The sequence below is a fragment of the Stegodyphus dumicola genome, chromosome 1 (genome assembly GCF_044657685.1).
Source record: "Stegodyphus dumicola isolate Sdum_Otavi_A_Nest chromosome 1, ASM4465768v1".
Lineage (NCBI taxonomy): Eukaryota > Metazoa > Arthropoda > Arachnida > Araneae > Eresidae > Stegodyphus > Stegodyphus dumicola.
Window position 1 is genome coordinate 224,142,103 of NC_140768.1, and position 576,716 is coordinate 224,718,818.

General features: G+C 32.7%; 3 protein-coding genes and 1 non-coding gene across 8 annotated transcripts; 3 read left to right on the plus strand and 1 right to left on the minus strand.

The window, feature by feature from the left end:
* The first annotated feature begins 8,340 nt into the window (after positions 1–8,340).
* Positions 8,341–437,353, plus strand: LOC118185347 (dachshund homolog 1-like). Of its 5 annotated transcripts, none has more exons than XM_085826065.1 (11): positions 8,341–9,359; positions 239,407–239,534; positions 278,026–278,371; positions 339,264–339,355; positions 343,545–343,769; positions 345,923–346,156; positions 364,200–364,283; positions 380,987–381,028; positions 401,095–401,235; positions 413,004–413,069; positions 435,099–437,353. In XM_085826065.1, the coding sequence occupies exons 1-11, from the start codon at positions 8,575–8,577 to the stop codon at positions 435,116–435,118; spliced, it is 2,163 nt and encodes a 720-aa protein (XP_085682191.1). In that variant the 5' UTR covers positions 8,341–8,574; the 3' UTR covers positions 435,119–437,353. The 5 variants fall into 5 exon arrangements, with proteins under 5 accessions (XP_085682191.1, XP_085682186.1, XP_085682195.1 ...); XM_085826060.1 differs by having other exon boundaries at positions 8,343–9,359; positions 343,524–343,769; XM_085826062.1 differs by having other exon boundaries at positions 8,345–9,359; positions 343,524–343,769; positions 345,938–346,156.
* On the plus strand, positions 114,022–114,094 carry TRNAA-GGC (transfer RNA alanine (anticodon GGC)). Its single transcript has one exon. It is a non-coding gene; the product is annotated as a tRNA-Ala (tRNA).
* A 32,155-nt stretch (positions 437,354–469,508) lies between the features above and the next one.
* On the plus strand, positions 469,509–473,291 carry LOC146999483 (uncharacterized). Its single transcript, XM_085808300.1, has 2 exons — positions 469,509–471,193; positions 472,631–473,291. The coding sequence occupies exons 1-2, from the start codon at positions 469,605–469,607 to the stop codon at positions 473,289–473,291; spliced, it is 2,250 nt and encodes a 749-aa protein (XP_085664426.1). The 5' UTR covers positions 469,509–469,604.
* Positions 473,292–575,382: 102,091 nt separating this feature from the next.
* On the minus strand, positions 575,383–576,690 carry LOC146999484 (uncharacterized protein F54H12.2-like). The gene is made up of 2 exons (XM_085808439.1): positions 576,138–576,690; positions 575,383–576,050 (listed from the first exon to the last, which is right to left on the minus strand). The coding sequence occupies exons 1-2, from the start codon at positions 576,688–576,690 to the stop codon at positions 575,383–575,385; spliced, it is 1,221 nt and encodes a 406-aa protein (XP_085664565.1).
* Between the last annotated feature and the right edge of the window lie 26 nt (positions 576,691–576,716).

Below are 576,716 nucleotides of genomic sequence, written 5' to 3' on the forward strand. Positions count from 1 at the left end.
ACTAAGTATATATTCTATTGCCTTATTTGAGTTACTGCAAAGCAGACAACGGGCATCTGCCTAAAGGAAGGGATGCCTTCGTGGAAGATTTCCTAAAGAAAACTTATTCGTATCCACGCTACTAAACTCTACTAAGTTTATCCACACTACTGAGTCTAGCTTTGAAAGCCCAGACTGAACTGAGAGTGCTCAATAATTAATTAGAGGACTCAAACAACGAAGAAAATTGTTTAGATCACCGCTGAAGTGAAAAGATTGTTGAAAACTCGTCCACTGATGAGCCATTCAGCCATGTTTTTCCAAACATGGGTGCCATTCATCTGCTAAAACAATTCATAACGTTTCTTTCATGGCATCAGTTTCTAAAAATTCAGTAATAAATTTCTCCAATATTCATGTTGATTCTCTTGGTAACTTCGGAACTTTTAGACAGAAGCACAAATTCATCTCCTTTTTAACCGCGGAATCTGAACTAAAAAGGTAGTATTGAAACTATTTGAACCAAAATTTTAAAAACTTCATTATCCATCGCATATACGCTTGCCTATCAGTCCAGTCTTCTAAACTTCCCGAAAATGATAATAGCATAGTCTATTTTCCTATGATACCTTCCTTCAAGCTTTTCTGAGAAATTTCTTGAAATTCTGAGCCTGAAATAATTTTATTAGAGCCGAGAATAAAAGAACTAAACTCACTAAAACTAGATACGATGTTACTAAATTTCTCAAACCGAAGAAAATCTGAAATTGCTCACTAATCGCTGGTAAAATCACTAAATCGCAAGTAATATATTTTCCCGGGACACCTCTTAAACAGCTCTCACCTGTGAGGCGAGAAGAGCAAGCACTAGAGTTCAGCCCACACTTCTTGCTCAGCGCAGGAGGACGCATATAGAGAGCTATAGCTCTTTTGTGACCAACATCCACTCGGTTACGGAGGCTTGAACCGTGGAGACGGAAATTGGGTGAATCGTCCTGCACCTTTTAAAAGACTGGAAAGTGAGTCGAGAATCTCTTACGCCAATTTTACAGTTTCGAAAAGAACTAATTTTTGTGCTCTTTCAATGAACCGTGGATAGATTTGAATAAGAAAACTCTGAAGAATGAAAAGAGAAAAAAAAAAAATAATTTTAGTTTGTATGATGGATTTTACAACTCTTTGAGTGTTCTCTTTTAAGGAAAATATGTTAACAGGTTCAAGCTTTTTGATGTTTTTGTCAGTTTGGTGGCTGTATTCTAATGTAAACTCTTTTGAATATGAAAAATGAAAGTTTGTGTCAAAGGAAAACTATTGAAGCTTGACAAAATGCAAGCAAGGTGTTTTTAAAGAATTACTGCTGTTCGTGTTTCCTACACAAACAGCAAATTGAAAAAAAGTTTAGTTATTTTTCTTTTCACATCATTTACAGTTCCATGTTATTTCCAACAAGTAGAGAAATATATAAAGGGATAATGTCTTAATTTTATAAATACAATATTTGATAGCAATACTCTGATAGTTTTAATTTTAAATTTACAACTTTTTAATTAAAATAAATAAATAATGCATAAAATAAAAAGAATAAATAAAAAAGCTAAATACATAAGAGTCTGAAAGCTTTCAGATTTTATATTACGTCAAAGGGGCCTTTTTTTAACGTTTTGTGTGTTACCTTTATTTATTAAATATCATGTTATTCGCACTTAAACCATAAAATTTAGTTCAGCAGTATTGCAAAATAATTTTAAAATGAGCATACCTTTAGAATTTCCGATACACAGTCTCGCGTGCTGGACATAAAAATGTTTTTGTTTTCTTTCTTTTTTTCCAGAAGAGTGTTGAATTGCTCGCTTTGAAATCTTTGAGTTTGTTAATCAAAAATTCTTTAAAGTTTTACAAAATATCAAATATAGCTATTTGATATTTTGTATAAAACAAATTCAAAATTTGGGCTTCTATATGCCCATATTCGTGTGGAACCAGACAATATTCTAAATTTGATGGCTCCAGGTACCGTTATTTTATCACAATGCGAGAAACATACATACATTTATGCTGATTCTTCATTATTTAATTTGTTTAAATATAATATTTAATATTTTGTGGCAACAATTTGAAAAGTGAACCGACATTTATAGTGAAACAACGTAAAATGCCGAAACGAAATTAATAGTCCTTCTGAGCAAATTGCCCCTTAGACTAAAGGGAACAAAATAAATAAAAAATAGCAAAAATTATTTTGTAACTGAGCACACAACATATGTTAGAGAAATCTGAAACTATTTACGGTAATGACGTAAAAGTTAATGAAAATTACCAGTTACATATATTCCAAACTTTACATTACAAATAAAATTAAAATGATCAAGAAGCACAAATATCGCTTTTAAACCTCTCTCAGTTCTGTTCATTATTATACAATGTATTATTATAATCTAGCACCTAAATTAAAGTTTTATTTCGCAAGATTGGCAGCAGCACTCAGAATTGGTAGTTCATCCGTTTTCATCGTTAAGTAGTGTTGTAATAGCGTAAAGTAGTTTAACGTAACGTAACGTAGCGAGGGATAATAAACGTGAATGCTAATAACTTTTTTCACAACATAAATCATGCATATTTTCTGTAATTATTCATAAAAAATTCCTGTAATTAGGAAATAAGTTACAAACTAAACCAGATATAATGAAATAACTTATAAAAAATATGAATTGCAAATTTTTCGATGTTTTTTATATCAAAATTTGTTCTTTAAAATGTTATATAATTTTTCTGACAGATGTATCAAATATGTTAATTAGAAAATTATATAAAAGTAATTGTTTAAATAAACATAATCACTACAAAAATATAGTGTTAAACCGTAGACGAATAATAAATCAACGCGCATTCTTAAAATAGTTCTCTTAAACAGGACCGGTAATAATTTTGAAAAATGTTACTCATCAAAGTAAATTCTTAAAATTAAAAAAATGCAGGTAAATATGTATGTTAATAACTTCTAAAAATAATTTCGAATGCGTATTGTTGTGGATTATTATTAAAAATTATTAAATAATTATTAAAATGATTGACTATTAGTGACATAACTAAGAATGTAGTTGCAGATAACTTACTCAGGTTCAAATCTCAACAAAAGAATATATTGCATGAGCATTTTCATTGTTCTTCCCATGTATAACAAGAATATGAGCCACTTTTCCTTGGAAAGTTCTCCACAGAGGTATTCCTCCCTTTAGAGCGATTTCCTCAGTAACCTCTAACGAAATCTAATAAGTCTAATTCAAGCAAACTTACTAATAACTTGTAGAGACATTAGGATTTTTTTGAAGGAAGAGAGATGAAAAATTTGCAATCGCCTTCGCCGGGAATCGAACCAAGGACCTCTGGAATACCGACTCAGTGTGCTAACCACTACATCACGAAGGCACGCCAAGAAGGTGGGAGAAATACCTCATATACTCCCCCCTTTTAAAGGGCGACTGGGGTTTTTAGGGGACCCAATTACCAAATCCTGGGTGGGAAGAAATCATCATCCACCACCATTTTAGTTCGGGCGCTACTGTAGAGAATTTGGTTAATTGGAGGAAGAGAGATGAAAAATTTGCAATCGCCTTCGCCGGGAATAGAACCACAGACCTCTGGAATACTGGCCAAGTATGCTAACCACTGCACCACGAAGGCACGCCAAGAAGGTGATAGAAATACCGTATAAACTTGCTGATTACCTGTATAAATACTTAGCAAACTGTGTATGTTATTTTTATTTGTATAACTGAAAAATATATTCAAGTAAGCAAATGTACTAGTTGCACACATATTAACGCAAAAGCTATCTCTGATTAACCATACAGTTGCATATAGCTATGCAAAATTTAAACAAATAGATTTAATTACTATGTCTGATAATAAAAGAGATTCAGTTACCTAGTAATAATATTAACAAAAATCTGTAAGATAATTAATACATAGGAATATTAAGTCTCTACAGGTTTGGTTTGGTTTATTTGATTATAGCTAAGCATTCGAGGGCTATCTGTCAAAGAGGAGGGATACCTTTGTGGAGGACCTTCGAAGAGAAACTGACTTGTATCCATGTCACACATGGGAGAAACCTCGGAAACACCCATACAGCCAGCCCGTTCACCGGGATTCGAACCCCGTACTGAACTAACAGTGTTCAGCGACTTTAACGCTCGACCTCGACTCGTGGGCCCAAGTCTATACAGATAAGTAACTAATAAACTATTTAAAAAAGCGGAAATGATACTACAAATAGAATGATAGTTCGGTTAACTAAGAGAAATTATACTAGATCACTAATAAAAAATGTGGCTCCCTCGCAATGCTATTTACGCTCAAAAGAATATATATATACCTATAAATAAGCAAGTTCATTTCACGGAGGGCCAGAATTTTACTTAATTCAACACAAATAGCTAAATAGTACATATTATAAGCATGAATAAGAATTGTATGTTTGTGAATGTAACGAAAGCAGACAAAATCTATAAAATGTGGGTATACGTAGATAGATAAATATATATCTACCTGATATTGTTGACAAAACACAAGGAAGTGTAAAGAAAAGGCAAGGTAATGACTTTCAAGTAGTAACTCATGGTTTTCTAAATCATATTTTAGAACGAGTGAATTATAATTCAGTACCATCAGGCTTTCGAAGATGCCTTTGCAAGTAATACTGTTAAGAAAAAGAACAGTACTATCCACTATACAAAGAGGAATCTGATTTAGTATTTTATAAAAAAAAAAAAAAAAAAAAATTATTGTGACCCCTACACTGCGAGGGTTGAAAGTACACATTAAGAGAATTTAGAAAGTAAGAAATTCTAACAAAATCTGACTACTTCTACCTTTTGTACAGTACGACTACTCTTTCACTGTAGTTCCTTAACTTAATTATATTGCTGCGAGCAAGTTTTCACTTGCTTCGCAGCACGCGGATTTTCCTCATTGAAAATCTTTATGTTTTCCAGTCTGTTTGTACTGTTTTTTCAGTTATTTTTAGTAAATTTTAATCTCACTTTTTATACACACACAGACACCCGTATATACACATTTAGCTCCTGAGTTTGTCAAATACAAGATCACAGACAAATAATACTGTTTTTTTATAATCCAGACATTGTTTGTATGTGTGTTTGTATGCACCAAAATTATTAATTATATCGAAATGATTCAGGTGTTAAAATGAGTAATTTTAATGAGTGCGTAATTTTTAATGAGTGCAAGGCAGCGATATGAACAACTAGTTTTCCAATGCTTGAACAGAGAAGGGCAGTCTTATCCTTTTCTGTTTTTACATAAAAAGAAAAAAAAAAAAAAAAAAAAAACTATCCTATATTCGAACAACATAAAACAGTTTCATTGAATACTGTCTTACCATAATGAATTTATTGTTATGTAATAAGTTAAAAATATTGTACATTTTGAAAATAGTCGTAACTTTTACCATTTAAAGTGGAGGACTTTAAAAGCCGTCGCAAGATGGATTCCGTCCAAGAAAGGATAAGTATCATCTCGATATGCATGAGAGTTTCTGAATAATACTTTTTTTTTTTTTTTTTCTAAATATAGTCTTTTTCCAATGTTAGGCAATGCGCGATATTTAGACAAATTAAATAAAACATCGCGAATGAAATAATATATGAAAGGATATATATCTACATAGGCGAAAAGAAAGCAAAATTGGTTAATAGTCTTTGTCTTAGAAACATTCTTCTTTCAAAAAATAAAAATCATATTTTAAGCTCTAAAATAAGAATTATTGTGAAGATATAAGATCGACTCTCGCATAAAAATAATTGCAACAATAGATAACAAGGAAAACTTATAAGCATATTTCTTAATTTGTTAAAAGATTTTACATTAAAAGCATGAAAACATTCTTTCGTATTTAAGACCGCGCTTTTCCTGTGCAGTTTATAACCCTGCATAAACATGTATTTTTTGCAAATTATTCTTTTTCTTTTGCAATATACTGATCATTCCAATTATTTATTTCACTATAGTACAATATTATTTGCATTATTTTATGTGGCTACGATATTAAAGAACCAAATGCAAAAATTCTATAATTAATTAACTTTTAATTATTTATACTTTTCATGACGCTAATTAAAGATTAGCAAAGCCTTTATGTCACACATTTTCATTTCTTTTACGTAAATGAAAATTTCTTTATATCCACATCACTAGTTTGCAAATTTCTTTTGCAGTTCATCATAACTATACCTGCTTAGACAATTCAGAAGTCGAGGAACCCAAAATGTTCGTTTATGCCAATAGATGGCGCTACGACAGCATAATCCTCTAATTGCTTCTTTAAAAAGTGGGAAAGTCTAGCAGTAGAGAAGACGTCCACAAACAAGCCATTCTGACATATTTTGTTTCACAGCCGAAGTTCTACTTCATACAGTGTTCTCAGAATAATAGCTTCAATATGTATACAGTAATTAATTTTTTTTAAGAAATTCGGTCCTATTAATTAGTATGAGAAAATGCAGAAAACAAATTAAGCAAAATGCGATTTTTAATTAGGAAGAAGCTTCATTTGGTTAGTAAACCTGCTGAGCCATTAAAAAGTCTATGTATTAGTTTGCATATAATTAAATTTCTTACATATAAGGAATGAGAGTTAAAGTTAAAAAATATGAATTCTAAGTTCAAAAGTTAAACACGTTTGTCTTATATGACTACCATTTCCTCAGCTTCAGGTTCTAAGCAATGTGTTCGCTTATATAAATGAAATATATATAAATGATGAAATATATATAAATATTATATAAATTATGTTATTTCTTATTACTGCCAACTGCATTAACGTTTCAGATAATAAGGGTTTTCTTTAATTTCTTGAAATATATGTGGGATTTTGCGTAAATAATGAATAAGAAATAATGAATAATGAATAAGTAGAAATTTTTATAAGTGAACTATTTTTAAATTCCGTATTATATGAATTATTTATAAATTTCTTTTAAATGAAGAAATGAAAAAAATGGAAAACATTTTAAAAGATTAAAATTTGATAGATACACAGCAGTGAAATGAAGGAGATTTACTCGACGAATTATATTATTTTCAGAAGAAACGAGTAAATAAAGTTTGTACATTCAAGACTGGAAAATTATGGTTTCATGTTATAATCAAATTAAATATTTTTTATTAGTTAATTATTTAGCATACTTTAATCAGATTAAACTGTCCGAAATAAAAATAAATATCTTATTAGAAAAAAAATATTTTAAATATTATTATTATTACAGACTTCCAGTTTTATTGGACATATTTTATTGCTTTCTTTCAGACAATAATAATAAAAACAATAATAATAAAAAAATAATATTTGAAACTTCCTCAGTGATTTTTTTTGAGGAAAAGTGCTCCTTTTCTTAAAAAAAATGTTTAATAATTCTAAAATATTTAAAAGTTAAGAAGCGAGCTTTAAAATTATAAACATTAGACAGGATAATATTTACGTATTCAAGGAATGCTCAACAATGAAGTGAAAGGGAGGGATAACACTGGAAAATACGGATTACTTGTTTTTATTTTTGCCCAAGAGTTTTATCAACAGACCAAGCAAATGCGATTTAAAATCCATATATAAATCTTTGTGATTGAATAAGAAAATAAATGCCTGAAATATAATAAACAAAGCATTTTTTAATTTGCAAGGAAAGAAAACATATGTATACGCACTTGTACACTGTTTTTCCGTTATTACAAAATAAAATGAAAAATTTTTGCTTTGTTTTAAATAAAACTAACTGAGCATTTATCCATTTTTACAGCCATACATCAAATATTTTGATCACTTTCGTTCATTTCTTAAACTATGACAGTTCTTGCATAAATTTCGCTAAAGAAGGCCAAATACTCCTCTACGCAAAAATTTAAATAAACCATAAAACACCAGTCAACCGATGTTAAACTCTGAGGAATATCCTATGCACAATGTTTGATCTTTCGGATATGAAAGAAAAACCAAAAAATAAAAATTTCTTAGAAAGCTCGGTTGCACTTTTACTTGACCAGAAGGAATGAATGAATCGTCGACAGTGGTTTGAACAATTGTGAACGATGAAGCGAGAACAAAGAACCAAAGCAAAATGACAAAAAATAAATAAAAAATGGCGAAAGTGGGCAGTCCGACTGAGGAATGCGCTCCCATCATTGGCGAGCGCGAGTTCCGGCTGTAATTCGAGACCGCGCAAAAAATTAACCGAAAACAAATAAATGAAAAAACGCGGTGTACGGATTAGGATGTGTGTGTGAGAGAGGAGTCGGGAAGGGGGGAAGAAAAGCGATTCGGCATTTACGCTTTGTATTGGCGCGTGACGTTGAAGTGCGGCGCGATCGTATTGGGCGGGAGCACCACACGGAGCGAAGAGAGGCCGTGGCTTACACATAATCGTTCTCTCCCGCTCGAGCCGGTCGGAACTGCCACGCACTCCTGACGGCCCGATCCCCTCGTGGTAAAGCGGCCCTCCTCGTCTTCTCTCTTCTGGGTGCTGGAAGCGCGCGCGGGTTGGAAAGTTTTTCCGTTTGGATCATCGATTGCTCCGGTCACCGATGGAGGGTAGCAGCGGGGAAGGCAGCACCTCTCCCTCGGCGGACATGCCCTCTCCACCCTCACTCCAAAATTCTCCGAATCCAGACTCCAGCGGCATGGTCAGCGATTGCGTAACATCAGCCGCATCGGGGGGAGGACTGATGTGTCCCCCGATGGTCAGTCTCAGTCCCAAGTCAACTAACAATCCAGTGGTCAGCATGCAAGGCCTCGTGGTTTCTAGCCCCAGCTACCAACAACAACAACAGCGGACCTCTTCGGCCAGTCCGCCTCAAATGGTGTCCAAGCCCTACACACCGCCCATGTCTACTGCCGGGGCGATGTCCGCCCTGGCAGCCGGCAAACCTCAGTTGGAACACATGCCGGCCCATATGGGAATGTTGGCGATGAGGAATGGGGGTGTCCATCACCACGGCTACCTCGGCGCCCCGCCCCGGCTGGAGCGCCCCATGCACCCCATCTCGCCGCCCGGTATCACAACGGACGCTACTGCCAATGACTGTCGCCTCATTGACTATCGGGGTGCTAAAGTGGCCGCTTTTCTGGTCAACGGCGATTACCTCTTATGTCTACCTCAGGCTTTCGAACTGTTCCTAAAACATCTGGTCGGGGGTCTGCACACTGTCTATACAAAACTTAAACGATTGGACATTACCCCCATCGTCTGCAACGTGGAACAGGTTCGCATTTTGAGGGGTCTTGGTGCCATTCAACCCGGAGTCAACCGCTGTAAACTGCTCTCTTGCAAAGACTTTGACACACTCTACAAAGATTGCACTACTGCAAGGTAAGCCCTTATTTTATTGAGATTCCTTAATAAACTGCATTTTCAGAATACAACAGACACGCAGTAAGACAAACTAAATATTTCGTATAACTAAACTGGATTAAAAACAATAAATAAAACAATCTAAGGTGTTAAAAACTATGAAAACCACACAAAGTTTGAGATAAGACTTTTTTAAGTGGTTATCATTACAAGGTAAACAATTACTTTGAAACAACTGTCTTCATTGAATTTATTTTTTGTATTGAATTTATTCCTTGAGTTTTGTAAAAATGAGAAACGAGTCTTTTCCTGATGACGCAATTTTCTAAACCAAAACTCTTCATGTAATTATCTCTATTTAAAAGCAATAATAATGATGTTATTTTAAAATCATGCATATCGTTATGCTTAATGAGAGAAATCCATAGGAGAAAATATCCATAAGGTTTCTAAATGACATATGAGAGAGAAATACAATTATATGTGCCCCAACTTATTATTGAATGCCTTATTCTCAGGCTTTTGTTTTAAAAACATTGTCTGCATTACAAAAATTCTAACGAAAGAACCACTCGTAAAGCAAGCTCCAGTTTGTAATTTTGCACATTTAAAAGAGTATTAAGCAAAATGCTATTAAGTAAAAAAATTTTTAAATTACTACGCAATGAAAGCTGTCTTACACTAAGTTAGACTTTATGAAAGATTTTAATACTTTCTATTCTATTATATCATTATATTTACTTCAACTTTATCGTGAAAATAAAAGAAGAAGCATTGCAATTTAATAAATTTTATTTGTTTTGAGAGTATCTTAAAAGGAATATTGCAATTTTTATTTTCAAAGGCATAAAATTTACAAAATTTAAAATGCCTTGGTATTATGCATTAACGAAGGAATCTTTTTCTCTAGCTTTAAACAATAATTTAACTTAAATATTTCTAAAATGAAATTACCAAAAGAACTGCGAGGTTAACCTTTTTATATTACTTTAAATATGCTTTTAGTCTTTTATTACTTTATATCATGAAATCTCAACACTACGATCTTATGTGGACGGTTTAGTTTTTGTACATTAATAAAAATTTCTAAAAATTTTTCCATAAAATATGAAAACTTAAATAACTCCTAAAGCGTATATATATTGATAATTAGTACATTGCGTTTTCTAATGTACAAACAGTAATATTTGCGTAGTATTAGAACATGAATATTTTACACCAAGATTAATATTTCAGTATTATTGATGGGTTTTACTGGAATACAGTATTCCTCTTTGAGCTTATTTTTATGAATTTAAGGTTATTATTTGTTGAGCAAGAAAGGAAGAAAGCAAAAAACATTCTACTGGTGAGTAATAAGTACAGTTTAGTAACTAAAAAATTCGAATCGATTAATTTATTCTATCTAATACATACAAATTAACATGTGTTACACTGCAAAAATAAATGTAAAAAAATTAAACCTGATAAATATAGTACGTATATTTTTTTAATATCAAGTTTAATTCCTTTTTAAAAAGCTCCGGTTTCATTGCGTTAAACCCATTGTGTGTAAAAGCATTGAAAGTTACTGTTTTCAAAGGGCAAGTGAGGAATTTCTTAGCATATAATTAATTCCTTAGGATTACTTTTTTTCTAAGTTAATAGAAAACAACTGTAACAATTACTATATCCGAATCATCGTTGCTTTTATCAGTTTTATGAAGTATTTTTGAACTAAGGCAAGGTCAAAAAAATAATCTTAAGTGCCATTTAAATTAATAAATGGATAAAATATTTCTAAACTTCCATTAATATAATCAAATAATTTGGCTGCATTATTGAATTAACGTTACTGAGTAATATAGGAAACTGTGTAAAACAATATATAAGAAAATTTTCGATTTTCTTGATTTCTTCCATTTAATCCCTGAATAAAATGAAAACAGATATTTTAATTAAAAAACAATATGATAACTTATGTCAAATAACCTTAGCGGAAAGTGTGTCAAACTTTTTTTTAACGTTAAAAGTATAATAACTTAAATAACTTAAGTAAACTTCCCTTTACCTAAGGTCAGTTGTTATTTATTTATATCTATTCAAACATTGATGGAATTTTTTATATTTCGTGGGGTAAACAAAGTTTGAATTTAAATAATCCACAGCAAATATGCGAAGTTTTTCTTGGCTATAAAGAAAACTTCAATTATTCTCTAAAATTACCGCACTTTGCAGCAGAATTGTTTGAGTTGAAAAATTTTAACTTTCCTCTTCTTGTCAGTGAATGACAACTCATGAATATTGCTATTTGAACTTCCCTTAACCTACATCTGGAAAGGTGATGCCAATTTTCAGTTCTCAAATAATGCCATCGGGTGTGACTTTTGCTACAGCACGGTGTCTGGTAACCTAATATTGATAATAAGTTATTATATGCTCATTTTTGGCAATCAATCACTACGATTGCTTATTTTTTGGGCTTATTTGACCGGATTTTTCAATATTTAAACATAATTGAAATACTGATGTTTTATACCAAATAATAATATAATTATGCGGCATTAAATAGCGCTGGAATGCTTTCTAAATAAATAAGTTGTTGGAGTTGCTTATACCTTGATCCTGAAGTAACTGCTAGATGAAATTTAGATCTAAGTGTTATATTCTAAAGACGTGTAAAAATTACGTAGCCTCTAATTTTATGAGGTTACAGAACTTTGTTTTAAATTTGAATTTTATATTTGAAAAACCTTGTGATAGAACGTATGTGAATAAAAACTATGTATCACAACTTGACTTAAAATAGTTTGACTTCTACGTTTACTTAAGTAATGAGTTATTATTGTTTATGTCGCTCATGCAGTTCGCTAGATGACGAATTTATTGATGTGTATATATTTTCCCAACTGTTAATATAGCTGTTATCACTTTATCGCACATAATAAGCAATAAGCCTTTGCAATAACAAGTTTTTAGTCCTTTCTCCGTTCATTCGTTGCAAACGTGCACACCAGATCGCACTGTAATTTCCTTTTGTCCAGCAAAAAAGAACATTTATATTAATACATCATTGATATATGTAACCTACAGCTCAGAAACTGAAACTGTATGAGTGATAGTCATATAATAACAATTGTCCTTAACATTTGAACTTTTTTTTTCCCCCGATTCTAGCTTATAAGCAAAGTATTATTTATCAACTCTAAATTAGTGAATTAAAACAAACATCAATTTTGATATTAAATTATCTTTTAGTATGTGACTGAACCTTATCAAGCATGCACATAAAATTAGAAAAGTGATATATTCTTAACAGATAATATTTGAATAGCAGCGGTATAATTAAAGATTGTAAACATTTCTAAACCGCTAATTTTGATGGTCTTTTTTTTTTTTTTTTTTTTTGTTGTTGTTGTTTTATGTAGGATTTAAATGCATATGTCATATTTTCGTAACCAGACATATGTAAGTAAACTTTAATTAAAAACTAGCAAGTACAAAAATTCCATTTCTAGTCTAATTTTAAACTTTTTGCTAAAATTTGAAGATTTATCAAAATAAATAAAAAGATCTGAAAGCTTTGTAAATAAAAACAAGTTACTTTATATAAATTTCTGTATATTTATATTAAATGTCAATCGAAAAGTTTATACCATTGTCTGTAGTAATAAATAAGTTCAAAATGAACAGTTTTGATTAACAGAAAATATTGGTATTTGATCTGAAAGTATTACATTTATTATGCAGTTTCATATATCGCTCATACACGTGCCTGATAATTGTAGGATTTTTTAATCGCGATATTGCAAAAACTGGCTGCATTTTAACCAAAACACATTTTCCTATTTGAAACGTATACTGCCTATTTGGAATATTTTCTATTTGGAATACATCCTGTTTGAAACGTATGCTGCCTATTTAGAATATTTCCCATTTGGAAGGTAAATTGCCTATTGTGTATTTGGAATTTATACATATTAATTGGCTATAATGTATGCTATGAAATGCAATATATATGAGTATTAATCTGCAAAGCATTAAAATATGTCAAAATTATATTCAGACGGTGCGTGGAAGCATGTAGAAGTATTTTATTTAATTAGATTCGTGATATCGAATTTTTCATTGATGAGAGATTTCTCTCACTCTTCAAAATTTTTTTTTAAAAAGTCACTATAATAATATAGATTTTTGTAAGAAATCTGTATATTTTATTATCATACGTGTTGCTTACAAAATACACAAACTAGTTTGTTTAAAATAAATTTCTAATGCTCACGAATTCTCAATTTTAACAAAATATGCAGGCCAATTCATTTAATAAAATACAGGAGTTTTTTTTTAATTTGCATATGACGGAATTTTTATTAAAATATTTCTTACTGTATTTTAACAAACTTTTCTATTATTCATTTCAGAATTTATAGCCCTCTTTTAGATACTTTACAGAGGATATAAACAGGCGTGACATCTTTGCAGCCGCTTTATAACGCAGAAATATTCGTAATAAAAAATTAATTCAATTGTCCAATTTGATGCAAATATGCTTATTTAGACAAAGTCGTTTCACAAGCTCAAAGAATATATGCACTGGCGTGAATGATGAATTAGGTTCATACAGGTCAGGATAGAGAATTATTATAATTAGTATCATTTTCAAATACAGAACTTAACCGGTTTTCTGCCGGTTGACTATTATTATGTCATGCACAAGAAACGTGACGCACAGTATGATTAATTTCTTGATTTACTGAAAAGAATTAATGTTGCTAGTTTTGAATACAGAATTATTGAAATCGTATTATTATGAAAATCCTTCCCTTCTTAATTTTATTTCTCTTAACTAATACATATCTACTCAAAGTTAGCTTCTTTACGGTCTTTAATACCGTTGTGGAATTCATAGAAATTAGTTTCCTTGAAAATATTCTTCTTTAAATTAAAATTAAACTCCCTACCAGATATTCTTTTTGAATGAATTAAATTTTAAAGTCAACTTCTACAGTCTTGGCCGTCCTTGCCAACATTATTTTATGCAAATATTTTTAAAATTCGTTACCCAAATTTGAACTGTACAAAAAATAACGTATCATCAGCCGCTAATAACAGCTGAATAATTTTTAGAATTCTCTTTCCCCCCCCCCCTCTCTCGGTAGATGTTGAAAACATGTTTTAGTTAAATTGACATGTTTTAGTTAAATTATACTTTCTACTATTGGAAATTTACCATAGAATATTTTCTATCTGTAAACTGATGTTTCTGCACTTAAGGAAAAACGTAAATATTTGGAATTATAAGTTTATCGAAAACACATAAGTAAAAAGTTATTTATAATGTATATCAAAATTAATGCGTATTGTTAACAAGTATAGAAAACGTCGACCTAAAATTCGAACAAAAGTATATGTAATTTGTTCTACTTTGATGATATAATTATGTATATTCTGATTATAATAATTATGATTAAGTTCTGATTATTATATTAAGTTAAAAAGCTCTAGTTCGTAGTAGTATTAGTCATATATATGTATATAGTTTTGCTTTTATTAAATATATTTTTGCTAAGCCAATATGGCTGAAAGCATCTATAAGCCATCTATCTATTTGCTTTATCTCGGCTAACAGATAAGTTCGTCCGTACTGTGTTGAAATTAGAAGAGATTAACAATTTGCATTAGTTTTGTACTAGTGTATAGCTTGTTCAGGCAATATCGCTTCACCAGCCAAAATCTAATTCAAGATAAATTTATGTACCGTTTTATACTTATCAGTCGATAAAATATTTCTTAATATTTATTCTTAAAAACAAATTGGGATCGCCTTAAAATTAACTCAATGGACAGTTTGTTAAATCGTATAAAATAACGTATGATAAACTTGTCTTTTACAGTTTTCGAACTTCTTAACTTTTCCTTGAGTATTTTAATTTATGGTAGGGATAAAATAAAAATAGCTTTAACATTATTCGTTAAATAAATAATATTGCTAAAAATATGTCAAACTGTTAAAATTTTATTTATTTATTTATTTATTTATTTATTTATTTTTTTTTTTTTTTTTTTTTTTTTTTTTTTTTTTTTTTGAAACCTGAAACAATAATAATTTCCAGATAATTTTTATTTGAGTAAAACCGATATCGTTTTATATTTTATTTCCAAAGAAATAAATAATATTTTCATGAAAAAACGGTACTAGTCAATAAGAGCTTGGTTTCGAAATTTGAAAATAATTTATTTTCTTCCTTAATTATAATGCCGCAGAGTTCATAAGTCATCTGTTAATGAATAAAATGCGAAGAAAACTGTAAGAAAATTTCTTCTTCTTGTTATGCAGAATACTGTAGAAAAATACTCAAATATGTAAGAATATTTACTTTAGTTAATGTTAACAGTTTGTTTAACTATCGGACGTTTACGCTTTTACCCAGCTTTTAGATATTAGCTAAGAACGACTATCTTTGTAAAGTCTTTGTACTGTAACGAAAAATAATTTTACTTACTCTATTATTTAGAATATACCTTTTGGTTACAGCTAATAAATTCTATATTTTAAAATGTACATATTTTAAATCAGAAGCAATGTATCGTGTATAGCTGTAGAACTTTTTTTAGATAATAATTTTATTCCGCTGTATAACCCCACTGCTTAGTTATTTTTAACAAGAGAATTTAGATTATTAGCCGATTTTAACAGTTTTAGCTGATATCAATTTGTTTTGAGTAATGTTTGAAAATAGTTTGATTTACGTGATGATTTCGAAATATTACGAAGAGTTACGCCTTAGCAGACTTAATTGTTTATAAGCTCTGAATTCTAACGTAATGTTAATTGCAAGTTTCAAAGAATAATTAGTGTATTTCTTTTTATTAGAATTAGGATTAGAGGATTTCATGTTCTTGTACTTATCAAAATTATTATAATTTAAATGCATTTAAACTACTCGATTTGAAGCAGCTACTTCTCGTTCCAGATACTTTTGATATTTTCATTTTTCTCATATGCATCCCTGACATTTCATAACTTTTTGAGAACAATTAACTTAAATTAAAATTTTTGAGAACTGCTAACTTAATTGCTTAAATGTACATAAAACTGTTCTGTTACCGCTTTGATATAATAAAGTAATAACAATTAACGGTAATTAGAAGCGTTCATCAAAAACGTTGATAGAAAATTACGTTATTTTTCAATGAGATATGGAGCAATATTTTACGCAAAGAGAAAATACGCTACATAATATATCAAAAGTATTATTTCAAAACCTCGAACCTGTACTGTTTTCTATACATTTTTTTAGATTAATAGAGCAGAATTTTTTTAGCAAAAGTCATAATTCAGACATTATTAACGTTAGCGAATTTTTTACTTGAAGTAACGATTTTGCGTGCAGAGATATCAGTAAGCGGTGAGCAAAACTGTGAAAATATAGAATAATGAAAATAACTAATTTAAAGCAGATCTATGGAGTGTAATACGCAAGCAAAGTAGAAAGAGGTAGAAAAATTGAGAGAATTTGTTTTCAATATTGTTGAAATTTACTGAGCTATTTCCTACATTCTAAAATTTAAAAGGTTAGTATATGCTAAACTGGCTAAACTAACTCTTAGGCATATACTTTTTAAACGCCTGTAAATAATACCTTTTTGGTATTTTCTGAATGTGATATCGGCTCAAATAAGCGATTTTATAGGCTTCAATTTATCCGCTGTCTGAAATTAATTGTTTTCATCAAATTATTCCAAGGTAATGTTAAAAATATTTGAATGAAATTTGCTTAAAACAAAATTTTTGCACGTGAATATAATGCACCCACAAAATTTTTTTTCGAAGCACAATAATAAAATTTTTAGTCACTAGCATTTTTCTCATTAGGAAGAAATATTTATGATAATAACTCTTTCGTTAAAATCTTTCAATAATAGCTTAATGTATTTAAATTTACTTGTTTTTGTATATGAAGTAAGACTATCATTATTACAGTATTACATATTATGATGATCGGACGAGAACCGGTACTTTCAGCATGATACTTTCAGGTCGTTGATGGTATAGTGTTACATAGTATTGCATACTAGGAAAAGTTCTAAGTTATGAATTTATGTAAATTGTAAAAGGCGATAGGTCTTTAAATTTACGAATTGAAGAAGAAAGATTATTTCTCCAATGCAACAATATTATCAAGTTTTGTAAATTAATTTCTGCTTACAATGAGATATTTATTACTTCGCATTATAAGTACAAAGATGCTTTTTTGTTCAATGCTATTTATAAATAACAATTAACGGTAAATTTTACAACACAATTTTATTCCTTTATTGTTATTCCTTTCTGAAAATTAAGCTATGCTTTATTTTAAGTATAAAAAGAAATGTAAATTTTTTATCAGTTGCGCAAAATCTTAGTACATATAATATTACTATATTACTAACAATATTCATTTCTACAACAGACCCTTACACAACCCAAGGATTACGTACCCCAGGGAAAGAACACTTTTATGTTTTAATAATACAACACAAGAGTGTGTCTGTTTGATTAGCCGGACACTTAAATATTGATAATTTATTACTTGTAAAAAAAGCCTTGCTGATAATATAGCTTTGTATGCACACTCACATCGGATACTACACGCGATATACATATACACATAATCAATACATTATATATTGTATTATGTGTCAACTACTGTACTCTTTGAATAAAGTAAGGAATAGAAAAATTACATTTACAGTAATTACTGTAGTGCGTTTATCGATTTCTAAGTTTATCTTCTTGTGTTGTAAAATTTACCGTCTGTTTGTGCCCGTATCAAAACTGCAATGCATAACACAAAATAGCCTTGAATTTTAATGGGTTGTTAACATTAGACATCCCCCCCAAAAAAGAGTTTCTGCATTATATTTATATATATACTACCTTACGATATTAAGTAATGAAGCAGATTAATAATAACATATATTATTTAGCGTATTTGTAACATTTAAAATTTTTTCCAACCTTGTTTATTTCCTTGGCGAGTTTTCCAGCTGTTGAAAATCTCCAAAAGACTTTCCAGTATATTTTCTGAAAAACACCCGCATATAAACTAAGCCGCGCAGTTTAATCCTTTACTATTCTGACTTGAATGATTACAAATGAAGTTATCATTGTTTTGCGCAAAGGAACTTTTTGCGTGCGAATTCTACGGGTCATTTAATTATGAACAGTCTTGAGTAGTGATTAAATTTTTGCATAACTGTGAGTTGAATTTGCAATATATATAAATTACGATTTTATAAAATATTGACATTACGCATAGTTAATGCATACTACAGCATGATGAGTTTATTTTGAGAGAAAACTGTTTCTTATGCAGCTTAACCAGTTCATTTCCTCGACGGGGTAAAAGACAGATGCCGATTGTATCGTCTGCGTTCTTGCCGAAATTTATTAAAATTACGTTTAATTTTCACGATTCTATGGCTGTTGTTGTAAAACAAATGCTTACTATTTTTTCGTTATTTCTTTAATTCATATTGATTGAAACTTGGTAATAATTAAAACAAATTTTCTGGATAACATTTTATTACTTTTGCAACTTTACCTTTTTCAACATTTCTTTTCATTTGACTTCAAATAAAACCACGAGCTTTTCAAGTATAAGTGAGAAAAAGCACAGACTCTATCTATATCGTTATAATTTGCGATTTAAAATGATTAAATAAATTTTTTACATCGTATTCTCTAAACCAGGTAGAAAAACTGGTCTCTGAATTCATCTTAAGTACTCATATCAGTTGCTTCATGATAAATTTTCGATATAATTAAAACGGAAAATGAAAAGTATTGAAGGAAATATTTGCTGAAAGTTTCCTATCTGATTTAAGTAACACGTTCAGTATAGTACATCTTTGCTTAAATTTTTTCTAAAATATTTCTCCAATTTGGAGGTAATTTATCTCGTTTTAAAGGTATAATGCAATAGTAATAGGTATTGTCACAGGCCTTACGTTCATGATATAATTACTTCCTTATAGGTTTAGGCATTTCGTTGCATTGATTCTTTATGTGCAAATGAGAGTTTATAAACTTGGTTTTTATGACGTAAATAACTAAAGGACAAATTTAAATAGCAATTTTATTGCACTTTTAGGGAAATCCCATATAAATTCAAAATCCAGCTCTTGAAAAGGCCTTTAGTAAGGAGCCATTTGTTTGCAATATGCATTATATACACCCAGATTACGTTACATATGGAGTAATTTTTATATAAATCTAGTCATTTCTTTTATTTTTTTCTGTAAGAAAATTAAACCTTTTTTGAACAAAAAATATGTGCATTTCTGTAATACAACAAGAACTTTCTTTACAATATTTAAAACAAAATGTCATATTATCTTTATGTATTTATGAATAGAGACGATAGCTCCTCATTAATGTATGCTTGCATAAATGTTACAAGTAACAATGAGAGTATTCTACACTAGTCATTGAAAAGGCAATATAAACTGAAATCAAGGTGAGCTAAAGTCAAGCGTCACAATCTCCCAAATAAGTTCTTTGTTAAGAAAATTAATTGAAGAAATGCTAATAAATTAAAAGTATTAAAATTATCGTCATTATGTATCTGCCTTTATGTTTGCACGTATAATTTAATTACTTACTTTTTTATGACCTTATAAATTCAATAAGCAAATGTTAAACAATAAGTCTGAATTAACCTTATTGATCTTGCAAACACCAAGCGGCTTTTTTGGAAAAATTCTCTGCAAATAACTAAAAGAATATATACTTCGAAGGCTGCTGTTAATTCATTAGAAGTCTGAGAACGGGGCTTTTAAACAAAATGCCAAGATTATATACATTGATATTCTAATTGGAACTAAACTGAGGTTTTATGGTTCACAAAGGTACGTTGTGAACTAATTTTGCTCGAACTAATTTTAGGAACTAATTTTGCTCGAATTTACCTTAATTTTAGAGTAATGATCTAATTGCTTTACTTCATTGATTAAATTATTATTGGTTATTTTATACTATCTCCATGACTTCAAAGAAGTCAATTCATACTCGCCTTGAAACAGTACATGATATTTGATTCTCAGACTACTAGTAGTTTAAATCTTTAGATGGAATATTGCGGAATTTCTTTAACATGCGCCATTTTACAATAAAAAGCTAGGAAAAGTTTTAAATACGTAGATTTTTCGTATATTTTCAAAGCAATTGTTGGGGCGAAACGGAAGATCCTTGGTATTTCAATGACACACACACCTTCAGATATTTTGTACAACAAATGCTTCTTGCTCTATTACCACATGCGTGCAATTTCATGCCCATTTCTTATTTATATTACGTCTTATGTCTACTATTAAAATTCCTAAGACTCAACTCTACTATTAAAGTGTCTACTATTAAAATTCCTAAGACTCAACTCAGTCTAGCATTGATTTTAAACAAAATCCCGTTTAAGTTTTTCCAATATTTACAATTCTCTTTGCTTTATATCTTTTATACTTTCATGACCATTTCACATATAATTTAGTGAAAACTGATATTAGATATTAGCCAGAAGTTTGTTGTATTGGTATTATAAATTTTATATTGTTTCGCCAATCTACAATATAGTAGACACAAAGATTGTTTTCATGTTTCAAAGCGCATGAATGTTACATACATACTTACAGAGCTCTCTTCGCCTACCAGTACAGCGCTTTTGGTTGAACCTATAATGTTCGTATACGGCGTGAATGCTTATACATTTTAGACGAGTCCTTACTACTTGAGTTATCTTTTTAAATCCTTCAAGATACTTTTTTTGGTATGCGGTAACATCGCTTATATGCAGTTAATCATACCTAACATTGTGACATATTAGCAATCGCAAATACTTGTGGAACTCCTTTCGCTAGCACAAGTAGTGTAATATGGTCTAGTGTTCATAATTAGTCACTCTGGTATATTTGACGTATATAAATATTCGATGTACTTGTTTCTGCAGATTAAATGATTCTGTATATGAGATTTTCTCCGGTATGCTCTAGCAGCTGAGTGGAAAAAGGAATAATTCACAATCTCCGAAAAAGAAACGAATAAATAAATAATAAAAAAAGGCCCCCATCGTGGAAAAACCCATTTTTTTGCGATTAGATTTACTTCTTGCAGAAACAAAGTGTGGAAACGTAATTAAATGAAAGATGAAATCAAATCAGGGGACTTCATTGGGGTCGGGGATACAGAGGCAGAGCATTAAATATGGCGCAGTTTGTTTGCCATATCTGAGGGCAGCAATTTAATTACCTCAATAAATTTACCGAGTCTTGCGTTTCTTTTGGACATTTATTGTTACGCGTAATAAACAACATTTATAAAGGCGAAGAAGAGAGAAAAAATCGCAGTTAACTTCTTTTGGTCATAGCCGGAAAAATGTGCAGCACTTTTTAACTCTTTGTTCTGCTAAAGAGAAGACCATGTTCTTTTTTTCCTCTCCTTTGCAGCTGTGCAACATTTGTATATTAAAATGATTTATATGTACTTACATATGAAAATTTGCTTTTAAGATCGTAGAATAAATCCATTAAATGTAAAAATAAAGAGATTCTTTTTTCAGGCACGGAGAATGAGTATATGTCCAATGCTTCAAGCTGGTTCCTTCACCTTCAATAAAAGTTTCTCAAATTTTATGCGTGTGACATTTATTAGTACTTAACTAATAATATTAGATAAGTAACAGAAATTACTAGAAGTACACTAGTTTTCCTATATTCAATAAATTCCAAGAGAAAAATCGGAAGTCCATCCAATTTCATTTACAATAACATAGCAAAAATGTTCGATCTGGTCATCAGAGGAGTTGATGGCCCTATCGTTAGACCTGCGATCAAATCTAGGTATGGATAGTTAGAGTCAACTATTCCACCTTCTGTTGCTGTAGTATTGGTCGATGAGATGCTAAATAACTTTAGAGGTATTTTCTCCCGTAAACTTAAGAAGCAAGTGCCCGCTGGTGAGAAGGGGGTATGCAGCTAAATGATAGTCGCGAAGTTTCAAAAATCATACATATCAAAATCCTCATAACGTCTCTCAAGGCGTATGCGAAAAAAATAATAATATAAATCCCATTTTAAATTATCATGGTCTAAGATATTGCGGAAAAATAAGCAACTTCATGACACTTTTAATATGGTTTTTTAGGATCTTCAGTGAATTAACAGAAGCTATGCAATTAAACCAAGAAAATACACTTGATAGTATTCTTTATTTAAATTAGAGTATATTTGAAGTAATAAACGTACTGATAAATCTTCATAAGATAGTTAAAATTTTTGAGAAACTTGTGCATGAGGATAAGAAGACTAAAATTTTGCTGTCTGATCTAAAAATATACATAAATGCAGTTTACACAATGATTCATGATAAAGATCAAGTTACAATAGTTATAGCACCTATGCAATGAAATAAAACAAAATTTAAAACAACATTTTTAAATGTCAGATATAGCAACTGAATCAAAACCATCATGGTGCGGCGTATCTAAAAATAAATTCTTCCTACTAGTATATAGCTTCTACAGCAGCATGTTTTACAAACTGTAGAGAAGTACATTCTATATGTGTGTGTAAACATACGTATCTGTTACGTAGTTCATGTACCAATGCTACGTAAACAAACAAGTCATGGTATATATTATTTTTGTTTGCACTGTTCAAAATGAGTGGATTTTTATTAATAAAAGTTTCAGTCAGACGTGTTGTGAAAATGAAAGGAAGTGGGATAGTATTTCTTATAATATTTATTTATTATACATGGAAAGAATATGTCCATTAGCTGAAGTGTAGCGTGATCGTAACAGTATGAAGAAGATATCGTTTAATTCGAAAAGCACAAATGTGTAAGCCATCGTTATCTTTTTGAAAATAATTTACTTAAGAATAGTGTACGAAATATTTAATTAAAAATTTCAGCTTAAGACAAGGCTTAAAATTCATTGACGCATTATGCGAAAACCTGCACTGACTAAGGCGTTAGCAAAAATTCTCTGTTATGTAGCCCAAAACCAAAGCATTTAATGAGAAACCATAAAAAATTACTTTGTAGTATTTCCCAAGCGAATTTTTTCCATTTTATGGGGAACTTCTCCAGTAGCCAAGGTGACCTTATCGAAAATGGAAATTAATATTATTCTTAACTGCTGAGTTTTTTTTAATTTTACTTTTTCGAGCGCAGAATTTTTTTAATAAATATTCATGCATTTGAATCGCAGTGCTATTCACATTTATTTTTCATTTTTGCTTCTTCTTTCGCGAAATTCTGATTTAAGGGTTTAAAAGGGATAATTGCAAATAATAACGATACGTGTTTAACGTTTTTTGATAAATAATAATCATTACAATTTTTTATTTAGGTTATTTAAATTACATTTTTATTTAGGTTATTTAAACTGAATGATATAAGCATTATATTATGGAAAATGTTTTCAAATATATCACACTTATCAGAAGAGATGTGTGCAAAAAAAAACGGACTTTCCGTTTTCCATGACCTATTAGATCGAAACTTAATTAATATTAGTTATGTTGAGGCTGAAACAAGAGGGAAATTAGCAGTTACTCAATATTTATTTTAAGTAATATGGATATGAAAATATATCATAGTAAAGAATTTAATTATTTTAATATATATTTCGCTTAGCAGTTTCACAAGTATTTATGTTTACTGTGATTGCTAAAAATGGTTTTTCTTGTTATCGAAACATGTGCTATCCGAAATTTTTACTTCCAGTTAGTTTGAATAATTTTGGCTCCATTTTATACACTACACATATATATCTGTGTGCAGGTGCGAAACACACGACGAATATTTTAATGTTATTAATACATAATAATATGGAGTTAGATGAAAATTTGCAATAAATATACATACATACGCATGTAAATGTATTGCACATATAAGTAAATACATACATGTGATCCCAAAACATGCTACATCAGTATTTTAAGACCGAAATTTTTACTGAAGGAAGCTTTGCGAATTTTTTAAAATAATTTAATAAAAATATTATACCATTAAAATTTAAAACATTTTTTTTTTTTTAAATTTTAGCATTTTTAAGAAAGTTTTCATAGACTATCAAAAAAGTAATTCCTCAAGATGTTCCGAAAGTTTATAGATACTGTATAAAAAGTGATATTCCAACTATCCGAATTCCAACTATTCAGATAAATAGCACTTATCAATGACATGTCACAAATACCAATTAGCAAATATGCAGCTATTAAATCTTCATGATATTGCAAAAAGTAATTGAAATTTGGTGCCTCATTTTAAAATTGATTGAATGCTATGTTATACATAAGTTTAAATGATTCATGCTCTAAACACGGTAGTTCTGAATGTTTCCATCATGCACGGTGTCTTAGTTTTAGATTGATTTAATCTTATTCGACGTAACAGACCTACACACACGTCTAAAAACCCTACTTTTATTCAGTTAACAAAAGTCAATCATCCCAACCTTCACCCTGTGAGAACTGACCCGCGACTTTTAAAAATCCACAAATCAACAGTTCATTCCCAACAAAGAGACACAATTTAAGTTTCATAAAAAAGGATTCCTTATTTTTACTCTTATTTTGGAGGGGCCGAAAAAAAGATTTAGTTCAACCACCTTGAAGAAATGTATTTAAGAAAAGTTCTCTTTTTTCCGCTTCTCTTTACAATCCGTTAGTTTAACCTTTGCATTGTGCAAGGGGCAGCTTCGTAGTAAGGGGGCATCCCTCGCGTTCCCTTCGACATCCCTTTCGGGTATTGATAATCCCGTTTTTCAAAATATTCCTTTCCATCGTGAAGGAGGGGAGGGGGAAATTTTTTTCGCTAAGGGAAAGGGTGAAACAGTGAATGTATGCTTTGATCTGTTAAATCGCTTTGAGAACTGTAGAAAAGAGTGCAGAAATATTGTCCCCGCAGTTACGTAATAATATGTCAGTCATGGAAGCTTCGATCTTCTGGAAGAACGGAGCTGATTTTAAAAAAAATAATAAAAAGAAGGGGAAAAAAAAAAAAAGTGGAATAAGGCAAGTTAAAAACGATTTTTTTTCCCTCAAAAGTTTCTATACATGTACACACAAAAATGGCATTATATAAATTTTGTTCTTACTTTTTAAAAGAGTACTCTTTCGTTCAAAATCAAGTTATAGTCGTAATAAGCTTTAGGAATATATTTGCACATCACGTTGTTCACGTTCACGTTGTTCATCATATCACAATGCAGGTTTTTATGGTGGTAATTCTTAAATTGCTGTGTTCTAACCTTAAGGATCCGATAGTTAATAGTCAGAGATCCAACACAGATTTTGGAAACTTAAATTTTATTTGTTATTTCGTTTAGAAAAACGTAATAAATATAATCATTATAGTTCATGATTAAGGGTCCTGCAAAGTGCGCATCATATAAATAAAGTCCTAGAGACACTGATATTAGCATTTTTAAGAAAGTTTTGATAGACTATCAAAAAAATAATTCCTCAAGATGTTCCGAAAGTTTATATATACTGTATAGTAATATTCCAACTATCTGAATTCCAACTATTCAGATAAATAGCTCGGTTTTCGAGGCCATTTTAAATCTGATATTATGATTTAACAATACTTATCAATGACATGTCACAAATACCAATTAGCAAATATGCAGCTATTAAATCTTCATAAAAAGCAGTTATGAATTAAATGTAAGCCTTTTTTCTATTATTGTTCTACAAATCATGGTTTAGCTATAACAAGAGTTTATATATATCGTTATTTAATATGAGCTACTTTATACGTACATATATATAAACTATATGTTTATAGGGCTCCTTCGTGCGTTTACTTAATTTGTTAAAAATAAAAACGTTTTCGAATACTTTGTGTACGGTTTCAAAATTTTTTAGCTTTATGTAAATTCTGTTTTTATTTCATTTTGCATTTAATTTAGTTTGATTATGGATTTACTTTACTGTTTGTTTTAAACTAGTAGATTCCCGAGCGCACGTCGGGTAGTTCTTGTCAATATGAGACTTTTAGAAATTTTCATTTGCAATTATGGACAAATAATTAGCAACGGTTTGAATTTCATAGTGGCAGAAAGAATGAAACGTGTGTTCGGCACTAATTAATCATCGATGTTTAGAGTTTTAAATACGAATCTTTTGAAAAGTTCTATTTGAAGGTGAAGAAATATTGAATTGAAGGTGATTAGTAGTTTTCAAATTATTTCTCCCATAAATTTAATTTTTCTAACTTTAATTTCCTTGTAAAAATAGTTCTCGTATTTTTACATTTCAATACCAATTAACAAGAGTCTAAACTAGTACCCTAAGCAATTTTTCCTAGGATAGGTAATCGTTTTAATAAAAAAATTCTTATTATAATAATTTCTTTATATACGTAGTATATATAATGTATAGTATACACTTATATATGTAATTTTAGAGCTACACAAGTACAAATTTCATTGTTTTATTTTATTTGAAATGCTTTGTCCTCTTGTACAAACAAAAAAATTAATTCTCTCATTAAATTTTACTGAAATAAGTTCTTTTGCACTTTGAAAAATATATTATGTTTTCAACTGTATAATTTTAGCTGAAGAAAAACCGGATAAAAGAAAAACTACTATTCCATAAGTTGTACTGGAATAAATAAGCATTTGGCCTAAAGGAAAGCGAGAACTCGGTTTAATCGGATTTTCCATTCATTCGTATAGTTTGAAATCCTAGCTAGTCGAAGTACTTGGAACTCTGTTCTCTGTATATTCTTACTAAGACTAAAAGGCGAAAGGAATAAATCAATAGAAGGCTATTTTTTACCAGGGCAAATAAAATGCTCTCTACCTTAAGAGTAAAAGTTCTACAATGTCAGTTCAAATTATTTTTTCTTAAAGCATATTTTAAAGACATAATTCTACAAAAATTGGTGTAATACAAACGCTGTTAAACTACACAATGTATGAAACACATGTAAATGCGATAAAGTTCAATGAATAAACTACAATAAAATTTAATAAGGCGTTATTGATATTAAATAAAGTGATAATAATTTGCGTTATATGCTCCGTTCACTTTCCTTTTTCTTTTTGTCCCTTTCTGGACTACACGAAAGCAATATATTCTGAGATTTTATCCTAATTCTCAAGAAATGGCAGAAGAATAGAAAATATAGCAGCTCCATTGTATACCTTGTCATACAAAATTCAATGGTGACAGGAAGTCAAAGAACTATAGAAGCAATTTCTGGCGATTAGAATTGCGCATGAACATTTGAGTTCATATTCGTGATTAGAGGGCCGCGTTAGGTGCGTTTGAGCTGCTATATTTCACAGAGCTATGAGTATTTTTGCTTGTTTCTGTTTTTTAAATGAAATCCTTTTATCCGCAGAGATAAAACTATTTCCTTAAAATTCTATACCTTGAGAAAATTTATAACTGTGAATGCATGTATAGAATTAATATTTAATGAAAAAAATCAATATTTATCTTTTTTGGAACACCTGGTATACATAGATTAAAAAGAAAACAGAATTTTCATATTTCTTATATTATGTTACATTTGTTGCGATTGTAGAAATTTATCATTCTGTTCACGTTGTTATCTTTCTTTTTACATTCAAAACACAAAAGAATACTAGTTATTCGAGATAATGCAGACCGATGTTATCTCAGGCAACAGAAAACTCGCTTAAATGGAAAGCCCTTTTCGTTTCGGAATCCCTTTTCAGAATTCTTACGTACGTAAAATATTTCTTTATTTCATATGATGCAATATCACTTTACCATTTTTGATCCTTTAAGCATACATTAGGGAACTTCTCGTCATATAAAAAAGAAAGAAAATGTACATATTTGCACATTTTCTAATGATACTTCATTTATTATATATTTAATATTCATAATAGTTGTAAGATTGAAAAAAAAAATTTGTGTTGTAATTATATTTTAAAACAAGTGGTTTGTCTCGAGTTTAAGTTAAAAAAGATAAAAAGTAACAAGGGCGCATCATTTTGTGATCCACGTTTTCATTTTAAATTTTCTTAAAAATGCTCTTTTATGAAGATTTCCTGTAAAACTTCATGATAGTTACAACAGTTAATTTAATATATCAAGGCAGTTTCAACCGATTAAGGATTGATAATAATTAAACGGTATATAAGCTAAATTATACAGATATTGATGACATATATGTGATGTTTTGGGAATGTCGCAGAACATCAGATACTGAAAAATGAAGCAGGTATTGCAGACGTAGACCTTCTTGCATAGGTTTCTCTTCATCAAATATAAGAGTATGCGCATGTAACGGCTTCATCAAAAGTAAGCTTTTTCATCATATCACGTTTGTGCTTCATCAAAAGTAATAGTTTGCGCATGCAACATTTGCAACATCTCTTCAAATGTTTGTTCTGTTTAAAAATAAGTAAACAGTGACTGTTATTAAGAGTAACTTTGATGTGTTGCGCATTTTAAGAAATTTAGAATTTTTAATGCTTAAAGATTCTGGGTTACATTAACCGATTTTTGTTTGGAAACTCACAACTTTGTAAATACTTCAGTAGGCATTTTATTTGTGAAAGAAAGTAAAACATTTTCAAAACATATACGACTTGTTTGCATTATAAATCATAGACGCATTATTGTTAGTTAAATTTTGCACAAGCATTAGAAACATCGCTTTTTAGTTTATCAAACCTGATATCACTTGTAATTATCAGCTAGACGCATTTTAAATTAAATATTTTTTAACTTCTATGAATTAGATATATAATTAAAAAGGAAAAATAAAGATTTAAATTATTAAGAAGTGCGATTATTGCTTTTAAATCCTCCAATTTAATAAGCAACAATAATTTGAAATATAAATAAAACTTCTTATTTAACGTCGAACGGCAATATTCTGAACACTGGCTATTTACGAAGCCTCATGGACGATATATTGAAAGTGTTGCGCCGTTTGCAATACCAGTATTTACAACTTCATACGAATAATAAATAGTAAGAAAACTTAATATAATAAAACAAACAAAAAAAAAATTGCAAACTACTCTAAACACAGACGCTCAGCATGATTATGAGTGTCTGGTAATTTAGGTAGCATTTGATTTTGGCTCTTTTTATATGATCTATTATTTAAAAATCAGCTCTAAAAGTTACTTTTAGATCAAGCAAAATTTCAAGGATTAATTCGTCTTAAGGTGCGGGAATAAGAGCCAATTTCCTTCATAAAGGTACGAAGGTATCCCTCCTCTTAGGCACATAGCCCTCCTGGCTTTGTCATATTCAAATAACCAAACCTTTAACTTTTTAAGCTGGAGAATCATTAGGACTTATCGAAGCATTAAACATGAAAAATCAGAGATGTCCTCGCCGGGATTTGAATTTCGGGTCTTCCGATTCCTGACCGGACGTGTTTTCGATTACAACACAAAGGCACGTTGTAAAAGAAAGTGTAGAAGAAAAAATCCCTTACAAAATTATTCGTGCTGCTTCGGAAAATCATGGAGTAGTTCTTAGCATTAGTGGTTGGTGTCGTAAATTATTCACTCTTCGTTGAAAAAACAGGCATGTTAAATGCAAGAAAATTTCTTCCGGGCGAGATTAGAGAGTAATATTCCATGTTCCATTGTATAATATAACTGAATTTTGTAAATCAAAATACGAAAAAAGTGGTCCCATACATAAATACCTCAGTATTGACATTCATCTTACAAGACACGTAAAAAGGTATGTACACACTTAACACATATGAAATGGCAGAGTGATCTAATGTCAACTCTCTCCTTTCACACTACCATGAAAGGGGTTGAAAAGAGGATGAATACTGTGGGAGGGGTAAAAAAAGATGCAGCAAGATCATACACACACACAAAATAAAGGGAAAGGCTTCAGTATATATAGAGAGGGGGGATAGCACAATCTTTTGTACGGTCGATTGATTCGACTGAGTCACGAAAACTGGACTTGTCGTGTAACTGTCCTCATCCATCGGTCCAGGGGGGGGGTATATTTTACCCCCATTTAAACCCCTCTGCACGGGTGGAGTTGGGCCAAGAGGGTTAGGGGCATTCTCTGGCAAGGGTGGGAATCGTATTGAGGGTTTCTAGGTTATGATTATTCACTTAGAGACATAGTTGGGGGGGACTGAATGCGGGTATGATTCAATTGAAATGGACGGAAGGAAAGGAAAATTGATTAGAAAGTTATTTGCCTAATTTTCAAAGCAGATTATGTGCATTCCTTTGAAAATTTTCTCCCTTTGATTGAAGTTTTCACGAATAGAACTTGAAATTTCGTCATTAACGATGAACTCCAATTATCTTATTAGTTCTGCGGTTTTAAATACGACATAAGAAATATTTATAAGCCTAAAATGTGTTTCAAATTGATTTAGTTCTTTTTTTTTTTTTTTTTTTTTTTTGTTTGTTTGTTTGTTTGGTTGCAAAAACTCCTTCATCAGAACGAATGGAAATATAAGGGCCCGAGATCGGCAATCTGAGGAGAATGTATATGTTTTACTGAACATCCCATACATTTAAAAATGTACAGTGTTGTCCAGAACTTGTGGGAGGTGTTGTTTTGTTATGATGTATTATTCCATTCATTTGTTTCTTAGATGTTTTGTTTTCTTAATGGCTTTTGGAAATTTCTGCTTAGAAAAACTCTAAAAAATATCTGTTTTTTAAAAATCAAAAAATTTCATTGTGACAGTTAAATTGCATTTAGTATGTGTTATTCGGAAAGAGGGGCTCACCAACGACCAAGCGGTAAAGTTGCTGAATACTGGTATTTTGGTCTGAGGCTCGAATCTCGGCGAATAATGGGCTGGCTCTTTGGTCATTTTCGTGGCTTTTCCCATGTGTAACGTATATCCTAGCTAGTTTTTCTTAGAAAGTTCTCCACAAAGGCATCCCTTCCCTGTTCTTTATCATAATCAAATCAAATAAACCAAACCAGAGCAGTAGCATTTTTCTTTTTACATAAACAGATTATTCGACATGCTTACATTTTGTAGATTAAAGACGGCGGAAATTAATTCAGTTGACTATTTTTGCAGTGTTGACGCTAGTTGTAAAATCAACAGCAAGTATAAGCTCGTTTCCTTTTTATTATGACAACAGCTAAACCGGTCATAGGCTTTTAATTTCGGAGTAAAATGTAGTAATACATTGCGGATTTTGTTTCCTAGTTTTTACACAAATGTGTTTACTTTTAAACTCAAAGTAGTTTTTCTTTAAAATAAACGTGTTTGGCAATAATGCCTCCCAATTCCTGCTAATTTCATCCTCAAAAGGGCACAAAATGGCTTCCTGCACTTTCCGCTTCAGAAAGCTATGCTACAATTAACTGTTTAAAGTTTTCGACGCAATTGGTACTGGCACGTTGCAAACGGCGCAATTCTGAACTCACTACAGCGAACGCGGATGTGAATCGGACCTGAGAATGAGTACTCCTGACAGATATAAGTGGGTAAGTAATTCAGACAGAAAATTTCACACTTTGAGATAATTATTCACGGAGGCGCTATTTAAATAATATGTCTGTAGAAGTCAAAGTGTGATCAAATTTAGTCCCGTCTCTGTTCAACGAGGCATTAAAAGCTAGCTTTCAGAAGTAAAATGAATTGTAAAGACGTTATGAAACTTTTCGGAATCTATGATAACGAATTCAAATATGTTAGGATCACGTTTATAATGAACAAAAAGTACCGTGCGGATTTTAATTCACGTATATTTTCATTATAATTTTAAATAATCACAAGCGTAGTGTGTTTACAGAATAAAAACCTGATGTCACAATACATCCTTTGATGATCATGGTAGTTCAACTTATTTCTCAGAGAATTATTTATGTAATAAACTTATAATACATTTTAAAATTTTTTGTACTTTAGAGATTCTGTACTTTTCTTTAACCTTTTTGTTCGTATTGGAGCCTAACAAAAGCTCAGACAGAGTGCAAATATTTTCAGTCATTCGGTTTAATATTTATTTCTTCATTTGTCACTATTGGCACCTTCAGGCATTGAACCAATATCTTTTAAATGGTCTTTAAACGAAACAATGGCATCCGGATCTTTTGAATTTTAAAAATGAATCACATTGGATCACACCATCACAAATGAATCACACTACCATTCAAATGAATCACATTTTGTTACGCTGTCATCAGTGCTGCTGTAAGCGAGACGCAAACAGTGCGTCTTCTGGCATATAGCCCTATCTTTTGAAGCTTTCGGGCAAATCTATACCGTAAAACTCGAATTTAAGTGGCAGCATACACATTAGAGTGGGAAGCTGTAAGCAGTCCTTTATCTCCCCAGCCTTCCCCCCATCGCTGAAAGGGCCAAATAACAATCCTCATTCGTCGTTGTGGATCTTGGTCGACCTTATCCAGGTCTTCTCAATATGGATCCAGTATTTTTAAACTGTTTCCATAAACTTCAAATGCCATTAGGCGTTACATTGAGTTCTGTAGACACCTATGCTTGTGATTTATCCTGCCTCCAATTTATCGACAATTAAACCATCTAATTCCGTCATCCTCTTTGCTACTCATTTTAATTGATACCGTATAAAATAAACCATACTCTTGTGAAAAACATGACGAATTTCATGAACGAGTATGAGCACACGAAACGCCCAAAACCCTTATAAGGTATTTCTCCCGCCTTCTTAGCATGCCTTCATGGTGTAGGGGTCAGCACGCTCGGCGCGTATTCGAGAGGTCCGTGGGTCGAGACCCGGCGAGGGCATTGCTCATTTTTCATCTCTCCTGCTTCGAAATAACCTAATGTCTCAATACCCTATTATCCTGCGTGCGCTATTATCCTCTCCACAATCACAGCTCCGCAGATACGCACATGTGCGCTTAGATATTTGACGAATATATGAATAATTCTTCGGCGGCATAATTAGTATTTTGTTTCAATTTTCGTAAAAATAGACATAATAATGTGTATATGGGTGCATAACATTGACTTGAATAACATGATAAATTTAAATAAAATTACTTATTTTATTTTAAAATGAAATTATTATCCACTCTTATGAAAGATTTATTATATGAACTCTGCGTAGAAATGATTCATTTATAGAAATACAAAAGTTATTATTGTAGTTATTGATGTTTACAAAAGTTATTATTGTATTTATTGATCCCTGCACTTGATCACACTAGTTGTTAAAAAAAATATTTTATCATAGCAGCTGGAAGACAGTTTCGAAGGATAAACTATTTTGAAGAGAAATTAGCCTGTTTAAAAATGTATTCAAATAATACCAAATTTTATAGTAGAGATTTCGAATCTGAGTACTACTGACCATCGATTTGTCTGGTGACTTTTTATTGGTTGCATGCATCAACGTTTAAATCATCAGAACTAATGTGTACTTACAGTACACCTTAGAATGCTTGTCTTTCGACCGGCTAATTTCCAGATGAATAAATGGTACTTCTTCAGAACACTGAAGGCAACATTATAGGAATAGAAAGCTCTTGACCTAAAAGATTATTTACCTTTTATTACCCGGGTCGACTTAAGTCACTATTCTTATGAGTGTCTGACTCACTAGCGCAACAAACAAGGATAAAAAGAAAAAGTTTATTTCATTTTTGAAATGGGACTTGTTACATCTGTCTGAGCAGCTGTTTGATTGCCTTCTTGTCACGCATGAGTTTGTCTTCCGGGCGTTGTTTCATAAGCGATTGCTTTTTGTCACTTTCTGACAGTGAAAATTGGGTATAAATCTAAACTATGTGGGTTGAAAGGTGATGGGGCCTCAGCTTGATTATTAGTTTAGTGATACAGGGTAAAATTCACTTAAAAACACTTAAGGAAGAAGGTTTCTGCCCATCAAACACTGAAATTTCACTTCAGTTATGAAATTCGGTTTCTGTTAAGCCGAGAGTTTTATCTTTTATTTTCCTTTCTTTTTTACAAATTGCTATTTTGTTACTAAAATCTTGTCATAAATTAAAATGTGGATTTAGTTAAGATATTCATATATATATATATATATATATATATATATATATATATATATATATATATATATATATATATATATATATATATATATATATATATATATATATATTTAATGAAACTTAAGTATTAATTATTTTTCATCGCTTATAGAGTTACCAATTTAGGTTTAAAACATTTCTCGTTTGTTAGCAATTAAATGCTGGTTTAAAAATTTTTAATATATAGCACCTTTGTTGTGTTCTGAATCTTCTAAACAATGTTTCTTTAATAATCTTTCTAAAATAATTTGTATGAAATCTCAATATTAAATTGAAAAAAAAAACATAGTCAATTTTTTTTAATTTCAGACCAAATTTTCTTTCTTAAGTTTGATAAAGGCTGAAAATGTGTTCCTCCATTTTTGAGCTAAAATATTTTTTATAATAAAATTTACAGCTAAATTTTAATAATTCCAAAATTTATGAAAGATACAATGGGGAGATGTAATACGCAGAATTCTTCTTTTTGGTGTGGAAGAAAGTAGAAACTACAGTCTAATTTTAGGTCACATATTTAATGTTTGAATTAATTTAGAACTTTTAATACGAACCTCATACCCTATTTCATATGATCGTTTCAATACAAATCTTTTATCTAATAATAAGAAAGGGATATTTTGATGTTAATTATTGAGAACACGCAAAAAACTGGCATTTTAAAAAACCGGGAAATAACGTATAATTTTTTTTTATAGTTTTACATAATTATTTTTATATATTTTCTTCTTATAGACAAAATTCCATAATTATCATGCATATTTCTTTCGAAACCTAAATTCAACTAAAAGCATTGATCAACATTAACAAATTAAAACCTTATTCGATATATCATGAAAACTATTTCATTATTCTAAGGCTTTTGTCATAAATATGCTCAAATAGCAAACCAGGCCGTGCTAGGAGCAGAAAGGTTCACATCTTCTTTGCCCATTTAAAGATGTACAGATTAACAGAAGCAGAATTTTTGTTTTTAATTAATTGGTGTTCAAAATTTTGCCAGAATTTTTTTTTTTTTTTAATAAAACCTAGGTTTTAGCTGAGTTTATCAACTTGCTGCAATGTAAAATATTTCATGAAGCTCATGTTCCTACACATGAAGGCCCCAAACTGCTGGAGTCTAGGGACCAGGATGGAGAATTTCTGAACTGGATTGACAGGAAAGGAATTGCAATCAAGGCAAAGCACACGAGGGTTACCGCTTTAAACTTAATCCCGGTTTTCAGTAAAAGCACACGTTCACGTTCTTTTTCAATAAAGAACGTGAACATATCACCCTTTTCATAGTACCATCTTACAACTTAAACGTCATATTGAAAAATTTCAAGTGCTTCCATACTGCGAGAGAATAACAGTGGAAAACATCCATCGCTCATCAGAGAATCAGCTCTGAGCTTAATGGAATGGCAATCAATCAGCCTTTGGTAAATTTTACACCTTCAAGGTGGTCTGAAATCGATTTAAATCATTTTATCCCGCTTGTTTTACTATTATCCATCTCCTAATCAAGGGGCCCAAAAATAACTCATTGCACAGGATGTGTTTAAACCCAACTACAGCTCTGATATCCTCATACAATCATCTACAGATGGAATAAGTATTCCTGTGAGTCCGAAATTGTCCTATATGTCATTCATGGAAGATGAGTTTCAGATCTTTTGATTCAGATTGGGATCTGTACAATACAAAAACCGGCACTTTACTCAGAACAATAAACAATAGTACAGAAAGTCTTCCAAATCGAGATTACTTTTAAAAGGTTCGACCGCCTGATTCATTTACGATTCTGCATGTTATATAGTATATTTATCGTATTATTCATCGCAGTACTTGGTGGGATGGTTTAAAGCATATTTTCATGTCCAGTGTCAACAGCGATACATTATTATATGGTTCAGTGGTTTCACTGTGCGAAAACCTCTGGTGGCATCTCATTGTCGGTTGCATAAATGATCTTTGCAGAAATTATTTTCTGAGGTAGTTTTATGTGATCTTATCGAAAGCAACTGTCATGCCAATGATTAATGAGTCTAAGTTCAGTAATAGAATTAAAGGTAAAAATAATTCCGCTTGGAATACTTCTTTCCATAACACAAGAGTGTATTAAGTGTTCGTAGAATTTGGATCTATGTAGAATTTGGAGATTTTGGAAACTTCGTAGAATTTGGAGATGGAAACTTTAACACAAAATCTCTCTGTTAGTAGTTTAAGTATTCTTTAGCTTTAATAAATATTCCCGACTTCAGAGGAATCTTTTAAGATTATTTTTTCAGTTTTGCTTCCCCATGGCACAACACAATCTTCCAAGAGTCAAAATAAAAATTCGAAAAGAAAATTATAAAGCACAGTTGATTAGTATTTGTTAACTAAATTTTGTTTACTTATGCTCACATTTGCCTGACAGTAACATCAGCCCAAGCCGACGAAATTCCTCGTGGCAAGGAGCGTAAGATACGCCTGTCGTTGGCAACACCCTTGAGCACCTTACAGGTGACAGTGCGATTTAGCTTAAATCCGTACCCAATTTTGATGGAGAGCACCTCAGGGGGACGGTCCGATTGTCTCCCACCCTTTTCCCTTACCACCAAAATAACACGAGAGGACTTCCGGCTCGCCGTATATTTAGAGTGCCGCCATGCCGCATCGACACTGTACATTTACATGCCTTTTCCGGGACTCGATCCCGGGCCTTAGGCACGGTAGGCAGCGACGTTAACCACTATACCGGTTGGGCGGCATTAAGTAAATGTACATTTAATAAGCTTAAGGAAAATTAATCGGATGGCTGCTGCCGTTCTAAATGAAGTAAATATATCGAAGGACTGAATGTATATATTATAAGAATTAAAAAAAAATGCTTTTATTTTAATACTTAACATTTGGGCAGAATATGCCAAAGAGGATTAGATGCAGGGCTTTGCAAAGTTAACAATTTTCTACAATAAACAACGAATTAAATTTAGACGACAGTGTTCAATATTGCATATTGGAGCACCTTTTTCAGTTGAAGAAATCTATAAGGGAATCCCCCCCCCTAAACAAAACTAAGTATGACTTTAAAAAAAAATCCTAGGACAACATATTAACAAATTCGGCGTCAGAATCTAAATTTAAGCAAAAGCAACTCCTACATTTTTTATAGTAGGTTCATGCAGAATACTCAGAAGTTTCTCACAGGGCTATAATAATTTTAACGCCATTTAGAACAACGTATTTAAGCAAAAAAATCTTTCTCAATTCATGTGGTAACAAAAATATAGAAACAATTAAATTGCAGAATAGGTAATGCAAATGTAGATAACATCAATAGAGCTAGAATTCGACAATTTGTGTAAAAAAAATACAAGCACACCCCTGTCACTAACTATAATGCGACGGTGGTGACACCTGGTGCTTGAATTTATTCTATTAATAAATAAACTAAACTAATTTTACTTAAACAATGTTTAATAAAATATACAATACTTTTTTAATTGTCTTTGCATAAAGTACCTAAAACATACTGATCTACTTTAGATATTATTTTTAATACATTAAGTGTAGGATGAAGGTTCCCCGAACTCTCTCTTAGAACCTTCTAATTCTAAGAGTTCCGTGAGTCGACAAAGCTTGAAAACTACTGCTTTAGATTATTCGTTTAAACGTACTTTCACTCAAAGAAATATGCTAAAGATGTTTTACAATGGTTCTTGTTAAAGGAAATTTAAAGCCCCAAAAGTGCTCTAAGAGAAATTGCGGTACTTGATGTTTAAAAATAAAGAAAGCATCATAAACTTCAGATAAAAATTTTTTATTAAAATTCTCTTGAAAAGAAGTAGAATATAAATAAATATTTATATTTTATTTCTTTTCATATATATTTAAATGTATATGTAGCAATACAAGAATTTAATTAAAATTTTAGATTTGAAGAGGATAAACTGTAGTAAATTTTGATCTTAAGTATGAATTCCATGAAAAAAAAATTAAAAAGTTAGACCAATGCAATGAAAAGAATAATTTGGATGTCGGGAAACACCTGCATTTTAGGCACTGAATACTTTGCACATTACATTTTTTTAGAGGAATCTGTTCTAGAATAAGTCAAATCAAACAACGGAAGAATTTGACAAAAAATACCCATCTCTGACTTCGGCATGTTCAAGCAATTCAGATAACTGAAATATATGTTTGTTGTGGGTGAAAATTCCCACACTATGAATAATACGACAAAACCCCTCCACTTAGGATAAAGCCCATAAAAAATGGCCCAATTCGCTTTTATCCTGATGTCTTAACAATAGCCACCCACCCTGAGTAATATACCTCATATTTGTACTTCACTTTTTCCCATTGACAAGAAAAGAACTTGTATGTAGGCGGATTTTGCCAGCCAGATTTTCCGTTTAAAACAGAATCATCACAAAAAACTCAAAACGCCTATCGAAAGCCCTTTTCCAGTTTCCATCCCCCAGGGTACCTTAAGCACTTGATCACCTAGCATCACCTACCTTAGTGGACGCATGTCTTTTCATCGCGGTGTTTTTCAACCGCCTAAGGGTCAGGTACTTTTTGACCCCCTGGACTGACCCCACTTTCCCGAAAGTTTATGTTTGCACTGAAGGGGCTTCCGTCTGCCAGCGTCGATAGCGTGGGAGAAACAAGCAGGAAGTTTATAGAGTTGTTTGTGTACAAATCTGTTTCAGAGAAAGCAGTGTTTTTTGAGAAAAACTATATATCACTGAGCTCACCTTTTACAGAAACCAATAAACAAAAAGTGATCTTTTGAAATATTCAAGGTTACGTAATACATTTTGCTATTATTAAACAGTTTACTGAAGGACCTGTTTCATTCTTTCTGTAATTAATAAAATGTTCGATTTAATTACCGGAGACTTTGTTGCCGAATGAAATAAAGTCATCTAAGATAATTTGTAGTAATTCTTTACGAGCAAATTTCGAATATTTCTGAGCCATTGCATACCAATTCACATATACGAATGCATTTATTATCAAGAGGGATTTATTTAGTCAATGGTGATGGTGTATTTAATTACGGCAAAACACTAAAGGGCTACCTGCCTAAGGAGATGGATGCCTTCGTGGATGATTTAAGGGAAACTCGCTCATATATACCTTGCACATGGGAAACCACGAAAACGCCCATGCAGCCAGCCGTTCGCAGGATTCGAACCTCAGACCGAAATAACAGTGTTCAGCGACTTTACCGCTCGGCCGCTGGTGGACTTATTTATTTAATGATCAGGGATTTACCATAAACATGCGTTAATTTGGCAGCTAAACAAGTGAAAAGAAAAATGGAAATTATAACCTGAAAACTTCAGATTACAGGTAAACGTGTAATATCTCATTAAAGTTTCAGACAGAAATGTATAGATATAGATTGATGTATAGGTAGTTATAAACAATTATAAACTTAAAAGGAAATTGCAGTTTTTGGCGCAACACTTAAAGGAATTATAATCTAAGCAATCACCATAGAGTGACTAGTTTAAAAATTTTCTCTTCCATATAAATGAAAGATCTTTTTTTTTTTTTTTTTTTTTCCCAAATGGCAGGCACTTACCTATAACGGCACTGGCCACTACTAAGACCAGAAGCGATGGCCATTTTATTATGAAGGCACCTAATAGGCGGCCACCGTTACCTCCTATGAAGGAACAGACAATTTTACATCCAATGCCTTCTCCGGGATTCGAACCCGGCCCCTTTGGTATTGCAGTCAGGCTCCCCTGACCACTATACCGTCTAGGCGGCAATCAAAGATATGTAAAGATATGTCTTATATTTCAAATGAGCTGGTTATTAAAAAAAAGGGAAATTGTTTAGTCATTACACATTGTGAGATAAAATACATTCATTCAATTTTAAAATTGTAGTAAAAAGGAGAATAGAAAAATATTTGGATTTGATTACGACAAATTGACTAGAAGGAATTTCAGCATGTAGGATATTCTAAAAAAAAAAAAATATATATATATATATATATATATATAGTGTTGATAAATACCAAAACTTGAATAAAAATAGTCTTTTTATCTTCATAAACTTAAACTACAGACAAATAAAAGGGTGACTATATACCCTCCTGAAACTATGAAATTTCCTTTGGTCTTTAAGTAAAGCTACGAAAGTGTGTCCGTCTACTCAATAATCAACAAATTTGGATGAAACATTTAGAAGAACATTTGGTTTATGAAAGACGACTTTTGATCTAAGAAACCTATCAAAATGTCCTTGCACTCAAGAATCAACAACTTGGTTGAAAACACAGGTTCAGTAAACTTAATTGCTTCATTAAGGGAGAATTAGCCCATTCTAAAAAGACTTAACTACTATTAACTAAATATACTATCTTAGTAATAACTTAATTCTTAATGTAATGTCATGTTTGTATGAAAGGCTATCACTGATCGACCAAATAAATTTATTGTGAATACTAATTGTTTCGTGAATTTTAAAGAAGTCTGAATTTGATTTCCAAAGAATTAGCCTGGTTTGTATTATTCTCTCGGTGGATATTTGCGGATTTATTCTGTCTTTTCTTCTTCATTAATTTATTTATTTATTACGCATGTAATTCAAACGTAAAATATTTTTTCCTTAGAGCGAGTTCTCCGAGAAAACCCCACATCTCAAGGCAGACAGTTCTCGAATGCCTTTTCATATCTAGTTAATCAATTAAATAGTTTGGATTTCTTCTTTCCAACGGATTATATTTTCTCTTCTTTAATTCTGAAAAGCACTTTTCTATTTATCTTTAGACTCTGACGCTTAGTAATCCTTAAAATGACAACACTGTTGCATGGAGTTTCTAATGCGATGGAAATCATCCATCTTAAATATACTATTACTGCATTAAACGGTAAGAAAAAAAAAAAAACACGTAATACCGTAATTTTATAAATTTCAGATTTCGATTCCTGAGCATAACTAGTTCTTCCTTCCTCAGCGAAACATTTTTCCATATAAGCGCCAAAAGAAGATGTTGAATATATACTTGGAAATACGTAAAATGTGTGGAAAAAGATCAGGAGATTTAGTGCGGGTACTAATATTTTTTACATTCACTCTTTTTAGATATTCTTATATTTCCATCCCCCCTTTTTTTTTCAATGAGTCAACTATATTTCATAATATTTGACTGCAGTGTATTCTATGCATAATTTTGTACTGTTGGTCTTCTTATCAGAATAAAATTTCTGTATGTCCTTATATTTAATTACTAAAAAACATTTCTACATCTAATGATTTGAAGAAGAGCTGTAGAACTTCGCTGATTGCTGAACTGGTTCCAAAGAAACACATGTTCCATGTTGATGAAGACTGACAGTGGGGCTTCTGGTCAGGTCTTTGATACACACAAATCTACATAATACGTATGCTTACACAGTATTCTGACGTCACATCAAGACTCCGCAGATGCTGGGAGATCTGTGACATGACGTGGAAAAGGGGGATTCCTTCCCCCCCCATCTCCCTCACATCGATGATATCTGCAAGGGGAGGTGAGGGTTTGGCAGACAGAGTTTGTGAAATGTTCTTTTCCCAGCTGTCATCAACAGCTACGGTACAGTACTTTAAGGATGATTTTTTTTTAATTCTTTTCTGTTTGTTTTTTAGCAGGCATTTTTTATTTTTTCCAACTTGCTTTCGGCGTGCATTTAAGCTGATATGCAAACATGACATTTGTATTGCCGTGCCCTTTGTTTTTCTTCTGTAGAATGATGGGCTGTTGTCTGGCAATGTATTTATTTCGAGTAAATATTTATTCGAGTGAGTCGGACTCAAAATACGAAGAGTGGATTTGCATTTGATTTTCGTGCTGTTTCCTAGCTTGAAAATACTCGCGTTTGAAATATTTCACTCTCTATGCTTTTATATTCTGTATGGACGTAGGCTTGTAACGTGCGATCAACATTAAATGTGTTATGAATATTAATGAAATTATTAAGAGATAAACATGATAAATGTGTCTGCACGTCAAGCAACAACTGACTGAGCTCTGAGGATGTTTTAAAGGCATTTTCTATCAGCAGACATACATCTTGATTTAGTATATCATGACATGCTTTATATTACAACTGGTAAAAAAAGGATCAGAATAATTTTAATGTGTGAAATTAAAAATATGCATAACTTTAATACACCCAATTCTTCTTAAGATGCGTAATTAATCGGATGAATACCTCTATTTTTAATCAGAATGATTTATAAAAGCAACATTTTGTTCTAAATTCATCCTTTTTTTTTTACAGGAATTTGTCAATTATTGGACAGACTAAAGGCTAACTCATCCTCAGAAACAGGAACTCGTAAAAACGCAAACTTATATTTATATTACAGCTAAAAATTATTTGTTCACAGAAAATCATTAGCAAGTCATTTTAAGAGTATGTGAGTTACAAATATGAGTGAAAATTAAATAAGAAAAAATAGTTTTCATTTGAAATCTTCTATAAGTTCAAATGGCGGAAACAAAAGAAGAGATTACCATTAATTTATATAAGCCTAAATCTCCGAAATAACCTCTATCAAATCATAATAAACAACTCTCAAAACCTGAAACAAAATTATAAGAAAGCATGCTAATGTAAATATGCAATCATGTAAATACAGTTGATATAATTACACCATACATGGTGTCATCTCCAAAACTGAAAAGATTGTAGACACATTAGAAAGTGATGATAACAGTGTGACCATGGCATTAAGCGCAGTGATCACAGATCTGGTTAGTGGAAAACACCAGAGCGCACGATTAAGAAAGAGATGATAAAGATCCCCTATTAAAATCATTGTTTGTATCCGTCAGTTCACTGCCTCTACATTTCTTGTTTATGCCTGTTCTCATGTTTAAAATCGAGACTTAACATATAATCTGTCTGATATGAAAAATTGGAAATGAAGCAGTTTCTATGATTATTTAAAGAGATACACTTTTACTGTCGTATTATTCTTCGTAGACAAACAAATCATCGCAAAAGAAAACTGTCTTAAGTTTGAGTTTCTTTCACAATCAAAAGTACACTTTTCCACAGATACGGCATAGAACGAACGCTGCATAATAGTTTCGTTGGTTATTTATTTTCGGTAACAGCTAAAATAATTCTTGAGCTATTTCCAGTTACTTAAAAAGCTACTAATATACTACTACTAACTACTAATTTAGATCTTTCCAAAAAAGCGAACTGAAATAAAATGAACTAACGTGAAGTGGATAATATCTGCAATGCAGTAAATGGATATCTAGAAAAAATTGCGTAAAATAAAGAAAAGACCACATGTACCTACAGGCGTCTCTCGCTTTTCGATGATCCTCTCTTTCAACAGCTATTATTTGCAGTCATATTTCTGAATTCGAAACAGCATTTTCGAACTGATTTTAATTCTGCCATATTTTCTTAACGAAAACTTCTATCAGTTTTAGTGCAGTTTTACATAATACATAATCAATGTTACTCACCTGCCTGCTTTCACATGTGTTAAACCCATTCCTTTTACATTTTTTGGTGTTTTACGTTTCAAGCTAAAGAAAACCCAACTTAATATTCGACGACTTGCGATAAACTTTTGGTTGCTGACTGTTTATTGAGCAGGAATATTTATATATAAAATAAGCAGAAATACATCAGATGTCCCGTTTATATGTCGAACATGGCATAAATGTAAAAGGCCGAAACCCTGACGGTCGAAAATGAAAAATGTATGTGCTGCAATATATAAAAATATATGTGCTGCAATAACTTTTATATCAACACAGCATACTGATGCGTTTAAAATGTTTTCTAAAGAAAGTAACATTTTTTAAGGTAGCATATATACAATTATCTGAGCAGGTAAATTTATCGCATATGAAATACAAATCTAAACAGAGTTAGCTTAGCTAGTGGGTTAGAATAGAAAGGAAAGGTAGACTAGTAATTTATCATAGTAAAATACTATTGGCTACTGCCACTTTGAAGAATACCATTTGAAATAATGCCTAAGAAAATTTATGTCTTGTTGTCTTACAACGAAGTTTAGACCCTGCTGTGATTTAACCAGAATCTTCTCTCTCCATCTTGTGACGCTATTTTTACCAAGCAAACTACAACATTCGGCATAGCCTGCCTGGGATCTTTTTCTACTTAAGAATGAAATTCTGAGTTATTTACCACGTGTACGTACTTCGTTGTCAATACCATAAACTGACACAGCTGCGGCATTTATAAAGTTACACACAGAAAGAATTATGAAACAGCTCGTGTAAATAGCCCTTTCAATAGAAATTAAACCTTGATCGGCATTACCAGTATTTAAATATGGCTGCATCCACTGAGATAGAAAGTATTATATCACCTATATTATTTACTTTGAACTGTGCAATTTAACATCTATAAAATAAAATCAAAAAATAGTTTTATCGGATGAAGCAAAATTTACTGAATTTGGAGAAAGCAAATGTTTTATTCATTGAGCCATTCTGAAACCGATGGTTCAATAAATTGCTAGACTAATTAGAGGTATTCAAATCACTGACATTTAGATATACTGAAAGTCGGTTACCGTCACAGCAAACTCATCTTTCCCATGTTGTGAAGCCCGTCTTATTAATGACCGAAGCCATAAGCTTGACCTTTCATTTGGCCCTCCCGTCATCAAATCACGACCATTCCTTTATTGAATCATTAGACCGTTAAAAGGAAATCTGTCAAATGTCAACACCTATTTAACTGCACTTCCTATGCATTACCACTTTAAAATCACACAGCAAAAGCAAAGTTGAGAAAAATAATGGTGGAGATTTTATTGTATTTCATTAGTTTCAAAGCTGCCTTTTATATGATGGTAATTGTTTTTGTCAAGTATTATGGATATGATTAATGTGTATCACAGGGATTTTTTTCTTTAAGAATTCTTTTTGAATTCTTCTTTAAGAATTTTTCTTGTAATGGTTTTAGTAACATTTCTTTCAAAAACTGATATTCTTCTGTTCATAAAATGCCTCGCTAGCTCTTAGAATATATATATAATGATTGCTGATGAAATTTTAAGAAATACACACAAAAGCTTCACAAATATGCTTGTTTGAGAGCGCCTGCAAGGTACCAGACAAGTCTTTGTTGAAATCCGGTACAAACCATGCTTGAAACATTTTTGGTATTCTTTTGTCTTAAAATTATGCAGGAAAGAATAAAAGAGTAAAAGAATTCAAATATAAAATGCCGGAAAAATACGCCCTCTCTCGTCAGTACTAAACGGGATAAGATTATTCAATTTGGTACTTCGTTTTTATTCTCGTTACCAATGAGAAATATATTAATATTATGAAGTTGTCTTGAATTTCTTCAAACATAGCACGAATACAAGTACTTTTTTTTAAATCCATGAAAGATGAGATTGTCCACGAAAGAAACACTGCTAAGATAGCTAGCTTCAAAAATATCTTAAACATGAATAAGAAAACATTTTTAGAAATTAATATTTTAAAGATTCAAATCGGTTTGCTCTCATAGCATTCATAAATCTATTAATTTAGAGCATGGACAAATGATATTTGAAAAATTACATTAGTATAATTACATTACATAATTACATTCGTAAAAATTACATTGGTACGGTACAATAGCAGTTTTTTATTCTTAATCGTAGATTCTAATTAGGTGTCTAATGTAACTATAAACACTCGTGTATTAATTATTTTTTATTTATCATGCATCTCTGTGTGTTATAACAGCACCATTTAATAATTTACTATGCAAGTTATAACAAGAACACTTTTGATAATTTGTTATACAAATATCAAAACTCATCCACACCATCTCGAGAGGAACATATATAATTATTTTTACATCACTTCCTCTCATAATTATTGAGAATTATGTGTAATTCGACAGATATCACCAGTAGTCCACTTGGACCCCAATAAGCCATTTGGATGTCGCGATAGCTTCCAAAATTTAATCTCTTTTTAATTCAAACTTGTTTTACAATTGCAGTAGTGAAACATGATAATTGACAAGAGTAGCCTCAGAGTAAAAGTCCCATCGTTTTAAATCAGAAGCTTCTCGGTAAACCACTGTAGACACATTGGTCTTTTTCCTTTTACGTGTTTTTATTTCGACTGCGTAAGTTCTGCGTAAACTATAACAGTGTTTTCTCAAAGTGTACTAAATGGGCTGCAGACCACTAATGGATAGATGGATAGCTAAGCAATTTTTGACGGTGTTAGTTGTGAAGGGCTTTAAAATACTATTCTTCTCATATAATGTTACATAATTTATTTGTAATTAGGAATTAATTTGTAATTATCAATTTGTTGTTATTAATTATTTACGTTTAAATTTTACTATCTCATTATTACATTTCTTCTTCTGTGAATCTCTTTGTCTACCTTTCTCATTTTCCGGAATAATTATACGAGGGTGGATCGTGATTACTCGCAAATGGGTGCATCAAAATTAACAAATTAAATTGTTCAGAAAACACTAATCTATAGTACGATATTAAAAATCTTAGACACTTTTTCCTTCAAACATTATGGATATGCATTTTACTTTTTGTGCAGCAAACTGCAAAATTATTTCAATCATTTGTAAACACTGTAGGAATTATTTTAATTTTCTAGTAGTAATTTTTGAAACTGTTTCCTTTAAATTATTGTTTCCCATATACAAATCCCTACCAGAATGAGTTTCCAGTGTCACGTTTTATGTAAATGAAGTAAAACCAGTATTTAATGGAGAGTTCAGTTACTTCCATAGAAGAGCTCAGAAGTTCTCAGTAGAGAGCATTCTGCCTTCGGACCATATCGTTGCTTTAAACCTTACTATGTTGTTACCACTACGTAACTACGTTACTTAAATCTTACTACGTTCTGCCGTAGTCTTACGTGCCTGTTAGTATTCGCCGGTGAAGTTTAATTACTGGCCAACTCAGTTAGTTATTTTTGTACAGCTTCGGCTAAAGTTTAGTTAGAATTAGCTTAGTTCCTTATTTTCACTCTCAAGTTAAAGCCCAAGTGAAGGCTTTCCTGTAAGTCCGATAAGGGCCGATTGACCCTTCTTTGGACTTTATCCTTATAGTTGTAAGAAGACCAGCGAATAGTCGCTATGCTCTTCACTGAAGTTCTAGTAGCTAAGGACACGTAAACTAACTATAACTTTATTAACACCATATATATAAAAGCAGCACACTAGTCAGTTCGCTCTAGTCTACAATTATAATATGTCTCATACATATTTAACTAGTTCTTTGGGTCACATAAACTATTAGTCTTTCAATTACGCATATGCATCAATCGATCAAATGGAATAAAGGAGAGTTTTTGCGTCCGAGGATCATTTGTCGGTATATTTCAGGCCGCAAACAGAGAAAAGAGGGTTTACTGATTTCCTTCCCTTACTCCCTCCGACCATAATCCCGCCCCCCACAGATCAATATCCATCTAGTTTCCCGACGGAGAAATACACTCGTGTATTAAGAGGTCACTTCGTAGTTAGCCGTCGGACAATAGACTTATCACCAGCGAGACGTAATCAAAACCCGTCGGAGTGCTTTGTGTCTTGGCTAGCATTATATTACTTTGTTACACAACTGGAAATTTTGCGTAATTCAGGTAGCTTTAAGTCTGATAGCTTATCTTCTTTACGGTTGTAAATTTTTATTGGGTAAATCCTCTTTGATTTTAATCTCTTTTATTGTCTATACCGTTTTTGGATCCATTTTGGTATCATGGAGATCAATGGAGATTCTAGACTGTTGAAGATTTGAACATTCCGTTATGGAGAATTACACTGATGATGACGTGTGCAGTTACATCAAATCATTAGCAATGTATTTCGCCAAAAGGGCTAGTAGGTTAGCTCAGAAGATAAGTTTGTAAGGATTTATTTATTTTTATCTAACCAGTTACGTTATTCATTTGGAAGTCAAACAATAAAATAGACTTATCACCACCAAAATAGACTTATCATGTTACGTAGCTTTACTGCCATTCTTCTTTTCCGTTTTCCTGCCAGAATGCAAATTTTTAGTTCGCGCGTATTCAAATGATGTAGAAAGAGATAGTATTTAAAGGAAGGTTTTAGACTGTCGCATCAGAGCGTGTCCCGCCTGCTGAAGGCCACGTTTCAAGTTGCAATTTTACTACAGCAGTCTGGCTTCAGCATTACGTTATTCTTACCAATAGTGCTTGGTACGCAGGTAGTGGTTTAAGCCAACTTGAGCGTTATTCATTTCTGTGTAACCTTTGCTAACTTTGTAGAGACGTTAGATTATTTTGAAGCAGGAGACATGAAAAATGAGCTATGCCCTGTCCGGGAATATGAAGAATATTTTTTCCCTTCAATGTAAAGTGTTAATAATTTGCCTTATCTCTTTTGTTGCTCAGTTATCATGTGTATTACCATAAATATACATTTGGCCTACAGGAAAAAAAAAAGGTGTAATCCAGTTATTTGTACTTTTCCGGTTATCTTGATAAGCTCCAATCCGTACATTCCTGTTCCATACACCCAATACCCGGAGTTCTACTCTTCGAATATTTTGAAATCATGAAGTATTACCGCTTCATATTAAATTAAGACAGCATTCTCTTCCTTTCAGAAATGGTAGATAAGTAAGGTCAAGTTCACTGAGGTTTGGTGAAAATCAGGACACACGGCTGTTCCAATAGGTCAATCAAGACGACGTTTGAAAAACTGGATAAATTTGACATTCAGCTTTGTACGTAAACTACGCAGTAATTAATACTTAATGTATTTATCTTCAAAATTCAGCGCGTCCTACAACATGCGGTATGTGCATGCTGAAAAAGATAATTTCTTCATATGTCTCGAGGTTCGTTACACATTATGACATTAGAATGAGGTCTTTATCGGGATGTTAACGAAATTGCGAATTACCTACTGGCAGTTTTCATTATAGAAAAAGTCTCCCAGGGACATCCTCGTACGGCCTCTTAAATTATACACATATTTTTCGGCACTTCATTTAAATTTATTTCCTCAAATTATTCTAACTTGATTATCGATCTCTCAAGGCAAGCTGAAAATAACGTCAAAAAACTGCAAATCTTTGAAATTAAATATCTCGCCAAATTTTTATCGACATGGAAAACTTCTTCTAATTTTATTTTTTCATAACGAGTATAAAACTTTCCCAGATATAAATATAGGAACCGAGAGAGAGTATTTAAAAGTTAGGTTTCGTTATTTGTCGATTTTTTTTTTTTTTTTTTTTTAATCTGACATTGTCCAAACATGAATCTTTTCTTCATATAAAACACTTCTGTAATTAGAAGTATATGATTACGAACAACGATTTAAAAAAATGAAAACAAGGTAAGGGCTTTTGCCCCATTACCCGGCCTTTATGCTTTTAGTACTGATGATTGCAATAAAAAGGAGATATACCCAACTAGACGTTGTAGCAGTCCTATATACAAAATTTCAACGTTCTATGACTAATTGCTTTGGCGTTATGTAAAATACATACATACGTACGTACGGACAAACGTCACGAAAAAGATCCCTTTGGAACCCATTTTGAATCTGTTTTACCATCCCTTTTGGTAAAAAGAGAGTCCTTTATTCTGTTCAGAGATGTCGTGCAAAAAAAATCTTCCAAATGGATTTGGAAAGTCAAAATGGATATTTCTGATGAAATGTGATACCTAAAATTTTTCGCGAATACAATACTTTCTTTACTTCATATAAAGGAGTAAGAAACCATCGCTTTCTCTGTCATCACAATTTGATGAATTAGTATATATAATACGGAGAAAATCCAGTATTTTGGTAAACTATCAATTTAAAGCAAAATATACCTCAAATATTTAAAAGAATATACATTCCATGCAAAAAATATAGATCAGCGAATACGGTGCTAATGATATTTCTTCTAATACTCGATAAATATATATTTAGGCATGAAAAATGTTCGTGGTTTTTGTACCAAAAGTGAAAATACCTTCGTGAAGGATTTTGTAAAGAAACTTGCCACATATTTAAATAACACATAGATAAAAGCATCGAAACATCAAAACAATCATTCAGTCCTATATCTAAGTAACAGAACCGGAATGAAAATGACAGTATTCAATAGTTTTTAATAACTAAGCCACTAGTGACTGTTTTCTAAAATTGGTTGTAACTTGCCCAACTACGACTGAGTAGTTGGGCAGTCAGTCATCACCAGATGGCGCCCAAGGGATGGAGTAAAGGTTTATTAACTGTAATTAAGTTTATGGAAGGTATTCCAGGTTTTTCAATAATGATTTTTAAAAATATGTTTTAAAATTTAAAAACAATTTCTGAACTTATTTCCAACAACATTGAAATAGATAATTTCAAATTACTGCGGAGGCATTTCCTTCTCATAACATAAATGTAGCTGTATCTGTTAGCAGGATTTGCAATAATGTAACTACGAAATGAAGTTATTCCTAATTACTGATTCTGCTGTCTCAATATGTAGATTAATAAAATTTAATTGCTCACAGTTGGATGGATAGATGTCTGGAATTTCTTAGTTAGAATGCACAGTATAAAATAAGTATGTGATATATGAGCTAAGGTCTTTAGGAATCAAATGCTAGTTATATTATAACAGTTATTTTAATAAGGCTTGTTTAAATCAGATATTTTTCAAAACTTTTGCATTGTATTAACAAAATTTTGCATTGTATTTTGCACTGTTATTAACAGATACGGTCTGTTAGGAAAATTGAGAGGATAAAAGAAACAAACAATCCGAATTGACAAAATAATTTAAGATCATTCAAAATAGCAATGTTTTGAATTTTCTCATAAAAACTATGCACAATTAGAACAGAAAATTCTATATATTATTTTTTTGTTTCTAATGCAATAGAACTAAAATGAATAATTTTCAAAAAATAAGAAATAAAATTCAGCAATAGACGAAGTATTGGATAGTAAAATTATTTCTATTCGGATGCGTGAAAACAAACCCCTACCTTTTGTTTCCAAATATAACATGTTCGAAAAACTTATCAAAACAGTGATATTTTTATTAATATTTTATATAAATAAACCACTACATGTTACGTTAAATTCGATTATAACATCCAGAAAACTAATTTGATTCATCGGGTAATATTAAATTTTCTGACTGACAGAAACTCAGTTGAGAAACAATTTAAAAAAATTTGAAAGATTTCAGATTTAAACGGTAGCCTAAAAGGGTTTTTGAAGGTTTTTTATGTCCTCGCTGAGTCTACTTAGTCTACTGTTACGCTCACTCCTGGTAACCCATTTGTTTTGCCTTTTCAATTTCATTATTAAGCATCATTTTCTTTACACTTACGCAATGGCATTCAACAGTAAAATCACAAAATTTTTACTTTATTTAACAAAACTTAGCATTCCCGATGGAGTTTTAAATATTTGCATACATTTTTATGTTTTTTTCACTGTTTCTCAGTTCAACATATCAATGTTTAGCTTTCTCACTGAGAAGACTTTACAAAACTTTTTTTTTTTTCTTTTGTTTTTTTATTATTAACGTTTTGAGTGTTCATTTTATTTATGAAACATCACGTTTTCGGCACTTACGCGACAAAAATTCGATTCAACAACAAAATCACAAACTATTTAACAGCAGAATATCTTTAGAATTTACGATAAACAGCATAGCGCTCTTAATAAAATTAATAATATATAAATAAAAATATTTTATTCCTTACAGTGTTGCCAGTATTCGCTTTCAACTCTTTGCTAATAAAAACTTCATTGAAGTTTTACAAAATATGAAATTAATAAAAACAATACACAATTCAAAATTCGGGCTTTCCAGGTGCACATACTCGAGTAGAAGACTACTTTATTCAAAAATTCATGGTTTTAGATATTGTCGTTCTTTCACATTGCGGAAAACGTTCATACAGTCAGGTACATTCTTCAATATTTAATTTCTTTAAAAATAATACAGGGCAATAATATTTGGTGGCAACAATATGAAAAGTGATATGCTGTTTACAGTGATTCAACGCAAAATCCCGACTAATAGCCTATTTGGCCTAACCGCCCGTTTGAGCTAATAATGTAAATAATGTACAAGATATAAACCAAAATCATTTTACCTTTCCCTTTCAATTATATGAAAAACTATTCTACTATTAAATAAACATTGCTCAGGAACTACCTTTGCTCTTTACTAACTCAAGGATATTTGGATATCTATCATTGTTTAAATTTCTTGTTCTTGTCTACTTTCTTTTCTTTTCTGAAATATTGGGCATTAAAAAGGTCTACATGTTTCGAAACGTCATCTTTATCTCCATTACTCATCAGAATAGCTTTGGAAGAGTCCTTTATTCAGGTCGTAGCAACAGTTATGTCTCCTTTAACATTGTGTGTACATCTTTTTTCGAAGACATAAACCAGATTAAAAAATATACAGACCTTCAGTTCTTTCTTTCTAACGTATTTAATTTCGATTAATGTCACCGATATTTCAGAGGAAATGTGGCGACTCTTACGTACCCGTCAAACCTCCTCATATAAATCGTCCCCAACGTGCTGAAGCTGCACGTTCGGAATGCGTAATACTGCAATTAAGAACCACACTTGACTGTCAGCTAGAAACTCCACAATTCACGTCAGGAGATAATCTCCCCAAAATATAGAAGAAATACTTCTTGCGTTTTTCGAAAGAAAATAGAAGATTCCTTTTTTTTTTTTTTTTTTTTTTTTTTAATTTGTCGTCTTCTTTTAGAGATTTTTATTCAGTCTTCCGTTATTATTATTCCCCCTCCACTTTTTTGGCTTTTTCTTTCAATACAGCATTAAAGGTCCGTTGACTTCACGACACATGTAGGGTAGAATCGCCTAATCGTCGCTGTTCTTGTCATGCCAAAGATTACCTCGCCATATTTACGCCAAGTTGGCGCTATCTTTTGCATGGAAATTGCCCACTTGAGCGGGTCCGAAAGGGACCACTAGAGCCACTTAAGAGCAGCGCCCCCGCTGGGCAACAGGTTTCGGATGACTTCGATAGTGCACCGGTCTTTTGGGAGTTGCCGCTAAAATCTTTCCTTAAGATTAAATTCTAGTAGCAAGGCCATTTTCCTCTACTCCTCTTCTCTGGCTATGCTCCCACCAACGATAACCTATTTATGAATTTCGTAGTGATTTGATCGCTCTTTTTTTTTAGACTTTTTTAAGCAACTTCAAAACATCTCCTTTTTTTTTCTTTTTCTTTTACTAAATAGTGTATAGTTTACCTACAGGAAACGCCTGATCATTACATTTTCACATGCTGCTTAACTGAGAATAATCACATGACATCCTCACAAACTGATCTCCTGGCATTCCAAACACCAAGAAAGATGTCCAGTTTAATTTGCGAATTTCAAATTTTATTGAAATCATATTGCAATCTTTTTATGTCCTAAATCCTTATTTTTAATAAAGACTGAATGCGGGTGTAGGGTGTGATTGCACGATGTACCATAATAGGTAAACTGTAGACCCTTTGGAAACTTCAGTGGCTCATTTCCTCAACCTTTCTGTATAAATTCTTATAAAGCTTGTAACATTTTTTAAGAATTAATTAGTATGGGAGGGCATTATCAGCTGACCCATGGTACATCGCTCGTGGTCCCCGTATTGTTTACCTGTATAGTTTACGTTAGATTACAAAAAGATCAGACAGATATGCAAGAAAATACAAAATATGACAGGAGGAAACACCCTATACTTTTATAATTCAACGTAATATATGTAAATGCGTCTTTAAATAATATAGGGGTGTAGGAAATGCCGATAATACCTATTAAAAAAAAAAAAAAAAAAAAAAAAAAACACGAAACCGAAAGCAAGCGTAAAAGCAGTTTAGCAGGCAAACTGAAATTAAACACACAAAAATTTATAAATTAAATCTTTAGAAAACTTTAAACAACAGGGTAGTAGGTAGCTGTTCTTGGGTCACAAAGAATGATGAAGAAATGACGATTCAATTTAAATAGATGACATGGAATCTCACTTCTCAAATGTGTAAACAATGGGAGGGGGGAATGCAGCCTGGAATGTAGTTTTGTGATGTGATTACCTTCAAGCCTCATAAAGCTTCTTTTCATCTGAATAAAAAGATATTAAAATGATAAAATGAAAATTAAATGTAGGATAAGAAATAAAACAAAAGAAATAGAAATGAAAACATAGAGAGTCCTTCCTAAAAGAAGATTACACATAAACTACAATAAAAGAAATTTATTTTCTCCGTGTACCATACTTAAATGAAATTAACTTAGTTTTTTAAAGCTGACTTGATTGCAAACGAAGAAGAATATTACAACCATAGAATTAGGACATTTGTTTTCCAAGTAGCATAACAAAATGCATGTCTAAAGGCTTAATCTGGCAAGTTTTTTATGCCTGCAAAAAGTTGAAATTATGCTTTCTGATGTTGGTTTGGATACTTCACACCATTCCACTAAATTCTAAATTTAATTTATATCTAAAATTGTTTTGCATAATTTCGGAAAATGTTCTTACATATTGGATGTCCTTTATTTAGTTTTTACAGCTAAAATCTTACTAAATAATTCATTTTGAAAATAATTTCAAATGTTTGTCCATAGAAAACTGCGTAATATGTACTTTTATTCTTATTACTACTTTTTAGAATGTCCTGTACTTAATTTTTTTCTAGTTTATACTGCAGTATTATCGACTGAGTATTAACAACTCATGAAAGGATGTTTTCCCACTTTTTCCGAGGGCGGGAAGTTGAATAGAAGATTGTTTTTTTTACTTTAATGTTTAAAAAGTGTATGACGCTAAAATAGTTTAAAATGCACGCCTTAATATTTTATTTTGAGAGAATACATGTTTAATTAGCTTTATTCTAAGTAATATTACTTGGAACGTAATTACTTGTAGAACACTTTCAGCATGTTAAACTAATATACACCTTGCGGACCCCCCCCCCCAAAAAAAAAATAGAACACTTCTATATCTCCTATTCTACTGGATCGATTGTCGAAATTTAACTTGCATTTTCTATAAATGTTTTTACCATCACCTTAAAATAGATGTATTTCTAAGCATACTTGCAAAAAATTAGAGTTTTTTATTCAAACTTTCCTAAGATATACGTGAATTTACATATTAGCGCGTTTTGAATTTTAGCAAATTTATTATAAGTGATAATAACGCCAAATGTGGTTTACGCACTTTGTTAAAATTATTTGAAAGTATGAACGGTTACCTTTTTTCCTCTCGTGTTCAATGAAAAAAAGAAAGAAATAGGTTGTTATAAAATTAAGAAATTTGCCAAGTGAATTATTCTTGCCGCAAACTGAAAAACATACGCCAAGATAAATTTTAAAATTTCTCCATAAATTTCTCATCAAAAATTACAAAATTTAATATCTAGGGATAATTTTAGTCGTAAAATCGAAATATGGAAAACAAGGGTATGTTATTTCAGAAAAAGTCCGATGTTGTGTCAAAATATCTATGTTAGAATAATTGCTATGTATAAATCTACTATATATCCTAAGTCGTGCTTTCGAATATGGAAAACGCAACTTAAATTTCGACAATCGATCCAGTAGAAGGACTGTCGCCCCCCTTTTTTTGTGCAAGGTTGTACGTTAAAAAACTGTGTTATATGCAAGTCCATTTTGATTGCCGTAAAACGCAAAATTTTCGTAATGCGTAAACTGCTCATATTTTTCCCAACACGGATGATTTTTAACAATTTATAACATTTTTTTTTTTTTTTTTTTCTGTTCTTACACTTTTATCTCCGATTAAATATCCTTGTTGTATTTCTTATATTAGAACACTTTCTCACTAATATTAAAATATTATTCATTCGAAATTATGTATTAATTAACCATTTCATTTGTTTTGCTTATTCAGTACTGTATTTCATTTCACATTTTCCTTGCATTTATGTTATTACTATTTTATTTATCACTGCTCAAAAAATATTCTCACATTTTTTACAGGCCAACCAGCTCTTTGCAAGGTTTTACTCAACAGCGCTACCTTTCGTGTTACTACGCTTTTCGTGTTACTGTGTTTATCACATTTCATTAAAATTTCATTCCAACTTTACATCTACATCTTCCCAATTTTTATCGCTTTTCAAAGCTTTACATAATTATTTTGTGCATATGGAACAGTGCCATAAAAGTCAAACATGTAATTCAATCTGCATTTGTTATTTGCGAAACATAACATAAAAAGTCTCAAATATGAATTAAAAGAAGCAAAATTTACATATATAAAACGTGGTATAAAGATGAAAAAGTAAATTTATTCGCATTCCGTCATGTTCGATAGCGAGATGAGCGATATTATCTGTAATTCTTTGGGCTGAAGGTGAACAACTTGATTTGTATTCTGAGAATTCATTTCCCTTTTAAATGAAATCATTTCGTCCTGTATAGAATACAAAGTAACCATCAGCAAGTAGCTAATTTTGTGACATCAGCAAAGTAACCACCAGCAATACTTGCTTTTATAAAATTGCAAATTTAAATACAATATTTAAAACAGCTTAAGTAATTGTTAATCTTACATGCAATTGACTTTTGACTAAATCAACTCGTAAACAATAGGGATAGTACTATCAATGCAAAATTTGCAGAAGTGCTAAGAACAATATAGATTACTCAAAAATTGCCCATATACGTGAGAGTTGTAAATGCATATTCGCATAATGATTTGTCACCGCAAGAAGGAAAATGGAATATTTTTACTTTTACATTTCCTATGTTTTGAATTCTAAGAATTTTTTGCTGAAAAAAATAGGAAAGAAACTTAAGCAATTAAAAAGTGAAAATGAGTAGAATATTAATGCAACGTATAGAAGTTAATTTTAAACTTACTTAACTTCTTTAAGTAATAAAGGTAATTTAAGTAATGATTTGTATAAAGTGTTACATAATTTTTCATGAAAAGTATAGTTTAAAATAAGATTACAGATAGGAAGATAAGTAATTGCATGGAGTAAAAGCATGTCTGCTGGGTTCTCGTCATGCGATGATTTATTTAGATGGTTTTTTTTTTTTTTTTTTTTTTTTTTTTTTTTTTTTTTGCCACGTAATTTTCGTCGACTGTGTTATTAAACTGCGATTTTTTTTTTTCAACCGCAATATTTTTGACGACGATATTTTGTACCCCGATGTTTTAGAGCTGCAATGTTTCTCCTTGACGTTTTAGTCTGTGAGCTTTTCGGCCGTAATCGTTATTTATACCTGGGATGTCCTACTTTTTTTCTGGAGGTCATGATGTTTCAATAAAAAATAGCGAGTATGGATCATTTAAAAGAATGCACAGAAATGATATATAAAATCCTAAACTAAATACGCATATAAATAACATTATAAAATTTGCTCCTAATGTAAAACAAATTAAAGTCTTTACAGTATAATCCAGTGTATAATGTCCCACCAGCGGCCGAGCAGTTTAAGTCGCTGAATACTGGTAGTTTCGATCTGGATTCGATTCCAGAAGAACCAGCTGACTGCATGGGCGTTTTCGTGGATTTCCCATGTGTTAACTGTCTTATATAAAGTATACAAGCCAGTTTTCCGTAGAAAGCCCTCCACGAAAGCATTCTTCCCCTTAGGCAGTTAGCCCAAGTATACTTTACTGAAATCAAGTAAACCGAAACCAGAGTATAATAATACGAACTCAGCATTATTGAGAGATTTATTATGTTATGTGGAGGTGATAATATATTATCCAACGTTGTTGCCTGTTGCATCTGTCTATCGGGTCCAGTGGAAAACCATGCAAAACAATGGCAACAAATTAGAGAATGTTTTATAAATAACGTTATATTTTGCTACATATTCTTAATTTATCTTATATTTGCTTTTGTGACAATAATAATTGATTAAATTTTTACTTGAAAGACAGTTATATATTTCTTGGTTTAAATTTAAAAAAAAGAATTCAGCCGAATAACAATTAAAGAAAATTTTGAATTTCTTTAATTCTTCTTGAAAATGAGTGGTCAGGATTTAGGAAGACTTTTGGGTAACGGTAACACGTCAACGAAATAAATGTACATGGAATAACTTCAAAAAAAGTATATAACATGAATGCTTAACAATGCATCAACATTTCGCTTTAAAAAGAAACTAAGTGGTAAACTGAACACTTTACAAAAAAAAAAAAAAAAAAAAAAAAAAAAACATACGCCGTTATGTTAGAAAGCAAAACGTTTTGAAATCGCACACAGCAGAAAACCGCACCACACTTCGCAACATAATAAAACAAATTAGGCAAAGCCGCAGTGTGCTTTTTTTCTGTAACACTGGCCGCCGATGTAGCTTCTCATCACCTGACAACATTTCATCCCGGTTCACTGTGAAAGCAAGAGCCTCGACAAACATTAACGACGGAAAAACAAAGAAACAAGCAACCAAAAGAAATAAACTTATCTACCAACCTTCTCAGCTCGGGTACTGACAGCTCAGGCATTCAGACAACGGAGCCACGAGTTACTAATTACCAAATCCATTTCGAATAGTCACGGATCAGGGCCCTTGCCCCCGGTCGGGCCCCCCTTCCTTCTCTCCTTTCCTTGATTTATAAGAACACCCTGACAAGGTAGTTAGCCGAGCACGCGATTTACAGACCGACCGGCGAGCATTAAGTTTTATTCCCAAGCGCATGTGTCTTTCTTTTCAGAATTCCTCGCCGGCTTTGCTTAAGTTGTCTCGCTCTCTTTCCGCTTGTATTTTGTGGGAGTTACCGGTGCTTGTCGTTTGGGACATATTTATTGGGTTAAGGATACGGTGGTATTGACAAGAACAATCTTCAACAGGACTTGTAGGAAGAATATTTTTACTTTAGGATTTGTGTTGACGTGTTTTCGAATTCCTCTGTCAAACTGGAAGATGCTGCAACTTCAAAAGAACTATAAAAAAATACAAATGTTAGCAAGACATATGATTTACGTATGTTCAACGGTAAACTAAATTATTATTTGTGGAAGTTAATTTCGTATTTATATATCAAAAACTCTTTCTTTAGTCACAAATCGTTAATATATGTTTACTATCACAGTAAGAATTGGTTAATTATGCATTTGGAATAATTTGCATTGCAACTGTTTTTTATGTTTATCATCATTATTTATTTGTTTGATTAACCAGCATTTAAAAGTTACACAGTACAATTATATTAAACATATATATGTAAGATAAAAAATACGTAAATCAAAATTATAAGATAAAAATATGTAAATCAAAGTTATAAGATAAAAATATGCAGATCAAAATTATAAGATAAAAATGAATAAATCAAACTTATAAGATGAAAATATGTAAAACAAAATTACACCTTAAGGGGTCTCACGACCTTTAAATCTTCAAAAATATCGATTTTTTGAAAAACATATATGTTTTAGTTTGAACATTTCTGCGCACTTAAAAAAAAAACCGTGTTAAAATATTCCGTGTAGTTTAGGAGATATCATTAAAAACGTAAAGGTCACTGACACGAGAATCCTTCATTACGTATGTAAATAAACATTTAAAGGGACACGTCATTTGCTCACAGCTGTCCTAGCCGTTATATAACTGAGTGTTGCTACATTCTAGCCTACAAGTCTTATTTTTATTTCGTCAGCAATCAGTAGCAATGATTCTACTCAACTTAATACTTATTCTGAATGTTTACATCGTGTTTCCGTAAGCTATTACTACGTTGTTTGATTCTGCAAAGTTGTATTGACGTTTGCAGCATTTATTTGGTGTATATTGAATTTTTGATGCGTTAGTCTTTTTGCTGCAATAATAAGTATATTTATATATTATATTTGTGATGGCAAATAATAAAAGAGCTTCTGGGAAGCGAGCTAAAAAACGTCGCTTCCACGGCAACCGCTACACGAATATCAGATCTGAACTTTCTGATAAAAGCTTGGTTTCATCAGGTGATGACCATAATACTCAAATTGAACATGTAGAAAGTGCATCCGAGAAAAAGCTTAACAATGCATTATTTAATGAAAGTGATACTGACATTATGAATCGTTTTTATGGCTATATAATTATGGATAAAGACATATTGTTTGCATTTTTGAAAGAGAATGTAATGTGCAAATTGTGCTATAATTCTGTCAATATTTCTGAGAGAAAACCCTTTGGATTATTTTCAACAATTTCTGTGAAATGTGAAAAGTGTAGTTTTAAAACAGAATTCAATAATTCAAAGTTGATTGGTGAACACAAAAATGTTCCTGAATTAAACAGACGAATTGTTTATGCTATGCGATGCATTGGCCAAGGTCTGGAACCTCTGGAAACATTTTGTGGTGTAATGGATCTAGGTAAACCTGTGACACAGAATGCTTATGACAAAATCTGCAAACATATAAATGCAGCTTCAAAAACTGTCGCCATTCAAAGTATGAAAATTGCTGCAGAAGAAGAGGCATGCAAAACTGCATCAAATTATGTCACCATAAGTGGTGATGGAACATGGAAAACGTATGTACTTCACATATTGGAGTATGTTCTGTAATAGGTGCTGAAACAGGGAAGGTTTTAGATGTTGAAGTTCTCTCGTCCACTTGTAAAAGATGTGATCTATGGAAAGCAAAAAAATCTGGGAAAGCTTTCAAAGAGTGGCAAATGAAACATTTGCCAAATTGTCAGAAAAATCATATCGGTTCTTCAGGAAAAATGGAAGTCGATGGTATGATAAAAATTTTTCACAGATCAGAAGCTGAAAGAGGTCTCAAATATATTAATTATATTGGTGATGGTGATTCTAGAACATTCCCTGCTATACGTGACAGCAAACCATATGATGATGAAACTGTTTCAAAACTTGAATGTGTTGGTCACGTACAAAAAAGAATGGGAACTCGACTGAGAAAGCTAAAACAAGACTATAGATGTAAAAAGCTGGAGGATGGTAAACCTTTATCAGGCAAAGGACGACTGACAGACACCATGATAAATAGGCTGACTCAGTATTATGGAAATGCAATTCGCTCAAATGCTTTGTCAGTTGATGAAATGTGTAAGGGTATTTGGGCAGTTTATTTTCATACGAGATCAACTGATGCTGAACCGTTACATACATTTTGTCCTGCTGGTGCAGACTCATGGTGTAAATATCAACAAGCAGTTTCAAATGGCTCAGTGGGTAAATTTCATCATAAAGTGACTTTGCCATCTTCAGTCATGGATGTTATAAAACCTGTTTTTAAAGCTTTATCAAGTCCAGATCTTTTGAAACGATGCCTTGGTAGCTTCACTCAGAATCCAAATGAATCTTTTAATTCCCTCATATGGCAGATGTGTCCGAAAACTTCTGGATCTGGGAAACGAATTGCAGAAATTGCTGTATATGAAGCAGCAGCAATTTTATTTAACATGGGCAAAAAGAGTAGGCTATCTGTCATGAGGCAAATGGGTATCCATCCAGGTATAAATGCAATAAAATCTCAACTTCGCAGTGATATGAAACGTGTAAATACTGCTAAGAAGAGAGCAATGCAAAACACTATAGAAGCATGAAAAGCAAGGAAAAGATCCAAAACAAGTTTAGAACATCAGCAAATTGATCAAGAAGGAATAATGTATGAACCTGGAGGTTTTTAATTTGTGTATATAAATATTATGAATAGTAACAGTATTTTGTGATAAGTTATGTGTGTCGAGAAAAATTTAAACATCTTGTTCAAGAAACTGATTATTAATTATATTTTTATTCTCAAAAATATTTATAGGTTTATAACACAGTTTGCACATTGCATTCTCTTTCATGTATATGAAAAATATATCTTTATCTGCAATAATGTATCCTTGATAACGGTTGACTGTGTCATCACTTTCATTAAACAATGCATTGTTAATTGTTTTTCAGATGCAGTTTCCTTATTATAAATATATATTCTGTCATTAACTTTATTCAAAACACAAACAAAAAGCATAAAATACAAATTAGGTACCAAATACTACGAGTTAAGTCACAATGTTACTCATTTTTATAGCGATGCAAACTTTACAGGTCTTTATCTCAAAACGTGTTTTTTTAATGCGTCGCGCATGATATTTCAAAAACTTTTTAATGTATCTTTATGAAATTTGTACCATAGTATTATCATGTTACACTAAATTAATTAAACTAAAATTTTGGTATTTTAATGAAATGTTTCAATTTTATAAGGTATGTAAAAATCAAAATATAGCAAAAAAATTATATTTAATATATATATCATAAAAAAATTAAAAATGCATGAATTGTGTAATATTTTTAGTTCAGTTATATTCTCAAACATTCTTCTGCATAAAAAAAGAAAAATTAAACATTTTGGTACAAAACATTTCTTGTACATGTGCGCGCAGTGTGCGTACAGATTAATTAGATGTGAAAAATGTCTTATAATTTAACATTTGTTTTTACAATTTTTATTATAATTTTCAAATTTCAAGTACATTTAATTAAAGAATAGACATTAAATTAATAATGAACAAAATATTGAGTATTTTTGATAAGAATTAAAAAAGTTGCACAAGATTGAAAAAAGGTAAAAAAATTCATCTTTCGACTCATTCAAGGGTCGTGTGACCCCTTAAACTAAGAACAGCCTCTTAATTGCTCCTCTCTATTCTAAAAATAGTAATGCCTTTTTCTGGACTTTATAATTTCTAGATCAATCCATATCGCAACGCTAACGGCGTAGCTTATTTAGAACTTGAACTAAAAATTTCCAGAACTGATATTTTCTTTTAATCAGCAATTTAAACCGAAACCTTCCCTTCTGTGAGCTTCCATAAACCTTCCATTACTGCGCACCTTTGCTTCACCTTTCTTCCCGTTAAGACGCTAGTTCGTTCTCTTAGCCTCTGCCAACTATTGTCCATTGTTCTAAAAATAGAATCTGTATAAAATTGTGGGGTGCATAGCGCATCCACAATAATGATGTGAAATGAAAAAGAATATGTGTGTTCAGAATTAATTATCCAGGAAAAAAATCATCTTGGAAATTTACGGTTACGTCTGACTTCGAATGTCATTTTTCTAACTACCGAGTAAAGCCTCTGCAAGTTATTATAATAAGAATAAAAACACTCAGAATCTCTTCTGAGATCGTTAAATAACTATTTATATTTCAAACCTAAGTACATTTGAATAATTTTAATGCATTTTAAATAAATGCAAAATAAATTTAATGTTAGTTTCCATTGAAAAGGGAAACGATTTAACACATTCCCGAATATATATATATATATTTTTAATTAATGTCAAAACCATTGCTACAAAGCTCAAAATTCCATGCTGCTGTAGAATAAAACTACTCATCAAAAAGTTAATTATAAACATATCAAAGAAATAAATGCATTTAATAGAATGGCAACAACATTTAACGCTATGTGTATTCCGAACATCGACCATCTTAGGTCACAATACTACATTAGTTTAAGAAAGACGATACCGCATTACGAATATGAAACAAAACAAAAGCGGAAATTCAGAAATTGCTTTAGCGAGTGCTCGGAATCCAATATTACATACATCATTTTTTTAGGTAGGGGGTGGGAGAAAAAAGAAGTCCCAGGAAGTGTGTCTAATTACGACGTTCGCTTAAAAACACAATGCGGTCACTTCCCCAATATAATAGAAAACACTGTTTGCATTTATGTGCATTCGTGCAATAATACTTCGACGTACGTGCCGGACAAACGGACAATCGTTGTACAGCATTTTGAACGAGCTCTTTATTTAAGCAGTTGTGTTTTTCTGTCTACCTCGAGTGATTAATTTTAATTAATGGCTGCTCCGTATACAGAAATCATAATTGCCACATCGTAGTTCAAAACTCTATCAACAGTCAATTCGATTGGATAGCTCCAAAGAAGAGTGGTTTAAGTCAAGCTCGTACGTATTTTTTTTTTTTTTTTTTTTTTTTTTTTTTTAACGACAGATTGTAAGTAATTAAAAAAAAGAGAGAGTTCTTTTTTTTTTTTTTTTTTTTTTTTTTTTTTTGTAACTATAAATCAATTTTTTTTCTGTTCTTTCCTCTAAACGGTTCTTACGGAAGATGACTACAAAACTCTTAAGACAACTGCAACCGGCACTGCTCTCGATAAAATTGTGTAAATGTTATTAATCTCTTTTAACATTCTACAACTATGTGCAAATATCAGGACACTTGCTAAAACAAAGTGCTCAGTATATTTGTAGGTGTTATTTAATAACGTGTCTAGCATAAAGTCAAATTACTATAAAGAAATGTTACATTATAGTGAAGAATATAGAAACGACGTAAAGAAATATCGGCGCCTTCAAACCAAAAGGCGTTGGAAAATGAATTTTAATGCAGCGGATTTAAGTTAAAAATGTAGGTTCCATTATATCCAAGTAATTACTAGCGTTCGGAAATTGATTTTTATAGCAATACAAGTAAAATGAAATAGCACTGGAAAATTTTGGAAGTGTCATTTAAAAAGTTAATAAAAATTATTTATAAAGCATACACATATGATTAAGTTTTGATTTGCATTTATATACACATATATGAACGTATATATTTATTAGCCCAAAGGGGCGTTAGCCCAGAAGAGCTATTAATCTGTAAAAGGAATTTTCGTCAGATCATTAAAAGCGTTGAATTACTTTTCAAATTGTTGCCACCAAATAATATCGCCCTGTATTATAGTTAAAGAAATTAAATACTGAAGAAGTTGCATGAATGTATATATGTTTTTCGCATTGTGAAAAAACGACGGAACCTAGAGCCCTCAAATTCTAAATAACATAGTCCTCCACCCTAATACGAGCACCTGGAAGGCCAAATTTTGAATTTAGATTTTTTAATTATTTTTTTCATATTTTGTTTGATTTAAAAAAACTCAACTATTTTAACGCGAGCAGTGGCAACACTGTACCGAATAAAACACTTTTATCTGCGACGCGAGTGACTCTATCGGAAATTCTAAAGATATGCTGTTTTAAAACATTTTTAGTCTAAATGGGGATTAGCCCAAATGCTCTCGAAATGTGCATGTGCGTGTAAATTAAAAAAATGCCCCTTTGGGCGTAATATAAAATCTGAAAGCTTTCAGATTTTTCTCCACTTAACTCTGGGCATTATATTCTGCATTTTCCTATTTATTTTTGTTGTTTACATAACATGCATGAAAATGGTACTTTAAGTTTATTATTATGCATAAAAATGATTTCAGAAGTTCTTATGCATAAAACAATTTTATGACATTTGTTACAATATGAAGAAATAAAAAATGATGTAATTTTTTTTATAAACACTCGACTTTTCACACCTATAACAAAAAAGAATAAATTCTATCATATTTTTTAATTAAAAAATGAAGCATCAAAGTGTGTTAAATATTTTTTTCCCCTAATAAGCCGGCAACAGAAGTTTGAAATAATTATTATTCATTAAAGTGATACTTGTTTTCTATTTAAATTTTTAAAAAAATTCAGCTAGCGAAGCATTTTTAAATAATATTTTTTAATACTATAATAATAATTGAATGATGAAAAGTTAGAATTACTATATATTTTATATTTATCTAATCTCTACAGGAATGAAAAAAAAAGAGTTATGCGCATCTGAGTCTTTTCAGAAAGATTATAAATCTTAAAAAATTATTAATACTTTTGAAATTTTGATAGAAGTTGTATTAACTCCTAATACTTGGGTAATTGTACTATATTTTACATTTGAAAATTGTCGGATATTTGTATATAGCAGTTTTATAGCAAGCTATTTTTTTTCTTAAAGCTAAGAACAGCATTTCATTTTGTACTTCTGACATAAACAATAAAGAACAAATTAACAACAAGAATATCTTAATTTTTTTTATTAAAAATATTAAGCAACAATAAAATATCTATCATTGTTCATAATTTTAACATATTTTTTTAGAATTCTTTTAAATTCACTGCTTTTAAATTTCTAAAACAAGTAAAAAAATTATTTTTAAGATGCTAACTGTTTCAAATGTATTACTTAATAACGTTGCTTAGTTGCCAGCCTGAAATATTGACGTTTTATTAATCGTCTGTGTGCATTGACTTACATCACTTCTACCTGAACTAGATCAGATTCGCATATAAAAGAACTCGTTTTGTTTATGATTTTGAATGAAACATTTCATCTAGTGTTTCTATCACCTGTCAAGGGAATTATAATAGGCCTTTCCGCCGAGCGGTTTCCCTAACCTGAGCACGTATTAAGGCGGTATTTATTTCAACATTTGTTCTCTTAGTCTTTTCACTCTCATGTAATGTTTAGATGAATTCTGTTCCTTTTGTTTAGACTCAAGTAGCCGTAGATTTGCGATTTTTAGGCAGTCGTTCGGCTCAATGAATCGGTCTACTAAAGCGTAACTATAGTTCTTTCATATGACAACGAAGAGAATTCTTCCAATAACTTTTTATGAATGGGTAATATATTAAAATAGACAAAGAATAGAATGAGAGTTCATCAGACCATCACTAGGTTCGTAAAAAATTCTTGCCATCATTCTAAGACTTTTCTCTTACTTAGATTATTGAACCATTGAACCACAAGGAGAGAGCTTATACTACGTAATGGACACTTGGAACCTGATTCAACAAAGGTATTTTTTAAATCAAAACACATAAATAAAAATTTAATAAAAATTTTCCTGTATCTGAAAAATTATAAAGTACGTTTATGCCACTTCCAAGAAACTATAAGCATTTTAAGCCACTATGAATAAATAACTGCTTCGCACAATAAGAAAAATTGCTTAATTTTTTAATTTTTTATGTGTAGTATCGTGATTCGCTATCTAAATTTAACCTAAATCTCTGCCTAAAGGTGATATGTGATAGCTATATTAAGTGATATGTATATTAATTTAGAACGCTTATAAAGCCTATAAATATATCTTTAGCCGTTTAAGCCCAAATTATCAATTATTATTCCAGTATTTAATTTGGTATATTCATTTAAGTTTTTGTACTTTAACTAGGAAAAAACATATTTTGATGATAGTAATGATCGATTTTTATTAATTTTATTTTACTTATTTATCTCGAGTGAAAGTTAAAAAAGTTAAAAAAAGACAGCGGGTAATAAATAAAAATAATAATAATTTGCACGATTTCAAATTTTTTTTTTTTTTTTTTTTTTTTCGAAATACGAATTTTCTATTTGTCTTTGTATTTTCATTGAAAATTAGCCATAAAAATATTAAAATGGAAATTAGTCTTAAATATTTCGTAAATTCTTAATTATCTAATACAGTATATTAAAACTTAAATAACTGGACATAAAAATACACTCATTAGTTTTTGTGTGTGCGTGCATGTCTTCTTTTATTATATAGCATTTTTTTAGGGGGGAGAAGGACTATTCATAAAGGCTAATTTTTCAGAAATTTTGTGTGACAAATACCACGGTAAGATATTGTAATACTAACTTCGATACACCATAAAAGCAAAGGAAAAATTTTAACCTCCTTGTACGAAGTAAAGAAAGTACTGTAATAGCGAAAAATTTCGGTTTTCAGATTTCCGCGAAAATATCCATTTCAGCCGCCTCCCGAACCCATTTTTTGCCTAGCTCCGTAATGATATTTATACATACTTATGTCACATAAATCAAAAACAGTTCGCTGTAAAATACTGAAATTTTGCGTTTGGGACTTTTGAGTAGTTTTGGTGACGTCATACGCATGTACATACATAGGCATCTCGTATAGCTCATAAACGATTAGCCATAGAATGCTGAAATTTTATATATGAAGACTGCTATAACATCTAGTTGCGCAGATGTCTTTTTTTATTGCATTCGGCATTGCCAAAAGTTCACTTTGAACTGGAAAATGATATCTCACTTTCAAACGAAATAAGTTTAAATGAAGTGCAGCAAAAAGTGTTCAACAATTTAATAAGTGCGCAAGGAAGTCTTGCGGCAGATTTTTTTTATTAAAAAAATAGAATCTACATTTTTAAGCAAGAAAAATATAGTGTTATTAAATACGCAAGTGAACAATATCATAAACAAAATTCTATTTAGCAGCTTTCATGAATAGCTAAATTGCTATTGATGAAAGCTGTTAAATATAATTTTTAAAAGTCACTTTAAATTGCAATAAGGGCTTAAGTAACTTTTTTTACCATTCCTTTTTAACAGAAAATATAATTTAAAATGTCAGAAAGTTTTCTTTGAGAAAAAAAAGGCTGAAGTTATCGTCTAAAAATCAGGAACCTACTATATGCCAAGGGAATTGTTATGAGACTTAAGTATTAATTATCTGAACTTAAAAAAAAAAATAAAATAAATAAAAAATAAAAAAACAAATAAATAAAATAAAAAACAGTACAAATAGTGATTTTTACATTTACTGTTTTCGGAAATGTCTCTTAAACTCCTACCGAAGATGAATTATGGGCAGCGCGCTTCGCCACCAAACTAACAATAGGAATGTGAAGTGGGGCTCTAAAAAATGATGAAGGGGGTGGACTCAACCCGAAGGGAGGGTTGAAGAACCGTTTGTATTTCCCGAAACGAGTACCTTTCACTGATAAAAGAATGAATTGGTGTTTTTGAACCGCCTTCAACTGGATTTAATTGTAGTCTTTTCGCTGCCCTAACGTTATTTCCCTTTAGGGCCTTAGTCGATTCATTTTAAAAGAGGTTTGAGAGGGGAAGAGTGCTTCAAAGAATGGGGTGAATTCCGAAGTTTGAAGCGAAAGCTTGTTTACAGTCTAATCCCAATGTTTTGTCTGAAAAAGCAATATTGCACATTCGTTGAATACAATTGCTTAATGTTTTCCCATATCCTTTGGTTGTCCCTTTAATGTGCATTTCAGTACTTTCAATGTGAAGCCAAAAGAATTTTCAGACTTGCCATTTTGTAATGCCTTATTGCAACGACCCGTATTTAATGATAAACGTTTTGAAATGAAAGCTATAATAAAGTGCTCTGACAAATTTGGATACTTTTCAATCATCTTTAAAGATACGGCTGTAATCTGTAATAATTCATCTGCTACCGCGAATCTGTATGGTGACTTATAAAAGTCATATGCTAAAAAGGGAAAAGTGATATTCAAAATATAAATATTATCATTTCAAAAAACACAAAAATTTAGATGCATGAGCATTTTAAAATTCATAATGCGATTTTGACTCAATCAAATCAAATTCGATGTTTGCGTTTTATATAATCATAAATACTTTGAATCTAGATAATAATAAGTTCTTTTCTATTAGTTAACAGAAAGATAAACAGAATTTTTGAAATAAAAGTTAAGTTATATACAGGCTATTGCATTAGGATTCAAATATGCACTTACGAATAGATGTAAATGTAGACATCAGCATAAAAATGTAAAACTGCATTCCGAATACCAAAAGTGGACATTTTCTCTAAAACTTCGTCTTCAAAAGTTATCTAAAATTTTGAAATCACATCGAAACACAGGTATAAATCTAAAGTATAGAGATATTAAATCGTGCATCATATTAAAGAGCTACTTGAGCTTAAAGCCATGAATACATTTACAGTACAAGAAACGTACTGAAGTTAATTTCGTCGTAAGAAAAAATTATTGTCACGAATTTTGTACATAAATAGATAATTTTAGTGTAATTATATGTAAAATTGTTGTATTTTTCTGTGTAATGTAAGGCGAAAAATTTTAAAGAGACAAGCTATGCCGGAAAAGTAATAATACAGAGGCAAGTATGTTTAACATTGAGTGAATGGGTATCTTGGTAATTTGGCAAGATATTGCCAAGCTGGTAACGGTTTTGGCGATTAATTTTCGTCACCAAATCCCCAGTTGGCGACTTCTGGGTCCAGTTCCTGTATCACCGTAATAAGTATTGTAATTGAATAAATGTAATTGGTCACTGTATTTTTTAACTGTAACCGTAATTCAACCCTCATAGCTGCGTTCCAGTAATTTCACGAAGCTGATAGTACTAGTACTTTTTTCCCCATATCCATTTCTTCTGCTGTGATAGATATATTCAGTATAATGATGGCAATGCAGAAGTTTTACTTATTTATTTTTAATGAATATCTCCGTTTTGAAATAAATATTAGGAAAAGAAATAGCGCTAAAAATAGAATAATAAAACGAATGTCTGTTTCCCAATACTCATTTTTTTTTTTTTTTTTTTGTGTGTGTGTGTGTTTATTTTGTTAGAGTTTTTTTTTTTTTTTTTTTTTTTTTTTTAAATGCAGATTTATGCATTTTGGGGTCTCAAGCAGTCATTAGCCTTTCAATAAAATAAGCTTAAATTACAGTATACCGCAATCATTTTATCTGCAAATAAAATATTAATAAGCAAAACTGTTTATGTTGAATGACGAAAGTGATGATTAAACCTTCGTTATGCAACAAAATTACTATTCTATTCGGCCATTATTTAGAATGTAGATGACTGATACCCTGCTTGCTGTTTATATTACTAGATAGAGGTAATTGGGGAAGACTGTCTGCTCTAGAAGACGAATAACATCTGCCAGAAAACAGGAAACAGGGTACAAGCTATTTCCGAGTGTCCCCTTCGCCACCTTGGACGATGGCTTAGATCTGGCGAATCCCAAGCAATTTGGCCATTGCGGTTGAGAGTAACTCACAGCCTAATTTCCTTCAAATCTCGAGGTCTACGGATTTCACTTAATCCCTTGCGTCATTAAGTGCCGCGATGGGGTCCTATTCTATAGGGAGCCTTAATCTTTCTGCTTTCATCAAGTGGGGAAGGAGTCGGCCCCAGTCACCTTCCGTCAGTTGGAATGAATTCGAAAGTCCGTCTATGAGACCTTCCTTCTCCAGTTAGAGAACGGGGGTTATCGTCAAATTAGGCATCTGTTTTGTCCTCAAGGCATAAAAAAAATTTATATTTTACTTCTTTTGCATTTGGAGTTTTTTAATCACATTAATAAAGCTTATTCAAAATATAGCAATATTTTATGCAATGTGTTTTTTATGAACACGTTTTTACGTTTTTTATTAACGTAAAACAGTAACTGGAAAATAAATGTAAGTACGATAAAAAATTAAAAGAGTATGTAAAGCAAAATTAAAATAGTATGACAAAAGGAATGAAACTAAGCTTTTCGGTGGGGAAAACGGGAAAAGTCACTCCACCCGAGCATGGGCACCTGGAAGTCCGAATTTTGAGTTTCGAATTTGTTTTATTATTTACTTAACATTTTGTTAACTTTAAAGAATTTTAATTAACAGACTCAACGATCTGAAAGTGAGCAGTGGAAAAACTGTACGGAATAAAACATTTTTATCTCCAGCGCGCGAGACCGCTATCGGAAATTATAAAGATATGCTGTTTTTAAATATTTTGTAATTTTGCTGTTGAATCGAATTTTTTGTGTCGTAAGCGCCAAAAACGTGATATTTAATAAATAAAATAAACACACAAAACGCCTGAAGCAAAATTTCAGGAATCAATCTCAAAATTAATGTTTACAATCAGGGGAAAATCCCCGAAGACGACAGTAGCTCGTGTTCAAGAACCGTAAAACAGGCTTAGGCCTACTGACCCAAGTAACAGCTCCCAGATTTACGAATGAATTTTCAAATACACACTAAAATTCGCAAGAGGAGGGAAGAAGGGGGATTTAGAGAATGAATTCCTTTTTCAAACGTTTTCCTCGATCCTTCTCGTTTTAAGTGCGATTGAAAGCAGTACTAAACTTTGGGACAAATGCACTCGAGATTAGTTACATTGGCTTACACGCGAAGTTGCACATCTGAGTATGCGACTTCCATGGACACGTAAACGAGGAAGCATATGTTCTTCTTAACAATGTTCTTTTTTATATCGGTTTCAGATCGTTTTGTAGTCATTACAATACACGTATTGACTAAGGGAGATTTTTTGTGGTTTGACTGAAATGACAGATTTTTTTTCGAGACAATTGTTACGACTCGGAACAGAAGATTTTCCATACTAGACAGGTTCGTTGATAGCCCTTGCTCAAATCGGGCTGCTTCAAGTCAATAACAGTTTTAGCCCCCTAAAATTATGGTTATTAAAAACATATATCAGAATAATTACTTAAAAGATTTAAAATATTGATCATATTATCCAATTATTACTTTTATAGATTTTTATTCTGTTTTTATTAAATTAGCTCTAATATTTCCACTTATAGACTCTAAGAAAATCTTTTTACTCTTTTGTAAAATATTTTAAAACTTAAATTATACTTACTCATACATAAAATATGTCTATATATAATCGTGATTAAAAATGGCACTTAAAAAAAGTAAACGAAATTGTGCCATATAAGCAAAGGAATAACATTAACATAAATATTTTAATATCATTACATTACATTAACATAAATTGCATAAATATCTTTTGATATCACACGATATATAAAATCTAAAGTATGCATAATAATAATATTTTTTTTCCATTAGGTAGAATAGAAGTATTGTTGAATTGTTGATAAATGTTTTGTTTGTGATCAGTATTAAATTGTATTTTAGCACCACGATAGCTTTGTCAGCTAACTTTAAATTTTCCTTGAAGCATTTTAACAAGCTTGTTAAATGTACAGAAAATACTTTTTTCAATAAGCTTTTGTATCGCATTCATTCATTTAAATCTAAACTAATCAAATCCTTTAGTGAGAATGGAAGTTTACAGTAGGCAATTTTCTTGACTTTCTTTTTCGTGAATTTTTGGTCTATTATTTAGAAATAAAGTACCTTCGGGGTTTCATTTAAATGATAATTTTCTCCCTGCCTAATTTTTGTTATCTGTAAGATAGATCATTTTAAATGTTTTATATAGGATCTTCAAAGAAAAAACTTTCTGTTTTAAGGAACATCAGTTGCCCATACATGACTTGTTACACAACCGAAAATTAAGTAGCACATTCATTTTATTATAGCTTTTTGAAATCCTCACTATCTGCGTTTCTGATATCAACATTTCAGAGTTACACATGTAACATCGTTGAGTTTAATTAACCCATTTTTATGGTTCGTATTATAACTTCTCCTTTTCGTTTTTCCTCACCAGGATGTAAATGAGTTACGAATATTTGAAAGGAGAGAGTTTTCAGTAATAGAGAGCGTTTTGGGGAACTACACTCGGAGCTTTACTTCCTCACGCCCAGGGCCATTACGTTAGCAGTCTGACATTAGCTATTTTGCTAGCCGAAGTTAAATCGCGCCATTAAAAGTTTTGAGCAGCATTTAGTTAGGCCGAATCGGGGTCTCAAGGTACGTATCCAATTTAAATTGTAAATGCAGTTTTCTGTTATTTAATTCCTGCAAGTGGCGGAGTTTGACTGTACTCACAAATTGTGCCTTCTGATAAATTTTAATAAAAAAATATTTACTTAAAACTTTGATAGGATTTCGTCATACTTGCCAAGACGGAGTGATAACTTATTTGGCCGTCTAGAAAGATCTGAAGAACTTTTAAGTTAGTATTACACAAGTTTGGACCCTTTAGCATGAACATGTGACATCGCTTTAATTCAGGAATATTTTGTTCCAGTCTTCATTTCGGTGTATCAATATTTTTATCTTTATGGTATTTTATCTTGAAAAGCAAGAAACACAGTTGCAAGATTTCATTTCCCAGTCCCAAATATTTCAAGGAACACAAAAATGAAGATGTGGAAAGAAGCATCAGCTTTGAAATTTGTAAAATCCTACCCACATCTTGAATCCAAAGAGTGATGGCTGTTGTTGTCTTGGCCTAATTCCTTTCCTTTCTCCATGACGAAGAGTAGTGGTCAGTATCCTCCTCTCCATCAAGATAGCGACAAATCTGAAAGCGGATCAGGCAAATAGTTGTCAAACCAATTCCCCGTCTTCACCTTGATCTACTCGTCCAACTTCAGTCTTTCGGAAACGATTGCACACACATTCTCTCCCGCTAATGACCCTTTGCAGGTGGCTGCAAATCGGAGCGCTACAAATTAGGGCTTTTAATACAGCCGGGGACTACATCTTTCCGCCGATGATTCCCGCATGCTCTTCGGAAACAATTTCGCCTTGGAATGTCACTTTCTAACCCTCCCTGCCTGCCCAAATCTCCCCCCTTCCGTGTTGATTTTCGTTTCAATCTGATCGCAATGGCCGACATTAAATGGCCCGGTTGCATTAAAATGCTTCGAAATCCGTCGATCTCCACAGAATGATCGGCCAGCGGGCTGACTGCGTAGGAGGGACATGTCGTTTGTCATTTGTTCGATGTTCTGGAAGAATCTATTACTTACGCTTCACCTATACAACAAATGGAACTATTTTCCACCGACTCAGCTTATTTTGGATTGTTTTCTTATAGGATATATGAAGCCTCAAATGTCCTTCATTGTATTCTATTACATTTTCTGCTTATATTGGGATTCTAATGCAAAGCATAATTCAGCAGGCTTACAGACAATAAAAAAAAAAAAAAAAAAAAAAAAATAGCATCGTCATATAACTTTTAATTGCTTTCAATTTTACATACTTCGTATATGAAGTAAGAAACGTATTTATGAAATATGAAAACGAGGAACAGTTATATCTGAACGCATTTTAACGTATATTGTCCATCTGGAAAGGCCTGTTAGTACTTTAGTCTGCAATTCCACAACTGCCGTTTATGAGTTTCACATACGTCATAGAAATAGATTTCGAAATGCTGAAAGATGCATTTTAAACAAAAGAATGTCAGTCTAAATACTCATGTACAATAACCCGAGGGAATATAACATTATAAAATGAAATATTTAGATTTAATTTTCATGCATAATTAATGACATGAAAACAAACATGCAAAATGTTTTTGAACTGGAAGCGATAATGTTTATCTATTAAGCTTTTCCCTTAGATACTACTACTTGATTAAATTCCGCCATGGAAATATTTACCGTAAGAATTACATCATGCTGCACTTATTGCTTACTTTAAAATGTCTATACAGAATAACTGTAAAGTCCATTTAATAAATAATAGAAAAACGTTCTTCCAGTTCGTCAAACGTAAGCGGCTTTTATTGAAAAATCAGAAAAATTAATTGTTATGAACGTCATTCAGAAAATAAAATGCTTTTCCTTAAATAGAAAGTAACTGACTGCTCTAGAAATTCGCCTTTGAAATATATGCCATGAATTAGAGAAGGAAGAATATTAATATGAATGATGTACCACAAGAAGAGATTTTCCGAATGCTTGGAAATAGTGTAATAATTAAAGCGTATATAATCTATAAGGAGAATTAATTTCCAACGTATGTATATGTTGGCCGATAATGAAATAAAGCAGTGAAAATTTTACATTCAAAATCACAATTTCAAGTACATACTTTGACTGTATTTTAGTAATATAGATTTGCAATTTTAATTATATAAAGGATGATACGTCTGTAGCAATGATTTGTTATATCTAACCTATATGCAATACATTTAAACCTACAATAAATGTTTGTGTCTAATGCGAAAATTCAATGATAATATGTTTAAAATTCGGAAAATTTGACTCTAGAATTTTGAGATAAAAGACTTCTACGTCTTACATGATGTGTTTTGTCGATATATATTTAAGTATATAAAGTAAAATGAAATACAGCGCAGACAAAAATTTGGATCTTCCTTCCCCCACCACCGTTACATTTGCAAAGCCAATATTTGCTCCGAAAAATTCTCATGTAAGAAACTCACTTGCTAACCATGCCGAATTTCTTTTTCTTTCGAGCGTATCATTCAACTCCATCTGTATTTGAAAGTCAGAATAACAATTATTCTGAAAAATAACTGCAACTTACAATTCAATACAAAGCTCCAGATCGTGATCCGAATACATCCTCTAAACCTTACTTTTTTTTCATTACGAAAAATTCATTTATAACTGACTAAATGAGCCTAAAAAAACACGCTGCTAATTACAGCAGTATCCAATTTATTTACTTCGCGGGCAGAATTCTTTTGTAAGAGACGCGCATGCGCTGTCAATTCAATAAAAGAAAATAAAGACTCTATCTCTTTGCCTTGAAAGCTTGATGGGCAAAATCAGTCTCTTCTATTACCTACGTCAGATCCAGTATTCGAATCACGTCGTCTGTCTGGGTCATAACTCGGCCCAATGCTGACAACACGGCTGAACATTATGAACGGCGCTAGGCATGGTGCCTACTTAAAGGCAGAATAGATTTTTTTTCTTTGTGTTTATGCGTCCCATGATGGCGACGATGTCATTTTGATCTGAGCGAGGGACCGATTAGAGTAGATCAGCACTTGATCTACAGGCAGGAAGGTCTCGAATGGTTAACTTCTTGACAGATATATATGTTATATTCTTTAAAACGACTACATTAAACATTTCTTTTTATCATTGATATAAGAGATACGAGGGAAAATTATGCAGTTACAATAACTACTTTCGAATACAATGAAACACATGAAATACAATTACGGCGTCTAATTACGTTTGGGATTGTATTATATTAAAATTATATTTTTCGTCTTTTTGTTGAGTCCTTAAATTAAGTCTAGGAATCGTGAGAATATTTGTTTCAGAGTGTTTGAGAGGGTTATACGCTTCTGAGATAGAGAATTTTACCTATTACATTTTGCTCGATTGTGCTGGCTATTAGGTATTCTTCTGAATGCCTCTTTTAATAAATGAATAAACATTTCTAAGGGAATGAGCAAAGATTACAGCAGATGCACACAAAAACTGCTCTATCTTTCACAACTGCGCTAAAATTTTCATTATTTAGTGTTATTTGGTAAAATGAATTAAACTTTTTGTAGCAGTTACTGTTACTTATTGTCATAGCCTTGTATATAGCCTTGAATGTTCTTATAAATAATCAAGACTTAGATCACTTCATGATCTCATTGTTTAGTCAAATGGTTTGACTCTGTTAGTAATAAAAGGATTTTGTTCCGCTTAACATCAAAAGTGTAACATATAGTCGCTTCTTCGTGTATAATTGTTATTTGTGACAATTTAAACAAGTTCGTAAACAAATTTAAACGTAGGTCGTACACCATTTGAAACATCAGATAAGAATTTTATTAACATTCATGAATAACATATTAGCAAAAAGACCAACAGAAGAAACAACACCTCTAAGTCGATTTAAAAAAGGAAAAATTTTTAAACCGAAATTCTGGAAATTTCTCTGATATAACTAAGCCAGAAATTGATGGTCCCGCCTGCCCCAGTTTCCAGTGTAAAAGCCTGTTATGCATAAAATATTTTTTTTTCCCATTTTAATACAGATCTTTCCCAACTGCGTGATCTGAATTTCTTTTTGTGAAGATATATAATTAATCAATACCTTTACTTTTAACAAACGAAGCTTCGCCGATTTATTCTTGGCTTTCACATTCTTTGCATAGAATAAATAAGTGGAGTAAAATACTATGGTTTTGATTACGTATTGTCTAGCTTTTATTTTTCATAATTTCTGTCGAACATATGCAAGAATGGGACAAAAAAACTATTGAAAGATTCAGATTAAAATGATTTAAGACGACTGATCTTTTTATGACTTCATCACTTGGCTTCTTTGCAACAGCGATAAATTACTCAGCCTTAAATCAGTTAATGAGCTGATTGAAACAACAGCCCACGTTTTCACTTTACAATAATATTTAAGTATAGATGAGAAGCACTGAAATTTTTAATACATTAGATGTTTAAAAGAACCAGAAGGATAAAATTATTCTTTTACAATATGCATTCTAGAAGCAATAACGTGTTTTATATTCGTATTAGGTACAAAACAAAAACAATACTTAAAATGTTAGAAATTCGTAAAACTTAAAAAAAAAAAAAAAAAAAAAAAAAAAAAAAAAAAAAAGCTTTTCTTTCTCTATTTCTCTACTTTTTTCGTCGGTATTTGTAAACGTGAAGCTATTATTTGATTCTGAATTCAGTTTGACCTTTTTAAAATAAAGTCTTCTCAGATATCTTTCTCGAGATACAAAACGAGACTAAAAATACGGTCAGAAAGAAATAAGACAAATATCAATACTATATATAAGTACACTATACACGTACTGTATGAATATGCTGCTACAATAGCAAATATTTATTAAATCTTTGTTGAAAATAATAGATCAGAAGTATCAGGTTCTCATAAAATAACCAATTATTCGTATAATGCACGCATTTAATCGTCAAAGAAGGAAATTAACAGCAATATACTTATATAATTTACAGTTCTATTACTGTAATCTTAATATTTTTCATTTATCAGTTTGCAGCATTTGTAGCAGTTGAAATTTAAAGAGGGGAAAAAATTAATTCGCTTTAGTTCATTTAAAGCACAGAAATAAATGCACTGAGCGAATACCTCAAAATATTTACACATTTTGTCGAAACAGTTAATGATGTTGCGCTTTAAACTCGGCATTTTGTTTCAATGAAATTTGAGTTTCAATAAGTTCAATAACTGGAACATTTTTTAGATTTCTTACAGATTATAATTAATTCCATAATTTGAAGATTATGCATGTAATATTGGGTATATATATATTATATATTGATGTATTGCATTATTATGCGTATTGCAATTAATATTTAGGTATTATGTATTTTAATTATTATGTATTGAATATTAGGTAACTTGATTATGTATTGTAATACTACGCAGTTATGTATTGCATATTACGTATTGTAACTGACGTATTGTAGCGTTACGTACTGAAGTAATATTATCAGCATATGGTACATTTGCATTTCTAATAGATCACTAATATTAATATAGAAAATTATATGCAAAATAGATAATATAATTTAGAAAATGGCCATGGAATATATTTGCATCTATCTGTATGTAAAATTCTGCTTGTGTATAAGTAAAATTCAGTTTTCACAACGCGCATATCTTCTGCTTGCTTCATGTATGCGAGAGCATAAGCGTAAGACATATCAAGGACAAGGAAAGTAGCAAGACATATCAAGGGCAAGGATATCATGTATGCAAGGGCATAAGCATAAAACATATTTTGCATGGTACTTTTACCAGCCTGAAAAAAAATACTTTCATAAAATCTCGATTTAAGAATATATATAAAATTATGAGCACAGAAAAGAATTCGTAGCGTTTTCATTTGGGGTTTGGATCACTTGCAAAACTTTCCGGAGTACTCTACTTGATTTGTTTTTTTTAACCATAAAATGTTCATTTATGCGTACTGTTCTCATCTGTTTACGTTTTCTTACGAATTTATTTTTAATGAAAAGTTTTAAAAACTGTAAAGATAATTATTTTCAGGTAACTATAGTTTCAAGAACATAGTTATTTCACTTTTGTTTCGAGAACAGACCGTAGAGAAACGAAAACTCATTTGGAGTACTTCAAGGCAGCTCAATGTTTCTGCTTCAGACTCTCAATTTTTAATACAGTTTTCGTATTTTTTCGTTATTAGATTGTCAAATCTTCAGAAAAGCTCTGGATTTCATGAATTTAACTATGTTTGTCAATTCTTCAGCATAGCATTCAACTGGAATAGTGATTAGTGACTCTGATTGTCGTACCGAAAGGCTCTGGTTAGAATCCCGGAGAAGCCATGGTTGCTCGTAAATGTATAGTGCCTGCGCAGCATGAGGGCGTTCTAAATAAGCGACGAGCTGAAAGCCCTCTGGAGAGGCTAGAGGTAGGAAAAAAGGGGTAGGAGGCTCTCTAACCCGTCCTCCGGGGTGCTCTCTTTAAAATTGGAGGCGGAACTCAGCTTGAGTGGGGCTGTCACCCATATGATGCTCAACGCTCTTGCCAACGAAAGGCGCATTTGACTTTTTTGCCACGATGAATGCGCTTATGCTTACCATTATCTGACAAAGGAGATCGGTAAACAAGAACAAGTACTAAGTTCTTTAATAGACTTTTCCATGTCCCTGCTTCTTCAATGACATATTTTTAGAAAGATATTTTGCTGGCATACTGACCCTTCTACAATTAGTAAACGATGGCAAGTTTCTGAGTTCATTCACCTGCAAAATCTTAATTTTTCATGAGGAAGTTACTCAGATTTTAACTTACAGACTACTTAATTTATGGGAAAGTAGATACATGCAAACATCGTCTATAAATCACTCACATCCCAGCTGCCAATATGAAGGAAGCAAACGAATAATACAAAACAAGATAGTCATATTCACTGAATGATCTTTAACTTCAACATGACCATCGTTAATCAAATCTTTTTGAAACGAATATGAAGAGTATCGTTGTTCCATTTAACTTGAAACGAACCTAAACATCCGTGACTTTTTTGGTCCGGATGAAGGACTGATCGATTTATTGACGATAATTATCATCTCGAACAGTCGCAATTCCTGCTGTTGCATCTCTGATGAGAACTCGCGATAGATGAGAAACGAGAATTTCGTCCGAACTTTCCTGACCCTGCGTTTCATGGCAGTTGACATCTGACCTACAAACAACGATTCTGACTTTTTCTCATATACCCCCACAGGAATAAGATTTCCTCCGGGCGATCGTTTTATATCTTTAGCCGCCAATTATGGGGTGACGCATGGCATGCTCAGGTTGTAGGTAAGGCATAAAAGCAAAATGAATGGCATTTTTCCATGTCATGCACCGCAAATCACCAGAGAGGGACAATTTGTGCCATTGAGACTTACTTTCTTGGATTCTTCAGGAATAAGGGAATTTGTTCAAAGGAAAGATTCAAACCTTTCCCTGAAAGGGAATTTTCATGTTATTTTACAGCTATTAATGTTAGATATCGAAATACAGTTAGCTACTCTAATAAATAATAAAGCTCATCATAAAATACCTCTGAGAAATGTCTTGCAATTATTCTGTGTCAGAAACATGAGAAGCATGATATTCAGAACTGTAGTCAGATCGCGTTTTATGTAGTTTTAAATGCAGGAGTTTTATTTGCGATTCGAAAATTTCAGTTCTTTATATGTAGTTTGACGCTAACGGTAATTTTACATACAATTTTGAAATGGCATGTTTATAATTTGGTGAAACTCGTTTAAAAATTTCACTAATTCAGCAAGTTAAGTTAAATTGTTTGGATGTGGCAATGCTCACGAGCGCTATGTGCCTAAGAGAAAGAATGCTTTTGTGGAGCACGTTCTAAAGAAGACTGGCTCGGATTCACTTGCAGGAGGAATGTCTTGAAAACACCCTGTAGTTTGTCCGTTCGGTTGATTGTGAACTCAAGTCGCATTCCTAGCATTCAACGGTCTTAATTACTCGGCCACGGTAACTTATCAGTTTGACACATATCAAAAATTCATCATTGAAATATCTTCGGTTGGAAATGAAACAAAATATTTCCAGTACTTTCTTCTGGTTCCGATTCTGTATTGCATGAGGAAAGTCTTGAAATATAAATACGGAATAGAACTCTATAGTTACTGAATAGAAACGCTACTTTAGCAGAAACTTTATTATTAAATATTCGAAAATGTATGATATAAGTTTAGTAAACCTATTTATTGCATGTTTTGTACTTTTCGGAGTAATTTGTCACATCTGTACTTAAATCAATAGCAGCAGTAAAAAGGGGCAAAAAAATATTAATTAAATCGAACACGAACCTAGCGTCATCTGTCGAGAAAAATAGTAACAAAACGTGAAAATTAAGATATTAAAATTTTAAAAGCTTTAGGAAGGACTGGATTGTAATTAAAATGATTATCTAAAGGAAATTAATTTTTATGAATGTGGAAGCTTCAAGGAAATCTATTTCATTGTTTCAAGAATCTTTATGGATAATAAAGTCCTGTATGGAACTTTATGGATAATTTAAGTCAAAATTGTGATTAAGTTTACAACTGTGATTAGCTATCGAATATGTATTTAGTTCACCTTTAAGGACATAAGATTCGTGTTCTTTAACTTGAAATTATAACGCTTTTTAAGTTTGTAAGTAGTGTTAAGTTTGTATAAAGTTAAAACTTGGCGTTGGAATACGTATCTTATGTTCGAAAAGTAGAAATAAACAAATATTTTATAGTATGCTTAGTAGTTGCTAGTTAATGAATATGCATGGAAGAATTGCACCATAACTTTTAGAAACGTTCTACGACTTATGTCTTTGCTTTAAACGTGGTTAAAGTGTTACCTTGCATTTTTTAAACTTATTACGTGCTTCGCCCTTAGGGAAGAGAAAAAGAAGAGATGCCCTGTGGAGGTTTAAGGGAAAATGTCTCGTATCCAGGGTTACCTCACATTACGCTACAAAAACATTTATGATCCACGAGCCCCAGCAGGTGTTAGCATTTCACGTACCACTAGATTTCTCATTTTTCTTTGGAAAATAATACAGTCATTCATGATACGGAAATATTCTTGAGATTTGCAATATTAATTTCATAGAATTTAACAAGTTTAAGAAAGAATAATATTTCAATATTGTTATTTTTAAATTTATAGTTAGATTTAAAAAAATAATGTTGTTTAATATTTTTAGTGTATGAATATTAATTTTAAGTTCTTTTTCTATTTTAGGTAAGTGTACTACTCTACTCAATTTCAAATAAATTGGAAAGCTCTCATGAAATGAAAAAGTTGAGTCATTCTTCAATTAATATTATTTGCGTAATCAGAATTCAAGCAATATGAAAGCTAGCTGCTGTATAAGGTAATCTCGCTTGAAAACTTAAGGTAAATAATTCATTTTTTTTCACAATATTGACTGATATACATTTTAAAAAAGGTATTAAAATTGCATTAAAAAGACTTTTGAGCTGAAGTGTTTCATGTGGGTGTATTTGAAAATTAATATTTGTAATTGACCTTATTCCTGTGGGAAAGATCGCATATGAGAAGGATTTTTTAAGTTGTGATAAATGCTACATGCTACTCATAAAAGAAATCATAGAAATTACTCAATGCCGGATGTTTCCTAGGTCAAAATTTAACTTACTCCTTAATTCCTTAATAATAATCTTATTCCTTCTTAATAAGATCAATTACTCCTTAATTCAAAGAAATAATTTCTTCCGCTGCTTGCCTTTAAAATTTCCCTATCCTTTACTGGGCCTAGTTTAATTCTTTAAATTTGTTTTATATGTTATAAGATCTGATATTCTTCGGGAGTATAATTAGACCAGAACTCTAAAAATACGTCTAGTGACTTTTCGCTGTGTCTTATAAATACCACAGATGCAGGGAAAGTGTGCAAGTTACCCTTTTATTAATCCAAGAAAAGTTTAATAGGCGGCATGAACCCTTGCTTACAGAAGCCAAAACTTTTGGCTTAAATCAAAAATAACCTAACGGCTTCACAAAATAACTAGTGTCCAAGCTGGTTCTGATCGAAGCTGGCGTAAGCAAGCCTAATGGTGAGTATAACTCAACGGCGCAGAATTTTAATCGAGAGAATCAAAGTTAGCAAATTGGCCTTCGAGCAGGCAAAACACACTCTAATTTCACCTTCAGAAACCTTCCTTTAAATACTTTCTTCATTGTACTTAATTCGAATATTGCGAGCCCTGGAAATTTATATTCTGGCATGGAAATGAAACGGGGTTTGATAGGAAAAAGGTAACTTAACTTAAAATAACTGGTTATAAAATTAAAATGAAGCCTTATAATGTTTTTATATCATTTTGTGTAACTGAGAAAAATTGCTCAGAAGATACCCTTAGCCTGGTACAACATCTCAGTAGTTCTGAGCTATAAAAAGTAAGAGGGGGAAAATATCAGACATTTTCAGGGATAAAAATAAAGTTGCAACATCCTTAGGTTAACGAGTTTCGATAAAAACCTTAATCGATGTCTTCGGGAGCTTTCTCGTGAGACAAGGCCAAAGGTGATTTCTTGAAATATGTCATCAAACAACCCGGACATGCTCAGACCTCATCCTCTTGCCTTTCCTTTACATGCCGATGGCCAGTCTTCTTATATCAGCAAACGAATGACTTTCTTTTTCTTTTTTTTTCTTTCTTTCTTTTTCTTAAGTGTATATGAAATAGTAAGTTTTCTATAAAACAGGTTTTTAGTTCTCGTTACTTTCCTCCCTTTCCCAATTTTATGATCAACTCCTAGGCGTTCCACCTTTCACATTCATTTCAAGGTCAAATTGAATTTCTGGGTCAGCAATGTTGTTTTGGGTGTTATTTATTTACAACATTTTTAGAGACAGTGGCAGGTGAATTAATGATTTAATTAATAATTGAATTTATGATGCAGTGTATTAGATTTCATCATCTGGAGGGAATTTTATTACTGCTTTGTATGCAAAAAAAAAAAAAAAAAAAAAAAAAAAGTTAACGCAACTTACGAATAACAATTTATAATAATAATAATAATAATAATAATAATAATAATAATAATAATAATAATAATAATAATAATAATAATAATAATAATGAGCAGTGCGAATGGGCACATTTTGGAGATTATACAAGTATTTAAAAAGCGAGTACACATTTTTTTTATATTTTTAGTATAAAATTCATGACATTTTGAGTCTTTGACCTTCTTTTGAATCTGACTTGAAAGAAATCCTTGTTAGCCTTGGTATTTTTACAACGAAGGAATATTTTCCTACTCATAGACCATGAAAAAAACTGCTTATGAACAGACTGAATTTATGAGGTACGAATGACTCAGTATGGTTTTATGATGAACAAAAGCAAACATTTATTCCTAAGAATAATTACATATTTGGATTGGTAATAAACGTAATTTTAGAATAATTTGTCTAATGCACTCATGTATTAGATTACAAAGACACCAGATTTGGAATAATACCATCATATTTTGCGCTTTAAGGTGAAACCTCGTACCAAGCAGTCATGGGAATCCATCCAAAATTCAAGGAAGTATAGCGATGGGGTTAACAAATAATATTTCAGTATCTGACTTCTAAGATGAAGTGCAAAAGTTCTCTGAATATGCACACAAGTATATTTCAGCAAAAGAAAAGCATGCAATATTTTAAACAATGATTTTATAATTTTTTTTTTTTTTTTCATATTTCCGATTTTGTATGAATTTCACCCTTAACTTTCTGCTTTAGAACAACATGTGGGAGATGTGATGTTCTGTTCTAGGCAAAAGTGAGCAACAGATGCGCGACCCCTTTTCTGTGCATGCGTAAAATAAAAACTTCGTATCGTACACGTGATTGCTTTTACACTGTTGTTACTGTTTGTTAGAATTGCAGTGTAAGAGCTGGTCATTATCTGTTAGACGTAATTGCAATAGATTCGTGAATATAGACTAGACGTAGCAAAATTATTACAAAAACTGCACAAACAAAATATAACAGTTTAGGACAGATACCCACTGGAGATACATCAGAGAGACTACAAGGATAAATTCGGTGACATTTTCCAAAATGTATTGATCCAACATCATCAAAACAAATCCCAGCAAAGACTTGCAAAGTATAAGAAGCGCAGTGGAACAACGTGGGAATGCGAAAAGTGTAAAGGTGCATTAAACGTTCTTGATTGTTATGAGAAATACTACACGCTAGAGTATTTTTAATTTCCTATCATTGATTTGAAATGTTAGTAATAAAACAATACAACTTCTAATACATTTAAATAAAATTTTGACTAATACATTATTTACATATAGGTTAGAAATTATTCTTAGTCCCGTAATAAATGTTACGCAGCAGATATTTAGGCAACTGAAAATTTTCACTTTTCCTGTTGTACAACCATAAAAATATTGTATGAAATAAAAACATTAATGCATCATTTAATAAAACCGAAATGAAACAGTAAAAATATAATTATCAAATTCTGCAGTTTTTATTAAATAGTAAGTGAAGTAAGTACTATTAATGTCAACCGGTTTGCGCGAAATTTGGCCTGCTTCTGGTCACGACTCACGAGAAAAGCCTTAATTGAATGTGTCACACAAAATCCTACATCATTCCATAAGGCAAGGGTTAACATGCATTCATACTGCATGCCACACTTCATACTACTTGCTCAGTATCCTTGACTTCAAAAAATTAGCATTCTGTAAATTTAATAGAATTAATTATTGTCTTATGGAAATAAATTTGTACTTTATTTTTCAAAACTTATATTGAAAAATCAAATATAACATGTTCCATAGATTGTCCAATAGCGTGACTGGAAGCATTGCAGAGCACTGGACTTCCTATGAATTATGTATGCTCTCAGAAGAGTCTGAACAGACATTATTTACTATTTAAATTCTTTGTTTTATCTTTTGGTTATGCGTGAACACATAGTCTTAAAAATGCCGGACTTTTCTATATCCTGTTTAGAATCAAATTACATTGAATTTGTGCACGAACATTGGTTTTTGCAGTCTGTTGCGGCGAGTACCTGAATGACGGAGACCGTATTTAAAGACACATACCAACTGACCATGCGCCTCGCGTGAGAATTTCTGAAAAAAAGCATGCGATGATCTAAAAATAAGGAAAAACTTTGAAGAATAATAAAATTCTTGGGAAACTGAATCGTGTTGTGAAACTTCTTTCCCTAAATTATCATTTTTGTATTTTACAAATCTCAACCACGAAAAAGTGCTATTGGATATTTATCAATTCGAAAACGCTTCTGCTTTAGTTGTTACGATAAAAAATTATATCTTCTTAATATATCTTTTTAAAGAAGTTTGGCTTGAAGACTTGTTAATTTTATCGTCACAGTCCTTTGACCTAAGCAGCAAAAAGTTGCACACAAGGAGGCGTGTGTTTGTTGTTTGTTCATAGTCCACGATTTTACAGTGAATTATTCTTTATAAATATTCGTAAATTTTCTTCCTGTATTCTTTCGTGTTTGGTTTTTGAAAGGGTATATATATATATATATATATATATATATATATATTGGTGTAAAAGATAACTTAAAAGCATTAGTTTCTGTGATTATATATTAATAATAAAACTTGTATCTTTAAGATTTTGTGATATCCATAATCATTCTCAACTTTCTGACGCTAGAATTTCTAAAGAGTGTGTTTTCATACGCATATAAATTCACAAGCTATTCTTATTTTCAGTGCATATGAAGAAAAAATCTCATAAATTTCATGGTTAAATTACTTCAGATATATATAAAACTGGCACTTATTCCTGAATTTCAAACTGTTTCGCATATTCATTTTAAATGAATTTTTTTTTTCAGTTTGACAGTTTCAATTTATTTTCAAATTATTAACAATACATCTAACTGACAAAATTAGAACATACTAAAATTGTAATATATGCAATACGTAATTTTTTAAGCTGCTTCTCGGGCCATGTGTTACTGCCTCGGGGAAGAGTTGTTTTCAATTCTTTATCGAGTTTGAAATAAATTTCAGAATTGAGTAAGAATCCCAATCGGTTGAATGGAGTAAGGAGCACAATAGCAGTATGAACATAATTCGCATATAGTGTTGTCATTTAAATTCTGAGAAGTGTAGCATGACACAAAAAACTTTCTTTTCAGGAACTGATTTTTTACTGCACTGCATTCTAGAGACCATATTATTAGAATGACTTTAACTTTCATTTCATCAGTGATGCTTCCTCTTAATGAATTCAATTTTAACCCAATGATTAATAAAAGATAAGCGCTATATATTTTACAATTTAAAAAATATAAAAACAAGAAAAGTAACAATTTCCAATTTTTTTTAAAAAAGAAGCCGTTAAATTTAAGTGTATAAAAAACTGAGATAATTACATGATTAAAATTAAATCAAAATAAATAAGTAACAATAAAAATTGCAGGGAGTTCTGAACATTAAAGCCCATAACATTTTTACGAAAGCATAATTCTTCAGTTTGGGCAAAAAGTTGAATAACCTTCTACAAAAATTTCTTCCGCCAGAGTCCAAGGTTAAGAAAATATTCTTAAGGGCCGGGGTTAACTTTATATCCAATGCAATTTTTTTTCTTTCTTTCGAACTTAGGAGAGGACTTCTGATTCTATTTTTGGGATGTGCAAATTGATTTCGAACGGTTTTTCTTCAAACAGATTCGGCGGTACTAATCTACAAGAGTGTCATAGCAGACGCATCCTTCACAAATCTTTAAACAAACAGGAATTTGCAGGTGAAAATCATTTTTGTTGACTCTCCGTTACTTTTAGTTCTTTTTTCTTTATATTCTTTCGTTCTCATCTCGAATTCACCCTAGCTTCGCTTTGTTGCAGGTTTCTATTCTCACCTGCTTTGGTGATAAAAAGAGACAGAGAATAATAATAATAATAAAAAAAAATAGTTGACTGACTGTCAAATGCTTTGCTCTTTCTACCCCACTTTTTTTTTTCTTTTCTTTAATCTTTGAGTATAAAGCCTAAGAATACATACGAAAAGACAAATTCGCACAGCTGTGAAAGTAATGTTTAATGTTCAACTTTTTAAAGGAACTTCTGGCAGGGATTAGTTCTTGTGATTTGCATAAGATTTGTACCGCTTAAATGTTTCCTTCTTCATTATTTTTTTCTCGACGCAAACTCAATTTTTTTTTATCCGTGAAAACATAATAAAATAAATGCAAGTATGATTAATACCTTTACGTTAGAAAAATTACCTTTTTTTAGTTGCGAGCCTTCTTTAGAACAGTTAAATGATTTTTTTATTAGGTTTTAGGTACATATTTTCAGTAGAGTTTTATTTTATTTTTATTTTTCCTTCAAATCTTAAACATTATTAATAATATCTGTTGCTAAGACTTAAATAATAAAAGCAATATTAAGTATTAAATGGGTAAAATTTTAGTCCTTCTGCCAGCTAAAAAATGCTTTGGTCTCAAAATTTCAGATTAAACCCAAAAAAACCGCTAAAATCACCTCAAGGAAACCATTAAAATTTTTAAAAAGTTAACAAATGCTTAAAAATTAAAAAGTAGCAAAATAATAAGATTAAAAGAAATTACCATCGTAAATCGATATTTTACGTATTTGCGTACTTATTTAGAAAGGGGAAAAAGGTACGTTCCCGTTATGCTTCTGCCATGCGTTTTGGTGACGTAAACGAGAAGCCGAACACATACCGAGACTCAACGATAGCACTATCTGGGGATTATGTGCGTACATGTGCGTGTAAACAAGAATAATTAAGCACACACTCACATATGATTGCAAAAGTGCTCCCCAAATGCGTGGCAGGTGTATAACGGATAAGTACCGAAAAGCTAATAACTCAAGACTCATATAATTTTCACTGGATCGCTTGCTCACGAAGCTTACAACAAATATTTCATTAAAGTGGCAATACTTTCAATTCTGCCAGGCTACCAAATCCGCGACGGAAAGCACACTTTGGGGATGTTATATTTTTTCCCCCCGTTTGCTATCATACCCGCAATTGCAAATGAAAAACGACATTAGTCATCGTTGCTAATTTTTTATAATAACATTAATTTAATACTGCATAAGCATTAAATAAAAAAGCGAAAGATGAATATTTGTTAAAAATGCAGGACTGCTAATCGATTTCAAAATTTTATCGTGTATAAACTTAATCCTACAACTTATTGAAGAAGCACTGAAGACAAAGAAATTTAATAAAATTTTATGTCGCGTAGAATTTCCTTAGCCGTCTAATTTCTTCCAATACAGATACAGAAAGTCGAAAATGATTTATTACTAAATTTTTCAACTTTAAGCCTCAACAAAATTGAATAACAGTTGCTACCTATTTAACACTGGAAGAAATACAAGCAATATTTTCTTTGTGTTAAACAGATCCTTCAACATAATAAAAGTATTTAAAAATCAAAGCATTATTTTTTTAATTCACTAAAAATAAAGAAAGCTTGTTTATTATAAAGCGCATTAAAATGACAGATATTTAATTCGAAAATATTTTAATAATTTGATAAGACGAAGTGTATGTTAACGTTTAAGAAACGTAGCTTTCGGGGAGGACAAAAATATTCCTTTAAAAATGCGAGTTCTTTAATCGAAAATTTCAAATGCACACCATAAAATAAAATTCCCAAATTAATTTATTTTCCGTATTAATAACTATAAGGTATTTAGAAAACAAATTCAAAAAGGTTTCTTGCTTTAAAATTATAATCTGACATCGACAAAATTTTTAAAAAAGCTGTTGTTGAAGTAAAGAGCATAGTTTCTTACAAATTTAAAGCACTTAAATTAATTGAGCATTTATTTTCGCTAAATATAAGAAGAAAATGCTGTCCTTAAAATTAAAAATCGAAAAAACTTTAGTTTCATGTTTAATTTGATCTACGCTACTTTTTTGTAAATCGAATTATCTTTCCATATTAACAAGTTTAATTTTCCAGTGTTTCGTTGCATAGTTTTTGCTAAAATTGGAGAAGCTAAGTTATTTTAGCCTTTTTTTAATCTATCCCTCTATTTTAATATGATATGCCTCACATTTTTACAAATATTTAATATTGTAAAGATTTAGTTATTTTTACTTAACCACTTTTTTATGTTCAATACATTTACTGTGATTCTCGCTTTTCTGCTGAATGTAAACTTTTAGTTCGCGCATATTCAGATGAGGTAGTAAAAGATAATATTTAAAGGAAGGTTTTAGATTGTTTAATCACAGCATGTTCTGCCTGCCAAAGGCCACGTTGTTAGTTGAATCTCTTCGATAGCAGTTCGTCTGCCGCATTGAGTTATTCTTGCCATTAGAGCTTATCACCCCAATATAGATTCGAGCCAACTCACGCGTTATTCATTCTGTGTAGCCTTTGGTTACCTTATGACTTAGTTTAGTTTTAAACCGAATTGATTACTTTTTAAGTTACTTCACAAATGGTGGCTGATTTTGCAAGCACAAGAAGTGTCTTACTGAAATTACTGAACTTTAATTAAAGGGACTTTCACAGCCTTCTGAAATTTCTCTGTCTGACTACTGTACATATAGATAAGTCGCTTAAGTTCAGCCCAAGTCTCGAATTAGTTTATGCTTCCAAAGAAGGTGAGGCACTACACTGCGAAAACGTCCACTTCATTTAGTTTTGAAAACTTTCGTGTTTTTTTTTTTTTTTTTTTTTTCCGTAAAATAATATATTTATTATTCCTGCCAATACAGTACACCTGATGCTTCATAACAAAGCATGATTTTTCTTAAAATGCATTTAGAATTTATGCATAATGGAGTTCGAATTCCGGGAAGGGCACTGCACATTTTCTGCTTCGACAAACCGAATGTGTCTACAAGACTGCGTATTGATACCTGCACGAATTGAACAGAAACAATTAACTGGTCTCATTAATGCTCTTTCTCGCTATATTAAACCAAATTCTTACAGAACTTTAGTTCTTCTGGGCTGACTTTTCTAGAGCTGTGGAATCACAGGAACTGAAATTTTCAATGTCTTGCCAGATCACAGTCCACTTTTTCTTTTCACGTTTATATGATCCACTCAAACGTGGTTCTGTAGTTTGGCTCTAGGAGTCGGTTGTGTTTATCTTCATCCATAAAGTCTGGATAAAATTGTATGAGTTCCATTTTTTAAGAGTTTTTTAAGAGCATTAACTGAGGCGTCGAAGAATTTTTGTTAATTCAGATCTCAAGGAATAATGGATATGTCCATTTTTCTTTCTTGGGAAAACTTCTTCTGTTCTCCACTTAAATGGAGAAAATCTGTAACTAGATTTAAGCTAATATTTTCATTCACAAATTTTTGGTATTATTTTTTTTTCTTAAAAAATATTGCAAAATCAAGGAAGCAAATAATAAGAGAGGGAGTGAAACATGTAGAAAAATATACACAGAAAATATAGTATATTTCTTAATTTGAAGGACAATTTGAATTCAAAAGAGGAATACATCTTTTCTCGTAATTTAACTAAATTTTCAAGCTTCAAAATTCATTGACGAAGTAACTATTCAATATTTTTATATTTAAAATTTTAATAAATAAAAAATGTGCTTTAATAAAATTGAAAAAAATGGCGCAGGATCTTGGAGCTTCCGATACATTAGTTAGTTTCTTAAATGTGTATTTAAATAGCTGTGTCATATTTAGTATCGACTATGCCTTGTTATAAATAAAATGTTTTAATAAAATAAAAAGGCGAGCATTAATGAAAAAAGGGAAAGAGAATGATAAATTCCCAAATGTTTGAAATATTTTATAAGCAAATTAGTTCCAAAAGTGTTCAGTTTTAAGCAAAAATAACTTTAACTTTGATTTATTCCCAATGCGCAAGGAGAAAACTTTCCAAACAGCACTTAAAGACTTAATTCTCCTATTTAGAGTAAAAATTGTTTTCTGTAACTTCAAAACAGCGCTTTCTCGCGGGATTACTTTGTAACGAAGTTTCCATAAAAATAATTCGATAAACCTGGCACAAAGTAATTCGTTTATTTCGATTTAAAAGCAGATTTTTTTCTCTTCCCTGACTTTGGTTCTTAGCATGTTTTAATAATCGACATTTAAACAGCACTTCGTAATTTTAAACTTCTGCTGCGATAAAAGTTCTATGAATCAGATAAGATTTCAATACTCGGCAACTTTTGAAGCATGAATCCTTTCGCTTGGCGATTTTTTCCAACGATTTATTTTGAAAAGTATTTAACTTCTTTTTATTCTGTCCATCTTTAGCAATGATGTGAAACGCATATTTGCAATAAATTATGATTGATTTCCAAGGAAATATTACATGATTGTTAATGATGGAGACAATGGCAGTAGCTATGTATCTCAGTTTTAAGAAATGACTTGGATTAATTATTTAGAAAAGCAAATATTACCTGCCTAAGGGAATAAACTTTTAGTAGAGAATTTCAGAGAAACTAGGTTCTTTAATGCTATATCTGGAAAGGCCATGAAAATCCCACATTCATATTTTGAATATATATATATATTAAAATTTAAATAACAAACTGTTCACTTTATTCTTACACAAGTGTAGAACTCCGTTGGTTCTGAAGATCTTTATCTTAATCTAATTTTTCGAATGTGCTTACTAAGTTTCGTTTTCGATTTGATTATCAGATTTTATCTTTAGTGCATTTTATCAGTTCTATCGGATCATTCCCATTCAGTTAGTAGAAAAAAGTCATATTATATATTTTTACTTTCCGATATCGTGTATTGTACTTTTATTAATAAATGCATCCGAGAGATTCTTAAACAAGCAGATTCTCATTAAAAAAAAAAAAAAAAACAGAAACTTTTGTATTGAATGCCTGTATGCCCCCAAAGCAACCAAAGAATAAGCAACCTGAAGTTAGCCTACATAAGTACTCCAACAAAAATGAAGATTCAAAAGATACTTTTCTGCTTTTCAAAGGGAATCATTCGGTTTTTCATTGTATAAACCACGTCTAAATAGCCCCGCATCCTCACAGCTTAATACTTTGCCTAACAGCGATATACTGAAATTGCCATAGTAGTGGCGACTGAACAATAACAGGAAATAACATTGACGATAAATTGTTCAAAGATTTCTGACTAAACCAAGACACAAAAGGAATAGATTTCTCCTAAACAATATAAATGTTCATACAACTGAAAATATATCTATTCAAGTTGTTTCCATCATATGAAAGAAAAGTATTAAGTGAACGGTGCCTGTGGAGCGAGCTTATAAATAAGAATACTATTTTATAAAACCTCTAAACCAATGATGTTCACTACTTCAAACTGTTTTCTTCAAATTGCGAGCTTCATATTGTGTTCTGGGGAATCTTAGGGTTCCATCTAGGTGTTCAGCAAGACGAAATCAAAATTAGAAGGCATTTTTTAATGTCACGCTGACTTCAAATTTAACTAGGTAAAACAAATAATATTTTATTTATTTTATTATGAAATAAAATAACATAAAGTAAATGTTTTTTTTTTAAATAGAATTGTGACGAAATAATGATTTTCATTTTATTTTCCACATAAAATGCACGTAACATTAATATGTTTTCAATGCCTTTCTAGCACTCATTTTTCTGAGAATAATAGGAGTATTACCATAATATTTCCATAAAAGAAAATTATAATTTTAAGGGTTGGCCCAAGTCAACAAAGTTACAGAAACATTGTGCTAAAAGTGAGCTGCATAGCGTGAACATTGAAAGGGTTTAACAAAGAAAACTAATCTGAATGCTGCATTCGGAACGAAGAGTTACGTGTTTTTCATTTCTTAGCTTTGCCAAGTGGATCTGAAATGAAACTAAAGATTTGTCTCAAATGAGCTGTCAGAAACTTCTTTTATATGCGCCTACAACAGAGCAATAAGAATAAATATTATGGACTTGGGCGCATGAGCATACATCTCAGAGAAAAAAAAAACCTTTATGTTGGTCATAGATCATAAACCAAGCGTGTATGATTAAGACTGTGAATTGGTACTGTTCGCTTGTTGGTTTGCAAGTGAGTATTAAGTACATGAATGGATGAAATATAGAAGTCCATAATTGGAAGAATTAGATAGTTAAGACACACAAAATTTAGTTAAAAATTTTTTCAAGGAAGATAATTATAAATAAGCTTAAAGATTTAAAATGCAGCAACTAAATATAAGTTATACATTACCACAATTAGTTTTCATTAATTGTTTTGACGAACACTTAAGGGTTTTATTTTGAAAAAAATACATTTAAGAATTTTTTTCTTATTAGGTCCTGTTTTACAAGACAGGTAAAAAGATACTGAAGAGTGAAATGATCAGTATTACATTTCCTACAGATGGGGAAGATGTTATTTCCTCGGTCAAATTTAAGGCATTTCAAGGGAGGGGCTCGTCAAAGTAGTCTGCTGTGCACGATTACACACCAAAAGCAATAGCATCTCCTGGCTACCTGTCAAAGTACCAGTACCTTTTTAAGGGTTTTTCCATGATTAATAAAATACAGAAATTCTAGAAGTCGATGCTGAAGAATTAATTCAAAAAATAAATAGATCCTATCATGGGCAATAACATTAACGATCTATTACTAGGTAGCCAATTAATTTTTGTTCTAGCAAATAAATAATAAATAATCGTGTAGCTGTTATTCTCTTGCTAAATTAATTGCGTATATATTGGTTCCTTCCCTCTTCCTGAAGAGCTAAGGTATCAGTTTCTAGTTACTGCGTTTATGATAGTCTTGATCACTATTCAATCAATAGTCAATATTCAAGATACAAACTGAGTAGCATAAAACTCAAGTATCACGGGCGGTAGAAGTTCTTACTGTTTTAGAAGTTGTTACTTTGAAAATAACATTTTGTATTACGGATAAACTATACCTCATAATAATATTTAATAATATGTAGTCAAACTTCTTGTAGTACCCGAGGGCATTGCTTATTTTTCATCGTTCCTTCCTCTAAATAACCTAATGTCTCTACGATTCAAAGACCAAATTTTTGAAGGAAAGCAAAAGTGCAATTTCAGCAAATATATAAAGAATAAAAATAAAAGAAAAAAGCCACTACTTTGTATATTACTATGTAAACATAACTGCTAATTGCTATATTCTTGGAAATCAAAGGCATTTCTTCCATGCATCTTTCTGGATTAGTGGTTAGCACATTCAGCGCTGGAAATTAAAAACTTCGAATTTCATTCCCGCTGTGAGCGTGTGATTGATTTATTTTTGCCCCAAAACAACCTAAGTGCCTCTGAAATACGAAGATGTACTCCAAAACTTATTCATCTTAATTTTTTGCGATATACTCTTTATTTCAACAGACTAAGACCGAACTCACCGTATCTCAAGGTGTATACCTGTAACCGCCTTTGTCTGTTTTGTGATATACAATCAAAAATATACGTTCTAAAATATTTAAAGATTCCCAAATAAAAATATAATTTATCATTTTCAACAGGTTTCTAAAAGCGAAACTCTTTCAACATCATTGCAATTTTTCAAACGTTGTATTAAAACGTCTTTTGCTTGGTTATCTGCTTAATACTAATGCGGTTTCATATGCATTTGCATTAAAATTTAAAAAACACAGTTTACTCTACTCTTTTTTTTTTTTTTTTCTGATCTGTAATGCTACTCAAAGTAAAATGCAATAACAATGTATCAGCTTTGGGTTTTGTTATGCAAATTTACTTGCAGCATTCCCAATTGCACCCTGTCAGTAATAGACATTGAGATGTTACAAATACTTTCATGTCACGCCAGTCGCCATGCTGATCAAAGCTACGGGGCGCAGTCTGATAACGATGGAATAGTTTTCTAATGACCGACAGGAAGTGTTCGCAGTGCAAGCACTTTTGCTTTCAGGGCGTGTACGACAACAAAACCAACTTATAACTTTTTACTAATTCTTTCTGTGTTTATATGTTTCTTAAGCCAATTAAGTTGATACATGTTAGGGGTTCAGAAGATTGTAATGAAGATTCATAAAAAGTTAAAGATAATCTATGTACTCTCATGAGGTTATAATTAGTATATCAGTTTGGTAAACAGTTGCCAATTGTATTAAAGTAGTAAAGTTAGATTCCAAGGAAGTATACTGTAAAATTTTCGAGAAGTCTACCTCTAAAAAATCTCTCTACAATTCTTTCTTATCTTTTTTGGATCCGCATAATTGTTTTAATTTTGGTAAATTAATGCAGATTAGCATATAATTATTACTTCGGATACCAGTTATTTACTAGTCTACATTTTATGCCATTACTTCGACAATGTTTGAATACAAGACATAATTTGTAATGCAATAAATTACATGTAGAACTTGATTAAGTTTCAACATCTGTGAGTCTGTTTCAAATTTCTTCAGAATATTTTCCCGAAACTCTACTAATGGCTCGGGCTTTCTCTGCTACCTGGGGGAGTGGATTTTGAGCATTTACCTACGGATGAAAAGGAAAATACTGAGCCTGCATATTCCATCTACATGATCCTCCTCCACAAGCAAAAGTTTTCAAAATTCAAGTGGTACCTCCATTTCGAGAAGATGGGGGAGAGGACCGTGCGTTCGGAATCACGTGACTCGCGCGTTGCTCTAATTTGTCAGCATAATTAAAGCGTTACGTTCTCCGGGCACGATTTCAGATAAGAGATCTCTTGATGGATAGCTAGAGACCTTTCGTTGCAACTCAGAATTATGGTAATGGTTTTCCCCAACTCGGCAACTCCCCTCCTGCCACTTGGCAATTGCAAACGCTCCAGAATTCGAAATTGAAAGTAGAGAAGACTGCGCGCCGAGTTGTTGAATTTAGCGGCTTTGAAGGATTGCGGACGGTGTGTAATTAACATCCTAACGAGTGCATCTCACTGGAGCGGGTACCACAAGTCCAGACGTTGAGTCGTTGCCGAATGTTGGTGGTGCATGTGCATTGCACAAGATGGAAAGTTATAACCTCACCTGAAGTTGCAATGAATCACAGTCGCTGTTAAGTCTAGTTTAGGATGACAATCGGATTTCTTCTGCATTTTTGTACGGAAACGGAATAGTTTCGCAACACTTTTAGAAAATCTTCATGAAATGCGGACTAAAAAAAAAATCATTGAACATAAATAACATTGATATTGGTTACACTGCGAACAGAACCACGAAATTACTAACGTAAAATATACTTCATATGTGAATATAATTGGTATACTCCTTCACTTGATATAATCCGAAAGTAAAATTATTACAAGAAACCTGAAAAGGTAATATAAGCTTTCATTTTGAGCGAAACTAGCCCCATCAGTGGCTGAAAGACCGCTGAATACTGGGAATTCGACCTGGATTCGATCCCACGTGAACGCACTTGTTCCATGGTTTGCTTTTCTTGGATTTTTCCCATTGTAGCGTGAATCCATGTCAGTTTGTCTTTGAAAGTCCTCCACGAAAGCCACCCTTCCTTCAGAAAGGTAGCTCTTGTGTGCTTTGCCATATTCAAATACCTAATGTTTGAGAGGAATTGAAGACGCTTAAAATAAAACGTGTTAACTAATACAAGCTCAGGTACTATTAAAAAAACTAAGTAATAGATAAGTATTTTCAAAATTTTAAGAAACCTGAAAATAGATATAATTGTTTCAGGTATTGTTATTTGACTAAATTTCCAAATAATGGGCAACTTTTCCATGTGAAAACTCCATAACTATCTTCGACTAAGCCTTTTAAAAGTATTATATCATACAACGTTCAGAAAATACAGTGGCAATGCCTATGACGTACACTAAATTTCAACACATATATCCCAAAAACTATCGTGCATCTGCTAAAGAAAACAATTTCCCCTTGAAAAGTCAATTCTCCTATGGCAAATAAACAATAATTTAGTTTTTGTTTTTTACATTTTGTTTCTATTGCAAATTTTTTTAACATTTGTTTCATTTGTATAATATTTAGAATGTATCATATATTGCTCAGGTAAACTTTAATAGCGTTTTTAATGGTTACTATTTATCAGCCTTTTTTGACATTTATTTTTCAAACTTCTAAATTAGTTGATTGCATATTAATTTACATTATTTAAGTTACAGTAATATTGAAATACTGTTCCTAGAGGGTAATAATTAAATTCTAGTATTATATGTATTGAAAGTATTCGGAACTACATCATTTTGTTCTTGCCTTTCGGCATTAGTTTCGAATGTAATTGAACCTAATTCTCAAAAATGATTAACCAAACAAGTACCTTTCTTCTTCTAATAAGAAGAGAAAAACACATGCTGAAAAGAAGACGAATCGAATTTTAATCATGTGGTTGTTTTCTTATAGATGCCTTTAGATATTACTGTTTCTAGTTTTCCGCGGTGGAGTGAATGCCGCAATAAAACAAGTAACACGAATTATTTTCTTTTCCAGCTCGTGTAAAATTTACGTTTATAGTACGCATGCCTGCCGCCCAGACGGTATTGTGGTTAGGGGAGCCAAGTGCGATACCAAAAGGCCCGGGTTCGAATCTTGGAGTTGAAATTGTAACTGTTCGTCCCTTTATTAGGAGGCAAAGGTGGCCTACCTATTAGATGCCTTCATAATAAAGTGACCACCACCTCTGGGCTTAGTAGTGGCCAAGCCGAATCGGCTGAGGGCTCGCCATTGGTAAAAAAAAAAAAAAAAAAAAAATGCATGCCTTTAATTTATGCAACAATAAGAGCTAAGCTCTTTTTCTTTCTTATCATGACTTGTTCGCTGAAATAACATATTTAGTTTCCTTGGAGTATATTTTCTTTGCATTCAGAACTTAGCTATTTAAAGCAAGAGATAATTTTCAGTCTGTATCAGTGCCTGGCATGTCTTTCTTTTTAAGATTATATATATATAGTATGTGTGAAATGTTGTGAGCATTACCAGCATCGTTCCCGTTACCAGAAACAACCATGTGAGCAGATACAATTGGCAAAATGGCCCCGCTGCATCTACTAGCTCATGATGACTTTCATCTTGTAGGAAAAGCACAGTATCTGCAAACTCCAATAACATGAAGAATAATCTGTGTAGCTTTCAGAAGAAGTCAGAAGAGAACAGAAAAGAAGTCATTTCTCTTTATTTGCTGTATTTTACATAAGAAGCCAAATAGTGAAAAGTTCGGTGACATTTTTATGTTTGCAGAACTAATTCAGGATAGAAAAGCAAAGTTACAGATAAGAAGGATAGGGAGTGGGGACTGAATTCTACCTAGTAAATGGGTTGTTGATAATCGAACGCTCGCTTCCTGTCGGAAGAGAACGGATGTTGTTGATAGTAAACAATCGTCCCAGAATATTAAAGCCGAAAATTTTCAGAGGTGCATCCATCATTGGTTGACTCCTCCTCTAACAAATTTTTGACATTGACGAGGAAAAAACCTATCCTGGTACAAATAAGGGCTGTGTGGATGACCTCCCCTTATTGTAACTTTTTTCTCCCTTTTTCTTTAATACGTCATCAAACTGATACAAACGCCAGTTGTGGGTCAGTATTTTGGAGATTTGTGGAAAAAGAAAAAGTCCAGATGACGGATACAAAGCATATGTACGATATTTTCTTTGTACAGCTCACGTGGAAAAAAATTCGAACGGAACTGTTTGTGATCTTTGATAATGCGAGTGTTTTCAGTGTTCGTCATCGGGGTCCTACGTCACGCCTTGCCTAAGGTGGGTAGCACGACAGTCACGTGATCGATGATGACGAATTAGGTTCGCCCCCTTCATTGTCTTCTGCTCTCAACCCCCTCTTCTACAGGACTCGATAGTTCCATGTGCTGTAACCATTGAAATGCAAAAGATTGATCTGTACCGCCAATATAACGCGCATTTATTCTTTGAATCGATGAATGGGGGGGAGGGAAGTTGTTCTTTACGTTAAATTTATTCTCTCCGATTATTCGCAGTTGCGGTCATCTACGAGATAAAGTTGACCTCGTTTGCATGTGTGTGAAATAAGGTTCAAAGCTTAGAAACAGACTGTTAAATCTTATCTTCGGAAGTGCGACGACCTTTGAAATTTCAGTATGTCATTTCCAAGGAAGACTCGGAATACTTAAAGTCAGTTTTAAATCTAAAGCACTTTCTTCACATGTAGAGCAGATGGCAAATCATATCAACATAAAAGAGAAAAATGTGAGCTATGTTCATAGATAGTGCTTTTTTCTAGTCTAATATTAAATCAAATAATTGTATTGATAACGAAAATATAGAAATGCAATGAATACAATCAAACTCACCTATATCGAAGAAGATTTGAAGAAGGATTTATAGAACCTGTTTACTTTTTTCATGGATGGTTTTTGTTTAGTTTACTTTCCGGTTTCCCTTTCGCCTACGAATTAAAACATACATTGCCTACATAAAACAAGGAATGTGAATGGTTTCCATTTTATATTCTTTGCCACAAAATTAGAAAGATTTTTAACATTTCCGAGTTTCAAAAATCATTTGTTATAAATTTTTTCGAGAGATGGAATACAAATTTTAACTGCAGCTCGATATAGTGGTTTTTGCAAGCGTACTTTTCTGTGACTATTTTTTGTGCCAATATGTTAATTTCGGTGTATTACTTAATTCCTTAAAAGCGAGTTCGATATAAGTGAATTAATTGAGTGTATTTTCGTATATCAGTATTTAACACAAAGAATTCTGTTAATCTGCATCATATATCCTATATATTTAGAAACTGGTCTTCATTACCACGTAAGTAAGTGTTAGAACATATAAAACATAAATTTTTCCTCATATTCAGCGAAAAGAAGAATACTGAAGAACGTCTAAATTATTAGATTTCTAAATTAAATACAAAACAATCAAAAAAGTTTTCTCTCTTGTAATTAATTAAGAATTCAAACTAATTAATGTCTTTTATATGGAAAACTAGCATAAATTTTAAAAATAATTAAATAAACAAACTAGTACACATTGTTTGGCATTTGCAATAACGTTCCTGCATGAGTTACTTTAGGAACAAATCAAGAGGAATAAAATTAAATTTTAATTTACATATTTATCTCAAGAATGGAAAACGCAGGGAAACTGGGAAATCAAACACAGGTGCATAAAATACGAATTATTATAATTTTCTACAAGAATTTTTAATTTATTAATAATTTTGAGACAATTTATTTAACTTATGCCTATCTTTTCTAAAGTAGGAAATAATATCTGGCAATGATAAATTAATATAAATCCATTCCTACATTTTCCTTCTGCATTTTAGCCTTACTATTTAAAATCACTGAGAAGAAAGTGAAGTAAAATGTGAAAAGTAATGAAATAAAAATTATATCACCTATCTCCCCCAACTGATTTGCTACAATTTAAAAAGCTCGTGAACTGATCATTTCTGATAGTTTAACTTGCATTACTGTAACTTTCGATGCTTTAAGTATTATTTAAAAACGTTAAAATTCAACAAATTTGTCTTAAAAAATGCTGATTTTAACAGTCTCTTGTCTGCAGATTTATTTTTTTTAAAGAAAAGCATAGGAAAACCCGAGTGTTTGCAGTGCATTATTATGAGAATTCTTCATTTATGATATTTTCCATATCTTGAAGCATCATTTTAATTGCTACTCAAAAACTTAATTACATGAATAAATCTCAAGTTTTCTTGCAGTATTTCGAAAATGAATAATACAGGTAATACAATATTTACTTTTGAGTTATTACGCACCTTCTTTTCCAAAAAAGTATTTTAAGTTTTACCGAAAATTTCAAGTTAGGTGGGAAAGAACAAATTTTAAGAATCTCATGCAGCATATTTCGCAAAAGTGGCCTTTTTTATGCGTAATTGTAAAAGTTAAGAACAATAAAGTATAACTCTAATTTAAGCACCGAACTCTTTCTCTCGATTTAAAAGAACTCACCAAACTACCGAAACATAATTTTAACTTGCAGAGCCACCGCTAAAATTTTAAAACAACAAAGTTGTTTTCGGAGCTCAGCATTAATCAAGGAATGCAAAAACGAGAGCACTTTGAGGGGAATAATAGAGACGCTCAAATTAATGTAATCCCAACACTTAGTAGAGCAGTTAACGAAATTTTATAAAGTAAACTTATTAATTCGAGAAGGGGGAGGGGAAAAAAGCTCAACTCCAGCAACTACGTGAGAAGGGTCTTAATTGATAAATTCTAGAAGCCAAACGGAAGAAACATTTTTACTTCTGTTGTGGGAACCCAATTTTTCCCATTCTGATTTTGAGTGACGTAAGCTGCCGTTATAAATGAAGATGTGTTCGTGTTTTGCGAATCCTTTAAAAATGGCTGAAGATGGGGAAACATGCAATTATGCATAAATGCAGGGTGTGAAAGAACGCTGCTACGCCAGTATTTCCCGAGTAGTATAACGGCTTCTTAAAGAAAACCGCATGCCAATAGATTTAATCATTTTGCCCAAAGTACGGCGGCACGTTTTCATTTCGCTAATAAGGGGCTGCGTACAAATTAAAATGTTAATTGCTATCTTTAAGCATCCAAGAGGAGATTTTTATTATTTCAGAAGAAGAAACGCTGTATTCATTATTAATTAATATATAAACGATTATCAAATGTCGAAATCGCAGCTGTACTGCATCCACCAAATTAAACTTCATAAAACTAGTATTTACCATATATATATAAACTCTAAAAATACGCTTTATAACTGATTGCGGTTTAATAAATGATTAAACCGCAATTTAATTATTTATTAAATAATTTTCAGTATTTATTATACAGTAGATAATAGTTTGCAGCAAGAAATTGAGAGTGCATATCAGGCAAAATATTTCTATGAAATTATAATATTGGAGTCTTTGGAATTAAATTTTCGATTACGGTTTACGTATATTGTCTTCAAAGTGTAAAAAATAATATAAATGATAAATTAATTTACTTAATGGCGTTACAGTATCCATTAAATGATACTTTCCAAAAGAATACTAACATTTATGATGTCCAGTGTTAAGGCAAATTTTAATTTAAACACAGACGGTGGTCTTAAAAAAATACTCTGTCTCTGATCTTCATGTTACAGAAATCTTGTGGTAGTAATATGTGATATTAATTAATTATATTTAGTTATGTCTCAAAATATAGTCCTCCACCAGCTGCCGAGTGGTTAAGACAATTGAATACAGGTATTTGGACATGGTTTGGGTTCGATTCCCGGCGAATGGGATGGCTACATGGTTGGTTTTCGCGGTTACCCTTATGGGTAACGGGAATACAAACCAGTTTCCCTCAGAAAGTTGCCCACCAGTGACCGAGCGGTAAAATCGCTGAACACTCATAGTTCTAATTTGGGTTCGATACTAGGCCAAGACACTGGCTGCATGGGCGTTTTCGTGGTTGTCCTTATGTATAACATGTATACGAGCCAGTTTTCCTTAAAAAGTCCTTCTCCTCTTAGGCATTTCTTCTCTTAGACAGCCATATTCAAATCCCCTCACCTTGACGTAAACACATGAGTAAATATGGAAATATTCTCTTTTGTATAAAATATCTCTTAACTGTAATAATTAAAATTCAGTCAATTTAATAAGATATTGTTAAATATAAAATGCACATAGACGTATTTTCCAGCTTTAACTTGCAGGTAAATAACAGTGATAATTTTTGTACCTATGGCCTGAGTTACTAGATCTATACGTGGGTGCCCTCTATGTGTATTCTTTTACTATCCATTTAGCTATTTTATAATCCTCCGCTGAAACAGAACTCTTTTCCTAAGCGGTCCCCATCTAATTAATACGGCGTTCATTCGGATAGGGTGAGGGGGGAAATCGGGGTGTTCAATTTTCAATTAGCGTTTACAGGCTAAAAACACAGGTAACCACGTTCTCCGGAGCAGGTGGGAAAAGCTTTTCTTCCCAGAATTTGCCCGCACCCAAAATAACAATCTCGGCATCAATTAAGGCACACAACTCCGTTTTGCTTTCTTTGAGATTTCCTCATCCAAGCATCATTCATCTAATGCGGAAGTTGCCTTACATTAGATCTATCTCTGTGGTTGCAAATGAAGCCGTAACGTGGAATCGAAATTCTTGGGAAGTTAACTGTTCTGCGAGTGTTGCTGGCTTTGTATTGGTTTTGCGGCAGGCGATAAATAATTGGGCCGCGTTTGATGGTTAATGACTTAACAGAAATTATCTCAAAACCATCGCAAGTTTGATTTATTTTTTCCCACTTTTGTTTGAGTCTGATATTAGAAAAGGAAAGGCAGCACGAGTTTCGACTTTCCAATACAGATATAAGCTAGAAGAAACTTAAAATGTGATTAATTGTGCACAGCACCGTGCTCTCGAAGTCAATTAAATAAATACACCGTTTTGAATAATCTAAACTTCAGAATTCATTTCTTTACAACAATTTTCGGTACTTACGTGTTAGCGCAACTTTTTCGGCTATGTTTGACACTTTTTTTTACAGAAGAATATGTTATATTTTCATCTGCGATAACACTATTTTCTTCTTCTATGAAGTAGTAAATCAGTTAGATCGTCACTTTTAAATCTTTCGAGTGGGAATTTATCGTCTTGGAAAAGTGATCATCTTTCCCGCTCATTTTTTAATCAAAATATTCGCCTGTTATTCCTCCAAGTTTGGAAATTCGATAGCCTTATCTTCGAGTAATAGAGTTTCATTCCACAGACTCGGAGGAAACATCGTTTTTCTCTTTCTATTGTCGAGGATATCCTCCAATACAGCGAATAGAATATAGTTGGGAGCTGTTGGTGTATTTTTCTTATTGCCAGTTACTGGTTATTTGAAGTTTCAGATTGTCCTGAGGTTGCTGAGGTTAATTTCATAAATAACCGGTTAATTATGAAATTAATTGCAGGAAGATTTTGTTTATGTATTATCTTTTTTACGTACGGTTTAGTTTATTTGATTACGGCAAAGTAAGTGAGGACTATCTTAATCTCATTCCGTCCCTTTTGGAACCCAAATTATAATGGAACCCAAACTATAAAATGCAGAACTTCGCGCATTAAGTTATAATTTTAATTAATAAATGTATTTATAAAATTTTAATGTATAATTACTATTTCAGGATATGTTTATTTGAGTGATGGAACGAAAAGGTACGTAATAAGTATATGAGTGGTTTCATCCGAATATCGGGTGATATCTTTCACGATGAAAAAGGCGAACAAAAAGAGGTCACCCCTTTTTTCGGACGAGAAGGACTATCTTTATTAGAGTGAAAAGTCACTCCTTGGTGGCGGTTCCTCACCACCAAGGAGTAATTGTAGAAAAGGTAGAAAAGGTTGGTGCCATTTTACCCTAGAGGGAGGCCGGATGTCACTGCTTAGAAGTCACATACGGCTCTTTGGAGTTTAGACAGTAATCAACTTTTAAATCATAAATCTTCGTATTATTAATTCTGTGTATCTTTATTCAATCTGTGACTAAAGTATTGTCATCAAGACACAACAGGATTCATAGAGGATTTATATTTTGGCTTTTACTGTTCTCGAACTAAAATTGCAATCATTCTTTATTCAGTACCGTCTTTGAAGGAATTAAGATTTTATTGAGGTTATGAAGAAAATGCAGCGAATACATCAATCTTATGCATGTAGATTTTGATATAAATCAAGAAACTTATTCTTCATTTGCAAGATTTTACTAATGAACTTCTCAACAGTTTAAGAATCATTTAATACACTAACTTTATGGAAATTTCAAGTCATAATTTATTTACAGTATTGAATATGCAAGATAAAATTCACGGTAACAAAAATTAACAATAAAAAGGCAATGCAAAATTTTTACAGGTTTTAAAAAAGAAATTGTAAATTTCAGAAGAATTATATTACGAAAGTTTGCAGTCTTTTCCATGCAAATTCTCTTGCAGTACAACGTCAAATCAAGTCCACGAATTTTATCGTGGCCAAGAGGCAATGTCTGCCCCTGTCATTGGCTTAAGCATCGAACACCTCACAGGTTGACAGTACAAATGTGCCCAATTTTAAAGGAGAATTACCCCGGGCAGGGTTCTGAGGATCTCCTACCCCTTCTGCTCCATCAGTCTCTAGAGAGGCGTTTCGGATCGATAATATTTTAAATGTTATTCATTTTTTTAAAAATTTTTAGCACTGTAAACAATAAGCTACTATATTTTCACAAGTAATACCGTAAAGAGAATAACAGTTTTCCAGACCAGAGGAAGATTAAATCAGTAGTAAAATAATGATAAGGGGAAAATAGAAAATTTAAGACATTCTAAAGTTATAATGATGGTGGGTTTTGAAATCGGAAAGGCTTGACATTTTAAGATTAAAAAATAATAAAACACGAAAGACAAAAGAAATTTTGCAGCATATTTCTATTTAATTTGTAACGCTTATTTTTGTATTAATTATAAATAATGAACCATAAAATTATTTAAATATTTATAAATATAAAAATATTTAATTATTTGTAATTAAATATTTTTATATATTTAATATATAAAATATTATATATTAATATATAATTCTTAAATATATATATTTAAGAATTTAATTGTAAAATTCTTAAAATTTCAACTGGATTTAAAAAATAATTTTATCTTATGTATTTATTATTTTAGAATGTCCTGGGAAAGTAATAATGTTAAATTAATATTCTGAAAACGGTAATCGACTTATTTCTTCTAAGATTATTTCAGACGGGAAAGTGGTTAGCGATTCTGACTGCCGCACCGGAGGGTTTGGGTTCGAATCCCGGAGAAGACATAGATGTGCATTGTCTGTCTCTTCATAGGAGACAACGGTAGTCCACATATTAGATGCCTCCATAATAAATTGACCATCGCTTCCAGCTTTAGTAGTGGCCAACGCTTATAATAGCTAATGCCCGTCATTGAAAAAGAAATTCTCTTGCAGTATTTTGTATCTGAATATAATTCAGTAGTTTTGAACTGAATATATTAACTGTCTAAATGTTTTTTAACTCATGAGATGTCATGAATAATTTAAAAAAAATTCGTTGTGAAATATCCTTTGAGAAAGAATATTCAAATGCATAACTTTATTAGAAAATTATGAAATAGAAAGCATCCGTTAAGATATTCAACAAAGGATTCAAAAAATATATGCATTAAAATTCGAATATTGCGCAAGCATATTGAATAAAGAATTATTGCATTCTACTGCGAGATTTTCATCTTTAAGATTGTTTGCAAAAAGAAAAGAAATCGTGAGAAAGGGGCGATGTAGTAAACCAAAATTATCCGCAAAAATATTTCTCCACCGCATTAAGATGCAGGAGAGTTATTAAAAATTCCTGCTTTAAAATATTAACCTACTTCTGGTATGTACAAAGTATGTTTTCTATGTTTTTAACAATAAGTACAGAAAATAATTAGATCACAGAAATGTTTTGTTGCTTATTTTCCTCCTTAATGAGAATTCCCTAAAAATAATTTCAAATTTCGCGGAGAAAATTCTTAAGGGGAAACGATAAAGCTGTAATTCGCTTACGTGTACCTACCTCTCTTCCACCCCTCTCTCGCGCGTTTTCTCCTCTGCAGAGTGTACAGCCTTGTAATTAATTAAAACTTACAAGTATATTTTAGCGTTTTTAAAGAAACACTTTGCTTTCCGCTTTAATCCATTTAATTTTGCAGCGATAGATAATGAAATGTTCAACTCGTGATAATCCAACGATTTTAATGAGAGCTGTTGGTGTCTTATTTCTCCTGTATGCAGTTTCAAGTGTGATTTTGTTTTTTATCGTGAATTTTTACAATTACTCTTTTATTTTTTTTTCTTCGCATTTCGACAGCTAATCTCTCTGATCGCAATTTTTGATAAAAATTCATTATCCCTTTTGCTCTGCATTTAAGTGCAAACAATTTGTTGAAAGGCGTATCACATTAAAAGCAACAGAGCAGTTTTTATATATGTATATTTTTTAAGAAAAAACTCTTAGCGTAATGTGAAAGATTAATTTGCAAATTATGAAAGAGCGGCGAAATCCTGTTACCGATTTATTAATTCCTGAGAAAAACGTAATAAGATTAATCAGTGTAGTTTTTGTAGGCGTTTTTAAGCGCTTTTTTGATTTATATTTTGCATATTTGGTCGTAAAGCATCTAGGATGTGTTCAGGTCTCATTCCACCTTTTTAATAAGCACGTGTAATAAGTATTATCACTCGTGCTTATTAAATCACAATAAAGCACTCAGCAGATAAAATGGATAAAATTTAATATAATTTTATTATATTTTTATTCTATATGATTTTAATAAGTATTAGACTCACAATAAAACAATCAGCAAACGAACTGGACATTTAATGTTGGGGGATAATTTTTATGTGCGGTTAATTTCGAAAAATGCAGTTTTTATTTGGAGAAGTAGAATTCTCAGAAATTATACTAAAATGTTAAGTAAAAAATAATTTGTTAATGTTAGTTTTATTTTCATTGTAATAGCCTTAATGAAAAACATCCTAAGGCTCCAAAAAATTCGAATAGAGTTAACAGTACAGTTATATAGAAAATCTGCGCACATAAATATAAAATGCAACCATGTACTTAAAAAAAAAGCAGACTATTGATATGATTCTAAAATTTTGCTACGTAATATAGTTTTCTAAATTTTTGATTTGGATTAACATTTTTAAATCATCGACGTCTTAAATAAAGATCATGCAATGTTTTTCGTTTGAATATAACTCAGTTAGGTTAAGTTATATGCACGAAGATCTAAAGTAAAATTTTCGCAGTTGGCAATAAAGTAATTCTGTTTTCAGTGTGAAATAAAACTTTTTTTTCCATATTAAAAAAAATTAACTTCAATCAGTGTTCTGTGACTTCCCTTTATTTTCCTGGTAACTTAATTATTTCGCGCTCATAGAACTTCTGGTCTTAATCAGCAAAAAACTCAACCAAGTGCGATTTCAATTCATCGTTATTACTCAAATTGTTATCATTTAAGAATTTCGTAAACTTCGAAGTAAATGGTAATCCGATGGTGCAGATTCGGAGATAGGATATATGGGGGATGCGACATCACTTCCCAAACAAGCTCCAACAATTTCGTACGTGTTGCTAAATATATGTGATGATTCGCATTGTCCTAGTGGAGTACGATTCCTTTGCGATTTGCCAATTCTGACCTTTTTTCTCTTTGAATGCTTCCTCCTGTTTCATAAGTTGTCGGCAGCAAATATCTGAGTGGATCGTTTGGTTGCTTGGAAAGCAGCTCAAAATGCACAGCTTTGTAATCCCACCAAATTGACAATATGATCTTTTGCTGATGCAATTTAGCTTGCGATATGATTTGTGCTGATTCACCATGATGTGCCATGCATTTTTAAATTAATATTATTATATACGATCCATTTTTCATCATCAGTGATAATTCTTTTAAAAAAAGGGTCGATTGCGTTACGTTTGAAATTCGTATCTCAAATATTGATTCGTTGTGCTACAATTCATGAAGAACCCAAATATCGAACTTCTTAAAGAGTCTAAGACCTCTTATGTGATTTTCAGTTGTTATATGTAATACATTTAACCATTTTGCAATCTCTGACATAGTTATATGACGATTCAATTCAGTTATGACTTTAATTTTGTCATCATCAACTTCAGAAGGTTGGCTAGAACACTGATCATTTCAAATGAAAATTCTCCAGCGTGAAATTTTTTAAATCAATTCTGACACATGCGTTCTGTTAAGCAATCAACACCATAAATTTCACATATATCTTCATGAGCTTCAGCCGCTTTCATGTCTTTCTGAAAATAAAAAAGTAAAATATGTCAAAAATGTTTATTTTTACATCCCATGTTAAAATTGACCATAAACTAACAGTTGTTAACGAAAGTACACGGAATTTGTTTCTATAGCAACCTTAAAGTGTTAGCTGCCAAATATCAAAAGAAAAAAATGTATAATGTTGACAAAAGAACAAGAAAACGAACATAACACTATCTATCTGAGAAAACCGAAATTATTGTATTGCTAACCCAATATATCGATCTAAGAATGAAACAAATTTTTAATTTTAAGGTCATTCAATATCATTCATTCAAAGTATTTTCAAATAATACCGTTTTCTACTCCCTTTCCTATACGTATCCATAATGCTACAAAATCCCTTTGCAGAAGCATTCTTTCCAGTAAATGTTCGTAACGAGTTGCAGGAATGCTGTATCTTTACCTTTATGAAATAGATATATTAAATTTATGAAATAGATATACTTTATGAAATAGATACATCAGTTCAAATCTACATTATTAAGCCTTATAAGAAAACTTACATCAGCATGCAAAAATTTTTATTCGGTTTTCCACTGATCCTAAAATGAAACGGTGCTCGAAAGGGGCTTTATGGAAATCCTATTGGATTGCAAACATAATTCTTATTTTAATGTGTTTTAAATAATTTATCACTTAGACAGCATAGTCTGTTTTATCCAGCAAGTATAGATAATCTTCTCGGTCTCACTCTTCTATCGTTGGAAATTTTATCTGTCAGTTCTCGGAAATTCTAGATACTGCTGTACAAAAAGTAAAAGATATGTTAGTATATATGATTTGACTGCTAGAAGATGACATCACTGGGACCTCTGTCTAACACGTCTCTAAAACACCGTCACATAATTTTTAAGGGGTCTGTGCCCTTCAATTTTACGCTAATCTATTTCACTCTCGTAAATAACTGTAAGAGTCTATTTTGTCTTGTTTACTAGTTTCCACTTTCGCTCTCTATCAACTGCTTGCTATCTCATAGCGTTCTTTCAGCCCCCCCCCCTTTTCAGTTTTTCCTTCCACTGTTTTTTAAGTGCGTGTATTCCTGTCCTACAGACGCGTAACATGATCAACTGCTAAAAACTGACTGCTGTTTCGCCGTTATTTGTATTATGGAGATTGCCTCACTTACTTCCAACATAATGTAATGTTTCTGGCGTAGAACAGTTGTTATCGGAATTTTTGCAATACCTAATCCTGTGATTCACTGTGATATTATATTAAGAACTATTATATATATATTATTATTCGAAACATAACCCTAACTCATTGTAAACATAAACATATTAGTTTATTCTTTATTGGAAACTGCATTACGTAACAAACTGCGCAATGATCAGTCACGTAGAATTGGAAACTAGTCGATTGCGTAAAACTGGGTAGTATGAATTATAGTGTATTAGAGCATTTTCAAAGTATTAACGAATAAATGAAATAGATTAACTCAATTTTTTTTATGTCGACATTATTCAAAGGAAAGATGTGATTGTACACTTTAGTTATTTGAAATTACTATTAGAAAAGCTTTAATCATCAAGCAAAAAATCCTAAAAGGGATATTTTGTTTAAGGCGATAAAAGTTCTTGTGCAGGGTTTAAAAACATATAATTTGAATGAATTACTTGCTCACCACGTATTGGTATTAATAGCATATCATTAAATGATTAAATGTAGTTAATTGAAAGATTATGTACAGACGAAATAGTATGGCCACGATTTCACTCCTTGATATTTCAAAGATTCAAAAGAAGCCATTGATATTATTTAATAAATGAAAACCTTTTTCAAACATGTAAAATGTGATTATTTTGTAAAATGCTAAAAGTTTAACCAGTTGTCTTCAAACTTTGTCCATTCGCGGAACAGTTAGAAATATAAAGTTTTTTCGAGGAATCTTTTCTACCCTTTAAAAATAGTATTTAAATTAGATCATTATGTTCTAGGTACACTATGTAAAGACAACAAAGTGAAGGTGTTGAATTTTTGTTAAAAAAGTGACCATAAAATTCATGCAGTTTAATTATTAATAGCATTAACTTATGCTCCAGGTGTCATCTATCCGTGCACTGACAGGAGTGTGCTTGCCTTTTCTTACGCAAACTCTGGAAGTCTAGCTGTATCGATCTACAGTTGCATTTCATACTCTGCATTTAATTTGTTTATATATTTTGTTTTTTATTGCCTTATACGTTTAGAAAGATTTCGCACTTAAATTACATTGCTCCGAATGCATAAGAATGTTTATAGTTGTGTGAGAAGGTGTCCGCCGATAACATCGCAGCAAAAACATCGCGGACGAAAACGTCGCAGAGAAAACAACGCAAGGCGAAAACGTCGCGCTTCAAAACATCGTGGGAGAAAACATCGCAAAGAGAAAACATCGCAGTTCTAAAACATCGTGGTACAAAACATCGTCGTCGAAAATATCGTCGTAAAAAATAAAGTATCTACAAATCATCGCGTGACGATAATATCGCAGACATGCTTTTTTCAGACTTTAATAATTGTAAATAGATATTCCCATAATAATTTGTGAGCGCAAGATAGAAACAAGGATAATTTGTTTTTCATATTTTATATTAACTAATAAATTTTTGCTGAGAAAATAAGAAGGAAACTTAAGCACAGAAAATTACTATGCTTAAGTAATGCAATTTATAGCACTTAATAGAATTTTAAACCGACATAGTTAACCAACAAAGACCATTAATAAATCATTTTTTATAAAGTTTTTACTGGTAATTTTTCATAAAAATTATAATCTAGAAGTTGCATTTAATTTTCTATGCTTATGCTTCCTTCTTACTTTTTCAGCAAAAATTTATTAGTTAATAAAAAAATGTGAAAGTAAAAATTACTTTCACATTCTTTACATCTTGCGCTTAACATACTTTCACATTCTTTACATCTTTACTTCTTTACATCTTGCGCTCACAAATTATTATGGGAATATCTATTTACAGTTATTAAAGCCTGACAAAAGCATGTCTGCGAAGTTATCGTCATGCGATGATTTGTAGATACTTTATTTTTTACCACGATATTTTCGACGACGATGTTTTCAAACTGCGAAGTTTTTGAACCGCTTTATTTTCGACGACGATGTTTTGTACCACGATGTCATAGAACTGCGATGTTTTCTCTTTGCGATGTCTTCTCCCACGATGTTTTGTAGCACGACGTTTTCGTCTTGCGTTGTTTTCTCTGCGACGTTTTCGTCCGCGATGTTTTCGGCTGTAACCGTGTGAGAAACTTAGGTATTCTGCCTGAATCTGTAACCAAAACTTTAGGAGCCGCTCTTGCTTAAATTCAAATTTTTACGTCGAATCTGTTGATGTGTCGATAAATTGTCCCCCTATCTTTCTCTGGCAAGCCTTCCGATTTATCGTGTTACTCGAACGGATTTTTGATCCAGTCATACTCTTCTGGGAAATAGTCTGTTACAGTTTTGTTCAACTGAAAAAGGTGCTTCATTATATAATTTTTAACACGCTCCTCTAAATGTAATTCATTTTCCATTAGAAAATTGTTTACTTTTGCAAGGCATTGCCCGTCATTCTCTTTGACATATGTCACATGACGAATTTATATTTTGATTTACGGAACCCAACTGTTTTATATGCAGAATTCTAGGGTTACGCGGAATGCAGTTTGAAGACCACTGAGTTAAACGAACAACGTTACGCGTGCGTGCTTTGCGAGAGATGTAAAAAGATTATAAGGTATTTCTCCCGTCTTCCTAGCGTGCCTTCGTGGTGTAGTGGTCAGCACACTGAGCCGGCATTTCAGAGGTCCGTGGTTCGATTCCTGGCGAAGGCGTTGCTAATTTTTCATCTTTCCTGCTTCCAAAAAAAAAATACCATGTGTCTACAAGATTTAAAATGAGACACCCAATAGCTTGCTCAATAGCACACTTTCAGCAATGCTTCTCAATCTTTTCCTTTTGGGAGAACCTTGAAATTAACCTATAAAAAAGTTATATAAATACTGAGCATGTACTAAGTATTAGTCACACATTTATCATATGATTTCACTATTCACATTTATTTTTTGGGCCAAAGGGATTCCGAAAAATTTTTAGCCGAACAATGTTAACTCCAAGCGACATCAACTCAGAAACGCTGCCCTAGAGGACAAAACTGGGCGGGACTTCGTTAAATAAGAGTTGAGAAAGGAGTAACCTCAAATTATCGATGGGAAATGTAAAATAAAAATGATATTATAACCAAATTTATGTATTGTTATAATAAATAAGAAATGGTAAAAAAGTTGAATATAAAATTATATCACTTTTATTACAACAAACAGAAAAGGATATATAAGTTCATAAAGTTATTATTTGAAACTAACTAGTTATTTATTATTTCAACCTTTACTGTAGTGTCTCTTTCCGTTTTCTCACCAGAATGCAAATCCGTTAGATAGTACTTAAACTGAAGTTTTTCTTTTGCAAGACAGGGCATGTTTCTGCCTCTCTACAGCACATTACGCTAGTTCCTGCCATCTCTGATAAGTTTGTAATTATTGGGCTTTGCATTATCGCTGCCGACATTTGAATTTATTACGCCTGTAGAGTTATTAAGACAGCTTAGTTTAAAATTTGATTGTGTAGTCTTTGACTATTAATTCATGTTTTAATTTGAATTTGACTGTTCCTTTAGCTGCGTTACCAAGAGTTGTGGTTGATTTTCTTAACACAAGAAGGTGCATTGATATTCTAAGTTCTGTTTAAATAAAAAAAGTTTATTTGTATATTGTATTTAAACTTGTATTTAATCTATTCCAAGTCCCTCTAGTTACTTCGATAATTTGCTTTATATCTGTTAGGGTTTTGGTCTATTTAACTTCTGCAGATCAAGTAAAGTCCTATAGTTTTAACATCTGTTGATCATAGCATTGTATAAGCAGTAAACCTTTTTTTTTTTTTTTTTTTCTGTTTAAAAACACAATCTAAAAATTTCTTTTTACACAACAATGTCACATTTTAATTTTCCATGTACTTTTATAAATAAAAATTAAGAACTAGAAAATTATTGAAAAAGTTAACTATACTACTTCGCAAAATTACGAAAAACATTTAATCCTGAGGTAATAATATCTTTATAAGATTTCATGAAGAACAAATAAATAAAACATCAAAAGCCATAGGAGTACACTAAGAAAATGTAAAGAGTTTTTTAACATTTTTTCAACTATAGTTCCATTACTGTAGGTTGTAATTACCATCGAAATAACAATTAAAATTTTTAATTTTATAAGACGTTCATTTAATAAAGGATGTAAATCACTGTGTTTACCGAATTTAAGCACATAATCATTTAATTTCAATTAAAAATATGAAAAAGCACTTTTTATAGAATTTACAACCGTACTAGAACTTTTTAGGAAGATAATATTAAAAAAAATGAAAGAAAAATTGAAACATTCCTAACGACTGCCACAATTTTCTGAGCCCACAGTATTTTTTGCTAATGTAAGAGGATGGGAAAAAAACTTTTTTCCTTACATTTTTAATGTCTAAATAATAAAAAAATAGAACCTGAGTAGAGGATGTATCCCCTTATTACAGACACTCTTACCTGATGGCTTAATTCGCACTAAAAGAATCAATATTCAAATGAGTCGTCTCACTTGCTCAAGCGCATGCATAGGGAAAAAAATACGGAGAGAAAAAAATTCCCCACCATGGTGAGGACATATTTTTTTACTCTATGTCTTTCCATTAACATCATAGTCTTCACCACCTAGAAGCAAGCTAAATTATGATACGATACTGAAAAAAAATTTTGTGGGCAGAAAAAAAAAATACATTTTTATCTGTTTGTAAAAAACAAAAAAGTGTCTTATGGGTGTGGCAAGGGAGGAAAAAATTGTCACAATTGCTTCTACCTCCCCCAAGTGGTGATTAGTGTTACAGGACAACCATTTAAAACATCCCCCTTTTTTAAATTGATTGAGGGTGTGGGGAAAGATTTTTGGGAGTGAAAAAATACGTGCAAGGAGGGATGTTTGAAATTTGCAAATGGCTCTCAAGGTATACACAACAGGTTTCAAATAACTCCTGAAGATTAATTTGAGAATTTAAGTGTATTTCTAGAGCGGTTATAACTACTTGAGACTCTTCTAAGTGCACTTGGAGGTACTATTAAGATATATATTCACCAAGGGGTTAATTTTATGGACTTCAAAGGCCAATATTAAGCTAAAAATTTCGAACTACGTAATAGGCTAAAGTTTCAAATTACATAATTTTGAATTAAGCGAATTTTGCATCAGCGTTATTCAAAAATTAATTTCTTATACATACTCAAACGTGTTGCTGGTGTAAGTTATTTCTTTTAATTTATATTTCTTCATTTTCTTTACCTGACTGACTGTGTTATGCAACATAAGTCAGAAAGATAAATTTTTTGGAGAAAACTTTCAGTATTTTAGATACTCTGTTTATTTATTTCGTATTTCGTTTACTAGCAAAACACAAAACTTCTACAATAAAAACATAATTAATTACTATTTAATCTTTGCAGAGTCATTATGATTTTTTTAATGCTGGTGCCGTGAAAAATGTACAATGACCCTCGTATCCTCTATCGTATCGACCCCTGGACCTCTCGTATATGCGTCGAGTAGGCTTCCAATTAGGCCACGAAGGTATGCGGAAAGGAGACAGAAAATACATTATAAACTGCTATTTTTTTAAAGGACGACTGGAAGTAAGGGGATCCAAAGGCCAAATCCTAGGGATGACGAAATATCTTCCAACACATGTTAATTCGAGCGCCACTTATAGAGAAATCTAAAATTTTTCGATGTCAGGAAATTGAGGAAATCCGCAGTGCCCTCTCCTGGACTCGAACCCTGGACCTCTCGAATAGCGTGCTTCCAATTGCACCACGAAGGCATGCAGAAAGGAAGGATAAATATCTTATATCTTAATTGATTACTACTGCATTTTTAACAGCTGAACAGAATTTTAAGGCACTTTTGCAAAATAGGAGGATTTTCTCTTTGTTTGGTAGCACCTTTCGATCTGAGAAAAACAGTACTATACATTCATTTTTAACCAAAGCTTAGCACCAATTAAATAAATACTATTTACTATTAAAAACTAGTAACATATCAGGAAATGAGAGAAAGATACTTAAAGCATCAGTACTACTTCTTAGCATTTTTATTATTCCAGCAGTAATATATATTAGTAGAAATTACAACAAACAAAATTCCACGCACTGAATGCCTAATTTTCTGCTGTTGGTTGTACAAATAACAACAATTAATAGGCATTATAAACACCCAATCATTATTGCTTAGATTTATAATTTAGATTACGAAGTATCGAGTTAGATTACGAGAAGTAATGTTACGTGCGCACGGGCTCGTAAAGGATTGAATGCACACAGAATTGAGGATATCCTGATAAAAAAATTATTTTAGAAAAACGAAACACGTTACAGTTCTGGAACATTCTACAAAACTACTCTAATAGCTTTTCTCAGAGTGACAGAGCACAATCATGTAGTTACCAAACTACTAAGGACTAAGTACTAAACACAAGACAATACATAAAGTCTAAAATGTGTAAATTTTCATAGTGATTTCTCAATCTCTAAGCTAAACTCTGAACTGAACTAAGCTGATTCCCTCTCCGGCCTTCATAACAGTGTAAAATAACAGATTCAACTTCATAAGTGTTAAAAATACCGTGTGCGGAAAAATAACTTCTTCATCAGCAGCAGTGAGACAGCCAAGGCAAAATATAATAGTATTATCTTTTAATTTATTTTTAGAAATATCTATTATTTACATACTTTAATAGCTTCTTCGCTTTGTCTGAAAATAAACTAAGTCTTCAAATTGTCAGTTCTCAAAGATGCTGCCATTCGATTTTCTATAGGATCTTTCTTATTTGCGGGCCGCCTAACAAGGGTTTTCTATGTTCTACATTTCTTGATCCTGTGTAAATAAGGTAAATCATAAGTTTTATTTAAATATAAATATTACCATTTCGAAAATAATTAAAGCCTCTATTCATTATTTTGAGTAGTCATTTATTTTAATCGAAATATTAAACGTAGCCTGAAACATTTTTTGAAGAACCAAGTTTAATTATTTTCTATTATTTTAAAAATAAATAGCTGTCTGAGTGTGCTCTATCAAACTGCAATCACAAATTGTGTTTATGCTGCAAATATCATAACTAAAACCAAATTTGTTGTCTTTCATACTTATTTTTTAATTTAAAACTAACTTTTACAACCTATATTTAAATTAAATTAACAAAATATTTTAACATTTTCATAACCTTTTTTTTTATTTATTATTCAAGTCTAATTTATTATTCAAATAATAATGTTGTTGTTATAGCACCTGGATAATATTAATTCTAAACTCTATATTATTTGCTTATAGTAATTGGAGCAAATCATTACTTAATCAGTTGCATGATAGATTCTACAGATATGAAAGAAATAACTGGCTACGACAACTTCAAAAAACTTAAAGAAAATGTTTTGATCTTAAAAGTAATTAATACCATTAACATGTTTTTATATAAAAAAATTGCTTATTAGAACAAAGGGGCAATTGGTCCAGAAGGGCTATTAATTTTGTTTAGGCATTCTGCCTTGTCCATTATAAAACGGCGTTTCACTTTTCAAATTGTTGCCACCAAATATTAGAGCCCTGTACTAAATAAATTAAATAATGAAGAATCTGCATGTATGTATGTATGTATTCTCGCACTGTGAAAAAACAAAGGTACCTAGAGACCTCAAATTTTAAATCCTCCTCTCGAATATGGGCATCAGGAAGAAGGAATTTGTTTTATTATCTATTTCTTATTTTGTAAAACTTTAACGAATTTTTGATTAACAAACTCAACGATTTCAAAGCAAGTAATGGCAACATTGTGCGGAAAAAAAATTTCTCCAGCGTGCGAGACGGTATATTCTGAAATTCTAATTTTGTAATGTTTCTCCTAAATTGAATTTTGTGATTTAATCGCGAAGAACATGATATTTAATAAAGGTAACACGCAAAATGTTTAAAAAATCACTCCTTTAGGCGTAATATAAAATCTAAAAGCATTTAGATTTTTTTATTGTTTTATAAAATTTATTTTTAAATTGTTGCTTTATAATTCTGATAATATTTTTCATTTCTCAGTATCAGCAAGTATATAGTTAAGATAAATTTGAACCATTAAAATTTCAAAAAACTCGTTTTGCAATCATAAACTTTTGTTTTCTTTTGAAGTATCTATTTTTTTTTATTACTTCGTTATCATGGTTTAATGCGTAAATCGAAGATAGTGGAGTTGAGCTGTGGTATTGCTTAAACATAAGAACGCAGTTGAAAGCTGCAGTAGTATATTATCTCGAGCATGAATATATTTGCTACGGAAAAAAATATTCAAACCTTTGGTTGATGGCTGGGGGAGGCTGCGTTTGCTTACCTAAGTTCTTACTTTTGTTTAGGTTTAATATGCTACTTTATACAAAACTTTTTCTCGACCTGTTTACTATTCACAAGAAAACAGGCGTGATAATAGAACAGCGGGGTAAGAACACATTAAGTAAAGATTTTTTCTCTTTTTTTTTTTTTTTTTTTTTTTTTGCAAGAAACCATAGAATGAAAAAATAAAGGAAGAATGTTGTGCAAGGTGTTGACTTTCAAATTTATTAAAGCATTAACATTTTCTATGCCTTCTTAAAAGCGATGCTAAAATGTGTACTTAATGCTGCACAGCTGTTTTATTTTGCCTGCATCTGAACGACTGCTCAGAGTTCGGAAGTTGACTGGAAATCCTCTTCTAAAATATTCAGGAGAAGTTGTTTCTAAGAACATTCTTTGGGGAAAAACTTCCTTCAAGCAAAGGAAATCGCATTTAATGGAATGACTTGTTCTGTTTTTAACAGATTTTCGAACCAACGAAAAGAAATTTCTTGGAGGAAAAATTTGCATCCAGGGAACTCAGCTTGGAGTTCCTTAAGCAAAATTCACATGAATTTCTTATAGATGAAAGAAAGTTCTTACGAAGTAGATAAAGATAAAGTAAATGCTCAAGAATTTAAATATGGAAAGCCTAGTTTCTAGAACATTATAATGTTTTGTATCAGTCCCTGAACAGAAAACAAAATTATGAATCACAATACCGGTGACTAATAAACAGTATATTATTTCACAAATGTAAATAAGTTAAATAGTTTGATTTAAGTCATGACAAATGGAATAGTTAAGCGAAGCGTTGTCTAATTGTAAACATAGTTAAACCTTTACTCCATGCATCTTTACCTGATGGCAAAGAAATTACGAATTCTTAAGTTTTTTTTTCTGCTTATATACTAATTTTTTTTTTTTTTCAAAATATAAGTTATCGACGCTGATCAAAGTTACAAATGTGACAAGCTAGTTGAATTGATATTCTGTGGAACAGTGGGATTTATTGCCACATCGATGGCATAAAATTTATTGTGGCTACCGTAAGGATATCGAGCATGAAAACCTTTTTATCTTTTAGGAGATCATCTAATATATGTTTTGGATATCTTTTCTCAAATTTATATACCTCTGTGATTTTGCTTGTTTGTTTCTGTTTTAAGTTACTGAATTAACCCTTCATGGTACGAATCATCCTTCAGAAAATTTCACGTAAACTCACTAAATATATTACGAAATATTATATAATTAGTGTTTGCTATCTTAATTTTTTTACCCACCTATAATTTCTAATAAATTATTTAACTCTTAGCCAAAAAGCCCACCGCTGTTATAATGATAAAAATTGATAGGCATTTGGCTTGTGTAAACAGCAAGTAGTTCGATGTTTGGCTTCAAATTGACTTTGACTTCAAATTAAGGTATAATTTGTGATAATATAATTCATAGCTACACTCTCTAGTGGACTGACTGCCTTGTTGTTGGTGGCAAAGAAAAGTATTTTTATTTGGTAATATGTGTTCCTGTAGAAATGCAAAGCAAGTATCATATTACTGGGTAGGATTCCTCTCTTTCTAATTAATTAAAATTCTTAAAAACCAGTTACGACAGTTAAGCGAGTTGCCACTCCGTATAGGACATTACGCAACAGGGAAAAGTAGCTGAACAAACCACACGTAAAATATCACTGACAGAAAAGGTAAATTAACAATTTTAATTAAATCGATACTGGAGATTACAAAGAACACAGCCTAATAAGCATTATCTCAATTACTAATTGAGCAATTTGACTATGGATAGCAGAATGGTTAAAGCCGGGTAACTAATTAACATAGCTGGACGAAAGAATCGTACCACGGTCAGCTCACTGCCCAAAGCGCTTTGCCTAAACTTTCAAGAATGCAGACTTAAATGTTCGGATTACATTTACTCGTACATCCTGATGAGAGCTAAAGAAAAGACGCACAAAATCATAAGAAAATGAGTTAATATAAAATATACTTTACACCTATTGTCCGGGCATGCTAATATGGGGCTAAAGTTACTTGCATATGGCAAAACATACCAAGGCTAAGGGAAGGGATACCTTGTGGAGGATTTCCTAAGGAAAATTAGCTCATATTCACGCTACAGACGGGGAAAAAAAATCAACGATGCAGCCATCTCGTTTGCCTGTGACCGAACCCAAATGAGACTTCCATTATTCAGAGGTCTTACGCGGCCTCTGACGAGGCAGATATGTGCCTGAAGATATGCAGCTGATATCAACGACTTCACAGTGGTGAACAGAAAAGAATTTCAACTTGGTTCGGCATTAAATCATAACAGAAAATTTTATTGCCAGAAACTATTTATTTTTAATTATTACCAGAAAACTGTTAATCAATTTTTATTAAATGGACGCACGGTAAGTGTAAAATTAAACGTCTCAATGCTAAATTTAATCAATAGTGGCAATTTACCAGAATTTTAATATAGTATTAAAGGCACCCATTATTAATTCTAGCCCACCAGCTGCCTAGTAGTAAAGTCGCTGAACACTAGTAGTTCGATCCGAGGTTCTAATCCCCACGAACGAGCTTGGCTGTATCGGCATTTTCGTGGTTTTCCCCATATATAGCGTGTAAAAGATTCTGTTACCCTTAGAAAAGTTCTCCACGAAGGCACCCCTTCCCTTAGGCAGATAGCCCTCGAGTGCTTTGCCATAATCAAATAAACCAAACCATAATAAATTCATGCCAACTTGCTTAAGATTTATTTTCATATCACTATCGCACCCTCAGCATTTGAAACGGTGATAACCGGAAGCGGTAAACTATAGATTTTTTGCACTCGTGTTAACAATAGCACGCCACTGAAATATTAGGTTATCTGATAATAGAAATTATATATTTCTGCCTATTAGAAATATAATAATTTATTTTGAAATCTCATTGAAATCACAGATAGTTTCTTGTCTGTCTTGTTCCTCGAAAATGAGGCTAACGAAAAGAAGCGCTTGGGGCTATCTTTTTTCTCGAGATGATATAATGAAGTAGGAATTGTGAACTACTTCAGTTTCACACAGAGCAGTTGTGGGTGGTGGCGTGACACGGTATGCATTTCTCACTTTGCAAATGTAACCTCCCATTCCGCTCCATGTGAAAAGGACGAACAATAGAGGAGCCCTGTTCGTGATCTCGTAATAGTATGTGTTTAGATTCTTCGTGATTCGGCTTTTGTCACTGGAACTTTGCTTGTTTTGTCTCCAAGGCACAATGGTTTAAGTTTCAAGCTGCTAAAAACGGTACTGGAAATGTGTCGTTTGATTCTTTTCTCTCGATAATTTATTTCTTATCAAGTACTAAATTTCGCAAATTAAATACTAATACGCATTATTGATTACATTATTATAAATGATTAAAGTAATGAGTTTGGTTGTCAACCAGTCATTACATTTCATATTGGACTCTGGAAGTAGAAGGTGCTGAGATCACTTTTTGCAGTGTGTTCTAAAATAAAGGGGGGGGGGTCATTCATCGTTGTAAAATACATCTGAATTTTATTGGGTTTATGAGCAATATATACGTTCAAAGAATTCAATACGTTATAAGGTATTTTCTCCCTCCTTTTCGCATGCCTTCGTGGTGTAACAGTAGCACACTCGGCGCTTATTCGAAATGTCCAGGTTTGAGTTCTGGTGTGGACATTGCATATTTTTGATATCTCCTGCATCGTAAAAAAAAAAACCTAATGGCTGTACAGCACCGTAATAATAAATATCGATACTAACACTTCTTAAGGGTTTTAAGAATTAAGAGGTTATAATGCTTTCGAATTTCTTAAAACTTTAAAAAGATATAATAATATTCTGAATTAATACGCACTTCAGATTTAAATTATTCAGTCGAACTTACTGATATATAATATTTTATTTATTATACTTTAAATATGGTAATTATAATATATATTACCAATATCTACTAGCAATATGTACTATATACCTATATAGTAAATATGAAAAACATTAAGTACCATAAAAACTAATTTTCCACGAGTACTTCATTTTTGAATGCTTTCTATGTTGAGTTATCTTCAATGCTTTCTGCAGATAGTTACATTAACAGAAATCGAATTTCTTAGTCTGTTAATAATAAACTGTTAATTATTATTTCTTGTCTTAATAACGACAATCTTAAATATAAGAATTATCTTGCTATGATCATTAGAACATGTCACGTAATAATGATCGCCATCTCAATAATATCTTAATAATTTTCTAGCTTCTTATTTAAAATAGAAATCTGTCTGCAGAAAAGTAAATTTACATTTGAAACGATGCAACGATTCCCTACCCCTCTTCGAAATGTTAAATCTCAACAAGTTATGACTAATTATCATCAATAAATCATGGCAGGGTCCAAGAATTATTTCAAAAAAAATTATCAAAAGAATTTAGTAACGATTGTGCACAAATGTTGTGTTAACAGCTATAAGCTCAAACTTAGTGATGGTGTTATTTCCTATTTAATGTATTAGATTAACACTTTTATTAATTAGGGCTTATTAAGATTACGATATATAAGATCACTAATAAGGATTTACGAAGTTCTTATATCCTTTTAAATAGGAACTATTAGAAACATGAACATTTTAAAAAGGCTTCTGCAGTATAAATTCCTATGAAGTGCATCTAATATTACAGCATAAATATTTCGGTATTTGAAAGTACCTTAATATTAGAGCCAAAATATTTCGATGTTCTTAAGTACCCACAATGTGACGGTATCTCATTCGGGATCCTATTTGGAAAAGCTTTAGAACATTCCAGCATAAGTGCTAATAGTTAAAAAAATAGGCCTACTCAATCTACAAAAGCGTATTATTATATGAGTTTTAAAAAGAATTACATAATATTATTATGTAGAAAAGCACATTTTCGTCTCATCGTATGTGTTAGCAATGCAGCAAAGAGATAAAAATTTTCCCAAAGAACATTTCACTTGCACTACTGAAATTCAATAGAAAATAAGTTCACAATTTTAAACTGGACTCTCTGCCTTACTAACAGAATTTTTTAAGTAAAAATTTAATTTGATCTTTTGAGAAATTGCAAATCCGATCTCAAAATTTTGAACAACGGAAAGAAAAAAATCGCTTTATATTTCCTAAAACAACAAACAAATAAAAATTCTTGAATTTAGCATATATATGAAATAGTGGACAACGGAACTGCTTTTCTAATAAACCTTTCTGTTGGTTACAGAAGGGACAATCACATTGAGAAACAAAATTTGTCTCTTGTAGCAATTGATGAATTCTCGTAGACATTTCATCCACAGCACTTGCCACGGCAATTTCTTCTCCTTGATTTCCTTCACATTTGAGTCTCTTAAAAAAAAAAAAAAAAAAAAAAGCGCTTTAAACGGGAAGAAAGATTCGATCATAAATAATTTAGTACCTTTTTTACGACAAACATATTAAAAAAAGGGATAATTCATTTCTATAAGAATATGCTTTTTTTGACAGGTGAGAACACCCAATTGCCACTCATTCATATATCTTACACCACTTTAGCTGTAACCGCATTGAGATATAGCGTGACTCACGGGAGATGCTCGCCATCTTGTTTTATACCAACACGTATAGTCGAGCTCTAATGAGCTGCCCGACCGGAATCACAAAGTGGATTGGAATGAACGTGAAGAATTTCTCGTCCGTTTCTACATTTAAAAGACTTAATTTTTGTTTACTCTACTCGGGTAGGTAGAAATTTTTTGAAATAATTTATTACCCATAATTCTAAAGACTTTTACTATTTCATATCTCAAAATTATATGATATTAAGGTTATCGTCAACTTTGATGAATATTTTCAAACTTTTTTTATTATATTAGATTTGTACATTTAAGTTCCCATAACTACTTTTATTTGTCTCTTCTGTCCTTAGAAACACAGTTATGACTGCTCTTGTTCTATGCCGTGAACAGGAAGTTTCTGTTTCAGAACTCGGAAGTTGTTGTTTAAAGGGACACAGACTACTTTTAAATAACTTTAAACTGAGAATTTTTCATTTGCGTACTTTTGTTGATGTTCAACAAATGAACAAATGATTTTGAACCTTTCTATATGTTATTAAGTGCTCGGGAACAAGATTAGGTTTGCACTTTAATTTTCATATTTGGCAACATTTTCTTTTCATTCTATTTGTGTTTACATTACATTTAACTTATTGCTTGAAAAACCTGATTTTTTTCAACTTTTCTGTTACGAAAAAAAAAAAAAAAAACTTAAAATATTACTATAGAAATTTCACAAAACTATCCACAAATATTGTATACGAAGTATTGCGAATTAAATGGAATAGAAGCTTAGGTTTATACACATATTCAAAATTTTTGAAGACAGTTTTGTAAGCGAAAAGAGAAATATTTCTCGAAAAATAGCTAGTGCATGTACTCAAGCAGGTATGTTTAGTTGATATTTTACTTTGTCACTTAGATTTTAGGCTATTTAGCTCCTTATACCGCAACAAATGTAAGTGCAAAAATAAAAGTAAAATATTGATACATACTTTTTGTAGAAATGCATACAATAATGCAAAATTTTAACACATTTTTAACCCAAAACGGGAAAAAAAGAAAAATATTAAACTTTAATGACATGTTCGTCACCTATTTCTGTTATTTTAAGTAACAGTGTAATGTATAGCCAAATAATAGCGATTTGTACTATTTTTCTGAAATTTGAGTGTCGAACGTAATCGGAAGCCTTAAATTAAATGTTTTGCCTCCCCACTTGATATATAATTATGAAGATTTTCTAAATATGTTTGCTCCTTTTTTAACTTGAATATTAGTTTAAGTGTTTTAAATGTTTGCTTAATTTGTTATATTTCGTATAGTTAAATGTAGCATTGGCCGTTCAGATGGGATAGCGATTAGTTATTCTGACTGCCATACAGAAAATGATGGGTTTGAATCCCGCAGAAGGCATGGATGTTTGTAACTGTATAGTTTCTTTGCGGATCGGGCTTCTCTAAATTTATGTAAAGTAGGAAACACTTTCGTGTGGTTTGGTGGTAGCAGGGAGGGGTGGGAGACTGTTAAAATTGAGCGTAAACTGATAGCTGTAAACAAAAATACACGAAATTTATTTCTATAGCAGCCTAAAAGAGTCAAGTGCCAAACCTGAAAAGAAAACAAAAATTATAAGATTGACAGAAGAATAACAAAACGAACATAACGCTACCTATTTCTGCAAACCGAAATTATTTTCTTGCCAACTCGATATTTCTATCCTGTAGAGAATGTTATTAGAGGAGCGCATACTTCCTATTACCAAAAGCGTCATTTCTTAAACCGCCTTAAACTTACTGTTGCCATAGGTCTGACTATAATCTCTGTCAGATAATGAAGTCGGAATAAAATAACGGCCAAACAAATGGCCGAGGGGACGACAGAAACACTACAGACACTCCGCTATCTCCTATGGTAAGATCTGCGCCCGGAAACGAATGGAACCACTCGAACTCCAAAAAGGATAACGTCTGGAATAGACCTGAACGTAATTCTCTTCCGCTAGAATAGACGTGAAGAAGACATCAAAACAGCGATAGCACTGTCTCTGGTTGCAAAAAGTGCTGATATCGTTTGGTAAACGCAAGTATATTTATGGTGTAAACTTTGATTTGAGATTTAATTTATATATTGAAGGAATGCGCATTTTTTTTTTTATTCTCTTTCAAGTCTTGTCTGATTTGAGACACAACAGTGAGGGACAAAAAGATGGCGTCTAATAAATTTGATTTTTTAATCCTCCCACGAGTGTTTCTTGTATACAGTGGATGATTTTTATATACAAAAGAGATATCGATTAAAGAGCCGAAAATGATACAGAACAGATATTTTATCATAAATTATGAACAGATAATATTGGTTGATTATGTCTAACTGTTATCTTTTATAGTTGGGCATTTTGCAGTTGAGAAAATGAATGCCTTTTAAGATGACGTGTTTTAAAAATGGAGAAATTAAATTCTCGCTTAGCTCAGAGAAATAAACTAGTCATTAATGACGTCGAGATGATAATCATTATTGGGGAAAATCTGCATATTAAATAACCGTGTGATAATAATATTGAGTACATATCTTGTAAACAAAATTTCGTTTCTTATTAATTACTTCATGTAGCCGATAAATTCTAGCAGAAACAAGTTACAATTCTTTATAGCAATTAAAAAACGACTGTCGTTATGCTCCTTTTGTTTTAAACACTGATTTTTGCGTAAACAAATGAATTTATTCCCCAATTAAACTGTTTGCGAAACGTAAATTGTTAAAATGTTTTTCTGTAAATTTGTAAGAAATTTTCTCCTTCCTTATTGCGTGCCTTCGTAGTGCAACTGGAAGCACGTCAGACTGATAATCGGAATATTTCAAGTTTCCCCCTTTAAATAAGAAAGAAATCTAGATGGTTTGAAATTTATTCAGATTTTCAGATCGCTCAATAGGGTTTGTTAAGGTTTTTACGTTCTCCCTGAGTTCACAGTCTACTAATCTGCTCATGCATTCAATACGGCTAACCAGGGTTTTTTTTTTTTTTTTTTTTTTTTTTTTTTTTTTTTTTTTTAGCTTTAATATTAAATGTCGTTTTCTTCGCATTTACGTCAGATACATTTCTACAACAACAACAACAAAAACAAAAATTAAAAAATTAAAAGTTGCGCAGCAGCATATGTTTATAATTTCTTATACAGTGTTAAGTGTTGGCATACATTTATATATTTTTTTCAATCTTTCCTTAATTCATCACATCAATATTTATGTTGTCAACGACAGGCGCATTTGACTCCTTGCACGATGAATGTCGAGGTGACCATTGTCAGACAAATGAAACTGGAAGAAACAAATTTTATTCAATAACATACACTTCATCCTACATGGATAACTGACAACACACCAATCTTTAGCTTACCTAATTTCTCTTCATTCAGGTTTTAAATCAGTATGTGATAAATCTTAATGTTATTTTTTTTCGTCTTGTGTGTGGTACTCGGTCTCTTGGAAATAAAAATACTTTGAATTTTGAAAATCACCTAGTGCTGTTCAAACAACCAAGGGGCACGTGGTTCAATGGAAACTTATTTGACAAAATACTTCAAAGCACAATTAAAAACCACTTCGCTTTACCAAATTTTTTTCCACATCCCGCCCTCTCGGCTCTTTTGTGTACAATTTTCTAGCATTAGAGATGCTTCGCTGTGCTTAATAATACCGCAAAAGTCGTGTAAATATTACAATTTTTTCCGCGCTGTTTTAATATTCGCATGGGTTGAACCTAATGTATTGTTATTAACGTCTTTCCCTCTCCCTCAAGCATTGATAAAAAGTATTTAAAATAAAAAAAGGAAACAAAAACGTTAAATTCCCTAGAAAATAATTGAATTACTCCGCGGAGGTACAAGAAACGGAACACGGAAAAAGAAAAAAAAAATTAAAAACCCAAAAGAATACAAATTTTCGAGTGAAAACCAACTTTAACTTCGCTCCGATGTGTTATTCTCTTTTTCATTTATAACCTCACTCCCCGCCCCCAGCGAAGTAAAAGAAGGCTGGGAGAGATTTTTGCATTAGCTACAACCATAACTGCCATTAATTTTGAGTCTTCTCTCCCACAAATCCAATTTCTGGACGTTTAAAAAAACGTCTTTTCCAGTTTCGACTCCAGTAATTGTGCTCGGACATGCTAAAAAGAACCAGCACTTCGTGGGAAATTAGAAACCGTGTAAACAACGTCAACTTCTATGGAATTTCAACAGTATTTATATGATAAGTATAATAAAATTTTCTATGAAATTCTGATACATGTAATCATAGCCATGTTGAATGATGTCCAAACAGAATATTACGTCATGAGTTCATGCCACTATGCCCGCGGGCATCATTGCTCTCGCCAACGGTTTTAAGTGTGGGCACAAAAAGGGCACAGGTAAACTGTTAAAGGGCACACGTAGCTGTGCGACCACGATGAAAAATTTATTTTTTAAGTTTTCAATAAAAAGGCACGTACAGTTTTTCATAGTTAGTAATTAATCAGAAAAATATAAGCGTATTCGTTTTAAAATATTTGTTTATAATTATATGTTTATCATTTTAAATGGGCTTACCAGACATTTCGGTTTGCTCGGGATGGTCCCACTTGGAAGGCAATTCGTCTGGGCAATTCTTCATTATCACCTGGTTGTTTGTTAAAAATTAAAAAAATTAAAAATATCATTGTTTTAAAAAATGAATATCACAAAATCATTTGTTAAAAATTAAAAAATGTCAAATATCATTATTTTAAAAAATGAATATCACAAAATCAAAGTACAGGCCTCGACTTAACAGATGAACATCTGGATGATTGCTTACGAGTAAGAATATTGTCGTATTCTCTTAATTATGAAGCAATGTCCTATGAAATGTATTGCCAAATACCACATTGACTTAGTGGAATATGAAGAAATTTCATACCAACGAATTGCAAATCAAAACATTTGTAAACTTTTGTCTGAATTATTCATTTTACGTAAGCAGGCAACCAATATTTTTTACATCTTAAAATTATACTTTTTGGAATATTATTTTTTTTATATATTACGTATGTTATTAACTATGTTAACCTATAAATTTACTTTGAAACAATAAATGTGCCCGCCATCCCATGATGTTGTAGAATATGCTCTTAGATATAAAAAGGTTGGATAAAACACTGAACACTAGTAATTCGACTAGATCTCGAATCCTGGCCAACGGGCTAGCTGCATGGATGCTTTTAACAACCCATATGCATTCAACCCTTTGCATTCAAACAAAGAGTAAGCAACATAAAAAAGAGCAGTCGAACACAATTTCTTAGGTTGAAAACAAAATAAAATACATTAATGACTGATACTTGTTCTTTTAAGAATTTTTGGTGCAAAAAGCGTAAGAGATTGTTTCCAGCGAGATTGTTACTAATTGTATACTATTGCTTCTGAGAGTATTGCTAATTGAATCATTATCTGCGAGAGTACTATTAATTATTCTCGCAATGAAAATCCGAGCTTGCTTTTAGCTATGACGCCAATATAAAAAAAATAATTTCTAAACTTTAAGAAAGCTTGGACATTTATCATAATACTAGCATGGTGGAACTGGGGAATCTTAAATCTATAGATCGCAAATCTTCTCAAAAATTTGTTAGGAGGGAAAGAGAACTATTCATTTTATCCCCCTTGCACAATATCGATCAGAAATGAGATGCTGTTTAGCAGATAACTTTCGAGTGCTTTGCCTCGATTGAATGATCTGGGCTTTCAAAAAGTATTACATAAACACACAAATAAAATATATATGCAAATCTATTTTAAGAGCTGATGGAATACTAAGTTGAAATTTCAAATGACAATATTTATGTGATTATTGGAATAGAAGCAAAATCAAATAGCATTTAGTATCTTCCGGAGCCGTCCATTCTAATAATTTATAATTAACTAAGTTTTACTTAACACTTTCTGGCACTCTACAATAATTTATGTTATCTGTTTTTAACTTGAAGCGAACTGTAACAGAGATACATATAAAAATATTTTATTTGCTTAGAATAGCAGACAGCGTTCAGATTGGTTAAACCTCTGTAGAAGAAGTTGTAACTTAATTGTAATTAAGTTGTAATTAACACTGAAAATTTATTTTTTTTTCATTTTGCTATCGAAAAAGGTTGTTAAATGGGGCTTTTATGGTTTACATCGAGTGCGATGGGAATACGAAACATTTTTTTGCAAAAGGTCCAATAAGATGGTATTTTTCTGATGGCAAGTAACTCTCAAAAGCTTTTCAATAACAGCCAACCATACACTTTTATGTAAACTTCCATAAGAGCTTCTTCGGAAGTAATGCAGTATTAATTTTTTTAATAATTTCATTAATCTAAAAATTCACGTTCCAACCAATGGCCCAGGCGCCAGAGGATGGCGAGGTCCAACGTTAAGAGACAAACAAGACTGTGCTTCTTCACAGTACTCTAGTTTAATGACCTCACTTAACTTGCAGAAGTAATAGATACGAAGACACAATTACATTTAGTTTCCCAAAGGAGCACTTGCTTCGGAGCAGACTATGAGTCAGTGACGTCACTCATTCAAAGGTTTCTGGTTGGGAAGAGTAAATCTTGTAGAAACTTGAACCTTCTATAACCGGATGTATGTAATAATTCTAGTCACATTATCTAACACTAACCACAAGGAAGTGGACAACTGTTCTAAGCCAAAGGGAAGGAAAGACAGACAAGCATTCAAGCTTTGTATCAGAGTCAACCACGGACTTTGTGATCCTCATACCGATAAGAAGGCTCAAGTTCAAAGATCTGAGATTTTAGAATGACTTGAGTTAATTTAAGGATTTCTGATATTCTACAGTGATTTATGCTTATCTGTTTAACATGAAGCGAAATGTAACAGAGATGCATACAAATATATTGAATTTACAATATTGTCGAATTTTCGGTTCTAGTTTAGAGTATTAATAGTAACACAGATGCTCTAATAAAACGATGAAAATTATTAGAATGAAGCGAATGCTATAAATCTGACATTTTAATTACAAAATCAATTCTGTATTCTACTCCTACGAACTGAAGTTGAAATGCGTTAGCACTACAAATCGCAGAAATATTGCTTAATGTTATTCATTTTAATTTTGATAGTCGCACAAAAAATAATTAATATCCTTTCGCCAGTGTAAAACAGCTGACTCCCGAAAAGCATCAAAAACTAATTTCTTTTTTCTTCTGTTTTATTTTAAATAATAACAATTGCATTAACAATTATAACAATAATTCATTAACAACTATAATAATAGAATTCTTCAGACAGCAAAATAATCACGATAGAAATCACACTTATAATTAAACAGTCTTAACACCGTCATTAAACATTTATTTCACTGCACGAAGATGCCGTTTCCAGAAATAAATTTGATATTTGGTTCTTTTCCACAGAACAACTTCCAATTTGTATTCAGGCAGCATGTGCGAATGTTGTTGCGAAAGAAACTCGCGCTCCTGAGGAAAAGGATGATTCAAAGCACCCAGACCGGGGGATGGAGCTAAACAATAACTACTTAAACTCCGTTTCTGAGCCGAGAGAAGAGAGGTGTTATAGAACGGTAGCTAAAGGAGTGAGTGTGCATTTACAGAAAGGAACATTTGCTCATTTTTGAATAGGCTGCAGCCCAACCGAAAAACTTTTGTAGAAAGGGGTTCTCTTCTTTGTGAAGAGCACTACGCTTTGGGAAGGGAAGGAAAGGAAAGTGAGACACGCAGAGACACTAGTCATAAAATGCATTAAGGCGTATTTTTATTCTGGTACAGCATTCCTCCTTAAATATGGTAGCTTTTGTTGGAAGCCCAGGTACAGGTTAAATGACGTAACTCCGAAGCAGAGAGAAACTTTTGTGTATTCTTATTTTTTATCATTTCAAAAGAAACTGCGTTTTGACTCCACTGAAAGCGAAAGAACTAATGGGATGGGGCATCGTGAAGAGAATATTTGAGAAGTAATATTCCGACAACAGTTCACGTAATATTAGCTGTAAAACGAACATTTGCCTGAAGTGATCATGCTTAAAAATTAAAACCAGAATTTCTACAAAACCAAGGAAGTAGGAAGTTGCTAAAAGGAACAACATTTAAAAGTATAAAGTACGAAATCGTCGGAATTAAATTTTCTGTTGTAAATTAGTTATTATAGGACTTTAAACCTTTATTTTTATTGATATATTTTCTTTAAAAACAGAATTAACCAAATGCGAATGCTTTTCGAATTAAAAGCTCTTTTAAACTTTTAAGCTTAGGAAGGACTTTAGACAGAATGTTATACTTAAGTACTGAAACTTTGCCTGCGCCAAAAGGTTGAAAATTCATTTGTTGGGTACCTCAAAGTGGAGAGAATTTGAAGAGTTTTTTTTTACCCCTGTAGCTGCAAATCATGTATTTTGACATTCATGTTATTTTTACCAGAATTTTATTTATTACCAGAAAAGAGGAAAAGAGGTGCACCTGAATTAAATTTCCTACATATAATTCTCTGTCATTTTCAGTTGCTTTAATATTTGATTCTTATTGGATTGTTCAATCCATGTACAACATGCTAGTTTCTGAAGAATTTACTTCATTCTCTGTAATATAAACGCTGTAAAAATGAATCTTTTGAGAATTGCGTGGTTTTGAACTCTGTGACTGAGAAACATACAAATGGATTTGCAAGAGTTATGCTAGGTTACTTGACCAAACTAAAGCATTTCCAGCGCTACCTGCTTATGGGAAGGAATGCCTTCGTGTGGGGCTTTTTAAGGAAAAATATCTCATAGCAAAATTTACCGATCAGCCTCTGGTGGACAACGAGAAGTTGGCATTTATTAACTCTGCGAAAAACATAAAGGAAAACTACGAAAAACGCTCCTGCAGCCAACTTGTTCAGCAGTATTTGAATCCGAGTCGAACGTCAGTATTCAGTTGTTTTATCCGTTTCGGATGCTGGTAGGCTTAAGATTCATAGAACTTCTGTAATTGAGCATAATGCAACCTAGATAAAATTGGCTAAATAAGGAAAGCAAATAATACTGATATCTTAGTCCATTTTAATTACAAAACACTGGTGGAATTGACTTCCGAACACAATATTAAACATGTGGGGTACATTTGAATTATAATTGACTTGGGTTTACACGAACGAGTTCACTGCAGAAGCAATTTTTATTTTAATAAATTACTATATAATCGGTATTTACGTATTAACGCAACCACCTTGGTAGAAGTCTCCAACTGTGTCAAACTCTGACAACCATGATCATAACAGTCATTCAGTCAAACAATGCTGCCATTTTCGTATACATTCGTTTTGTTGTATTTCAAGTTTCAATGGTTTTTATAAACAAACTGTGATATATTAGGCCTCAAACTTAAATTTTAAGCTTGTGGAATTTGTCAGCAATGGAAGATACTGCAGTAAATTTTTGCAGGAATACAGAATTTTGGTGAACATTTTTTAAACGAAACAAGGAGGAAATGCGTTTCCTAGGATTTGGATTATTCAGTTATGGCAAAGCACACGAGGGCTATCTGCCTAAAGGGAGGGATGCCTTTCGTGGAGGACTTTCTAAGGGAAACTGGCTCGTATACACGTTACACATGGGGAAAACCACGAAAACGCCCATGCAGCCAGCCCGTTCGTGCATGCGTTTCCTAGATAGCTGCTGTTGCCGAGATTCTCGCGGAGTCATCGCAATTAAGCAATTGTTTTAAGCAAAAACAGATCCCTGTTTACTTCGAGAGAATAGGGCAAGAAAATTAAGAAAAATCTGAATAAAAATTTAAGTGTTTTATATTTTAATGTATTATGTAATTCTTATTTAATAATTAAAATTTGTATTTTAAATTGCTAAAATATGTTTTAGTTACAAAAAAAAAAAAAAAAAAAAAGGGCACGAAAACAACAACATGCACCAGATAAGTAACTTCTACCTTTTCATCTATAAAAAAAATCGCCAAATTGTGCCAAGGTGGTTACGTTAATACGTAAGTACCATATAGTCTGTTTGCATAATATATTGCATATATATTACGTAAAATTATTAATATTACATAATGGCGTTCATAACAAATCATGTTTAAAGAAAAAGAAATCTGATCTGAACATTGTACAGAGTACAAATAAAAATTAAATACAAAGACATAAAAACCATAAAATTGGAAGTAATCAATACTAATAAGGCGAACTCATATATTTCTAATTTAAACTTCAGTTTTCTCTGAAATTCATCTGCTCAAGCTGATGTAATCATCAAACTACAAAAGAAAATTAAATCCGAATGAATACTAATGCTCTATTTTTAAACATAATAAAGTTAGCCAGCTCATTTACAAGGGCCAAATATTCTTTTGTCATGAATTTTAGCGAAAGTTTTGCACGCAATAAGACGCTTCATATTACTTTTCTCCAGGGAGATAGGAAAAAAAAAATTAATTTAAGTATTAACCTCAAGGTTCTTATTTTCTTTCTGTAAATAAGCTATATTTTTAGCAGCCTCAATGCTTCTTTTGATACAATATTATATGCTGGTTGATTATAGAAAATTCGCTCTCTTTTTAATTATTAAAAAATGCTATTTAATTTTTAATACATATCGAAAGTAAAGAATTTATATCTTGTGTTGCCCTTGAAAGTTATTAAATCAAAGGGAGTAATTTGGAGACTTCCACATTTAGAATTAGATTATGAGGTTATTGCGTCTGTTAGTTTTTCATAAAATAGTTAATAAAGTAAGCCTCTAATCGTGAACTCAGGCATGCGAGAGCTTTGCTTATAAATTCTAATGAATCCACAATAAAAATATAACTTTTCTATCTATTGAATCATCTTTTCCAAAGGAAATCAGATTTTTCATTGCAAAGAAAACGCATATGTCGGTATTCTGCAACAAATTTTAGACCACCCCCCCGTCAAAAAAAATCTAAATTTAACTATCTAGTTAATTACTTTTACACTTAAAAATTCTTATCGGGCTATCAGAAAGGTTCATTGCTTAATTAAATTTGGCAAAAAATTTAAGTGTTATCTGTCTAAAGAAGAACCCTTTTATGAAGAACATTTTTTAAATTGCACTATTTGTCTGAAAGAAATTCATGTTTTTCATAAATGTTTACAGAAAAAATATATATGTCAGTAATCTGCAACAAATTTTAGGAAAAAAATATATCTTGAAGGAAGACGGGGGGGGGAGGGAAACTGACCTAAGAAAACTGCATCGTATTCATGTAAAACATAAGAAAACCATGGAAATCCCTACGTACCCAACAAGTTCAACCACTGGGCAATTGAATCCGTGATAGAATAACAATTTCCATGAATTTATCGATTCAGCCACTTGTGGATAAACATTAAAAATACCTTTATTTATATATTTATTTATTTATTAATGGCTGGGCGCTTTATTTAATAGCCACTACAACGATTTATTTAATGCGCTTTATTTAATGCCACTGCAACGACTACAAGGACTTATTAGAAGCAACTAATAAGTGGCCACCGTTGCCTGCTATGAAGGGACGGACAGCTACAACTATGCCTTCATCTGGATTCGAACCCGGGCCCATCGCTACAGCAATCAGGATCGTTGATCACTATACCGACTGGGTGCCATTAGAAAGACCTAGACACATTTATTAATGAAATCTGTTTGGAATCCTAATAAACTCCTATAAATATCAATTCTAATAATTTTCTTAAAACATCGCATCAATATTTAAACATAAATTACTTAGCATTGAAATAGTTCCAAAATGCTTAGGAACAAAAATAATGTTGTAGTGGCATACGCACATGTTTAACTGTACATGAAACTTTCGCCAACAACAAAAGTATTTAAACAATGCAAAGACAAACTAAGCAAGTCTGAAATTATCTGATTTTGTTATGTACGAGTACGTTACACATATTTTAGCTCAAATGCTTGTCAAAGACCTGTGCTCAGTCTATTTGGTAGGCGACAAGTCTGTGGATGTGATCAATCTAAAGGTTAATCAAAATTCCTAAAACATTCACGTATAAGAGTTGTTACTGAAGTTCTACTTTTAAAATATCTTAAAACATTTTGTAGCATCATCCAATAGTTTATGTAGGCTTGTAACACGTTCTTGTGCAGCCAAATATACAGTCAGATTCATCTCCAGGTACACCACCGATCGGAGGTATACTTTCAATCGGAAATTGCTTCCAGTACTTAATATCCGAAAAGTTGTGCAAAGCAGAGCACTTGCGAGTAATTTGCATTTCAAAAACATTTGCGCTGGTCTATCAATTAAGCTCGTTGGAAACTCCGCACCAATGAGGCGAACATTATACCAAAGCTACCATTTGTAAAACTCTGCCAGCACATTCTGGATCAAAATTCTCACACTTGGTGGGCGTCTATTACAGACGTTCTGAGTGGAGAATTATGAAGACTTCGCGTGAGAATTACCATCAACGCTTATAACCAAGGTGCTGTTATTAACACTTGTATTTCCGCTTTTAAACAATGAAGTTTTATTAAAGCATTATCGCCGAACTAACAGCAATGTTTGAGTCTCGGTACTGCTGGTGTTTTGATGGTCGTGACATGGAACGTGAATGTTTTAACAAACAACAGGACTCGCGTTCAGTTTTCCAAGATCAACGAATGATTTATGTTTCTTTCGAGTTTAAAGCAATATTTTAATGAAGTAAATTGCAAGCTAACCAATTTTGGCAAGCATGTAGTGGAACGAAACTCGGCTAGTTAGCAATTCTTAAAACTAAATTAGATATTCATAGTTTCAAACATGTGATAAACTTAATCTAATTTTAATTTAAGTGATTATAGCATATGTTTGAAATGTATCTTACAAATAACATATACGAGTAGAAGTTTTTATCAGTATTTACAAATAATAAAACTACAGAATAAAAACAAATAATAAAACTAATTATAAAAAAAGGATTTTATTTAATATAGATCACGTATCTAGTAATCTTCAAAGGTTTAAAGAATATAAGCGAGAACTGAAATTTTACACATCTAAACTCAAAAATTAAGACTACTTTTTATTGATAAGATAAACGCATGAGAAGAGAATATAATTTTCATAAAAAAAAAATTTGAAAGGTTTCGGATTTTAACTTTCGCCCAGAAAGGGTTTGTTTTGTGCTCTCGCTGAGCTCGCAATGTACCAGTCTGTCACACTCGCTCTTGCTAATCCCCCCCCCTTTTTTTTTTTTTTTTTCATTTTTAGCTTTATTATTAAACATCATTTTCTTCACACTTACGCCATATTCAATTCAGCAGAAAATTTACAAAAATTTTAAAAGCAGCATAGCAATATACGTATAGAATTCCCGATGCAACATTGGCATATATTAATATTACAGCGTTTGCAGTAAGTTTTGGAATCATTTTTTTTTCAATCTTTTTGCAGTTCATCATATCAGTGTTTTCTTATTAAGATAGCTTTACAATTTTTGTTTGTCTTTTTATTATTAACGTTTTCTGTGTTTACTTTATTTATTAAATAACACATTTTTGAAGTTTACGCCGTATAAAATTCGAAAATCAAAACACGGAATATTTAAAAACAACACATCTTTAGAATTTCTGATAGATAGTCTCGCGTGACATGTTATATTTCAATGATAGATAGTCTCGCAGATGATAGATAATCTGCGAGACTATGTTTTATTTCGTACAGTGTGTTGTCACTGCTCGCTTTGAAATCTTTGAGTCTCTTAAGCAACAATTCGTTTAAGATTTACAAAATATGAAATAGATAATAAAATAAATTCGAAATTCAAAATTCGGGCTTCCAGGTGCTGTTCGGCTGGAGGACTACGTTATTTAAAATCTGATGGCTCTAGGTACTGTTGTTTTTCACAGTGCGAGAAACATGCAGACATTCATGCAGATTCTTTATTATTTAAATTTTTTTATATAAAAAATAGGGTGATAATATTTGGTGGCAATAATTTGAAAAGTGATATACTGTTTATAGTGATTCAACGTAAAGTGGCGTTTCGATATTAATTTGCCTTTCGATATTAATTTTGATATTAATTTGCCTAACGTCAAGTTTGGGTTATTAAATATCTTCTATTATTATCCTACCTCTATATAAAAGTATAAATGTTCTAGTTTATCTAATTCTTAAAATTCTTTCTAAATTAATCTAATTCTTTTAAAATTAATCTAATTCTTCATCTTAAAATTCTTAAAATCATTCAATTAATTCAGTTTATTGTTCAATGAAATCCTGGTACGAAACAAAAGTTTGGAAGCATTAAACGGCTGTTTCCCTAAAGGATTAGATTGGAATATTTTGGTATATATAAGGCGTCTTAAACTAAATATAAGTGAAACACAATAAAGCAATGCTTCAGATTGTGGCATGAGACCTAATCGAAATTTCAAAAGATATTCTTCACAATGACCTGAATCAAATCTAAAGTTTTTGGTTTGGTTTATTTAATCACTGGAGAGCACTCGAGTGCCATCTGCTTAAGGGAAGGGATGCCTTTGTGGAGGACTTTCTAAGGGAAACTAGCTCGTATATACGTTACACACGGGGAAAACCACAAAAACGCCCATGCAACCAGCCCGTTTTCCGCAAGTCGATCTCCGGTACGAGCCGGCCCACCAGCGGCCGAGCAGTAAAGTCTCTGAACACTGGTAGTTCGGTCCGAGGTTCGAATCCCGCGAACGGGCTGGCTGCATGGGCGTTTTCGTGGTTTTCCCGATGTGTAACGTGTATACGAGCCAGTTTTCCTTAGAAAGTCCTCCACGAAGACATCACTCCCCTTAGGCAGATAGCCCTAGTGTGCTTTGCCATAATTAAATAAACCTAACCAAACCTCCGGTACGAACTATCAGTGTTCAGCATCTTTACCGCTTGGCCGCTGGTGAGTCTCAGATCTACAGGAATTGATCATATTTTTATGTATATCCGATGGAAATGCAACCTAGATTACAGTAAATCAACAATATATGCAATTATTAATAATTACAAAATAATTAGCATTTTAAAATTTATTAGTCTTCATAAATAACTGCAAATAATATTAAAAGAAAGATAATTTCAAAATCTTTCCGAGTCTGCGAAACATTGTCTCGAGGCTAACCCTTACCTCATAAAAATAGGTCGTGGCGCACATTTAATAGGAACTACTGACTACTTTGAAGTTTGAATCATTTCCATACGTAATATATTCATAATCTGAGCATGACTGTGAGTATTCAAGACAGCTTTACCTGTCTTTTCCAAACCTCTCTTTGTACGAAATATGAAAATTTATCAATCTTATTCAGAAAAGCTAGAATGGTTATCATACTTATCTGAAGAACATACATTGTGAATAAAAAAAAATATACTATCTTTATATCATCAATCCGCGTAAGATTAAGAAATGCACATTCTGTATATTTGGAACAGTACAGAAGCATTTCCGGACTTAACTGTATCGCGCCCCTAACGGTCTTTCTTTTTTATCCTCCTTTTGATTTTTTTAACAAATAAAAAGAAGAATACAAGAACAAGCCAACAAAAACGATTTGGCAGATTAACGAATGACAGATTACTAAAACATATTTCTAATGCCATTCATGACACAACTGATGAGTTTGCTTCACCCATTTTGTGACCAATCTTCCTATTTTTTTTAGCCTTAAAGTTTAAAAAAAAAAGTGTACACACACATATATATATATTCAAAAGAAAAGGCCGGACCTTTTCCTGATATATACCCATATATGTGTACAAATATACACGTGCTTAGTCGAAGGCTAAAAGCGGCAAAGCGTATATCATTTGTAGAGTTTCACAATACCCATAATAATGGCCGGTGTAAATCGTTCACTGCGTTGACATAACGTTACCAATCCCCTAACTCTACTGTTTAGCTTTTCTATTCACTTCTTTTTAGCTTCCGCCTTAAACCGCTTTATATAGATTTTTTTTCTACAGCTTTAGATATCATATTTTTTTGCCTATTATTCTTATCTTTTTTTATACTTATTCCTCGATAGGTTAGTTTTTTTTTTTTTTTTTTTTTTTTTTTTTTTTTTAATGCAGGAATAAATATAGCATTGGTTTTTTTTCCCTCCATATTCTCCGCGCATGCGCTCTGACCTCTCCCTAGTCGAGGGAGATCACAAAAGCGTTTTTTTAAATGTCATTTAGGGGTGGGGGCAGTAGGGTGTATTATAATAGTGGACCTGAACTCCTGATAATATTTAGAAGGTAAGAGTCGTTAGTTATCTACTTTTGCAGTAAGGGTGCCAAATTTGGCGATTTATCCAGTTTTGTTTTAGTTTATAAAAATATTCTTATTAAATATCTATTTGAACATTTTTTTTGTGACGTCTGTATGTACGGACAAAATAAAGAAACTCTTCTCTAAAACGGATTGTAAAAAAGATTTAAAAGGAATTCAAAAGGGATTTTTTTTGTGAAATCTCGACATACGTATCTACGTATGTATGTATCTAGCACAGCACAAAAGCACTTAACTGCAGAACACTGAAATTTTATATATAGGACTACTATAAACACCTAGTTGTGCACCTCCCTTTTTATTTTAGCAATCATTGGTCGTAGATATATGCTCCCGCTTACAAATATGTTGTAAATGACGAAAATATTCAGGTTTTAGAGATGTGAAGTTTTTTTTAAAAAAAATCATTTTCGACAAATAACGAAATCTAACTTTTAATGCCATCTCCCGCTTCCTATACTCACATTTGAGAAAGTTTTCTTTTACAGTTACAGGATGGAAATTTATGAAAAATATTATTTTAAAATAAAAAAATCTTAGGAATTCTATCTATAGGAAAAAATCAGACAAGATCTATAGGATCAGAAAGAAAATTCTTAAAAAATCCTCCAGTCCCTTTGCAAGTATTGGAACTAAATTTTTTTCAAAAGATAATCTTCAAAAGAAAGTGTTTTTATTCAAGATTTTATGCAGTTCTACGACTGATTTTCACTGCTTGCGAAATTTTGAAATAAACCTCAATAAAGAATGATTTTTATTTCAAGTTTTCAGACTTTAAAATTAATTTAAGTTTTTCATAACGCTTCATAGGAATTCACTTCATAATAGCATTGTCTTCCTTGGGAGTTTAGCCCACTACAAATAAAGGTCATACGGCACTGACAACAGACGAAGCCTAATATTTTTCATATCATAAAAAAATTGATATGGGCATACACTTCCTTGTTGCGGCTTATTATATTATACACATTTTTTTTCTCTTTTTTTTCCTGTATTTCATTTAGACTTATTTCCTTGAATTTTATCAAAGATATATCTCTCAGTCAATCATTTGAGTTCTCCCTTTGCGGCAAGGCAAAAATGCATAAAATACCCAAAATATCTTCATAAAAAATTAATTGTAAAATGAAAAAAAAAAAAAAAAAAAAAAAAAAAAAAAAAGAACTAAAATACCAAATACAGTTAAAAACAGTTTAACAAGTTTTCACAGTTAAAATTACAGTTTCTATGCAAAGAAAAGCAATTCGGCCAGGACCCCCAAAGGCAGATTTTTCGGTGCACAAAATTGAGAGTTTACTTTTGGCCCCACTACGCTTAAAAGACAAAGAAGTTAGTCCACAAACTGATTTAATTAATTATTCTACAAAGAATTTCAAATGTAAACGAAGGGCGACACCGCTAGGCTTAGTATCACTTGAGCAACTTTTAAACTGTTGTTATTCTACAACTATTGCATGCAGATTAGCTAAAAGCATAAAAAACCTTAAGTAGAACATAAGAACACACAATTCAGTCACTTTTAAAGCAAAAAATACACAATTTACCACCATATAAAAATGAAAATCAGAGCTCACCGAGCCGGGTAACAAAGTGGGTATATATATTATATATTATGTATATATACCAAAACTTAAAGCATCTAAATTTAAAATTAAATAAGGGGGGATTTATCTGCAGTAGTTTTTTAAATAAAATTCTATTGATTTCGAGGATGATTCGTATTATCCCTCTTCTTCTGGAACATGATCCTGAATCATATACACAGAAATATAAATAGTTAAAGCAGTAATTTGCATTAAAGGTATAAAACCTTTCATAAAACTGATGTAGAAAGGCATTCAAGCATGGTTGCTTATATCCGTTGAAAAATAAATGCAATTGTGAAACAGCGGCTTTCCTTTTCTAGTTTCCTGGCGGTAAATTACAGGCGCATTAATGTGAATTCATCATAATTCAAGCCTTGACGTCAAAGTGTAAAAATTTGTCGCTACCTTTTGATTTATTGCTTACTATATTCTGCAACTGTGTTACTCTTTTCAACGTAAGGTTGAATGAATCACTGTAGTATTCTTTGTTCTTTAAGAAGAAAGCGGGGGGAGGGGAAGACTAAAAAGCATTTAATTCGTTATTTATCATAGATTTTACTACTTGAAGAAACCAACCTTGAATAATAAGAAAAGCGAAAAAAGTTAAAGAAAACAGACTTAACCCTCTTTTCTTCATAAAATAACTTGTTTATCGATTTGCAGCGTTTATGAGATTGCCTGTGATATAACGAAGAATTTTGTTCTACCAGTATATGAATCTTTTCTCAAGATTTTTCGATAAATATTAATTCTTCCTCTTTTACCATCTCAGAATAAACTGATAGTTTTGGTTTGCTTTATTAATTATGGCAAAGGACTGGAGGGTTATATGCCTATAGGGAGGTATACCTTCGAGGAGAACTTTCTGAGGAAAACTGGCTCATATAAAATTACACATGGGGAAAGCTATGAAAACACCCATGCAGCCAGCCCGTTCGCTGGGACTCAAACCACGGCTCTAACTATCAGTACTCAGAGAATTTACCGCTCTTCCGTTGGCGAGCCACAATAAACAAATAAATACAAAAGCCCCCCCTCCCAAAAAAAAATCTCAAAGCTTACATATTTTATATTACTCTCAAATGGGCGTTTTTACCATTTACACACACATACAGCATTTGGAGTAAATATATTAAAAAAGAGCATATCTTTAGGATTTCCTATGGACAGTTTCGAACGCTGGAGATAAAAATGTTTAATTCCGTTCTGTGTTGCCAGTGCTCGCTTTGAAATCGTTGAGTTTGTTAAGTTTTGCAAATTATAAAATAGATAATAAAAAAAATCGAAATTCAAAATTCGGGCTTCCAGGTGCCTATGTTCGGGTGGAGGACTGCATTATTCTAAACTAGATGCCTCTAGGTACCGTTGTTATTGCACAATTCGTGAAATACATTCATGCATTCTTTATTACTTATTTTCTTTAAATATAACGCAGGGCAATAACATTTGGTGGCAACAATCCGAAAAGTGATTCAACGTTTTTAGTGATTCGACGCAAAATGCCATTCCGATACCAATAGCCCTTCTGGGGCATTTTGCGTTGAAATGACAGTTCACTTTTCAAATTGTTGTCACCAAATATTAGAGCCCTGTATTATATTTAAAGAAATTAAATACAGTAGAAGTCCGATAATCCGGCACGTTCGGGACCGGCTCGGTGCCGGACTACCGAAAATTCCGGTGTATCCGGCGGTAATTATAAGAACAATTAGGTTAATAATTAAACTAAAAATACAGTATGCAAATACATACAACAAAGTTTATTTTACATTTCATATAATGTATGTACACGTACTGTAAAACATATTTCACTTAGATTTAAAAAAGTCATGAATGTCTTTTTGTTTTCTTGACTTTTGGCGTTTAGTATAAAATTTATTTCTAATGATATGGAAATCAATAATTTCTGAAGCACTGTAGCTAGTACTAGCCTCGGCAAAATAGATAAACTTATTTAGTGATTCTGCAGCTTCTGCCCAGCTGATTTTTTCCTTTTCTTCCGTTTCGGCATCTGAGTCATTTTCTTCAAGATTTTGAGTAGGCTGAGGGTTTACTACAATGTTGATAATGTCCTCATCGGTTAGTTCTTGTTCAACAGGCTCATTCTCGTCGATTAAAAGCCACTCCTCTACCTCATCTTCAGGCAGGTTTTTCAAGGGATTGTCAGTACTTCTAACAACATCCAAAACTTTGGTCAGAGCGTCTTGATGGTTTTCTTCCTCATCAGTCTGTAGAGTTAGGTCAGATGCAGGGTTTGCAGCTGGCCAAAGTTTTCTCCAGCATTTTTGGAGTGTTGTATTTTTTACTTGGTTCCAAGACTGTGCAATAGCATAGACGGCATCTTTTACTGTAAACTAATTGTTTCCGAACAATACCGAGCGCTTCCGGATGATCTCGAACTACCCCGAAAACTTCCAAACAGCTCTCGAGCGGTTTTATTTGCTTTAAAGACACACTTTTGGAGAAAACCAAAATTTTTACAATTTTCCGTAGCGATGCCGGACTATCTGGCATTCCGGACTGTTGGATGCCGGACTAATGGACTTCTACTGTAATGAATAATCTGGCATAAATGTACGTATGTTTCTCGCATTGTGATAAAACAATGGTTCCTAGAGCCTAGTACGTTTTGAATAACGTACGTTTCCACCGGAATATGGGCATTTGGAAGCTCAAATTTAGATTATGGAATTTTTTTATTATCTATTTCCTATTTTGTAAAACTTTAACGAATTTTTGATTAACAAACTGAACGATTTCAAAGCGAGCAATGGCAACACTGTACCTAAAAATAAAACAAACATTTTTATCTCCAGTGCGCGGGATTATGTATCGGAAATTCTAAAGATATCCTCATTTTAAAATTAGTTTGCGATATTGCTGTTGAACTGAATTTTATTGTTTAAGTGCAAAGAACATGATATTTAATAAATAAAGGTAACGCCTCTTTGGGCGTAATGTAAAATCTAAAAGCCTCCAGTTTTTTTTTTTTTTTTTTTTTTTTTTTTTTACTACTACTAACCGAAGAGTTGAAATTTAGCTTTAGTTTGTTATGCCTACGTTTAGAAAAATTATACCACAGTCAAAATAGCTAATGACGAAAATATGTTCTTTTGCTGGAAGTATCAGGTTGATGCATATGCATTTCTTTGGAAAGGGAATTATTTGGCACTTGGCTGTCTCATAACGGTATAGATCCAGATTTAAATTAAAGGTATAAATAGAAAATGGTGAAAACAGCAGTTTTCCCCCTTTTCATCTGAAACAGGTATAATTAATAGCCAATCCAGTTATTTAATATATTAAAAAATTACAGTTCCACAGAGCGACTTAAACGAAATTTCCTAAATGTAGATTACACATCCATGGCATTTGTTGTTAGGCTAACCAATATATGCCAGCAATGACTGTAACATAATTACACTGGGAATAGGCAAAAGAAAAAAAAAGCTCACTGACCGATTGGAAAATCTGATTGCCATGTTTGGCTTCTTTGGCGAAATTTCTGCAACCCTGACGGGCAGTTCTAAGCAGAAAAGAAAAAATGATTTGCTTTGCTGAATGGGTAGGGGAGAATCTATCGGAACCTATAGCTAAACTCCCAGTGAAAAACCAAAATTGTTACAAATTTGGGGTTCACATAATACTCTGGGGGTGCCAATTTGTAACAGCAACCAGGTGCGGATTCCATATACACATACATATACACATAAATATAATAATACATTATTTTTTTTCTTTTTCCATTACTGAATAGTCCCTTCCCTGTGAGTTCTGCTCGATTAGCTCCACATCACTTGCCACCGCTCCCGTTTTCTTTACTTTTTTGTACTTATGAGTTGTAACTTCTACGTAATCTTTTTAGGTTTAGGCAATTGCGGGTACTTTGGGTAATTTAAAGACCTTTGATGTCGCCTGTTAGAGCAATTTAAGAAATGATTTTTTCTTCTCTAACGTCTGTATTGTTCGGAGTTTGGTTTTTGCGAACGCAAAGCAGACGGTGGGAAAATTTTAGATATTCAGAACAGCGATATTGGAAAGAACTTGAAAACGTGTTTTGTAAACGCAGATATGATACACTCTCTTTAGTTTACCATATATTTATATGGAATATTATTTCATGCTTTATTTCGTAACTGTTTCTGACCAAAGCTAAGCATTAATTACTGCCCCCATGTTTGAGATAAGACGATTACGCTAAACTGAATTACTTTAGCGTAATCGAAAGCGATAAACGAAATAATTATAAACGAAATAACGAAAGCAATTTTTACAGAGCCAAAAAAAATTATTCGAAATTTGAAATGAGAGTAAAATATTCCATGTATTTCGAAGAAAAGTATTTCATAAATTTATTATTGTCATATTAGACTTTAACTACGAAATTTTGCTTTCAAGTTCTAATTTTTCAAATTATGCGTACCTAAATGTGTTTCTTTTAATTCAATGAACATTTAACATCATATTTTTTATACCTAAAAGTAACTTATATGGTATTCATAATCCCTCAGTTTTTTAACAAGTTGTAAAAAAAGGGATTATTTCCATATAAAACTATATTATTTTGTTATTTTCACGTAACAAATTGATAAAATTTTCCGCGGTACTTACTATGTTTTAAACATTACCAGAAACTTTAGCTTGTACATGGCTGTTATATTTTGACGTTTTCTGAAAACCTGGAAACTTCTGCAAGGGTGGTTGCCATGATACTTAAGTACCAAATATTCATATTTATGAATTGGCAATTAAAAAATGTTACTGAAATTGTTGAACCATTAATAGATAAATTAGCTCTAATAAAATACAAGAAAATGTTCCGTTAGGATAAAACGTACCAAACAATTTTCTTCAAAGAGGTACATGCACCAACACTACCGTTTTGTTACCATTATTACACAGTGTTTTTGGTAATTTTTTACAATAACGTTTTTGTTTTCAAAGCAAAGGTCGCAAATGAAAGGTCTTAGAGTGTACCGTGCTATTTTTTCCTGCAAGCTTTATTTATTTACTAACTTCAACGCAATAAATCTTAAGTTTAGAAAATTTTGACAGCAGTGAAAATGAGTACTTCCACATCACGTGTTCTTTATCGATGTATAATTTCCCTGTATGATAATTAGAATATTCTCAGCAATATTCCGAAAATTTGAAAAAGGCTGTTAGCTTTGTTTTCATTATTTAGCAGGATCATTATTTAATTGAACAAGACTGAGCATGTTGTTGAAAGGACGCTCCAGCGGCCAAGAGGTAAAGTCGCTGAATACTGGTAGTTCGGTTCGGGGTTCACATCCCAGCGAACGGGATGACTGCATGGCTTTGGATTAGAAAGTCCTCCACGAAAGCATCCCTTCCATTTAGGCAGACAAGCTTTCGAGTGTTTCATCATAATCAGATAACCACGTGTTACTTTGCTAAAAAGGAAGACAGAATTAGAGAGCATGGTCAAAAGAGGAAAGCAGATATAGCGATAACTGGCGAGTTATCGCTATACTGTGGGGCCAACCGAAGTTTCGGTAGCGAGTAATATGAAAGTATTTCTTCCAAAAATTGGCTGAACTTCAAACAATATGTTTTTCAAAATATACGGAAATCTTACAATTTTTAAAATTTACAGTTCTAATGCATCGATACTTGGCGATTTTTTAACAAAGCAGCAAATTAGTGGAAATTCATAAGACAAGCGCTTGCTCATCTTTCAGTATAAATAAATGAAACTCTTTAGATTATAATATAATCCTGTGATATCTTAAAATTTAATAAGCGAGTTTGTTTCTTAATTCATCAATAATTGCTGTAAAATCGCTCTTCTTAGCATTAAACGAAGATATACGAATGAACGATAGCGAAGATATTAAACGATATACGATAATGTATTAAACGATATACGATAAACGATGATATTAAACGAAGATAAGAATTTATTTCATTTAACTCTCATCGTGACTAAAATGTAAGCTTCATAGAAGTTCACTTCTACAACATAATGTCAGGAAAATTTGAAAGCAAAAATTCAAAAAATGTATTGCAAAATGAACAAATATGCATTATTGGCAGTTATTCTTTAATGTTCTAAAAGAAATATCTTTCATATAAATTATATGTTTCATTGAACTTGTCCAAATGTACTTTCACAATTACCACCAACGCACTCATCCTCGAAGTACAAATCGAACACCTTATTCTTATACCGTCAATCAATCAAAAAGCGATTTCACAAATATACTTACGTAAGAACGAATGAAAGGGGGGATAAAAAATAGAATGATTTCAGTGGTGGTTACGACCACATGAACGTACTACGGATCCCCTGGGGTCCACCGTTCCGCCTGTCCGTCCGTTCGTACATCGGGAGCGATTCATTCTACACGCTTGCCTTGGGACGTCATTAATGGTCGACCAAGCGTCATGTTCTGGCCCTAGAATACAGTGTTGGATTAGAAGAAGGGGAGGGTGTTCGCCGACACCTGAGTAGCCCTAGGGAAATATGCTCTCCCCCCTGCAGGCAGAGGCTACCGAATATTAAAAAAGAATAAAATTGAATGAATGTGAAAAGAAATAGATAGAACTGGTGGCAGATGGTATAAAGAACAACCCATGATGTTCAGCGGCCGAATTCGTATTGACAGCAGAGTTCTCAGGACTCATGGTGCGCACTAGATTCAGATTTTTCATGCTTCAGCTTCCGGGTACATCATCATCATCATCATCATGAGGGGACGAAGGGCTGAATCTGAATTGTTAGATTTCAAGCAAATGTCTAATAAATTATTGTTGCCTTTACTGCAGAAAGGCAGTTCTTGTCACAAGCCTTGTATGTAATGAAATTTTAAATTTTGAGCAGTTTGTGTATTGTTAGAGGAAAAATATGAGAGGGAAAAAAGTATATTTGAGTAGTTGAAATACATAAAGTTAGAAAAATTAGTAAACTGACAACTCAGAAATAATGACCAGCAGGAATTTAGTAGAAGTGTTGATCCATAATGAATAGGAAACTGGAGGCTAAGGCAGATTAAATCTTCATCTTTTTATTTCAGCAAACACGTTGCAGCCACAAACAAGCTGGCACATAAAATGTGCCTATTCCATAAAGTTTACATTTTAGATAAATTTGCAGTAAGATAGAAGGAGCAGACAGACTGCAGTCCAGATAGGAAAGTGCAAGTGCGTTATATTCAGGGTGAAATCTTAATTCAGACTTATTTAGTTTTGGTTCTCAATGTATTTTGATTGGATAATTAGTACTAATGTAAAATTATTATTGGCTGTTTGAATTTTAGTTTCATTTACATCATTAGAATTACGTAAGAGTCATATGATATGGATTAATCTCGAAATGACGCAGTGCAGAGAGAGGTTACTATTTTAGAAAGTAAATAATTTACAGTACTAATTTAATCTTTTACAGATTCTTTATTTTTCTTCCATATACTATATAAAATACTATGGCTATGTTAAGAAATAATTAGCAACCTCAAAATTAACTATTCTAGATTTGGTGTCCTCCCCCTAAATTCATCTATTCTTTCAAATTCGAGATCATTCCAAATTACGTAAGACTGCTTGTAAAAGGTAACTAAAACTAAAATTAACCAATCACGGCTTAGATTCACATATGCACCTACGCATTATAAATACGGCTTCAACTACGTTCCTTTTTTCCTGACTTCTGCCGTGAAAACATTTCCACGCTGCTTATGCTTTCCTGCTTACGTCGTACTTTTGAAATCAGTCTAAATAAAAAATTTCAACGATTTTTGAAAAATAATTTGGAACTTTTTTAAGACTGAAATTCTTTTTAAATTGAGTTTTAATTTTATTCACCCGTAAGAAAAATTAAACTGAAGGTTAAGAATTAGAGATTTAGTTTTATATCAACAGTATACAATTAGTCAAAATCCACTGAAAGACTTTAAACTGCAGTAATTCCAAACAATTCTCTAATAATAAATCTAGAAAGAAAACATAAACGCTGATTTTAATCCGTCAAAAGAACACTTTGTGATACCTATATGTGGGAATCTGTAAGTCATAATTAAAAAAAAATTCAGTAATTACAATACATATTTGATTAACAAATATATTTCTTAAATTCCATCAAAAGGTGTTAAATTCAATTTCAGGCTCCTTTCTTTGAACGACACGAGGGAAGTTTAAAAATAAGTTTACTGAACATTCCTTAAAAATGGATCGCACCAATGTCTTCTCTTTAACACAATAATGAACTTAATATTTTCTCAACTTAAACTCTGGTTCCTTCTTAAAGCTCACGTAACAACAATAAATCATAGCTAAATCATTCTGCTCGACTTCAGAATGGGTAGCAAGAAAGGAGCGGGGTTGGAGCAAAAAACAGAAGAAAAATCCCTTTTCTTATCATGCCAGTCCAAGCAAGCTCAAAACAAACATGCCGATTGTTTGCTTTTCCTTAATAATCTTAGCTTCTGCATTGTCCTGCATGATAATTAAACTTTTAAACATGTAAATGTGATTCGCATTGCAGACAGAAGTGACCCACTGCTTCGGGAGGGATGTTTCTAATCAACAGTTGAGCACCTGTTGTCGCGCGTGTGCATATTCATGTTATATGTGATTCCTACAAGAAGATGGATTGTTGCGTGTATATTTGCGTCTGCTTCGGGATCTAGTAATTGGAGAATAATATCAGTTATGCCGGGAGTAATGAGGGTGGATGCAGCGGTGTCTGGTGACAGGTAACGCTTTGGTGATGCATCGCTAACGAGCCTTGAAAGCCGTGATGTGTATGTACCAAGGGGTATTCCATACATATATATCAGAAATTAAATGTTATTGGTCTTGTAATTGGAGTTAAACCTCGCGTCGAAAATGCCCATGCAGATTTGCAGTACATTAATACAGCAATTTTCTCGAAACTGTTGTGAGTCAGTACGTTGTGGTACCTCGTCAAGAATTGCTATTTTTACTTTGCCTTTATTTTCACTTCATCATGAACTTTTTCCTTCAATTAGAGAAATTTGCTGATTCGCTATACACCTGCAAAACCATTTGAAGAAACATTGCTAAAAAATGTGTAATATCTTTAAAAATTAAAATTTTTAAACAGTTATTGTATGTGATTGAAGATTAATTAAGCACTCTGACGTAGCTATTGCGGGGTTACTATCATTTCCTCAAACGAACCGTGAAACAAATGTATTGTATGATACAGCTGTTTATATTTTTATTTATTTTTAAAATTGCAAATTAGCTGCGAATTTTTCATATAAAGAAAGCTGAGCAAGATTTTATTTACGTTAAATAGACTTGGAACGTTCTACTACGATGTCTATTCTATCACGCATATAACATAAGAATGGAATATGCAGTCCGCACCTCAGTGTTGAGGTATCACCGGAGCCAGACGGTTACAGTTTTTTGAATACGAAATTGCTACCACGCGCCTGTTAACAAAGCCTTAAAGCACAATTTATTTATTTCGACTTTTGTTCTTGGTGGTTGAACGGACGGACTGCTTAGAACCTTCAGCATTTTCCTCATGTCTGAAATAAATGGGAGCCAGCTTTCAGCAGAAAATCCTCCAAAAAGGCATGCTTTCTGTAATTTTAATAATTCAGGAATTCAATAGTGTTTTCAACGAGACCCCCCCCCCCAAAAAAAAATTAAGGGAATGCTTCAACTAACCACAACCGCGACAAGGGTGGGGCAAGAGAGACACTTTCTCAGGCAAACTAAGAGAGTGATACAGAACTGAAATGTAATCAATTATATATTAATGCAAACACGGTAAAAAAAAAGTATTTGAGTGAATAAAATTAAAATTTTGAGATTTGGCTGAGGCGTTAAAAATCTCTCCTTAAGGCTCTACAGCTGATTAAGGAACAAAGAGTAGTATACATAAAGTGATTAATGCTTAGGGCATGCAAAAGAAATCTTAAATGCATGCACAAAATGAGCTGAGAAATATATTAACATCCATAATCCGGATAATGGTTAGTGACAGTGACTACCATACCTAGGGGCCCGGGTTCGAATCCCAGAGAAAGCATGGATGTTTGTAAATGTAAAGTGTCTATGTGGCATGGGAATATGTGGCGAGTCGAAAGTACTCTCGAAATGTTGATGGTAAGGGAAGAGGGGTGGAAGACTCTCGAAGCCGTCCTCTCTGGGGGCTTTCTTTCAATACTGGAGGTTGATCTGAGCTGATGTCGGGCTGTTACCCATATGTGCTCAAGCCCTACTACAGACGCATTTGACTCCTTGCCATGATGAATGTCGGAGGCTTGTGCGGACCGTTGTCAAACAAAAGAGATAGTTAACAATGTAAAGCATGATTCTATTTTGTAATACACAGAAAAACTTGATTCATGGGTGTTTGTATTAAACTACTCTAATACTCCTTTAATAATGAATAGGATAAAAGTAATGAAAACGTGTTCAAATTTATCTTTATGGTACCTTTTCCTGAATGCTTAGGATTTCGTATCCGAATCCCAGCTAATTTATTGCAACAAAGTCCTATCGATGAGAGGAGAACTAAACGGAACATAGAAGAAAAGACAATAAAAAAAAAAAAAAAAAAAAAAAAAAAAAAAAAAAACCTTCTGTAAACCATAGACGAAAGGGATCTTGAAAACTACTCCACCTTAAAGAGAAGATAATCTCGAGACTATTTTTATAGCACCATAAACATTTTATGCCTCGTGAACAACACTGCACGTGCAATCGCCTAATTAACAATAAAATCACCCATAACACGTGGTCGCTCACCTCCAAGACTGATCCGTCTCTTTGAAAAAGAAAAGGAGAACTAAAATATAAACGAACAAGGCAAAAAAAAACGAAGCTGCTTTTTTCATATGACGATGAATAATTTAATTTTAAATTATTAGTCTTCCTTCTACAGTACTTCAACTACTCAAAAATGAAAAATAAAACATGAAAATGTTTCTGAAAAAGGAGAACGCGTAATTTGTAAAATTATTTCCATTTATAGATCATCTTTCCGTGAATAACAGGTTTTTAGAGAAGGTAATGGAGATTCATAAATCGGTTTTCCAAATAATAAGGAGGATAAATATGTACAATACACACTTGGAAAGTTTTTTTGCTTTATTACAATCTCTTTCAGTTTTTTTATTATAGTCGAGGCATGGCCAAACTACGGCTCGTTAGCCGCGTACCGCTCTCAGGCGCCTTAACTGTCGCTTGCGAGCCTCGTGAAGTTCTTTCACGCCTTAAGTGCGACTCGCCTGCAGTAAACAGTCGTTTCATTTTTTAAATAATTATCCAGTAGGCATATTTATCAATTTGTAATTAAATTTTTGAATTAATTTTTGTGTGTAATAATTTAGTCCATTTCCATTCGTCTATCTTGTACTAATCGTCAGAGTAGCAAGGAGAATAGTAAATAATCGGATTTATTAGAAATGAAAAAAAAAAATAAATTATAAGCATTAAAGAACAATATTTATAAGATATTTTGAACAATGCAATTGAATTCATTAGATTTCCTTCAATGAGTAGAACGTTTTGTTTTATGGCATATTTTTTTCTCTTTCTTGATCAATACTTTTGCGGAGATTAAAAAACATCTATACATTCCGCTTTGCGTGCATTCAGTTATCTATTTTTCGTAGATTAAAAACAATCCTAAATACTATGACATCATCTAATACCATCACTGCTTTGGCCCCACTCAATTTATATATAAATATATATATATATTCTGTGCCCAGTTTTGTTTTATTCTGAGAGTTTATGGTAGTAAATTTTCCGTCGTTTCACACTAAACAAATTTATCCTTTCATTTTATATATGGCCCGGTTAATCAAGAATTGACCGTATATGCTTAATTTTAAAAATCGTATAATCATATGAACTGTTCTGATAGCTACATCTAGAATTCGGATAATGATATCTTTTAGGTGTGGTCCATTCAATAGAGAGTTGACTTTATAAGCTTAATTATAAAAATTGTAGAAGGTATCCGCTTAATTACATTTAAAGTTCGGATAATCATATCTTTTAGTTAAGACTCGTCTAATCTAGAATTGATTGTACGAGCTTAATTCTGAAAATCGTATAGGCTATTCTGATAACTATATCCACAGTTCGGATAATCAGCCCGATTCGGTAGAGCCCGATTAATCGAGAATTGACTGTATACCCTTAATTCTAAAAATCATATAACCTATCCGAATAACTACAGCTAGAGTTCTGATAATCATATCTTTTAAGTAGGGTCCGATTAATCGAAAATTGACTACATAATCATAATTCAAAATCGTATAAAATCTATGGATCGGATATCTACAGTTCGGACACTGGGACTTACGTTAGCAGTCGCAAATTCCAGTAAATCGATCACGAAAACATGTACGATGATCTCGATAAACCATATATGGTGACAAGTTCTGTGCATTTGGCTGTCCAATAATTACACCAGCTTCGGATGACTCATACAAATTCTTCATTTCAAACAAACTTTCCAACATTCTTAGAGGAAAACAAAACAAACAAAACAAACAAAAAAAAAAAAAAAAAGATAGAGAGAGAGAGAGAGACAGAAAATATAAAAAGGAAAAAAGTAATTCGCATCTTTTATACTTATAAACAAATAATTTTTTTCGCATGGATCGGGACATGGTTTTGACTTTTATCTGCCTTTTGTATATCACCGCATCTCGTCTAACTGGCGGCCCCGGAACACGGAATCGTTGACCGCATAAAAACAGATGTTGACTCACACGTGTTGAGGTCCATCTTCAAAGTAAACATGGTGAAAGAAAATTCAGAGATAAAGCGCTAATAACCGTCATTACATAACGTGAAATAATTCTTTGCTGCTGTCACTTTTATAAAAACGAATGAAAGGTATTTGACTTAAGACAACTCGATAACGAATTTAAGGATCAACGTCCGCTTTACTACATACAGAAAACATAATTCACTTGATAACTGTTACATTAAAGTAAACATTATTTATGAAAGTAAACGGTTTTTATTAATTTATTTTCTTTTCAGCCGTTTGCTTTGATATCTTTCTCTCAACAAATTTAATATCAAAGTTCAAATACAAACAAATTTAGCTGATAAGTGCAAATACACTAGCTAAATTTGTTAAAGTAGTAAAAATTTCTTTGCATTTCAATGCGTCAGACATGTTGAATTATGTTGGGAATTATATTATCCGGACTCTAATTAACCGCTTGCTTGTTCTTTCTAGACCAATTAAAATTAAGCTTTCTTTTAATATATTGTGTGTTCTTAATTCTTTTCTGCAATTAAAAGAATATAAAATGATAATGTAGTATATATTTTTAAAAAATTATTGTATTAATTATTCAAACCTTAATATTTTAGGCTGTGGATTTTAGATTTAATTCTGTTTAATTAGCTCTTACCCGGATGGAATGGCAGGCATGCAGCTGAATTGCTGCTATTTCATTTGTTGTCTCTTAAAGTTATCTCCTTTGCAATAATTATATTTTTAGTAAAATTATTATAAACTACAACGGCAAAAATTTAATGATATATTTTGTTCATTTTATTCTCTTATTATTTTACTTAATTAAAAAAATAACTGAAATTTAATTTCAATTGGTAAAAAAATAGATAATTCAGCTAATTTGATGTTAATAAAAATAATTTGTTGTTTAATTTCAATACCATAAAAATTAAAACAAAGTTAAGCACTATGTTAAAAAAAAAGTAATTTCTTTCGTTAAATTTTTAATAGTGATAAAAATAGCTTTTGTGTTGATAAAAAAAAGGAAATTCTATTGTTGAATTTTACCCCACCAAAAAAGTTTGTTTTCTATTTTGTTTTGCAGAAATTAAAATATTTCTTTATCAAATTCTGCGCTAATATAAAAAAAAGAAAATTAAAAATTAAAATTCTTTGATTTATATTGCAACAAATATATATTTGGCCTTGCTAAAAAACCTAATTCTATCAAGAAGTACGAACACTGCTGCTCCGAAAATACACTGCTGCTCCGAAAATACACTGCTGCTCCGAAAGTGACCGAGAGGTAAAAACCAATGAAATACTGGCAGTTTGTCTCGGCTTTAAGTTTGCTGTTGCTAACGCTCACTTGTCCATGAAACTCCGCTTGGCAAGGAGTGCAAGTTTGCACCTGCGTTGGCAACAGCCTTGAGCACCTTACAGGTGACACTGCGACTTAGCTCAGTTCCGCCCCCAATTTTGATGGAGAGCACCCGAGAGGGACGGGTCCGAGCGTCTTCCCCTAGCACCAATTTCTCGAAAGGACTTTCGGCTCGCTATCGGCTCTATAGTTAATAGATTCCCCATGCTGCACAGACACTATACATTTACAAACATCGACACTTTCTCCATTCGAGCCCGGACCCTTCGCACGGCAGTCAGCGACGCTAACCATTATACCGGTTGGGCGGCGGGTTTGATCTTAGGTGAATGGGCTGATTGCATGGCTGGATTTCGCGTTTTTTACTAATGTCTAACGTTAATTCGATCCATCTTTCCTTAGAAAGTTCTCCTCGATGGCATGCTTTCCTTAGCCTAAAATATAGTCTTCATGTGCTTTGCCATTTAAAAACAAAAGAACCTAATCGAAAGTATATAAAACTTAAAAAGAGAAATCGCATAGAATTTCAAGGGGCATTAGACGTGAAATATAAATACCCTCCAAAATAAAAATCTTTTAGTTGAAGTTCTCAACTAAAAAATAGATACTGTAAAGCGAATCACATTTCTAAATCATTGGAAGGCGAAAACATCACAAACAACATGCTATGAACATAGGAGGAAAAGCAAACTCAAAATATGTTCTCATGTTTTCCCACAACGTTTGCCAACACATTCGTACAAAGTACTGCAAATAGAAAGTGCAATAAATTATTACCATTGACTTCCTATTGTCCACCGGTTCTTTTGTACTTTGCGCAACACTCAGGGAATCCCACTGAGCGCAGATCATCGCATTCAAAACCTCCGGAACTCCTCGTCAACAATAACACTAAGCAATACTAGAGAGGGAAGTGTGCTTGACATTTTGACATTATTTCTAGTTCTGCATGATTCACCAGTATGATATTTACCTTTTTATTGCTAGATTGATTATATTTAATGTTATAAATCTCTGCTAATGAATCGTATGATTGTATTTAATGATATCTCTGCTGTATCGAAAGATTCCATCATTAAAAGAGTAACTTCAATATGCGTTTGTTACTATTATGTAGGCTTAACATCATTAGCATTACATATCAAAATTAAACACTCCTTAATACATTATTCTTTAAAATAGTACTTCACTAAAAGGAAATTTCATCTTAAATAGTGAGTGATACTTGAAGTCTTACAGGAGTAAAAATGTCCTTGGCGTCAGTTCTACCAAATATGTGTATAGTATGCATAGAATTTTACGTCCATGCCATCTTCGATGAAGTACAGGTCATAAATTAATGGCTTGACGCTTCTTTTGAACCCTCTATATAGGCACACACTGATGGAAACTTTTTCTACCCTGACCCTTATTAAGAAATAATTTTGTAATATTAAGTATTTGTAAATATTTTATACACATTTTCTTTCACAAAATTCACTTTTTAAAATTTAACCAGCTTCAAAATTAGTATGCTTGAGATCTGTTTGCCTATTTTTATCTCTAAATAGTTTTTAACTAGTATGAACTCTTTCGTAACCAGGCACTCCCTTAAATGACAACTCTGAAAGAGACCAGTGTTTCTGGAACATAAAAGAACATCAGAATCAAGCTTTATCTCTTCGAGAAGATTATTTGCATAGAAGACTAAAATCTGAAACATGGATAGACAGGTTAACTATACTTATTATTTAATCGATTCTGATAAATAAAGAAAGAGTTACCGTTTAACTATATAGTGACCAATTTTGTAATGAAGTGGTTTGGTTCTGCAAACTGCAGCAACATTTATAGAAACATTGGCCTGTATTTGTAAATACTTGCAGAATTAAATGACATAAATATATGAGCTGTATTTGCTAAAGTAATAGAGAACGTAAGCGAAAATTACGTCCTAGGAAATTAGAAGGGAAATTTAGAAAGCAAATGTGCACTATGGTAATTATCAATTAGAATTTGTAAACATATACACTGGAATTGTCAATGAAAAGTAAAATAAAAGAATAAAGCAAGAGAATAATTTCCTGATTCCATAGAACGAATCCGACTAATCAAGGAGAGCTGTAACCTCTCCATACACCCGTCAACAATTGACGACTATTAGTTACAACTAAATATATTATTAATTTCAACTAAATTCAAAAATAAACATAGCAGTCATATAGAATAATACTTAAAGCTAAAAATAAGAAAAATTGAAATAAAACCAAGATGCAAATGAAAATTAAAAAACAAAAAGTTGTAATAAATAGTCTATCGGAGAATTATCTCACATATCTGAATTTTTAAGATATAATTCGGATGTCATAAAATTGAATAGAAATGTAAAAATGAAAAGTAATTTCTTCAGCTACGCGAGATGACGAAACGCGCTTATCATGAGTTGTTTGATGGTTGTATATAGAGGTTCGAATTACTTTTGATAAGGTGGGATCTGTCTATGGAATCAGCAATAATTCTGTTGTTTTACTCTCTTAATTTACTTTTCAGTGATAATTCCACTATATTTATTTACAAATTCCAATTAATAATTAACATAATAGTGCACATTTGCTTCCTAAATTTCACTTCGAATTTTGTAGGAGATAATTTTCATGTATATTCTCTGTTGCCTTATTAAATTAAATAGTATCTTTGCAGCAATAGCGCAGAATTTTACTTTTAGTTATGTTATATAATTTTTTAAATTCTCTAATTGTAGAGCTTTTCTTCTTGAGCTGCATTTGGAATATTTAAATGCGTAAAAACGCCTCACCTAAAAATACATCTCAAATCCTACCAAATATTTAATTTTTACTCTTGTCCTTTTCCTTTTTGGAGCAGATGGCTCCCAAGGTTCGGACAAGGACGATCCCCAAAGCAGTGAATCTCTAAATTATGTGCTCCCTCTTCCACAGTGTCTCTTTCTAAAGATTCCCATTCTTGGCATCTATTCTACCAAGCACTATTCAGAAAACTTTACGTTCATGCCATCCTCGATGAAGTACCGGTCATAAATTAATGACTTGCCGCTTCTTCCGAACCCTCTATATAGGCACACATTGATGGAAGCGTCTCCTATCCCGACCCTCTAAAAAAGAATACGGGCGAGGGGCTTTTATAGGTGCATTATGGGATATTTAGAAATATCTCACAATTGAGGAGTCACAGTTCGTTAAGTTGGGCCAGTGCGCGTGTAATATATTGCGCAAAGAAGGTTCACACGCGTTTTAAAGTCACTTTCTTTTCCCTCTATGCTTGTGAAATGGTTGTTGAGGTTGAAACAGGAAATTATAGACCCTTCCTATGTAATTTTTTGTCATTATTTTTTCAATCTTTTTAAAAATACAGAGTATTTTACTAACAAGTCATTGTGTTACATTGTGTATTGTATGCCACTCTACGATATGTACTCATATCGATCACTGCTGTTGATATGTCAGAATCAATCAATTCGAAAAGATACCATCCTTAATTTTTCGTTCGGTTTAGACAGCAGTTAAAATAATTTAATTGTAGTTTATAGAGTGAATGAAATATTCTACATGTTTTTACAAAGTGATTTTTTTTTTGTCCTTCCTTTCTTCCTTTTTTTTTTTTTTTTTTTAACTTCCTTGTACGAAGTAAAAAGGAAGTACTATAATCGCAATTTTTTTTTTTCAAAAACGGATTGTAGAATGTTCGTGACGTCTGTACGTATGTGTGTATGTATCTCACATAACTCAAAACTATTTGTCATAGAATGTTGAAATTTTGAATATAGGACTGCTAGTGCATCTAATTGTGTATCTCGCTTTTTTATTGCACAATTGCCAAACCTATATGCACATACCTACCCCTTACCCTGCTTTGAAGTCCTTATCCGGGCGTTATTTTCGCATTTGTTGTTCCTAATCAACTACTTTCAATTACAGAAATGTTTTAAATGACGAAACTGATCGGGATATTTAATTTCAAACTTTGCAGTTTTTGATGTCATTCTCAACTGGATTTCAGGAATCGGTTTATTGAATTAGAATAACTCAAGGAAATAAATTTAAATGAAATGCAGCAAACAATGAGTATAATTTAACTGGCCAATCAAGGAAGTCATGATGTATACACATCAGATTTTTTTAAATTTAAGCATTTCTTGCTGTTACTACACCTCAGCTTTGAAATTGTTCCAGCGGTATTGCGGTTAAAAATGAAATTCAAGATATTAAATAGTGGGTCAGATAATAACTATGATAAGTATATCAGAATTTCCCAATTTTATTAATATATTAGATATGGAAAAACGAGCACCATTAAAGGTCAATGCTGAAGGCTACGACCATTACTTTTCATTTTTTATGGTGCTGCGACTAAATACAGTAAGGAGTATCGGTCAGTAACAATATGCATGCTCTTTGAAGCAGTTGAATATTTAATCAGCTCATGACGAAATATTCAAAAAATTATTAATAATAATGAAGAAATATGAATGAAAAAGCAAAAATTAATTAACAAGATCAGCACAAGTAATATTACGTCCATCTTTACATTTTACACTTCAATAAAAGGTCAAGAGATTATTTAATAAAACTACACGTGATGAAAATTAAGGATCACTATTCTTCTTCAAATCTTCGTGAGTGATCTCAAAGGTCAGCTTTCGTGAGACGTTAGTTAATTTAACGTGAATACTAATGAAAGATAAAAATGAAGCTTTATAAATAAATGAGAAGTTACGTCATTTTTACATTGATTAAAAGGTAAAAAGGTTTAATAAGTAGTGTTTGAAATAAGTTGTCTCGAGTTCATGTGCATGTCATATATAAGTTCATTTTCGATATTTACATGCAGATATGTTGTTGTTACTTAAGTAATACTAATACATATACTGTCGGATAGTAATATCAACGCAAGCCCACGAAATTCCTTACGGCAAGGAACGCAGGATACGCCTGTTGTTGGCGACAGCCTTGAGCACCTTACAGGTGACAGTGAGATTTAGCTCAGTTCCGCCCCCAATTTTATTGGGGGGGCACCCCGAGGGGGCATAGATCCGAACGAATCCCACATTTCTTCTCTTCCTTTCGGCTCACCGCATATTTAGAGTTCCGCTATACCGCACCGACACTATACACTAGCAAGCATCCATACCTTCTCCGGGATTCGAACACGACAGTCAGCGACGCTAACCACTATACCGGTTGAGCGGTACATGTAAATATTTAGTAATTTATGCGAATCATTTTCATAAAATAACAACTACCACGAATTTGCTTGCTTGATTCCGACGCACATCTTTTAGAGCTGCTGAAATAGAATAATCATAAAAATGCAAAAATCCGAGAAATAAGATATTATGGAAAATATAACTAACGCAAATATACTGAAGACTCAGGTGTGAGAAACACTTGTCAGCAGGCACCCGGGTTATAAAACCACATCCTGTGTAGAATTCGTACGAAAAAGGCATATCTTTTCTAACCTAACGTGACAAAATTCGTAATTGAGATAAAAAAAATCTCGTGAAAGTGAAATTATACTGAACTGAGAAATTTCAAAATTGCATAAGCGAAGGTTTTTGAAATGTTTTAATTAAGCATAATTCAGCCCCCCCCACTTTTTTTTTCTACAGATTTTGATTTACAAAGCTTTACGCAAATTGTTTAAATCTACGAAATAAGCGCTCATCATTCCTTCATTTTCACTGCAACAGCTTTCCTTGCTTACTATCTTTGTAAAGCTTCAACCAATCCTCAAAAAAGTCTCTTCAGTTCTTAATGATATGTCCTCTAGCCCATCCAACTTAAGTCGAGTTTAATTTTATTTTTAAATAGAAAAGTTGAAGGGATTTATATATACATCTATATATATCTTTGAGGGAAGCGAAGCGCAATTTCTTTTTTTAAATATTAGTTATCCAGGAGGATTGCGCTTTGTGTTTTGATGGCTGTCAGTCAGGGAAAGATCAATCCCTCGAGTGAATAATGGCGCTAATGAATTATTGATCATTCGCGAGTTTCCTGGAGTAATCTCGAATTCATTCTTCCAGTCCTTTTCCATGAATAGTCTCAAATTCTCATTAATCTTTCCATAACAATAAATTATAAAGTCAATTAGGACCACAGGCACGAATGACAAATTCTGACGTTACAAATGAAAACTTCAACTCCTCGAGCTGGGGAGGAGGAAGAAAAAGTGGCACAGATGCCACATCGAGGTGAGGAATAAGTCGATAGTTGTGGAACTGTTTCCGGAACTTAAGCCTCCAGGCTCTGTGCCTTTTTCAAAGTCACAAGTGCGCACATTCTTATCTTTGAATCAAAAGATTTTAACGAAATTTTAATATAAAAAGAACTTGTGGCCCAAAGCGCAGACATTTTGTATTTTTGAGTCTGCGCATTCTTTGGGAGAAGATGGCCGGACATTAAGGCTCAAAACAGTCTGACTCAATCGAAGCTCCTACTGTGGATGTGAACTAGTACACGTAGAATGACTCTCCATGTAGTAGCTTAAAACTCGCTTAACGGCTAAACCCTTTTTTAAGTATGAACATGATCTTCAGGTAGACAAATAATACTTCTCGTCAACTATGTGGTGATGAATTAGGCTATTCATTTGTTTAAGTGCAAACATTGCACACTTCTGTTGCTGAAAATTTTCTGGCGGTTTCTGTTTTTCATTCTGATTTTAGTTTTCAAAGTAATTTATGTGTAGCCGTTACCCTTAAAGCTTCGTTTCATTTTTAAAAAAGTGCTAAAATTTCTGTTATTTGATTAACACTTCGTAATTTTCAATGAAATTCGAAGGAACATCTTCTAACAACTGCAAATGTCGTTTCTTCAAAAATCATATACAGTAATAAATATTTATCCTAAATGTGTGATATTAAATTGATATATAATTAGTTTACAGCCGTGGTGAAGTCTCTTTTCACTGAATATGAACATCTTTGAACAGCAAAAAGAAAAGTAATTCTTTTTAGATACATGCTCCGCCAATAGGCATTACATGGAAAGGAAGGGAAGTCCCGTGGAAGTCTTTTTAAGGGAAACTGGCTCGTATCCTTATTAAGCATGGAGAAATTCACAAAAACGCCTCATGCAGGCCGGACCGAACTACCAGTATTCAGCGGCATTTACCTTTCGACCGCTGGTTGTCCAGAGAGAAGTAATTGTTTAATTTACGACCAGTATTTAATTCACGTATACAGTACAGAAATTTCTGTACTTCTGGAGACATAGAGTTGTGTTCTGCTTCTCAGTGTAATAAGTGACTGTAAGTTTGTATTTAAGTTAAAAAAAATAATCATGTTGAAGATTCACACTACAAATAACTTCCAAACTTATCTTTGCCATAGACAATTTCTTCAATATGTTTCCTTAAACTATTCTTTATTTTTTCGTTTTCGTGGTTTACGAATGGAAATTAGGTAAATTAATCGGGCATTATTTAATTATTCATTTTTGTTGTTGGTGTTGTTGTAATATTTCTAAGTGGCTTTAAAAGCTTAAAATAAAATTCCTGATTCTGCATCGAAAACAAAGCAGTACCTCAGAAGTTTGAATATTACAAGGCCATGAGTATGTTCATAATATTTTTAAAACTAAAGACACTTTTGTTTCCTGTTACAGTAGTACTTTATTTTCTCTAAACTGAGAAATCATAAAGTTCATTTTAGCATTTATTAATGTACATAGGTATATTAGTTTGTATTGCAAGCTGATATGGCTATCAAATTTCTCTTGTACATAATAAACTTTCTATTGCACTTTAAGGAATTTTTTGGAAAAACTCTGTTCAACACGTTGACTGTTACGCGAGTTTGCAAAAGAAATCTCCGTTAGGCCACGAGCGTTGCTATACCAGGATTGCAGGAGTTTACAATGTCTAGAACGAAACATTTTGGGAAATGCATTCTGTTCAAAATCTTTCCTCTAAAACGAAGTAGAAGGAGTGTAAGTGTCGAAAATTATTTCTTTTCCAAATATATTTTCTGTAGTGGCAAACGGTTGAAATTTTTTTGTTTTAAAATTGTTGTCCCAACTTTCTGCAATATCTAAAAGAAAAATAAAAGATTAATTTTTAAGTGAATCATGTATAGCAATGAAGAAGAAACCTGTTGCGAGTCTTATAAAAATTCGAATGTTAGCGATCAGGAACAGTCGAGACTTTTCAGGAAGATGAACATAAAGAAAATTACATCTTCAGTGGAATACAGTGACAGTGGCAGGGTAAAATACAGCGACAATAAATGTCATATACATACTACTGATCATATTTTATAATAATTGGTTGCTTAGGAAGAAATAAAAGTTGACACCGAAGAATTCAATTTAGTAAACGAAATGAATTAAGCAGCCGGCAACAGTCATTTTCGTTTCTTTCATTAAATAATCACCAATCATATTTCAAATATCTACTTTACCTCCTAAATAAACAAAGAATTGTCACCCGAATACTGTTGAAGTGCCAGTCAAAGTCTTAAAGTGAGTATTTTGCACTATGTATGTGACTTACTGAGAAATCTTCATTCTGAATTAAAACGTTACAATGTAACCTTTATAAATGAAATGCAAAAATTAGCGAAATTTTAATGAAATGAGTAATAATTTCATAAATTTAATTTTATAATGAATATATATTTTGTGAGTATTCAGTTGTTATAAGCAAGTTCGACTGTTTAAGCTTCTCTAACTATTCAACAGTACAAATTATAATGTATTTTGAATGAAAATATTGAGTAAACCTCTTTCAAAAGTGCACTAAATATTAATATGTTTACAGTTCATGAAATATTAAATAATTGACATAAAAAAATTCTCTTGCTTTAATTTTTAGTAGGGAATGCTTACGGAACAAAAATGGCAAATACTTAGAACTTTTGCAATGGACATTTGACATAGCGCATAAAGAATGCAGTTGCTGTAATAACTTAAAATTACGCTTATTAATATTTGTTTGTTAATAAAAGTATTTCAGAAAAAGGAAGAATAAGTTTATTATTCAGTTTTAAACCGTGTTGTATTTTATAGTTTATTATTCAGTTTTTAAACCGCGTTAATAAATGCGTTTTGACTCGCTTTACTCCAATTGTAAATTTATCCTTCTTGTCTTACTCTCCAACTGAGGCAGCTCCGTTTCCATTGACGTTTACCCCTAAACTAATACCACGACCTAAGTTTTAATAGCCCATAACATTGGTCTCCAGCAAACTTCAGGCTTTAATCTCAACTTTCTTAACTTAATCTCTCGTACAGAAACTAAAAATCTATCTCCAGTGGCTTATGTGTGCCAAGAAGGGTATATTCCTCAGCATCCCATCCGGGATCTAATGCCAGGATTTTCTCACACAGAGATAATTGTCGCTCAGAGAACACACTCCTTGGATTAACGAGAAAGAGGGGGGACGGCAGTCTTCCCCAACCCACCCCTCACCAATCTTCCTCAGTCCGACGCCCATCTGTAGCCGGAGACCGTCTCCAAGCTTCAAAGTTAAACAAGAGCTCGAGTAAACAGTGGATACAGAAAAGTCCTCCCTTCTTCTCCAAGTGTTTTCATTGCTCGCGCCTCTAATTAAAAGCTGAATAATTAATTTACAGAGAAAATAGAGCGAGAACTTTTACGCCCGTAATCACGAGACCGGCCGAGAGACTTGACAGTTTAACTGTTGAAACAGTGGTTATAATACTCGAGGTTTTGGAGTTTCGTTGAGTGCAGAGAGAGGGTGCCCCTATCCACGGCCCATTGAGCTCGGTTTTACCTGTCTTTGTATGAATTCCGGCTTAGCAAAATTAATTCCAGTCTAATATAGATCGCGAATCGCTTCCTTTTGACATCCGGTAATCCTTGCGAATAGCAAGCAAACTGGTGATTTTGATATTGCACAAGGAAAAAGTTTTTAAGTAATATCCCTATTCTTCCTTGAGCTAATATCGTCTTATCTTCATCGATTATTTCTTAATATCCACCTTTCTGAGACACATCAGAAATGTTCTTCTTTGCACAGGCTTTTCGAAAAGAAACATTTATTATGTTTTTATCTTATTGTCGTAAAAAATACACAGCTTTTTATAAACACATTTAATCAAACTTAAGAAGTTATTTAATAATTAAGAAAATATTTCCTTAATGAAATTTTCACGTAAAATTTACATACATATGTGTGCAATATATCTGTGAATATGCATTTATTTATTTTTTTATATAAAAGAACGCTGTCTAATAAAGGCTAAGAAATTTCTAATTTAATTGAAGCGTTCGAATTTATGTAATGAGTACTTTTCGGACAACTAACGCTCTCATTTTTTTGATATTTTTTATACAATAATATGTAAATATTTGTAAGACGTGTGTGAATTGACAAAGGAAATAGGAAAATGTTGCATTTGAAAAAGACCAAACGCAATTTACAAAAGCAAAACTTTTATCGGAGATTAGTATAACACACATACATTGCATAACATACATACATTTTTATATTAATTTATAAATTATGCAGTACATCCTATGTATCATAAGAAACACAAAATGCTGTAGTTAATATATATAGATCTTAATCTTATATACATACATACATACACAAATATATATATGTAAGATAAAAATATATAAAAGATAAATTATAATTTAAATTAGCAATAGGCTTTTAATGCTTAATTTGGTATTTTCTCTCTTTATTCTAAAAATAGCAATCTCTTTTTGCACTGCGTCATTTCGAGATTAGTCCATGTCATATGATTCTCGCATAGCGCTGGTGATGTGAGTGGAACTATCGCAAAAAGCCAATAATAATTTTACAGCATCATTAATTACCCAGTCAAATGCATTGAGAACTGAAACTAATTCATTCTGAATTAAGATTTCATCTTGAACACAAGGAACTTGCTTTCTAGACTTCGGCCTAGAGGGACAGCTGCCTGCTGCTCTCTATCAAAAAATGTAAAACTATCAAAAAATGTAAACATTTTGAAATAGGCACACGTAGTGTGTCAAACGGTTTGTAGCTGCAAACATGTTTACTGAAATAAAAATTAAGATTTAATTTGCTTAGATGCCTATTTCCTGTTCCTTATGGATCAATATTCTACGCAATCAAAATTCTTGCTGCTCATTAGGGATTCAACGTTTAATGTTCTATGCTATCTGCGTGCTACGCCATCAGTATTTCTATGTCTCAGTGTTTTGACATCAGTACTTCTGAATTTGTTTTTATTATAATGTATGAAATGCCACAGTTGTCCATCTACGCCATCAAAATTCTTGATCTTCATTATGGATATACAATCAGTGCTTCTACGCCATCGATACTGGTAAGTGCTTTTATTACGCACACGCATTTCATTACGCATTTCATTACACATATATTATTACGTAATAATGGTTTTTAATAGCATGTTTACATGCATTTAAAAAAGTAGGTAAATATAACTCTGCTCCATTCATTGTTTATGTCTCCTTTTCCAAACAAAACTACTCCAAATTTAATGCAATCGATCTTTAAAAATGCTTGATGAATGAAATCAGTTAGCTGCTACAGTTCTGTCGAATTTACAGATTTAGCATCAATTCCTGCGGGCATTATTCTTTCTTTTCATATTTTTTCACGATAAATATTCAAATGCATTTCGAAATGGATAGAAATAATTTTTTAACATTATGGAAATAATATGTAGATGATATAAAACACATTCTTACTGCACTGTCAACAAAAATCAGCGAATTTAAAAGCTTCATTCAATTACAATCTCCCGTTTTGTATAAATATTCCTCTGCTCTTTTTTCGCACCACTCTAATATACTGAAATACAATTTATCAACTGAAATAATTTGCAGATCCAGCAAAAGGAAGAATACTTCTTTCTGGAGTAATCTTTGGAGACATTTTTATCTGTCTTCTTGTACAGTGGATTAATGACCAGAAATCCATTCGTTATATCGTTAATGTGTTTATGTTTTTGATTTGAAAGGGTATTTTTATTCATTTATTCTGTGTATCAAACACGTTTAAGTTGCTAAATTGCTCACGTCTTCTGTGGCAATTGCAATTCCTTGCTATCATATCTCGTATAATTGTAAAACTTCTGCAGAAATACATTTAATATAGTGATTTCTAGCTTTGCGTCTTTCATTCAAACTTAACCACATTACAGATTTTTTTCACTACACGAAATACGTAATTTTTGTTTTTGATTCGTTAAAAATATATGTCTTTAGAGGATTAACCATGCTAGGCAGCTTAAATTAAAAAAAAATTTCAGCTAAATATAAACTTTTTGTCTTACAATTTTCCACCATTTTATAAAAAAAATAAGCTCTAGCTTTCTAATAGTATAAAATATTCATAAAACACACATACAGACGCATATATATATTGTTGCTTTCTACGGGTTCGTTGATTTGGAGTAATTGACGGTAACACTCGACGAAGAATCAAAACACAATTTATTCGCCAGTATTACACAGGAGAGTTCCAAAGACACGTTAACAGTCGTCAAGAAACTAAGACAAACACGCTAAAACAATCAGCAACACAGCCTTCAGGCTATCAGGCTATAACGGTGAAGACAGCTTCCCGGCAAAGAACTAAAGTTCAAGCTTTCAACTCGGTCTATCGCTCTCGAGCTAATCGATGAACTCAAAGCACTACTGCCGAACTCAACGTACTCACGATACTCTTTACGATAAATTGCTACTCCGCGTACATAGCTTTTGACCTGTCTTCGAGAACATTCTGGAGAAAACCGGTGAGAATTCGTTCTAGAATGTTCTCGGTCCGTCTATGGCATATCGCCAATTTTGTCACCAACTGGGTAATTTCGCACCAAATCTGGCAACTCTAAACCTGCTTTGCGGGGAAGCTATCTTACCACAGCTGGGCATTTCGTAACAGTATATACTAGAGAAACAAATAGTAGGAAATTTGAAATATATATATATATTCAATTGAAAAATCCTTCACTTAAGCTGCAGAGGTTTGAATTAATAGTAATCAATAAAAAACAATTGTTTAAATTTTTTAAAAGATTATCCTATTGGGCAAATATTGTGTCGAGCAATAAAATTGTTCCTTGTTAATTGATTTAAAGCCGGAGGAAAAAAAAATTAAACGGGCACTGAAAGTGAGAAAAAGAATATTAACCGTAGTTAAAAACTATTAATAAAACCCTAATAAAAACTGTAATGCAGCTATTATAACTGTAATAAAATAACTATTATAATTGTTAAACTGTTATAAATGTAATAAAAACTATTAATCTTCCTATGTTTAATGCTTCAAATAAAACTTTTCAAGGGGTTAGTATTTAATACATTAAACTCGGACGATTGATGAGTGCCGAACACGTTTTATTCTTCCTGCCATCATGTGTCTCAGTTGCTGTTAATAAATTGTTCTCATTATTAACAGTAATTGACTGATAACAGTAAGATTGATTCTTAAGTTTTCATAAGTGATCAATAAGAAAAAATTACTAGATATTAAATACTTAGTTTAATAAATTTTAGATAATTAAATACTTAGTTAATGATGTTAAAATGAGAAAGAAAAGGGGATAGTATTTAAAGGAAAGTGTTTTAGAGAGTACAATCAGAACGTGTTCCGCCTGTTGAAGGCAACGTTGCTGATTAGAATCTCCTGAGAGTAGTATTCTGCGGCGTGTCGTTATTCTCGCCGTTGGGCTTGTCACGCCGACGGAGCTAACTTGCGCGTTACTAGCCGTTAAACTAACTTAGTATTACTTGGTTTTAAATTCTTTATCTTGATTTAAGCCTTAATTGCTGGCTATATTTTGAAAACACGAGTGGCGGCCTTCTGTTAACTTTTATTAGCATCAAATAAAAGGGTCCTTTACATCCTTTTCTTTGTCTCTGGGGTATTTTACACGACACAGTAATAACTCACTTCTAAGTCTTCAAAAATATTCCGTACTTTTTATGCTTCCGAAGAAACGGAGAAGTAATACTGCAATTATCCACGAAACATTTTACACGCTTTGTATACCAATCGGACAGAAGCAAATACGAGTATGTTTCTGGTCATTCCGTACAGGAGAGATCCTTAATTATATATGGTGAATATGTATGGGTAAATAGAATGAAAAATTATTTTCGTAAAAGATTAACATAAGAATAGAAAAAAAAAAAAAATCCAAATATTTTCTTTAAAAAAAAATTTAATTTTCGACTATAAGTTGAAAATTTATAACTTATTTAAGGAAGATGAATTAAAGAATGTTTTTAAAACCATCTCGTCTTTCCTTTTTAGAAAGTAATTTAACGCTTCTATGCAATAAAAGCGGAAAAAACGTTCTTTCTGTGAATTTGAAGTTTTTCTTACACTCAGCCTTATTATAGAATAGATAGAATACTTTTCGATCTAAAACTATTTTTTTATCTTTACTTCCACTCTCTGCACTTGGTGGACAAAACATTTAGAGTTCCGACATTCGTTTCAATGATCTTACAAAAGCTGCATTGCGCTTCACACTGAGCGTTTCGAAAGGGAATGGAATGGAAAAAAGTACTGTTCCATACCTTCCTCCTCGCCCCTGGGGCGGCAGAAAGGGCACGGAATATTTTTGAGCGTTCTTTACCCATCAATTATTCAAAAGAATCTTTTAGGAGGGTGATCCAACTTTTTTCTCTTTTTTATCTTTAGTTCGATGAATTTAAATAAAGGTGTGTGTGAGAGAGAGTTTTATCTGTAGAAAGTACAAAAAGAAAGGACCTAATTGAAATTATTTAGAGCCGCTTTTAAAGAATTCTTTGCTAACTTCATTTTCAATTATTAGAAGCAAATTTCGATTTAAAAAAATCCGGCTGATGCAGTTATTTAATCAACGACTTTATCGCATAAATGTATTTAAGCACTAGTTGCAAAAGCGTTAAAAATTATGTTGTTGTTGTAACTAATATCACTTGTCTGATATCGCAGCAAGCCCACGAAATTCATCGTGGCAAGGAGACAAGATTGCTCCTGTCGTTGGCAAGAGCCACCATGCAGGCGACAATGCGACTTTGCTCAAATCCATCCCCAATTTAACCCCGGGGGGAGGTTCCGATGATCACCAACCTCTCGAGAGGACTTTCAACTCGCCGCATATTTAGAGTGCCCTCATGCCGCACAGACACAATATATTTAAAAACACCCGTACCTTCTTCGGGATTCAAACCCGAGCCCTTCGGTACGGCAGGCAGATTCACTAACCACTATCCCGGTTGGGCGGCAATAAAAATTATACCTATAAAATACATGCATATGGAATTTCACTTTAAGCTTTCTTCCCTGCTAATGTCTAATGGGGATAAAAAACTGCAATACTGTCTTTTACGTTTAATTGTGTCTCGATAACTGAATATCCAATATCTTAATCAGTTAGCCGTTTAATCATTGTTGCTAATGATAATAGGTCTTTACAATTGCAATTTTTGGCATTAGTCATCCTTCAAAAGGTTCTAATGACAGCAAAGCTGACATTGATGGATTTTAATCAAAGGTGTTGCTGATTTAAAACGTTTTAGAATTCAGCCACTGCAAACTCATTACAACACACAAATACTGATAGAATCCAAGATAAATGCGCAATTTTCACCTGTACTGTCAAATGTATAATCATGACATTAAAAAGACAATAACGCGTTAAAATAAGTGATCACATCCGCTTGGATTTCGACATTCTGAATTGATAAACCAGACATGACTGATGACATGGTAGCATTGCCAGAAGTCTGATTGACTTCTGCAGCAAAGAAAGTGTAAACTATCTCTAAGATCTTGTAGTATTCTAATAAAAATGCCAGGATGCTCAAAATGTGTTAATTATTTGGAAATACGGATAGGCCTACGACTTTCCTTTTCGTAATTCTCCCAGCTTCAAATAATTACTATTTCATACTTTCTAATGTTTCTTATATTTCTTGACACCCGAATTTTTTTATAGTTGCTATCCAAATATAATGCATAATAAAATTAGTTAATGAGAAAGATTTAAGGCTTATTTATGGTATTAATGTATTTATCAAATGATTAAAATTAAAAACTATAGAATGAACGTTTAGAAATTTAGAGGGCATAATATAAAAGAAACTTATTATTACTCAGTATTACTTAGTATAAAAGAAAGAATAAGTTTTCTACTCTTCGCTGTGTAAATTAATTTTTGTATTAGTTTATTATTTTATTTCTATGATTGATTTATTATTTTATTTCTATTATTTATTCTGTTGTTATTTCAATTGTTAAAGTCAAATCCTTTTCCAAGAACTAAACTAGAATAAATTTTAATGTTTTGCTTCTTTCTCTTAGATAGATAGATTTTTTTTTTTTTTTTTTTTTAAATTATAGTAAAGCACTCGACTATTTACCTAAAGGAAGGGAAGCCTTCGTGATGGTATTTTTAAGGAAAACTGGGTCATATACACGTGGGGGGAAAACACGAAAATGCCCTTGCAGCCAGCTCATTAACGGGAATTCTAACCTCAGACAGAACTACCATTGTATAGCAACTTTACCGCTCGGCCGCTGATGGGCTGTAATGATGAATACTAGTATAAAGTACTACAATGATGCAAATATAAGGATAAACATATCTATGAAAATAAGATAAAATTATAGAGTTTTATTGAACATGATCTGGAGCCATGCACGTTGCAGAGTACATAATATCAAATAATAGAAGATTGGTTATGTATATAAAACCTCATACATTTGGAAACTGTAAGCATTTAAAACATTTTAAACTGAGTTATTATGGGTATAAGGAAATTAAACGTGACATATACGCGGTTGCCAAGCATCAAGATTTATTAACATTTTCAGTGAAGAAAAAGTAATAAGAAGAAATGTCGGAGACAAATCTTTCTCATATAAAACGAGCGACAGTGTCCTTAAGATACTTCATTGTCCACATTTCCGTCAAATGATTCTCGAAAGAACATCAAAACAAAACTATTGATCTGGAGTAATGTTCAAAGACAAGAGAAGTCAAATTAATATTCGCGAACGTATGCTGGTCCTCAGAATATCGATCTTAAGTGACTTCCCACCTTCCTCGTCTTCCCCCCCCCTACCCGAAAACTTTTATTCAATTTTTCTTGAAAAGAAGATTCGCTGTGAGGCGGGACATATTTGTCTAATGTTTTACCGAATGTATCCGCCATATTAAAAGGTCCGTCCTTTGTTGCCAATCGGCGATTTATAATAACGTCCTTTTCTGAGGAGGTAATTTATTTTCTTTGCCGCGCGAGACAGATTGCAAAGGCAAAGAAGAATCAGCTCGAGATTTTTCTTTTGTATTAGAGCGCGCAGTGCACGAAATATATATGAAAGGTCTTATCTTGGGAAACAGATGACAAGCCAGTTGATTCATCGTTAATGGTTCTCAATTTCAGGAGGGCGCAACGACGAGCTGGGGAAGGAGTTTTGTCTCTAATGGAAAGTGTCATTTTCCATTCAAATAATAATCACGACTGAGGATATAGAATCCAATATGGCGGTACGAGTGATATTTGATTAACTTCCACTGAAAAAGATATAAGAACAAAGAGTATTGTTTCAGGTGATGAGCTGATTTTTTTACTATTTTTTTTTACTTTCCATCCCTCCACCGTTGTTTTAACTTTCTAAGGTTCATTTGTCTTCGGATTTTAACTAAATACACATTATCCAAGGTTTTTATGAAGTTACGAGTTATATTGTTGAAGCACCAAATCAAAACAAGCCAACTGATTGAAATTTGCCGAGCCAATTAAGTAAAATTTATTTCAGAAACAGTTGCAAAGCTTCTAGAAGAATATAAACTGCGCATCGATGTGAGCCGACATCGTTACATCCTCAACTAAATTAATTCAGTTTGTGTAGTTAATGAAATATTCTTGCACGACAATGATTGAAGTATAGACAGAATTTGATTAATGCGACGTATCACAAATCGCAGATTTTAATGTGGGAAATATTCGAACATAGATTTAATTAATTGGATGCCAAATATTTAATGAAATATGTACCACAATCTATTACACACAATTACTGCAGAGTGTTCTAAAATTTAGATGATTGCAAAACTAATAGAATATACGCAATATATACAGTTTTTAATACATGACATACAAAGCAGTTAAAGATTGTATTAATGTTATTGAACTATCTTTGATTTAATTACTTTTTATTTTTCTGTTACCATTTTTCACTGCTTTTCTATCGACGAACACGGATCCTTTAAAGTTGATGCCAAATTATTAGAAATAATACGCTTTCCGAAGGAAATTTAAAATCGCCAGATAGTTCGAATAATTTTCTTCCCACTTACGCCATATACAATTTAACAGCAAAATTGCAAAAATTTTAAAAGCTGCATAGAATTCCCGTGCAGAATTAAGTGTTGCCATATATTTTTGTATTTTTTCAGTTTTTTCCTCAGTTCATCATATCAGTATTAAGTTTCCTTAATTAGATGGCTTTCAAAAGTCCTTTTCTGTCTTTCTATTATTAAACTTTTGTGCGTTAAATTTATTAACTAAATATCATGTTCTTCCCACTTACCCCACATACAGTTTGATTCAACAGCAAAATCGCAAAATATTTAAAAACAACATATAAGGTATTTCTCTCACCTTCTTGGCGTGCCTTCGTGGTGTGGTGGTCTGCACGCTAGGCGCTTATTCCAGAAGTCCGTGGTTCGATTCTGGGCGAAGGCGGTTGCTCATTTTTCGTGTTTCCTCCTTCCAAAAAAATCCGAATGTCTCTTTAGAATCTCTTTAGAATTTCCGACAGACAGTCCCGCGCGCTGGAGATAAAGTTATTTTATTTCGTACACTATTGCCACTGGCCGCCTTCAAATCGTTGTGTTTCTTAATCAAAAATTCATTAAAATTTTACAAAATATGAAAAATGAAATTCGAAAATCAAAATTCGGGCATCCAGGCGCACACAGGACTACGTTATTCAAAATTCAGTGACCGTAGGCACCATCGTTTTTCACAGTGAGGGGAACACATATCATATGCATACTTCATTATTTAATTTTTAAAGGTAGTACGGGGCGATAGTATTTGGCGGCAGCAATTTGAAAAGTGATTCACCGTTTATAGTGGGTGACGCAAAATCTCGTTTTGAGACTTATAGCCCATTGGGACCAATGTGATTTTGGGCTAAAAAATTTCAATGAGTCACTTTCTAAGAAACCCACTTTCAAGACCATCAAGAATTACTAAGAGGAGGGGAAAAAATCATAGAATTTCTAACAATCTGTAACAAACGATCATAAGAAACCCGCAGCTTTGTAATGTGAAATATGAAATAATATGAAATATGAAATAAGATAATATGAAACATTATTTTATCATAATCAAAGCATGATTTAGATTTTTGACCGGTGCAAGAAAAATATTACTAAGTCCTACTACGTTTTTTAGAGTTGCATATTCCTTAAAGCCTAATTTGACTCTTTAGGAAGTTATGCTCCAGATCTCAAGGATGTTTCTTGGATCAAGACCTATCTGAGATAATTTTCCGCTGTTTCCTTTCTTAGTTTCTTTCACTTTTCTTGCATAAGTACCTTTATTTGTCTTTACATGTTGATTAAATTACAACATACGGCAAGGTGCCTTTTTATCTTTGGGGCCATATTCTGGATTTCTTAATTTTTTATGCGACTTCATGGCTGCAAACTTCTTTTTTTAGGCTTTATTGTCAAGCAATTGCTTAATGTCCACTTCTTTTAATATGAAAAAGCGCTAGATGTTAGGTTTTTTTATGATATTTTTTATTTTCAGTTAATACGGAACCAATTCCTGCACCTTTTTGACTAATAACTACTATGTTCTGGTCTTTCCAACTCCGAAGCAGGTGGGTCAGTCGAACGGCCACCCCACCTCTTTCACCCTGTTGGACCGTCCATGCTTGAAATTCGTCGATAGTCATCTCCTGTCCCGAATTGAATCACAGAAGGAGCAAAAGGGGGAGACGTTGTGAATATGTAGAGAAAAAAATGTCCGAATAATAAATATCATAAAAAACATTCACCAGCGAATGAGTCTAAAAGAGAACGCACTGAATGCAATTTAATATTGCGTATTGCTGCAGAATAGGACACAGGGGAGTATAGTGTTACGCTGCGAGGGTTTAGAAGGGGGGATGGCTTGCGCATGCGCATTCCCATCTCCACTATTGTTCAGCTGTCAAAGTTTTTCGAATCTTCTGAAAAGGGGATGTACAGGGGGCGCAAAGCTGAAGGGGGAGGGAATATATCGATACATTCGAGCCGTTGTATTTTGAAGGCTTAAATTACAAAAACGCGAAAGATCTCGGAGATAGCATTAGCGCGCAGTTTGTTGCGTAACGAGGTTTATGATTTTATCTCCGCGTGAGAACGTCAAATTTGGACAAATCGAATTTCATATAATGTTTTACGAGGAATATAATTTTTTATTTGGACAAATATGATAGCTGCATCCCTTACTGTCTCCTTCACTCTTCCTGTATAGGACGAACCTGAACACCTGCAGTGTATTTTTCAATAAAACCAAGAGATTCGAGATTACGTCTAGTGTTATTTTACGTCTGAAAATGATGATGTAGCTGCTGAACTTACACCCTTCTTTGTTAAGCATGTAACCATATGCTTTCGAAATACTAGTTAGTTGCTTGAAAATCCATATGTTTTAATTTTAGGTTTTCATTTCCAAATAAGCAAATCAAGGTTATTAATTGCTGAGCAGCTGCCAGAGCTATTGTATAGTAAAACCTTGGTTCACGAACATATTCCGTCCCTGAAGATAGTTCGTCATTCCAAATATTCGTAAATCGAAACAATTTTTCCTATAGGAATTAATCCATTTGGGGATCCCAAATGATTGCTTAGAAAAGAGTGCTTTGTATGTGAGTTCGTAATGCAAAACCAATGGAATTCATTAAATCTAACATTACACAATATTTAACATAAATCTAAACATATAAAAAATATAAACACTTGATTTAAATTTTAACGTATCTCTACGAAGGAAAGTTGAAGACGTAAGTAGAAAACGGCAAAGAAGCCAAAGATGCAAATTGTTAGTGCTTGAAACAGAATACCGTCTGTAAACATTTTAGGTAGCTGCTGTCTTTTTATAGTTTTTTTATTTTCTTTTTCTCTTTTTGCTCTCCTCTGCTCAAGAATCGCCGAACCTCTGTTCCATTAAAAATTTGTCCACTGGGAATAGTATCTTTCTATGTTTTAAAATGTTCCTAATGCAAATATTTATGCTGTGGCTTACTACTGCTTAATCAGGGTGATAATGTATGAAAATTTGTATCTTACTCCATTTTGCACAAATTTCGAGCTTCAAATAACTAGAAACATCTTCGCTTCGGTCTCCTTTTTCTGAAGACATTTCGTTCACTGTATTAATTGCATTTTAGCGTATCATTTGTTGCCAGCTTACTTGTTCGTAACTCGAGACATCGTTTTTCATCCAAGACATTTTATGTTTAGGAAATTTGGTCATAAACCGATTTGTTCGTGATCCAATGTGTTCGTAAACCAAGGCTCCGCTGTAATCGAGCGATACCCGTTAAGACACTCTGAGGTTCTATGTACATCGTTCAGCTTACTTGTTCGCATTTCGAGACATCCTTCAACCGATTTGTTCTTGATTCAACGCTTTCGTGAACAAAGTCATTTTTCGTTTAGAAAATTTGTTCGAGAATCATCATCCACAACCCTTTTAGTTCGGGCTCCACTTGTAGAGTCATTAGGTTAATTGGGAGCAGAAAAGATGAAAAATATGCAACCGCCTTCGCCGAGAATCGAGCCACGGACCTCTGGAATACCGGCCCAGCGTGCTACCGTTACACCACGAAGGCACACTAGGGAAGTGGGAGAAATACCTTATATACTCCCCTTTTTTTAGTTCGGGCGCCACTATGATTTTATTTTGTGTTTGTCAACTTTTTAAGGGTTCATTCATCCTTAATTTTATGCTTTTCTATTATCAGCTTTATCGTTTGATTAATTTATTTACTGCCGATCATTATTAAGAAATATTGTATAGCTTTACAGTTACTGAAAATACTTGAAAGGTAAATTAGTATTGTATATGAATTATTTAGTTTCATTTCTAGAAGAAAAGTTTACGATGTTGTTTTCTTATGCTTTTAGCTAATAATATTATTTACTATGTCAACTTCTTTGCCAATACTTCAAGATATTATTAGTTTCTTAATATCATTTTAGCTGTGATTATATAAATAGGGAAATGGCTACATGATATTAAATCCGACCTTTTTCTGCGTCGAATTCACTGCCTACGTTTGTCTTTCACATGCCGAATTCAGTTACAAGTAGAATTAAAATTTACCTGTATTTTGTGTTCCACATAGTAGAGGAAAATTTTATCGCTTTACCAAAAAAAAAAAAAAAAAAACACCTCTTGATTTTCGAAAGGGGTATTTCTATTTTTAAATCCTATATTAATATTACACATATTCTACCATTACTGAGTTCATTTGAAATGCATATTCTTAAAAGTAATCTTAGTACTACATTAAATAATTACCATGTACTCTTGAAAATTTTAATCATATTATTATTAATAATTTCTGTGGTTTCCAAGACAACAAAAATAATTAAAAGATGCTCAATATATTTATTTACAGTAAATAATAACCTTTTATTTCACTGTAACTGTTTGAAAGTACTTTCGCTCGAGTATCAATCAAAATAAATGTATTAATTTAAAATAATTAATTGAATGTATTTTTTTTTCTCAAATTGCAACGTAGGCATGCAAGTGCTTCATAAAACAAGGAGTGAAAATAATAATTCATATTCAGCCTTTTACACTAAGAATCACGCGAATAAATATTTATCAAAATATTTACATAGAAAATGTTTTAATACTTCTTGTATCTGCTCAGTATGAATCCAGAATCGTTTCCAGCTTTTAAAAACCATCGCGATCAAAGTTGACGTTAAAATTATGTCGATACGATGCTCAAAAGCAATGCATCATCCAGCCGAATATCGGCTGGCTATACGAGCAAGTGGAAAAGAAAACAACTTCCACTTCTGGGCGGAGGCAGTAATTTCCCCCCAGAATCCTCCCCAATACATCTTGGCGAACGAAAGGGAAAAATGACATTTAATTATTTAAAACTCGCAATGATGACTATTAGAAAGCCGGCTGATTACAATCGCTTTAGCCGAAGATTCGGATGAAAACAAATAATGAAAAGAAAGGTGAAGTTGAGGGGCGGGAAGGCTCTTTAAATGAGCATCGGAAAATAATTCGCTCTTCTTAAAGCCATTGCGTTTGTTAATAGCCGACCGGTTTTCGACTAAGGCGGAAAATTCGCATTTTAAGTTTGTGTGTTTGGCGGGGAAGCTAATATGACGGGGGCGTGCAACAAATTATTTGCAATTAAGGCTCGCGGAAATCGTAAAGCAGGATCCCACACAAGAAAATAAGTATTTCATGCAGCAATGCATAAAAGTCGAAACTGTAATGGTTAGGATAAAATTACGTCCTTGAATGGTTAACAAAAGCGTATAATAAGAAAAATACACATTTTGAAAGGCAAACACATGCATTCCAATTTTGGCAAGCATTGTTATACATTTAATAAATTTTAATTTGCAATAATTAAGATAAAAATTATCAGTTATTAATTTTTATAAGTACCGAATGTTGATGACTTTAAGAAATTATTTCATTCTAAATGTCCTATATATTTCTATAAAAATAATTTAAAACTAAATTTGCATTAAAAATTCGCAGTATTAGTTACCATTAGTTTAATTAGAATCGATTTATGATTTCGCAGTTTCCATCTCTACATTTAAGCGAGTTATTACTCCATCATTTTTAGTAATAACAGTTAACTTTGATCCATTATAAGCCCTCATTTTTTTAATATTTAAAATCTTAATTAAAACCTAAAATCAAATAGCAAGTTTAGTGATCTTATCCACTCGGTTATAAGTTTGGTTAAAAAGGGAAAGGTTATAAACGTAGGATGAAAATCGTTTCTCTTCTTCAGCATCATGTGATATTTATAAAAGTAAATATTTTAAGAGGAAGCTTTGCTTGAAATTTTTGAGGATTTATATATTTTTATTAACCAGTTATTTTATGTCAATTATCTTTCCTGTTGTTCTCGCTTTTCGTTTTCCTGCCAGAATGCAAATTTTAGCTAGCGCTTATTCAAATGAGGCAGAAAGAGATATTATTTAAGGGAAGGTTTTGGACTGTAGAATCAAAGCGTGTTCCTCTGCTGAAGGCCACGTTACTAGTTGAATCTCTTGATAGCAGTTTATCTGCGGCGTTGCGTTAGTCTGTCTGTAGCCATTAAAATTCGGTGGTGAGGCTGTATAAGATGGTCAGTTTATTGAATGCGTTCATATTAAATAACAGATGCAGTTAAAAATATGCCATAATTTTAATGAATCATATACACGCCAATTAGAAATTTTTTAAGAAGCCAAAAGTAATTTATTGTTATTGCTATTTGTTATTCTATTTTATCTTTGTTTAATTCCTTATTGGGTCTGCTTGTTAAACTGTATTTTATTTTATTTTATTTAGCTAAGGAAGAAAAAAGTTAGATGTAGCAAAAAATAAAACGATAGACCAAAGATTAAATATCCCACAAGATTCTTAGTTTATCGAAGGGAGGAGGGAAACTTTGAAAATTAATAAACTGAAAATTTTCTCAATTTCTGCTCGTGTGAAAAAAAAAATCTTTAACTCAGCAGTAAATGTATGTTAAAAAGTGGGCAAAAGACTTCTCAATTTTCAGCTCACATTTTTGGGGTGATTATCCAAAGCTGATTGTTACACATAATCCAAAACTCTGATTAAAGTCTAATCACTCCATTTATAAGGCATTCCTACCAAATATCATGCAAATTATTTTATTTTAAACTTACTTATTATTATGAAAAGTAATTAAAAATGTGAATAAATTTCAATATTTTCCGTGAGTCTTTCACGTAACAAAAACATTTTATAACTTACTTAAAATTAGAACGACTAGTAAACTGAAAGCTACTAAATATTAGAATAATTCTGATTCTGTGACATTTGGATTACTTTAATTTGAATAGGATTTCTAATAATTATAAGTAATAACTAACTAATAATAGGATAGTAACAATTAAAAATAAATTTAATATCGTAATACAGGAAATATTTTAATTACAATTTATTGAATTAGATGTCCGCCAATATACCATTTTTTATTCGTGATTATTAGCACCGCTGAGTATCTCACTTTAAATAGTCCTGCAAGAAATAATAAAAGAACCTTCTAGATAAATTTTTATCGAAATTTAAGAAGATATATAGGCATATATCACAATTTCCACGCTGAAGTCTTGGATATGCAGTGTCACATCTTCGAGAGTTTCGTGGAATATATTTTTTTTCCCATTGAACATACATTGAAGCACTGGAAATGCAAAAACGGGGTTTTAAGTGAGAGCAACAAAAATTGCAGATTCGTGGTTTTGGCGTGGAACCGACTTTATATTCTTTTATCTTTCGTTTTAATAAGAAATGCTCAAGCAAGTAAGCTGAAAACCTTGTATTAGTAAATGATAGTATAAAAACAATACTTATCTTACAACGCAGAAAAAGGGATATGATATGGAAATTAATGAATTTGTGGACAAAATGATTACAAAAAATAAGGCATTGTTTCCATTTAGCTGCATATTAATGAACACGAAACAAAAAGTATCACAGATTGGTCAATAGTTAATTATTTCTGTTGCTTTTACCGTTTCTCTAAACGAAAGAAATGATTCACTGCAAATTAAAACAAAGGAAAAGCTGAAAGGGGGGAAAAATCGAATTGACCTGTAAAATCCGGGAATCAATTTCCGTACAAACCCCAAATCACAACCGTAACCGTGCCACCTGTGTGTCTGCGCCCCCTTCACCTCTTTTCCTCTTTCACAATCTCGGTGTGTGTCTCCCGGAGAAGATTTGAGAGAGGGAGGGAGGTGCAGTTAAAGAACCCGAAACTTATCGGAATATCGGGAAACATTCATCACTAACGGTGAAATTAAACGTTCCGTGTTTTGTACAAAATTATTAATTTCTGCAAAGAGAACACTTCCTGACTCTCTGGAATAATATGTCCATTTAACGGTAACAGACCATTTCTTATTTCTCTCGCACAAAACTGAAAATTCATCGATTATTAAAAGAGAGCGCTAAAAGAAATGCTGCACATAAATAAATGTTTTCTCTTGATAAATGATTTTTCACTAGCAGCAAACCAACGCTTCTAGTATATAATTTATCGGAAGACCCGGATTTCAAAATGGCGCTTGGTTTTGTCTCGGCCTTGTAATTAACAGGGTCGTTTCATAAAAAGCTTTCAAGTCCGCGTCCTTTAAATGGTCTCTTGAAAAATGACAAATTTTCAGCTCGGCTTTTAAAATTATTCTTCAGTCCGCTAACGACTTTTTCGTTTATTGCGTTTTTGTTTTTGGTAACACGCGGAACGTGTTACTTTTCCGTCTGTAGCCGGGGCAAAATTGAAAAATAGACTGTTGGGTAATGCGACAGAGGAGAGGCTTTTTCTGCCAGAGCGTTCTGTATTCATTAATTTTATCGAAAATGGACCGTTTTCGCGTGGTTTTTATTCGGCTCTTTGTTCCATTCGGTTATTGTGATTAGGTGGAGTTAGAGAGCTAGTGAACTGAATGTGGAAAGGATTATTTTTCATCTTTATTTGGGGTGAGAAGCACTCCCGTGAATAATATGCAATGAATAATGGACGAAGGAGATTCAGAAGCCCACCAAAACTGAAATCAATCATTAGTGTTTTTCACAGTATCCGTAAGGCTTCCTTTACCCACACGAAACTCCGTCTCCCACTATTAGCAAAACTAACTTTGGAACTGTCTGTTATGTCTTGGATACTAAATAATCTCGATTTTACACATAACTTTCCATTTAGAAACTTAGGTAATTATTCTCATTACAATTTAGCTTTAAGTGACTGACTTTTTGAAGAGTATTCATCTCCCACTTTTAATTAAAACAGAAGCTAGTACAGCTGAATCCATTTTAATACTCTATATAAAACTGACAATAAAATGCTAAATAAGAGATGGTATTGATATTCTGTATTAATTCCCTCTGATAATTTACTTGTCATGAGTTAAAATCCAGGTTACCGTGTCAATGTTGTACTGACATTTTTTCAAGTTGGAAATTTTAACACAAGCTTCTTTTTCAACAAGAATGCTGATGAAGTTAATAAGGTAATTCATGTCTCTAAAAAGCTTACGATAATTCTCAATATTTATTTATTTACCTCTGTAATTTTTTTAGCTGTGTATTGAACCCAAAAGACTCACTTCCAATCTGCATTACATTTCATATTTTATGATCTTTGTCGTTATTTATATTTTGCAGTAATTTTTACTTCCTTGTACGAAGTAAAGGAAGTACTATAATCGCGAAAAATTTGGGGCATCATATTTCAACGAAAATAACTATTTTGACCGCTCTCGAATCTATTTGAACGATGTTTTTCAGTGATATCTGTACATACGGAAAGAATAAAGGACTCTTTTTTCCAAAACGCATTACAAAATAGATTTAAAATGGCTTCAGAAGAAATTTTTTCGTATATACGTACTCTTTAGTAGAATAGTGATTTAAGTCGGTTTGTGCACCAACTACAGCGCTTTTTGCCCAGTGGAATCAAAACTTAAATAATTTTGTGTACCGAAAATTATGTCTTCCTGCCCGCTGGACGAATTGCTTGCTTTTGCAAACAAACTCTAATTTTAATTGAAAAAATTAAATATTTTAAACTGTTTTTGGAGTTTTATGTTACCCTGTATTTTACAATTTTTATTGTAGGTATTTTGAGTTATGTATTTTTGGCTTGCCGAGAAGTGAGAACTGAATTAATTGAATCGGAAATTTTTATCTAATGAAATTCGAGGAAATAAATTTAAATGAAATGCAACAAAAATGTGTACAATTTAATAGGCTATACAAGGAAGCCATGTGGTGTCTACATCAAATATTTGTAATTAATTTGATTGTTAACTCATATATAGGTTTAATATTTATACAACTTTAGTGTGGTGATCTGTAATTGGCTATATGTGGAAGAAAGCAGTTAAGACAAAGTGAAATAAAAAATAAATTATAATGCAGAATTTATAGAATAAAATCTAAAAGTTTTCTACTAGCCTGTTTATTCTTCTACACTAACTCTTATCTTTTCTCTCTTGCACTTTTGTAATAACTTAGTTCAACGTTTCCTCAATTATTATTATTCTTCCAAATATATTAACTGTACTTTTTATTGAAACTGTGCATAAGAACTGTTCCATTCTGTATTAGGGTGACAACACTGCATTGTGAAAACTTCGTTTTCCGTTATTCGGTTGTTCCTTTTCAGTTTGGAGTTTGATTGCTGCGAAGAGGTGTTTGTATGTTGTTAATTGAGTGTCAAGAAGAGAAAAATGAACACTTCATACACATTTTATCGTCTCTTCTAAGTACCATCTTCTCTGGTTTCTTTCTAACAACATTCGGGGACAAGAATTTTCTTAATGAAATTTTTCTTAGCATCTGGTTAACAGATTTCTTTAACTCGAAATCACAGCAGTTCTACAGAAGATGCATGGAGCACTGAACCCCAAACTGAACGCTGACAGGCGGTCATTGACAAAGACAGTGATTACATCATTGAATGAATGGGGGTATAAAGTATTTCTTCCGCCTTTCTAGCATGCCTTCGTGGTGTGGTGGTCTGCACGCTGGGTATTCCAGAGGTCCGTGGCTCCCGGTGAAGGCGTTGCTATTTTATCTCTCTTGCCTGCTTCCAAAAATCCTAATGTTTCTACAAGGGAGTGATTATTTGATTATTGATTTATCACGTAGCATATTAATTATGCATATTCGTGGTCTTATTGCTGTGTGTTGTATTACTTTACAGTGTATTTTATACTCATAAAATCATAGTATGGTAAAAAACGAAACATCCAATGAAGAACGACATATGCACTGAACCAATATATCCTTTAATTCTAATATTCAAAACATTGTTTCTAAAAGAATGAGTCTCTTACTAAGCAGCCCTAGTGTCTCCATAACAACCCTGTCTCGCAGCAAGTTATTTCCTCAGACAAATTTGTAACTAACTAAATATAACAAACATGCCCAACATTTTGAGTCTTCTCCTTTTCTTGCCTTCACATACGACTTGCACGACTCTACAGACGGTACGAGTTTGGATAAAAGACAAGAAATGTTCAACTTAAATAAGAGTTTTATACCCATTTATTTTTCTACTTACTATTAACTTTATAACCGTTACAAATCTTGATAACTTTATCTGGAAACCACATACGTATAATTGAAAACATGCGATCTTTAGTTTGTCGCTATCTAAATTACTTTTTTAAATAAATAATCATTTCCAACAGCTAATTTTTAAATGCTTTAGTTTATAAATAATTTAATAAATTTTGATTTTTTCACTAAATTCCTCAACCAGCTTTTCTCTAACGTAATAATATTTTGAAAAATTTTATTAATATCATAATTTGTTTTTAAACAGTTTACCTCGGAATTTCAGAATTGGCTATTACTCTTATGTTCCATGTAATTAACCAAGAAAAAAAATTATACTGGGGCGGGTTGACAATTCCCAATTTTCTACTGCAGTTTTTTTTTTTTTTTTTTTTTTTTTTTTTTTTTTTTTTTTTGGCTTATAAAGTTTTATGAAGGGAAAGCCACAATTAGAACTGTTGTATAATAATTCTATTTAATATCTGCTTTCTCACAAAAAATTACACAAACGAATTTTAATAGTACAATACTTAAAAAATAATAATAATGCTGAATTTTTTTTTTCTTCCTGTATCTATTTCTTTGATATATTGCACAATTATACAAAAACAGTTTTTACGCCTTCTATATTCCTGAAGTAATATTTTAGCTATCTTCTCCTGGGAAGTTTATTGGGCGTATATTTATAGCTACTTCTATAGCTACTTCTATAGCCTCCATTTTCATTTCCGCTCAAAATCTCATTGATTACTTTGACATCCACCGCTATTATAAGGCTATTAATATAACTTACAAAGTCATATACTACAAAGAATTTTTCAGTATTTTTCCTTGCATTTATCGCAACAGGAAGCGTTCACAAAAGTTAACAAAATGGTACAAAATGATAAAAATGAAAGTGATACTGCACAGACACAACTCCCACCGACAAAAAGCAATAAAAAGACATACGTAAGTTGTTTTCTAAATAATGCGGAGGGAATACTGTTTTCTGTACCGAAGAACGAAGCAGGAGCAAAAAGAAGTAAATGTCTAAGAGAAGGGGGCTCAAAATGCACCGCCCCCAAAAGTCTTTGACACTGCTTCCTCTTTCACAATCGCTAGTCAAGTGGCGACGATTGTGTGCTTCCACCCGTCTATTAGTGGTCTAGCTTAGACTCTAAACTGACCCTAAACTGTGGGGTTTGCAATAACATTGGGAGAGGAAAAGAAATAAACAAACACATACCGCGCTATTCACCGAGTATAGATTTGTTGCATGAAGGGGAATCAAGGGAAAGCAAGTACTGTCCTCCTAAGGAGGGCAATTCAGAGTGGGGAGTCGAAGTCGGCGAAGTAACAGACATCTTTCGTTATCGGGCTGTGGAAATACAGCTGAAAGTTTTCTAATTTAAAAGACATTTTTGGGTAGTGGGAATTAAGAACTTAAACCATATACAATTTCCTGCGGCTTCCGAAACAACAAATTAACAGCAATACAAATAACTGAATACTAAATAATAATTTGTTGTGGTTTAACATCAAATATGTTGTTGTTGTTGCTAATGCTCACTAGGCTGACGTAGTCAGTCCAAACCCAGGAAACTCCTCGTGGCAAGGAGTTCTAGATTACATCTGTCGTTCGCCAGAGCCTTGATCACCATGCAAATGACAGTGCGATTTAGCTCAGTTCAGTCCCCAATTTAGATGGAGAGCACCCCGGGAAGGACGGGTCCTCTCTTCTCTTCCGCCAAACCAGACGAGAGGACTTTCGGCTCGCCGAATATTTAGAGTGCCGCCATGCCGCACCGCCACTATGCACTTACAAACATCCATGTCTTCTCCGGAATTTTAACGCGGGCCCTTCGGGACGGCAGTCAGCGACAGTAATCACTATACCAGCTGGGTGGTACATGAAATATAGAAACATCAAAGTACCATGTATTCAAAAAATTCTTGTAAATTTTACAGTACTCATTTCACTTGTTTCGCCCAGAGCTTAAGTTGACTTTTCACCTTAGCAAGGATCCTAGCCAAGCAGAATGTAAATAACAATTAAAAAAGCTTTTGTATCTAAAGACTAGTTACGTAAACTAAAGAAATTATAGTCGTAAACTGCAGGTAAATATTGAAAATGACAGTGACGAATAATTATTAATAAAATTAAACAAAATCCAACTAAACTGGGTGGGATATTTAATAATAGCTGCAATAATTCAGAGCTAACTAAGTGATAAATCGACAAGTTTCATTTAGACTAGCTTCTCTTCTAAATATCAACCGACATAGTTGTGGCTACAAAGCACTAAAAACTTAATACAAACAAGTAATATTAAAGGAAATAAATTATCGTGCTATATAAAAAGAAAAGGAAAGAAAACAAAAAGCTACATATCTCCAATGAGCTTAATTTCTTCTTTTACAAAAAGTTAATTTGCTCTTGCTGGCGAGCGTGAATGTATCCCAGAGACGAAAGGTGAGATAAATTAACTAACATTCTGTAATTAATGGGAAAAGTCTTATACCATTTGCATTTACTAGTCTTATACTATTTGCTTTGCAATTGTAATTTAGAACATATTGCCACCTATGTCTCTTCGCCCAATAAAGAGAATTCACAAATTCGGGAGTCGGAGTCGGGAAGGCGGGAGTCGAGAATTCACAGATTCGGGAGTCAGAGTGGGAGTCGGGAAGGAGGAGGAAGTAATATGCAGATTACTAGTTTTGCATAGTAATTAGCATTCATATTTTTAAATTTTCTTACCAAAAGAGTTAAATGCCAGTAAATTATTGCTACTTTTCCGTCTCCCCCCTCCCGAAGCAAATTTACTATGAGAAGAAGAATGGATTGTTATGAATTAGCGCTGATGTATAATTGTGGATACAGCACTGCACCTCTGTTAACATGCAATCACTAAGTTCTGCAAGAAAAGAAAAATTTATTTGCAAATTAAGAGCCTAGAAATTCGACTAAAATTTAGGATTTCACTTCAGTTTTTAGAAAGACTACAATTTTTAACCGAAATAGATTTTTTTGCAAAAGCAGTAACTAATTTTGCAACTTGAAACTAGTATCTTCCTGCTGCGTTATTATAAGAAACAATAAAAAAACAACAAATACTAAAACTAAATGGTAATATTTTCTGATGTATTAATACGTTACAAAATACAGTTTCAAAATCAAACTTTTACTCTCCGTTTTACATTCAGAAAGCAAATAAACTCATTACAAAAGCAGAAACTGCACAACAAAGGTTATTCTATTTGTCACCAGTTTGAAATTCTTTTCTTTCCATGCTTCCCCTTTTTAGGTTTACCAATTCTAGTAAAACCATATTCTTCTTCTGTTTCTTGGTTTAAGGTTAAGGTTCCAGTGTATCGAGGGAGGGATCGAAAACGAATCTGAAAAAAAGGGGGAGGGAGACGAAGAAGATGACGGAATATGAAACTAACTGCAGCTGTAACCTTTGTCGGCACAGTATGTCAGCGCGCTACGAGTACCAATAACAAAAAAAAGTATGTGTCAAGTTAGAGAATGCCGCTTTTCCAAGTCAGTGTGGATTCAGACACATATAACTCCAGTCGAAAAAATGTATCTCCCTCCTCTTCTATTCTTTGCTTTTGTAGCTTTTTATACTTTTCTTCCTATTCATGCCAAGTATTTTTTTACACTTTATTTGCTTCATTCAGTGTCAAATGCCAAGTAGACCCTATTTTCGGGCGATTTCACAAACACTAAAGGTATATATTTTCATATTCACCTCTCGTCTGTATGAGATGCGTACTTTTCTAGGCAAATCTTTTTATTTGATTTTACTTTTTTGCTTTGCCTCTTCGCATGTAGTCTTCCATATCGTGTTGAGATATAGCGAGTTTTCTCTATGGAGTCAGTAATAGTTATCCCCCATCATTTTTCAACCCCCTTGTCTTATTCTTACCGATAAAGTGTTTTCAATAGAAATTTGGGGTGTAAAAAAACTGCCCGGATTTAGCAGAGTTAGTGTTATAAATCCACTGACACATTCCCAAATTTCATTCGCGTCTTGAATGTGTCAAATTCCTTGCATTTGAAAAAATGCTGGAAAGGTGGGAAAAGAAAATTTGTCAGCATGTGATGTCTTCAGGGATTATCCCTTAAATTCTTTTGGAGATTTTTGTGTACACCAGAAAGAGGGTGGAATATTTAAGTTAAGTAGCTTTTATTTTCAAAAGAAACTAGATATTTATTATTCAGCTAAGTTTTGATTAGTTATTTATGATAACATTTGGAAGAATTACATTATTCAACTCCTACAGACCGAAGAATTTGTAGAGGGACCCATAAATTTTCGAACCTCTATTTAAATAATCTGTTGATGTATATTATGTGTAGGTTGGCCCAGGTGAGATGGCGAAACATTTTATAGAATAGTAGATGAATGTACATTTAGACTATCATGGGAACGTTATACATGTTCTATATATTTGAAAAGGGAAGAATATGTATTACAAGTCTATAAAAATTTTTAATGTTTTCAATTAGATAATCATAAATTAAATGCACTTTTATTTAAATCAATCAGAGAGAAAAGAAAAAAAAAGTATTATGAACAGCGTCTATTGCTTTTAAATAGCTTAGTTATTTTTGTTCTAAATAACTTTTTAAATCAATTACACACAGATGAAATTTGAAAGATACATATCATACCCTTTATGGAATGTTTACCTTTTATCAACAATATAGGAGAATATATACAAAAATGGAATGTTTACATAATACTCGTCTTAAATATCTCTCAGCCATATTTTTTTAAGGAAAAAAACCTTCAATCATGAACTTTACAATAAGCGTCTGCACTTTACTTTTACCCATAGGTTATTTTCTTTCTTTATATCTATTAACTTATTATTTAGTTATATTTATTTATTTTATAGTATTTATGTTTATTATTATTTTATTTTATAATTATTTATTTATTAGCCCAAAAGGGACGTTAATCCCGAATAAGATATTAGTCTCGAAACGGCATTTTGCGTTGAATCAATTTAAACGGCGTATAACTTTTCCAGTTGTTGCCACCAAATATTATCGTCCTGTATTATATTTCAAGAAATTAAATAATGAAAAACCTGAATAAATGTATGCATGTTCCTCGCATTGTGATAAAACAACGGTACCTAGAGCCATCCAATTTTACATGACGTAATCCTACTGCGAATATAGGCATTATGTTTTGTGATCGATTTCATATTTTGTAAAACTTTGCCGAATTTTTGATTAACAACTCAACGATTTCAAAGAGAGCAGCGACAACACTGTACAGAAAAAAGAAAAAAAAAATATCTCCAGCGCGCGAGACTGTCTATCGGAATTTCTAAAGATAATGCTGTTTTTAAATAGTTTGTGATTTTGCTGTTGAATCGAATTTTATGTGGCGTAAGCATCAAGAACATGATATTTAATAAATAAAGTAAACACACAAAACGTTAATAATAAGACAAAAAAAAGTTTTGTAATCCATCTTAGTAAGAAAATTGTATATTGATATGACGAAGTGAGAAAAGACTGAATAAAACAGAAAAATGCGTGCTAACACTTAACGCTGCATCGAGAATTTAAACGTATATTTTTATGCTACTTTTAAAATTTTTTAAATTTTGCTGTTGAATCGTATATGGCGTAAGTGCGAAGAAAATAATGCTTTATAATAAATCTAAAAATAAAAATCAGTAGGTTAGTAGAAGTAAGTGTAAAGCAGTCTGATAGACTGCGAACTCAGCGAGAGCGTACAAAACTTTAACAAACCTCTTTGGGTATACGTTCAAATCTGAACCTTTGAGATTTTTTCCTTTTATTATTTTATTTACTTTATCATTGTAATTAAATTAAAGAAAAATTAATTTAAAAAATACTAATTTCTTTTATGTCTCGCATGGATAAGACTGGAAAGTTCGACTAGCTTCCGAATCTAGGTAAGGCAATAATTAAAACTCTTGAAAAACTTTACACAATATTATATGTGATTTTACAATACTGCATTTAGCTTCTAAACTAAATACACAGATTTTGATAAAAAATAATTGCATTTTGATGATTCTCTAAACAACTACAGTTGACCATTCCATTTTTATTAATATTACATTCTATGCATTATTTTACGAAATCTAGTAACGTTGATTATGATTTGCACACATATAATCATCATGAACTTATGCACTATTTATAAAATTAAAATATTTTCATGCGTTTGTTGGAATACAGTTTTTCATCTTGAAATTAGCGTCTAATGTCTTACCTTGCTTTTAAAAAAATCTATAGAATCGCGATGCACGTGTATAATTTATTTTGTGAACACGTTATTTTTATAAGTGGGATATAAATGTGAATAAATTGCAATTTCTATTGAATTCGAATATGAAGCATTTAAACACAATTTCAAGAAACAAGCTCATTAACTAGGGATAATAACGGCGAAAACAATCGTTGCTACAGTATTTCTCCTCCACCTTTGTTTTTCTGCTTGAAAAACGTAATTTAATATCGGAATATTACACCCAGAGGGACGTTTTTAACATTTTGTGGGTTTCTTTGATTTGTTAAATAGCATGTTCTTCGCACTTAAACCATAAAATACCATAAAATTCAGTTCAACAGCAATATCGCAAAATAATTTTAAAATGAGTATATCTTTAGAATTTTCGATATACAATCTCGTTCGCTTGAAATAAAAATGATTTTTTTTTTCCATACAGCGTACAGTGTTGCCATTGCTCGCTTTTAAATTGTTGAGTTTATTAATCAAAAATTCGTTAAAGTTTTACAAAAAGTGAAATAGCTAATAAAACAAGTTCCAAATTCCAAATTCGGGCTTCCATATGCCTATATTCGGGTGGAAACGTATGTTATTCAAAATTTGATGACTCTAGGTACCTTCATTTTATCACAGTGCGAGAAATATACATACATTTATGCAGATTCTTCATTATTCAATTTCTTTAAATATAATACAGGGCTGTAATATTTGGTGGCAAAAATTTGAAAAGTGAACCGACATTTGAAGTTTTCAACGCAAAATGCCAAAACGAAATTAAAGCCCTTCTGGTTTAACGCCTTTTAGGCTAATAAAATAGTTAAAGCTTGAACATAACTATATAATTAAAAAATAACATGATGTTCGAGAGTAAATTGTTACATAAAAGGTTATTTTTTTTTCTAACTATAAAAAAGGATTGTTAGAAGAGAGAAAGTTTACGAAACTATCCAGGTACCTTTCAATTTGGAAAATAAAAGCGTCTAGGCAAAATTCAATCTGTTTACCTTTACAAAATGCACAAAGATTTAGTACAATATTCTTTACTAATACAAAGCGTATTTACGGTATGAGACCAAAACAAAAGTTCAAAGGTTCCATTGGTCTGGATACTCACAGCAAATTGCCGCTAAATTGCAAATAGGAGCCAGATGTATGGGCAAATAGTGATCAATACATTTTTTTAACTTACGAATATTAACTAGGAAATAGGATTTGGTAAATTAACTCTAGGTCGCAAGTCCCTGGTGTAATTAAAAGTATAATGGCGTTTCTTAATGTACTAATACTGCAGTCATATCGCAAGTAAATGTTCCTAAAGGGTAATGAATTGTGGGCAATTATCTGTGGATTAATTATAATTATCTGCAATGGCGTAGACGAAATGAGAGAGGACGCTTCGGTCATTACATTAAATTCGCACGCTTAATTTAGCAAATCTAAGTTTGATTATCTGAATTTTGATTAGCTTGGTTTTTCATTTAAGCTAATTGTTAGTTTTTTTCTCGTTTATGTCTAGTTTTGAAACCTGGTAAAATTTTTTTAATACGTGGAAAGAGAAGACAACGTAGTACCACATACTTTAAATTTTTCACATTTTTGAGCCAATTTTATAATTTAATGTCTGGTTTTATCTTAAGTACTGGATTCGATTTTCGCACTGTGTCTAATGATTATGCTCAAGAATTCCGTCTCGATCCTCAAGAATTACAAGAAATCGAGATTTTCAAAATAATCTTAATAACCGATTTTTAAGAAAACTTCCTAGAAAACACGAGGATATAAAAATAAATAAGTAAACACATATGATCCTTCCTTTACAGGTATCGGTTTACCAATCAAAGTGTGCAAATGATGATGGTGTATTTATTTATGGCAAAGTACACTAGGGCTATCTGCCTAAGGGGAGGGATGCCTTCGTGGAGGACTTTCTAAGGGAAACTGGCTCGTATACACGTTACACATGGGGAAAACCACGAAAACACCCATGCAGCCAGCCCGTTGGCGGGATTCGAACCTCGAACCGAACTACCAGTGTTCAGCGACTTTACCGCTCGGCCGCTGGTGGGCCCGTGTGTGCAAATGAACTATAGTTTCTTGCATTTGGTTATTGAGTAAAATTTATGGAGGAATTATCATCACATACAATCATCAAATGCTTTTAGAAAATTCGCGATTTTTTTTCAAAATAATGTAGCCGCATACCCGCTGTAAAGATCGTATTATTCAAAAATGGAATAAAATTTTTCAGACGTACTAGTTTTCTAATAGGATTTTCATAATGAGCACGAGGCTTCGTTTTTGTTACCCAAGAAGTATCAGGAAAAATAATCTTGAACATGCGTAAATAATGGGGGAAATGCACTATTTTGCGTAAGTACAAAATTAAGGCAAAACGCACAAATATTGCCAATTCTTGGCCTTTTATGTGTCATTGCTTCTTCCAGTGTCAGTTTTTTGTTGGAAGTAAACATCTGAGTTGATCGTTTGGTTGCTTGCAGTAGCTCAAAATATACAATACCTTCATAATCCCACCAAATTGACAGCATGATCTTTTTCTGGTGCAATTTAGCTTTCGATATGATTTGTGCTCATTCATCGTGCTTGGCCATGATATTTTTCGATTCATTTTTCATTAGCAGTGATAATTCGCTTAAAAAATGGTCAATTTCATCACGTTTGAAATAGGCATCGCAAATATGGATTCGTTGTGTTAAGCGAATTTTTTCAATTCATGTGGAAAACAAATATTGAGCTTCTTAACGAGTCCAAGACATTTTACGTGGTTTTTCAATTGTTGTGTTTAAACAATTAAAGCTTTTTTCAATCTTTCGCACAGTTATTTGACAATTTGATTCAATTTTGGCTTTAAGTTTGTCATCATCAACTTGAAGAAGAAGGAGTTAAAATAATCAAGATTTACATTTAAAACATAACAATTTTCATTCATGAATAATTTATTATAAATTCGGGCCTACATTGACTTATTCTAAAGATAAAAGCAAATTATCAAAATAATAATAATAATAATAATAATAATAATAATCTTGTTTATGTTTAATATTCTTGAAATTTCGACGTTTTTCGAAAGAGATGTATTTCTGTATGTATGCTTTTGTTATTTAGCTTTATTTGTAAATTTTATTTAAAAATATTTCTCGTTATAAGTTACTAAGCAAAGAAAATCAGCAACGGTAGCATGAAAAATGCTTTTAAAAAGATTTTTATGCAACATGGAATATGAAAATGATTTTTTACTGTTTCGCTAAATGGTGTATTCAAAACTGAAAATTGATATGCATTTCATATGTATGTGCTTATTTAAAATCATTTGAGAAGGAAGGATTAATTGTGATCAGTGTTTGACTTTATTTCTGTTTGACTGCATTTATTTCCAATTGCACCAAACATCGTATCTGCAGCTTGCTTATAATGGAAATCCAAAATTCAATGTTTGTATCTCTTGTATCTCATCAGAGTTCCTGTCGTTAGCTGTGTCGCTTATGGAGCGATAAAAGCCAAACATTTCGAATCCAATTCATTAGAAGGCTGTTACAAATGAATGGAGAGTCTGTTCATTTCTGACATGGGTGAGATCTAATTTAATCAGTGATATCTGTGGGGACCACCTCTCGACGATTGTTGAGCGACTGTTTGCCCCAATTATGACAAAGCTATTCTGCCTTGTGTTCTCCTTTATGAGGCATAAAATGATCAGGGATTGTGTAACGAAAGCGAAAGGACGATGTTGTTTCTTGGATAGCTTCATGATGTGCGCATTCGAGAATATTTCCTATCTAATCAAATTCTATAAATATTGATTCCATATCCATTCCTCTATCTTTCATTATCTCTATATAGATATGTATATCCTTGCGTTATATGCGTGAACGCGTGTATGCATATATTTTTTTCTGCTTTAAAAAGATGAAAACAAATAGTAATTGCGAATAATAACTTACTTCCTTGTTTCAACGTTTAAAACATCGAAGCTAATCTTCGGCTATGGTACATTTGTAAATCTACATTGTACATTTGTAAATCTTGGAGTTGTGCGAGTGTATGGGTATAGATTTAGGCTACTAGTTTTACCGTTTTAAGCCAAGTACGTTTTTCTTGAGATTACGAGCATCAAAAGGAGAAAGAATGACATAAATTTAATTGGAAGTAAATTTCTATTTTTAGAATTAAAGCTGGTGGTTGATGAGACAGACGAAGTACTTTCGAAACTATGAAAGAAATTAACACTATTAAAACCTGTGGACATCTGGTGAACTCTAAAAACGATAAATTTCGAAACCTGCATGTTGCCCCCCCCCTTTTTTTTTTCGGTGAATTTTAAGATTTGCCGTCTGCCTTTTCTAAACAGAGGTAGATTGAAATTTGTTATGGAGTAGAATTTATTAACTTTGCCTCCGGCGTAGCCCGCTTATTTGGCAAACCTCATCGCTAAACTGTATAACATTTAGCAGATTGAATGGACCTGAGTAATTATGATTTTTACATCGATTAAAATTACAGCTATAAAAATATAATCGATAATATGTAACTGATTAATCAAGTATCCCAAATAAAATGAACTGAAATTTGCAAATATAGTGATAGTGAAGATGGTTTTGTATGATGAAAATAAGCTATTTTTAAGTAATAATACAAGATGGCTACGTAGCTTAGGGAATCGTTTAAATGTGATTACGGCTTTATTTATTAGATATACAAGTTATCGAGTAATTATTATTGATTGCTTGGTGATATATATTTACTTTTTATCAAAGGGGTTATCCCAGAAGGGCATTTTGCGTCGAATCGCTAAAAGCGTTGAATCACTTTTCAAATTGTCACACCAAACGTTATCGCCCGTATTATATTTAAAGAAATTACATAATGAAGAATCTGCATGAATGTATGCATGTTTCTCGCACTGGGAAAAAACAACGGTACCTACAACCATCAAATTTTGAATAAGGTAGCCCTCCACTATGGGCACCTGGAAGTCCGAATTTAGAATTTGTTTTATTATCTATTTCATATATTGCAAATCTTAAACGAATTGTTGCTTAAGAGACTTAAAGATTTCTTAAGAGACTCAAAGATTTCAAAGCGAGCAGTAACAACACACTGTACGAAATAAAATATGTTTATATCCAGCGCGCGAAACTGCCTATCGGAAATTCTAAAGACATGCTGTTTTTAAATATTTTTAGCCCAACGAGTCATTAACTCAAATGTTCTCAAAACGTGTATGTGTGCGTAAATGAATTTAAAAAAAAAAAAAAAAAACTACCTTTTGGGCTTAATATAAAATCTGAAAGCTTTCTGCTTCTTTTTTTATTTTACACTTTGAATACTTTTTAAGATATATATTTTTAAGTATTCTTTGTTTTTATAATGTCGGTTTGGTTTAGCTGATTGCATCTTATTTGGATTAAACAACTTTTCATTTTTTCCAACTTAATTTGATAGACTAATACATACTTTTTTTTAATGAGGAAACAAAAGTCTACTTGATTATATTTTGATTTTGACTTCTCCATATCTGTGTCCTGCTGCCTATTTTCATTTTCTGCTTTCTCTGACGCCCATAGACACACACATATACATACAGATGTTTCCTTTCTGTATATGTATAAATGATCGAACCAAGGTAAAACACTAAAAGAAATGCGTTTTGTCCACTATTGTCGGAGAAAGACGATTCATCAGAGAATGAGACCTAAGACTAGCAAGTCTCATATTCTCGTACTTGCTCTTTCCCCTCTTTTTCATTAGTTTATTGGACTGAATGCAGGGAGGGGACCCGGGAACTTTAACGAGCGGTCGGACGGACACAGACACACATAAACGCACACAATGGGACAAGGGTGTGGTCCCCCTCATTGGTTTCATATCCGAATCATCCGCACCAAAAACAGATAACTCTTCCTCCTCCGTATGTGTTTGGAAGAGATAAGAGTTTTCCAGCTTGATTTTCATCTCCTATAAATGAAAACTTTTCCGGGAATTATTCATTATTCATTTGAGGGGTGATCTTCCAGCAGGCGAACAATGCCCATGTCTTTCGTTTTCGATGGTGGAATGATTTTATTGCGGCCCGTGTACGAGTGCTAGTGCAAGGAATGGTCGCTGATTTTCCTTTTACACGTGATTGATGGGCTCTTCGGCGAAGTAGAACTAGAGGAGGAGGGGGGAAGGCGCACGATGTGGTGATGGGGCTTTTTAATTATTTATTCAATTTTCGTGAATGTTGATTTGATTCTTCCGTGCGTCAAACGCCTGCTTTTTTAAGTTTCAGATTTTTATTCCAACTTCGGGAAGAGAGAGGGAGTGTTCGGAAATAAGCTAAATCAATTTTTTAATATAAATTTTTCTCAATGAAAGCAATCATCAGCTCAGGGAAAGGAATCATTAATGATGTAAGCACTGATCATATTTGAGGAATGGTCTTTACAAGTTTGGTAGATAAGCTCTAAAACTTAGAATACGTAGCGTACTTAGAATTCTTTAACCGTTACACTATATGAAAATTGTTTTACCTATTGTAAGTGCTTTAATATGCTACCTGTTTAAATTCTTTTAACAGAAAATTAATTTTGTTTTTAAATAATTAAAATTTTCAACTTCAGTATTATTTTTAAATGAAATTTCAATTAACAAAGCTATTTTTTTCAATTTACGAGACTAATATCACAAGTGTTAAAATATAATAAAATCACTATTTTTTATCCCATGATTACATGCATATTTTACTAAATATTTAGCTATTTTACTTAATGATTACAAAAATTTTAATTAAATAATTATTTTCCTTCCAAAAATTTACATTTCTCTCTCTCTCTCTCTTTTTTTTTTTTTTTTTTTTTTTTTTTTTTTTTTTTTTTTACCATTGAACTTTCAAAATTCATTCGATAAAAATATTCATAAAATGCGTGGCAGAGTTCGTGTTTTATTTCGAACTTGAACCGGTTTCTGGGCGAAAACACTGCTTAACATCTACATTTTAGTTTAGTTAATTTTAATCCAAATTTTTGAAATGTTTTAAGTAAATACAAAAATGGGCTTAAAACACACATATAAACAAGAAATACGTTTTACCGAGAGCCTGTTTCGTGTACTTTAATGCAGCTGTGTTTCAAAAGAAAGTCTACTTAATTTTGATAATAAAAATGTTTTTACTAATTTTCACTAATTATTATTATGAATTTTATCCAAATTTTATTTAGAAAGTTAATACTATTAGTTACCCTAGTTACTTTAACTTGCTAATAATACCGGGTAAAGAACTTAAGTTTATATTAAAATACTGTTTGTTTATACAAATAAGTATTTTAAGTAAAGCAAATAAAGAAATCAACGTAGAAAGATGTACATTTCTCTCGTTAATCAACAAATTAATCTCTTTATCAACAAATATACACCTTTCTTCACATAATTAATGATGTCATATTACTATTTTGGTAATTTGACATCATTAATCATGTCACAAATTACTATTTTGTTATTTAATACTTCATGCAAAGAACAAGCAGTATGTTAATAAACTATATCTTGTTTCTAAACTATAAACGGACGTTTAATAAGAATTATTTATTTATTTATTTTCCGTAGCATTTGCATTACTTTACATTATGCTAAATTTGGCTTCCGTTTGCTACTCCGATACACAGAAAACTATCCACCATCTGAAGCTTCATCAATCCGACTCTTCTTCAAAGAATGAAATCATTTACTCTCGTAATGAATTAAACAATAATTTCACCCTTCCTCCTCTCATACCTTCGGGCCGGAACCACTTGTATCCAACAAGATAAACGGATTATCGGCGCTTTTGGCGCTCACTAATCAGGCGCCAAGGGGGGTTTAAAGTCTTGGCCCACATCGGTTAAGGCTAAGGGGACAAGAGAAACACAAAGCGTTCAATTCAATGTCCTTTCACTCCCTCAATCGCAGTGGGATTTATTTTATAATCTGACTGATACTCGGCGTCGTATTGCCTTTTATTTTCAGGGAAGTATGGTATGAGTCAATTCTTTTCGAGGTTTCCGATTTAAAAGTTTGTTTACATTTAATGGAATAAAAGATGTGTCTTAATTATGTTAACATTATCCACAAGTGAGTTGTTGAGCTATTTCTGAGCTGCTAAAATTTTATAAAAATTTACCATTTACTTTTCTTTCTTTTTTAAAAAATAATCACTATTTTAAAGTACTAATAAATATGTAATTTTAATCTCAGCATCGAATACCCTATTTTTTGAAAGCTTTAAGACCAATGCCGTGACAACTGGATCATGAGATTAGTTTTATTGTATCATTTTGTAAAATTTCGTTAACTATATTTATTTTCGAATATCTTTTTTACCCAACGAACTCCAGTAAAGTTTTTCGCTTAAAATTTTCTTTAATAGCTCAGATTTCTTTGACGTATACTTTAGTTTTCTCAATATTTATGAAAATATAAATTTCTAAAAAAATTTAGCATTTATCTTCTTGTACTCACTTATATACAATAATAACATAGTTTAAATTTTGTCGATATCATAATATTCAACAATTTTTAGCCTTGCACTGCTAAATTTATCATCTTTGACTTAATCTTAGTAGTATTCCCAAGTGCGCAATTACATTTAATCATTGAAGATATTTTTTTCTTTTCGCTTCGCCCTCCCCCACCAGCGGCCAAGCGGTAAATTTGCTGAACACTGGCAGTTCGGTCCGAAGTTCGAATCCGCTGTCTGCATGGGCGTTTTCATGGGTTTTTCTACGTGTGACTTGTAAACGGTATTATTATTAATAGCGGAAATTAAAGAGATAAAACTCCAAAATTCATTTTCATTTTTAATAGCTCAATTTTTATAACTGAAAAACAAACAATTTAAAAATTTATAAATAAATGAAAAATAAGTGAAACAAAGTAAGTAAAAATATCGAGTTATATTGTCTGAATTAGCTCCGAGGCTTCATTAAACTTAATGTGCGTCAGCATAAAATTCCTAATACTAGCTATTGAGCCTTTAGATAATTAAGCAATTTAAATCCTGAAAAAGTGCATAGTTTAACTGGTAAATTACGCCAAATTTTCATTACTTGGAATGCTAGCGGTACAGGCAGGTATTTAGTATAACTATGGATTCATTTATTGAACCAGTCAATTGATACAATAGAGTAGAATATTTTCATAAAAATTAAAATTGACTGCCTTGTACAGCCATGTACTGCCTTGTACAGCCTATTAAATTATACACATTTTTTGCTGTATTTCATTTAAACTTATTTTCTCGAATTATTCCAACTTAATTAACCGATCTCTCAGGGTAAGTTGAAAATGACAACACAAATTTCAAATTTTGAAATTAAATATCCCGATGACTTTTTGTTATACGGAAGTCAAACTTTTTTTAATTTTATTTTGTCAGATCGAGTATAAAACTTTCCCAAATATAATTATAAGAAAAGGGAATTACTAGCAAAGTATTAAAGATTTCACTATCTGTCGAAAATTATTTTTTTTTTTTTAAAGTTTACTCGTACATTGCCAGAACATGAATATTTTCATCACGTAAAACACTTCTGTAGTTGGAATTATATGAATACAAGTAATGATTGCGAAAATAAAAACTGGGTTGGGGTGGTTGTATATCTATATAAACAAACCTTTGGTACTGTCGATTGCAGTAAAAAAAGAAAGTGCATAACTAGAGATTATAGCAGTCACATAATACAAAAAACGTCAACTATTTACGGCTAGTTGTTTTAGAGCAATAGAAGATAAATGCATTCGTACGTATATACGTACAGACGTCACGAAAAAATCCCTTTTGAATCCATTTTACAATACAATTTGGAAAAAGATGACCTTTACTATTTGGAAAAAGTTACCTTTACTGTGAGCCTTTCATACTTACAGACATCACGCAAAAAAGTCGTCGAAAGGGCTTCAAGAACGGTCAAAATGTATAAAAGTCTGTTTAAATATGATACCCAAGTTTTTCGAGATTACAATACTTCCTTTACGTCCTACAATAATAAGTAAGGAAGTATTAATAGCCTAGTATACATTTATTTCTTTATCAATGTTTTGTTTTTAAATGATCCTGTAAAGTGATTTTGGGTAGAGATATTAGCATCATACCGATTCAATATTCTTTGTTTTAAAAACTTCATTCTCAATCAGTATAGCTCAATCGAAAATCCTTAAATAATAATAGTATTAATAATAATAATAATAATGGCGGTGATTAATAATAACAATAATAATTATTATTGTGGCAATTATTAAAATAATAATGATAACAAGAACAACAGCATTTATTTGCAGCTAACCTCAAACGAAGGATTAATTTTTCTCAATTTTTGAAGATAATATTTATCTTTTGCATTTAATAATGTAATAGTCTATTAATAAGCATAAAGAAAGTTTTAAGTGCAAAATACAAATACTTCTAGTCCACTTTTCATTGCTTTACCTGTACAAGTACTATGATATTCTACGTATCTCAATGAAGTATGCTGTGAACTATTTGCAGGTTGCGTTAAAAAAAGGGAAGAAATATTTATTAAAAAGTATTTCCTTCTTCGTAACGTACTGGCGATAAGGATGAAAAGTGAACATTTTCATTTTTACGAAAATATATCAGGGCACTTAATTCAAAGAGAATTTGAAAAAATAATTTCAAGTATGTATTGTTTATAAAATACTGACAATTTTTGTCTAATTTACTAGAATATACATATGCAAAAATTCAACCAGTAAACAAAAATTAGGAACATATATCGAGAGTTTACATAAAGATAATTCAACTCTCAATTCATGTTAAGAACATAATTTCAGTCATTATCTCTCCCAGTTGCTTATTTCTTTGATGAATTTTTAATAGAACAAATTAACAGACTTGCACCATTTACCCAGGAACAGCTTCATTTGCAATTGAGAACTGGTGTTGAGAATCTTACATAGCTTTCATCAATATTTTTTCCATCCCTCTTTGAAGACTTCGTGAAATGAAAAAGTGCAAAATAATAATAATAATAAAAAAAAAGGAGTTAGGGAAAAAAAAAAAAAAAGAATGTTAAAAGAAACGCCAAGATATGTTATCATTTTGCGTCAGACGTTTTTCGAATTACGTTATTCGTTTAATTACGTGTTGAAGAAAAGATGAGGAGATTTATTGCAACGTTCTGCTCCGTCTGTTAATAATTAATTAGAATTAGTGTGGCAAGTTCGAATTCTTAGAGTATGATATGTGATCAAATATGATAAAAAGCACTAATTCGAAATCAATTGTTCTGTTCATAGCTTTGTTTGGATAGAAATCATTTTGCCTTTATCACTATGCAACTTTCATCCTAAGTAATTAAATCATCTAGTTACATTTCCCTTTGCGAAGACAGTTATAGAATTTTAAGAAACAGTGGAGTAGTGGTGTCTAGATAAGAGAATTAGAAATTGGAAAACGTTTTCTGTGTATGTTTTCGAAAATTATTTTTTTAAAAATTTATTTATACTTACCTGTTTTACACATGTATGGATAAACGATTTATTACCGAGTAAAAAAAAATGATCTCGATATATTTTATGAAAGAAATTTCAATCCAGGATATCTAAAGTACCTAATTTATTATACATAATTATTGCTGTTTAAATACTGAAAAATTTACTTCATTAGCTGCAGGAAAATACAAAAATGCCTGTTAAATTAATAAGACAGTTTCTTGAGTTATTTGATAAAAATTGCAGGTATTGAACTCCAAATATCTGCGTTAACTGGGACCGTAACCTATCAAGATAACCGGGTTGTTTTTTTTCCTGTATATGCATATTTACTGTAATGTAAGTAAGGGGATTCATTTTTCTAACAATACTTTTATTGTTAAAAATGTAAAATATTTTTATTCCCTTAAAAAGTACAGAAAACATTTTTTGTATTGAATGGTTACATTTTTTCCTTGAACACGTAATACATTTCTGTTTCAATTCAAATAAAATAATGAAATCAATTTTTTTTTTTTTAGGTAGACACTAAAATTAAACATATAATCTTGCCTTCCTTGCAACTGTTTAAAAATTAAATAACGATGTAATTTTTACTATCTAAAGTGCAGTTTATTTTTTTTATGTAAAATTAACTGCGAAATTATTTTTTATTGAATTAAAGTAATGTAATCATCAGTAAAATAATGTTATTGAAGTTTTACATTTACAGTTTGTTATAAACTCAAAAAACGTAAAAATAAAAGCAAAAAGCTTGACTTGCTTTGATAACATGAACTAGTTTCAAACTCCTAACAGCCGTAAAGCGAATTATTGTTGTGTCTGAAATCAACTAAGTCTTGGAAAGGTTTTAAAATTATGTTTTTGTTTAATCACAAACTTTATTAACATTAAACTTAACATAAATGCAAATCTTATGTTTACAACACCATACATCATTTGTGGCGTTGTAACTAAAATAACAGTTAAATTCAAATTTAATTCGCAGACTAGTAGACAAAGACCACATAATTTAAGTTAAAGCGAAACTAGCTCTAAACTCTAACCGGAGTAGCAATTTAAATGTCGGCAGCAAAAAACACAAAGCCAAATAATTACAAACTTATCAGAGATGGCCGAATTAAACTAACGTGGGCTGCAGAGGCAGAAGCACTTTCTGTCTTATAATCCAAAAACCTCAATTTTTCTCATTTATATTTCTGGTGAAGGAGGAATTATAATAAAGACTGAATTTATAAATAACTGGTTAGTTTCAAATAGTAACCTCACTAGTGTCATAAAAGAAGAAAACAAATTAACAACGAACATAATTTTACTTGACTTAGAAAGTAGAAAAAGCAAACTTGAATATCTGCGGCTCGGATAACTAGAGACTCTCAACAGAGTCCAGATAATTCAAATTCTTCAGCAATGAAACGAGATCAGTTAACAGATGTCTAAGTAAAATGCGTATCTTTTAAGTTAAATAAAATTTGAATGACAACAATTTTTTTATCAAAAGATGAACATTATTGCATTATTTTATTCATATTTGGTACTTTCACAGCAAAATTAGAATTCACGAGTCCGACCTAACGCTGGTCATTATGTAGAAAACAGTTTATCGTTAGCATCATCGCAAAATTAGTTTTTTTGCATAATCATTGTTTCCGAAATTAATACATTTTAGAGACATTAGGTTTTCTTATGCTGGAAACGCAAAAAATGAGCAATGCCCTTGCCGGGACTCGAGCCTGGACTCATCGAATAAGCGCCGAGTGTGCTACCGTTACACCACGAAGGCATGCTGGGAGAAGGAAGAAAATATCTTATAACATTTGAAAATCTGGCACTTACAGAAAAGTTGAGTTATAATATTTACATAATAATTCTGGCCACTCACTTTGTAACAGTGACCATCGAATATTGCTTCTACGACGAAAGTGATAGATTCAGTTTCCAATTAAATGGATAGATATGGCTGCACTGCATTTGCAGAGTAGTAGTAGTAGTAGTAGTAGGAACGGAGGACGTGGGCACCATCCCTCTGCCATTACGGTTAATCGGTTCTGCCCACGTCCGCCCTTATCTAGTATTTATTAATAAATCCAATTCTACTTTCTAACAAGTAATAGTAAACATTGTAATAGCTTTTACATTACAAAACAAGTAATAGTTTTTACATTGGCATATAGTGTGCCATATAATGCCATATAAAAAAATAAATAAAAATAAAAATCTTAAAGTAGTACTTTATAGTCCTTCATGAAGTATATCTTTGTAAGTAATTCTTTATAAAATGTCGAAATTTGTCCTTAGTAAGAAACGTTTGAAACTTATTCCCTCGTTCTTCTTCAAGAAGTTCTTCTCTTTCTTTCTTCTTCTTTTCTTCGTTCTTCTCTTTCCTTTAATCTTCCTTTCATTTAATCTTCGTTAAATCTTCCTTTCTTCTATCTTAATTTCTTTCCTCCATTTTACATGTATTTTCTTCCTATATATCCTTTATCTTTTTACTTAATATAGAGAATAAGAAATCCATCTTTATGAAATACTTGTTAACATATTCTTTCCATCTTCTACAGAAAAATTTCCTTTTTCCTTTTAAAACCTTTATTTGTAATTTTATACCTTTTTCCTTTGAAGAAACACTTTCAAATCCTACAGAAAAATTCCCTTTTTCTTTTTAAGATTTTTATTTGTAATTTTATACCTTTTCCTTTTAAATCTTTTCCCTTTGCATTTGCAGAGTGGGGTTCTTAAAATCTATCAATGTGCAAAATCTACTCTTAAGTTGTTAATAATAATAAAAGACTAATATAAGACTTCCGAATTCCGCCACTCGGAGTTTCGTTGAAGGAAACGGAACTGGAATTGAAACAGAAACATGTTCGTAATATAACCGTTGTGGTTCAAAGAGCCATATGAGATAATGCAATTCTGATTATCCAGCGTCGACCAATATGATTTTACCATATTTTACAACACGCATTTATTGAATCAAGTATCTGAATTTTTTGCTACTTGTACGCTTCCCCCCCCCCAATTTTTGATGTTTTATTAGCCCAAAAGGATGTTACCCGAATGGGCTATTAGTCTCGAGATAGGATTTGGCAGTGTAGTACTTTAAATGTCTGAATCACTTTTCAGATAGTTGCCAGGAAATATTGTCGCCCTGTATTACTTTTAAAGAAATTAACAATGAAGAATCTGCATAAATGTATGTGTGCTTCTCGCACTGTGACAAGGGGACGGTACCTAGGGTTATCACATTTTGAATAACATAGTCCTTTCCCCGAACTTGTGCACCTGGAAGCTCGAATTTTATATTTCATATTTTTGTAAACATTTAATGAATTTTAACAAATTCAAAGATTTGAAAGTGAGCAGTGGCAACACTGTAGCAACATCTCCAGCGCACGACACTGTCTATCGAAAATTCTAAAGATTTGCCGTTTTTAAATTACTTTAAATTTGCTATTCAACTGAATTTTATGGGGTGTGAGTGCGAAAAATATAATATTTAATTAATAAATTTAACACACCAAACGATAATAATAAAAAGACAAAAAGATTTTGCAAGCCATCTTATTAAGAAAACTGTATTATTGATATAAAAAACTGAGAAAAGATTGAAAAAATAGAAAAGTGTATGCCAACACTTAACACTGCACCGTGAATTCTAAGCACATGCTGCTTTAAAATTTTTGCAATTTTGCTGTGAAATGTATATGGCATAAGTGCGAAGAAAATGATGTTTAATAATAAAGCTAAAAAGAAAAAAAGAAATGGGTTAGCAGGAGTGAGCGTTACAGCACACTAAGTAGACCGTGATAGCGTAGAAAAACCATAACAAACACTTTTGGGCGACTGCTAAAATCTGAGCTCTTTCAGATTTTATTTTTTATTTATATTTTGATAAATATTCATCAAATGAAACTTAAAATTTAGTTGATTTGCATTTTTTTGGCCTTGCCTTATAATAAAAGAGAAAAGATGGATAAAATAACATACATAAATTATATTAATAAGATTCAAAATCAAAGCCATGCAATGAAAACCCATTTTGCAGATTCGTGGCTTTGGCATTACGCCAATTTTGTTTAATCACTCGAAAATTCCTCTGTGATAATAACAAACAATTTTACAACGTCGTGAGGATGAGAGTCTCAAGTTTGAGTTAAATCTGCTTAAAATATATAGCAATAAAATAATTTTAAATAAAATTATCGAGATGCAAAATACCATCTGAAGTGAAACTTCGTAACCATTTGAGCAATATAATATGATTTACGTCTTATATACTCAACGCGTCGGAAACGAAAGAAGGAATAATAAATTATTTATGATGAATAAATCTAATTGTTTCATCAAATATGAAAATTACACAGTCATAATCGAAACATTTGCATAAAATGAGATAACATTACGTAATGGTTTAAGATTAGAATTACAGTGATTCCTAATCGAATTTTTCTCCTTCTCCATGAAGCTATTGTTTTTAAAAGTTAATTCAGTGAGCTGTCTTCGTTATGGTTTTCAGGAATTGAGACGGGAAGAGAGGGAACTAAGCCCATCATATCATTTTGCGTTCAGGTCATATGTACCATCTGTTTCGAAAGGCGCCTGCTTTAGATAGTACGTGTAAACCCGATATTTTAAGGGGGAACGGAACAGAAGAAGAAAGAAAAGAAATTATTGTTTTTCCCAGTAGTTTTGTGACCTGTGACTTCTTCACAGATTTCAATTTCCGAGTTAGGTTTTCGTTGTGTATGATAAAAATCTCTTTTTAGATAAGTAAATAACGTATTGTGCACATTTAGTATAGTTTCTTTCCAAGTGTGGGAAAAATAGTAATAAAGGCATTTACTATTTTTAGATTTGCGGATCTTCCCACGGTTCGTGTTTAAGCAACAAACTTTCTCTTCCAGTGTCAACAAAGTAATTTCTACGTAAAATAATTTCTACAAGCAAATAATTTAAATGGTGTGCAACTGTAAAGTAGTTGCGTGCAATATATTAAACAAAACACTTAACGAGCCTCTTTTGTTTAGTAGAAATTTGCATATAAATGGATGAAATAGCACATTTTTCGATAAACTTTGCTGTGGTAATTTATTCTAAGTGCTTTAATGGTTGTATTTCCTTAACGTCTTTGTTTTGTGTTTTGAAACTGAGCAAATGTAACCCACAATGAGACCTCTAACATTATGAAAACTCTATTGATTACGTTATTGCCTATTCCAGAAATGTCAAAACTGTATGTAAGTGGAAACGCAGTTTAGAATCTAGAAATACTAAATACCCCTGACTGGATTTAAAAAGAAATACTTACATTATTATTATATTTATATTATTCAAAACTAGTAAAATATTTATATTATTTAAATGTAGTAAAATTGCTTTGATTAGGCAAAAGAAGTTTAAAAAAATTAACAAAGATTTCCTAGTGACTGTAGTTACAATAGGCCCTGCTTAATGTGGTCACATTTGTCCATACATGAATGATAATATAAGCGGTGAGAAAAACATCCGCTAAAGAGGCAATGAAATGTAACTTATTTAATATAAATAAGACTAGAAGCATTAGATAGTTTCTTTCCAGCATTTTAAGTAGGAAAATGCAAAAGATTGTTTACGAACTGCTGATAATGTTTTAATGCAAAAGTTCATTTATGGACTGTTCATAACATTTTTGGAAATAATTTGGCAAATACTTAAAGGATGTTCCTCTTTCAAAAGAAATATGCTTATGAAAAATTTAAAATTAGCCAAAAAAGCAACCTTGGTAAAGCAACCTTTAGCATAAGATGGTTTTAGGGAATTTTTTTTCATTCAAGATAAAAAAAAAAAGGATAACAAATTCTACAAAAATTTTTTTTATTCCTGAAGAAGAGGGGTTTGTGTCGGCTCCCCCTTAAAATCGATAGAGTTTTTCGAAATCTGCATCAAACTAAGGTCGCTTTTTTGTCCAATTTGAAATGGTTGGTTGAAACCAAGATATTTGAAATCGAAACCAAGATATTTGGCGACGCTTTGTGGGTGTTTTTTTATTTTTATTTTTATTTTTTATTTTTATTTATTTTTTTTTTCCATTTAGCTATTTTTATAATCTATTTTGACTTCATTTGACAATTTTATTTCAGTTTAAAAGAATATTTCTATAATAATTTAATCACATTAACTGGCTTGTTGATCATAATAAGCGACATATTTTCCATATTTTTGTATGCTAATGGGAGGGACTTCGACAGTTTGATAATAATATCCGAATTAAAACATTAACTGCAATCACATAACGCGGCATCTACTGCATTTATAAACATAAATGAATACATTCTTTTCTGCTATTTTATTATTGCTGCTATTTATTCTATTATTATTCAGGAAAGTTAAGTTCATTACGATATGGAAACATTTTTTACATTTTTGTATGCACTGAACTCCACCTCTCCCATACGAAAACTTTTCTAATGATGTCCTCCCCACCTGCTTTTTATTTGTCTGTTGGGTTTGATAATAATAACCTGCAATTGGAAAGTGACGTAGTGGTTTCTACATACCGTAAAGCGCTTTTGATATAAAATTCAGACTTAAGCATAATAATCTGAAAACTAGAATCAGCAATATTGTTTTATTCTGAAATTTTAATCATTCATTCCTGTTTATTTTCAACACATAATAGTCGGCCGAACTACATTTCTTAAATATCTTTTTTTGCTTTCCTTTTTTTCCCCAGAAACCGGGCACTAGTGGAAGAAATTTCCTTGTACACTATGTGTATCTGCAATGTTCGGAAGACAAAGTAACAAGTCTAAGCGATCAAGCAAAATGTTACGCTCTCCCTTCCCCTCGAAGAAGACATAAATCACGTGGTCTGACATGAGACAACGGCAAAAAAAGTTCGCCCTATCCTCCATAAAGCCCCGGCTTACGCCCGGCCGACTCCGATTCGTTGTTTTGCAGGGGCTTGTGTTTTAACTTATACAGAAGACCCCCGAATAAAGAGAGAATCTTATGCTTAAGTATGAGTTCCAGGGATTTTCGGCAATCTTCTTTTTCTCGTGTACGAATGAATTTTTAAGTGCGACACAAGTCGGAGAATACTTAGCGAGTATCTATTAGCATCAACAGTTTTTTTTTTTTTTTTTTTTTTTTTGTCGTTGTTGTTGATTTATACAAGAATTTCTTGTAGCTCTCATTTTTTTTATCTCTTAGGTGCTCAGGTGCATTTTTACTGCTAAGCGGACAATGTAAAGTAAACAAATAAGAATGTAAAAATAGATAATCATGCATTCTTAAAGCATTCTATATGTACTTTTGACATGAATATTTGGTAAATTACTTGGTTATAAGCATTTTAAAAATTAACTGATATGTAAGTAAAGTGCTTGCCACTGAAGTGAAGAAATGCAGGGTTTTTTATTTTGTAAGAAAAGGAATTAAAAAAAATTAATTAGCATAACTTTTTATGCGTCGTTTGTGTTAATGCCGAAAAGAAGTGAGGCCAAGATCAAATGTTTGATTATTGTTTAACTTGAGGAATCTGACAACTTCTAGTAGAAGGGAAAAGGGGTAAGCTTGCCGCCATTATTTTGTATGTTCTGATTGTGCTATAGTAACGAGGTTATGCTGAATTATGCAATATGTTTTTTAAGGTGCAGATGGCAGGAGTGTCCATCCGAGTAAAATATGTGTAGGCTCTCATTTGTGTGTGTAATTTCTATTACAGAAATAACATTAAAGATGTTGCAGTCAGCTACATTTATGTGTGAATCTCATGGACTCAATGTTAAGTCATTTAACCATTTCATGATTTTATGCTTTTGGATTAAGAAACTATTTTATTATTTCATATGCTTATAGGATAATAACTATAAATGTTTCTTTGAAATATTTCTAAAAATTTGTTTTATACATGAGTAAATGATCCAAGATAAATAAAACTGGATCTTAAAGCAATGGAAATCTTAAAATATTTTATTCTATACAATAACATAAGGTAAAAATAGGATGTTTAATGTAAATCTAGTGGATGCTGAAGAAATGTGTGAGAAAGGTGTCGTTTTTAAATATTGTGATTGTTATGAGACTTGAAAGGTAGTGTATTTCTAGTGTTAAAATAGCTTCACCTAAATTCCTTAAACATATCATACTGATCGAGATAAAACAATTGAATGTGTCCTGAATTTAGAATTTGATTTCATGCTCTATTACCATTTTACAGCTATTAATGATGAGGCTAAATAACTCGAGATGAGATTTTCGTTGCTCCATATTACAGCGAATATTAATAATAAACTAATATTTTTAGAATGTAAACATCAACGCCGAGAATTTAACAGATTTAATTCCACGCGTTAGTTGACGTAAACTGATAACCCGCGGAACCCATTTGACATCTATATACGCGCTGATATCATCCATAAAATTAACTAAACCCGAATGTGCGTGGAAGATAAATTAACCTCCGAACCAATAACATACCCTCAACCTTTAATAAACCATCTCCGTCCGCTTAGTCCATTAGTGGTGTGGACGAAGGAACGACACACCTCCCCCCCAGTCCCTTCGCACCTCAGTCCCCCTTAGGTCAGTTTGTCAAGCTGTCAGTACCAGAAACCCATTATCTGTCTGGACAGTGGTCATCAGAGGTGACCTCGGAATGGCGGAAGAGTTTGACCCGCAGATTGGGGCGAAATGGAGCAGGAATGGACTCGGTTCCTTTCCGTAAGATATGACCCATAGGGGTTGGGATACATAGTGCAGAAATGCAGAACCGCCAGCTGTGGTTTATGGCTAACCCATAAGTAAAGCTCTATATAAATGCGGTGAATGGGAAATATCGAGAAGAAAGGAGGGCAAACATTGTTTTATTTGCAATTAGCTCATCGATTTGTGTCGTAAAAGAAATGAATGTAGTCACTGAAACATGATTCACACATCATAAAAAAAGGAAGAAGAATAAGCATATAGTGTTTGAAATGTGGATAAATGGGAATCTCATTGCTTAATATTTCGAACTTCTCTTTCTGCGATAAATGCTTAACCAATGGCGTGTTTTCATACAATACTCCTTTTTATGTCTGTTAACAAGATATATTGCTGTTTGGACCTTCAGAAAGATTTTTACTTTTTTCGAGACAATCATTATGAAAGATTGCTGATAACTGAAATATTGCTATTGCTTTCAGTTTGTCGCCACTAATGAATGTTTGCCGTGTCAAAAATAACTATAGCTATAACACCTAGCTCCGCATCGGTAACTAGAATAGTGCGATTCGAAGATACATCTCATATTTAGAAAATAAGACATCTCGGAGTCGTTTGCGAATACAGAAGTAGCATAACTGCCCTTGAAGATTAGTATCGACTTTTCTATTACGAAAAACAGATCTACAAATTTGCAGGAATTCTAAGATAAATTGAAACTCTTCACTTACATAAAAAAGAATGATTTTATTACGGCATGTGTTATGTAGTGGACGAGTACATGAAACGCAAGATGACCACATGCAGCATAGTAGATGAATGCAGTTTTCACATGCCTCGTTGAGCAAGAGTTCATATTTAAAAAGCGATTTTAAATAGACCTTAAATCTTCTTCTTTTCCACAGAAAGATACTTATCACCTTCAAAAGGGCAGAGATAAACAGTATAAGATTTTACGGGGGGGGGAGAAATAAAAGCAATTTAAAGATTATTTGTGCTTGAAGCGATGTGTCTAGATAACAGATTACAAATATTTAATGCTTGGAATTCATAATATGAATGCTCAGTGCTTTTCTAGCTAAAGTTTATAGATTTTTAAAATGTCAATGACAGTACTCTAAGTTATAATTATAAAATATATAAATAAAAACATATTTTAAACACTTATGTATCAACGGTGATTTCTTGTAAACGGTGATTCTTTAAGTTACAATGCTTTTAACTCATTTACTCAAACATTAATGAAAGGTTATTGCCTCATTAGTCAAAGGTTATCGCTTCATTTGTCAAAGATTATTACCTTGGGACGATATTGCGGCTAGCGTAACCTGAGTGCTAGCGCGAACTCACCAGTACGGGTTCCAATCTCAACGTAAGGTGTAGCTGTTGGTGTATTTTCTTTTCCTTTCTCTTAAATGCTGTAGAGATATTAGGTTATTTTGAGGCCGGAGAGATGAAAAATGAGCAAACACCTTCGCCGGGAATTGAACCACGGACCTCTGGATACCGGCCCAGACTGCAGAACCACTACACCACGAAGGCTCGCTAGGGAAGTGGGAGAAATACCTTATAATGTAATACCGATCTATCCACAATGATGTATTCCGAACAATGTCCTCATTAATATGAGAGGCTAAATGACCCATGGGCTTGGCCATTCCAGAGAAATACTTGACAATTAACTGTCCGACTACTGGAGGACGGGAAATATAACAAGAACTTAAAAACTGTCTGTAATATGTAAAATACCTGTAAATAAAGAAAATTTATTGGTTATTTATTGTTTTAGGAATTATTTCATTTATTTAAAAAGGAGCCTTAGATAAACCTACATAAACGAGTCTAAATAAGGAATTAGTTAAACTATCGAATGCCAAAAATAACAATTGCTACGTGAAAATATCATTTTATGCGGCAAAATATTAGTCTAGAAATTAAATATTAGAGCACCGGTGGATAAAATTTAATACATCTCCTAATACGGTTGTTAGTCGGGCACTACAAATTAAATATAAGAGCACTGGTGGATAAAATTTAATACATCTCCAAATACAGTTATTAGTCGGGCACTACAAATTAAATATAAGAGCACCGGTGGATAAAATTTAATACATCTCCTAATACAGTTGTTAGTCGGCCACTATATGTTTGTAAAATGACAAAATTATCCAATACTTCAATCCTTAACAATATGTTTCTTCGCGATCCTTAACCTAAATTATGTTTATTTGTGTATTCTCGCAAATCAGAAGAAACCTATTATGTTTTCGACTTATTACTTGGCACTATTCCTCTACACGCAAGTAAATAACGCACGCACTCCAACTACAAATGAACGTTTCACTTAATTGTGGTTTTCTTTCTGTCAACGTCCATTTTGACTTTATTTGCCATTATTCCAAAGTTGAAGCTCATTTCCGTTTTCGTCTTGTATTTTTGTACAGGTATATTCTTTAGTTATCAATGCGTAATTTGAAAGTCTATGTTTATCTTCGCCCTGAGCAAACATCAATGATCTTCCGAGGTCATCAAAACATCACAACAGAACGCCTCCGAAATACACTAACCAAATAAGCAAATGGTGGTCGATTTTCTACGATCACGCAAATAGGGTCTTGAAACGATACCTTTGCGTTCGCGGCGACGATCAAGAGAGAATTAGAAAAATACGCAGTCATCTCCTTTCAGCTTTTGACATGCATGTGCATGTATTATTGCATATAACTGGTCCCTTCAATTGTTTTGTCGTGAATATAATGATCGGGTCATCGAAAGCTATTGGATATTCATGTCCCTCCAGTCCCAATGCAATCTAGAAAAATAGGATTTCGTGCGATGGTTTTTGTTTGGTAATCGTGAGGCAATTGTGGATTGACTCCGCAGGGGTACGATACACAGAGAAAATGAAACTTATTTTATAGTATACGGGGATTGCCCATAAATCTAATTACATACAGTAAAGTTTCCTTAATTCATTTTTCGTAGTTTTTTCATAACGCATAATAATTTTATAACGCGTAACAAATACATTTCATAAAAAATATAATATATTTTTATGAACTTAGTAAAAAAGTACTTTACATTAGAAATTCATTCGTGACTTTGGCCAGCAATCTCCCCCCACCTCGAAGTTCAGTATGCTAAGCGAATGTGGTATTACATGAAACTGTTCGAGCATTTTGGAAGCTTTGAATTTAATATTAATTTAAACTGTATTTTTAATACAAAAGTTTGTCGCCTCATTTATATTAATTTTATCAAAAGTATATTTATCCGCAATGAAATAATTAATGATAATACAATAATAACCTTCTCATATCTTGATAGCTTCACTTTCCACATTACGTTATTTCTAAATGCCATATAAAGTTATTTCAAAACCATGAATTGTTCATGTATGTAGATTTACTTTCAAAAGAACATGGTAGAGCACAAGTTAAGCATAATTAACTATTTTACTTTACTTAGTAGGAAATAAATGAAATAAAATATAAAAAGTAAAAGTTAATAATTCAAATGGCAATCTCACGATGAAAGTTAGTCCAACAATTCTACAGGATTCATGTAACAATGATCATTCTCATACACTTAAATCCACAGAGGCAACACTACCTCAATAAATACATTCAAGGGCCCGTCTGCCCTTTTATGGTTAACTATAGACAATCATCTTGGAGGATCTGCAGGCCGTCTGCCTGCTTCCATTCCATCTCGAAGCTATACGATCTGCGCGTCGAACGCGTTTCGTCCTCAGCACTTCCAACGGTCGTCTGCCGCTCTGCAAGCTGAGTTACGTCATGGCTCTGCTGAGTTGAAGTGGAAGTGAAAGTAGTCGAAGAATCTACTTCCACATATAGTATTAATTAACAGTGAATATATTTGACATTTAAAATTATATTCAGTTTATTCTGTAATGTTTTCTTCCTCCTTACCGCTTGTGTCAGTTGTGTAACTGGAAGCATGTCCAGGTAGCAGTCAGATGGTCCAGACTTCGAATCCCAGGGAAGGCATTGCATATTCTTCAAGTCTCCTGCTTTAAAAGTATATGGCATAAAGATTCTGAAATTTCAATATATTTTTAGTATTTTTTCAGTAAACCGCAGCTTTGATTAAAGAAAAGGGACACATTTATAATAGATAAAGCAGGTTAGCTTGTAGCTTATGCCGTTCTTTTTCTAACTGAAATTTTCTTTCAAATTTAAGAAAACCATGAGTATTATAAGCAAACTGAGAGTTATAGAAGTGTGTAATTTTTTATTATGGATATTTATGAGCATATTAGATACATCCAAACAAGGATGAGTCACTAGCCAATGAAACACGTTTTTTTTTTTTTTTAACTTTGCAGTTTTTGCTTGGTTAGCCCTTTTTACTGAAAGAGCTATTAGTAATTTGGTTGCATGTGGTTTTTTACAGCGTTCAATGAATAAATTTTCCCATAGCATGCTTCCCACAACTACTCCTCGTTTTCAAAAAAAAAAAAAAAAAAAAAAAAAAAAAAATTCTCTACCACTGTATGCATAATGTACAATTATGCATACAGTGGTAGAGAAATTTTTATATTCGAGAATCACTACGATCTACACTGGTGTGAAAAAATTAAGGACGAAGTCGAAAAATTAGCATATCAGCTGAACGAAGAGGCAGAGCGGACAGAAAGACCAATCAGGAGATTAAGTAAGGTGATGTACGGTAGCACATGCGCAGATATGCAGGTAGACGTAATGGGGGAGTGTCTGAGTAGTATAAAGCATGTTGTCGGTGTAAGATCAGTATTTCTGGCAAAGAGATTGCACGCCGTATAGCAGTTAAAATCACACCGAGTTGCTGCCTCAGCGAGAAATGGCGAATAATCAATCTGTTAGACGACATCTGGATGCTTTTACCCGAGGTCGAATCATTGGGAAGTTGGAGGAAGGCCGCAGTGTGACAAGTGTGGCTGCAGAGTTCGGAATAGCTCACAGCATCGTTTCATGACTTTGGAGACAATTTCAAACTACAGGAACAGCTATCCGGGGGTTTAGTAGTGGTCGTCCACGAGGAACCACACCCGCAGATGACCGGTATATTGCCTTACAGGCCAGAACAAACAGGCGGCAGACAGCGGGAGAAATCGCTAGACACACGACACAGGCGACTGGACGACCGATATCGCGTTTTACCGTGGCCAGAAGACTGCACGGTGGTGGTCTGTTTGCACGACGCCCTGTACGGTGTGTACCTCTAACGCCTGGCCACCGGAGAAGGCGTTGTCTGTGGTGCCGGGAACACCGGAATTGGAGAGACAATGAATGGGGACGAGTACTCTTTACAGATGAGAGCAGATTCAGTCTGAGTAGCGATTCTCATCGCATACTCATCTGGAGAGAGCGGGGAAGCCGCAATCATCCCTCGAACATCATTGAAAGGGACAGGTATGGAGGTGGCGGTGTTCTCGTTTGGGGAGGCATCATGCTTGGTAGTCGTACAGACCTTCACACCTTCGACGCAGGTTCAGTCAACGGGACCCGTTATTGTAACGAGATTCTTCTTCCGTATGTGCGTCTTTTTAGAGGCGCTATGGGTCCGCATTTCCTTTTCATGGACGACAATGCACCATGTCATCGCACAGTAGCTGCCGAACAGCTCTTAGAGAGTGAGGATATTGAACGTATGGATTGGCCGGCACGATCTCCGGATCTCAATCCCATTGAGCATGTATGGGATTTTCTAGCCAGACGCTTGGCAGCTCGTACCTTACCACCAGTAACGATTCTGGAGCTTAGATTGGCGCTGCAAGACGAATGGGCAGCAATGCCTCAACAACTCATTGACACCCTCATTCTCAGCATGGGCAGACGCTGTGAAACCTGCCTAGCAGTCAGGGGAGATCATATACCCTATTAAAGACCGGATGTTTCTTGCTGGACACCCATCACAGGGATGTTTCGGCTTTCAGTCGCATTGCGCTCCATGCTACTTTTTCAATAAAGCTTCTTTTTATCCCTCTGATTTCTCTTTTAGTAAGTGTTGCCTACATTACTCATGTCCTTACGTATTGGGGATCTTACGGTATTAAATGTGTTGATTTGGAAAGCTTTTGTACAAAGTTATATTGAAAAAACCGTCTCGTCCTTAATTTTTGCACACCAATGTAGTTTAAACGAACAATTAAATACCGTCAATGCAGTATGAAATCCACTGCACCCATGTTGCCGTTCAATTTGTGTAAGAAATAGTAAAAAAAATCTTGAAAACGAAATATTTCATCTTTTGAGTATAAGTTACATCTTAAAAAAGCCTAAAAATTAAAAAAAAAGTCTAAAAAGCAGGTAAATATTAATCAGAAATTGCATATGGGTGTAAAAACGTTCCACCCCCTTTTTTATAATTATTAATATCTAATTTGCATTATCATATTTTTTCATACCGTTATTATTGCGCTTAAACCAACCGTATAGCGTCTGAAGTAGATAATAATATATTGGATAAAAATTTACAGTTAAAAAATGAAAATTGTTTTCACTTCTATTGAAGACGAACTCGTCTCTCCTTCTCTCCGGCAATTTCGTGAGCTTCGATATGTCAAAATTTAAACCATGTTTGAAAGAATTCTAGAAGGGAAAAAAAAAATGATGTTTTATCAAAAAACAACTCGTAAAAGTTTAAAATAATTCTTAAAATTCAAATTTGTCTTATGACTTTGCTGTAGGAAAATATGTTGATAATGATTTAACTTAAGAGAAAAAGAAAACTCACTGCGCCATGTTAAAAGGAAGCTAATGTAATTATAACATGACTTTCCTTGGAAAATAGGAAAATTAATGGATTTTTGCATAAGCTATCAAAGGTTTCCTCCTAGGATGGAAAATTGTTTCCCATTCTCTTCTCTAAATGCAAAAAAGGAGAAATTCTTTTGTAAAAATCAAAATTTAAATTAAGTTTAAAATAAACTAGGTCAGAATTATATACTAGTAGTATTTCGCAGCCTGGTTTGCGGGGGGGGGGAGGCGGGATTTTGACGTATTTCCAAAAATAAAATTTGTTAGTTTTAAAAATTGTATTTAATTTGAAATGAATTTGTCTTAATTAAATAAAAATTCAAAAACAGGCCTAAAAAATGCAGATAAAAGAATTTTATCGAAAAGAATTTTAACAGGTTAAACACTTATTTTCAGTATGCAGAGTTAAAATAAATTGTATCGCTAACACACCTACTATTATTTATAACGGCATCGTCTTTACTATACCTACATTCAAGTTGAGAAAGCATTATAACTGCTTAAATGTTTCAGTCTTTTTTATTGCTGAGGTATGTATTAAAAACATGCACTAAGAAGTGTAATGCAAAAGAATCAACTTTTTTAAGCACCAAATTAAGGTCTTCAACGATTCTGCACTTTCTGGCTTTAAGGTGCAATTGTTCTTCCAACTAAAAAAAGCTTTGGAAACGTTTATTTTAAGCCGGTGTGGTCCACTGGGCAGTAAAAATCATCTTCTTTGTGACTCGTTTTGTCTCCAGGCCCTTTTTACGGCTTTAAGTCCGTTCGAAAAGCCTCTAAAAACCATACGAATTTGAGCCATTTAGTTTCTAAAGCTCCTCTGATGTCTGTATTTCACCAAGTAGTTTTACCCCAGAAGAATAAAAATAAAAATTGCCGCTAAAGTTGTAAAATTTTTATGTGGTCTTTACAGATGATCTTTTTCTCCCCCTGTAGATTTCTTAGACTAAGGCTTTTTTATTGGTTAGAGGAAGACAGTAAGCTTTAATTTCTATTTCTATGTAGGACATTCCATCCACTGTTGCTCAGTTTGTCTTTTATTTGGGTGTTTCTCGGTTACGGCTGTGTTCGGTTATCACATTGAAAGGAAGGCTGTACATTACGAGGAGCTATTTTTAGGTCGGTTTTTCGGATATGAAATATTGGTTCGTAATGCTTAAAAGCGCACTGATTCTAATTCTGTTGTTATTTCGCTAAGTATTGACATTACACTATTGAAAAACAAAATCTGCTGCATGGAAAGCTACATTTATTTTGTAGTTTTAAATTGTATCTTTGTATACTTATATAAATAAGAAAGAGATTGATTTTCGTTTCAGTTTATTCAAGCAGTATTTCCCCCCTCTAAATATTAAACTTTACCGCAATTAAACAATGAATTCTAATTTCTTGATATTTATAAAATAAATATGGGCATTGCGTATTTCTTTCTAAAATCAATTTATTGGCACCAGTTTTAGCCCGATTTTAATCTACGTAAACCATTTGTTAAATTATTAAGTTAATAAAAATGTAACATTTCAGTTTTTTATTTTGTCACATTTTAAACAGAAATTTTTTAGGTTTCTATCGAACACTACACTTTAAGTGTTCTAGCTACTGAGGTGAGGGCCATGCAATAAGTAATAAAAGAAATAGAAGTTTACTCAAAACATATGCATAAATAATTTATAGCTTTAATAATTAGTAAGTTTAAAACAAACGTTTTTGAATATTTTGTGTAAACTCCATTGGATTTTCAAACTGGTATTTGAAAGCATAGTTGAGAATTGCATATGGTAATGGCAGCATATAAAATATTTCTGGGAAAAATTACTGAGTTTAAGAATCGATTAATAAGGTAATAATATGCTTAAGCTATATAAGGTACAACTTAGTATACTGGTTTTATAAGTCGTATTAAGTTCGTGTTCATCAGTTTTATTAATTTTACCCAGGAGACTGCATGGAATTTTATTCTAATAAACATCAACAATGACAGTACAAGATAATATTACCACGCATAATTTTTATTTTCTAATAGATCCTGAGATTTATACATATTTTTTTTCTTAGAAGGTATGACTTAACGCAACCTTACCGTAGAGTTCTGCTATGTTACCACTTTCAAATTTACTCAGCTACGACATTATTTCGAACATAGTACTAATTATATTCGAGTATTTTAAATCGATCCACCACTGCCAACGATATGAAGATGTTTTAAATACTTCCCAGCTACAGAAGGCAGTTTGCAGTTAACTGTAAAGTATACCAGGACCGGCAGACTTCCACCAAGCTACTTACCAAACAGTAGTGCTTTAAAATTATTTTCGTCTTTTATCCAATCATTGCTATTAAATTCGCTGATTACCTCAACTTATTTCAGCAGATGCCTTGAGAAAATTACCAGAAGGTGGAAAGTATATATCATTCCTGCAAGTCCTTCGTCTGCTACGAGAACCTTTGTAGGATCAAAAAGCCAGATCTCAAGCAAAGGATTCTGGCAGCTCTCATATCTAACCCTCTTTCGCACGACAACATTTCGCGGGTGTGGGAAAGTAGACTTCAAAATGAAGGGGAAAGATTCCATCCACAACATCTAGGCAGGTGGAGGATAATGGAACTTTTATTTGCCGAAGACCATAAGTGTTCCAGCGCAGGGAAAATTTTCGCCGTCCTTTTCAAACCGGGGCTTAAACCTTGCAACGCTAAGCAATATCGCCACAAACATTGTGAAATTCGGTTAACAATGGAAGAGCGTTCACCGAAAAGACAAATTAATTAACAAGTTTTGCAAAATGGTTTCGCACGTGTTAATCTGCAGAGGTAGAAAAGATGCTGGTGGCAATGGAGGGGATGGGAAAGGGATCGTCGATGCCTTGATTAATTCGATTCTCAGGTTTGGAGTGGAAAGAGTTGTGGGAATGGATAGTAAGACATAAAGCCGGATTCGGATTTTCTCTTATCCCTTTGTCAGTTCCATCTACCATACTTACTAGAGGGATATTCGAGAAACAAACCGCATTATAAATATGGATTTGATTCATTAATTTGCTCCCTAATTATTCAAGACAGAGTTTTTCTCGCGCAAGCGTTATAATTGAGCAGATATTAATTTAAGAAGGGATTGTATTATCCTCATCATACTGTATAAAACACCACGAAATTATATTTTGAAGAGATAAGAGAGGATTTGTACCTCTATAGTGGACGCAGATGCAAATGCTTAGTTAGTTACTTTGATTTAGGAGAATATCCCGAAAATGGTACAGCTAAGAAAATGGTAATATATTACCAAAACAATAGCGCAATACCTATTACGCCAATTTAACAAACAAACTGCAGTAGAAATAATATGTATTACTGCTTAAAGTTGCGCAGCTTTAATTAAAGGCACAAAAAAAGGTACAGTTTTTTAACATTCATGTTTGGTCGTATGGCACTAAAAATAAAGATGTGGGGAACTTAGGTAGAAATTGTATTAGAAAATTAACAGAATTTCACAGAACGCTACTATAAAAATGACTCATCATGACTAAATTTTTCTTCAAAAATTTTGATTTAAAATCCATCATGATTACCTTTCCCACTATTTTTTTTAATCCCGTAAAACTAAGAATAGATACTAAAAATAGAGGTATGAAAAAATACGTTTTTTACTTTTAATTGTCTCTATAATTTAAAAGGCTTTTATATACCATTTATTTTATGCCTAATATTATTCCAGCTAATTTTTCTATATTCTTTACGCCTGACATCCACGGAAAAAAAATAGAATTATCATCGTAAATGATATTGCAGAGGTGTGAAGTTGTAAATAAATAGCATTTCCATGTATTAGCAAAAGATAATTAAATGTTTTTCAGATGTGGTCATGTAATTTGACATTTTCTCATAAAATTATGTTATTTATAGAACTAACCTTACGGAAGATGGATCTGTGATAAAATAAAAATTATATCTGTTGGTAATACTATTTCCTATGTAAATATTGTAATGCTGTTGTTAAGTGCATCATGCTGTCCAACCAGAATAGTGGTTAGTGATTCTGACTGCAGTACCGAAGGACCGGGCTTCGAATCTCGAAGAAAGCATAGATGTTTATAAATGTATAGTGTCTGTGCGACATGGGGGGGATACTCTAAATATGCGGTGAGCCAAAAGTCGTCTCGAGGGGTCTGCGGTAGGGAAAGAGGAGTGAGAAATCCTCGGTTTCGTCCTCCTAGGGTTGCTCTCCTCAAAATTGGGGGCAGAACTGAGCTAAAGTCGGGCTCTCACCTATATGGTGTTCAAGGCTCTTGCCAACGACAGGTGAATTTGACTCCTTGCCACGATAAAAGTGGTGGGCTTGTGCTGATTATTATCAGACAAGTGAGACTGGTAATACTAATAACATAAGTACATCATTGTGATAAGTGAAAAGATATAGTTCGACCGCTTCATCCGCGACCATGAGCGCAAACACGCATGCGCCATTCGAACCGAATTATTCTCAAAATAGGGTGGAAGGATGAGGACTTTCTTTCCCTCCAACATAGCTCTTTCCTGAGAAGAGAAGTCCTTTCACGTCGCAGCAAGTAATACCGCCCCTTTTAAACGAGTCTATGTGTTTTTGCAGAATGCCAACCAGGGTTGCGCTTGAGACGGTCGAACTAATAACTAAAACTTAAAGTTTGTGTATAACTTAAAGTTTGTGTTATTTATAGCATTTTCATCCATATAAAGTTTAACTACTGAAGTTTCACTTTTTAGTGTTGAATCTCTTGCCTTGTTATTCGTTTTCTAAAGCTCGATGAGTAACCTTAAGAGAATAACAATATAATTCGGAATTATTCTTGCCTGGGTAAACTGATTTGTACTGCGTAAAATGATATTTAAGTGGGTGAAATGCAACGACAAACACAATTTGAAGTGTAATATTGCTTTTTGTTTTAGAAGAATTACATTTGGTAGTTACAAAACTTAGATTCAATAACTATTTTATATTGCTAATTTGAAAACGTATTTTTTTTTTTTTTGGTTGCTATAAAAGTATTTTCACACTTTTTTGAGATGGGGGGGTGTTCATGTAATTTGATTAAGAAGTTGGTGCCATTCAATGAAAAAATTATTATCCTAATAAAAACATGCTCGAAGCTATTACAGAACATATTATAGGGTAACAATTCAAAGGCATATTATAAATCAAACTTTTCGGAGATATATTGTACGGAAACAATATTTTCCACTGCAGGTTTTTTTACGGAAATTCTGTTCTTAGAGAAACATACTGAATTACGATAATCATCAATGCAAACTTTCATAGTTTTTTCTCAAATTCCCGATTTATGATTTTTTCAAGTGCTCAGATTATATTAAACATCAGCGGCCAAGCCCGCCAGATGACCAAGCTGTGGCAAAGTAAAATTTAGACGTTCTATGTACACCTGTAAAGAGAATACAATGATTTAAAATTCTGTCATAATGTGGGAAATGTTTAAGTTATGGCTCTTTTGAGGGTTTAGTTTCATTTTTCTAATGTCTAAAAGAGTTTCGAGTAAGATTTTAAAAAAGAATATATAAAATTTGTGGAGATATTTCATATTTGAAACGAAAAACAGAAAAATATTTTTAAAATACATAATTTTAAGTAAATTTCATAACAAACATCACTATCAAAAACAGAAAATGTGATGAACGAATAAACGGGCCTCGTGATTCCATAAAAAAATTATAAGTTCTATGTACACTTGAAAAGAAAATGCATAAAAAAATTTCAGTATGAATAAAATCAGTTCATGCTTTCCATGCAACAATTAAGTCGTAAATAATTTTACCTTGTCAAACCAGGAAACAAAAACTTTGAGACCTGAAGTCAATAGATTAATGCAATGTAACAATGTTTTTTCAATATCAATCAAATAATTAACATATCGTATTAATTATCCTAATCTGAAACCGAAAAGTTTCCAACAGCAGCCTACTTATTTAAAATGCTGACATTAACGAAACATTTTCGGCATACAATGACGTCACCTGCAATCGCGGGGTTTCTTCAACGTCGGAATATGACTATATATAATAACATGCTTAATATTTTGCAATGCTAATTTTATTTCATATTTTATAAAACTTACAATTTTTGATTAAGAAGCTCAACAATTTGAAAGCGAGCAGTGCCAACACTTTTCGAAATAAAGCATTTTTATCTAAAACACGCGTGACTATTGCCACTCGGAAAAAGGAGTGCAAAAATTGGCGTTCTCAGATTTTTTAATTAATATCTCGGCTGATCGTGAAGTCGTACGAAGTTAAGAATGGTCGAAATGACTTTTTTTTTTTTTTTTTTTTTTTTTTTTCTGGAACCCGAGGGAGCTTTCTCGAAACTCAACTCCCCGCCAATCCGGAGGAGATGATGCTACAAACAAACGAACAGACAAACGCGCACAGATATCCAATGAGCAATAATGTACTGTTAAAAGAACCTACACTATGAAATTTGATGTTACTTCTTGAAAACAGCAGATAATAAGGATTAAAATTAATCAAAAATACATAATTTTTATTCATTGGAGTAATATTTTCTATTAATTCGTTTCAAGGGAAATTTTAACTAAACTATATATCGCAAAACTACTTCATAAGGTATATCTATATTTGTTGATTTTTTTTAATCCTGTATCCTTATTCCTTACAGTAAACCTAACTGCACATTTTGTCTTTCCATAATGTTTTGAATTTCGTGGCTTTCTAATGCCGATTTTGATTCAAGGCGGGGTTATTAAATGTGCAATGAGAAACATGTCTCAAAATTAAAGCCACAAATTTTTACATTTATTCACTTTCTGTCGCTTCATTTATTCTAGAAATTTCTCGCTCACGTCAGACATGATTTATGACTCCGTCAAAGTCTCGAGCAACAGTCCTCCTGTCTCTTCTTCCTCCCCCCTCAACCAAATAATCTTCAAATCCCCCTTTGTGTTTAACTTGTCTCCAGTTCCATTTCGCACCTCCAGATTTAAGAATCGTTGCAGAGAAAATTTTAAAACATAATCTTTGAGTTATTCTGTCGCAGAGAGAAACAGGGTGCGCGAGAGAGATTTGCCTTTAATCTAGACAATTAAAAATTCGAAATCAATCTTTCGCGTCCGGATTTCAGACATTTCGTGCTCGGATGATGAAGCCGTGACTGAAGGCAAACCCTGACTCTTTTCAATTCGCGAAAATTCATTTATCGTGGTTGTCGAGAGTATTGCGATCACATACATAATAACGCTGCAAAGAAGAGAAGGGAATTGAATGTAATCTCCTCTTAGAAAAGGGAGAATCCTTGAGATTGGGTATTAACGAATATATCTGCTTCTGTGCATTGGATTTAGATATTTTTTCTCTTCCAAGGATAGGTCGACATTGTCTTAGTTCGCAGACGGGCAATAGGGTTAACTTTCAGAAAAGTAAATTCAGACCAAGTTCATGAAGATTTCATATCATATTTTCGACAAGAAGTGCCTCTGTATGTGCGAGTAATAACGAGATCCGTATAATATGTTATTTTCCTGTAGCATATAATTATGGGTATATTTAATTGAAAAACTGTGTTGTATCTAAAAGTTTGTATCAGTGCCCTACAGACCCTCAAGGTTAAAACTTTTTTTTTTTTTATTTAACTTATAACAAACATAAGGGCATCGCTTGTACAACAGACTACTCCGCTATCTTAGCGCATTTAAATCAACGTAATATTAGTTAAATTCCAGAGTAGAAACGTAACCTGAGACTACACACACATACACTTAAATTGGCTCAACAAAGTTAACTGCGCGTTATTTTAAACGTCGACTAGCAAGATGCTAAAGCTGGGATAAAACTTTAGCAGAACTAGTTATAGAAAGTAACAGTAAGGCGAAGGTGCAAGAATTTATAACGCTAAACATGTAAACTCTCGGCTTAAATACACAGCAACTAACTTGCATTCTAGAGAATACTGCGGAAAGAAGTTATAGTAAAGGTTCGACTTATAATAAGTGGCTAACTAGAATAAAATCTGACAGCTACGCCAGTAAAACTTTACCTATATTATATAAAAAAGTAATGAAACGTTTTGTACATTATATGCTATACTATTAAATAACGAAATGTAAAATAAATTAAGCTAATATCGCACTTCCTCTCGTGCGGAGTTTTGATATTTTAAGTGAGGAATTCTGATATTTTAACTTGATCTTCAAATGACGAATGAGAATGGAAGAAATGTAGTTCTTTAAAAGGATTATAGAAATACTAATCAACCACACTACCAATTACTAAGCACTTGCAACAACACTGCCCTTCCGTTTTGGGGCTCTATTTTGTTAAATAAAAAATCTAAGAACACGACTGCGCCGTCCAGACGGTATAGGGGTTAGGGAAGCCTGACTGCGATTCCAAAGGGCCTGGGTTCAAATCCCTGAGAAGGCATGGTTGTAACTGCCCGTCCCTTTATAGGAGGCGATAGTGGCCCACCTACTGGGTGCCTCCATACTAAGGATACCACCACGTTTGGCCTTATATAGATTAATGGACTGTGTTACACTGTAACTGTTCACAATATGTCATTGAAAAAAGAAGAAAAAAAAGAACACGACTCCTGTAATAACACATTGCTACGAACACAACAAGAGCAGTTGTGACAACACATTGCTAAAAAGTCTGTAATGCGCGAAGAGTAATGTGTGCTATTCTTACACATTGCTCTTCACACATAGAAACGTCTATACAACCTAAAATTTTCTTTTCTGTTTGACGCTATGTTATGCGTTTCCTTAATCTTTGTCCACTCATAATTATTTGAGGAAACTAGTAAATAATTCTGCATTACCATTAACTAGTTATCATGAAGCTTGGCAGATTGCCAACTCCGCGAAGTGTTGCCATCCCATTAAACAAACGTTCTGTAATTAACGCATTTATTAGGCAAATTTTCAGATATGTAACAGATTGTTTGCAGTAACCTGCTTATTTAAAAGTATGGAGATTCATAATAATAATAATTGACTTTTAAAGTTAATAATCATTGCTCTTGTTGATGTTACAATTAATAATAATTTATGGCATTATAATTAATGAATGATAATTTTAAACACTATCTCTTATGTACTCCATGTGCAGAATTTTTTAGAAAATTTTCGCGAAGTAATTATGAGCTTCAATCTCTTTTATGCTCCCTCATTTTATCTTTATACATTCCCTTAGTTCGTCGAAAGTGCCGTTTTTATTAAAAGAACTTGCGAATGTGTTTTACGACGGTTGTAAAGGTTCGGTCGGCATCCAGATGACCCATTCCGTGTATCTTTTATTGCAGTGTGACGTTGAGCTGAATTAGAGGAAGCAGTGTCATCTGGTAAAATGTTTCTACAAATATTCCCTGGAATCATGCTTCATTGTTTATCTGCAGCTGTTGTTAACTTTACCATCAGCCACATCATGAAATTTAATATGATCTTATACGATAAACATTTCATGCTCTCATAAAAGTCAATATTTATAATCAGTTTCGAGATTTCATAAGGAATTATATTGTTTAATTGACGCCAGGAGTTTACTATAAAATTCCAATCAATTTTATATGTTCATTTCAGACAATCAGAAGTACAGATAAAGCTTTATGAAAATCTAATTTGTTAAATTTTGTCTTCAAGAACAAAAAGAAGAATACTGAATATAATTTAATACCCTACATTTATTCATTTTCTATTATTCCAGTTTTTATAATAAGCACAAATTTTTTTTATTGAGCAGTGTTTCCATCTATAGATCATGCTTTATTTTTAAACATGCATAAAATAGTTTTAGGAAGAACAACCTGATTTAAGTTAACTAGCTAGATGTTCTTTTGTTCTTATTAAAACGGTAATCTTTTTTAGTCGTTATTTTTCTCTAGTTCTTAAATTTTGAAGGCTGTTGTTTGTATCATATGTAACATTTCATATATTTGATTCGTTTCATCAAAACCGATATTGCACGAAAGATAAATTAGCACGTAATAAGTACCTCTTTTTAAAACATTCTTCCATTATATAAAAGTTCCATTTTTAACTAATAACACTTCACAGAATTATTTTAATAATGTAGAATTATTTTAGTATATTTTGAATTCAAGACCAGAAAAAACTGGGATTTCTTATGTTATAGGACAAAGTGCATTAAATAAATACTTAAAAAAATCTATTAGCCAGAATTGTTAATTGCTCATTGTTTGCTTTCATCTCTCATAAAAGAGTTATGTTTTCAAAGCAAGTATTGCCAATAAAAGGTTTTTAAAGTGTATCACTCTATTTCTTTCTGTTGTTGTTATTACCAATCTTACTTGTCTGACAATGGTCAGCACAAGCCCACGTCATTCATCGTGGCAAGGCGTCAAATGCGCTTGTCGTTGGCAAGAGCTTTAAACATCAGCCATATAGGTGACAACCCGGCTTTAGCTCAGTTTTGCCCTTAATTCTAAGAGAGAGAGAGCACCCCAGGAGGACGGAACTGAGAGTTTCTTACCCCCTCTTGACCTACCACAACCCCTTGAGAGGACTTTCGGCTTGCCGCATGTTTAGGGTGCCCCATGCTGCACAGACCCTTTACATTTACAAACATCCATGCCTTTTCCGGAATTCGAAACCGGGCTCTTCAATACGCCTATTTCGTACTTTTAATGAAATAAGTAATAACCTACATAATATTTGTTACATGCAGAAAAGTATACTACAATCAGAATAATCTGATGACTAAAGTATGTTTTCTCTCTGAATTACCATATTTGTCGCTGGAAGTAAATTGACACATATACTATTTTTCTAGCAAAATTTGTTTAAAACTTGTTGTCCTATACCAGAAAAGAGAAAAAATATGTATTCTCTGTTCACTTCAGCAGCATTATCTTTTTTCTCTTTGATATTTGAAATTCTTGTAATATACTACTGTTCTATGTTTTTAAGTAGCATTTTGTGAGCTTTATCGATTCAGAAAGCCCATAACTATATTTTTTCTTTTGCAGAATCACTTACTATCTTCAAAAATGCAAAATTTAAAAAAGATTTAAAATATATAACGTTTCGTGCCCTTTATACAAAAATTAAAAGAAATTCATTATTTCAAAGTATTTCTACATATTTATTTCATATTATTTCAGGTACCTGAAGTAACAGAAACAAAAAAGTTTGGCCACAGCAATATCACCCATTAAAAACATTTAAGAAAAATAACTGCTTAGCGCATTTTTCCCCCCTTCGTCACATGATATAAAGCAACCAATCACAACGGACCATTTTTAGGCTATGGCATAAAGGGGAAACTTGTATTCCATTATAATCACAGAATTTACCCAAACTGTCGAATGTTGGCAGCGGAGTGATTGAAAAGTACATAGGATAGGATAGGATGTTTTAATATGGCAAAGCACACGTTCATTATCTGCCTAAGGGTAGGGAAGCCTTCATGGAGAACTTTTAAAAAGAAACTGACTTTTTTACGTTACACATTGTGTTATTAATTTCTTTAATTATATCAGCACACTACATATTATCTGCTTAAGGGGAGGGATACATTCGTAGAAGACTTTCTAAGCGAAAATGGTTCGTATCCATGTAACACATGAAAAAAACCTCTATGTTTCCCATGCAGCCAGCCCATTCAATTAAAATCGAATCCAGGTCGAACTACCAGTGCTCAGGGATTTTACCCCTCTGCCACTCTAAGGCAGTGAGCTACACAAGAGAAAATCACGAAAACCAACCATGTAGCTACTTCATTCACCTGAGATCGAACCCAGGTCGAACTCGTTCAGCCGTCTTATCCAATCGGCCGCTCGTGGGGCCTGAGAAATGCATTCTACAATTTTCTGTAGCAAGCGGGGGAAAAAATCATGCGCCTTTCTTTCAGTGATTAGGGTGGTAGAAAATTTGTTTGAAACAGTTATTCATCTGAAGAGATGCAAGTGAGATAGCTCTCTTATGCTTCGAACCGCCGTGTGCTTTCACGAAGGGTTGAGAAAAATCTGTATCAGTGAAAGCATTTCTGCATTTTGTTGACGGTCCCTTGCCTACAGTAGAACAATAAGAGCAAGAAAGAGCCACGAGTTGCATTCAAACACCTGTTGAATAGCGACTATTGAATTAGAGTGGAAATGGAGAAGAATGAATGATGAGAGAGCGAGTGAGAGAAAAGAGAAGTGATGCTCCATTTGAGCCGCTCTTCCACATCCTTCCAACATTCATCCTCGGTAGAGGGCGCCTCGGCATTCAGTCGGCATTCTCCAAATGTCACTGGGAATAGGAATTGGGCAGAGAGAATTTCTCCGTCTGTCTCGCTGGTCGACGACGATTGCGGAAAAGGCGAGCGGGATCCAGTCGAAAGGAATTCGGCATCGGAAGAAAAAGACTTCCGCGGCAGGGAATGTGAAAATCTTATTTTCTCTCTTCTTCTGGGGAGTTTCTTTGTTTCGCGATTTGCATATGAAACGTGGAAGAAAGGACAGTTTATTGATTAATTTACTGAATTTCATACCCATTGATGCTTACCTCAATTAAATTTTACAGTTAAATGATGCAGTAAACTATTTTTATTATAAAAATTTTCCTAATATGATAAAAATTTTACAATTTTTTTAAAGGCTGACCTATTTGAAAGTCTTTCGGGCATAATATGATTATTTAACTATAAATCCGTAGTATAAACTTCAAAATACCGTACTATCTCCTCGATCAAAAGATGTACCGGTTTTCACATACGAGCGTTGCTAAAAACGTGTGCGTCTTGGTTTCTATTATTAATTCTTTTGAAATAATTATTTTTCATAAATTACCAGTTTAATTAAATAATTTATTGTTGATGATAAATAAAAGTTAATTGTTAAAATGTTTCCAAGATTATTAGTCCAAAGGGGCCTTGTCCCTGTTTGCGTTTGAGATTTTGCATTGAATCACTATAAATGTCGGTTTCACTTTTCAAACTGTTGCCACCAAATGTCTAGAGTCTTGCATTATATTTGAAGAAATTAAATAATTAAAAATCTGCATAAATGTATGTCTATTTCTCGCATTGTGATAAAACAACGGTACATAGAGTTATCGAATTTTGAATGACGTCATCCTACATTACCACCCGAAATTGGCGATTGGGTTCCCTAACCCTCATCCGCCTTTTAAAACGGTGCGTATATAAGGTTATTTTTCTCCATCCTTCCAGCATACTTTCGTGGTGTAATGGTTAGCACACTCGGCGAGTATTCGAGAGGTCCAGATTCGAGTCCCGGTGAGGACATTGCTCATTGTTCGTGTTAAAAAAAAAAAAAAAAAAAAAAAAAAAACACCCTAGTGAAGAGTGTAACAGTTAAGTTAAATTTTTTGTCCAAACTTTAAACTTTTTTTTGAAAATTTGCCTAATAAAGGCATCAATAAATGATAAGAATTCGAATTACGGTAACAGCATATTTGTAAGATTTGTAAGACATACATGTATAAGCTGTATAACTCAAGTTATAACTCCTTACTACTAAACTGCTCTATTTAGTAAGTATGTTAAAATCTATTGATATGAAAATAATTAATTTCAGTTTAGATGTAAATAAACCATAGTTTATTTATTATAATATATTTACAATATATTATAATAAATAAAAACTTATAATGTTAGCAATTGCGAGGCTTTAACTTAAGTTCCCTTTGAACTTTAAAGGTTTATACGCAATCAATTAAGGCCTTTTGAAGGAAAAAAAAAAAAAAAAAAAAAAGGCCGAATAATCAAACTCACAAAATGTTTCTCACTTTCTGTTTTCGTTTAAAGTTAGTGCATGTCAAGTAAGATACTAGCCCTATTTTATTTCTAAAAATTATTTCAGCTCTATTATTCACATTGACCCATTACTTGGAATTTTTTTTTTTTTATTTTACATGTTTTAATCGTGTCTAAAAGAATTTACAATTAATTTATCACTTTGAAGATTATTTTTAGTAAAGTAATATTTTTTCATAGAAATAACATTAATTTTTTTACGTTTTTCGTTTGAAAAAGAAATTTTTTAACACAACTGCGGTCTTTCTTTTAACCGAACTGTTTATACATTAACAATACCGTTTTGTTTTAACGTAATTTTTTTGTATTTAATGAATACTATTCTCTTTTAACTGCATGTTTTTCTGGTCTCAATAACTGACGCTTATTTAATATTTATGCGTAAATTAATAGCACATTAAAATAAACGATTGAAATTTTTCTAAATGAATAAGGAATGCATGCTACAGAGCTGCACATATATGCATAGAATTCAGTAAAAATGAGATTATTTTGAAGCAGTTTCGCAATTACCGTGATTTTATACAGTTAAACATGCATTTATTACGAAACTAAAGAAATATTATTCAGTTTTGGATTGAATTAATTTCTATTGATCCGTCCTGTAAATAGTCTGAGACTTTTAGTTGAGTTCTACTAAAACGATTTCACACAGAGAAATAAAATGGGATATCCATGTTCAATTTTCTTCTCTTTCTTTTTCTTTTTTTATTTGGCGTTCACTGCTTTCAGTTTAAAGTTCTGTGGTGTAGGAGGATTTCTGTAGATTTTTGCTTCAAGCTATTTCATTTTTAAAGTCGTTCATACAGAATTACCGCATTGGCACTTAAAAAGCGTATTAATGCAGTTCTAACAATATAAATGGATTTTTGCTTTTAGGTAACGTAGTACCCTATGCACTGCTATAACACAACTTTTATCCCCGCTGCGCGTGAAGATTACTTTTGCTCAAATCGTACGGTTCTTATTTCCCAATTGACGGCATGACGTCGAATTGTATTCAACTCGCAGAAAACCCATTTGTGGAGTTTAATACTATTTTTAGAATCAAGAATTCGCTTTTTTCAGCCAAACTGCGCTAAAAAATTGCACAAATATTTTCATTAAAGGATTTATTTGTGTTTCTGTTACTTTTTATTATTACTACTCGTTCGATAAATGAACCAAAAGTAAATTATTCCTCATTGAATAATACTAATACAACACATTAAGTAAATAAATATAGAACCTTTGATTCTTTCCGTATATGTGATGACAGTGCTAACAAATGCTTCGCAATACAGAGCGAGCTAAGCTATTAGACGTCCAAAGCTGTATCTCAAGTCACTTTACTTCGTAGAATACGTAAGTTTCAGAGATGCTGTCATGGTTTTTGCTGCATGCAACGTACAGAGCCTATTTCTTTCAGGTCCTGATTGGATAGATTACACCAGAGCATGCTAAACTAATTACGGCAACGCACGTGAAGGCTATTTGTTCAATGGAAAATATGCTTTTTGATGGATACTAGTTGATTTTCACATTACACTTAGAGAAAATCTCTGTAACTAGTCCTTTTTCCAAGAACCAACCTGGGGACAATAGCAACATTCAAAGACTCATATGAGTAGAAGATTCAATGAAATTATAACCATATTTAATGATTACTTAAAACAATCCGTAGGTACCTTATAAGGATTCGTTTAATTTTACTAAATAGTTATTTTATGTTAATTTGCTTTACTGTCTTCCACTCTTCCCATTTTCCTACCAGAAGGTAAATTTTTAGTTCGCGTGCATCCAAATGAGGTAGAAAGGATATAGTATTTAAAGGAAGGTTTTAGAGGGTAGAATTAGAGTCTGTTCCGCCTGCTGAAGGCCACGTTGCTAATTTGATTTCCTTGAGAGCTATATTCTGTGGCTTTGCGTTATTATTTTCACCATTTATGCTTGTCACGCCGACTTTAGATCAGGGCCAACTTGCGCGTTTCCCTATCTGTGTAACCGTTGGTCTATCTTACATTTACTTAATTAAGTCAAATTCATTACTTTTGATTCAATGCATTCCCTCTGAGAGGCCAGAGTTTTCGCTAAGAAAGCACAAATTTTCCAAAACTACTATGAGAACAAATTATTTTTTTAAATTTTAATGTAAAAACTCTCCTGGTATTACATATCCGGATTTGTGCACTTTTGATATGTTGCCTTGATTTCTTTGACATATTTTAATATGCACGTATATATACGTTCTTACAGATATAAAAAATATTCTAGGCCGTATATATACGACCTTGCAGCTTGGAGGATTAATACTCGCTATTTTTCTAAGCACGAAGTGTGCTTTCTGTTAACTTTTATTTGAGCTAAATAAAAGGGTCTTTTACACCCTTATCTCTGCAATACTTTAAAAAATATAGTGATAAAACCTTACAGTTCTCGCCTGTGCTACGAAAGAACACGAGACTTGCAAGACAACTCCTTGCAAGGCAATCGAAATAGTGAAGGATATCATCAAAACTTCCTTTACATTCTTTTATCCCTACTATTTTTCTGCTCTTCTCTAACGAAAACGTTTGTGTGAATTACAAACCAATCATAACGGCACGAAGTATAGTCATAATGATAAAATGCTATATTGATAAAACTGTTTTTATCTATTGCTAAAGAAGGGAGATGTTTGTATAGTTGCATCTATACCTCGTTTTCCTTTAAAATTCATTTCTATGGATTTCAGATAGAGTGATTCAATTTATCAGAGAGGGATTGAAATTTTTGAGGAAGACATGTCGATAAAATTATCTCACTGCTGAAGAAAGAAACGAGCACTAGTTTTCGCATATCTTAAAATGCTCAGAGCAAATCTCGGTGAAATCCTCTTTTTCACTCGTAGGCAGAACGGCTGATCCGCAAAATCGAAAAGTGAAGTAACAGTGTTCTACCCCACGAAAGAAAAAAATATTAAAAGAAAAGTGGTTTTACCGAGCTACAAGATGAAAATATGAAATGCAAAAACAGGGAGATAATACTGAAAAACGTTAAGCCTATTGTTTTCGAGGCAATCTATGTGTGAGGGGGCGGGATGCATCTATTGACTCCAGCCTTTAAGTGATGTCATAAACAAACAAGGCCGGAAAGATGAAGAAGAAGAAGAAAATATCGAAACTTTTTTCATCATACTTTAGATTGAGAATCTTGGAAAAAATAAAAGAAGGAAAAGAAATTGCAGAAAAGTCCTTGGAGGGTAAATTCTACACCTGCAGTACGCCAGTATATCTCCTTTTATACGCCAATTTCAACGAAAAGAAATCGATTCCGCGAGGAAACGAAATTACCACTATGCAGATGAGATGGCTGAGAAGAGAGAAAAAATATGAAAGAGGCGAACCCTTTTATACTGACAAAGATATTGCCAATTACCGACCCAGCGTCCTGCTGCAGCCGTTGTATTAAAGTCGCCGGCACGCGCCAAGCAACAAGTCTCAAATTCTGAAATGCAATTTGTATGCCTCTATGAAAGATTTATGCCGCCGAGGTGCAGCAGAACAAGGAACTATATACCTTCGCGCGCCCCGCATACATAGATTCACTCGCGCACGTCCGCACGCCAATAAAATTTGCTACTCGCTGCAATCAGTCTGCGCAGTGGAGGAGGGATACCAAAAGACAATGGCGGCACAGCCTGACAGCAAAATTAAGTTAATAATGTTGTTGGAACGAGTGCGCTTGCTCTTCTTGTAAACTATTAAGCTTCGGTGTTGAGGCTTATTATCTGCAGGTTGCATCATTCGTCAAAAGTTTGTTTGCCTGGTAATGAGGGAGACAATCCCGTCAGCTGCCGAGTCTCCAGTTACGGATCCATGAGAAGAGGACCTGATGTTCTGGAGCTGGAGATCGCTACTCGCCATCTTAAATCACGTCAGGCGATTAAACCTCCTTGTTGTCTTGCTCATTATATCACTTCGCGAGCACTTGTTGGTTCCGTTTACAAAGTTATGGGACAGTTAGCGGATTCGGGGAGACTGCATGTATGGATGCAGCATAGAAGCAAAAAAGTCGTCATGTTATACAGCGAGGCTTGATGAATGATGGCATGTGAGGCAATTTTCGCCTGTGTAATACCTGCGATATAGCGTTACGCGAAGTGGTCGTTAAAAATCGGCTGTCAGATTTGGCGAGTTAATCAGTTGGCGAGCTATTTATCCCTCCCCGAGTAATTACTAAAATAAATAGTTGGGTTGTTATGCGCCCAGACACTTGTTGTTGCATCTCGCAGTGTCAAGTGGGATCCAGTTTCCAACTTTTATTTGCGTGCGCCAAGTTTCCGTTTTCACGCAATCCCGGGGTTCACCATCGTGCTCTTGATTAGAAAAACGTAATTAGTGCAGGCCTGGAACTTAATTAACGAAATAGATGCGTGCGTGAGTGTCGGAATAAAAATTCAGTTTATGAGGTGGGAAAACGTGCTGTGTTCTTCCAACTCCCATGCACCAGTTTCAGGTTCTATAATTGTATGGTTAGAACAAACTATCTCTTCTCTTTAAAGATTACAATTGCTCTAGAACTAGCTATAACTACGTTGTTATAACAACTTCAAAACTAATTATATTTATTACACTCACTTGCACCGTAATGAATGTTTGCCGCATTTGTGCAGATACATTTCACGTTTTATATTTGTTTCGGGCTTCACATAATTAATCTTTGCTTCTCCAATATTTAGGCACATTTTTCGCTTCAAACGTAAGAAGAAATTTTTATTAAACTTCCGACCTAGTTTGCTCGAATTTAGATAAAAATCCATCTAATAGAATATTTTAATATATTAGACTCATATTTTTATTGCTAAAGCTATTTATCGCAAGAAATATAGGCAGATAACTCGTTTCTTTTCTTTGTAACTTTCATTATCTATTGATTCCATTTATTCGGGTTAATATCGGTAAAATCTTTGAAAATAATGAAGGTAGTTATTGTTCTGATATAATTGGTTAAAAAGCATATTGTTTTTTCCTGAACTCAATTTTAACAGGAATTGTTTAGAGTACGTAATAGCTTTAATTTTATTAAGAATAAAAACGTTTCTGTAAACAGACGTTAATAAATTTTTAAATCATTTTCTACTTGTTGCATATGTTTCATAAATAAAGCACTTAATTCGACTGTGATAAAAGCAAATTCAGCTTTAATAAAGTTATTTTATGTATACGAAGCGTAAAATCACCCTAATAGTTTGAATTTCATAATATTTTTTTTAAATTTTAATTTACACCATTCTAACCCGAGTGCTTACCAACACCTGTTGCTTACTGGTACTTTGACGCAGATTAAAATCCTATCTGTTTTAGAAGGAATGCTTTCAGATTTTTGATCTGTGAAAATTGAAAGATAAATTATAGATGTTTTGGTTTTGATATTTAAAAATTTTCGATGTGCAATGATTAAAAAAAATTCGAAAAACTGCCAGAAATTGGTAAATTTTGGCGCAGAATCGGAATAAATTTTATTTAGAAAACAACTGTTCTATCCAAAAAATTATACAAAAGTTGAAATTCTACGCATTCGATTCTACGGAGACAGATATGAATAAATATACAAAAATCGTTTCAATATTAAATTTTTAAAAAATATGCAAATCGAATTTTTTTAAAATGCCGCTTTAAAGTACACACCGACACGTCTTGGAGAATCTGTGAGCCGAGTCCATAGTTCTGAGCTATAGTTCCATAGTTCGTCTCTGCATTATGCGATAGACTCATTCATCCTTACACAAGCACTCACAGAAGACGTGTCACAGAACAGTAGCTATGTAATACAAACACATCTAAATAAAAATTTAATGATTTTGTTTTTAACTTGTGTGCTGCAATATATTAGTGAACTTCATTTAGAGGTTTCTATTGTTATTCTTGTAGGCCCGGGAGGCCACCAAAGCGAGCAACGATGGTCGGCATTAACCATAATGGAGCAAACCATAGTATGCTTCTCAAGAAGTCTCGGATGGACGGCGAATACCCTGGGTATGAGAATGGACATATCGGAGGTAAGGTTTTAATAATTTAAACACGATTTGTAAGATACTTTTTATTCCCTCTTCCTCTTTATTTTCTGCTAACAGACTTTTAACTTCTTGCAGCCCAGGGATAATTATTTTTCAGTTCACTTTTATGTTACAAAAAGGAAACATAGTGGAATCAGTGAAAACGATTTTACCAAAATACTTATTAAAGATAGAAATGGGAGAAAAAATCCCATGCGACAAATACGACAAATTATGACACAAAACGACGAATACAGATGGCAAAATACTACAAATTACGAACACACAAAAAGAAAAAGCCTTTTTTGGGTTACATTAAATGTTTTTCTTTAAGCATATATTATTATTATTTATATAGAAGATTTAAGTAAGTTTTATAGGTGAGAAAGTTACATCGCAAATTATCACAAGCTTTCGGAGTTACTAAACACAGAACAATAGCTTTCGGTTATGTATGCCAGATCATATCGTAATAATTTAATTTCCTGTGGTTAATCGGTAGCAGGAAATCTTAATAATCTGCTGTAATCTATTATCAGACGGTTGATTATTTTATTTCTATGTTTTTTTCCATTTAATGATTTAATATTAATTCTTTCCCATTTATTATTTTATTCCTTCAGTACACAAATTATTTCTCAGTTATCGTTCTTTTGTTACTGTTACATTATTATCAAATTATCTACTTTTTCTCAGCAGTGGAGAGTTATATGAATGTCTATAAATCTATTAATGAAAATGAAATTAATCATCGATTGCAATGAAATGAAGAAAATGAGGTACTTAAATTTCCAGGAAAATGAAGATATATTCCCAGTTATTTTGCCTCTCTTTAAATAAAGTAACTAATATGTAGAACAATTCAACAGGTAAACAAAATTGTGCATGCTTTCTTTTTTAACATAATCTACACAAATAAAAAAATTTTGCAAGCATTGTAAGAATGCTTCAGCCGCTATATAAAGTTGTACCTTTTTCCTCATTTTAGATATAGGGACATTTTTTTAGATATTTTAGATTCAATATGAAAGTTCATGCCAAATTTTCAGACTCACAGTTTCAAGAATGTACAGAGAGGCTGAAACATAGCAACTTTCGAACAGGAAGCTGTGGTATTCCAAATCAGCAGAAGGTTTTGAAGGAGAACTTGGTACTGCAATGCAGTTAGGTGAATGTCAATACTTGGCACAGATGTTAAGTAAATGTAAAATCGTCCTGTTAAAAAAGGTAATAGGGGACTTGCAGTGTGAATTAGCCTCTGAATTCTGGAAGCAGTCAATTTATGCATGCAGGATATTTTAAAAAGATTTCAAAAATAAATACTTTTTTAAACATGTGAAAGTGTCATTGTTCCAGGTTTCAAGAGTTAGGCAAACTAATTTAAGCAAGAATTCGGACTATGATAAATTTTTCAGATGACACATTAATTAAATATATATGAAATTGAAAATATAGGAAATTTTTATTGCAGTCATTTAAACACACCCAACATTCATCTATAGTACATTTCTCCATTTTTGTGCGGATAAATGTTTCTCATTAAGGATTCTGCAGCACGCTCTGCGTTCGATGATATGTGATGGAGAAAGGCGATGCACATTATTATTTCTCATTTAAGATTCAATTCATCAATAACCATACTGTTTACAGGTGACACTAGGCATTTTAATAATTTTGAATCTGTCCTTAGACTTGGTAGATTTCCTTTTAACTTTAAAGATCTTAGCACCATTATAAACATTTCGTTTTCCCTTTTGATATGTATCTGGAACAATTTTTCCGCATGATTTTTTTTTCCTTTCTTGTTGATAATATTACGTATCGTAGCTTTGCATCCATAAACCGTGGCTTTCACAACGTTTTTTAATTACTACATACGAATAATTTCCTTCGAAGAAAGCACAAACATAGCTTTACATCAATAACTTCCTTAGAAGCGCCATTTTGCACGAAAACAAAACTTTTACGTAGCAGAGAATAATTTGGACTTTCAAAAATATATTTGCACACTTTTTTTAATAACAAAGCAAAATCGTCTAAAAGTTGTGAGAACAGAATAAAAAGTTAATTTAGGATTTTATTTTATTTTATTTTACACCTACAAGTCTGAAACATTGACTGTAAATGTTGAAACAACATTCTACATTTTGAACCTAAGTAGGTCATTAAAAGAAAACAATCCAAATATTTTTAACAGTTTGACTATGCGAGAGAAATAAATTCTGTCATACAAAATGGAATTCAAAATACGTTAAAAATCGATACGTTTCTGTATAAATATCTCATTTTGCCGTTTTGTTATTCATTCAGGCTTTATCCATTCATTCTTAACTGAGTTAAGAATTTATTTAACGATACATACAGAACGAGAAAAAAAGCTAAATTATTTCACGATTAATCACCGATGCTTACAAAAGCAGGAATGTATATATATTTTTTTCGACTCCGCACAGATCAATGAATTTTACCCCTGACTCTTGCATGGCAATTAAGTTTTCAATAAGTCATTAATTTTTTCCTCAGAACTTCATTTTTTATCACTTCATTTTTTTGTCCTCAAAGAAGAAGCAGGATCTTAAAAATAGTTTAATGTGTTAGCTAAATGCATCAAGGAGGTTATTCAGTAATGTGCTCTTATTAGAGGGGAAATTGATATACTTCGTAATTGAACTATTTTTATAGGTCATCTTTTGGCTTGAGATTTTGAATATTCACTGCACTGCCCTCCATGTGCCCTTGGTTAAGAAGATAATAACTTTTCATTTCCTTATATTCTTCGAACAAAATGTGAAACATTTAACTCCCGTCAAATGGGAAAAATTTAAATCCCGTCAAAGACTGACCGTCCTTTACAGTAAATAAATTAACTAGGTGTGATATTTGTTCAAGAGAAGAAATAATTTTTTATATATATGAAAAATAAAGTAAGAAACTTTGTAAAATTATAAAAATTAATCGACTATTGGACATTTAAAAGTGGAAAAGTAAAGGCAAAATCTCTTAAGGATCTCATTTCTAGAATAAACTAAAAAATTCTGATGTGGACAATACATGACTTCCTTGTACGGCCTATTAAATTATACACATTATTTGCTGTACTTTATTTAAACTTGTTTCCCCGAATTTCATTGGAAATATATTTCTCATTCAATCAATTCAGTTCTCAGTTCGCGGCAAGAGAAGAATATAAGAAACTCAAAATATCTTCATTAAGAAATGTAAAATACAGAAAACCCTAGAACGCCAAATACATTTACAATAAAAAAATTTTATTATTAAAATTAGAATTTCTACGTCAAAACAAGCAATTCGGGCAACGGGCAGATAAACCAGATTTGCATGCGCGGAACTGAAAGTGAACTTTTGATTCCACTGGTAAAGCAACATTGAAGTTGGTGCACCTACTGACTTAATTCACTATTCTTCTAAGAGTTTCAAATGTAAACAAATGGTAGCCTCGTTAGGCTTAGCGCCACATTTAATTGTCAATAATTCTACAACTAGATTAACTAAAGGAGAGAGAAAAAAAAAAAAAAAAAAAAAACGAAGAACATAATTCAACCACTTTTAAAGAAAAATGCACACTTTACCAATTTATAAGAATAAAAAACTGAGCTCACCGAGCTGGGTAACAGAGCGGGAATATATATAGATACGTATATTTATATACGTTTGGTGCAGCCGACTGCAACAGAAACAAGAGGTGCACACCTACATGTTATAGCAGTCCCATATACAAAATTGCAACGTTATACATACACTTAATCGTTTTTTAAGTTATGCGAGATACATACATATTTGAGTACGTACAGGCGTTACGAAAAAATTCTTTTTGAATCCATTTTACAGTACGTTTTGAAAAAATAATCTTTTGTTCTGTCCGTAAGTACAGATTTCACGCCAAAAAAACTAAATAGTGTAGTCCATTCACAGCCTAGACAACTTCTTAACTTTTAAATCTCATTTTATTTTTCTAACTACAGGATTATAAGCGCCCTCAAGGCTGCAAGATAAACCCCCTGATCTAATTCCATGTAAGCCTTAAACTTAGCTCATTTATACAAATTTAAAGCAAATAGTTTTAAAAAAGTTAAGTCTTACAAACGCTTCTAAATCTCTCGCTTTACGAAACGTCTTTGTGATTACCCAGTGACAGACAGGCACATTCCCGTTCGGTACAATCTCTGTAAGTCTTAATTCTGCTGTATGGTACCTCAAAAAGTTATAAATATCTTGTTAAATCTCTTAAAGACCAAAATTTTAAAACGCTGACCATCCCTACATTTTGCTGCTCAGCGTTTTCTGCAAATTCTAAAAATGTTGTCTTCCCTAAATTCACCCGCCGGTACGGCTTCACGGGTTGTTTAACGGCTCTGGTGCCAGCCTTGCTGACAAGAAATATTTCTTACAATTCCTTTCACTCGAACAAATGCCGGAATTTTCATTCGAACATAAGCATTTATAATCAAAGGAAATTTAATAACAAATTCCAAAATTTTCATTTTTGTCAAAAGGCTTCTACAACTGTCCAGAAAAGAAAAATAACTTACACAATTGTTTAAGCAAATATCAGTTTATTATGTACAGCGGCCATCTATACGCTAACAGTCTAGGATTATGCAATCGGAAATATTTTAAAATCCATTTACAGTTTCTATTTAACATAGTTATTCAGAGAAAGACAAAATATAATAAAAAGCTAGTTATCTTTGGAAAATGTTGTTTAAAATTTCTCAGTCGAAGTTCTGGGCTATTTGTGATAATCAAGTGAAATTTTGCTTTGCTTTGCGCATATCCAAACCAATATTTTTTGGACAGGAGCGCATTGTCCGAGAAGAGCTACTATTATGTCAAAAATGAGTAATTAAGAAAATTAAGTATTTCTGCGGAGGGGCTGGCTATAGCTATCTTCTCAGAGATACTTAATTTAGGATAGGTATATCGACCTATTCTAGAGATACTTAATTTGCTTAGTGTGCTATAATTCCTCTCTAGAACAAGTGTATTAATTACTCTAAAATATTGACATGCTAACAGTTGCAGAACTGCATGAAATAGGCAGATAGCTCTGTTGGGTTTTGCCTTAACCAATTACCCAGCCATCCTACAAAACCTTTCTCCTTAAATTCTTTTCCTGATTAAACAATAAACAACTTAATTTTATTTATCGGCTTGAATCTTTCCCTAAACGTTTTACAAATGTAGCTCGAATACAAATCTAGTGAAGGTCTCCGGTTGCAGTAAGTCTTCTAGTAAGAAGTGTTTTTCAGATGCCCTTTTTGTGACGTAATGTATCCTAATCACTGGCTTTCAGGCCTGTTCATGGTCGAAAGAGATAGCATTCATTCTCGGCGCTTAAGCTGAACTGTGTAATCTTCTGCACAATCGTAGCAAATAAGAATCAATCTTCTTAAATGTCCTATGTGAAAAGCATTCGTCCCTTAGGCAAACAGAATGCATGTTTGCTTCGAATTCGAAATCCTTTTTCGGAAAAAAGTTTCGGTGTGATCATCCTTTGAGGACAATTTTTTTCCAAAATATCCTTACAGCAAATTCTGTACCGCCAGTGGTTGCACTCATGCATCTTAAGATATTTCATTGGGAATCCCCTTAGAATTTCAATTGATCAAATACAGGAAACTATCTAAATATGAGCTGTTCACAGATACAACAAGTTAACAAGAGTCATGAATAAATAATAATTTATTTCCCGTTGATTATTTTAATATCCTTATCTCATACTACCATCCTGGCAGCCCGTTCGTGACTCCGGTCCAGAAATACAATTTGTACTCTAAAGAAGAACGATGTTTCGGACACCTTCAAATTTAATGAACTTTTTCCCTTTCGATCCGCTAGACTGGTTCGTCTAATTGACGAATCATTAACGAAAGGGTTCTCCCGAACTTAAAGAGGTCGTAGCACGAACAACTGACATTAAGACTCGCACAAAGTCTTTTCCTTCTATGATCTTTGTACATTCGAGCAATTACCGTAATTGAGACCCAGAACACTCGAGTTATAAATTTATTTTCAATTCTTTTTTTGTCAGAAACAGTCACTTTATTAGTTTTTGTGTCATAAAGTTGAAAGAACAGTACTGCATTGTATATTTAGATTTTAATCAAATAAAAAAAGATGAAGTTGGTTTAATCATAAATGTGAAAATTTTGGCAACAACACTTCATTATTTTTTCTCTTTGCAGTTAACATTTACCCTTTACAGTTGCCTGTCTTTGAAAGAAGAACTATCATTAAGTGTCTCTGCGATTCATACGAAGATAGCATATCAACGAAACAACTTTGAACATAAATATTTCAAACATTCGTTACACACATGGTTGCTAAATATAAAATATATTTTTTATATTTCAAGAATTTATTTATATTTCAAAAGAATATCATTGATTTTTCTAAAAAAATCGCAAAGTGCTGATTTTGTGTTTCATTTCACTGGATCAAACTATATAGAATCATCATGCTTATTATTAAAAACATTTAATGTTGGGTTATTGGAAAGCTAAACAAAAGAACTGTTAATTATATCAAAATCTCTCAAACATTAAACTGCTGTAAGTTTTTCTTTTAATATGTATTACGTTTACTTCTAAAGAAAGAAGAAACAAATAAATAAAATAAAAATAGAAATAAGAAAAAATAATGGAAGAAAATAAGAAAAAAGAAAGAAAGAAGGGAAAAAAATAAAAAAGGACAGCTTGATTAAGAGGTTATAAGAAGGCTCCCACCTTCTTGGCGTGCCTTCGTGGTGAGGTGGTCTGCACACTGGGCCGGTATCCAGAGGTCCGTGGTTCGATTCCCGGAGAAGGCGATTGCTCATTTTTCATCTTTCCGGCTTCTAAAAAATAACTAATGTCTATACGATGGCGCCCGAACTAAAAGGGTGTTGGATGATGATTCTCCTCACCCAGGATTTGGCAATTGGGTACCCTAAAAACCAAAGTCACCCTTTAAAAGGAGGAGTATATAAGAGATTTCTCCCACCTTCTTGGCGTACCTTCGTGGTGTGGTGGTCTGCACACTGGGCCGGTATCCAGAGGTCCGTGGTTCGATTCCCGGCGAAGGCGATTGTTCATTTTTCACCTCTCCGGCTTCCAAAAAATACCTACTGTCTCTACAAGGTGTACTGAATATAATATCCCGTGAAATAAATAAAAGTTTGTAAACAGTTCAGATAATATAGCCAATAGTAAGAACAAACAGAATTCGGTGATTATCCCCACTAAATAATATACATAATTATCCAAAACAATTCGCTTAACTGAGAAATGTGAATTATTTTGATTAATGCAAGGGGACGGTAAAAAGTGAATTCTTCGAGTATTTTAAATGAATGACATAGAATATGTTATTAGACATTCAGTTTTTCTTCTGGAACAAATCTGTTTATTTTTGGACAGTAGTGCTGACATTTTTCAAACAGTAAGGGAAACGCTAAGCAATGCTACAACGTCATAAAATTCGAAAAAATTGATTCACCCCATCCTTGTAGTTTCACTTTTATCGCCATTATTACCTTTGTACTCTTCTAGTGACTCCTTCGAAATCACTGCATAAAGAATGTCTTGGTCTGACAAAATCGTAGAGCATTCGTCATTTCTATCTTTTTCTGCCCATATGTATGCATCTTCTTCATGTTTTTCTAAATCCTTGAATGCCAGGAATAATTTCACTTCGTATAAATTGAAGAGGCTTGATAATAATGCCGGGTTGGCAAGAAAGTACTTTCCGTTATTTATTTATTTATTTATTTTTTTTTTGTATGAGATAAAACTCAATTTTTCTATATAAAAATGAACTTTAATCAATCAAGCATCTTCCATTCCGTTTGATTATCTTTTGCCATCTTTTGGGTAACTTCATCACGATTCCGCGTTCATAGAACTCCTGGTCTTTATCAGCAAACCACTGCAATTTAAGGTTATCTTTATTAATACAATTTTTACCATTTAAGACGTCTTGTGAACTTCCAAATAAATGATAATCCGATATACTGAGTGCAAGGTCAGGCTATATAGAGGATGGTTGGGGCAAAACATTCCAAACAAGTTTCAATAATTTCGTTATGTGGTGCTAAAGATGTGCGAGACCTTGCATGATCGTGGAGGAACACTATTCCTTTGCGATTCGCCAATCCTGACCTTTTCTCTTTGATTCCTGAAATTTTATTATTTTTTGGCAATAAACATATGAGTTGATCGTTTGATTGCTCGGATGCAGCTCAAAATACACAACACCTTTATAATCCCACCACATTGACAGCATGATCCTTTTTTCTGATGCAGTTTAGCTTTCGATTTGATATCTGCTGATTTCATGCTTGGACCATGATCTTTTTCAATTAATGTTATTGTGGGCTATCCATTTTTCATCACCAATGATAATTTGTTTAAAAAAAGAGTCGACTGCATTACGCTGGAAATGCGTATCTCAAATATTGATTTGTTGTGTTAAGTGAATTTCTTTCAATTCATGCGGAACCCAAATACTTAACGAGTCCAAGACATCTTATTTGATTTTAAATTGTTATATGTCATACATTTAAACTTTTTGCTATCTCTCGCACGGTTATATGACGATTGATTATGGTTTTAAGCTTGTCATCATCAACTTCAGAAGGTCAGCCAGAACGTTGATCATCTTCAAGCGAAAAATCTCCAGAAGAAATTTTTTAACCGATTTTTAACACATGCGTTCTGTTAAGGAATCAACACCATAAGCTACGCATATCTCTTTGTGAATCTTAGCCGCATTCTTACTTTTATGAAATAAAAAGTGAAAAATGTTGAAAATGTTTATTTAATGTGACGGTTAGTTTATTAGCCTAAAACTGGCCGTAAACTAAAAGTTGTACACAAAAATACACGACATTTGTTTTTAGAGCAACCTAAAAGTATCAGCTGTCAAATCTCAAAAGAAAAAAAAAAAAGATTATAAAATTAAGAGTAGGATGGTAAAACGAACACAACGCTATGTGCTTGTGCAAACCGAAACTGCGTTATTGCCCCAATATCATTTCATCGGTAGAATCTTCCTTACCCTGCTAAGGTGATATCAGGGATCACCTTTAATTGTCAATTATGAATTAGCTTCCAAGCCTTTGATTTCATGCCGAGACTTAGCAAAGACATTCACTAGATCTTTTAAAACTCTCAATTTTTTTACCTTCCCCAAGTGCCAGTCTACCAACTAATTTTATTTGGAAACGACGCATCAGATATCTGAACCGGAATAAAAATAGCAGTTAAACGCATTGACGTTTTTAAAAGTGAAGCCAGTTTTTCATCATATTTCATGAAATATTAATTAAGTTGTAATTTAACTTTGTGTATATGTTTCATATATCACAAGAAATTATAAGGAATTACTAATCGGAATACTTTTAAAAAAATCATAGAAATCTATAGATATATTGATTATACTAACAGATATAAAAATTAAAGACCAGAAAAATACTAGTATGATTGAGCTTATATCCATAAAAATTCGCTTTTCTTAACAGATAAATAACAATATACCAGTCTGAAATATTAACTTTGTCTGATTTTCTAAACTGCATTTGAAACTTTCAATTTTAATGCTTTCCCTATCAAATAAAATGAGGTTTCTTATCCTCAAAACTCTTCCATCAGTTGGATGGTTAAATCCCTTGTAACCTTTTGTTACTTTAAAATTTTACGAACAAAGCTGATACTCGTTCCAAAATTCTAATGTGGAGTTGGAAGGATGAAGCAATGTATTTTACATAACGTCCTAACATGAAACTTGTAGGCTGTTCTGTCACAGTTCCGTCCGCCCGTAAATTTTAAATCTTAAAAGCATATGCGCCACCCCTCTATCAAAGTATATATCATATAAACAAATTCTCCCTTACTTCTAGCCTCGTGGAGCGAAAAAATCATGTCCATGAATACTGCATCACTGAAAGCGGGAAAACGCCATAAAGATCTGTGTATGTGCAAGCAAAACAACTCTGATTAAAAGTGGTTTGAGTCTTAACCGTTGCACCACAGCATTCACATTATTAATAAATAAAATTTTTAAAAAATAATAAGTTCCAATAAATAAAAGCTTTTTACATAAAAATTAAAAAATTTTTAAATACATATGATCGGCACCACGCCCAAATCACGAATCTGCGAAACAACCATTGTTTGGGTAGAAAAAAATGGTTGATATACATTTCGTTTCGAGAAAACTCAAATTAGGGCTTCTCCTTAATAATTTTTTTGCATATTTTTCAAAAAAATTGCATCTTTCTCTCCCCTAAACAGGGATTATATTGTTGAAATCACAAGTTAGAAAATTTATGTAAGTATATACAGTAAGAAACACAGATTCGTGGTTTCAGCATAGTATTGAGATTTATAGCAGAGTTAAGAATATATATCTTTCATGCAGTAAGTTCATACACCGTGTATTTTGTGAAGGAAGAGTTTATACTAAAAGTAATTGTTTCAGAAAATGTAAATAATTTACATATCTGCTTAAAGAAAAAATACTTAAGCTTTAAATCAAAAGTTAGAAAGAAAATACACAGTAATTCAATGTTTTGCTATAAAAGAATATTAATAATCCGGCAACAATTTTCAGAAGAGTCATTTAATCCTTTTTAAATGAATACTGATGCATTTGTAAATCCAATCTAAAATTAAAAGTTATGTAATTTTAGTTAAGGATTTTTAGCAATTTTCTTAGATCCATGAATATATTATAAATGATGTTTTAATACATACAAATTGGTAAAAGCAAACAGAGTTTAAATAGTATTGTGTCCATAGATTTAAAAAAAATTCCAAAGCATTTTTAAACATTTTGTTCTAGACTAATTACAGCTTGTGAGTGTCAGGCATAAAACAATCGTAATTCCTTCGGTAACTAATAAAAATGATAGTTTGTTTAGATTAGTATATTTTACTTTATACATTATATCTTATCTGCATAGTGATGGTGTTAATAAATCGTATGCATTATGTGTTGTAGCTTACTGCATAACGATATTTTGTACACCGTTTCCGCCGCTCACATTATTATCAATGCCAATTACAGAAACAAAGAAATCGATTTAAGGATGAAATCTTCTTCAAAGTCCAAATTTCTCTTTCAAGAAAGAGAAAGCTGGATAAGATTTTCTAAAAATGCGCAGAATTTTCTATAAAAACTAAAGCGAATGTAAGTTTGAACGTTATTCAGATTTAAATCATGTTACTTTAATAGAGAATAACTTATATAACTTTTGCTTAACATTTATTGTTATTGCATTTTTTTACTTATTATTGTATTAAAATACCTTTGGTGATGTAATATTAATAAAGTAAATTGATAGTATGGCTTTGTTTTCTTGATTTTAAATTTTGTCTTTTTGGTTTCGGTTTGGAAACAGTTTAGTGCTCAAGTGTATCATGCGATTTTTTTGTTGTAGTTGTTGATAGAATAGAGTTTAAATAAAATTTAAAAATGACAGTTTTACTTGAAAAATACAGATCAAAGGGAAGAAGATCATTTTAGGATAGTGACTCACATTTGTGTTGCGCAGGAAAAAAAATAAAAAAATAAAACTCTATAAAGTTAACTCACTTTCAACAAGGGGACGAATCTGAGACGATGGAATGCTCCAGAAATTTACATACGTTTCCATGATTTTTTGTTTCCCCTGCAGTCGAAATGTATTCTAGTTTTTATTAGTCTTGTCAGAATAAAGACGTATAATAAAACCGTCGGTTGGTGATGTCTTAACTTAAATCCTTTCCAAGGTCAGATACCAAATCTTTGGCCGCGTTATGGAAAAATTCATGATATTCCTTCACGATATAATGAGCTTAGCATAGTAACTTGTCATATGAAGTCATCTTCCCATTTAACGATCGATGCGTTAGTCAAACGAGTGCCACCGTACCTTAAATCATATGCGAATGCATTGATAGTCTGTTGCAGCTTACATTGCTATTGCAAGCAGCTATCTTTTAGGGTACACTCCCAGCTTCTGCTTTTGACAGCTGCAAATCAAAATACTTCTAAGCTTTGGGTGTGTTGATTTCTCTAGAATAAGAAGATGGACTAAAGTCACTATTCCACAAAGTACCACCTACGTGCTATATTTTATTTGATATTCGAGTTTGTCCTTCTCATCTTTTAGGCTACGATGTGTCAAAGGCCCATAAATGACGTCACATAGGGAAATCCTAATATTCCCGCAATAAATGGAAGAGGTAGTTTTATTTCCACGTGCGTTGGGGACTGAAATACTAGTTCCTTTTGCTAAAACGGTCCCTGAGTCATCGTATCCACTAAATAGATGAGTGATGTTTCGAATGCTGTGCAGGGAACGATGGCAAATATAGAAAGGAAATTGGAAAAGGAAATACGACTAAAAACAAGGCCTAACAGTTGTTCCTTAAGAAATGTTTTTGACGTCTTTTCTTCTTTCTTTATTTACAAGACTTTATACATTATGAGTTGAAAAGCAGCTAGATAATTTAATATAACTTCACGTGTAAAGCTTCCTTGATTGCAGAACATTAAGTTCTTTATCTGCGGAATCTCTCGGCAAGATAAATTTAGAAATTATTATAATGTAGGCTGTTAAAGTTCACATAAATCACTCACAGTGGCAAATAATCGAATTCTAGGAGGATTGCTAATAAAAGTTTTAAAAAAATCATATTCAGAAATTTAAATTTTGTTAGCGAAGAGCTGCTGCTCTGTAACCATTTTACGACAGCAAAACTGTTAAATCTTTTTTAAGCCTTTAATAGAGGAATAATCAATAACCACATTTTGTTATATTATATATTTACTGCCGCGGTTTCTCTCGCTCTCACTCTCTTTCATTCTTTCTTCTTTGTCGTATTCTTTTTTCAGTTATTTTTATTCCAAATTGTGGAATTTTAACCAATGGATATATTTCTCCTCTTGTACTTTCTCGGTATGAGATTAAAATTTTCAAAATTCGGAATATTTTTTTTTTTTTTTACTTCAAGAGCGTGGCTCTTTTTCATTATTTGTTAATTGTCCATATTGTTAGAAATGTAGTTAAAATAAAAAGCAGATAGACGGCTTACTGGTTATAGTTACATGTTAATTCGAAGAACTGAAAAGTACCAGAGTAGTAGAAATAAAATAAACGAAATAATAATAAGAGGAAAATCCCCCCCCTCCCGTTAATTTTTCTTTCTCCCCTTATAAGCTTTCTTTTTATGAGGTCTACTTCGCAACGAGCATTTATGCAAATATTTCCAGAAAGATAGTTTTAAAAGGTGTATATATTAAGAACGCATATTTTATCTATGAAGGAAGCATTACACAAAGGTAAAGTCACAATAATACATTATACAATCTAAGGGTGGTTGGGAATGATTTCCAGTTTTACACGCAACAATCTCAAATCGGTATTAGCTATCGATTGTATAAAACAAGCTAAAAAGAGAACAGCAATTTTTTTTCTCTTCTCAGAAAAAATTGCGAAGTTTATAAGAAAATAAAATATTGAATACCAATTACAACATACTTGCTTTAGAAGCCAATTAGTTTAGCGCTTCCTCTTTTAATCCCTATTGAGGCGCTGAATTACCGAAGTTTCAGTTTATCAGATTCAAAAAAGAGAATTAACTTTAGTTCACAAGTTAGCATTCAAAATAGCAACCTTCAAAGAACGTGTGTTCCTTAGTGCTGGTGCCCCCATTTCCGCACCCTTTTTGCCAGGCATTTGATGACTGCGGTGGCGATGTGAAATGACAAACCCACTGAGCAAGTCCCCCGATTAAATACAAACATTCGTCCTCCTCTCCGAAGAAATAAAGACCCTTTTATTTTGTCTAACTTTTCCGCCTTATTTATTTCCCGAAATGGGATCGGATGGCATTACTGTCTTTTGCGCAGTCTCGAATCTAGTTCCCTTCTTCACGGAGATTCTCTCTTAGTTTGAAGAGGAAGATGTTGCATCGAGCTCACGCGTTTTGGGGTTGCCTTAGTAAGGCTTCGTTGTCAGCCAGTGTCTGCTGAGTTTGTAAAAATTAGTCAGAGTTTTGAGATTTTTGGAACAAATAACTGATTTATATCAATTTAATGTGAAATTCTTCAAATAGAGATTTTTTTACAACTGATTTATATTAAATTATTTGGAATAGTTTGTTAATGTTTTGACAATAAAGCATGAACTGAAAATTGTCATTCATAAAAATAATACTTGATTTAGTTTAATGTCCAGAAGACTAGCAACTCACCAAAGACTGAAGATCTAAAGTGGCGAGGCACTAGTAGTCTGTCTTCAACTCTTTTTCCAACGCTTGAATGGAATGAATCCACGTTTTCGTGTTTTTCATTGTAGATACATTAGGTATTTTTCGGAAGCAGGCAAGATGAAAAATGAGCAATTGCCTTCCCCGAGAATCGAACCACGGACCTCTGGAATACCAGCCCATCGTTCAGAACCATTACACCACAAAAGCGGGAGAAATACCTTATATCATCATGAATAACATGAATATGATATAAAATTAGCAAAGCAACAAACTTGTATTTGGCGTAGACTTAGTCAAGATCTCAATCCATTTCGAGGGCAAATAGGTACAGGTCTCCCTTCATCGTGAGCAAAGAAATTTACAAGACTGGAAAGCAGCTCCAACTCCCTCTATATGCCGCGATTAGCTTACATTTTGTAAGTTGTGCTCCGGTTGTCGTAAAGTAGTGCCACAGAAGGAAAGTAGACAAATACAGAAAGTCAAGTAGACTGAATACAGAACAGTGAGCACAGGAGGACATAACGGTAGATGGGCAAGGGTCATGACGATTATCACGTGTACGTTAGAAGATTATCGGGTTGGTTGAGCAGCTTTTAGGATGTTTTGCTGAAAATTACTAACTAATACAGATATAAATTTAAAAATGCACCTTTAGTACATATTAGATATTACAGGAACATGTCATCAAAATAACAGGGAAGCAGCGGGCGTAAAGGTCATATTTATACCCTACGGCAGTAAAGCGAACGAAAAGATAGCGCCATCTGACAGTAAAAATAGTAACGAAACTGAAAAAAAAAAATTAAGTGAATAGAATTTTAAAACATTAGGAAGAACTAGATTAGACTTAAAGTTGTTAACTAAAAAGCTAAATCTTCGTGAATGTAAAAAGCTTCAATAAAATTCAATTTACCAATTGGAGAAGCTTTGCGGTCCCAAAGTTAAAAATTATGATTAAATTTCCAACTATGATAAGATATATATAAGGGCTATTTCGACTAGACAATCATCTGTTAAAGCAACTGTTTCCTTAGACAGAAAACTATTTCGTGTTTTGCCTCAACTGAGTAACAATTAGGTGTCCAGAAAATTAATGCAGAATGTTTCTGCGAAATTTTAAAAGCAAATCTAAGAGCAAGCAAATCTACTAGTATTTTTGAGCAGAAGTTAGGATACAGTACTGCAGACATGAAACTTAATTGTTCCCGATTAATGAAACACATTTCTTCGCTGTAGTTCTGGGATAATTTTCTTTTTTAAGTTTACGAAACATTACTTCTGTTTATTTGCCTTTTAAATCCCGGACAATTATTTATTGAAACGATGAGAAACGGATGGATTTAACTGTTAATAATGTACGCATCCTCCGCTTGCGAAGAATTGTACCAACAAAATTAAATAATCTTAAGAAGTAATAAGTAAACAAAATAAAATTAACTTTATTTAAATAGAATCGAATAACTGAAAAATAAGCAGTAAAATATAATAAAATAAATCCCATAATTTTAATTTATGATTCCCCCCGCCTCTGCAAAGGCGCTTATAATTTCCAGATCTCAAAACTGCTAAAAGGTTTTACTAACCGTATGTTATAAAGGTAAACTGTCTAACATTTATTTGTAAAAGAAAAGAATAAATTATTAATGATTCAAACCCGTAATCCAGCCATCATTGTGAAACTGAAATTAATCAGAATGTACTTTTTATGCTGTTCGTAGATCTGAAGCAGCTACTTTCGTGAGAAATACTAAGTCTCAAGCGAAAATCATTTCAATTTAGAGAGCTTTCCAGAATGTCCATAATTTGCTGTTGAAGCTTACCATACTTTTCCCACTTTCTCAAAGAATCTGATCTACATATCTGGGATCGATTTGCAGCCCGAAATGGCAGTCCCGAGCTTGGTGTGTTTCTTGGAAAGCGATCCCAGCTGAACCAATAGGGCCAGTTATTAGAGAAACAGCCGCACACGACTGTCCCTTGTTTAAAGTGGTGACAGAGATGAATGGGATATTGAGAGCAAGAGTTCCTTTCAGGAAAAGAGCGGATTGGAAATTTGCTTTGCTTAAGCTCGCTTAATGAGGTTTTCGAAGGAGGGGGTATTAATGTCAACACGGGTATTATTGACTCCCAAAGTGTCGCAAAGGAGACGGAGCTTTTATAAAATTGTTGCGTGGTGTTGCTAGAGGACGCGGTCGACCTTTTGCTCGGTTCTGTTTAATGAGAAGATGTCTTTTTTCAGGAAATTGGCCGGAAATCGAATTAAGTCCAAAATAAAGGCGAATGTAATTTTTATAAAATGGTATATTTCCTACTGACAGTATTAATAAAATGGATTGAAATGAGCAAAAAACAAAAAAAACTTAGGCAGAAAATTTTAAATACTGTATATTCTGATGTGTAACACGCACCTATAATTTCGAAATATATTTATTAATTTTAGGTATATTCGCCGTATCACGCGCACGCTTTTCTTAACGAAGAAGCTTGAAAGACCTTGAAAGACATATATGAGATGCTCTTATCTTTTGAAGTCATTCATTCGAAAATTCTTCTCAGGCGTTCGAACGATATATATCTTACCATAGTTGGTATACTGAATTGATTAGTAATGACAAGGGGTATAATACATATGCGGGAGAAATGCTTGAGGGAGTAAATAATTTTTCGAAGAGGGTGGGTTTTACTCAATGCAGATGTGTGCACAAGAATGTTATTCTAGAATTTCGGGAAAAGGAGGACATAATTTATTGTAAGAATGCCCTTCCGACCCGAATGAATTCGCGGAATTAGGAGTCAGATGTTTCTTTTCCTGTAGTCATTTGAAGCCGGATTTGGAAAAGAACATCGGATGTTTACTAAATAAATTGCATTTGCTTAGTTGAAATAGAGTTGATCAAGCGTTCCGTATAGTAGTAAATATGGCTTCCGCTGAACGAAAGAACATAGTGCTGGTTTCAAATGCAGAGTCATTCAATTTGCGAAGTAAAGACAAGCAAGGATGTTTGGTGCAGCAAGGATGTTTGGTGTCGGTAAAAGATGGAATGCATGATGATAATTTATGGATTAGAGAGTAACGATGATGGGAAGATGAAATAGAATTCGATGAAGTTATAACGGAAGACGAACTTTACAAACTTTTCGCGTTATCCGATAGTGAACATTAAGTTCATAAGGTATGTTTTTTCTTTTAGATAAACATTTAAGTACATGTAAAAATTGCATGCTGATTGTTTTTCCTTATTTTTAATCTATTAAAATTAAAATTTCCGACGTATAACGTGCATCCGTAAATTTTGATGTCATTTTTTTTGTGTGTTTAAATTATGCGTTATACGCTGGAATGTACGGTAATTCCTTTTAATTCACAAATGGGTATTATTAAGATCCAATTCTGAAGTCTTGAGTTATTTCTTTCGAAACTGAAGATAAGTATGGTTTAGCCTCTATTTATTTGTACATACGATTTCATATGTTTGAAATTAAATTACAACAATTATTTCGAATAAAATCAATGCATCATTTAAGTCATAAGAAATTTCTTTGAGTGTTAGCAACAATCATCTGGGATGGACCACGTTCACATCTACAGCTTGAGTTCTTATAACCAAAATTCGAGATATTAATTTATTTAAATGGCAAGCTTTGGTGTTTTCAGTTAAATGATAATAGTAAAAATTCATCCAAGATAAACGATTTATAAGCCCTTATCATATATAGCCACTCTAGCGAACAAACCATTTCATACAAGCCTTTCCCCAGGGGAAAAAAAAAAAAAAAAAAAAAAAAAAAAAAATTAAAAAAAATTCTGTTTTAAAAAATTACAAGTTGCATAATTTTCCAGAATTATAGGCGACTACGTAAGTCCTGACAGCTTTTACAGAAAATTCTACATCTATAGGATTTCGCCTTGGCTACCTATCACAGAATAAGCAGGATTTTGCAAATTAATTCAGTTTTCTTTTTTTTTGGGGGGGGGCATTCAGGGCTTCGAAATGAAATTTGTGTGAATTTAAAATTATCACGAAAATTGCTTACTATTCGCGAGTTTTCATTCATTAGTTAAATCACATGAGCATTCTGTTGCAAACTTGGCCATGTAAGTGATATTCTTATCAAAATATATAAATATGTTTAAAATAAGAGTTTTTATACAATTTTCTGAAAGAGATATCATTACTTTTTTACTTCTATAGGTACAATCATTACTTTTTTACTTCTATAGAAACAACAAAAGAAGGTCCTTTTAGAAATGTGTCGTTTTATTTAGCTAACCCTGAAAATATAGCATAATGAATTAGAATAATTGTGAATTTAATGAAATTCGCGCTGAAAGTATTGTCATACTTTCATATCATCACCAGTAATATGTGGATCATTAAAATATTAATATTTTGTAGCAAACAGCTGTAATACTGTAGCTCCGTGGTTTAGGCTGCAGATACTGTAAATCGTAAATTACTCATAGCACTATAAGATACAAAAAATATTGACGGTAGACTCTCCCTTTAGTTTGAAGAATCGCTGGTGTTTAATGGGTAGGATTACAAATGGACGTGGTGCGGATGTTATAGAAGAAATAAAGTAAACAAAAGAATTTACACGCACATATAATATTATTTTATTTTTTATTTATTAGACTTATTCATTCAAAAATGACATTATGTAAAATTGATAGATGATATGAGAAATAAGATACATAATTTAAGATATCTGCAGTTATATTCCTAGTTAAAACTATAAATGAATTGTCAAGTGTACTTAGGTAGTTACTAGTCACCCTATTGAGATTAAAATGATGTTTCTTAAAATAAAATGTCTTTTCATTTCATTTGAAGTCTACATTGAAATGTTCCATCATAATAATAGAAAAATCTGTATCTAGAGTAAACGTTTCATCGATCAATAAAGTAGTCTCAGAATATTTTATCACTGCACTAAACAAGAACATCTCCAAATCTCTCGAATTAATAATTGGATGAATATATACGAATACTAGAATAAATCTTGACTGTCGGTTAACAATTAAATCAACTATACAAATATCGCCTGCTTTTGAATCTGGTATTCTCTTACGCTGCATAACAGTAAATTCTATTGGTATAAAATCTATAACACTCGTCAAATTTCCATAAAACGCAATACCACTAGCTTGGCAAGCTAAAATGAAATATAGCGCACACCACTCGAACACACTGTCTACCAGACGACCTTGACATGGAGTTCTGACTTCACCATACTTTCGCTATTTTTGACGCTTTACTAGTCGTTATAACATTTGTCCGATTTTTAAAACTTTGTGTGTGTGTGTTTGCTAATGTGCTCTTTCATCTATGTAATGATGTATTTAGAGCGATTGTAACATTTGTAGTTTCGAAGATATAATTCGCTCCCACCTCAAATAGCGTCTTAATTTTTGCTTTCCCATCAAGCTATTATGAAGGACCGTAATCCTGCGTTAAAATTTAAGGAAAATAAAAAATACACGCGAAAACTAGTAGAAATCCTATATGCATGAGTGAAGAAAAAGTTTAACTTTATTACGAATTTTATGCAGTAGTTTCAACGTGTTTCGAACGTGTCTTTGCGGTAAAAGTAATAATACTTTCTAATTACCATATTAATTTACATTCAAACAACGGAAAAATTTTGCTGTGGAATCAATCATTCAACCTATAGCAATCATTGAATTGTTGATAGCGTCTATCTGATTAAAATAGAATCAAGTTCTTTGCAAGTTATTAAACTTGTTCTGATGCCAATTATTTAAATCACTGCGTATTATAACAACAGTGAATCTAAGCCTGGTGATAAGAAGATTATAAAAGTTAATATTTACAACTAAAGCCTGTTAAAAAATATTACCTCAAACATAAAAAAATAAAAAAATAAATAAATAAATAAATAAATAAATAAATATTAGAAACGTACTTGTAGTTTTATTAGATTATAAGCCTTTATAGAGGATGCACCTTTATTAGGTTATAAAATTTTCTGCTACATTGTATTATGCATTTGAATAATTTATTATAATCTTAGTTTTAAAACTGATTTAAATCATTGCAGGATATTTGAAGGTATTTTGTTAAACTGCTCAATTTTATGTGTTTTTAATCCTGTGGGGCTAATTTCATATTCAGGGCTTTGATTCTAAATGCTCAAATGGTGAGTTACAATAAGGATGAATATATAACATGCGCAGACATGTTATTTAAAGCTATGTAATAAATAGGCAAAATGAATAGAAAGATAAATTTAGAATAACGATTCGATGACGAAAAAAAGTTGGAATGTTCATATAATTTTATTAGGATATAAGCTTTTATACAGAAAATTATTTAATTTATAAAACAAATATTTGATGTGGACACTACATGACTTCCTTGTACGGCCTTTTAAATTATACACATTTTTCCTGAACTTAATTTAAACGTATTTCCTCAAATTTTATTAGAGATATACTGCTCATTCAATCAATTCAGTTCTTGCTTCCTGGCAAGGCAAAAATATATAAAAACTCAAAACATCTTCAATAAAAATTTTAAAATACAGAAAAACCAATTTCTGTGCCAAAAGTAAGCAATTCGGCCAGCGTGCAGGAAGACAAAATGATCGGTGCAAAAAAATTAAAATTAACTTTTGGTCCCACTAGGCAGAAAAGACTGAAATTAGTGCACCAACTGACTTAATTCACTATTCTACTAAGAATTGGGCATACAAAGAATGTAAGTAAAGGGCAGCTTCGTTAGGCTTAGCGTGACAACTTTTAAATTGTTGATAATTATCTTCAACTATAGCATGTACATTAGGCATAAAAACCTTAACAGAAACGTAAGAAGAATATAATTTAATCACTTTTAGAGCAAAAAATGCGGACTTTGCCACCATATAAGCATAAAAAAACACTGAGCTCACCAAATCAGGTAACAGAGGGGGAATATGTAGAGATATGTATATTTACGTATATATATGTTTGGTGATGCAGATTGCAACTAAAAAGCGAGATGCACAACTAAATGTTATAGCCAGTCCCATACACAACATTTCAACTTTCTACGGCTACTCGTTTTTTAGCTATGCGAGATACATACGTCCGTAAGTATGTACGTATGTCTGTACGTCACGGAAAAAATGTCTTCCACTTTAAATCCACTTTAAATCCGTTTTACAATCCGTTTTGGAAAAAAAGAGTCCTTCATTCTGTCTGTACGTATAGATGTCACGCAAAAATATCGTTCAAATGGGTGCAAGAGACCCGAAAGTTTTCGCGAGTACAATACTTCCTTTACTTCGTATAAGAAGGTAAAAAAGTATTCCCATAAAATTGAGTATAACAGGAAAATATCTATATTGTTCAATCTGAAACATTAAAATCGTGTAAGCTAATGCTGAAAGAATTATATTCCCTTGTTTTTAAAATTAGTTTTCCTAAAGGAAACAATATTTTAAAGGCTGATTTAAGTGAATCAGACGATAGTGTCACTAAAGTTTTTTAATACATCGTGCATCACTGATAACAATAGCCGGCAGTCTGTTGATTTACTGAAACCACCTGAAGAAACAAAGAAAAGCCCATTAACGCCCGGATTGAGCCACCTGTTAAAAGCCCGGCTTCAATTGAAAAGCAAATAAAAAAATCATTTACACTTCCGATTGCATTTAATGACTTATTATGTGCCTTTTCTACTATAATTTCTTGCGATAAATGTTTCATTTTGCGGTGTCGCGTGTTATAGCACAGTTGAAAATAAAATCACTTTGGTAGAGTGTTATAGTTCATGGAACACACTACCACCAGGCTAAGTGAGGCAATTAAACCAAAACATACCTCTCTCGCGCGTTGTCGCAAAGTGACTATTGTGTGCTTATTTCTTTACGCCGTGCATGTCGTGTTTGCTGTACAGCTGCAAGTAATGCATGAGTAATTAAAGGTTTTGCCCCGTTTTTAGACGTTGTGCAATTCGCGGTAAATATCTATTTTGTGGGTATTTAGCGGTGGGATTTATAATTTTATTTCAGTTATTCTTTCATCTATTGATTCTATACCTGAAAAAAGAAAATGAAATCAATAAATTCGGGCTGATTATTTGTAGCGGGAAAAGAGGGGTATTTGATAAAAATATCCCTCTTTTCCCCGCGGCACACAGAAAAGTGTTTTATTAGTATTAGCCCAAAAGGGACGTTAGTCCCGAATGGGATATTAATCTCGAAACGGTATTTTACGTTGAATCACTATAAACGGTGTATCACTTTTCAAATTGTTGGCCAACAAATATTATCGCTCATTAGTGTGTGCAAAGAAATTAAATAATGAAGAATCTGTATGAATGTATGCAAATTTTTCGCAGTGAAAAAAACAACGCAACCTAGAGCCATCCAATTTTGAATAACGTAGCTCTCTTCCCGAACATGGGCACCTGGAAACCCGAAATTTGAATTTCGAATTTGTTTTATTATCTATTTGAAATTCTGTAAAACTTTAACTAACAAACTCAAAAATTTGAAAACGAGCAGTGGCAACAGTGCACGAAATAAAAAAATCACCCAGTGCGTAAGACTGTCTATCGGAGATTCTAAAGATACGCTGTTTTTAAATATTTCGTGATTTTGTTATTGTTGTCGAATTTTATGTGGCGTAAGCACCAAGATTGGTTTGATTTACTTTATTATGGCAAAGCACATTAGGACTATCTGCCTAAAGGGAAGGATGCCTTCGCGGAGGACTTTCTAAGAGAAACTGACTCGTATACACGTTGAGAAAAGTCACAAAAATACCCATGCAGCCAGCTCTTTGCCGAGATTAAAACCTAGGGCTGAACTACCAGTGTTCAGCGATTTTATAGTAAGAAAACTGAGCATTGATATGATGAAGTGGGAAACGACTGAAAAATGTATGGCAACACTTAACGCTGCATCCGGAATTCCAAGTGTGTTCGGCTGTGCTGCTTTTAAAATCTTTGTAATGTTGCTATTGAATTGCATATGTTGTAACGGCTAAACAAATGATGCTTAATAACAAAGCTAAAAAGACAAAAAAAAGGGGGGGTAGGAGTGAGTGTAACAGCAGACTGATAGACCACGAGCGCAGCGAAAGCGTAAAAAAACTGCTTCCGGACGACCGTTAAAATCTGGAAAACCTTTCAGATTTTTTTTTTTTTATTATTATTATTCTAGGAGTTTATATAGTCACGTCACATATTCATTCCTATTATTCCTAACCCCTTCGAGGACTGATATTTTTCAACTTCGTTCACACTTTTAAATTTATCAACCTATAATTTCTTTTTTCTTGGATTGGTGACATAGAAACCCTTTTTGCATACTTTTAACCGACTGTTTTTATTATCCGTCAACTATTAAAAATCCGGTGGACACACTCAAAGATCATAAAGAATATATTTAAGTGCATACAAAAACAATATTTATCGTATTATTGCTATAGAGTTTCGATTTATTCTAATTATAAGAAATGGTCTTGCAACTGTAGTTATAACTTAGTTATGTAATGAAAAAGCACGATCTAGATCGGCGCGCAGAGAATGACGAATGCAAGCATGTGCTAATGTTGTGACAATTCTTCTGTTTTTTTCTTATTATTACTTTTAATTCATGTAAATAAACCATAATTTAGTAATAAATCGATGTTTATTAGTAATTTTTTCTACACGTTGTGTCCACATAAATATTATTCTTTTATTCTACTTAAAAATAACCAGACTCAGGGAGTTTATATATGACCAGTTTTATTCAAATTTAACTTTGATTTTTTTAGTCGTAGAATTAATACTTTGCATTCGAGAGTTGACTCTCGGTCACCACTCGTGGTAAAAAGTGGCCTTTGCTAAAAAACATTTGATAAGAAGGAGAATATGTGTGTGTGTGTGTGTGATTATGGCAAAGCCTCGAGGGCTATCTGTCTAAGGGGAGGGATGCCTTCGTGGAGGACTTTCTAAGGGAAACTGGCTCGTATACACGTTACACATGGGGAAAACCACGAAAACGCCCATGCAGCCAAACCGTTCGCGGAATTCGAACCTCAGACCGAACTACCAGTGTTCAGCGACTTTACCTCTCGGCTGCTGGTGGGTCCGACGGTGTTTGGAATAACGTTGTAGAGATATTAGGATTTTTGGAAGCCGAAGAGATGAAAAATTAGCAAACGCCTTTGCCGGGAATCGAACCACGGACCTCTGGAATACCGAACCAGCGTGCACAACCACTACACCACGCAGGCACGCTAAGAAGGAGGGAGAAATACCTTATATACTCCCCCCTTTTAAAGGGCGACTGGGGTTTTTAGGGAACGCAATCGTCAAATCCTGGCTGTGGAGAGTCATCATCCACAACCCTTTTAGTTCGAGCGTCACTGTACAGATATTATAATTTTTGGAAGCCGGAGAGATGAAAAATTAGCAAACGCCTTTGCCGGGAATCGAACCAGGGACCTCTGGAATACCGGCCCAGCGTGCAGAACCACTAAACCACGAAGGCACGCTAAGAAGATGGGAGAAATACCTTATAACGTTAACCCCTTTGCTTACATGAAGTTTAATTTCTTCCTTCTTCAGAATAGTACAGATCGTCGATGTCGAAACGCCGTCAGTCTTCGCCAATTCCGTTACACTTACACCACGCTTATGATTTGTTTCTCAATTTCAATGACCATGGCTTCCCCCCCCCTTTTTTTTTCCAGCACTATGTGAGGCAACAATCTTCTTAGGAGGCATCGTGAAATAATTATTTTCACGTTAAATGGAATAAACAATTAACTCACAAGCGCACAAACACGTAGACCAAAGAACACTGAATGATCTCACGAGGGAATTTCCCAAGTCCCCACGCATACCAACGGCCTGTTTCTGTGCTCGTTACTCGAGTCAATGCTCGTGTTTAGAGACATTTTTTCGCTCATACTTTCCTCTTATTTCGAATTTCTCGTACATAGAGGTACTCGTATCTCGAGTTTCCACTGTATACGTCTTCGACGCTAGACAGTCGCGGCAACAGGAATATTGTTTTCAAAGTTAAAGAGTCCGGTAAGCATGGCATCGATGAAGAAATCATTTCAAGTGTAGCTGAATTCGATTTTTCGTTGATGAAGAACGAAATTACGTTTGTTCATAGACTACTTTACGACAGAGAGAAGGAAAGCAGTGATGAAGATAGCGATGAAGTAAGAGGTGTAAAGAAGGTAAAAAATCAATCAGTGTAATAGACAGTGACTATGAAAGCGACATTGATTACGCAGAAGAGACAGAAAATTCAGAATTGATAACGTTCACAGAATCCGAAGAAATACCTGAAAGAATACCGTTTGTATCCGGCAAAAGAGTGGCAGAACTGCAAATATCTTCAAATATAAAAAATCTGTTAGATTTCTTTAAAAACTGCGTGAAATAATTTTAAGTTGGCTGTAAGAAATCCACTAAATATGTGGAAAATCGTCTCGAGTTGATGATTCGCCAGAGAGAAAAAGACCTCGAGTGAAAAGGGTTAAATGTGTAACTCTAAAAGCTGTTTCTTGTTATCAAATGATATTATCTTGTGATAGTCGTGAGAGTAGTTTTAATTACCTATGTATTCTTTCATGCGTCACGATGACGGATTGAAGCATAATGTAAGTTCTATTATATAAATAATCCAGAATTTTTCTCTGTGTCAATAACTATACATGAATTAACATTTCTTAGTTTTTCTACAGTGACGCTGTTTTGTTAAGTAAAAAATATTTAACAACATAAAAGTAATTTAATAACTGAGACTGCTTCCTACAAACGCTCAAACAATATCTAGTGCAAAGGAATAGTTATCAAACTTAATGCATAAATATGACACCAACATATAAGGCATTTTCTGCCTCCTTCCTGGTGTAACGGTAGCACTCTCGGCACGTATTCGAGAGGTCCAGATTCGAGTCCCGGCGAGGGCATTGCTCATTTTTCACGCCAATCTAGAAACTCTACAGTGGCACCCGAACTAAAAAAAATGATGGTGGTGGATGATGATTCTTCGCCACCAGGATTTGGTGATTGGGTCCCCTAATCACCAGTCGCCCTTTAAAAGAGGGAGTATATAAGGTATTTTCTCTCTCCTCTCCGTATGCCTTTGTGTTGTAACGGTAGCACATTTGAAAAGTCCAGGTTCGAGTCCCGCTGAGAGCATTGGTCATTTTTTACTTGTTAAAGAAATACATTGAAATAAATCCTTTTAGATTATTATTAATAATATTTCATTCAAAATAATTATCTGTAAGCTTAGAGTAACCATATTAAATTTAGTAATTATACAGTTTGTAGTGTTAAGAACATTTAAATGCAATAAAATATATTATGTTATATTTCCATGTATACAAGGCAAACAAAGTTTATGAAATTGAGTTCTATACTTTCAACATCTTGTTATTCACCGTTTTTTGCATATCGCTTTGTTTAAAAAAGTAACGTAAATAATAAAAAAAGGTATTTTAACTCCCACACGCGTTGTTTGTTTCCTCACACATACACCTGCATTGTCTATTACGTACCTAATTTTCCGTGAAATTACTCTTATCACTTAGAAAAGCTTTGGACTCTATCATTCCCCGTCATTTATTGATGGATATTTATTTATCTTGTATCTTGATGTTTTAGTGGTTGCAACCGCTGCTTAAAATCTAAACGTTTTTCGTGACTCACCTGGTAGTTTGTAATTTTCTTGCGGGTAGTCAACAATACATGCTAATAATTATACGTGTGTAGTGGAAATTATGGAACAGCTACTTTTACAACTGGTGTCGAATAAGATGAAGTGTGGGTGTTTCGTTGTGTTAAACGGATGTTGATCTCACTGCGGTTAACAGTTAAATGAATAGATTTCCGTTGCCCATAACCCCAGAGCTGAATATGCTGATTATTTTACTCCTGTTTATCATACTTGTATTATTTGTGCTAAAATTGCTATTAAATAATATTCCTACTTAGAGACTGAAAATTTTAGTTGCATATCGAGCTCTGAAAGTATAATAATTTATGCATTTAAAGAGCACGTAAATACAGAAATCGGTATCTTAAATTTTAATCTTTTTAACGTGTTAATTTTTATTTTTTATTCCTTTCTTCTTTAAGGGGTGTTGGAACCCAAAAATCTTCAAAAAATGGTGATTTCGGATTTTTTGCCTTTCAAATTCTCTGTACTTTTATCTTTCTAAAAATGCCATTCTTTAATCTCTATGAAAATTAGAACTGTAAAAAATCTAGTTTTAATGTGTCATCGAATGGATAATTTTTACATAAAAACACGTTTTTCTCCAAACGTGATTTTTTTTTTTTTTTTTTTTATACTCGATGTATTTTTTTTTCAGGAACTACGGCACACAGGTATCTAAAATTTTTATGGTTTATTTATTAGGTTTCCTAATATTTCCTGAAATGAGCATTTTGTGATAAACTAAGAAAAAAAAATTATTTTTTTGTGTGAGAAATGTGCTAAATTTTACATCGAAAATGGCCAATTTCACATTGTCGGTATAGGGGTTGCTGATACCCCTTAAAGATATTCCATATTGTGTTTTGCATTACCCCCTCCATTCCCCCCTCATATGTAAGCTAGCTCAGTACTTCAGCTCAGAAATCAATCAGAGTTTCGGTTGGCAATATGGAAAGCCTCAACTTTCTTAATTTACAGAACCCCCTTTTTTATATACTTTTAGATTTTTATAAGACTTCTTTATAAAGTTTGTCGTGCTTCTAAGTATATATAAAAACAAAAAGTTATAAGCAAAAATAATATAAACTTCAATTATTAATTAGTGTCAGTCTAAATGGGACTCATATTTAAGAAGCGAGATTTATGACATAATCTTTAAAATGAACACCGGATAAAGATAAATTTTCTCCAGGATAATGATGGGTTTGTTTTAATGAACATTTAAATTTTGCCACAGTGTTCTGCATTTTTTTCACTAATAGATGTTTACGATTGTCTTTTTAAATTTTAAAAAAATTTTTGCTTGTTTACAAATGTAACATATTAAACATTCAGCTTTTACATGTCTTCAGTCTACAGCAAATGCCACTTAATGTGATCGTCGTGAATGTTATCATTGTTATCGAACTGCAGAAGTTCCACCAATTTGTTGACGGAAGCATGGAAATACTTTACTTATTGTGATCAGCAAATCAGCTTATGTTATCAAAATATTATAGAATGCCTTTTTTGAACTGAAGTAATATCGCAAAATAAAAGATAAATCCCCAAATAAGGTGCAAATATAGCAAAGAAATCGCCAAATGACAAAACTATGTCACCAAGTAACGGATGAAGTCGCTAAGCATCTTAATTTTGATTTAAGGCAACGTTAAAAAAGTCTTGAACATAGTCTCAGAAACTTGAATAACGTACTAACAAAATTTACGAAAGCAGCGTAACATAAAATGGATGAAAATTTACATTTAGATTTATAAACATAACAAAAAATTTTAAATAGAACATTACGAGTCGACTATAAAAGTTACAGAGTTTGACGTTCTTTGGTAGCATATGCTGGTATCAAACTCCTAACAGACGCACAAGCGAATTATCTCTATGTCTGGATAGAAGGTTTAACAAACCTTATTAAATCTGAGCTGTGAACATAAATGCAGGCTTAACAGGATCGCTAACCACTTGTGGCGATGTTACTTAAAAACAACAGTCAAATTCAATATTAAAAATTTAGTAGAGAACGACCACACAATTTATTTAACGCGAAGTTAGCTCAAAAACTTCTCACCAGCGTATCAATTTAACTGTCGGCAACTATAATGTAAAACCGAATAACAATCTTATCTGAGCTAGCGAAACCAAGTAACGTGACCTCGAGAGTCAGAAACACGCTCTGTCTTACAATCCAACAACCTCTTTTAAGAACCTTAAATTAATTTGAATTTTTGTAGGGTTTTGGTTTCGTTTGGTTTGTTTGATTTTGGCAAGACGCTCTAGTGCTGTCTGCCTAAATGGAGGAATGTCTTCGTGGAGGACTTTTTAAGGAAAACTTCTCGTATACACTTTACACATGCGGAAATACCACGGAAACGCCATGCACCCAGCCCGTTCACCAGGTTTCGAACCCGAACCGAACTACCAGTATTCAGCGGCTTTACTTCTCAGCCAATGGTGGGCCGTATTCTGGTAGCGAAATGGAAAGGAGAAGCGACAGTAAAGATCTAAGTCATAATAACTGGTTAAATTAACATAAAGAAACATTATAAAGATTTTTATTATAAATGCAGAGCATCAGTTAAACATTTTGTGAAAAAAATTATTGATAAATGATAGAGACTTTAAGCATAAGAGCTTCTGCCCTCTCGGCATCTTCTTGAAACTGGGGCAAAGTATCTTAATTTAGTGCACTTGTTGCTATCTGTTATCAATAAAGTTCCCAGGAAATTAATGAATTCTAAAAACTCACCAACTCGTTTCCTTGGAAATGTAGATATATATCATCATTTCTATAAATCACAATAAAACTGCTGTCCCCAAATCCGGTAAATTTATATGCAAATACATAAATTGTGAGCAAGAACAAAGGCAAGGAAACGCAAATGCTTAAAGATACAAACTTAATGTGATGTGGCCACGCGGCAGAAATACCTGCCAGGTTAATGAGAAAAACATGCTTCGGTCGCTAAATTATTGCTTTCAAGTTATCGTACATTGGTTTGCGACATTGAAAACACGCTGCAAAATTCAATTAGTAAAAGAGTTTTATTGCTGGAGTCAACAGGAAGTCATTGCACATGACGAATGACTCAATGAGTGGCAGATAACCGCGGGGTTTGATGGGATCGCAATCATGCATTTTGTATGCGTGTGCTAGCGAGTTGGTTTGAGAAAACACGACATGTGGCCAGAATGGACTTTTTTGCGGGACTTTTCTCTAATAAAACCAGCACGAGACTTTTCTCATTTAATGATGATTGGGGGCTAAAGAGCACCTTGATGCCTTCTTTAAATTGTATCTAAATATCAGTGCTTTAGGAAGCTATTAAATATCGAATTTCCTTCAAATAGCTCATAAAACTTTAGAAAACTAACAGTCGTTTTGGCTTACATAATTCGCGTTTATATATATATGTTAAAAGTAGACTAAAAATATATATTTAGTAACACTACATTTTAAGTGAAAAAGCAGCTTGAATAATGGTTAAAAACAAGAAATAAATTCAAATCTACTTTCTAAACCCCCCCCCTTTTTTTTTTTTTTTTTTTTTTTTGAATCATGCAAGACTGAAAAGTAGTCTGGTATAAACTTGGGTAAAAGTAAAGAATCGTACAAAATTTTATAAACATTTTAAAAATAATAACGAAACAAATTGATCTGAGAACGCCCCTTCAGAGGAATGGCCTCTGCCGGTTCCATTTATTTTCGCTACCAAACACAATTCCAAGGACGATTCGCTAATTTGCGAGTGGTTTAAAAAAAGTATTTTGAAATTAATATTCTTTTCAAAAAAAATGTAGAAACAAGTTGAAAACAATATAAAATAAACAAACTATACATCGAATATGTGATAATTTAGGAATGTTTATTGCTTAGATAGATACTGAAGCATACATATGTAGATGACTCATAATATAGAATACACTTGGAAGTCGTGGCAGAAGTTAAATATTCGTTTTATATTTATTGGCATATGTGGCCACAATTATCTTGGCACACTAATCGTTATCTCTCTAAAACATATTATATACAATTTTGTTATGCTTCATTATGTTCAATGGACGAAATCTTCATTCAGAATTAGAGTGAAATAGTTTTGAATTCAGGATTAATTGAGAGTGAATTAATTTTAGTTTCAAGGCAGTCTGATGAGATAATTAATAGTGCTTTAAAATTATTATTGGCTATTTGAGTTTTAGTTCGATTTTCATCACCAGCGTTAGTAGTCACGTGATACGTACTAAACTGGAAATGACGAAATCCAGGAAAACTTATTAAAAGCCAGTATTATTTTTAGAATAGAGAGCGGAAACACCGAATTCAAATGAAGAATTGGGGGCTATTACTAATTTAAGTTACACTTTTGATTTACATATTTTTATCGTATATATATTTATATTATTTTATCTTTAATCTTTCATACTTTACAAATTTCAACTTTCCAAAATTATAAAAAACACAGGTTACAAAGCACAAATTATGGCAAATGATTTGAAAAAAATATAACATACTTGAAGTAAATATAATTTATTTATCTTTAATTTAAAAAATTACTGTCTACACAAAAAATTATTAATTCGCAATTAAAAGTAAGGGAAAATTAATAATATCATTCAGGTTTTTGTTTTCCATTAACATTCTAATATTAAAACTCATATTTATTTTTAAAATAAAAAATTAAATTTGAAGTTACTACTTATTTAAAAATAACTTCCTAAAAGGAAACTTACTTTTTGATACCTTTCCTAACTCCCTGAAACACTCAGTACATTCAGTTGATGAATTATCTCATATGTTTTAACTTTTAAAAAAGAATTTAAGCCGAAGTAATATTAATAGTAAATAGCAATTTCTATTTTTGCTTAGAATAGAATAAGAATAGAAGCTTTCGAATCCCAAAGAAAACGGATCGACTGCTCGGGTTCTTTTCGTATTTTTCCCATATGTTTTCAAAATCAAGTAGAGTCAATAGCTCTTAGAAAGTCTTCCACGAAAAAATATCATCTCACAGGCAAATCGCTGTGGCGTGATTTGCCTTAAGGCAGGATAGTTTCCGCATCCATAGAAAATAATCCCTGCCTTTTACCCGCTCTTAGTGTCTTAAAGCAGGGCTCTTATTAATAAATAGATATGTAAGCTAGTAAAATCTCATCTAAGGAGGGCTTGTTACTTTAGAACACCTATCATGCACTTTAGAACAGTGGTCTCAAACTCAAATTCGATGCGGGTCCCATGCAAGATCTGAAAACAATTTAAGAGCCAGAATTTTTTTTCATTTCTCTCCGCCCCTTTTTTTTTCAGCAAAGTAAAAAAAAAAAATTACCCCCAAAAATGAAAAATATTTAAAATAAATATTTTACTTCTCTCATTAAATATTTATTAAAACATAGCATAAACAGCAATAATATAAAAATATCATAAAGAGGAAAAATCAAATTTATATTTGTTTTGTTTGAAGTCGAAAGTTTGGCACATTTTTATTGATTTTAAACATTTTTATTTTAAACATTTTCATTGATTACGCTTTAATTCACATGTAATTGAAGTATATTCATAGTTAAATATTAAATCATTAGATTGACATTTCTTTAAAATAATTCTAACATGTTTCATTAATCATTAAATAATTTACTTTAATTTAAACTAAAACAAATTATGAAAACTTTCTAAGTTTTCAGAGAAACGTTTTCAAAGGAAAAAACTTGAGAATAAATAATGACTAGTTACATTCTCTTATTTTTTAAAATTTTTTGACGCATGAATAAAACTATGATGTAAATTTGTTTTTAAACAATTATAAACTTCTTTATTTCTTGATAGCGTTTCGATTCTGACAAACTTTATAGCACTGGAGACAAATAGCTTCAAGCACGGATTTTAGATGCTCATCTGTGAACCAGGTCCTTTTTTTTTTCCATTTTTAGCTGTGAAAATAAGCTGTTTGCGTAGCAATGTGTTCCTAAACAAAGCGATTACTCTTGGTGCAAAATTTCATAACCCAGCTCATACATGTTTTGACAAGTTCGAATAAAATTCGATGTAAATTGATTATCTCCATTTATAGATTTTCTGGTGCATCATTCATGTTCGTTTATAACTGAAGTGAAACTAATATAAATTCTAAATAAATAAAATCTTTGCAAAACCATATTTGAAACAAATGCATAATTGAAATCTCTTCGCAGGCCGCATAAAATTGGTTCTTTGGCCTCATGTCGCCCTCGGGCCATTTTAGAACATCGCAAGGATTATATTAGCTAGTCTTTATTCACACTGGTCCGAATATACACCATTCTTCTGATTTCTGTTATGTTTGAGAAACATGTTTCCTTAAAATTAATAAGTCACCATATCAGTTACAAACGTGACCTTGCAGCTTTTATGTTCACTATAAATATGATAGTGTGCATTTGTAAGTTTGTTTTCGTGTTATTTTCATTTCGCTACTTTGTATGTATAATCATAGAAACGCTGTGTAAAATTTGGTCTCAAATTTATTGGAACATTTTATTTTGAGTTATTTAATATATATTATTGCTGATTTGTGTTCATATAACACTTAATCTTCCTCATTTGCCATCAGTTTATTATTCATTTCGCTGCTGTTATATATTTCTATTTAATTTTCGGAGAATGATAATTTTAGCCAATTTATTTAACCAATATTTAGTATAAAATTTCTATGCATATATCGAAAAATTTCCATAGACGACATACTTCATTTCCTGAGACATTCAGTTTATCATTAAAAAAAATTAAAAATCTGATAAGTTTTTAACGAACGCGCGAAAGAGTTTGTTAAGGTTTTTTATGCTCTCGCTAAGCTCGCAGTCTATTAGTCTGCTGTTTTCATTCCTGCTAACACATTTTCTTCGCATTCACGCCATATACAATTCAACAGCAAAATCACAAAAATTTCAAAAGCATCATAGCAGTATACGTTTTATACGTTTAGAATTCCAGATGCAACGTTAAATATTGACATATATTTTTCTGTGTTTTTCTCAGTTCATCATGCCAATGCTTAGTTTTCTTAATAAGATGGCTTTACAAAACTTTTTTTTGTCTCTTTATTAACGTGTTGTGTATTTTTTTATTTATTAAATATCATTTTCTTGGCTCTTACGGCACATAAAATTCGATTCAACAGCAAAATCAGAAAACATTAAAAAGCAGCATTATCTTCAGAATTTCCCATAGACACTCTCGTATGCTGGAAATGAAAGTGTTTTACTCCTTTCACTGTTGCCACTGCTCGCTTTCAAATCCTTGAGTTTGTTAATTAAAATATTCATTCACTATTTACGAAATATGAAATAGGTAATAATATAAACTGGAAATTCAAAATTTGAGCTTTTATTTGCGCATGTTCGGGTGGAAGACTACCTTATTTAAAATTAATGGCTCTAGGTACCGCTGCTTTTTTCACAATATGAGGACCATACAATATATACATACATATAGATTCTTCATTGTTTAATTTCTTTAATGATAATGCAGGACGAGAGTATAATGGGAGCAACAATTTGAAAATGATTCGCCCTTTATAGTGGAAATTTTTATAGTGGAAAATCCCGTTTCGAGACAAACGGCCATTCGGATAGCGCCATTTTGGCTAACGTCTTTTTTTGGCCTAATAAAGTTTTACTTAAAATATAGCTTCTTAACTAATCTGGACAGAAAGCTTCTAAGAATCAAATTCTCGGAAGTTATACATAGGGCGACATACAAATATCAAAATCGAAAGGTTTAATGGTTTCCTATACTGAAACGTTTTTCAATTTGTGCACGGCCATACATAATTTAAGCAAAAAATAACATTTACGTGCTTATATATTCATTCCTAGAGTCATTTCACCAGCTCGATGACCGGTCCCCTTTTGTGCTTTTTTATTTTTGATTCTGTCTACGTTTAATCAGCAGAGAATCGGAAAAACGGAACGAAATGCTAATGAATTTGTGTGACAAATGAGGACTTTCTGCAGCAAACGTCACGATGATACATTCAGTACTGCGATTAGTGCACAGAAGTCACGTGATGACTGCAGTCACGAAATACGTAAAGTGAGACGCACTAATTCCTAGTTAGCAAAGTCGCTAACCTTGAAGTTCTCCTAATTTCAGTTTCATATCTCTACGTCTGATCTTTGTGCTCTGGAAATTAAAAGATTTTACACCATTTTTAACTTGAATTTATTAATCAAAGGAGATTCATTCGTCAGATTGCAGTAACGTAAAATGCAGAAATATAATGGTTAAAAACAAATGATATTCATAATAGGAAAAAAAAATTCTGTAATTATTTTTTTAAAATTTTTTCCTCCCTTGAAATTAAATTAGAAATCATTGAATTTCATTAAGAATCGAAGAAGAAATAAAATAATCTGATGATTTAATAAACCTTGTCAATGAGTCAAATTATGAGTTCTTTTTGTAGTGTATACCGTAGCTCGTATACAAGCGCCACCAGAAATGGATAGAAGATAACCTTTTCTGGTGTCTTGACCTTTCATAATTAACAAAAATATTTAAAATCCCGTCATTTACTTTAAGGGGAGAAAACACTAAACAGAATATAAATTGTAACGTGTAATACTCCTATAGAGTTTATTTTAAAATTTTTCACTTTTAAAGGAAGTAAATAATTAAACTCAACAACAGCTAAAATTCCAGCAGTTAAAATTTTCCAACATTTGCTGATGTTTATAATCCTTAAAAAAATAAATAAAATAAAATAAAATAAAAATAAATATCAGATATTCATACAAAAAGCATATCTGGAGTACAAAAAACATATCATATATACAACAGATAAATGTACAAAAACATATCAGATATTCATAACCAGACATGACGGATAAACATTATTTCGTTACCGATATTTGTTTTATATATTTCGTTACAAAGCAGTTTATATTTTCTTACATCTGCTATCAAAATACTTACAAACAATTATATGTTTCATGTATCAAAAATAACTATTACTTTTTAGTAAAGAATTTTGATTGCTAATTTTTATTTATTTTTGGTCAGTATTTAAAAGGATTAAAAAACCAGAAGGTTCTGTTAGAGCTTCGACAAAATAGAATACAAAGTATAGAAGTACATGAATGAAGAAAATATAGTGTTTGGTCCAAAAAATCTTTGGAAACATTGAGGTTCAATATTTTTATTATTAATAAATTTGCTACACTGTTTTAACTTGGCTAAATAACAGGAAATGTATTCACTACAGAATTTTTCTCAGGCGGGAATTTGTCACGGATTACTTACTGCAAGTTCACGGGTTATTGTCTGAGAAGCAATGTGCAAAAGTGTTGCAAACGTTGCATAAATCGTTCGGTTATCAGGTGTTGCCAGTTCACGTGGAACATACTTCTCATTTAAAGTCCCCTTAAAAAAAAAAAAAAAAAAAAAAAAAGAAAGAAAGAAAGAAAAAAACTTTTGCTACATTTTACTTTTGATGTTATGAATAGTAATCCTTCAAATACCTACATACAGGTTAATAAAATAACTAAATATTAATTATGATTATTCGATTATCTCTGAATATGTGTTAAATAGCCATTTTAAACTCTGTGCGCTTGTCTTTTCTGCCCCAGAGTGGTAAATGAGCTCCCATATTTAATAACTTCTGAAAGGTGTGAAAACATGTTTAGTTCTTTTGATTCTTCCGTCATAGACATATTGACAGAATATTTTTCATAAGATTTATTCAAGGTATATTAAATAGTTAAATAAATCAACCCATTTGCCTACCTTCAACGGTATGTAATTACAGGTTGTCTCATGTTTAATTGGTGTTTTTCGCGTTAATTTTCTACCCACTTGCAAACTTAAAGGTGATACTCAATGATGATATTACAACACCTGTGAATTAACATTATCATAAATCGCGCATTAATTAGAATATAACTAGAAATAAGTACTGTGTGATTTTGAATGTAACTGAACATATAAATGAGAATTATATCTTGAAGAAAGAAAGGGACAACGCAGGAGTTAATTACTAGCATTTAAATTTTTACCCTAATATATCGCTTGGTTTTTCGTCATACCCTATAAATTTTGATTTAATGTAAGAAAAATTTTGTATCTATTTTAAATGACAGTATCTGAAAGAATTTTATACTAAGAATATAATTTGTGATTAATAAAATGAACGATTTTTTCTCAATCAAGTTTTGGCAAGAGCTATGCTGTTATCCTCTTAATTTATGCTTGCCCTTTTAGAGATATTAGGTATTTTTGAAGCAGGAGTACATAAAAAATAAGCAGTGCCATCGCCGGGACTTGAACCCGGATTTCTCGATTACGCGAGGAGTTTGCTAACCGTAAGTGCTAATGCAGAAAGAAGGTGCTTTCCAGTGGCGATATATAAAAATTTCGCAACGCAATTAACTTACAGATTTCTATAATTACTAGCACAAGCAGAGGTCTTATAGATGTCTGTTGTGCTTGAATAATGAATAAAATATTCTTCAGCAACCTAATGTTAGATGTCATTGCTTTGGCTGGGAATGAAGCCTGAAACTTACTCCGCATTAGTGCTCTTATGAAACTAAGTTATCCAGAATCATTCAGTAACCTTAGCTTTTATTTAACTATAAGATTCGCATAATTTGAGTTAGACTAATTAATTAATGAGACCATGAGTTGACCAAGTAAGTGTACTTAGGTCCACAGCTGAAGATCCCTCACCGGACTTCCATTATAAAAGTTTACCAGCGACTGTATTGATAACACTGAACAATCGGGTTCAAATCCGGATGAATGAGTTGTTTTTCTCTGCTTTTTCAGATATGTAACAAAGACGAGCCAGATTTCCTTAAAAAATAGGTTCATCAAGTAGGTCCACAAATGAAGGTCCCTCATAGAACTTATAAAAGTTAACCATTATAAAAGTTCACCAGCGACTGAGTGGATATCACTGACCACTCAGATTCTGATCAGGATGAACGAGCTGTTTTCTCCAGTTTCCTATATATGTAACACGAATACGGGAATACGGTTCAGTTAATTCTATAGCTTCTTTAGAAAGTCATTCATCCCTTCCTTTCCACAGATTGCCAAATGTGCTCTGCCATTATACATAATAAACCCAAAATCCAAATTCCATTATAGGAGTATAATGTGTGTGTGTGTGTATTTAATTATGGCAAAGCACACTAGGGCTATCTGCCTAAGGGGAGGGATGCCTTCGTGGAGGACTTTTTAAGGGAAACTGGCTCGTATACACGTTACACATGGGGAAAACCACGAAAACACCCATGCAGCCAGTCCGTTCGCGGGATTCGAACCTCGGACCGAACTACCAGTGTTCAGCGACGTTACCGCTCGGCCGCTGGTGGGCTCATTATAGGTGTATAATTTAAACTGTTTTTGAATGAAGGGGAAACCATGAGTACTGTTTTCATTCAAATAACTATTAATTAACTATCGATTCTATTTTCATAAGCATTGAATACATAATAATATAATAATACTGTTTCCCAGTTTTAAATAAATAGCATTAAAATGATAAAATAATCGTCATCTAAGTTCTGTTTGATTTTTCTAGGCGACAGAGTAGACAAGTCACATCTCCTGACCAACGGTTACAGCCATCATGTAGCTGCAGCGCAGGCCGCTGTAGCCGCAGCGACGGGTGCTGGCCCACCCCACCTCAACCCTCTACCCTTCATGGCCCTAAACCATGCGGCGGCAGCAGCAGCCCACCACAACTCCATGCTGTCCGGTACTTTACCCTTGGCGGCGACAGGGGGCCATCCGGGTGCTGCTCAGGGGCTCAATTCGTCCTCACATGGTCACCTCAACTCATCCTCGTCGTCGGGTAGGGGACCTGAATCTTCTTCTGTCATCAAGGAAAGAACCTCACATGCCAATGACGTCATCAACTCCACAAGGTGATTTATTTTTCTGATTTAATAATAAATAACACACACACCCAAAAAAAAAAAAAAAAAAAAAAAAAAAAAAAAAAAAAAAATTGGTTATGGAACTGCTATCTTTTCATTGTTTATGATTTAACTTACTTGTTATTCCGAGTAAATTAAATGAAATGTGCAGATGCAGCCTTAACCAGCTTATGCAGATAGAAAATCAATCTTCCACGAGAGAAAATAACATTTTTTGAGATAACACAACAACCCTAATTAGGAACTTTTCGCTAACATGCCTAGACTATTAAGTTTAATGCAATTTCTACAGCTGAATTTAGAAATGGTCTTAATTTATAACCTTGTCAAACAATCCTAAATGATTAGCTCTTTCCTCGTCGTTAGCTTCGAATACGTTACATCAGTATTCTTTACGATAGATTTAGGCTACTTTTACGTGTGAATTTTCTCAGAACTCTTATCACTCGTTAAAATCTCAGCTCTTTATATCCGTTAAAACTGATAATAAAATCTTTTATAAAATGACATTATTTAGATTATATTTTTCGCTTTGATATAAAACCGAATTATTGTTTAAATTAATAAATGGCTATAGGAGAATTTATAAGAATTAAAAGAAAGTATTTTTTATTTAAAATAGAATATTTTAATTTTTAATCTTATGCTTTCATTATAATCCATACACTAACTTAAACACGCATAAATTTTAAATTGCTATGTTTTTTTACTTTTAATTTTCTTATCATCTTTCACTAAAGATAACCTAAAAATTTCATTTTGTTCATGATTTTTAAGTATTTATTAAAGCTTATCAACTGATAATTCAAAAGTTCAAGTAAAGTACGATTAAAATTTAAAACTTCCAAAATTTTAGTAATTTTTTTCAAAAATTTTTTTAATTTACTAAATTTTGAAAAAAATATGTAATACATTTTATTATTAAAGGAATAATGATCCCAAACTTCTACTTGATTAATATTTTGTGTGACTGCATTAATTAATACAGCAGTGTGCATGCAAAATGTGTGTAAACATATGTAAAACATACTTCGTTTTTTATATTGTGTATGAAATAGACTTCAAAATTTCTCTCTCTCTCTTAACCTTTCATTTTCATTTATATCAGATTGAGGAAAATAATATAGATTTGTAATTACAAAAATTATTAGAATTATTATTATTAAATTACTAAAACAATGCTTCAAGAATGAAATTAGGAAAATCTGCGAGAAAATTAATAGTATTATAGCTTAAACACATGCGTATTTGGGAGGGGAAAAAAAAAAAAAAAAAAAAAAAAAAAACCACGAAATTGGCTGACGGAGGACTCAAAAACCCCATAGATAATAATTTAATTCCTATCCTATAGGATCCTGTCAACATCAGTAATTAATATCTAACGAATTTCATCGCAAAATGGAAAAAAAGGAACGAGAAATGCTTTGCACAATGATTTTGTAGTTTAATGGCATCTACAATGCTTATATTTTTATTAGCTTCTCAGTTTCCTGATGATTCTTAGCAATACAACGCAAATTTTAATTGCCAGTATATATCAATGGCTTTATATATTTGAAAGGCATTTCTAGAGGAAAGAATTTTTTTTTTCATTTAATTTTTTTGCATATAATAAATTCAGAGTAAATAAAAAATTATCTAAAGATTTACAAAAACTTCAGCGACTGTATCCGCCATTGAAAAATGAGGAACTAGGTAAGAGAGTTCATGCATCTTAATTTACTCTCCTTTTTCCTCTGAATTAATAAATTGTTCATTTAAGCTAAATTTCTAATCATTTGATTTCATATTTTCGTTATGGGTGGAAAAACTTACTGTCATAATTAGAATAGTAAAAAATCTCTACCCGTTTACATAGATATGAATTAATTTAAAATTGATACTAACTTATTTCTAGACGCTTGCAAAATTTGTAATCTTAAAAACAGAAATAAAATTATAAAACTATATTCTTTACTTCTTATGAAGGGGAAATTGTTATATCATTTGATTAAAATAATTAAATAAATGTGTGCAAGAAAATGTGGGCATCAATAAAAAACTGTACTTTGTCTATTATTTATTTATTTATTCACTACCAAAGTATACTCGAAATTGATGTCAAATAAAAAGATAGACAGTAATAAAAAAAAACTATCATCGTTACATCAAATATCTTTATTAAATCTACGAAATATCAAACTCAGAATTTTAAGTAAAAATTAAGTTTGCATGCGTAGATGAACCTCACTAAGCAGTTTTTCAAAAGGTGAATGCTTGAAATGAAATAAGACGGTATTTAATTTACTGAAGAGTTACAGATTTTAACGGTTGCCCAAAAGAGATTGTCAAGTTAAAGTTTTTTTTTTTTTTTTTTTTTTTTTTTTTTCCCGCTTTCGCTGAGCTTGCAGTCTACTTAGTCTGCTCTTGCACTCACTCCTCCTACTAACCTACATTCCTTTTTGCTGTCTTTTTAGCTTTATTTTTGAGCACGGTTTTCTTTGCACTTACGCCACATACAGTTCAACATATATATATATATATATATATCTTTAAAAGCTGCTTAGCTGCATGTTTAGAATTCTCGATGCATTGTTAAATGTCAGCACGCATTTTTATACTTTTTTCAGTCTTTTCTCAGTTCATCATATCAGTACTCAATTTTCTTAGCTAAGATGACTAATAATTTTTTTGGTCTTTTTATTATTTAATTTTTATGTGTTATGTGTTGATTTTACTTATTAACTGTCACTTACCTTGAACGTACGCCGCATAAAATTCAATTCAACTGCAAAATCACAAAATATAAGCATATCTTCTATAAAAGCATAGAATTCCCGACAGACAGTCTCACGCGCTGAAGATGCAAATGTTTTATTTCGTACAGTGTTGCCACTGCTCCCTCTCAAATCGTTGAGTTTGTCAATAAAAAATCATTAAAATTTTACAAAGTATAAAATAAGTAGTAAAATAAATTCGAATTTCAAAATTCGGGCTTCCAGGTGCTTATGTTCGGTTGGAGGACGTTATTTAAAATTGGATGGCTTTAGGTACTGTCGTTCTTTTCACAGTGCGAGGAACATACATACACGCAGACTTTTTATTATTCCATTTCTGTAACAGTAATACAAGGCGATAATATTGGTGGCAACAATTTGAAAAGTGATACGTGGTTTATAGTGAACCAAAACAAAATCCCATTTCGAGACTTATAGCCGCTTTTGGGCTAAAAATCCGTAACTTACTGGAAAATGATATAAATAAGTAACATATAAAGCAACATTCTAAGAAACAACCCCAAAAAATCAACTAGATCACGAAATTCCATTCGCCATAAACAAATGATTAAGACATCAGACATTGAGGTTTCCGTGAGGGAATCCACCCAACACGAGCGTTTTTGAACTACCTGAACTTTATTTTTTTTATCTCTTATCACCTTTTTTGACCATTATAAAGAAACACGAAATAAAAGTACTATCTATTTAAGATCATTCAGTAGTAATTCCGCATACAATACACAAAATGTGAATAATTGTTCTTAGCTCTCAATCTCCATCCTTCTCCTTCTCAGAGATGTTATGATAAGGGTACTTTGGTGCAAGGTTTTAAAAACTCATTCAGGCCGAGATAACAAACTCTTCGAAGATAACTAATTCGGGCTCCTAGAAAGGAGTGATAATTATCGGTTGTCCGCGTACAATGGCTTTTATGGTAGCCCAGAGGTAAAACAAGGTCATCGCGATTTTGCAGCTGCAGCGGAAGCCAAAGCAGCTGCAAAATCGGAGTACAGATTTTCGGTTGCCGTTCTGCGTGACGATTTTGTCTTTTTGTTTATATTGCTAAATGGAAATTGGAATGTAAAAATTAAATTTTAATGAGGTGTGTGAGTGACGCTAATTAAGGATTTTCATGTAAGGCGATTTTAAAGCGGTTTTTATTGAATTTAAACAACCTATTGTATTCAGTATATTCGCCACATTTATGCCATTAATCTTTAGATAAAACAGAACGACGGGTTTAACAAATGTAGGATATTTAAAATAATGAGCACTTAAGTAATAACAAGGAAATTTAAAAATAACTTATCCGTGTAAGGTGGGAAAGATGAGTCAAATTTTTACCTCAATATTTTAAATACTATTGGAATTCTATGAGAAAATAATATGATATATCCTAAAGGTGCTAGTATGTATTTTGAACTGCTTCAAAGCAACCAAACGATCGACTTAGATGTTTACTACAGACAACTTATGAAACTGAAGGAAGCAATCAATCACAAAAGGCCGAGATTGGCAAATCGCAACAATGCGAGTCCTAGCACACATTTAGCAAGTTAGTACGAAATTATTGAAGCTTGGGTGGGAAGTGATGTCGCAATCCCCATATATCCTCGACCTTGTATTATCATTTATTTCGAAGTTTACAAAATTTCTTAAATGATAAAAATTTCAGTAGTAACGATGACCTCAAATCGCATTTGGTGGAGATTTTGTTGATAAAGACCAGAAGTTCTATGAAGTCTCGAAACCATGAAGTTACCAGAAAGATGGCAAAAGGTCATCAAGCAGAATGCAAGATATTTGACTGATTAAAGTTCCTATTTTATATAGAAAAATTTGTGTTTTATTTGATGATAAAAAACCGAAATTACGTTCTTGGCAGCCAGAAATGATGCTGTGTTTACAAAATAATTCTGTGCGATAGTAAAGCAAAAAAAGTTACTATTAAAAAAAAAAAAAAATCTGAAAGGCTTCAGGTTTTAAATTACGTCCAAAGGGGCGTTTTTTTAAAAACATTTTGTGTGTTACCTTTATTTATTAAATATCATGTTCTTCGCGCTTACACCGTAAAATTCAGTTCAAGAGCAATATGGCAAAATAATTTTAAAATGAGCATCTCTTTTGAATTTCCGATACACAGTCTGGACATAAAAATGTTTTTTTTTTTCTGTATAACGTTGCCATTGCTCGCTTTGGAATCCTGGAGTTTGCTAATCAAAAATTTGTTAAAGTTTTACAAAATATGAAATCGATAATAAAACGAATTCAAATTTCGGCAGAAAGTAAGGAAGACAGAACTTCTTATCTACAATAACAAACCTAGAATAACAACCAAGTGGCCTTCCAAAGGCAGAACACGCTCTGACTTAAAGCAAACTCAGACCCTGTCTTATATACACGAGAATTAATTTGCGTTTTGGCGAGGAAACGGAAAGATAGAAGTAACTGGTTAAACAAATTTAATAAACCTCAGAACTGATCTGCGGTCTATTGGCGGAAAGAAACCGCCATGCTAGCCTTTATATTTAACCCACCATTATCGAACAAGTGTGAGTTGCAATATCGATCTCGGGACTGTAAGTTGTGAATGAAATGGTTCACTTTGGACAAATTCTACAAAATTCTTCGTTATGTGGCCCATTCAGGTTTTAGTAGCAAGGCTTTGAGAAATGGGCATAAATATCACATAAGCATTTTACTGAACGCTAATATATTAGTATAATGATTGACAAAATCGACTGTAACGTTATTAACATGGAAGAAAATTTTGCTATCTTTTACTTTGGATTCTCATCGCGATTGTGCTACAAAATTAGCACGTAATTATACAGCAATAATACATTATTCTAAAGATAAGACAACTGATTAATGACACCGGAAGATGCAGTCACGAAAAGCTGACTTATCATTGCTGAAAACTAACAAGTCCTGTGAGGGACTATTCTAATAGTAACAGAAAGTTTTACTAATAAGATAAAAAAGGATGAAAATCTTAAGTCGCGCGTAAATCAGATATTTATTATTAGATAAAGATTAGATTATTTGCTAATTCGCTGGAGGTGTCACTTTCCTAACAATATATTTCTAGTATTTTTCTGGTGACGAAATTATAAAGTTCTCCGATTTTTAAAATAATTCATGCTGCTTCGCAGTAAAACTCCAGTTAACTAAATTTCGTTTAAACGATAAAGAAAAATGCCATCTGATCAGCGAGTCCGAAAAAACAGTCATGCCACTTTTTTGAGTGTTTATTTCTTTGAAAATAAATATGTAATTTACAATGAGAAAATGCGACCTCAGTATATTGTGAAGAAAATGGTGAATAAACCCTTGAGATGCCTTTTTAATATGTGCCGTCACTGCCATATTAAATAAATTGAAATTTGCGTATTTTAAAGAGGTATTCTAAAGCTATTTATCTAAGAAACGGGAAAGACTTCAAAGATTCCAATAAATTAGGACATGATAATTTACAGTACATTGTAAATGACGTTTTGACATTCACTGAATAAAGCTGTGAACATTAACCCTTCTTAAAGAAGGGAAGAAGGGTTATAAGAAGGAAACTTATATTAAGAAGAAGAGGATTCGGTTGAACCCGGACCCATCGTTACGACAGTCAGGATCACTAACCACTATACTATATCGGCTTGACGGCTTTTTAAAGTAATGTAAGCAAATAAATATATTATAATACAAATAAATAAATGCGCAAATTACGATTTAGCCTAATACCATATTAGGACGATCATGATTTAGCCTTAATGTCACCTAGCCTAATATCATCACATGATTTAGCCTAATATTACCATCATGACTTAGGGTAATATCACCTTGATCATGACTTAGTCTAATATCACCATCACATGATTTAGCCTAATATCACATGATTATCATCACACTATTTAGCCTAATATTGTTATAACTGGTATCACTAACTGGTATGACTAATACACTGGTATCACTGAAAATTTAATATCTAAAAGTTCTTCGCCCCCCCCCCCAAAAAAAAAGAAGGAAAAAAGAAAAAATTGTATAACGAGGTCCTGTAATATTTTCTCTATTTTATAACACTAGTGAATGTATTGAGATATGCCAAATCAATGATTTACTCAAATACGTAATAGTATCAGGGACATAAAGAAAAACTCATCATTCAAAATGTGGTCTTTAAAATTTAGTAAATAACTAATAAATATTAATAAAAAAACGAAAATTTTGTCACAATGTGTAAATTTCAATCTTTGGTATATATCTAGTGAAAAAGGTAAAGAAAATAGACCTATTTATAGACGAATTAGTATTTATAGACCAATTAGGAGTACTTGATATTAATAAAAAGAAATAAATGATATCTACACGATCGTTGAAATTCTTAAATTCTTTCCTCCGAAGAAAAATGGTATGATATATAATTCGGTAATTTCTATAGCAAAGCACGCGCCAATAGGTGATTGCTTTTTATTTATTTATTTATTTTTTTTTTTTCTGTACTCTCTTTCTGATTAATTCGCTGTCAACCACAAAAATATTTCCTCGTAGCAGAATTTAATATGGAAAAAATGAAATGAAACAAATAATAATAATTGGCAAACTAATTAACGTGTCATTAACTCGTTCGATATCTCCAAAATTTTCTTTTCGCCTTAGGGTGTAATTTCTTTTTCTGTATAAACTGTACTCATGAGTCTGAGTTCATATCGAGCAATGTTAATATTGAAGTTAAAGGAATTTTTAAAACTGGTAAAATATTTAATTTCTGGGTATTCATAACTGCACTTCAAGAGCAATTTTTTAGCCCAAAATGGCTATTAAGTTTTGAAACACGATTTCGCAATGATTCACTTTAATACATCGTTTCATTTTTCGTGCGGATTTGTTGCCGTTCTGCAAAATGGATTTTTATCTTTCAAGTTCGATTAATACACTAACCTACTTAAAATTAATAGATGCAGTTCTTAATATTGTTTTTTACTTTTAATTGGATTTTTTTAAGTAAAAATGCATTTAATTCATGATACATCTAATTAAAACCATTTAATATTTTGGTAGAATTACGCTATATATTTTTTCACTTTTAAAATATACAGAAGAGATATAGTGCTCCCATGCCAGTTTAAATGTATTATTCGTCTAGTATTCCATATAATGTTTCGCTATTTCACCTGGAGCATCTATATTGATAAAACCGTATTAAACTTTGGAAGAGGCTCCTGTGGGAGCCCATTAAAATCTGAATCCTTTTGGAGATTCTTAATTTTTTTAACACTCAATGAGGTTAAAGAAACTGAAGGTAAAAGTCCAAGATGCATTATTGTTTCACAGCCACTCACAGGGTATAGTGATTAGAGAAGCCGATTGAAATACCAAAATGCCCGGGTTTGAATACAGGAGAAGGCATGGTTTTAACTGTCCGTTCTTTCACAGGAGGCAAAGGTGGCCCACCTGTTACGTGCCTCCATAACAAAATGACCAACCCTTCTGGCCTTAGTTGTAGCCCCCTTTTTTTTAATTTTTAAATTTTTTTTTTGTTGCATTTATAGAGTTATTTGTAATTTATCAATTATGAATTTAAATTTTTGGTCTTTGTGAAAAATTAGTTCTAAATTCCTTACTATATATATATATATATTCGTTGCTATCATATATGGGGCGGCTGATTGCAATAAAAACGGGAGATTTACAACTACGTATTGTAGCAATCCCATATACAAAATTTCAACCAACGTTCTACGGCTACTCGCTTTTGAATTAACATGTACATACATATCTATGTACTTCCGATTACAATACTTTCTTCATTTCGTACAAGGATGTAATAATAATTAAAATAATAATCTGCTTAGTTGAGAAAAGTATTTTTTCAGCTTGAGCGGTTATATCGAGCGAAAGTTATGCCATGAACGAATAATAACCAAGTTTTTGAAAAAAATATTAATTTATTAGTTAAAATGATTTTATTGTTCAAGTAAAATATTTTTCAACGATACCGGAAGAAGGAAGTTTTATATCACAACGCACCTTTTTAAAGAACCCTGAAGGGTTTTTAAGGCATGTGACTTGAAACGTAAATTTTCAAGTCATAGAAGTCATAAATATTTATGGAGTAACATTAAGTGAAGGAACACTCCCCTATAACTAAATAGAGTAAACATCATCACATATCTAAAGCTAATTCACAGCAAACATTTCCATTGCTTCCTGAACCGAATATTTTAATAAGTGGTAACTATTGTATTGTTATTAACTGGTTTCTAATTTTTAGGCATAGTTAGTAGAAACACATTTATTTTAAAAATACATTTCTTTTAATGTAGATTTAACATTTTTATAAGCTTTCATCATTCTTTAACAATCAATGATCTTTGTAAAATGATACATATAATTTATATATACATATGATTACGAGCATAATTTTCTCAAATATTTAGCCATGTGTGTAAAGTTATTTTAGAATTTTGAGTACAGCTGCGTAATTCAAAACTCCCCTATTACCTAATCATTACTTGTTTATTTTCCCACTCCAAGTCCTTCGTGGCCTTTTTTAAAAACTCATATCTCACTTTCTGCATATCCCCTCGTTAAAGCTTTAAATTTCTTTCTCCAGCTCTGGCAGTTACAGTTTTTGATAAACTCACGTCTCACGCATGTAGCAACTTATCAGTAATGTAGATAGTTTTAACTCTCCCTTCCCCGCTCTTGCCACCTTCTGCTTCCCAGAAACGTTTCTGTAATAGTACAGTGGAGGCTATCTTTTCAATGACAGCTTAATTAACAACATGATTTTCCAAATATCTGATAAATTGTAATTTATTTATTTCTTCGTGTTCCCGTCTACGTAATCATTCCAAATGCGAATCATTTTGGAAAAATCCAGCCACTGCTCCATCATATTGTTTTTTCTTTGCATTTTTATCTTCTTTCAGGTTTGTAGAATGTGTGTGATGCAAGTTTTATTTCTTTCATTTTCAGCACGTGTGTTTGCTTCTATGAATTGTGAGTCACGTTCCTGTGATAAGGCTTTAATTTGGAGAGGTTAATATCGTTTTGTTTGTAGATGTCAAGAAGTTGGAGATTATTATTACGCTCTCGTCTGTCTCCGAGATATTTTTATCGAGTATGTCAGACACAACAAAAACAGAAAGTTATGGCTTTAGAAAAATGTTTGCACTGACAATATGGAAAATAAAACTATTCTTAAATAACTGGAACAATAAACTTCTTTAATAACCTCATTTTCTCATTCGCTGCAAATTAAAATGATGTTTCGAAGCGGAATGTCATAAAATATTACAGTTATGTATGTATATGTCATAAAACTTCTAAAGCACAATTTTAAGTTTCGCTTTTTTTTAAGGAAAATTAACCAAAATATCCATATTGTTATTTGAATTCAGCATCCTGCCAGTGCGGAAAAAGGTTCAGAATTGGTGCTTAAAGGTTTGCGTTGACTAATAATAAATATCTGATGTGGATACTCCATGACTTCCTTATACGTGCTATTAAATTATACACATTTTTTGCTGCACTTTATTTAAACGTATTTCCTCGAATTTCAGTAGAGAAATATTTCTCATCTCACTTCGCGGCAAGGCAAAAATACATAAAAATTCAAAACAACTTCAATAAAAATTATAAAATACAGAAAAACCTAAAACACCAAATGCAGTTAAAGACAATTTTTACAATTAAAATCAGAGATTCCTCGGCCTAAACCAGCAATTAGGAAAATAAAATTTTCAGTAACCAAAACTGAAAGTTAACTTTTGTAACCACTGGACAGAAACGCACTGAAGTTGGTACACCATCTGACTTAATTCACTACTCTACTAAGAGTTGCAAATGCAAACAAATGACTGCCTCGTTATTCCGCCCTTTCCTTCTTCTTATTATTATTTTCAATATTACCGCCATTAGATATTCTTTGACATTTTTTGGCTTTATCTAAACACTACCAGTTTTGGAGTATCGATATTATTAGAAATTTCTTTTTATTCGCCGACAAGTTATTCATATATTAAAAAAGATCCTGTCTGATATTTTAATAAATCCATGTGCCGTACTTTGGATTCCAAGTCTACCAATCAGAACAGCACATTCCAGAATTACTAATGATTCATATCTCTGGAGTACTTGACTGCTGACTTATGGTCGGCTCTCAGACAACAGTCGATCGACACTTCGTTAGAGGAGAGTAACGATTAAATGTGACCTCTTGTATCCCAGCCGCCTATCTGATTAACCCATCCAAACCCGGAAGCGCCTTTTGCTCATCTTCCGTTTAAGCAGCAAACTGATGGTGCATGGCAGTCCGAGTCTGGGTGGGAAAGCAAAAGAAAAAAAAAAAAAAAACTTTTTATAGGATAGTCGAAGTTTGTTAACAAAACAGACAAGTAAGGCTTGTCGATTTTGCTTCAAATAATTCAACACTGGAAGCAAAACAACCGTAGTGTTTGAAGACAAGATGCGTAGTATAATACTTTGTCTTGGCAGGTTGCGTTTTCAGGAATAGTTTTGAGATAAATGCAAACATCTGAAAATATCCAAGTTTTTTTTTTATTATTTGTGAATATTTTTCTTCCAAAAATGCTTGGTAGTTGTTGCATGTTAATGACCTCACTGCATAAAATTCTGCTTGATAATGACGTTTTGTCTGCAATCGCAACTTACAGTTTTTAGCAACTATCGTGGAATCAGTTGGTGACTCTTTCTGATGACTTGATAGTTTTTAGTAAGATTTGCTGATGTGCCTACAGAAAAGTTTTTAGCAGTCACATTAAAACTAGAGACAAGACATATTAAACTAAAAACACAATAAAACTACAAACAATACATGTTAAAGAGACCGGACTTGAACTAGGGACCATCTACTGATGATTCTCTTTCAAACAGGCAAGAGCATTGTATAAGGTGAGCGATCCTATCGAACAAAATTACTTTGCTGTCATTAAAATGTCCAGTACTTTATCTAGCACAGTCTTAGCATTTATTTTAATTTGAAACAAGAAAACTTCGGTAACTAATTAAGAAGTGTTTCGTGTCAGAATTATTGTTAAATGTTTTTTCTAATAGTGGCTGCAATTTACTCTAAATACGAAGACTACCTGTATGTGTAACTACGTATTACATTATTTCATTCTTTAGGACGTATTTTTGAGGTGTAAGTAGTTGTTAACGACCAGCTAGCAACTGTAAGACGAATGGTTTGAATCCCAATGAAAGTCAATTGATTTCACAGATTTCTCGGCTCCAAAATTCCAAATCCAATGGTACCTGCACTGAAATGTTGCAGATAATAATTTTTTATCTCATGAATTTGGTTGACCCAGCCTCGTGTCTCTTTCCAGTCGCAATTAAACATGAGAGGAAAATGTAAGGAATCTCTTTACCCCTGTGCTGGTTATTGAACAACTGAATGATCCGTGATTCGTATTCCTGCAAGGGCTTTTGACTTTTCGCAATTCGATTTTTTTTTTAGTCCAAATAAGCGTTAGCTCACAAGGGCTACTAGTATCGATACGGCATTTTGCGTCGAATCACTAAAAGTTTTAATCAATTTTAAAATTGCTGCCAACAAATATTATCGCTCTGTATTATATTTAAAGAAATTAAATAATGAAGAATCTGCATGAATGTATGGAAGTTTCTCGCAGTGTGAAAATGCAACGGTACCTAGAGATATCAAATTTTGAATAACGTAGTGGTAACATTGTATGTAGCCACTCCGTAAGTGGCAACACTGTAGGGGAAAATATATATATATATAATATACCCAGTGCGAGACCCTATCGGAAATTCTAAATATATTCTATTTTAAAATATTTTGCGATTTTGCTGTTGAATCGAATTTTATGTGGTGTAAGCACCCGTGTATATTTAATACATGAGGTAAACACGCAAAACGTTAGTAACAAAAAGGAAAAGAAAGGTGTTGTAAAGCCACCGTAGAAAGAAAACTGAACATTGATGTGATGAACTGAAAGAAGACCGAAAAAATAACGAAAATACGTGTGCCAACACTTAATGCTGCATCGGGAATGCGAAACGTATTCTGTTATGTTGCTTTTAAAATTTTTGTAATTTTGTTGTTGAATTGCATATGGATAAGTACGAAGAAATGATGCTTAATAATAAATCTAAAAAGATAAAAAAAGGGGGTTAGTAGGAGAGAATGTGACAGCAGATTATCAGACTGCGAGCTCAGCGACAGGTAAAAAACTTTAACAAATCCTTTTGGACGACAGTTGGAATCTGAATCATTTCATTTTTTTTTTTTTTTTTTTTTTTTTTTTTTTTTTTTGTGGGTGGGAGGAAGTTGATTTTTCACATTTTCTGTTCTGAGAACGCCCGATGGACTGTATAAGGTATTAACCCCTAGAACGACATTTTGTAAATATGCCAAGTCTTTTTTCGTGAAATTTAATTTCATGGTATGACACTTCACTAATTAAATCATTTGTATGATCATAAATTATCGGTAAGCCAAATCATTAAGACTGGAACATGTATTTCGTAGCACCACTGACTGAATATCAAGAAAAGTTTTCCACGCATAGCATACAAAAATGCCTTATCAGTTAGTTCTCCAGAATGTAAACTCGTATAAAACTTCCAACAATATTAAACAAACACACACTATCATAAGATACTAAGGATAAATATCTTACTTACTAAATATTATTAAAATAAGAATATTTCAGTTCTTTTTGTGTTTTGTGACTATTTTCGAATCATCAAATGGCAGTTACCATCAGAATTTAATTACTAACGAAATGAAACAGCTGTATATATGTTTTCAAAATTTATTTAGCTGTAACTTCAATTATGAACTAGGAAAAGGCAAATTTCTTCAGACAGACCACAGGGAAGAGATATATTCCCAAAACAGATAGTCATCGAATGATGTGCCTTAATAGATTGTCTACCTTCTTTCTTATTTCTTTTATAAGTAGTTATGAGAAAGATTTTAACTCACCAAATTTAGTAATAGCTGATTTTCAGCAAGCTATTCCCCCCCTTTCCTCAAGTATTTGGATTTGTAACTATAATAATAATGGAGAGAAGAAGAGGAAAAAAATCTAAAAATTTCACTTCGTCGGCGACATAAAAGCCAAACATGATGTATGAAGTGAAAGCGAAAAACCCTTTCATACACACAAACACACGCAGGATTTTAAAAAAAAGAAAAGAAAGAAAAAAAAAAAAAAAAGATATATTCACGCCCGCTGAGTTGTTTTAAAAGGAAGCTATTTTTTTCTGTCTTTCACCCTTATCAAAGTAATAAAGGAATTAGGAAAAACAAAAGAGGCGCGGACTAAAATGATAAAAAAGGAAGAAAACAAACAGTAAAGACGAAAAAAAATATCTATCTACGAGGGGAGGGTTGGGATTGCGGAATAAAAAAAAATGGTATCAATGGATTTGGCCCATTGGCGCGAAAACTCCCACAACGGTATCTTTATAGCCACCGCCTCGTTTTCTTCTTTAAAAGGGACATTTTCTAATTGTTCTTCGGGCCAACCGATGGCAAAATCAATAGTATTTTTGTTCACCCGCTATTGTTTTGGCGTCACTTAAATTAACAGGTTTGGCGGTACGACACAATGAGGAGAAGAAAGCTTCAAAATTAAGCGCTAGCGTCACCCTATTGTTTTATAAGAAACAGGTGTCAGAAGCAGATGCGTCTAGAACAAAAGTGAGGATCTCCCCCTCCCGAAGACCCCCTATTTTACCATAAAGCACTCTTTTACTCCAGAGCGATAATTAAAATGAACAGAAATTGTTACCCCCCTCCCCGTTTACTCTGAGCAAGAAGAAGAGAACGATTATGCAAAGGCAGAAAAAAATATATATCATAATAAAATGGGGACAATTCTCTGTCGCTTCTTTTCATAAATTGTTACCCCCCTCCCATCTTTTCAGCAGAAAGCGAAATCTTTTTGAACAACAGATCATTTGATAACACACCAAAAGGGAAGTAGAGGTGGAACTATGTATGCTCGTATCTAGAAACGAATGTATATGCGCAAAAGATATGGTATTTATACGAAGTTAGTTTATCTCAGTTTTAAAAAGAAAAACGAACAAATAATTTGAATGGGATACCTGACACCTCTCACGTGGTTTCTTTGCAGCCAATCGTATGGTTGAGATTTCGGAGGTTTTATTAATAAAAGCAGTCGAGGAAAGAAAAGGAGGGGGTCATTTTCGGGGGTGGATTTTTTTCCCCTTCTTCTATGCTATAGATTGCTTTTAGCTACCGACTTATCTTTTCATCTTTAATCGGGGATGCTTTTTGGACGCAGGAAAAGATTTTTCACGGGGAGGGGGCTCAGAGGGGTGTTCATATCCGCGTGTCAGCCTCTTTTCATAGTGCGTGCGAGTAAAACACTCCAGAACTTTTGTTTTGTTCGCTTTTGAAGGATGGTCTTTTGTTTTAGGCAGCTTCCACTAATCAACTTAAAATACACTGAGTTCGTTTGGAGTTGAGGGGTGGGCGGAGGTTTTGGCGGGTGGGTGGTTAGGGGTGAGATTTCTATATAAAAGCCCTCGTTCTGAGAACAAGGGTTTTCTGATGGGGGGCTGGGATGGGAAAGGGGGTTTAAAGAAGCCACAAAAAATACCTCATCAAAATTTCGCCGTTCCGAAAAAATACTGTCTGTCACCGAGTTTTAATTAATTTCATCAGCAGTGAAAGTATCTTTTAAAAGAGAAAAGTTCTTAGGGAGCTCGATTTTTGAAAACTGCAATGTTTTTATTAACTGCTTTTGCAACGCGACGCACACTCATTTTAGTTTGTCGATAATAATGACACACTTGGGAACGTTGGCTACACTGCTTGCACTCGTTTCCCCCCTTCATCTACCCCGCACTCTCTCCACATCCTGTACTGCACTCTATTGTAATTGCCGCCTTTTGAATTAATAAAGCTGTAATCAAAACAGATTTAGCATAAAAACGTGCGGGCCTAAATTGTTAGTGTGGTCGCTGGAAAACTTCCGCTGATGTGAAAAAAAAAATAAATAAATTTCCCCAGCGCTAGCTGACCGTATTGGTATGGAAAAGGACTTTTTAGAAGACTCTATTATTTTATGCAGTAAGCGTTGGCGGTATTATAAAAGAAGTCTAGAGTGGAAATTTAAGACAAACTCGATTTCTAATTAAAAGGAACATCTTGCCGGACTTTTTTTTTTCTCGTCTTTCTTTGCCGGACTTTTAATCCGTGAAGAGCTTGTTGATGTTTCTTCAGTCTCCAGCGTGATTAATGTGTTTCCAGCGCTGTAAGTTTTTTTTTTTTTTTTTTTTTCTTTAAATAGAAGAGTGGGCTTTTTATTTTACTTTGTTTTCAAGTTTTTAAGTCTTAATGGAAACTTGCGGTTGACTATATTTTGATGTTATTATGGTGGCTTCTATCCATTCAGTGTTGACGAGTAAATCACAACACATTATGTTATTTTCAGCTTGATAACTGAAAAAGTTCTTGGAAACACTTTTTTCTGTAGAAGTTTCTCATAATTTTATTAAACTTATTAACTGCAAAAGCTACCGCAAGTTTTGTATTTAAAAATGCAAAAGATCGTAATTTTTTAGGCTTTTTATTTGTTTATTTTTCAAAAATACAGGTGAATGTTTGATTGTTAGTGATGTTTATTCTTAACGTAGTAGTAAAAGAAAATAGTTATTTTTTTGCATTAATATTTCAGTAGTAGATCTGTAGTAAAACTTTGTAATATTTTTATTAATTAATATTTCATTATCTATTACTAAATGCAATTTATGGAAAATATTTTACCGTAGCTATTTATTATTAGGGGTAAAATTTAATTTCTTTCATTAAAAAGACATGGAATCAAATCCTTTTTTAACTCAAAATGTTTGTTTTCAATTTTCAGGCAGGTTTTTAAACTGGTACGGTATTCTATACAGCGAATCAAATGTATTTTCTTGCCATTTTCTCTCAGGATGTTAAGGAAATAATAACAATTACAACAGCAGAAACAACAACTAAAAAAAAAAAAAAAAAAAAAAAATGTCTGAAAGGTTTCAGATTTTAACAGTCGCTCAGAAGTATTTGTTAGGGTTTTTTGCACTTTCGCTGAGCTTGCAGTCGCTGTTACATTCACACTTGCTAACCTACTTTTTTATTCTCTTTTTACCTTTATTATTAAGCATCATTTCCGTCGCACTTACGACATTTGCAACTGAACAGTAAAATTACAAAAAAATTAAAGGCAGCATAAAAGTGTATGTTTAGAACTCCCGATGCAGCGTTAAGTGTTACCATACATTTTCTATTTTTTGCAGTCTTTTCTCAGTTCATCATATCAACGTTCGGTTTCCTTACTAAAACGGCTTTAAATTTTTTTTGTCTTTTTATTATTAAAGTTTTGTGTGCTTACTTGATTTATTAAATATAAATCATCCTTAACCTGGTCACGTGGCCTGACGTTCAAGTACAGAGACAAAGCCCGAGCTATCCATGCTTCTTTAGCAGCAGTGCAGCATATAACCACAGTTCATATTGTTACGAATTTTTGTATATATGTAAATAATATTAGTGAAATTATATGGGAAACTTTAGTATTTCTTGTATAATATAACGAAAAATGCTTGGAAAGAGACTCTGCTGGAAAAATAAGAATACAAAAGGCAAGTCCATTTAACATTTAGTAAATGGCTATCTCGCTAAACTGGCGATATATCGCCAAGCTGGCGATGGCTTTGGCGACTAATTTTCGTCGCCAAATTTTGCGAGAAATCACTAAAAGTTGCCAAACTGGGGGACACTTTGATCCCGTCGCTGTATAAGTGTAATTAGTATTGTGGTTGAATAAATGTAATTGATCTCATTATGTAACTGTAACCGTATCCGGCCGCAAAATTTCTCGGCGGCCGGGGAGAAAACTGTATAAGACCTGAGAGCATCAGTCTCTCAGTTGTTCAGATCAGATTGAGTTCGGAGTATTGATATATTTCTGTGCGAGCTTCGCTCTTTAGATGTGCCCTGTATTACCTTGTTCTTAGCGTTTATTATAGTGTGAAGTGTAATTAATGCTTGTACTCTGTGGTACTGTGAAGAACTGTAGGAGTATTTTTGTCGCAAGTTCTAGAACTATGATTTGTTTCTTTTGGTAAAATAAATTTTGTCGAGCTATCATCGGTTTGTGTTCATTCTGTCTATTGCGAACCCGTAAGCACACAAGATTATCTTTGTCTTTAAAGCTATAACCACCGCATTTGCAACAAATACGTAATTGAATTGCATTCGCAGGCCTCATAAAGTATATTCAGGGGCCGCGAAATTGAGACCTTTAGTTTCAAATACTGAGATTAAATGTGAATCATCATAATTTCCAGTCGATTTGCATAATGATTTTCAGATTTTCTATGATTAATTAACCCTTAACACAGTAATTTATTAGAGGCTAATAATAATAATTAATCATGCAGTCATAAACTAAACAGAGAGAGTAACTGAGTGTTACGTAAAATTCTAGTTTAATTCTCAGTCACATTTTTTTAGCATGATTTTACAGCTGAAATATAAAAATTATGCACAACCATCTCTTTACAGAAACGAATATCATTAGGAAAAAAACCGCTGCTTAAAATAAAATAATAATAAAAAAAAAAATGTCAGCAACAATAACCTATCGAGTAAAAGCCAATGATGTGAATTATTCATACGCGAATTTGCAAATATGTACATTTTTTCCTCTTCGTGTTTTCATTTTTAAAATTTCTTTTCATTAAGAGTGCCAAACCACAAAAGAGCTGAGAATAGTCATCGTTAATATACAAATCAATTTCTGCGTTGAAGACGCGAGATTTATCCCTCAATGTAGAGAATTTTCATTTCATTTCCAATACGGAAGAAACCGCCTCGGGATTTTTTAAAGAAGCATATTCCCTTTTTGTTTATGAGGGGGGGGGGAGTCATAGAGAGAGGTCTTTGAGAAATATGTAAATGTTGCGGAGTGGGTTTATTTGAATTTATGCTGAATTCTATATCTCTGATCAAGTCATCTTTTTGTGAAAGTGTTTTGTTTGACCTGTTATGTGTTGCGATGTTCTGCTGACTTTTTATTTTTCCTATTTTTTTTTCCCTCCGCATTTGTTCTTGTTTATCTTTCGTGTCATATTTACTTGCTTTTGAATGATGTCTTATTTATTTATTTTTTAACTTCGGGCATTTTAAAAGTAACTATCAAAGTTTTGAAAGCTGTGTAATAGATTCAAATTCTAAAAGAATTTCTCTTTTTTTTTTTTTTTTGTTGTTGTTGTTGTTGTTTAAAAGCAGTTAAGATGTAATTTTTATTCTTTAACGGTAACTTAAATTATTCGGTAACAAAAAATAGCTCTCGAGTTACTAATTTAATCATGAGAATTCCTTGATGAAATCGCAGAAATTTAGTGTGTCGTAAGTTAAAGAATTTTTTTTTCTAAATATGATAAAAGCATCACTTTGCTAAGCATCCATTTAGCATTAACTATAGAAAAGCCGTAAATATATAGATAAAATTTTTTTTTTTTTAAATCTGAAAGGTTTCAGATTTTAAATTACGTCTAAAGGGGCGTTTTTTTAACATTTTGTATGTTACCTTTACTTATTAAATATCACATTCTTTGCACTTAAACCATAAAATTCAGTTCAACAGCAATATTGCAAAATAATTTTAAAATGATCATATCTTTAGAATTTCCCATACACAATCTCGTGCGTTGCAGATAAAAAAAAGTTTTTTTTTTTTTTTTTCTTTTCGTAGAGTATTGCCATTGCTCGCTTTAAAATCCTTGAGTTTGTTAATCAAAAATTTGTTGAAGTGTTACAAAATAGGAAATCGATAATAAAACAAATTTCAAATTCAAATTAGGTCCTCCACATGCCCATATTCTATGGAAGATTACGTTATTCAAATTTTGATGGCTCTGAGTACCGTTGTTTTATCCCAATTCGAGAAACATACATACATTCATGCAGATTCTTCATTACTTAATATCTTTAAATATAATACAGGGCGATAATATTTGGTGGCAACAGTTTGAAAAGTGAACCGACATTTGATGTGAATCAACGAAAAATGCCAAAACGAAATTAACAGTCCTTCTCAGCAAATTGCCCCTTTGGACTAATTATTTATGGTATATTACCTTTTTTAAATATCCAATGGAGGCAGTCCACTATAGGCAGTTATAGGCGTTGGCCACTACTAACACCGGAAGCGTAATGGCAGACCGCCCATTGAGTTGATAGTGGTAAGCGAATTTCGCTTACTGCGCATGCTTGATAATGTACATTTGGCGCGAGGAGAAATATTGGCGAGTAAGCAACCATAAATGTGCTTATTCGTGATGTCCGTTGCTGTCGAGTCTGGTCCAGTGATATTTACAATTGCAATATTATGGAACTTTGTTTACTGGTTGTTTTAACGTCCATACTGATTGACTTATACTGATAGACTCAAAATACTGATTGACTCAAAATATATTTCCCGAGAATTATGTACGTAAAAAAAACATATTTCTGACATTATTTTGTACAATTAAAAATACTTATTTTACGAACTTTGCCAAAAACAATAAATAAATGTCTATGGATAAGAATCTATAATATAAATATAACAGAAAGTAGTTAGATAAATATAAACATTCGGCAAATGTAAACTAAAATTTTAGATTCCCCGAGGCTTTGTGAAAAGAAACAAGAGATTATAAGTATAAGAAAATGTGCAGCCTGATAATTACACAAATTCATTCCTACATGAACAGTGGTTTTATAGCCAATCATTTCGGGAATGAACAGTGGTTTTATAACAGTGGTTTTATAGCCACTCATTGACCTTTTGTGTATTTTTCTCTAAATATAGTATTAGATTTCTTACGCAGAATTCAAAAGATAATTTAATTCTGAATTTCCATGGGAGATAATTTTCCCTTCTGTTATCTGCCAAGTACTATTAAAATATCTGGTGTGGGCACCATATGATTATACGCGTCTTTTGCTGCGTTTCATTTGCAGTTATTTGCTGAAATTATTCTAACTAAATTAACCGATAACTTTAAGTAAGTTGAAAATGACATCAAATATTGCAGATTTTGAAATTTAATATCCTAGTCAATTTTTGTCATACAGTAATCAAACTTCTAACAATTTTACTTTTTTTATGACAAGTATAAAACTTTCCCAAATATAAAGGTAGGATCCGAAAGATCCCATTAAAAGTTAGATAACATTATTTGCTGAAAATTAATTTCTGTTTTTTAATTTGACATTGCCCAGACATGAATATTTTCGTAATTTAAAACATTTCTCTAATTGGAAGTATATGATTAAGACCAGCGACTACGAAACTAAAGGTCGAGTAAGGACAATTAAACGGCGGGTTAAAGAGTGGGTGTATATATGCATATATAAATAAATATATATGTTTGGTACTGTCGATCGCAATTTAAAAAAATCTGATGTGTACACCACATGACTTCCTTGTACGGAAAATTAAATTATACGCATTTTTTCTTGCATTTCATTTAAACTTATTGCATTGAATTAAATCTACTTTACCGACAGCGCATAAACCACAATAGAATAAATGCATTCCTTAAAATTCACTTTGTTTACCATAAGGACACTCTGGAGCTAGGTTCACTTAACAGTATTATATTTCGTTCATATTATAACTCAGAATGCACAAAATTTAGATCATTTAAAGAATAGAATTATCTAATCGTTGCCACATGTTCTATTCAAATACTATAATAAAGCTAGAATGATGTATAAAAGAAATTAAGCAAACAAAACAAAAAAGAAACAGTTTTTGAGAGACAATTTAATATTTCTCATTAATTAATTCAGTTCTCACTTCGCGAGAAGGCAAAAATACATAAAAACTCAAAATATCTATATTAAAAATTGCGAAGTAAATCTTAAACACTTATTTTCTCGAAAAAATTCCAGAAAGGATTAAGCATGATTTAATTGGCAATAATAAATAAAGGCGTTATCTTTGTTGTTGCGAAGCTAAGTTTCTCTAGATTGGCAACAAAAACACTAGTTTCCTGTTTCAAATGTAAACATCAATGACCGCCATTAAAAAAAGGCTTAGCGGTAATTAAACAACTTTAAAATTGCTGATAATTCTAAAAATATTGCTCACAGATTTACTAAAGGCATAAAAACCTTAACCGGAAGATAAGATCAACATAGTTCAATCATTTTTAAACCAAAAAATGTACAATTTACAAACATATAAGAGTAAAGAAACGGAGATCACTGAGCCGGGTAACAGAATGGATATTTATATAAATATATTTATATACGTTTGGTGCGGCTGATTGGAACCAAAATACGAGGTGCACATCTACATGTTATAGCAGTCATATATACAAAATTTCAACGTTCTGAGGCTACTCGTTTTTGAGTGATACGAGATACGTACGTACGTACATACGTTCGTACAGACGACACGAAAAATTCTCTTCAGAATTCATTTTAAAGCAGTTTTATAATTGTTTTCAAGGAAAGAAGTATTTTATTCTGTCCTTACGTACAGATATCACGCAAAAACATCGTTAAATTGCAGTCGATTGCAGTCAAAATTGGTATTTTCGTTGAAATATGCTGCCTGAAACTTTTCGCGATTACAACTCTTCTTTTTACTTCGTACAAGGAAGTAAAAAGAAGTGCATAACTAGATGTTATAACAGTCCCACGTACAAAATGTCAAAGTTCTACGGTTAAATGTTTTTGAGGTATGCGAGATATATGCATACAAACATACATACGTACGTATGTATGTACCGACAATGTACACTGCGGAAAAAAAAGAGGGGTGTGGCAATTCTATATCTCCCGTTCTACTGGGCCGATTGACGAAATTCAAATTGCGTTATTGTTGTCTCGAAAGCGCGACTTAGGATATGTATTAGATTTATATACAGCTTTGTTCTAATATAGCTGTTTTGACACAAAATCGGGCTTTTTCTGAAATAACATACCAATTGTTTTCCATATTTCAATTCTACGACTCAAATTACGCCAAACTAGCAAGTTTTGTAAAAATCGCACGGGTAGTTTTTAAAAATTAGATCTCAAAATTTTAGCTCCACAATGTTAATTGAGTTTGGTATATATTTATTAATCTCTGTTTTTTTATTAAACTTAATTGTTTCTTCCTTTCACATTTCGAAATTCAGGTTCATTCCAAATAAAATTCACCCATTTTTTTAATTTGTTTTTAAATAATTTTTATAAATTTTTCAAAAAAAATTTGAATTATAATCTATAAAATGTTTACCATCATTTTAAAGTAGACGTATTTCTAAGCAACCTGCAAAAAATTACAGTTTTTTATTCAAAATTTCCGGAGATATATGTGAATTTATATATTGGCGCGTTTTGAAATTTGGCATATTTGTTGAAAGCGATAGAACATCAAATGTGGTTTAGACACTTTGCTAAAATTATTTGAAATAAGGAACGAAGTGGCTTTTTTTCCCGCTCATGCACAGTATAAAATGGCAGGAACGAGGTACCTTTTTTTTATGCTGCGTTATAATGAAAGAGAAAGGAAAATTGGTTGCCATGTATTAAGAAGTTCGCCAAGTGAAATATTCGTGGTGCAAATGGATAAAATTGTGCCAAGATAAATTTTTGAATTTCTCCGTAAATTTTGCACCAAATTTTACAAAATTTGATACATAGGCATAATTTGAGTCATAGAATCGAAATATGGAAAAAAAATTGTTATGTTATTTCAGAAAAAGTTCGATTTTGTCTAAAAATACCTATGTTAGAACAATGCTATATATAAATCTAATATATATCCTAAGTCGCTCTTTCGAGACATGAAAAACGTTTGAATTTTGTCAATCGGCCCAGTAGAACGGGAGATATAGAACTGTCCCATTTTTTTTTTCCCGCAGTATACATGTGTGTATATATCGTATGTACAAGACATACATACGTACGTATGTATGTACAGACATAACGAAAAAAGTGTCTTGTGAACTCATTTTAAATCAGTTTTACAATCCGTTTTCGAAAAAAGAGTCCGTTGTTCTATTCATACACATAGAAAAAAAAAATCTAAAATGATTCTGTCAAACTGAATACCATTTCCGTTGAAATATGATACCCTAAATTTTTCGCGATTGCAGTAGTTCCTTTATTTCGTACAAGGAAGCAGAGATAAGAAATGCCTTTATTGAAGACGACAAACATTCAGTTGATATGTTTTAGTCAAAACATTTCTTTTCACTTTGTCGATACACAACCAAGTTACTCTGAAAACATTTCCCACAATTTTTTTTAATTCCCTCCTTGTGGCACGTGTTGGCAACAAGAGCGTCTGCTGCGCCGCTGTCTGCAGAATGAAGATTAATGATTTGAGGAGGCGATCGAGATTGACAGACCCAGCGAATAGAGTGTGGAGGCCGTAAATGTGACGGGAGATCTACCTCGAGTGGCGATATTGCCTGTCTGTCTGTCTTTTCGTACATATTAGTCGGAGCCTCTGACAAAAGAACCTAAATCGGTAGCTCGATGCCTCTCGGAGCTCTCAGCTGTAGCAGAGTAGACAGGAAAGTGTCTCACTTTATCCAATGGGAAGAAGTGTCTTTCAAGTGGTGTCTCCTGCAGAGAAATACGCATTGAGAGTGGGGGGGGGGAGTGAATGTTGGAAATAGTTTTGTGCTTTTCAGTTACGTGTGATATCTGTTTATATAGACGAAAAATTGGATTATTTTCCATTTTAGATTAGATGACTCAGACACATTTTATTTCAAATATATTGCAGTAGTAGTATGTATAAGACTGGGGGTGGAAAGTGTGATCTCATACTCAGTTAAGACATTTGCGAATATTTTCTAGCTGCTACAAATTCGTCATTACTTTCGTGAAGAAACATATTTAGATACTCACACACATATCAAATCGTCCACCTAGCTTCGAAAACTCAAGATCGGTTACAGCCATCTTACTCGCTATGCGATATTATTTTTTTATTTTAACTCAGAAAAGAATAATAATATTTTAAAATAGCTCTAGCTAGCTTTTTGGTTAATTTTGGGAATTTTCCATAACGGAAAGCAACTTTAAAACTTCAGTTGACCAGACAGTTTTTGGAGGAGCATTCGCGCCTAAGCATAACTACAATAAAAAAATTAGATAAATAAAATCTGAAATGTTTCAGATTTTATATTAAGCCCAAAGCGGCGTTTTTTAACGTTTTGTGTATTACTTTTATTTATTAAATATCGTGTTCTTCGCGCTTAAATCACATAAAGTTCAATTCAACAGCAGTATCACAAAATATTTAAAAATAAGCATATAATTTAGAATTTCCGATAGACAGTCTTCCTCGCTGGAGATAAAAATGTTATTTTCCGTACAGTGTTGCCGTTGCTGGCTTTGAAATCGCTGAGTTTGTTAATCAAAAATTCGTTAAAATTTTACAAAATTTGATACAGATAATAAAACAAATCCGAAATTCGAAATTTGGGCGCCCATATTCAAGTGAAGGAGGGCAAATATCTGAAAAGCGAAACGGACATTCTTACTGAAACAACGTAAAAGGCCATTTCGAAACTAATAGCCCTTATGGACTACCGCACCTTTAGGCTAAAACCAATAGAGGAGTTTCTAGAAAAATTAACGTAAACAATTTTTTTTCATAAAAAATAAAGCAAAATCAAAGAAACAAATAGCTTTACAATAAAAATTAATAATATTTTTGAAAACAAAATGGATTTTTTTAGATTTTATGTTGTATTTGTACTTATTTATAAAGCAAGGTAGTTTGATGCAAGCAATAACTTTCCATATAACATACTTTTTTCGACGAATTTAATTGACTTTTAGTCCCGGAAGACAATATATCTCCTCAAAATAACTAACAGAAAATTGAATTTTTTTACTTCTAAGGGGAAAAATCACAAATATTTATCAATTTAACATTACTTTGCAGTAGTAATGAAACATCCGCTAAGAAACAGTAAGCTAAAATCTACCACATATGAGTGTTAAATACTAAAAATAATTTTTTTCTGCAATAGATGAGCAACAAAGGTAATGAATGCGCTAAGGTATGAATATACGATTCAAAATTCTGATCCGAATTTCATGTGAAATTTATATACTTAAAAAATAGATTTATGATATTTGCTTTTTAATTAGCTATATCCGTCTGTTACATATATTGCACGGACGTGAAAATTTCTTTACGTACCGTGATTACGTTTTTTAAATACGCTGATTTTGCAATTATGAATTTCTTGGTAAGTAAGGCGTCAGGAATATCTTTTATTAATTAACTAATAGTTCAAATATGGTTAAAATAATTAATTACTTGCAAACAACGCTGCAGAGAAGGACATCACATAAATAGTATACTATTGTTTAAATGAAAGACACTATTGAAGTAAATTTTAGTCTAATTTTTTCATGCCTAAATATCATCCCAACCACAATCCTTTGCATGTGTATTTGAAAAAGTAGTCGTTATTTCTTACACGATACCTTTATCTATTTATTCATTTTTGGTTAATTCAACAATATTTTGAGCGTTTCACTCCCCCCCCAAAAAAAAATCTGATGTGGACACCACATGGCGTCCTTCTAGGCCTATTGAATTATACACATTTTTTGCTACACTTCATTTAAACTTATTATTTTCGAATTATTTTAATCGCTGAAAACAAGTTGACATAAAATTACAAATTTTAAGACTAATACTCCGGTCAATTTTTGTTGTAAGGAAGTCAAACTTCTTCAATTTTTTCATAAAAAGTATAAAACTTTACCAAATATAACTGTAGGAACCGGATGACCCCACTGAAATTTAGATTTCGTTATTTTTCAAAAAATAAAAAAATAAAAAAAAAATCTTAAATTGCCAATATATGACTATTTTCGTTATTCAAGCACTTCTCTAACTGGAAGTAAATGTCTATGGCCAACGATTGAGAAAATAAAGGCCAGGTAAATACTTTTCAGCCGGCTAAGAGATGGTTAGGTATTTACGCCTACAACACATATATATGTATGTAAAATATAAAAAAATAGGACGGCTTTGCTCTATGCGAACCAGCAAAATTTAATTAACTTTCTGCAATTCAAGATCTTCCCCCTAGACCAGTACTTTCGAGAATATTCCAGCCTATTACGTAACCGCTTCTATAAATAACAAATTCGCGCCATTTTGCGTCCGAAGCTTCTTTCTCCCTCTTCTGTTAAGATCTATGCTACTGCGCTTCTCGTCGTTCTTCCCTTTGTTAGAATAGTTATGACGTCAAAAGCCTAGATTTCATCGTATTTAGTGTAAAACACTATTTGATATGTAATTAGGAGAATTTCGTCTAAAAGAAAAAAATATCGGCCATTTGAATTGAATAAAGATGTGCAGTTAAAAGCAAAATCCTTCGGTGTCATCATTCTGCTCTATTCCACTCAGCTAAACAACGCCTGGACTCTGATGCCAAGCTTCGTCACTCATGTGCCCGACTGCCAAAATATCACATGTATATACTATTGGTACTGCAGATTACGATAAAAAAAGAGGTGCATGACTAGATATCATATCTCTCCCATTACAAAATTTCCAATTTTATACGACTAATCGTCTTAGAGTTATGCAAGATACATACACACATACCTAGAGACGTCACAAAAAATTCATTTTGAATACATTTTACTATCTATTTTGGAATAGAGTCCTTTATTGTGTCCGTATATACAGACATCCGCAAAAAAAGTCATCCAAATTTGATTCGGAAATTGTCAAAATGTGTATTTTCGTTGAAATATGATATCTGAAATACTTCCTTTACTTACATACAGTACTTCCTTTACTTTGTACAAGGGAGTAAAAAGAGTACGGTATTTTTAATATCAGTTCCCAATCTTTAAATATTGCATTTTTATAGGAAAATAACCTGCCGTTATTCCAGAAAGTTGAAATTCACACAAGTTATAATGCATACCACATATGTTAAAAAACAAAGAAGACTGATCAAACCCCTCGAGAGACAGCGCGATAATTTGGGGAATATACATTCTGTATAATACAGGCTTCATACTCTATTTATTACCTCTTTATATTCATTGTATTTTGTGTCTGATTTTCTTCACAGTACCATTTTTGAATTCTCAGCTTCCTGTCCAGCATCGTACGGACACATATCGACAACAGCAATGAGTGAGGCAAGTGAGAACAGGAGTAATGGAGAGTTTGTCAATAAAAAACCTGCTTTACAGGGGCTTCGAGCCTTGACAGAACCCCTCCGCTTTACAATGATAAATGGCACCCCGCTCTAGCCTAATGAATGTCAAATACAATCAGAGCCGCTTCTGGGTTAGAGATGGATTGTTGTCAACCTTACGGTAAATGCTAGGTTATTCGAGGGCTTGTGTGAGTGGGTCTTCTTGTATCCTGTCGGCAATGGCCAAGTCTGCGCATGATGCCAAGCATATTGCCTTCGATGGTATATAATTGTTTACATTAAAATGGATAAGAGGGTAACCTTAGATTATTAAAAAGTACCACCTTGATTTCACATGATTTTTTTTAATAAATTTGGCAAGTTTATTAATTGCATTTGTGGCAGTAGATATTCCAGGAGGATTAGCACTTACAGTAGCCATTGTAGTATTTTCTGGAAGAATGTTTAGAGTTAGCTACAGTTAAACATCGCTACAGCGAACCCGGCTTGTGATGAAACGAAATAAATTTCTGGTACCATCCTAATTTTCTAAAGAATTAATTTTATTTTGTATGGTATAGTGAACTTCGGAATGTATAAAAAATCGGATGTAGCGAATTTTGTGGTACTGAAAACTTTCTTATTTTTCAAACTTCCGCCGCCTCCCCCCCAGAATTTCTGCAACTTCTAATTGAAAAACTACTGACCCTTAAATTCTTCCTCCAGAGCGAAAACCACCTTTATTAGCTCAAAAGGGACGTTAGTCCAGAATGGAATATTAATGTCGAAACGGCATTTTGCGCTGAATCACTATAGACAGCTTATCCCTTCTTAAATTGTTGCTACCAAATAATATCCATCTGTACTATATTTAAAGAAATTAAATAATGAATAATCTACATGAATTTATGCATGTTTCTCGTATTGTGAAAAATCAATGTTACCTAGAGCCATCAAATTTTGGATAATGTATGTCTTCAACTGGAAGCCCGAATTTTGAGTTTCGAATTTGTATTAGTATCTAGTTCATATTTTCCAAAACTTCTGCGAATGTTTCATTTACAAACTCAATGATTTCAAAGCGAGCAGTGTAAACAGTGTGCAGAAAAACCCATTTTTATCTCCAATTTGCAAGACTGTCTATAATAAATAGATGCTGTTTTTAAATGATTAGTAATCTTGATACTGAGTCGAATTTTATGTGGCATAAGCTCCAAGAACATAATATTTAATAAATATAGTAAACACATCAAACGTTAATAATAAAAACACGCACACGAAAAGTTTTTGTATAGCCATCTTAATAAGAAAACTGAACATACGTATATTGCTATGCTGCTTTCACACACTTCTTGTAATTATGCTGCTGAGTTGTATGTGGCATAAGTGCGAAGAAAATGATGCTTAATAATAAAGCTAAAAAGACAAAAATTCGAAGAACCGCTCTAAACTATGACTTTTATGCTAAGTAATTTTTCGTATTAAATTGTTAACGTATGGGGAAACAGAAAAGCAACGAAAAAAAGAAAGTTAGCAATTGTATGTAATAATAATTGTAATTAACTTTTAATAATTTTTAATTAAAATTACTACTAATATCTTTTGGGAGATGTGATAATACTAATCACCCTTTCTGAGTAATTCTTCGAACAGTTTTTACACTATTTTGTGAGATGATCCACTTTTTTTTTCTTATCAAATCAGATATAGCAAACTAAATTTTTGGTCCCTTAAAGTTCATTATAGCAAGGTTTGAATATATTTTTACTGTTAAATATAATACTTTTACTAATAGTTATTTTAATCTGTTAGCCTCTTCTGTCCCTTCTGATTTCTCTCGCTTTTCCTCGCCAGTATGTAAATCAGTTAAGGTGAACGAGAGAGCATTTAAACTGCACTAGCGAAAAGGTTAGACAGAGCGTAGTTTCGCTATTGAGAGCGCACGTTGTTAATTTAATGCAAGCTGTTGAATTGTGAATCTTGGCTTCGCATTCCTTCCGCGGAAATTCATATCTCGTTAGAATAGGTTTCTGAGTCAACTGCCAGGTTAAATAGAATTATGTAATCTTTGCACTACTATTTACCTTTGAACTTAGTTTGTTACATTATCTTTTAAGCTCCTCACCACATAATAAAAACACGCGGTTGGTGGCTGTATAAGCACGTAAGTCTGTGCCGTCTGCAAACTATTACGTTAAAAAAAAAGTCTTTTGCCCCCTTTTCTTGTTGCACTCATCTTCGAGTCCTTGTGAAAAGTCGAAACTCAGACTTTCAAGCAAATATCTAGTTGCAGTGTATATTTTCAAAGAAGACTAGAACCTACAACACAAGACCCAAATAAAAAAGTGTAATTAGGAATACCAGGATGTACGAGATAAGTGTCGATGATATCCTACAGAAAATGAACTCAAATGTTGCTGTTATTTAGTTAAAGGTTTAAATAATAAAATTAATTTGATAAATGTAAGAGCACGGCAGAGAAGCGTAGATAATTAAGAGCTCTGGAGAAAATGTGAAACTAATTTCTTACCGCTTGTACTTTAAAACCTGAAAGAAATGGACGCATCTAACAATAAGGACGATTTGCTTGTAAAACTGCAAAATATGTGTGCTAAATGTATTACGTTATTTTTTCTATCTAACTTATATTGTGAACAAATTTGCTTCGTTGATTCATATATTCAGCAGATGACCTTGTATAAAACTATTGTAACTAGTAATTACTCACCCTGATAAAAGAGAGCCTTATGTCTTATCATATTTATAGAAACAATTACTATTAGAAATGCAAGATAACGCATAGTCTATGCTATGCGAATATATGTGGCTTGCCTTTCTGGTATAAAAATTTTAGTTTTGCTAATTATTAGAAAACCAGTAGATTTATGGCTGATTTTATACATTAATTCCGTAATATATGTTGGCTTTAATAACATCATTTCTTTATTTCTACGTTTTGCGTTCCATATACAATTTTAAATAAAATTTAAAAGGATATTGGCATTCGGTTGCAGTTCCTATACTCAACGCTAAATTCCAATCCTATATAGATACTCTATTACTATCCTCTTATCCCAATCTGTATTTTAATTTATCATCCACAAGCATGTCTCCCTGAAAGAGTAGATGAAAGAAAATACTTATCCGTTAAATCAAATATGTCTAACAACGAAAAATCCTAATCTTCACGACAGATGTCATAGTCCATCATATTTCTGACATCCCCACTACCAAAGAGACAGATAACTGGGGGGGCGTGAGTTTAAGCAGAAGATATGTGATCCCCATCCCCGGGGGTTCGATCGCATGATGAAGATTTGGATTCCCCGTTGCCGCCTGGGGCACACAAAAAATTCGATTCAATTGTTGAACCAACTTTTCTTTTCCCATCGTCACTGCTAATGACAAAGATTCCCACCACCAGAAAGGAATATTTATGCTTTCTGTTTCGTGTAGGGGTAGGAGAAAACGGAGGAAAAAATGTAGCCTGTCCCCTACCATGACAAATTCTGCATTGCACTTGTCTGGTATATTTATGCTTAAATGGGCGCATACCTAGTCCATGTGTCATTTCATGCAAATGTGAGATAATTACATGGAAAAGTAAAATCCATTGCAACATTTAATCTTGCAATTTGGGTAAGTGCTTGCGCTTATGTATTTATTATTCTGGCGGAATTTGTGCCTTTTGATCATCTATGCAATTCAGCTCATCTGTACACACCTAGTGCAAAAGCTCAACTGAATTTACTCGTATGTACAGGTAATCTTTATCTTGTGATGATTCTACCGAACTTCGACCGAAGGATGATGTAATAACCAGTTAGTTGAAACGCATTGAATGGCAAATCTTTAAATTCTGAATTCACTGGGCTAGCAATATACTGCTGTGTGCGTATGGATTCATAATAAATTAATGCACATAAAAGCCTCATAAAATTTATCCCCCCCCCCACAAAAAAAAATTATGGTTTTGTAATTTTCTAAAAGAGTGCAGCTTTTCTCAGTAGGACAGAGCATAATCAGTAGTTACCACTTCAAACTACTAAGAACGTAAAAAACAACGCAATGCAGAGCGCATCTAAAGAGCGAAGCCCTCACGGAAATCTCTAAATACTCTTAAGTCAACTCTGAACTAAAAACTGAGAACTGATGCTCTCTTCGCTCTTATATAGTTTTCCTTGGCCGCCAGCAAATTTCCAGAGCTTTCAATTTCTAGAAATTGCTAGAAGGTATTACAGTTGCATATATGACCGGATACAATTACAGTTATATATAGGGATCAGATCAGTTACAGTTATATAAGAATCGGATCACCATATGATCGTCAAGGTTAGTTGACCTTTGGCTCTTTTTCCCCAAATTTGGCAAGAAAAATTAGTCCCCAAAACCATCGCCAACTTGGCCGAGTCTCGCTAAAGCTATTTACCCAATGTTATACCAACTTGCCTCTGTAATCTTATTTTTCCAGTGGAGCTTCGCATTCTTGAGGCCTTTCATGCTTACGATTTATATATAATTTTCTCATTAAAATTACTTACATATATACAAAATTCGTAATAATACAATGTTTTGTTCCACGTAATAGTTTAAGACTCCTGACGTGCAGGGAAACCCGCTTGCTATAGATAATATATACCGAAAAGAATCAAAATATTATGTCATATAACGGGAACTAACATCTTTCTTAGAGATGCTTTTAGAATACCGATAAATGTCAACACCTGTGTGCCTCCTGCTAATCATAACAAACCTTATCAAAAGAGAGTGAAACTGGGATCTTGTTAACTGTAACATTACCTGCCATTCTGTAGTTAAATTAAGGTGATTGCTTCAGAATTTATTTTGTTTAATATTCTTTCAATGGTATCAAATTTCATGAGTTATTTTACTCTTTATCATAAAGCAGGATTTATATCTCAAATGATTTCGCCTAATTACAGGCTAATGTGAGTTATCTAACCGTATATATGGTAATCTTATCTAAAGTATAGTGTTCAGTAGGTAGGGTCCATTAGTTATTTTCATTTACGATGAGTGAGCCGCCCAGACGGTATAGTAGTTGAGGGAGGTAAACCGCTGAGTTGGCTTCCGACCCAGGTATAAATATATCCATACAGAATTGGTTACCAACTCGGCGGGAGTCAACCACTAGCTACCAGGCCGCAGCTCTGGGCATAAAATGCAAAAAAAGAGATATACATATGCATACAAGGCACTTGAGTACAACAATGTACAAAGAAATATATACATGTGCATACAAGGCACTTGAGTACAACAATGTACAAAGAAATATATACATGTGCATACAAGGCACTTGAGTACAACAATGTACAAAGAAATATATACATGTGCATACAAGGCACTTGAGTACAACAATGTACAAAGAAATATATACATGTGCATACAAGGCACTTGAAGAAGAGTACAATCAAAATATATGTATATACATATAAATACAAACTCATATACAGATATATACAAACTTACATACATAGATATTCCGAAACAAATATAAGTATACATACTCTCATATTGATATATACACCCATACATATACGTTATCATGATAGTTAAAGTTTACAAGAAGCATGACATTGAGGTACGCGAGATCCTTAGTATAAATTAGGTACCATAAATAAAAGATATAAACATGTACAGATACAGTACAACATTCAGGTACAGTACAAAATTTGTGTTTGAAAAACCTGGCATAGCATAAATACAAAATTACATATTGAACATACATACTCTGTTGCTGACACATTGAACTAGCTTATATATTTCTAACGTGCATACTGCTAGGCTTTGCAGAGCAATTATTCTGTTTTCAGGTTAATAAATGTCCCATTTCAAGAAGCGTTAATGCCATACTGAAGGTGCGATGTCTATTTCTAAGAGAACTGTGCTTAGAAATGGCATTGTTAGAACCTAATGTGTGTTAGATACGACTCAAGTATGTACTATATGGCTACTATCTTCCAGCGTCAGAAGAGTAATTGCTATTACAGTAGTCAATTATTGTTTTCAGTTTCCGCTGGGCAACTCTGTTACTTTGTAGATTCTGGAACCAATTTGGCCAAAATCTGGCTCCTGGTTGCTTGAGGCTGTTAAGTGCTGTGTGTGGGCAGGAGAACACAAAATGATCTGGATGACCCTCCTCCCCACATTCGCGGTTACCATTCTCTCTAAAGCCAAAGCGGCAGAGGTATGAAGGAAAGGGCCCATGACCAGTGAGGAAATACGTCATGGAATTGCTATTAGTTTGGATTGTTGTCTTGACCTTGGGAATGAGGTTGTAAACACGTCTCCCTGTGGAGGCTTGATCCCAACGTTCTTGCCATATTCTTAGGAGCTGATGGAATGTCCGACTCTTTAGATCCGAGACTGGTCTAAGGGTCGGGACTTCTCCAAAGTGGATGAATCTGCTGCTTCCTTTGCGAGAACATCTGCTCTCTCATTTCCTTCTATTCCCGTATGAGCGGGCTCCCAGATGAGTGAGGGTCTTTGCGATGCAGGCATATGTGTTAGAATGACTCTAATGCTGCTGACAATAGGACTGCGAGAACGAATTCCAGCTATCGCAGCGAGGCTTGAGGCTGAGTCTGTGTAGATGATATTGGGCACTGTGGGATTATTCTTCAGGTGGAGAAGAGCTGCTCTGATTGCTAAGAGTTCCTGAAAGACACAGTTTTCAGAAGCGAGCTTTCTTTTCCACTCATACGTTAAAGCCCCTCCAGATAGTATACAAAATCCGCTTCCCGTGCACCCTGGAGTTTTTAGAGCCATCAGTGAAAACACCATTTGCAAATCCCAAGTCCCGTGTTCTATTAAAGTAGATATTGTCCACAAGGTTATTTTTAGCAGGGTAGCAGGTAGCTTGCGGTGTGTGATGCTCATAATCAGTATGGATATAAATTTGTCCCCAGAGACTCATGGTGTGTCGTAGTCTGCTTACGTTAACCACTGCAGCCTTTCGTTCAATTAACAAGTCCAGTGGCGGCGTGCCTGCGATAATTTCTAAGGCTGCCGTAACGATAAGCCTTGCAAATGAGAAGAAGCTGGTGTCGCTGTATGGAGAGTAGTGAACGTTTGATTTGGGAAGAGATGTTAATTCCCCAAATAGCAGCGGCATATAGTAGAATAATTCTTTCCACTACTGTCTTGTACCATATTCTAAGCAAGTGACATGGGATACCCCATCTTAACGAGGTTGTTGATCGCATGGAAGTAGTCAGTCTATTGATTCTTAACTTTAAAGAAGAGATGTGTGGTTGCCAGGAAAGTCTATTATCTATTACTACTCCTAGGTACTTAAGTTGTTTAACACATTTAATGGAGGACCCCAAGAGTTTTAGACAGGGGTTTCTACGTAATGGAGAGCCTCGACTAATTATGAGTGCTTGTGTTTTAGGCACCGAGAGTTTCAGTTTATGTTCTCTCACCCAGTCAGCAAATAAATTAAGGCTATCTTGAGTTCGCATTTCAAGGTCGTTTCGGCCTGCTACAATGAGTAAAAAGTCGTCTGCGTATGCTAAAAGCCTTACTCCTTCTTTGTTTTCAAAGACTGAAAAAACTGAGTTAGCAACTATGTTCCAAAGAACGGGTCCAAGACAGGAACCTTGCGGACATCCCCTCTTAAGACCCTTCCTTACAAATTCCCTGTCTAACGTCATTAAAACTTGTCTCTTGTCTAGATAGCTGCGAATCAGGTGTGTTATGGAAGCAGAGCATTTGAGGGCATCCAAACTGTTCCTGATGTCGGGCCACCACAGCGAGTCGAAAGCTCCTTGAATATAGAGGGAGCCTACTGCGGTACCGAAGGTCTCGGTTGTAATGTATAGTGTCTTTGCGGCATGGGGCACTCGAAATATATGAGGAGCCGAAAGTCCTTTCGAGTGGTTTGGTGGAAGGAGAGAGAGGTGAGACCTCGGACACCTTCCCTGAAATGCTTTCCGTCAAAACTGGGGTGGAACTAGAAGTCCAACCTCCTTGAGGCTCTAGCAACCATTCTTCCATGAAATTCATGGACAAGACAACAACAACAACATTAGGCTAACACTTCATCATATTTCGAGGATTTATAGTTGATGAATAACGGGAAATATTTACTATCCGATCTATTGTAGCATTTGCCCAGACATGAAAACGTTTTAAGACTTTCTTCGATTCTAAATTTTTCGTCTATCACTAGAACGATTGACACTTTTAAGTTCTTTTTTTATTATCGTAGTGTTGAAAATAAGTTTACGTACTATTGAAAAGAGTTCTGAAAATGAAATGATATTTAATTAATGCTGAAGTTTTGTTATTTATGCCAGATATATCTGCATTTCGATTTTTTTTGTTTCATTTTGAGTATTAATCAAGTATAAAGGCGAGGATACAGAATATTTCTTATTTCCGTGGAGTACAAAAATAATTGCCGTACATGTCATTGCCTCTCAAAGTACAAAATGAATGTAGCAGTGTTTTTAACACTCGTTAAATTGGTGTACACAAGAAATAAAACTAAGCTATCTCTTAATAGTTTTCCCGCTTGGCGGTATAGATGGATGGCAATAAGACAGAACAAACCTTTCTGGAAGTTTAGAATAATGAATGACTTTTAGGAACTCGTTTATTTTAAATAACTCCTGATGTGTTCATTCTATATCCTAAAGAGAACGTCATTAATCATGGGTATCATTTCCAGGAAAGCTATTTAACTCATAACTCAGAACAGGAATTCTTGGTATTTGTTTCCACAGAGAAGACATATTTACCTTCAAGTAAAAGGAGAAAGACGAAAATAAAGCAAATAAACGATTTTACGGTTGTTTGTTGCGGCTTATTGAAATTTAATGTAGATAATGGGAAGCGGAGTTGAAGAATTGGTCTGCACAATCTACAAAGGATTTTTTAAAGAAGCTTTGAAGTTCTGAAATAAGGAGCTGTACAGGCAATTACGAGGAGCCGATTTTTTTTTCTTTTTCGCCTTATTTATATCGGTGGGAGCTACGTATTGCAGTGACGCAGAGAATCGGAATAGTATATTAAATTTTGTTAGGTACTCAGTACAAATGTTTCATTTTCAGGAAAATGTAAATGCAGGAATATGTAAATGATTACGAACAGGTAACGAATTTTTTTTCATGATGTGAAATAAAATGAAACTAAAATGTAATAACGGAATTTGAATCGTAATGTTATCAGATAAAAGATACTATAACTTAAAAAAGTATTTATTTAACAATTTAGCAGAAAATATTTTTGGAAGGTTTGTCACCATCTGTTATGATACAAAAAAATCTTTAAAATAAAAGTAATCAACGAACTTATAATGGGGATTTCCTTTTCAATATCAAGTTTTACTATTATTTGTGTATTTTTAATTTTATCATTATTTGTATATTTGTAATTGAGGTAAGCCTACTTTACGAAATTTTGCAAGCTACTTTGCTTTTGTAGAAGACGCATATTAGCAGTCATTTTCGTAAAATAAAGAAATTAGAAAAGAATTCTTGCTTTTCATATATATAAATAAAAAAAGAATAGCGAAAATTTAAAATTTTCGATGGCATCTTATAAGGTATTTTCTACCTCCTTTCCGCATGCCTAACTGGAAGCACGCTTGTCTGGTATTTGTGATGTCCTGAGTTTGAATCCCGACAGCAACATTGTGGATTTTTTTAGTTTTCTTACACTGAAAAATTCTAAATGACCCTATAAATCACGCCCGAGCTAAAAGGGGGTGGATGATAATTCTTCAACACCAAGATTTGGCGACTAGGTATTCCTAATCCTCAGTCACCCTTTAAAAGTGGGAGTATATAAGGCACTTTCTCCCTCTTTTCAACGTGCCTTCGTGGTGTTACTGATAATACCATCGACGTGTATTCTGGAGGTCCGTAATTCGAATTCCGGCGAGGGAACTACAGATTAGTTCAGTTTTCTAATTTCGAAAAATACTAATGTTTCTACAAACTTCTCAAGATTGTAATCTAACCGCATAATTTTCATTTAAAGGATCAAGCAAATTTAGAATAATTTCCCAATCTACGTTGATTGCTTAAGGGTAAAAAAAGGGGGTACAAAAAGTGTCTGTTGTGGTAGGCATACAAATTTCATAAATTTCAAGCCATTTTAGTTCAACCACAACTGGTGAGAGATATCGACTTGATGAACACAAATGACAATGGCGTTTAATTAATAATTTTTTCAGCTCTATCCTACTGTGTAGTCTCCTGCATTTTCTATTGATTCTTTGAATTCATATTAACTCACTAACTTCTATCACTGCTAAAGCTTCAACCAAATATCCTGTCTGCATTCTCAGTTTCGAAGAGCGAAATTAAACTGTGCATGTGTTATTTCTAATCCCCATGGGCTGTATATTTATCATTTCATTCTTGCTTTTCATGTTATTTTAAGGTTTATCTGTCACTTAGTATAATAACTTTTTTCTCTGGCTGCAGAGTAAATCTTAACACTTCTTCCTGTGAATTATTAATTAGTGTGTGAAACTTACACTTGGTGTAAATATTTTGGTTCAATTTATTTTTTAAAAAAGTTTATTCTTACGCAAAATATTACGCTTCTTAAAAATTTAATTTAATAGCAAAGAATAATACTTAATAATACTTAATAACAAAGAATAATACTGATAATATTATATTTTAATATTTATGCCATATTAAGTAATTATTTTAAAATTTAGGAATGTTTTAAAGTTTGTTTGAGGAACAGATTATAAATACTTGCATTTAAATTTACTTTGAACTGAGACGGAAGATAATACTCGAGCAATATACTGCGTTTCGCGAACTGAGACGATAAATCACGTTCGAGCTATAAACTGTATTAGTATTTTGAGATTTTCTTGCAGAATTGGAAGTCAAAGATCCATTTTGGAACTCAAAACTTTAAAATTGAATACTATGTAGAATTTGTAGAGGCATTATGTTAATTGGAAGCAGCAGAGAGGAAAAATGAGCAACGCCGGGAATCGAACGACGGACCTCTGGAATACGCGCCCAGCGTGCTGACCACTACACTATGAAGGCATGCTAAGAAGTCGGGAGAAATACTTTGTAACTTTGAAACAAAGAACACAGTAGATATCGAATGCAGTTTTAATCAGTCCTTATTCATCATGACTACATAACTTGGCATTGCATTCCATTAATTACATTCGTCTGTCAAATCCAGACATCGTTTATAAATATAATGCCTGAAAACAGCTATTAAAGGATATTTAAAAAATCATAAAAAATATATTCTATTTTTTTAACTTATTGAGAAACTGAATGATGAAAGTTATTTTATGTTTTATTGAATATCAAACATTTTATTTGTTTTCATGCTTTATTGCCAATACAAGCCATGAAGAAGTATTGTCGTTATAAGAAAATTCTCGACAGGGCACAAAGATATATAAACGTACGAAGAGGTGATAAGTATTTTTGGTTCTTAATATAATGATATTGTATTTTCGACTCTACTTCAGAAACAAAAGTTCTACATTTTTGAACTATTTACAAAGATATTGCATCTTAAAAGTTATTGCATGAAGTTAAGAAAAAAGTTCTAAAACTCTCTCAACTTCATTTGATAATCTATACCCATAACAGAACCAATGAGTCTCATTGTAAATTCAACGCCTTTCCATCTCCCAATTCTTCTTTTGTTATCACTTCCCAACCCTAATAATCAATCCCAGGAAAGTTTATGCATTTATCTAATATAAGCTGTTCCATTTGATTGGGAACTTTCCCTTTTATAGCCAACTTCGTTAAGAAATCAAGCGCTGTAAATTTGAATGCTCTCTCCGTATGGTTGCTGGTAATTTGCATAAATATCTATCCCTCTAGAGAGGCATTCTGGAAAGGAGTTTTTGGATCCTGTTTATAAAATTGTGGTTTACGTTCCAACTAAATTATAGAGATGCTTTCTTATGTCATGGAATTATTTAGAGATTCGGATAGGTCTTGGGATTTTGGTGCCGCTCGTTCTATATTTCTCCTTTTTATTAGAATCTCAAAATATGTATTAAAGATCAAATGTCTTCATGTTTTTAAAATCCTAAAAACGCTATTTTAGTTTGCGGTGTACTATTTATGAATTTATGGGTTTCAGATAGGTCTCGTGTGTGGCGGTATGGATCTCGAGAAGGATTGCTTTCATAATGAATTTTCCACTCTAATTTCATTTTACTTCATGTTATAAATACTTTTTATTATATATTTAATTTTATTTTTCTCATTAATTCCTTATTTAATGAGCATTTAAAGAAATATTTTGTTTTGCGAAACCAAAATACATGTAGCAGTGTCTTAATATGATTATTATTTCGTATTTCGTCATCGGATTTGTTGCTTAAATCTTAAAGAATGTGCGTTGAGTTATCCGAAATGCACAAATTAGTAAATATTTAACAATAGACGATTTTATTTTATATTAAATTTGTAGATTTTTTAGGTCATTTTGAAGCAGGAGACATGAAAAATCAGCAATGACCTCGTCGGTACTCGAACCTGGACCTCTCGAAATACGCGCTGAGTGTGCTACCGTTATACCACGAAGGCATGCTAGAAGGAGGGAGAAAATACCTGATATACTTCCCCTTTTAAAGAGCGACAGGGATGAGGAACCGAATCTCCAAATCCTGGTAGTGACGAATTACCGTCCAGCAACCTTTTAATTCGGGCGCCACCGTTGAATCGTTAGGTAATTTTGAAACAGGGGGCATGAAAAATGAGCAGTGCCCTCTCCGGGACTTTAGCCTTTACTTCCTGAATACGCAATGAGCTCGCTACTTTTATACTACGAAGGCATGCTGGAAGGAGGAAGAAAATAACTTATTAGGTATCTGACTTCGTTCTAATCGTCAATTTTGATAAAAATTTTCAAACAATTTTTTATAACTTTATTTCAAAGCTTTTAGATCAGGCTTCCCCAAAGCAATTTTATTTTGTGTCTCTGATCGTCAGAAGAAGAATTATGGCTGTTCTTGTTTTACGCCGTGAGAAACCGGAAGTTGATGTAACGTACACAGAGTTCCCTAAATAACTTTAAAATGAGAATTTTTCATTTGAGTACTTTTGGAGATGTTCAAAAGGCGATTTTAAACCTTTCTATTAGTTATTGCATGCTTGGGAACAAGGTCAGATGTGCAATTAAATTTTCCCATTTGGTCAAATGTTTTTTTTTCCCCTTTTATTTGTGTTTACATTACATTAAACCTATTTTTCGAAAAACTTGATTTTTTTTTTCAACTTTTCTGCTACGAAAAAACTTTTTACTTAAAATATTACTAAAGTAACTTTATGAAACTTCCTACAAATACTCTGTGACATATTGCAAATAAAATGGAATAACAGTTTAGTTTTATATACATATCTAAAATTTTTTCAGACAGTTTTGTAAATAAAAAGAGAAAAACTTCTCGAAAAATATGCATGTGCTCAAACAGGTATATTTAATAGACATTTTATTTTTATCACTTAGACTTTAGTTCATTTAATTCCTCATACTTTACTACATATAAATGTCAAAAATAAAAGCAAAATATTGATAAATATTTTTGTGGAAACATATCTAGTAATTCTGAAATTTAACAAATTTTTTAACCGAAATGTAAGAAAAATTCAAAAATTATGATAATATGTTTATCACCTATTTGTGTGATTTTAAGTAATATTCTGCTAAATAATAGAATTATTTGTACTATTTTCCAAATTTGAATGCCGAACGTAGTCCTTAACCTTAAACGAAGCTTAAATTATTGTACGAATTTAAGAAACTGGCAATTTCTCCTTTTGGCTCTGAACAACAATCGATTGGCTCTTGTTTGAATGGGATACTTTATTAGATTATTTATTACCTTATTAGATATTTTATGTATTAACTTTGTAGAGTAAATGAACTTATTTTTTACTTAAGTTAAAAGTTTTTAAATGAAGTATTTATGAATTCCTATTGTATACGAGTCTGAGTTTTTATCGTTCTAATAATTTTTTAATTATTCAAAGAAGTTGTATTATGTAAATTATAATTCAAATTTAATTATTCAAAAAAGTTTCAAATATTTACGAATAGATAGGGAAAATATAAGAAAATTAATTGTATAGATGTTTTTTTTCAAGTCGCTAACTAATGCCTTTACGTACATCTCATTTCTAAATTTTTTTCATTGTGAATACCATAGCAATTTTGTGCTTTTTTCTGATTGAATAAGTAATTGCGTTTCAAATTAATTTCTAGATTGTTCGCTAAACATTTCATCAGAACATTTGCTAAACATTTTGTTGAAGTATTATTAGCCAGTTCTTTTTCCCTTTTTTCCCCTGGGAAGGCGGGTTAATTACTTGAACAGGAGAAATGTTTGATTGTTTTAGACTTAGTATTTCGATCAAATACAAATTACCAAAATGTACTATAAACTGCTAAAATATATTATAACGGGCTAAATTATTTTAGAAAGACTGCACTTTTTTAAAGCATAGTATTTTCAAGTTATTCACATGATACCGTGATACCTGCAGATGCATGCAACTGAAATCACTCTTGGAATTCAAATAAGAAAATAATCTCTGAGTTGTACCGTAATCCATAAACAGACGCTTCAACTTAAAATTTAATCAAATTTTTACAATGCCGAAAATGATTGAAAAAAAAACATGACACATACTCTTAATCTTAATTCTCCTAATAAAGACCGGGTGTCAGTATTTTTCGGGAAACGATACAGACCTGTGCAAAAATTACCAAGATATAAGCTACCCGCTGATGGCAACAGCAGAAGTATTCGATTTTCACTCAACTAGGCTCATTAAGAAGCTTTTTAAGAAAAAAATCGTTCTTCAACTGGACACCTTTTTCTGAAAATAAATTTTCTGAATTCAGTGAAACAACGAACCAAAGAAAAGAAAAGAGAAAAGAAAAGGAAAAAAGAAATCGAAAAGGTGAAACTTCTTTTCTGACATGTGAACCATGTCGAGTAAGGAGTGAGCGGTAGGGGTGTCGGAGAGGGGAGAGTTTAGACACAATTTCATTTCCCTTTCAAAACAAATTTCTTTGGAGTACTTTTTTGCCTTCTGACAGCCGGTTCATTTACATATTTAATTATGAAAAGATTTAATTAAACGTGATATTTTAACTCGATGATTTTTGGCGGAAAAACTTTTTCATTAGTAGAAGCTGAATGAATAGGGAAAGAAGTTGCGGATATATTAGAATCTGCAGTCTTCAGCATTCACTAATTAAACAGACATCTTGCTTTGAAGGTGTACTTACTACTTAGGAATGAAGCTGACGCGAAACGCTAGCCTTTTTTCCATCAGAATTTCTTTTTCCCTTTCGTACACGCTTAAACGAGCATCTGCGATATTCATTTTTTTATTCATTAATATCGCGGCTGCATGAAAATTCTAATAGGAATCATCTACTCTTTTTTTCATCTTCTTCATAATTTAAAATTTTACATTTCATATAAATCAAGAAAGTTCTTTTAAGTTTATTAAGAATGGTGTTTTAATTTAGTGCACGTATACACAGACGAGGGAGAAATGTCTTAAAAAATGAAAATTTAATGGAATGCTACCCAAAATATCAGAATCATCTTCCTTCTCTTTTTAATATATCATTATATAGTTCCTCTGTTTATATTAAATGCGCCATAATATAGTTCTCAAACCTAATGAAAATTTGTGACTAACAACTGAACTGTAGAACTGAGCTTAAGACAAGTTCTTAACTTAACAAATTTAACAAACTTCTTAACTTAACGTAGCATCTTTTAATTTAAGCAGTTTCTGCAGAATTAAAAAAAATAATTGATCTAGTCTAAAACGTTTCGTTTTTGAAACTTACAAACACAGAATGACATAATACGTGAATGAGAGAAAATTTTACCTTCATTACTTTTAAGTCTTTTATAAGGCTTCTTTTCGTTATAATAGTAGACTCAAGACCAGAATCCAATTCTTGCCCTGTTTGCTCTAGCAAGTTTTTAACTTTTACGAGGCAGCATGCTAAAAGAAAATACTGAATGGTATAAGTTGCAATTATACAACAGGTCACCTGTGATCAGAATCGATTCCTTTGCGGCTGATGGAACACTGATAATTCGCTTTATTAAGAAAATTATGTATTTCAGATATATAAACAGTTTGGTAATATTCTAAGCCTCAGAGACCTCCTTTTTAACTTGCTGTATGTCAAATTAATGAATTATGATTATTAAGTACTTAATTATTCTCATTCGAGTCAAAATTTTCAATAAACTTATATGCGATTAGCAGGGTGAAGGTTTTTACTAAATCTTAACTGTATATCCAAAATATTATAGAAAAGCAAATTTAAATATGTAGGCCAAAATTTTAAATATTTATTTTTGACGTGGATTTTTCTCCATATCAATTCATAGCGTAAATTATGGAATATATAAATAGAAAGTAAACTATTTTCCACGGAAATTTCCTAATGACCTGATTTCATTTCAAAAATCATAGTTTACTTTTGTAGAGACATTAGGTTAATTGGAAAAGCGGGAGAGAGGAAAAATTAGCAACCGCCTTCGCCGGGAATAGAAACCACGGACCTCTGGAATACCGGCGGAAGGCGGGAGATATACCTTATATACTCCCCTTTTAAAAGGGCGACTGGGATTTTTAGGGGACCCAAGCGCCAAATCTAAGTGTGGAGATTCATCATCCACGACCCTTTTAGTTCGGGCGCCACTGTAGAGACATTAGGATTTTTGGAAGCCTGAGAGATGAAAAATTAGCAACACTCTCGCCGGGAATCGAACCACGGACCTCTGGAATACCGACCCAGCGTGCAGAATCACTACACCACGAAGGCACGCTAGGAAGGAGAGAGATATACCTTGTACTCTAAACCAACACTGAGATGACTTCGAACCTAATCACAAACCCAGAAGGGGAGTTATATGCTCATATCATAAAAGTAAGTAAAATTTATTGGGCGAACGAGGAGATAAATTGGGAAAAAATGGATATGATTATTGAAAATGATGAGTGCGAAAATGCTGCATATGTCTACTACTGTAGGAGCCAAAATTGATTCTTCGTAATAGTGATTTAAATTTAATTTAAATCACCATTATGAAGGATTTATTGTGTGTCCTGTCCTATGGTAGTAGACATATGCTGCTATCAGAATTTTTCCTTATATAATTGTGTACATTTGTATAAAAATTTCTATTTAATTTTACGGTGTGTCTTTTAATTATTGTTTATTTGTAATTCACAGCTCATAATATTCGTATACTTATGGGAATGTAGATGGAAAAGAAAAGGCCAATAAATGTTCATTAAAATTAGTTTTTAAACTAAACACTAAGGAAAGGATTCCTAGAAAAGTACTAAAATAGTAGTATCTCTTACAAAGCAAGAAAATTTGTGTAAAATTCAAGAATTTTCCAAGTAAACATAGAATCTGCTGATAGTATAGGATATTTATTGAATATTTTCTAATAGACATAGTACCTGGTGACGTAAATGATGATAACGATGACGTAAATGACCAAAACTTAGCCTTCTAGTATACTTTGCGGAACACGAGGAGCTGAAATTGAAGTTAACAATATATATATTTATATATAATTCTGAATTGCTCAATTTTTTTATGCTTTCAAAATATTTGGAATTTTTTAAGTTTAAATAATAAAGATAATAATCCTGATATAAATTATCGATATGCAGATTAAAATAAAAAAATAAATGAAAGAGACGTTTTCAATAGGAAATGACAGGGCGTAAAGAGGATTGCAAAGAGAACACGAATTTTTCTGTCAAAAAATAATCAATATACAAAAGACAATGATGAAAGTATGAATGAAAATGTCATTATAAGAAAAAAGTATTAAACGAATAAGAAAATATTTATTGAGCATTATCTAAAATGAAGAGGCAAATGTATAAGGAAAAAGAATTAGTAATAAGTGAAATGTTTATTTTAAAAACTGCACGTTGCAAGATTCAGACATAAAAGAATACAGCATGGAATTTACTACAGAATACTAGAAAATTTTTCAAGGTGCTAGTAAAAGTAATGGAAATATTTTGGTAAAACGGATCACAATTAAGAATGGTAAAAATATTATTTCTTTAAAAATTGTAACGTAACAACATTAGGTGATTATGTTTTGTGTTGATCAATTTTAATTGACCAAATACCATTAACAGTTAAAAGTATCATAGTCGTTGCTAATAGGTAATTTTTAGATTCTATGTAAAAATGTAAAAATCATCAAAGTATCCCCAGATCTCTATTTTCCTGTATCTTCTGAACCGCTCGAAAATTTTGCAGCGACACTCCGTCAACGCAAATCAAAATCGTTTCAAATAATCGAGCAGCTATCAGAATTCAATTCAGAGGCGGTGCTCAATAAAAAGCTGTCACTCCTACAAGGGGGCAAACTCCCCTGATCGCACTCAGCTTCCCCCTTTCCCTCATCCAACGTAATTACAGACGGGAGGGAAAAACGTTTACCGTCCCACCGTAATCAGTGCACGAAGCGTCCCAAGTGTCCAACGCGTACTATGCAAATCAGCTCCCTCCGCGTCATCCAACATACAAAGAAAAAAAAAAAAAAAAAAGACTGGAAAAAATAAACAAAACTGTATACAGTTTCGTCTTTCTGGGCGGAAGGAGGGGAGGGCAGTTTCGAATAAATGGGGGGGGGAGGAAATCATCGAATGAGAGGAGGATGGGGAATAGAGTTCTGTCGCATCGCAAGGAAATTAAAGCTCTATGAAATAAATTCTTGGAAATAATTTATCATGTTTTTGGAGGCTGGTCAGCTAGCAATATGCCCTGAACTGTCTGGTTCGTTTTCCAAAGATTAAGCTCGCTTGAGACGCGCTCCTGCTAGGAGCGGTGCGGCCCGGACCGCTTGGCAGCCGGATGATTGATGTTCGTTCCGGTCCTCGCCGAACGTCCTTCCCCCTTCTTCATGGCAAAAGAAGAGCAAGAGGAAAAAAGCATATATATATATATATATACATACGCACACACATATATATACGTACATACGTATTCACACACACACATATAGAGTAAAAGAGGAGCACCGAAGAATAAAAAAATCTGGGACTCGTTCTCTTCTGGCTCTGCAATCCATCATCCTGTCGGCTTAAATTAACTTGCAGAAAGATAAAATTTTGCGAAAGATGCCCGGGTAAAAACACCTTGGCGCTGGCCTTATCCCGGGTTTGCATTTCTCATTTACAGACGGACTACTCGGGGTGTCTCTCTTTCTCTCTATCCTCTCGCTTTCTCGTTTCGACTATCGCTTGAGCTCCGCCTTCATCCTTACCCCTTCTCTCTCCGTATCACCTAGATGCCTCCTCAGACTCCAACAGCGTCGCTCTCTCCTCCTCTCTCTCTACTTTTTCTTTTATTTTTTTTGAGCACTTGTCTGGAGTTTTCAGCAGTGAGAGCATCTTACCGAGGCGCGGTGTGTCTTTCTTTTCTGCACCAATCCTTTTCTTAGGAGGTTTCCTTACTCGAATAGGGCACGATTCCTCTTGATTGGGGCACATCAACAAATTTCTACGGGGGGGAAATTTTTTTTCGATAAGGTTGTAGTCATCTGAAAGATCCAGTTATGAATTTACATTTGTTGAGTATGAGCAAGTTATGGAAGAATGTTACTGTTTCTTCCCTGAGGTGTCTTATAATTGCTCCAGAGAATTTAAATTTTACCAGCAGTGTCCTATAATTCATTTGAACTTTTATAATATCGCTTGAACGCAAATATTGAAGGCATAATATTAACTTATGCTTCTTTATTTTCGGCACTAATCATTTATCATACGGATTTCCCTTACACGATTCCTCTGTTGGAACAAGTTCTTTATTAAGAGAGAGAGATTATCATTTTTTCCTAGAACTGTATTTTAAAGGTTTCTTGAATTTTTTTCCTGGGAAAGTTAATTTTGCCACTTAACAAACCCTACCCACATTCCAAAATGTCTGTACATATAAGCATTCAAATATAAATTATATTATTTATTTCAGTTCCATTAAGTACTCTCAAGATGGAAAATAAAGAGATTTATTAAAAGTGCAATGATGTCTCTTAATACTCGGGGATTTGTTTCTTCAAATGTTTTGCGGATACGATATAGCGGAAGTTATATTGCAATATGAATAATCCAAGGGGAATTCGATTCATTTCAGTCGAAACGATCATATGATAAACACAGTAGGTAGGTTTAAATGAACTAATTGAGTCTGATATGAAACCTAATTCAAAAAATATTAAACAGTATATGAGCCATTAAAATGAAGAGAGTTTGGTTTTTATAGAACTTTGTTTTAGTCTTTGCGTAGCCCTTCACAGAACTTCAGTACATTTTAAATATCTCTTCTAAACTTTATTAAGTTTCTATGAGAATTTCAAACTCGAGAAAGCAATCAATTGGTATTTCTTCCTAAGAAGATCGCGTGTCGTATCTTTACTGCTGGTATACAACTGCATCAGTATCTATCCAGTATCTTTGGTTTATGCTCTATGGCCAATTACGATGATGTAAAGTAAGGTACATTTGCACCATCACTCGAAGTCCAAAGAGGAAATTTCATTTCAAATTTTTATTGGAAAAATTTCCTCAACAGCTTCCACTTCGATCTTCTCTAATGCTTCCTATTCATTCAAAATTCTCTCCTAATTTCCAAGTATCGACTATTGATGATCATGAAAGAATATAATTTCCTATTCAATAGACTCCCTGTTAACTGGTCTAAAATGTGACTGCGGTTAAGCTGGTTAGGCGAAATTCCAGTTAAAGCGGAGAATGAAAAAAAAAAAAAAAACATTAGTTGATGGTTTTTATAATTAAAGTAAGTATTTATTAAATATGTCAGTTTATCACAAAAGTTTTACATACTATTAATAGGAATGTTTAAAAAATTCAGCCATTTTCTTCCTACCGAAGGCTGGAAATTCGGCGACTGGCTGCATAATTTCGCCATATTTTTAAAAGCATCACATCAGTGGAAGAAGCAGATATCTGTTGTTCCACATACCATAAAGCTATTTCCAATCCTTTTGCTCCACCGGTATGTGATATGATGGAGGTCACATTGTCATCGATTTCGGAGTCATCGCCATCGTAAACCTCATCAACGACAGCTCCGATGATGTCATCATCTGACAAAATTTCTTCTGAAGATTCCTCTTAGCGGTCAACCATCGCTCCATGTCAGCATCAACATTCAAAATACATAATTACGGAATTTTGAATTTTTTGCAACTTTTTGTTAATTTCTTTAATTTTGTATTTAAATTAGTTACATATATGCCCCTTTTGTTGTCAAAGGTTTAAAGATCTGTACATTCTGAATAACCTATGTATTTTTAACGTCATACTTAGATTGTTGAAACTAGAGACGGTAAAATATAGCTTGTAATTAATACGGTTATATCCCAGGGATTTCATTTACAAGTCTTACGACATATGTTACGCTTTCTGTAACTGTATTTCAAATACATCAGCAATTATTTAAAAAAAATAGTAACTTCATTTTAACATAAAACTTCATAACCTGTTTTTACCGAAAATCTGAAAATATTATGACATACATGATATTTCACAGATCAATACATTTTTTTTTTCATTGGATAAAACACAGTGTTTTATTCCCTGCGCACATACATACCAGTTAAAAGTTAGAATACGAAGTTGTATTTGATTGCATTATCCAGGTCTTAATACAGCATATCCTTAAAGTACAAGTAGACAAGAAAAAGGAAGGCTCATCTAAAAAAAGCGCTAAAGAAATCACGGCCAAAAAAACGAAATCCATCCCTCAGTAGTCTGTTGCGACAAGGTTGCTAGTGATACTTTACTTTGCCTGTTGTAAATCTGGTTTCCTTGTCGCTTCTGAAGTAGGAACTCCTCCCATCGACTGTGGCTGTATCATGTCACTAACGATGGTGTATCTCGCGAGTATATGTATCCCATTTTCTCGACACCGCTAATCGCATCACAGCGATGCAATGTCTAAGCCCTCTTTTTCCCCCCCGCATCACTGCGGCTTTGGCTTATTTAAACAGGTTGTGGATTGTTTCTGGCTTGTTTGCGACTTTTTGTTTGAGACGAGAGAAGTATGGAATATCTCCAACAGAATGATTTTTTCCTCACTTTACCACATCCCTTCCATTTTTTATAGTAATTAGTTTTTAAAAAGCTTGTTAAAGAGTCTTTGTTAAAGAGCTGTTTATCCTATAAGGTATTTTCTCCCTCCTTTCTGCATTCCTTCGTGGTGTAACGGTAATACACTCGACGCATATTCGAGAGTTCCAGGGTTCGAGTCCCGGCTAGGACATTCCCCGTTTTTAAAGTTTCCTGCTCCAAAAGAACCTAATGACTTTACAATGCTAATTTTTAATCTTTTAAGGTAGAATAAAATGTTATTAATGTTTCACGTAAACAAGATTATTTAAATATCTTATAATAGATCGTTGACATCTTACATTCAATATTTTTTTATATGTAATTCTAAAAAAAAAAAAAAAAAAAAAAAAAAAAAAAAGTAATATGTGAATGTATTAATATTTGTTTTAAATATAAATTTAGTGCTGCTTGGTAGCTGAAAAGTTTATCAATACTCTTTGAAAAATCCTAAAATATAATCCTCAGCAATGTCTCTGTATTTTACATAGCTTTGCTCTCTACGAAATAACTAATTGCAAAACCAAAATGTGCTCAAAACGTTAATCACATTAAGAGATCCCAAACACAAAATTTCATCAATTTCTGTGAAAGCGCCGAAAAGTTAAAAAAATATAGAAATCATTTTCTTAAATAGTTGATTATCTACTAGGAAAATGCTCACATAAAGTTCAATTTTACTTGCAGTGAACAAAACCGAACTTGCTAATTATGCACGAAATTTTCTCTATGCCAGAAAAAAGCTAACATGCAAAGCACAAAACGTTATATTGAACCGCCATTTAAAAATAAATATTCTTGCAACATTCACTTCATTTTAAATTATAAAAATAGCATTTAATAATGTGAACAATGTTTCTAGGACACCAGTCTGAACACAGTTTTATTTAATAAATTGTGAGTTTCAGTTTCCTGACATTGTTTCAACTGTTTCGCTGCTCTTAAATAACAGACCTCGCTTTAAGGGCTATTTAAGTGTAGAAAATTCCATTTTAATCGAGGTTTAATTTCAAAAAACAAAAATTAAATAAAAAGAGGAAATAGAGCAGGAAGAGAGGAAAGAAAGCGAGGAAGAGAAGAATCACTGTGTGCACCGTATCCTAGTCTCCCTGCTGCCCTTAAATGAATTGCACAAATCCGTCTCCTAGAGCTCATCAGGCGACTGAAAATCGCGGTAAGTCGGAAAAGAATCAGCTGCAACGGTATAAATTAAAAGCGAAAACCAGTTTAAAGAATGCTTAAAATTACATTTCTCCCAATTCCATTAATCATCGCGACTGAAAGAAGAGCGGCCACATGCCACTGACTTAGCTTCGCAGTCCGGGTTACCATCTGGCGAAAGATATCGCTTTTCATGAAATCTGGGAAGTTTAATTACACAGTAACATTAGTTTAAGCGTATTTGCATTAAAGTTTAATCTCACTAATGCTATATACGTATCTAATGAGTAGATTCACGGTCAGTGCGAGTTCAAGCTTTCAAGAGCCACTGTTCTCTAGATGGCTGTCTAGCTAAAGTCTTTCCTCAAGAAACGCATTTTCTAATGCAGAAATAAGGGTGAGATATTTTACTATAAGAAAGCATTATAAAAGAATAAAGAAAAGAAAAGAATTACTACACTTATTTTTATAAAAACAAAATCTGAAACGGTTCAGATTTTAATGGTCGCCCAAAAAGGTTTGTTAAGGTTCTTACGCTTTCGCTGAGCTCGCAGTCTACCAGTCTGCTGTTGCACTCATACATGCTAACCTATTTCTTTTTGTCTTTTTATTATTAAGCACCATTTTCTTCACACTTACGCCATATACAGTTCAACAGCAAAATTACAAAAATTTCAAAAGCAGCATAGCAGTATACATTTAGAATTCCCGATGTAGCGTTAAGTTTGACATAATATTTTTCTATTTGTTCTGTCTTTTCTCAGTTCATCGTATCAGTATTTTGGATGCTAAATTTGTTGATTAAATATCACGTTCTTCGCTCCTATCCTTCTGTCACCATGGGGCTCAAAAGTAGAACAGGTTATTTTAATATGTCGCTGCAGAAGGATTATCTACCTCCGGGAGGGAAGCTTTCGTGGAGGACTTTCGAGGGGAACTGTCTCGTATTCATGTTACATAGGAAGCAAATTACTAAACACCCTAACAGCCAGCCTGTTCGCTGATGTTCGAACCCCGTGCTCTGCACTGATCGAAATCCGCAGGTCGAACTACCAGTGCTTTGTAATGTTATCCGTCTGCAGTATGGTGAACTCAGAAAGTGGGACAATTATTAGTGACTTATTATTTTGCCCTTTCTTCCATATATATTGCTTAGTTTAATAAATATTTAATTCATCACTATCAGATATATCAGCAAAATCTAAAGGCATGTATACAAACAAGCTTGAGTTCCATGAGAATTATAAAATTAGATTCAAGACAGATTTTAAAAAAATGTGTGCTTAGAACTAACTTCTTGTATTTTCCCTTCGATCGGTCAAGTAACGCAATTTAGCAGAAGTTATGGATGGCCTCTTCCGTTAGAGTTCCACGGTAACGATTGGCCACTGGCGACCATTGCCGAAATTTCCGCCAATGGTCAGTGAAAGGATATGTTAAGTACTCATTAGCTCTTAAAATAGAGAAGGAGCCTGAAAATGTTTCCGTATTTTTTTATCCATGACTTAATACCATACGTAAATTCATCACTAGGCAGATCGATTGACTATCGCTTAAGGCAAGGATGGCTTCGGTTGAAGGCTTTCTGGTGGAAACTAGTGAAATGCGAAATTCGTCTGGAAAGAGCTACTAGTGCTTAGTGGTCTTATCTATTTGACTACTGAAGTCATTCAGTGTGGACTGGATTGAATTGAACTGATGGATTGTGGTAAAGTACACTGACTACCAATAAGTATTTGGACACCTATGCAAATGACAATATCGGCGGTCCTAAGGTACGTCACGGACTCCGCCGGTATATATCGTGTAGGAAACAGCATCGACTTTAGTCGCATGCAAGATGCCTCGCAGTTCGGACCTCTCTGATTTCGAGAAAGGTATAATTATCGGGTATCACAAATGTGGCCGATTCTTAAGGGACATATCTAGCGATCTGAAGTACCCAAAATCGACAGTGGCCTATGTGATTAAGAAGTGGAAGGTGAGAGGTGATTGTCGGAATGTGACCCGAGTCGGCAGACCAACGAAACTGGGAGATAGAGACCAACGAGGGCTGTCCAGAGAAATTCGGAATAACCGCACCCAACCGATGGCCCACATCCGCGAGGAGTTTCAACAGGCATCCGGGAGTATTGTTTCAATGAATACCATCCGTAAGGAAGCACATCTGCTGGGTTTTCATGGTCGTGCTGCTGCCCATAAGCTTTTGATCACAAAGTCCAACCGCGCTGCTCGGTTAATGTGGTGCAAAGCATATCGAAATTAAACCGTAGATCAGTGAAAACGGGTTCTTTGGAGTGACGAATCAAGGTTCACCCTTTACCGTTCGGATGGCAGGGTCTGGGTCTGAGTCTGGCGTCTACCTGGAGAACGTCTCCTGCCAGAATGCATTGTGCCAACAGTCAAGTTCGGCGGAGGTGGAATTATGGTCTGGAGGTGTTTCTCCTGGTATGGGCTGGGACCCTTGGTCCCCATTAATGGTAAGCTCAACTCCGATGCCTACTGCACTAATTTGGATGACAATATGCTTCCTACGTTGTGGAAGTTTTACGGGTTGGACCCCTGTTACTTTCAGGACGACAATGCCAGTTGTCATGTTTTGACGTTAACCAAGGCTTGGTATGGTGCCAATGGAGTTCATCGAATGGACTGGCCTGCCCAGAGTCCAGACCTGAACCCTATCGAGAACCTCTGGGACGAAATGCATCGCCGAATTCAGGGGTGCACTACCCGTGCAAAATCGGTGAAGGAACTTCTATGTCTTCTCCAAGCCGAGTGGAAGAAAATACCACTAGCTGTCATACAAAGACTTGTGGAATGTATACCCCGGAGGGTCCACGCTGTAATTACCTCTCGTGGAGGCTCTACCAACTATTGATTTTTAATAAAGTTAGTTTTTATTTTCTATCACAGGTGTCCAAATACTTATTGGTAGTCAGTGTATATGAAAATTCCCTGCCTACTAAAAAAATCTTATGTGGGCAACTATTTACCTGCTGGAAATTAGAAGCCAAAGCGAAACACCAGTGCTTCGCGACCAGTACCATTCTACCATTAGTCTGTTCTTTGAACAGTATGGTTCAAAAAAGTTTTGAAATAAACATTAAAATGCGTGAGAAACATGAAAGCAAAGCATTTTTGCATAAGAAAATGTAATCGCAAACGTCAGCCATTGCGGCACAGAGCACTGTGTGTCAGAAATTCAGTTGAGAAACGCGTTGAGTCTCTATCACTTGTTTCGCTAATGCTGCTCGATGGAAAAGCTTTCTTTCTTTTTGATTGCCTGAGTCATTCCTCATTGATTTTTTCCTCAGGATTACTCAAAAGTCTTGAGTTCGAAAGTCTCGTAGCCTGCAGATACTGACCAAGAGTAGTCGAGGGGCCTGGGCACTTTTAAAAGATATGCATCCACGTTGCGAGCATGTATTGCAAAGAATGGAATAAATGTCTTCTGATATTGTAAAAGTTATGTACATGTAATAAATATTTAGAAAGTATCTTATTTATAGTTCTTTATTTTTTACTATTCTTATACTTCCTCTTTACTCTTTTTATCTCTAAAGTTTATCCGAGATCTTGTAAAGTGCTCTACATATGATCTCCTTTTCTATGGTTTATGTTGATGATAAAAGCTAAACAGAATAAAAGTGCTTAAATGACTTAAAATTAGGCACACATCTTTATTCTGCTATGCGAGTCCCTTAAAGGAGAGTAAAATAATGGCATACAAAATTATTTATGATTTTATGTATTCCACACCGGTAAAACTGACCGAGCAAAAACCAAGGCCTGCTGATCCTTTTTTTAAAAAAATTATTTTCTAATAAATTAAACTGACATTGGAGATCTGTATTCGACCCATATGTACCGGATCAAGATTCTTATAACTAGATGATAAATCACTAATTAGAATTGCACAGTTCATAACACTTGAAAAAGAGGAGTTATAGATATTTATGAAAGTTTCGGGGAATTAAAAAATATTCACAAGTTGAACATCAGTTTTATCAGATTAAGTAAATAAATTTTAAATTATTCAGAGCATATTAAAGTAACAAAAAGATTTCGTTCTCAGCTCAGGATGTTAGACCTTCTTTGTTACTAAATAAATATTTGAATTCTTTTTAAAAAAGGTGCCATTAAAAGATAATCTAAAAGAAGCAAGAAAATATTTATAATGGTAAAATAGTAAATGTTAAAAATGTTTCCCATATCTTTATCTTACCGATTTGTTTATTAGAATTATAAAATTTCCAAAAGTAAATAATTTTTTCACTTTAAAGACAGAAAGTGATTAAAAATAAGTAATCAACACTTTTTAAGCTCTGACCCCTTAAAAAATAAATAAATAAAGTGTTTGAATGCAGTATTAAATTCAGTTTTGTGTGAATTTAATTTTGAAAAAAAAAAAAAAAAAAAAAAAAAAAAAAAAAAAAAAACTAAGCCACATATAGCAAATATAATTCTATACATGGGAAACTGTTTTAATCAATTAAAAATTGCACTGTGCGTCTATCAGGATTTGTACATCGATCAGAATGTGTTGTTATGTCGTGACTTATCTCACTTGTCTGACAGTAACATCAGAAAGAGCGCACAAAATTCATCGTAGCAAGGAGTGCAAGATTTTGCCTGTTGTTGGCAAGAGTCTCGAGCACTATACACTGACAGTACGACTTCGTTCAGTTCCACCCCCCCCCCCAATTTTGATGCATGGAGGTAGGAAAGGGAGGAGGGGCCAACCCGCGCTAAAAGTGAAGCACTGCTTTGAGGCTTGGGTCACCAGATGGGGTGTTCTTTGTTTACATTCAGAAGCTCGCTTGACAAGATTCTGATAGTATTTCGACACACGACAGTTCCATAGAAATTGAAAAAGGGACACTCTCGCATGAAAGAAACATTCATAGTGTGATGGATAATAGCAATTTGTATAGTTTAGTGACATTTACGCAAAAATCACATCTTGGTTATTTTTCGATAACTAACAACAGCGATTTTGATTATGAATTTGTTTTATAAAATTCTAAGCTGTTGCACTACAAAAATATAGATTTTAAGAAAAATGTTATGCTTAAAGAATGAAAAATACCTTAAGGTACATTTGAAATTGTATACGTCTTTCGATACCCTTGATAGAGTATTCGCTACTTTTATTTTATTTTCCAAACGTCAAAATGTTTTAAATAAAACAAATTCTTTTCACATCCATATATTATTGTAACATGTACCTTTCAAAATTTTTTAGAGGAGAGGCTTTACTGCTGCTCATTTTAAACCCATCCTTTTAATTTTATATATCTGAAAAATAATCACTTTGGGCTTACACGTTTTATAAATATAAAATTATGTACGTTAAAATATTTGTAATTAGGCACATAGGTCAGATTAAATAGAGTAACGCATGCAAGGGCTATCTGCCTAAAGAAAGAGATGCCATTGTGGAAGAATTTTGAAGAAAAACTGACCTTTGAGTGGGTATTAAAAATAATACTTATAATTTTCATTCAAATTATATTCATATATATATTTTATATAAAACTTTCGGATGTATGCTAAATTAGTCTAAATTACTTTACACGAAAAATATAGTGAATGCACAGAAATTAAAGATTTGCACATGCCGGAAATGAAAAATAGGAAATATGTATGGGTATTTATGCATGTGCTTGCAAAAAACATGTATCTGCCCTTGACAAAATACTTAAATATTCATTAAATTATTTATAAATGCATTTGAAATGAAGAATTTATTCACTTATAAACAACTATGAAAGTGCTGTGAAGAAATCTAATTATTAAATGTATCTAATTTATAATGATTATAAATGTTATCTAAATATATAATAACCTTAATATTGAATTGTAAACGTAAATTGAAATCCTGTTGACAAATATGTTATAAAACTATTTAAGCAAGAATTGTTCGTATTGGAAAGCAATCTGTTAAAAGGTATTGTAAAGCAAATGCTATGAGATGCGCACTTAAGAACGTAATAAAGAGTTTTGGAATATGTATTGTTGAAATGAAGGGTAAAAAAAAATCTGATAAGTATAATTAAAAGAATTATTCCCCTTACATTTTATAATAACTCAGTTACAAGTTTTAAATAATACTTAAAAAAAAAAACTTATTTTATTCCCTTTCAGAAATGTTCAGCGAAAGTCAAGTACTATTTAATGCCTATTTAATTATTAGGAATTAGCGCAATACTTATTTAAAGTATTTCGCTAATTCCTAATAATTCTCTAATTTAAAATGAACCGAATAGAGCATTAATTATAAATTGACTTGCATTTTTCGATTTAAAAGATGCTTCAGAAGCCAAAAAATCATGTCATATTTAAGAAAGTATTTTAGGAAGAAGCTCTATAAATAGAAAAGAAATAATGCATAATTTTAATATTAATAATACAATAAACTCTGATCTTAATTTTTGTACCTTAACCGAATAAAATCGAATTACATTAATTTTTTTTCTAATGTAATTAACGAAAACTTGTGAAAATATTTCATTCAAATTAAACCATTCTGAGAAAACTGTCCTGTGAAAAGTATAGCATTTAATTCCGTTCAGAATGAAATGTTGTTTAAAAATATGTTGTTTTCACATACTTAGGACTCTGAAGTGTTGTAGAAAAAAAAATTATATACATTTATATGTATATTTACGACGTAATTACAAAATATTTACATCCGAACGCGTCAAATCCCATAGAACTCAATGGTAAATGACCCAATGTTTTGGTCACCACGTAGGGATCGCCGGTGCTTCAGAGCAGGGTACGGGAGAAACCTGTTTAGGGCGACTCCATCTTACTTCCTACCTCCATGTTTTGATGGAGGAGGGAGGAATGGGTCCGAGGATCTCCCCCCTCTTCTCCTACCACCACCCTCTCGAAAAAACTTTCGGCTCGTCGCATATTAGGAGTGCCCCTATGCTGCACGGACACTGTACATTTATAAACATCTATGCTTTGTCCGGGTTTCGAATCTCGGCCATTCGGTACCGCAGTAGGCTCTCCTAACCACTATACTGACTGAGCGGCTATCAGACTTTATTCAAGGATTCAGCGGAAGAATTCCCATTAATAGCGGAATGGATAAAGCCGTGGGATAGAAGTAGTTCATCCAAACTGTACCTCCACATTACAAGAGACATTAATATGATATATGAGATTTACACAGTTAGCTCTATGTACAACGTAATTAATATGAATAAGATTCACTTGACTTCCTGCAGATGATTCTTGAGTATCTTGCTGTAACTGGCTATCAATCAATAAAGAAAAAATAATTTAATATAATTATTAACCACTAAGCTTATCGTTTTACATCTGTTCCACTAAAATTTTTGAAACATTTACTATACTCGTATTTCAGAATATTTTAACATACTTAGAAAATTGTACAGAATATGTATATTTGCATATTTTAGCATTGAGCATTTCTGTAAGCCCAGCCGTAAAGCGATCGCCATATTAAGCAAATTCTCACTTTTTTCGATCGCCAAAATACGCCAAGTGCAATTCTGTTTTGCAGGGAAATTCGAAATCGTTTAGAAACCAGCTTCGCAAGCGGCTAATGCCGTTTCATTAGTTTCGCATGCAAATTACACGATGGGTTCAGCATAAATAAATGGACGTGCTGTCTGTGGCCATTACTTTGCCGTTAATTTGCCCTCATTTGTCTCGAGCTGTGTGTCAGCCGCAGAAGTAAAAGGAAAGGGGGGGAAGTCACATTAAAAGTCGGATTTCGAATATCCGATTCGGTTTTTCTTCCTCCCCATTTGTGTAATTGTCTTCGAGAGGAAGCGAAGGAAATTAAACACTTGTCTCACGATTGTTGGAATTCGAACCGTTCTAATTTGTTTTCATGCTTCGCGGTATTTGCTTGGAAACTGTATGAAAGTTTCTTGTAAAATATCGTTTATCCTCTTAATCGGATATTTAATTTGTGCTTCTTTTCTTGGGTTCGCAGCAAAGAAGCATTTGTTATATTTCCTCGCTTTCGCAGAATTAAATAATGTAGAAATATTAGCTGTTTTATCATGGTTTTGGGTTTGAGTGTCTCTCTCCGGTACTTAAAAAGAAAATTTAAATTAAATTTATAATGCATAAAAGTGCATAAATAAACATATAATGTATGTTTGGTTTTTTGATTATGGCAAAACACTAGCCATAATAAGCTGGGCTATCTGCTTAATGGACGGGATGGCTTCGTGGAGGATTTTCTAAGAGAAACTCCGTTAGACAAGAGGAAAATCACAAAAAATGCCCATGCAGCTCGCCCGTTCGCTGAATTCGAGCCTCGGGCCGAACTACCAGTGTTCAGCGGCTTTACCGCTCAGCCCTGGTGGATGCATAATTTTGGAAATAAAAATATGAAGGTTATATAAGTTCACACTAAATAAATATTTAACTTCGAAAATAAAGAACATCAAAGTTGATTAATATTCGAATAGCTTATTAGGATACAAAAATAGATAAAATCATATAAAAAACCTAACTTAAGAAATAGACGTGTTCGTAATTAAAAATATGATCAGGATGCCATATGACTTTCTTGTACAGCCTTCTGAATTATACATATATGTTGCTGCACTTCATTTAAACTTATTTCGTCGAATTATTGTAAATTAATTAACTAATCCCTCAAGAAAAGTTGAAAGTGGCATCAAAAACTGAAAATTTTGAAATCAAATATCCCAATTTTTTTTTTTTTTTTTTTCAAATTGAGCGTAAAACTTCTCCAAATATAAGCACTGGAACAGGGCGAGCGCATTAAAAGTTAAATTTTGCTATTTCAAAAACTACTTTTTTTTTTAATGGCATTACCAAAACATGAATATTTTCGTCGTTTAAAACACTTCCGTAATTGGGAGTATATGACTACGACCAACGATTGCGGAAATAAAGGACGGATAAAGACTTTTATACCGGGTAAGGGGTGGGTATATATATATATATATACGTTTGGTATTGCCGTTTGCAATAAAAAAGGGAGGTGCATAACTAGATGTTATAGCAATTCCATGTACAAAATATCAACGTTCTACGGTTAATTGCTTTCTAAGTTAGGTGAGAAATAGTCATACACGCGTACACTCGCAATTTTTTACAATGTTGCCTTTTATTCGTACAAAGAAGTAAAATAGAATATTAAAAATCAAAATACAAAATATTCTAATTTGATCTTTATATTCAAATTCCGTTTAACGACTACTATAGTTTTACGAACTTAGAAATTAATACTCAAACATAAAAGATATAGAACTTAAACTCATATTTTTAAGACGAAATGGTGAAAACAGCATTGCAATATTAAGATAGTTTCAAAAAATTGCTTTGTGTATTTTAATTATAATTATATGATATAGAAAAACCTTACTTATTGAAAGACGTATCTCTACAGCTTTTTCAGTGGATCTCTTAAACACCATGCTTGCAACCCATATTTCCAGCTAGTGAAAATAATATCTTTTTCGTCAGAACATGAAATTTGCATAAAGAAAACAATAAACTAATGGTAGCATTAAGTCTGAAGTGTAAATAAATTTTATTTTTTACTTTCAGGTTACGAGACGAAAGAGCGGATTTGGTTGACGCCAAAGAACGCTTGTACGGTTTTGATAGTCACCGCATGAAAGACCAGGCCTTTTTGAACGGTAAGTAAAGTCGGAATATTTAGCATCTTAGTTATATCAGAAGAAATTGTCGTTCATTTCTTCCGAAATCCTGAGAATGCTAGTATTTATAGACTTCTCTTCGCACATCTTCATATGTCTGTTTTTGAAACAATATCTGCATGCTTTCTGTTTATGTTATGGCTTTTAAAAGCCTTTTTAAATTGGTGAATGATTATAAAATTAAAAACATTAATGAAAATATAATAGAAATCGAAAGAAGGAAACATAACGTTGATTTTACTGGAAACAAAATATTGATGCATACGCATATGTTACTTGACAGAACGATGAAAATTGTAAAAATTCTATTTTTTCGCCATGAAAAAATAATACAAAATTACTATATATTCATGAATATCATAAAGTTTGCTCGCCCATTCAATCTCCAAAGTTTTTTTTAAATCTTAGTTATGACAGATTCTAATTGAAATCTTCGAAATGTTTTCTATAACTTTTCTCGATTCCCATCTTAAGTTGCGATATTGTTTTTTAAATTGTCTTTTAACCGAAGTTTATATGTAGATCAATTTTCAATAAAAGTGAGGCAACTAAATAAGAATCGCTGTCAGAATTATCATAGAATGTACTTTCAAAATAAAAATTATGTTTCATGATTGCTCAAGAGGGTTCGTACGCTGAAAGCCAAAATTCGTCAAAATTACTTGAAATTATTTTTAAATAGGTAAGTTTGTTTATCCTAAGCCAAAATTTATGGATACAAACCTTAAAAAAATTCAAATGGCACAAATAGCGGCATTTCAGATCCAATAGGGCCCACCAGCGGCCGACTGGTAAAGTCGCTGAACACTGGTAGTTCGGTCCGAGGTTTTGACGGGCTGGCTGCATGGGCGTTTTCGTAGTTTTCCCCACGTGTAACGTGTATACGAGCCAGTTTCCCTTAGAAAGTCATCTACGAAGGCATCCCTCCTCTTAGGAAGATAGCCCTAGTGTTCTTTGCCATAATTCAATAAACCAACCAACCAACGAATCAGATGCCAAAGCAAGGTCCTTGGCGTCATAATAATTACTACGAAGCTAGATTTTATAATTGAAAAGCTTGAAATGTGAATTTTGACACAGTTTGGAGACCTTAGAAAATACACTATAGTTCATAATCACCTCTTCGCTGTTTTCAAAAGTCACGAAAGAGCTTGGGAAATACTCTTTCTGGATAAAAGCCAAATTTTAGGTGTCTGGAAATGGAAGTTGGTCGATAAACGTAAATTTTGTCTGCCTGTCTATTCAAATACGCAGTTTTGGAAACTGAAGTTTGTGAAGCATACCTCTTTCTAGAGCTCATACAATTTAGATGAAGAAATTTAAAACGATATGTGTAGGATTTAAAAAAAAAAAAAAAAAAAAAAAAAAAAAAAAAAAAATACATGATCGTCATTTCTTATAATTAGATGTTCCGGTTTACAGATAATTAGATGTTCCGGTTAACCGTAGAACGTTAATTATTTGAAATTTATACCTGAAAGAATAATTTCTAAATTTTAAATGCAGCAAAACACCGTTTGTCTATACTCTAGATATCAGAAACATCCATTACCAGGAATGCTTGCTTTATTTTCTGGGTCAAATGAGATTTAATTTATTTACATGTTTTTTTTATTTTTTCATGATTTATGTATGAAATATAGTATACATAGAAATATAGTACACTAAAATATTTTTTATAAAAACCTAATTAAGTTTAAATGTAATTTAAAAATTAATTTAATTTAAAATAATACTTTAATATAATAAAAATTAATTGAAATGGAATTTTAATCTAGATTTACTTGCAGCATAGAGCAAATAAGTTAGCCGAAAACATTAATGTAAAAGCAGTTAAGTTTTATTAACTTCCACGATATAACGTTATCTTGGTTGAAATAGTAAACCGTGTAATATCGTTATTTTATTTTTAATTTATTTACGTCAACAAAAAATTCTAATATCTTACTCAAATAATTATTAAAATATAGAAAGACTGTAACAAAGTTTTTACTATTAAAAGTGTAAATAAAAGCAAGCTTTTTTTTAATGCAAGGCTTGTAACATAAATGAAAATTATTAACATTGTTTTATTTTGTTAGACGCAAAAATCCAATAAGTTTTATTTTAAAAAATGAAAAATAACTTTATAAGGTATTTTCTTCCTCCTTTCCATATGTCTTCGTCGTGTAACTGTAAGTACACTCGAAGTATATTCTGGAGGTCCGAAGTTCGAAACCCGGCGAGGGCCCTGCAAACTTTTCACGTCTCCTGCTTCAAAATAATAATAATAATAATTACTCTATAGTGACTCCCGAACTAAAAGATGGTAGACGATAATTCGTCATCCCCGGGATTTGGCGATTGGGTGTCCTCATCCCCAGTCGCCCTTTAAAAGAGGGAGTATATAAGGAATTTTCTCCTTCCTTTCCGCCTGCCTTTGTGGTGTAATTGGAAGTGTACCCGAGAGTTCCAGCGTTCGAGTCCCGGCGAAGACATTGCACATTTTACTCATCACCTGCTTCAAAATATTCTAACGACTCTACAGCATTTACATTAATATTATCGAAAAACTATTTTTTGTTGGATGAAATCCACTTGGATGTTTATTTGTATTAATTTTGAAACAGATTTTTATTGCAGTTCAGTTAGAATTTTAAAAGCAAATGTAATAAATTTGTAAAGAGTTTCAGCAAGACTTTTCTGTGTAACTTTTAATACTTCGCACTAAATCCTCACTTATATTTTCTCTTTAAAGCATTGTTCTCTTTATTTTGCTTCTCTATGCACCTCTTGACTGCTGAGCTTTTTCTGCCTTTTATTTTAACTCTCTGTAGGCTGTTTCTTTGACGTTACTTTTTCGTAATAAAGATAAAATTCTGCATTAAAACATTCTTTGCAAAATGTTTTGTGTGGAAACTCGAGAGGCTTAACAGATGGAAAATGCTAAGATTTTTTTTTAATGAAAACTATTCATCAGTGATTCGTTTTTAAATATGCCTTTTATATATTTTACCTTTCGCTTAATTTATGGGAAAACTGAGCCTATAAGTGCAGTTTTATTGTTCAGTTAAAAATAATCTTTCAAGTCTAGACAAAATTCTAAATATAAAAGAATAAATCCCTTGAGCTCCTTTGATATATATATTGCGCATGTAAGTTGTAGTTTCATTTTGTAAGTAAATATTAAGTCATAAATCGGCTACTTAAAAGAATTTATTCGAGAAAATTTCTCATACTGTAACTCAAATGTGTAAATCTCTTTTGACAATTAATCTTCCTATGATGGTAACAAGTAAATACTCGTATTCTTATAATACATCTGTTAGGGCATTAAGTATATATTTTATCGTAAGCTTCAATAATAAAATAACGAATTTTAAGTAAAATTTCGGAATTACTATTTAGTGTCATCAATTAAAATAAACAAAATCTCAAAGCATTTATCATTTACATTATTCCGTATAAAAGCTATTACTAACTCATAATTTTAAATTTTTTTTAATTCATTAAATTGACTGTAGTTTTTTACTTTGGGATTTAACTGAATAATTCATGAAGAATCAAATTTGCTATGAAACATGGACCATATCCATTGCTAATGATCGGCAATATTCGAATGCAGAAAACATTCGAGAAGATTCGAATATTTTATTCGAATGCAGAAAACTGTGTATAAGAAAATAGTATTTTTTCCCATCGTCATTCCACGCCTGCAAATACGTATTTGCATTGAATTTTCGATTATTTTTAATGCTCAAATATGTAACGAAATGCAAAATATATGTTAGTAAGTAGTAACTGAAACTGCGCAGTAGTGTTGAATACAAACCTACTTAAGAACGCTTAAAAATTGTTTTTATGCATCAGAAGTAATTCTCCAGTTCGTTTATTATTGAAACTGAAACGAATCGCTTAAAATACATTTACCTAGCTGAAATAAAAACCACAGTCTGTTAGTTAGTGGATCCGAATCTGATAAAATCTGTATTTATCTCTGACCCTAACCAAAGCAGCGAATATTTCGCAGGCTCTTTAAACTTCTTTGATAAATTAGCAGTTTCCCTTCTTCTGTGAAGCCTCTCACGATATCCAGCAGTCTTCAGGCGATCAGAGAAGCAATCTAATATTTTGGTTTTATTCTTTTTTCCTCTTTTCGTGGATTTAGGCTACTTCTGGCTTCTTGCAGGGGCATCAGCTAACGGCCACAGTCCCGTCCTCAACCTCAGCCAGCATTCAAGCCGGCCATCCAACAGCAGTAGTAACAACAACAATCCCACTACGAACGGCCCTGGTGGCGGTGGTGGTGGCGGAGCTGGTGGCGAACACAGTGGTAGTGAAAACGCATACAACGACGGTGCTGATGACGATGACAACGACAGTGAGGATGATGATGATGACGACAGAGAACAAGGTAAATACTTATGGACAAAATAGGCAATTATTTCAAAATCAATACTTAAAATATGTAAAATTCTGCAGACATCTCTAATTTTTTGTATGCATTAAACTAGTAATTGCTTTAACAAAACGTAACGATTTCTCTCAATAATATATTAGAATTTAGAGACAAATTTTCCATTTCATTCGCAACAGTAAAATTAGGTACAAACAAAAAATTTTAAAATTTATACATACAACAGCAAAGAATACAGGAATTAACAGGTATGTTTACTTTTATTTCTTTGTTACCATAAAGTTGTGCTTCTTAAAAATTTTTTGACGGGAGCTGTATAGTAAAACAAAGTATAGCAGCAAACTATTTTTAAGCGTAAAATCAATGGTTATTGTAAAATCAGAACACAAAATCCTCCGATATGGCAGTATTCATAAATAAAATTGAGTTACTGACTAATAAGTAATTACTTTTTATTCAAAAAATAAAAATTGCGAATTACCTTAAGATTATCATAAATTATCTTAGAGAAAGATGAATTAGAAATGACCTTGAAAGAATCATCCGTTGAAAAATAAGCCTCTTGTAATATTTGGAAAATCATTCGATTTTTACTTTTCTGTAGCATAAGTAACAAAATACTGTAGGCGTCTGTTAAGTTATACTGTTAACACGCTTTTTGTTCTAACATACGTATTCTGTAAGTTTTTTAAAAAAGAGACTGGAAATAATAATGTGATGTTGCTCTAAAAAAATTTTTAAAGCACTTCTTTCACTAAACTTTGGAAATTTGCGAACTTTAATTGATGCTTCCAGTTTGTTCAATACATTTTCAATTATATTAAAATTAGTCACTACAGGCCATACAAATAATCTAGTTTTTTTTTTTTCTGTGATTCTGTAATCAACTGGAAATAATGCGATATGGCTTTTCTTGTTGAAAGTTCACCTATTCATGCTGGCATATGCCATTTTTTGAACTGTTTCGATCGAAGAATGCTTGAGATCCGTTGTAGGTGATGAAACATTTCTTTGGCATCTGAGATCCAAAAGCCAAGAAACAACTACTTCATCTCCAATGCCAAGGAATCAATCGGCGATTCTAATGCTAATTAACGATTATTATTTTCAGGAACTGATACTAGAAAAGTAACATTTTGCTACTTAATGGGATAGTTAATGCGGATTATTATGCTCTGTGTTGTCAATGCTGAGAAAAGTTATCTGAAAGAAAAATTCACATTTCCAAAAACGCTTATGTGTCACTTGAGAAGAAAATTCAACATAACACTCAGCCTCATGTAGCACATAAGTTTAGTAATTTACTTAAAAAGAAAGAAACTGAAATTTCATTTCCTCCGCAATCGAAAATTTATTTGGGCTTATTCATAAAATTCTTTCCACCTCTAGAAAAATTTACAAAAACATAAATTACCATACACATAAACTAAAAACCATTGAAAACTTCTCTAGGACACAAAAATAGCTTCCAAAGTGTCTTTGAAAAGTGGCAATCTCATTCTGATAGAGTTATTTTCTGGTAATGAGATATTTTCAAAACAACCACAGCATTAAAAAAAAAAAAAGAAAAGAGAAATCCTGATTTTTCTGAAATAATAAAATTTTACATATCTGGAACGACAGAGAATATATTTAATAAAAGTATCTATAAAATTTATACTATTTTAAATAGTATAAATTTTATAGATACTTTAGTATTTTATAGATACTTTTTTTAGATTTAATTATACTATATAATTTTCTAAGACTTGATAACAATACAATATTTAAATTACTAAATTATGAAATAATATCCTTTGTTACTTAGTATGAGTTCTTTATCTTCACTCACAAATTTTTAAATTAAAATTGAAAAAAATTGCACTCTCTAAGTAGTAATTTTTTCTTCTTCTTTTTTTAAAATAAAATGTTCTTAGTTTAAGTTAATTTTTCGATAAAGTTGCATGAGAAATTTTCTATAATCAGAATTTTATGTATTTATTTATTTATTCAAAAAAAAAAAAAAAAAAAAAAAAAAAACATAGTGTACTTTATTTATCCATTACACAACTTTTATATTACCATTTATATTAAATACGAAGTACATGCGTCTTTCTATTCGTTACTTAATATAACGTCGTGTTTAGTCATTCAATCTAAACATATTTTAGTTTCTTGCTTTTCAGATCTTAGTGACAATCCTGACGTCAGCAGTACAGCAAACACAGACAGGTTAACGTCAAGTCAACAGCAACTGGCGTACCCTAACATGGGAGGCGAAGTTGGACCTTTGCAGGGTCAAGCTGCTTCCTCCATGGAAACTCTCCTCAGGAATATAGAGGGCCTTCTCAAAGTCGCCGCTGATAATGCAAGGCAGCAAGAGCGGCAAATAAATCTAGAAAAAGGTAATCCCTTGAATTTCTCTTTGTGTTTGCATAGCACTATCGTGTCAATTCACAATGTTTGAGGACGTTGAAACTATTTAATGCTTGAATATTGGATGCTTATTTCCAAAGAAATTGAAATCTTCCAACAAAGACCGGTTAGTGAGTTATAGAATCTGCTTGAAGTTTCGTGAACTAGGGAGGAATTACCGAATCAACAAAACTTCAGGAATATGTTAGGTGAAAGCAACGGCTTTACCAATAATAATTCAGAAAGCTTGTTCTGTGGCGTTGTGAAGATTCTGTGCTGAAATATATGTTGACATTGGCGCAAGATTGCTCAAGAGTTGCAGGCGGGATGCTGTCATGAACTGCACATGGCCCGGAAACATCCAACCCAAAACAAAGTCGTTGAGTCTAATCTGCGCATTTGACGAAATTGTGAGATATTAGGAAAGTTCAATCAACGGCTCTGCTGAAATATTTCTCTGCAATGGGGAAGTTTGATTTGTAGCCAATACAAAACTTTAAATTTGCACTAAATAAATGCTTCAGGAGTTAGAAATAATAAATGACTTACCTTTTGTTGCTTAAATGGCAACATTATTTGATAAAATGTATTTTAAATTACTCCTAATTTGTAGTAAGTAACTGAACGTGGTTTGCTGACAATGACTACGATACGAATCTTGTTAAATACCAGCTAAAGAAAGAGAGAGAAAGATGTTAGCACTTTCGATATACTAGTAAATTACTCTTTCTATTAGTACTCTCTATTTTTATATAAAGTATTTAATACAGTCAAATAGTAATTTACAGGTGAAAGGAAATACTCAGACGTCAAATCACAATAGAATCCCATATTAAAAACACTCCCTAATGCATGGTGCTGCGATAAAATTTATAATGATGACCGCGCTTTCACAATTAAGGTTGAAAAAAAAAACGAACCGAAAGAAAAAAAAATAATGCAATGGTTTCAAGTAATAATTTCGTCTTCTTGTCGATGTCTGTTAAACGGTCTTTCACTCCATATAAACACTCCAAATATTTCACATCTTCTCCAAAAACCAAATCACAAAAAAATTACGTTTTCGCAAAGCAATGCCCGTGAACAGTAATGAACTATTCCATAAATATCATCCCTTGAAAGATAAATGAAGAGCTCGCTTATATTGCTTCAGGCCTAAAGGTACTTAGAACCTCCATCCCAATACAAGCAAGTCTTCCACGCCTTAAGAGCTACATATAAAATGGCCCTGAAATCGAAGATGGAGATTGGGGAGGGGTAAAGGGAAATTAGCAGAAAGACACTTCTCATCCCCCCTCGTTCTTCGAGCAAGGAAATATGACAACCAGGTGCCAGTTACGACTGGGCTTCAGATAGAGGTTTACAAAAGACACGGCCTCCAGAACTGTGTTCCTTCATTTCACGCAGCGCCGCATCCCGGTATAGGGCTTTTCGGTGGCGAAATCTAATAAAAACGTCAGTGCTGAAATATGCCTCCCACCATATAGATAAAGTAGAGGGTACAATGCGCGAACTGCTTAATTAAGAATGGACGTTTTGTACTGCGCGCATAGAGAATGCTTAGAGCAATAGTGATCTGAGTCTGAATATTTTATACTATATGGTTTTAGATGGCAACTCACTTAAAATGCATATTTCTTTTCTTTCTGAGAAAGACATATGTTACAAAAGTTACTAAAATTTTAAAAGAAAGTAAAAATTATTATTAAACTGTTAGGAGCTACGAAATTTTAAAGGTGTGAGCTAAAGTTCAGCTTTTAAGAAAGCAGTCTGACCGCAGTATTATAGCGTTAATATGATTTTAGTTTTAATATATTACTTTATTAACATCTATAAAACATTGATCTCAGAACGACACAGATTTTAACGTGAGCAGGTTCTTAAAGTAGTAGAAACAGAGTTAGCGGTAGATAATTAATTCAATTTGTAAAACTCCACATACTTAAATAATTTTGCAGGAAATGCGCTTATTTACTAATTGTCTAACAGTTAAACTGAAGCACTGCTTCAAACTTTCTTGTTACGAACTTAACAAACCTTATTAACCAATAAAATATAATAAAATGAATTACAGTGTTAGCAACAGCTCATATTGCCCTGAAAATTAATATACATCCTCAAATACAGACTTTACCCACGTTCATTGATTTCAGTAGCATGTGAAATTATTCTGTTAGCTTCAGTATACAACCGTTTTGCATATAAGACAATTTTGAATTTTTAATTAGTTTTACAGGGAAGAAACACTAGTATTGCATAAATGACAACTTTATGTGTATGAATTTGATATTCTGAAAAAAAAAAGAGAAATTAATCAGTCTAAATAGCCTACTTTGAGGTAAAACTATGCAAATAACTTTTCTTTCATCGTAAATCTTTATAGGTTTCTATGTTAATATAATAATTTAAACATTAGACCTTACACATAATATGAATGTGGCTTTCAGAAGTACATTAAAAAATATCGTCTTACTTTCGGGCCATTAAAGTAAAAAAAATTTAATGAAATTTCTAGAAAAAGGTGTATGTAGTAACAAAACTTTGTATTATGTGACTCAATGCTTAAGTGAATTATTTCTTAAGAATAAAATAACTCAGATCCCATGTTAAATAAAATGAAATATACGGCTTAATAATTAGAAGACAATATATTAATGCAGCAATTCGTATTCATGTTTTAATGCTAATGTTTACTGAGCTGTTTTCCTTAAAATGGAAAGAATTTGTTAAAATAATTTTTTAGAATAGGGATAATACTTTTACGTGAGCTAGAGGGACAGTAGTGGAACAAGAAATCGTTCCAAAGCTTTTATTTCAGAATATAAAATTTTTCTGGAAATCCTTTAAGATAGAAACTGTAATAATTTATTTCAGTAATAGCAGCGTCAAAAAGTATTGTTTATTTCAAACAAGTATGATGAAGTAGGTGACAGAAATGGATAAATTTTTAAGTTTGTTTAAACATTAATTTATTACCTTTAACAATTGTCATCTAAGCTTGATGAGACTAATAGTAAAAATTTAACAGATCTTCAAATACAAAAAGTACAAATTTCTTTATGCATGGAACGATGATATAGAGTACAAACTTTGTTAGATATGAAAATAAATTGATGCGGACAAGTAGAAAAAGCTATGTAAGGAATCTTTTTCCTTTGGTAAATTACATTTGATCACAAATAACTAATATATGATTAACATGAACTAAGTTTTATTTTAAGTAATTAACATGTATTTTTATTTTAAGTAATCAACATGAACTAAGTTTTTTATTTCTAGTATTTTAAGTAATTAACATCAATTAATTTTTATTTTAAGTATTTTATTTTACGTTATTAACATGAACTAAGTTTATTTAAGTATCAATAAAAAATTTATAATAAATACTGGTAAGAATTTATTAGTAACTTAAGTATAATAAAAATAAAACTTAGGCTATGTAATGAAATGTTTCTTAATGAGATGTTTTGTTTAGTATTTCATATTTTGTGTTCGATCAGCCAACACTTTTATTATCTGCAGGCATTAAAGTCATTTTATTCTCTGTAGATACATGATTTGTTCTTTATTCTGTATTTGCCTTTGAGTGAATTCCCTGTAGAAAACATTTAACAGCTAATATTTTAAAATTTAATATTTCGCCTTTACACAAAACTGATATTTTTACTAACACTTTCATGCAGAAAGGAAAGGAAATAAAATGTTCCGTTACAAAAGAAGAAGATCGGTTTTTATGAAAACTTAGTAACGCGAATTTAGTTGGGTTTTTAACTGATTTCCTGATAACTTATGTCACTGCTTAGCTTAAAAAATGTTGAAAAACCTTTAAAATTGTACGTTTACTGAGTTTATACATTTACAAAAACTTGAGCATACTGTTAAATCAAATTAATTTTCATAAAAGTAGCTCCTAAATGTCTTTTCTAGAGTCTTAATAAACTGAAAAAATTTGATGTGTACACCCCATGACTTCCTAGCACGGAATATTAAATTATACGTATTTTTTCTTGCATTTCATTTAAACTTATTGGATTGAATTAAATCTACTTCGTCGATAGCGCATAAACCAGAATAGAATAAATGCACTCTTTAAAATTGACTATATTTGTTTACGACAGCCACACTCTGGCGCTAACTTCACTTAATAGCGTTACATTTCGTTCATATTATAAACCAGAATGCATATAAATTTATATCATTTGAAGAATTATCTAATCGTTGCCACATGTTCTATTCAAATACTATAATAAATCTAGAACGATGTATAAAAGAAATTAAGCAAACAAAACAAAAAAGAAACAGTTTCTTACAAACGATTCAGCATTTCTCATTCAATTAATTCAGTTCTCACTTCTCGGCAAGGCAAAAATACATAAAAACTCAAAATATCTATATTAAAAATTACGAAGTAAATCTTAAACACTTATTTCCTCGAATAAATTCCAGAATGGATTAAACACGATTTAATTCGCAATAATAAAAGAAGGCGTTATCTTTGTTGTTACGAAGCTTAGTTTCTCTAGACTGGCAACAAATCCGCTATTTTGCCAAGTTTGAAATGTAAGCAAACATGTCCGCCATCACAAAATTCATTAAAACTAAAGGCATAAAAACTTTAACCAGAAGATATGAACAACATAATTCAATCATTTTTAAAGCAAAAATTCACAACTTAGAAACACATAAGAGTAAAGAAACTGAGATCACTGAGCCGGTTAACAGAATTGTTATATGTATACATATATTTACAGACGTTTGTTAGGTCGATTGCAACCAAAATGCGATGTGCACATCTACATGTTATAGCAGTCCTATATAAAAAATTTCAACGTTCCGAGGCTACTCGTTTTTGAGTTATGCGAGATACATACGTACAGACGCCACGAAAGATTCTCTTCAGAATTAATTTTAAATGTGTTTCATAATTTTTTTGAGGAAAAAGAGTCTTTTATTCTGTCCTAACGTACAGATGTCACGCAAAAACATCGTTAAATTGTATTCGATAGCGGTCAAAAGGAATATTTTCGTTGAAATATGATGCTTGAAAATTTTCGCGATTACTATTCTTCCTTTTTACTTCGTACAAGGAAGTAAAAACAAGCTTTTTCCGTATTGTAATTGGAAAATGTGTATTTTCTTAAATAATGCATCTGATGTTTTCAATTACATTTATTAAATTACTTCTACAGATGTTAAAAAACTCAAGTATTTAAGGTATTTTCAGTTTCTGTTAATAAAAAAGCTCATTTTACCTTAACTCAATATCCCTTTGAATCTCCCCCCTCCAAATTTCAAGTTAAAAACCTTTCCATTGTGCACTCTTTCAATAAAAGTCACCTAAATTTGTCGTTATTTATCTAAGTACATGCAGATTGTTGAGAAGTTATGCTTAGTTTCATGACGAATATTTTAATTCTAAGCTTTGAATACGTATCCTTTTAATTCGAAACTCTAGAAATGATTTTGAATTTTTATCTCATATTAATAAAAAAAAAAAAAAAAATAGTTCTCTGTGGTTCAAATAAGAAACGGAAACTTACTATACAATATTTCACTCATAAAAAGAATGTATACATGCTCACAATATTTTTCCTTATTTTCTTATCAACTGCCTAGAACAAATTTTTCGTATATTTATTTATACGTTTCCCTTCAGAATTTTCGCAACAAGAAGAACGATGAGTAGAGCTCTCTCTGTCTTTCTCTTCCCCCTTCCCCTTCGCGGAAGAATTTTAAAATCATTTGCTCGAATTTCCTAGAGCTTAATCTTTGTTTTGAACTTCTACTTCAGGATTATCCTCGAACTATAAGATTCCACATTCCCTAAAACCAGCCAAATTTCAAAATTTAAGGAAATTATCGGGAATTTGCAATGGATACAGATAAAGAATTTACAACTTAACAATCTCTAGAAGAAGAGCCATTATTTAATTCTAATTCATAGGCATTATAACACTTTTGCACGTAAAGTCCTAAGCCAAAATTTGAAACTAATTATCTAATCACCACATTTTAAAAAATATTACCACGCCGACATTATGTGCTAATTTTCAGAATATTGTACTGATTCACAGATGATTGGATTCATGTCCTTTTGTAACAGATGAGGTATCACAGTTCATTCATTATCTCATATAGTTGAATATTCTCTGTTAAGCATCTAGTTATTACACACTTGATACTTTTGTGGTATTATTTTAATAAAAAGGTCACGTGATTTGGACTGGTCCTTTATAAGAATTCAAAATACTTAGTAAAAATATTCATGATTTTCATCTATGTATTTAAGTAGTCATTGTGGATTCGGAAGAATTACCCGTATTTGACTTATCTCACTTCTCCTCTCAGTCATCCACTGCTCGACTCGCCGTTGCAACCCTTCCTTATACATATCCCGGAGAAAAGCGGTTTTCAGATGATTAAATTACGAGATCTTTTGGGTTTTACGAGGAGACATGAAACGTAGGAGCTGAGTTCCATTTTATGCAGCAGTTAGAACCCGGCGCGCGCCAATGTTATCTGACCATTATGGTCCCTGTACCGAGATATAATGGTCTTAGGTGAACAAAGGAGTAAAAGGAGGGATTCTCCTCCTCTTGCCCCTCGGAGTTCTTGCAGAAGCACGCTCGGTAAATCATTAACAAGCGAATCCTGAAAGAAACTGATAAGGCCTCTAATCACCATGTCGCAAGGATTCGTAAACACCAAAGCTCCTGGTTGTTCCAGCTCTCCAAGAGCACGGTTTGTTGAGGGGGAAGGGTGTGATGCTATTCTCTTCCCCCAAGGGGAAAAGAAACCAAGAAGCTGTTTCTTTTTCCCTTTGGGCATTTATCGCCCTTTTGTCGGGTGGAGGATGCAGGCACTCATGTGGAACCGATCTGCCACCCTCTCTCCCTTTTTCCACCTTCTGAGCGAGAGCGAGACTATCTGCCGGATTTTTTCAGTTTTATTTTTAAAGTGGTAGCTAAAGTCCAGGGTTAAAAAATTGCCCGCTTTATTTAGAGGATACTTAGCGGTTTTATTTTTAACCCTGTGGCGACTTCTTTCTCTGCAGTATCGCAAGTTAGAGGAAGATGTGTGAAGTTGGCAACGTAATCTTTTACCGGGCGTGTTTCTTGATTCGGCTCTTGGTGCAGCAGAGAAAAAGATTCCAAAATTCGAAGTTCAGACACTGTTTTGCACCAAAACAATCTGTATCCCTTATGTCCTGCAGTACTTGTAACTCGGTTTAAACAGTTCTATAAACTGATCAAATGTAGAACTGAATGTTTTTATAGTGTTCGAAAGTTGCTGCAGAGAGATGTTTCTCTTCGCGTCTTCTTATTTGGAGGGAAATTAAAAAAAAAAAAAAAAAAAAAAAAACAGAAATAATGTTAATCACTTTTTACCTTATTCTGTGTTAAACAACGCAAGAATAACATAGCTTCTTCTTCAGTCCATTATGTTATAAAAAATGGAGAAAAATACCTAGGATAACTTTGAGTTATTTTGCCTACGTCTTGCTTAATATGGAGGGGAGGGAATAAAACATTAATCCTTTTTTCCCCTCCCTTACATATCCATTCTGTTATAGCTTTATTTCTTGTTTCAGATCTAACATACCATTTTTAGTTTTCTAGTAAAAATTTATTTCAAACTGCCGTTCACTGATTAAGCTTAGCTTTTTAATTGAATTTACTTCAGAATTCCAGTAAACTTTCAAAACAAATCTTTCTTTTTTATTAACGATCTCGCCACGAAATTATATGCTATAAAGTTTTATTTAATTTGGGCACAGTAACATGTATTATGATAAAATATATAAAATTTTACCCAGGTTTTGGTTTTCATTCGATATAATGAGCCAAAGAAATTTAGTGAAACATTATTTTAATGAAATCAGGAATTGCTTAATATTTACTTAACTGGCCCTCTAGCTTTTGCTTCTTTTAAATGTGCTAGAAATCTACTCGTAAAAATATGAAGGCACATATATCGGAAATCAGCTCGCTTCTTTGCATTTTTTTTTTTTTTTTTTTTTTTTTTTTGTTTGTTTCTGAAAGTGAATCTGAAATTCAAGCCAAACCGAGTTTATTATACTCTCGTTTATTGTTAAGCCTCTATTCCCTTTCTTATCTCCAGGTCCCGCTTATTTTCTTTGCCTGGAAACATTAAAACTTTAGCTCCCATAAGCCCAACGAACTCATTATTGGTCAAAAGAGCAATTTATTACCATTCCCCGAAAACGAAAAATAAAAACCGGAATCGAGATCCAAAAAATCCCTCAGGGATTATTCCTGAGTCTGTGCTTATAAGCGAAACACGAGCAGACATCTTTCCATAACAGCATAAATATTCTTTTAGTGCTTGCACAATCATGATAAACAGATCCTTTTGCACACAGCGCTGAGAGAAGAAGCCCGAGACTTGACTGATAAGAGCAGACTCGACTTTTCCAAACAAAACTAGGTTCCGATCGCCTTTTTATTTTCGAGAGGAGCCATTTTAATGGTACTTAAAAGGCGATCGCCGCCTTCTCCCCCCCTGGTGGCACCAACTCGATAAGTTTTCTCGTGAATATTCTCGAAATGGTTTTTCCACTAAATCTTCTTCGTTTCAATATGTCTTATCGGAGCAGCTTTCGCGCCTTCTCTTCCGAATCTTCTTCTTCCCCTCCTTTTTCATTTTTTTTTCTCTTCTTAGTGTTCTTCAGCTTATAGCTCTCTCTTTAGTTTTAAATTCAGCAAGAATGCTTGAAAAGCATTTGGGATGAGTTCATCATCACTAATTTTATCAAATTCCTTTAAAATGCTTGAGTTATTTACTTAGCCCTTCAAAGTGAAAATGCATTGTTTTCTGCCTTTGTAAGCTTTATCAAAACGTACATAAAATTTTAGAACCACTCTAAAAGAAAGGACAAATCAGACGTAAATCAACGAGTAATTATTATTAAATTTAAGTGTTTTCGAAGTTATTTATGAAAATATTTTTGCCTTCTTTGCATGAATGGAGTTCTTAGAAAAGAAGTGCTTCGTATCTGATATGATGGTATGTTACTGAGAGTTCTCATAAGATTATCAGTGTATAATTGTTTTTGATAAAGAATATAATGAAGTCTTTGAGGTTTGAAATAATGAGCGTAATCACTAATTTCATTCTTTCAGGTTTTTAAAGAATAAAATTACGTTTATAAGTATTTTCATAAATTTTAGAAATCTTATTATATTTTCCATAAATGCATCAGAACATAGAAACATTAGATAATGCAAGCTTAATTTTTCTTTTATTTCTGCTCATTTAACAAAAATTGGGTCCCACCTGTGGCCAAGCGGTAAAGTCGCTGAACACTGGTAGTTCGGCTCGAGGTTCGAATCTCCGCTGCATGAGTACTTTCGTGGTTTTCCCCATGTGTAACATGTATATGAGCCAGGTTTCTCTAGAAAGTCTTCAACGAAGGCTATCCTTCCCCTTAGGTAGCTAACCTTCAAGATTTTGTCATAATCACATAAAACAAACCAAAAATTGGGATAATATTGTATTTTTATTTTTTTCCCCCTTTGTAAAATTACACTGTTATTTTCCTCTTTAAGGATTCTTAACTAGTTTTCCGCATTCAAAAAAATCTCCTGAAATTAAGACAACTGTTATTCTTGCATTATCAAATATTCTGAATGCCAATGCGCGTAATAAGGTAGAAGAGCTATTGCACTATCTCTATTTTTTACTACAAGAAATAGCCTTCCGAAATCAATATTTTATAACCTTTGCCTTAATGAAGTATTTTATTAGGTCTGAGAGATGTTTTTATTTTAGCTTCCTCGTCAGCAAAAACACACAAGCATAATAAAGACCGGCGTGCTAATAAAACATTAATATCGGACACAACGTAAAACAACAATCAGTTTTAAAACAACGTAGAATAGCTTACGATACAAATATATTTTCATTTTTGTCCTACGTGACACGATATTTTTTTATCGAGTTAAATAATGCGGAAATATGGCATATGTTTCAAACAGGTCTGAACGATGACTTTTCCCTAAGTCTCCTGGAGACAACTTCAGGGATCGATCTCCAATAGTTCGCCTCAACCATATCTCTCTCCTTAGAACGTGTGTGAGTTTACATATATATATATATCTTTCAGCAATCAACATTCTATAAGCTTCCCCCATCCCGACATATAATTCTAGAGTGAAAACATAATCCCATCCTTCAAGTGATCGCTGGTGATCAGGTCTGGTCCATTGTCCGGAGTGTCAATGAAGCTGATGATGAGCACCGAATTGTCGTAGACTTGGACACCGATGCCTTGGAGCTCTGGCCGTTTTAATGCATGGCATAGAGGTCTAGGTGCGTACTTAAGCTCAATTCATCATTTAGAGTCAGGCTTTAATCGATATTTCTACGACAGATTGTGGGGGGGGGGGAAGGAAATGCTGGAGTTGAAGGCAAAGGAAAGATCAGTGTCAATTTCGTAAAGTTTATTCTTTTTCTACAGGGAAGCAGTTTCTAATGTTTTAATATTATTAAGTTTACTGATATTGTGGCGTAAGATCTTCAAACAACTAGCGTTGCAATAATTAACAGCAAGTAGTATCAAACATCGATGTTGGAGTTAGCATTTGTAATTTCGTTGCATGCTTTAAAGACATTTGATGTTTCTTTCTAAGTCTAGTAACTCTGAATTCAAATTATAGATGATGTTCAACTTAGCTGCGATCTTATTGGCTGGTAATTTTAAAACTATGGCCATAATATTCCTTTTCGTTATAAAAGGTATGATGAGATAATATAGGAAAAATTGAACAAAAATCTGGAAAAAAAATATTAAACGTCTGAAGTGAAAGTCTCTAAATTTCAAAACCATAAGAATATAAGTTAAAAATATTTCTAAAACTTGTATCGCAGTAATTTTCTATACTGTAATATATCTTGTTAACCACCAGACATTGAATCGACAATATCGTGATGTAACTCCGTATATAGGTAATAAACATAGCTATTACCTGTACATAAGCATAAGTAAAACTGATCGATGATATGAGAAAAAAAAGTTGCATAACTTAAGATGTCTGCAGTTATATTTTTAGTCAAAGTTAAATCTACAAATGAACTTCGTTAGTTACTTGGCACCATATTGAGATTAAAATGCTTCATAAAATCCTATTCCTTTTCATTTCGTTTGGCGTCTACACTAAAATCTCCCATCATAATAAAAGGAACATCTTCATCTACAGTAAACTCTTCCTCGATCAATAAAGTAATCTCAGAATATTTCATTGATGCACTAAGCAATAACATCTTCAAATCTTATGAATTAACAGCTGGATGAATATATACGAATGCTAGAATAAATCTCGATTGTCCATTAACAATTGCATTAACCATACAAATATGTTTCTGAATCCTATGTATTCTCTTATGCCGCTTAAGAGTAAATAAATTCTTTTGGTACACAGTGTGCTTCAATCGCTAAATATCCATGAATCGAAACACCCTTAGCTTGACGAAAAAATAGAATGCAGCAAACACCACCTAAAAACACTGACTGTCTACGCGCAACTGTCTACCAGACGACCTTGCCACTCACGTGTGGTCGCGCATGCGCACGGAGCTTTGACTTCAACAAAATGTCGCTGTCTTTGACACATTACTATGCGTATACTCGTTGTCCAATTTTTTTATGTACTCTTTCATCTATGTAATGAAGTATTTAGATTGATTGTAACACTTGTAGTTTCGAAAATATAAGCATTCGCGCACACTTTAAATAGCGTCTTAATTTGTGCTTTCCCATCAGACCATTATGGAGGAACGTAATCCTGCGTTTTAATAAAAAAATAAATAAACTTTTTTACTCAAAACTTTGGAAAAATTAGTTTTATTTACCTCCAGGTAGAAGCACCCAGGATAAAGTATATGACTGTTGTATCTGGATCTGTATCACTATAAATGAGCTCGTTGCCAGTATGAATCAATACTCACCGAATGAGATCTTTAATTTTTTTTTAAAGAATTTAGCTTCCCATGTTTAATATGTACCCATGTTAAATATTAGACTATTTCTTTATTTTCTTGCATATCTTCTTTGGTTAAAGAAGATTTTGCGATAAGGTAAAAAATCTGAACTGTTATTAAAATATGTTTTGCCTAATTTAGTTGAGGAAAATTAATCTCAAGATCCAAGAATTTTAATTACATATTTCATTTATTAAATTTCATTTGCATCTTCTTCATAAACGTATTACATGTATTTCAGAAATCATATACTTAAAACTGTTTGTTGTTATCCGTAGGTTCCAATTCTGCTTTTATTAAACTTCCTTCTCCCCCAATTTTTGACCTTTTCTTCTTTTATCACTTGAAAGATTCGCGAAATTGAGAAAATTCGGAATTCATCCCGTTTGTACTTTGAATTAGAAATTTGTACAGAATTAAATAAAGGTTACTTTTGTTAATAAAGGATTTAAAATTCAAATTCTCTGAGTCAGAAAGTAAATCCGGATGTTTTAATTTATTACGTCTGTTTACTCTTATTTGTGAATTAAACTTGGAGACGTTACAAGAAAGAACAATTTTTAAAGGCGGTTTAGTCAGAAAATAGCTGCATTTTTTCGGGAGCAAGAGTAAATAAAAGTAATCAGAAATAAAGATGCTCCATTGGCGTTACAAAATACGGTAATGAGAACCTAGCAAGCTAGTAAGCATCACTGGTACGGCTAAGATACGAAAGCTCATAATCATCACGTATTCTCTATTTTATACACCTTAACTAAAAATTACAGGATCTAGAGTCGAAATAAAATCTTAGAAACAAACTCAAGTTCAAAATTTAAAGCTTTCAAAACTGGAGGAAACTCTCTTCCTAGTTCCTAAGACAGCTTGGATCGCGTTACAAAGTTGCCACTCTCTGTCTAGGCTGGCTTACGAACGGAAACTGGGGCGTGAGGGAAGATTCACTATTTGGGTATCTGGCATGATCTCCTTTGGAGCCGAAAATTTCTTCTGGAATTAAATTCAGGGTGGGAGGATTGAAAATCAGGGAGGGAGTCAACAACAAAGATGCGATGCCCATTAATCATGCGAGCTGCAGAGAGGTGGCAAGCAGTCTCCCCTTACACCCACCTACGCATTTTGTCACCTGTTATCCCCTCACAAGCAATCTAGTCGTTTACATTGGTCATTCCTGGTAGGGGATGTAAAAAAAAAATGAGGCTGGGGATACTGGGGTCTTTTTTTTTGTGTTCCCTTTTTTGGAAGAGTATTATGTATTTGACATTTGCGGGTTTTACTTGATTTTTTTTAATAAATTTTTTCAAGTTTTATTTATTTTCGGCGATCGTGAACATCGATCCAAGCTGAGCTTAAGATTGATTTCTGTTGGATATTTTGGGTATTTTCAAACGACGACGAAAACTGAAAAGTCATAGACACACGGCGATTGGGGGGGGGGCGGTTATGCTTCTACGCTACAGCCATATGTACTTTATATTTAGGAACAGATGTTTGGTAATATTAAATTGAATGCAGCATAAACAATTGTCTTCTGAATTTGAAGGGAATTTTTTAATACACTTAAGCTTATAGCAGCTGTTTTGTTGCCTGAAAGCAATGACTGAATGCCAAAATACGACAATACATTTCTATCAAAAAGGTACTAATTTTCATTTTGGTAGCAATATGATAAAAATTTTAGGTTTTACGATTGTAAAATTTATCACAGTGTGCAATTTGGCGTTATGCTTTTATCATGCCGTACAAGTGCTTGATTCTAAACTAAGTGGTCTAAATATTGATTTCGAACGGAAAACGGTTATGGAAATGGAAAAAGGAAACCTTTTTGATTGCCCTTTCTTTTATTTTTAATAAAAAAATAAAGCTGAAAAAAATTTTAATAAATGAGAAAACTATTGCTGTTCGCTGTGTTTCGACCCTTTCAAACATATGTAGTTTCAATAGGATTTTGTTTCATTGACTAAAAAAAATTCGAAGGAATTTTTCCTGAAATTTAGAATATAAAATTTAAATTGATTTCATAAAACTTCCTGGAATTTATCCGCATCTTTTCTCACTGTCAGACTTAATCACATGTTCAAATTTTGGAAAGATTAGAATTTTGTTGCAGGCAGTATTTCGTAGTTCTATACTGAAAAAAGTAGTTAATATAATACAAATTTTAGTAATTGTAACTTATATTTGTGAAGTTTGTTAGACTGTATGATATTATACTGAATGAAAAGGTTTGTTTTAGTAACTAATTTGTATTTATAAAGAGACGCTTATATCATTCACAATAGCCAAACTAATACGTAACAGTAGATTCGTTTCATGTGATTTGATTTTGTATTAATACGCAACCAGTTTTTGATTGCTAATGGAATGAGATATCATGAATGAAATTTCAATTTACACTCGAATTTTTATACGTAATACTAATACAGTAACTTCCTCTTAACTGGCCTGTATGAGACGGAGTTAAGCCGGTTAAACGAAATTCCAGTTAAATCGGAGAATAAAAAAAAAATTATTTAATTGATAGAAATGCCTTTTTTTATGGTTAAAGTAAGCATTTATTAAAGGTGTGTGTTTATTACAAAAATTTTACATATCATTAGTAGGAATATTTAAGAAAATTCAGTCCTTTTTTTTTCCTTTCTGCTGAATGCTGGAAATTCAGTGACTCGTTGCATAATTTCACCATTTTTTTAGAAGCATCACATGAATGGAGGAAACTGATGCCTGTTGTTTCCCATAGCCACCTGTTGTTTTTTTTTTTAATTTATTTATTTTTTATTTCGTATTTAAAACACATAATTACGGAATTTTCAATTTCTGTAATTTTTTTTCTCGTACATAAATTGCGGCAGTTAAAGCTGAAATTCGGTCAAACGGAAGCCGGTTAAGAGAAAGTCTACCGCATGCAACTGATATTAGTTAACGTATTCTAATACTGACATGGCGTGTTATTATATTTAAGAATTTCTGTCCAAATATTAGAATATTAGTATATGCTATATTATAATAATGCAACTAATTTCGTTGGGAATTAATAGGCAATAAAAGGTTGGTTTTATTTTTGAATTTATAGTTATCTTTATTAGTTAATATTTTATACGTAAACAAACAATAAAAAAAAGCACTTCAATTCTGTGATAATAATAATAAATTTAAACAACAAGTTTTAGGCCATAAGAGGCTCAAAATTTCTTGGCATAAATAAAGAGCTGAAGTTTCTTTTCATATTAATTGTTCAATGAAGGATCGGCAGAAGGAGTGTTTGTTCGAGGGGTGTGGAAATAATACAGCCGAAAATGGTTCTGTAGAAGGGACTTGATAAGAATGAAAATGATCCACACCACGCACGTAGTACGATAGATTTCGATGCCGGTAATCGCATCGTTATATTATTACGGCTATCAAAATCAAAAATTTGTTTCCGAGATCTTACGAAGGGGGACTGTATCCAAATTGCATTTAGCCGCTCTTTATATATGGCTGAAAATTGTTTACTCGGAAGATGATTATTTACAAATCTAATTTAAGTATTAAGAATTTTATGTTCCTTTATTACATGGGGGCTATGAGTTTGAAATTTCTAAGGATTTTCGATTTTATCTGCACACTTTAATATTGACTACTGCGACAGGAATTTTAAATACTCATGAAAAATATAAAAAGGATCGCTGTGCATTTGAAACAGCTTTTAAAATGTTTCTTTAAATGTTAATAATATTATTAATCAGAAGCATTGTTAGTAAACGTAGTACTATTTTATTTTATTCTTGTAAGATGGAGCAGTATATCCTCTTGCTTAAAACTTATGAAGTACTTATTGTGGCCCCAGTAATTAGTTTGTAATAAATGCTATTTTATTAAAAAATGATAATTTTTTAAAAAGAAAAAATTGCTAAAGAGAAAGCAATGGAAATTAATCATTTAGATTATTAAAACAAAAACAAACAAAAAAAAAAAAAAAAAAAAACTGCGCAGTAATGGCAATAAACGGTAAATACTTTTCCTATTCTTTCTGTCTGATTGAAATTTTTCTGTTTACATAAGAATTTTGCACTTAAAACTAGTAAAAAACTCAATGTCAGATTTATGGTTATGTTATATTTAGGTTTTACATGAAAAGTTTTGAGCTACTCAAGTGAATTCAAACAAAAATGGTATGTTATGATTAATTTTTGAAAAGCATTGATAATTTATACAATAATAATTAAATTTTGTAACTGGGAAAATATATTGTTTCCGTAATTATCAGTTTATTAATAATTATTAGAATACTTCTGTACTTTGAAAAAAGAGCTATCTATACCAGACTAACCCAAAGTTCAAAGGGTCAAAGTTAAAGTTCAAAGTTAAACCGTCAAATAACCTAAGGGTAAATTTTCCGTAAATTAGGGACGTTCAAATTAGCATGCTTTTCTTTCAATTACATAAGGATTTTATCAATGATCTATACAAGAAAAATTAAAAAATTCGTAAAAATAAAAACAAAAAAGGAAGCAAACATCAAGCATAAAAATAAGTTGAAATATCAAATTCATGTAACGGTCTTCTGCAGACAGCTTAAACTGTCATAAAATACTGTTAACATGCTGTAGAAATATTGATGACGGGGATATTGATCCATAACTTGGCAGTCGACGTGGATTAAATATCCATTTTTATTTCAATTGACATTTGTGGCCACAATTCACTTGGAAACCGATGAGAAACAGCGAGCAGAAATCAATCTAGGGTTAAGGTGCAGAAAACAAAGGCGTACTTCTCCAGTATGGAAGCTTATTAAGACAAAGGCCTCTGTTCTCGAAATTTTGAGCTCCGAATTAACTACTTTCTCATCGTTATGTAAAATAAATGAAATGGATTAATTGAGAAATGACGTAGTCCAGAAAAATTTATTACTATTTTTGGAACAGAGAGGGGGAAGCACCCAAATTAAAATGAAGAATTAAAAGGCTATTTCTAATTTAAGTTATAATTTTGATTTGCCTCTTTTTCACCATGCACACACAGACACACACACATAGATATACTATTTTAATATTATGCATATATAAGCTATATTATTTATGAATAAAAGTAAACAAAATAATTGTAGACTTGACTTGTTTTTAATACTAAAACTAATAAAGACTATATATATATATATAATTTTAAACACAAGTAGGTACATTAAATGTGCCTGTTCCAAAGGGCTTATATTTTTGATAACTTTGTAGCAAGAAAGCAGCAGCAGACAGACAGCTGTATAGCTAGGCCAAAGCGTGGAAAGAAAGTGCGTAATGTTCAGAATGAAATCTAAAGTCAAATGGAGTTAGTTTTGGTTCTCAAAGCATTTTGATTGGATAGTTAATATTGCTGAAAAATTATTATTGGCCGCTTGAGTTTTAGTTCAATTAACATCACCAGAATTATGTAAGAGTCATATGACATAGATTTTTCTCGAAATGACGCAGTGCAAATAGATGTTGCTATTTTTAGAATAGAGAAGGGAAATTAATTTACGCTGCTAATTTAATCTTTTACATAATCTTTATTTTCTTACATATATATTTTGGAAAATCCTTACTGAACACATTCTTCCTTCTTAATTTTTCTGCAATGTCCGAAAATGCATTAAACCCTTGGTTTCATATCAAACCGAGAAGCAAGCGGGTTTGACCATGCTTTCTTTTAATGGAAGCCGTTTTGCATACCACGTGCACATAATTTTCCACCCAAAGACAGAATTCCACGTCCTCTTTTGTGTCCAAAAACCATTTCAGGGCAGATTTCTGCATTCTGCTTTGCAAGTGTATAATGAAGAGCTCATCCCCGCAAAACGCAATTTGAGATCAAACAATTCGCGAAGTAATAACAAGGCGTATCCGAAATCCACACACGCAGATTCTCATTCATATACATAATGACGCCTCTTACGAAATTGAACTTGAAATTATAAGAGAGGGGAAAACAAATGTGTTTCTTTTCCCTTCTTTCTCCACTCCTCTCTTTATTCATGAAATTTTTATTTATATTCTTCTTTTCTTCTGTTTTCCACAGCCGAACTCAAGATGGAACTTCTAAGGGAGAGGGAGGTCCGAGAAGGTATCGAAAAGCAGCTTTTGGACGAACAACGGACAAGAAGTAAGTACTAATAATCATTTTCTTCTTTATTTTCTTCCATTCCCCCGTGCTCTTTACAGTTTGCTCTGTCTTGCAATTGCATGGGGTAATTGCGTACATGGCCGCACCTCCGTCTGACTTATCAGTGCAGTAATTCCATCCTCCGTAAGTGGGAGGCAAGTGGGGATGGATATGTTATATAGGCACTCGAAGTTAAAATATCTGGGATTGGCATAGGATTGGTAGTTTTTCAAGGTAACGATATATTTGGTTTGTTCATTTTGGCAATTTCGTTTGAAAAGTAATCTTCGATATCTCACTCAGAAAGCCAATATATCCAACATATCTCGCAGATCTTCACAGTTAAGAAAAGAAAGGTCAAATCTGCTATAAATTTCTATAAATATTAAAACATATGAAGAAACTCTGCTTATTATAAACTGAAATATCAGAGAACAAGATTGTGTTTAAACATAACTATGATTACGGAGGATTCTGGCAGTTTGTAGAGTTGGTCGTCCCAAACATGTGATTTCTAATACAGATGCTCAAAGATGATTTCAGAAACGTTTCTCACTTCAGTGGTGGTCATATGAGGGAGGTATCTATGAAAGGGCTCTAGCTCTACTACGCAGAATTTTCCAATGCAGTTACTTGAGAAAAATAAAAATAGTATTATATCATCTTAAACGTGTATAAAATATCTATATATCTATATATCTATATCTATATATATATATAAAGTGTATAAAATTTTTTACAGGAGTAGGGAGATCAATATCATACACGCAGAATACTATCTATACTACGCAGAATTTTCCAATGCAGTTACTTGAGAAAAATAAAAATAGTATTATATCGTCTTAAAAGTGTATAAAATATCTATGTATCTATATATGTATAAAGTGTATAAATTTTTTTGCAGGGGTAGGGAGATCAATATCATATGTATATTAATATTAAAAAAGTCGGTGAGTAATATATAAATTATTCTACTTAGTTTAGTCACTGATTAACAGTTTAATCTTTAAATCAACTCTCACAACTCTCACCACTGCTGCCATTCAACAAAAACTAATATTCTAATAAATCTGGATGGCTAAATATGGCATAGTTATTCCTGTTTTCTACAATATATTATAATCATTTACACAGATGTAATTCTCTATATCAGCGGTTCTCAACCTTTTGACTAACGCGTACCATCTAAACAAAAATTGAAAACTCTTGAACAAAGCTCAAATCGCATAAATTTACGAATGTTAGAGAAAAAACTCAGTCAGCATGTTGGGATTTTCATTTTTGAATTTAATAGTTAAAAATACTTTGCTTCTTTGCGTACCACCTATTTTTCTCTTGCGTATCACCAGTGGTACGCGTACCACTGATTGAGAACCTCTGCTCTATACTATTCGAGTACAGTCAACATCAATTGCATTTATTTGTATTATAAGAAATTCAAAACTCTGTATTTACATGCTTTGCAGACTTTAGAAACGTTTTGCATATATTAGAGCAGTAAATCTTCGTGAGTTAGATTAGTTTTATTTTATTTCTTCCTTTCCTCAATTAGAAAATACTACGAATAAATTCATTTTTGCATTAGAAATTCCATTTTTAACAACGGTAACATTCATTTGATTTAAAATATTTTAATAATTATCAAAAGTTTTTAAATAAATTTTTCAGTTCTAGACGCGTACACTCTATTTTTTATTATACTACTACTCATGTTTGTATGTTTCTCGCATTGTAGAAAAACGGTGGCATCTACAGCCGCCAAATTTTAAATTTAGTCTTCCACCCGATTGTGTGCACCTCAAAGTTCGAATTTCGATTTTTTTTAAAAAACTTATTTCATATTTTGTACAAATTTAACGAATTTTTTATTAACAAATTCAGCTATTTAAAATCAGTGGGTTGCCACTTGATACACTGTTGGATATTCACGTTTCAAATTGATTCCGAAACTCAGCGATTTGAAAGAAATGCCCGAGATAAAATATTTTTATCTTTTATATGTTGCCATTCGGCAAAGAGTACGTTGTTTAACACTTCTTTTAAGTTTAATCTGTCGATCACTGATTACCGAAGCGATTTAAAAGTAATAAACGCAGTTCTTCATGCCTCTTATTATTAATTACTACCTAGACACATGAAACCATTGATTAATATTGATGGATTGATTAAAATCATTATATATATTTTCTTTTTTATAGCTATTTTAGATGGCCGATCTTCTAAAACTACGAATGCTGAGCGCAGTCCCCGAAACTATGAAATTTCTCTTGGCTGAGAAGCCCTGTTCTAAACAGTATTTCAATATTATATATTCTATGCAGTATTATTATATTCTATAGAGTAATTTGTCGAGATTTTATTATATATTCTAATTTGTATATTCTACTACAATCCACAATCATTTTGCAAAAAGTCCCTGAGTTATCAATAAAACATTTCACGTGACTTACTTTCAAAATCCGAGAGAAAGCATTTATCTCCCAAGCCAATCTCGCGAAGGTACTATAGAGAAAGGAGGGCCGCAATAAAATAATAATAATAAAAAAAAAAAAAACTCTGTCTGTGATTCTAATAACATCGCTAGTGGGAAAGGAAGAGCAGACTTGCCCCTCCCTAAAATTTCGAGAAAAAGTACGCAGCCGCGGCCGCCCGAAGCCGACGCCCTGGAAAATTGCGAAGCGCTTGCGCACTGTGCAATGCCGTTTCCATTTCGACTGTGGGAATGCGATTGGGCGCCAATTGTGCGATTGTAGGCGGTTCTGTTTCCGCATCTGTCATTGGAGAATGCCAGTTGAACGAGCGCACGCTCAGTTCCCACAAACCGAATATGATCGCGTGCGGCTCAAGAGAATTCGTCACGCAAATAATAATAATAATAATAATAATAAAATAAATTAAAAAAAACAGACTGTATATGAATCAATTATATTTTTTCCATACATACCTTTCCTAACGCAGAAATTAAATAAACTCTGCACAAATATTATATCTACTTCTAATTCTAAATAATCAGGCATCGGTTGAGCCTCCCGTTTCGAGCCGAAAAATACTAGACTTTCCCGATTAAGAAAGATTTGAGTTCTAGGGTTCCTCCGGAAACATTCCTTTAAATCCAAGCCTTTCGGTTCTCCCAGAACAAGCTGTTTTTGAATCCCTTTGATATAAGTTCTTTTGCCGCAAAGGCATTTTGAGTCGTACGAAAATGCATTAAACATTATGATATTTCATTGTTTATTTGTACCAGTAATATGTTCTATATCTAATTATCTAATTATCTAATTTAGTAACAATTTTTTTTTTTGTATTAATTCGAAGGTATAACAAATATTTCGGAGTATGTTCGAAAGCAAATTTCTCCTTATAGCTTTCGAGAGGTTATTTTAACCGATTTATAGAAGTCAGAAATCTGTTGTTAAAATTAACTTTTCTTAATCTAGGCTTTATTAATTAACAGCAGAGTGTTTCCCTTAACTTTTCATCGACAAATTTTCCTATTTATAATGAAAATTAAAGAACATTCAATATTCTGTATTGGCAAAATTGCTCTCAAGAAAGTTTCTAAAAAATTTATTAATTAAATTTATTACTCAAAATTACTTTTTTCTGTTTCTTTGGATTTTACAAAGAAGTGTAATTAAAATATTAGGACCATTAATATTTTCAATAAAGCATTTTAAATTCACCAAACGAACGTGCATTCCAATCAAATTTATAATTGAGGATTTTGTACAAAAAAATTTCGAAAATTTATTTTGTGGCGATACGTACCCTTTCCTCTTAATACATAAAATATCGTAAAATCTCCTGGATGATATATTCTTTTAGCTCAGAAACGCGTTAGCCCGAATGGGCTATTAGTCTCGAAATGGAATTTGGCTGTGTATCACTTTAAATGTCGGAATCATCTTTTAAATAGCTGCCACGAAATATTATCGTCCTGCATTACTTTTAAAGAAATTAAATAGTTAAGAAACTGAATGAATGTGTGTATGTTTCTCGCACTGTGAAAATCGACGGTACCTAGGGCCATGCAGTTTCGAAAAACGTAGTCCTTCACCCGAACATGTGCACCTGGAAGTCCGAATTTTGAATTTCGAATTTTATATTTCACATTTTGTAAAATTTTAATGAATTTAAAAAAAAAAAAAAAAAAAAAAAAAAAAAAAAAAAAAAAAAAAAACATCGATTTGAAAGCGAGCAGCGGCACTACTGTACGGATTAAAACATTTCTATCTCCAGCGCGCGAGACTGTGTGTCTAAAATTCTAAAAATATGCTGCTTTTAAATATTTTGTGATTTTGCTATTCAACTGAATTTTATGTGGCGTAAGTGCGAAGAACATGACATTTAATTAATACGTTTAACACACAAAACGTTTATTAAAAAAAGAAAGAAAAGAAAAGAAAAAAACTTGTCAACCATTTTACTAAGAAAACTATACATTGATATGATTAACTGAGAAAAAATTGAAAGAAAAAAGTAGGAAAATGTATGACAACACTTAATACTTCCTCGGAAATTCTAAACACATGCTGTTGTTTTAATTTTTTTGTAACTTTGCAGTTGAATTGTATATGACATCAGTGCGAAGAAAGGAATGCTTGATAATTAATAAAACTAAAAAGACACAGAAAAAAAAAAAAAAAAAAAAAGAGCAGGAATAAGTTGCAATAGCCACACTGGTAGACTACGAGCTCAGCGAGAGCGTAGAAAAACCTTAACAAGCCCTTTTGGGCTACCGTTAAAATCTGTTTTGTATGTTTTTGTTTTGGTTGTTGTTGTTGTTGTTCTTAGTGGATATTGGAAATATACTCATTTGAAATATTTTACATATTTGCTAATATAAAGATTCAGAAATTTTTCTTTAATGAATATTTATTATTTTTAGCGGTATACATTCTGGGTATTTACACGCAGCAGCAAATTTGATATAATATGCTACTCTTTGGATTTTCAGATCGCCTTTTATACAGAAAATAAAAAAAAAGTAACCATTTTACTGAAAGATACGCACGATTCACTTGGTGGGGGCTAAAGCGTGATCAGCACATATTCGTTGTTAGGAAAATGCTCAACTCTCAGTTTCAACTTGAGATGTAAGGTATCTGCAGCACAGAAGCTCCAAGCATTTAAATTTGCTCCACGACGGGAAAAAAAAAAAAAAAAAAAAAAAAAAAAAAACCGATGTTGACATCATGAATCTCAGACTGCTTCGTACTCCAGCTCACTTGCTCATATTCACGGCCAGAGACCAAACAGCAAGATTCAAGTGATTCTAGCATCTTTTTATTTGCATATCCTGTATTTAGCGTAAATAATTTATTTTTCATGCAGCATTAGCCGTAGTTTTCATTGTTATAAAAAAGCATTAAACTCAGGAATTCCAAAATTAGATGGAAATAATGTTAAACTACCAGGAAAATATAATGCTTTCTCATAAGTGTTTAGACTGAGATTTATTTTCATATTGAGAACTCCTTTCATGATAGTTGACCTTTACGAAGTCCAAGAACATTTCAACTATGGCTCTGGAGTATCACCATAAGATAGAGGTCTTTTTTGTTTGCCTAATCGAGTGTGGCTGCAAGATCCCTGGGGACATGCAAGTCATGTAAGATCCCTGTAGAGGGAACATCCTCTGAACTGATTAAGTACACGAGGGCTATTTGCCTGGTATTCATATTACACGTAAGGAAAACCCCGAAAAGGTTACGTGACTAACCCGTTCGCTGGCATTTAAACCCAAGTCGAATCCCAATCAGTGTTTCGTAGTCTTATCCGTTCAGAAATTGGCTTGATCGAATAATCATGAGCGAATCTGTTGTAAATCAAACTAAACTTATACAGTTTTGGTCTGATATCCCACAGTATGAATTTGACATAATAGATATAACATTGATTTCCATCATTCGCATCAGGTCTGGATAAATTTTTATAGCTTTGAATATTCCGTTCTGTGTTGAAAGTCATAATCTGTATCACGATAAAGCATCAGATGCATGGGCTGCGTTTGTAAGGTTTGTTTCATTTTCAGTTTGTTTGTTCTCGTCGTATTTTCTGAATATCCGAACGGTAAAGCGAAGCATAATCTTGTTTCTCATGACAGCGTTATCTTGTTCCATTGTGTGATGCTCAAGCACGATATTATCGAAATCAATTCAGACAGCTTATCCGCTTGTCTTAAACAACCATGTGATTTTTCTAATAAGCACATAAATATGAAAGCCATTCCTTCAATGCACAGAACAGAAAAAGAAAGTAATGGCATGACCGAATTTAGATTTATTTGTTTAATTCAACCGAAAGTCACACAAATAGGAATTAATGTTATTATTCTTTTTGTTTCCTCCAAAGTACTCCTTCTTGCAGTTTATTTATTTCACGGCCCCTTTTTTAACCTATTGGCTCACATTACTGGCTCGTGGTGAACCGCTTCTGATAAGTCTTTTATTACTTTGTAAGATCTAGTCTCCTTGCTAGTATAAAATGCAAATAGACCGACTTGAAAGTATGTATGTTCAGTGACTTCTCGCTAAGACTAGAAGATAAATACAGCAAGGAAAAGGTGTAAAAGTGCTTTTATTGAACTCAGTTACTTACAGACGTCATGGATTTGTGTCTTTGCCCTGCCACCAACCACTTGTGGTGAGGAACTTAATGCAACAAACTAAATTTAAAAGGTAACTAGCAGTTTAAGACTGCACAATTTAATTTAACCTAGTAGGCTGACTGAGAAACCTACACCGGCCTCTAACTAGGAGAACTCTTCTTTATCCCTATGATTCCGATAATCATTTTAAAATTCTTTAAAAATTTCTGCGGCCACGTAACTAGTGGTCACGTAACAAATGGTATATAAGGACTTCATTAAAAAGACATTTGTTTACACGAGGGGCCCTAATGAAACTTTTCATTTAGATAGAATCATCATATATAATCATAGCAATCATTATAGAATCACAAAAACAAGGAATCATCATAGATAATCATAGCAGGAGACCTTTTACAATTCGAAAATTGTCTTGCATCTTCAAGTATTGCTTACTATGCCTCGCATTATTATAAATAGTCATGATTGGAGACATTTTACAAAAGGACTAAAATCGCCTTGCATCTTCAATTGTTGTCTACTATGCCAAAAATTTTGCCTCACATCCGCTAAAATTAAAATGAACTAAAAGTATGTTAAAAACTTACGTGAACGGAAGACATGAACTATATTGTGATACGAACTTATACTTTCATCGAACCACGCGAGGTGGCGCTTCATGCAAGGAGAATAGGGAAAAAAAGCGCGGATATAACCGGAAAGGGAAAAAAAAAAAAAAAAAAAGGAAAAGTTCTCTGAAATCGACCAGATGAGCTGGTAGTCTTCCGTCAATTTATCAGAAAAAGCTGGGTCGACACTTTTCTACTCCACCGGTCGCGTAGCACCATAGATATTTGCAAATCGCTTAAAGCGCGATCTATCTTTTATAAAGGTACGCGCCCATATTAGAACGGGAAGAAAAAAATTCTCTCGGAATCTTTTTCCTTTCCACATATACTTTTTTCTTCGTTCTTTCCCGCTCTGCTCTCTCGATTATTTTTTTAATAGATTTTTTTAGGGGTGTGTTTATCCCCTGCCCCGTTAGTCCGGGAATGGAAGGGAAAGAAGAGAAAAAAAATTCCGATTAATCTCTCGCTCTTTCTTTCCTTATATATCGTAATCGTTTGAGGATGAGTTTTTGTAGTTGGAGAGACTTGGGTAGGGAAGTGCGCCATTTTGGACTTTATTTCTTCCTGAATAAATATGCAGTGTTAGTCACTTGTTGCCGCTGTCACATTTAAGCCTATTTTTAGATGCATTGTATATGATTATTCGTTTATTTTATTGATAAATGCATTTGGTAGCATTTCTGTATGAATGATTTTGATTCTAAACCGCAATGTTACTTTATTAAGCGGATAGAATTTCTGCACTTTTGTGATAAAAGGCTTAATATCTTATTTCAAGTTTTTTGAGGGGAACACTGTTTTAGTTTTGCAAATTTATAAATCGTGAATGGGGAATTTGGAGAAATATTTTTTCCGAAGATTAATTCTTTTCTTGTACTTATAAAGCTAGGTAAATTACTTTTATAGATGTTAAAATGTTTTAAATCCAGTCTTATTACGTTTTCTGTGCCGTTATATTAAATTATCGCGTCATTATTGATATATTTGGCCGATGAATATTGCCACCGCATAGAGACTAAGTTAATCAATTCATTCTTCAAGTCCTTGGGAAAATAGAGTTTTTAGAGTGTTTGATTTCAGTGTGAAGTAAAATTTTTAATTTTCTTTCCAAATTCTAGATGCTTAACATCTTAAATGATATGAAAGTATTAAACTCAATTCTCAATAGTTTAATATGGTATTTGTTTTTAATAATATATCAGATTGATATAATTTAAAATACATAATAATGAATATAATATTGGCAATAATAATAATAACATATATAATATTGGCAACTGATTATTATAAACATTTACAGCATTATAATAAATGCTATTTCTTTAGTTATATACAGATTTCGAATTTCGATACAAAAATTATTTAATTTATGTATTACTTTTTGGTGATTCTGTATGACAACATAACGAACTTAGTTTTGAGTAAAATGTTTTTATGTAGAAAAACTTTCGGATGACATATACTAAAATAGCATCGTCTGTTTAGGGTACACATACTGTTTTTTCAGAACTCAATCCAGTCAAACTTAAGTCATTTTTTCCTCTTGTCCTTCCTACAAATGAATTGAAAACTTTTCATTTACAGATTTTGATGAAAGATAGGGATACGAATTATGAATTACGCTAAAATGTTTCCTAAATTATTTTTAGTATAAATTAGCAGCAGGAAAGTGTTGTTTTTTCAGATAGCGTAAGCTCTATTTAAATCAAAGCTTTAAACTAATTTTCGACATAGCAAGTTTACATCTCTCCCTTGTCGCCCAAACCGAATAGCATTTAGTGACTCTGACTACCGTACGGAAGATCCCGAATTCGAATGTCGGAGAATGCATGGTTAACGTGATTAACCAGTTATTTTATGTTTATGGGCTTTCCCAGCTTCCTCTTTTTTTACTTTCCTGTCAGAATGTAAATTTCTAGCTGACGTGATATTCAAATAATGTAGAAAGGAGTTAGTACTTAAAGGCAGGTTTCAGGAGGGAGAATTATAGCGTGTTGTGCCTGATGAAGGCTACTTTGCTAATTTCGGTTCTCCCGAGAGTAAGATTCTGCAATGTTGAGTTGCTTTGGCCATTAGGCTTGTCACGCCGGCCTTTAGGTCAGAGCCACCTTGCGCATTACTATTTATTAATTAAGTCAAATTTTATGCTTCCAAAGAAAACGAGACGTTGTAAGTATCATAATAATAACAATAGGATTTTTTTATAAAAGAAAAGATTAATTATTTTCCTCTTATTTCTTATTGAAAAAGTTTGATGCCAAACTAAGTTTAAGACAAATAACAATATAAGTCACACAAAAGTTTAAGACTAATAACATATACCAAGATATTACTGTAACTGAACTTTTCAAATAAATCTAGTAAATTTCCCCACATTTGAAGATGATACACTTAAAAAAAAATATTAGCATTTAACCAATTATATCGCACTTACTGAACGGCAGTTCTTTTTATGTGATGTTATTTACAAAGATTGATTGTATTACTCTATTTTAATTTCTTTATTTTATTTCTTTTGAATGTCATTGATATTCAATTAGTTTCTGATGAACTTTACTTTCACTTCATCTGCATAAACATTGAAATCCGAAATACCTTAAGTATTAGGATCTATCTGAGAGGCGAACTAAATCTAGAAGCGGTACTAATCTCTAGAGATGACTGTTGTCGTCAATAGGCAGTGGCATCATTGGAGCCTTCCATTTATTTTCGTTATTTGCTTAATGAGTAGGAGGTGCTTGTCTATTCCTAGATGCATGAACTCACATATATTCTTAGATATAAATAAATAAAATGTGCCTAAATCATTTATATAACTAAAAAAATAAAAGTGAGAATTCAATGGCTTTTTTTTTTTTCTTTTTTTTTTCTGTATTTCGAACTAAAAGTAAGAAATAACCAGTTACGTGAGCATCATTTTTCATTTTGAATAAAATGTGCGAAATCAAGACGTCAGAGAAATTTATGTTACACGCAGTCGATATGACTAGAAGCTGACACACAGTTCGTACATTTTTCGTTTCCTCTAACTCCACCTCTTTTATTATTATTTTCAATGTCGATCATTTGTCACATTTCCCCCTTTTGAAAACAATATTTTTTATTTTTTTTTAAAAAAATCATTAATCTTTTCAAACTCACCCATCACATACGCGTACTGAAGAAGAGCAGAAAACGATTTGACAATCGCACGGATACGGATACGAAACATAAAAAATTCATAAATAAATAAACTCCAAAACAAACGATCTGTAAACACATTTTTGTGGCAATAGATTTTCTTCCAGCAAACGCACAACTTTCAGATAAAGGGAAATATTCTTTTCGGCAGGTGGCTTAGGCAACAACTCAACTCAACTTTCCCGTTTATCCGAGTGCAATTGCGTTGCCATATCCCGAAATAAAACGAGTAGGAAAAGATATTTTCTTCCGCTTGTCAGCTATTTATTTAAATGCCGTGTCTCAAACGACTTGTTGATGTGCGATACATGAAAAAGTAAATTCGCGTTCATGCATTTTAAAGCTTCTTTTTTCCATTTTTCCTCTTTGTGTGAAGGAAAGAAATATTTCTGTTTATTTGACTTAACCCCCAAACTTTCGCTCTTTCGCTTTCAATATTTTTCTTTTTTTTTTTTTTTCTTTCTTTCCTTTTTGAACATTAGAGCTGAATGTTCTACATGTTTACGAAAAATGTTTTGTTTAGAATATTTACGAGTCGAATAAAATCTTTCTAAAAGCGGAATGTTTTTATTTCTGAAGTACTTTCGTGCAGCTTTTCTTACTTTATTTTGTGTATAAATTTTTATCTTGCCTTTTAAATTCTTTTTTCCCATTCTTTTGAAATTCGAAAGTTCGTCTCTCTTTTTTCAAAATTCCTGATGTTCAATGTTATTATTTCATGAAAAAAAAATATAATAAATAAATAAAAAAGATCAGCAATAGTTTTTTTTTTGCTAACAGCACAGGTGGTTAAGTTATAGATGCTGCTACGATTAAATCATAGAAAGCATATAAAAATTGCTGAATTGAAACGCCTCATTAGTCTCGAAATGGCATTTTGCATTGATAACTATTAACGGCGTAACTATTCAGATTGTTGCCACAAAATGTTATCGGCCTGTATTATGTTTTAAAAAATTAAGTAACGAAGAATCTGCATGAATATCTGCATGCTTCTCGCATTGTGAGGAAAAAAATAGAGCCATCAAATTTTGAATAACATAGTCCTCCATCCAAATATGGGCACCTGGAAGCTGGAATTTTGAATTTCAAATTTGTTTTATTTGTTTGAATTTCGAATTTGTTTTTTCATTTTTTGTAAAACTTTAATCAATTTTTGATTAAGAAAATGATTCCAAAGAGAGTACTGGCAACACTGTACGGATTAAATTATGTTTATCTCGAGCTCGCGAGACTTTTTGTCGTAAATCTAAAGATATGCTGTTTTTAAATATTTTGTGATTTTGCGTTTGAAATGAATTTTATGTAGCGTAAGCGCCAAAAACATGATATTTAATAAATAAACACACAAAACATTAATAATAAAAAGACAAAATAAAAATACATTAATATGATGAGCTGAGAAAAATGTATGCCAACATTTAACGCTGCATTGGGAAATACTCCTTTCAAATTTTTTGTAATTTTTCTCTTGAGTTGTATAAGACGTAATTACGAAGAAAGTCATGTTTAATAATAAAGCTAAAAAGATTTAAAGAAAAAGGGTGGTGATTGTATCAGCAAGCTGCGATAGCAACAGCGTTAACATCCTTAACAAACCCATTTGAGCGACCGTTAAAATCCGAAACCATTAAGATGTTACTTTTTAATTTTGCTTTTATTTTATTAGGATTTTTTTTATCATTTACATCATATTAAAAAAATCATATTTTCCGAGATACATGTAAGAGAATTGTCATATACAAATTATAAACGGATTTCTTTCAGAACCAATACATGTCAAAACTCTAAAACACGTTTCAGTAAATAACAGCTCATAGTCTTGGTATGGTGTCAATGGTTTGAAGGTATAGTTTTGAAATGTAACTAAAAATAAAGGAAACTTCAGTGTAAGTGAGAACAATGACGCTAATTTATATATAAACAGCGAAAAATTTATATATAAACAGCGAAAAATTTGAATAATTAAGACATTCGTTGCATGCACTTTGTCTTCGTATAGTTAGTTACAATATAAATTATAAAATGTATTATATTTATGTATTTGGTAGTTTTTAATTTTCGGCAATTAAAGTACAGGAGTAATATCAAAGAGTATGTCTCCAGGAAATATGCGAGAAAGCAAAATCGTGCAGTTTTATTGCATTTTTAATAATGCAGTACTAATGTAATTTTAAAAATAAATTATCTCTATAAGCCGTGTTATTCGTTTCTGTTAAAAATATTTCGAATGTAATTAATTTACTAATATTAGAATATTCTTCATTTAAAGCTAAAATTGGGAGAAAAATCCAATTCATACCATTTGAAAGGTGAAATTTATGAAAATTAGACATATTTCTTAATAAACAAATATTTAACAGAGCTTTATGAAGTTATTGGGTTGTTTTGAAGCAGGAGACATGAAAAATATGCAATGCCGTCGTCGAGTCTCGAATCCTAGACCTCACGAATACGCGTGAGTATGCTTCCAATAACACCACGGAGGCATGTGGAAAGGAGGAAGAAAATATCTTATACACTCGTCCCTTTTTAAAGCGCGACTGGGGATTAGGGGACCCAATCGCCAAATCCTGGTTGTGACGAATTTATCGTTTACTACATTTTAGTTCGAGCTTGCGCCACTTGTAGAGTCATTAGGTTTCTTTGAAGCAAGAGACGTGAAAATTCTACGTTGACCCCTCGGGAGTAGAACCCTGGACCTCTCGAATATGCATCCAGTATCCTACGAATTACACCACAAAGGCATGTAGAAAAGAGGGAGAAAATACCCTTTAGACTAAATAGAGAGATATTTAAGATCTTATCAATCTTTTTATTTATGTTTTAGGAAAGAATAGAAGACAAATCATGCTTTTTTATCTTGAGGTGAATTTCTTATTTTCGAGTGGATCTCCGAATTCTAATGGATGCATTCGAAGCTTCCCTAGTGGATAGCTTGCATGTTTCCCGAGTGGAAATCTTGCATTCGATTTTACATCGACGATGAAAGAAGCTCATAGAAATTAAGATGTCGCGGTTAAAGATACAATTCCGAGGGGTACATTACTTAAGAGTGATGTCAAATAAACAGGACAAAAAAATTGCAAAAACCAGATCTTCACTGCAAATTCGTGAATTAATGTATCACGAAATTAATAGCCAATATAGCAAAAACTGCGAATCTGATTACTCAAAAATCCAGTCAAACATAGGCGCAAGTTTAATCGAATATAAAACTTTTTATTTTTTCTTTCAAGAACAAAAATGTAAAAAGGTAAGTAAAGGATTTTCAGCTCCATGCAGACAGAATCCAATAATCCTTTACTACGTGTATATGGACCTATGTATATGTTTATAAAAACAAACTACAGCAAACCATCTAAAAACAACGCATGTTTCCCATCAATCAATAGCCGTACGTTATGAAACGCATTTTATAAATAGGCTTCAGTTACTTTTCTTTTCTCGGTTCGCGAACTGCAGGAGAGAAGATGGAAAAAATTCTAATATACTTAATGCTTTCGAAGGGATAAAGTATTTGTATTTCGCATAGTTTTTTCTACCTTGTGAGGCATGGAGTTTTCATCAAAGATGACGCTTATCCGACAGTTCCTCCGGAATAAACCTTAACAGTGAAGAGTTATATTCTTCAAGCCAACGTTAATGCTTGTTTTATAGACACAGGATCTGGGTTCGTTCAGTTTGAAATATCTGTCTGAATTGCGCTTGGGTGCGGAATTTTGTTTAAATTTAATCGTAGTATCAGAGAGAAGAGAATAAATACATTGTTGATGTTGTTGTTGCTGCAGTTTTGAATAGGTTGTAAAGTGTTTGAAAGATCGGGAAAATATTCTCAAGATAGCCTGTCTAGAATGAAAGCTTAAAACACTTTTTAAATTGGAAGTGAAAAGGCAATTGTGTCATGATGAAGAGTATTTTTTGAACGGAGGAGTGAAGAAAATTACCAAATGTAAGTTTATATCAAAAGAGTTAAGAATGCAGACGAAAGTGAAAAAAGGGATTAAATCTTTAATTAAAACTGACTGCATGTATTCATAAAACTGCCGATGCATAGGATCAGTACTTCGTAAGATCGACACTGTTCAAAAACTGTGTTGAGACATTAGGCATTTTTTTTTTTTTTTTTTTTTTTTTTGGAAGCAGGAAAGATGAAGAATTAACAACGCCTTCGCCGGGATCGAACCACGGACTTCTGGAATACCGGCTCAGCGTGCAGAACCACTAAACCACGAAGGCATGATAAGAAAGCGGGAGAAATACCTTGTAACTGAAGAGGCATAGGATCAATATTTCGTAGGATCGACACTTTGTAGCTTCGACTCAGTGCATAATTAACGTAAGTATACAACGGACACTGGTTACTGGTATACGATAGAAACGATCAAAACTTTTGACAGTTATGTAATAACAACAGGTATGTTAATTTGACACAGAATTCGTGACAGGCATACGTTTATTGCTCAGGCCCGACACCAGTATACAGACGACATTGGTTATAGAATCGAAACTAGTTTTTTAAGTTGTTGTGTCGACCTTGTACCGAGAGATAAGCTATCGATTCCACATATTCCGCATTCCGATCTTGTACCTCATTTCTGCTGGTATTGCACCCCATTCCCAAGCAGACAAGCTGTTTTAACTGGATTATCAAAAAGATCGAACTAGATTCTCCCCCTCACACCTAGGACTGTGTTACAGCATAGTTAAACATTTGAAAAAAAAAAAAAAAAATTATAATAGCACCTAAATAATCAAATGTTGTATTTTTCTCTTATAACATATTTCATTGCTACTTATTTTGCTTATGTTAAAGTTTTCAAGGAACCGCAGTATTTCAGCGGCTTTTTAGCGTTCGAACTAGGATTTTTCTTTTAACTTTTTTAAATTTCGCAGCACAAATGCGCAAAATTTTTGACCACATAGGTCCTTTGTCGTTTGTTCTTTCGACTTTACTTTAAATTAATAATATTAAAATATACCTTTTTTCCTCCCAATGGCGGGCACTTGCCTATAATGGCATTGGCCACTCCTAAGGCCAGAAGTGGTGGTAATTTTATTGCGGAGGCACCTAATAGACAGCCAACGTTACCTTCTATGAAAGCGACAAACAATTTTACATCCATGCCTTCTCCGGGCCTTTCGGTATGACAGGCTCCTTGAACTACTATACCGTCTGATTAAAATAAACCTTAAAGATAAATATCACACGGTAGTCTAAAATCTCCCTCTCGTATTTTTTCAACTATTTCAGAAATGTAATGATAAGAGGTGCCATTTTCATTAGCTTTTTCTTTTACTTTTTTGTTCACTAGCATTCATTTTAAAATGTGTCAAAATAAAACAATAATCATATTTTTAAGATTGGTGCTTGATTATAGTCTCAATCGGAATCCATATCGTTGTTTTAAAAGACCATGAAAACGTATTACAAGAACAACGATACAGTATTTTGCTAAATTCTCGTTTTTTCAAAGGAAAATTTATTTTTAAAAACGTATAGAAAATTCCCCCATCAAATTGTATTTTGATTTTAATTCCTTTCTGTCGACTACTTATATTCACATTAAATTATTTAATGGTATTTAGAATTAAAATTTAATTTCTGAAAGCAGATTGATATTTTAAATGTAATATTTTAGAGTTTTTATGGAATTTTTTTTTTGTTCCGATTGTAGTTTAAACTTGAGTGAAATGTCATTTTTACACAGAAAGTGTTCTTTGCAATCTCTTTATTCTTATCAAAAATAATTATTTTGTTCTACCATTTGGTTATTTACTTTTAACAGAAATTTATTTCTCATCACATTTATTTAATCGTAACCCTAAGGCAGGAACTGGGCTATAAAAACAGAAAACATAATTTATTTTTTTATTACTGTTCAGTTGTTTATTTTATTACTGTTCGGTTGTTTTTATTTGCATTATTTATACTTATTTTCAGTTTTATATGAGCGATTATAGTTCCAAAACTATTTCTATGAAATAAAGAGGTACTGCGATAAAATTTTTGCTAAGCAGTATTACACAAAATTGTACAAACACACTTAATAACCCGGTATGACTTTTTGAATTAATCAGTTTTTATAATTAGTCGATTTAGACTTAAATTCTCAAATTCGCAATAAATTACCGTTAAGAACTCCCTTTTGAGTTATTATTTCTGACAGTTTTGATTGATATGGGCTTCAAAGTTCATGTATTTTACTTTATATTGTCCTTCTAAACAGACCTTTAGATAAATTTTGAATTAAGATAATTAATTGCTTTCATAATGATAGTAAAATTTGGCCCTTTCGTTTCAGATAATCTCGAAAACCAGCTTAAAATGAAAATTGGAATGAAAAGTAGGCAATCAAAAATTACTTTTATTTATTTGTATGCATGTTTTCTGTTGTGAGATGTTTTACCACTACGTTAAAAATCTTAATATTTTTAGAAGTATTTGCTAATGAAATATTACCTACTTAAACTATACAGATATAGCTAATGAAATTATTCCTTTTGTAATTTGGTTGGAAAATCTGAAGCTTTTTTTTCGCTTGCTATATATATATATCATTAAATATCAGTTGTATTTTTTAAAGAGAAATTATAATTTACATAGAAATTTTGCGGAATAATTTTGGTAAAATTATATACAGTTTCAACAAGGCATTTTAAAAATTGTATAATTCTTTCGCATTACTAATATGATAGCTATAAGAATTACGTTAAAAAAGTGAAAATGGTTTAGACAGTAATAATAATTACTGATTAATAAAACTTTAGCTATCTACTTCACATTGCTTACATAATTTTAAGACAAAAACATTGGGATGTATGTAATTAATAAAATTTCAGTTTCGTATTCTATTTCCTTAATTTATGTACTACCATATTTTATATGTAAACGAAAAATCCATAATGTGCATTCCGTGAAAAAAACGCCATCAGAAAATTTTTGTGTGAAATCATGCATTTGAAATCTACGTATAAGCAATATTTTAACGACGTGGTGGCATTTTTCGTAACTTGCGGTGCATCAAATTTTTAATATTTATCAAAATATGTTTTTAAAAATAAAAGAAAAAGATTTAGGTGAAATATCAGTTTTCTATTTTTTGAATCTTTTAGAATGTATATTTATTTTTTAAATGAAATAAAATACTTTCCAATTTTTAAATTTTGGTCCAGCTAATAATATCCAAAAATCTATTTTCAAGTTTTATAAACTAAAAAATTACTTTTCATACATTTAAAAAACTCTCTCTCTTTAAGAAATAAAGAACGTTTTCAATAAATCTTTTATGTGTTTCGTTAAATCTTCAAATAATCCGCTTTTTGCATCTCAAAACAGCTACTACCTCCTGTAGCTTATTGTGAAGGTACAGTAGAAAAAGAAGCGCCACCTACGGCAGGATACTAGAGCGTTTTTATTTATGTCTTTCTATCGCTTGGAGATTTATGATATCACTGAAATAACTGTATTTGCTTTGGATTTAAGTTGATTTGCATTATATCTGATAAATTGACTTTGCAGTTATTCAGTTGAGTGATTATTTTATTTGACCTGTTAATGACAACTCACGCTTGTCCTTCTCTTCTCTAAGTATAACTTTTTTTAATGCGTTATATTTAATCAATGTAATATATTGTTAAAGAAGAGATAAACCACCGCGTTATTTTTATATTAGCTAAATTAATATAGGAATTACGAAGCTTATGAATTTTCCCATTTGCAGCAAGGTATGTAATTGAAATTGAAAAAAGCTTAACGTTACGCATTTAATCATTGAATAGTGTTACCGTATTGAAAATTTTTAAACATTGCTAAGTATTAAAATATTTAATTCCAGTGATATGCATGCTTTAAAGGACGTAGAATAAAGGGCTCATATTAAATCCATGAACAATACAATTCATACAATGCTCAGAATTTGTTTTTCGAATTTAAATCTTCTTTTTCTTGTCTGATTTTTATAAAAAATCATCGACATAAAATAAATAATCTTCTGTTTGATCGAGAAATCAGCTTCAGGCTAAAATATGACTCAACGAAGAGAAGTTGTTCCAGGAGAAAAAAAAAAAAAAAAAAAAAAGTAACGCGATGATCTTCATGAAACCGAATCAAAAACCATTTTAACTGCTGCTAGGGAAACTCATAACTTGATTTTCCCCATCTGCGAGGGAAAATTTCTGAAACAAATGGGAAGCAGCAAGGTGAAGGTGGATGTAGTTCTATTAATACAAACAATTCAAGGACGAAAGCGCGGCCTGCCAGAGAGGTTAGGAGATTAAAAATTCCAACACCTCATATTCGCCGCTTTCACAAAAGTCAAAGATCTTTCGGCTTATGGTTCAACTTAAATTGAGTTTAGTAGAATGTGCTTTTTTTCTCCCTCTTCAATATTGAATAAATTATCTTTTCGCCTTAAGCTCTGAAAATATAGCAGTTCACCTCATAAAAAGAAAGTTTGTAATTATCGCAAGTCGCTTAAATGACATTAGAAATCACGTCCGGAAAATTCTCTGTCAAAATTTCGTGTGAAGTTTTTCATAATTTTAACCATTTCATATCATTTTAGTATTTATGTCAAAAGGTTCCTTAAGTTTGGGTAAATAAGGTAGGAATTCAAATACTCCATAAATCTGTTATGCATTTCAGTCCTTGTAACCACTTAAGGCGCAGTTCATATTATAATAAAATATCTGTAATTTGGAGGTTGGGATGTATTATTTGATTATAATAAAGCACACCAAGGTTAAATCTTGTCTAAGGGGGTTGTCTAAGTCAGTAAGGTTTGTCTAAGAGTAGGGATAGTTTCGTGTAGAACTCCGTAAGGTAAACTGTCTCCTATTAACGTTGTACATGGGAAAAACAACGAAAACCACCCCTGAAGCCATTTCGTTCACGTGGGCTCGAACCCGGATCGAAGTACTAGTATTCAGTGGTCTTAACTGCCCGACTGCTGGTGAGGCTGTATTTTTTGGAATTAGTACTTTGAATAATTCTCACAAAGGACTGAAATTTTTCTTTCCATTGCCGCTCAGCCGGTATAGTGGTTAGTGACACTGTCTGCCGTAGGGATGGGTTCGAATCTCGAATAAAGCATAAATGTTTGTAAGTCTGTTTGCAAGTATAGTGTCTGTGCAAAATACACGGCGAGCAAAAAGCCCTCTCGAAGGGTTCATGGTAGGGGAAGAGGAAAAGGGGAGCCTCAGACCGTCCCCGGGGTACCAAACTTGGTCGAAGCCCCCGACCACCTGGTTTGTAAAACCCTATGTCAGGGTATCCTCCTTCAAAATTAAGGCGGAAGTCTAAGTTATTTCTATCGGTATATATGTTACCGTAAAAGACCGATATTGGAGAATGTCGACTTTCACCGGAGAATGTCAACATTCACCAAATACGTCGGTGAAAGATCGAATATTGCATTACATTCTTGTACATTGGGACTCTTACCAGTGCATGTCCACAATCACAGATATGCTCTGGCGTAGGTCGAAAAGAGAGGAGTATATGTACACGCTGTCATTGCAAAAGGAAGTGTTTCACAAATAAATACAGTTGTAAAAGCAAGGGCCTCTTGTGCAATTCAAAGTGTCATAATAATTTAAGTTGTTGCAATAAATAAGATTTGAATCACGTAATTTAATAAGTTTTTAACTTCTGTTATTTTCCTTTCTCATTTTGAATGTATTGTGTGTTTTAAGTTCTTATTTTAAGTCTCAAGTGCGTTTTTTCGCGACTGAATTACGGAGAAGAAAATATAATATTCTTATATGTTCAACATTCACCATTAGTACATGGTGAATGTCGACATTTACCGGTGTAAGTCAGAAATAAGAGTATTTGGAAAATATTTCGGACATACACCAAGCGACTATGTGAATGTTGACATTTACCGGTGAAAGTCGACATTCTCCAGATTTCGGTGTTTCACCGTAACATATATACATATTAGCAATCGACGGTCCCAGTTAACTAGGGCCGACGATAGCTAATATATATATATATATATATATATATGTGTGTGTGTGTGTGTATATACTGATAGAAATCCACAAGTGCCGGCCTTGCTTCAATTTGCACTTGTTTCCTTCGATTCGCAAATAATTTTTTATGATATGGTTCTTAATTTTAGTTTTTAATATTTAGTGTAATTTTTATAACTTATGCTAATCTCGTAATGTTCTCAAATTTTAATTAAATTTAATGAAGTTTAACTTCATTTTTAATTAATTTAGTAGCACATTTTATTACATTTTATTTTTTTAATTTTAAGTAAATTAAAATATCCGAATCCAGTCATCAAAAGCTGAAGATTTTGCAAATGCAGAACTGAGGAATTTTTTAATATTTTTTAAAGAAAAACTACCCGCTATTAAAAAGATAAAATTAAATATTAACAACAACAATAAAAACAAAAAGCAACAATCATCTACTTTTCGGTTAGTACAGTACAGGTCTGACGATAAAAATATATTGAATTTGTTTACTGTAGATCTTATACTTCAAGTAGAGTTTCTATATTCTGCATACATACGCGTACGTTCACCCCATTCTTTCATCCGATAATTCGATATTTGTCGTTTAGTAGTGGTTCATTATCTTCACGTACTGTTTATCTGCCAATACGCATTTAGAAATTAAGCAGAAAAACACGATGCAAAAGACAGCAGGTTCAAAGTGGATGAAATACAGCAGCTCAGTTTGACCCAAACTAGTAAATATACTGATACATTTTACATTTACATACTGTAAATATACTGATATTTTATTATCAACTTATCTAATAACACTTATAGCCTGCTATGCATAAGTCATCAAATAACTGTCACAGTGTTTATGTATGTAACACGAACACTACAGTGCTTAATATTAAGAGTGGCTTCCTGTAACAAAGGCAAAGTCTTGAAAACATTGATACCTGTGAATATGAGAATTCTACTGATGAACTGAATTCTTCTAATTCTTTTCCTAGGCTAAAAATTCGCCTTTTCGCCATTATTAATTGACAAACTCATTTTTAGTTAGTATTAATAAGTAAAGATAATCACATCGGGTTTCTTACGAAAAGGAAGAAAAAAAATCGAAGTAACTGCTTTTAATCAATACTTAACGAGAGTAATTAAAATTAACTCTCTTCGCTCAAAAAAAAAACTTCATACCTGTAACGTAATAAAACATCAATTTTACATTTAAATGCCCTGTATCCAGAAATTCCTATTCTGTTTCCTATGCTGTCACATGATTGCATGTATAGTAGTTAACATGAAACCGCGCAGATACTGCACTTCCACGCGTTCGATCGCATCTGCGCAAAACACATTCACGATGATAAAAATAACTTCTTTTGGCTTGGATGTGAGCATTATAAATTTGAAAACATTTAGGCATTGTAAGGGATCTCTCCAAGGATTAGGCATTGTAAGGGATCCTCTTCAAGGATGCAAATTAACTAATGCTCGTTGAAATTTCAGTTGATTTTAAGCTTAGCCCTGAAGGTTAGTTAGAAAACTTCCGTCACTAATCATGCTGGCCATTTGCCGCTTTCACTGATTGTGTTGAATTAAATAAACTTTTAGTGCTAAAGGGACTTTTCAGAGTTAAGTATAAAAATATTAAATCATTGAGTACTATTTCCATAAGTCATTATGGAAATTACTATAGTCGTTAGTAGTGGATCGCTTCTGACTTGCTAAAGAATATTTTCAGAAAGGAATCACCGAAATGGCATGACACGAGTTACAAGTAACAGCTTCGTGGAGCCACTTGAAAGTGGACTTATTTTTAGTTCTTGGAATAGCTACAAAAATTTTTAGTTGTCATAAGAGCTTTGAAGAACTTTAATGCTTTTGAGAATGGGGTAAGGAATGAACGCATTTTCGATATTCGTTCTATATTTGGAAGAAGGTTCGGGGACCTTTCAGTGTGTAAAAGTAGCTCTTTTGTCTTACAAAATTCGCCTTATATTCGATGATTAAAAATAGTTATATGTATCTTAAAAGATGCGCGCTTATTTTTGTTTGGCAATTTTCTGCACTATCGTAAAATTTTAGTAAATAAATAAGCTCTAAAACAAATAATGAGCAGTATACAGTGCGAGTGAATTTGTCAACTTAAATCCACTGTTGCTTATGATGCAATAGATTACAAAGAGAATATCTGAAAATCATAGGATGTAAAAAATTTTCTGCTCATGTAGATTTTCATTTGCCTCGTGTCTTTTAATATTTCCACCTACGACTGAGATTTTACTTCTTTGTGCGAAGCAAGGAAGCGTTGTGAGCACAAAAAATTTCGAATATCATATTTGAATGAAAACATCTATTTTATCCCTTCCCGAATCAATTTAGAATTTTATTATTTTGCCTGACGTCTCTGCGTATGGACAGAATAAAGATACTTTTTTCCCGAAACGGATTGAAAAATGGATTTAAGAGGAATTTTTTCTTGACGTCTGTACGTACGCACTTATGTATGCATGTATTTGTATACCTGTATGTATGTATGTATCTCTCATAACTCAAAAATGATTAGCAGTAGAACGTTGAAATTTTGTACATGTGATTGTTACAGCATGTAGTTGTGCACTTCCCTTTTTAATTGCAATCGGCAGTACCAACCCCCCCCCTTATACGGCTTATTAAAACAGGCACCAGTTTAAAAATCCCTTTTAGCGCGCCTTTATTTTCGAAATCGTTAGTCATATACTTCCAATTACAGATTGCCCAGACATATCAGTCAATTAAGTTAGAATAATTCAAGGAAATAAGTGTAAATCAAGTATAGCAAAAATGTGTATATTTTAAATAGGCCGCGCAAGGAATTTCCGTGGTGCTACATCAGATTTTTATGGTTGATAAAATGTCACAATAATAAAAACATCGAGAAATTGTATGCATAATATGCATGATAAATAAATGAATTACGTTTCAGGAATTCGTTCTGAAAGTGGAAACTTTTGAGCAGGTCTTGAAGCATATCTAAAATTAAAAAAATATTAAACAAAGGGCAGGCTATAAGCGGAAAAGAAGCAAAACCAAAGCAATACGAAAAAAGTATTAAGTATATTTTATCGAAATTTACATAAACAGAAAAATCACTGCCCTGTTCCATACAAGCTTTGGAACTTCTGGGTATCTTTGAATTTTAATTACTTTAAAAACATATTCTTAACGCCATTGATAACAATTGATAAATTATTATATTATTTTTAACAATAGTTTACTTGGTCCATAGTCCCTATAAAATTCAGTAATTGGGTCATACGATAAATTACCTTGATATTAAGAGTCTTACTTAAAGAAATCATACATCTTTTTTCTTTACTCTCAACGCTCGCAGCGTCTATATATGCATTTAATGGATTCACAACTATGACGTAACATTAAACTTTTTAATGTTACTGTATGAAAACAAGCAACAGTTTCGTAATAACAACGGTCGAAGAGGCTTTTCCAGGTTCATCTTTCATTGGGAAGATATACATATTAATCTTCATAATTAGTGATTAAAATATGATCATCACAAATAATTTGTTTTATTCATGATTGTCAAGTAACGGAGATAAATCACAGTATTCTTGAGTTTTTGTATGTGGGTAATACGCCAGCATTAAAACATGTTCACTGCCTAGTGCTGAAGGGATCCAATCCAATAAGGGCGAACGAAACATTTGCAATTCAATGTAAATCCATTTGAAACAATTATGAAACATTTCAGTCTACTAACTAAAAAAGCTCATTATTATGTGAGGTTTTATTTAAATTTTTCTGGTTGAAAAAAATTTACTACCCCATAACTTTATAAGGTACTTCTCCCACCTTCCTAGCGTGCCTTTGTGGTGCAGTGGTTCTGCACGTCCATGGTTCCCAGCGAAAGCGTCGTTAACTTTTCATCTCTTGTGCTTCCAATTAACTTAATGTTTTTAGAGTGGCATCCGAACTAAAAATGGTGGTGGATGGTGAATCTCCACACCCAGGATTTGGCGATTGGGTCGCCTAAAAACCCCAGTCGCCCCTTTAAAAGGGGGAGTATATAAGGTATTTATCCCACCTTCCTATCGTGCCTTCGGGGCGTAGTGATTCTGCACACTGGGCCGGTATTCCAGAGGTCCGTGGTTCGATTCCCGGCGAAGGCAGTTGCTAAATTTCCGTCTCTTGTGCTTTCAATTAACCTAATGTCTCTACAACTTAAAATGTTTTAATTTCTCTGATTGTAAATAACTCTAGCAGTGAATGTTTTAATAATAAAAAGTTACAAAACTTTTGCTTAGCATAGCAAAATTATCCTGAGAGTTGTTTGGCTACTGAAGCCCGCATTTCATCCTATTGATGAAACTCGTAGCTGAATTTAAATTAAGTGAAACATGAGGAGTGAACTAATTATCAAACACTGCTGTACTTTTCACTGCAGAATATTATCCAAACTTCTTTATAGCAAGGTACAAACTCACTTGCCAAAAGATTCAAAATTTCATGCTTTTCCTTTCAGTGAAATTGTATTCAACTTTCATGGCTGCCGGTGATATAACAGCCTATCCTATAGCCACTGCAAGAAAACCAAACACACTGAGACCCCCCATTCATCAATGTCACATTGAGTCAGGGGGCCACCTACACCCCCCACGATGACATCTGCCAGGGCCCCTGCGTCTTCCTACCCCCCTCCTACGCAGCATGTGACGTTTTCCCATGAGCTTTACAACGTCTGAATTCTGTTCGTCTATGCCGTGTACCTTTATCTGAAAGAGAAAAAAGAAGGAAAAAAGTATCCACCACTAGAAAAATAAAAGTTTAGTTGATAGATAAAAAGTAAAAGGAAAGAGGTACTTCCATATCAGGTAGTTCCAGAAGCTTCTTTTAAATATTTCTTTGCCCATTCTTCGAAGTTAGGCGTTTGTTGAAGGTTGTAGATTTATTTAGCCATGAATTATCTGAGTGAGTATTTTTTTTGATATTCTGATATCCCTCCCCCCTCCCAAAAATTCATTTAAGGAAATAAGAGTACATGGTAATTAAAAGATAAATATTAATCTAAAATAGCTAATTAATTTGAAGACACTGCTAAATTTTAAATGATTTATCGAAGCAATTGATCATTTCGTCTAATTACGTCTGAGACGAAAAATGCAGCTATTTGATATATTATTGTTGATTCCACGCCAGAATCGCGAATTTTTTTTTTTTTCACTTAGATCTGTTTCAAGGATATTTTCAACTCTTTGCCATAAGTTAAACGACAGAGACACATATTTCATGAGACGAATGTATAATAATTATTGCTAGACGGCATGACTAGGTATTTTTAGACATGAAGAGCATGCAGAATGTTTAAACACTTTTTTCCAAAGCAGTGGATTTAAAGATAGGTGACTTTGGCGAGGTAATCTAGGTATTATTATTTCATTAAATGGGTTTTATATTTAGCTTTTTAAAATTTTAGATGATTTTTTTGGTAAAAGTTTACAATTGGGTGTCCCTTGTTTTTTGGCGATTCTTTTTCCAAAACAAGAAGTCAAAGAATGGCCCAAACTCTGTGTCCATGTACACGTCGATCTGTTTTCACTTAAAAAACATCCCAGAATTGCACAAACTAGGCATTGCGCACTGCCTTAAATTTGTCCATGTTCACATCAATCTATTTTCATTTTAAAAAAAAAATCAGAAAGCTAAAACAAAGTTAAAACTATCATGGTAACCAGAAATGAGATTTCATCGCCAAAATTAAAAAAAAAAAAAAAAAAATTGTGGCTGATTGAAGAAGCACCCAATTCTACAAGAGATCCGATTTTTTTATTATTTTTTTTATAATTTAATTAATTTAATATCATGCGTAATGAACATAACCAAAAAAAAGTGTTTTCAAAGCATTCTTATAAAAGTCAACAAAGAACGTTTTTATTAATAGAATTATCTGATCTACTAATAAAAGTCTTAGGAATTTTCCTAAAATTAATACACTGTATTTGGAATTTTTATTTTATGATAAAATTTATTATAATTATTTACCCCCCCCTCAAGGTCACTGAAAATTCTAATTCCATAAAATACAGCATTAATTCTGTAAAGGAGAATTTTAAGTTACAAAGGGAAAAAAATGAAAAATGAATAGTTTGCTTTTAATATCGCAACATTTCCACTCACGTGACATAATCAAAATAATCAAATGTTTTAATATTATTGAGATATTCTTGCTATGACATACAAGCAGCGCTCTGCTCGCACTAACTCAGAATGGAGTTAAACTTGAGCTTAAACCAGACGCTAATACCACATAAAATACCCATACTCAATAGTAAAAGGAAGAGAGCAAGATGGACCACATAAGCACCTAGAAAAACTGGGAACTAACTCAGACAGAAAAGCCTTGTTAAAGGGACGAGAGGGAAAGATTGACTTTGACTTTAGAAGTAGGTTAAATCAGACTTAAAGATTATAGACTTAAAGATTATATGTTAAAGCACACTATTATCTATATATGTGTGTTTTGTTTTTGCCATTAGTATGGATAGTCAGTAGTGTTGGTTTTTGTCAGTAGTTTGTCAGAAGTGGGGGATTATTGCAGTCAAAGATAAAGTGTATGATGAATCTGCAAATAATGGGAAAAACCCCCACTATAACCAATCAAAAAATTGGAAATTACTAAGGTTAAAGTTTCCACCTTCCCTCTCCTTCTTAATTTTTGATTCACATCTCGAATTGAGAATACTGGGAAGCTATTAAAATATTTCGATTGAAAATAACATTTAAATGTAAAATAGAGTCGTTAAATCAAAGATTTTAGGCACATCAGATGCATGAGAAGCTGATGAAAAAGTGAGTTTGAGGAGGTAATTTGGAAAAATCAATCGATGTTTAAGTTTTCGTCCTCTTCCTTCTCTCAAAATTTTTTTGCCTTTAAATTTTTTAAATGCAGGAACAGACTATCTATGATATGTCTTCAAGACTTTTCCATGTACTGATTGGGAGTGCTTGTATTGTTAGTCAAAATTCACAGAATATCTGGGGATGGGAATTATCATTAACGTAGATTAGAGTCCAAGATAATTAACAACACAAAACAACATTTTATTAACGAAACTCAACATGTTTTACGTACCGCCTACAGCAGCGGCCATGAAAAATCTTATCAAGTATTTTACACTTTCTCAGTCTACAAAATTCAAGCGTCAAGTTATTTATATATATATGGCAGATAGGTGGCGCGCGGCGGGAGCGCTACCTATCTGCCAAAGACGGAAAACACAGTGTACAAGTATTCTTAAGTTTAATTAAAACTACTACCGAGAACTGCGCATCATTTTAATAATTTTTGTTGTTTTGTTTTAATTTGTACTATTACGTGCTCTTTGTATTAGGCTCTTCAGTGCCGGAAAAATAAAAATGAGTTTTGTGCTCACTGAAATTCAAATCATGGATCTCCCAACTTGTAGGTGGACTTGTTAATCCCTTACATCACGGAAGCATGCACGGAGAATGCTAAAATTACTTACAACTAATCCATCTGTATTGCAAGTCAAATTTGTCGCCTGAATGTTAATTGTTTAAGATTCAAAATAGGTATCGAGCATTTGGAAGTACTTGATTACGTTTTATAGGAAAGCATTGAAATATTTTAAATACATTTATCTGTTTGTATTAAAATTTGAAAATCCACTTTGAATCCGAAGGAAGTAATTATTACTTTTAAGTTCCAAAAATTTAATACACGGTAAAATACTATTTGATTTATCAGATCAGTGACCACAGATTTTTCATATAGTTCTAATTATATAATACTTTTGAGGCGTACACTTTATGAATCTTCCTTACAGTATTAATTTATTAATGGGTTTATAATACCTGGGGAGTGATTTATATTGCTAACCGCAAGTGCACGTAACCAAGTTTTCCAAAAGCAAATTTCGAGATTCATTTTCTTCCTTTCAGTCATGATTGACAATACTAATGATTCGTTTCAAATTTTTTGCTCCAGCGTGACTGGCGATTCAAAAATATCCCCTTTGTAGAATAGAATTATAACTTCATCCTTCACCCTTTGAGTCAACATTTTTTTTTTTCGAAAAAATATAAAAGTGATCAAGCTTGTGTTCAGAGATCCATACAACCCTCTCTCTTTTTCCTCAGGGTGAAAATGATGAATTAAATAAATAAACCTCTGGAAAAAAGCACCCTTGTACACCCCTTTGGTGCCCCTCAATGCATTCAACCAAAGGGGTGGATAATTTGGTTAAATTTCTTTCACAAAGGACTGCTTTTTAGAGAGGGCGTAGAGAATCTTCTACGAAGTGTATTCAGTGCTGCCGCAGGACAGGGTCAGCCCCGAATAAGCATATGCAGAACAGTTTTTGATGTCCCAGAGGACTGGGTGGAGAATTTTTTGGGGAATCCCAGGACTGATGTAAAAACCACAAAGATCGGACATCTGCGGGGATGCCGCATCCCTAATCCTTATTCGTGGTCCAATGAAAAAGAAATTATAAGTCTGTGTGTGTGACAAGTTTGATAAATGGAATCTGGAATGAAATAAGTGCAGCATTAGTTTTTGAGGACCAGGCAATTTGCATGATTGTGCGTTATGGAACTTCTCAACCATGAACCGAGCCTTGTGGAAGAAAGTGATTATGCTGAAACCTTGTAATGTGGGCATATTTTTGTTCATGAACACTTTTATGGTTTCCTTTATGATAGCAAGAAGACGATAAAGAAGGAAAAAAAAAACAATCTTAATTTGTACAGAGTTTTACTGTAATGTCACGTAGGCAAGTGAAAAACGCATTGTCATTAAGCGATGCATTGATATAGTTGTAAAACATTATGCATAATATTTGCTGTTTTAAATCCTCATGGCATTACATTTTGCCTGAAATTTGATTTCAAGCTCGAATAAGTCAACCATTTTTGTTTTTGATCCCGTTAGCATATTTTTGGAATACTGAATTGCAAATAATTGATTAAAGAACAGAATTAATTCATTGACGAAAGTTTAAGGATTGCTATAAAAATATAAAAGATTTTGGGGGTTAAAATATAAAAAAAAACATTTTAATCCTACGAAGATGAGGATGATTTAAATGAAGATGGGAAATATGGTATGGAAGTAAGGTGGAAGACTTGATATATAAGAATATATATATAATATATATATTCTTATATTATTTTTTATATATATAAAGAATATATATATATATATATAATAAAGAAATATTGATTATATTATCTCCTAATATAAATTTAGTAGAAGTATTAAAAAAGAGGGAACCCATATGTTCCGAAATTGTGTTTTCCGAAAATTGTGTTTTAGTTTTTCGAACTAAGTGAATTTAGGATCATTCAACATTTAATATATATATATCGCACTAAATGGATTTAAGTTCATACAACATATATAAATAATATATATATATATATATATATAAATTATATATATATATATATAATTTATTTCCTAAACAGTATTGATTAATTGATTATATTATCTCCTAAGTTTAATTAAAGTAGAATTATTTTAAAAGTGTGCATCCATACTGGTAAGTTATATTTTGAAAGATGTTTTGAAGTAATTTGAAAGCAAAATGTTAATAATGTTTTAACGGGGACTGGAGTTAAATCATCACGAAGAATAATATTACAATTGTAAAAGTAAAAATTAAAACATGTAATTATTGTCATTGATCGGAAATTAGTTGACTTTTCAAGGGGAACAAACCAACTCCCGTTCAATGATCAATAATTGATAAAAATAGGTAAATATGAAAGTGTTTCGTCTTTACTCGAGTTATAAGTTAAAGCCAAACTGGCAATTCTAGTCAGGCCAAATATTTCCGCGAATAGTTGTTACTCAAAGAACTTATACTCATGAAGCATTTTAGTCAATTCAATTTGGAGTAAAAATCAATTACTGTAGAGAAATCCTGTAAAACTCGAGTAACCGTCCCCGACACTATCATCTTTATGTATTTGAGTACTATATTATTTGTAGAAATTAAACATTGGAAATTGTCATTATGAAATCGAAATCAAAGTAAAGTTAAAATAAACATAGAAGATTATAAAAAATTATAAAAAAGATAAATAATGCAAACTTTGTAAAAACAAATCAAAGAGAACATAAAAATAATATAAAAATAATATAAAATAATATAAAAATAAAAATAATATAAAAATAAAATAGAAAATAATATAAATAAGATCAGTGAATGTACATGAAGATATAAAGGCCAGAAAGGTATTAAGTAACTTACATTCTTTCTAGTGGGGGAGTTGGCAATGTGTTCTCTTCGTGTCTGACTCAGAAGTGTAGGGTGTCCGAAAATTCTTAGCGGCAGTAGGGGCTTTGAATTATATCAGTCGGTAAGACTTGGGTGAAGAAATTTATGGTAGTGGGTGGGACTTGGAATTCTTGAGGGATGTATTTTGTGGAGTTCTTATCTGAGAGAGACCGTCTGTTAAGATTTTTTTAAAAATACTAGTGAATGGAAATTAATTAATTTCTGGCTAATTGTCGTGTCACAATGATTAAGAATTTAAGAAAGGAAAAAGGCATTTTCGCTGTCCAAGAGCTAGTAGACAGTCTAAAGGCAGGAAATAGGCCCATTTTTTTAGTAACAGTATAGTAACAGTATATGTCTGAAGACAATTAGCTTCTTACAATATATACAATTGAGTAATTACACTATATACAAATCTTTCAACTGACAGTCATCCAACTTATACCGCCTTCTCAGGTTTAGGAATAAATTATCATATCCCTATCAGTTAAATGATTTAGAGTGAGTATTTAACGCCTGCTCTTTTAAGGCAATGGTTGATAAAGACAATAATTACATGTTTTAATTTTTACTTTTACAATTGTAATATTATTCTTCGTGATGATTTAACTCCAGTCCCCGTTAAAACATTATTAACATTTTGCTTTCAAATTACTTCAAATCATCTTTCAAAATATAACTTACCAGTATGGATGCACACTTTTAAAATAATTCTACTTTAATTAAACTTAGGAGATAATATAATCAATTAATCAATACTGTTTAGGAAATAAATTATTATTAACTAACTTTGCAGCAATTGCGCAAGTAATAATAACTTGTATTCGAACTAAATGGATTTAAGTTCATACAACATTATATATATATATATAATACACACATATATATATATATATTATTTTTTCAAAATAACTTCAATTGTTATAAACTTGAAAGTTTGAATTCTTTTCTGATGTTAATGTGTTCAAATATTTAACAACTCATAAGAATTTTTAAAACGAATTTTAGTAACATGTTCTAATTTTTAAGATATGTACCAGCAATGTGAAATGATCTTGCGTAGATTTTGATATGTAGGAAATAAGTAATAACAGAGGAAAGCATTTTTAACACCTATTTGTTAGGCGGTATTAAATATCGTATTATTTTTTAGTTATTAGGCTATAAAGTGGTTATTCTTTGTGTCAGAATATCAGAAGATGAAATTTGTCTTACTTAAACTATTGAAAAATAATCATCCTTAGAAAATTTTTCTGGCCTGAATAGCAGATGTTTAAAAATTACGAAAAATTCAAAACTTAAATTTTTTTAATACCACTTGTAATTTTGAATTTCCATTCATATGCACTCCTACGCTGACGCAAAAGTGACAAAATCACTAACATTTTTTCTTAAATTATTTATAATTTTAGCTAGAATTATGCTTTGAATAAATGGGAAATGGACTTTTCAGTATCCTAAAGCATATAAGTATTTTTATAGAATACAAAAGATTATCATAAACCTTCTCACGAAAACTTGCTCCTTGTCAGCAGTAATATTAAAGTAATATAAATCTTAGTATCATAGGTAGTTAGTAATACGTAAATCTCAGCAGGAATGCTCGTTATACGGTGATAAATGTGGATATAGCGATTTATTTACTTAAGTCAATTAGAAGTACAAAACAATAATGAGAATGCCAATTCCATTAGTACTAAATTAATATTCCTTTCACCCTAAGATGAGATAAATATAACTGACATGTTTTGTACATTTCGGCCGATTAATTCTGAGTGCTAGTTTATGAATGTGAAATCCCAGAATTTTGTTGGAAAAATAAATGCTTTTCTTAATAAGATTAAATGGTGATTTTTCCTATATTTCTCTAAGTATTTGTTTAATAACTCGCAGCTTGTGTACTTTGAATTAGAATTATAAGCTGTTATTTGATCAGATTGTCAAAAATCTTACATTCAGTTGTTTAGCTCACGACATATTCATCTGCAAATGAACATAAGACAAATATATTCTATATGCATAATTATATGGAAGAACTTTAAATAACCTATTAAGTAAATTATCTGTAACATTTACGTGTATAATCCTCTGATATTTCATATGCAAAATAAATGCTTTGCTTACATAATTACTTGCAAAAACCCTAAAAGCTCAGAGTCAGTAGTCTATAGATATAGGCATTGGGAATCCGATATGAAAATACATTTTGCTTACACTATTATTTCCTATAACATTACCGATTAAATATCTGTAACCTTTACAGATGTATCCTTTGGCATTCCACGTACAAAAGCTACGTTACGCTTGTAGAGACATTAGGATATTTTTGGAAGCAGGCAAGATGAAAAATTAGCAACGCCTTCGCCGGGAATTGAACAGCGGACCTCTGGAATACGCACGCAGTGGGCAGACCACGAAGGCATGCGAAGAAGGCGGGAGAAATACCTTATATACTCCCCCCTTTTAAAGGGCGAATAGGGTTTTTAGGGGATCCAGTTACCAAATCCTGGGTGAGGAGAATCATTATCCAACATCCTTTTAGTTCGGGTGCCACTGTAGAGACATTAGGTATTTTGGAAGCAAGAGAGATTGAAAAATATGCATCACCTTCGCCAGGAATCGAACCGCGGTCCTCTGAAATACGCGCCCAACATGCAGACCACCACACCACGAAGGCATGCCAAGAAGGCGGGAGAAATACCTTATACGCTGACACAATTACTTTCGGTAACATTACATGGCAAAATTCTGTAACCTTTATATGTATAATCTCTCTAAAGTTACAAAAGTTACAAAGATGTTATGATTATATAGGTAAGGTTGCGCAAGTCGTACCGTCGTTTAAATCGTACCTTTTAGTAAATATTAGGTGTAATATTACGCCAACTGCGCTTCTTCCGACGAAAAGAGTTACCTCCTAGTCATCGATATTGTTTTTCATGGTGTTCGTCTTCCTGTAATATTTGCGAGAAAGACCGCGAAGAAAATATTATTTAGTGCTTAAAATACAAATGATGGATACGCAACTTAAGTGCCGGTGTTGACAAGAAAATGACAAAATATCCTTGTGATCATCATTGTAATTAATTGTATAAATATATTAATTGAGAAAAAGAATGTTTTATTATAATAGTCCCATTTTAAACGTAGTACAACTTAAGTTATACCGGAATTATTATTAGAATACTAGTCATCTAAGTGGTATTAAGTTCGTGTTCATAAATTTTATTAATTTTCTCCAACAGTTTAGAATGTACGGAATTTTATTTTAATAAATATCAGCAACGGTAGCATGAAATATTATTGCCACACAATAATTTTTATTTTTTTCATAGATCCTACGATTTATCTGTTTTTTCTTATGGGGTAGACTTAGACAATCTTACGCCAAATAGCCTATGGCACCCCAGTTTTCTTAGTAATCTTACAGAATTATTTTTACAGTTTGCTAGTTAGAGATATTTCATGGGAGTTCGATAGCAGTTTCAGTGTCTCAAAATAAATTAACGAACAGCTTTCTATTCTAAATTCCCAAGATGCAAGAAGATTACCTCAGACTTGTTTGGTGTTATCCTGTGTTAACGCCAGTAGAAACACAGACTACAACAATGACGTAAGCGTTTCCTTACTGCAAAATACAGATAATAAGCATCTCCTGCTTATCTGCTCAGTTTCAAGTTATTGCATCTGGAAAGACAAAGGCACGCTTCCCATCCAGAAACACTTGCAACTTTATTTTTAAGCTTGCGGATTGATATCTACCTAGCACGGTTCCGCTTTCACAATGGTTTATTGGAGGCAGCGAATAGAAGCCTGGTTGTCAAGACAGTTACTTGCCCGGTTTCCTAAATGATTGAAAAGGAGCCAAAGACGCGAGCTTATCTTATTCTGGGTATGGGAGAGAGTAGGAAAAAAAAAAGATATCGCATATATGTGAGTGTTTTGGGATGTAGGGGGATATATGTGGCGATCCATCATGCCGGCCTCAGAACGCCTAAAGAGTTCTGTCTCTTCATGCATGGGTAAAGAGGGAATTTTTGATCCCACTCGCTCGCCGCTTTTTATTGCGAAAGTAAAAATAATGAACATTGTCGACTCATTTCTGTTCTTCTGCCAGATTCAATACAGTTCGAATGAGCTGGTAGCATTTCGCTCGGGAATTACGAAAGGAATTTTTCTGGAAAAGTCTACCACCTCAGTACTGGAGTAGTCATCAAGAAAAACGTTTAATAGACAGCAAATTTAAGCTTTCGTCTCATAAAAAAATCATGTCAACGAAAATTACGCTTTTATTGTTTTGTGATTCCAGTAAAGCTAAATTTTTCATAGCATGATAAATGTTACAGACCTAAAAGTTACTAAGCCAAAAGGTACTGCTACGCAAAGATTCATCTACAGTACCACATGAAAATCACGAATCTGAAAAATCCGTAATTTTATAAAAATACGTTAAATGTACGAAAATTTTAAAATGGGGGAAAATCAAGTTGCAACATATATACAAAAAATAACTTATAAGCATCGTATACAGTACACATCTCTCTTTCGACATAGAGCCTCCGGGGTCAAATCAATGAAAACGGTGCAACCGCAACGGGCAATCGGCGACGGCGGCGGACTTTTTAAAATTAAGACAAGTAGCGAGCGGCTGAGATTGCATTGGGCGATAAAAAGTCCAGCGTCTTTGTTGGCATTGTTTAAATCATCGAAGAAACAGCTAGGAAATTCATTTATGTGAAGCCAACCTAAACGTTATAAAGAGAATTCTCTTTCTTTAAAGGATAACCTTCGTGGTGTAATTGGTAGAACGCACAGCTAGCAATCGAAAGATCCGAAATTCAAATCTCAAAATAAAATCGGAAGTTTAAATATCAAACTGCTTGATACCCAAACATTTGAACGATTTTGTATAAATGTGGTATGGAGGTATTAGCCATGAAGAATCTGCCTAATTTAGAGAGGTCTTGCAATTCTGAGCTTTCATATTAAGCGTTTGAGTTTTCGTTTTTTGAGAGAAAATTTTTTCAGAACTTTTTCTTTTCTTTTTTTAAAATTGTTATACCAATCAGAGCGTTTTAAAATAAAAATCACCTTATTAATATTCTTCTTCCGTTTTCCAGGAATTAACAAATTAAAAAATCACTTGTTGAATGACATGTGAAACGTACTAAATAAAAAGTTAATTTATATCCCCAGCTGGGGACTTGCTAATTGGAATTTCAGGCCTGTGGCAAAGAGTGACTTTGTAAACTTGACTGATGAATCACGAATTATAACTCTAACTAGAAATTATGATTATGCATCTTTAAATATATTTCTTTTATATGGGATGAAAACATTAACCGCATCATAAGAATTTGGGGTATAGGGGTAAAACCTGGAATATTGTTTTAAGTTATCTCAACTATCTCTTTCGCATTGAGAGAGGGCAAAATCTGTTTCTGTCAAATATTTGAAACGCTCGTGTATACGAATTTCTGTTGGAATGGATTTCATTTGTGCCTGCCAAATAGAATGCTACAACCTTAACAATAACCTACTTAAGTGAAGTGATTATTTCTCTTTTGAGGATCTTTGTGCGGTTTCATCCACTGTGTGAAATTTCCCGTTAGGACAGCATTGCAAGTACTAGCATCGGTAACTAAATGTTGACGTTAAACAAAGGAGAGGGAAATCGCTTCAAAGGAATTTAGTCGTTTCAAAAGAACGATTGGCATATCATTTAACAACTCACGAAAACAAATGAGCCACGCACTGACGCGATGGATTAAAGCACCAAATAGGAAATAGACGTAGGCGTACGGGCGAGCTGCCGATGTCTGAATGCTCAGGCGTTATAGGTGACTTCGCTGTGAAAGAGCTAAAAAATCTTGCAGTGTCATCAGAAAGAACATAGCAAGCAGTAATATCAGAACTGAGTTCATCTACTATTCTATAAGTCTATCTAAATTAAGAACTATGTAAAGTTATTTTTTTCTCTCTCTTTTATTCGGTAATGTGGTTAATTTTTAATTTCACTCATTTATCAAGACAAGGTACAGAAATATCATCTTTCTGTAGTTAATAGAAAATGCATGTATGGAAGGCATTTAATAGTGTAGTATATGACAAAATACGTTTCTGTTGCCTGTAACGTAATTTTTTTTTTCCAGTTCTGTATCAAAAAAGGCTGAAGAAGGAAAAGCGGACACGGAGGCGTGTCCAAGAACAGTTGGAAGCAGAGGTAAAAAAACGGGCGCAATATGAAGAAGCTCTAAGGAGTAATTCCGCGGAAACTCTGCGCCTCCTGAACGGTAAGAATCACATTTTGGAACTCAGAAAATATCTTTAGCTTACTTACAGATAGTATATAACGATTTGTAAGTTTGTTGAATATTGTTTTATTCCGTATGGCTAATATACCACGTTTTGACTAAAAAGAATTTTCAATTCCATGTTAACCTGTAATGCACAAAAATATGAAATTAGAATTTAAATAAAAAAATTTTAGTTACCGTAGTACGGTTACAGCCCAAAGGAATAAACTTAAATAATCTTTTATTCAAGAAATAGTTCAGAACTAATCAATCTCACTTGCGTGAAAAAGGTCAGCATAAGCTCACGACATTCATCGTGGCAGGGATAATTTTTCTGCAAGAAATGATTCTCAGATAATAATGAAAGAAACTACATAGTTGAACATAGAACAAGGAAACCCAGTACAGATACGTTTTTACGCTTCTTCCAGTAAAAAATTAATAAAGAGGAATTCACATCATATGATAAAGAAAAGAACTAGGTTAAAAGTGAAGAATTTGCATTCGATTACATTTTAGTTGAAATCACTTGATATTCTACATTCCCACTCGAAGTGGTATGATGAACAAGACTTCTGTCCTATAGCATTCTTCCTGTAACATCACAGGAAAGCTATATCTCCCTTTATCACCATTTTAAGCTTGTTTTCTCCTCCATCTGTAAAATGCGTTACTATAGATTATAAATAAGGGTTATATTCCCTCGTGTCGTTTACATCTCCAATCCCTACGAGCAATTGAAGACAATGGTACATGAAACATTCAGCTAATTTCTACCATGGGAGTGGGAGTTTAAAAAACAACCCATATAATATCATATGCACGCTGCAGATGTCCGTTACCAGCTCGTATTCCTTTCGCCTATATTCGAGCCTAACGCTATATTCGATTTATACGAGTCTATGATAGTCATATATTTTACATTTTGGCATAGAAACGCCAATAATCAGCTAGGGTGGGAAAGTGTATGTTAAAATTTTCATAGATGGCTTAAAAGGGGGAGGTTCAAGATCCGTATAATACCCCTTTATCCCAAACGGAACATGAGGGTTAGGGGGAAGAAAAAATATTCGCCCCGTTTCAGAAAGAAAGGGGGTGGGGTACATTTTTTCACATTAAAGAGTTAGGAAGCTGCCGCTGTAAAAGTTTAAATTGTTAATGCCGGGGGAAGAGGGAACAGAAAAAGGACAAAAAAGGAGAAAGCAGATCTAAGTCCCCTTCCTCTCCCACCAGTAGGAAAGGGCTTTTAGAGAGCTGTTCGCTAGGGAGAAGGCACGGAGTAATGATAGCTCAGTTATTGTTCGGAAAAACAAAGTTCAAAATGCGTCACTGTGAGAGGTAACGAAGATGCAGATGAACTGTAGGGTTGCCGTAATTTCTGATCTCAGTATTCACGCCAGTGCGCCAAATGAAAAGATCAGAAGTAGAACTGTAGAGCTCAATCTATGCGAATATGAATTTCTATTCTAGATTACACAATTGTGCCGCCCAGACGAGAAAGTGGTTAGCGAGTCCGACTGCCGTGCCGAAGGGCCCGGGTTCGAACGCCGAAGAAGTTATGGAAGTAATTTATCCATCTCTTCATAGGAGGGAACGATGGCCCACCTATTAGGGCCTCCACAGAGCCCTTCCAGCCTTAGTCCAATGCCTTAAACGCCTCGATCCCGCCAGTAGAGGGGGATTTATCAGCTTATATCCACTTATAAAAGTACATTTTTTCGCTGGCTTCGGATGCTGCCTTTATGGGAATTTAAATTCTGATTTCAATTTCAAAATTTGCGGAATAACTGGCTGTATGGCAGTTTTCGCGGTTTTCCTCATCTGTATACGAGCCTGCTTCCCTTAAGAAGTTTTCCACGAAGGCATCGCTCCCCATCGGCAGATAGCCCTCGCGTGCTTTGTGATAATTAAATAAACCAAACAAACGAAACCGATTGATGAGGTATAAGCTTACTCTCTCTAAATAAGTAAACTGATCAGAATTTTGGAATTTAATTTGAGGAGAAATTAGATTTAATTTTGAAATATAATTGAACAAAATTTATTAAATTATTTTAGTATGTGGTCAGAATATTTTAAGGAAGACATGAAGTCTCCTCACTGTGAAGTTTTACAAATTCAGTTAAATTCATTCTTCGCATTAGTATGATTTTATGGCTTATTTGATTATGACAAAGCACTTGAGCGCTGTCTGCCTAAGGTGAGGAATGCCTTCGTGAAAGACTTTCGAAAAAAAAAAAAAAAAAAACTGGTTCGTATACAAGTTACACATGGGGAAACCACAAAAGTGCTCGTACAGCCAGCCCATTAGCGAGATGCGAAACTACCAGTGTTCAGCGACGTTACCGCTCGGCTGCTGGTGGTCTTCAGCATTAGTTAACTACACGCGGTTGGTTTAAGATGAAGTGGAATTTTTATCATTGTTTTAATAACTAATTTCCATATCTTAGGTTCTAAAAATATTGTAACTAAATCAAGTTTTGTATTCCGATGTATTCGCTTTCATTGTATGGACCATGTATTTTCCCATGCAATGAAATTATGCTATTTTCGAATGGGCCATGTATATTCTTTCCGTGCAGTGCAGGCTTCTTTTATTTACTTACTGAATAGTAAAAAAAAAAAAAAAAAAAAAAAAAAAAAAAAAAAAAATTACTAAAATTGGGTTATTAAACTTCTTACAAAATTAATAGAATTAAAAATAGTTCTTATTAAAGTTAAATACGTTTAAATATAGCTGATAAGTCATTTGTTCTAGCCGAATAGAGGTTTGCAGTTGGAAGATAAATCGCCAAATGTGATTATAGATCCCGTCGCATTCCAACCCTTCCTACTGAGCTATCGTAAACTTACGTTTAGAAATGGCGCCTTTAAAAATGCCAAGTATCCTTCTAAGCCCCATGCGATCTTTCTCCAACCCATTTTGGACGAGACATTTTACAAATGCATGAATTTAGGCAAACGCGATTTCCATAATGCTTTGTTGCCTTCGTCTCTACCATTAGAACTCCGATTTAGGTAAGACACTTTTTCCCTCCCACCCCCTTCAGGTACTTGAGGATAAAGGCGTCTAACAAGCATTGCGATAGTCGTAGAAGAATCTATAGATAATGCATGGGAACGAGTTTTTTGTTTCTCTGTGCAAAGTGCAATAGAGCTCCGTTTTTGATCGGTGCAACTATTTGCTCCTGCTAAATGAAGACTGATGGAGTTCGGAAATTAGATTTATTTTGTGATAGCTACCCTCTGCCTTATTTATTGTTTCTTCTCTTCTTTGCATCGAGAGAAGTTTAAGTACAAAAGTTTCTTAAAAGAAACATTTAAAGCTGTGCATAAATCGAATTAGGTCTCTGGCTGTTTATGGGGCATTAGTAGCAAAGAAACATACTCATCTTGATGAAAGTTTTTACTGAGCAGACGCAAAGGGTAAAGTGCACTTTATAAAAATTAAATATAAAATAAGGATGAATCCGAAGACTAATTGATCAGTAATATACGTAATGAGACTCATAAGAATCCAAAACTTAAACTTAATGGATCAGTGATTCAGATACCTCATTCACTGAGCTAAAATAAAAAACCGCAAGTAAGACAAAAGTTTGTAAATTTTAAAATGAATAAGCCATTAAACTATAAAGAATTAGCTGAAAATGCATAATCCGCAAGTAGGACAAAAGTTTGTAAATTTTAAAATGTATAAACTATTAAACTATAGGGAGATAGCTGAAAATGCATACTTTTGGGATTCAAGCCGTTGCTTTAGCATAATTTAGCACAATATAGGTCTGCTGTATGTGTGTGATTCTGACTACCATACGAAAGGGCCTGGGTTAGAATCCCGGAGAAGGCATGGATGTAATTTGTGCGTCCCTTCACAGAAGGCAACAGTGGCCCACCCATTAGGTACCACTACAATAATGTGACCACCGCTTACGGTCTTAGTAGTGGCCGACGCCTATAAGCGGTAGAGCCTAAATAAAGGGAGGAAAGACTTGCTGTGCTTTATTATTTTTTCAAATGCATTAAATATTTTAGAAAATTATAAAATGTTCCCTTGTCCACTTCGAATTGCAATTTACCTTGTCACGAGTGAGTAATAGTCATTTTAAGATAAAAATTCATAAATAGAAAAAACAGTTTTTTGGATACATGAAGGCTCGAGCTTCGCCCGATCATGTACGTTTTGCACGAAGATCCTCATGATTCAATACGTTATTCTTGTAAAATATGCAATATTTGTAAGACCAAAATGAATCTAGATCGCTGTTATTAAATGAGATCCGCAGCCTTCTAACTGAGAAATCCTTAACATTGCAGTTCTCTGAATACATGGCAGTCGATTTTCTTATAAAGATTAAGTACATAAATGTCACAAACGATATGAAAAATGAAACTGACTGTTAATAAAAAGACCAAAAAATGATAAAAAAACAGCTATAAATAAAGAAACGAAGACCCGAAGAAACGTAACCGCATGGGATGCATTAACCACCGACTCAGTGCTTCCCCGATTAATCCGAGCGACCAGCCTATTGAATTGCCTCTTAATTCAAATGGAGAGAGAATGCAGAGAATCGACAATGAGGTAGAATAAATGATATTAATCGTCAGTAACTTGTCCTCTCCCGACCAAGTCTCACGAGAATTATTTCGGTTTCGGGACAGAAGGAAACCTTTGTTTCTGCATCTTAACTCTGATCTCATTATTCGTCCGTTCCCCAGCCACCCCTTGCGTCTCTTCCAAGAAATCCCTGTATGGAGTTGTTCCAGTTTTCGAATTCGTGTTTATTAATGCTTCTGGATTTTACCTCCTCCACCCATCCACAGCCAAATTGTCCCACGGTGCTTTCCGGGGGAAGGGATCATTTAAGGGGGTTGTCACTGAGTTGCGATTGGTTGAGACGGAGTCGCAGCCAATTTCGCCATTGCTTTGCTTTTACATATAATTGTTTTTTGAATTTTTGATTGAGAATGTAAGTGCTATAAAATTTGTTATATTTTTAAAGATCTCATTTGAATACTTACTTGTATGTAATTTAAAAAACTGGCTTAACCGTAATTTAATTTTGGTGAATAAATGAACCGCAATCATTCTCATATTTTTATTTATTTACTTATGTTTTTTGGGCTTATTTTCTTTTTTCTTTTGGAATGCTATAAAAACAATATTCGTTTGCCTTATAGATTATACATTTAGCTGTACGAACCAGTTATTTTATTTAATATGCATTTCTAAACTTTTCGTTTCCCATTTTTTCTGCCACATTGTAAGTTTCTAGCTCACACGTATTTAAATGAGGTAGAAAGGAGACCTTAAAGGAGAGTTTTACAGGGTAGAATTAAAACGTGTTCTGCCTCCTGAAGGCCACGTTGCTAAGTTGATTTTCTTGAGAGTTGTATTCTGCGGTGCTGAGTTATTCTCGCCCGTTAGGCTTGTCATGCCAACTTTAAGTTAGAGCCAACTTGAGTTTTACTCTATTTGTGTAACCGTTAGGCTAACTGACATTTACGCAGTTAAATCAAATTCTTTACTTTTGATTTAATCCATAAATGCTGGCTTCTGTAAGCACGAGTGACGCCTTCTGTTAACTTGAGTTAAAAGGGTCCTTTACTCTCTTTTTGCAGTCTCTATGGTACTTTACAAGACTCAGTAATAATTCCCTTCAGGTCTTAAAGGTTTCGTATATTTGATGCTACCAAAGAAGATGAGACTTTAGAGTCTCATTCATTTAGAAAATTTATATTTGGACTAGTCAAAGCCAAAACGGTTTCAAATTTTTAATATGTAGTGTATTTTTTACTTCACCGTGTTAACTGAAAATATTTTATCCTTGGCATTTCAGTGTGATAGCTTTTCCTGATATTCTAATAATACGTCTAACGTAATCAAAAGATAATATTTTATTAACAAAGAAATAATAATAGAAAAATAGTTATTTTAATTCTAAAGTAGATTGAATTTCAAAAATGAGGGTTCAGTAATTGTTCTATTAAATGAATACTTAGAATTTAGTCGTATATGTTTTCATTCGTATGATAGTTTTAGCAAAAAACGATAATTATAAATTTTAAAAAATGTTGTGATAGTCAATAGCAGAAAAATTTCGAGTTTTATAGTAATTTCAATAAAAGGGATCTATCGATTCGCAAAGGCAAGAGGCATGTTCAAAGTGTTCTGTTGCTAATTATTTCCTCATTTCTTACCGCGTACTTTTGTGGAGTAATTAGATGCAGACCAGATGGCAATTAGGAAGTTCGGAGTTCGAATCTCGTTAAGTGCGGCGCTGATATTTCATTCCTACTCTGAAACAAGCCTGATGACACTACTCTATATCGTTCGAGAAGCATAGTTTAAATAATTAGTAAAGCAAAGTTGTTTGAGAAAAAGATATAAAATTTCAATTTAAATAAACTTGTTCTAAGAAAAAATATAAAATACCTGCTTCGAGATTTCTTATTTCACACCACATTTTCTAGAACAGTACCAACTTAAGCAGTAACAATTTTTAGTGTAGACAACAATGGCTATTTATTAAATAATGCGTATCAAATCCTTCCTACATAAAATGCGTAATCATCAAATTTATTTATAAATTGTTGAAAATTCAAACTAAAAATAATTTTTATCTGAATTTTTCTTTCAGTTGTGCAAGGAACAGTTTTGAGAAAAATATGCCTTTGTCTCGTGCATATAAGACGCTGCATTTTTTTATGTTTAAGTGCCGCTCTGGCATCACACCCTTTTATACATATGCAAATTCATATTTAAAAAATAGTTTCTTCTTTTGCTTAGCATTTACGTCAGAACAAAGTATATTTATTTAATTTTCCCCCAATGTACGTTAAATCATTATAATGCGGATCACTAATCAAATTCTCTTTTCCTTTTCCATTGTTGTTTAACCGATTATGGTAAAGCATTCCAGCGCTGTCTGAATTAGGGGTGGGATGCTTTTCTGGTGGAATTTTTTATGGAAATAATTTCTGTTTACCTTACATATAGGATAAATCACGAAAATTAGAACCCGATTCAAATTACCAGTATTTAGCGGTCTTGTCAACTTTACCGCTGGTGGTCCTCTTTTTACTGTAAAGCATATTCATACTGAAAGTTTTTTTTTTTTTTTTTTTTTTTTCAAAATTGACGAAATTAGGGATAGTGATTTTTTGGAGTTCTTTAATTTAATGTAATGATTTATTAATTTCGGTTTCTGAATTTCCTGGCTTAATATAAAATGCGAGCAAATTTTTTTTTTTATATTTATTCTGTTATAATACATGCAAGATTTTCCAATAACTGTAACAACTCTTACATGCATCACCAGAAGGGAATTAATATGAAAGTTTTATTCACTTAGTTCGCAGCCTAAATTCTGCCCTCAAAGACCACCAACTTCACTTCGTGGCCGTGCCCTTGAAAAGAGAGACACTCGGAACTCTTTAATTTAGTTCTAGTGCATTGGGTGTTTCGGGAAGATGGCATTCACATTACCCCTTAGAAGTGGTTTATGGGGAGAGGGACCGGAAAGCCAAGATCTGCATACCAAATCAATTCTTCATTCCTAATTGGAAAATTTAATATCCTTTTAAGTGTCCTGCTAATGGCTCCTTTCCCAAAAAGAGAGAGAGAGAGATGAACATAAAAAAAATGAAATACAGGATAACCAAAAAAAAAAAAAAAAAAAAAAAAAAATAGAGAGACAAAAAATTAAGAAACCTTCCTCTGCCGTTTGACTTTGGAATCGCTAAATAATGGGGCTAGAAATTTATGAACATTAATCTTTTATTTCGCTATTATTTATTTTTTTCTTTCATTAGTTGGGTATAAAAATCCCTTTTATTTAATTTTCGCACTCGAATGCTCCGTATTGCCAAAGTCAATTCTCCTCTTCTCCCCTTTTAACCAAGCAGCTCAGCGAGTATTAGAAAAGCATCAATTATCATGGTCTCTGTATTCAGTAGGAAATTCAATTTTAGAGTGCATTCCGTTCTTCGCTGGATTTTGTTGCTTGTTTTGGGGTTAAGCTTTTATTTGATTTATGCGGCTTTTGAAAATGCTTTTAGTGCATTTAGTGAATGATGAAATAATTTTCCGAAAGAGCATTTCCGAGTACTTAGTCGTTAAAGGTGAGTAACTAACTTGTAATTAACTAAGCTAGGAGAAAAGTCATTATTAGAAATTTAAAGTTTCTCAAAAATGTGTATTTTGTATTAGTTGAAGGAATTTGTAATTGGAAGTTTTTAGCTTTAAGATATAAGCTGTAACTTAATTTATTTCATTAATTAGTCTCATCATGTTATGCATAATCTAAGAAACGTGCATAAGATTTTATAAATTACTTGAAATTATTATGAATAAAAATATTCTTCTGAGTATGCACATTATTTCCACAAATATTAAATTTTGAATAAATAGTTTTACTTACTTTTCCCTGGAAAATTTTCACAGCAGCTTTATTATGTATAGCTTTTAGGGAATTTTTCGTAGATTTATCATTTTATAGCGTTTCAAAATGCCCTTTTCTTGCGCATGATTTCTTTTCGACATAAGCATACGAATAAATCATCAGAATTATATTATCCCAGATGAATTTCCATTCAAGCTTCCTTATACTAATTTAACTTAAAAGAGCTGTGCGTGCTTATTTGCCAGTAATATATGATATTTTACCCGATAAATTATTCATATTTTCTAAACTCCAAACGATTACATATCCACTACAGTTTTATTTCATATTTCAAGGTGATATATATATATATTTTTCGGAACTTATACCAGAAAGCAATCGCAAATTGTCTATTATGACATTCTAAGCCTTTAGTTCCATTTTTCAGACCTATTTTATTTCCACTGAAATCTAATACTGACAGATTTCGGGAGGATTCGTAGAGGTTAGGAAACTTACTCTATAAAAGTAATTCCCAAAACCATATCAGCACTTTATATTTTGTATTTGCTCCTTAAGTATGTTCACTAAATGTACATACGTGTATCATAAAGAACAATGAGAGCTTCTATTTCCGATTACCTCGAAAAGCATTTTAAGAAACTTAGATAAGACATTAAAGTCACCTACAAGTTTCTGTGTTTTTTTCCCCCAAATATCGTCACTATACATTTACCGCAAAGTTCTATGAGAACTTTACATCCTTGAAAAATATCTTAAGCCATTTGAATTAAGCTTTTAAGCCATTTAAAAGTTTCTATTTGCTTTATTTTGAATATAATTTTTACTTTTTAGAAAAAAGGATAATTTTTAAATATTATTTTGGAAACTATGTGTTAATTATTTGTATTTTAAGTTATTTATATTTCTTTAAATTACGAAAAATGATAGTTACTCTTGCGTTTAGTATGTTTATAAGTAGGCTTAAGAACTAACTATATGCAATTAGCATTTTAAAAAGTTACAGATATTAAGATGCATTAGAATTCCACGAGTTGAATTAATGCTATAAACACTTTCACACATGATTTATCATGTGTGAAAATGTTTATAGCATGATTTTTATTGATTGTTTGTAGCATGTGTTTATAGCCTGATATTTATAGATTATAGATTATTATGTTTTAACCGTAATAAATTATGGTTAAAACATCATGCCTATAATCTGATAAATACAAAAAGCAGATCAAAATCAAGGCATTTTTAGTAGGAGATTAATTATAAATCAAAATTTCTTTATATCCAGTCATATAGAAGCCTACTTAATTACTTCGTAGGAAAATAATTTTTAAAAGTCGATAATGGCATTTTACTATCTTAACATAATCATAGAAATCTAAGGAAATATTCAACGGCTTAGATCACTAGGTCATTTTTAGATCTTGGGATTAGTAAGATCTTTTTCCGCCATACGAAGAAGATTTCAGTTGATAATTGACCTTGCCCAGTCTTCATTCTCGCTTCAAGTAGTCTTTACCATTATTGCATGTTTAGTCTCAGATCAGTCAAGAGTCATTAAAATTGATTATATGTATTTTTACTAAGCTATTTTTAAGCTTTTTACACTATTTGCCTTTTAAGTTAGATGTATGCAACTTCCTGAGAAAAGTGAGATAAACTTTGAAAAAAATAACTAACTAACTAAAAAGTCAAAAATAAAATGGATAGGAAAGAGAACAGTAAAGGATATGCAGTGTTATAAAGTCTTCGCTTTCTTAAATAACCGGAAAATTTTTATATCAAGTAAAATTCCACACCATACCGAGATTTTATCTGTTACCCGAGACTCATACTTTCCCAAGCTACACGATCGCAAATTGAGAGCGAGATAATTTGTTTTTACTGTAAATTATAAGAGGTTATTACTAAATTTAACTTAAGTAAGTTTTCTTCGGTACATTTATTTATCCTTGTACGAAATAAAGATATTTATTTTATTTTATGCTCCAGAAAGTTTATATTACTCAAAATTTTTTAAAATTATTACTGTATCTTCCGGCGTATAATGAACACTTTTAATACAAAAAATAAGATTGAAATTTACGGGTGCGAGTTATACCCGGATACATAAAAATGATAAATTTAAAAATAAGAAAAATATAAGCATACGGAAATTAGATTTCTACATAGATCTAAGCGCTGTTTATTTAAAAGAAATGACATAGGTAACTTAAAAATTTTCAGTATCGAATAATATGAAAAATTTATCATATTTTTCTTCCGTTATATCTTCAGGCACATCATCGAATTCTGTTTCATTTTCCCCATCACTGTTATTTTGATCTATAAACAAATACTCATCTTCCGTTCCATTTTGATTATTAGAAACACTACATTTTTTTAAAAATTACTTTTCAATTACATCGGGTTTAATTTCATTCCAAGCTTTTATTATCCACTCACACACTATTTCTAGATTGGCATGACACATTTGTCTCGCTTTGTAAATGTTTTTCCACCTTGCAACATCCACGGATTTTATTTTATTTCAAATTTTCTTTGAATGTTTTATTGATACATACATCTAAAGGCTGAACTAACGGGGTTAATCCACCTGGAATAACAGCTAATATAAATGTCAGTATTACACTCTTCCACCATTTTCTTCGTATAATTCGTTAAATGGGATTTGAACATGTTCCAGACTGAAATGCTTTCTGTAAATCAACAGTGTGCTTTTGCCAAACCTTTCCTATGCATAGTTTCACGCTGTTTGCGTCCATACATACTTTCTCCTGAACATGAATGAAAACAGCATTTGGAACATTTTGGCTTTGTCTTTCTATTTAAAATAACCATAGGTTTTAATTTTTGTACCGTCCGCTAAGCTAGAAAGCACTACGACGAGGTGAGACTTTTCGTGACATGTTGTTTTATGTAAACCGGTTTTGTGCCTTTCGCATCAATCACACATCACTCCTTATCGATTGTAAATCCAGTATACCATTGTTCGAAGGCCTGGTAAAAATCTTCGAGTAAACGAAGAGTAAAAAGAGTTCTTAAAAAAATAGAGAAATAGAAGAAGAGTTCTTAAAAAATAAGAGCTTTGCACGTGCATCTTTCGCATTTCTTCGCAAAGAAAAGGGTGCGCGTTAAACGGCGGATATGTCTAAAAGTTTAAAAAGTATAGTTTGAAATTATAAGTGGGCGTTATACACCTGTGCGCGTTATACGAAGTATACGGTATGTATCTTCAGATAAGTCTTTAACCTTAGTTTCCTTTTAAGATTTGCATGCTCATTAATCATAAAAAAATTGTTTTGAATAAAAAGATTTATTGATCGTGCAATTGCTGACTGTCCTTTCCATCTGTTGCAGAATCCCTGGCCCAGGAACTCGAAAGGGAGAGGAACGCAAGGGCAGAAGCGGAGCATAAAATGCAAGGTCAGTATCCTCTCTCTATTTTTTTTTGAGCGCAGAAATGCATCCATCATTCATCTGTCATCCCATGAAAACAATTTCCGTATATTTGGATAAAATTTCACAATAAAAAGAAATCATTTTGTGCATTAGCTCTCATAGACATCTGTGAATGAACATCAAAAGACTTCAATTTTTCTTAATTTCAACCAGAATGCTTCATCTTAGCAACGTTAGCAGACGCGTTAATAGTAAAATAGCACATAGAGTAATATCCGTTCTACCTGCAGTCTAACTGCGAAACTAAATCCTGACTGATATACTGTATCACAGACGGCCTACTCTATATATAAGCCATCGTATAGGCCTAATAGTAATTTAAGAATATTTAATGTTTTTCGTTTAACTGAAAGTTTACCTCGATTTCATTTTAACGTCGGTATTTTGTAAGGATTCATTTAGTTTGATTAACCAGCTATTTTATGTTAATCTGCTATTCTGCTCTTCTCGTTTTCCATGTTCCTGCCAAAATGTAAATTTCCAGCTGGCGTGTATTCAAATGAGGCAGAAAGTAGTATTTAAAGGAAGGTCTTATAGAATCAGAGCGTGTTCCGTCTGCTGAAGGCCACGTTGCAAATTTGATTTTCTTGAAAGCTATATTCTGAGGCGTTTCATTATTATTCTCGTCATTTAGGCTTGTCATGCGGACTTTAGATCAAGGCCAACTTGCGCGTTTCTTTATCTGTGTAGTCTTTGGGCTAGCTTATATTTACTTATTTAAGACAAATTCATTATTGTTTATTCAAGCCATTAATGCTGGCTATTCTCTAAGCATGGTCGTTTTCTTCTATGTAACTTTTATTTGAGTTCAATAAAAGAGCCTTTTACACCCTTTCTCAGTCACTGTGGTACCTTACAAGAAATAGTGATAATTCACTTCAGGTCTTAGAAGTTTCGTATTTTTGATGCTTCTACAGAGGACAAAAATTCATACTGGCGTCCAAACGTTAAATATTACTATGCCACGAAAAAAAAAAAAATCAGCCTTTAGTTTGACCCTGCTCAGCATCGCAAGTTGGGTCTGACTCAAAGTCAGCGTGACAAGCCTAAATGGCGAGAATAACGCAACGCCGCAGAATACTACTCTTAAGAGAGACGAATTAGCAAAGTGATCCTCAACCGCTCTAATTCTACCCTCTAAAAATCTGCTTTTAAGTATATTTCGACCGTCTATAGCGCAACCCTGGTTGGCATTCTGCCAAAACCCATAGATTCGTCCAAAAGGGGCGGTATTACTTGCTGCGACGTGAAAGGTCTTCTCTTCTCCGAAAAGAGTTATGCTGGAGGGAAAGAATGTCCCCATCCTTTCGCCCTATTTTGAGAATAATTCGGTCCGAATGGCGCATGCGTGTTTGCGCTCGTGGTCGCGGATGAGGTGGTCGAACTATACTATCTCCTTTCTATCTCATCTGAACGCACACGAGCTAGAAATTTATATTCTGGCAGGAAAATGGGAAAGAAAAGGATTCAAAAGCAAATTGACATAAAGTAACTGGTTAGTGAAACTAAATAAATCCTTACTAATTTTTCTAAGAAGACAAAGCTGAAAATTTTATGTTTCACATTATTCCTTATTATCATATTTTACTATTTTAGAATTAAAATATTTGTCATATGATTCACTAACTTTATTAATTAAAGTAAATTATATTTTAAACCGTATAAAACTATCATAAAAACGTTTTTAGTTTGCAGATTTTTAGAAAAGGTTTACATTGTAGTGTATTCACCAAATGGAACTTTGCGTTAAATGTTTGCTAGATAAGTTTCTAATTATTTAACCTCTGAAATGTAATGAGCATTTAGCTCACGAATGCTTTTTAAAATAGTATTCATTTTTTTAAACAAAAAGAAAATAATTCGTTATATACAAATCACGTGGTATTTTTTTTTCTGTAATTTTTAGTTGTAAATTTTAGTTTCAAAACCTGGAATTGTTTTGTATTATTACAACTTTCGCAAGAAGGATAATAATTTCGCTAATATATTATAATAATTTTCCTTGGGACTTATATAACAGATCTGTAACCTAATGTATTTTTTGGTAAAGTATCATTTAGAAATCAGGCAGTCTTTTGAGACAAGCGTAGTTTTTGGTATTTCGCTACATTTCTGTAGAGGATGAATCGAAATACCGTAAACAACTTTTCGAGATTAGGTTGCAGCCCCTTTTATCAATCACTCTAATTGTAATCACTGAAATATAAGGCTCCGCAGCCATTTCGTTTAGATGACCGTAGCTTGAAATATACACAATGCTTTCTTTGAAACGCTTGTACACATTTATGCAGTATCCTCATGCAACTGCAATTAGCAACCTCGTGAATTCTCGCCATCCAACAAAGAACTTCTTCGCAGAACAACTATCCTCTCTACACTCCTTGCATCAGCACCCCGATCATTTTCTCCAGATTATTAATAAAGATTTCTGCCCTCTTCTAACAAATGGGCTGTGTCACGTGGTGTGGACACTTGTCGCATTCCTCATTCTGTATTCGCCCATTTCGAAGGGACTGAGTAATCACCAGTGAACTATTAAGGGAATTTCTCCTCCCGACCCAAAATCTTGAGGCGCGAGTTGGATTTTCCAACTGCTGCGCGTTTCTCGAAATTTCTCGGCCTTTTCTAATAATACGCGGCCATTAATCAAAGATTCCACAAACGGCTTTTATGCCTTAATTAGCAGGAGGGGAATAATTCTTCGGCCTGGGACCCTGAAATGAAAAGGCTAATCGAAATTAAGATACTTAGAATTGTTATTTAAGCGTTAAACTTTCGACAGTTAAAAAGACTTTAATTGCTTTACTATTGCTAAAAAATGAACATCTGTCTTTATTTTCATTTTGTCAGAACTATGGGGTAGGTTTTTACCATTAAATTATATTTAAAATCGAGAGGATTTGCAATAAATACGACAAAAGAAAAAGTTTCATACAATGAAAACTTTCATAGATTCAGCATTTATAGTTATCAAGAATGCTTCTAAGAATACCACCCAGAAGACATGCATTTTACGCTTGCTGAACTTCAGTATGCCTTAACACTAAACAGAAAGTAAAAATGTGGTTTCAATACGAGGCAATTACTCCTCAAATAATGTTGGCCTGTTCTGAAAAAAAAAAAAAAAAAAAAAAAAAAAAAAAAAAAAAAACAGGGGGCTAGCAAGCTACGAGTCGTGTTCGATAATACTCATATTTTTTTTGACAAACAATCTTTTCTGGAATGACAATTATCAAATCAAAATAATCGAAGAAGAAATCATCTAATGCGGCACTATTAAATATTCTTAAGATTCAGACCGGAGAGGATGTGGTTTACTGCTAAGACAATTTCTCAAATTCATTCACATTAAATGACATTTCGAGAGATTTTTCAAAGACCTTTTTCTCTCAAATTACAAGCATAATCACTGGCGTTTGAGTGAGGTTATTAATAATATGTGTATTTTCATATTTAAGCATAAAACACGGCTATAAAAACAAAAATTTAGCTCTGTGATTATAAATTTTATCATTTGGTGGCTCCTCAGTTCGTTTTAATTGGATACAAGTGTTATGGAGTGAAAAAAAAAACGACTAAGCTGTAAAAGTGTTTATTATTTAACATACATTCTTTTCCATATTAAGTTATTATTTTATTTCAATACGACCCTCAACAAGTAGATAAAGTAGTTAAACTACTTATTATTTACTCTTCATGATCATACTTGTTTTCATGCTAATATTGACATCGAGAACTTATGCATTGTATCCCACGATTACGAAGCTATTGTACACATTGTCTCCAGAACAGCGACCATAGATGGTAAGTCTCCTGCTTTGCATCACAGTTGCAAAAGACACAGTCTTAACCCCATATACCACCATCTTCATCCACCATCAAGTAGATGCCGTGCGATGACGATGAAAGGGCTTTTCCGCCCTTAACAAAAGGTATCCTGACATGCAACGGACACGGATATATCCGAATCATTCTTGACGTGGCCGTTGCAGCATTCGGCGATCACACGCTTGCCACCATTCTGACGGCCAGACTCACTACAGGAGCTCATTAATCATATCACCGATCTTATGCGTCATACAATGTATGGAAACGACGGAGGGTTTGTACGGGGAAGAACAATTGGGGAGACATTAGGTTGAACATCTTGCCACTCAGCTCTTAAAGATGACAGATAAGTTAGTCAGTTGGCGGTAGTACTGGAAGGAAAAAAAATCAGCTTAAAGCCCTACAGTAAGTAGTAAATACACTGAAACAGTGTGACAGAAATGTCATATTTAATCGTTTTCCAGTTAAATCTTCGAGCAAGTTTTGCGAGATACACAAATGATATTTCATGTTGACGTCCATCATTTGTTCAGTCATATATATATATAACCAAAATTTTAATGCGACTTACTTTTCGTTTTATTTTTAGGTGTTTATTTTTAGAGTTTGTAAATCAAATAATTTTTTGCCTATTAATTTTATATATACATGCATAAGTCAAGCATTACTGTAGTTATTTATAGATTTTAATAAGAAATAACAACATTCATTCAAATTAAAATGGGAAACGAAAGAACGGTTTATAAAAATAAAATTATAAAATGTGAAGTCAGAAGCTTTTAAGCCTAAATAAAGAAACTTTATCTTATTTTATCCTTGAGAAAAATATTCCCAGTAATCAAGAATATGTCGTTTTATGTGAATAACTATGTTTCAAGAAATATATGTATGAAATTTATGAACTTTTAAAAGGTCTTTACTGATGAAATATAAAACATATTTTTGTATTTATTATTATTTTTTATGAACGGCCAACTCTTATTAAAATGAATTTGATTAGGAATTAATATTTCTGATTTGAAAGTTAATTGAGGAAAGTGCTTAATAAGATTTTTACAAATAATTTGCTTAAGATTAATGTCTTAAATGCAGTTCAGCTGTTCATCTGACGGTAAATAATTTGCTTCGAAAATTATCATTTATATTGGAAATATTCTTTTTCTACAAGAGGCATAATGTAATAAAATAAAAAAAAAATATTTGCATTGCGTTTGTTTGTTAATCAAAGTAAGGTAATAATTTGTAGAGGAATGTCCTACGTTTATGAGTAAATAAATAATTAACCGAAGTACCGAAAGGAGTTCCTATCATTTTCTAACTACGAGATTTCTGAGAGATTTAGAATACCACCGGGAGCAATGTTTACAGCCTTTTAATAGCTCCTAAAAGTACCCTTCTGACATTGCGTGTAGTTTAAGATAACAAAGATGAATTTTCAATTAGTGAAAAAAAGAGTGCTCTTAAATATTTTAAAAGCGAATAAAAAATATTGTTAATTTTTTTTGTCAATTACACCACTAGTTAGAAAGCTAATCAAAAGAGCTAGGGTAAGAAAAAAAGCGTTCACAACGAGTGCTTTATGCTAAAATTCTGAATTACGTACACTCCCATCAGAGCACCTCTTTCCTCTTTCAAAAAATATGCTTCAGCTCCTAATATTTGAGTATCTTGCCAAAATCAAACAAACAAACCAAACCCAAACCCTACCAAAATGCAATATAGTTTCATATATTTAAGACGAGGTCGTTAGACTGTAAGATAGAGCGTGTTTCTGCTTCTCGAGGCCACGTTACTAGGTTTCGCTAGTTCTGACAAGATTAAATTCTCTGGGTTTGCATTACAGTTGCCCATATTTAAAATCTTACGCTGGTGAGAAGTTTGAGCCAACTTTGCATTACATCAGTTGTGTAATCTTTGGTGGTCTTCGAGTATTTGATTATTGCAAAACACTCGAGGGTTATCGGCCTAAGGAGAGGGAAGCTTTCGTTGAGGACTTTCTAAGGGAAATAACTCTTATACATGTTACACATGGGGAAAATCACGAAAACGCCCATGTAACCAGCCCATTCCCGGGATTCGGAACTCTGACCAAATTACCAGTGTTCAGCGACTTTACCGCTCAGCCGCTGGTAGGCCTTTGGCTACTAGACTTAGTTTCAAATCTTGAAATTGACTGTTATTTTAAGTTAGATCACTAAAAGTGGCTTGCTGATTTATCACAATAACTTAACCAAGATAATTATGTTTAATGTTTTTCCATTCAATTCTATTTGTTTATTTGTGCCAATATACTTATATTTATATTTCACCATCAACTGTAATGTATGGTATTCTATTGTAATGGCATTGTCATCAGCAACTGTATCTCCCAGCCATGCTCAGTACCACAAGTTCTGTATGCAATAATGATAACTTTTCAAGTAACACCGATGGCGTACGTGCGCCCTGCGGAGGTGCTCTTCTCAAGACGGTTAGTGTGTGTTTGTGATTATGGCAAAGCCTCGAGGGCTATCTGCCTAAGTGGAGGAATGCCTTCGTGGAGGGCTTTCTAAGGGAAACTGGCTCATATACACGTTACACATGGGGAAAACCACGAAAACGCCCATGCAACCAGCCCGTTCGCGAAATTCAAACTTCGTACCGAACTACCAGTGTTCAGCGACTTTACCGCTCGGCCGCTGGTGGGCCCCAAGACGGTTAGTGTGAAGGAGTGACACCAGTTCTAACATGGTGATGTGTTGGTGCTTATCACACTTAGTCCTGTCCTGTCCTGATTTTGTCAAGTACAATACGTGCATCTATGTTCCAGTTCTAATTTAATAAGAATGTGCCGCCCAGATGGTATAGTGGTTAAGGAAGCCGAGTGCGATACCAAAGGGCTCGAGTTCGAAACTCAGAGAAGGCATGGGTGTAAATTGTCTGTTACCTCATAGGAGGTAACGGTGGCCGCCTATTAGGTGCCTTCTCAACAAAAATGGCCACCACTTCTGGCCTTAGGAGCGGCCAATGCTGAAAAAAGGCAAGTGTCCGCCATTCGATAAAAAAAAATAATAATGAAAAGGTTTGTTAAATCTCCTTAAGACTTTACAGATATTTTCAGACACAGCGACAGTTCTCTCTACGTCTGTACGGAGTCTGAACATAGTTTATGCTGAAAATAAAATTAAAAAAAAAAAAACTGTAAGAGTATTATTGTCTTTTTTCTTGAAATTCTATTTGTAGTTAGGTTAGATTAGTTTAGCTTTTTAAATTAGCTTTCTAATTTAGATAAATTTCTGAAGGGTTATTTATCTAGAAAAGGATGCATATGGAGGGGATAATATAAAGAGCAATTCCTAATCTTAACTTTCTACACAGAAAAAAATGGCTTAAATGGTTTTTAAAATGGCAATTCACCTAGATTTATCAACTTCAGAAGCCAATACCTAGAACAAGTTATTAGTGTTTCGTAACCTTAGTGGCCATACAGGTATTGTAGATTGGAATATGACTTGATATGGTATTACGACTAACTTACGAAGATATAGAAATAAAATGGGGCTAGTTAAAGTTGCATTTACTCAAATTTTAGCAATTCTATACATAGTTAACTTTTATGACGTCATATTTTATGTGCTTTGTAGACAGAAGCTTGTAGAAGCTTTGTAGAAGATTTGTGCTTTGTAGCACAGAAGGGAAAAGCTTCTTAATGTTTTTAACCTTGTTAATGAAATGTCTGTAACTTTACTTTCTGGATATTAAATTAAAATAAGACAGTAAAAATGAATTACTTCAGAATTTTGATTTAATAGTGAACTGTGACATTTGTCTGTCTATTATTTTCTTAAGCAAAGAGAATTCTGGAATTCAAAATTATTCTTTAGTCTGCTTAAATTATACATCTGTAGAAATTATTATTTAAATTAACCAGTTATTTATAAATTCAGTCTTTATGATAACTTCTCCTTTCCATTTCCTCGTCAGAAATGTATTTAAGCTGTAAGTAAGTATTTAAGCTGAGGTTTTTGGATTGTAAGACAGAACGTGTTTCGGACTTTTCAAGACATGCTACTTAGTTTTGCCAGCTTTGATAAGATTGTAATTATTCGGCTTTTACAGATAGATTTTTCTGCAGCATTTATTTAAAGCTCCTCCATTAAACTGAAGCATTTTCAGTAAATCCATACCATTGTGACACAAATCACACTAATTTTTTGTTATGGCACTTACTGCAGTCATTAACTTTGAAATGAAAATGGAAACTTCTGCAGAAGGTTTAGATACGGCCGTCTCTTTCTGCTACTCTGTGCAAGGGTCGGGAGGAAGAAATGAAATAAAGTAGCAACAATGATAAAAAAGAAAGTAACAACTCACAACCGTGGCAGATTTCTTATATCTGCATCGATTCTGTAGCGCATTAAGAATCGGCAATGAGTTTGCGAAATTTCATCAGGAGAAAAATTGCTTAATGTTCCGTAGGACCAGATTTCTTTGGGCTTGTACCACTACTAATGACAGTTCCTTCTTCGTAACGAGCAAATCGACAATTCAGTCGCGGCGGCTGTGGAACCCCTGATACGTCATCCCTTTCCCTCCCTTACATTTTATCATTTTATTTTTTTTTTCTTTCTGTAAAATTCATATTCCGTTCAAATTACCACTTTTACTTGGGGATGGATGCAAACTCTGATATTTTTTGCTTTAATTCTCGTATATTTAAAGGCATGATGCACTAAGTTTCTGCTACTAAGTAACGTATCCCTTAATGATGCAAAGAATTTTTAAGTGAAATGTTTTGCTTTTGTTGTTGACAAAAATAAAATGAAAGATACATATCTCGAGGCTTTATTGTATTAGAATGTGTTAATGTGCGCGGAAAAGGCGGTTTGCGATTTATTATGCCAGAGTTTCATTGATAACTTTAAGACTTTTGGGGCAAAATACTTTTTATTACGATATTTTCATTGAGTTATCCATTGAAAGCTCGGTACTTCATGAAGAATTAAATCAATTCGCAAACTGACCGTCAAGGTTAAATTTGATTATAATATTTTTAATTTTTAAGTTTTTAACTTTTGTTTATAGAAGTCTAAATTTGAATCACTCGCTTTTCCAAGTCACTGCTGCTATGTTGGGAACAGAGTTAATTTGCACACCTGCGTATTGCCGATTGGCATAAAATATGACATAAAATCTCACTTTTGATTGAATAACTATTTTACAAAATCTATTCCTCAGGCTGTAGGATACTCTTTCTTTAACAAATTGTTAAAAATATTGTTAAAGGAAGTTTTGCCCGAAACTTGAAAAATCTGCTGGGATTTCTCGCCGCACTGATAGCGTAAAGAAAGAAAATACCGTTATGAACTCTCGTGTTCTTTGGTAGCATCAAATGTCCGAAATATCTAAGAGTTTGAGTGAATTATCAGTCTTGTAAAGTACAACAGAGACTGAAAAAGTGTGTAAAGGACCCTTTTATTCAATTCAAATAAAAGTTAACAGAAGAATTACTCGTGCTTACAGAATACTCAGCATTTATGGCTTAAATAAAAAAGCGTTATGGACGGAAAATTCCGTATAGAAGGGTGGCTTTCGTATTCATCACACATGAAAATTTCTGTCAACTTTTCATGTATCCGACTTCGGGTTGGATGTATATTGGAAGAAAAGGAATCAAGGTACAAAGGCAGAGAGTCGTTTTTTGATCATAATCAAGAAAATGACATTTGTTCATGACATTTTGAGGAACTCTGAAATTTCACGACTGAGCCTATAACGCTCGGAGGGAAGAAATGTAAGTTAGCTTAACGGCTACGCAGATACAGAAACGTGCAAGTTGGCTGTCACCTAAGTCGGAGTGACAAACCTATCGGCGAGAATAATAACGCTGCAGAATACTTAAGAAAATGACTTGAGAAAATGAAATTAGCAGCGTGGCCTTCAGCAGGTTGATCACGCTCTAATTCTACTTTCTAAAAAAATCTTCCTTTAAATACTGCTCGTTTCTACTACATTTGAATGCACGCGAGCTAGAAATTTACATTCTAGCAGGAAAATGGGAAACGAGAACGGCAGTAAAGCACACTAACATAAAATAACTGGTTAATAAACTAAATGAAATCTTATACCGAGCTTGTACCTATCTACTTTGAGTAAGTTGTTTGAATTAGGTCCTTCAGAGGATGGTTGTCTGAGGCAAATTAAAATGGTCATCACTTAAACCACGGAAGCGCTTTACATTTAGTCTCATTAATTTAAGACTAAAACATATCACATTATCTCTACCAAGATAATGTTACAGCTTGTAAATACTGACTAACTGTTTTAATTTTAAAAGATAAAATTACAGTAGTGTGCTTATTTGACGAATAATATAATCCAAGGGCTACCGCCAGTACAATAAACCGCGGGTAATAACTAATGCTACATATAAAGAGGTATATGTTATACATATAATAAATAGGGTAAAATTTCATAGCACAGTTAAAGATTACCAGTTTAATAAAATTATAATAAGATGAATTGTATGCTACATTGTACATTTATGGTGCACTTTCTTTCAATCTGTTATGCATGAAAGCAAAAGGAGTTTAACATTTTTATCTGCTCAAGAAGAGATGGTAATATTTCTGTATTTGAAAATGGCAGCGTACGCAAGGGCTGTTACCCTGAAGGGAAAGAATACTTTGTGAGTGATTATCTAAGGAAAGGTACCTTTTATTTCCCCAAGGAGAAAAGCATGAAAACGTTCATGACTATTCGCCTGGAATTCCAATCCGTATCCTGTATCCACCTGTCTTATCCACTGAACTGCAGTCGCACGAAAAAGTGATTAAACAATGCAAAAACGCTGTATTTATACTATATGGTACTAAGAACAGTTTTTAAGGAAAAACAAACCAGTCCTTTTGTTCATGAAGTACTATGCAAATACGATAGAACGTCAACCTGTATGTTTGTCTTTATGCTTGGGAAAACGCAACGTATTAAGGTTGTTGGATTTCAGAGTGTTATGGCCTATTTCTTGTTTTTGAGCTTTGTGGCCTAGGAATAATTTATTTGTTTAGATTTAATTTTTTTAAGTTTTATTTGTTTTTTATTTATTTGTTTAATTTTCAATTATTTTTTAATTTAAATCTTTATTTGTTTATTTTTTAGCTCTTTTTTAAATTTAAACATTTATTTGTTTATTTTTCAATTTTTTAAACTTTAACATTTATTCGTTTATTTATTTATTTATATTTTATTATTTCTTTGGCTTAGTGACTTTAGATAAAAGAGGAATGATTTACCATCCTAGTGAAGAAATATCTAATTGCATAAGAATTGATCTGATTTAATTTGCCCTACTTTTTAAGGAGAGCAGAATAGTATACAAAATTTTCCTGATTTCTTTTATCGTTACCTACAGTATCCTAGGCCCATCAGAGGCCAAACGGTAAAGTCGTTTAACACTGGTAGTTTGTTTCGAGGTTTGAATCACGGCGAATGGGCATGCTGAATGGACGTTTTCGTGATTTTTCCAGTGTGCAACGTGTATACGAGGAAGTTTCCCTTTGAAAGTCCTCCACGAAGTCACTCCTTTTCCTAGACAGATAACCTTTGAGTGCTTTGCCATAGTTATATAAACCAAACCTACAGTATTAGCCTAAAAGAATCTGGCAAGAGTAAGTTTATAGTAGCGGATATATATATATATATATATATATATATATATTTGTAAATTTATAAATGTGGCTAAAGATTAATTTGATCAAGGTCTACCTTCCTGGAAACAGCTTGATAAATCAATCTTAAATATCCTTTTGGCATTATTTTTAATTCTGTTCCACATTTATTCGATTTAACTACGTAATTATTAGAAATTATTCGATACTTCATTCTTTATATTTATTTTATGTTTGTATTTCTATCTAATTATTTCATGAGGGTGTTAAAAATTCTATAAAATTTTAATATTTATAATAATAGATAATTTTTAAACGTTCGGTTCAGATTTTAGCAGTTTTAATAGTAAGAAGTTCAATTTCGCGATACATGTAAAAAACTAAAAGAAATTCGTAACTTTTTCTCTTCAGGTATGATAAATAATCACTTAAAGAATCCGACTTATTAAGCAACAATTTATATTCGTCAGTGTTTCTCCTTCATTACGGAAAGTTCTGAAGTAGCCAAGGATTATAATCTTTACTTTCCGCATGAGTTTAATGAATTCTTCAGTCTGGAAATCCTTATAAATTACAAGTTAAAAAAAAATATATGCAACATTTCACTGCCTCGCACGGCACTTTCACTATTAAATCACAGGTCCATCTAATAACATTTTTAAATCTTCGCAAAGTTGAAAGTTGAGGTCAAAAGAAAAGAAGAGCCGTAAAAATGAGGGACAGCTTATTTTTAATTCAGAATTCGTACCGATTTCCGAAATTCGGACAGCTGCCTGTCCGGAAACAATGCCGGAATTTATGGGCTAGGAAAAAGGCTATAAAACGGCTGAGAAATGGAGACTATTTTTCGCTGCTTTTATCTGATATATGAGGCGCGTTAAACTTGCTTTCGTTAATCTCGGTGTGCGTTTTATCTTCCAAATGGGCAGCGAATGTTGCCGGCTGCTAATTCAGTATGTAACTTGTCAATGCAATCTATCACACTCTGAGTACGGTAAAATGCTATGGAAAAGCAAAGTCGGGCGCTCGGAATATTAATACGGATAGTTAATTAAACGCCTTAGGAATAGAGCGAAGGGGTTGTACTCAAACGAAAATACGTATTTTTATAGTCTTTTAACACATTTTTTGATGGTATTACAATTTTGCGCATCCATACCAGTTATTAACATAAATACGAAATTTCGGAATAGATATTGAGGGAATAAGGAATACAACTATATGATTCCTTTTATTTTACTCTCGAAATTTCCACAGCGTGTTTTTTTTCTTTTAATTATAAGCACCCAAGTTTTCTTTAATTATCAATGAGGCAAAATCTTATTGAATTTATATGATTATGAAACCTGACTAGTTAAAGTAAACCGAAGCATTTCGTTCTAAATTTCTTATGCGTTGGAGTTGCTATTTTAAGACAAAAATGAACGTAATTCAGTCACTTGGTAGTCGCACGTAATCCCTGAGATCATGAAGTAACATCTGTATGATTAAAATCATTGGAAAAATCTTATGCTATAATTTTAACAAGTTTCAAGCATTATTTTGCACTGATATCATTGTTGAAAATTTATAAACTTGATATAAAATTTGAATTTTTTATGAGAGTTTAGAAAATAACGTAAATTTCCAGATGTAGCACGGTTATTAAGAGCTAAAACGCATAAATTTCTAACCACTGGTAGTTTCTTGATTTGTAGTTTCTTGATCTCTTTGAAAATTATTCTGACTGTATTGAATTTTCCAATTCCCGCTTATGCAAAGTTAATAAGAGCAATTTTTCTTTTAAAATCCATTATATAAGCAACATGTGCATGACAGAAAATTCTCATGCGCTTATCAACATTTTTTTTTTCTAGATTTATTCATACCAGGCAATGGAACTAATACTGATATACAAGTTTTGTCTTTCGTTTCCAGCGATTAAACTCGAAGACAGAAGAATTTGCTGAGCCTGATTACTGCTTAGACTCAGGCACAGGCCCAAAGTTCCAAAAATTGTATAAGTCTTTGTTTCTTTTATGAAAAAAATCAAATATTGGCTTTGGAAATCATTGAAAGAATGTTGCGCTCTGGACTCAGTTAGTCTTAATGCACGTGAAAATATGACTTAAACATATTTATAAGTTACTGGAGTTAGTTTTAATGCCCAAGACTGCAGTTAATGCACTCCGCGGACAGTCTTAATGTCCAGGATCTATGTCCCAGGACTGCAGTCAGTTCCTTAATGCGCATGAATGAGAATATAATTTACATATAGTCTGAGAATATGCCTTAATGAACTGTTCCTTACTTTTACTTGTGTGTCTGACACGTTAGAAAACAATAAAGATGACAGACCATGTTATTACATTTCTAACCATATTACTTGGGAAATTACTTAAAAAAGTGTACGACAGTTCGTTACTTCGGATTTCTTTATATTTTTAAAACTAAAAGAACTGCTTAGACAAATCTCAAATAAAGTTCATATTCAAAAGGAAAATCAAAATCATACTTGAAATTAACATTATGAGAAAATTACTACCAACTTTTCTAAAGCTGCAGTGTCCTGCTCATCCTCGGTAGATAGATTCCTAAGTTGAATCTCTAACTGGAGATTATATCTTTGCAATATCACTTGACAAATCTCCTATGGAGAGATAGTGCTCTCTTTGATTTTGCATTTGGCTGAGTCAGATCCCGCTGCAGTTGAAATAAAATGTCCACTCATATATATATATATATATATATGCGTGTGTGTGTGTCCTTCTCAAGTGCCTGCTTTACGTTTGCACTCAAACATATATAACTTAAGTTTGCAATTGTTGGCATGCCAGTCGAATATTAAGCAATCCACCATAAGATGAAAATGACTTCATTAAAGACTCGAATTTTGAATTTTTGCATTTGTTTTGTGGGAGAAGGCGTACGTGCAGAAAAGGACATTTTTTAAATTCTTATAGCATAATCTACTCAAATTTATGCAAATGATCTAAATTAACGTTGAAATATCCATGAACTGAAATAGCGAAATGATGCTTATTTTGCGTGACAGTCCCTTTTTTGTATTTGAATCACCTGAGAGGATTTGCTCTCCTTTTCAGTTAGTTCCCGTCCCCTCAAATACAACTCATTCCCAACTCCTGTTGCCCAAAATTCCCGTCAGAGCCCATTGTTTCTCGACATCTATTTTCAGTGGAGGGGTGGGTTTTCCAAAGCCCTTTTGATCCGGAGGTGGGGGCAAATGAAGGATTGCCCCAGAGTGAAGTGTTGAGGGCCCAAAATAATTGCTAATTGTTAGAGCGTTCCGGAACTAAGAATTATTTGCCCCGACTTGGTCTTCCTCCTTTTTCAGTTGGTGAAGGGCGTGGTGGGCTTTATATTTTAAGTTTGGTAAAAAAGGTGTAATGACCCGATATATTGACTCGTGATAATCGGGGACATTTGCTGAAAAGAACGGAAATTTACGTCTGCCGTGAAAGATGGGTGCCGGATCACATGAGGTGCTAAATAGGCAGAGAGGTGTGTCATATAAGAATTGACTCTGTCACTTGTCGAGAGAATATAAAACGCTTTTAATGAGGTCGCAAAGCCATGAATACTAAACGCTAAATAATAGTAGATAAATAATAATTAAATCCCTTCTTTGAAGAAAATAAAATTGCTCAAATAAATTCCAAGAATCAGGTGAATGTGATTATAGTTACATTTGATACATCTCCGTCATAATCGCTGCCTTCAGAACTTCAACAACTTTTGATGGTTTTCTTCGATTTACATGTATATTTTTAAGCAATTTTTTAATCTTTTAGAAAACAACCAAGTGTCTTATAACTTTAAATCAAATGATTTATCGATGCTGGTGATATTTTAGACACAAGCTTAATATAAGAATAAAAATACAAGTCTTTTTGCTGTTTTAATAAAAAATCCTTCAAAGACTTCGCCATTTTCAGAATAATCTACTGCATCATGAAAGGGGGATTGACCCTCGCAAACTGACTTTTGTCGTTTTATGTACCTAATACGCCTGTATGACGGATTACTTGTGTAATAAATTCATTTGTCTAAGTCTCGATTAAAATTTTGTAAGTGTTTCTGAATTTGCAAAAAAGATTTTGCTTTTCCATTCGTCTTTAAAAAAAAAATCAGCTAACTAAAGAGCATGCGAACTTATACTTTGAAAACAAATACACTTTTTCAAGAATCTTACTATGTGGCTTGGAGAAGAAATGTTCCTGTTTAGTTAAAACATATTTAAGCCTTTTTTCCAACGAATTTCGGAATGCCCGAAATACTGACACGCAGAGCCACATACGTTTAATGCCATTTTATTTGCTTTTGTTGCAAAATTATAGAACTTTAAATATTGAACCTGTCAATTCTTTATTTTAGCTACACTCAAATTATTCTATTATATTTTATTCTGTAGAGACATTAGGTTATTTCGAAGCAAGAGACATAAAAAATGAGGTATGCTCTCGCCGGGTCTCGAACTTAGGACTTCTCGAATACGCGCCGAGTGTGCTGACCATTACACCACGAAGGCATGCTAAGAAGGCGGGAGAAATACCTTATAGTTCTCGTTCCCGATTCGCTGGCGTCAAAAACCTTTGCAGAGTTTATTCAAAGATTAGAAAAAAAAAAAAAAAAAAAAAAAGGGGGAAAAAAAAAAAGATTTTGTTCATAAAAAGTCCAGTTTAAGATATTTGTTGGTGCAAGTCTCAGTGTATATTTTGGTTCAAGGCATTTAGACATAATATACAAGGGTTAGTTTAAGAAAATTTTTGCATTTTTTCGCATCTAATAATCTCGAATGTAAGACAAGATAGATAAATTTGAAATCACACACATAAGAAGTTTAGAATCTCTTACTCAGATACTTTTTTTAATTTTTAAATTTAAAAAGTATGATACAAATTAATAGCCTAACCAGTGGCTAAATGGTTAAAACCACTGAATGCTGGTAATTCGACTCCGTTTAGATCTCGGGCAAATAGGCTGACTGCATGACTGATTTTCTCCATGTGTAATATGAATGCGAACCAGTTTCCCTTAGAAAGCCCTCAGCTCTTGTGTGCTTACCTATGTTCAAATAACCTATTCTAATCTAATGTACAAGTTAATAAGAACATTGTGAGTGCTCACGAGAAGAGGCAAGTTCCCCCTGAACACGGGCCTCTGGCAACCGGTTTCTTTACAACATAAAAGAAAAAATAAATATTCGAATACGTGTGCATATGTGTGCAGGAATCTTTAAAACATAGGTACAATTCTCCTATTAAAACTACTGAAACTGTGGTGTTTACTTTTAGGGAGTGAGTTTCTGAGTATTAATTCCTATCTTTCCGTTTTGGATAGTGCGTTTAAAAATGTTTAATCCCTTTGTGCATTATCAGAAAAGGCATAGTGAAATATTACACATATTAGAAATTCAACCATCATTAATAATAATAATAATAACAATAACATAAAAATATAAGATAATTCTAAATTTCTTTAACCTCTTCGAAGCTATGGAAGATGAACTTAGGCTTGCGTGCTACCTTCGGGCCCCCTTTGGAAGCACACTTTTTAAAATTTATTCGAAACTTACACTTTCAAATAAAAGGAATCTGCAATATTATAACCAATCAATCACTATTACAGGATGAAGGACAAAAGTGAGAAAATTTGCCATCACTCTCAATCCAAAAAATGCTTAGTTGAAGCAAAGATTCAATGGTTAAGCAGGTGTTAAATTTAAATGGAAAACCAAATCAATACACTAGCTCATCCCAAGACTGAAAATTTGCATCACATTATACGACTGCAAACTCTTTCATGCATATTCTTGTAAAACGGCATGAAGTGGGTGCTCATCGTACATTTAATGCGCCACCGGAAGCCTTTTTCCCACATTTCAGACTAATATCGTCCCTCCTTTCGATGTACATAACACGCACTGTACGTATAAAAGGGCTATTTGAAAAGGTGAACACTGTCACACAGTGCAGTCCACACCTCTCTAAATCACGAAAAAGCGACAGAGACGTGCGCCTTAAATGGCCCATGAATTGCTTTTTCCAACAAAGCATGCATGACTAATAGCCCCGGAGAAACGATCTTTCCCTTCCCATTTTTATACGCAAAGAAAAAAGTATATATAAATGGAAGGAAATAGTCAAACCTTATGTAAACACGAAATATCAAGCTTTCCTGTATGCCTCGACGTGACATCTTTTTTTCTTATGGTTTTCTTCTTCGAAAAGAAAGTATATATTTTCCACCCGAGATAGGCTGTAAGAGAACGCGCATGCAGAAACCCTATAGCAATGAAAGCAAATAAAAAATGTCGTTTTTGTACTACATATATCTATCAGAAGATTGTAAGACGCAAGATAGACTAGCTGTCCACGTTTACGTTCTGATAGCAGTAGAGAAAAATAGCTTTACATGTATTAAAAAAAGGCATCAAAATGTAAGCATGCATGTCTTTAGGAGGCTTCTCCTCCACCCTGATGCCACTGCCCAAAGCCAAAAAAGGGGGTTTGTCGCCTTTTGGAGCGGGGCACCATTGTGACGAAACGGAAGTACCTAAAGGGTTCACAGGAAGCAAGAACTTATTACATTCATCACGTGGTGCGGGTAATTTGAATATAGGGTCTTTTGACTCAAAGCTTGTCAAGAGTGAAAAAGTGAACCGTTTTCTTTTATATGGTTTCTTTTTTGATAGATTGTAAGCCCCAGGCGACAAGTCTTGCGTACGGTGGGGTGAGAGCTCTTTTTTTTTTTTTTTCATCGCTACTTCTTGTCCTCCCCCTTCTTTTTAAACTGGGTCATCCGTTTCTAGTGAAAAGTTTTCAGAAGTAAATTAAAACAAAATAGTGCAGAATCTTTGAGTTATAAATATACTTTTATGGATTGTCCAAATTTGTACTAAATTTCTTTAACCCACATTTGGAGGATGTGGACGTGGGGAAATAATGAAATAATTATATTCTGTACCTTTTCTCACCATCCTCGACAAATATATGATTAATTTATATACATAAAAGAAAGACTTTTATTTGTTGAAATTAACTAAATAGACTTGTAAATTCTAATATCAAATGTGAAAAATATAGCCGTTATTTTTTAATGCGATATATTTATTTTACACTTAATTAGGAATATTTTATTTTACTTTTCATTCACGTTCATTTATTTAATTTAGCTTTGCCTAGTTTTATTTATAATTATTTATATCAGAGGTAGCCAATTATAGGACCATAGGATGGGGGTTATTTAAGTTATTTTTTGTTGTCAGTAACAATGCTAATATAATTTATTGCTAGTATTGTTGAGCAATGATTTTTCAGAGAATACATTTTCATATTTGTTGGTAATATATAACCTATAAATATATAATGCACAAATAGAGCATTTGTGCTCGTTTCTAATAATACACTTCTTAATTATTTGCAGTTAAAACGTGACTTAACACGTTTTTTCTCATGAAAGTCTACATTCTTGCTAACGCAACCTACGTTTTAAAATTTTAAATTTATGAGCATACAAGCAACTATTCGCTCGAACGTTGAAACACGAACCTGGACGAACGCCCAATGCTTCCCTGTTTTAGGGACTTGAACACTGGTGGATTCCAATGGTATCGGTATCTGTTATTTAACAACCATTGCTTTTTGTACTTAGTGTTTTAGATCCGAACTTCATGATAAGTACCTGGTTATAAAATCTACATAACCCAATATCCTTGACTTCCTAAAATATTAACTCTCTACAACTATTTTCTTATTCAAATAAATGCTGAGCCATTTCTTTAAAGTTTTAAGTGGAGCTTATATTATTCAATATTTCTAATTATTTCATATAAAAGGCTCGTGATTAAAATTGCATCTAACTTGAAATCAGAGAACCTTCAATGAGTGCATAAAAATAACTTCACAAAGAACCCGCTGATTGACAATTCCTAGGATTTGATTATAATTTAATGGACCAAGAATTCATTTTTGAGGAGAAGTCATCTAATCTAATCGAATTCTCCGTCGTTGTAATTGGATGCTTTCGTTTAAATGCATCGCGATGGAAGAGCTAAAAGTTAGCCCGCCTCGTGGACCTTTTAAAAGTAATTTAATTACATATCTTCCCGTTCACGCCTCATTGGCTGAGCTGATGGAATTCCGTCATGCAAGAGGAAAGCTGTGACCATAACTAAATTTGGGTATTTGGAAAAGGCATTTGGGCTGATGGAGCAGGTTATCTTCTTATAGGAATTTAGAGCATAATATTTCACACTGATTTTTAATTTGAAGAAAGAGCATGACTTTTCCTTTCTGAATTTTCTGCTTGTTATATATTTATATGAATATTTCTTTATGAATTTTACCGTAGGTAACACAAAAGCAAAATTCATGAACAAGACAGATATAATTTCGTTTTATGATAAATCTAAAATCTGATTTCTGACTGTTAGGTAAGTGCTTCATTACCTGAGACAAAAGGCTCTTATGTAACAGCCTTTCACTTTTTGAATCTCGGTAACATTCTTCTGCGTCAGCATGGGGGGGGAGTGGGGGGTAATCAGAAAAGCAATCAATTTCTGATTTCTTATCAAGTACCAGAAGTCAGAATTCTATGATAAAAACCTGAACTTCAAATTTTGAAATCATGCAAATGTGTAATTAAAATGATCTTAGGTGATTAAATATTTTAAACGCTTATAAGGTATTTTAACGAATTAAACAATTCCTATGATTTCGATCTTTACTATAACTTCTTCTCTCCGTTAGCCTTCACGAGGATGCAAATGAAGTTAACAGTATTTAAGGCAAGGGTTTTGAATGCTAGCGACGCTTGCAGCTTTACATTCTATTGCCCAGTTCTTCTAATCAAGATTCCGGCTTTAGCCATTTGCTAGCCGACGTTAAAATTGCGCAATTTAAATCATTCCAAACTTTTAAACTTGATTGGCGATGTTTTTAATGTACTCACCAGTTGTGCCATATGTTCAATTGAAGATTAAATAAAAAATGTTATTTAAAACCTTCGTAAGACTTTACTTTTAGGCGTAGCGATATTTCGCTTGTCAGTCCAATGGGGTAAGCGATAAGCGACGGAGGACGTCGGCACTGTCCCTTTACCATTTGGGTTAATCAGTACAGCACCACGTCCACATTTCATATTGCACATTTTATATTACATTTCATATTACATTATATATTACGATACATGATTTACACATTGCATTATATACTACATATCAAATTAATACCTTACCCTAACACTACATTAACTTCACATCAACTTATTACATTAAAATTCTTTTCTATTAAACCCTATATTGGTACATTATAAAAGTGTTATTTTGCACAGGATTCGCATTATATTATCATTATACACTGGGTACGCATTACATTATATAAGGGAAAATTAATGATACATAGGGGGTTATAAGCACGATACGGGTTAAATTATTCACAGGAAATTAGTTATACACGGGTATTGCATTATACAGGATAAATTATACACATGATAGGCTTTATACACTGGATGCATATTGAATTGTCATCTGGACCATGCCAATTGTACCCGTTATTCGATTCACTGCCTACATCGTTATGCATAATACTATTATACAGTTTGCATTCACATTGTTTCAGTTGGGCTTTGCATTGGGAGTCATGTTGCTTATTAATCAATACATACTACATTACATATTATGATACATATGACACTATTACAATTACATTACATATTACATTATATATTATGATACATATGGCACTATTACGATTACATAATATATTATGATACATATGGCACTATTACGATTACATTATATATTATGCTACATATGGCACTATTACGATTACATTATATATTATGATACATATGACACTATTACGATTACATTATATAATATGATACATACGGCAGACACTATTACGATTGCATTACATATTAAATTGTTTATTATGATACATATGACACTATTACGATTGCATTACATATTACATTATATGTTATAGGGTAAGGTTGAGTAAGTAAGTATACCCCCTAAGAAAAAATAAGTATAAATCGTAACATCTATGAAAAAATAATTATGTATGGTAATAATATCCTGTGTTATCGTTGCTGATATTTATTAGAATAAAACTTCATACAGTCTACTCTCTTGGATAAAATTAATGAAATTTATGCTTAGACAACCAGCATTCTAAGTCATACTACCTACAGCTTAATTCGTACTACGTTTTAAATTAAACATTTATAGTAAAACTTTCTTTTTCACAGTTAATTTATTTATGCAATTAATTACAACAACGAACACAAAGATATTTTTTCCTTTTCACAACGTGAAAGAATTTGGTTGACTAGGGAGTAATTCATTTTCCCGGAAAAGGCGCAATTGGCGTGATATTACGATTAATGTTTAGAAAGTACAACTTAAGCGGTAGTATGACTTGAGTAACGTTACTCTATAACGAAACAGTTCATAATATTATTATAATATCGATGTAATACGCATAGTATTTGATAATTTTTTTCTTTATTTCAGATTGTCCGATGTCTGTGTAAAACCATATGAAGGTGTGCAGTATAAACATCATCATCATTATTGGCCGGTGCCCCGATACCAGTGCCATCTAGTGGATATGAAAACATAAGGCTCGAACAGAATTCTTAGGACGGCATATCAGACTTGTTTTCATGCTACGATCAATGAAAAATTCATTCATAACATTATAAAACAGAAAGTTAAAATGAACTCCCAATCCAAACCCAGTGCATATCGAAAAAGTCGAAAAGTAAATGGACACACAAGCTGGAGCGGCGTGAAATTTGATCAGTGACTGATGTGTTTTATGAATTTGATTATATTACATGATACATAATGACTGTAAAACGAAGAACAGAGAACTATTTCTGTGATTTGAAGCTATTTGTCAGTACTCCATAGATTGGTGTTGCTTCCCGTTTTTGTCAAGGCGCTCGATCAATTGAAATGCTCGAGCTTTGTTGATTGCGCACCGTCTGTTTGTTAAAACGTTTTTTGTGTTGCTCTATCATAGAAAGACCACTTTAGGGAGTCTAGTGCTCTGCACACCAAATCCCCCAACCATCATTAGTGTGAAGAAACTGTTATGATTATTACTATAACACTTACCACTTGCCAGTTTGAAGTACCACATACGACCACTGTAGAAGGTCTCGTTTAGTGCGCCTTCAGCAAAAGAGTTTGGCAATTTTTGTTTACATGTTTCTATATACGTTTTGAGAATTGTTTTATTTATTGACTGCAATGTGCTATAAAAGTATTGTGAACATGATCCGCTGTAATGTAAAGAAATTAAGAATTAAGTTCATTCGTGCCATTTTCACTGCCAGTAAAATGCAATCTTTCATTACTTAAATAACAACTTTATAAGCAAACACGAAATACTGTTCTAAACTGGAACATGATTAAAGATGCTTGATCGATGCTCCTTAACCAGTGTTAATTTTTAAAGATTAAAGAAACTTAATGGATGCATTTAATGCAATTTTGATGCTTAGTTAACGATTTGAAATCATTCTTAGATAAAATTAATTTAAAATTAAATATCGTTTCAAATATGATTTCCATTTAAAGGTGTAAGAATAAATTATTTGAAAAAAATTTAAGATCTTTCAAATGATATTTAGTAAACTAATCTGTATTGACACATTCTTGTTTGAAAATTGTGAGAAAAAATAAAAGTTAAAAATAAATTTCCAAATTTTCATTGTATTTTTCCTATCTTAGATTAAATAAGTGCCCGGTGTCTTTATTTGATAAAGCCATATTTTACTTTTTTTAGATAGTGCAAATTAAAATCATTTTAAATAAACTGAAACTTAATTTTTCACGAAGAATTATGTTGTATTGATTCTGGATTTGAAAAATTTTATTCATTCCTGGGGAATATTATTTTGCCATTTATCTTGCATATAAAAAGCAATGTTCTTGGCGCAAACTTTTTTTATATGAAAAATAAGTATTTACGTTTAAATTTATATCTGAAATTTAAATTTAAAACAGAATATTAAATAACACGGGTTACAATTAAATATACCTCGCGCATCTGTTAAACCAAAACAATACATTAAGATTAAAATTTCAGTGAGTACAATTCTCAAGAATATTTATTTCGAACGGTTTATAATCGATTAAGTTGAAAATTTCTGTCTAATATATATAAAAAATTAAGATTTTTAATTCAAAAATCATAAAATCTATTATAAAAATTATGCAGCAATAGTACATTATTAAGGTCATCTAAATTTTATATAATACCTACACATGCATAATTAAACTCATATTTCAATCTTCAAACAAATCTCTTTTTAATAGTCAATAACCAGTCAATAAACCAGCAATGCATGCATACACACACACACACACACACACACATACATATATATATATATATATAGTGTAATGCAATAACAAGAATATTGTAAATAATATTGTAAAGCCTTTGATGATATCATTAAAATGTCCAAACTCTTTTTCACAAAGGTCACTAATAATTGTTAGATGGGCAATGTGTTTGTTCTAAAAAGAAAAATATGAAAAAAATGAAAAAAATGAGATTGAAAAAAAATATTACAGCTCTGCACTCATGAAGTTTATTGCCTCGTGTGTTTCTGTTCGCGTTTTTTGTTCATAAGTGTAGTATTCTGCTCAAATGTTTTTGTCACATCCTTTTATCTTGTAGCGTTAAAGATCAGTATTGTTATGCTTAACCCCATATCAACAAGTGTATCTCATAAAGTTATTTGCAGCTGTGATGCAGTTTTCCTTTTGTCTTTTTTCAATGGAATTACACAAAACACTATTTCCCACTCAGAAACAAGACAAATACGTTACATAAAAAATAACTCTTCTTCGGCAATGTATTTAACATTTTTGCTTTGATTAATTTTTTTTATGAGCTTTACCAAAATATTAAGTGGATTGATTTGTGTAAAGTGATTTGTGTAAAGAGCATATTTAATTTTCAGTAAAGAAAAACATAAATTAATTTATTAAAAAGAAACTTAAATACAGTAATTAGGCACACTGTTTGCTGTTTCATCTTCACCCTCACTGTTAATCTGATCTGCAATCATCTTCCGTTACGTCAGATTCTTAGAAATATTATATTTTTTAAATGCCTTTTGAATATCGTCGGATTAATTTTATTCGATGCTTTTGTTATCCACTCACACACTGTTTCTAGACTGGACGATACTTTTGCCTCCTTTCGTAAATGTTTTTTCGCTTTCTAAAATCTACGTATTTCACAATCGTTTTAAATTTCCTTTGAATGTTTTATTGATACACACATTTAAAGGCTCAACTAATGGCGTTAATTTTTCCGAAATAATCTGTCAAGTCCGCTTGCGATGTCTGTATTACACTCTTTCAGTAATTTCTTTGTATTATGCGTTAGATGGGATTTAAACATGTTCCAAACTAACAAACTTTCAGGATTCTTTAAGCAACTTTTGCCAAACATTTCTTATCCATAAGTTCCATTCAGCCTTCCTCGTGAACATGAATGAAAACATCATTTGGGAAATTACATTTTTATCACTATCCTTCTTTTAAAAATAACCATGGGTTTTATTTTTTGTACCGCTCTCTAAGGGAAAGCACTACGGTGAGGTGATATTTTTCGTGACCTGTTCTTTTATGCAAACGGTTTTGCGTCTTTCACCTCAATCGCACACACATTGTTCTCCTTATCATTTGTAAATTCAATATGCCATTCTTCGAAAGCCTAGGAAAAATCTTCGAATAGATTTGAAAACAATAAAAGCATCGCACATGTATATTTCAGGTTTTTTCATAAAGGATGCATGTTATACGGCGAATATACCTAAAAATTAAAAAATGTCATTTGAAATTATAGGTGCGAGTTATACACCAGAATAAACGGCACTTAAATATTCTTCCTGAAAGTACTTTAAATTAGTTTAAACTTTTTAGTTACCGAATTATATTTAAGATGGAGCGAGTTTTTAAAAAAATGTACTTTGGATGAACGTCCAGTGCCGCCCAGAAGTGACTCTGACTGCTCCACCGAAACACGAAGAATCCCGGTGAAGGCATGAAGAAGCTTTGTAAATGTATAGTATCATTGTTGGGTGCCGGTACTCCAGATATATATATGGCGAGCCGAAAGTGATTTGGTGGTAGAGGAGATTTCCTCAAACTTGGAATGCGAAGTAGAAGCCCAACCTCTTAGAGGTTCTGATACCATCCCTCCATGAAATATAAACTCGAAAACAAGAACATGGACACGCAGTTTACTTACATAACAAATACACCTAATTCTATTTTTTTCACCACAATTATGTTTCTGAAGAAAATGCATAAATAAAAAGACATTGCATGTACGTAAGTAAAGAAGATTGATTCCGAATTTAAATAATCTGTAAATATAATACGAAAAACATTCTGAAAATATTCGTCTTAAGCATATTTAAAAAAATGCAGACAAATATGTATAGAAATTTCTTTAGAGAATTTGCATATGAAATGAAAAAAATTCTTCATGAACAAATAAACAAAAGTTTGTTTTGCACATAACGCAATTATATTCATTTTTGCTTTTTGACCATAAATGGCGCTTAAGTTTCAGCAAGACTACAATATCACTGCTATCACAAGAAATGTTGTGGACATCGTCTTCGTCCTCCATTAATGAAATTCTTTTTATGATTTCTAGAGCAAAATCAGTTCAGGTCTCGTCTGGTGCTAAGTTTTCACCGGTTTTAGGAAAGAATTCAGTTATTAATCTTCATTTTCGTATTTTGATTTAGAGCTACATAGTAAATGTCTTCCGAAGATATAAAACGTCGGTTTAATTCCAAGTTCTAATATAGACAACTTGGAAACCAAAGAAATATTCTTATGTGTGTATCGCATGATTTCCTTGTACGACCTACTAAATTATACACATTTTTTACTGCACTTCATTTACATATTTTTCCTTGAATTATTCTGATTTTATTAACCGATTTGCCAAGGCAAGTTGAAAATGACATCAAAAATTGAAAATTTTGAAATTAAATATCAAGGCCAATTTTTTCGCCTTGACTGCAGAAAAACTTATTGTAATTTTAATTTTCTCCGTACGAGTATAAAAATTTCCCAAACATAATTATAGGAAACGGGAGAGAGCTTTAAATTTCGTTATTTGTTCAAAATTATTCTTTTTTTAAATATGACACTGCCAATTTTCGTCATTTGAAGCACTTATGTATTTTTGCTGCACTTCATTTAAACTTGTTTCCTCGAATTATTCTAACTCAATTAAACAATTCCTCAAAGTAAGTTAAAAATAGAATCAAAAATTTAAAATCGAGAAATTAAATGTCCTGGTCAATTTCATCATTAAATGATTTAAAAGAGATGCTATGCACATCTAGATATAAAGTCCAATATAAAGATACCAGTCCAATATATAAAATTTTAATGCTCTGCGACTAATAATTTTTAAGTTTTCGAGATACACACGTACATACGCACGTACAAACGTCACGAAAAAATCCCTTTTGCATCCATCTTAAAGCTATTTTACAATCCTTCATGGAAAAAGGAGCCCTTTATCCTTAAAAAAAATCATCTAAATGGGTTTGTAAATGGTCAAAATTAATATTTCTGTTGAAATACGATACCTAAAATTTTGCGCGATTGGAATACTCCTTTTTACTTCCTACAAAGGAGTAAAAATTAATACATTTAGTCACTTGTTTTATTGGGGATGTACTTCATTCTTCTCCGATAGTTGTCATGCAGGCTATTTGTGTATGCCACAAATAAAAATTGTTTTTCTTAGAATTGAGGGGGGAAAATGATTTTCAGATATTAATTTGGACCCTTCATGTTAAATTAAAATGACATGCATGAAAAAATGAAATATTTATTTTGAATGCGTGTAAAAACAAATTCGCTTAAAAATGTCTCGTATAAATACAGAATTAGGCGTATTCCATCATTCTATTTGTTACAATACTGTACTTATGAAAAATTTTAGAAATTAGGTTGTAAGAAATATACGTGTTTTAAATGTACATTTGTACTTTAAAGTCAGACTTTCTTCAAAAATATAAAAGGAGTTTTTAGCTTTTTTTTCCCCTCAGATATCTTTCTTAATTAAATTATAAAATATACCTTTACTGGGCTCTACCTTTGCACTGTAACTTTTGAGTTGAAAAATTGCATTCAAACAGGATTTATCAATGAACAAACAGGAGGCGCTAACGATCTATATTAGGTTAATTTGCCGTACTTTTGCAGTTGTGTTTTTGTAACATACAAAAAACGAATGATAGCAGTATTATAATCAAAAGTTTCAATACATAAAAGTATTCAAAATTATTGCCATGGTGTAATCACTTGATATATTTCAATTCGGGAGTCTCTAGACTCCACTTATTACCTAAAATGAAATTTAAACAAATTATTTATATATATCAGTTTGAATTTTTTTTAAAAATATTTCATGACTGAATGAGAAAAGTAAAACGTTAGCTGTAGCCGTATCAAAACAGTGTCGATAATCCAGAAAATATCCAAACATTTTCTTTGGTCAAACTGAGGATTTGATTTGGTTTATTTGATTACATCAAAGCGCTCGAGGAAGGGATGCCTTCGGGGAGGACTTTCTAAGGAAACTGACTCGTATACACGTTACACATGGGGTAATCGACGAAAACGTTTATGCAACCAGCCTGTTCGCGGAACTAGAACATACGAATCAATGAACTACTAGTGAGTGAGTGAGTGCACCGCTATGATGGCTTCCGACCACGGACATGAACCAAACGGAATTATATACCATCACGGCGGGGAAGACTCCAGAGTAACAAGGTTGAATATTATATACTAATAACAGTTTTTACATATTGTTAACTGCAAGGCACTAAGCGTTATTCTGGTTATCTGCTTTAAGTTCTGAACTTTTGAAACATTATAATATTATCCAAGGTTGTTTCTGCTTAGGCAGTGTCCTGAGATTTTCTCTATTTTATCAAGGGCTATTCTGTTTTTGAGTGTGTTAGTCGTCCACATTGCCCAGGCACAGTCCGCTGGTTTCTTCAAGTGCCAGGTTCTTGTATGTACACAATGGAAGTAATAATGGTCCGTGTCGCCTTCCTCTCCGCATTCGCAGAAAGGAGTATCCCTAAGTCTGAATCTGTTCAGGTATACTGGGAATGGTCCATGACCTGTCAAGAACTGTCTTAGGCTAGCACAGTGGGTCTTTATTTCCATGTTAACTTTTGGCAGTAAGCGAAATGTCCTTCGTCCTACCTCTGCCTCTGTCCATCTACTTTGCCAATTTTGTAGCAGACTTGTCAAAGTTGTTTGCTTAATATGAGACCAAGGAAGTTTAGTTGGTCTTCCTAATATATCCGTGCAGTTGGCTGCCTGCTTGGCCAGTAGGTCAGCGGCTTCATTGCCTTGAATCCCTGTGTGAGCGGGAACGCATTTTAAAGTGGGTCTTTGCGAAATAGGCATTGTCAGAAGCTGTTTCTGAATTCTGTATACCAATGGACTCCGGCTGTTTTGACTTGAGATAGCCGCCAGACTTGATGCCGAATCACTGAGTATGGAGAATTTCTCCTGTTGACATGTATTCGCATATCTAATTGCAGCACTGATAGCTAAAAGCTCTGCTTGGTATACCGAGTTGTTCGAGCCTAATTTTCTTTTCCACTCGAATGTTACAACTCCATTTTTTAGTCTACAGAAGGCGCTGCCCGTGCCGTTCTCAGTTTTGGAGCCCTCTGTGAAAAGTTTATTACTGTACCTCTGAATTGGTTGGTCGTTTATACTGATACCGTCAGAGAGATTAAAAGCTGCTGGATGAAAGTTATTGCAGTTGTTTTGCTCCTCGTAGTCCGAGTGGTGATAACTATGACCCCAGAGTGTTGAAGTTTGACCCAGCCTGGTAACCCTTACGATAGCTGCCTCCCTTTCTACTATCAAATCTAGGGGAGGAATTCCTGCTAGTTGTTGTAGGGCTAGTGTTGACGTGGTACGGTAGGCCCTGCATACTTGAAGTAGTTGCTGTCTCTGAATAGAGAGCAGGGATCTTTTCATATGAGAGGTAAGTTCGCCACCCCAGATTGCTGCTCCATAAGTTATTACTCTTTCTGTAATGTTTCTATGCCAAATTTTTAGTAGCTTAGATAAGATACCCCATTTATATGAAGTCATGCGTCTCATGTTGTTGCTTAGGATGCTAATTCGAGTCTTAAGATTCTTGACATGTGGCATCCAAGAAAGTCTGTTGTCGAGTAATAGCCCAAGATATTTCAATTGGGGAAAACATTTTACCGGTATTCCATGGAGTTTAATGCTTGGGTTGCGTCTTAGCCGCCTGCTGCGTCCTATGAGCAAAGCTTTAGTTTTCTCTGCCGAAATCTGAAGCTTATGTGCTCTGGCCCATTGGGAGAACAGATCAAGACAGTATTGAGATCTCATTTCGAGGTTACTCCTTCCTGCCACAACTAGCATAAAATCGTCCGCATAGGCTATGATTCGAGCGTATTCTACGCTCTCAAACTGACGAATTGCCGAGTTTGCCACTATATTCCACAATGTTGGTCCAAGGCATGACCCCTGTGGGCATCCTCTAAAGACATTTTTGACATAAATGTTGCTGTCTGATGTTACTTGCACACTTCGATCTTGAAGGTACGAGCGAAGGATGGTAATAATGGCTGTTGGGCAGGCCATGTTGTGCAGCAAATTTATTACGTCTGGCCACCAAAGGGAGTCAAAGGATCCGTCGATGTCAATGGCTATTGCCAGTGAGTGCAAATTGTTATCCTTGTTCCGTTTGATAGTGGCCATTAAGTCTTTTATGGCATGTTCAGTTGAGTTGCCCATTCGGAATCCATATTGGTTGGGATGCAGGGCGTTGTTCCTTTGCAGGAAGAAGTCCAATCTGGTGTTCACTGATTTTACCGCTCGGCCGTTGGTGGACCTTGGTCGAGCTGAAGAAAGACAGATTTCGTGCAGTAAATCGTGACATTTCGCAGTCTGGAACTTACACACAACATTTCGTAGTCTATTAATTTCACGAAAATTTTTAAAGTCGGAGGTTTATAGAATATTACCTAAAATTATTTTGCTCAGCGTAAAGTAATAAGGCAAATTATTATTGCATAATTAAATAGATACCATATCCACTACTTTCAAAACTGTATTTAGCATTTACACAGCTGTTAAATTTTCATAATGTTATCAAATTTTGTTACAAGATTAAAGTTTTCCCTTCATTGAAGGATGTTTTGGCTTGAAACTTGCTTGAAAAAAGGTGGTTGGCTTCAAAAATTAAAAAGAACTATGGAAAGGGGCTTCGTATTAGTTAAGAGAATTCCAACGATAGCTCAAGATCAACTTCATAACAACGCATTGTGGTACAAATCAAAAAATACTAGGAAAAAAAAATTTCCGAAATTCACGAAAAATATAATATTCGTGCATTTCTCGAAAACGTCCCGAATTATCGCAGTGTGATAAAATTAATAACTTAGTTCTCAATAAATAACTTCTTAATTATTACATATTTAAAAATATTCAATACTCAATCCATATAAAAAGAATTTTCTCCCTTGAAAACTAAAATAATTCAATAAATTACTCTGAGGTAAATTTTGCAACATAGTAGTTTTTATATCTGAAACAAAACTCAAACCTGAGCGTGCAAAATGAGACGAAACAGTAAATAAACCACTCCATCACCTCTAAGTAAGGTCTTTTACTCCATCCCCACCCATAAAAGCAGGAATAGTTGGGAGCTCGGAAGGCTATCATTTTGACCAAAAAGGTATTAAAAAATTCCGGATATTTCTTCCTAGCTATTCTCCCTTCTAGTGGACGATTCAAGGAAACCACAAGTCACTCGAGGGAGAATTGCTCCAGATCGGGGATTTTATGTTTGGTGTTAAGGGTCTTCTTTCTGAAAAATTTCAGGTAAAATAACAAAACTTAATCCGTTTTATTAGTTTATTAGAATCCTAATCTGCGTAATTCTGTTGCAAAAGATACAATAAACAGATTTTCAATTATAGATGAAATTATTATCCATTTTCAATGTAGATGAAATTATCACCTACAGGAACGGCAGAGCACGGATCGAGTAAAAATTTAAATTAAGACACAATAACACGCCGAATAAATACTAATTCAGAAGTCAAACAACAAAAATCAGTGTTATACCTACAAAATTTTCACAGTCTGTGAAAATTTTGTAGGTATAACGCTGATTTTTGTTGTTTGACTTCTGAATTAAAAATTTAAATGTTAACCATTAACTTATAAATTAAGCTTGTAGAGACTTTTTTTTTTAATCAAGAGATGTGGAAAAGGAGCAAACGCCTTCGCCAGGAATCGAACCTCAGACCTCTGGAATACGCGCCCAGCGTGCAGACCACCACACCACGAAGGCATGCTAAGAAATACCTTATAAGCTATATAAGTTTACACTGAAATATTCGATTATATTTTCGACTTTTAGTAACTTCATAAAATTCCTAATTCTATTCACTTTTGCAAGTGCTCATAATCTGCTTTTGCAAGAAAAGATAGGTTGAAAGATCTCATTGAAAATTTATTGGATGAAGGGATGAGAATTTAATTTGCAGTAAATCAAAATCTTAAATATGCTCCAAAATTAAATCCAAATTAAAAATTTAAAATAGATATAAAATCGTGCTATATTTAGTTTTACAGAGAAATCGTTTCAGCATACGCTATCACTGATAAAAAACTGCGCTCCTTTCAAGATATAATTGATAAAAAAAGCTATGATTTTTTACAGTAGCATTAAATATGTTGAAGGAAGGGGCAGTTTATTTGTTTATGTTCTAAACACAGTTAACTTGCGATAAGCAAATATTAAATTAGAATCAAAGTTTCTTACCTCATTAAGAATTATTCCAAATTACGAGCAGGAGAAATATAATTAGAATGTAGAAACATAATTAATATTAGCTGAAAGAAAAAAAAAGCATATCGCTCAGTCATACCAACATTATCAAATCACGATGGCCTAGTGTAAAAAGTTGTGTAAGAGACAGAGAGAGTTTTTGTATGTTTAAGTCTACGTGTCTCAGTTAAGGGGAGGGGGAGATACCGTCGTATAGGCAGCTTCCTAGCTTCCATTTCCAACGGCGATTCTACAATATCTACATTTTATCTCTCACAACAGTAGATCGGCACATAATTAACTACAAGTATGAATTTAAGATTTATTTGTTTAGTCATTAGGATAACAGAAATTACTATTCTTTTGCATCCTGGTCGCGTTTTTGAATTACAATTTCAAACTACATGTTTTAATTTTCAGGTATATTCGCCGCATAACGCGCACCCATTTTTTCACGAAGAAACCTAAAAAATACATGTGAAATGCTCTTATCTTTTGAAGTCACTTATTCGAACATTTATCCACAGTGGTAAACCGCACTGTATTCCGCATTTAATCCACAGAATATTCGTGTGGATTAAATGCTTGGGGAAGTAAATATTCCGGTAAAGAGGGTGGATTGTATTCAATGCAGATGTCCAAAACAATGCTATTGCAGAGCACTTCCAACCTGAATGAATTCGTAGAATTAGGAGTTAAGATGTTTTCTCTTTCTGGAGTCATTTGAAGCAGAGATTTTGAAGTGAAAATTGAAGGCTTTAATAAATCGCATTTCCTTTAGTTGAAATACAACTGATCTAGTGCTCCTTTCAGTAGTAAATATGGCTTCCGCGAAAAGAAACAATCACAATACAGGTTTAAAATGCAAAGGCATTCATTTTGAGAAAGAAAATGGAAATCGTGCTACAGCAAGTATGTTTGGTGTTAGTAAAAGATGGAACGGATAACGATTATTTAGTTATGGATCAAAATAACAATGATGGTGAAGATGAAACAAATATCGATGATACGCCTGGGGGGGGGGAAGATATAATGGAAGATGAATATGGCGAAGTCTTCCTGTTATCTAATAATGAAAATGTTTATTTTCATAAATTATGTCATTTCTTTTAAATGAGTAGCATTTTGGTGCATGTAAAAATCAATTTTTTTCCTTATTTTTAAGCTATCATTTTTATATCCGGCGTATAACGCGTACTCTTAAATTTCTATCCTATTTTTTCTATTAAAGGTGTGCTTTATAGCCGGAATATAGAGACGTTTTATCCCGTTGACCGTGAAAATTGGCTAACATCAAACCAAAGAATTTGGCGCTTAAGATGCGCCACCTGCGAACTCTGATTCGCACTCATCTCTACATGTCTTACATTAAAACATTCGCCAATTTCTGGGTAGTATCCAGCAGATACTACTAATGCGAAATTTTTGATCTGCTATCTACTTTGTTTTTGTTTTTCATGAAAAGGCTTCCGTCGATTTCTATTATTTTGTTAGACCTTCCGGTTTGCATATTTCCCAAGTGCACATCAGCGTAGCCACTGAGGAAGGAGTTTCGAATATGAACCAATGAGCTGCTATTGCTCTTGTGACGCTAAATCTTCGTGCATGTGAGCATATGTTGTTTGCGTTTTAATTTGCATTTGTTTCGCAGTTATAAATATATGGCGTAATAGTAGAAATCTTGTAGTGCTTTCGTTTAAGTTTAATTAATCGCTGATATTTCACTTTCGTGATTTTTATCACGCATTGATATTTGAATTGATGTTCACGGCATATTACGTGGATTAAGAGAATTCAAGTGTATATTTTTTTAATTGAGCTGAGAATGACTGAAAGGGTTATAATGAATCTTCTTATTTCAGTGCTTGCATTCTTTTGATTTTTAAAGTGTAAGATTCAGAATACATATGATCCATTGCTAACATTAAAAATTATATGTAAATAAACTGAATATATTCGTTGTGAAAAAGATGAATGTTTGATGAGTATTTCTTGTGTAGACAGTGTATTTAAGAATGAGCAGTTATTAAATGTGAAATTTAACACACTAAATGTATACGAATGTAAATTAGTAAAAGTTCACTTTGAATAAAATTCTGCATTGGTTAGTATTATAACACATCTTTTTCATATAGACTGCAGTAAAAAGTGCTGACTTCTATTTACATATATAATTGGTGTAAATATTTTTCTCATACGCATAGTTTTATGTAAAGATTGCATTTGGGCTCAGATGTTTATCACATATTTCTTTCTTCATCTTATTTACCACTTATTAAGTAATATTTCACATCGATATTTTTGTGAAGTATCCAACATATGTTTGTATTTATTTCAACCAGGTAGTGAAATCTTCATAATTGCACATATTTGATCTAACTTCGCAATGAAAAAAAAGCAATCGGCGATGCTTTAATTATTTTGAACAGAAAATTGCATCGAAAAATATTTTCAACCATCTTGCTTAAATCTTAAAGCACGCGAAAGGTCATGTGACATGACAGAAATATTACTGGATCCTCATTGGTCCATCCTAGAAGCCACTCCCTCGGTGGCTACATAGATGTGCACTTGTGAAATATGCTTCCGGTTTTACCGCGAAACTCTGTTTAGAACAACACTCTGAGTACAAACTTCCCGCAGGTAAATGTATTCGATTACGGTTTTGTCAGTCACATCCAACTACTCTTTTGTTCTGCAACACATGTTTATTCTCTCAAACAACTGTAAATAAACCGGGTCAGAAATATACAGGGACACATGTTATTCTACGTGAGTTACCGAGCATCATTCGGGGTTACACCAAACGACAACGCAGGTGTTATGAGAGTATTGCTATATTATCATAACTCTTATTCAAATTTGGCGATAAATCTCGTTGTTTTGTGAAAGTTTTACGACCAACGGATAATACGTAAGTAGTAAATTTGATTTAGATGCAGCATCAAAGGCAATTTATTTATTTTCTGCCTTCCTCTTTTTCTAAAAAAAATATTTCATTAACTCCGCATGTCCAAGATATAAGCCGCTTGCTTATAACCTAATAAACAAGACGCTTATATTTATTAAGATAGGAATAATATATATGTTTACAAACTTAAGAGTCTAAGCATATATTCTTGCGAACGGTGGTATTTTATACTATATATTATTTAGAATACATGTTAGTATATATTATTCAACTGCCACCCACATGGTGTAGTGGTTAGGGAAGCCAATTGCGATACCGAAGGCCCCGGATTCGAATATCGGAGAATGCATGGATGGGCTAAAAATGGCTAGTGCCCCCTCAAATAGATTAGTCAACTTTAAAAATATGCAAATTTCGTTAACTAATGTCTAATGATAAAAAAATAGAGATACATAAATAGAATATCTTTCTATATGTAAAACTCCTCTTCTGCAAAATGAACGTACTGAATTTCAGAGGATCATTTTAGATTCTTTTTGGTTGTAATGTACGCTACCTTGAAGTATATTTATAATAAAAATAAGAAAAATTGCATAAATAAAAATCGACTTGTTAAATTCATAAAGAAAATATGTATAAGATCAGATTAAACCTAGAAAGGCATAATATCATAGAAATATAAGTAAAAATATGAGACTAGACTTCGTTTCGTCCCTCTTAAGCTAATAAAGAAAATCAAGCTTTAAATAACGAATTTAAATATCAAATTCTAACGGTACTTAAAAAGAAGAAACAGAAAGTGCTGTTTTGAAATCATGAAAAATGCACGAAAAGGAAATAGAAATAAAATAAAAATTCCTGAAAAGAATCCGTTTCTCGCTGCGAGGGAAAATACAAAGAAAAGCGAAAACGAAATCGAGTTTAAATCAAACGAAAGCGTTAAACAAGATGGGAAACAGAACCGCAACAAATGAAGACAAGTCCAGGGAGATCACAACTTCGTAATCCTGAGCTGTGAAACCCTGTCCAGATCAAATAAAAGGGAATTTGTGTGGGGAAGGACTCGATTATTGTTCGCAATGGAAGACACCGATCGTCGCATCCTTTACTGGCGAGGGGGTTCTTCTCCCCTCTCTTCAGATTAGTAACTAAGGGGTGTGGTACAAATACAATTCAAGAGGATTTCAAAATAATTTGATTCTGCATTGATTCTTAGAAGGAAAGAGCTGTAGATAAGTGTTTTTTTTTTCTTTTTTTAAAGTAATATAAGTAAAAGTAATTGTTACAAATTTTTCTTTCAAAGAAATGTTAAAAGTTTTTAAGTCTGTTGTTTTCTATTCACCACTTCAAAGTACACAGATCGAAAGTGGATATTATGGATATAATACTTAAGTAATATAAATATTCGTAATAATTTTTCTGAAATCTGTAAATGACTATATAATTATTGTTTCAAATTATTCACATAGATAATTTATTCGTATTGTAACCTACGGTTTGGTTTGGTTTATTTACTTGTGACAAAGCACTCGAGGGCTATCTCCCTAACGGGAGTGATGTCTTCGTGGAGTGTTTTCTAAGGGAAACTGACTACGCATACGTTACACAAAGAAAACGTCACGAAAATGTCCATACAGCCAGACCGTTTCCAGAGGTTCAAACCCTGGACCTAACTACCAGTGATCAGTGACTTTATCATTCAACCGCTGGTGAGCTTGTAACTTAGCATGTAAATAATTAAGACACTCATTTAGAGATTTACTGCTTTTTGCAATATAAACTGGAAAAAAAAATGGTCATATTGAGATAAAAATTAGGCTCAAAAATATCAGACATAAAACGTACTATATTTTCAAAGCTATGATTGTCTACATAATACCTATACCTATGATTGCCTACATAATTTGCATGAAATAATTTGAAATCTCAAAATCAAATTACAACATTAATTAAATTATAAAATGAATAATTCAGGACATTGTAACAACTGTAAGAGGCAATCATAGCTACTAATTATTTTTAGTCTCACCCCTCAGTGTTACCTAAAAGCTATGATGTCAGTTATCATTGATAGCTTAACGAAACGTTGAAGACCTACAGGAACAAATAGATAACTATTAACTTAAATTTATTGTACCTCACTACTTGTGAGGGATAAATTAAATGATTACAAAACAAAATTGCGGTATCAACGAAATAACCTTGAACAGTTTTTTTTTTAAGAAAGATTCCAAAACTATCTTAAAATCTTAAAAAAGCATACATTATCAATTTAAAATACAAATTTAAATTATTAACTAATGTTTAAGTGATACTTTAAAAAAATAAAATACTTACATTCTTCTTCAAATCTTTCTGTAATTGTTTTGCGTTATTCTTCTTCCAAAGTACACAGCGATCTGTTTTCGCTTGAAAAACACAGGAACACATTTCCTTCAGAAAATTTTCAACAGAATTTTATGTTCTTGCAGAAATTTTATCGCAATTTCTTCCATTCTGGCAAATTCCGCAAGCTCATATTTTAAAACTAAATTTGAGGCAAAAAAATATAACGATTTATTTATAATAACCTTAGAATGTACGATACAACCAAAAATAGCGCATACGAAAATGGCGGGGTTGGATTGTTACGAGCATGTTTGCTGGAAGATGCACATGATTGCCAGAGTTTGGCATATTTTGAAAATTCGGCGACTACTATGAAGGCGGCTGCGTTAACATGTAAGTACCAAAATTACTAGTTTCATAGACTTAATAGAGAACTCTGCGTACAACTTAGCAGACGCTTGATTACAAGTAATTTTTAATCAACCTAGCCTACGGAATAACGAATCTTAAGAAGTTAGATCAACTTGCAATCAACATTAATGTCTTGAAATTCTCTTTCCTCTCGAACAACGGCGTATAGCAACTCAGTCGTAGATTCGCTTTAATTTTAAATATATATTCAATGGCCCACCAGCGGTCGAGCGGTAAAGTCGCTGAACACTGGTAGCTCGGTCTGAGGTTCGAATCCCGCGAACTGCATGGGCGTTTTCGTGGTTTTTTCCCATGTGTAACGTGTATACGAGCCAGCTTCCCCTAGAAAGTCCTCCACGAAGGCATCCCTCGCCTTAGGCAGATAGCCCTAGTGTGCTTTGCCATTATTAAATAAACCGAAACCGCATATTCAATGTAATATGATATAAATCTCTTTTTCAGGTTTTTTCTTCTTGAAGAATGCTTCTTCCGCACCTCAAATTTTATGATCCTCTGAAAATGAATATAAGAGAATTGTCTAAAAGTAATGTCATTATAAAATTGAATTTTGCCTACTTTTTAAAGTAAAGAATATTATTTTATTGTGACTCTTAGCTCATCTAAGGTATTTTTTCATGCAAATGATTGAAAAAATTTCTAGACCGTATTATTGTTTTTATTAAACATTTATTTGCTTCTTTGTCTAGTAATGAGAGTTACAATACATACTTTTTGATAATATTTTTAAACTTTCTGTGGCAATCAGTTTTAATAATATGCATAGCACTGTTGCAATTAAAAGATGATGTTTCTAACTTCTATATTACGTACCAAAGGCATGTAATTTATACTAAGTTGTAGAATGTAATTATTGATAAAATTTGTTTTGATTATTTAAAAGCATAAGTTTTCTGCCAGAAAAGAAGCTCCAAAAGTGTTAATAAAAATGTGATTAAGAGATTATTCATTACAGGAATATGTACCTAAATAAAATTAACAGCACAGCAACCTTGAGTTTGGAGAAGATTTGGTGAAGATCTCAATCAATTTCTAGGGCAACCAGGTACAGATCCCTTTTTGTCACGAGCAAGGAAATCTGTAAGACTGATTTTAGTAATCCATGTACATAAATGTCAATCGGAAACTCTGCATTAACTTAAACTTTTCACTTATGTCTGTTCTGAAGTTTATTTAAATTTTATTTTGATTCACCAGAAACTCTTTAAATTGAGTAATGCAAGGAAATTCAGAGAAAAACTTTAGATTCTTTCTGTCTGTAATCTACAATATCTTCCAGTATATTCATACTGTAATTAAATAATAGTTATACAAATAAAAAAATTCTGATACATGCATAACGGAGATTTGGATTTCGACAAATTAAATTTGGATAAACATTTATCCATATTTAGCGAATAATGAGAAAGACGGAATGAAACTTAGAAATTTATAATAAAGTTAAAACCAACAAATAGAATATTACTAATAATTAGTTAATTAATTAGTTGTGCAAAAGCACGTAAGAGCTATCGCCTTAATCGGACGGTCGAAGTTTTTCTACATAGACTTGGCTTATACATATGTTACACTTGGACAAAAACTGTGAAAACTCCGTACAGAAGCTCTTTCCGTAGGAACCGAACCTTGAAGCGAATTACCAGTGTTCTGTGGTATTACTCGCTCGGTGACTGGTAATGCCGTAGAAGGTGAGAAAGCAAACATGCTATAAACGTTAACTACCTGCATTTATCAAAGATATCTATTGTATGCTTTATTTACTGAAGTTCAATATGATTGGCAATGCTTGGGTTCCGTATTTTCAAGCTGAAGTTGTCATACTTTCATCAATGGTACTCATTTTAACTTTATTCCATAAAATACACATGCAAGTAATTTATCAGAAGAAGTGAATATCCTGCAAGAGCTTTCTGACAATAATTTTCCAGTCACTGAATGTTGCTTTAATCTTTTTCTCCCCCCCCCCCCTAGTCTTCAAACGGTCTTGTTAAACACGTTCTCCTTATACAAATTAAAAGAAACAGTTTAAGAATTTTTTGATTGGAAAACATTTGAAAATTCATACTAGAAATCTGCCGCTGATGCAATAAGAAGACGATCCCCCACAGATCAAAGTCCCTGTCTAGGAAGACCACTGCGTATTTCTGTGAGGTGATCCATGCCCAAGTATGGTACTCTATCTGCAAAAGCGTGATTATTCGGATCCTAAAGGAAACGATCGTCCTGCGCCAAATTAATTCGTTTTGAATCTTGATGAGCCGTTTAGTGTCCGAGCTCTATCTCCTGCTGCAGAGAACGGTTCCTCGTAAAAGACAACGGATTCGAATTCCTGGTCCACGGCCCCGGTGTTATTTGGTTTAATTTTACGAGTGCACTGGTAGCGAGCAGTAAAATCCAACCCCAACTGTTTGGTTCGCAAATTTTATCGACGATACAATTTCCATTCCAGGTATGGCCTGGGTTGTAATAACTTTGTTTGGGGAGATAAGAAAAGTCTGAATTGGAAGAGAATTATTATGAATTTTAAAACAGGGCTGTTGTGAGGGCCCTTTCAAGATCGTTGACGATGGGGAACGTTTGCGATCAAATACCCGAAAGGCTTTTGTATGGATGAGTAATACTGGCATAAACCATACGAGAAAGCGATTAAAAGTTCAGAGATAGGACATTGAGTTGCTATGCCAACCCATTTCTTCTTTGCATAACGAAGAAAGATGCATTACTCGCAAAAAGCATAACGAAAAGAAATTGAGGGGAAGGTTTAGACTTTTACTGAGATAAATAGAGTTTGTAAACTTAATTCAAAATCTGATCAGATAGTAAATTCGAGCAAGCTGTGTATTATTCTAACAAGCGTATGTAAAACAGTGTCCTTAAATCTGCAATCATACTGTATAGATTCATTGTTTTCTTTTTCCAACTTGAAATACGTATTTTGTAAGCAAATTGTATATGAATTTTTTATAAAACTAGAGGAAGTAACCGCTAGTTTGTATAGTATGCCAGTTACGACTGTTTTGTTTGCCAGTTTAGTTTGTATAGTATGCTAGTTATTGTAGTATGCCAGTTACGACAGATTGAGAGTAATGTATCTAACAACAGAGAGAACGATACCGCTGTAATCCTTCTCTAATAACGATGCAAAAAATACAATTCATAGTCATACATTTTTCAATCTGATGCGATATGGAACCCACATAAAAAAAATTTCAATAGAAAAATAAACTAATTCTCTTTCATTATATCAGCAACAATGGCATGCAGTTTTTAATGATTTTTATCTTCAAAATGGTCGTAAAGGATCAAATTCCATCCAATATTTCCCCTATATTCAATTTTAGTCGATTAAATGTGGCAAACATTTTATCATAATTTATCAGAAATCAATAATGCGAACAAACACACAAACAGACATTTTTCTTTATATGTATGGATTTTGTAAAACTTACAAATTTTTGTTTAACAAACTCTACGATTCGAAAGCAAGCAGTAGCAACACTTTTCGAAATAAAGCATTTTTATCTCCAACGCGCGCGAGTGTTGCTACTCGGAAAAATGAGTGCAAAAATTAGCGCTTTCAGAATTTTTAATTAATATTTTGGCTGGTTAAAGCCTATGAAGATGGGAATGGCTTCCCACGAATTTTTGGTGGCAATGGTATTTTTATTTCATTGTAAAACTTAGAAATTTTTTATTAACAAACTCTAGGATTTGAAAGTGAGCAGTGGCAACAATTTTCGAAATAAAGCAGATTTTCATCTCCAGCTTGCGAGACTGTTGCCACTCGGAAAAATGAGGGCAAAAGTTATCTTTTTTCTAGTTTTTAATTAATGTTTCTGATTTTAGCTACTTTTTTGGAAAAACGTGGACGTCGACCTTTTCCAGGACCCAGAAAAGAATTGTAAAAAGTTTGGTGACGATAACTGTAGTAGTGACTGAGTTATTAGCGAAAAAACACACAGACTTTCTTTATATCTAGATTAAGCCTTTCGGGGTGTTATTTATTAGTAGTTCATCCATTGTATAATAAAATCCCTTCAGAAAATTTCTGTTAAAATTCAAGAGCAATTTTCTATTATGACAGTAATCTTTTAACATTGCATCAAGACTATCTTCTAAAATGCAAGATGCTTACTGCGATGATGATATCAGGATTCAAGTCATTTATGTGTCATTTGGAAGGGCATAGCATCGTCTTCAAAATTCGTAGAATACCCGAATGGATGGGAATGATCCATTCGGGTAATGTAAATTATAAGCTAAGACAATAAACAGCACAAAACAACATTTTATTAACGACACTGAACAGGTCTTTAAGTTACAGCAGCTGCCGTGAAAATCTTCGCAAGTATTTCACACTTCAAGGCTCAAGTATCCATGAGTTCTACTACATTAAATTATTTTTTAATTTCTTTTATTTCGAAGCGTAGCGACAGCGTCACCTATCTGCTAAAAGCAGAACACTTGCTATTAATTTCAGATAGTTCTCCATATCAAAAGGATTAAATAAAACTTTTTACAAATACTAACTTTACTTACTGTTAATAAAATTTAATAATATGATAGCATTTAGCCTTTAGTTTAAATACTCGTATATATTATTTTTCTAGTTTACGTATATATTATTTTTCTAGTTATAGAAACTAAGCTTCGCAACAACAAAGGTAACGCTTTCTTTTATTATTGCGAATTAAATCATGCTTAATCCATTCTGGAATTTATTTGAAGAACTAAGTGTTTAAGATTTACTTCGTAACTTTTTATATAGATATTTTGAGTTTTTATGTATTTTTGCCTAGATGAGAATTGAATTAATTGAATGAGAAATACTGAACTGTCTGTGAAAAACGGTTTCTTTTCTTTTTCTTCCTTTTTTGTTTACTTATTTTTTTTCTTTTATACATAGTTTTAGATTTATTATTTGAATAGAACATGTGACAATGGTTAGATAATTCTTCAAATGATATAAATTTTGAGTGATCCTCGCACCAGAGTGTCATTATGGTAAACAACTATAGTGAATTTTAACTATAGTGTTAACTATAGTGAATTTTACTATAGTTTAACTATAGTGAGAGTTATTCACTATAGTTATCACACATTTATTCTATTGTGGTTTATGCGCTATCGACGAAGTAGATTTAATTCAATTCAATAAGCTTAAATGAAATGCAGGAAAAATTGCGCATAATTTAATTTTCCGAACGAGGAATTCATGTGGTGTTCACATCAGCTTTTAAATTATAGCGATCGCTATCATTGTTATGAAAAGCAGTCGTGTTTCCAGTATGAAATTAATTAATTTCTTTTAAGTCGCATGAATGTGCAAACCGTGATAGACTAAATTTTGATATTATTTCAGGCACCAGATCGCAAAAAAATTATTAGTCCAAAGGAATTTGAATCCCGAAGGACTATTAGTTTCGTTTTGGCATTTTGCGTCGGACTCATAAATGTCGGTTCACTTTTCAAACTGTTGCCACAAAATGTTAGAGTCCTGCATTATATTTGAAGAAATTAAATAATGAAAAATCTGCATAAATGTATGTATATTTCTCGTATTGTGATAAAACAACGGTACATAGAGTCATCGAATTTTGAATAACGTAATCCTCCAACGAATATGAGCATGTGGAAGACCAAATTTAAAATTTGAAATTTGTTTTATGATCGATTTCCTATTTTTTAAAACTTTGACGAATTTTTGATTAACAAACTCAAGGATTTCAAAGCGAGCAATGGCAACGTTGTGCAGAAAAACATTTTTATCTCCAGCGCGTGAGTCTCTGTATCGGAAATTCTAAAGATATGCTCGTTTTAAAACTATTTTGCGATATTGCTGTTGCACTGGATCTTATGGTTTAAGTGCGAGGAACATGATATTTAATAAAGAAAGGTAACACACAAAATGTTAAAAAACGCCCCTTTGGACGTAATTTAAAATCTGAAACATTTGAGATTTTTTTTTTTTTTTTTTTTGCTTTTAAATTTTCTTTAAAAATTATACATACTGAAGGGGATTTTCCGTGCTGTTGTTGTAAATGCAAAATATGATGTACATCATCGAACTTAATATGCATCTTAATGCATTGTTATATTATCATATGATTAATGCACTAACTACCAATAATACTTCTCATACGTCAAAAGGCACACCTCGTTTGCATTGCGCTGTGAATTGTTTTCTGAATTATTCGACGTACAGATATTGATTTTGTTTATGGAAACAATGACTTTTTCCTCTTCACCGAAGAGATAACAGCTGTATTTAAGTATGTTCCTAGGCGTATTCTTAAAACGAATGGAATATTCATAGCTGTATTATGCACGTTGAAGTAACTGTAAAGAGAACTTCGTTTTTAGCAGGAATTCTGACTGTGATTTAGATGAGTATAGCTTAGAATTATATTATGAGAAGTAATGTTTAATAACTTAAATTCTTGAATATCATTCAGTAAATATTTGATGTGGACATCACATGCGTTTCTTGGACGACATATTAAATTATACACATTTTTTGCTGCATTACATTTAAACTTATTTCCGCAAATTTTATTAGAGATTTCTTACTCAATTAATCCAGTTCTCACATCCGCGGCAAGGTAAAGATACATAAAAACTCAAAACATCTTCATTAAAAATCGTAAAATACAGAAAAACTTAAAACATCAAAGAAAACAGTTAAAAAAAGTTTAAAACTAAAATTAGAGTTTCTACGTAAAGTTAGAGTTTCTACGTAAAATTAGTTAGAGTTTCTACGCAAAGCCACCAGTGGGCAGGAATAGAACATTTTCGGCGCACAAAATTGAACTTCGGTCCCACTCTACAAAAAGACACTGAAGTTGATGCACCAATTGACTTAATTCACTCTTATACAAAGAGTTTGAAATGTAAACGTGGCGGCCTCGTTAGGCTTAAAACCCCATAAGCTTTTAAATTTTTGATAGTTCTACAACTATTGCACGCAGATTAACTAAAGACATAAAAACCTTAACCGGAACACAAGAACAACACAGTATATATCTATATCTATGTATATGTATATATATGTGTGCGTGCGCGTATTTTATATATATATCTATAACTATATCTACATCTGTTTATCTCTCTCTCTATATATATAGATAGATATATGTGGGTGTATTTATAATTATATTTACACGCGTTTGGTCCGGCAATTTGCAACGAAAAAGGGAAGTGCAGAACTAGATGTTATAGCAGTCCCATGTGCAAAATTTCAAAGTTCAACGGCTATTCGTTTTTGAGTTATGGGGAATCCATTTTATAACCTGTTTTGGAAAAAAGAGTCCTTCATTCTCTCCGTTCGTACAGATGTCATGCATAAACATCTTTCAAATGGATCCGAAAGCAGTGAGAATGGATATTTTCGATGATATATGATACCCGAAATTTTTTGCGATGACAATACGTCCTTTACTTCATATAAGCAAGTAAAAATGAGGCTTGGCAGCTTGGGAAGCTTCAGTTTTATTGAACAAATTCTTTTATTGTATTTTATGCAATAGTATTCAAGCAAGTTATATATCATAGAGAAACATATTATACGGTATTTATTCTGGTCGTAATTAGACAGTTTATTACGCAATAAAGACATACCATGTAGATATGTAGACGATATTTTAATTATCAGTATCTGTTGTGACATATTGAAATATTTTACGACTTATTAAACATAGTGGAAAGATTAATAGAAATTTATGTTTAATTGAAAGAGGAAAAGGGGAGCTAAAAAGAAAAACAAATATATACAAATACCTAAGGCCAGTAAAGCTGCAGTGTTTTGACAGTCTCAAGGCAAATTTTTAAATTTTTATAAATCATTTCATCTTTTCAAGTTACTATTGAAGATTAATAATACTCGAAATAGTTTAATCAAATTTACTAATTTTCAGAGAAAAGAATCAATTAAAATAAATGTTACCTATATTTCTTTAAGGTTTCATTTTAACAGTCTTACGTAAACAAAAATGCATACACATTATATGAAATGCAATTCTCCATTCTGTTATTTTAAACTGTATAGCTCTTATGTCGCTAAAGTTCATTAAAAAATTTGCAAACATAAAAATGTGTATTGAATTTTTAAAGTTTCCGGAAGTCGAACAAATAACTTTTGTTGTCTTTTGTTGTAATCTATAATAAATAATTAAAAAATATAGAAAAAACTAAAACATTTAACAAGTTTTTTAAATATTTAAACATTTAAAAGAAAAATTTTAAATCTTTTTTTAAAGAAACGTTTACGTTGATCTCAAAATCCGTAGTTAAACAAAGTTTAGGCTATTCCCAACGCTGATATTACTTATAGAAGCAGAGGAAAGAGAGGCAAAGGAGTAAGGAAGAAGTTGCTTTTGAGCAGATAAAAAGGGAGTCATTGACGTCATACAAGAAAGAGCAAACCTTGTAACCTTCGTTGATCTCACTATGAGCACGGTCTGAGCAGAACAGGATATGAAATCAAAAATCATTTCAGTAGATTTATTATAGTTGAAAATTTCTTCATATGAGAAATTATCTCCTGGGCAGTGTGAAGGAAAATTTAAATAGTAAATGCGTACTGTTGAGAAAATCAAAAATTGGAATTTGTAGTTAATTAAATAGAACAATAAAACCGTTCTTGATTCCACAGAAAGATCTCGACTTTTCAAGAAGACTGGAATCCTTCTATACAACCACCATAAGGATCGCTTTTTGTCTTTTCGCATTTCTGAACAAAACCTCTATTTAAATCTTAAATTTCGTAATCAATTTCATGAAGTATCAGCATTTAAATACTTTCCGAAATGTGAAAAAAATTCCCCGACGCGATAATAGACAATTAATCTCAAAACTAAATTAAAATAAAAATATTATCCATTTACTCCAATACTTAAAAGTAAGAATAACTGAAAAATAAAAAAAAAGTTATAAGAAAAAAATCTGAAAGGTTTCAGGTTTTAAATTACGTCCAAAGGAGCGTTTTATTAACCTTTTGTGTTAATAAATTATTTATCAAATATCATGTTCTTTGCACTTAAACCATAAAATTCAGTTCAATAGCAATGGAGGATTACGTTATTCAAAATTCAATGGCTCTATGTACCGTTGTTTTATCACAATGAGAGAAATAGACATACATTTATGCATATTTTTCATTATTTAATTTCTTCAAATATAATGCAGGACTCTAACATTGGGTAGCAACAGTTTGAAAAGTGAAACGGACATTTATAGTGATTCAACGCAAAATCGCGAAACGAAAACAATAGTCCTTCAGGGACAAAGCCCCTTTAGACTAATAAGAATAAAATAAATAAATATTAAGAAACAAATGAAAGAAATATACAAATAAAAATCTTATAAACAACGGGTTTTTACATATTAGTAATTTTATATATTATTAATCATTTTACATATGATTAATATATACATATACACTGAAGCGCCAAAATATTATGGACATCCCTTCAATAACGCGTTGGCCTGCAAAACAGCTGCAATTTGCCTTGGCATGGATGCCATAGGTTCTTGGTAGATGATTGGAGACATATTGTACCAAATATCTAATCAGCTGTCATGTAAAGTCGGATGGTGTTTGAGCTCTGAGCTTCCGCTCCATGACATATCGGGTTAAGATCTGGCGAGTTAGGTGACGAGGACATTACTTGGAATTCATACATATGTTTCTCGAACCACTTCAACACCATTCGAGCCTTCTAACATGGGACGTTGCCCTACTGGAGGATTCTATGTCCTGTTAGGAAGACAGACTCCATGCAAGGGTGCAACTGATCCGTAGTTATGTTCAAACACTCCGCAGTTTTCATTATCTGTTCTGCCACAACTAAGGGTTTCAGGGCCACCCATGAGAACGTCCCCCAAAACATATACCGCCGCCACCAGTCTGCGGATGACCTGCTGCACAGGGGTGGAGCAACTTTTCGCCTGGAAAATGGCGTACCCTGACATCCCCATAGAGGTAATGAGTGAGAAATCGGGATTCATCCGACCAGGCAAATGTCTTGATATTCTCGGACCCATTGTTGGCGTAGGTGACAATGATGCTTGGTCAACAGAGGAACACTAGGCAGGACGTCTGCTGCACACTTCCATATCCAACAGTGTTTACTGAACTGTGTGCTTCGAAACACTTGCACTTGGACCTGCATTTTATTGGTTTGTCAGCTGAGCCACTGTCTGGAGCCGATTTTGCTGTACCAAGCGGAACAGTTTTCTTCGTCCTTTTTCTTTAATGACATGTACACATCCAACACCATGACGTCTACTACTGGTTTCACAATCATTTATCAACTTTGCATAAATACCGATAATGGTAGATTATGAACAACCTACCAGTTGTGTAGTGTACCAACAACAGTCGTGTAGTTTCGAAGATACTTGTTCCGAGTGTTCGGGTCACTATAATCTGCCCTCTATCAAATTCGCAGCTGTCTTTCCCATCACTCGCAAAAATAAGTGCAAGAAAGATCCCTTATCTTTTCCAGCAGTAGTTAAATACCATTTCCACATAATCGCATGCCCTACACGTCATCCAGACGATTTCATTGAAAAATGTGGAAATGGTCATAATATTTTGGCCTATCAGTTTATATATATATATATTTTCATTTATCGTCTAAAAATTTCATGCGTTTTACATAAAATTATGTGCCTCTTATAGCACCCACAGTGTTGTGCAAATCAAGAAGATATGTCTTAATAGATCAGTCGTTAAGTAATAAAAGATGTTCTGTGATTATCCAGTTATTTGTGGTTTTCCAAAATTCCATCTGGTTGCGGATATTGAGAAATCTATCACTATTACGGCTATGCCTACTAAGTTAATTGGTGCCTTCTGTCAGGTTTTATATGAATTTTAATGTCTTAAACGAAAATTTAATTGATTCTTTTTTCGGTTTTTGATCTCAAATGAACCAGGAGAACGAAACACGTTTCAGAAACATATTAATCGACATTTATGAAGCTTTAATTGATTTTCCCTTGATGAGCTCTGAATTGGAGATTCAGTGAAAAGAAATTAATTTTTATTATCTTGTACATATTTTTTCCCTTTTGCGTTTTTATTTTTCGAGTTTATACTACTATGAATTCTTATTGCAAATTTGATTTGTTTAGATATTGTATTATACAGGGTTGCAATTATAAATATTGTTGAGGAATTGCCTTGCTTTGACACCAATTTCCTTTTAACTTTAGATGCTTTCAGTTTACTTACATGTATACTATGCATTATATATATATAATGCATAGTATACATGTAAGTAAACTGAATATATATATATATATATATATATTCAGTTATATATATATATATATATATATATATTCAGTCATTAGTAGTATATATATATATATATGTATATATGCATATATACATATATATATATATATATATATATGTATATATGCATATAAATTTGAAAAGCTAATAAGTAATGTGCTGTAAGACTTATTTGGTCTTAAAAAATTTTTGCGCAATATGCTGCAAAAATTATGAAATAATAGGAAGAAAAATTGTAGAGAGCTCGCCAAAACGTTACCAGGAGCTGTGGCTCCAAGAAATAGTTCAACGCAGTATTTTTAAAAATAATGACATTGAAGGGGGGAAAATTAGCCTACACGCGAAATAAAATGCAGAATATAAAAAAAACTGTTAAAAACAATCGTTGGAAACATGTGAATGGCAAAAAATACAGTAAAAACCTATCGATGTGATAAGTGAAAAGTATATATAAAAAACTGATCAACGGAACAAGTTAAAACAAAATTAAAACATATAAAAAACATAAAATTACAAAAATTATAAAAATTACAAAGCGGAAAATGGTAGCGGTAGGGAAATTGGGACAGAGAATTGAAGCTCCAAAAGATTTTTTGGGACAATTCATATTTTTTTAAAAAATTTTTTCGTCACACAAGAGTTTCAATTGTCTGTTTCGGCGAAACGCGTAATGGTGTTAGCTTAGTTCGACGTCCAACTAAAATTTCCCTTGAAAAGCCAGCTTGGAGGTCGAATTGGGCTATTTTCCGCTTTGTCATTTTTATAATTTTTGTAATTTTATGTTTTTCATATGTTTTAATTTTGTTTTAACTTGTTCCGTCGATCAGTTTTTTATATGTGTTAACTTTTCACTTATCACATCGATAGGTTTTTACTGTATTTTTTGCCATTAACATGTTTCCAACGATTGTTTTTAATAGTTTTTTATATTCTGCATTTCATTTCGCGAGTAGGCTAATTTTTCACCCTTCAATGTCATTATTTTAAAAAATACTGCGTTGAACTATTTCTTGGAGCCACAGTTCCTGGTAACTTTTTGGCGAGCTCTCTACAGTTTTTCTTCCTATTATATATGCACACACATACATACATATATATATGTGTGTGTATGTATGTGTATTTTAGTTAAAAAAATTGCTTTTCAAAAAATTATCCATCTGAGGAAAAATGTGTATGACCAATAAATGATGTCTGTAAACAGTAAATGAAATTTTTTTAAGCCAAAGATGTAAACTAATCTTTTGTGATGAAAATGGAAAAATTGTACGAAGTGGTGTAAACAATTAAATTAAAGAATGATAAAAATAAGACACATATAATATTAATCATCCTTTGTATAATGTTTCAAACAGGACTTTTCAAGGGTTTATTATTTAAAACATTAAACAGGGACGATTAATGAGTACAGAACAATGTATTTCATTCTTCTCGACATTATATGACTCAAACTGTTGTAAATTAATTTCTTGTTTGCAAAATAATCTTTTCTAATACTCTTATAATATAAAAAGAGTCTTCTCTCCTACATGTCGTTCTTCACTGCCTGAATTACAAACACAGAAAAAAATAATAAATTAAAAAAAATTGTAAATTAATTTTTAAAATTACTAAATTAAAAAAACAAAAGTATACTGAAGCTTGTAGGGTTTATATTTATTTTAACTAACATTTATTTTAAGTTTAAACTATCTTTCCTGTCAAGCCTTACTTTCCCCTGGAACTGCCAATGCCAGAGTATGTAAATTTTAGTAGAACGCGCAAGGATTCAAATTATCAGCGGAAGTATTCTGATTTAAATAGAAAGGAAACGAGTTCGAGGTGTGATATTCTTACTTCACGAGCGCGGAGGTAGTTGGCCAGAAATTGAAGAACCCCGCGTTTCGGCCTGTGTGCTTGCCTGGAAGTAGTGTTAATCGTTCAAGTGATCTTCAAGTTTGCTGAATTAGCAGCGGGATTGTAAAACGCGGTGAGTTAGTTACTTTTAGAGAGCCTCGTAGTTAGAGTCTTGTTATTTTTTCAGTTTCTTTTCAGGTTATTATTTTTATTTGACCGCCGAGTTGGCGCAGTTTGTGAGCGTCAAGAGCACGCACTTGTAATTTATTACGTTGAATAAAAAGGGACTTAAACCCTTAACAAGACTCTGTCTTTTATCCAGTTTTCACAGTCACCTCTTGGTTGCGTGCAAGTTGGAGGCGCGCAACGCTACATTGGCGCCCGAACACTTATCGAACTAAAATGGCCAAGAATTGGATGGAAACCGCTGGACAACACCAAGAAATGACAAGCCAATTGGAAGGATTTGGATACCTGGTCCAGACTTTGAGAGCGTCAATCAAGCCCAACGTCAATTTCGACGGAAAAAATTCGGTGGCGATATTTCTAGAAGGCCTAGAAAATCACTTTTAGCTCTACCCTGTGCCGGAAAGACAAAAAGTTGGCATCGCCACATCCGCACTAAGAGGACAGGCCGCGCTATGGTGGAAAAATATAGGCAAATTTTTATTAGGGGAATTTGGAAGCCAGACATATACATTTGAAAATTTCAAAAAATCGTTAGTAAAGGCCTTCCCCGTAGTGAAAGATCGCGCAAGGCTGGAAGCCGAACTATATAGTTTCTATCAACGGGATATAGCAGAATTGACGGACTTTATTCTACGAAAAATTAAGCTGACGGATATGCTGTATGGGAAGAAACCCGATGCGGAGATTGCTGAAATAATCTTACCAAGATTGTTACCCGCTGTTCAAGACTACTTTGAAATTAGAAACCCAAGCACATTGCAGGAGCTCTCGAATTGGCGGTGAAGTTTCAAAATCGCAGAATAGCGGAAAAAACTAGAGGGGCAACGTATTCTCAAAGTACCCGAAGGAAATCTTCAAATGAGGAAACCAGAAATGGAAATTGCTCTTATGGGGGAAAGAGCTATCAAGCTAACTCATCGAAACTCGAAGGTCAAGACCCAAAAAGAAAATTCGAAAATAAACATCCGCGTACCCAGAAGGCACAGATTGAAAGGAAAGCTTTAAACGAGTAGAGGGGCCTGTGAAAGGGACGGTCCAGACCCCGAAAGTTTTAAAAAAACCCTCAAATAGACATTTAAATACGGTCATCGTAAAAAACTCACAGCTACCAATTATACAAGTCCTGGTTGGCGATGTACCAGTAGAAGCCCTCATCGATACAGGAGCAGAAGGAAATTTTATGAGTGAAAATTTCTTCAAAAAGAATTTTTATAGGGTACGATTATTTAAAACCAAAAATACGGAAATTATAGCGGCGCAAGGAAAAACATGTCACTGCATCGGGAAATTATCATTATACTTACAGGTAAAAGAGGAAAGCCTCAAAGTATTAATTTTTGTAGTGAAAAATCTTCAAAATTCTCTTATTTTAGGTATGGAGTTTTTAAGGGCCGCGAGGGCCAAATTAAATTTTCAAGACAGTTCCGTGGTGTTGGAGATGGACCAGAGGGTGGTGGAACCTGTGGAGACACCGCAAGTGGACCTTAGCCATCTGAATGACCATGAAAGGCAAGCAATACAGCAAGTGGTGAATAATTTTTCTAACTTGTTTTCAGAAAAACCAGGAAATTGTCAAATAGTCACGCATAAGATTCAATTAAATGCCGAAAAACCTTGTAGGACTAAACCTTATCGGTACGACAAACAAAAAGATGTAATCATCGAAGAACATATTCAGGAGATGTTAAAGAATAAAATAATAACGCCCATAAATAAAGAGTACGCGAGTCCAGTCGTACTATGTAGGAAAAAGAACGAGTTTCCTCCTTCGGATAAAAGGGCTTGGAGGTTTGCTATTGATTACAGAAAACTAAATAGTATTACCAAATTTCCAGTTTACCCTTTGCCGGTTATAGACGAGATCATTAGACAGATCAAATCGACAAGATACATGTCTACTTTGGACTTAACGTCTGGCTACTATCAAATAGCTATGAGACCCGAAGACATACATAAAACCGCGTTTATAACAAAATCGGGCACTTATGCATTTTTACGGATGCCCTTTGGGTTGTGTGGGGCCCCATCAACATTCCAGAGAGCTATGGACATTGTTCTAAAGCCTATCCTAGGAAAATCAACTTTAATTTATCTAGATGATAAAATTATAACGAGTAGTACGTTGGAACAACACATTAATGATCTAGAACAAGTTTTTAAATTATTAAAAGAGGCCGGTCTTACAATTAACGCCTCAAAATGCAAGTTCGCAACTAAAGAACTTAAATATCTCGGTTATAAAATTTCGCAAAAGGGTTATAGAAACGCAAGATTCAAAAATAAAAGCTATCAAGAATTTCCCACCGCCAACACCGCCAAGAAACTTTCTTCTTTCCTTGGGTTATGTTCTTACTATCGATTTTTCATAAAAGATTTCGCTAATATTGTTGAACCACTCTTAGTAATCAAAAGAAAAAGGGGTAAATTTACGTGGACAGCGGAAGCAAACACAGCATTTGAAAGATTAAATGAAGCGCTCATTAATGCCTCTGTTTTAAAATTCCCGGAGGGGGACGAAAACCTGGAAATTGCAGCAGATGCGTCAGACTATGCGGTGGGTGCGGTTCTTATGCAAAATAACCATCCTCTGGCATTTTTTAGTAAAACGTTGAATCAGACACAAAGGAATTATACAGCTACAGAAAGAGAAACTGTGAAGTTCCTTCCCCTGATGAAAGAGGAAGAACGGAAGTGACTTACCCCGGAAAAACCGGTCGAGGCAGGCTGGTGGGGGGAAGAAAGACTGGAAGGAGAGGGCACTGGGAGTTGGACCGGCGAGCATGCCGTGTGAGAACGTAGAGAAAAGAAATATGTTTTAATTTCTTTTGCGCGCCTTGTATATATATATTGTATATAGTTTATGTTACAGTGTACTCGTTGTATGGTGTATCCATAGTGCAGTTTGTGTAATAAATTAGTGAAGAAAATGTCAAAGCGGACAACTGTTATTTTCCCACTATGGTAAGTTTACACAGAAGAACCCACCTCGTGTTTGAACGAGCGCGAGGCATGACAAATGTCGCAGTCGTATAGGATAGTGGGAAAAAAGAAATCACCAAAAATACGAAGGAAGTAAGATCGTAAAAAGTGATTTGAGTGAACGTGGTTTAAATGAAGGAAATAATTCACGAAAGCAAGGAAGATGACAAAAGATGGTCATGAAAGACGGAAAGTGGCGCGCGTAAGCCTACACGTGCAAATAAACGAAAGGGTGTATGAAACCTCGTCGTGTGAAAAGTGATCATCAGTATTACCGTGGTGATATTATTAATTTAAATGTTCGTGCAGTGTTGAAACAGTGGATGGTAAAAGTGATCATCAGTATTACCGTGGTGATATTATTAATTGAAATGTTCGTGCAGTGTTGAAACAGTGGCTGGTAAAAGTGATCATCCGTATTACCGTGGTGATATTATTAATTGAAATGTTCGTGCAGTGTTGAAACAGTGGATGGTAAAAGTGATCATCAGTATTACCGTGGTGATATTATTAAGTGAAGTGTTATGCAGCACGATGAGGAAATTGTACAGAATTGAGCACAACTCGTCATTTTCTACTATCGGGATCAAAGGTAAGTCCCTCTTAATTTCTTGGGAAGCACAATATATAAATGAAGAGAGCTCCCTCCCTATAATTACTATAGTAACGGAGAAAATTTAAATTGTGTTAATGTCGGTTAATAACATGATGAGAATGCCAGGCGTTAAAGCCAGTAGACACTTAGAAAGTATATTTTATATGCAAATAAGGAATTATGATTAATTTTGTTATGAAGGAGATAATGTATGCTAAATGAATGTTAAAATAGTTCAAAAATATGTCAGCAGAAATTTCGAAACATTTAATTGTGTGCTCATGTTACTAATTAAGGTAGAAATTATCTATTTTTGTTGTTGCCGTGTTTTGGCAAAATGTTTTAGTCATTAAAGTTAATAGGTTGATTAAAAATTAATTAGTTTAATGATTGGAGAACAATAAGTAAATGTTTGTTTCATTTCCAGAATATGTAAGGTATTACGGCGTAAGGCCAAAGTATTCAGAACTATTTTTTTGTACTAATTCAAAAGCTAATATAATTTTTGGTATTTATGTGTTAACAATATATGGTGAAATATATGTTAATAGTAATATATGTTAATAGTAATATGAGAAAGGTATTCATGATTGTGTTCACTAATGATAATGTTTGCTAAATGAATAATGGTAGTATTCAGTAGTAGTGAAATATGTATGTTTGCCTGTAAAATTAAGTGTTATTTATGTGTCGTAGGGATAAACCTGTAAAAAGAAATACCAGAAGTTAATATGGGTCCTAAAAGAAATAGGGTGTCAGAAGAATCTGATGAAATTATTAAGAACATGCAGGCTCAAATTAAGTTAAAGGAAATGGAGCTGCAGCTAGAAAGGTGTAAGTTAGAGGCAGATGCGGCTAAAGACCGATTAAAAGAGATGGAATTTCGGGAAAGACAATTAGAGAGAGAACACGAGATAAAAATTAAAGAATTAGAAATTCAGAGTAGGAAAATAGATAAAGGAGGAAATAAATCGGGCTCAGAGGATGAAGGGGTTTCAGATGCTGAGAGCAAGGGAAATGATTTCTTGAAACATTTAAAAATAATGAAAGGAGTTATGATTGACCCGCCATCTAAAGCTGAGGAATGGCCGTTCTTTTTCCATCATGCGGAAATGATGTTTAATCTCTATAAAATTCCTGAAGAACATAAGGGGAAAATTATTTTGCAGAGTTTTAAAACTAAAGTTAAAAGTTTGATTTCAACTCTGGGTGAAAGGGATTTGGATAATTATATTAAGATTAAAGATACAGTATTAAAAGAATTCCAGATTACCCCATTGCAACATAAAAAGAATTTAGAAAAATGTGTAAAAAGATATGAGGAAACGTATACTCAGCACATAGCGAGGGTTGAGGCAGCACTTGATTTCTACTTAGAATCCAGAAAAGTTAAGACTTTTGATAAATTAAGAGAACTATTGATTGTCGATCAAGAAAAAGATCAATTACCCGCAAATGTTAAGGCGCATATACTGTTAAAAGAGGTAGAAAACTGGTTATCTCCGTCAGAGCTTGCAAATGATTTGGATAATTACGTTGCAGCAATGCCTAGAAATTACAATACGAGTGCTCAGGAAGTAAATAAAGTGGGACCAAAACAGGAACCGATAAGACAAGGGGAAAAATTAGGACGACCAAATAAGAGTAAGGGGAATTTCAGTTCTGATTACAGGGTTGATAAGGAGAAGTACAAAGGGGTAAAAACTTTAGAACCTCAAGGAATGATGCAGGCAAATAAGAAAGTTCTAAAATGTTTTCAGTGTCAGGGTGAAGGACACATAAAGCGTTTTTGTCCAGCGATAAACCTGATAGCGAAACCCAAGAGAGGAAGCGAAAAAGACGATACGGATGAGGTGGAAGCAAAGGGATTAAATAAAATATGCGTAGGGTTGAAGTTAGCTAACTATGCAGAAGAAATTCCGTTAACTAGGGCAAGTGGGGAATTACCTAGGATAGAACTGCAGATAGGCAACGCTAGATTCAAAGGAGTGATTGATAGCGGAGCAGAAGTTACTGTAATCCGGAAATCGGTAGTTCCACAGAAATATTTGGAGTCTGGAGGGAAGATATGGTTACAACCCGCCGTGGGACCCCAGGTAGAAGCCCAATTAGTTACAGTACCTATCAGTATCTGGTCAGGAGAAGAGGAGGTACAGCCTTATGTAAACGTTCATGCAGCAGTAGTGCATAATTTGAACGAGGAAGCGCTGGTGACACCTCGAGATTTTAGACTTCTCAGGGAACAAGGAAATATTTATTGGGGAGAAGATAAGGAAGAAAAACTAGTATTGGGAGTTGGTCAGGTATCGAGTAACTTGGACGGAAAGGAATCGACAGAAAAAGCCAGTCACGAGGTCGAAGGTGAAACGGAAATAGCTCGTACTACACCGTTGGTAAGGAGTAAAGATGAGGGGGAAGTAGAAGTGGGAGGCAGTGAGCAAGTGTCAGCTGATAACCCACCCTTATCGCAAACTCAACGTTTTAGGCAGGAGCAAGCGGAATGTATTTCGCTGAAAAGCGCGTTCATGGATGCACGTAAGAACAAGAATGGGTATTGGATGGAGTCAGGAATTTTGTACCATACGGGAAGTGTCAATGGGCAGCGATGTAGTCAGTTAGTTGTTCCTCAAAGCCGCAGGAAAGAAATTGTGAAGTTGGCTCACGAAAGCTTACAAGGGGGGCACTTCGCAGCAAAGAAGACGGCGGAAAGGATTAAAATGTCGTTTTGGTGGGAAGGATTGTCAAAGGAGGTGCGGAAGTGGTGCGAAGCTTGCAAGGAATGCCAGCTACGAAGGAAAGTTAAAGTGAAGGATAGGGCTCCAATTACAGCAGTAGGGAGGCCAGAACTTCCATTTCAAGTGGTTAATGCGGACGTTTTAGGGCCGATTGAGCCGAAATCTTCAAGAGGGCACCAGTATGTGTTATGTGTTGTTGATCAACATAGCAGATGGCCGGAGGCAATTCCACTAAAGGCGATAACAGCGAAAGCTACATGTGACGCTTTCATTGATATTTTCATGCGAACAGGAGTTCCGAGAATGATAGCCATGGATAACGGAACGAACTTTAAGGCTAAGCTAACACAAGAATTTTTAACTAGGTTAGGGGCCTCGCCAAAATTTTCTACGCCAGGGTATCCGCAGTCAAACGGGCTAGTGGAAAGGTGGATAGGAACAATGAAGTCAATGTTGCATCACGCGATAAATACTCAAGGAAGAAACTGGGATAAGCAGTTACCATATTTGTTATGGGCTTATAGGGAGATACCGAATTCAACTACCGGAGTCTCACCATTTTTGCTGATGTATGGTCGGGTGCCAGTGGGGCCACTGGCGATACTTAAATCAAGTTCGGTAGATGAGACGGTATTACCACAAGGAGTTGGGGAATCAGTTACTGAATATTTAATTTCTCTTCGAAATAGGTTACAGGAGGCAGAGAAATTCGCTAAAGAAAATTCGAAAGCTAAGCAGCAGAAATATGTTCATCATCATAATTTGAGGTCTAAGGAAAATGAATTCGAGATAGGAGATGAAGTAGTAGTACTGATACCAACGTCAACAAATAAACTTTGCTCGAAATGGACAGGACCTGGAGAAATAGTTGCGAAAAAGTCTCCACATTCATATTTGGTAAAATTGCCAGATGAATCTGTTAGACATTTGCATCAAAATAAGTTACGGAAATATATACAGCCTATAAATGCAGTAGGGATAATCTATGAGGCTGACACAGAATTTGGGGAGGTGCAGCACGCGCCTATTCAAAGAAACCCTAAAGTAGACAAACTTTTAGATAGGATCTGTGTTTCAGAGAAATGGAAACATTTAGATAGGTCACAAAGGGATCAGTTGAGCAGATTAATCAAATCTTTCCATGTAGTGTTTGACGGGGAGATTAAATGTGCGAAGGTAGTATCCCACAGTATCAGGTTAAAAACGGGAGTTGAAAGAAAGCAACCTCATGTTTATAAGGTACCTGAGGCGTTGAAGCCACAGGTGGAAAAGCAAATTGCTGATTTGTTAGAAAGAGGTTTAATTGAACCTTCCACAGCAGAGATTGCTTACCCTATTGTGTGTGTAGCGAAACGGGACGGAAGCGTACGTTTATGTTGTGATTATCGAGGGCTTAATGCGGAAAGTCAGATTGTCCCATTTCCTATGCAAAACGCAGAAGAGCTTCGATATAAGGCAGGGGCAGCACGTTATTTGTCTACGCTAGATATTCTTAAGGGGTATTGGGAAATCCCTATGGAGAAGGAAAGTAGACATCTGACGAGTTTTGTTTCTCCGAAGGGTCAGTATCAGTGGAAAGTGATGTCGTTCGGTTTGTCAGGTGCTGCCGCAACTTTCCAAAGAGTTATGAATCAAGCTCTTAGACCACATAGTGATTATGCTGAAAGTTTCATCGATGATATAATTGTCTATTCGTCAACGTGGGAAGAACATGTTAAACATTTAAGAGCCGTACTCAGTACTTTACAGATATTGAACTTTACGGCTAATTTAGAGAAATGCTCTTTTGGTAAGTCGGAGGTAAAGTATTTAGGTCACATAGTAGGCTCAGGCAGACATGGCCCAGATCCAGAGAAATTGCAGGTCATTAAAAATTTGAAGCCACCTAGAACCAAAAAGGCATTAAGATCAGTTTTGGGGTTATATAATTACTATCGAGAGTATGTTCCGAATTATGCAAAAGTAGCTAGGCCGTTAACTGATCTCACGAGAAAATCTATACCTAATGATATACCTTGGGGGTCTGAAGCCGAGAAGGCATTCAAAGAAATAAAGGATGCATTGTGCACGGCATCGTCTTTATATACGCCGGATGTACGGAAACCTTTTGAAATTAACACAGACGCCTCACTAATAGGTATTGGAGCGTGTTTACTTCAACGAGATGAGTATGGGAAAGCTAGACCGATAACATTTGCTAGCCAGAAATTAACTAGCGCTCAGTCTAAATGGAGCACTATAGAAAGAGAGGCGTATGCAATTATTTGGGCTCTCGACAAGTTCGAAACTTGGACATACGGAAATAAAATTTTGTTGCATACAGACCATAACCCATTAAAGTACTTAACCGAAGGGATACCCCGGAATGCTAGATTACAGAGATGGGCATTAGCTCTATCCCGCTTCCAAGTCACTGTAATGCATAAACCAGGAGCTAAAAACTCCGATGCAGACGCATTGTCGAGGATCCCTCACGAATGTATAAGTGACCAATAATCTGAACTAAATTGAAAAAAAAAAAAAAAAAGGAAACTAATGTTGGTATCATATATTTTTTTTGTGTGTGTTTGTTTATTATTGTAACACTAGAAAGGATAATGTTCAATGCTAGTATGGCAAAAAGTATATAGATATTGTAATTTTCATTTATTATTTTTTTGTATTATTGTGGTTACTCTAGAAAAGATTGTGTTATTAGGGTATATTAGTAAACGAATTATTCCTTAAAGAAGTGTCAGTGAGTTGATATTGCAATGTTTTGTTTGTATCGCTGTAGAAATTTGGACATGTGCAGTTTTTATGTTTATGTGTTTTAAGTGTTCTTTTTTGTGTTAGTGTTTATAACTGTAGCATGACCCTTTTTTTTTTGCTCTCTGATTTTACTGTGATTCCTTGTGCTGTGTCCCGGAAAAGAGGGACTACCTGGTAAGTGCCAAAATAATATGGGTTTCAAATTTTTCGACTCAGTCGTAAATATTTACAAACCAGAGGGGAGGTGTGAAGTTCCTTCCCCTGATGAAAGAGGAAGAACGGAAGTGACTTACCCCGGAAAAACCGGTCGAGGCAGGCTGGTGGGGAGAAGAAAGACTGGAAGGAGAGGGCACTGGGAGTTGGACCGGCGAGCATGCCGTGTGAGAACGTAGAGAAAAGAAATATGTTTTAATTTCTTTTGCGCGCCTTGTATATATATATTGTATATAGTTTATGTTACAGTGTACTCGTTGTATGGTGTATCCATAGTGCAGTTTGTGTAATAAGTTAGTGAAGAAAATGTCAAAGCGGACAACTGTTATTTTCCCACTATGGTAAGTTTACACAGAAGAACCCACCTCGTGTTTGAACGAGCGCGAGGCATGACAGAAACATTAGCCGTATTAATGGCTGTACACAAATTTCGAGTTTATTTCGGCAAAGCGCCAGTAACAGTCTATTCGGATCATGCGGCTGTTGGTAGACTTTACTCGGGGAAAAACCTAACGCCCAGGTTAATAAGATGGGCTTTAAAACTCCAAGAATATAATATCAAAATAAAATATAAACCGGGTAAGGAAACAATGTAGCTGACGCACTTTCTCGTATAAAACTGGACGATGAAGGAAATGAACTTAAATGCGCTGCGTTGACTTCAAAAATTTTAGATTCTAGAGATACGATTATTACTGAACTGAAAGCTGATCCTGAATTTGGAAATATCTATGCATATTTGAAAGACCCCGAAAGCTTTGAACACACAGACATCGATGCGATAAGAAATAGAGCAGAAAGCTATGAAATAATAGATAATTTATTATTTTATACGAAAACAACAAACGGAAATCTTGAGTACAAACCAGTCATCCCAGCCTCGCTTCGATTAAGCATTTTGAAGGAATTACACGACGCGAAAACAGCGGACCATTTAGGGGTCAGAAAGACTTTAAAAAGTGTACGCGAGGCGGTATATTTCCCGCAATTATACAAAATAGTAACGGCGTATGTCAGGTCCTGCAATCAATGTCAGTTAATAAATGATATTAATTACAGCCCGGCCGGGTACTTAAATAGCATTCGCGCTACATTTCCGAATGAAATTTTAGGCATAGATCTTCTTGGTCCCTTCCCCCAGAGCGAGTTAAATAAAAATCGTTTTCTTTTAGTAATAGTAGATCATTTTTCAAAATGGATAGAAATTGTTCCACTTAAACGCGCGTCAGCCAAAACAGTCGCAGATGCATTCTTACACAGATACATTTTAAAATACGGTGCACCGATAAAAGTCATTAGCGATAACGGAAAACAATTCATTAGTCAAATATTTGAAAACATATGCAATGGACTTGGCATACGCCATATCAAAATGGTTCCGTATAGACCACAGGCAAACATAGCAGAAAGAGTGAATAAAAACATAGTAAAAATAATTCTCAGTTACGTGAGCACACACCATAAGCGCTGGATGGCTACATAAATGAATTAGCTTATGCTTTAAGAACGGCACATCATGATACTACGGGAAAAACCCCAGCAGAATTATTTTTAGGCAGAAAGTTAATTACGCCTTTAGATAAATTATTCTTTGTGCAACAAAGAGAGCAGGAGTTTAAACAAAAAGATGTGCAAAAGCTGATTGATCAGGCGCTTAAAAGCTCGGATACGGCAAGAAATAGGCAGAAAGTATATTATGATAGAAAACGCCGTGAAGCAGATTTTAAAGTTAGGGATAAAGTATTGAAGCGGAAATTTTCTTTATCAAGTGCTCCAGACAATTTTACGGCAAAGCTAGCTCCAAAATTTGAAGGTCCCTATGTAATTCAGGAAATCAAAGGAGTAGTATTATATCTTAAGAACGAGAGAGGGGAAATCTGTAAAGCAAGTACCGACCAGGTGAAAAAATACTATAATCCAAATGATTTTGAAATCCTTAAATGTTTCTTGCAGGACTCAAGTCTAAACAAAGTAGAAGGTCCAGAAATAACAACAACTATTCCACCACCCAAGAAGCAGAGAACTGAAGAGAGACCTAGCCCTTCTACAACCCGGACGGCGATATCAAAAAGAAAAAATAACTTTCAAACTCCAGCGTTTAAGAAAAACAAGAATACAGATGCACCGCGTAAAGAAACCGTAGTAAAGAGCAAAACACCACCTACAACAGGAGAAATTATACATCAAGGAGAACGCGCACACGGCCACAGAGTCAGGTGCCAGCAAGGCCGCCGTTCCGGAAACTGAAACGGCAACAGGAGGAACAAAAATACGAGGAACCTAAGAAATTCAAGAAAGACTCCAGACCGGACGACGTCAAGACCAGCCGTCCCAGGGAAAAACGGAAATGCCAACAACCAGACGATTACTCCGCCAAGAGGCCAGCATGTAGAGGACGCAAAAGAAAAACTAATGTGGACGACACTCGGAGGTCAGTAAGGAGAAAATTGACATCCATGAAACCTCTAACTTGGGACCAATATTGCGAAAAAAGAATGACGGAGTTTCAAGCATCGAAAACTCAAAGATAAGTTAAAACTTTCTATAAATTTTTTTTTTTTCTCTTTTGTTCCGAAATGTTATGTACGAAGTTCTATGTTTTGACGAAAGTCAATATGTCTCGGTTGAGACTTAGTTTTGTTTTACTTTATTTAGCTAAGGCAAAAGTATTATTTTCTTTAAGTATAAAAGCTAAGAACAAGCATTTTCTGTTTGTCGAAAGACTAATTCTGTTATGTTAAAGCCAAAATTTGGCCGAAGATAAAAATAACTTCGTATTCTTTTATTAATAAGAATTTTAGTTTCAGTGCCGCCAGCTTGGCGAAGAATGAGTAAAGTAAAAATTTATTTCTCTTATTCATTTTATGGTAAATTGTAAAAATCATATGTATTAAAATTTTGTAAATGTAAGTAAATACTTGAATGTTATGTAAAAGTAGAATTTAGTCTAGAAGCATAAAATTTTAGATGCTAAAAGTGAATGCTCAAAAGCAATGAATTCAAAATTTAAGTATTGAATTGTAGATAAAGTCATGCTTTAGAGCGAAAGCCTGCATGTTTAAAGATGAATGAAGTTAGAATGAATGTGTTTTGTAGGGTTCTCCACCTACACTTGAATTTTTAAGAATATTAAAGTAGCTCATCGAGTTGTAGAATGTCGAGTAAGGTGTGTCTATTTGGTCGTTGAATTCTAACAAATCATGGTGGTTAGGGGAAGTGTTGTAAGACTAAAACACGAATATTCCCGTTTGACACCACACATGGTGGAGAGCCAGGGTAAAGTTAAATTAATGCTTGAAAAATTGAATGAATGTGAAGTAAGCAATAACTAAGAAAAACGAATCGTGTAAAAACAAAAATTTATTGTGTCAAGAAAGTGTAAATTATAATGTATTTAGAAAGATACTGATACTTATTCCTTCCAGATGCTGGAAGGAAAAGACCAAGATTGATTGATGAAGTCCAGGAAAAGTTGCTGTAAGAAGAGAAAGTTATAAGTATACACAGAATTTTAGTATACAATTTGTTACATAAGATTTTTTTTTGTGTAAACGAGGTTCTCGACAGTTAGTTCAGAATTATAGAAACTTACAACAGGTCGTTTGTAGGACCTGCTTCCAAGTTTTCCAAATTCTGGCAGCGGCAAATGTAGGGTTTATATTTATTTTAACTAACATTTATTTTAAGTTTAAACTATCTTTCCTGTCAAGCCTTACTTTCCCCTGGAACTGCCAATGCCAGAGTATGTAAATTTTAGTAGAACGCGCAAGGATTCAAATTATCAGCGGAAGTATTCTGATTTAAATAGAAAGGAAACGAGTTCGAGGTGTGATATTCTTACTTCACGAGCGCGGAGGTAGTTGGCCAGAAATTGAAGAACCCCGCGTTTCGGCCTGTGTGCTTGCCTGGAAGTAGTGTTAATCGTTCAAGTGATCTTCAAGTTTGCTGAATTAGCAGCGGGATTGTAAAACGCGGTGAATTAGTTACTTTTAGAGAGCCTCGTAGTTAGAGTCTTGTTATTTTTTCAGTTTCTTTTTAGGTTATTATTTTTATTTGACCGCCGAGTTGGCGCAGTTTGTGAGCGTCAAGAGCACGCACTTGTAATTTATTACGTTGAATAAAAAGGGACTTAAACCCTTAACAAGACTCTGTCTTTTATCCAGTTTTCACAGTCAGCTCTTGGTTGCGTGCAAGTTGGAGGCGCGCAACGCTACAAGCTGACTCTAAATTTTTATCTCTTAAAAAAAATAAAAATCAATAGAGGATCAGGGTTTCTATAGTGCTGGCAAAAAAAGAATTCTTTTAGGATTTTGAAATGATTGGTTAAGTTTACCTGTGACCTGAAAGAAGATCTTTTTTCTGATGCATAACCTTCTCCTTAATTAGCTAGTTTCTTTAATTTTAATATAAAATATTCGAGAGTATTACATAAATAAATATAAAAAGGTTCGGTACCAATTCAATTCTAATTACGGAAAGGCCATTCAAATAAATTAACTGAGTCTTAATCCATGTTAGAATAAATGTTCACTTGTTAATATTCCTCAGCAAATAGGTTATGTTTCTAATTAGTTACTAAGATACTGCACGTAATTACAAACATAATTACATAACTTCCTTTCTAAGGCATTTGATCACTTTTATTTAAGACAGTTTTCCGATTAACATTTGAAGTTATAATATCTGGCATATGTTAAATAATATTAGAAAGCTTATTAATATTAATTAATAAATGATTTCGTTGTAATTGAGAACAATTACATACCGTAACAAGCTTAATTACGTGTTAAAGTTAATCTCTGTTCGAAACAGTCAAAGTTTCTTAATTTGTTTCGCTAAGAATACTCCTTCTTGAAATTAATCCATAAGTTTAAATCTGGCAACAAATCGCATTTATTTTAAAACTGCCTCTTATTGTTATTTTCTTTCTCATTCTATTTAATAAGCTTCTTTAAGATCTATTAAATTATTAAACGCGAGGTTTAGCGAATTAATAAAATTTGTATCAGTTGATATGTAACTTCTGCTTCCTATTTTACGAAATGTGGATTTAATATATGCATCGAAAAATGCGGAAATTTAATTTATATCCCAGAATTCCATTTCGCTACATTGCGCTTTATATATTCCAAAATTGATAGTTGAAAAACTAATTGAATATAAATTAATATGCAAAAATAGTTTCCTGTTAAAACCGAAAGAGAGTTCAAATAAAAGGATAAATTACATTTCAAGCATTTTTATAAACTATGAATGCTGTTTCTTATTAGAAAACACTAGTATCTCTTGCCACAATGCTTAACAAAATTTGCGCGCGCCGTATTAAAAAAACAGAATCGTTTGCATCTATTTACATTGATATTTAAACTCGATATCAGAAGCGAAGCGAAACAGCATAAAAGCATCGCTACAATCAGAAAGTGAAGTAAAAAAAAAAAAAATTAGAATTCATTAGGCAAACAAATAAAGTCAAAAGAAAACACGTTCTAAAGACTAGATTACAAGAAGCGAACGTGTTCGAATCCACTCTTCTTAAATCGAAAGGAAGGAGGGAATTAAAAGTTATAAAAAAACTAACTCATAGAAATAACGGCTGAAGTGTAAAAATAAAACCCCATTTATATGAAAATCGTCAATTCACGCTCGGTTTTGTTCCATTTGTTTAACTTCTGTTGAAAGAACATTTGAAGCTGCTGTGAAGATTGAAATAACTTATTTTTAGGTACGATTCCAAGAGAGGACGGTTTAAAAAAATCTAGTTAAGTCTCAATGAAATTGTTAGTAATTCATATCTTATAAAGAATTCCAAATTAAAACATCTGTTTTGTACATCTATAAATGGAATAAAACTAAAGATTCCTGAAATTTTGCCCTTTTCAGGCAAAAGCATAGTTTTTGACCTAAAAAAGTCATATACTTTCAAAATTTCGCTTTCCATTCGATAAAAACAATATTTAACTGCAGTAAAATGGATGCAGTATCAAAAGTGGTACCTTTAGGAGTAAGGATGAGCCCATATACGAATAAATATTTATATTCCTACATATTCCTTTTTTTCGTATATATTTATTAATCGATTTTTACAAAGAATTAAATTTTTCATTGTAAATCTTACTCTATTTAAATTTCAAATCCAGAATGTGATGTTAACGTTAATATAAAGCAAGTATTTTCGAAAACAGAGCTTTCTGTTTTAAGAATTATCTAATGTGGAAACCATTAAGACTTCATTCTACGGTCTGTTCAATTATTGCTATTAAATTATTGTTTTTATTGCACTATTTTAGACTTCTTTCCTGGAATTTCAGTAGAGATTTATTTTTCATTCAAATAGTTCAGTTCGCAGTTCGCGGCAATGCAAAAATACATTTCTCAAAACATCTTCATTAAATGCACAGAAAAACCTAAAACACCAAATATAGTTAAAACAGTTAAAAAACAATTTTTCAATTAAAATTAGGGTTTCTACTCAAAAACAAGCAATTCGGCCAGCGGATAAGAATATAGATTTTTTGGTGCACAAAACTGAAAGTTTATTTTTGATCCCACTCTGCAAAAAGTCACTGAAGTTGTAGAAACTGACTTCATTATTCTACTGAGTTTCAAATGTAAACAAATGGCTGTTTGTCAGGCTCAGTTAGCCGCTTAAACTTTTAAGTGGTTGATAATTCTCCAACTACTGCATGCAGATTAACTAAAGGTATAAGAACCTTAACTGGAATATAAAACCCCATAATCCAATCACTTTTAAAGCAAAAAATGCATAATTTACCAAATAGGAATAAAACACTAAGGTCACTGAGCCAGGTAACTGAGGGGGAATACATTTACATACGACTGGTGCAGCCGATTGCAACGAAAAAGGGAGCTGCACAACTACATGTTATAGCAATCCCATATACAAAATTTCATCTTTCTATGGCTACTCGTTTGTGTTACGCGAGATACGTGCTGTAACGTCTGAACACCCGTGTTGGGTGAAAGAAAAGAACAGTTGCTTTAAAATATTTATTTTAAAAACTTAATAAGAATTTCTTGATTACTATTAAATAACATAATCAATCATTACAGTCATAATTCACACAATGGCCGCTGGATGCAGCCACGACACTAAATTGCGTCTTCTTCCGAGTCTTTCACTACATAAAAAGCTTACACACAAAGCCCTCTCTTTCGTTTTGTTAAAAGTCTTATCGGAAATACCTGGTATGAGGTAATTACTAAGTCCCTTTTTCCGTAACCCGCATCAGGAGATTTCCGGAACACCTTTCCTCAAAGTTCTAACCGACGAATAGTCTCTGAACAAAAACAGGAAGTTCTTCTCATTCAGCACTGTGCCAGAGGTGTGTATATGTTACAGTGCGCACGTGCGTATGTATAGCCGTCAAGGAAAAAAATCTCTTATGAATCCATTTTACAAACCTTTTCGGGAAAAAAAGTCCTTTATTCTGTTCGTAAGTACAGATGTTACGGAAAAACATCGTTGAAATCATTTCGAGAGAGGTTGAAATAAATAGTTTCGTTGCCATATGATACCCGAAATTTTTGGCGATTACAATACTTCCTTTACTTCGTACAAGGAAGTAAGTTTTGCTGATAAATGAAACTACCATCAGATCTTGCTTCTCTCGTAACGTTAGCAACAGGAATGCATTCACGACATTGCGAATGCAACTAAGAAATCACTAAGCAATTTATAAAGGGAAATACTACTGGTGGTATGCGACAGTGGTCTCAAGTTGTTGGCCTGCAGGGCGTATGCGGTCCGCGAATACATTTTAATTATATATTTGTTGCAAATACGATGTTGTAAAGGATTCAAGATTTTAGTCATTTGAAGTCCATGTTTACATTAATTAAAGAAAATAAATACAAATGCTACTCAAAATGAACAGGAATAGCGTATCAGAAAATCTAAAAGTGGATATAATTAATTTGCAATATGATATAAACTTATTCATATGTATGAAGATACAGATTGTGTTAACTTTTATTTATACTTGTTAAAAAATACATTTAGTTACGAATTTTTTCATCAGGAATAATCGCTTTTTTTAGAAGACTTACGAAATGCCCATCTGCGTTAAGATAGCTTCCCCGCAAAGCGGGTTTAGGGTTCCCAGAAAAGAACAAGAAACGGCAGGTTTTCCCGCGAATGTTCTCGAAGGCAGGTCAAAAGCTATATAAACCCTGCCTATACGATGAGTAGCAGTTTTATCGTGAAGAGTGTGTTGAGTTTTAGTAGTAGTATTTTAAATTCAGACACTAGATCGAGAGCGATCGAACGAGTCGGATGCTGTACTTTAGTGCTTTGCCGTGAAACTGTCTTTACCGTTATAGCCTGATAGCCTGAAGGCTGTGTTGCTGATTGTTTCAGGGTATTTATCTTAGTTTTACGACGGCTGTAAATGTGTCTTTGGAACTCCTCTGTGTAATACTGACATAAAAATTATGTTTTGGTTCTTCATTAAGTTTTGTCACCAGCCACTACAAATCCACGAACCGTAAAACGCAAGAGTATATATGAATGTGAAGAGCATTTTTTGACAGTTGCAAATTAATAAGATCCGCTTGGTCTGTGAACATATGCACTCCTTAATGAAGATAGTTTCTAGTAATTTCTCGCCATGGCTACATATATTATTAGAATCGAAACGCCATTAAGTGTCAAACTATAGTAATAAATATAGAAGTTTATGATTATTAATATGCAAACATATGTATTTTTTCTGCGTCGAAGAAAAATTTATTAAATAAGCGAAAGAAACTTAGATTTTATTATTTGAGTTGATATTATTGCTGAAGTTTAGTCCCCCTTGGTAAATATTTTCTGGAAACTTACGAAGTTTTCATAGTTGGTTTAATTTTAGTTTAAGTTAAAATATTTTTTAAGGATTAATTAAAAATGTTAGAGATATTTGAAAGAAATGTCAGTTTAGCTTTAATGTTTAGCTCTCAATATATTTAAATTACGAAGTGTAATCAGCTAAATTTCTTACAGGTACCAAACATTAGATTTTAGGCAGAAAATAAAGATAAATTTGAAATTTTCCCCCTCTGCGATATTATTATGATTCACGCTTGTTTTGATAAATATTTATTAATAGGAATTTAAAATATTTTTTATTTCGTTAACAAAGATTTTCATTTTGATAAAAAATTTCTGCTCATTAGCTATTTTCAGATCGCCCATTCGACCCGCATGTAATTTGAATTTGAGACCGTGGGTATAAAATATTAAACAAACAAGATTTGCGTATTAACCCTTTCGGCCCACTACCTTTTAAAGTAGGAGTTTTGATTAAAAAAAAAAAAAAAAGGTAGGCAGTCTAATTAGGCCTATGACAAGTAAAATTTTGTGAAGATAGCACTTATCGTTTTAATTCTGTGGGTGTGCCCAAAGTGGCAAACTGATTGAATAGAGTTTCGACAAGAGTGCTGAAACGAGCATTGTTGTCAATGAACTGACCGATGAGATGCGGAGAAGCAAAGAATACAGACTCTCAGTTGTCCTAGATTATCGGTGAGCCCGGTCTAGACACACCTAGGGTTCGCCGTTTGATTTTAGTCAAGATATCAAGGTAAAAATTTAAAACTAATATAGAAGAAAGAGATTAGCATACAGCCAAAAAAATGATATAAAAATTTCTTTTCAAACGATTCCTTTTATACCCTAAAAAAATCTGGAAGATTTCTTTGAAAAATGAGGGTCTTTAAAAAACTAAACATGGCTAAAATATATGGACTGGTTTGTGTTGAGCTGCCATCTACTATAAATAAAGAAGGTTCAGCGTAACCCAAAGTAACCTATATATTTTTTCTGTGCGCAAAGAAGGAAATTTTTAGGTGTGTCCAGATTGGACACACTGTGCCGCAAAGGGTTAAGAGTTGTGCTTTTGGTTATAAAAACTGATAGAGGTCGTGGCAAATGATATACACCTAGAAGCTGGATGAAAAAAAAAAGATTTCTAATACAGAGCACAGAATACTGTTAAATGTCTTTGTAAATCACGTATTGTTCATACACTTCTTAAGTGGACAATTTTATTACTAATTAGCACGTCATCACGACTTCAAGACCGTCCAAGCTCTGCACTTGACGCTTGGGCGCCATCAAGACCGTACAAGCTCTGCACGGCCATATTTGCTGCTCCTATGTTTGCATATGTTTACATGGGAATATGCTCAAAATGTCCACAGCGAATATCAAGGCATGCATGTGCGCGCCGAAGAATGACTGACTGCACCACGGAATGGCTGACCGCCGTAAAATGGCTCACTGATGTTGCAGCAGCGTGGTGCCCATCAAAAGTGCACGCAGCATGAAGACGAGCAACTTAGTCATGTTCACTTCCTTCAGATGGCTCTGTAGGAAAATATCCAAAGGGCGTGGGGTTTCAGTTTTATGGCCAGTTGCTCATCTTCATGTTGCATGTACTTTGGTGGACACCACGCTACTGCAACGTATGCAGTCAACCATTCCAGCGGTGGACATTTTGAACATATTCCGATGTACATATGAAAGTACCGATCTTAAGTTCCCATAAATCATTTTATTTCCCATTATCTTAAAAACTATGCGTTGTAAAGGTCCAGTTCTTTGGGTACTTTTATATATTCCAAGCGAGAAATCTGGCTGCGAAGAGTTTGGGCCATCTTGATGAGATATCCTATATAGCAGCTGCTGTCTCCTGCCAGATGCAAACTATTTTTTATGCAGGTCTTTGCTTAAGTTGAAATGGCCGACGAGTGTCTATAATGCACTTAGTAATCCCCAATTTTTGTTATTTGCATGTTCCATCAATAATTGAAGAAGTAAAACTTGGACACAGGACAATGAACATGCGATGAAAGAAATTCCACCTCATTCTCTGCATGTCACGGTTTGGTAAGATTCCTTTTCGATATCAAAGACTGGGTCTTAGTTAATAGTCAGATCTTACATTCAGTTTTTGAAGTACCAGCATTTCAGCAACAGACGTACCATCAGTGTATACAAAATATTGTATGTATCAAACACTAATGTGTAAACAGCAGTTTCTGTAAAACACTTCCCTGAGGCGTTTTTTTAAATTTATAATCTTAAGTGGGATAGGTAATGGTTTTCAAGCAATCTTAATTGATTTTAAATATCTGAGAAAATTAAAAATGACTTGTGAAAAGAAAATCTAATTCCAAATTTATCGTCATGGAAACGAGGAATCGCTAGCAGAATAAATTGCATGGAATGATTGTCATGTGTCACTTATTAATTACAAATGGAAAGGTAGACACCAGTCACCAATCTTCAACAGGCATCAATTTTTGAATGTAGTACATGAGTGTACAATGTATGTAAAGTAAGTATTAGTAATTATACTTTGACTCTGTAGCTCAGAATTAACGAGCTTTAATTCTATAAAAGTGTGAGGAGTCTGTAGTACTAGAGGGAATGCTACGCTTGAATCCTCGTTCAAATAGGATAGGCACTTAAGTAACAATCATTTTTTGCTAAATAATGTCCATTTAGGCTTGTTCCTTAACTTCTGATTTTTGGATAAACAAAATTTTAAGGACACCGTCAAGCGGCGCTTTTGATTTCAGCTAAATAATAGAGCTATCTAACAGAATAAAAGATCTTATTTGTGCCTTTTATTTAAGGTAAAACAGAGATAAGGTTTCAATATACTTCATGTCGAAAACTTTGTTGACTCAAACAGTGAATAGTACTTTTCGACAATTCGCTTTAGAAACAGCGAATTATCAGTTCAGTTTGATTATGCATTTGAGAACAAGTCAAGTCTTTTCTTTTATGGAAATAAAGTTGAGTCATAAATAAATATCATCTGAATTATCTTCATACTTTGAGTGCATATTTTTATTTGACTGCCAGACGAGCTCTTCAATGTCCGTGCAAATTGAAACCAAAGTAAAGTGCAAATAAAATGTAATGAAAATTAGTTTAGCATTTGAATGCATATAGCCTAATCAAAAATTGCAATTTAGCACACTGCGTATAGATGTCAAGGTATGTTCTTGTTTAATGTTTGAAACAAATACTCATATCAGCCTTTTGTATCTTTAACCAAAAAAAAAAAAAAAAAAAAAAAAAAAAAAAATCTGATGTGAACATGACTTTTTTTGTATAGCCTATTCAACATATTTTTCTGCTGCACTTCATTTAAGCTTATTTCCTTGACTTGTTCTAATTTAACAGATTCTGACTTCAATCAGTCTCAAGGCAAGTTGAAAATGACATCAAAAATTGCAAATTTTGAAATTAAATATTCAGATCAATTTTTGTCGTACGGAATTCAAACTTCTTACACTTTTATTTTTTTCATAGCGAGTGCAAAACATTCTCAAATATAAGTATAGGAGCCGGGAGACCACATCAAAAGTTTGATTTCTTTATTTGCCGAAAATTAATTTTTTTAAAAAAATTTGGCATTCCCGAAACATGATTATTTTTGCTATTTAAAACACTTCTGGAATTGGAATTATATGATTACTATCAGCAATTGCGAAAAAATAAAGGCTGAGTAAAGGAGGTGAGTATATATATATATATATATATATATATATTTCTGCCACTTCCGATTTGAATGAGAAACTAAATGTTATAATAGTCTCATACACAAAATTTCAGGGTTGTATGGCTAATCGTTTTTTAGTTGTTTGAGATAGCTATGTAAATACGCACGTACAGATGTCACTGAAGAATCCATTTTATAATCCGTTTTTGGAACAAAGAGTCCTTTATTCTGTCCATAAGTACAGACATCACGCAAAAAAAAAAAAAAAAAAAAAAAAAAAAAATAATAATGGATTCGTACAAGGAAGTAAAAATTTATGCCTCTTAACCTAAAAATGCAAATAATTTAGAGTATTTTAAATAAAGAAAATGGAAGCATACTTCAAAATATACATATGGCTACATTTCACGGAATTTAAATCTGCTAAATAAAACTAATTATTTAATTTATTTTATGTATATCAAGAATGTTAATTCAGTTATGGTAATGAGGAATAAACTGCTCGAAATCGAAAAAAAAGCAAATGACTCAATTTTTTTTCAAATAAGCAGTATCATTTAATACAAAAATATTATATTTCCTAATAATTCTAATTGAAAACAGTTGCTTTAAAACTCAGTTACTCTTATTATCTCCGGTAGAGGATAAAAATTCTTCTATTAAAAATCCTAAAAAATGCGTATAGTTAAAAATCCCCATTCTGCAGTTTTCTTGTGAATGCTTTAAGCTATTAATCTTTCACTTTCTCACTCCAAACTAATTCTTCTAATGGGTTCGATGTACCTTAACAGAGAGAATGAAAAAGATAATGGTACCTTAAAAAGGCATAAGAAATGATCCTTCAAATGAACGTAACGAATAACGTGAACATATTGAAATAAACAAATAAGATAAAATACCCCGTATCTATAAGAATTTTTTTGTGTGTACTTTTTTAACACTAAGATGTTTATTATCTAAACTGGAATTTCATGTAATATTCATTTGCTTTAATAATTATTAATTACTGGTAAACCGAATGAATGCATTTCGTTTTCGAATATTCTTATGCGGTTAAACCTGGCATCATTGAAGATTTTAATTCCGTTAAGCAACTAGAAATCGGATACCCATCAATTTTTTTATGATTAAAGTTTTAAAACTCTTCGTAATTACAATTTTTATCCTAGCTTCTGCATTGGTTATGTTTACAAGTAGTCATAATTTATTGAGCTTTCTTAAATACAAGCAAAAAATTTTAAAAATCTTATGATCTTACATTTTAGCTTTGTAATTGCAGTATTTGTTGAATTAAAGAGTCTGCATTCATTGTAAGTTTTTACAAATAAAACTGCCACCCAGACGGTATAGTGATTAGGGAAGCCTACGCGATACCGAAGGGCCTGGGTTCGAACCCCGGAGAAGAAACGGATGTTTGTAAATGTATAGTGTCTATGCGACCGGCATGGGGGCACTCTAAATATGCGGCCAGCCGAAAGTCCCCTCGAGAGGTAGATAGTGGTGGAAAGAGGGGTGGGAGATCCTCGGAGCCGTCCCCCGGGAAAGTGCTTTCTTTCCAGATTGGAGGCAGAAATGAGCGAAGTCTTACTGCCACCTGTATTGGTTTGCCAACGACAGTCGCGATCTTGCCTCGACGAATTTCGTGGACTTGTTCTGGTGCGTGGAATCATTACTTAAGAAAAAAAAAATGATGAAAGTATAATAAAATATCAGACGTTTAATTTAAATTCGTATTTAAGGTAATTAACGGAGATTTTATTTAAAATAGGTTGAAAATTAATCCCTCAGTAAACATTTTGTATGAGACTTGTTAGAATTAAATTACTCTTCCTCTTCTGATAATCACAATTCCGTATTAAATTCTTTATAAGGATTATATTTAAAAATCTTTATTCTCGCTATGCCGGTGCTAAACGAATACTGTCTTTCACATCCCCGACCAAAGGACTATTATTCTCGAAACACGATTTTGCATTGTTTCACTTTTCTGTTGCCATTCGAAAAAACATAAGATATTATTGCTTCACTTTTCCTTCGAGTCTGCTGACATTTGAAAAATCATAAGATATTATTCTTTCGTTTTCCGTCTGCCTGTTATTAATTAACGAACTGAATCATTTAAAAGCAATAGATCTAGTCCTTAAGAACATTTTTTTAAACTTTTTAATCTGATTAATTTAAATAAAAGTGAAGTTTATTCATTACGTATCTAACTAAAACATTGAATCTCTTACAAAATTTTATTGCATATTTTTTCACTTTTTAAATATTTCGAAGGTATATAACGTTCCATGATAGAATAAATGTATATTCATTTAATATCCTATAAAATGTTTCGCTATTCCAGCTGGACCATCTTTATATATAATCTCTACTTAAAACTTTAAAAGAATCCGTTTAGGTGATCGTTAACACCCGAACCATTTTTTTTCTCTTTAAAGAAAAATGTTATAAATTTACTGACCACGGGATGGACCAAATCTGTTCTACAAACTTTGCCTAATGTGTAGGCGTAAGCGCGTATACTATTTTATTATTTCTCTAATAGCAGCGTACTTCTTTTTTGGCAAGCAAAACGTACTTCGTATAATAAGTACTTCTTTTTTGGCAAGCAACAAACTCTGATATTTCATATATGTGTAAGAATAATAATAAAAAATGATTTAATAGTAAAAAATTTTAATAAAAGCAAAATTTGAAATCTGCATGCATGAAAAACAAATTTAAGGTATAGTTCTAGAAACAAATGTTTATTTCTACAAAAGTGTAAATGGAGTACTGTTAAAGAAAGGAAAGAACAATACATCTTTCTTTCCTCACGTGAAGGTCGGAGGGATCTTGCTGTCTTCCCATAACTTTTTCTGATGGAACTATGACATAAAAATGTGTAATCTATTCGTAACTCCCATCTGTGATCTATATTCTTTGTAATTTTTTTGCGTTATATTTCTAAAATAATTATTTTAAAGTTTTTGTCTCGGCTTTATTTATTAATTTTTTTACTTATTATATGCTTCGCCCTTAGCCACTATACGGAAAGGGAGGATGCCCCGTGGAGGTCTTTTTAAGGAAAACTGGCTCGTACCACGTTACACATGGGGGAAATCACACAAACGCTCATGCAGCCAACCCGTTTGCCAGGCCTCGAACCTCAGACAGACCAGTGCTCAGCTTTTTTTATCGCTTGGCCGCTGGTGGGATTTCGTAGCTTTGTGGAAGGAAATTAACTTCTATCTGACAGTACATAATTAAAACTTTTGAATGTTGCAATTCATTACCTCAGTAGAATTTGGTAAAGAATATTTGGACGCTTATTTACTTACTTATTTATTGATTTTGCACATTTCGAGGTTTTTCTTAAATCAAAGCAAATATAAACTGGAGGGGGGAATTATTTCAAATGAATGAAAAACTGAACACAATGAGTCAACGGACGTAAATATTACACGTGGATTGCTTCATTATCTCCAGGAAGTTAAGAGTGTAGCGCTTAAGGCTGCGATGAGCTGATACTCATAATCTAGGTCTATTAAAATTGCAACGAGTGTATTCTTTCTTGTTTTTTTAACGAATTATTTAGTTAGCAGTGAATAATATTAATATTTGAATAGTTTTCAGTTAAAACGTGCAAGGCTTTTTATGTTAGAAAGGAAAAATAAAAAGGAAAGAAGATCTGAATTTTCGAATCTCAAATTCTTTTCAAAATTTGTGGTGTTCGAAAATTTGAATTTCTCTTCCTTAAAATATAATATTTTAGACTTTTAACGCTCAATACATATCTTCAAAAAATTATATAATAGTTAAAGAATATTTAATAATTTCATTAGAACTTGAAGCTCTTCAACTTTTTATTATAATTCTTATAATACTCAATAATATAATAAATTTTTAAATTATTATTATAATTATTCACATTTTTTGGACGATTTTGCTTTGCTAAAAAAAATCTTCTGCTTGGAATTTTTTTAACTGCTACTATACTTTTAAAAGTATAAATTATCGTCTGTTAATTGACAGTTTTGTTCTCATGCAAAATGTAGCGTTTAGAGAAGCAATGGATATAAGGCTATATTTGTGTTCTTCCATAAGAAACTTATTTCTATCTAATTGTTCAAAAATGTTGTGAAAGGCCATGATTTTTCAATATCTAAAGCTACAATAGGTAGTGTTGTCAAAAAATAGTTAAAATTTAGCTTCAAGTGTAAAAATTGTTCTAAATACGCATCCAAGGAAAAAACGGAATGTTTCGATTGTTGCGAAAGTAAGAAATTTAATGTTAAAAGTAAATCCACCTAGTCAGAGGATAGTTGCAAAATCGTTATGCTCAATTTGAACTGCAAACAAAGTGATTAATGCTGAATTGAAGCTTAAAAAGGCGAAAAAATATTATGTGTATCGTCATTCTCCACGACATATTGCAGAACGCGTTACAGAATTCTTTATGAGAAACATTTAACCCGACAAAAATGAAAAAATGTTAATACAATAGACGAACTCAGGGTGTACTTAAATGACTGCAATAAAAAGAGAATCATTTATTATCATCAAAGAGGAGGAAAAAATCTTAAAACTTGCTTCAATGAATCTAAAGAAAGTTTTTCCAAGAGATTCCTAAGGTATTTCTCCCGCCTTCTTGGCATGTCTTCGTGGTGTAGTGGTCTGCACGCTCAGCGCGTAGCTGCGTGGTTCGATTCCCGGCAAAGGCGTTTGCTCATTTTTCATCTTTCCTACTTCTTAAAAAATTCTAATGTCTCTACAAATTTATGATTGTTGCCGGTTTTTCATACAGTGGCAAGTTAAAATAAAGAGAGACCAGAAAGCTATAAGATAAACTCCACATGTTAACAAATACATATTTCCTACACAGTTTTCAAAAAGGAAATACGTTCTCCTTATTCACAGTGTGATTAGTCAGTAGAACTGCATCAAGACAGTGGCATGTCAAAATCTACCATTAATTTCCTGGAAAAAAAATGGAACAAAAACCGTTTCAAGGCCATACCGTTCACTCATATCCTTATTAAATCTCCTGATGTAACACCAATGCATTTTCGGGCTTATGGACTTTTAAAAGTGGATTGTCCAAACGTCAACCTATAACCTCCTAAGACTTTGGGAAACTGTTCTAGAGCAAATGGGAAAAAATACCTCTTCCGACACTACAAAGGGCTTCTTTCTTTGCCTTGGAAAATAAGGCCTATAAAGATAGTGATGAATTAGCGCTATCAAACAGAACATTTAAAACATAAAAATTTAAAGTAAAATATTTCTGTAATTACTATGAAAGTCGTCTAAAAAATGCGCGAACAGCCTTTAGACATTCCCACCTACTGATATCCATCGGTTCCCATTTAAGTTGTACATGACCCCTCCTTTGCATTTCATCCTCGCAAAGGACATGAAAACGAAGGAGTTTGAAAAACATAATCTACATACGTATCGCTCACTCCTTATGCAAATTAGTGTAAATAAAACGACTTGTTTTCAGCGACATGATGAAAAGAGAGGAAGAATTTTTAATCCATTGCCGCAACAGCTTTTCATTGCTAACGGGAATGCGTTTTTCTCTACGAGATATGCTAATGAAGATGAAAAAAATAATCTTAAAATTTGCTGTTGACAGATAAAAAAAGAGAAGCCTTGACTCTCATGCACAGACGTATTTCGTTCCCTCGTATGTACATATACATTTCCATACATATCGCCGAGTCATCGATGATTAGCATTAAACGATGCGATGTACAGCTCCTGGAATTCTAAATACTGATTTTGAAAGATAAGTAAACACGGGGAAATCTTATTTGCAAGCAAGTATTTTCCAGAGAAACGGATATTTGTTTTTTAAAAACTCGTGTTGCATTCAGTGTGTAAATGAAAAGCAGTAGTAGTCAATTTTTTCCATTATTATTAACCCGCGATTTCTTCACAACGCGTTATTGTGTAATTTAGAAAAGGAAGCAGTTATTTCCATTTTTGTTGTTAGTTGATAGATATATTTGAATGCAAAGCAGTTTTACCCTTCTGGCAATTTATAATGATATCTTATTGTCTGCTTTTAACTAAATAACAAATAAGCTTCACTTTGGCATTGCATATGAGAATCTTGTTATTCGAATAGAATGATCCAGACCTCCAAGCAGTTCTCTTTCTTACATTCCTTTAGCAAACTATATGAAATATTCAATTTATTTCATGCTGTAAACACTTTTTGCTTCCCTTGCATAAAGTAAAAAGGAAGCATTATAAATAGCAAAAACTTCCCATTATCATATTTCAATAGAAATATCCATTTTGATTTCGAATTCATTTGGAAGACTTTCTTGCTTGACTTCTATACGTACATACCAATAAAGGACACTTTTTTGTTTCGAAAACAGATAGTTAAATAGATTTAAAATGGATTCAAACGGGTTTTTTCTGCTAGGACTGCACGTACTTAAAGTATGTACGCATCTCGCATAACTAAAAAGCTATGGTCTTAGAACGTCGAAATTTTGTGTTATGGCACTGCTGTAACTTCAAGTTAAATACGTCTTTTTTTGATTGTAATCAGCAGTATCAAACGCGTCTGCATATACTATATATATAGTTTTGTTTCGAAACGCGCCGGTTTAGTTCGACAAAACGTGCCTATGTCATTAGCTTAATTGGAGATTTCAGGCACTTTTCCCTTAATAAGATCTGTCCGAAATCTCGAACTAATTGAATTGATCTTTTATTTTTTATATATAATTTCTTTGTATTTAAAATGTTTAGATTTTTTTAAGCGAATCAAATTTAATTTTGTAGCATAGGTTTTTAAAAATGTTTTTGAATTTTCAAAAACATTGAAGTACCAATTTTGATTTTGTTGTATAGGTTTTTTAAATTTTGTAGTGCTTTCAGTAGATTATTTTCACGTCAAATTTTACTGCTTTCGTTTAATGTAATTGTTTTTACTTGGTATTACTGGTAAATTTTGGAATTAGCTGCATCAAATGTACTTTAAAGCTTTAGCTAGTTTTAACTGTCCTTTTCATTTCAATACAATATATATATATATATATAATTGAAAAAGAAAATGTAAAGCTAACTGGTAATTAGACGTAAGACCTATCTGGTCTCAAAAACTTTTGCGCATAATACTGCAAAAAGATTTGAAAGAATAGTAGTAGGTAGGAACATTGCAGCAACCTTGCTAAAAAGTTACCAGGAGCTGTAGCTCCATGAAATGCTGTAACATAGTACTACATAAACAATAAGAAATTTGTCTGGTAAAACTGGAAAAACTGTATAAGCGCGATAAAACTGCCAAATTTTAGTGCTGGAAGACTTGCTAATGCACGAAAAAAATTAATGAATCTGACCGTTGTGAAATGTGAAAAGTTAACTCACATGAAAAATAGATGGACGGAAAATATATATATATATATAAGGAAGTTTCAAAAAACATGGATTATAAATGTCAATATATAAAATGCCTATATATAAAAAATTAAAATTAAAAATTGCCAATATATAATATGCCTATACATAAAAATTAAAATCAAAATTAAAAAAATAGAATAAAGACACAAAAAGCATCAAAAACTATATCTATCTATCTATCTATCTATCTATCTATCTATCTATCTATCTAGCCTCTCTCTCTCTCTATATATATATATAGCCTCTTAACTGATCTTTATTTTCGCAATCCTTAGTCCCTGTCATATACAACTATTTACAGAAGTGTTTTAAATGACGAAATTGATTGGGATATTTAATTTAAAAAATTATCATTTTTTTTTACTTGCTTTGAGAGATTGATTAACTAAGTAATTCGAGGAAGCGAGTTTAAATTAAGTGCCGCAAAAATACAGAAGTGTTTAAATGACGAAAATTGGCAGTCTCATATTTAAAAATACTAATTTTGAACAAATAACAAAATGTTACTTTTGTTAACAAAATGTTAACAAAATGTTTACAAATGTTTAATGCAGTCTCCCAGCTTCTGTACTTTTGGGAAATTTTCCTATTTATGAAATATGAAATTACAAGACATTTGACTCTTGAAAAAAAATTGACCTGGATAATTAATTTCAAAATTTGCAGTTTTTGATATTATTTTCAACTTGACTTGAGAGACTGGTTAATTAAGTTAAAACTATTCGAGGAAACAAGTTTAAATGAAATGCAGTAAAAACACAGAAGTGTTTTAGATGATGAAAATTTTCCCGTTCCGGTAGTAAAATTTAAAATAAATTAATTTTAGGGAAATAACGAAATCTAACTTTTAATCCTATCTCCCCCTTTCTGCACCTATGTTTGGGAAGGTTTCATAATCTTTGTAAAAAGCTAAAAATACAAGATATTTTACTCCCGTGCAACAAAAATTGACACGGGTACTTAATTTGAAAATTTGCAGTTTTGGTGTCATTTTCAATTTGCTTTGAAATCGGATTATTAAGTTAGACTAATTCGAGGAAATAAATTTAAATGATGTGCAGCAAAATATATATATAATTTAATAGACGATATATGGAAGCTATGTGGTGTCCTCTTCAAGAGTTTTTTTTTGCATTGAGAATATAACGGCTACTGAATTTAAAGGAAAATACTAGTTTCATTTTTGTTATAGAAATTAAGAATAAAAGGAATACGTTATAATCTCAGTAACATTAAGTTATTTGTAAGGTAGTTTAAAAACTGAATAAAAATATCACATAGCGTTTATAAGAATTTATTGTCAATTAGTGTCGATTGGGACATTCCTATGATTGATGTACGTTGAGGAACTCAATACATTTTTCATGAGAAGACTACTTTCTGTATGGGATGATTTGAAAAATTTCGTATACTGCATATTTTTAATGACAGATCAAATGCGAGAATTTAGCTATTTATTTTTGACTAACAGTTAATTTTGAGTTAAAGTAACTTTCCTGTCGTTCTGCTTGTCATTTCATAACATAAACGAGATAGCGCGTGCTTATTCAGATTAAGGGAAGTGCTATTTAAGCGAAGGTTTCGCAGTTTGATTTTAGAGAGTGTTCTACCTACTTGATGCCACCTTGTTAACTGTGACTAAATAGCAGTTTGATTCTGTGGCATCGAGTGCTTCTAGCCATTAGGGTTGTCTCGTCGGTTTTCTACAAACTAAAGCCTTCCTGCGTGTTACTTCATTCTTACAGAACGAGTGCCGTTGGGCACACTGTGAGCTCTGCGAGCCGTCAGGCACACAGTTAAAATAGCGAGCCGTGAACACTGTTAGCACTGTGAGCCGCAGACACCCTTGATGGATATTCATACTTTTCGGTAATGAATATGCATCGATTCTAGACCAACAAAAAGATCCTGCTTCATGGCTCATTTACAACATGCATATGTGCCGCATTTGTCACTTCTGAAAAAAAAATATACTTTCAAGCAAATGGCCTAATAGTCTATATCAGTGCTGAGCCAAGATCCTTCCTGTAATAATAAATGTGAACTTTTGGTATTTTAAGCCCTTAAAAATAATTTATATCTATAGGTCATAATTTTGATCGCTGTTTATTCCAATCTTTAACTCCACTTAGTAAAATGTAGCTTAGACATTAAATTGAGATCGATCCAAAATATACCTTTCCAACAATAAGAGTTTCGATGATTGTTCGAATGGTTTCAATTGAAAAGCAATAAGCCAGTGGTTTAGTAAATTACGGAATGTTACTTCAACAGCCATTACACATTATTTGTACTTTCATTTCCTTGACTACTCTATCGGAAATGCCGCATTGTTGGATAATACGACAATGGAGTTATTTGAGAATTTTATCAAATAGTTCTTGGCAAATCTTTAGAAATAAATAAAACTTAGCGGTAGAGTTTTGATGCTTCAGACAAAGTTACTTATCTCAGTCGGAAGTTATTAATATGTGAAAAAATATGTCTTTACACTGTAGAAGCTTCAGTCCTAAAATATAATTTAATGTTGCCGAAATGGCAGGTTTACATGAGTAGTGAAAGCTACTGACTTTTCTTCTGAAACATTCTCAGGTTTAACTGCAGTAAGATGAGAAAATTAATTAATGCCTACACTGCTAATTTCATTTGAATCAGTATCAGATAAAATCGTGTAACCTATAGTGTCATATTAATTCATAGCATCATATTACCTTCAGCGTTCATAATAACGCAAATTTACAAAATCAGCATCCAATTCTTTATCATGTTTACAACAATTGCATTCAAGCTTATCATGCTTGAAATAACTAACAAAGAAGAAATGTACTGTATTAGATTAAGCAGTGCTGTTTAAAGATTAAAGATTAAGGAATTAATGAACAAATAGTTTTAGGGTAGAAGTTCTGAAGCAAACAAAAACCAGAAATCCGAAAACATTCATAAGTATTGACCATCTAATGACATAGTGCCTGTTACAAAGGCTGTACATCTTATTCGCCTGGAAAAATATAAAACATGATTTCCAAACATATATAATTAAACTGAACATGTAGTAACTGTGTTTTTACATCAATAAATGTGAATAACAATTTTAACACGGAACATAAGGATACTGTAGCATAAATAAATGTTTGGCTCCTCCTTTTCAGGCTGTCGATTAAGTTGTCATATCTTTTAATAGCGAGCGAAGCTCATTTATGTCATAACCCTATTGAAGCCTATTTAAGGATCTTGAAAATAAGTAGCTGTTTCTCTTCGGATGTGGTTCCCACGCGTCCTCGATTCTAATAAACTCTATTAATTCACATTAAGATTGAGACTCATTAGATTGCAGGAATGATACTAGTCGCCTACACTTGCCACTGAAATAAAGGAACTGCAGAATGCAGCAGCATATGGTCTCACGTAAGTTTTCCCCAAACACCAGGTCTTATAGCATGTCATGGGGTTCTGGCAAGACCAATGGAAGAGAGCAAACACGGGACGCCTCACCTACACTATCTTTCCAAAGGTCACAACTTCGCGCTTCAAATTTCTTCCTGACGCAGGCCTTCATCAATCACGGTAAGTTTCCATGTTACCTGGACCAACACTGTTGACTGGACCGGTTCCTTCGAGTCTAAGAGCCTCCTTCCAGAGCAAACACTTCCCCAAAAGTCACAGAACCATGGACATCCCGGCCCTGTATAGCAATTACTACTGAAGAAGAGTGTGATTTAATGGCCGGAACCTCTACACAAAACCCAGGTTGTAATGCAGAGTTGAAATGAACTTAGTTCTAGTAATAACATGAATTTTAATATAATAACAACATTAACAGTGGCAAATCATTACGATGTGGGACTTGGATACATTCAGTCCCTTATTTTCCGAATTTCATTAACAGAAAAGAATGCGCTATCGCCATTTACATTATACACGAGGAGTAATAGTTCTAGAGGGCCAGTATGCCCATAGCTCCAGCAGAAAGGTCCTGGCTTTCTCAGAGAAAAACCTTTCAAATCTCACTGTGTCGTTACCTGCGCTGAACTCCCGGGGAGTGGGGGCAGAAGATTCCTTCCCTCGTACATAGCAAAAGTGCCCACATTCTGACCCTGATGAAAAGACTTCTTTTATCTTCTTGTTCCTTGGAGTGACATTCGAGGCTGCAACCGAAATCATTATCAAAGGCACCTCGTTGAAACAGGATTTCTGCTCTGATCTGAAAGAGCTGCCTTTGCATTCTGAAATCATTCATCCCAGACAAAGAACCTCTATGTGACCTTATCACAAGAGAATAAAAGGTGTTCCCTTGTGATAAGGTCACATAGAGGTTAAGTATGTAAATGTCACAAACAACATAATTGCCAGATTGTAAACAAGTCCACTATAGATCATGTACATAAAGAGCCTTTGTATATACTGTAAATATTGCATTGTGTAAATGTTAACTTTTCTATTTTGTAATTTTAGTAATAATACGTTCACAAAAAAGTCGATTACGTCGCAACGGTCGGAGTAATTGCCATCACACTTGTAGTGTCTAGAGCGGAGCAAGTTATGGACAATTATTATTATTATACATCAAGGAGGCTGTGACAAATCCCGTAAGAAATACATTCAGATCACAAAGATTGTCTAAACGACTTCCCTAAGCGAAGTACTGCAGCCTCGATAAATATCTCATTCAGAACAGTTTTACTCACTGCATATTGAACTGAAACTGACTGATATTGCTGAACTCAATAGTTGTGGTTTGAGAAACGGAATATGCTGAATAGTGAAGTCTGCAAAACGTCCTTGAATGCAGAGTCTTCTCTCAGCAGAAGCAGATATTCGTTTTCTTGCGACTATAAAATGATGGCAACATTAAGAGACACCAGCATGCTTTGCCATCTTCTAATTGAAAAAGACAGGTAGCAGTTATCAAGAGGACGGACTAAAATTTATTATCAATATTTAATTTCTAAGAATGTTACAAAGTTCTTTTAATTTTACGTGTCTTGGACTACTAGAACTTTAGTGCAGAGTCTAGCGACTATTCGCTGGTCTTCTTACAACTATAAATCCAGAGAAGGGTTAAAATAACCTTTTATTCACTCAAAGAAATAATACAGTCGGCCCCTCTCGGGCTTACAGGAAAGCCTCCACTTGGGCTTTAACTTCAGATAGAAAATAAGGAACTAAACTAATTTTAACTAGCTATACTTTAGCCGAAGCTGTACAAAAATAAAAAAACCGAGTTGGCTCGTAATTAAACCTCACCGGCGAATACTAACAGGCACATATGACTACGGCCGAACGTAGAAGATAGCAACGACATGGTCCGAAGGCAGAACACACTGTACTGAGAACTTCTGAGCTCTTCTATGGAAGTGACTGAATTTCCCCTTAAATACTGGTTCTGCTTCATTTGCATAAAACGCGATATCATTCTGATAGGGAGTTGTAGGAGGAAAGCAAGAATTTAAAGGAAATGGTTTCAAAATTAAAAATAACTATTACAAAATTAAAATAATTCCTACAATGGGATTTCACAATCTCTAGACGATGCTATAATCGAAAATAAAGCATTTAAAAAGGAAAGCTGAAAGAATTCAGATTTTGGCATCATAGTTAAGGGGTTTTAAGGATTTTTATGCTCTCGCTGATCTTGCAATTTACCAGTCTTCTCTTTTACTCATTCCTGCTAACATAATTTTTTTGAAACTTTAGTACTAAACATCGTTTTCTTCGCACTTAAACCACAGCCAGAAAACATACAACAGCAAAATTACAAAATTTTTAAAAGCAGCATAGGTTTTAGAATTTTTGATGCAGTGTTAGTGTTACCATTACTTTTTCTTTTCAATCTTTTCTCAGTTCATCATATAAATATTAAGTTTCTTAATAAGATGACTTACATAACATTATTTTATCTTCATATTATTAACTTGATCTTTCAAATTCATTTAATAAACATCATTTCCTTCGCCCTTCAGCGAAAAAATGCAAAAGCATAACAAAAAAAAAAAAAAAAAAAAAAAAAAAAAAATAAATTAAAAACAGCATATCTTTAGAATTTACAATAGAGGTTACCGTACATTTTTTTAAATATTCGGTACATTATGTTTTTAAAAATAATACATGACGTTAAAACTTGGAGGCAGCATCCTTTTATCTGAAAAGTGATAGATACAAAAATGTGAATCGGACCAAAAACGTGCAGATCCAGGAGTCTTATTTTGTTATGGTATATGTAGTCTCATCAGCGAATGAGTGGTTAAGATCGCTGAATGCTTCGAATTCGGTTTAGGTTCGATACGAGGACGACGGACTAACTGTATGGCTGGTTTTTGTGGTTCTTTCAATGTATAATTCGAATATTCCTTTCGAAAGTCCTCCTCAGAGTCATTCCTATACTTAGGCAGATAGCTCCAGCTGCTTTTTCATAACTAACATAACCATGGTGAATCTAAACACATACCTTGATTTTTTTTTGTAATGTTTAATATTCTTGTAGAAAGTCACCTTAAATACTTTCAGTTTTAAATTTTAAATGATTCAAAAATTTCTCATATATAAAAAGTACAAAGTTGATTGCATTTAATATTATACTTATATAATAATAATAATAATAATAATAATAATATATAAAAGTCGGAAGTAATAAACTAAAAATAAAGAGAACTAGTTTGTCAAAAACATTGTGCATTGAACTGCAAATTTTAAAAAGTTTGCAAAGAAGAGGGCAGTTAAAATTCGCTAAAGCTTTAACGTACATTTGATACAGCATTCCTAAGTATACATGTAACACCAAGTTAAAACAAAATTACTAAACTAAATCAGTTAAATTTTACGAAAAAAAAAGCCTACTGTAATTACTACAAAAATAAATAAACAACAGCAACAAAAAAAATTGGAAATTTGACAAGACTAAAAATTTTTTTTTAAAAAAACCTAAAAAACATCCTATTTTGTTCGTAAACAATCAAAAACTTTTTTGAGACAAAGAAATCATATACAAGAAAATGCTTTCAAAGGTCAATTAGCTCAATTCGAGGTTTCAGACAGACTTATCAAGGGAAAAGTGCCCAAAATCTCCAGTTTAGCTAATGGCATAGTCACGTTTCGTCAAAGGAAACAATTGAGACTGAAAGCGGTACTTCTTTAATAAAATTATTAAATTAATTTATCTTATTCTAGCTAAGTCTCAATAGCTTCGTCCTTTTTCCCGACTTGTCTGTAAGTTGAATTTAAATTTAAATTGAACTTAAAGACCAAAATTAAAATTAAAACAAGAAAAAACTTTTTGCGAAAAATTAAAGTCTTCAAACTGATGTAAGAAAAACCTATACAAAGTATCTTGGGCTGGCAAATGTACAACTAAATTAAACAGTGTAAAAGCTGTAAGTCATAAAATACATAATTTTAAGAATATTATCGCATTTAATATTTAATATAACTTGATAATTTCTTCTTATCAGCATAAATCTGTAACATATGTATAGTATTCAATAAGATAATCAACGGTCATTAACGATCAGATAAAGAAGGTAAAATAAAATAATCTGAAAGGTTTCAAGACTTTAACAGTTGCTCCCGATGAGTTCGCAGTCCACTTAGTCTGCTGTTGTACTTACTCCTGCTAACTCATTGTTTTGCCTTTTTAACTTCAGTATTAAATATAATTTTCTTCGCACTTATGCTCTATACAATTCAACAGCAAAACCACAATATTATTATTTCATTTAACAAAATTTAGAATTCCCAGAGCAGAGTTAAGCATTGGCATACATTATATTTTTCACTCTTTTCTTAGTTCATCGTATCAGTGTTCAAATCTCTTAGTAAAATAGTTAGAAAAATATTGTCTTTTTGTGATAATGTTATCTGTGCTACTTTATTTATTAAATTTCACGCTCTTTGCACTTACGCTAAATCTTTGACGCCAAATCTTTGCTCGCTTTCAAATCTTTGATTTAGTTAATCAAAAATTTATCAAAGTTTTATATAAAATAGATAATAAAACCTATTCGAAATTCAAAATTCAGGCTTCCAGGTGCCCATGTTGGGGTAGAGGACATGTTTTTCAAAATTGGATGGCTTTAGGTATCGTCGTTTTTTGACGTTGCAAAAAATATTCATACATTTATGCAGATTCTTCATTATTTAATTTCTTAAAATACAATGCAGGGCGATAATATTTGGTGACAACAATTTGAAAAATGATAATCCGTTTATACTCATTCAACGCAAAATTCCATTTTCAAGACTAATTGCCCATTTGGGCTAACGACCCTGTTGAACCAAAAGCATTGAACAAAGAACGACGAATTTAAAATAAAACACTGATTTGCGATTTACCAGAACGTTCACCATTCGCTAGAAATTGTTATTAAAATTGAATGCTATATATGCAGTGAAATAGGCAATTTTTATTAAAATCTTTTAAATAAAAACTGATTTAATACGATATTCTTAAAAGAATCACGGACAGCATTTGTAACATTTAGGAACAAAAAGTAAGCACAAATGTTTAACAAATCGTTTTCAAAAGTACACAATATCTGTAGTAAAAAAGAGACAGTTGCTTCAGAACTTTAATTAATTTTCCTTCTCATTAATATGCTTTTTTGAATATTTATTTCTAAGTCAATAAACAGGAAGTCAGGAATTTGGAAATGCATACATATTCCCACGATAAAATTAGGAAATAAACTTCACAATTAAAATTAGCAATTTAGAAGTTATTCATTTTTTATGATTGTTGCTATTGGGTTGTAAGATTCGGGAGATATAAATCTCTCACCTCATTCTCAAATGTATGTTAGAGACCCCGAAATAATCAAAATTCTTCAATAAAAGTTCCCTTTGTAGTTTAAATTTTCTCTCATTATCTTGAAGAAGTTTACGTTTTTATTTTAAATTCTTCTTTCTGTTCATAAAAAGACGGAGAAGAAATGGAATCTGATTTCAGCGAGATGTGAACTGCAGCTGGCGTGTAATCAAGAGTTCTTTACAAAAAATGAATATTCCGAGCAATACATTTCCATTTTTGAGGGGCTATGTGTAAATTAAAGAGGATGGAAGGATACTTCATCCTTATTCGGTTGAAGCATGTGTTAAAATGTAATTCGCAACTATGGGGGAAAATATTTTATTTAAAATTTTAAATACTTTTGATGTTATCAAAGCGTATAATTAAATAAAACAAATAAATAGCATAATAATCGAAAATATGCCGCCCAGACAGTATAGTGGTTAAGTTAAGCGACTTCGATACCAAAAGGCCCGGGTTTGAATCGGGAGAAGGCATGGTTGTATTTGTCCATCCCCTCATAGGAGGCAAAGATGGCCAACCAATTAGGTGCCTCCACAATAAAGTGACCACCGCTTCTGCTATTAATAGTGGCCAATGTCTGTGGACGGTTTGGGCCCACCATTGGGAAAAAATATATTCAAAAATATATATTTCCAGAAATGAAATAAACATATTTCTTCTTATTATTAATACTAATCCTCCTGATCTGAGTCAGATCAAATCCATAACTTCATTCGCCATCATGACTTCCAACACGAAATTAGATTTCTTTCAGCAAATCTTCACGCACCAAGGCAATACAACTAAGCAGATGTAGCGCAGTGGCTTCATGATTTTTATGTTGGAATGCGTAGTGGCTTCATGGAATGTTTTAGTACCACGGGGAAATCTGAGGGCCCATAAATGTCCTGAAGTCACCCGAGGTAGAGCTATTTAGTCCTTCTTCGTCGCCTTTGAAACCAATAGTAGTACCAGGACTTATACTACGATACTATGAATGTGTCGGTAATTGGCTCCAAGAAGTGTTAATTAAAGCCTTTCTTCTCGAGTATACTTCAAGGTAGGTCAAAGTTTTAGCATAAACCTGAGCCATGGATGTACCCTCCTTTGCTAGTGTATCAGCCAGCAAAGGAAATGAAAGAATTTAAATAGTGTATGTACAGTTTATAGAATTAAGTTCTAAACCAACAAGTGTTTGTATAGTTTTGTTCTGAATTCTTTACGAGAAAGTGGATTTTCTTAGTTCTTGTTCAGATTAAATGTGTAAAGAATTATCTTATCCTTCCACGCGTGCTGTCATGGTGTAAGTGGTTGAAAAATCTATGGTTAAATTCCGGAAAATGCGCGTTTGATTTTTCATATTCTGTAAACTTTAATAGACTCTGCAGTGGCGCCCTAAATGAAAAAGTATGGTAGAGGATAAATCATCATGATTTGGATTTAGTCGACTGTCTTTAAGTGGAAGATAATGTGAGGAATATTGCAGTCTCTCATGCTTACTCTCTTGGTGTAAGTAATTATCAACCCATTTAGTAATCACTCTTAAACCACCCAGTGGTCTCTACAGATGATAATATGCAAATCTTAACAAACAGATTAACTGCCAAAAGAAATACCGAAAATGTAATCCTTAAAAAACTGAAAACCTCGTCGATACATATTGATATTCATTTTTAAAAGATTCTTCCCAACATGGATCTTAACAGGCGAATGGCATTACGGAATATTTCAGGTTAGGAGAAATCAGGCTATTCAGAGAAATTTTAATGTTATTTAATCTTTCAGCATGCCAAACAAATTTTATTAGGGTTAAAAATGTGTAATAAGGAGGAACTCTAGTAGGTTCCAATACTTTTCAACTTGATTAAAGCTATTAAAATTAATAACGTTATAAGGATTCGTTAGGTTTTACTAACTTATTTTATGCTAATGTACTTTACTCTCTTTCTCTTTTTCCATTTTCCTGCCAGAATGTTAATTTCTAGTTAGCTTATATTCAAATGAGATAGAAAGGATACAGTATTTAATGGAAGGTTTTGGAGGGTAGAATCAGGAGCTTGTTCCACCTGCTGAAGGCTACGTTTGCTAATTGATTCTCTCGAGAATACTGCTCTCGAGAGCATTATTCTGTAGGATTGCATTATTCTTGCCATTAGGCTTGTCAGGCTAACTTTAGGTCACAGCCAGCTTGCGCGTTGCGTCACAACAACTGGCTGTGTAGCCGTTGGGCTAACTTACATTTACTTAGTTAAGTCAAATTCGTTACTTTTGTTCTAAGCTATAAATGCTGGCTGTTCTGTAAGCATGAAGAGTAATATCTTTAACTTGAGTTAAATAATAGGGTCTTTTACATCCCTTTTCAATCTCTGTGGTACTTTACAAGACATACTGGTAATTCACTTAGATCTTAGAGTTCTCGTCTATGTTACCAAAGTACACAAGACTTCACATTGTTATCAGTGCGTATGAATAAAAGAGTAAAGGACACTGCGTATTGAAATATTTCGTAAAAATGAAGGGTTTTGCTATAAGGAAAAGCTGAAGTACTGTATTTGAGTGACAGGCATCTTTTAGAATCCACGGTATGCGCAAAAGAATGGTGCAACTTAAAGAATTAATAAAAAATCTGTTAATCAATTTGTAGGGATAAAACAGGTTCAGTCAACAACGACCACTGCTCCAGTTTCTCATATTTTTAATACAGCGCTTCAATATATGCATCCTGGGTCGTACGACATATATCCATGTAAGTAATTGTTACTTGCTTTGTTTTAGCTATTTTGTGGAACAAATTTCTTCAAGAATAATGGCCTGTTACTGTAGTAAGGATTCCAGGTTTTAACCTGATACATTAAAGACGTCTAAAAACGCAATTGGAGAGGAAGAATTCTAACTGGCGTTCAGATTCCTAGCGCTGTATCCGTGAAAGTAAATCGACGAGAAATATTCTTAAAAACAGTCTATTGAATAAAATTGAATGGTCTGCAGATAAAGGGCAATCAAATGATAAAATGAGAGTCCCAAATTGTTGACAAAATGTCCTCTAAGAATCACAAGGCAGTGAAATTGAAAATGGTAGAAATGCAAAACCGGAACTATGCAAAATATTTTTAAAAATAATTATTTCTGGGAAAAATCAGGGAAACAGAAAAAACACAAAAACAGTAAAAAATCGTCAATCAATATTGGCTATTCATGAGATTTTTAGAAAAATAAAGCGACCTTTTACAAACGAATATCGCCAGAAAATTTTGTGGTGTTAGAAATACAGGCAATAATACTGTACAGTAATTAAATTTATAGGAATTAAAAGCTAAATTATAATATATATAAATCTCAAATGCCAAGTTTATTACGAAAAATGTTAATAAATTTAGTGGAGAATAAAATTTTAGTAATCAAAATTATTTCATCTTGTAAGTGAGAGACTTCAAATAATTGTGATCCTAGTTAATTGATTGAAAACCGTATTACCATTTTTGGAAATGTTAGTTTGTTACTTAATTAGTTCATTTGTGGTAAATTTAAAATCCCTTCTTTTATCATAAAGCTTAGTTTTATTGTATTTAATTAAGTGTAGATCAAAATAATCTATTTCTTTTTTATTTCTACTGGTTTTTTTCAAAATTAAGTATGAAAGTAAATTTGAAATTTTCTATAGCCTCGAAATTATCAATTGTAATGATATCATCAATGCACCTGAAGGTATTTATAAAGAAGTTCAACTTTGCTTTATTAAAATTATTTTTGTAAATATGTTCTTAAGGTATATAAAGGATTTATTATAAATAAAATTTCAAAATAAATTCAGGTGTTATTCTACATTTATACGGAATTTTTTCTTAGGGACTTGAATCGTGTTGGGGTATCTTTTTAATCTACATGAGAATTAAACTGATATGAACTGAATTCAGATTTAATTTAAATATTTTATTAAATCAATTTTGACTAATGTAGACTAGTAAGACGAAACACGGTTCTGATTTCCTCAATTGTTGATGACTGTATCGAAAAGGGCTAATATCCCTTGAAAAGTTAGTCCTTTTTCATGAAATTAGCAATAATTAATATTTTTCGTATTTTAACTTTAGCTGACCAATATTTTTAATGTATTGCAATATTTTTTTATTACAGTAGACTATTTTTTTCTTATTTCCCCGGGATGATAATATATACATATATACATATATACATATATATATAATGTGAAAGTTGTGCTAATTTTGAACAGTAGTGTTTACTTAGTTGTATATTCGATTGCTAGGTCTTGTTGTAGTTAACGTAGTTATTAAATTGTGCTTAATTTGTAAAGGAGCTCTAATTACATGTTCACACACGAATTATCAATGCCCATGTGATAATTTTGACAATCTTAATTAACTCTTCAAAGGCATTGCTGTAACTAAACTGCTCAAAACAATTAAAGGATATTTTAAGTTTTATATAAAATAAAGATATAAGCGAATTTTTTTTGCCGAAAATGGAAGAAGAGAATCACAAATGCAAATTTTTCTGATTTTCAAACTGTGGAGTATGCTAATTTTGAGTTCGACGTCAAAAACGTCGCTTCAGCGGCAGCGAATGAAATTTGACTGTCAACTGAATAAAAGACAATGAAGACAAGGATGATCGGCATTCAGTGACTGCTTTGTTTCGATGAGTACGATGTCTCAGCGAAGTAATTTAACCGATTCAGAAGCTTGGAGAGTTGTTGGTAGGTTAGAAGGGGGCCAAACTCAAGCCGAAGTAGCGCAAGACATTGGAGTATCACAAAGTGTGATTTCCAGGATCTGGAACAATTTTTTGGAAACTGGAAGTGCAGGCCGAAGACCAGGGCAAGGTGGTAGACGGGCAGCAACGCCCAATGAAGATCGTTATTTAGTGTTAACGGCTCGGAGACACCGAAATATGAATGCTACTCTTCTCCAACAACACCATCGCTCGGCTACTGGCACCACGGTTTCAACTCAGACTGTCCGAAACTGGCTACATGGTTTAGGTCTGTATGCTCGCCGACCGATGGTATGTGTTAGACTAACATCAAGGCATCGTCGCGACCGCAGGGAGTAGGCAACAGAGCATGTGAACTGGAGGATAAATGAATGGAGCAATGTTCTTTTTTCTGCCGAGTGCCGTTTTTCTTTTCATCCTGATAAAAGGCGTATTTTCATCTGGAGGGACCGTGGCAGTAGGAATAATCCTGCGTTTGTGCACGAAAGTGTCAGATTTGGCGGTGGGGGAGTTTTGGTGTATGGTGGCATCTCCATTGACGGACGCACAGACCTCTACATCATTCGAGATAGACCTCTGACTGGTCGCCGATATAGGGATGAGATCCTCAGACATATTGTAGTCCCTTACGCTGCAACAATCGAAGATGACTTCATTTTAATGGACGATAACTGCAGGCCACATCGTGCTAACCTGGTGGGGGATTTCCTTTTCGAGAAAGGAATCGTACGAATGGAATGGCCAGTGTGTTCTCCAGACATGAATCCAATAGAGCACGTTTGGGACGCTCTAGGAAGACGAGTTGCTGGCCCCCAACCACCCCAACAAAATCTCCAAGAACTGGAAAGAGCTCTTCTGGAAGAGTGGGAGAGAATACCCCAACTCGGGATTAATAGCCTCATTGACTCCATGCCTCAAAGGTGTTCAACGTTGCTGGTCGTCCGTGGAAACCCTACCCCCTACTGAAAATGATTTCTTTTGAAGAAAACACCTTTTTTTATTTTTTTTCTCATATGCACAAATTGTAGTTTTTTCCTTTTGAACACAAATGTGCGATAAAATGCATTTTTTTCTGCCAAACATGTGTAATTTATTCTCATATAACCTACTACGTCTGTCGACCATGCATCAATCAGCTAAAACGTTTCCCAGCCACAAGATCCACCTAAAACTGCAATATCCTTTAATTGTTTTGAGCAGCGTATAAAATACACAAAAAATTTATTCATAAGAGTAAAAATGATTAAAATCATAACCTTTAAATTCTTTTTTTACTTCTTCCATTCCTCATGCGTTGTGGTGTAATTGGAAGCATACACGACGCGTATTCCAGAGTTCCAGAGTTCGAGTCTTGGCAAAGGTATTGCACATTTTTCACATATTCTGCTTCAAAAACCTAATGACTCTATTAGTGTTTTAATAATTATTCATCTGTTAATAATGATCTAGTACCACTTATACGTATAAACGGTAACGGTATAAAAGTTATCGTATAAACGGTATCGTTTAAACATAGAAACGTATCTTGTTTATATATCTATTACATTGACACGTTGTTTCATCTTGGTCCCGATTCATTCCTCTTTCTTTTTAAAATATTCTTTTATATGTCGTTTGGCTTTACTACATCAGTTTTATATTTCAGTATCCTACCGTTCAAATATTTTCTCCAGAATTTGGAACTGGAAAAGGAAATAAAGACATGGAACATCACAGTCTGCTACAGGACTGAAAACCATTTCATGAACAGAGAGATACATGGAAGGAAAAACTGATACAGTATAGAGTCTATGGGTATTTCTCTGGTAACACAGAAATTTGACTCTATGTCGAAGATGAAGTAGTGAATTCTTGCTATGTCTTTAAGAATAAATACTGCAGAATAAAGGTTTAAATACTCTTTTTAATAAAACAAATGCACGCACTGGTGGTCACAATTCACCACCACTTGTGGCTACTAAATTAGCAGAAAATAAGAATATAAAATACAAATTAACTTAAGATAGCTAACGACTGGCTTTTATGTTAACTAACGCTAAATCGGCTGCACGCAGCAGCGCCGAGAAATATTACTATAAACTGGTTTTGACGAAGTCTGAGTTAGCAAAGAAATTGGATATTTTTGTGACATTAGTAAAAACTGTTGTTTACGATAGAAAAAAAGTTAGAGAAAAAGAAGAAAAGCATGGACAGTCCGCCTCAAAAAAATTGCGTGTTCAAGATTAAAGGTTTCCTGAGGTCGAATCCATTTTGCTAAAACTTTTAATTCAGTATCGTGCATCCAATATTCTATTAAATGGTCTCATGTCAATCGACAAGTGAATAGAAATAGCACTTCGACTGAATGTGAAGGAAGCTTGCTTTTCAACTGGATGACTGCGTAAATTTAAATTGTGGCATACAATTTCATGTCACATAATAAATGGAGAATCAAAAAGCGTTTCTGCTGAGTCGGTTGAAGAGTAGTTCGAGAATTTATCCACCAAAATGGATGGATATGAATTACAGACATGTTTTAATGAAACTACTCTTTTCCTGAAATTTACGTTTAGTTTCAAAGGTGAATTGTGTCATGGAGCTAAGCAGAGTATAATGTCTCACTGTTTTACTTTATGCAAATGCTGATGGTGCAGAAGAAATGACTTCTTTAATTACAGGAATGTCACAAAAACCAAGATGCTTCAAACATGTTAAAACAGTGACATTAGAATATAAAGCAAATAAGAAAGCATGGATGACTACGGACATTTTTACAAAATGGTGCACTAAAATAAACAAAACTATGAAAACACAAATCCGAAAACTTTTACCTTTTATGGATCACCCATCCTCAAACGGCAAATTTCTTGCGAAACGTGGAAGTTCTTCTCTTCCCGGCAAATTGCACTAGTGCAGTAAAATACATTAAGATGTCATTCAGAATTTGAAAATGATCCGCAGGCAAAGGTTGATTCAAACAGTCCTTTAAAATTTAACTAAAGAAAATATACAGAAAAATTAAAATAATCTTGAGGTTATGAGAACAACTTGGAACTTGAGGTTATAAAAACAACTACTTCAACTTCACCTGTTTGAACGCAAGTAAAACCATAATACAATTAGAAATTCCTTCATTAAAGGGCTACTTTTGAACCCAGAGTCAAGTGCAAGTGTTGACAATAAAAATGATGATGAAACTGTGATTATGGATCAGGAAGACATGAAATTAATGGGATTAGACATTAGAACCGAGGAATACATAAGCTGTGATGCCAATGTAATGACATGGGACCTATGCACTGTTGAAGAACTGATTGAAAAGATTTTACCAAACGAACATCCCAAATCCGGGCAATCCAACAGTGGCGATTGGGGATCCAGATCTGAAGAATCGGCTGGATGCATGGCGTTATGCATGGTGTTTCAGAGGTGAGACAGTTTCTCTTAGAAAACAATTTAAGAATTAAAGAAAGAATAAGAATCTTTCTTACCTGAATACGAAAAATTCCGTTTAATTATTTTTTTTTTATTTTCGGTGTCATGCCTCGCTATTATTGATTTGTATACCATTCATTTTTTTATTATTTCACCTAATTTTAACACATTGCATTAGTTTATTATTTGTGCATTTATCATTAGTATAAGTTAACCAAAAATATTCATTTGTTTATCATTGTATTTAAATTTTAATTGCACAATATTTGTTATTAGTCCAAAGGGGCTTTGTCCATGAAGGACTATTGTTTTCGTTTTGCGATTTTGCGTTGAATCGCTATAAATGTCCGTTTCACTTTTCAAACTGTTGCCACCAAATGAGAGTCCTGGATTATATTTGAAGAAATTAAATAATGAAAAATCTGCATAAATGTATCCTATTTCTCCCATTGTGATAAAATAACGGTACATAGAGCCATCGAATTTTGAATGGCGTCATCCACCTACGAATATGGGCATGTGGAAGACCAAATTTGAAATTTGGAATTTGTTTTATGATCGATTTCATATTTTATAAAACTTTAAGGAATTTTTGAATAACAAACTCAACGATTTAAAGCGAGTAATGGTAACACTCTACGGAGGTAGAAAACCTTTTTATCTCCAGCGTGCGGAACTGTGTATCGGAAATTCTAAAGATAGGCTCATTTTAAAATTATTTTACGACATTGCTAATGAACTGAATTTTATGGTTTAAATGCAAAGAACATGATATTTAATAAATAAAGGTAACACAGAAAATGTTAAAAAAACGTAATTTAAAATCTGAAATCTTTCAGATTTTAATTTACTGTTATTTTAATTTAATTTTGTTTACCTTTGCTGATGACTTCTACAGGGCTCCCATACTTCTAAATTTCGAAATTAAGTTTTGGGACACTTAAAAATATATTTTTCGTGAAAATGGACTATTAAGGAAAAACAAATCGTTGTCTATTTCGTGCTTCTGAAAAAATTAATTAAAGAGTAAGATTATTTTACTAATAACTAAATTTCTGCATTAGTCGAAAACTGTAAAATCTGTGCTAAACATATTAATACCGCAGATGACTTACGACCTACAAATAGTGGTTTCCAACATAACACAATCCACGTTTAAAACAATGCTTTTTATTATCCCTTTCAAAGTTTTTTCTTCTAGAATCATTGTAAAAATAACAAATGAAGTACAAAATCAGAGTTCCTGTTGACACTGCATGCTCCTGGATTAATCAACTTTGGAAAATAACTGCTTTGTAATACACTTTTTTCCTCCATTTCTAACACGAGTCTCTTTTGCAAGAACCGAGAAAAACTTTAAATATTTAAACAAGCTTTTGGCAGAAATGAAGTTGAAGTAAAAGTGAGGGAGGAATGATAACTTATATTTCAATTTATCGGAGGACGTCTTTTACCTTCGCTTTCTAATTTACTCTGTACAGGAAAGCAGGGGAAAAAATATAATTTCTGGTTTCGGCAAAAGGGTAAAAATTAGCAGTCGACGAGTCGTGCCAGATGTTGCTTCTCACCAAACAGCAAGAAGTTGAGATACTGTTTGTTTAGCTATATGTATGTTTTTTTTTAAAAAAGTAGAAAAATAAGTGACGGTTTGTTATTTTAATTTACGGAAGATGATTCTGCTGTAATAAAAAGGTTGTGAATAGAATTTTAGGTAAAAAGTTCTTAATTATAAGTACGTATGTGATTAAAGTGATACGAATTTCGTAATATGTGTTAAATGTTTAGGCATTTCAGTAATATATTTTCGCAATTAATTGTAAACATGTTCAACACATTTCAAATAATTTTTCTTTAAAATTATAATGAGCTTTACGAATGTACGACCTGTATGTTTTAGTTTTTTACGTCTGCTTTGATGATGCATAGAAAAAGAATTCTGCATTTGGGTGGTATGTACCGAAAATTACCGTATGTTCCAAAGTATAACGCGGACCTTTTTCTTTACGAAGAAACAAGATACACGTGCAATACTCTTATCTTTCGAAGTCTTTAATTTTAAGATTTTTGGCAGGCTTTAAAACAATGGTATAAGAAACTGACAAAGCGATAAAAGGAACAATTATATATGTCTTGAGAAACGCTTGAGGGAGTAAATGACAATGCAAAGAGTGAATTGTATTCAGAGCAGGTGTGCACAAGAATGTTATTCTAGGATTTCGAGAAAAGAAGACTAGGAACGCATTTCCGCACTTCCTACTCGAATGAATTCCCGGAATTAGCAGTTAGATGTGTTCTCTTTCTGTAGTCATTTGAAGACGTGATTTTGAAGTGAGCATCGAAGGCAAGGAAGAACAAAGAAAGAAAAGGAGACCAAATGCGTCATAGCAGTCAGTCTAGAAATAGTGTGCGAATGGGAATGACACTGTACCTGATTTAATTCAAAAATCATTAAACATATATAGTAAAATTTAGATTGAACAGAAAATTATTATTTAATTATGGATCAGAATAACAGTAGTGGTGGAGAGGAAACAGAATTCCATGCTACCTGAAGATTTAACAGAAGACGAATGTGAATAATTTTTCATGTTACCAGGTAAGGGAATTCGGTTAAGTGCAGAATCGCCCCACTTATTTGATTGGCGTTTGTTTGGCACTTTTTATAGGAGTAAGAAGATTTGGATTTTTGTCAATTTTCTTTGACTTTTTAAGTGAAAATAGGTCAATGTGTACATGGTAAAGTCAAGGGAGTGCGCAATGCCATTTTTGTGCAATTCTGGGATGCCTTTTTAAGTGAAAATAGGTCGATGTGTACATGGATACCGAGTATGTGAAATTCTTAAAAACGTGCCAAGTAGTGGGCGATTCTGCATTTTTTCCGGAAATTCTTTATGTTCATAAGGAATGTCATTTTCTTTTAATAAATAACATTTAGGTGCGTATAGAAATATAATTTTTTATACTCATGTTTTCCTTAATTTTAAATCTATCATTTTTATATCCGACATACAATGCACACCCTTAAATTTCGAGCTTATATTTTGTATTAAAATTGCGCGTTATACGCTGGAATATACGGTATATGAGATGTTAAAAAAATTGCTTTAAGTAGGATAACTTTTTTGTAATTAGTAGCTATCATATGGCCAATGAATAATTCGTAATTGCGTTAGATCGACAGGTTGAGGCTACAAAATATTTCTTGCCGTTTACAAAAGAAGGATTTAAATGTTCTCTACCATCGTCTAAATTAAGCCTTTTTACTTCCAACGCCATTTCTTCTTCTGTATGCAAAGTTTACTTCTATTTTCTAACAGCATTATCGAAATGCATCAAGTGAATTTCAAGATTATCTCAATTTCTTTGAGATAAAGAAAAAATCAATACATAAACTAATAACAATCAAAATAACAGAAACAACAAAATCAAGATATCGAGTTCATGGAAAAGAAATAACCTAAATTGTATTTCTTTGCCTTTAAATTGGCAACACCAAAAAATATCCTTCAGATTTTACATTTCGATGATTGCAACTAATTCTAATTATGACATCAGATGTAGGATCTTTCCTGTTTAGGACTGTATTATTATTATAAACCATTGGCTGATAGCTGATCAAGTTACAATCGAAAACATCGCGGACGAAAACGTCTCAAGCAAAGCAAAAATGTAAAGCAATTTAGATGCAGAGGACTAGTTCATAAGATTTTTAATGTGTCTTAATTTTTAATTTATTCATTAAGTGTTCTTTTATATGTTATTTTGTTACTTTAACGAATGAAAGTTTAAGGAAATTTAGAAAAAAATAAAATGAAACTAATAGCATTGTATTAATTATTTATTTCTTAATAATATTCCTGAATGCAACGTGGAGTGCTTAAAACTTATGTAAAATAAATCGTTATTATTGGCAACAGTAAAAGCTGAAGCACCGTGATTTATTTAAAAACTAACAACTTCAGTCGATTTTACTAATTTCTTCTTATTATTTTCATAATATCGCTCGTTACGTTCTTTCCTTTCTACAGCTAAACGTTCTTAATTATCTTCTTTCAGCAAATCTTTCTTTAATTTTTCAGGTTGCCTCTTGCATTGCATTCTTAGTGCATATTAATTTTCAACATTTTATATTTATTTTTGTATCAACAAAATCAGTGCGTCGCTCCCACAACCTCTCGTTGTCGACTCCAACATAGAACTGAACGGTGTTATAATCGAATTCTGGCCCGAACACATGTGACGTCATCAAAACACTGTGTATTTTAGCCTAAATTAGAGACTGTACTATACCTGAATCATAATTTCAATTTCCAAAATTGTTTTTGGGTTTTTTAACGGTTTTATTTAATTATCAGATAAGCCGTAAACGAAAACTGTAGCTTTTGGGGTTATTGAGATATAAGCGTTCTATTAAGACATGCTTTGAGCTTTAAAACATTTTTGTCCCTGAAATCGTCATTGAGAAACGTATTCCTACTTTAAACAGCATTGTATGAATCGCTGAAGGTGAAATAATATTGGAGATATTCATATTAAGATATAAATGTTTTCTTAGCCATAAATATTTTTCTTCTGATCATAACTAATGAAATAAAAAATGTGCTATTTTGCCAAAGAATAGTTTCCTCGTAAAAAAATGTAGACTGATCTTCTATTAAGCTGTTAGCCATATGGAACCTTCTGAATTCTTTCTTCTCTAGAATATGACTTCTAAAAGTCATCAAGCCATAGATGTTCATACACAACTGCTGCCTCGATAAAAACTTAATCGAAAAGCGAATATGCGATGGAAAAAAATTTAGACGATTACTTATTTTTTTCTCTTTTTATCTCGGAAACCAAACAATAAAGTTTTTGCTCACTAAAAAGCGGAACATTCCACAAAAGGGAACCCCAAGAAGTATTCATCTGGGAGCGAGTATTCATAAAAGAACACAAACTGGAATCCTATTCCAGTGGAAAGAGTCTGTTTAACTTTGCAAATGTTAATGCAGCGTATATAAAAACGCAGCGCTGTTTTGAAAAATGAATTGGTAAAACGGCCTAAGTGGGTAAGATCCGTTCTTTGTTTAGCGGCCATACAATTCTTTATGGCCTCCCATTGAAACCGCGAAGAAACAAAAATAACGTTTTTATACGAGTGCTTTAAGAATGGGAAACGCCACCTAAACAGGGTTACTGCAATGTCGGATGAACCCAGCAAATGATCGCCAATCTTCAATTGCAAATCTAGCACACCATCGACTCAAAGCAGGGATTTCTGTTGTTAATTTAAACGCAAAGAAAAAACAGAAAATAGTCATTTGTTATTACTTTAATGAATATTAATTAGAAAAGGTAATTTGACAAAGTAATACAGACTATAAATGAAAATTATCTTCTAGGAAATGCGAAGTGAAATTTAGAACGCAAATGTGCACTATTGTGGTAACTATTAATTGGAATGTGTAAATAAATGCACTACAATTGTCTATTAAAATGTAAAATAAAACACGAAAATTATTGATGATTCCAAAGACAGATAACGGCTATTCAAGGGGAACTGGAGCCTTTCCATACAACCATTAACAATTCATGATAGCTCTTTTCGTTATTTTCGCATATCTGAACAAATCCTTTTTTAATTTGACATTTGTATTCAATTTTATAATATCTGAATTACATCATAAAAATTGTTATTAGTCGAGGCATTAATAATATCAGCCATTTTAATTCTAACACTAATTATAGCAAATAGTGTCAGTTAATATTGCTTCTTTTAATGTGTTTATAATATCACAGGTGTGTGTATATACATATAAATTTAAACAAAGTGTTTTTTTTTATTTCTTTCTACTTTTAAATAACTTTAAATTTTTTAACTCATATGTATATATTGCTTTTAATTTAATTTCTTTTTACAATTGAAATTTTGTTATTCCAACATAGAATGATGAACAATAATTAATAAATGAACAATAATTAATAAATGAACAATAATTAATAAATAAATACGAAGGTGTTTCTTTTACTCAAGTAATAATGGTGATGCCAAACTGGCAAATTAAGTTAGGCCAAATATTTCCGCGAAGTGAAGGTATTAAGAACCAAAGTAGAGTACCAAAGAATTTATGTACACTGGTGTGCAAAAATTAAGGACGAGACGGTTTTTTCAATATAACTTTGTACAAAAGCTTTCCAAATCAACACATTTAATACCGTAAGATCCCCAATACGTAAGGACATGAGTAATATAAGCAACACTTACTAAAAGAGAAATCAGAGGGATAAAAAGAAGCTTTATTGAAAAAGTAGCATGAAGCGCAATGCGACTGAAGGCCGAAACATCCCTGTGATGGGTGTCCAGCAAGAAACATCCGGTCTTTAATAGGGGATATGATCTCCCCTGACTGCTAGGCAGGTTTCACAGCGCCTGCCCATGCTGAGAATGAGGGTGTCGATGAGTTGTTGAGGCACTGCTGCCCATTCGTCTTGCGGCGCCAAACGAAGCTCCGGAATCGTTACTGGTGGTAAGGTACGAGCTGCCAAGCGTCTGCCTAGAAAATCCCATACATGCTCGATGGGATTGAGATCCGGAGATCGTGCCGGCCAATCCATACGTTCAATATCCTCACTCTCTAAGAGCTGTTCGACACCTACTGTGCGATGACATGGTGCATTGTCGTCCATGAAAAGGAACTGCGGACCCATAGTGCCTCTAAAAAGACGCACATATGGAAGAAGAATCTCGTTACAATAACGGGTCCCGTTGACTGAACCTGCGTCGAAGATGTGAAGGTCTGTACGACTGCCAAGCATGATGCCTCCCCAAACGAGAACACCGCCACCTCCATACCTGTCCCTTTCAATGATGTTCGAGGGATGATTGCGGTTTCCCCGCTCTCTCCAGATGAGTATGCGATGAGAATCGCTACTCAGACTGAATCTGCTCTCATCTGTAAAGAGTACTCGTCCCCATTCATTGTCTCTCCAATTCCGGTGTTCGCGGCACCACAGAGAACGCCTTCTCCGATGGGCAGGCGTTAGAGGTACACACCGTACAGGGCGTCGTGCAAACAGACCACCACCGTGCAGTCTTCTGGCCACGGTAAAACGCGATATCGGTCGTCCATTCGACTGTGCCGTGTGTCTAGCGATTTCTCCCGCTGTCTGCCGCCTGTTTGTTCTGGCCTGTAAGGCAATATACCGGTCATCTGCGGGTGTGGTTCCTCGTGGACGACCACTACTAAACCCCCGGATAGCTGTTCTTGTAGTTTGAAATTGTCTCCAAAGTCGTGAAACGATGCTGTGAGCAATTCCGAACTCTGCAGCCACACTTATTACACTGCGGCCTTCCTTCAACTTCCCAATGATTCGACCTCGGGTAAAAGCATCCAGATGTCGTCTAACAGATTGATTATTCGCCGTTTCTCGCTGAGGCAGCAACTCGGTGTGATTTTAACTGCTATACGGCGTGCAATCTCTTTGCCAGAAATACTGATCTTACAACGAAAACATGCTTTATAATACTCAGACACTCCCCCATTACGTCTACCTGCATATCTGCGCATGTGCTACCGTACATCACCTTACTTACTCTCCTGATTGGTCTTTCTGTCCGCTCTGCCTCTTCGTTCAGCTGATATGCTAATTTTTCGACTTCGTCCTTAATTTTTGCACACCAGAGTAGTAAAATTGATAAAATACTTGAGTAATTGTCCCCCGACACCCTCTTTATGCATTTTAGTTCAAAAATATTTGTAAAAAAATTAAACATTGGTAATCTTAATTGGAATTATGAAATAGAACTCAAGGTAATTGAAATAAGCATTAGAAAATTAAGAAATATAATGAAATCTTTGCCAAAAACAAATCAAATAATAAAACTTGAAAATTAATATATATATAATAAGAAAAGGGAATGTACATGAAGATATAAAAGGCCATAAAAAGCATTAATTAACTTACGTTCTTACTAGTGGGATGTGGGCAATGTGTTCTCTTCATCGTCTTACTCAGAAGGGTTGTGCGTCCGAAATTCTTAATCGGCAGCGCGGGGGGGGGGCTTGGAATTATTTCAGGCAGGAGATAATATAATCAATGTAATGCCCATAACCCGAGAAGGAGAAGGAAAAGCCTAGCCAGCGGAATAATTAGTCCGACGGAGCAGGTGGTTCGTTGGACGGAAGGAGAAAAGAGGAACAAGAAGACGAGGGGGGGCGAAGAGGACTTGGCACCCTGGTTGTCGGACGGGACGGTCCGATTTATTTTGGCGGGAAGAGAATCGCCACTTCTTTTCGTGATGCAGAGATTGTTTTTCTCATCCGGCGGAGACAATGACGGACTTACCAATTCATGCTTGTACATATAATGTATAATAATCAAGAATTGTTTACTTATTAAAATTTATTGTTAAACAAACAAAAAATGGGTGTCATCTACGCGTCGATCGACGGTGACATGTGTGAAGCAACTGAACCCAACGCTACGGTTTAACACAACGATGCTTATCTGTCTCGGCACGACTACCACAGTCAACTACAATCAATATTTCTTTAGTAAATCTTTAGTAACTCTTTAGTAGTTAAATTATTGAACAAATTTGGAAAGAATGGCAAGTCAATTAAAATTCACTGCAAGATAATCAATGATAATTGGTTTAGATTTTTATTTAAATTATTTAGTTAATTGTGGCAAAGCACTCGAGGGATGTGATGCCTTTGTGGATGGCTTTCGTAGGGAAAGTAACTCATACTCATATACACGTTACACATTGGAAAAACCACTAAAACGTCCAAGCAGCCAGTCTGTTTGCAAGCATTCGAACCCCTGACCAAACTACTAGTGTTCAGCAACTTTACTGCTCGGTCGCTGGTGGGCCAGGCTTAGATTTTTATTTTTGCAGAAGCACTTTCAATTGTAACTCAAGAAGGAGCTGAATGATGAATTTTTTGAAGTGGTGCTGCAAAAATAAAATTTGCTTCTGTGATCCTTTGTTTCTTTTACAGTCAGTATTGTACAAATTGCTAAATTAAACTAACCAGCCAATGCCAAATTTCATTGTTTTTAAATACATAAAAACGTACCATGTTCATATTTACATATTTCACAAATATTCACGCTTTCGAGATAAGTTATTTAGTTCAACCTATGGAACTAAACATGATCAATCCAGCATTAATTGTACGGTTATAACCAAGTCATAAACATACAAGCTTATGTTCTTTCAAGGTCAAACCTTTCTCCTTTCAGAAGCTCGAGACAGTGACATATATTATATATCTGCTCAGTGACTCATGGAAATGAGAGGTCATAGAGGATTTTACTCATAAAGAGGTGAGAGAATCATCGTTTTGTAGAAGGATATAGACGTCATCGCTCTGGTTGACCTTGGTCGAGAAGAGCAAATCTTGCAGTGTAGATATTATCCTTGTGACGATCCTGATGATATCGGAGAGAACAGGTATGTACTCTACCCACCTCAGTGGCAAATATTGATCGAGATACACTTGCAAATCATTATAGTCTCTGGGTAAATGATATGGACGATTGGTTTATTGAAAAAAGTAATTATAGCTGTTTTGTTCAATACTTACAGCATCAGTCCATTTTTAATCTATTTAAGTAAATGCTTTCAATAGCAGTGCCTATTTCGCACCAGAAAAGATAAACACATTCGGATTTTATGAAATATGGGAAGTGAGGCACTTGATGAGTTTACCATTATTTTAATGTAATAAGCTTCCATTTCCATAGTTTATTTGTTATGTGTTTCACAGATTTATGAATAACTGTGGTGTACACGAATTCGGTTTAAAACGTCCTCCTGCTCCCGTACTGAATGAAATCTCGCCCGTGATTTACTAAATAACTTTTAACTTTTCAGCTTTTCTAAACTGAAAAGCTAAACTTTACTTAACTAAAACAATATTCGGCTGCTGTTGAGAATGAATTTCATCTAAATTATTTATTTAAAGAAAAAAAATTTTAATTATGCATTTTGCTTTCTGTGTTAGAAGAAAAAACTGCAAATTTTGCGTTACAAAAAATATGCAAACCGAACTGAAAGCTTTTCTAAGTATCATCTAACTTAGGTACCTCAGTCATTAATCAGATCTTTATATGAGAAAGTTCGTGGTAATTTTTTTTAATGTGAGATTAACCGAATTTGAGTTTTCTTTATACAAGTCTTCCGACAAGGGTTATTTAAAAAAATTATCAGTCTTCTCATACTTTACCTTAACAAGTTATCAGTTTTGAAAAAAAAAAGTATCATAACAACTGTAGGATTTTATCTAATGTCCCCAACATTTTCATATCAAATCCAAATTTTTGCGAAGATTTGATGTAAAATTTTGAAATATTTCTTCCTTGAAGTTTATTTTCAAGACATTAAATAATAACCATAAACTTAATTATGCAGTTATAATGTTTTAAGTTTTTCACTGTTGTAACTTATGACCAACCAAGGCAACTTATGACCAACCAGGCATAGCGTAAGTCGCTTAGACATTAAGCGACTTACGCTAAGCCTGAAGTAAGAACAGGAACTAGAGAAGGATGCATAAACCCCTTTATTTAAGCTAAAATAATATTGTTCTGAAGGCACTTCAGAGCATAAGTGACATCTGCGTCTTTCAAATTCAATCAACAAACTCGACTATTTGAAAGTGATATGTTGCCGCTGTCGAAAATAAAAATACTTTTATTTTTCACACATTAGTGTGATTATGATCTACAGAGTGATAAGGTTTCAAGTTAAAATTACCCGTTACTAATTATCAAAGCAATTTAAAAGCAAAAATTATATTTTTAATAATATTTTTTTAAAACTTTTAACTCAGATTTACAAATAAAAATGCACTAAATTCATAATATGTCTAATAAACAAATTTTATGGACTTTTCTTAGGGGGTAAATTATCAAAGATTTTTTTAACGCAATATTACTTGATACAGAATCCTTTTTTAAAACTGTTACAGCCTTTTACATTCTTTAAAAGGCAGATCCCTTTCCGAGGTATATAGATATCTGAAGACTTCAGTTGCAATCAATCCTCTTGCCTAGCTGGATTGGTGTTTCGTACGAAAATTCTTAAATTCTTATTTCTACACTATTTCTTGTCCAGTAGTCTTTATTCATTCAGTATATCCTACCCCTTGTGACTTCAGCTCCTTTCCTAATGGGTCCCACCTGCAGCTGAGCATTAAAGTCCCTGAACACTGGAAGCTCGGACTGGAATTCGAATCCTGGCGGACGGGCTGGCTGCAAGGGAGTTTTTCTGGCTTTCCCCATGTGCAACTTGTATACAAGCCATTTTCCCACGGAGAATCTCTTCACAAAAGCATCTCTTCCCTCACGCAGATATCCATTAAGTGCTTTACTATAATTAAATAAACCAACCTTTCCTTGATGATAGGTTAGGCCAAAAGAGCCTATTAGTCTCGAAATGGAATTTCACGTCATTTCACTACCAAAAAAACGAATCATTTTTCAAATTGTTGCCTTCAAATATTATCTCCTTATATTATTTTTAAAGAAATTAAATGCTGAAGCGTCTGCATGAATATATGTATGTTCCTCTCAACCTTAAAGAAACGACGGTACCCAGAGTCATCTAATTTTTAATAGCGTAGTTCTCCACCCGAACATGTGTACCTGGAAGCTCTAACTTTGAATTTCCATTTGTAAAAAGAATTTTTCATTAACAAACTTGACGAATTGCAAGCGAGCACTGGCTACAATGTTCGAAATAAAACATTTTATCTCCAATACGGACTGTCTATTGGAAATTCTAAAGATGGGCTGTTTTTAAGTATTTTATGATTTTGCTGTTGAGTTGAATTTTGTGTGGCGTAGGTGAGAAGAACATGATGTTTAATAAATAAAATTAACACACAAAATGTTAATACCATAAAATATTTATAAGTCATCTTACAAACGAAACCAAATATTGTTATAAAGTACTGAGAAAAAAACTCAAAAAAGGTAGAAAAATATATACCAACATTTAACGCTGCATCAGGAATTTCAAATATGTGCTGCTATGCCGCTTTTAAAATTTTTGCGATGTTGTTGAACTGTTTATGTTGTAAAAAAGAGGAAAATGCTGCTTAATAATAAAGCTAAAAGAAAAAAAAATGGAAAGGAGGAGTGAATGCATCAACAGACTAGAAGACTGCCGGCTGAAGTAGAGCTTAAAACACCTTAACAAAACTTTTTGGGAAACATTTAAAAGTCTGAAACATGTCAGACGTTTCTCGAAAAATTTTATTTATATCTTCATTTGTGTTTAGAAAAAGATTTATAGTTAGAACTCGTTGCATAGTTAGAAAGAAAAAAAGAATTTTGCTATGAAAATAATATGCATGATATATGCTAGCGAACGATTATTGTGTCCTCTATTATCTAATTCTCCAAGAAAAACAAAAGCAAAATAAAATGAAACGATTGATATTTCAGGTAATATGAGTCCTGCCAACATATACTGAAGACTAGATTAACATGAAAAAATACTATAAGTGTTTGGTTGGTTTGGTTTGGTTTGATTTATTAATTATGGCAAACACCTGAAGGCTATCTGCCTTAGGGGAGTGATGCCTTCATGGAGGACTTTCTAAGGCAGCTAGCTTATGTACACATTACACATGGGGAAAAACACGAAAACGCCTATACAGCCAACCCAATCGCCATGATTCAAACTACCAGAGTTCAGCTACTTCACCGCTCGGCCTCTGGTTAATAAGATGGAAAGGAATGAGATAAGCTAATCCATATTTTGTACTCTGTTTTTAATTGTTAAATGATAAGAGGATTTTTTACAGAAAAATAGAATTTTATAAAAAAAATTCTTCTTCTCTCCAGGCTTTTTCGGAGCATAATTAAAAATAAATAGCATATCAAAGAAATTGTGCAGTGAGCTGCAATATTCACTAAAGTTCGTTTTATAGTTTTTATTGCATCTAAGGTCAGAATGTTGGGTGGAACGAATTGATTAAAATAGTGTAATTAAGAAAGCTTTTGCTTTATTATTAAAATTATAAGATATTTTTTGTTAGATAACCAATTATTCTGATTTAACCCTTTAGTATAACATCAGCTTTTCGTAGGTATCACCAGAATGCAAATTAGATGTTTGTGTATTTAAGCTGAACGTTTATTGATTAAGAACGTTAAGATTAGAATTACTGACTGCTGTTACTCGTACTTTGTATCGCAAGCTCTGCGAAGTTTTATTCGACTTAAGCATCTTGCTAGCCGACGTTTAAAATACGGAGTTATCTTGAGCTAGCTTAACTGCTTTATTCAGTATTGTTGTCTTAGACTACGTTACCTACATATGAATTTAGCGTTACATTATGTTAATGTAAATATCCGCAAAGTAGTGGAGGTTTGTCTGTCGCACAGCAGTGCCTTTCTGTTCACTGAAGTCTTAGCAAAAACCTAAAAAATAATAATTATTTTTATGAAACTACACTAACTAGTTCCAATAAATTATTAAAATCAATATATATTTTTACTTCCTTGTACGAAGTAAAGGAAGCATTGTGATTACAAAAAATTTTGGGTATCATATTTCAACAGAAGTATTCATTGTACTTCTCAAATCGGACAGGAAAAAGAACTATTTTTTCCCGAAGCGGATTGTAAAATGAATTTGAAATGGATTAAGATCGGTTTTTTTTCGACGTCTGTGTACGTACGTGCATACGTATGCATGTATGTATAGATCTCGCATAACTAAAAAATGATTAGCCATAGAACGATGAAATTTTGTGTATGGGTCTGTTATAATATCTAGCCGAACACCTTCCTTTCTTATTGCAATACTCTATACAAAATGTATATATATATATATATATATATATATGATTGCAAAGAAGAGGTAATTTCAATAGCTATTGCTTAAAAGTACATTTGATACTGCAGTTCCTGAGCAAAATAGTTACACCATGTAAAACAACTATACAATACTAAAGAAGTCAAAGTTATCGCGTAAAATCTTAACACTACAAAACGAGATAATTTCAAAATAAAAGAGTGATGAGGAAAAAACTAATCAATTTTAAATCAAAATTACAAATTTTTTTAATGATGCACGCAAATAAATAAAAACATTTCAAATATACAGAAAAAATGTACACAGAATTGCAATAAATGGTAAATTAGCCCAACTTGAGGTTCAATCCGGACTTATCAAGGGAAAAGTGTCTCAAAATTCGAATTCAGCTAATACCGTCGGCGCGTTTCGTCAAACGAAAATCATTGAGACTGAAAGCGGAATTTCATTAACAGAACAATCAACCAAGCCTTTTACTCGGTTTAAAAGTCCTTACCCCGCCTTTATTTTCGCAGTCGCTGGTCGTTAGTCATATACTTCTAATTACAGAAGTGTTTTAAATGAGGAAAACATTCATGGTTTATGGCAAAGTCAAATTTAAAAAAAAAATTAATTTTCGACAAACAACGAAATCTACCTTTAAATGCGATTTCTCAGTTCCTATATTTGTATTTGGGAAAGCTTTATACTCGTTATGAAAAAATAAAATTATTAGTTTGACTCCTATATGACAAAAATTGGCTGGGATATTAAATTTCAAAATTTTCAGTTTTTGGTGTCATCTTCAACTTATCTCGAGCAATCAGTTATTTAAATTAGAATAATTCTAGGAAATTAATTTTAATGAATTTCATCAAAATTGTGTATAATTTAATATATGAGAGTTATTTGAGAAAAAAATCAAAACTTTGCCTGTTTTTCATACTTTTAAGATAGAGTATTCGATTAGCCATCTGCGAAAGGCTTAGAATTAGTAGTCTAAAATCTTATAACAAGCAACGTTGTATATGTATGGAGTCGAAAATTTTTTGTGACTTATTTAAGAAAGTATATATACGTGAATCTTGAAATATATCCAAGAAATTAAGGCGATATATGAAAAGTGCGTAAATACAGGTATAAAGTACAGAGGTGATTTGGCATTAAAGTCAAGAAAATATCTCTTTCTCGTGACAATGAGTAATGCCTTCGCCGAAACTCGAACCTGGACCTATGGAATAACCGCCGAGTGTGCAATCGTTACACCACGAAATCATGCTGGAAGGAGGGAGAAAATACATTATGTACTTCCCTTTTAAAGGACGGCTGGGAATTAGGGGACACAATCGCCAAATCCTGGTGGTGATGAATCATTGTTTACCACTTTTTAGTTCGGGCGCCACTGTAGATTCATTAGGATTTTTTGAAGCAGGAGTACATGAAAAATGAGCAATGCCATCGCGAGAATTCGAACCTGGACCTCTCGAATGCGGGCCTTTACACCACGAAGTCATGCCGGAACGGGAGAAAATACTTTACATGTACAGCGAAATTATAAAAATTTAATATTTTTGTGTGGGCATCTGTAATATGTCTTGCTTTTCAATAATTGCATCCGAAGATACTCATTACCTTGCTTTTTTTCTTTAATGTGTATTAGAGAGTACATTATGTTATTTCAAAACATTTTCTGATTATAGATATATTATTTCCAGTAGAACATTTCGTAGTGATGCTAATTCATTTATACATCAAATAAAGAAAAAGTAATGAAACTTTTGATATTTTCAACGTGATTCAAAACCACCGACTTGATTTCAGATAACCATAATTCCATGTCTGTTGACAGTATGTTACTATTATTATATTAAATGAAAAAGGAGATCTCTAAATTTTAGAGTATCTTGAAAACGATAATCATATTTCTTAACGAAGGGCAGATGTGATAAATTTCTTTTCATAGGATATTTTATGTTATTCTGTCTTACATTATATGGCTAATTCCTTTCAGTTTGCCCTGTTTTTTGCTAAAATAATCCACAATTCTACAGGGTTTAAAAAGTCTTTAAGATTATCATCTTTTCAGTTTTTGTGTACGCAAAAGAAGTAACATAAAACACCTACTGATAAAATTTGAAGAGCTTTGCTTCCCTTTCGTGCATTCATTTTTCATACATATAATTATTTGATACAAGATAAATTAGTGAGAATTTGCTTATTATTCTATCATTTGGAACTTAATCACGAGCTCGTACCTTCCAGAGGGTTGTGCAGATTTTGAGAACAGCGCAGTGACTTAAGCAGTTAACTGGAATCGGTAGGTAATTAGTCGGTCAGTCGTTCGATAGCCTGCAGTTATTTATTGTCGGATGTCATATCCCGCCTATGTTGGAGTCTACATGAAGAACGAGATCACAGTCTAGTCATAACTGTGGCAGATAACCACTAGAAGCAGCAGCCTTGCATTATTCATGTTGGATTAAGTAACTTCAAGAAAAGTTCCTGTCCAAATCGCTAAGCCAGAGATTTTATGGATACCTTGATGAAAAAAGTAGCGAGTTGTGGTTCATCGTAGAATTATCTTTGAAATGTGAATTTTAGCTTCGTCAAGTAGACTGTTACCTTTAAATTCTGTGTTAGTAATGCTCAAGAAGAGACTCATTAAAGTTTTTATGTGTACCTAAATTTGCACCATGTCTTGGTCTACATGCAAGTATCCCTTCCATCTCGATACCTCACGAAAGAAAGTTAGTGGCACTTTCTAATTAGATTCCACGGGGATAGCTGTGTTGGTCACAGTAATCCAAACAAGTTAAAGCGAACCTTAAGGAAAAGTGCCATAAATTATTTTGATTCCGTACGTGTATTCACGAGCATTGGCGACTTAATGAAAGAAATTTATACGTATGCCTAGGGCAGCTCTTGATCACTTGCAGAGCGCGACAACATGTCCTCCATCAAAAACCACTCGTATGGAACTAAAGTGACATCTGGTCTGATGAGATATGTGCTTTGTTACGGCGTGTGCAAGAAAAAAAAAATATTATTAAAGGCAGATGGTGTTAAAGCAAAAGCTGGAAAATTAATTAAAAATTACAGTAGCGTCAGATTATACATAGGTTTTAAATTCAAAATGCAAGCAATCTTCCGAAAGTCCATGCAAAGTTTCAAGCAAAAAATAAAAAAGCAATATAAATGGTTCGTACATTTGATTAAATTTTTGTCTTCTTACTTTGCGTTTAATATCATTTTCTAAGTAATACTCCAATTTCATACAACTTTTACAATTGAATAAAATTTTATATGAATCAAATATTGATTTTTAACATTATTCATTACATTTATATAAAACAAAAATTGCTCAAATTTTATTGCTAAAAATGTTTAATTTTTCTTGTTTTTTAAATTTTACAAATAATGTTAGCAAAGAGAAACCGTGCTGTGAAGAATGTGCCTGGGAAAAAATCCTAAAGCAATTAAAATGATGCCGAAAATAATGAATCTTCTATAATTTACCAAATCTTTTCAACTACAGCATCAATTAAATTAAAAACAGCTGAATTCCCTTTCTCAGCCTCACGAGCAGATGACATAGCACCTCGAATACCAATCTCAACTCTAGTACGTTCATACTTTACATTGATTTTATTACGTTATCTATTATCTATACATTATTTATTACATAAGATTAGCTTAATATATGACTTAGCTTAATATATTAATATATGACGGTTTGAAATACAGGAATTTGACACGTTGAATAGTTAAAGCATCATTGAGAGTTAAAACATTTTTATTGTAGGAAACTTTAATAAACATTCTATTTTAGGAACCCCAACATGTTGAGTGGATAAGCTAAGCTCTGATATTTGAACCTGGATGCAAATCTCGGTGAAAGTGCTAACCAGTTTACCTTGGAAGCTCTCCATAAAGTTAAGCCAAACCTTGGGCAGATAGCCCTCGTTGCTTTGCCTTAATTAATTAATAAACCAATCAATCATTCTTAAGGGTTTACTCCTATTCATAAATGAAGAATTTTCTGCTGTGACTGATCTCATTTGCCTGACCTCATTATCAAAACAAGCCCAAGAATTTTATCATGAGAAGGAGTATAAGATTATGCCTGCTGTTGGCAAAAACCTTGGGCATCATATTAGTGACAGTATAATTTTGTCCAGCTCCATCCAAATTTTGAGACAAAGCATCTCCCCTGAAGGGGGATGGGTCCGAGGGTTTCTTACCCCTGTTCCTCTACTACCAAAGCACACGTGAGGACTTTCGGGTCGTCATATATTTAAAGTACTCCATGTCGCAAAGACACTATACGTTTACAAAATTCCATGTCTTCTCCGGGATTTGAAGCCGGACCCTTCGATGTGGTATTCAGAATCGTTAAACATTATCCTGTTTGAACGGCAAAGGATTTTCTTCTTGTATTTAATTTTATATATAATTTCAAGCAAATAATTACAAGAACATTTAGGATATTTGCCTGACAAGGAAACACTCACGCATTTTAAGAAGATCTAGATTCAGCTTATATTTATATAATAATGATAAATAATGAATAAAAGTAAGTAGAATAGAAAATTCAGGATATTGCTGCTTCATTAAACCAAGCAATGAATAAAATACTTCTGAAAAATAAGCCGGATCTCGAAAGAGACCTACATACTTACCCTGCCTCGAAAGAGACCTGCTATAAAATAATTTTAAATGGTCTGAAAATTATTTATTGTACATAAATAATTTAAAATCGCGCCTCTTACATATGGCATTTCGAATAATGAATAATGATGGCAACAGTAGCAAGAAAAATGAAAGAAACAAAAACTAAAGTAATGCTGATACATTTTGGGATACAAGGTAGCATCGCCTAGAAAAATAAATTAATTAAGTATTATTTAAATTTTGAAATACAACTGAAGTAGCATCACTTAAAACTGTTATTAATTTTGTTCATTACAAAAGCAGCATTCATGATTTTTACATAAATTAAGAGCCATAAAATGTCCTTGAATACATATTATACTAAATACTGAAATAATATAATTTACATCGATATAGCATAGAGTAATTAACCTATATAAAATAATAGAAAAACGTATCAGGTGATATTGTTTAAATTCTGTAAATTACATTTAAAGCATTTCAAAAATATTTGAAGAATTTAAGAATCATAGTATTCATATTAAAGAAATGAATTTTTGAATTGTCGCCAAAAACAGCGATATCATGCCAAAGAGAGGAGCTCAACAAATAAACGCAGGCTGTAAAATGCAGAAAAGCAAGTGAATGTGCATTAAACCTTACACTATCCGCATATCCTTTTCTTTTATCATCACTGCGGATACAAAAGGCCCAAAACCATAAGCACAGAAGAAACATATGCGTGTAAAAAGCTAAAGAAATAAAATTGGGATGTAAATTCGAAATGGAGCTTTAAAAACGCTTGCAATTAGAGGGCGTTTGTTGGGGCCGTTTTCAAGCACCGGCACCAAAGAATGAGGTGTTTTGTAGGATCCAAATTGCTCCTATTGTTTCCTCGCACACTTTTGTAAAATGTACCTGAGAGGAAAGTCAGAGCACTGGCAGAAAAAAAAAAAAAAAAAAAAAAAAAAAAAATTAAAAAGCCCCCCTTACTGCCCCCACCAAAAAGTACCAATTTCTCTTTAAAAATTATGCGATAATACTGTAGCCATTTTACGGCCGATTTGCGATTTAATATGTAGAATGTATAAACTTTATTCAAATTTTCGAAAGTAAATTAAATTATTTTCAAAAATCTGGTTGAGGCAAGTAGTAGTTAAAACGAGTTGAAAAACAATCAAATTATTCCTGAACTGACGGGAAATTCTTATCCTGTATCACTGTGTGCCATATTTTAATAAAATATTTATGTTAAAATTAAATGTAAATAATAATGTGAAATTTAATCGTAACGAAATTAGTGCGAAGTGACTCTTTCAGTTAATATTATTAAAGCATTTTGTGAATGAGGCATTTTTAACGCTAAATTTCCGATTAATTTTAATGATTTCGATTTGTTTCGAAGATCATGTTTGAATCATCTTCCAATGATTCGAACAGTTTCTTCGAATGATTCGATTTTACGATTAATTTCGAGGTTTTATGATGCACGTCCACCTTGAAATTCGAAGAATGTAGTTCGAACGCCGATGAGGGGACATTCGACAGTCTTCGATCAACAGTTTTAGTTCTCATGTTCTGAAAAATTTAATAACCTCTGCAAAATGTTCCCCAAATTTTGTGAATGTAAATTAATGCAAGAGTAAATTAATGCGAATTATTAATGGAAATTCCAAATTAGCTAAACTTAAAGCTAAACAATTTTGTAAAGACAATATATTGGTATCTATATGGATATATATGGAAGCAAATAAGCAGAAAAAAAATAATTTTGCAAATTTTTCTGTCCTTTAATTTTTGTATTACTCATTATATTATTATTATTATTAGATATATGTGTATATGTAAAAGCGTTTTTGGCCATTTGGGGCCTTTAGTGGAATACTGGAATATTTTGGTCAATCCCACTTTTTTTCTCTGCTTGTGTCTTCATAGTCATGAATGGCTTAGGATCGCTGTGTTTTTACTTGCTTGTACGAAGAAAAAAAATGTAATCGCGAAAAATTTCGCGTATCACATTTCAACAGAAATATCCATTGTGACCATTCTCAAATTCATTCGGACTTTTTTTTTTTTTTTATGCTTAATGTCTTTCCTTATCTGTCTTTCCTTTAGGTTATTAGATGAAATTTATAAACACTACTGAGTTTATAGAAGCTTCTTTTCAAAATAAAACACAACTAATTAAAAAGCTATTAAAAAGATTTATTATTAGCATTCTAAATAATGTAATTAGCTTAAGAGAAAGTGCATCAATGAAACTGATTTTCTATAAAACATAAAAAAAATTTATTTTGCACCTTAAAATTTTTAAAGTACTTAAATCTTTCTTTTACACTTATACGTCATTAATCACGAATCTATTATCATGAAAAAAAATTGATTATTTATATATGCTTTTATAATAATATACAACCAAAATATAAACTAAACATCCTTATAGAATTATTAGCCCCAAAAGGACGTTAGCTCTCAATGGGATATTAGTCTCAAAACGGCATTTTGCGTTGTGCCACTATAAACGACGTAGCACTTTTAAAATTGTTGCCAGCAAATAATATCACCCTGTATTATATTTATATAAATTAAATAATGAAGAATCTGCATGAATGTATGCATGTTTCTCGAGGTTATAAGAAAACAACGGTACCTTGAGCCATCCAGTTTTGAATAACGTAGTCTCCACCTGAACATGAGCATCTGGAAACCGGAATTTTGAATTTCTATATTGTTATCTATTTCATATTTTGTAAAACTTTTAATGAAGTTTTGATTATCAAACTCAATGATTTGAAAGCGAAAAGTGGCAGCACTTCACGGATAAAAATATCTCCAGCTAGCTAAATGTCTATGGGGAATTCTAAAGATATGCTGTTTTTAAGTATTTTGTGATTTCTCTGTTAAACCGAAATTAATGCAACGTAAACGTGATATTTAAAGAATAAAGTAAACATACAAAACGATAATAATAAAAATACAAAAAGAAAAATAGTGTTTTGTGATGCCATCTTAGAAAGAAAACTGAACATTGATATGATAAACTGAGAAAAGTCTGAATAGAAAAAGTATGTCAACACTTAAAACTGCATCGGGAATTCTAAACGTATACTGCTATGCTGCTTTTAAAATTTATGTAATTTTGCTGTTGAATTGTACATGGCGTAAGTGGCGTAAGTTTATTCCATATGAAATTAATTACCGAAAGTAATAAATGTTTTCTTTCAAAATTATATTTAATACGTCTGTCAGTTATCTCTTCTAACAATTCTAAGTCTTCTCTTCTAACTTCTATCATATTCAAACTGATTTCCCCCTATGATTAATAAAAATTATCATTTAAATATTTTAAAAATGTTAATATGGAGGTGTTAACTATTAAGATTTTGAAAAGACTTACGCTGCCTTTACACTTAAGAACAATTTGTTGTTCTACAGTTATTTTTATGCATTTATAAAATTATATATGCTAATAAATAAACTGCAAATATTAACTATCTACTAATTAGAATTATATAATTTAACTGTGAAAGATTAAAGAAACTGACAGCTTCCTATTGGAAATTAGTTATAACATTTAAACAATCTTCTTCTCAGGAAAGAGCACAATGTTATACGAAATTTCCCAAAATTTAAATTATTGTAACTTACATACAGATTTAGTTTATTATTGCTAATAAATATAACGGTACTTACGTATTGACGCAACCACCTTAGTAGAAGTAGCCAAATTTTCAAAACGTGCCAAACTCTGCAACCATGCACATAACCGTTCTTCCGGCAACCATGCTTATAACAATTCTTTAGGCGAGAAGCCGCCATTTTAGTACGCTTCCCCCCCCCTCTGTTCGAAGTTCCAATGGGTTTTACAAACAAATCCTGATATTTTTTGCTTAAGCTTAGTTTTAAAATACGAACTTGTGGAATTTCCCGACAGTGGAAGAAACTGTGGTAATATTTCTGCAGGAAATACATAATCTTGCTGAAAATTTTCTGAAGGGAACAACGAGGAAATGTATTTCCAAGATGACTAGTGTTGCCGACGTTTTCAGGAAGCCAAGGCTCCGCAGTTCTCTGACATGTCTTTAGCGGAAACAGATCGCTTTGTACTTCTAGAGAAGAACAAGACAAAAAATTATAGAAAAATTTGAATAAAAATGCGAGTTTTTTATATTTTTAATGTATCACGTAATCTTTATTTAATAATTAAAATCTGAACTTTAAATTGCTATCGTATGCTTCATTTTCCTATGCTGATAATATTCACCGACTTACTATAGGTATCGATAGTTTGGGAATCTATCTCAAAAAAGAAGAGGGGGGAGAAACCACCAGCTTGCACGCGATAAGTAACTGCTACCTCTTCGTATGTAAAAAAAAGGTCATTGGGCCAAGGGGGTTGCGTTAATACGTAAGTACCAATATGCCAAAAGACTGAAACATTAATATTTAAAGTCTATAAAATGATAAGTAAAGTTTGCGTTAGATAAAATTTTAATTTAAAATAATATGCATTATATAAAAATGTAGTTATTAATAACAAATATGAATTGAATGAAAATGGTATGCAAAAATGTGCATTAAAATAAGGTACCTTTAAAAATTTTGATAATTTATATTTCAATTATAAATTAAGTTGCATTTATAAATTAATTAATTAATGATAAATTATAATTTATACTCTAATATTTATTAAATTACAAATTGTAAAGTAATATTAAATTACGGGTTACGATGCAGCCGATGAGTTTAAAAAAAGTTAGTATCAGAATGAAAAATTCATGTCAAGAAAATAAAAATAAAAATTACCAACATGCTGTAGGTGGTGCAAAATATGAATGAGTTCCTGACGTGCCAATAGCAGAGGGGGGGACCTTCAATGCTAATTACTAGCTTTGTGTCTATGATCAATAACTGTATTTTACTTGCAGGTAATTATAGATCGTTTAAACTTCGACTTTAAAGGAATATCTGAATTTAAAAACAAAAACATTATTATTCGACAAGAAAATGGTTACTTGAATTTCGTTACCAAATATGGAAATATTCTGATCAAAATTACAATAGGTGTGACTGTTCAACCTCAACAAAAACAAAGCTCTAGATCGTCAACCTCACTCTTTTACAATAAAAGAAAGAAAACAAACCACTTGTTGAAAGCATATATATAAGATCCGGGAATTGAAAAATGATTTCTTACAGTTTGCATACCCTACACTTATGTATTATGTCTAACCACCGTTCCCCATTTAATGACGGTCAAATTACGAATAATATTCTCCGTTTACAAACGTGGTTCGAGAGTTCGCAATAATGAGGGGGAAGAAAAGCATAAAAATTTTTCTGTAATAATGACGCTTTCTAGCCAATAAGAATTAGTCTTCTCAGAATGCGTTGATAGGGAAGATCCTTTTGCTAAAAATGGAATGATTGAAGAATGGGTATTTTCTTATTTTCTTCAAGTAAATGTTATTAATTTTTAGCCCAAAACGGACGTCAGTACTGAATGGGATATTAGTCTCTAAAGCGCTGAGCCTCTATAAACGGCATATTACTTTTAAAATTGTTGCCACCAAATATTATCCTTCTGTATTATATTTAAAGAAATTAAATAATGAGGAATCTGCATCAACATGTGCATGTATCTCGCAGTGCGAAAAAAACAACGGTTCGTAAAGACATTAAATTTTCAATAGCATAGTCCTCCACCCGATCATGGGTACCTGGAAAACCCGAATATTGAATTTCGAATGTCTTTTATTACCTATATCATATTTTGTAAAATTTTAACGAATTTCTGATTAACAAACTGAACGATTTCGAAGCGAGCATGTGCAACAATGTGTGGTGGAAAAAAAATATCTCCAGTGCATGAGACTGTCTATCAGAAATTCTAAAGAATGTGCTGGTTTTAAATATTTTGTGATTTTGCTGTTGAATCAGATTTTATGTGGCGTAAAACCCAAGAATGTGATATTTAATAAATAAAGGTGTGGTGGTGTATTTAATTATGGCAACGCACACGAGGGCTACCTGCCTAAGGGAAGGGATGCCTTCGTGGAGGACTTTCTAACGAAAACTGGCTCGTATACACGTTACACATGGGGAAAACCACGAAACACCCATGAAACCAGCCCATTAGCGGGATTCGAACCTCGGATCGAACTACCAGTGTTCAGCGACTTTATCGCTCGGCCGCTGGTGGGCTATTTTTTTTTTTTTCTTCTTCTTCCTGAGAATATAGCTAACAACATCTGCTAACAACATTGATCTTCAAAAGCTTTTTATTGTATAAAGCAAGTAATTATTGTTTTATTGCTTGGCCATATAATTTACGGAAAAACAAAAAAGTTAATCTGAATTTCGTTTGGGAAATGCATGCCATTTCTTTAGCTCTAATTTAGGAATAATTATTTTGTATGATGGCTTTTAAAAATTAGCGATGCTGTTGCTTGTATGCATGGGGATTTAGATAGAAATATGCAATAAATAACGAATGTTACATTTTTTTCATCAAGGAATTCCCTATAAGATCATTATCAAGAATTCATCAGTATTAAAAATGCAGTTTATAATTGTTATTCTTATGACAAAACGAAATAAATATATTTATAAATTAATATTAAACTGATCAAAGTTAATACAGAAGATCAAAATTATTGTAATTTAAGACACAAATAGCGCCTTATAAAATTTATAGCTACCGAACGAACCCATAATTCCGAAATGATGAATACTAAATAAATGTATATTGAAAACAGGCCTTTGTTTAGTGAAAAACTTGTTATATGAGCTCAAGTTGGTAAAATAACAAAAGATACGAAAATTAACATTATTAACTCATTATGTAGCAGCAGAATCTGGGAGACCGTATTTATTATTTTAAATAAAATAATGTTGCATTTTTGTTTCAGAATTCTAATATATATCATTATCTTTTTTCTAAATATAAATTACTTGTAATTTCATACGTTAAATAATCTTGTTATATTATATAACTCTTTCTCTAATTTAGAGCTGATAGAAAATAAAGGAAACCTGAGATACACGGAAAACGTGAAAAAGAAAATTTACCTTAATTTTCTTAAAAGTGACAATTTCAAGTTTATTTTCAAAGATATTTAATTTCTTAAAGAGAGAAATTTAAACACTATTATTTTCTTAAAGATGAAAATTGAAACAATATTTAGTTGTTTTAAGTTTTTCTCTTTAAATAAGTAAAAATGAAAATTTAAATAATTAAATACCTTTTAAATTTTCTTATTTAAGTATTGCATTTTCTATTGTAATAGGAAATTACGACATTTCCATTTTAATAAATTTTTGTAGGAGTTTTTATTTTAGTTCTTTATATTTTTGAATAAGCCTTTCCTTTACCTTTTTAGTTTCCCATCTGCCTTTTCCTACCAGAATGAGTTTTCAGTATTGCAAATAAGGTAGAAACTAGAATTTAAATTGAGGTCTGTGTTACTTCAGTAGGAGAGCGTGTTCTGCCTTTAGTCCGCGTTATTGCTAATAGTTAAAGCTTGCTATTCTACAGCCGTACTAAATACGTGCTTGCTACTGTACGCCGATGATCCTTAATTAAGGGCAAATGAGCGAGTTGATTCTGCGCAGCTTCGGCTGATTAAATTTATCATTTTAAATTTAAAATTTTTATTTTTAAGACCTTGTAAAATTAGGAAATAATAATAATAATAATAATAATAATAATAATAATAATAATAATAATAAAAAACCACAAGAAATATTAAAAAAAAAAAAAAAAAAAAAAACTGAGAACTTTCAGATTTTACATTACGTCCAAAGGGGCTTTTTTTAACGTTTAGTGTGTTAACTTTATTTATTAAATGCCATGTTCTTCGCACGTAAACCATTAAATTCAATTCAACAGCAATATCGCATGAGCATATGTTTAGAACTTCTGATACACAGTCTCGCGCGCTGGTGATAATTTTTTTTTCCGTATAGTGTTGCCATTGCTCGCTTTGAAATCTTTGAGTTTGTTAATTAAAAATTAAAGTTTTACAAAATAGGAAATAGGTATAGGTACAAGCAGGGGGGACACCAGATATTTACCATCATGATCGAGGTGTTGTCCCTTCCTAATAACTTTCCCGATTAAGCTAGCTTGGAACAGAAGATGCCCGCTTACGCTACACCGTAGGCCCTACCCCTGCCAGCAGTGCATTATGGGCACGTCCGCATGTCCCGAGTGCTTCGTTTGTACATTTATACCTATGAAAAGTTACTTTATGCGAAATATAAAATAAATAATAGATAATAAAACAAAATATGAAACAGATAATAAAACAAACTCCACATTTGGGCTTCCAGATGCCCATATTCGGGTGGAAATATACGTTATTCAAAATTTGATGGCTTTAGGTACCGTTGTTTTATCACAATGAGAGAAACATGCATACATTTACCCAGATTCCTCATTATTTAATTTCCTTAAATATAGTACAGAGCTCTAATATGTTGTGGCAACAATTTGAAAAGTGAACCGACATTTATGGCGAATCAACGCAAAATGCCAAAACGAAATGAATAGTCCTTCTGGGCAAATTGTCCCTTTGGTCTAATAATCGAGTTCTTAACAGCAAGAGGACAAGAATTATGTGCCCCCATGCAACTCCACAATCCCTCCCAGTTTCTCTCACAACTAATTATACTAGCGAAAAGTACGATAGCGCAAATCGTCCAAGAATTTTGTATATTAATAATTAAGTACTTGCTCAATCATAAAATAAATTAAAAATTAAACTAATGTAACTGCATTACAGCATGTATATTCATGTCAGTGGTATGTTAAATAGAATTAATATGGTGTAATTTTTATGGTATGGACTTTTGCAAACTATACGATTGCAACAAAATGAATGCAAATACGATCTCTATGTAAAAATATGCTATATGTAAAAAAGAATTCCTTGCAAGAAATGTAAGCATCACGGAAATGACTGAAACAACTATAGAACTTCAACCCACAAAATACTGAATCAAACAAACATGTGAAAACAATCGATATCCATATAATTCAACAATATGCAATAAATTTGTAATTACTTTGTAAAATGAGTTGTATCACCAAACAGAAGTAATATTCATGTATCACCACGCATAATGCAACTTTACATAGATGTACAAACGAAGCACTCGGGATATGTGGACGAGCCCCTAATGCACTGCTGGCAGTGGTAGTGGCCGAGGTGTAGCGTGAGACGGGGATCTTATGTTCCAAACTAGGCTATTCGGGAATTTTAGTAAGAAGGATCCCTGGATCACTTGTTGATAAATATCTGATGTCCCCCTACTTGTGCCTGTACCTATACCTGATTAAATTTATCTATCATTAATTTAATTTTATATTTTCTATTTTCAGTTAAAGCCCAAGTAGAAGCTTTTGTAGGCCCAAGAAGGGCCATCTGTACATCTATTTTGAGTTAGAATAATAGGGTATTTAAACCATTCTTTGGAGTTATTACTTACGCAACAAGAACTCAGCGAATGATCGCTACATAGTTCTTCGGTGTTCTAGCTTTCAAGAAACTCTTTTTTTTAGCTAGTATTTTATATGTTATTGATAAAAATAGAAGATGGCAGTATAAATTTATTCGTTTAGAATAATGTTTAGTTGAGAGCTTTGACTATTGCTTTTATTTTCATGGAAAACTAGAAAATATTTCATAAGTAGCAAAAAGCGTGAATATCTGTTTTCTTGTTATTACTGTGCTTATTATCATTCGTTAATAACTAAAATTATAAACTATTACCAAAATAACGACAATGGGAGAATGTTTAGACAATAATGGCACATTTAACATATTAATCACTGTTTCCTGCTCAGCCGTATTACCGTCTCGAAAAGCCATACTAAACAGCAATTTCACCTTTACTAAAGTGAATGACAGTTTTAACGTAATTTAGTACACTGTTTGACAGAAGATGCTTGAAATATGCATAAGCTCTAACAAATTTTAATTCTCGATCTTTATTTAAAGAAAGATTATAATCCTGAAGAAATTTTTTCGGCCAGCATAAGTTACTCACAAGAAAGGAAACCGAATCGTTTGCCTACTAATTGTTAATCACGTATGATGATTCTTAACACCTATTGAAGGATTTTTCAGTGTTCGATAAGCGGAATTTTGCATTATAAGTGCACAAGTGCATTTAGCCTTAACTTAATAAATTTTCTCTAATGCTCTGTAGATAGTTTTCAAATTTTGTGTAGAAATAAGTTTCAGGCTTTATCTGTTTGCATAACTGGGTCATCAGCAGACATATGTGTAAGAAGACACTTATCACATCTAGTTATTACATATTTCTAATAATCAACAAACCAAAATGGTCAAATTTTCCATAGAAATTCCCATATGAAACCATTTCTTAATAAGACAGAGAGTAATGTAGGGCCATAAGGTAGAAAACGTTACTTGCTTTTCTTCCTTCCGTTACTTTATAATTAAACTTCTAAAATGCTTCTGAGCTTCTAGCGTTAAGATAAAAGGCAAATAAATTTTATTTCATACAAATTTGGCTTCACTTGCAGTTTCTAAAAATTAGAAAGCCCTATATTTTTTCTCCATTACTGCAAAATAAAATCTGTTACATAAAATTGAAAAATTCAGATTTCAAGCAGAGGAACAGGAAAGTTTGGTGCATTCTTCTTGGGGAAATGCAAGAAAAAAAAAAAAAAAGCAAATAAAATACCTCCGATAAAGGAAAAAATTCATAAAAAAGATAATTTTAAATATAAATATTTAAATTCGTTTATAATTTTACTTTTATTGAAGTGAATATTGCTTGGAAATTTCGCTTCTTCTATGGTCAAAATGAAGTATAACACTAAAACAAATGCAATCATCATAAACGTTGGTGCAAAGCAATTGACATAAACGTTGGTGAATTGCCAATTGCTTCCAGAATTTTTAATCGTGAAACGTTTATCTTGCTTTTAACGTACAATTCCGTGTGATGATAAACCAGTCATTTTAACCTGTATTAACATTTTTTAAGTGTAACTCTCCAGCTGATTTCTGTTTACAGCTATAAATAGTTGGAACAGCGATAATTGCCAACCAGTGCAGATTCTAAATACCATTAGATTAAATTGCTCAATTTAGGTTCACAGCAGAAGTTATAGCATAATTTCCTGTTTGAATCAAACATGTCTTGAAATTTGATATTAAGTACATATATTAGAAATAAAATTTGTATTTACTATCAATTTTAAAGATATATTTGGTTTTTTTTTTCATTGCTTACTTTCTGTACTTTCAGGATGGCTCTGAAAGCGGAGTTAATTCTGATCCTATTCCCCGTTTTTAAAGAAAAGTCATTTTATTTTCCCTTCTTGTTATAATGCATACACATCAGGTGTCATAAATACGACTTAACAACTTTGAGTGTTCCCTGAAAAGGTAACAGCATGTTTGTTAAAGCTTGTGGTAATGCTTTCTAATTGGCCTTTTAGATTTCCTTCACTTCAGGCATGAAATAAACGGCAAGCTTTTGGTAAAGGCGTATTAAACGGACTTTTATTACGCTTAGAAATTTACAATTATAATAAATGTCTTTGTGACGAAATCCTTCTCGATGTCCGCCAACAGGATGCCGACTTCTACAAGGACAGTACAACACCGCTGCAAACCGGACTTCGAATTTAACTACCTCATAAACATCGAAAACAAAACAAGACAAAAACAAGAAAAACTGCTGTTTTATCGCATCTTTCTCAAGTCACTGACATAGTCAGTGGTGGGGGTGGGGATAATGTTCAGTGGACTCGACTTATTTTTCCTCTCAATTCCTTTTATAATAATCACTTTTATTTGATTGCGAACAAAAAGCAAGCTACGGCAGCAACGCCCGAGCATTATAACTGCCCGGGAAAATCGTCCCGTACCAATCCGTCCGTCCGTTACGACCCTAATCATACGTTGCGGTTAAAAGCGTTTCCATAATGGAGCACCAAACCATCTTCATAATCATAATCGGAACGAACCATTATGGGAGAAGCAATTCTTATTATTCCCATGCATTTCCTATGCTTCCCTTCTCTCTCCACCTCACCCTGCCGTCTTTTTCGAAAAGATCTTTTTTCTTGCTCTGCATTTTGAGCAAAAATTGGTATAAGTCAGAAGGCATCTCTCTCTCTCTATATTCAGTTTTCATTCTGGATAATTTGTGTGAACTGAAATAAATGAACTGTTACGCAAAAAACTGAAAATAATTAATTTAAATAGCTAATTTATATATACTTCTAAATGGGTATATGAAAGGTTTAATGAACATTTATTGTACGCTTTGTCATATAATATTTGTTATGCTCTTTCTTGAACTTCCTTTTATTGTAAAGAGCTATGAAATAACTTGCATTTAATACAATAACTGAATTTACGTTTTTATACCATAAATTTAATGCAAAGCATAGGAACTTTTATTTCTCATTCAACAATTTCTTACGTAAGTTAGATGAAAACTGTAATTTAATCATTTCTATAATATATATGTATATATTTATAATGCATCTTGATTTTTATTTCTCATATATTTTTTCAATTACTCTTATTTTTTAAAGTGTCTCTCAGACAGTATAGTGCTTTTGGGAACACGATTTCGATACCAAAGAGCCCGGGTTCGAATCCCGGAGAAGACATGGTTGTAATTCTCCGTCCCTTTATAGATGGGAACCTATTAGGTGCCTCTATAATAAAGTAATAAAGTGATAACCAATTCTGGCCTTAGTTGTGGCCAAGCCGGCTGAGGGCCCGCCACTAGGGGAAAAAATTAGTTTAAATATTGTTCTGCATGATCCCTCACTTATTTTTGAAATTAATTTCAATGAATTACCTACCTGTGCGTCGGGAAATTCTTTTGCATTTCTGAACACTTTTTAAGTTTTAAATTTAGATTTTATAAAACTGAATGGAAATTTTTAAGCTGGAGTTAGAATTTTTTCCAGATTTGCGAAATAATTCACTTCACATTTCAAAAGGAATAAGTTATATGCATAGATCGAAAAGAAAAGGAATGTTAAAAAATAAATTTGAAGTTAATTTTCAGATAAAACTATTAAAAACTTGTAATGGATGTTTAAAATTGTAATGTCATCAAAAACTCAAAGCACAAAGCATAGTTTTTTTTTTTTTTTCAAAGAGTTCATTCAAATGTACGAAGAAAGCGAAACAGAGCATTTCCAGTTATTGCGGATTTTCTGGAACAAGGCTAATTCTCCTTGATAAGTCAACCTTCTTCCGAGACATCAACAATAATGAACTTTCTTTTAACTTTTTGTGAATTTTAATATTTTTATATTTTTAATTCGGAGTTTCTGATGATTTACATTGCAATTTTAAACTTCTACGTTCATTTTTACGAATAGAGAATATTTCTTAAATTTAAGTTATTTTAATATAATAACTGATAATTTAATATAACACAAAATAAAAAATAAATTCATAGTATTAGAGGTCTGCAACGAATGCAATTTGAGCTTTATACTTCCATCAGAAACAAAAAAAGTTTGAGTAAGACAGAATAACAAACAAAATTTAACATAACATATTTTGTTCCTGATTTTTAAAGTGTTTTAAATTTTAGAGAAATATTATTTTACATGTAGAAAACATAGTAATTAGTGATAATTTTTAAGAATATAGATTTTTATTCCCCTTATTTACTAAAATCTCCTTTTATTCCTAGTATATCTTTCTATAAAATCTAGCAGTCTTTTAGCAATTTGGAGAATCCCTTTCCCTTTATGCCATATTTGCATTATACACATATTCTGACAGAAATGTTTTCCATGCTTATTACTAACTGCTTGTTAGAAAGTCAAGGGAATTGAAATTGCTATCAAATAATACATGACATCGTATATATATATATATATATATATATTATATGAAATATTATATGCCAAGGTTTTCAAAATCTCACCTGGAATTTTTTTTTCTATTAATTTTTGATTGGGATCATGAGTTCTTTGAGTTGTTTAGGAGCATTAGATATTCAAATGTATACCCTTCTTAATTGGGAGGTACATTTGGTTTAAAAACAATGGAAATTTTCTCTTCTCTATGTAGTGTCTTCAAACATAATCTGATATGAAGAAATGGCAAGCAGACTTTCCGAGCTTTCAGGAACTGCAGTTTTAACTGCTGATCAAACAATATCTGCTTTTCAGCTCCAGTTAGTTTTCAGCTTTATTTAGTAATTAAGCTGCTTTTGAACTACAATTAATATCTCTTTTTAAGCAAGAAATTCTTAGTACATCATTTTCTCTTCTAACTCAAGCATGTAAAAAGCAACTAGAATTTTTTAAATTATATTTCGAGAATTAGAGCTTTCACATTTAGAAATTCTTTCATGCGTCTTTCTTGCAATTTGAACTGTTTTGTGAAAATTTCACATTTTCCTGATTGCTTCACATAAAGCATAAGCGTGCAGATATACAATCAATCTAGTAATGAAACGTTATTATTTTTAACTTTTCTTGAGGGATTCAATAAATAACTTCCATTTTTAAAAACTGACTTTAAAAGCTTTCTGTAATAAATCTACGTTACTAAAATAAAATACATAATCATTTTTAAAAAATAAGTGGTGAAGCTTTGTTGCTTCTTATGAAAACAGTATATTTTTGTGCTTTTTCATAATAAATTCCATTTTTTTAATCTTGATGCCAGTATTATAAATTAAAATTGCAAAATTCAAACCGGTCTGAAAAAGTGTTTGGTTATTTTAAAAAGAGGGGAATAATATCAAAAACAAATATATCAATATTACTACAGTTTAATCTTTTCATGAGCAGAAATTTGCAAGAATTCGTTCACTAAACACAAGAAGACAATTTAATAATTTTGTTTCTGATTTATTAACTTCTAAATAATTTCGTTTTTGGTTTATTTTATTTAACTTATTTCTTTTTTACCTGGATTTTATTTTTGGGAATATTCCATTAATGCTATTTTCTTCAAAGAACTCGAATCATTAATAATTCTTATGAAGCTATGAAAATGTACTTCACTAAATTTAAGATGTACGAAAAGACATTACCAAAAACAGCTGTTCATTTTTTTTCCTTAAACATCTCTTTTTATTTATATTTTGCCTATTTTATAGCAGGAATTCTAATTTACGATTAGTTTTCGATGTATTTAATATTTAGATTCTAATTTTAATTGGCAGTATAGGTAGAATGAGAAGTAAAATGCAAAGCTTTTCTACAGTTCAGAGGTAAATGGGCACAAATCCTTAAGAATTTCTGGAAACATACGTTGCCTCATTTGGTATATATATTATCTGGAAGAGACAGTCGTCTTCCGCCTGGCACATCGTCTGTTTTTTTGTTAATTCAATGCAATAATTTTCATGTAGACTCTAACTATTAAATGACAAGAAACGGGTACAGATATACATCCGGTAAAAGGTGATGTGCCACGCATCTAAAAAATTATAAATTATATGTGTTTTAATGAGTAATGACCCCATAATCCGCAAAACTAATGGTTTCCATAGTCCACTTTTCTCTAGTGGGGTTACCTTAAGAGAAAAGCCTTTTGGAGCAAGGCACAGACACTTGGAGAAAGTTTCCAAAAAGGTAAAAGACATTGATCGCTCAATACCATTTATCAAAAATTTGCAATACTGTGTCGACATACACTTCGTTAAGCATGCTGGACACTTTTAATACATGATATGATATTATGCATGTGATAAAAGTTTCCGAAGTTTTCCACACTTTCCCAATTTATTGATAACTATAATGGATCTGGATTTGCTTTTTGTGTGAAACGGTGTTATTGTGTGAAATACTCATATCTTTAATTAACCATTTTGTGCATTATTACATAAATTTAGATTTCATTTCTTAAGTCGCATTTCTACCAGCCTCTAAATATTTACCATAAAATTAAATGAAGAAACGATGAGAGAAGTAGACAGGAACGAGGTAAATTAAAGTCCTCCGTTCAGGCAGAGGCACAAAAATATGTTCGTTCTTACAGAAAATTCCAAACATGGCTTTTAAAAATAAAATATTTGTCATACTTGTAAATATGAAACTATTTATTGATAATCAGATAACAGCAAAGCAATTGCTATTAATTAATATGATTTCGAGCACTGCTACAAAAATTTATTGCCTTCGAATCGCCTGAATTTCTCTACACGTGTTATAGAAATAACTTACACCAGTACACCTCTGGTGTTATCTTTCGTATTTCCATTCGTGAAGGCAGGTAATCCATGACGTCACAGCCGAATTGGCCAATGGTGAAGCGGTCATTTGCGCGATCTAATGACAAGGTTAGCGATCTCCACCTTGAGGGTACGTCTCGCAGATCGCATTCATCATGCAGAAATTACTAGTTTCATCCTTTTCAAAAGCCACATTTCTCATTGGTTCGTCTTTTTTGTTTTTCTTACCACTTATTTTGATAGGACAGATTTGATTCATGGTTCATGCCCACTCTAGTGGGGACTATTTTATTCCATAATGCAGCCAGAATAATTTACCACAAAACGAACAATTACTTTGACATATGATCTCTCCCTCTCTAAACTTTTTCCGTTCCGTGAGCCGAACGGTGCACCGACGATGAGCAGATACGGCCGAGAGTAAGAGGAATCGGCTAATGGCTTGGACGGAGAATAATAATGTTTTGAAATACTGCCAATACGAACACTTAATTAAACTTGCATTTAAAAGGTTTCTTTTGCAGACTTTTTTGTAATAGAAAGGGAAGAAAAAAAAGTATTTTAAGGCGTCTACTAGGTGTGTTTCTGCTCAAGAGCTACATTAAAGGAATTTTTTTTTTCATATTTTTTTTAAGGATGGCTCAATGTTTTGTCTTGACTTAATTTTAAATACATTTTCTTTATTCAGTGATATGGAAGTAGAAGCTTACTCCTCGTTTTCTGACTATCCGCTCTTTTGATGCTTTTCATTTGTACCTATAATCCATACGTTTCAAGTTTAATCTGCTCTTTTGTCTATTTTCTCTTGCTTTGTACACTGAAAGGTTATCTACTACTTGTTCATAATATGGTATTTTTATACAGGGTGTTTCAAGAAATCAGTAACAACAAATTCTGTACAACTTTCAAAGAGATAAAGAACATTTCAACCATGGAAAATCCTATAGCAATGCATGGTGGCAAATGCTTTCCTAGCATTGTAGTAACGACACAAAGCACGAGAAAAGAACGGCACGAATGGGGAGAGAATAATGTTTATTATGTTTAATGCAGTAGAAGCCAAGAAATAAGAACAAAAACAGACAATTGTCATCAAAGAAAGTATTCGAAACTACGATCCGGACCTTGAATCAGGAACCGTGCGTCATGCAATTTCCATTTTTTCCATACGCTGGAGATATGAGGCCTGCATCACGGTCCGGGGTCGTAGTTTCGAAAACCTTCTTTAATGAAGATCGCTGTCTGTTTTTGTTCTTATTTGTTGGTTTTTGCTGTATTAAACATAATAAAACATGTTTTGTCGCGCTGTTTGTGTCCTTCCTTTTTTGTGTTTTGTGTGGTTGCTATCGCGCCAAGAAAGCGTTTCCGACTATACATCGTTATGTGATATTCAACATCTAGGTGTACTCTATCTCTCCCGAAAGTTTGTAACCAATTTGCTGAAACATTCTGTTTATCAAAATACTTTTTTACACAAATTTACAGTAATATTTTAAAGAAATCACCATGAATCTAACATTTGATTAAAAAATCTGTTGTATAATTAGACGCTCTTGAATTTTGCCAATATTTTGGCTCCTAAGCAATTTCATAACAAGGGATGCACACTTTGGTGGAAAAATATCGAATGCGTTATCTACATTTCCTGTTATCGCTGTTTATTTGTCTAATTGATAGCGGCAAATATTCGAGGATCATATCCCCAAATAGGAGACCCTCTAAAGGTAAACTTTGTATCCACATTACACATGAGAAAAACCATAAAACATGGAATATGTATTAGAAGCAATATATGCGTAGTGTGATTTAAGATGCAAGATATGTTCTGAAGAAAAACGAATGCGCAGGAGCACACGAGACGGACTCTAAAAGACAGAAGATCATCTAATAACATCTTAGCGTCATTCGAATTCATCAGAACGGGCTTGTCGCTTTAGATATGCTTATTTATTTGGACATGGAAAGTTGAAGCTTTTAATGCGCTGCGGCTGAAGGAAATGGTCTTGAAATATGACAACATGCTTGACTGTCTGGTTTATAATTTTTTACAACGTATCTTTTCATAAGCTCTTTAAAAAAATTTACAAAATTTGGATAAAGTTAAATATTTTTTAAAAAATAGCATGCATTCTATAGCTTCTTTAGAAAACAGTCGCTATGCCATAAAATTACGCATTTATATCTGATATATTTAAATTTCATCTCTTAGCTATCCTTCATTATGTCACTAGGCATCATTGATGGTTTACTATTTAGAAAGGTAACTGAAAATATCTCAATACCTTTTGAATTTCTTGTACGAAGTAAAGAAAGTAATGTAATCTTCAAGATTTCGGGTATTATATTTACCCCGAAATATCCAAATTGATAGCGGCAAATATTCGAGGATCATCTTCCCAAATGGGAGACCCTCTAAGGGTAAACTTTGTATCCACATTACACATGAGAAAAACCATAAAACATGGAATATGTATTAGAAGCAATATATGCGTAGTGTGATTTAAGATGCAAGATATGTTCGGAAGAAAAACGAATGCGCAGGAGAAAAACGAATGCGCCAAATGGATTCAAGAACGGTCTGACCGTTCTTGAATCCATTTGGAAGGTCTTTCTACGTGACGTCCTGTACGTACGGACAGAATAAAGAACATGAAATTTAAAAATGCAATTAAATTTCGACAAATAACGATTTCTAACTTTTAATATGGTCTCCCGGTTTCTATACTTGTTTTTAGGGAAGTTTTGTAATCGTTATGAAAAAAATAAAATTATAAGAAATTTGACTTCCGTACGACAAAAACTGATTGGGATACTGAATTTCAAATTTTACTATTTCTGATGGCATTTTCAACTTGCCTTAAGAGATCAGTTAATTAAGTTAGAATAATACGAGAAAATAAGTTTAAATGAAGTGTAGGAAAAAGTGTGTAGAGTATAATAGTCCGTAGAAGGAAATGATGTTTTTGTATTTAAAGTGCCATTTTGTGCTCCTTGTCTTTGTTTGTTTGCTAAATTTGTACTTTTGTTTCTTTTTACTTCTCTAGCTCAATGATTCCGAAGTAAGGATCACAAGATAATTTTTGGTAGGTTTTGAAATTTCTGTGTTAGTATATAAGTATTTATTTATTATTGCTAATTATAAATCTTAATGAATTTTCAATAATTATAATTTTAATTATTATAATTCCATTTTCACGTCATTTTATTTTAAAATTTTCATTTCTGTCTGTCAGTCTGCCCCCCTCCCCCAAAAAAAAGAGATGTATACGATTGAGTGGCTATATTAAAAGTTCGGAGAAGAAAAATTATTTAACATGCTCCCAGGTGTTTTACTTTTTATTTTCATTTTTCTCGTGTAATCTATTACATATATCTAAACAATTATAAAAGAATTTATTCAATAATTCTTTATTTATCACGAAATGATGTCCTTATGGAGATTTTCTGAGAAAATAGCTCATGTACACATTGCACATGAGTTATACTGCAGTTATGAAGAACTGAGCCTTCATTGCACTAATCTGTTATTCCTCAGAAACATTATAATGATTGAGAAGAATGATTGTGCATTTCTAACTTAGCGTTATGAACAATCGCTTATTTTCCTGAAACTTTGTCACTTTCTTACATGCCAATTAAATAAATAGCATTTTGTATTCCATTTCTTTTAAAAATTGATATTTATCTCTATATTATTCTACTTTAAGGAAAATCAGCAAGGAGATATCTGGTTTTCCGAGTCATGTTTTGACGTCCGATTTCATCCTCTACTTGAAATAATTATGTAGTGTTTCTGGCCATCTTCATATTCTCGAAGCACTATTCCCGCGCCACATTACGACGATTATTGCTCTCATTATTTTCCCATCGGTCTTCTGGAGTGACATTTAGAGCTGCTGTTCCATATCAACCCCTCTTCCTCATCCCCCCGATAGAGACGACACTATTCTCCAAGACAGATTCCAGAAGTGTCCACTGGCTCTTCTCCAAGCAAAGACAGCAGTCAAGAAGAAGACCAATTAGGAAGTGCGTTTCAAACTCGTAAAGCAATTGTGGTTCTTGAGCGAAAGCTTTGCTGTCGTTGGTTGGAGTTTGTGCTTTTTCAAGAAATGAAGGATTCTTTGTGACAGTTTATGAGAGTATTGCATTTGAGTGATGATCTCCAGATTGGACAAATTTGATTAGACGTTGAAGGATGGTAATATAAAAGTCATAAAATTCAAAATAAAAATAGTGAGATGAAATAACACTTTATGATAACTGCAGGGAGGAAAATAAAATTGACTGGGGAATGAAAGGCTATTTTTGTATATGCACATTGATCGAGTGTATGATTGTGAACTATCCTAAAGCACTCCCTTTAATAACACAAATCTATTTATCATATTTATGTGTTCAAAGGACTGAAATCGAAACAATTACTGTATCACTCTTAAAATGGCTAATAAATACCGGTAAAAAAGAGGAAGAACTATGTTAAAGCCTCCTTTTGAATGATTGTGGCATTAAATTCACGATTTCTGAAACAACGAATCTAAAAAGCCATGTAAAGTATATATTTATTTTATTTACTTAGTTATTTTATGCTGGGCATCTTTATTGACAATTCTCCCTTTTTGTTTTCGTGTCAGAATGCTAATTTTAGATAGCGTGAGAATGAATGTATGAAATGAGGTAGAAAGATATAATATTTAAAGGGAGGTTTTAAACTGCTCAGACAGAGAGCGTTCAACCTGCTGAAGGCAACGTTACTAGTTGAATTTCTATAACTGCAGAGTGTTTTCAACGTTGCATTTTATTCTTGTCAATAATGTTTGTCACGTCGGTGTAGGTTTGAGTCAACGGTGTAGGTTTATTTCTCTGCAGCTTTTGGTTAATTAATGTAAATTAGCTGGCTTTTCATTAATTTTTAATTTTTTTCATTAAATTAATTTAAATTTCATTAATTTCAAATTAAAGCTTAGATTTAGCTTTAGTTTTTGAAATTCCTTACTTCTGAGTTACCCCATAAGTGCTGGCTGGTTTTGTAAGCACATGAAATTCCTTCTGTTTAACTATATTGCGTTCGTACTAAAAAAGTCATTTACAGCCTATGTAGGTCTCTGTCTTAATTGCAGCGATAAGTCGCTTACCGTCTGTACAAGTCTTCACTTAGTGGATGTTACCTAAGAAGCTGAGACTCTATAAGCTATTTCCTAAAAAAACATAAATTTTCCTTCTTTTTTTAGTGTTCCATGTAATTAGGATGAATTTGGAATCTTTATAAAAATTAAATAATAGAAAGATTTGTAGTTTTAAATGCCATTAATTATTTTAAAGCTGTATGATAAGACACTATTTATAGTTTGATATCTAGCAAAGTGTTATTGCTACAGAAACGCAAGTATTATTTAATTCGTATGCAATGGAGAAAGATTTTCATGTATCCGTCGCAAAAGAAGTCAGTTATAGAAGAAAATAAAAATCAGTTGCAATAAATAACATACAACAGAGAACTAAATTTTATTTTTTGAATTGTTTACAGACTGTTAATGACATCTTCATAAAGTAATTGTAGTTTTCTAGGAATTAAGGGTAGTGGCGTAAAAAGAATAACATTTGTTGGGAATAGAAGTAAATAAGAAAGAGAAATTAAAATCAATAATGGAAGAATACACTAACTTCATTCTAAATATTATATATTATAATTTTTTTTCTAAATTGTAAAATTTTAATGACATCTTTGAGTTTTAGAAGACTTGTACAAAACTGAAAGGAGATTCGAAAGATTTAAGAAACATATGCCTATGTTCTTTATTCTGCCATCATTTTCTTAACATAAAGAGGCATTTTTTAACATTTTTTCGAGAAATAGCTAAAGACGTAATATACTACGTAAAGGGAATTATCTTTACTCTTTAACAAAAGTGCTGGCTGAAGAAAATTTTCTTTTTGCAGTTGATTTTAGACTTCGGTTTCTGAAAAAAGTTCAGTAGATTTTAAAACCAAAGGGCCATCTCTAAATTGAAGATGTACAAGTTTTTATGCTGAATGCCTATCTGTGAGAAATAATTTGTATAGCTAACTCTGTTCTGCAGTTGAATAATCGAAATTAGTTTTAACAAATTTAATGTTAAAATGAAATTTATTACTTAAAAAATTACACTCTTGCTATTTGCTTTATAGCAAATATGTATAAACATACATGAAAGATGGTTCATTAAATTAAAATTTTTATGAAACTGTCAGTTTGAACTAAAATCATATTTTGAAAGTTCATGATAAGAGAAATATAAAAAAATGTAAGTAATTAATCAGAAGGAAGCACTCCTGATCTTTTAAGTAATGGAAAAGGGATGCAGAAAAATCTAGAGCTAGTTACTAGTGTCTCCTGGCTATCGTCAAAATCAGAAGCTTGTGTCATCTTTCATAAGCACTATGAGAATATGTAAATTACATTCTTCTAATTATCATTAAGGAACAGCTTGATAATTAGTTATTTAATTAACGTTAATTAAAGCATTAATTAAAAAAATTAAAAAACTACGAAACAAATTTTTTCCCTTTCTTTTTGAATCACCAAGTAAATTAAATATGTTGAGAAAAAAAAAAAAAAAAAAAAAAAAACTTTTCGCTAAATGCGAAGATTAGTCTCTTAGATGTTCAAAACGAACATCGTGGCTCAGTGAAGTATCAAAGTATTGAAAATGGTATTTTTGCAATCACTGGAAAATTATGAATTAATGAGAAGTCCTGTAGAAACATCAGGTATTTTTTGAAAGCTGGAAATATGAAAAATGAGCAACGCCTTCGCTGGGAATCGAACCACGGACCTCTGAAATCCGCGCCCAGCGTGCAGGCCGCCACACCACGAAGGCACGCTAAGAAGCTGGGAGAAATACCTTATATACTCCCTTTTAAAGGGCGACTGTGGTTTTAGGGGACCCAATCGCCAAATTCTGGGTAAGGAGAATCATCATCCAACACCCTTTTAGTTCGAGACAGATGTATCCCCCTTGCTCCATCCTAAATACGCCACTGTTGACATATATCTTCTTTTTAGTCCATAGGGGCTTTGTTCCTGAAGGACTATTGTTTTCGTCTTGCGATTTTGCGTCGATTCACTACAAACGGCGAATCACTTTTCAAACTGTTGCCAGAAAGTATTATCGCCCTGTGTTATATTTAAAGAAATTAAATAATGAAAAATCTTCATAAATGTATGTCTATTTCTCGCACTGTGATAAAAAAACGGTACGTAGAGCCATCGAATTTTGAATGACGTAATCCTCCTACGAATATGGGCATGTGAAAGACCAAATTTGAAATTTGGAATTTGTTTTATTATCGATTTCCTATTTTGTAAAACTTTAACGAATTTCTGATTAACAAACTCAAGGATATCAAAGCGAGCAATGGCAACGTTGTACAGAAAAAATATTATTATGTCCAGCGCGTTGAGTCTCTGTATAGGAAATTCTAAAGATATGCTCATTTTAAAACTATTTTGCGATATTTCTGTTGAATTGAATTTTATGGTTTAAGTGCGAAGAACATCATATTTAATAAATAAATGTATGAGACAAAACGTTAAAAAAACTCCCCTTTGGACGTAATTTAGAATCTGAAACATTTCAGATTTTCTTTTTTTTTTTTTTCAGACTTTTCTCGGTTTATTATATCAATATTCAGTTTTCTTACTAAGATGGCTTTACAAAACTCTTTGTATTTTTATTATTAACGTTTTGTGTATTTATTTTATTTATTAAATATCATGTTCTTAGGCTTACGCCACATAAAATTGATTCAACAGTAAAATCACGAAATATTTAAAAACAGCATACAGCATTAAAAACAGAATTTCCGATAGAGAGTCTTGTGCACTGGAGATTTTTTTCCCGTACAGTGTTGCACCTCTTCGCTTTGAAATCGTTCAGTTTGTTAACAAAAAATTCGTTAAAGTTTTACAAAATAGGAAATAGATAATAAAATAAATTCAGATCTCGAGCTTCCAGGTGCCCATGTTCGAGTGGGTTATCAAAGGTACCGTTGTTTTCTCACAATATGAGAAACATAGACATATATATGGAGATTCTTCATTATTTAATTTCTTTTGATATAATACAGTACGATAATATTTGGTGGCAACCATTAGGAAAGTGATATGCCGTTTTTAGTGATTCAACTCAAAAATGTCGTTTCGAAACTAATATCTCATTTGGAACAAAAAAGGGGAAAATTACACAAATAAACATGGTACCTTTTAAAGTACCTGAAATATCAGAAAGAAATAGTTTATTATATCGGTAACAGTTGCATTGTTTTGTACCTTTCGAACAGTTTTCTTAGAAAAGCTACCTCTAATTTTGCATTTTTCTTTTTGTATATTGTCCCCAATTAAAAGAAACATTGGAAAAGAAAAACAACTAATAACTACCACAGGAGCATCAGTACATTCCCAAAAGGAAATGCGATCCCTTCTATTCTAGAAAAGGATATGGATCTGAGCGTTAAAGATAAAAATGGAAAAATAGGTTCAGCCTTTTAATTATCCAATTCTTCTTTTTATCTTTTGTATTCTTTAGACTTTTGTGTAAATTCCTAAGGGTTTCTAGTTCCTTAATTTATGTCTGTTTTGCACTTAATAATGATGTTTTAAGAATTTCATTAGGAACATATTTTATTTCTTCTTCATATTTAAATAAATACTTGATCTGATATTTGATAATTACGTAGCATAAAATAGTTTTCCTTAAGAAAATGAAGAAACTTTTTAAGCAATTATTGTTTTATACATTTTATTGAAAAATACTTTTATGTAAAAAAAGGAAGATGCATTACGTCAATTATTTACCTGCAATTAAGGAAACTGATATTCGTGTTTTTCAGATGGCTTTTCAGTTATATTTTTAGGTGGCATTTTTTTATCAAGAGTATTTTCTGTGCTTCAGAAAATAAATAATAACAGTTCATAATTAATAAAAATATGAAATTTTCGACCTTTAATAAATAATAATAGCATTTCTTTGCATGGATATTTGCTAACTGAAAGTATTGCGCATGTCGATTAAATTTTTCATGAGTTACATTAGAAAGAAAAATAATTTAATAATAATAATAAATTATTTTTAATTTAATGAATAATAATAAATTCATAAATCAAAGTGCGGAAAAAAGATAGCATAGATGCTGTTCGCACATTTTTTAGACGAGTTTCATTGCATTTACAGAAATATTTTACCTAAAACTTTTGTGTTTTGAATGTTCCATTTGATAACCCTTATTTTTCACTATCTTTCTATACCGTAATTTCCAAGACAAAAAAGTATTTTTTATATTAAAAGAGGCATTTTATCCCAATCGTCTTCAAAAACTTTCTAAAATCCAAGGAGGGTTGTAGGTCGACGTTTGGATAATTCGCTTTATAGAAATCCAAAAGAGCAAAAATCCGTGGATAATACATTAGAAGATTTAGTAGAAACAGGAATGAAGTGTATGGTCTTAGCACCTGTTTCTTTTTCCGTTTTTTCGGTAAGTGGATTTTGACTTGTGGCTGCTTGTTTTGCCTTGATGCAGTCCTACTTATTGATGACACCGTGAGTAAATAGAATGCATTTCACATTTGAAAATTGGGTATAAAATGTATTCCGGATAATATATGGAGTTGACCTTAACAGTTTCCTGCACTGTCTTTAATTTTTATTTGTCGTTATATCAAAAACCAACAACAGTCATAAGTCCCTTTGAAAAACTTTATTTAGATGCTTTGAACCACGTTCTAAGATTTTTTTTTATCTTTGATGATAATAAATGGAACGATTCATCTGTTGTGACAACAGCTTTCCGTTTTTTCCTATAAGTGTTTCTCATAGAGAATTTTGCAGCGCGTTCTGATTTAGTCGATATGTCGTGGAGAACGATGATGCACATTACATTTTTTCACTTTTTTAAGCTTCAAAACAGCATTAATCATTTTGTTTGCAGTTGACACTGAGCATTTTAATGATTAATCAACTATAATTTGACGTCCCAGATTTTCCTTTAACATTAAATTTCTTACTTTTGCGACATTCGAAACATTCCGTTTTCTCCTTGGATATGTATTTTGAACAATTTTTCTCCTTGAAGCGAAACTCGGACATTTTGTTTTCTTTTCTTATTGACAATATTATCTATAGTTCCTTTAAATACCCAAGAATCATGGCTTTCACATCATATTTAATAACTAAATAGGAATCTATTGTGACAATTGTCTTCTTCGGAAAGAGCACAAACATAGCCTTCTGTCCTAAGTGCTATTTCGCATGAAAACAAAATGGTGGAGCAGCAGACGATAATTTACACTTTTGAAAATATAGCAGCACTGTAGGTTTCCTCACTCTTCTTGTCTAAAGTAAATGCCGAGGAGCCTAGTGAACTGTTTAGTGACTTATCCCTGAGTTCAAATAACTAAAGATATAGACTCAAGAAGGATTAAAATACCCTTTATTTCACTCAACTAAGAATAACAGTTTGTCCCTTTCTCGGATTTACAACAAAGCCTCCACTTGGACTTAAACTCAAGAACTAAAATATAAGTAATAAAAAAATAAGAACTAAAATATAAGTAACTAAAAGAGACTTAGCCGAAGGTAACACAAGTATTTAACGTAGTTGGCCTTCAATTTAAATTAGCCGGCGAATATTGAAAGGCATGTACGAGATATACGTCTGAAAGTAACATTTTCAAGAGAGGTTTAGCCCGAAGGCAAACAAGCACTACTTAGGTTTCCTAGCTCTCTCTCATGAAGTAAGTTGAATCTTCCTTAAATAATTCCTCTAACTCATTTGCATTCAAATCGATTCTAGAAACTCATTCCGATAAGGAGCTATAAGTGGAAACAAGAATTGATAGGAAAGCACTTGGAAATTAAAATAACTGTTATAAAATTAAAATATATCTTACAGGAGTTAAAAAAATTCCAAGCAGGCAATTTTTAGGAGCATTGTTTCCTAGATGTAAAATAATGAGTGATTAAGAGCGAGTAAAATTAGCTAGTAAATGCTCATTTTTTTCTTAGAAATACTTTATACATGAACTCCTATAGTATATTCGAATTGAAAAATTTTTATTTAAAATTATTTGAAAAATCTGCAGACAAATCTTGAGTCGGGCATCGCAAAATGTTTCCTTTATTTTTTTAAAACTGTTTAAAATTTTAAAAGGAGGAACCCGGTAATATCTTTACATTCGTTTAATTTTATTTAGTAAACTTCTTTGATTGAAAAGAAGGGTTTGAAGTGAATTAATTCCATTTTGAAATCAAATTTATACGTATGTTGTGTTAAATAAAATGTCAGCATACATTTGAAAACCTAAAATATATATGTCATATTCGTACACTGCAGAAAAAAAAAAAAAAAAAAAAAAAAAAGGGACAATTCTATATCTTCCGTTCTACTGGGCCGATTGACAAAATTTAACTTGCGTTTTTCATGTCTCGAAAGCGCGACTTAGGATATGTAATAGATCTATATATAGCATTGCTCTAATATAGGTATTTTCACACAAACATTGGACGTTTTCTGAAATAACATACCAATTGTTTTCCATATTTCTATTCTACGACTCAAATTACGCTAAACCACCAAGTTTTGAAAACTCGCACGAGTAGTTTTTTTAAAATTAGCTCTCAAAATTTTAGCTCCTTAATGTTAATTGAGTTCGGTATATATTTATTAATTTCTCTCTTTTTATTAAACTTATTTGATTCTTCTTTACACATTGCGAAATTCAGGTTCGTTCCAAATAAAATTCACCTATTTTTGATTTATTTTTTTAATTTGTATTTCAAAATAATTTTTATAAAATTTTTAAAAAAAAATTGAATTATAATCTATAAAATTTTTACTATTATCTTAAAGTAGACGTATTTCTAAGCATACTTGCAAAAAATTACAGTTTTTTATTCAAAACTTCTGAAAATATACGGGAATTTATATATTGGCCCATTTTGAAATTTGGCATATTTGTTGAAAGCCATAAAACATCAAATGTAGTTTAGACACTTTGCTAAAATTATTTGAAAGTAGGAATAATGTGACCTTTTTTGTAACAAAGGTAGGAATGAGGTTCCTTTTTTTTCCTGCTCCGGCATAATGGAAAGGAAAGGAAAATTGGTGGCTATATATTAAGATGTTTGCCAAGTGAATTATTCTTGGCGCAAACAGAAAAAAATACGCCAAGATAAATTTTTGAATTCCTCCGTAAATTTCGCACCAAATTTTACAAAATTTTATATCTAGGATAAATTGAGTCGTAGAATCGAAATATGGAAAAAAATTGGTATGTTATTTCAGAAAAAGTCCGACTTTGTGTCAAAATACCTATGCTAGAAATAGCTATATATAAATCTAATATATATCCTAAGTCTTACTTTCGAGACATGAAAAACGCAATTTGAATTTTGTCAATCGGCCCAGTAGAACGGGAGATATAGAATTGTCCCCCCCTTTTTTTTCCGCAGTGTACCTTTCTAAATTTTCATTGTCTTCAGTTAATTTTATAATGAATTTTTTCTAATGAAAATAACATACATTGGTGTGCAAAATTAAAAGAATTTGCATATTACGTCTATTTTTACGAAAAGTGTTGAACCAAGAGAGCTAATTACGCCCCCGAAGAAATATGCAAATTCCAGCATCGAATACCTAAGCGTTCACTTGCGAGTCTGCGGAGCTGTGATTGTTAAAGGAATATAAAAGCAAGAAGAGTTTCCGGGGATTTCTGTCCTAATACACCTTCTTGACATTCACCGTTTTTCTCGCAAAAAGGGTTTTCGGCAATTTGTGTCCTAATACACCTTCTTGACATTCGCCATTTTTCTCGCTAGAGTTGGGTAAGTTTTATAAGGTATCAGATAAAAGAAGTAGCCATGAACGAATGGATGGCGAAATGAGACGGAGAATTGTTGACATATTAGAGGTAGACCAGTCACAATCGACAGTGGATACAGAGCTCAGTGTAACAACTTGGGGCATCTTCAGTTAGTGGAAACACTTTCAGGCCACTGGATCCATATCGAGAAGACCTGGACAAATTCGCCTAAGATTCACAGCGACGAATGAGGATGGTTATTTAGCACCATCAGAGCGATGCTACAGCTTCATTGCTTTCACCTGAGCTATATGCTGAAACAGGAAGCCGAAGTTGGTTTAGAGTTGCCTGAAATCTTCATGAGATAAGGCTGTATACCAGAAGACTAGCTGTTCTGTTTCCATCATGCTCATTGCAGCACACAAGAGAACGTTTAGCATGGTGCAGACAACATACGCCTTGGCCAAGATCCCTTATCTAGGGCTTTCCAGGGGAAACTGGCTCCTTTATCTAGGGCTTTCTAGGGAAAACTGGCTCAAAACATTCAAAGGTTATCTGCTTAAGAAGAGAGATCCTTTATCGAGGGCTTTCTAGGGGAAACTGGCTCCTATTTACAAATGGGAAAAATCACGAAACTCCTCACATAGCCATCCTGTTCGCAGACAATTCAATCGCCGAGCTGAGCTGTAAGGGTTCAGTGATTTCACCGCTCAGCCGCTAGTGAGCTATAGGTAGAAAAGAAATTACGGGAACTGTCTGAAAAAATCATTTTAAAGACCTTTTACGCTACTATTTTTCCCTATCATTCGAAAATATTGCCAACTGGCGTAAAGCTGCCAGATATGAAAGATGCCAGATATCAATAGACATTCATAAAGGAAATTTCAAATTCTGATTGCCCTACTTATAAAATTTCAGTGGTTTAGTTATCAGTGGTTATCAAAATTTCAGTGGTTAATTACAATTACATGCATTAAAACAAAATTAACTAAATAAATACAATAAAAATATTCATAAATACACACAAAGGTAGAATAATACACAGTGATTTATCAGGGTTTATAAGATATTAGTCAGACAATTTAAATAATTCATAAATTTGAGTTCTCATACTACAATGAGTTATTTTAATGAATTTAATTATTGTTGAATACGCATAATATTCTAGAATTTCGGAAGCAGCGGCTGAAAATTCAAAGACTTTAGCATGTCCTTTTGATTTAGTTTATGAAACGACTTTTATTAACATTACATTTTATTTTATTAGCATTATGATAAATTATGGCTTATTTTTGGCTTCATTAGAGCAACAAGGCAAATTTGTATTTACTGAGTTAATGCACTGCAGCATTGAAGATAACGCTACAGATACAGTTTACCTGAAATGATACTGCTTAAAAATATCTAGAATGAAGATCTAGAAAGAAGGCTTTTCAATATGGTGCCCGCACATCCAAAACTGCAAACTGAGGAAATTCGAATCTCTGTTGTCTTGTGCCCTAGCAACAACAATATAATTGAACTCATGATACCGAACTATGGAAGAAAGTCGAGAAAGGGGGGGAAATTCCCATTTCTGCCAAATAATATGTTCACAACAGAGTAGAGATATCGATAATTTAACGAAGCAGAAACGCAGTAATATGACTCTAATTCCTTCTTTAAAAATCGGGCGTTGACTTGGTGACGCGCAGGGTATTGCTGTTCGGAGAAGCACAATGAAAATGATATTTGTAAGTGACTTTCCTCTGGAGAATTTTTTTTCCTTCTTTTCGTATTTTCAAAGATTATATTTGATATCTCGGTTTCCTTAATGGCCAAGAAAAAAATATAATTCTTAGAATGCAATGAGATCACAAAATATCTCCAATATTTGTTCTCAAAGTAAAGCAGCTCTTGAACGAATAATAAAAAAGAAGGAGGAATAATTATCCAGGAAATGAAGCTTTTGCATATCTTTTATGCTAAGCTTTCAAGAGAAAAATTAGAATTTGTACACACATTACTTAAGAAGTATCTTTGAATATTTAAAGAACTGAATTATTAAAAAAATGTGATGTTGCAATTTTGTTGCTTAGATGACGACTGGTGCGAAAATCACAACTGGCTTGATAGTTAAAACTTTATTTTTACTTTTCACAGGAATAATTATTCAGAAATATATCTTTTCTTAAAAGCGGTGCAACACTGGGGGGGGGGGATAAACACGCCCACAATTTCCATATATGCAGTTTACAATTCAAATAATAAAGAGAGTAGGTGAAGCGAAAGTCGTGGTTTATTTAAGCAGCTGCAGGCGAGAAAAAGCAATGCGTACTTACTTCTGTCGTATTTATAGCCGGAAAGTCTCTGTGTTAATTCTGAGCAGCGATTGGGGTAAAGATGTTGCACTGCAAAGATATTTCAGGGAAAGAGTGACGTAACATGAGCGGAATGACGCCAAACGTTGCAAAGTGTATCTTTGAAGCGAGGATGTGTATAATTAAAATTTATGAATTTGTTGGTCTGATGCCAGTTGATACCAGTTAAGTTAAATAATTTTGTTTCACATTTTATATTTTACGTATTACCTTATAGTGTTGCGAGGCTCCAACTTGTCAGCAACAGTAGTAGTGACTGCTATGAACATAAGAAATAAGAAATAGACTAACCCAAACGGGTTTTCTCCTTCGTCTGAGGCATTGCCGGCTGTCACCTTGATCACATCCGGAGGAGTAGGGACGACTTGCAGAAATTTAACATTGGTTGTCTATTGCAGCGTGTATAATTGTCAAGAAAAATGTGGATGTAGCGCCTCATTTCACAAATTAGAATTTCTACATATTTTTATTTTTGAAATTGAGATTGATTTAAAAAAAATTAGCATATTTGTCAAGCATAATTAACTTTCCAAATAATTATAAAGCTACTGCATGCTTTCAGGGCTGGATATTTTTTAGCTTTTCCTATGCCGTAAGGAAATTTGTAACTACTTCTTTTAGAAAATAATATTTTAAATCTGAACTAATAAAAAATTTCAAACAAGCAATTTTCTCTTGCAATTTTTATGCTTTTTATTGGTGTAAATAAGTAAAAAATACTAAAATATTTAAAAACGAATTTTTGAAAGTTTTGTTTAAAATTCTAAATTGTGCTGTTTTTTTAAAATTATAGATGAGTATTATAGCACAGTTTCTATAATAGAATTTTATTTCAATTACATTTCATAATACACCATAGTGATAAACACCTTTGACTTCTTAAAATTTTTATACATTTAATTCTAATATTAAAATGTATTTAACCGTAATAATTAATTTTGCTCGTATTTTATAGTGATTATTTTTTTTAATTTATTTTTAGTTCTGCATAAATTTTTTTTATTTACTGTTAATTTAATTTATTATCCCAAAGCGGCGGTAGCCTAGAAAGGCTGTTAGTTTTGAAGCAGCATTTTGCGCTGATTTACTATAAATGTTCGTGTCTCCTTGAAAATTGTTGTTACCAAATATTATCGCCCTGTATTATATGTAAAGAAATTAAATAATGAAGAATCTGCATGAATACATGTACGTTTCTCGCACTGTGACAAAAACGACAGTATCTAGAGCCATCAAATTTTGAATAATGTAATCCTCCACCCGAACATGGACATCTGGACGGCCGAATTTCGAATTTGTTTCAATCTATTTCATATTTTGAAAAACTTTAACGAATTCTTGATTAACAAACTCAACGAGTTCAGAGCGAGTACTGTACGAAAAATAACAGTTTTATCTCCAATGCGGAAATTCTAAAGATATGCTGTTTTCAAATGATGTGGTTTACGGGCGAAGAACATGATATTCAATAAATATAGAAACTTAAAAAAAATATTCAATAAACACGCAAAACTTTAAAAAAAGGTTCCCTTTGGGCGTAATATAAAATCTGAGTGCTTCTAGATTTTATTTTATCTTTTTTTCCCCTTTATTACGCTCAGAAAATTTTATGCTCCGAATTTTATGAATTATTAAAATAACTAATCCACTTTAATGTTAATAATTTAATGATCATATAATCAAATAAATATGATCGTTTAAAATGTTATTATAGTTTGGAAAATCCCTGCCTGAAAATGTTCATTAAATTAAAAAAAAATTGTCAGATCTTGTTTAATTTTACCTTATTTATTTCAAAGTATCTCGTACTATCAATCTTATTTAATTTATTTAATTTTATTTTATTTTTACGCAAAATTAAGTTCATAAATTTTGTGCTTAGAGTTTTTACCAAAGTAAAGATGTCTGTACAAGAATTGCGCTTGAAAAAAATGCCCAAAATGCAGTAAAAAGTGCTTTAATGAGATATATTAAATCCTATTTGGAAAACACTGTGGCTTTCATAATCTCATCACTATACAACGTATCACATTTAATAATTAAAAAGAGTTATGCGATACAAACGCCATAGGTTTCAGTGTTAAAGTAAACCAGATCGTCCCTACTCTTTCTTGCCGACATGTCGGTGACGCACGCCCCGCTCACTGGGTTAGTCTATCTCTTATAAGGTCCATGGCTATGAACTGTAAATTACACAAACTCGTAAGAAGGGTTTAAATCTCTTTTTATTCCACTTTAGAAATAACAGCTGCGTTCACTTGACGCTCACAAACTACGCCGACCCGGCGGATTAACAAAACAGAAATCTGAAACTAAAAATAAATGACAAGATGAATAAATAACGAAATCACTACCTACGAGGCTCTAAATTCGTAACTAACTTAACCGCGTTCTAAGATACAGCTGAGGTTCAGCAAGCTTACTGATTAAGCAGTTGAAGATTCAACGAACTGCCGAAATAGGTACACAGGCCGAAACGCGCGGTTCTTAAATTTCTACCTAGCCACCTTCACGCTCGCGATTCAAGAAGCACACATACAATCTCGATTCCCTTCTATTTAAACTCAATTTACTTCTGCTAAAAATTTGAATATGCTGCGCGTTCTACTACAATTTACATACTCTGGCATTGGCAATTCTAGGGGAAAGTAAAGGCTTGACAGGAAAGATAGCTTAAAATAAATGTTAGTTAAAATAAATATAAACCCTACAACCTCTTCCCTTAAAAAAAAAAAAAACCTTGGCTAGAGGAAAGCCATTTGAGGACAAAGCAGTAATGTTAGCGAAGGAAGAGAAATTAGGAGAATGTTTACGATATTTATAATTGCAATGAGAAAACAGATGAAGCGCTTCAGGCGCATAGCACTTAGGTTTTCATTATATCCTGTCCTCTGGTTCATGAAATTTCCCATGCTTGAATATAAAAACAATATAGAAATATTTAAAAATACAATAATAAAATATTATACAGTTTGGAAATAGAATTAAAAAATGGACTAAAGTTGAAAGTATCATTTGTAGATAAGTTTACAAAGTTCTTAGAATATTGTTGAAACATTGTCTCCAAACGCCCTGAATTTGAAGTATCAATCTTTGAGACTAACAGAGCTCTTGAAAAGAAATCGTAAGAACACATCTTGAAATTTGCAGTCAGTCGAAATTCTTGTAAAACCATGTGTTGTAATTCGATATGAAATGAAAATGTTTCTAATATATAGTTATAAAATTATACAGGATGATTCTAAATTGTTTTTACAAATTAAGAGGGGTGATAGTGCTCATCCAGATAAGCAATAATTGCCATAGAACATAGGGTCTCATTCCACTCTGAGAGGCAGAAAAGAGGAATATTAGAAGTCCAACCTGAACTTAACAACAGTGCTGGGAGAGCGAATGAACGAGACGAAAAGTTTCTCAATCAGTTTAGTGAAAAACTCACAGAGAGCACGAAACAGATAAAACCGAAAACATGGCAGTTTTTTAGCAGTTAACTGAGTAGCAGTTTTTACCCCTTCGTCATCTTCTATCCCGTCCTCCTGGACTTACTCTTCTGCGTTCATTCTACTTCAAGCGCCTTCTACTTCAAGCAAGACATACGAAGTTCTGACAACCGGAACACAGCATGAATTTTCCATGCTAATCTCGGCATACAGTGGAAGTTGCAGTTAGTTGACAATATTCAGTATTTGATTAGATAATTAACTTGTTGCAATCGCTTGCGTGGTTGAGACCTTGCGAACCAAAGATGTGCATTTGAGTGTTTGCCATCAAAGTCTGAGCTCGAATTAACAATTGAAAGCCAAGTTTTTGGTTTAATCCGTTTGTGCTTTCTCTGTGAGTTTTTCACTAAACTGACTGTGCAATTTTTGGTCTCGTTCATTCACTCTTCCAACACTGTTTTAAGTTCAGGTTGGAATTCTAATATTCCTCTTTTCTGCCTCTCTGGATGGAATGCTACCAGGATGGACCTCAGGATGGGATTCTATGGTAATTATTGCTCTTCTGGATGAGTACTATCACCCTTCTTAATCTGTAAAAGGAATTTAGATTCCCTCTGTATTTTACGCAGTACAAAACAAATTCAGTGTTTTTTTGGTAGTAGAGTAACGGAATTCTTAATACACAATATATGATTTGTATAAAAACAAACAAAAGACAATATAATAATAGACTTTGACAAAAATGGTAGGGCTTGTGCAAAAGAATCAGCCAGACTACTTGCTGATAGATAATTGCCATAAAATTCTTTTATGTAACTGTGATACAAATAAATATGTAAAAATTAAAATTCAAATTAAAGCAAATAACTTGTAGCCTAAGGTTAAGTCATAGAAATTTAATAAATAGAATCTAACCTTATCCCTCAATAATAATAAAAATAATCATAGTAAAAGCAATTTAAGTGTGGGTGTATGTGTGTATAGCACTTTGTGCTAAAACTATGGTCTAAAGATTGTGACTGGGTGGAAAAAATACTATTACGACCACAGCTGACTCTCACAATTACAAAAATTATTAAATAAACTTGCATTTGGGGATTTTTGGGGATTGGGAGTATTCCTAGGGGGCAGGAGGTGTGTGCTATCACTGCTTGTATACTCACCAAAAAGAGAATACAAAGTGTAATGCACAATGTGCCATAATGTCAATGTGTGACCTCGGGTCATATTATAGCAAAATAAAATGTCGTCTTTTAGAATCTGGTATGATACACAGATTGCAAAATGTTGAAGGGTAAAGTTTTTCCTCATCTCCGGGCTTAGGAGGACGTAGACAACAAATTTTGAATGGAAAATTCTTGGAAGAAGGAAAGGGTAATATGGAGGGAAAGTATTAAATGGGGAAAAGATTATAATAATGTTTATAATTAATAAATTGCTGTAATTACGGTTATGGTCTTTATCAGGTTAGAAAGTCACAATAATATATATATATGTAATAATAAAATTCCATAGTCAAGAATACACTTAAAATTCTAACTGTATGTTCTTTTCATTTTTATTGGAGACGTTCTCTTATTTGAAAGTACGTGGAATTAAATCCACAGCCCCGTAGTCAATTTGTTTTTCCCGCCTTTTCCACACGTACAGTTATAGAATGTTCTGGAAATATTTAAAGCGAACTGGATTGGCTGACGAGGCTGACGTCATTTCTTTGCAGCTCCTCCTTTTCAGAGGCTTTAAAAGGACTCGCAGAAGGAATATCGGGGCTTTTTCTTAAATGTCACGATACAGTAAACTTCATACAAAAAGTTATTAGTAATTCTTTTTATTTACTCCGGATATCTGATTTTTGTAACTGCTATTTCTCCTGAATAATAATAAATGGATCCTGTTTTTTAAAACTTATCGTCTGATTATTTAAGCTACGACTAAAGCTGATACATCACAAGGAGTCGGCAGGATAGGTGTACCCAAAGATCCAATGGAAGAGAAAGAAATTTTTTTAAGTGCAAGTTGTGTCTGTTTTTTACAACTGAAGAATTGTGAATTGTGATACTGCTTTGTCTTCGAATTTTGAGTGCGTCTCACAGTTAGAACCGCATGATTTGGGTATCGTCTGCTGGAAAGATTTGAAGAATTTCAATCATTTATGCTGTGTTTTTTTTAACAGCACACAAACGAGCAGGATTAAATAGTGTACTCAACTGCCAAGTAAGAACAGATTTTAAGAAATTATTTTTTCTCCAGCGTGAGAACTAAGTTGCTACGATTATAGTTCGGTTTAAATATATTATGTTAAAATAATTACGAGTTAATTTAAATTTCAAGTCTTGTTCTAATTAATAGTCTTCTAAGTAAGATTTGATATTATCCTTAAATGTGTAGTGATAATCATAAAATTTGAGAATACAAAATTTTTATTTAAGTCTATTATTCTATGAAGTGTTGATAATACTCTGGAGAGTTTTTGGTTTTTAAAAAAATTGAGAAACAAAATTATGACAGAGATAAATTGAGTTGTCAAATTCCCGAAGTGCACATTTTTATTCTCAAGAAAATTTTAAAGTTTCAGTTACAATGTAGACAAACCGGGAACCTGTTGATCTTGACGATTCACTGAACGTGAATCAAGATACAATAGATTTAAATATTATTCCATTTGAAGATTCTAAGGACAGTGACATAATTTTTTGGTTAGGTTATTTTAACAAAGTCTGCCAAAATAAGGACGAAAATTGGAAACTTCAAAATATTTCTCGTTACATTAAGGGAAAAGCCCTCTGGCTCTATATTAAAAATTGCCATGAGCTAAAACTTACTCAGAATTTGAACAAATATTAAAAGAAAACTTTATCGATCCCACCTTAACTACTTTCGGCGATTTCTCTAATTTTAAAATATAACGCCAGTAGTATAAAAATACGGGTTCACCTGCACACGGTGTGCGGTGTGGGCGTGGTCAATGACATCACAGAGGGCGGGGCCAAAGGCAACGTCATCACACTAGGAGGCGTGGTTTCGAGTGGAGTTGAGTTGTTCGTAGACTACTGATTGAGTTGTAGACCTCTTGCTTTTCATTAAAAGTTAGTTTTTTTTAATTTGGCAACGGAGTCATGGCGTCCTCTAGGGATGAAAAAAGAAAATAATTTATTTAGAAGTTTCTTTTATTAAAAAAAATATTCTATGATTCAAAATATAGGATCGAACCCTGAAACAAAATATCTGCTTTTCTGCAAAGAAATAACTGTTAAAAATATTGGAAAGAATAACATAATACTCATTAAAATTTCACACACACACACACATACACACGGGCTTTTATCGAAAGCCTCAGCTTTCTGACACCTGAGGGTCTCTCTTCACAGTTTCACAGTCATGGGGTTTTTTTGAATTCCCAGGTGCCAGCCCCTTCCCACAACTCCACTGTGAAGTCATTGACTAATGATGACATTCAAAAAAATATTAATTTACTTTTTCTTTATCAGCCTCTATTTTATAATGACCGTACGCTAGTGTATGGATGCCATCCTCCAAAATGTACCTTTTATCGTCGAATGGGGAGAGACTCAATTTATTCTGGCGAAGAGTGAAAAGATGATGTTCTTCACTTGCAATTCTATATTGAATCTCACGTCTAGACTTCAGGTTTTGAAGGCAGTGCTTGTAATTCTGATGCAGGATTTTACTTCGCACGACGTGACGTGAAACGCCCTTTGCCGTCTTCTTCTCCCCCGTCTCCGATAAAAAGGAATACATTTTTGCTCTCAGACCCACAAATTCATAAACCAATTTAGATGAAAATTCATCTTTCATACATCCAATTTTTTTCATGTTTTTCTGACTGTAAAGAGGATGATTAGGGGGATAGTCTGATGTATCGTAAATGTCGCTGCGATGTTTCATATCCTCATATACATCCTTCGTACGAATTTCATACGTGAGAGAATCTGTGTCAGTGAATAACAATGACGCATTTTCTCCGTACTCCTTCTTTATAATATTGTAATGGAAGTTGTACATCAGAATTTTACTTAATTCCAAAATCACAAAACCTACATAGATTGGTCGATTCAAAGTGAGGGTGTTTTTCAATCTCTCCACTGCAACAAGATTCTCACTGAAAATTTGGAATCGTTTAAAAGTGGGACATGCTACCAATTTTTCTGCCTTTTTCCGTTCATTCACAAGTTGCACGTTAACATGGTTTCTTATATTTTCCATAGTTTTACCATAGATGGAATTATTCAGTAGTTTAAAGAAATCTTTCTCAAAAGCAGATTTTGAGTTCTTGCGTTGTTCTGTATTAAAATCAATATATGGTTTTAGCCAGGCCTTCTGCTTAAATTTCAAAATCCTATGTACGGCAGTCAATCTCAAACCTTCCTTTAAATAAAATTGTAAGTTCTTATAATACACAATATAATTTTGTTTATGCTTCAAATTGGGGATTAATTTAATTTGGCTATTGAAATTTTGATAGGGGAGGATGTTTTGAGAGAAAGGAGAAAGATCTTCTAAATTAATTTTTAACTTTTCAGGTGCGAGAGGATAATCATTATGAGCGTCATGTAGTTCAGGAGGATACTCCAAATCAACTTCAAAAATATAACCTTCTGTTGAATTTTCACTAATGGAAAGAATCCATTCAGGAGTTACAGCTTCCGCAGAAATCCATTCAAATTCGCCATAGGGTAATGCTTGCGACATCGCCCATCCATACAGGTTATTTGCATCTAGATACATGATATAGCTCTCTGGGTTTGTTGAATCGTAATTTGGCATATAGTGATTATTTGCCTGCGCCCACCGCTTTGTAATCACTGAAATTCCCCCTCGTATCCCCTGTTCAATGAAGAGATGCATATCTACATCGGTTAAAAGTTCTAGAGGCTGCTCAATCATTTTTAAACATGCTTGCCAGGACAGACCGGGTGATGTCATTACATGAGCACAATCGATTTCATAAAATTGCAAACACAATTTCCTAAAATTTTCGAATACGTCTGCCAGTTGTAAAACGTCTGATTTCACGTACAAGTCGTGATATTCCCCCATTGTACGGATGTTGAAGCTGTTCCATACTGCCTGTGCATGTTCGTAATCTGACGCTGAAATCTCCTCGTCCGTTAAACTATTGTGAAAGGCGGCAGGAGGTGGTAACGCCGTCTCTTCAAACATCTCAAAGGACTGGATGTAATCGTAAGGGTAAATGCCCTTTTTCAAAGATCCCCTTCTCTTACATTTTCCTTTAAAATGTTGAATTTTTCTGCAGGCAGATTTTGTACCAGTTTTTCAAGAGATGTATTCAAAAACTGGAAACTGTCGATGAATTGTAAAGAAACTTTGATCTTATTGTGTTTCTTGCTAAGGGCAAAAGTGATATATTTTTCCATATTCGTAGCGATGACTTCAATTTGATGGTCTTCCATCTTTCCCAGTCCCTGCATTATATGGTGAGCGTCATAATGCTTCAAATTATGGAAGACCACCGGTATCTTTTTCTGCAAGCGATATTTCAGATTGCATAAACTGTGTAATGCTCCTCTGTAATGTCCCGTCAAGTGATCGTGATCGCGAACGCGATCCTTATAAAGAGGCTTCTTACACAGATTGCAAATCGTAGCCGTTAAAAAGTCCTGCTCTTGTTGGGGTGTCATAATTAATGGAACGATGTGAGTTAATGTTTCCGCAAGTTCATCTTTTTCACGGATGATATTTTGCAGAAAATTATCTACCGCATCTGATCCTCGATACACGTGAGCAGGTTTTAAACTTTTGCCATCGGGACCTATTATGATGTAAGCGTACCCGCAAGCTTCATGCTTCATAATGGGTTGTGTGTATGAGGTAGCATGACTCGGTTCCGACGTATGCACTTTTTTGACGATAGCCTCAAAGTCAGCATATATGATATATGGAATTGGATGTTGGAAATGTTGATTTCTAAATGAAAGAAATTTATCTTCCTCCGAAGGCATTTTAATATGCTGCGGTGAGTGTTCTTTGCAGAAAGTCATGTGCTTTTTTAAATTTCGCTCTTCCGAAAATCTGTGGAGACAGCGATAGCAATAAAAAGTGCATGCCTTAAGACGTGTTAAATCTCCCATTAACCGCGAAAAATTTCTAATGAGGCAATAATGACTGCCTCCTTCATTAGAAATGTAGAGCAAATTAATACAGTCCTCATTTTCTTGAGAGGATACATAGAGGGGGAACACTTCATCATCTTCATATCCGAAGACGTTAATACGGATATTATTCAGTCTTTCAATGACTGGTATTTTCGTGACTGGAACGGGACACTGGATCTTGCCTAATTTAATATCTGCTTCATAGGGTATGTAATGACTAACTCGTTCAGGGTTATTTTTCCAGTGAATCTTCATTTTATGTGCTAGTAGACACCATACGAAGCATTTTAAGTCCATGTTCTGGATATTTAAAATGGCTTTCTTATCAGCCAGCTTTTTGGGAAGGGGGATGTAACTACTCGGGGCAAGCGGATGATATTTTGCCACACATAAATCTAATTGATTTATTTTATCGAGAATCCATCCCGATCCCCGCTGAGTAAATGCTTCGAAGGACTTTAGGATTTTTTGAAATCCCTCTTCCACATGACCTTCCACAGTTTCCTCCATTAATTCAATAGCACATTTAGATCGGAAATGGGGGGCAATAGTATCTAATTCCCCATCCCGTGTTGTGCGTGTTAAATGAACTTTTGCCACGACATACCATTTAATAGCAGATTTGTCGGCTAATTCTTCTTGTAATTTTGATGTAATTTGGGGGCGCAACTCTTCAAAACATAACAAAATGTCGGACGCATTTTCCTCAGAGGGTGTAAACATATGTACACTAAATACGTTTAAAGCACCTTCTTTCCTCATTTTTTTCACGGGACGATAGAGCGCATCGACCTTCCTTTTAGCGTAATGAGCCGTGCGCACATGTTGTAGCAATTCACTCTTTTGAGTGAACACTTGAACACTTGAGTGAACAAATATTACAAGAGTATTCTTTAGAAGGCTTGATATGGATCAAAGCATGACGTTTCAAGTCAGAATTTCTTGCAAATGCTTTCTGACAAACATCGCAAGTAAAACTTTTTTCTCCGGTATGAGTTTTCATATGTCTGGTTAAACTCTCCTTGCGGGTAAAGAATTTAGAACAGATGGTACAGACCTAGGAAAATTAAAGGGGAACCCTATAAGTATATATCTTTTCAAGGTGTATGTTACATATTATATAAATATGCGTCACGCAAAGTGTAATAAAAATTTCTCATCTACCCCAACTATTTCACATAACACGCTTAAACATAACAGATATAACTAAACATAGTTTCCTCAAGATTTAAATCCTTTCGCATTTAACTCAAAGATACGGAAAAACATGAAGAGAATAATACCCTGAAAGCGAGCAGTTAAGTGAGAATCTTTACAAATACGGAAACGATCGCTGATAATGATCAGGTAGAAACTCTTCACAAAAGGGTCACGTGTGCAAAGCTGGTTAAAGTCACAAAGCAAGATTGCCAATTGTATCGTTACTTAAAAGATAACAAATAGAATTCTTCTACCCCAAAACAAGAATATATTTTCAATAGAAAGTGTGTATCTAAAATATTTAACTAACTACCGATATTTTTTCTTTTCTAACATTTAATGTATACATGGATTTACGTTGCATTTCAAGTACTGAGAAACATAGTTATTTCAGAATTTAAGATTCATTCATGTCTTAAGCGTGTAACGGAGAAGGATTATTGTTAACATACTACATTTTCTGATACCGTACCGCTACCTTTCTTAAAACACAACAACTTTGCAAATTATATGCAATACATAAAACTGAAAATGTAATATCAAAAATCACAACTATACATATGTAATTAAATATCAATACCTCTTCAAGAAACATTTATCAGCGTTAACTAAGTTCACGTTATAAGTTTAAACTTTCGAATGAGGTACTAAAACTTCAAAACATACACTGATACTAAAAATTCACACCGTAAATCATGTAAAACATACCTAACAAACTGAAAAACTTAATCTGTAATAATCCATTTTAAAACTTTTCCCTCACATAAGAGGTCCTGAAGGAATGATCCACCCTAAAATAATTTTTGCAAAATAAAATATTTTATAAAAAAAATTACATGTTCCGGAACCATACTGATTATCAGATCTCCAGCAACATCATTTTCAAAAGTTGACATTTTCAATTTAGAAAATATTAATCAGGAAGACTTGCTCTTTCCGAGATTGTCGAGCGAACTGACTTCTTCCATTTCTGACGCAGCGTTTTATAGGGATTAAAGAATGTTCTCCAACATTCCAGATTTGTGTAATCTGAACCAGGATAACCCTTTCTTTCGAATACAACTTCAACTTCCATTAACCCTTATCATGATAACGTGAAGTCTACAACGCTTATCAAGGATCTTCCTTCACTTATGTATGTATTGTCAAACTTGGAATAGCAACAACAACCTTAAGATAATACATTCTTTCACATATGATTATCAGAGTTTTAGAAATTTTCCATTACTCTATCATGATAAGTGGATGATGCTTTTAAGATTACCCTTATGCATATATGTATAAGTAATGTCAAACTTAAGAATAACAACTCTTTCAAATAGTTTTTCAGTGATTATCAGAGTTTTCCATTAACCTATCTTACCATGATAACGCAATAATATAATGACGCCTTATAGACTGTCCTTCCCAAACAAGAAAAGACAAGAATGTATTACGATAAGTGTTGATGAATTATATTGGTGAAGATATATTTTTATGTATTAATTTTAAAAATATAAGAGATTCTTTAAGGCAGGAAAAAATTGTTCATTTATTTTGTGATAGGTTTTTTGAATCGAAATGTTATGAAGATTATAAAAATGCATTGATATAAGTACAGCTATTCTATTTAAATTTCTGTGTTTGGTTGATGTTATGACTATTTTTTTTTCCTTATGTTTTTAATAGAAATATATTGAAATTTTGTTTTAATTTTAAAGCAAACGTGTATATCAAATGTCAGTAAATGGATATTGCTGTTAATTTGACATTAACTAATGAAAGAAAATTCCAAGTATATTTTATGTATAATACAGAAATTTATTCTTTGAAAATAAATGTATTGAAAGGTAAAAGCTTCTTGGTGAAATGAATGTTTTTCATAACATTTAAAAACGATGTAAAACAAATATTGATTGTAGAGAGAAGAAAGAGTCTATATATAAAAATAATGATTTTATTCATTTAATAAGGTTCCCATTTTCGTGGAGAACGTATATGTTTTACAGATTTAACATGCAATATTTTTTTTTTCATATTAACATCATGATTCTGTAAATTTTCATTTTTGATATAATCCATTGGCATGTTGATTTCAGTCAAGGCTTTTAAAAATTCGTTTTTAGCAGGAATATTAATCTTTTTCTTTTTGGTTGTAAAAATGATATTGAATAAGTCTATAATATTTGAGTGCTTAATTTTTTCCTTATGATAAAGTACCTCGCCTTTATCATTCCACTTGAGAATATCAGGATGTCGCTTTAAAATAGCTAATGCATTTTGTGCTTTTCTTCTCATTCGTAAAGGTACACTGTCTAAGATAACAGTAGAATAATCAGTTACAGTCATCTGTTTGTCGCCGTCTGTCACAGATGAAGGGGCTTCTTCCTCTTTCACTTTCTTCATCTCAGCTGAATCGTCTAAAGAATTTTGTGAGTCGTCTTTAGGAGGTTTAAAGGGTGAATTGTATTCCTTTAAGTTCAATTTCTTTTGTAAAAGTTCATAATAACGCACTAATTTCTCACGATCGTCAACTGAACTGTTTAAAATATGCATCATGGCTTTATCCAATTCACTTAACTGTTTATCAGAAATGGTATGCTTTGTCATCATCTCTTCTGGAACTAACACATATTTCTTAGTGAACTCCATTGATTAGTCTTGTAAGAACACTGAGAGCAGCAGGAATCAAAACGTTTAGAAAACCTCCTTTTTGTAAAATTAATTTTCGTTTCTTCACAAGAGAAATCTTACGATTTCCTAATTTTCGTAAAGTTGTTTTATGCTTACAGAGAGACTTCTTTTGTTGCTCTGACAATGGAACGTTTCCTTTGAGTATGTTTAAACTACATTCGCATATAGCTTTTATGCAATTGATATTAATTTTCTTTAATAGCTGTTTCCGTAACTTTAACGGACAAATGTTTAACAGCTGTAACTGTCTTAGCTGTTTCTTGACCAGCGTCATTTTATAAAATGATGATGCATTTTATAAAGCTGTTGTTTTTATTATTTTTTAATAATGTTTCATTTGATAAACATACTGTACTTGGTTAGGTAAAATTTGGGTGCGTAAACGTAATTCTTCCGGAGTTTCACTGCGCAGATCAATGAATAAATAAGAAAAAGGTTTCTTGGTTGCATTTTCATATACTTCTTGAAAAAACTTTAAATGACGCGGAAAGAGCTGTTTTCCTAAATGTACGATTTGACTGACATCTCTTCTGTTTTTACACAAAATCAAATAGTGTGCATTTAAAGTCACTTCACGCATTTCTTTTCCCTTGTGAAAAAAGTTTTGTGTGATAAAAATAACGCTTAAATTTAAATGATGACTTCCTTTTGTAAATAAGTTAGTCAGACGTTTATCATTCCCACATTCGCTCATCAAATCGTCTATGATGAATAATGTGTTGGAACCTAAATATTCTTGATATTTAATTGGTAAACCTTCGACAAAAGTAACATTCGGTATATCATTATACAGAGGTTGGTAAATTCCATAACACCATACTACTTTATCGGGAATCGTTGAAAACATTTCCTCTTTATACTTTAACAGTTCTCGTACAAAATAGGTTTTCCCACATCCAGTGGGTCCCGAAATCACCATTGTGAAAGGATGTTGTAGCTTTGGAAATTCCACATTAAATGAGACAAGACACATAATGTATAAAGTTTAAATGTATTTATTGATAGAAAGAAGATCTTACATGAAATTTTTTGATTACAAAATTATATACTTTAATATCATTAGATATATGTTGAGGTATGAAAGATAACAATATATCATTGAGAGATTGTCCACGACATTTACAATGTAAATAGTATATGCAATATTGACCACATACTGCTGTTACATTAGTTTGGAGAGTCATCGAATTAAAGTCCATCTGTGGAAATCGTTCTGCATACTTGGCTATCGGTCCAGGAAAATAGGATGGGTCATGTCCATAGGAATCGAAAAATTCCAAATGCTGTGGGGATGAAATGTAAAAGGCTAACCAGTGACTACCGGATTCAGATGCACGATCTACATTAGCTATAAAGCAACTTGGATATTTCATGATCTCGATAGGGAGTCGATCACTTGCAAAAACTCCCAGAAATGCTTTTCGTGTCTTTGCATTCTGAGAGAGTGCTCTGTTTATTTCAAGGCTGTCCATTGCTTAATTAGCAAAATCGCATAGTACATGACGAGATTTTGTTATTTCAATCACGTTTTGAAATTCTGCATAGACTAGTACCGAGAGAGTCACAGAGAGAGCTTTAGCAAATTTAATTTCTACTCGCAAATTACCTTGATGTTGTAAGTTAAAATGAGATCCATCACACATATCTGGAGTTAAATCGAAAGCATATAACACATGTCCTTTCACAAATTCTTCTCGAGATAAATAGATGCCTTTGTCGCGATTAAATCCAGAAAATAAACTGTGGTAAGCACGCACATAATGATTAGATTCGAAATCAAGGTCCATTGGTTTACATGGAACGGGTTGTCCATCTACATAAATCGATATAAAGTTGACATGATGATGGGCAAACAGAAAGGGATTCATTGAATATTGTCCATTCATTGCAGCATTTTCTACACAAGTAATAATGACTCGCTTGGGCATCAATCCTAAAAATACATTATCTTGCATAAAAGACCAACTTCCCTTAGATACTGAATATGTTTTGCATAATACTCGATCTATAGGGTATTTAGCAGAACTTTTTTCCAACGCTTTAACATGTCTGAGAGAGACTCCAGGGTTTACTTTTACTTTTCTGATAAACAAAGAAGCATGATCCAAGATCACTTTATAATCGGCATCTTTCTCAGTAGAAACTAGACAGAAAGCAGATTTACTACGCACCATTTTAATTTTCACATCAACTAAATTTAACATGAGTCGATTTTGTTGAAAAATGTCACAATGTAATTGTCCTATCAAATCCACACTTTGACTGTTTTTTATAAGTTCACCGCGAGCTTTTAGTCCAGCATCCGCATCTTGAGCTAAGACATCTATTTTATTAGGTGAAGTGTCTTGGAAAAATCCTTCGCAGGTGAGTAAACTTTTCTTTGCATCTTCCCCATAATTCAATAATGTTTCGATGAAGGCTCTATAGGGATAGGTATTTGTCGCAGATGAAATGTTTCTTTCATTTAAACTTACATCTACTTGCGAAAAGAGAGAATGTAAAAATAAATTTACAGGGGCAACCGGTTCTTTGTCTGTTAGATTGGATCCGTCTGCCTTAACTACTTTAACTTTCACGTGTATATAAGAAGCAGCTAGATCAATATAGTCTTCACCACTGCCAGAAATATTAAATTCGATAGGTCCTCCATCTCGTATATTTGCGAGAGGGTGATATTCCACAAACTGTCCTTTTTCTATAGCTGTTTGCGTAGGAGGAATGGTAAATAAATCTAATTCAGGTTTGACGCAAACGGGAGAGTCTCGATGTATATACGAAGTCATACTTTTTTTTTAAGAGAAAATATCCT

What these genes read in the sequence shown, in the direction of transcription:
- LOC146999483 (XM_085808300.1), top strand. Translation starts at nt 469,605, where the DNA reads ATGCCTAGAAATTACAATACGAGTGCTCAGGAAGTAAATAAAGTGGGA. An exon ending in CCAAAATTTTCTACGCCAGG is followed by an intron (nt 471,194 to 472,630) that starts GTATCCGCAGTC and finishes AGGCTCAGGCAG; the next exon opens with ACATGGCCCAGATCCAGAGA.
- LOC118185347 (XM_085826060.1), top strand. Translation starts at nt 8,575, where the DNA reads ATGGAGGGTAGCAGCGGGGAAGGCAGCACCTCTCCCTCGGCGGACATG. An exon ending in AAAGATTGCACTACTGCAAG is followed by an intron (nt 9,360 to 239,406) that starts GTAAGCCCTTAT and finishes TTATTCTTGTAG; the next exon opens with GCCCGGGAGGCCACCAAAGC. An exon ending in GACGTCATCAACTCCACAAG is followed by an intron (nt 278,372 to 339,263) that starts GTGATTTATTTT and finishes TTTTACTTTCAG; the next exon opens with GTTACGAGACGAAAGAGCGG.
- LOC146999484 (XM_085808439.1), bottom strand. Translation starts at nt 576,690, where the DNA reads ATGACTTCGTATATACATCGAGACTCTCCCGTTTGCGTCAAACCTGAA. An exon ending in TTTGATAGGACAATTACATT is followed by an intron (nt 576,051 to 576,137) that starts GTGACATTTTTC and finishes CTTTCTGTCTAG; the next exon opens with TTTCTACTGAGAAAGATGCC.